Source organism: Chlamydotis macqueenii, chromosome 11 (genome assembly GCF_036417535.1).
Source record: "Chlamydotis macqueenii isolate bChlMac1 chromosome 11, bChlMac1.mat, whole genome shotgun sequence".
Lineage (NCBI taxonomy): Eukaryota > Metazoa > Chordata > Aves > Otidiformes > Otididae > Chlamydotis > Chlamydotis macqueenii.
Window position 1 is genome coordinate 5,466,292 of NC_141566.1, and position 485,818 is coordinate 5,952,109.

General features: G+C 39.2%; 2 protein-coding genes across 2 annotated transcripts; one reads left to right on the top strand and one right to left on the bottom strand.

The window, feature by feature from the left end:
- The first annotated feature begins 99,482 nt into the window (after window positions 1–99,482).
- TENM1 (teneurin transmembrane protein 1) lies at window positions 99,483–420,880 on the top strand. The gene is made up of 32 exons (XM_086756176.1): window positions 99,483–100,039; window positions 182,534–182,812; window positions 209,497–209,757; window positions 265,975–266,215; window positions 279,022–279,260; window positions 289,985–290,137; window positions 295,334–295,533; window positions 297,002–297,212; window positions 300,537–300,638; window positions 301,680–301,874; window positions 305,199–305,399; window positions 324,115–324,300; window positions 325,430–325,453; window positions 327,779–327,925; window positions 338,342–338,558; window positions 345,467–345,586; window positions 347,350–347,611; window positions 350,263–350,530; window positions 355,913–356,056; window positions 360,648–360,897; window positions 361,773–361,793; window positions 365,812–366,044; window positions 376,507–376,661; window positions 394,771–395,137; window positions 396,940–397,450; window positions 402,472–402,644; window positions 404,827–405,062; window positions 410,936–411,232; window positions 415,355–415,742; window positions 416,416–417,636; window positions 418,127–418,269; window positions 419,596–420,880. Exons 2-32 carry the CDS (start codon window positions 182,596–182,598, stop codon window positions 420,352–420,354), a joined length of 8,142 nt encoding a protein of 2,713 aa, XP_086612302.1. The 5' UTR covers window positions 99,483–100,039; window positions 182,534–182,595; the 3' UTR covers window positions 420,355–420,880.
- A 7,426-nt stretch (window positions 420,881–428,306) lies between these two features.
- SH2D1A (SH2 domain containing 1A) lies at window positions 428,307–455,531 on the bottom strand. The gene is made up of 5 exons (XM_010126405.2): window positions 455,486–455,531; window positions 442,881–443,174; window positions 431,346–431,409; window positions 428,921–429,056; window positions 428,307–428,560 (listed from the first exon to the last, which is right to left on the bottom strand). Exons 2-5 carry the CDS (start codon window positions 443,015–443,017, stop codon window positions 428,520–428,522), a joined length of 378 nt encoding a protein of 125 aa, XP_010124707.2. The 5' UTR covers window positions 443,018–443,174; window positions 455,486–455,531; the 3' UTR covers window positions 428,307–428,519.
- Between the last annotated feature and the right edge of the window lie 30,287 nt (window positions 455,532–485,818).

Consider the following 485,818-nt stretch of genomic DNA (forward strand, 5'->3'; position numbering starts at 1 on the left):
CTCTTCCTAGAAATAATTGAAGTCTCTCAGTCCTGCTCTGTTTTCTGCCCTTGCAGTTTAATCTGCCCTAGCATTTCAGAGTCTCTTTTGCACCTGGTCAAGCTGTCACCATTATAGGTCTAATACTAATCTTCTTTCTATTTAGGCTTGGAATTTGAATCTTTGATACAGGGAACTTCTTTACTTTACTTGCTCCTAAGCTTTCTTTAACATAGCAGTGATTTGCTGTGGTATCTCTATATAACGTTTGTTGTTATTAGGGTTTTCAACTCATTATTTTCCTTCTACCAAGTTTCTGATGTGCTTATTATGTTAATACCTTCATTTAAAACCAGATAATCCAAATCATATCTCTCGTTTTTTTTAGATTCCTTGCATTGTGCAGAAACCCACACACAAACAATACTAACTTACCTAAGCCCTACCTGTATAAAACAAATGAGCACAATTTATTTTAAGAGGGAGGGTTTTTTTAGCATAAAGGTTAAACCTGTGCGCCTTTAGAAGTTAACAAAGTCTTTGCAGCTGAAGTATTTTGTAATTTTTTTTGTTTGCTCTTTGTCTCATCACAGTTAAGATACTATTAGGCAGAAGTCAATCAGTTTGTAGTTAAAAGAACTATAAATCTTTCCATTTTGTCTAATAATTCTAGATAATATTAAAAACTGACTTAATCAAAATTGCACCTGACACTTGTGCGCAATTTTGAAGAATGAAAGTAAAAGTGATGTTGTGTGTGGTAACACATCAGAAATCATCCTAAGCATTTTCACATGACAATATTCATCCTTTCTAACATTCAGAACTTCGGAACGGTCTTAAGAGTTTCTATATTGGATGTGGGTCTCCATTCAAATAATAGAGCAAATTAATGGGGAGTTCTATAACGTGTATTGCACAGGTTTATTACATTGTCATTTCTTTGTGCTTCATGGCTAAGAATGGTTTTTACATCTGTTCCTTCTATTGTCATTACCATATATTAAATTTCTCTTTGTTTCAGCCGGTATTAATGGAAAGTCATGCTTTAGTTGAAATATTCTGAATGATCTACTGCCACTTACATATATTAACACTGCAGTAGTCATCTTCTAAATCTTTAGCTTTTGTCTTCCAAATTACATTCCTGAAAATCAGGCTGCTTCAGTTTGATTTGAGCATTTTAAATTTCAGAGCTTGTTCTGCATGATAACCACTTTGCGTATAAAGATCCAGGTTTCTATGCTACATAACATGAAAATATATGAGTTCTATATAATGCTATCATTTGAGCTCCTCTTCTTCCCAACTTATTTGACGTTCCATATCCTGAAGGGCAAACTTGTGATGTATAGAAATATATACACGCCTATAACTGTAGCTATATGCACAGTCACACAAGCTTCATTTCAAACTCCTCTCTAAAAATATTGAATTATTATTTCAACAGAACACTCCTTCAATTTTAATGAGGTCATCTGCTATATCATATTTTATTATTGTATTCCTATAAGTGGAATAAGATGCTCCTTCATCTTTTCTTATTCATATTTTTTATCATTAGCATTCTTATCTCTTTAGGCACTGTGGCATATATTTAATAAAACAATAACGATACCTGTCTGTTCATGTTCTTTTATCCTGCTTATCTTTGTCAAATTTAAAAACCTTCAGTAACACATTAATAAGTGTTTCTGTCACGTTTACTCCATCATCTTCATGCCATGAATGTAGGCACTTGCAGTGGAATGTCGTCTTTTGGTAGCTCATGCGTAAGAATGTGGGACAAAGCATCACTGAATTTTTCTTCCACTTATGATTAGCGTTGATGAGGCTTAATTGACGTGGTGACCACTGGTTCTCAAGTGCATTGTCTTTTTAGGATACCTTTGAGAAATCTTTGTCTAAAACATAAGTGAATTTTATTTATACTGTAGAAAGTCCTGCTCTGCAACAGAAAAATGACTGCCAGCAGGCTGAAGCTTGTAGGTTGCTTTTTTTATTCCTTTAATTTGAGAGCTTGAGGGAAGAAGTAAACTCTAAAGCTATCAAAAAAAAAACCAAAACAAAACAACAAATAACCAACACCAATAAATCCAAAAAAAAAAACCACACACAAAAAAAAACCCAACCCCAAGGTAGAGCACAAATTTGCTGTGTTTTTAATCATCTGTCTTAATCGAGAGAATTGCTATATCATCCTACATGATATACTGTTTGGGGTTTTCCAACAACAGAAAACTCTGGACAGATTTTATTGCTGCTGTTTGACATAGAAGTGTCAATTTAAGATCGAATGACTGAGGTCGTATCTTCATCCACCAGAAAAATAATCTTCTAGCCAAGATGAGATAGCAAAATTGTCATTCGTATTCAAAATGCAAAGTGAAATGCTGGCGTTATTCTGTGATCAGGGTATACAAGTTAAGGATATAGTCTGCAACTAGGAGACTGTTCCTCAACAGTACAGGTCATTAAATCCTTCCAGGACTGACTCTCAAGAGAGTTCTGTTTAAGGACTCATATCCTTGCCGGTTTTGCACACTTAGGTGTCCTTAAGTCTCATCACTGTTAGCACTATAAAATACCGAACAGGTTGAGTTAATTCATAGCAGTTCAGAACTCATGATCCAGGTGTGACGGTGCAGGACAAGATCTAAATGTCCTGAATATATATTCTGGATGTAGTGAAAGGTTTGCAATTTTGCAAAAAGAGGCTGCTTAAAAACTGCTAGAATACAGATTTGAGGAAAAGTTTTCAAAAGCCTCAAAAAAAAGTGTTTCAGTATTGCTTTCAAACATGGTTTACCTGTCTGTCAGGATGTGCTATTAAAACCACACCTGAATGTGGTGCCTGAGCAACTTTTTACACGTTGCCTTTAAGTTTCATGCATAATTTAAGGACTTTCAAAAATGTAGCCAAGAGTACTCAAGGGAAGCTAACATTTTTACAACGTTGTGATGATTTTATTCTTACAGGCACAACGTTCTATTTTGATTCTATCGCTTCTTTCAACTTGTTCTATAAAAATGTTCTCTTTCATATATATAGCACTCACATTGTGATATCTGCAACCTGCTGACAGTTGCCTAATCTGAACTGCTTCATTTGCATTTCCAGTCTTACCTGAAAAAAATATTTCGGTGTATGACAAGTGATCTGTCTTAATAATTATCTTTTCAGTATGCCTTATGGTGAATAATCAACTTCTTTCAATTTATATTGTAAAAACTATAAAACAATTTTATACGTAACTCAGCTCAGAATCAACTTGGAAAATGATCCTTCAAGTGTACCTGCCTCACATAGTCAAATTGTTCCTCAGAAAAAAAAATCTTAAATGAGTTATAATGGTTCATTTCACATTTTTAAACCTGTCTGCCCAGAGGGGACATAGAACTGTGGTGAACACGAAATACAAATGAGTGTTTGCGCTAGGGTAAGTAACTTAGGATACTGTGCTCTTTACATCACCTCATAGTCAAGTTCATATACAGTAGATTAATTGAGAAATGATTTTATGTTGTATTTAAGGCACAGGCAGTTGAATGTGGACCAGGTAAATGTAAACATTCTGCAAAAGTTGTCCTTTAAAATACTTTTTTTTTTTTTTTTTTTTAGGGTTTTACTCATTTAGATAGCCAAAGATGCATTGAATCCCAACAATTCTTGTATTAAAAAAAATTTCATTCAGTTCAGCTCTAAATTTTTCACTGTTTTCCTATTGAAATTCAGCTCTTCATGCATTTTGACCTTTTCAAGAAAGCCTGCTTCACTGTGAATTGTGGGTGCATTAGGAAGGTAAACACATTCAGTACTTGTTATTCAATGAGTTTGGATTTAGAAAGTCATTGTCAATAGGTTAATCCTTTTGTACAGACAGTCTCTTTGGCTAAGAGGCATCTTAAACAAATATGGGTTTTACCAAAATGCTAATTTCTCAGTCTTTCTGTCAATTGTCAAAGAACAAATCTCGGTGGAGTTCTTAAAATTGGTTATTTCTAGTTTACATTCACTTCATGTCAGCACAGTTTCAAAAAGAACTCCTGTGTACAGAAGTCTAGTCACAGACTATTTGTTGCTCTGCTCAAGAAATCATTAAAGCCTAGGATTTTCTTGGAGTGTTTTATAAGGATGAGGGAAGGGATAGGTTTATCTGGTTTCAACAAATATTTATAAATACCGTGGATAGCGAGGATATGAAATTCTGCAGCAGATTGGCTAGGCACTTAAAAGAACGTAGCCCGACTCTGATTAAACGTCAAGTGGCTCTTGAACGACATAGCATATTATTCACCAACTTGCTATATTTTTAGACTACTAGTTAAAATGTGGAAGTAGAAATTAGGGATTCTGAGCGAGAACTGCAATAAAACAGCTACTTAACATGCAACAATTATGTGGGTAGAATTTCAGCAATAAGTAAGGTGAGGCTGCATGTATAACTTTTATTTCATCTGTTATTATAAGTCCTTTCATTGCTTCACAGTCTTCCTACAGGTCCTATATTTCTGTTTCTTTCTACTTCAGACAGACACCAGGACTGCAGATGATAACTTTCATCCGCCCAATCAGACATTAAGAGAGCTCTCCTGAAATACAAGATAGCAAAAATTGTGTTAAATTCCTAGGATAAATAATCCATTGAAATATATCCTGAGGTCTTGAGTCAGAGCCACAGAAGACCAAAATTACAGTGAAGATACTCTTCACTGGACTTCTTTATAGATGCTTTTCTCCATGAGCTACACCTAGATGATGCCTCTTACATACCCCAAATTTCAGTTTCTGTTCAATTTCGGGGTGAAGTCCTAAAATTTGACCCCATACACGTATGTTCCCCCTTTTTCAGTGAGGACGTACATCTTGTCCAGAAAATTAATTAGTTGGTAGGAATCTTCATATATTTTCTTACATGAAAACAGGGATTTTCAGGCAAACTGGAATAAAGTCAGGTGGCATTTGCTGCAGATGTGATCTGTTACTTTCTCTTGTACCAGTCTTCATGATTTATGTCTTTCTGGAGCTGTTCTTCCCAGAGTGGCATTTACATATCTTTTTTTTTTAGTATACTTTATATGTGCACACATATTTAATTTTTTATTAAATAATCAGGACTTCATAGAGCGTGGCTGGCTGAATGCTAAATGATTGACTAATTTGGGGGATAATTATATGGATCCAACTGAAACCAGAATGTGCCTGTTCAAAAGTCAAAGTGTGTACTTGTAACTGCTTTGCAGAATTTGAACCCAATTAACGTAAGAACGGTCAAGAAGGTGCCAATGCTTCCAGGAATAAAAATATGCTTCATTTTGTTTCTAAAAATATTTTTACATACCAGTAAATGGAATTTAAAGGTGATATCTGGGCATGGTTTTTTTTCCCCTAAGAAACTTTTAACAGCATGGATTGACAGCTGGATGTGCCATTGTGTCACAAAATACAGTTTAAAAAAAAAAACCAAAAAAAACAACAAAACCAAACCCCACTTTTGGAAACAGGTCTCTAGGCAGTTCAAATTACTGTGCAAAGTAAGGCTTTTTTGTAAAGTCTTGAAAAGTACTTAGCTTCTATCACAACAGAACACAGTAAATAATTTTATTAATTCCACCACCGGTGGCCTTCTGCTCTGCTATTTTGTCATGAATTTATTTAACAGGTTTGTCTGAACAGTAATTGTTGCAAATACATTTTGTAACTTCCTTCAGTAATGCTTGAGGGCTAAACTGTTATATTCTTCCTGCTCTATCTGCCTCTTGAACTGTGCATTTGATATCTTTTCATATTCTTTTGGACTTCTAAACCATACAGGAAATAGCTACACAAGAAAATAGAAGGTCAGTTCCAAAGCTGGCCTACTGAATGCTGGTCTAACTTTTAGTTTGCTTCCCTTGACAGAGCAGATTAGGGAAGCATAAGTTGTTTGGTTGGTTTTTTTTTGGTTTTTTTTTGTCCCTGAAACTGCTTTCCTCAGGCAGGCATTTGTTAATAGCCTCTATAGCAGCAGGCTATGTTCAAAGTGTTATTCTAGTAAGAACATCAATAGCAGTAGATACATCAATAGCATTAGGTCAGTAATAACCGCGAACAACTTCAGCACAGTAATAGGCACAGCAAGGGTCTGAGGTATGGGAGTGCCATCTGAATGAAATAATATGGCCCTCAAACCACTAGCTGCATCTAGAAAGAAAATTATCATATATTCCATTATTATCTAATTAGTTAATTATTTTATATTTGTTAGTAGGTCACTATAGTGAAATTTATTTATTTTGTACTAGTTTGTATTGCATTAATTCAATCAACAGCTTTTAAAGAATGAAGAGACAGGAGATGATAAACAGACTGTTGTTTTAAATTTGTGCATTTCTGAGTGTGATTAGACAGTAATCTAGTATTTGCTCTGCTTATTGACTGGAACAGTGCAAGCTCTTGTGCTCAAGTACCACTTTTCGGATAAGGCACTGTACATTCTTACTCATTTAATACAGACATAAGTACACAGTGATTAAAAAAATATATATTGTGTAAAATATCTATTTAGAGTTTGGAAAATATATGTATAAAATATTACCAGGTTAAAAAATTGCAGAGAAAGAGACAGTACAATTAGACATTAATGCTAGTTTGAATGACCAAAAATCAGTGATTAACTGAAGACAAATACAAATTACCAACTGGCAGAATTTTAATAGCATTAAAATAGTGTTTCCAAGGGTATACCTTCACCTTCCCACAAACAGTTTCTTTTCTTGAAAACCATGATGTATCCTTGACTTCAGTGTGGATCTACATGGCCTTTAAAATGAGTCAATAGTGGGTACTAATATCAGGGTATTTTCATTTTTGAAACTACTACATTTCCAAAGTTTTGATGTAACTAGTAATGTTTTTCTTTACATTACTAAGAAAAATATTTGGAAGAAAATGATGATTCATGTAAGTTGGAGATAGTGTGCAAAAATTACTTCAAGACGTTGAATACCACCTACTTCCAAGCAGAAAAAGTGATTTAGAAAGATCCCAAAGACCACAGAAATGTTGCTTTTGAGAAGACAAGTGAAGAGATGTTTAAAATCTAAACATTTTAAAATAAATAAAATTATATTTTCTCTCCCCTGTGCAGCTGAGGAGGAGAGCGATAGAGAGGCTTTGATCAGCACGAGGCACCCAAATGTGGTCAGCCCACCACACTGGCATGGTTTTAATGAGATGATAAATATCTGAGTGTTTTGTTCCAGGCTTTAGGCTTGTGAACAAATGTATTACTCAGTATGCATAATAAACATCAACATTTCATCACAAATATCAGAAACTATACTGGTAAAGTATACTGAGTGCAGTAAATAGAAGCTGAGTCTTCATCTGAGAATGATTCTGTATCCACATGCAGCATGAATAATAACAGGTATTGGTTACCCTTGCAGTTAAGTCATTTGGCAGCAAAATCCACAGAAGCCAGTAAGTATGGCATCCCAACAGTGCTGTTTTGTATCCAGCTGTTTAAAGCTAGATTGGCACGTATATGCTCGGTCATGAAAGCAACAGGAGTGTTATAGATATATTTATTGTACCCAGTGTTTTGTGATTACCGATACAGATACTCATTGGATATCTACCAGTATAACAGCATTTGCAACCATCCTACTAAACACAGTGATTGTAATGACGAAATACCACTTCTGGTGTGAGTTGTAAGGCAATTGTGTGTAACCAGTGCAGCGACGGTTCGGTATGTGCAATAGTGCAGTCACTGCCTTGTCGTGGGGCAAACGGTACGCTTTGGCAAGGCAGAGCTAATGCATGGGGTCCTCAGCCTAGCTGCTGAATCCAGCTGTGATTTGCACCTAGCCTCACTCCATTCAAACTACTCTTATGTTGCAGCAAAAGCTGGAATATGGCATTATCATGGGAAACTCTCTCCGTATACATGAATCGGATTGAGCTGACTAAAACAGTTACGAAAATATAGTGAATTAACCAAATATCAAATAGAAAAAATTCTCTAAAAATTCTGAAAAACTCCCTGTGCTTTGTTAAGCTCCCATTCTTATCCAAAGTTCTGCTTGCTGCATAAGTAAGTTTGCATAACCAAGCCATAATCTAATTTATTTTGGTAGTAGTGAAGACGTGACAGTGCGAACATCAGCCCAGGCTAACTGTTTCATCAAGTACTTCAGGTTCTTGATATGTTCAAGGTTACTCTTGCTACATCTTCACAGCTCTTGTTATCTAATCTAAGTTGCATATGTCTGCCCATGCTGTTGACAAGTCTTCTGAAACTATTGGAATCAAACCAAGAATTTAAAATAATCTAAAGCTAGCAAATGAAAAATTATTCTTTACAGTTAAGCTTTTATAATTCACTTTCACTGTGTAGCTTTTGATCTTCTTCAGGTAGAGAACATATGTCATAGGCAAGGTATATTTGAAGCTGGAATATTTTGACAGGTATTTCTGTTGACCTGTGAAAGGATAGATTTAGAAATGCTTAAAAATACAAAGAATCAAGCTGAGAAATATTTTTATTTCCACCTTTCAAAATTACATGGGGATACAAAAAGGTCATTTAACTTGAAATGGAAGATAATTAGGATACCCCACAATTTTTAAACCTGGACTCAGATTACTTTTTATGTTCAGTCAACTATTTAAAGGTTTTTTTCTGTCCAATTTTAGGGCCAATCATGGTTTGTCCTCTCTGCTCACTGAGAAAAAGGAATAATTTCTGTCCTGCCAGGACAGTTGTATTAAGAGATTCCAATGTACTTTATGACTGTATTTAATGCAATATATATTTTTGTTGTATTTTGAAGAACACTGTAGAAACAATTTGTGCATAGGAAGGTAGCTGAGCTACACAGGAATCCCTGCAGAGAATTCCGGACTGGAACAAAGCCTTTTTGTCACTTTCCTTGACAGGTGCATCCCTCTGTACAACTGTTCAATAGTTTTTTTAGGAACTGAATGTATCTGCCATGAATCACCTGACAGCAATACAAGGACACTCAGTTTTATATCTTCGCTAAGATGTAAACCTCTGCCCAGCACATAATTATACACTATGGTTTTAAAATGTCGATTATATAAATAAAAATAAATACTGGGCAATTTTGCAATTAGATCTTTCATTAAAGACACACAGTACAACAATATAATCAGCTCTTCATTTAGTGGTTTGAAAAGTCATCATAGTCTAATTAATATGCTACTGTAATATCAACCATACTGCTTGATTTCTTGGTCTGTCACTGTTCTTGTCCAATCTTTTTTTTAAGTTAGTGATCTCAAAATACTGCCATATGTAGATTCCTGCATGTGATAGGATTTTGCATATGACATATCATGCATATGCCACAAATTGTATGCCAGCTTTGTCACAATTATTTAGTTCTTGTTATCAGTGAATTTCAGTGATGTTCTAAAGGTAGTTTGGGAATGCTTCTATCACTAAGCCAAACATCTGCAATATTATGTCTAAATGTTTTATCTTAGGATGTGCTTGTATTCACCCTGTTCCAATCCAATACGAACGCACGGTTTAGCTTTTGCTGTCCAAGCCATAAGAAAGCAGAATAGACTGAAGCGAGTGGTGCTTTAGTCAGGTGGCTTAGGTTGAGCTAGGAAAGCGTAATTAAAACATTTAAAAAGTATTTTAATGATGATCTAGGTCCAGGAGGGAAATTTGATAAATCCTTCCAGTTTAGCACGGATTCCTAGCATTTAATGATCCCTGCAGGGAGCAACACGTTTGAAACAAAAAAAAAAAATTGACTCATTTCTTAAATACCTGAGCAGATGGAGATGTGCCTCTTAAATGGAAATTTAAAAGAGAAAGATGGAAAAGGGACCTATTTTTTCTTCTGAAAGTTGTAGTGTATAGCCACTTCTCCCATACGTGATGCTTTGTGAGAAGATCGTAATGATTTCTGTCATTAGCAACACACTGTTGAATGCATGGTCTAGTTTAGAGGAAATTGACACTGCGTGACCTGAATGAGAACAGTAACATTTAATTCAGGTGTATTTGAAAAGATAAATTATTTAACCCCTTAAAGTTCTTAGCAGACAGATGCTCATAGCTCACTAGATCATCCTTCAAAGAAGTAGCAAAAATATTTCTGGGTTTTTTTCCCCGTCATCTTTGGTTCTTCAGTGTAGAAGATCTTTTAACTATAAATTAATAAATTGCATTTTATGAAAGTCCATATTTTAGAAAGTGGAATGGTAAACAGCACCATCATAAAGAATTTTGTTACTGACTTATGAGAACAACATGACTTACAAGAACAACACAGTATTCAGTTGGCAAGGGGCTAATGCTATTGAGATTAAATCAATCTTTGTTATAGTTGCAAGGAAAAATGATATAACAATAATAAATCTGAATGCCCATGAGGGGTATTTACTAAGTAAATGTTTACTAAATAAAGATGGGAGTTAAGCCCAAAAAGTGGCGGGTAGCTCTAGTGAAAACTAATGTTTCATACAAGTAATTACTGATCATTCCTGTGGCATACATTTTATGGTGTATTTCCTTGGAGAAAATGGGAAGGCAAAATATTTTGAAAGCTTGGTTTTTTTTGCAGAAGCCCTGTTGAATATTCTGACAAAGGATCCATGAAGATTTGGTCAGCTGGGAGAGTTTCTGAATAGATATTTTGTGAGTTGCAGTTCTCCGAGCTCTCTAAGAGCTAATCACTTTGAGAGGGCAAGACAGGGCATAGTGAAAGGACTGGATTGTCCATCAGCGTTCTTAAAAGTGCTAAGAGGCCTCTGGAGAGATGGCATTTGGCTTCTTAAAATGCAGTTCATGTGTTATCACCGATCTGGTGACATACATGCCCCTAGAAAGATTAACAAGGTTTGCCAGATACGCTGCAAGGTAAAAATACGTTGTCAGAACTCAGCCAGGCTCGGAATGATGTCAAGTACAGATGCGCTCTTGAAGGATCCTTCTTAATATCAGTCACAGTTAATTTGGTGTTCTTAAACTTGCCTCTGATATGTGTGCTGAGAGGCATGTCAGTATTTCACCCTGCAGCATTTTCAAGGTGATTTGGACTGTGAAAAAAAAGGAGCATAAGAGAGGTGCTTAATTATAGGTAAGTGCATGAACAAAGTGTGATATAAAGTAATAGAGTTAATAAAAGGATGGTGACTAACGCGGTAATAGCAATATGAGTTTGTGATCCATATGCAGTAGACTTCAGATGTGATTGATAAAGATCGTAAATAAGTTTTCTAATTAATTGTTTGGAAACAAAATACTTTCATTTTACTTTCCTACTACTTTTGCTTGATTGCCACGCTTTCATTTCAATTCCATGTTTCCACTTTTCTGCTCTATTTCGTCTTTGTGATAATTGCTTCTGCTTCTTTTGCTTTTGCTTCCTTTCTATAATTTTACATTGCAGCTGATCTTCAGCTAGCATGACACACAGTGTATCCACTTACATTAGAAATGCCACCAATCCCTTGCATTGTCAGGCATTAGGCAGTGTTTTTAACTGGATATCAGCTTCCCAAATTACTCTCACACCATCTGCTTGTTGAATGTTTTTCATAGTTCATGTTTTTGGTTTTGTTCGGTTATTCTTTAAACAGAGACATTCTGAAAAAGTAACCTTACTCTTTTGCTGTGATATTATCAGAGAGTTGATTTTTTTCACTACCTGTTAGTTTATAGTCCACAGTGCTGATACTCTGTGATTCTTAATCTGGCAAGCAGACTCTATCTGCTGTGTCATTTCATAAGGAAAAATTCACTTGTTTTTTTCGTAGAAAGGCCAAACGCTATTTGCAAGCTGTGCTGGTTTTGGCTGGGATAGAGTTAATTTTCTTCATAGTACTATCTGCTTTTCTCTGTTTATCTAATCTGCAGATTTTAACCCAACAGTTACGCTACCTGTAGGTGACATGGAGACATCAGTAGATTCATTTATCTTATTCTATTTCTTGTATTAATAGTATTTCTGAGATGGAAAAATGACCCCCTAGTTTCTCTATCCCTTTGAAGTAATTCCATCTGTGTGATGAATCCTCCTACATCATAGCTTCGCCGGATTCTCTCGGTACCCACAGAAGTTTTGTGAGGAGGGACCCAAGGGTGACCCATAGCATCTGTAATGATGGCATTTTTGCCACAGAATGCATCCAGACATGGTCAGAAATGAGTCTGGAGGAGCCACAAAGCTCCTGCAGCCCCTCTGTGTTATTTTAGGTAACAGGGCCTGGAGTGGTGGTGGAAAGTTGTTGGTTGGCTTTCAGTACACATCCTGATTTTGCCAAGTTGAAGAATAATAGTTTGTTGCTTGATAACAGAACTTTTTATTATTTTCAGTTTCTTCTGTCTTTGTAATTCGTGCAGGGTAGTAGTTCAGATAAGATAAATACTTGCAGGTTATGAAAAAAAAAACAAACCTATCCTTTGTCAGCTACGAAAATTGTGGCATGGTAAGATATACGTCTACAAGCCTGACTGGGCTTTAGTAGTTTGTGGATTGTTTAGTTCTCTGTATAATGCTATGCCAGGAGTAGTTTTTCATTCTCACCTCAGCTGTTCTGTTCTGTCCTACGCACATCTATCTCTGTGGCTTGGTTACCATGTAGGTGTAACTGGTTATCACTGCTCACACATGGAAACACTTAGTGGTGTGTAGATTGGGTGGAATCACCAGAATTTAGAGTAGTTCTGACCAGTCTTGGTTGAGTAGTTATTTGTGATCTAATACTTTCTCCCAGTAGAGGATATAACTCTTCAAGTTCCCTGTGCAAGTTCCCACACTCAGGATTTATTTTGCACAGATGCTTCCTTGTAACGGATCATAAACTTTCTAAATTTCTATGGACTTGCTTGTTAGTGAGCTGATGAACGCAGAAAGCTTGATATGCATTGCCAGAGATCGCTCACAAAGATGTTTATCCCATTCTGAATTATCATCATTGTGGGCATCTTCATTTCTCCGTCTTATCCTTAGAAGGTAAAGGTCTATAAATGTTTTCAGGGCAGTTTCCCCTGTACAAACAAAGAAACAAACAAAAAGAACCACAACATTTTTAGGGATGATAACCTGGTTTCCTCAAATTTTCTGTGGTTGATAGTTCCCCATCTGATGGTGAAAATCAATCAATATTTCTTCATTTTAGGAAAGTGATTTTGTTAAGTATTTGCAAATCTGAGTCTTCTGATTTTATTTTTTGAAAAGTAGTTCTCAACAGGCACCAGAATTTTGTCCCTTCCCTGACATGCAACCAAAAGCCTTTCAGGAGCACGGGGCAGTGAATTCAAACTCTGGTCCCCTTGACTGTGCTTGTGCAATGGGAGGGAGACAGATGCAACTCAACTCCTTCCACCATGGCTAGGACAAGATACACAGCCTCTTGCACTGTGGTTTTGCAGAAGGCTGATGACTCCAAACTGAATAGACAGAAGTTTTATATATAATCTCACTTTCCCAGGGAAAGACTTTCATTTCTTATGGTAACAAATATTGTTAATCTCCTGATTGCATAAACCTTGCGTGAACCCTGGGTCCAAGTTGCTTTGTTCATCTTTAAAAAATGTGATATAGTGGTGAAGGGCCATGAGGGAGCTCCTTAGCTGGGATGTGCAGTCAGAGGTCACTGAACGGGTTAATTGCCTGCACTTATCTTTTAAAGCAAAGATATAATGTTTAGACTAAAACCTTTTGTACCATTTAATTCTTCACAACGGTGCTAAAGCTTTTCGCTTCAAAATGTGCTAGGGCCATGAAACTTTATGCCTAACAAAATTTAAGTGTCATATCTAATAATTATCTGTTTATTCTTATCTGTGAGACCTGTAAAAATGAAAAATCTTTGTAAATTATAAAATGTTATAAGACAAAATGCTTTCAGTTTTTAACTCCTCATTCGTTGTGTCAAAAGAAAAATGGGGTTGGTATCAATTGGCATTCCACTTGTTATTCCTGATATGTTGTCAAATGTGAGTTAAGATTGTAGGTTGCTGTTATTACATTTTTCTTCTCTTGAAAGGTATATTCCTGACTTAAGTCCAGTTCAGCTATGAGCTAATTCTTATAGTTGGCATCCCTTTTTATTCTTGAAAAGTGATTTGAAGCAACAGTGATTAAGTGTTCCTTTCTTGTAGAAAGCAGTGGATGTAGAAGTGAACTTGGGTTTTAAAAGACAGTAATTAGTTGAAATGTTGACCAGTCATTATTCTCTCAACGTTACTCTCTGTAGCTAATATTCTCAAGGAACTGAACTGTGAAATAATGTATTTTATTATGTTTTCTAACATCAATTACTTGTTAGTTTTCAGGGTAGTTTTCCCCATAAGTCACTCAGTATTGGTATGCTAATTCACCTGCAAAGTCAAGGGTTAAATACCAGTGTACTTCGAATGGAATTTGATAAATTAACTTAGCCAACTAAATGGACTGTGTGCTGGAAAGGGCAAACTTTAAATACAGATATATCCTTCCCTTTTTTTGTCATAGAGGACTAGAAAACTAGGTATTGTAAGAAAGCTATTGGATATAGAAGGATTAAGCCCTTAAAGACCTGAATTACTTCTATTTGCATCCTGCATTTTCTTCAAAGAATAATTTTCATAAAGATAATGGAAGTTCATATTTTATCCTCTAATTTTGATCTGGTAGGAGGTATCAGAAGCATCATGTTTAGACTAGTTTTAGTCTTCTACGTGCCAGCAACCAGCAATGCTGTTCATACCAGCTTGTGTATGAGTTAAAATATCCTGAAGGCTTTCAATTTATTTTAACTTTTTAATACATTCTAGAAGCACTTTTCTTTTTTTTCAGACTTTTGGCATATCCAGTTTTCTTTGAATTATTATAGAACAAACAGCTAGTGGCAGGTAAATTATTCAGACAAAATTAAGTGGTATCAGAGAATTTTAAAAGACCTTTTGGCTTTCTTTCTTGTAAATTTGCAAAAGTAATGCAACTGTAGGATTGGAAGTGAAACTTGAATACTAATACATTATTTACTCTCCCACTGTTTGATGAAACTTTTTCTCTGTATCTCTTCCTAAGATTTTCTCACAGCCACTCTCATTCAAAAAGTGGATTCTTATCATTTGTAAAACAAACAAAAAAAAAAGATTAAAAGTTCATAAAATATTTAAATAACTCCACCCCAGTTAAAAATATAATAAGTCTTTCAAATATCATAAAATCTTTTGCTTTGACTCAATGCACATTTTTCGGGAACATCAGTCCCTTTCTCCTTCTTTCAGCCCTGTTCTCACTACAGCACTAACCCTTGTAAAGTTGTTGATTAACTTCTGATGACTGAGAGTCTTCCCACAGTCCCTTTCAGCAATCTTGGACTTGCTAGAGGTCAGACTTCACTTGTATGCTTGAAGAATACTTTGGAACAGTCATTTTGGGCTGGACAAGTCATAATGAAGGCCATAAACTAACAGTGGAGTAGAGCCTTGCCATCTCTTTTGTTGGGTATCTCTGCTTGCACTTGATTTTTGAAGGTAATGAGTTCTCCCCATTCAGTTGTCCACTGTGTTGCTACACGTGACCTGAGCAGATTTTGTTGGGTTGATGCTGCTATAAAACACCAATTACATCTCTTATGCTAAAGCAGAGAGACAGTGTTTCTTGCTTCCTGTTCCATTGCTCTTTCACTGAGCTCTCAGTGCCTCCTAGGAGCTGAGTGGGAAATGAAACTGGTATCAAGAGATTTTAGTTGCAGGCACGATGAATGGAATTGAAAGTTATGGATGTGTAAGTGAAGATGGAATTTATATATGAAATTTATATATGAAATATATATGTTTGGGGTTGATAAGGTGCTTTTTAATGGCTGGTGTGTTAACACTGTTTCAGTTAGCTCTCAGTCCTCTGCTGAAAAGTGCAAGGGGAACTGCCGATACCCTATACGCAATTAGTCTACCAAGTGCCTTATTACAAATATGACAAGACGATTTTTTACTACGCCAGTCTTTCTTGCTTGTTTCTAAGGCAAATGGATCTCACATCTTTTGAGTTAAAATGCAAGAGCTCCAAGTAAATAGCTTCTTACCCCATCATCAGTCCAGGAAGAACAGTATCTCTCCTTGTAGCAGCGAGCAGTTTGAAGAAAAAAAATTCTTAACCCACAAAATGATATAGAATGTGTCGTTTTTCTGAATGCTCTTTTTACAGGGTGATCAAGAGGCTTTCATTTAGTGAATACATTTGCTCACTCAGTTTTGGAGAGTCGCCCTTCATTTATTCTTTCCCTTTGGAAGTACTTTCGAGTGCAAATTACTGCTATCAGAAGCCTTGAACTGAGAGGCTATTATTCTCCATGCTCAGATTAAATTAATTTTGAACAGTTTAATGCAGCATGTCCGAGCTGCAAGTCCAAGTGGTGTCAAATCTATTTCTCTGCTTTTTTAAGCTGCACCTTCAAGGGCAGTATGATTCATGGTGAATGTGTTCTTCTAATGTCTTTTGCTAAGCGTTATTATTTTCTTTCATTTGCAAGTCATGAGGCTAAAATGTTAACCATTTTTCTCCTAAAATTATATAAAGAATGCACAATTTTATAGCAGCCTGATTGTCTGAAAGAAGCTTATTATATTTGCTTGCTATACATGAAATGAAGGAAAAACAGTCATGATGAAAGAAAAAAAAAAAAGTTGTTTGTTTTTTTTTTTTAAATAGTGTAAGGGAGAAAAAGGAGGCGCTACAGGACTCTGCAACATCATCGCTGTGTTAGGAATTATCTTGATCCAAGGTCTCTGTAATAAAATTAAGGGTCTTTTAATGATTGGCTATATAACACTATTTGTGGTTTTGCCAAGTTGCAAAATCAAAGTGTGACATAAATCTATTCATCTTTTCTCTTCAAGCTGACGCATTCCTCTCTCTCTCCACTGCTTCCTATTGCTAAAGTGTCATTGAAAGGCAGTAATTAATCTTTCCACATGTTTTAGAACCCTAAATGGTCAAAAGAATGGCAATCAGTTTTGCAGAGTAGAAGTAGAGAATTTGTGAGACCGGCAGATCCAGTATGCTTTCTGTGAAGGGTAGTCGATAGCCAAATAAATGTACACATCCAGATTTTAAAACTCATTCTCTAGCTTTGCTGTTGCTGTTTGTGTTTCCTATTTTGCACTCTCAAATATGATTGTATTCTGATATTTAAGTAGTTCAGTACTTTCTGATGTATTTGAATACTTTCCCAATATCACGTTGACATATGGTGTCGCTATTTTTACTTCATCTTGCATGTCAAGTAACTGTTGTTTCTTCCATGATCATATGTATCTTTGCAGCTTTTATAAAATTATGATAAAGAATATATTTGCATAGTCCTAAATAGCTACTTGGCTACTGTGTAGCCCATCTATAAAGTGGGGTATACGAGATCAAATTATGAATATAAGAGGAGTATGACCGTCTGATAAGTCAAATTACCTATATCATAAGGGACAAGTCATAGATGATATCTCCTGTAGTATCTGAAAAAAGGGAATATGTAAGTCTACCCGAAAAATAGCTTCTCCTTTTTGAAGAGTGCCAAGGATGGATTTCTCTGAGAAGTCTTATCGAATTTTTATGGGCTGGAAGGCGACAACTTTCACATTGAGCACTTGAGGACTGAAATGTAACAAGGAAAAAAAAACTGTTCTGTAAGTTATACAATATAAATTGCCAAGATCTGGTCGTACGTTTGTTGCCTAAGGAATAGTTATTTACCTGATCTGTACTATTAAAGATATTTATTTTAATGGAGTGCATCACCAGTGTTACAGTGCTCATGGGATGCATATTATCCACACAAGCTGACAATCCTATGGCTGAGGTTTTTTTTTGAGATTACTATTACGCAGTTTATTTTTAATAGCTTACCCTATTGAGTTGAAAATCCAGATCAGGAGTTTTTCTGTTGTTTTCCTGTTCACTTCAGTAAGCCTTGTTTTATCCATTAAATGTTGGGTTAAATAGTTCTGTGTATATTTTTTAATATATAGCTAGGATCTTTGCAGAGTTGTAGAATCCTTTGGGGGCAAGGATAAACCATGCAACAGGTACATATCATCATCGTCATCACCACCACCACTATTCAGCCATTGTAGCCACCACATATTTTGTTTATATATTAGGATGAATAACAGTTTCAAAATACCACATCATCCATGACACATGAACATGTTGATATCACTTCTTTATTTTTCTTTCACTTCTATCGCTATAGTGTTTAATTTATTTTGTAATTTTTTCTCAATAGAAGGAGATTATTATAAGGAATTGAACCAAGAATACATCAGACAAGTTTTTTGTTGTTTTGTTTGCAGCTTTACGCGCAAAGTTGAGTTCATAGGTAATTTGCCAATAATGGGACATTAATTGCCCAGGCAAGGCAAGCTGTAAGGGCACCTTTTGTGTTGCAAATGCAGAGAAGAGTGATGCGCGTCACACCAGAATCAAAGATTTGCTGGTTGTTACACAACATTGCAGTGAGAGATCTGTTGCTGTCAGGAAGAAAGGTTCAGGCACATCACAGTGAAGAGACAGTGTGCCGTGCTTGTGAGTGAGTGCCTGAGAATAAGACCAAGGTATCAATATCATGGTAAGATACTTAATATCCATAATTTTAAAGACAAACAGAAAAATAAAATGAGGCAACAATATGAAAAATTACATCAGTGCTTATCACAGAGGCAGATATTGGAGAAGCAGCAGAAACTGTGGCGTTGATACAGTAATAAAATAAGGTAACGGATAACGAGCTTTGGGTGCATCCTTATTGTATTTACTGTGGGTGAAACCAAGCACGACACAGGAGATGTTTGCTCAGATACTTCTAAAGCAATTTGAAGTACATGTACAGTACATTTACGGTTCTTGGCCAAGTGACTTTTCAGGCACCTAATAATTAGGCACCTAACAAACAAAATGAATACATAAGAAGTTTAAGTATGAAGGCTGTGTACGTAAGGCTACCAAGACTGCAAATTCTTTGTTTGCTTCATCTATGAAATTACTGTAATCTTTTAAATACTCCTGTGTATTTTGTGGGAAATTTACCTGGATTCATCTGGGCATGCCCACTGAGACACATTCAAATGCATTTTACTCCTGTGTAATGCCAAAATGTTCAGTCTGTGGGATGTGCTACAGTAATTTTTATCAAAGGGGCCGGGGTTGTTTTGCAGCTGAGTGATGCTGTCGTGCTAATGCTGTCATCAATTCAAACAGAGGAGACTGCTGAGCAGGTCCTGTGTATCGTAACCCATCTAAGTAATGTTCTTTGTGCACTACTATTCAGGAATATCAGATAGTCTTGATTTTCCCTTCTTGTGTTCAGTGCTGCTGATATTCCCTACTCTCCTGCTGTAGATATTCCCTTTTAATAGAATCCAGAAACCAGTCATTTGTTAGAAAACCCCAGCAGAGTCGCGGTTCTGATCTGTCCAGGATGAGAGGATTTTGTATTCCAGATAAACACTGTCTGCCAGTTTTTCTGTAGATTGTCAAAATACAGGAAAAACTAAGCCTAATATCTGTTTCTATCTTTACCCTTCTTGTGCTGCAAAAGAATTCTGGATATCTCAGAAAACAAATTTATTCTCCTTTTGTGAAGATTAAATGCTTTCTCTTTAGACAGTTAATATAAAGTCAAGAATGGGACCTTCCTAAAATTTGTAAGTTAGTATTGACAAATGAGATTTCCTTTTCTTGTACAGAGTCCAGGTCATTCTAGTGTCTCTTCTCAAATTTTTGAGGAGATGGCATAGCTGACTGAAGTTTAAAAGACAGATCAACAGTTTTTATTTCACTTCACAGAGTCTGCTCCAATTCCTGTTAAAGACACTGGACACAGTCTCTTGATCCAGTAATTGCCTTTGGGACACAGACCGAAGTCCCTGGAGTTTTGTCTTGAGATTTCATTTAAGATTTTCTTTAAAAACAAAAGGAAAATACTCAGACTCACCTCCCCACTCCCCAGAAATCTTCTGCCTGGATTCCAAACCTTACTACTTTTTTTTTGTTTGCCTTTTATGTAAAATCTAAGATTCCTATGTGACACCAAAACCAATGGTATGTGTATCGATATGAAGATATTTATGTCATCAGACTTTTTATTATCATAGTGTTACCCCAGTTCCGGGATCACTCTGCAACAGATGGTGGTAAGGGTTTCTTCATTACTGATTGTGCTACTCTTAGCGTGCATCTTCACAAGAGAAGTTCTTTTAAAAGAATTTAAGCATAGCCTGTTCTGAATGTATAGGAATCTCTTAAAATATATTTAGGTTTACTAATGGTGCACAGTCTTCTGCAGTCACTTCTCTTACACAGATTGGATTTATCATTGCCCAAAGGTTTAGGTAAGTTACAATAGTTCTGTCCTGTGAGAGAGTGTCTTTTGACAAGAAGTGGTTTGGGATGACTCCAAAAAAAAAGTGATTTTTAATTATTATTTTTATTTCTGAAGTCTTTGACAAACAGGAGATGAGAACATCTGGCACACGAAGGTAGGCAGAGAGATTATGTGCAGGTGTAGGAGGATTTTTTAAATTATTTTAAAGACAGAGAAAGAGAAGGTCAACCAATCTTAATAAAGAAATTAAACAGATTATGGACAAGTGTGCAAAAGAAAGAGCAAGTCTTAGAAACATATGCAGAAAGATGGTTAGCATTCCTCTAACCTTGTTACAGGCACCTATCAACCTGATTATGAAGGATGGACTACGGGTCATCTTTTGTGTCCTAATAGTCAAATAATATTCAGTGTAGATTTTTCTTATTCCACTATGAATTTTAAGATTGTCTTTTTAAAATTCTCTCCAGCTGGAAACTTTCTGAGCATTTAAAAGAATTTGAGTCTTTTCCAGCCATGGCTGGACTGCGCTTATTGCTCTGACATCCTCCTCTCCAACAACCACCCGGTCATCTCATTTTTCAGGGCTTGCCTGAAAGCACAAGAGCGGGTGTGCCCATAGGCTGTGGTGAATAAGGTCATGCCACCAACCAGATCCTAGAATAAATTTATGGGATGGAGATGGGTTCACCTGTGTGAACATCCATGCAAATGGGTGTTCAAACGCCAGGTACAGGGAGTGTCTGTATTTTCATGACATTGTATAGCTCCTGTGCTGTTAATGTGGTGCAAGTCTGATTTATAGCAGCAATTTTCATGGGGCATTTTTAAGCTTCATGCCATTTTTAAAGGTTTGATCTCTAGGAACAGTATAATGAAATCACTAATATGATCAGAAAATCTCTAACAAGATAAACTGAATTCTCATTCTTCTTCCTGTCGCTAGCAGTGTTGAAAATGTTTTCATTGCCCTCCTCGTCAACCTGCTCTCATCTCGCAGGGAGTACATTTGGCAGCTGCAAAAGCTGCGTGCCAAGTCTGGGAGTGCATTTTTCATGTGTTAGTAACGAGGTCTAGTGCTGACTGCAAGAGCTGAGACACTCATTTATGTAAATCATATGTGATTTGTGAGAAATTTAGTCACTGTTGCATGCTCAAGACCACAGTTTTTCACAAAATCCCTCATGAGCTCAACTTAGAAGGTCATGTGAGAGTAGTTAATCATGGAAAGAGATTGTTCCTGGTGCTAACATTTGAGCAGAAACGTGCAGCTGAGTCTTTATAGCCATTGATGCCCCTTTTACAGTTTTCTTAAACACTGAGGTTTTGTTCTAGCGTTAACTTGAAACCGACATTTAATGTGATGCCCTGGCACAAATGCCAAGGAGGCCAAAGAGCAAAACGCAATAACAAGTATAAAAATTATGTGAATAAAAACCACAGTCAAGCTGACATTAAAAGGCATAAAACTACATCAGGAATCTTAACTAATATGGCACTTCATAGTGAAGTTGAGAGAGCCTACGAAAACTGTATTTCTAAGTAAGTTGAGACGAAATTAATTTTGGAACATGCCTGACAGTGTATTCCACTACCAAGAGCTGATAACTTGGATTGTGATTCCTGAGAGAAACGGTCCCGAGGTCTTCACATCCTAAAGAGATGACGAAAGTAAAATGTTCATCAGACTCCCTTGCTAGGACAGTCCTCCTGTACCCCAGCTTAAGAATCATACTATCATACTGGGACAGGCTCACACCTATGTTAGAAATTATCTCCAGGGCAGGTTACCTTTGGCAAGTATGGATTTGAGGGGGTTGATTGAAAACACTGCAATGAGGTTTTGGAGTGAAACCATGGGACCGTGGCTCTGGAGGGCAGTGACCTGTTGGAGGGAAGCAGGGAAGGAGCAGAAATAACGCAGTAGGGGCAAGTAAAAAAAAGTAGTCGAGAGAACTGTGGCTCAGCTGCCAGGGATGTTCTAGGCAGAGGAAAGGTGGTTTAATTAGTACAACTGCTTACAAAATTAATTGCTTCTTGAGACATCTTCCTTTGAGTAAAACTCATTATAGTTCTCTCTCTACCTCTTTCATGGGACGTGGGATTGTAGAATAAAATCATGCAAACTCAGAAGCAGTAAAAATCTTGAAGTGACCCTCCCCTCCGACCCCCTACCTCTCAAATTAGTGAGCTGATTTGCTGCAATCCTGTTCTCTTGATGCTTAAGTGATTACATTACCAAGCAGAAATTTGACTTGTTAAAATCACTTTCAGTGTGGCCAAAAAACAAACTCTGATGAAAATATGTTAAAGGTCTAAGTTCTGACATCCAAGAAATTAAAAAAAAAAAAAGAAAGATGCACTGAGTTATTTTTAAACACCAATATTGTATGGTGATCATAGATGTTGAGAGAATTATGATTGCATGCATGTGAAATACACTTGGAATCACATTCTTAGTGCAGGTGGTTGGTTTGGTTTTACCATTTTCTCTCTAAAATACAACTAAAAGCTCAAATTTTATAGTAGTTGTTGGTTGCTTTCTTTTATTCCAGGAAACAACATTACAAATTATGTAAATAAAGACAAGAAAATGATGTCTTCTGAAAATTTAAATCTCTCTCCCTTTGCCTGAAGTACATTCAGTTTTTTCATTAAATCTTTTTCACTTGAGCCTTGTTGAACGTGAATGGCTCCGTCCACTTTGCTCTATTGGAATTGATGACCAATTTCAACAGTGCAGCACCAACAGAATTGTTTCGTATCAAAGATTCCTATGGGGGCAAATTCAAAGCATAGCTAAATAAATAAAGAACAGTTTGTGAACTAAAATCTCTCTCCATTATCTTATCAACTTCAATAGCTGTCTGAAAATGGATTTTCAGCTGGGCTGAATGTCTTGTCCCCATTATCTTGCTAGCCTGGTTACTCTACATGAATTTTCAAGTACAGCTTGCATGCCGACTTGAGATTCCCGCTTCCTGTCTCTGAAATTTTTTATGGGAAACCTGAAATAAATAGCCTTTTTGTCCACTGCAAACCAGAAGTCACCAGTGGAATGAATCATGTTTCTGTAATTTAAAGAAACACTGCAAACTTCATATTTCATGCATTTTTTTTTTTCCTATAGCGAAAGAGAGAATAGGAAACGGGAGGCAAATTTGAAGACAGGCCTGACAGAACCTGACGTTCAGAAAAATGTACCTAGATACTACAAGAATGAACTCAAATTGACTCTTGTCACTTTGTATCAGCTTCGAAAAGGAAAGTAAATGAGAACCTTACCCCGCTAACCATATTTTTAATGTCTTCTTTAAAAAGGGCCTGAGTCAACTTTGTTCCCCTTTTATAAACCTATTTCAGCTCCTCATTCTGCATTCTAAGATGAGAATAAAATATGTTGTTTAAATAAGGGAAAAAAAAAATATCTTCAAAGTCAAAGCAGTGGTTATATAATGGAAGCATAAAATTAAAGCTAAAAAAAACCCCATGTACATAGATTTATTTTTAAAACAGTATGAACTGTTGTCATTCATCAAGCAGCATTGAGAGTATATCGAACACCTACAAAAGATCAAAGAACTTCCATATTCTGTCAATTCTGCATTTTTAGCTTAACTAGTACATCAAATAAATTATTCTTTGGCTTTTATTTGCATGTGAAGTACAGTAATCAGTGCTCTAAAGCTAATCTGATTATGTGATTTATTTCATAGAGGCTGTTACATCTCTTTTTTTCACTGAAGTCTGGCCAAAAAAAAAAAAAATCAACTTTTTCTTTTTCATAACTTTAAAATTCAGAAATATTATCTAATAATTGTATGACTGACAGTTTGTATACTGCTGCTTTTTGAATATATACAATATAGCAAAACCAAACAAATGGTTTTCTCCTACTTGAAAGAAGCAGGATGCTGGGACTGTTAAATTACTGAAGAATTAGTAAAAGCCTAATCTTTTTCATGAGCAAATGTTGCAAAAAGCTGCAGGTATAGTAATTTCCTTCTAGGTTATTTTTGGGACTTATACTATGAGTACAAATGTTATGAAAATGCAAATGAATTACTAGAGCACTTAAGATATGCACAACATGAAACTGTTCTTTCAGAGGGAAATTTGCTTTCCTTTCTCATTGCACATCTGGTTTGTTTTGTTGTACGTGTTTTTATTTAAGATTCATACAAAACACTCTAGATTTTTGAACGTCACATTCATAAACAAAAAGTGTCTGCAGTTCTGAATTTGTTAAAGTTCATCTTTTGGAAAATAGGAATTTTCCTAGGCTCTTTTAATATTCATAACATAACACCACCATGGCCATACAATACAAAGAATATTTCATTGGTTTGGTTCCAAATGGAAGTGTATTTACTTTTGTATTTCTTCCTTCTTCCCTTATCTTGAGAAGTAGGGATTCTACTCTACTCTACTTTGTTAAGACATATCAATATGGTGCAGTAATACTACTCTGTATGTCACAAAATATGGTTAAATTTTCCCCAGTGTATTTTACTGCTTAATTTGTCAAAAATATGTAAATTAGGGCTTTTAGTTATTTAATCAATTCTCTCTTAAATGTATTAATATGTTCTGAATGTATTTTTTAGATTGGTTTTTTTTTTTCCAGTTTTTTAACTGGGAAGTTCTTCTTAGATCAGCACTCTTTCATTATGTTTAGCTTTTAAGTTTCGGGGCCTGATGTGGAAAATACTCAACAAAATTCTATGTCTATTTTATGCAAAGCTAGCAGATAATCACAGTGATTTCTCTGGCCAGAAAAACCATCGGAATGCTTTGCTCTGGCCATCCTGAACTATTCTTCTCCTTTCTGTCCAAAAATCAGCACATCTGCTCGGAGTGAAGTGGACGCTCTATTTTGTAGCAGATAATTTCATCACGGAGTTTATCAAAGTACTTCCTGCCCTGAATCAGGTTCCAGCTTTTTTTTCCAGATGCAGACACTAAACTGGTTTTCCTTTTCTACTCCTTCAGTGCTGTGGTTTTTTTTTGGCGGGGAGAAGGATTCTCTCTCTGCGTTTGCTTATCTTCTGTCCTTCAGTGCTAGTGAGGTATTCAGTCCAAACAGCCCTGAAGTTTACTTCCATTTTCTTATTTCATAGTTCTGAAGGTTGCTCCACCTTGAATGGTTAAAATAGCTACTTGCTGTGTGACTCTGACAAAGAGTTACTGATACGCCCTTAGATTTCACACACATGATGTGTAATGGTAATTTATCTTATCTACCTACCCACTTAGTATGTTGTGGGAGAGTACTGGAAAAGATTGGTTTTGAGTTGTTGTGGTTTTAAAGGCTCAATGTTGGCTTCACAGGGGTTAAAGTTTGGGAGAGGACTGCCAGAAACTTGAGATATGAAGACTGAAATATTGGCACCCTATCCAGAATTTGGAAAATGAGGGGAAATTACAATATACAAAGTAAAAAATGAATATAGTTGGAGAAATTGGTGGAGAATACTCATTTTATCATCTGATTATTTTCACACCCTGGAGCTATGCCTCCCGGGTAATCCGTGCCTGTGACACTTTGCTGAGGGTGTGGGTCGGTGGTGCCAAGCCCAGACCTGCCTGTCCCTGCAGGCAGCACCCACGTGCTCTCCTGTCTGTGTGAGCCCCAGCAGTTACATCTCTGTGTCTGCCTGGGGAGGCTAATGGCACATCTGGCTGATAAAGATCATTCACACAGCTCTACCATAGCCAACTGACGGACATACAAATAGACAGCTTCACAGTGCTGATGTATTTTACAGCTGGAATTTCTTTTTCAGGCATTTTTTATTTATAACGGTTTGGGTTATTCTGTCCTTTTATGTCTGTAATAATGAGTAATTTCTGATATCTGTCTTTCAGAGGAATTTCCTTTTGTCCTTGGCACCATGGATACTTCATACCAGGGTGGTATGTAGGTATCACCTCCTCAAGTAATTCAGAATATAGAAATTGCCAAGCAGAACAGTAGCTCAGCTACTTTGGGTATCCTTTTCTTTGGCAGTAGACCATGCCAGATGCTGCACAAGAAAATAATTTGTTCCAAACCTCATCTGGGAACAAGCTTATGCCCTGAAGTTCATCGTTTTCACAACATGTGTCCTTCGAAATGTCGGATTTGCTTTTCCACTTATAGTTTTAGAGTTGTGTCAGCTCTGTAAATCATCTTTGCTCATCTGAGTTTCAGAGTTTTTTTTAATAGTCTGGGTTTTTCATAGTTTGCACCCTTGATAACCTTGAATACTTTTTGTTAGTTTTTCAAGTGGTTGGTGCCTTACAAGTAATAGTTTCCTGCAACAGAGGTCAGGCTTTTACAGTGAGTGTTTCTCTTCTGCACACATAGCACTTAGTATGAAGAAGCTTTTCTGTAGGCTGACGTGTTTCTGCGTTAAGAAGTATGCAGGGCCTAAGAGATTTCATGGTAGCAAATCCTTTAAGTACTTATGTTATTTATTTACAGAACTATGCTTTCACTTTCAAAGAACTTGCACTTCTTGCCTTTTCCACAAATCCATGTGAATGTTTTACACTAAGCAGTTTTAAATATTTCTTTTGCACGGGTGAAATTATAACTTGCTCTTTATATTTTATTGTAACTCCACAATTGTAAGAGGAATGTTGATCAAGCAAACCAAGAAAGTTGAATCAACCCAGCTGAGTTTAATACAAGTTTACCCTAGGGTTTGCCATCTGGATTGTCCATTGACGTTGCTAGGGAGGGAGTCAGGAGGACCATAGTCCTAAACGAGGAGAAATAAGTCTGTGCTCAAGTGTTCAGTGGTCTAATTATCAAGATTATTTTATAAATTCTTCCTATGAAATAAACAAAATGTGTGAAAACAACAGGAATTCAGCGTTGCTAGGAGACCCTGCATGGCAGATTTCACCAAAGGAAAGTTTGGGGAAATTGCAAGCATATGAGAGAAGAGTCATCAGTTAGCATTTGTAACAAATGTTGTCAGATACTCTGTCAGTATAATATCATAAATAATAGATGTTTAAAAGTAAGTGTGCTTAAAATTAACATTTGACCTCCTAATAAATGTCAAGTCAGTTCCAGTTTGCCGCATTGGCTGTATTAGTGCGGCCAGTTTCTTCTGGAGACCTACATTTTTGGAAAATCTGTTGAGAAGTTTCAGTGCTTGCCCTAAGAGTCTCTTTTCTCACTAGATTAAATATTGAGAAATAAAACAAAATATGTAAATATAGTATACCCCAAAGCAAAAAATTAATTTCTAACACAGATGGGTTTCAGGAGGTCTGCTGCCAAAGATTTTAAAATTCTTGTGCCAGGGGGCAATTTGCTTGCAATAGAAGAAAATGTATCCAATTATCCTTATGAAATTACGAGGTTTGCTCCCTAATCAGCCATTTGATGGGCTGTTTGAAATGAAGGTGCAAGCAATGGCTATCGGTTTCTCGTACTCTTGAGAGAATAATAGGCTTAGTGTGTGTTGTTTCCCGATGTCCCCAAAATATGAGGAAAATAAGTAATAAGGATGATAACTTGACCAGCATTGTGCTGCAGGTAAAAATTAGTAACCCCTGCAGTCGGGGAACAGCGGCAAAGCAAGAGAAGGGTTTACATGGGCAAACACGTTTGGTGGGTATGTGAATAACGCTTCCCTTCCCTAGATGAACTGGTTCTTGCTTGGCTTCTTTGTCGCTCATCTATATCAAACTCGGGACGTTCCCATGCAAGTAGAGGTTCTTTGTAAGTAAATTCTGAAAGCAGATGTATGAAGTGAAGTTGGCCTTCACACTGAAAGTCTACTTATCTCGTAGCTCAACGTCTCTGCTGCTACCGTGGTTTTTAGTACATTGAGCCTGACACTGAAACTCCATTTTTAGCAGTAATGTATCAGTCCTTGTATTGGAAAGCCATAAATATGGAATGTGACCATGTAATATTAAAAAGTGTTCATATTGATTTCTTTGTAGAAATCATAAATTGCCTGTACTACAGCTTTGTACAAGACTTGAGAAAAGTACAGAGCAATGGTAGCTTTGGAGAAGATGCTTGTCAAGCTGCCACCAATGCTCACAGTCCCAGAGCTGCAGCTGATACGTACGTAACTGCCTGTTCTACTTATGGAATGAGAAACATCACTAAGGGATATCAATGCCCTAATAGCACCTCTGTTTTTGAATCCTGCAGGGGCCTGATCAAACTAATTAGACTTTCTTTCTTTAATTTTACCTACATATCAGGCATTGCCATTCAGCATGAGTCTCATAGGAATTTTGTGACTGTTAATTAGCAAAGCATTGTGAAATCAGAAAGGACCCAACAACGGTGAGGAGAAAAGCATATAGAAACAGGAACAGAACTGGGAGGGAAAAAAAAAAAAAGCACAGAAGAGGTGTAGAAATCAAACGTACAAGAGGGCCCAAGGTGGAGGGATGAGTCGAGTGCAGAGGGAAGCGCAATTCTGATAGAAGTTGAATGACAGACCAGCAGAGATTTGTTTTTTAAGTCAAGCCTTATCTCTTTGGGCAGAAATAAGGGAAGAGACGGTGTTATACAGGTGGCTTGAATGACCTCAGAAGATTTCAAGTACAGTAAGGTTTGAATAGTTTATCATTACTCTTTGTCAGTTTTCTACAATAAGGTTACTTTGCCTAATTTTGCTGTTTTGACGTGTTGAAGTATTCTGCATGTTTTAAAATAATTGCAGAAAAATTAAATAGGAAGTAGACATAAAAGTACAATACACTGAGAAGTTTCCCACTGTATAATGTTTCATATAGGTAGGCCCTACATATCTCTCATATATGAGAAATTATCTCTGTATTTGTTTAAACCAAGAATGATTTAGTTTGGAATTTTATTCCTTCCTGCCTCCCACATTCCTTCTGCTCCGATTTAATTTCATAGAAAAAAGTCTCCTACATCTTTAATATTGATCATTGTTGGAAAAATAAATGTGATGGATAGATAAAATTAAAATAGATGGTGAGTGTCAGAGCTCAGACATTTCTCTCAAGTGAGTTTTTAAAAGTTGAGAAGGAAATCCTTTCTTTTATTAAACTCCCACAGGATACAGGTGATCCAGAGTATGTATTGGAACCTTGCAAGTCTACAAAAATACTGCAGAAACCGATGAGAGCTAGTCATTCAATATGTAGCTTAAAGGATGATTTCTTGTACAGTTCTTTATAGTTCAATTTGTCATTTCATTGAGTCTACTGGCAACACAATTTAAGAGTCTGACAAACACATTAACCTCTTAATAACAATTTTCTCAAATTCCTTTTTCAAGCCTCTGTCTTTGATAGGACTAGAACACACAGTAAATCTTGTTTCATTGTGATTTTTCTTAACTCTCCCTCTAAACTTGATTCATTTATTTTTGTCTGAACCAAATAGGGCAGACTCCGTTGAAAGACAACTGGGGTCATTATCTAAATAGACAGAAAAAATTTCAAGTTTCACTTGACTAGGCTCACTAGGCTTCTGTCCAGGTGATAGGCAGAAAGAAAATGTCCTTTGAACAGAAACAAATTACTCCCAAGCCAATTTTAAAGACTGAATGCTTGTAGCATTTAAAAAGGCAGATTATCAATGCCATACAATATACTTGAGTTAAATATTGTAAGATCTCAACGAAAAACCTGCTAACCTCAATCAAAAACTTTATTTTGTTCCATTAACCATCTCCCCGCTCTTGATTTGGATGCTACCAACATAAGATATAAGCAATTTATGAAATAATTTGTAACCCTAACTTGCATGCGTAGAGTCCATCTTCCATCCTTTCAATGTTGTTTATGCTGTTAAGCTGAATATCCTAATTCCAAAATGTTTCTTACTTCCATTACTTCATCTGTATGTGTGCCTGTCCCCAGACAGGTTCAGTCTGTCCTCATCAGCATTCACAGAAGAGGAGCAAGCATAGGAACTTTTGGGAACCAAATTTGACTGGAAATCAGAAGTTAAAAAAAAAAAAAAAAAAGAAAAGCCCAGATGTAATCAGTAAAATAATTAACTACTGGGAGATCCTTTCTTATGGTAGTTTTAAATCAAGACTAGAATTTAAAAAAAAAAAAAAATCTATATTAAAAAAAAAAACAAAACAAACCACCAAACACAAAACCCAGAAAATACCAAAAGAATAAAGGAATCCAGTGTTTTGTGCTGTTCAGGAATTCAAAGTAAATAATTACAGTGACTTCCTTTCTTAAAAATCTGTCATTTTGGAAAATGTACCAAAGATTTTATATAAAAATAATTTGGTAAATCATAGTTCTATAGGAACTGAAATAGGTAGACATCCAAAGGAAAAGTTTAGTTGTTTACTTGTTTGTGAGGTGTTTCTAAGGAAAATTTGAGCTGTGTTGAAGAAAAATTTTTAGACTTCCTGCAGATAATCCATTTTGTGAGTCCCCCACATTCCCACACATGAATTGAACTGCTATAGCTCATATTTCTGTCAGGATTCAGGGCAGCTAGTAGTAGTCTGTTAATCTGCCCTTGTCATAGCAAATTATTATGAAGTTCACATTGTAGTAAATGGTTCAAAAAGGTTTTGCTCCAAGAGAAAGTGAGAAGTCTTGCATAGCTCCCTTTGCTAATAAAATTGTCACCGGCTTGTGAAAGATTAAAAATCTCTTCTCCCTCACTTTGTCTGCAAAAGAACATTGTATTTTCATATAAGGAATATATTTTTAAGTGGAGCCCGAGAAGGCTTGTCCTTCTTCATATAGTGACAATTATTTCATGTATGCCCTTACAATGTTTCTTTCTTCCTGTGGCATCAAATTTGACCTTAATTTGGCTCCTAGGGATAACAGTATAAAATATGCCTTTCATAGCAGGTATTTAGAATCTGAAGTGCTAAAATTTGAAAAGAGTAAAGCATATGACATCAGATTATTTCCTACGTTTTCATCTGCTAATTTGAAAAGATCTGCATTCAAACCTTCTCTGCATGCAGAAATCTGATTCAGTACTGCAGCTAGATCATGTAACAGATTTCCCTGGATCATGCTGGAAAGATGCTCTACAGCTCAGTAACGGGACTCATCTGAAACACGGGTAGTCAGCCTCTGCGTCAGAAATACACGCCTCTCAAGCATAACGTGTTCAACATTATGGTAGAGTGAGAATATACGCTACCAAGCTTAGAGACAGAAGTGGTGTAATTTACTCACATGGGTAATGTTAGGAAATAATTATTTAATGCTTATGAAGCAGACAGAAAATTAAAAGTGCTATAGAGTGGTTGCTATTAAAAATCTTTACAATTTGACTTTGCAATTACATTATGTTACCACAGTATTCCCCTTTTGCTCAGTATAGGAACATCTAGGGAATAATACAAATCCAGGAATGCAGCAATGGCATTAATTACTTGCAAATGTAATTAAGAAAAACAATACTGGTGATCTCCGATGGTCATGAAGTACCTATTTACTAGAGCAACAAGAGTTTAGGACTGAAAATGTTGCACTTTAGAATATCATTTTTTATGTTACAAGATCTTACACTTCAGACATTTCCGATTGCCTCAGTGTAGATGGGAATGATCAGATTAGGAAATGTTGGCATCATTCAAAGCAGCCCTGAAATACCCTTTGACTTTAATAGAGAGTTTCATCCTTAGCCACTTGCCAAAATCTGTAGAGGGACTAACTGTCATAGAAGAGACAGAATCAGCACTCATGAGTATTCTGGTTAGAGCTGTGCAGAATATTTTCAGTGTAATTCAGAATTCTTTAAAATGTTCCCATTATCAAGGAAAGACCTGAAAGGAGGTGGATTTTGAAATCTATCTTAATAAAGGAATGGATGACATCTTAAAAAATATTCATGTTTTGATACAGAAACTTTGATCTCACTTTTTACCTTTTTTTTTTTCCTTCCACTATTTTATTTCTAAGCAAAACTTATAAGCCTGGGGCGACAGAAGATCTTGGTGATTTTCACATCGTTCAATCTTCAGTTCATTTATACAATCACTTGACCGTGACTTTTTCTTATTTTAAACATACTCAGAGCCCTGCACTTCAGTTCACAGTTTTTCCAAGTGAATATTTACCTTAATCTTTACATTTTTTATTCCATCACCACTCAGTACAAAACCAGCATATCTGAGATAAATATGCGGCACACGTGCTTTGTGATAGGATCCAGGGATCGTAGAGTGGAAGGGAAATTGTAGGATTTGTACATACTGTGTCTGTATAGTCCAAATAGGAGTCTGCTAATTTTCTTTTTTTTTTCAAGTAATTGAGCTATCCAGTTAATTATACAAGGACAGATAAGTATCCTGTGAACACAGGGTTGTTAATGTTTCATAGCAAAGTTCAACTGGCAGCCTAAATGGCAAAATAAAAATGGAAAGTGTAAACGCAGCTGAAGGAGCCCGGGGTTGGGGGAGGAAGGGGGAACAAGGATTAATTACTTCTGTATTTTTAGATGGTAGTATTTGTTGGGTTTTTTGCAATACTGATTCTTTGAAACATTTGGAGTAACTCTATTGACATTTCACTGGCGGTGCCAAGACCCAGGCGCAGCTGCTTGGATGCTCCAACGCGCTAACAATGCCATTTCTCTCTCAGCAGTTTCCCACTTCGCAAAATTTCCATGCGTATTTCTTTGGGGTGATGTTTCTTCACAATGATCCAACTACCGATGGCTTCTAACAACTTATTCATCAGAGGCTGCCAGGCAGGATTAGGGCTTGTTGTTAAGATCACCGCGCAGCCTTCAGAGCTTGTTTGTGGCTGACGGCTGCCGGGAAGGCTCTTTGAGAGCGTGGGTTGGGTGGGAGGTGTGGGAAGGTAAAAAGCTGTTGTGGTGCATCGGTGGGAGTGGGTAAGGAATTTGTCTTTTAAGGTGTGATTCCTTGTAATCTCTTCAATATTTACAGTGGTGTTGTGTACAGATATGGGACACATTCATTTAAACACTGTCCACACGTGTAATTACACTCACAGAAACTTGTCCTGTTTTATGAAATAATTTAAACATTATAGTGACTATGGTCCAATACCATCAGAAAGTTCATTTAAGTTGCTCTCCAGTCAGAGCGCTATGCAGTTCAGTAATACTTAATATATATTGTTAGTGGCTTCTGGTTGTTGTGGAGATTTTTGTTTGTTTGTTTGGTTGGTTTTTTTCCCCACTAAATACAGCATGTGAAAAGCAGTGATGCTACCAGTCACAGCAGTATAAGCCTAAACTTAGATTAAGTAAAAACATGACCACAGGAGAGTGTCAACATTTTTTGCATTCTGAGTTAAAATAGTCTTTGCTGTACTTTGTTAAACAGTGGCCAAATGCATAGATATTGTTAAAAAAAAAAATAGTTTATGACTTTGGCCTCTGTATTTTGGCTCCCATGCTATCAGTGTGCTTGCGTAGCTTGTCATCTGCCCACCCTCTAGATGCGTGCCAATTCTTTACTGCAAGCTTTTAAAACCAGCTTAAAAATAAGTAATAAGGTCAGGATCCATCAATAGCATAGGAAGGGGAAGATTTTCACCAGTCCCTGAAATTGATTGGTGGTTGCCTCAATGGCGCTGCACATACCTGTAATTTCTGTGGTGCATACACTGCATATATTCGGTGGCTTTCTGCAGTACACTGCAACCAACAGCAGACTAGCATATCTAGGGCACTATGAATTTTCTTGATGCTTCTTGTCAAGTTTCTTATTTAACAAAAAAAGATTGAGTATATATGTGAAATTAATGCACGAGCCATCTTATATTCATAGATGAACTTGCTGTGCACCCTTTGTGTACTTACACACATACTTAAGCATTCACACAAAGAGACAAAAGCTAGAGAGAAAATTACTCTTAATAGTGTACAGTTCACTAATCTTTTAAGTTATTTTTTGGTATTTTAGCCAAACTCTAAATAGTTACATTTAGCGTGTTACTTTGATTGGATTTCTCTTTGCAGTTAACTTTAAGTTTGTTGCTGAAACGAAGCAGGATGTCAGGAGATTCTGGGATCAGGAGCGCAGAGGGACAGCTGGGCCTTTAAAAGTTGATAGTGTATATAAAATAGAAATTTACACTTCCAAAATTTTCCTCTTTTCATAATGCATCCGGTATTGATATCCATCTGCTAAACTACACTTATTGTGCAGTGTTGACAGTCTTAAATTCAGTCTGCCAAATAATCCATCTCTTCCTGAGCAAATCTAAACAGTTACACTCACCTTTAAATAGATGCTGCATGTTTTAAAAATTGCTATGTGCGACTAAAACCTGTCAGACACGAAATTTTCAAATCTAGACAGAAAACAGTGAAAAGCATGCATACATCATATTGCCGTAAGGCAACATGACCATGTGGAACTGAGAAACATTCATGTTGGAATAACCTACAAATGGCCAGGGATAAAGATGAGTAGTTCTTATACTTTGTCACTGGGATTTGTGTACATTTTCTGCATAAAACAGAACTGAGCCTTGACTTGGGAGGGCTGCAGCCACACCAGCACAAAACATCCCGGTGAGAGATTGCCACCGGGCAACTGCAGAACCGTCCAAGTGACAGAGGGGCACCAGCAGATCCTTGTTTGAGATCCCAAACCTTCAGCAGAGCAGTCCTGCCAGAAGACCTTTCCAAATCGATTGCCTTTGTGTTTGACCTGTACTAAGAGCAGCTATTTAAAATCTCCTGGGATGCTACTTCCAGCAATGTTTATGGTTTTTAGCTGCCGAAAGCATGTCCATTGATATGTGCCAAGCTGGCTTGCATCTTTTTCTAAAAATATCTGAATTGCTGTGGGCATTGCCCCTATTGTTATCTATTTGGTATACTCTGTAACTAGCAGCAGCACTTACATACCATGAATGTCTGTGCTTTGATTGCTTTATAAATAATCAGTATTTCATTATCAGGTTTTCATCACATGTTAACACATGAAAAGGCAGCTTTCTCTGTCTTTCAAGTAATTACAGTATTTTAATATTTCAGGTAAGCACATTAGCTAACATGCTGACACACAGGAAGTATTTAACTCATAGTGAAAATATAGGAATAATTGAATAGCACAGTCGTGATTTGCAGACATTGTATTAAAGAACATTATGGCTCAAGGATTTTGCTGTTCTTGAGTCAAGCAAAGTGTTGACCATTTATTTATTTCTTCATTTGCTTTGTTTGAGATACTTATTAACTGTTGAATGTTAAACAGGACATTTACAACAAGTAATAAAAAGAGATAAAAATTTGAATTTAATTGGAAAACCTCCCAACAATTTGGTTACATGTAGTTTACTGGCTTAGCAATCCCTTAATGGGCTAAGACAAAAAGAAAATGAAACATTGCTTTGTGATCTGCTCAGTCTTCCAAAACTTTTGGATAAGATTTTATGTGTTATCTCACAGCTGCCTTAAGGGAAAATAAGCAGTTTTCAGGTACCCTGAAAGAAAGGTAGTCTGGAGAACACCTCTAGAGTATTCTGGGAGATATTAAGAAACACTGAAATGAAAAAAAAAAAAAAAAAAAAAAAAAAAAAAGAAAAAAGAAAGAAAAACAAAACAATAGGAAAAACAAAAATACCAAACATTTTCAGAGAGTTTGGGCTGGGATATAACGCAATACTTGGAGAGACTTGGCACACCGCAGTAAGATCTATAACAATATTAGAATTTTTTAAGTTTCAGGTGTGTTCAATTCCTTCCAGTTATTTTATCTTTTTGTTTGTCATACAGATATTTTGATACAAACAGAACCTTTCCTCCTAAATGACCAACCTTTTTTTTTTTCCTGTGTCTCTTTACTTTACAAGATGCATGGCTAGGGTGAGATGATGCTGTTGGAAAGAAATCTGTACAGACCTGAGAAAACTTGGCAGCAAATAAATAATTTGCTCCTGTTAGTGCTTGCTGCCCTGAAATATTTGATCCAGGATTTTTGTGATCAAATTGGTATCCTCAGCCTCTTTTTGCATTCTGATTCTCTTCATTTCATGTTTACTGTTCATAATTAGCCGATCGTTGATGTTAATTAGACATATAGGTCTTAGGTGCTATGTTTTTTCTTAATTTGTAAGCTTTGGGTGCATGAAAATTCATTTCAGTTTCCTGAAAGTGGGGATAGATGCGTAATTTTGTGCTATTAGTGAGAATTTTGAGGGTCTATTGAAACATATTCCTGAATATTTTCTTTTCAGACTTCACACGTACCTTTTGTTTGTTCTGGATACAAAGTGGGTACTTAAATTTGGGTTTGCCTTAATTAATAGAGTTATGAAAGCAGAGTGTGGAATATGTTACAGATGGAGATAATTCCAGAATATCAGTAAAGAAACACAAGAGGAAAGTAAGCATGTGAGGTCGGGGTGATATCAGCCACAGGCTGTTTGGCATCTCCTTTGTGGCATCCGTGTTGTTCTTCTGTGTAACGGCTGAAGGGACCAAGATCTTACTCGGACATGGGAACGCTGAGCTCTGAAGGAAAGTTAAGATGCATGAATCGGTGACATGCTGTAAATGAGAAACAGAGTGAGACTGCCTGGTTTTGATGAGAGCATCAGGGTGAAGTGATAGATTGAGCTGGTGTTACTGATGTAGGGAAAGCTTTACATCATAAAAGAAGGGGTAGACAAGGAGATAAAACAATGCTATGCTTTGTGTCACCAGGAAACGTGAAATGTGTGAAGAAATGCATGGAATACTAAAAAAGAACGAGTGTGTTTTTCTCACCAGCACACCGGTCTTTGCATAAATTCTGTTGTTTACTGCTTGTTGTAAGAGTTAGGATATCCTGTCTTTCTTACGCTTTTCTTATATGCTTTATTTGGGCATACGGTGACTTATTGAAATCTCAGTCCTTCAGACATTTAATGTTTTATATCACGATAATGATGTCTGCAGTGAGAACACTGGCAACAGAAAGCAATAGGCTTGAGGAGTAAGAGATTCCTAGACTGTGTCCCTGCATTTTAATTTAAAAAGTTTATGAATCTGAGCATCATTTTTCTTTTATATTGACAATCCCATTACAATTAAATAACATCCCAGTACTAGAATGACTGTGTGCCAAGAAATAGTGCTGTAATGGTCGCTGTGCAATCTACGTGTTTTTTTATTTTATGATTGATAAGATGCGTCGAGCTACAGATGTCTCTGGGTACTCATCATAGACGATTAGACCTGGGAGTGGTCTCAAGAGATCCTCCAGTTCATTCTTGTATCCCAAGATCAATTAAAGCAAAATTGTTCCTGAATAATATTTGCCTAATTTTAAATCTGTTTAAAAGAAAAAAAAAAGGAAAACAAACACAGACAATAAAAACCCCCAGATTTTATTAACTTAATTATTTAAAAAAAAAATCATGAAATATATAATGAGGAGACAAGAAAAGTCAGCTGACATGTTTTTTTAATATCAAAGTAACATGAAAAGTATATTTAAAGGAGAGTCCTTTCCTCTTTTCTCCCTCTCTTCTTTCCCCTGTAGTTTTGGAAGTCAGATTTCACATATTGTACCTCTGTATATATATATTCCTGTGGCGTTTTGATATCTTCTGTCTAATTTTGATTCATTACACCAATTATTCTGCAATAGTCAGCATTTCTTTTTAAGTAAAATTTTATTACTTTTCAGATTTCTTCCTATTCGAGCTTTTTTCTTAAGCTGATTTTTTCAATCAGGACTTACCATATATTATTTTTTCTTCAAATCTCCATGAAACCATTTAAATATTGATAAACATGAATGTAAATATCCACTTTAATATACTGTAGTGACAATCTGAGATGCCAAATGTGAAGACAAATGTACGGACATCCTTAGTCTATAAGTGGAGCAGGAAGCATTACCCAAAGTCAACATTAAATAGCTTCATCATAAGACTTAGTTTTCACATGTACGTATCACTCTTTAACTATTCGCATTGAATTTATATGTGAAAACTGTCTGCCTCAGTTTGAATGTACTTGAAAAAATGTCAGCAAAAATACTATCCATGTCCAGAATGAAAAAAGAAGAAAATATATTGGTTTGCTCAACTAAAAGATGATCTGACATCTTATAATGCCATCCTCAAATATTCCTAGATGTAGGTTACATCCAGGGTATTATTCTTGAATACTTAATATGAAACTCTGACTATTAAATCCACTTTTAAACCTTCTGGTAAATTGAGTTATCTCAGATTTCATTTTTGCAGCAAACTTTGTAGAAGTTTTATTTGCAGTGGGTATGATCCAGCCCTGGAGCCAAACAGGACTTTTTGTGCAATTGCAACTTCTGATTTTGTAGGTTTTGCCAGGAGAGAGCACACCAGCAGGAAAACTCTCTCTCCTGTGTCCTCTGTAGCCCCTAAGCAGAGTGGATGAAATAGCTGAATTTTCCTATTCTTCAGCTGTCAGTAAATATCTGAAACCCAGTGCGGAAGTTTTGGATCTTTTTCCAGAGCTGGTCTACAAAAGTTCACAGCACGTGGACCCATGTACGGGATCCCACCCCTTGTAAGGAAGTACATGGTTTTAAAGAAGATAGTATGTAATAAGAGAACTTAAGGGGATTTTGTTGAAGTAAAAAAAAACCAAACACAACCACATTCTGAGTCAAAGTAAAAGGCTAATCCATGGCAGTGTGACAGGTAACTACCTGCAGGGGATGCTTAGGCAAGAGCAGAACAGGAGAAAGTAGTGATGCTCGTCCAGAAAACTCCAGTTCTCCATCAGTTTGTGGCCCAGCAACTTCTGCAGAAAGAAAACTGTTTAGATCTCCTGTCTCATTTATTTCACCAGCTGAATGGAATTCAGTGAATGAGGCAGAGTGTTGCAGGAAGAAAAAAAGATGTCCTCATGGTTAGTGACCTGGAGAATTTGTTTTCTTCATGCTCCTGACGCATGTGAATGCTATGCTGGTTACTAAACCCACGCTTGATAAGGGTTTACTCTTAGCTGTGTGCATTCTGGACATCTGACTTGGGACTGTAATGTATACCAGTGCTGAGACCTCACGGCTGCAACCAAAGTAAATTGCTCTGCCTTGGATATATAAAGTACAATATCATACTAAATCAGATTTTAGATTTCTAGCATTGCTTCTGCTGTCTCCACAATAGGAATGACAACATGCACTTATCTCAGATAGTTGTTATGAATCTGTTGCGAAGGACCTAAATACTGCATTGATGAGTGTCACAGAAAGGCTCTGAAGAAATTAATCATTTAGTCTACGGGGTTTGAACAGCATACAATAAACAAGGCATGACACCATACAGTAAACAGTGGGCATAAAAACATAATATTGAATAAGCATCACCATGTGATTTATTCCCATCTTGGACACTGACTGAGGGCATTTTCTGCAGAAATATTAATTTTGGGTTTTATCCCAAGACGACTATGAACTGAATTTGGTATATGAAAGTAGCCCATCTGAATCATGATGTTTCCTAATTTTAGGTGTTTAATTCTGAAACTTTAGTAATGAACGCAGTTTATTTCTAGAAGAGGAACCTTGTGGACCATCTAACAATTTTATATGCTTTTTAAATATGTCTCTTGCTTATCATTTGAGCTCTTACTTTTATCATGTATAGAAGCAAATCTTTCAAGACTTTAGAGAGTAATTTTAATGGATGATGACATGGACATGCGAGTCCTGTAAGAGCTTACTAGGCAATACAGCAACTTTGATATCATCAACAGTACCAGATTTTCTTCTCAGTCATGGAAAAAAAAAAAATCAACTAAAATCAGAAAAAAAAAATCAGTTTGAGTAGAAAGATCGAAATTATTCTCTGTTATGATTCTGTTACAGTCAAGTCGTAACAACAGACTAGAGTATGATATTCCATCTGTACGAAGAAAAGTGACTTTCTCTTGAAAGTCATGCCTGGAAAGAGAACTTAGCAACTTACTGGTACTGTCAGTAAAGCAGCATTTTATTGAGTGGATCTGTTGGCTTTTTCACACAAGGAGAAGTGTGAATTTCCCGAAGGCCTAGTGATTTGGAAGGCGCTATTTAGATTTATTCTTATCATTATGTTACAGTTAATCTGCATCATGCAGTCAGGTCCAGGTAAAATAGGAGCTTTCTGTGGGGAAAGTCAGGAGACTGATGAGTTTCAGGAGCTTATTTGCTGAAATACTCTACTCTGGTGAACAGGCATCTAGAGTTGCAGTATTTATTTTTGTAATGTCAAAAAAAACCCTCAACTAAAGACCCAATAAAACAAGAAAATAAATAAGATTTTTGTTTAAATCCCGAGAAGGTACTAGCCCCTGGCTTTACCTCCATTCGCACTGCAGTGCGGAACCCTGCAGGCTTTGCATACCTGGGGTTTGTAGGCCTTTCCACCATTTTGAAGCCAAATGCAGTGAGAAGAGATGTGCAGGTTTTTCACAATAACACAGATATGTTCTGAAAACAGTATAGAAATTATGTATTCACCAGCTAGGAGTTTCTACAAAGTTGTAGATATTTTATTTGGGTCATGACTGCAGTAAGCACATAAGTTTATTTTCAAACTGTGTTAGCTAACATTTTTTACTAATACAATAATCAAGAACTTGTAGTGAGTATACACAGGACAATTTGTGTTCAAAAGCATACTCAGCTCCTTGGAGTCATAATAATGGTGATAAACTCAAAGAAACTAACACCAATCCTTCTAAAACAAACAGTAAAGATGAGCAAAAAGGAAATAATTTCATCACTTGAAAGACTGTACTATTAATAATGGAGTTTTCCCTATTGTCTTGTTACTGACTTACACATTCAGTGGGTGTCGTAGTTCAGCCCTGATCAGGACCAGACTACGCAGTCTCTCTCTCACTCCCCCCACCTTCCGAGAGAACAGGGAGAGAAAATATAAGGAAAAACGGCTCGAGGTTTGAGATAAGGACAGGGAGAAATCCTTAAAGTTACCGTCACGGGCAAAACAGACTCAACTTGGGGAAAACTATTCATTTATTACTACAAAAAGCAGGATAATGAGACAGAGAACAAGATAACCTCCCTCCACCCCTCCCTCTTCCCAAGCTTGACATTATCTCTAGTACATTCCCCTCCCGAGCGGCACAGGGGGGAAGAGGGAATGGGGGTTGCAGTCAGTTCATCACGCGTTGTTTTACACCGTTGCTTCATGGTCGGGGGAAGAACTCCTCACATTCCTCCCCTGCTCCATTGTGGGGTCCCACCCCTACGTCACAGTCCTTCGTGGAACTGCTCCGGCTTGGGTCATGAGGCCCATGAGGCCTGTGCCTCCCCCTCTGCGCCTCTGCCCCTGCTCAGCTTCTTCACATCATCTCCTCTCTTTTTTTTTCTGTTTTCCCCCTCTTAAATACATTATTGCAGAGGCGTTATCACGGGACGTTCTGCTACCAATCGGCTCGGCCTTGGCCAGCAGCAGGTCCGCCCTAGGCCCGGCCGAGTCCCCTGAACCAAGGGGAGCGACTTCTAGTGGTTTCCTACAGAAGCTACCACCTTAGGCCCCCCCTCACTAAACAAAACCACGACAGTGGGATATAATATTAAACAAAAATAAGTTATTGAGGCCTGGTTCAAAACCTAACAAAGTGAACAACAATTTTTATGTTGGCTTTAGTCCTTGAATATTCTTGAAAATTATATGAAACTCTAAAAAGCATCCAGCCATAATTTCCTCTTAAATCCTTTTGGACCTTTCCAAGTTAAAGTGCATCATCTCCAAAGTTGTCTTTCCAGAGCCCAAAGTGTGAATAGCTTCAACCATTATGGCCCAAGTAAAGCTGGTACATATTTATCTCCTTAACAATTTAATGAGGATTTAAGCTGGTTTTTTGATGAGTGTGAAAATCACGTAATTTTTTTATAAAACTCTGAATTGAATCAGAGCGGCTTGATGCAACATCTGCTAATGCTGAGTACTAGTATCATAAGCAGTCGTTCCCAGCAGAACCAGCTCCTCCACTGAGCAGCCCAGAGTAAAAGGTGCAAAAAGGATAATGGTATACCATGAGAGCAGTATACGTTATATATATTATAATGGGGATGGGGAGTAAAGTAAGCTTCTTGTGAGTTCAATATTGGACACTATGGTCTTGGCCTAAAAAAAAAATTCTATTGCATTTCTCCATTCAAATATATGCAGCGAATATGTTAAACTACCTGTAAAAAATATTATTGGTAAATTTCAATTAGATATCTCAATCTTTCGTTACTTTGCTTGTAATCTAGTTCATAGTTTAATCACCATTATATGGACTGAAATTTTTATAGGCATTTAACAGAATACTGTTGTGAGCTTAGTGTGAAAATTATTTTGAAAAATTTAAATCCATGTGGAGTCGTAACTGTGAACAAATTTTGTAGATTAATACTGAAAAATACAATATAGAAAAACTTTACAGTATGCAGTAACCTAGTCTGCTTATGTCCCCTCTCCTCCTTATATGCTCTGATACTGTTACCTAGTTAGCAGAGTTTAAATGAAATAGTTCGAACTTCTAACAGTAATTGTGAATCATTCTTCCTCTCCATAATGTGGAGTACCAAGAATAAATATATTTTTCCTTTTTGGTAGTTAAAATATCATGTGGCTCTAGTTAGAAGATCATGCTCTTTGGATTTTATGGCCAATATAACCTCTCTCTATTGATTAAGCACTGTAATGTTGTTGTAGTATGTGAGAAGGCATTCAGATATATACATTTTGCATTGTGTTTGTCTCAAAGAAATTCTACAGCACCCTGCAATACGCTGAAATCCTTGGAGTTGCTTTATAATTGTAGTAAACCTTTTCTGTTGTCAAGGAACCTCTATACAGCAGTTGCAGTGATTGCTGCAGAGAAAGCTGTTGTGAGTTACCGAGTGCTGCAATGGTAGTAAATAATTTAAAGTAATTAAACTAGGAAGTGTTTTATTTACAAAATAGTAGTGTAGAAAATATTATTTTGTTATACAGTAAAATTTCAGCAGTAAAACCTCACTTCAGCAACTAGTATCTTTTCCTTTGGAAGGAAGACAAGAAGAGATGGAGTTATTAGTTTGTTTGTCATAAATTAGGAAGGTGTGCTAACTATTAAAAATAAAGTGTTTCTATCATCCATCTGAAGTTCTTCCTGACCAGAAATTATCCACTAGAGCTGAATAACTTAAATATTTGAAAATATAATTCCTACAGATAAAACCTCTTGGTACACAGCAATTACAAAAATAATAATAGAATATGGGCAAATATATGTCTGCACACATTGCATGCCATCCCCACCGCCTTGAGCAGGAAAGACTTCTCTGTGGACAAATAATTGCCCCGACAATGAATAAGCAGGAATTACATATGTAGATCTCTTGCTGACTTTGAAGGAAAGTTATTTTAAAAATGAGCACAGAACTGCTGGAGTCTATGAGCAGAACACCTTCCTATAGTAAACTTCCCAGACCTAGTCAGTAATTTCTTTGTTTCCTTTACTTTCTTGGCTTTATTTCCCCCTAGACACCATTTCATTCACATTCCCATTGGAAAAAATGTGAAATAATTTGAGAAAGAGGGTTTTTTTCTTCTTTTCCTTCTTCAACTATCCTGTAGATTTTTTTTTTTATTTTTATGAGAGACCAATTTATCAAGATAGACTATTATCTTCAGTTTTGCTAATAACTGCATAAATCTGTGCAGGCTCTAAGGATATCGCTTTTGTGACAGCCATAAAAAGAAGGCAAAATCTGGTCTTGGGGACACACATTGAGTGAGGACAACAAAGAAAGACAAAATAAATAGCACAGTAGCTGTCATTGAAAAGATTATTTAGATGGGCTGTGTGGTGTAAACAGGGTTAGTATTGACAAAATAAGCAGGAATAAAGTCTTGGAGATGTCCCCAGGTAGTTCACAGAACAGCTCAGGGTTTTCTTCGCCTGGAGGTGAAAGGCAGGTTCAGTTCCCTTTTCTGCCAAATGCTATTCAAGTTTTCAGCAGCAACCTCACAGGAGAATCTGAATACAGACTATTCCTTGAGAATATGCAGAATGATTCCCATTAAGTTGCTTTCAGTCTCTACTCTTTGTACTGTTCTATGTTATACAACTTAAAATATACTTAAAATATTTTCTAGAGCAGAGACTGGGACCATATCCACTAGCTACTAAGTAAAGTGAGTCCCAGAGCCACCACTTTTTGTTATAAATTGTCATTTGCATTCATTTGAACTGCTTTTGCTTTGTTAACAGAGTCAGAAATATTTAATTTAATTTGGGAAATTTTTTTTTATTTCAGTGGGAGAAAAAAATCATTGTGATTGGTTCAAATTTGCCCCATTTTTTGTAACAACAGGACAACCCTTTATTACTTGAAAAGTAATTTCTGAGTTGGAGCCTTTTTTTCCCCACTATCTAGTCTGACAGTTTAATTTCCATTTTCAGAATTTCTGATTTCAGGTTACTGCCACTAACAATCAGTACTTCTGTTCAAAATAAGAATAAAAATAAGATGCTACTTCTGAACATTGCATTAAGGAAGCTTGAATCCCTTTGCACTGTTCAAATGATCTTTATTGTTACATACATACTTCTTTAATTTTAAATATTACTTTTTAATTAAAAGTACTGAATGCTTTTCGGTTTGCGTAATCACCAGATCTAAAAGATTTCTACAGTCTTTACAAATCTTTGAAGTTGGTATACATGCATATAAATTTGCAAATATTTCAAGTGCTATCTAAATAATCTTCGGTTATCTTTGTTTACTTCATATGTCTAATGACTAGTTATAAGTTTGCCTAACATACAGAAGTGTACAATATCTACAGGAGGACTTAAGAAACCATTGGAAAAAATAGACTCTTTTCACTAAAAACACTTTGCCAGTACCTGGAAATTATTTACCTGGGCTCAACCCTTTGCCTCTTACTTTAATTTTCTCAAGATATACTGTCTCCTGAATATATTTTGGGATCTCGCATTTTAAAATAGACTAGCGCTCCTAAACAATATTTTAAATTACATTTTTATTAAGTTGGCATGAAGCATGTTGCTGAATTGCTTTTAATATGATATTGTTTTGCAGTTTACCATGCCATAAGTGCAGCTTGGCAGTTGAGTTTACATGAATATTTCATCCAGAAAAGGCCATGAGAATTATAAATAGACCTGTTCAACAGAAAGAGATGGATGATTCTACAGCTATTAATTTTCCAAGGAAATAATAGCGAGTTGATGACCAAAGGCAAAGATTTCCAACTGCAGATGGACATCTGCAGATCACTTCAAGCAGTGTTATAGAGGTCTAGCTGCTTTTCATAGTGAATTACCTGGTGTTGGTTATGATGCTCAAATTTTGGTATCTTGGTTTCTTCAGCTGTGTATTTGCAAAAGTACTGGCCCATCAAGGAGGTAATGCCAGGCCTGCCTCCCTCCTCAACCCTTATTTCATTCATCAACCAGTTCACCCAGTACCTCACTCTGTTTTAACTATTTAGTGCTAATCTCTGTATGGACTTTTATATTCAAGAGTTGGCGAGTCCAGATGGAAAGTGACACAAATATGAACTTAAATTTTAACTTTCAGAATTTTCCTGTGTTATGAATGAGACGAAAGCATCACACATATCATCATCATGCAAAAATGTCTGACCTGACAACATCTTAGGCAGCTCTGGAATTGGGATTATTGTGGTCAGGCTCCTGAATTAAGTGGCTATGCCTTTTTAGATCCATAAATGTATTTATATGGTACTGCACAGCCGAACATTGGCCTGGAAACATGGACAGGTTTAGGCCAACAGATAAAAGAGAAAAGGGAATAGAAGCAATAGCAAATTGTCATTACTTTAACTTCACTCTTATCACATAAACAAAATACACTACTTGTAGCTATACAGGAAAAATTTTCCTATTGTTATTGTTTTCTTAAAGTGAAGAAAAAAAATATTTTTAATTTGTTGAGTAACCACGCTATGTAAGTATAAAAGTGATAAGAAACATGAGTGCTCAGTTAGAAATTCTACTGCTACTGCTAGGGTAGATATTGCATCACACAGGACATGCTCAGTATAGTAAATAACTATTGTGTAAACTCTCTGAAATCCCAGTAGTGCATTAAGAAAGCAACTCTTAAACATCCCATCGTACTTTCCTGCATTTAAAAAATATTCTTAATATTATTTAATTGTGTGCAGTTCTGCTTGGTAGTTAACATTTCTCCTCTAAACTGGGAAATAATAAACCCTACAGCTGCAAAAATGTATTTGCATACATGACTGATTATATTGTAATCAATTATTTTCATGTTTTTAGTTTCATTTTACTCTGTTAGTACGTTGAATGCACCCTTAGTGTCAGATCTTCGAAGCACACACTCGAGTGACCTGACTTAGGTGAGTTCAGCCCACTGCAGTCAGGGCCACACATCAGCAAGACTAGCCCTGACGCCTTTGGCACGTTCCTAAGAGTGTCCCTAAAGGACCTGGTAGAAGGAGTTTCTGTATGTTAGACAGACTGACAGAGTGAAGCAGCATGAACGTGCCACTAAGATTATTGTTTGGGGAAAGTGATTTATCCAGCCCAATTTTATCTGACAGCTGTGATATTAATTGCTATGGATACATACAACAAGAGATAGGGAAGCTGTACTGTAATGTTATCTGTTACTATGCTATATTTGCCATAAACTGCTATACTTTGGCTTCCTGCTCTCTTAAAGCCTAAAATTTTGCCCTTGGTTGTACCTGTGCAATTCCCTAGAAGTTAACAGAGCTGTCTGGCATTAGCAGAGAAGTTTTTCTATGTCCGTATGTGAGCAGAGAGAAACAAACAACTGTGGCATGAGCATGTTTACGTGTTTTCACATATGCATTGGGAAATATAAAAAAAAAAAATACTTAAAAATAGAACATTTTCTAATCTGGATGAAGAAACTAGGAGAGCACTTCGAAAGGAAATGGAAGGAATATATTTTATGTACGTAATAGCTATATAAATAAGGAATAAAGACTTAAGAGTTGACTTCTCTCTTGAAAGAACTAAATAGGGTAGAGAGGTTAGAGGCTAATCTTTCATCCATCGAAGTTAATGGCAAGGCATCCATTAACTTTAATAGGAGCTAGATTAGCCTCAAAAGTACTTAACTATAGCAGGATAAAAGAATGAAATTATTATTATTACGGAAGAAAATACAGTGTAAAAGAATATTCACAGTGTAAATATGCTGGCATGAAAAGAAAGAGGAAAAGAATATAAAGTCTTTTCAATTGTAAGTCCTGGTTTTGAAATGGAAGAGTGGAGAAAGGGAGAAAAAGGGGAAGAGTGGGGAGGTTGAGGTTTATGCTGAAGGACGATAGATGACAGAAGGATTCAACAGTCTCAGGTTGATGTCTAGTAGAAAATGTTTTATAAATACTTTGATAGTAGATTTATTTTAAAGATAAAGAGAAAATTAGTGGACCCACCCCAAGAACTAAAATATAAAACTTAATTTAAAATATATAAATAATAATTAAAAAAAATAACCAAAAAAAAAAAAACAAAATACACAAAAAAAACCAAACCAAAGACACAAGAATATACAAATTTGCAACTTAGATTTGCTTGCGAATTACTATGTGGTCCTTAGGAAATAACATAACCTCTACTTGTCTTATATCTATTTCTACACCTCCACCTTTTGATATTTCTTGGATGTTTTTTCCCCTACATCGACTTTCTGTGGCAATCTCATTTATGCCAACTGTTTGATTTTCAGGGCAGACACTTTACATCCACTCCCTTTCTCTTGACTTCTGAAGTAATTTGTCAGTGTATGTGTTGGCAGAATTTCTTTATCCATAATGAATGTACACTGGATTTAATCTTCATAGAAGGCTGTGCTTTCATCAATATGCCTTTTTTGTAAACAAGGGGGTTTTTTTCTTAAAGATTTGGCTTTTAATTTGCTCAAAAATATATTGTGAAAGCAGCCTGTCACAAAATCTGTAGGAAGGTTTCTTTTTTCCTTTTTCTAAACCTTATTCTCCAAGAAATACTGCATTAATACAACTGGAAAATTGGTGTCTTAATTTTGACAGACTGGCTGCTTTAAGAAAACAAAACCCAGTTATCTTAAAAACAGCTAATAAACAAACCAAACTTGCAGTATAGGTCAGGAGTTCTCAGATTATTCATTTTTATTTCATTAAAGAGTAGGAAACTGTCAAGGCAAATTCAAAGAGATTCTGAAAATGGAAGGTCTGACTCCACTTTGATTTACATTTTAAAAAGCAGAGGCTTGAACCTGGGCAGGAGGAAGGAAATCTTTGTGTCAGAAACACACGTTTTGCTGTTTTTATGAAAATCCATCCATACTTAGTGGAATATTAAGTCTTTGAAAACTTTCTGCACATGCTCAGAAGAGATTTGCTAGATGTGAAAAGGAAATATAGGGCTCAGAAACTTCCCTCTTCACTGGGGTGACAAGTTCTGCTGCCTTACACTGCCCAGCTCCTGTTGCCATTGAACGGTTGGCTGTACCTCACTCAGAGCTGTTGCTCCCAACTGCAGCGTGCTGCTGGTCACGCTTTCCCAAGAGCTGCTCAAAAAGTAGGAGAAAGACAGTTCTTACATGTGTTTCACAGTGTTAGTTTGATGATTCTCCTCTTCTCAGACCCACAAATCCGGGGTGCTGAGAGATTGATGCACCAAGAGTGCGCATTTGCGAGGCAGGGAGGGAAGATGCTTGTTCTTGTGACTCATAGCACACGTACTTCGCTAGGCTGTGTCGACAGAGGGGATGAAGTCCTTTTAGCCGCGAAAATTAAAGATAATCTTGAAGTTTTCTTGGAGCTTTCTAGTGATTTTTCTGTGGCAAAGTCAGTGTGACCAAAAGTTACATGCTCTGCAAATGATAATAGTACATTTTTAAAAGCAATATCCACAACTGAAGAAAATTTAAAAGCGTCACCTTTGTAAGAAAAGTAGTAAAACACATTCTCCTTCAAATACAATGTACTTTTCACAGAAGAACTTTATAAAACATTTTATGTTGCTTTCTTTCTAATGCCTTTTTGCTGTTCTGCTGTCCAAAAGGCAAAAATGTGGTGCGAGACTTAGGCTATGATCTCACGAGACTGAATTCAGTTCCCTACCATGCCATTGGTTTTTGGTGGGAAGTTGGACCAAACTGGTGTTATCCCTTCAGTACTTTGGCTTGCCATTCATGAAATAGAGATAATTCTCTGTTACCTTGAGGACTACTATGAGATTAAATACATTAAATATATTTATACCCTCACATAAAAGGGAGTAGACAGGTCTTTGGATAAAAAACAGAAATAACCAACCCTTACATAATCACATGAAAGATGTTTTGTAATAAAACTGACATCATTTTTTACAGTCAACTTGGTTAAGTGCATAATTCTAGTCCTACTATTAAAAGAAAATAGAATATATCATGGCAAGGAACAATACTGTAATTACACTACTAGGCTAAGATTGCTGCTCAGACTTTTCAAGAAGTTTCTGCAGACATGGAAGGAAAGATCAAAGTTGCTGGTGAATTATCACTGATGTTGGTATAAACATAGCAAGTGTTTTAGAGAAGTAGATAGAGCTCCTACTACAACAGGAAAGGGCTAGCCACAGAGAAATAAATAATTTTTCCTTTCATTAAAAAACATTTTTTCTAAAAATTAAAAATCTTGTTTAATTACCCACAAACTAAAAAAAAATCTAAATTTGGAAATACAAGTTTACTTACATTTCTAATTTAGCACCAGCTCTCTGTAATAAATCCTCAAATACTTGCATCAAAAGTATGTGATGTGCCACAGAATTCCCCTCTGATTTCTTTTCCAGCCAATTTGAAAGAAAAAAAGCAAGGGGATTTGTTCTTTCTTCAAACATAGCCTATACTTTATATTCTTTTTACTACTTCTAAAATGTGGCCGGCTGCTAGTACCATGCTCATCAAAATCCATCTTTGTCATCCAGGCAGCTCCTTAATAATCTAAAACATATTTAACAAATTTATCTAAATTTATCTAAATCCAAATTTGATCAGCAGGCAACTTTATTACCTAACCAGTAGCTAAGTAAAAAACACTTAAAACTGTTTGCTGTGACAACTGGAAAATATACGGTGTGCTTTTATGTCAGGTTCGTGTCTCTGTTTCTCTGTCATTAAAAGAACAAAACATGACAAACCTGGCATTTACTTTTAGTGATCATTCATGATATGTAACAGAGTATTAATATATAATTTTCTAATAGTTATCTGATACTAGTGTGTATTTTAAGTTTGCTCAGCTTTGCTATTACACCTGTCAAGCAAGGAGAGTTTGTCGAGCGCTGTTCCAGATTGCCGTGTGAAATACCAGAGCCTGGGGACAGGGAGGCAGTAACTCGATGGAAGGACCTCGCATTAGATCCATAGACCTAATTATGAGCTCTTATAAAAATATACCCACGTCCTTCGAGTTTGTGAGAGTTCCTAGTCTGCGTTCCAGAGTTTGACTTTAAACTTCTTACTTGCCGTGCTCTCCTAATTTTAATATGCTTTTTTTTAATATGATGCAAAAATTCTTAGAAATAAAACAAGATTGTTAATCTTTTTTTTTTTTTTTTTTAATACCAAAAGCTTGTCATGTGCTTCTGTCTCTATGTATCAAAGGACAGGGCAATATGTTACTTTAGTTTCCTGTGCAGAAACCAACTTTGTCCTCATCAAAGTTGCTCTCCTAGTGACATTTTGGTACGTCTCACTGATGTCTCACTGCCTTCTCCTGAAGTGCAATGGGCCTATTCATGTGCAACGAATTTCCTCAGCTTCTTGGGTCGTACTCAAATCCAGTAGCTAAAATGGAAATACTTTTTAGTGAGCTGCTTGTTCTCATGTGTACAAAGAACTGCCTGCCAGCTTCTGAAATACTCCATTTATTCTGCTTCCAATCTAAATTCATGCTGTCAACAGCTGATGGATTTTTTTTTTTTTGTGTAGAGTTTAATTGAGTAAATAGTGGGTTTCATTTTTAGAATGTTTATGAATTTTAGTTAACTGTTAAAACCAGAAGAAAATAGATTAGGCATTCCAGTGACTGCTAATAATGCTACTAAAAATAAGTTTACCACTAATTTCTTTACAGGCTCCTGTGCTGTTTAAAATAGGCTTCCTCATTATGCTCAAGGCGGGATAGGGGAATAGAGTACACTCTACTATTTTTTGATGTTATTATAATTACGTATCCGGAGAAAACAGGTATCCTTGCACCATCAAAAACTAGAAATCAGAAATAATTAAAAAAAAACCACAAAGTCAAGTAATAAATCAAGGGATAATTTATCTCTGTTATCTGATACATTAGTTTTCTTCCATTTTGGTTCTTTTCCTGCCTTTTCCCCAACATCAGATACTTTTACGATTCAGCTGGACAGGGTGCTGGGCCATCTTGTCTGGACTGTGCTTTTTGCCAAGAAAGGTTGGACCAGATGATCCTTGAGGTACCTCACGCATCCCAAACCATAAACTGGCATTCAGCTGCACTGGTGTTAAACTAAAAAAAAAAAAAAAAAAAAAAAAAAAAAAAATTGTTAAATTGTTTAGAAGTCTGTAATGTGTCACTTGATAGTGATTTTTACACAGGATGACGGGTGTATGCTAATTTTATTGGTGTGTGCTGGATTTATTAAACTAAAATGGTTCCATACACTAGAGTTTTTTTACAGTGAAATTATTTTGCTGTCTTGTCAAATAGAGGAAAATTTGTATGAAACAAGAGATCTTGCCTCTTAGTATTTCACATCTACCCAAACAATATAAAGCCATTATTGCTTGTGCATCTGACACTCGTAGGAAAAAATGTTTCTACGTGATACAAGTAAATCCCAAGCTCACCAATATTATTTGGTACTTGGAGCAGTGTTCTGTGGAAGAGATGCTGCTGACTTCCTGCAGAAATCAGCTGTGCTGAATGACCACAGATCATCATTAAGTGATGAGAAATGCCTGACCAAAGTTAACTGAGTTTCCTTTACATTTATCTATATGTGTTCTAGAAGAAGAAACTCCATGTTTTGCACACTATTCCCCGTGAGGGAAACGAATTTTAGCTTGAGAAGCCTCATAAAGTTGTGATTTCTACAATCAGAAATAGGTACTTTTTAATCTTGACAAGTGTGTTATGCAAGAGCTTTCCTTTGCTAATAGCTGGACTCAAACCTGATGCTAGGGAATTCTAAGTTGAATTATTCTCTTTATACTTAAAGAACTGAAATCTGAAAGTTGAAGCAGGATAGAGGAAGGAAAGGTAATATCTTTAAGATGTTAGTCTAAGGTGTAAGATTAGTTTTTATTGCAGTCTTTAGCTGAATTTTGGTGACTCATAGGGAACTTAGAAATTCTGGCCTACTTGTTTTTCCTATGTGGATATGGAAAACTCTGCCAAAATCAGCCAACATGAAAATTGGGGGATAGGGAGCCATGTTGTATATTTGCATTTTATAACTGCGTTTCTTAATGAAAAAAAAAGTTTCCTTTGAGTTATTGTCTTGCCAGGTTCCAAAAGAATACGAAGTTATTTTACACTATGAAAATGTAAACTCTATTGTAGAACATTAACTGTGAAAAACTTATATGCAAATGAATGAAAATTCTCTTCCTGCTTGAACGTATCACTGGCTTGTACTTTAGCCTCTTCGGCTTTAGTCATTGCTGATGTCAGTTGTTCAGACGTGTATCTGGAAAAGTAGTTGGAACAGTTTTACGTGTTTTGTGCTTATGTAGATTACAGAACAGCCAGGAGATGATGCAGTCCTAGAGTTGTGAGCCAGGCTTTGCTAGGAGAGAAGCTATGCATGATTTCAGAGTTATATTTTTTTATTATATGCTTTTAATTTTTTTTGTGATAAAATTTTCTTAGAACATGAAAGAATCTAGCAGGTTTTAGTAATGTGTATTCAGTACATTCTTTATTGCAGTAAAAAAATATAGAGGAAAAAATAATACTAATTGCTTTATGTTATTCCATTCCAGAAACAGCTAAGCTGAGTAACTTAGTAGTACTATACAACAGTACACTTGTGTTCTTTTACCACCCTATCATTTTAGTTTTTATTTTTTTTTCCCTGTATCTTAGGCTAAATAGAAAGTTTTTCAGAGGGAGTAGACCATAATGGACTACAGTTCCATGCAATAGGATCTGAAATGTGCTTGTAGTCTTCCAATATTTTCTTAGTATAAATGTAAATGGCAAATAATTTAAAAGTGCTGAGATTTTAAGATATGGGTATAATATCCTATAGAGACAATGATTCTTTTTTTTACTATGTATATTCAGTTCTGAAAGTTCCTTTAAAAAACTAATTTATTCAGCAGCACTTGAAACAAATGTTTTACTTCATTGTTAAAAGATAGTTGATTCTCTTAATGAATTTATCTATATTTTTCTTTTAGAATTTCAACATTTTAAGGCCTTACATCTGGGCTTGGGTTTTCAATCCATATTTTTTCCCAAAATTTGTAATAAATAACTTGCTCAATGCATGGAGCAAATAAATTGAAGAAGCTTTTAACCTGTAGTTTTTCTTTCTCTGACGTATATATCATGTATTAAATATGAAGAGTTTTCTGATGACAGTTCTTCATTTGTTCTTCTCACAGCAAAGCTGATGGTACTGGTTGTGTTACAAATTCGTTTGAAAAAAGAAAAAACAGTAATAAAAGAGAGACAAAAGTAGAATATTTAATTACCTTGTGCTTGATCTCCAACTTGATGAAACTTCTCTGAGTGTGTGTAGCAGTAACAGAGCCTTATTGCTTTGTCTTTAGCTTTCTGACAGTATTGCTGCAGGATATCATGGTAAAAGTGCATAAAATTAATGGAAAATGGGAGGGGAGAGAATGATCCCAAATTCTGCTATGAAGGCCATTTTTTCCCTTACTTTCACGGTGGATTTCAAACTTCATGGTTTTAACAGTAGAATAAATTCTGAAAGGGGGTAAGTTTTGTTGAACCTTGTAAAGCACGTAGAAATTCAGATGTAAGTTGGTGGCTAGTGCAACAAAGAAATGTGATTATATCAAAGGACTTCTCATATTAAGTTCAAAATCTATAAGTAACAATTTTTATGAGTAGAACTTGATATTAAAATATTGGGAGACTCAGTTGTAAGTGGTACTGAATTACTCTGGTAATTCGGTTCTTCTGTAACCGTGCAAGATGTGAGGGGGGAAAAAAAAAAAAAGGCAAATGTAGTCCATTAAGATCATGCTAAGTATTTCCAAAAGAAACAGTGAAGAATGAGAGCTACTGAAGGCATTAATCTTATTTAGAATAGTAGGCACAATCTGGTCATCCTTGTTCAGGAAAAATGAATTTAAATGAGAACAGATGGAAAGAAGTGCAATTATGATGATTAAGCGAACAGTGAATCTATCATATGAGAAGAAATTAAAGTGTGTTATATAATAAGGCCTACTTGTTTAGCCTAGTAAAAGGAAGACAGAAGCACAGGATCCATCTTTATAAGTAAAACCAAGGGTTAGACACAAGGAAGGAGAAGAGGATACTGCTGACATTCGGATAAGTGCTTAAAAACTAGCATGAAAGAACGCAATATGGAAGTGTCAGAAGTCCTTCAGCATTTTTTGGATACTGGAAGAGTACTCTGACAGCCTCGAAAAAAATTGCTGCAGGTGTTCTCAATTCTTCCTCTCATCTCCAGGCAGGAGCCCAGGTCAGGGCTCCACCTAACCTGGTACAGCCTAGCTAAGCCAGAGCAACGTGTCACACTCTTAATAATGAGAGTTGTGTTTAATAAATGTTCTCTTCGTCATGTTCTCTCAGGTCATGTAGGGAGTTGCTGGGAGTCTTTACAGGTTTTTTGAATGTTTGTGAAACATTGCTAATGTAGATAAGTATTGAGGTAAGTATTCGAAGAAGTGCTAGTAAGCAAATATTAAGGCAAAAATTAGGTGAAGCATAGAAACAGACTATGTATATGCTTCATACATGACAATGAAAATAAGCTGTTGATGTCACTGTTATTTTTTAATGTATATTTGATACAAAAGTCTGCAGGAGACTGAAAACTGTGAATTTGTTACTGTTCTTAAAATGAGAGCATACGTGAAAGGTTGAAAATTAGAGTCCTGTTAGGTGTAATACTTTCAGTATGTCAGCAGAGATGACTAATTCAGGGTTGCCAAAAGGATACACTTAGAAAATTACAACTTAAAGGGCATGAGTAAGCAAGGATTTCTGAAAGGTGAATCATGTTAAGCAAATAAGATTACTTCTTTAGAAGTGAATGGAAAAAAAGGAGAAATACTAAATCTTGCATTTTCTCTTCAAGAAAGCTTTTTCTTTTTACTAAAATTTCATGCAACAGATTTTTGCATAACCTGTCTGAATATGGATGCGTAGGATTTTTAATACTGATAAGTAACCAGAACAGCAGTGCATGGCAAGGGCATTTTACTTTTGCTGTTTTTGTTGAGATCATTCTCTTTAATATTTTAATAATTAGTTTAGTTTAATACATGTAAGACAATAAATATTTCAGGTGGTACTAAAGTAAAGAGATGATTTAAATGGGAGATGGTGGTAGTTGCTTTACGGTATGATTTTTGATAAATTGAATAAACAGACCAGGGGGTGGAAAATTCAATGCAATAGATCTAAGTGTTAAGTGATGCTCCTGGGTTGGAGTATTACACAAGTTAAGCGTCGTTGAACTACACATTGAATTAGGTAATAGGAAGAAATGCTTAATGCATGCTTATTGACAGATTCAACATTCAATGCTTACTTCATTGTGTAGCAGCAATAAAGGCTACCATGCTCAAATGGACTTTTAATATGACATGGAACTCATTTTATAAACCAGATCATACAGAATAACCATTAGGGCAGATTTCCCTATTTTGGTCATATAATTTATAAACATAGAAATATCAGGGAATAAAATAGGACAAAGCAGCACATTCAGTGAAGCTAATAAATCTGGTAATACATGTTCTAGAGAGACAGAATTAAAGTAATATGCAAAGCAGCTGAGAAGCCCCTGTTTGGAGTGTAGAAGTCAGAGGAAAAGCTGTAAATTCTGCTTTGAGGACAAAGGGTCTTTGAGAACAGGACTGGAGGGTGTTTTTTTTTTTTCTGCTTACTGTTCAATCATATTATGTTATTTGATATTTCAAAACTTGACACCTTTCAGAAGTCCTCAGAAGTGAATCTCAAGGAAAAGACATTGCTGCTATGTTCTAATCCCCACAATATATATGTGGTTAATTTGACGCATGAGTTACCTCACTAAGACTGCTGCAACACCTTGTACATCTAAAGTTAACAGCACGCATATGTGTTTGCAGGATCAGCCTTCACTGATCACCTTTCTGTGAGTTGGGTGGAGTTTTCCCTGCCTCCTGTGAAATTTGATGTCTATTAGGAAGGCAGGAGTGACTGTTCTGTGACCACTCTTTTTTTTGCGCAGTTAAAAATGTAAACCATTTTTAAAATAGGTTCTTTCTCATCAAACTGTTCCACTTAGTGGCCTTTATACCCTGTGAGATGGATAAATCTGGCAGGCCCACTTGATAACAGGACGGCGTTGACTGAGGTGCTGGTCCAGGCTCCCACGCAGGTGGGGAGGTGGCCGGTGGCCTTGCAGTTGGTGGGAGGTGTGGAGACCAAACGTGGCCAAACCGATCTGTGATTTAGTGCTGTGGATGGCAAAGAACCCTTATGCTACCCTTTTGAACTCATGAGAGGTTGTTTTCTCTTTGTATCTCGAAAAAGCTGGCAGTGACCCTTTCAAAAGGGAAATACTTGTGGACCCAACAAACAAAGCATCATCATCCCAGTCAAAGTATGGTGACAATTACTTAGAAATGATAAATATGAACAATAAGACATTTGCTGCAGCTATAGGCACCATTATTTCAATTAATGTATGTATTTCCTTTTAAAGCTTGTTTGAAAACCTGCATCCCTTGTATATTAGATATTGTTCAGTTCTATTCAGAAGGAATGTATGGTGAGGTAAGGTCTGGAGGATAGGATTGTCAAAATAATGAGTGTTTGCATTTGCAGCTGAAGATAAAAGAGGATGTGGCTGCACTCTATCTGAAAATCAGATCCTCAGTAATAATTTCTTTATCTATATGAGATACAAAGGTGTTTTCAGCTGAGCTGTTGGCATATCAACAGGAATTCTTTGTAGGTCTTTTCTGTCTTATTTAAGCTTTATTTAAGATTGTCTGTAATCAAGCAATACTTGTCTCTTACTGTTATGTATGTATGATTTGTTTTTCACTATTTTCACAGGGATTAGTGTTCGTTGCAAAATAACAAAATGATTACATGACCAAAACTTGCTGCCTTACTCACATGTGGCTTAAACATGTTTTTCTTTTTTCCGATTTGGTGCTGCATTTATTATTGAACGTATTTGTCCTATTTAGACAATGTTAATTTCTATAACACCTTCAGAATGAACTATTAGGAAAAAAATATTTCTTTAAAGATAGCTAGTATATTCAGTGACTAGGGTAAATATTGTATGCATGTAAACTTGCCATTCTCCCTTGATTTTTCAACCATATTTTACTGTCCACTGGCAGAAAAACAAGCAAACCACAGCATGGCATGGCTTTATCGTACTACTGCTCAGCAACTTTTATATACTGTTTCCTTTTATAATTTGAGACATGATAATGATTTTTGCTATAAATTTTTTGGTAAGTATTCTTACTGATGGATGATGCATTTATTTAAGCATCAGTGGACAAATAAAGTTATCCATGGATGACTAACAATCTTGAATAAATACCATTTCACTCAGCAGCTATCCATAGTACCTTAGCAATGCAATTACATGCCAGGACCTATTATCCCAATTAATGGACTGTTTTATATTCACTGTGCATTACACTTGAAACTCTTCAGAGGCCTGGCCTTCACTTAGCCAGAGGCAAAAAAAAAGAAATGTATAACAAATCACCAAGAAAAGGCTTTCATTTACTTTCCAAGATATGCAGCGTGTAATTATACTTTAAGCATAACTAGGATGGCCTCAGAAATGCCCTTTGATTTATGTTACAGTAAAACTATATATTAAAACCACGATTAAATATATCGATCTTGTTTTCCAAGATTCTTGTTGGTAACTGCAAAAGCAGATATTTTACTGTCATCTTCCTACATCAACATTTTTGTAATTGTTTGGCCAAAGGTTAAGTTGGAGGGTTATTTATGAGATTCATATAGCTTTCCTGTTTCTATAAGCATATAAAATAAGAGCAGCAATTCAGGTGGACGTTGTATTTGCTGGATGAGCGAACAAATAAAATAGTCTACCAAGAAGTACGCAACCTGGTGTTGTGTTGCTGCTTTGTGAAATGCCAGCCCTGGGCTACGTTTTACAGGGCTGGAATTTGACCATCGGAGTTTCACTCTTCTCCCTCTGGTGGTTTCCAGAGCTGCATTACCAAAGCTATAAAATAAAACACAGTCGTATTTCTTCTCCTTATTGTAAGGAGCATTGATTGCTTCTCATTGTATATTATAGCAAAGGGGCAGTCTATTACATAAATTTATTGCATTTTCTTCATGATAATTACTGGAAGTTATTGAACAAGGCAGGGAGTTATGACCAGTAAGTTCCTGCTATAGCTGAGGAAGCAAATCCACAAATATTTAGTGGATCTAAACAGCTGTAAACAACACATCCTGTTTACAGTGCAGTAGGAATTTACAGCTTACAGTACATCTGAGGAAATTTTAGGAATCGTGCTCCAAGTAGCTCAAATTCGGGCTTGAAATATGAACCGCAGTTGGAAGTCACCTTCCATCGTACCGTGCAGGTACCTTTTGTCAAACAATTTGACAGCAGTTGAAATGACCACTAGATTCACCATTTCCCTTATTCAAAAATGACATTACTATTTCATGAGCAGCCTCATGAAGTCTGGATGCATACATTAATGCCTGATTGCTCTCTTTACATTCTGAAAAGGAATCTATCTATGGAAAAAAAAAATCAATAATGTAAGTGTCCCAATTGGTCTGTGGATTCCAGTAAAATACTATCACAGAGTCATCTTTCTGTAATCTTTTCACAAATAATTTGTTTGTATATTTGGTGTACCCGGGCAACTGCGCCCTGTCAGCTGCGGGCCACTCAGATTTGCCATGCTAGGCTTGGCGCAGCCGGAGCTCCCGCCAAGCTGCTCCTGGGAGCATTTGGCTTACCATGCATGCAGAGGGCAGCCCTGCCGCTCCAAAATCATCACCCCCCCAACAGCCCTGGCTTCGCTAGGCATGTGCAACTCCATCCCCTCTACCCAGGTGACAACTTTCCTCTCTACAGTCCCGTTCATGTGGTAGCCGGAGGATGTTTAAGAAAGAGGACAACTGCCACGGCCAGAACAACCACAGAGTGCCCTTCCCAGATTTCCTAGGTGGACCTGATTGCCTCGGTCCCTTGCCCCCCATACAGCTGGATGTGTCCCTGTCACACAACATAACGTCAGCTGCAGGGAATGAAGAAAGATGGCCAGGGACTGCCCCAGCTGGGTGACTGGCTGCTGAGAGCCTCAAGTAGAAGCGGGTGAAGAGGTGTCTGCTGCCCGTTGGGTATAGCTGTAACCTTACAGCATCAGCTGAGCGTGATGTTAAAAGATAAAGGTCAACAAATGTAAAAGTTTTCCAGTTTTTCTAGTAGCTCCTTCATTCCCTGAAAGAGAAGGGGGCCTGCTCTTTGAGATGGTTTCAGATCCATTCTAGCACTTCATCCCTAAATATATGAACAAACTTGTACAGTAGATATAAAAAGCTAGTAAGTATATTAACTCCAATTAAATGCCAATGACTTTGATAAATCCTGCAGTCTCAATAAATACATGATCTTCACATTACTCTTCATTTATTGACACCGTTGTACTATTTTGAAGATGATTCATCTTCCACCAAAGACTTTTATTGCTATAATATTTCACAACTGACTAGTCAATTTCTTCCATTATCTTAATATTCACAGTTAAAATAAAGAACTAACATTATCCCTAATGACTGTGTCAGATATAAAGACAGTGAGGGGAAAAATAAAACTTGATAAAGAAAATTCCTGGCCATCATTCACTGTTTCTTACTTCAGCTTCAAAGATAACACTGGAATAGGTTCAGAAATATTTATTTTTTTTTCTTCTGACCTATTTTTCTGGTTTTCTTCTTAGCCTTTTTCCTTTTTAAAGGACAGAAGCTGAACGTGGCCCTTTTTGAGTCTCAAAAGTACTTAAACTTTTTACTCCCTAGGTAGAAGCATAGGCAATTCAACCACTTTGGTTTCTAGGATTTCATTTTGAGAAAAACATTTTACAAAACCGAAAAATAATTTTTTTCTCACTTCACTGTGAAGTTGAAACAAAGATTTAAGAAGTAATCTATGGTCGTGGTGGCAGAATTGGACCAGAACACTAGTCTCTCAGTTCTAGCCACCTACCAGAGAAGAAAGGGAAAGGAGAGAATAATGTGGTAGGCCTTCTGCTTCTGCTGCTGCTTTTAAATGTTTCCTTTCTGCTAGGAGAAATGGAAGAAGGTCTCAAGCCTTGAACGGCTGGTTCCAACATCGCTGTACAGACAAGTGCCCTTGATACGTACTCTGATGTATGGCTGGAAATGTGCAGGATCATAAATGTCATCACTTCTTCCTGTCTTGCAGCGATTCATTGTTTTCCAAGTTTCTTAATTACGGTTGTCCAGGCAGCAAATATATTTTGGTTGTCTGTAAGCATTAATTACAGAGCACTACACGTGATAAGAAAATTTGGTATCACTGATTTTGATAGTTGTCCTCTAGATAGAATTAAGTAATAATAGTAGAAAGTTAAGATCTAGGAAAAAAAAAAAAGGGAGAGGACCTATAAATGAATACTGACTTACTTTCTCCCTTCCACAGTATTACCAGTATTATTAATACACAAAGAGTGGCAATCTTCTGTCCAGAACTTTACGGAAAACTCAGAGCAATGAACCTCTTTCTAGGTCAATACAGTGTTGTGATGTTAATCTACATATAAATAAAAAAATGCATTTTTATAACTGTTACATATTATATTACATAGTTAATATATTAAATAATTCAGTGTTTCTCTGCTGTGCCTCAGAATAGGAAGGTTGGATATTTCTGCTTGAAATCGCATAGAAATACTCAGTATGGGGATGAACACAGCTTTTCTATAACAAAATGAACTTTGCTGCCACTTCATTATCACAATAAGACATTTCCAAGAGTGTGGTACCGTAAGATAGCCCTTTTATTGCATCATTTGAGGCCAGTGGGGCATGCGTTATCACATTTTAACACACACCTTGTGGGTTTTTTTGTTTAAGTAAATGATGGATGTTTCCAGTCCAACAGCTTTTTTTTGTGTACAGAGCAAACTAAAGAAGGTGAATAATGTGACCACGGGAATCTTTTGATTTAAAAATAAAGGTTTCTTAATTAGAGATAATCGTAGTAGCTTGGCCGGAATGCTCACCGTATGAGCAAATCTCACCAGCTGCATTGTGCTTATATAGGGAAGGTACTGTATGTAACACACTGCTTTTATTTAGTTCACTGATTTTTTCTAGTGATTTCATCAAACTACCTGTCGTGGTTTTGTTTAGTGAGGGGGGGCCTAAGGCAGTAGCTTCTGTAGGAAACTGCTAGAAGTCGCTCCCCTTTATTCAGTAGACTCGGCCGGGCCTAGGGCAGACCCGCTGCTGGTCAAGGCTGAGCCAATTGGTAGCAGAATGTCCCGTGATAACGCCTCTGCGATAACGTATTTAAGAATGGGAAAACAGAAAAAAAAGAGAGAAGAGAAGATGGTGAAGAAGCTGAGCGGGGGCAGAGGCGCACAGGGGGAGGCGCAGGCCTCATGGGCCTTGCAGGCCTCACCCTCTGGCCTCTTGCCAGGCGGCCGACTGGGCCCGACTCGGTCCAGCCCGGCTGCAAGAAGTGGAGAGGAGATGAGAAGTGAATAAGATATAAAAAGATCCTGAGAGACACCTACCAGCCTGTTGTGAGGAACGGCTGCAGATGCCAAGGTCAGTTCAGAAGGAGGGGGAGGAGTAATGTGGCTCCTGGCCAAGATTCCCCTGCAGCCTGTGGTGACGACCATGGTGGAGCAGGTTGTCCCCCTGCAGCCCATGGAGGTCCATGGAGGAGCAGAGATCCACTTGGAGCCCGTGAAGGACCCCATACCGGGGGAGGTGGATGCCTGAAGGAGGCTGTGGCCCGTGGAGGGCCCGCTGGGACAGCTGTTCTGGAGAGACTGTACTCCGTGGGAGAGATGACCCACGCTGGAGCAGTTCCACGAAGGACTGTGGCGTAGGGGTGGGACCCCACGCTGGAGCAGGGGAGGAATGTGAGGAGTTCTTCCCCCGACCATGAAGCAGCGGCGTAAAACAACGAGTGATGAACTGACTGCAACCCCCATTCCCTCTTCCCCCCTGTGCCGCTTGGGAGGGGAAGGTACTAGAGATAACGTTAAGCTTGGGAAGCGGGAGGGGTGGAGGGAGGTTATCTTGTTCTCTGTCTCATTATCCTGCTGTTTGTAGTAATAAATTAATAGTTTTCCCCAAGTCGAGTCTGTTTTGCCCGTGACGGTAACTTTAAGGATTTCTCCCTGTCCTTATCTCAAACCTCGAGCCGTTTTTCCTTATATTTTCTCTCCCTGTTCTCTCGGAAGGTGGGGGGAGTGAGAGAGAGACTGCGTAGTCTGGTCCCGATCGGGGCTGAACTACGACACTACCTTTTCCAAATAATCTAATTAATTTTTTCTTTTTAATGTCTATGCTTATACAACTTCATTAATATTTGGGCTTGAGACATGGTGGTAGTTAAGCATGTTAAGTTTAGATATACCAAATTAAAGAAACTGTCCTCTCCTGAGGGGACTGCAATTGTCCAGTATACCTGTACGTAATTATGTAATTAAAAGAAAAAAAAGGCAGTGAGTGCTATGCTGCTAGGAAGTTAGCATCGCCTTAGGGTTACTGCAAAGACAGGGGCTGCAATGTGGAAGAGATGGGTCTGTTCCTGGGTTGCTGTGAGACACTGGGGTACAGCTTCACCCGTCTTCACGTGTTCCAATGTAATTTAGCTCTAGAAACGCTCAGAGAAGTTTTTACTTCTCCATTCACCTTCTATAGATCAGCCCCTTCTGTTGCAAATAACGCCTTCAGGACTGGCTCCTCGTCTCCCTTTTTGCAGCTGCACCATCATTATGTTCAACCATGACGGAGTCACACCTTCTCCAGAAGACTCAGCTGCAGAGCCCGTCCTCCCAGCCCCTGGTTCTGACCGTGTCGCTCTTCTCTGTGTGTCCTTTTTTTACCTCTTCCTCATCAGACGTCAACTTTTATCTTCATTTTTATGATCCTGTGCTCCTTATCCCCTCTGTTTATAATCTTTCATCAGCTATTAGGATGTCAACTTCCGCCTCCGCCACTCAGCTGTGTGCTCTCTTTCATGCTCCCTGTTGCACTTGGGGAGGAGGTTTTTCTGCAAACATCTGCCTAGCCATGTTGTTATTTTGCCTCAGATCCACAGTGCTCTCCTTTGTGCAGTCCCAAAAAACTTGTCAGTGCTTTGGCTCCTTATATTCCAAACCATCGCCTCCTATTCTGGCCTCATTTTTCCTACGACCATCTGCTCTATTTTGTGTAATGTTCAGAATGCTGGCTCTTAGAGTCTTCCCCCAAGTGGAAATTAAAAAAAATAATTGTTGTTACATGTTTCCCTTTGGGAATTACTAACTTGTCTGGTTTATGAAGTGTAATCACTGTCAGTTGAACTTGTAAATCACATGTTCACAAGGAAAAGCAGGTATGTACGAGAGGATATCACACACACTTGGGATTACCATTATAAATGATATCTTTCCTTGCAACACTTGAAGTGTCACTTCTTCATTTTATTTTAGTATTCTTTATTATATTCTATCAGAGGTTGAAATCAGAAAAATGTGAGCTATCATAAAAGGAAATTCAGGCTGCGAGTGGAGTCCTCCCTTGTTAGTACTTCTTTTAACAGTACTCTGATTTGCAGTAAGTATAAATGACTTTGAAAATTCCTTTGAAAAATATTCCTTCTACTTGGCCATTACATAGCAGTGAACTGCATAGCAGCCTTCAAATTACAAGAGACATAACGAAAAGGAAGATACAACAACCACAGAAGTAATGAAAGTGATCAATGCTTTTTTGCTTTTTTTTTTTTTTTTTAAGATACAGCTACAGCGCTGGTCAAAATCTCTTACTATCAGAGATAAACTTCTACTCACTTCAGATAGAATAAAAGTAACTGCACATGAAAATGTATTGCATAAGATACGTTCATCAATTGATAAAGCAGCTGAACTCAGTATTAATAAAGATTGCTTTTCATCATTTGAATTTGTATGATTGACCACTTAAAGAAATTACTAGTGCTGTAGAAAGGCTTGTGACTAAAAGGGAAAAGTCATTTAGTTCAGGGAGGTCTTGTAGGTCCATAAAATAACTGTTGATTATAATTATACACTAATCGCTGAAATATTCTCTTGGGAAGTAGGCAGATAATGAACAGAAGAAAAATGAGCGCAAACTGATACACTTTACTGATACCAAGAATACACTTCTGCAGCCTATTGCATGCTGTGAGAAGTTCTTCAAAGCTTGTTTTTTTTGCTAACCTCTTATTTCATCTATCTAGTTACTCCTATGTAAGGCTGAAAAATGTGCATTTTCAAAGCCACTTACATAGAACAGCCAAACTATTTTTGCATTTCCTCAATTGTCATGCTTTTAAAACAACTCCAGTTTTACCTGACTGTTTAGACCTAACATAAAGAACATAAGAACAGCTATGAACTTCTCCAGCCTCAGACAGTAATTGTTACTGTGACTTCCAGTGTAAATTTTCCGGTAGCAGCATTACCGTTCTCTATCACGAGGAACGGATTACTGGTATAACAATTGCTCTTGATTTTTAACATGTTACAAATTTGGTGATTTGCTCTGCTGCTTGCAGAGAACAAGAACCAGAAGGACAAACTTATTTTTGCTCCGGTACAACAGAGAAGCAGCTTTTCCAGTTTTGACATGGAGAATTTGCAGTTGTGTTGAAAATCATACTAGGAAATGATCACCTAGGAAATAATCTCAGCTTTTCCTGATCTCAGTGTTAGCTGCATTGACACATCAAAGGCGTGTGCCTGCCTTACTTTCTTATTAATTAGAAAGTGTTTTTAAAAAAAAAAATGAGGTTAGTGAACTAATAGATACCTCTGTCTCTGGTGAGTTGTTGGAAGACGTTAGGCACATCTGGGGCAGTATAAAAAAAATCTTGTGTGTTTCCTGCAGAATTAAATCTGTAGTGGAAAACCATGGACACATTTAAGATATTTCACATTGGTTTAGGGGTTCTTAACCCACTAGGCTGTAGAATTTCCTAGATTTATAAATAAATAGCCCATTTCAAGAAGTAAAATCTCACATTCACTCTTTAGCCTGAAAGATTGTACAAGTGCTGCAAAATGCATTCCCATGTTGATATTAAATTATTTTTAGCATCTTTAAGAGTTATCGAGATGAAGGCTAATTCAGGAGGGTATGACTGTATGTTGGTTAGAACAGATTTCAGGTATGTCAGGCCTCTGACAACTAGAAACTTTTTTTTTTAAGAAATGGAAACAGACTGGAGAAAGGTTGACCAATACTTTTAAGCATAGTGCTCTGTATGGGGAATACTGCAAACATGATCTCTTAAAGGCAAAAATAAAGTTTTAAACTTGATCAAAGTCTCTGTTATTTCCTAAAATATTTTACAGAATTCTCAGCTTCGTACTATCTTACAGATTTTTTTTTTTTAAATCTGTGATCTTAGCAGTGCTAATTTTATAGATTAGGATATTGTATTTTCTGGTTTAGAATTTTATTGCTGTTACTTAAACAAAAGCTCCCATAAGACAATAACGCTAAGTGAGCCCATGTCCACAGAGTTATTCTTTTAGCTATATTTAAATCCTTGTATTTTATACTTCTGCCTGAGAAATATTCATATTTATTAGAATCCCGATAGACTTCAATGCCTCCCTGGTGCAACTTGGTTGCAGTTTTGACACCACTGACCTCAGGACAGGGACAGTGGGGATGAATCTGGCCACTTTGGCAGATGTATTGTGCGGTTTCCAGAAGAAACGATGAGCTCTAGAGACTTAAGTCTTTTATTAGCAAGGTTTCTAAAATTAAATATCTCTACTGATTTGTGAACATCTGGTACACGTTAAGATATTGTGAGTCATGAATATCTACCTATAGAGGAACTATGTGAAACTACTGGAGTTATCTATGTATGTTATCTATAGTGAAAGACTCTATTAAAATTTGATATTACAGAGTAAATAAGCACTGTATGTCTAAAAAGTTACACGAACAGGAATGTTTTAGTCCTTTTTAGAGGTCAAGAGTGCTTGGCCACAAATCAAAAAATAGCTAGAAGCAAACTAAGATTGACCACCACCAGATTGATTTGCTAGAGGTGAATTTGCATGTGTTGCACATGTCCAGATGTTCTTTTCAGTTCCTTACTGGCAAACAGCCCAATTTGACTAAATCACATTTAATATACAGCAGTTTGTGGCAGGTGTAAAGAAAAAAAAAAATACATATTTTGTAAATCTCCTGTGGGAGTGTCTGTATAATTACAATTGTTGTTTTAAATGACCTTTACAGTATTAAAAAAGAATGGGAGAGGAAAAAAGAGCTTCACAGTGGGCAATTATTTACAAATTTGAAAACTACTACATGCAAGCTGCCTGTTTTCAACTCCAAAAGATACTGGTCACACAAATCAAAGGAGGAAATTTTATGGTTGTTATGAATCCACTTTTTCAACATACCCTTTAACATTGGGATCAGTTCTAAGCACGGGTCATTTCTTGATCTTAATAATCCTTGCTAACAGTTTAAATGGAGTCTGTGGGATGAAGAGTGAGTTTGGCCAGCAGTCTGATAGTATTCCAATTCCTTTCCTGGTAATAATTATCATTACGACAACCATCTTCTGACTCTATAGTATCACAATAAGAGCTCCACTGGAAAAGCACTGATACTTATTGAGGCTACAAACATCAACTGCCTGTGCAGAGGCTACTCAATCTCATGCAGCTCTTACTCAAAGTTCCACAATGGGAACATCACGCACGCTATGAGATCTCTGGCTTTCTCAAACCTGTCACTTCTCATACATGCAATGCACAGTATCTGTTTTCTTGGAAGGCAAGTTCTGTCGTCTGGTACCCAGTTATTTTTTAGCAGTGTCTGTGGAAGGTAATGGACAGAACATTGTACCAAGGCACAAGGGACCTCTCTGTGCCTCAGCTGGAAAGTGGGGATACTGATACTCATCTCTTCCAAAGTTCCTTGCGACATGGAAATGCAAATTTCCAAATGTTAGCTAGTGGAGGGTGTTACCAGTATTCGGTAAGGGGATGCAGTTGCCGATATTGAATTCACGAGTATGTGACAATTCCAGTGCAATTTAAGGACATGGTTTTCTATTCATTGTGTGAACTTTAGAAATTCTATATGAGGTTTCATGCGGCGTAAGAATAATGCAGAACATAAGAAAACTATAGAGTTAGCTATTTTTAACATCTTGATGAATATATGAACATATTGTGAGATAATTTTTAAGCAACTTAACATTTTTTGCTGGATAATTCTACAAACTCACCTTATGCTACAAAGGGAGATGGATTACACGTGATGCTTGTGAGAGGTAAGAGATTGCCACAGTGGCTCAGACTGTCGGTCTGCATACATCTTCAGTTAGCGTGGTGATATTCCTTCCAATTGACTTACTTCTTGATGGCTTTGAGCCAGATGTACAGTACTGAACTAGGCAGACGTGTAATTAATATTGAACAAATATGGGTGTTGCGCCTTGTCTGAATGTTGATTCAACCTGTTCCTCTAGAACAAATGATTTGAATTTCTACTGCATTAGCAACAGCAGACTGTTTGGAAAGAGATTTTAAGGTCAGACATGCCACCTGGCAAGTGATGTAGAAGTTTGTCATGAAAATATATCAAAAAGGCAGAGAATTCTTCTAATGGGAACAGGTTGTCACATAAGTGCTCTTGCTTTGTTTATCTCTTTTTTTTACATTACAGTACTGTTTATTTGCTATAATATTTAAATCAAAATAGTTAACATTCATCAAAAAAAGGAATCTGTTTTCTCTTTTTCACTGCACTAAGCTGAATGTTAGAGCATAAATGCAGTTGTGCTGAAATCTGTAAAGTCTTGCTAGGTAAAAGAGCTTTTCTGTAACGGTCAGATAGCCATCCTATCCCTCTTTTGCATACAAGAAACTAAGATACCTTATCCAGGGCTGTCCAGCAAATGAAACGTTTGGCAAGCAGGTATTTTGCTCTGAGTTTATTGCACTGTAGCGCCCTGCTTCCCAGCCCTGCAGTGGCTGGATGGCTGTTGCAGAGGACCCAGAGAGTTATGGTGTAAGTAGAAGTGGCATATATCATTCGCTGTCTGCACTTCTACAGGAATATTTAATACACTTATTCAGGGAGAATGTCCAGATATGAGTTGATTTATACCGTATTTTTACTTATAGCCCAGCTTATTTTTTCTGAATCTTGATTTAGGAACATTTTTGTATATGCATCAAGTGGATTACATAAATATATTTTCTATTATGCAGTTTTAATGAACAATTTTCTACAGAAAATGAGAATATGAGTTGTTTACGATCATCTGTTACTTCTGGAATCAGCTTGGTAAAGGACATTTTATGTTTAGTAATCCAGCAATTCCTGTGGTTAAACTTTCAGAAAAACATAGTTATTTTTTCAATGCAAATAAAACAGTGAAGGTTGTTTGTTTTTTTTTTTTTAAACATGGTTGTTTATTATCCCTTGTACAAGATATATAGTTTTGTTTTGGTTATGATTGCTCATGCTACCATATGGGAGTTTGTTCATATTCTAGTTGAGCTAAAATCTGTTGCCATGTGTTTGACTACTCATAGTATTTTTTTTTTCAAGGCTTGTCTGTTTTTCACAGCTAAATTTAAGCTACATTTATTGGTCTTCTTTTTATAAAAGATAAACTATGAAGTCAGATATAATGATAGGACAGTAAAGAACAGAGAAGTTAAGTTACCTTGCAGTATTGCTTCTCTCTAATTAAGTTTTTAAATAACAAGTTACAAAAACTGTTTTGGAAGCAGGAATGATTACTCTTACTGAAAGCCATTGTTAATAGATGCAGCTAATTATAAAACAGGTATGGCCAGATGTGGCCATACTTGAAATATCCGAGGGTGACTGACTTTCATACTGTTCTGATAAACAGCCGATTTCTCGCACGTCCTTCAACCTGGCGGAGCTTTCTAGAGAGGTAAGCAGAGATCCATGGAGAAATGTGGAATTCTCTAAGGGACGGGGAATTTACAGTAATGCAACAGTCAGAGCTGCTGATGGCTCTATGCTGTGGAAGAAGAGATGTATACTAGGATCATGATGAAACTCGTCTTGTTTGTTTGTTTGTCTTTCTCTTTCTGTGTGTGTGAATGTCCTTTTAATATTGCTGCATTATATAAATCAGACAGTTCAGCAGGGGAAAAATGGTGCAATTCTTGTTTTATTTTGTTTGCTTCCTAGCAGCTACAGTAACAACAGATTCTAGAAGACGTATCAATTTTACATATACGTTGTCTTCGTTTCCCAAACATCCTGTAAGAATAATTCTTAACTTTTAAAATGTAGCTTTGTTTACTTGTATTCTCACCTATACACATGAAAGAAGAGCTTTTTTTTAAAGCAATTTCTTGTTGTTCTGATACATCACTGTTGCTCAACAAATCTGGTAGAGTTGTGCGAGGGCTTTGTGTGGCAGGTAGGCATCCAGTTGGAAGAGCCTATCTATGTGGGAGTGTTGTAGTGCTCATAGTCATTAGTTTCCTTTGCAATTCAACGAGCTCAGTTAGACTGAAAATAGGTCTGTCAAACAAAACATGAAACCGATGACTGATTGAGAAATAGTTTGAAGAAAGGCAGAAAAAACAATAGAAGTTCCCAATAAGCTGCCAAGCTGACTATATTATCCCTGGCCTGCCACATAACAATGTAATATCACAATCCTCTCCTGTCCTCATAGGCCTAGGATTGGACAAAATTATTCTGACAAAAGCAAAATTACAGGTAGCAAACACAACCTTGAAAATTATGTGAATGGAACAGAAGGATAAAAATAAACCTTAAAAACCCCAAAAAACTAAGGACCAGGTCTTTTGCTTTCAGAATAGGAGTCTTGGGATCTACTGAATGCTGCTTTTGAGAACAGAGGGTGCTTTGAAGTTTAAATTTATTCAGATCTTACAGGAAATGTGTGTCAAGAGACTGTACAGATATTTCTGTACTAAGCAGCACTGCTGTGGATGCTGGTTCTTCCACATCCTGATAGATCTCAAACCAGTCGGAGAGCAACACCTTACTGTCAGTACCATGCTATGAAATCTTCATGAATGTCATAAAATCCACTTATTCCAACAATCCTGCCTGTTTGGACAAGTCAGGTCTTCCTACTGAGAAAATAATTTTGAAGAGACATTAGGGGAAATTGTTTCTAAGTAAGGTTTTTTCTATTTAGCTGGAGCAATTTAGCCCAAAATTAAGTAGGAGGAAGTCAGGTCTGTACATATAATTTATTTATTTATCTGTTTATTAAAAAAGGTGTTATTGTTCCAACTTTTTCAGTTGAATTTTCTTTCTCCTTGTATTTCAAATAATCTTTCTATTCTCGACACCTTTGGAAGCACAAGTGACTGCAAGCAGTGGTTAACAACAAGAAAATTCACAAGTTAATGACTAAAATATCCCTACCTGCTATTCATTGCAGCTCCACTGTGCAATCCTCCGACTTTTCTGCCTCAGACTTGACATGAAAAGCACTGGAGGGCAATTGACCACTGTGAATTTTTATAGCATGTCACAGTTGCAGAAACATCTGTGCACATAAACCATATTAAAAATTCACTGACAAGACCATAAATCACTGAAATGCTAAACCTCGAAATATCAGTTTTGCAGTCAGTCATTAAACAAAACTCATAATCTATGAAATTATACCTTCCAGTCTAAAATGCAATATTTCACCTCACATACATAAATCTAGATACTCACTGTTCCTTTTCTTTTGCAAAACACGAAGCTCATCAACAAAGATATTTCTGTCAGGGTGAAAAAAGTGGCTCTATCCATCATTCTCTTGTCAGAAACAGATACATTCCCAGTTAAACCTTATTTTTCTCATACAGTTTGTCAAATCTAAGGGACATGAGTTCAGGAGCCTAATTTTTCAGTGATATGGGACCTAGTTTGAGCCTGTGCTCAAGGCCACGTTCATTCCACTGTTCACCTCCTTCACCTGTCATTGATGTCCTCTAGTTTACAGGGCAACTCTCCTAGTACACTCCTGGAGAAAACCTGGGTGAAACCTCTGTTTCAGAAAATATTCAGGTCCATATTTACAGGATGATAGTCTTGTACCTGGCTTTGCTGTTTTTGGGTATCTCTTCTGCCCCTGAGTCAATGCCATATGGGTGGTCAAAATGGAAGGTCTGGAGGAAGCCTTTCCAAGAAAGGTATTCAGATGTTGCCTACTATGGGAACAGGCCACATCAATATCCCAGTTTAAGTTGGATCGCTCTCTATACAAGGGCAATGTGATTTTCAGGAACTAAGTCTCTCTAATGCTTGTGAGATGGAAGTGAAACATGTCACTCCTGTGTTATATACAATACATTGACTATTGCATTGTTTCTACTTAAAGTCTATGTATTTTCATGAAGTACAAAATTATCAAACAAATATCTTTGCTAAAGCTTTTTTTCAAATGTCTTGTCTAGTTCAAGCCTAGTTAGCTGCCCAGTGGTAATAAGTCACAGCCTGACTCTACTACACAAACTGAAAAATTAACTAATTTGATTAGTAAAATACTCTTAACTGCTTCTTGCATCTCATCTAAAAGTGAACGGGTGAAGCTATTTTAAATAGAAATTAACTATTTACATGTTTTTACCAGAACTTCACCCTCCATAAAACAAGTTTCGGTTTTGGATTGGGTGTCAGAAGGTCTCCTTCTGAAACAAGAAACGTAGAAGAGCGTATCTGAGTAAGTCTTGCAGACTTGCTGTCCTGACCTGAAAATCTCAGGTGATTTCCCAGTGTAAGTGTGAATCAGTTTAGTATTTGATTGAAGAGAAACTCATTTGAAGTCATGTACAAGATTCAGGGCTGTAACATCAGGAGATGAACTTACAAGGGAGTTGGCTCAGCCTCCACCTGTGCTTCTCACGTATTGCTGTGAGGCCAGGGATAAACTGTTACTTGGAGGATTTCCTGGATTTCATAAAACTAAGAAATTATTTCTGTTACTGCAAGGATCTTGGGAGAAAAATTGGTTTACACGTAGGCAATCTTCTCCTTTCCTTCACTCTGTTACAGTTCCCCTTTTCCCTCTTCAGACAGACAGGCTGCAAAATGTAATTTTACACAAACAGAGTGAGGAGAAAATAAAGTTTCTGTAAGACGTGTGTCTTGCCTCCAGGGCAGAGGGCTTGGGCAGTGTAAGAGCCGAGATTCTCAACAAATGCAGTCAGCAAGTTTCAGATCCGCTGAAACTTTTCACTATTAAAGCTACTTTAAGCTAGGTATGTTCATCAGATTCCAATATGCACAACTTGGTTTTCCTCGCTGTTTCCATGAAATATAGTATTGTGCTGTCAGGGACCTCTGTACTTTTGGATGCATTTTGTCTTGTATATGGTAGTACTGAAGGAAGTAGGCAGAAAATAATTTCACTGCATTTACAAATTCAACCTTTTTGACGGGATGCCCAAGCATAGATACAGTTTGTCAGTGGGAAAGAAGGAATATTTTCAGAAGGGAAATATTGTACTGTTTAGGAAGCAATCTCACTGTTGCATTCATTGTGGAATACCTCAAATTGTTTCCTAAGAATTAGGACAGCTGATGCTGATAAGCGTAATAAATACACTAATAAATCAAATAGAGACTGGTGGAGAGGAAAATGCATCCTCCCAAATGTTTCCTTCTTCACAAACAAAAAGGAAAAGGATAGCATAAACTTAAAATAAATGAGATTGTACTAGTACTTATGCAAGATTCATTAGAGGAAATTCTACTTTTTTGTATATTTTTTTTAAATCCTCAACTTCTGTGGTCATAATCCTGGTTATTACCCTGATTAACCCTGCACACTAATTCTGTGTCATGGAGTCTTTGTGCTGTGGTTGTTCAGTTTATCCTCAGAGTGCAGAACTACCCATAAAATAAATAGTGGAGTATGGAGTAATTCTGAATCCCTTGCATGCTGGCATAGATTTTAACGTCCTGAATTAATAGGAGAGAGTTGGCTGACATGATAAAACAAGAAAATAGATCACCCCAGTGCATTCAGATTAGCTGCATGTTTCCACAAGGCAGAACAAAATTAACAGGTAACTGTCATGGAAGTAAACTGAGTTTTTGTTGATCCCTCAAGTAGGTTAAAAATACAGGGGAAAAAAATGAATATATATGCCATTCATGGAGTGCTTTTCATCTTGAAGGACTTTATAATCACAAAGTTAAGAGACTCCTAGAAATAGGAGGGTGATCAAAGCTGTTCAAGAGGGTATGCAGGTAATATCTGCTTTCTATTAAACCTTGATAACTCAGCCTGCTTATCACTCATCTCAATTATTCTTTGTTGTATGGGTGGTTCTTGTTTTAAAACCAGTTTGAACATGGAGACAAAAAGTCAAAGGATTGTAGGATAGATGGAAACAGAGCTCAGGAGGTCACACTGTCCAACTTTCTTCTGCAGCAAGGTCAGTTTTAAGGTCCAGCCATGCAGCTCAGGGCTTAGTCGTGGGGTCTTGAAAACTTCCCAGGACAGAAACTGCACAAGCTCTTTGGGCCCCTGTTCCGCTCCATAACTGTCAATCCCATGCCCCAAATCTGTCAACTGATCTTACCCTTTCTGCTTTCCGGTGATGGAAAACTCAGACTGAGCGTGACGTGATGAACCTTGTTCTGCTTTGTTTTGTAAGCAGGTTAATACACTATGCAGAATAAATGCATGAGCTTTCATTAATTAGAGTACTCTACAGAGAACTGGGGAGTTGTTTGTTTCCAAAAAGATGGATGAAAGTCAGATATTTGTAGCTAGAGCCTTTGACAGCTGGGTAGAGCCTAGAGACAACTGGCTCTGGCAAGCGAGATATTTGAAGCCTTCAGAAGATGTTGGGAAAGGTCTCTCTTCCTTCACTTTCTTTAAGGTAGAGGCTTTAGTGACCAAATTATCTGAATTTTAAATGTACACAGGCTATGTTATCCCAGTAGTCTTTTTCAGCAAGCACATTTTCTGCCCTTCCTCACTCTAGAACTTGTCAGTCAGACTGCAGACAACCTCAGTAGTCAGATGTCTCTGTGAAAAAAGCTCTGAAGTGCAATTATTGACAATATTGATGTTTTAATTGTTCTCATTAAGTTGCAAAGTCTTTGCTGCAATAAGAAAGTGTGGAAAGCTCGGAGGCATTTTTTTCAGACTTAAGAAAAAACAGTCTGTTAACATTAGGTTCCAAACTAAATGTTTTCTTTACAATAAAAAACAGTTATTTAAATATATATACACTTTTATATGCATATACATACACACAAATAATTTTTTTTTAAATAAATAAAAAATAGGGTTTCCTGAGTCTTGTTTCCCCTCTTTAAGAAGCCTATGCTATTTGTTAAGAGTTGTTGGAAGGCAGTTTTGATTTTTTGCAAGTCATAGGTACTTGTTCTGTTTCACTTTTGTCTAAGTAGCAGCTCTCAGCGTATTTCCAGGTTTGTCGTCTTCCTCACCTGTACCACAAAAGTTGCTTCTTTGAGGTTCAGTAGCAGATTTGGGGATTCCTATATTTATGCTCACTAAAAAAAAAAAGGAAAGCTGAATTCACGTTTACTGATTTTAACATGTAACAGACAGGCAGCCATACTTGGTTGTAGAGGCTCCCTCTATCTTTAATAACTACCTCCAAAAATAACCTTCCTTTGAGTGCTTGTGCACCTCTACACATATATCCTGAATTGTGTTTCTATAGCAAAGTACCTGTGCCTGGGGAGTTCTAGGATTTTTTTTTTTTTTCAAAGAAATTTCATGACAGCATGATTCTGCTGTTCAGTGTGTCAGTGTGTATTAGTTTTCCTAAGCCAAACTGAATAGTAAACAGAATTCTATGTAGCATATTGTAATCAAAACGCATAAAAATCATGAATGGTGTATACTTGTGTGGTACCTGACTTCGCTGATAGCTTGGCACCAATAGCTATAGCCATTTTGCAATGGACAAAACCAAATCCATAAATTTAGTGTGTATTGCAGTGTTGTTTTTCCTTGGCTTGTGATTATCATCTGCAAATAACACTTCTGCTAAGCACCCAGTTTATAAACCCTACTGACTTACAGATTACCAAGGTTTAAAGAGAACATGGACGATACAGTGATGAAAATAATGCTATACTAGCAAAGATGGACTAGGTGACCTAAACAGGTCATCTACATTTCTAACTACACTGACGTATTTAAATCTAAGCAAATATATGAAAGCAGTAATTGAAGAAGTGAATGTAATATTTTTGCTCACTTAACAACTACCTTGTTCTACTAATCTTTTCACTGGAGCTTAATAAAAAAGTATACTTATGCCATTTTGAAGTCTAAACTTTTAAAAACACAAGGTAAATGTGCCATTTTAAAGTTTACTTACCAAAAGCAGAGGACTGTAGCTAGTTTGGTCCTTTTGGAAGGAGGCAACAGTGCCCTCCTGGAGAAGTCAGAGCATTTGGATGTCCTAGCAGGATTAGACATGAGGGTCTAGACAGGTAGACCTACAGGGAATCCAACAGATGTAGATGTAACTGCAGAATACGTGGCAATTCACAAAGAAAGCCTCTGACTCCTTTCTTATATGACAATGCAAGTTGTACAGCCAGAATGATTTGGTTTGAGCAGCTATGTCTTGCTGGCTTTGCTCTTGCTCAGCCTCAGCCCAGAGAGCCACCTTGCTTCCTCCATGGGACTGCTGCGGGTCCAGCATTCTCCTTGCTCTGGAAATGAAGCCTAAAAGCTTCTGCTCCCCAGCATAAATTCTCTAAGCTCTCCAAAACATGCCCTTCATGTTTTACAGTTGGACTCAGTGATCTTAAGGGTCTTTTCCAACCTAAATGATTCTATGATTCTATGTCTCAAGTGGTGAGGAGAAAAAATGATTAATTTCTCACCAGTCTGAAACCACATTAGATTTTACTTCATGTCATGCTGGAATGAATGATGATTGCTGATGGGCTTTATAGGCACAAGGTTTATCCCCACCCGAGTATGCACACAAAAGTCCTGTGTCCGAGCTGAGAAATTACTCACATTTACAGCACACCTATTAGATGAAGGGGTGATTGCTCACATATATCGTAAAATGTCCCCCATGAAAGCACGTTGTTGAGAGAGGACTTTCTTCACTGGCTTGTCAGTTTGCAAGCTTAAAGGAGTGGACCTGAAACTTTAAAATTAGAAACAAGTTTATGTGTTTTGAACAATAGTAATGCAACTGTCAACTGGGTTGACATTGTCCCAGGAGGGTCTATGTTCAAAGAAAAATTATGGCAACAAGTTCAGGCACTCAAATAATCCTATCAGCAGAACATTCAAATTCTTTTACAATGAAATACAATTTGTGACTTATACAGATGCAGTAGGTGCTTTAAGACCTCCAAATTCACTGGCTCTGAATATATGCAGAATTACAATGACAAAAGGTGGTAAATGTTAAAATTTTAATGGCACCCCCTGCACTTGTAATCATGTAAGTTCTGTTATTACTGGAAAAGTTCATACAACTCTGGTCTAAGCAACAATGATTTGTAATATCATCTCACTTATATTTTAATTATTTGTTGGTGTTATTAGCAGGTATTCTAGTAAAATGTAATAGTGATAAAACGGTATTAATTTATTCCCATAGTATTTCAGCTGATGCATGTGGAGGAGCATACAGAATACTTTTGCTTGGATTTTGCCTTGTTAATAAACACATTTTAGAGCATTTTAATTGATTGTGCAAACTATATGGCTTTGCAACCTTTCAAACTTCACCTTAGAGATCACACGAAAAAGACCAGTAAAGGTTCAGATAGCGTTGTCACTGTTTGCTTGACTTTAGCATTGTCTCTTAGGGTTAAGGTAAATAATAGGTTTTCATTTTTTTTCCAGCAAATTTCTGTTCATACGGAAATAAGAATTAACGTGTACAGTTGCTACAGTAAACAATATGAGCCTTTTGCGAGATGTATCTGAAGACTACTGCAATTAAACAATGTTAAAGAAAAAACCACACAAATGACCTTACATTTTATAAAAGAGATTATCTCATCAGAAAAGTGAGAGATCTATCCCTTAGAGTTTACAGTTTGTGCATTTAATTGGAAAGAACATTAACATAAAATTGTTCCCTGTCTATCCTCCTGTGATATTCCATACTCTGACCTGTAAAATATGTTTGCTCTTTCTTGCAAGTTACTTAGTGAAGTCTAAACAGTCAAGATATGTGTGTAGTACTGCTGGTTTGAGTATATATTTCATGTAATACTACTCATAACTGAAGGAAATCCTAACAGTGTACTCCATGCTAGCACAACTGTAGTCTGTTGTTCTGGTGCGTCCAAGAAATCTAGTGTTTCTAGGCTTGCTCAGCCAGCACAGGTTTAATTTTTACTGCTGCAATTGGGGCTGAGCACGAGTCCAAAATGTGAAGGTGATCCTCTCTTAGATCTGTTTATTAATTAGCCACAAGGTAAATGTGCTGTTTTAAAGTTTACTTACCAAAAGAACAATGAAAAATGTGTATATTTAAAAGAAGCAGGTAAAACTACCATACTTAAAATACTTTCAACCATAATGTTTAAAGTGCTTTTTGGCTATAAAAATATTGCTGTTAGTAATTTTGAAGTATGTTTGCGAGAATATGTTTTTTTAATCTTCAAAATTATTTTAAAAATTGGGAATAGCACATTGAATGCCACAGGCAATGAAAAGGATTTTAGTAAAGAAGTACTAATAATAACTTCACTTCTACCTTAATTATGTTTCCGTTTTGGAAGAAAAAAAAAACAACCCTCCCTTATCATCCTTGAGTGCCCTTTAAATCAGGACACCGTTGACACTTTGTTTCCAATTAAGAGTAAAAACCGTCTTTGATCCTTTGACTTTTTTATGAGATGAATTTATATTTTCTAGACTAACATGCATGACAACATAATTCTCCACACTTATTAATATTCAACTTCTTTGCTTTAATGAGGGAAACGAAGAGGAATGGAATGTCATCTGCTTATCTAAAGCAGCAAGGACTTTGCTAATATTCACAGACAAAAAACTCCTACATTTAAATAGCATTAAAGCTGTGACACATTTGGCCAAAATCAGGTCATTCAAAGTTAAGCTTGACGCTCAGAGCTGCTTGTGGTTTTCCAGCATAAAAAGCTGGAGAAAGCTGTTTCCACTCATTGATTTTCTTTCATATTCTTTTTGAAATAGGATTTGTGGAAAGGGTGGTAGGTTTATTCTTACAAAACACAGAGCATCTGGCATCTACTGGTTCCTGTGTGGTACATTGCTGTGTCCTACAGACAGTGGCCAAACCTTAGCGGGATCCTTAGAGGTTAAGAACAGGCATACCACCATTGGTCTTATTCCAACACGTGATCTTGACCCTATATATGTCTATGATAGATCTCCAAAAAGAATTCACATTTTTGTTTTGTCCCCATTACAACATCTTTGATCTTCATGTAATCCAAATTTTAATAGGTGTTGCTGCTACAACTGGATTCAAACAAAGCATATATACATCTTATATTTATTCTGCAGTGGGATAGAAGTTTGCATTGCTAATTTTGCATCTAGTTTAAATGCCAGACAAATTTTGTCAAAATTAATGTCAAATTCCCTTCTGGAATATTTGGATTAAATGGAAAGAGTGTACACTCCTTCCCCATTTCCAGTTTCTCACTATTATTAGGAGATTTTATAGTACAGGAATATTAACTTTATGTGATAGGAGTTCTTAAAACTCCAGCTCAGAAGGCTGGATATCTAAAAATATCCCTTAGTTATTACCTAAAATAGCTGCTCTCAGTCTATTTAAATGCTTGTACTAATACTCTAGTAATATTTTAATAAGAGTTCAAATAACTCATCTCACCTTAGCACTTCTAGAATAACTTTGTCTTTTGTGATAGAAACCTGGTCCTGTAATTTTTCCAGGGCTGTGAGAATTTTTTTGGCATGAAGTATTATGGATCTTTATAAAGAAACAGAGATCTATACCAGTAATACTTTTTAGTGCATGATGGAAACTCTTAGGTCAGTAGCATTACCACTAAAATGGAAATGCTGTACAAAACTGTCAGAAAAATTCTCCATTAACAGCAAGCTTGGAAACCTGAAAGTAGACGTGACACCATTAGTAGACAGGTAGAGTTAAAAGGAGTACACAAAGCTTGCAGTCTGCTAAGGATAAAATAAAATAATGTTGAGATGTTGTTGACTTAAAAAATAATCTAAGAGTTATGTGAGGATAGCCTATCTGAGATACTGTTAGTATGCTGGACTTGAAATAAGTTTCTTAAAAAAATATTCTGTATTTGAACAGTGTATAATTAAAGAAACTATTCTTTTTCCTTTGTGAAATATCCTTTTAGACCAGGCTGTTTTGCAGCAATTTTCCTGATATTGGATGCTCTTCATCTTATGATCCTGATACATTCTCCTGATATCATCAAAATCTGAAGGCTTCTAGAAAAAATATGCTGAGTAAGAAATTTTAGCTGAATCATAATTTTTCAAATCCTTTGAAAAGTCGTGAAGTCATCTACTGTTCTTCTATAACCTTTTCTATACAGCTGACATTTTTAGTATTGCAGTGTTGGAATCTTAGGGACAGTTATGGCTGAATCCTGCTCCTTCCAAAATGGTCAAATTGAATGGAAGTATATTAGCTATTGAAGCGTCTCTGAAATAGCGTATGTTTGGAGGGATGGAGAGACGTGTTGAGTGGGACTGGGAAAGGCTAAAGCATGTGCTGCAGACACGGTTAAATGTGTTACAGGTGGGGTTTCTTTGTGTGTGAGGGCGTCCTCATCGTGCTGCCATATTAATGATTTCTCAGTTGGCTTCGTGCTACATGTGGGAAGCTGGGATAGGCAAGAGGTGAGAAAGCGCCATGGAAGAAAGCCTGGAGGTGTAGGCAGAGCACTAGAACTGGAGGAGGAGGAGACTCCACTCCAAGTCCTATGCTGAATCTTGTCAGTCATGTGATTTTCATGTCTATCCATAGAGATATGTTTCTCTAAAACAGTAAATAAAAAATAAGATAGCAAATTGTTTGTCAGTTGTACGTCTGGTACCTGCATGCAGGGTTTGCTTGAGATTGTCTTAAGCTCCAAGATACTCTTCTACTGTGCTCACTGCACGGGAAAATGGGGCCTTAATTTGGGGTGACTTGTGGGCCACCCGGAGATAAATCTATGCAAATACATTGCTGCAAAACAACGATTCAGTATGCTCCTCCTGTTTAACTCAGGATTGCAGTGCTATATTTTCCATGCAGATGACAAATTTAGGCAGGGGGAGCAATAGATATAACAAATAGATTTTAAAACAGGAGTTATCAAAATGCTGTGAATATTGGAACATCCATTCAGCAAGGGCAAAGGAATACAGATCAGAATTCTTAGATAACAAAAAGAAATAAACTGAGTATAGTAATGGAAAGATATTCACTTCTCAATATTCATTGGTGCCATATCAAGCTAAAAGACTTATTTATATTTATAGATTGAAGCATATTTCAGATGATATAGTAATCTTCTAAAAGTAAATCTTAGTACTGACAGGACTCTATATCACAGTACTGGAAGGCATGTTTTCTTGAAGAGCAGACGTAGGATAGGTTGCAGCATTGGAGTTTTCTCAGCACTACTGTGCGATGACCTTCAAGTGTCATTACTTAAAAAACAGGATAAACGCTGTCCCCTTTTATATTCTTGCCTCTTTCTCAAAGCTGCTAATGAAGACTTCACTTAATAGTAGTTACTGAGCTTTTCACAGTGTGAGTATCTACATCACCAAGCATTACTGGTGATACAGTTGGCTGGGTGGCTGGGGTAGTTTTGGCGAGAATTAAGCGTCTTTTGACTATTGCTGAAGACCATTGACAAGACTTCCTCATTTTTTTGCATGGTACATTATAAGCTATTTTATTTATTCCTCAGTTATTCTTCTTCCAGGTAGTACAAAAGAATGTAAATACAGCCCATTTCAACCCTGAGAAGCAGCTCTTCTGGCCAGGACGGTGCTGGTGGCACACCACGGCTGGAGGTAGTAGAGAGGCCCATTGTTTATGCCAGCTGCATGGCTTCAGTCACACTTATGTCTGATGTCAGCATGGTGCTGCTTCGTATTTGAAATGTCCTCTGGATAAAAATTTCCATCACAGCTGCCTCAACCAATTGACAGAATGTTCTGTCTGAGGGTGCAGATGTGCGGCTCCCAGAGCAGAGATGGATAGCTTCCATCAGTACTAGAAGAAAATGAGCCTGTCACCTAACCATAAACTGAAAGATGTTTGCACAATCAGAGATGAGAATTGGTGTTCACTAGTTCTTAGGAAGAAGGCTGTTGCTTTTTTATCCCGATTTCCTATTCTGATGTAGTCTAAATACCTAAAGCCGCACTATTGTGAGTATCAGTTTACACGGAAACGAACTCTAATAGCTTGTGGATATCTTCTTTCGACAGCTATCAGAGAAAGATAGTAGGAAATCTTGTAATAAGCAGATCAACTTCTCTACCAAGTTAAAGAATAAAATAGCATATCTTTTCAGATAGATAGCTGCCAATATAAACCTTTCCTTGTGTGCTATGCCTTTTCTTTTGTACATCATACCTGATACCCTTTGAAACAGGAAGCGAATATGACTCAGATTAGCAGAGAACGTAACAGAGCGGTTGTAAATCTTTGGTGACAGTCAAATTGCAAACAGCATGAACATCCAGACAGCACAGGTTAAATGCAGCAGGTGCTGGAGATACTGCAAATCAGCATTACTTTCCAAAAGGCATGCAAACTGCAAGGCAAACCTTTGTTCAAAACCTACAGGGAAACTGATACACGCAAGAATGTCACTTAAAAAGTAACCATTGTTTTGGTGAGCTATACGTTTTACGATGCACCGTTTATCAATCTAGGAGCGGATCCAGGTCATTACAAATGCGATGTTTGCTTACTCAGAGAATACTGCTTTCTGTGCATATTTTAGTGACAAAAATAATTTTCTTGACGTGTTTCTCCCAGTTAGGCCAACAAAAACTGAAGAGATTGAACTGAATTTTATTCTGGATATTGGACCAGAAATGTCATTGCTGATTCTTGATGATTTTTTTCCAATTACAGTTAATTCATAGCTGAATAGTTACACAAAGGACATAATTCTAGACAGAATACAGAAACTCAGAGGGTGAAAATCCAAGATATAAAGATGTTTCTGTAATCTCTTCTCAAAACTTAGGCCTTCATTTGCAGTTCTATAGTCTCCTGCCGAAGTAAAAGCCTTAGTAGCTCTCACATTAGTAACAGACTTAAACTTTTTCATTATAAAATATTTCCTTCTTAATAGTGTTCCTTAAGGGTAGATTAAATTGTGATATTATTTTAAAACAGTGGGATTATAAAAGGATAAATTATGTCATTTTCATACTCTACAATCTTTGACTAGATTGTGATGTTTGGAGAGCTTGACCTTTGGACCTCAAAATTAATTTTGACCCTGATAAACAGGCACTGTTTTTCTTTACAGTAAAGGAGTGTAATCTGGAATCACTGTGGGAAGATATAAAATGCCACAGTATTATTTAAAGAACCATTTTTCAGAGTGGCTTGCCTTCTCAGGTACACAAACTAAAGCAAATTCCACATAAAGCATAATAGTACCAAAGAATTCCCAATGTCCCTTTATATGAAAGTTTGGATTTTGGCAAAAGTTTAAAGATCAATATTTCTAAAGTAAGAATGAAACAGACAATACTTTGGGACAGAATAACATTATATAAGAAATAAAATTCTTATTTAGGGTCCCTGTCATGAATATTAACACCCTTTTAACTTGAGAACGCTGTTCTTCTAACAATGTATAAGGAAAGAATAGTCTTAATTTTTGCTTTTAATTCTTTATTCCTCATGTGATATAAGGTGTAGTAGCTGTCAGATTTGTAAGGGTCCTATCTTACAAGGTTGGTGAAAGCTGGATGTTAGTTGAAAAGTATGTCTGTAACTGCTCTTCCATCACAGACCTTTTAGACAGATAGCTATTCTTACGTGAAGAGTTATCTTGCTGTCCTTTTACAGATCCTATTTAAAAAAAAAAGTCTTAAACCTGTATTTTCCGTTAGTCATATTTTATTCTTTGTGTGTTCTAGTATTCACTGTGAATGGCTGCCTTTCCTGTTATCTTTTTACTATATCCTCACTTTGCAAGATATGGTCCTTCTATTTTTATATTTAATTTCATGGCATTTTTATCTCTCCATTCATTTGTGTGTGGCAGTGTACAGGAAAAAGGGGCCAAAGAAAATGTCGCTTGAACTTAATCTTTTCTATTATTCTGCTCACTAAGCTTTTCTGCATCTTTTTGTCTTTCATTAAAAATACATATATATCACCACCTGATTTTAAAGCTGTGCCTGACATGTTACTGATCTGAAAGGCAAATCAAGGTTTTATGTTTGCATTTTAAAATTTTAATGTACAGTTATCATGCAAATACATTAATCCTTTATTTAACCATAGAGTTTTTCTCATTTTCACAACTTCATAAATTATTTTTTTTCTATATAAAGCAGTTACAAATTACTTACTTAAGCTCACCAGTGTCAGCTTGGGAAAAGAGTATACTTTCTGCCTGCGACTGAGAAAAGAGAACTGTAATCTTTTACCTCTAGCCAACACACTAGATCTTCAACTGGTGCATTTTCCAATGTAAAATGGGAATTTCACCATATTTGTGGAACATTTCCTTCTTTGTTATCCTTTCAGTGTGGAAAAGAATTCTTTACAGATGAAGCATGTGCGTGCATAATACATTTTATATTACAAATTACAGAAGACAGAATTATGGGTTTGAGATGCTGCTGATTAAAGGCTGCAATACCAATACCACCTCAGAGGAAAAATAGTTTTGAGTCTTCCACTGTGTCCTAAAATGTATTTTGATCTTATACTTGAAATGTCAGGCTTTGAAGCTGAGCAAAGTGATTTCTGTTAAGTTATGTTAAGGAAATTGTAATGCAAAAGATACTGAAGGACAGCAGGGAGGGAGGTTTACTAAAGCCAGTGTTACTGTAATCCATGGAACATGTGGTTCCAAATATTGTCCAGAATAAACAGTCCAGGGAAACAATTTAAGACGAGGTTTTCAAAGATTTACCTACTCTCTATTGGCCCTTAATTGCTCACCTGCAAACTAGGCTTGTCAGCGCTTACTGATATGTTGTGAGCTAACTCATAGGAGCTAGATCAGTGAAAGGAGAGGATATTGTTTTCTCTCATTCTATCGAGTAATTCCATTGACTTTATAGAATTTGCATGATTACAATTCTTCTTGTGTTCCATGAAATAGGAATAGTTTATACTGTAGTAATATATTCAGTGATGGTTTACAACAGCATTAAATAAAATGTTGCTTCCTTTAAACAAATTGTCAAAAAGAACCAGCAAAAAAGGGCAAAAGAAAAGGGGAAAAGTAAATAAAATTATACCTCATGGAAAGAGAAAGCTCTTGATGAAAAGAAAATACATTTTTGATTTATGACAACTAGCTGAATAGGAAAACACACTAGAATAAGATGAATCAGAATACCCTAGGCAAAACAGCAAAACGTCCATCTGAAAGCATGTACTCCTTGAAGAAGAAAACGCTACTGAAATCATGAAGCAAGATAAAGAGCTGAAAGAATCAAAGCACGTATTAAGTATGTTAAAATCAACTTACAGAACAGACATCCTAATTCACAAACAAGTGCATTTGTCATTTATCAAAGTGCTCAACAAACATGCCATATTTTCCAGTGGAAACATTACTGCTCCAAGATTGTATATACACATATGGCAAAAGATGTGCCCTTTCCCCATCAGAATTTCACTTGACTTACAAAGATAAAAACTTGACTGGAAAACTGGATGGGGAACTAAACTATTATTTTTCTCTAGAATTAGCACAAGGTAAAATATTGACAAATCACAGACACCTAGTGTTGTAATTTATCTAATTGGAGTTGTCCTCTGCTTCCGTTGCAGTCATCTGAAAACATGAAGCTAACGTATAAGCTCCTCAGGACCTTAAAGTATATACATTAAGTTATCAGTAAAGTACAAAAAAGTCTGTTTTTCACTGCCATCCCATTTTTAATATAATTACTTCCTAGCTCAGCCTCTGTTGCTAATTCTAACTGACTGTTGTCAAATTACAAAGCACATATTGTTGTGGGTATAGCCTGTTATTATACGCTAATACTGTGTGTTAATGAAGTGTTAAATATGCAGAGATGCCAACAACTGCATCCAAGGGAATATGAACGCTATGAAATAGATGTGATGCACAACTAAATTGAAAAAAGTCTATTGATGTATGCTTGAATGCATTTTAATATAAATTAAATATCTTTCTAAATGAAGATATCTAAATAATCTAAAAGGCCAGATATTGGGCTTATGTAACATCTTAGCTTCCATCTCTCAACATTAATTCCTAGAAACTGTTAATCCTCTTTCTTTAGGGTCCAATCCTCCAAAGTGCTGCATGCTACATAGAAAAGGCTGCACACTCTTGCTTTATACCTTGGTAATAAGTGTTCCACGCTTTGTAAGCTCATGTCTTGAATAATCAAACTTATTGGTATCAGTAGCCTTATTCAATATTTAAAATTGCAGTTTAGAAATGTACTCATTTTTCGTGTGAAGAAAGGAATCTGATGAAAGTCTACAGGGCAGTGATGTGCCTCAGAAATCGTTCTACTGAAATGAATTACTTTTTTGACTGAGTAACTTCAGAAGGCATTCACATCAATATAGTTTATAACATGTGGAAAGGAAAATTGACAAGAATTCTTTGGAAAATAGAGGCAGCACTTCCTCACTACTTCATAAACACATAAAATACGCTTTCTTTTATTTAAAGATGAGTGAAGGAGTTGATACGCTCCTTGCCCACTAGCCTTTTTAAAGGAATCAATCTTACTGAAAACCACAGAGACACAAAGGTATTAAATGTAAAAGGAAAGGATGTTGTTGAGTTTGGACTGTACTGTCACAAAAATGGAGCAGCACGTTAGGACAAGCTCTTCCGCAGACAACTTTTAGTAGGTGTCCGTTCCAGGAGATTGCTTAACTCAGCCCATTTAATAACCTGTTCCTTGCCTTTGCTTTTGAAGACGCATTGACATTCGCCCTTCTTATTTCTGGAAGCAGCCACACAAATCCAATAGACTGGGTCCAAGTATGGAAAACAGCAGTGTCATAAAGCTTAATTTCAATAACAAGCTTCAGCAGCTCAGAAAATGCATACTCTTCATTCCTCTTACAATGGGAAGAAGTATCATTTAGCCTCTAACAAGGGAAGAGGTAATGAGTTAAAGATTTAGTGCTTGTGTTGATAGGAGGCCTGTGTGAGATTATCAACAGAGGCAAAGTTTAGTTTTGTTCGGCTGTTTTCTTTATGTTTTTTCCAATCACAATTGAAAGTAAATATTTAAATTTATTGAAAACAGATTGCTGTCAATTGCTTTTAAAAAGAATAGTATATTGGTTCAAAATAATATTGAATCCTGCTCCCAAAAGGTTCAAAGCCATTGCATTTATTTCCAGTTACTGAGAGGCTTGACTACTTGTCACTTCCACTATTTTGGAGAATAAATGAACACCTGCAATTCTTTGTTCTCCATGACCACTGAGAGCTTTATGGAACAGAAGCTCTTTGTGCATTTGATAAGTTATCTAGCAAAAGGATAATTACATCTGATGTCTTAAAAAAAAAAAAATTACCTTTTTGTGACAGCTTATGTAAAATTATCAAGTAATTGAGACTTGTGGCAGTTACAGTAATGCAAGAACTGTGAAAGAGGGGAAAAAATGCATTACATGCCCCCAAAATATAATCTTCAGCTGTAAATATTTGGTCAGGTACATACTCTTCAGCTACACTGTGTTGCAAAGCACAGTTTCAAGCAGCATTACTGCACTTTTCCTTTTATCTTCCAACTGGGCCTATATCTTATTACTATTTCTACTCATGACTCATAGTATTTTTATTTTTTTTTAACTGAGATTGACATACCTGACATATTCTTATGTCCAAAACCTTTCCTATGCATTTCCACAGACAGATATTAGCCTCTTTTAAGCAGTATATAGGCTTAAGGTCCCATCATCCCAAATTCTACAATTCAAAGCTATTGGAGCTGCTTTACTGTATGTATATTCCATTTGTAGACCACAAGATGTGAGTAGTAATTCCACACGACATTACAGCTTCCTGTTTTCTATATATATGTGCACGCTTATCAGTTTGTGAACAGCTAAATTGCACATAGCTCACTCATTTATAAACAAACCTTTCAGCCAGTCATTAGTTTTTATATCAAATATTATGCTGGATTGTTTCAAACAGATTCTCCTCTTCCTATCCAACATACTAACAACATAAAGAAGCTTTAGGTTAAAGGAGCATGAGGGAACTCTATAGTATTTCAGTTCTCATTCACATGAGAATGATTGTGTTTCCACTCCATTGCTGTTGAGTGAAAATTAAAATTAAAGATTTTGCAGTTAGGATGAATAACACAAACATGAAAATTTACCTCAGCTAGAGGAAAATTGTAAGTTTAACATAATGTCCCATATTTCCACACATTATTGGGTCAGGTTTACATACTAAATACATCTTCCCAAAGGCTATTGCAAATTTATGTTATATTCTGCTTTCTTGAAGTACTTGCTTGTCTACAAAATGCTAGTAATAAAAATTATATATCAAACAAATGAGATGCATGTCAGAAACCTATAAACAATGAATTAAATGCTAGTATACTCATAAATATTACAGAAAAGACCAATAGGTTCCAAAAGAGTATTTCCCTTATAACTTCTTACTTAAACCGCAACGGCATGATGCTGCTTAGGAGGCTGAATTATATATATCTGGATGTATAATTAGTCCAGCTATTAACCTTTTCTCCAGTTTCTCTCTTTGGTGATATACTGTACTATAAATTCTGCAAGAGATTACCTTGCAGAAAATATGGTTTTACGTAAATGCCCCATACATATTTTATAATCGCTTTTAATTTATTTATTCTGGGTCTGATTCTCTACAGTCTTCTACTGGTGCAGTCTCACCTGTGCAAGATAGATACAAACTACTCAAAGCAGAACTTTCTGACCACTTAAGGCAAACGCGTTATTTATTTTTGAATGGACATGTATTACATAGGTTCCATAGGGTTGAGGCAGATCAGAACTTAAGTTTTGGAGTAACATGCCTGCCAGAAATTGCAGGCGGACCTGCAATTAACAGGTCTAACAAAATTAGCAAGTTTTATTCATCCTGAGGCAATCATTGCCCAATCAGATGTGCAGATTTGGTATGCCTTTACTGTTTTCTGTTCCTCATCTTGATTGGTATAAAACCAGGAGGTGTTCAGCTTTGCAGGAAAAAAAAAGTTGCATAGCCAGTTTAGACAAACTCAGGCACTGAGAGGCATGTTTTTATATATAGATATATATGTATGTATGTATGTATATGCAGGAATTTCTGCAGGTGACCAAGATTTCTGCATCCAGATCTCTAAATGGGTTATTTTTATAGAAGAAGCTGCATCAGAACCTTCTGCACAGAGCTGATGACAGCCAGTAAATGAGCGAACATTAATGCTGCATTAGCATTGTAAAACTGCAGCACTTCACAAAAGCCTGCCAGAACAGGACCCAGTCTGGATGGTTAAAATGGCTGCACATGTATTTGTAATTTGCCATCTATTCAAAAGCCAAAAAAAAAAAAAAGGGGAGATTAAATTATCTAACACTTCACAGAAAGTATTCCTGAAAAAGGCAAACACAATGTTGTTATGCTGTAACAGTTTAAAACGTATCCGCAAACAAGAGTTTAAACTCAAAACACTTGTTTTAAAGCTATTTTAACCCATTACTCTGTTACTTCACATTTTTAACTTTTGGAACAGTGGGTTTGTGTCTACAGGGATTCCAGAAGTCAAAACTGATAGTAGATATTTCACTATCATAACCACCCAGCAATTATGTTTAGCTTCTGCGTTCTCATCTAACTAGCCTTGCAATCTAGGAACTTCTGTGCATACTGGGATTTCTGTAGAAGTGAGCATTAATGAAATAGAGTTTTAAATTTCCCTAGGCTCAATCTAGACATTAAGAATATAAATGTAAATTAGCAAAGAACTAGCAGCCTTGAATACGAACACTTTCATCACATTATTTTTAGTTAAAAATGTACTAAGGAATGGGAGAGCCAGTCTTCTGCACCTCGCACCCCCAAACTGCATTATTAATTATCAGAATATTTCTGTAATTGTCTACATGCTGTAACACTGTAAGACTCGGACACCTTCCAATTACAGATGGGATATTGCCTGTCTGATAGATAATAGCTGTCCAATTCTGTTCTGTCTTGAAGACTGTCTCTGAAAAATTCTTTTCTGCTTACAAAACAGTTATAGAGCAAAATGTGGCCACAATATTCTTCTTATTTCACTTTTTACTGGCATGACAAATAAAAAAAAAAAAGCAAATTCATTGCTTTTTTCTGACATTTATATAGCCCCCTGCAGTGTTTATTTTCATTGCAGAGTGTTTTCTATGATTGTGGGTGTTCACGCTCTTTGCTTTAGTTGACTCTCTACCCCCATCATCACTGCCAGTGTGTTCTGATGGTAAGCGTGTGAAAATAAAACAAACAGTGAGAATGTTAACCTTGTACACGTGCGCTTATTAGCTTCAAACTATCGACACGGCTAGTACCAAAGTACCAATTCTAGTTATGAAAAGTGAGATTTGTATTCTTAAGGAACGTCTCCTTTTAAAACTTCTCACAGTGATTAAACATTCATTATTGTTATGACCAGTTACATATTTTAATGCTTTACCTACTCAGAATGGCTGATCTCTTTCAATATATGCTGATAGCAGTGACCCTAACTAGAAGAGAGTAAGTCACTGGAAGGGTAATGATGATATAAACTCCACTTTTTGAAGTTCAAGTGAAGTGCTGAATTTTTTTTTTGCATTTTCTGTGGCTATTCAGGACTATTATATCATTGGAAGAATGAGCTGAATCAATTGAAAGGTTTTGTTTTAAAGTTGCCCAGAATAGCTTGTTATAAATATAGTGATTGTGAAGGTTTTACATACAAGTATTTTTATCTTGTTTTCTTTTGGTGTAATGAAAATAGTGATCGATCACAGACTCATAAAATAACTTAAGTTGGAAGGGATCTCAAGAAATTTTTGATCTGACCTCCATTTGGAGCCTGGTCCTTTCAAGTCTGAATATTCCCAAAGATGGAGAACCCATAACCTCTCCAGGCAACCTGTTCTAGAATTTGATGACCCCACGGTCAAAACGTTTCTCCTAATATCTAGTTGGAATTTCTCATGTTCCAATGTGTGTCTGTTGCCTTTTGTCCTGTCCCATCTTGCTGAACCCACTCTAGAAAGTCAATGTATTTCTTGCATGGGGGAGCTCAAAACCACGTCAGATGTGGTCTCAGGAGTACTGCAGAGAGTTACAGGATGACTTCCCTGTATGTGCTGGATTCAGCCTGGCCTGCTGTTGTCCTTTGCTGCAGGGACACTTAGCTAACTCTCATTCAATTTGTTCATCAGGATGCCCTGGTGCTTGCTACTTTCTCTGCCTTGGCCCTGTACTGTTCAGGTGCACGATGCTATTGCATTCATATACAGGACTTTGTGTTGTCCTTTATTGAACTTCAGGAGGCTTTTGTGAGCCCCGGCCTGTGCACGCACCACTCACCACAATTTGGCATTATCCACAAACTTGTTGAGTGTGCACTCTTGCCCATTGTTCAGGTTGTTAATAAAGACATTAAATGTTCTTCTGACATGAATGTGCATTAGTAAGATAAAGAATCTGACAGGGTGACTACATGGATGGATGGATGGACGAATGCTGTGTTTTCCTGTTTTTCCAAAACAAACTGTATGAATTGACAATACTTTAAAAGATTAACAACTGGCACTTTTCAATGAATCTTAAATAAATAAGTACATAGAGATTTTCCTGAGCCCCTGCATGATAACTATGCAAAACCTCAAAAACATTTGTGCTTTTAATTGCGATGTCTTAAGTTCCTATCTCAAAAAAAAAGTACATTAACCAGTTTCACGGTATGTTATTGACCTGAAGATTTTTGTGGGAGTTGTGTGATAGATTTCTTATAACAAATATAAAACTGAAAGAAAAGTGAAGTTCCACTGTAAAAATTTGAAATTGTTTGTGTGCTCCAGTGTAAGCAGTACTAAAGGATGAAGATATCTAAGACAATTTTCTACACTAACTTCCAGAATTTTCCAGAAATATTTCAGGAATTTGCCCCTTTTATATTGTGTCCTAAGTTTGGGGGCTGGGGAGGGGGGGAGGGTGTCTCATAAATTATATATTTTTAGCATAGCATTCTTTTTTTTTTATGTCCCTTATCAATGTTCTGACAGTTTTGACCTCATTTCTGAGGACAGTTCAGTGTTTTCCTATCAAGTGAATTTTGGGTACAGGTTCTGAAGTTGCTGGTGAATGGTAGCAAATCACTACTGCATGACTCTTGATTACCTCTGTTATAGGGCAGTTAGGGTACTACCTTAGGCCATAAATTTTATTGCAGTGTCTTACTAAGCTGAAGGTGAAGAAGAAAATTCAAGACATCACAATTTTCAGTGAGATGCCTCTTAAAAATCATTTAGTTTAAAAGCATTAGACATCACTTAAAAGATATTTTTTGCAAGCTTGCCTGCTAGGAAGCACTTGGGAGCCTAAGTAAAATTTGAATGTTTATGTTTTAAAGCACTTTTAATGCAAGAAATCTGTGTATAATTATCTCTAATTAGCCATCTCTTCCACTGAGATTTATAGTAAGCACTTAGTTTTTCTCTTCCCTACAGTAGCTATATTCCAGGCTCCTTTTACAACTAGGGCTGTCTGACAAGCTGAGCTCTGGAGGAGATTTCAAACTCGTCTGATTCCATTTTACCTGTTGCTTTAGGACATTTCTTAATGAGGCCAGAGTTACTTTCATGTCTAATTAAGCTGAAGAGATGAAGATATTTAGGTCTTGTTTTTGTATATTTTCTTAAGGGAAAAGTAAATACATGAGCAAGAGAGATCAGCAAAAATACAAGAAAGAAGAAAAGCAGCAGGAACATAGGGGAGTATTATGTAATAAAAAGGAAAGGGAAAAGGGAGAAGCAGGTTGGGTAGATTCTTCATAAAGTACCTTCACTTTCAAATACTTCAAAAGATATTGCACTGCACTTTGAGTCAGAATTTCTCTCTAACACAATAATTATGTAATTATCAGATGAACCTGAAGAGAAATATGGAAGAAAGGACTTTGCCTTTATATACTTGAAAAAAAGGTCCTTATGGTTTCCTTCCTATGCAATAAATTACACGGTAGGCTAACCATGAGGTTCATGAAACAATGGATCCAACACACTATGAAATATGCCTTTGTTTTTTTCCATGTCAGCTTTCAATGCAATGAGAAGTTTTACTATTATTTTATTTAGGAAAGAAATGATCCCTGCTATTTGGAAGTTTAATCCCTCTTCAGAAGTGCTTTACCTTAGTTCCACTCTAATGGGCAAGCTGATAGACTCAAACCTCTTTTAGCACACATTCGTATTCAGGAATAAATATTTTCATTGAATATTTTTCAACAATGATTTTTAATACTTATCTTCCTCAGTAAAAGGGTTTTTTTTAAATCTTCTAGTTTAGATGCACCTTTCTGCAGTACCAAAGGACTTTCCTCTAAGAGCAGGAAACCATTTGAACTGGTCTTTTCCCATCTCCTTCTCTTTTCAATTATCTGGGAGTATACTTATTTATATATTTCGCAATTTCATTTCATGTGATCATTTTTTTTTAAATTCTTTCTTAAGAACTGAAAAAATATGGAAGTTCTTAAAGCTTTTTTCATTTTCTTTCTTGACCTGGAATTCATTTTTATTCGGGTCTTGAAGGGAAGGTGGGAATACAATTGGTCTGTTTGGAGGGTTCCAGGGTTCAAATCAAAACAACAAAGAAAATATTGCTCTATGTCAATGATAAATGGATTTTTTTTTCAGTTTACCAAAAGAAAAAAAAAAGAGTTTAATTTTAAATTAAATGTTTTATCTCCATGGATATTATTTCCTATAATTAATTTAAGGAAAATGAAATATCTGGTACACTAGCTACGCATCCGCTACCACCTCTCAAGTAAGGCTTACTGGGCAAGTGGAGGATCAGTACTGGTGACAGGAGCATTAGCACCACCTTGTGTTCATGCGATAGGAAAATAAGTAAGACCCCTCTCCAGCCATTAAAATCACAGCACTTTTTTTCTCTTCTCCCTTCTGTACATTAATGAGAAAGCCATATTTGTGAAGAAGTTACACTTTTTCTTTGGCGCTGTAAGTTTAGAATAATCGATTTATCCAGCTAGATGGGAAATTATCAGGAAACAATTTGCACACAAACCAGCCTAACTATTGTCACGTTTTTGGTAGGCATCTCGGAATAACGTAGTTTAGAGGTGAATTCTGAAGGAAGATTTGCAGTTATTTACAGGACTTCTTTCTGAATGTGAGAGATGACACTGTAAAAACCATGAAAGTCTCTTCTTTGAAAATTTAAAAAGTGAGCAAAGGAGACAGGCATCATGCAGTGATGGAAAGCCTTGGAGAAAGAGTCAATATCAAATGTTTGTACTATTTTTTTATAGCTTGTAAACACAGCACAAGGTAGCATTGCTTTCTTTTGCGTGGTAGAAAGTGTTCTGTAAACAAATCTATTTCTGGTACATTTTTTACCAAGATGACTACCCTAATACCCTAATAAGTTTTCATTTCTTTTTCAAAAATATCAATTTCTCTTTAGTAATTTTCCTGGTTCTGGGGGTACAGTTTCTGAAAAGTGATACCTCACCAGAAATTGCAATTACTTACTTCTCTCTTAGCTCTACTACATGATGTAGAGTTTCTGTAGAAAGTCTGGGGCAAAACCTGTTCTTGTCAGCAGCTGGTGGTAATACGGGAGTGGAATTTCATATACGGTTTTATATATCTATGTGTATTTAGCTTGGCTTCACAAAATTCAGCTCTTCTCAGAGAGAGTGATATAGAAGAGCAACTTTCCTTGCTTTCTGGACCCTTCTTTTGGTCCATAAAGTAAAATTTCTGGCTGGTGTTTCATGCCTCACTTTCTCCTTCCTCATCTTTTCCAAATTTGAAAACTTCCAGACTAAGGGCAAGACTGTGCCTGTGTGTCAGTTTTCTGTTTGGTAGGACCATAACTAGAAAAATATATAATGTTATAATGTAACTATAAAAAAAAAATTATTCTGATTCTCCTTTGCATTTCAGTTTATGTAACGATCTGTGCCTTGTCAAAGTGAATATGCATCGCATTCAGCTAGACTTCTCTTGTTATGTTTTGATCAGGTTTTACATCCACAGCTCGTACGGCCAGGCTGGATGAGGCTCTGAGCAACCTGATCTAGTCAGGGATGTCCCTGCTCCTTGCAGGGGGGTTGGACTAGATGACCTTTGAAGGTCCCTTCCAACCCTAACCATTCTGTGATTCTATGATTCTATGATGTGTGGTATCATTTTTAAAAATGGCAATGTTATGAAACCACTGTGTGTAACTCTGAATGATGGATCGGTCTCATTAGTTTTATCAAGAATAAATAACCAGATTTTCAAAATAATTTAACCTTTTGGAGTACAGTTGGGATCCCACATTGATGTACACAACAAGAACCTCCTCAGCAGTGTTCTTTTGGAGTGTGACAACATCTCAAATGTCCTTTTTTTTTTTTTTTTTTTTTTTTTTTTTGCCTGTTACATAAGGGGCAGGGCAATGTTATTAGTGCTACTCAGTCCCTTCTGTCACTTTCTGGCAGACAGCTGGGATCTCAGTGCCCTTCATATTTGGGTAGTGTCCTACCAATATTTAGGGACTTACTGTAAATACTTAATTTCCTTTTTGAAATAGTTTTCTCTTAGTCTGTTGAAAAGAGCAAAACAAACAAATCAACCCTTGTATTTCAAACAAATAAAGTTAGAAAGCGTAGTCAGCACTGAGATCTCGTTGATTTCCTGCCTCTGTGTTTTGAAGCCTGATAACTGTATGAAGGAGTAATTTCCATAAATGGTACACCAACCAACCACTTCAATTATTTAGGGAAGTATCTTATCCTGTCTCACAGTTGTCCAGGAAGCAGTTTCATAAACTAGGAAAATTCCCCAAAATTTCCTAGAAGTTTTTGACTACTTCATCTGACAGAATAAGAGGCAAAAAGGGGAAGTTTCAGCATCATTCTCAGAAGCACACAGCGTGACAGAACTCCAATAAGTGTGGTGATACCCTACCCCAGGTGGGTTGAAAAGATCCTATTCAGCAGCGAGACCAGCAGCTGTGTCTCAGGTCTCAACAGCGACTGTTGCAATGCAGGCAATGATCTCTATTCCCACAGGAGGCACAAGAATAGCTTAAAATCAGTGCTTCAGCTTAACTCAGTTACCAGTTAAAGAAAAGACAATGAATCACTCAGGAGGCTCTTCTGAACTTGAGCTAGCCAAAAGGTGTCAAGCAAGTCCTTAGCATCAGAACTGCATCGACTAGTATTGCAACTGTGTATTAGAGATACAGAGCCTTTGCTACTGAAAGAGAAAATCTTTAGTGCAGGGAGCTGCAACAATATATAAACATACGTGTGTTTTCACTCCAGAAAATTCCATTTGGCACCAGCATATCTAGCAATTTTTTACCTACCGGCTTCTTCTAAGCCAGTTTAGCATACTTGGTTGAGAAATCTGAGGGTCAGAACTTTTTTCGCTCAATGTACTTCTGGTATTTGGTACATTTAGGTTTGATGCGCTTAAGGGCTCTCATTGCCAGTTACAAAAGTCTTTGTTCTAATTCTTGGAAAAATCTATATCTGTATCCACTCCTTCTACTGGGGTAGTTCCTCCAAAAGAAACGCTCTCATTATCCAATGGGTCTCATCTCACACTGGAATGTGCTTCTAGTTCTGTTGCAGTATGCACACAATATTCCTGAAGTTTCACACCTTTTCTACCTATATTTCTTCTGGACCAACTTCTAATAGCTGCATGGTACTCCAAGCAGACCTTTTTGGTTTCCCTAACTTCAACTCACTAGGGAGCATCCCATGGGTATCTGAAATTACCGTACAGACCAGATACTCCACTGGGTATCTGTCAAAAATTTTCCACTATTGATTTTATCAACCTTGGCTCGTTCATCTCAGCAGTGGCTGAAGAGACAAAGATAGGATTGAATGTCCACCTCCACTCATTATCTTTTTATGTTTTCCCTTGATGAGACTACCATCCTTTTATGACTGCTATATGCTAATGACTATAATAGTTAATTCCATAGCATTCCAAGCATAAGCATTAATAATAATGTGTGATCTTTGTCTGTTAATAGCAGGGCACTATTTATTTGACTATAATAGTATCTTAAAACCTGTTATCTAGACTGGTCAGCTACCTTGGTTTATACCTATCAACTTAATTCTGGACCTTTTTTTTTTTTTTTTTTTTTTTTTTTTTTACTTTGAACTATTTCCATGTTCAACCTGTGCTATCTAATTTTTGTGTTAATGAAAAGCAAATGTTAAAGTCTATCCAGAGAGAGAGAAGAAACCAAAACAACCATGTCTCCTGGGAAGAAACATTTACTCTTTAGGCTTAGAATAGTTCATGACTGATCTATACCACTGAAGAATTATTCCACCTACCAGAACTAAGTCACAAATGTTTGAGACAAACCTTTGCGAGAGGACTGTTTTGACTTAAAATAATTGATTTTTAGATTCAGTGCATAGTGAACTTTGTTTAATGGCTTGAGGATTCATGAGAAATGGCTTTGGTTTGTTACTTCTGGCCTTCCTAAGACAGTAATGTATAGCCAGTAGTTCAAGACTTACTTTCTGCTGCATAGGATGCGTTTTACCCAAGAAAGACAGAATGGACTTCCTAAAGGACTCTATATTACCTCAGGATCTTTACAGCTGTGCTTTCTTTAGGGAAAGGCAGATTTAGATGTCCAGAGTGTGGCTGAAAGGAGATTTCATTCTGAAGATCCAGACCAAGGTCTTCATCTTAAATTTGCATGTTTAGAAATCTGTAGAATAGAAGGAAATAAATACCTAAGGTCTAGAAAGGAAGATACAAAGTCAGTACTTTGTCATTCATGTAAGCGGTGGTTTTGATGCTAGATTTGAAAACTTTATGATCTCTTTGGCTCCTCGTCCTCCTTCACATCTTCCCATCCTTTGTTTTTCAAAGAGGCTGGCTTTGGATTACTAAAACTTTACAACTTTTTTCAGAATTGGGGTGCAGCCTACATAAACTGGGGAGACACATCTCCATTGCTTCATATTTATACAGATACTAATACACATGCTTTGGAAAAGGAGTTGTATTTTGGGCCAGTTCCTTCATCACCTTTGCAACGCTGTTTAGTGAGGAATTTTCTTTTTTTTTCCTTTGCTCCCTACAAACTGACCACATTTGCAGGAAATAATTTTGAATATCAAAGCCCTACCTGTCAGAGTTTTTACCTGAAGAACCAAGAAAAAATGACACTGTAAGACTTCTTGTGGGCACCTGGATTTTATTTCTGATAGAGTGAGCTCAGGGCAGGGTTGTCTGTAAGAGCAAAAATTAAAATGGCAGAACTGTTACATATTAGCAGCAGTGTATTAGAATCACAGATGGCCTTACCTAATTTATTCTTGTTTTTATTTATGCACTGCAAGACATTATATAGACAAAACTATAATTTCTCTTAAGAGCTAGTTCTTGAGATGTTCTCTTTTTGTTTCTTCAAGATGTACTTTTCCCCAAATGCTTATGTAAACAGCGTAAACTAACTGTCTAAACGAAATATGTCCTGGGATATGGTACAGAGTAAAGAGAAACTCGACTTTAGATGGTCTATATAGAAAGAAATAACAGGAATTGTCAATTACACTTTTTTTTTTCCAGTGTGTTTCTGGTGCTGAATGCACAGGCTAAATAACGTAAATAACCACAGTGATTTTAAGGAATGGATACGTATGTAGTACGCATGTAAACTGAAACTAAGATGGAGACTGACTGGGTCTCCATGAGCTGGGTCCAGCCTGAGGAGCACCCTTCCCACTTTCTTGGATTCCCTAGCACAATGAAATCTTCACAAGTAACTGCGGATGCAGATTTAGCTGTTATGAAGCAGCAGGTTGTCACCTTTATGCCTTTGTATGTCCTCTTGAGGATACATAACGTGTAAATGATGAAGTTACAGCGATCATCAGAAGAAGACAAAGTTGCCCTGCACCAAGACCCGGGACTGGCACTGGCGGTGGCCATAGGAGATCAGCTCCTGAAAGGAAAGCGGTTGAAGCCCCAGCTACAGACCACAGCTCTCTCCCAAGCCTTCATTCCGCTATCAGTCTCACTTCCTCGGCAAGGTAAATTATTTAGAGGGAGGTATTCTGCGCTATTTCCAAACGCAGAGGCTTGCCGGTGGGTTTTCCTCTTTCCTCCTCTTCCCGCTTACGGGCGAAGCGGGGGGGGACGACCTGTCCCCGCGGGGCCGGGGCAGCTCCTCTCCCTCAGACGGGGACAGGCGCCTCACCTTCTCGGCCACTTCTGTGACTCTGCCCAGAGCTGCCCGGCTTTGACGGCTCAGCCTCCGCCCGCTCCCGCCCTCCCGCCCGCGGGGGCTGAGCGCCAGCCCTTCCCGCCTTGCCCCGGCTCGCGCCCCCCGCCTCACAGCTCGCGGCGGCGGCGCTCGGTGCGAGGCGGCTTGAGGCGCGGCGGCTGGTAACGCGCTTGCGCAGATCTCCCGGGCATGCTCATTAACGGGGAAGGAGCTGAAAAAGGGGAAAAAAAAAATTAAAAAAAAAAAAAAATCTAGCCTGAGAACGAGCGGCGCCGCTGATACTACACCCGCTGGAGAGGAGCGGCACCAGCGGCGGCGGCGGCGGGGCTACGCTGAGCCCGGCCCCGCTTCCCCTCGCTCCTTGGCTTCCCGCAGCCTGACGCGCCGCTGCTGTTAGCTGCGGGTCGAGCCGCGGCAGCAGGAGCTGCCGCCGTCCCCTCAACGGGGCGGAGGGGCCGGGGCGGGCTGCGGGGGAAGCCGTGAGGCGCTGGCAGCGGCAATGTGGATTTATATTCGCCCGCACCGCAGCCGCCGGGGAGCGGGGCGCGGGCACCGCACCTAGAGGCCATGGGAGAAGCCGTCGGCGGGGCTGAGCCGGGGCGCTGCTGAAAGTTCAGCCGGTGGCCGCGCTCGGTAAGTTTGCCGGGGAGGCGGGAGCGGAGCCGCGGGCGCCCGAACTTCGCCTCTCGCGGGGGGCGGTCGCCGTACTGGGGCGGCGAGGTGGGATGCCCTGCCCTGCCCTTCCGTGCCCCACCGGAGCGGGAGCAGCTGGGCGCTCTCAGAGGTTTTTTTTTGTTGGGTTTTTTTTTTTTTTTAGAGGTGGGGGGATGCCGCTGGGTGCGTACGTGCGTGTGCGCTGCGAGGCGGTGCAGCCCTTGCGGGCGGACGGTGCCGGTGTGTGCTCCTGCAAAGGAGCCCGCTGCCCGCGCGAGGGGAGCCGGCGCCGGCGCCCTGCAGCGATGCGGTGTAGGCAGCGGGGCTGGGGCGCTCGCGCCCGCAGGGGGTCTCCGGCGCCCGCTGTTGCGGCGCGCGCGAGGGGGGCGGACGGACGGACGGGGTGGGTCGGGCGCGGGGCTCGCGCTGTTCCCGCCGCCGGCGGCAGCTCGCGCGCGCGGCTGCTCTCCGCGGGGCGTCGGCGGCAAGCGGGGAAAGGCGGGGCGCGCTGCTGGGATCCGCTCCCGGCTCCGCGCCGGCGTTGCGGGAGCGCCCGGGCCGCTCAACGTGAAAAGCCGCATCCCCGGTGGGCGCGGGGGCGAGACGGCGCTGGCGGGGCAGCGGCGCCGCGCTCCCCGCTGCTGGGTGTGGGGGCTGCCGCCTGGTTTCTGACCGAGCCTCAGGTGGAACCCGTTATTTGGTGCGTTCTCCTCCTGCTGCCCGTGGGAGCTGGTCATCTCTAGTTTTAGGCAAGGCGTACGTAAGTCGTTACACTGCTCTGCTGCTTTCCACTGTTGGGTTTTTTTTTTTGTTTGTCTGGTTTTGCGTTTTGTTTTGTGGGTTTTTTTGTTTTGGTTTTGTTTTTTGTTTTTTTTTTTCTCCTAAATACCGTACGGCTCGTGACTGGCGCTCTAGGCTTGGCTGAGGAGTGCTTGGACTGGCCGTGGGTATGGTGGTGGTAGGTAGAGAGGTCCCTGCTTCTTCAGTATTGACCGGATGATCTTACCGTGCCAAATCTCAACACGTTTCCCTTAGCAGATGCGAGGTTTACCGGTTCTAATTCTCAAATTGAAGGCGAGAAGTTGTCTCCCTCCCACCTTTGGCTTAAATATCTGCTGCCTTTTCGGAGTGTATAATAACTGTCTTAGACACAATCTTTCATTGATTGTGCTCATAGTATCCAGAGGCTGTAGATACCCATCTTGATTGTGCTGATGCGTCTCTGGTAATTAACGAGTCGGATACGCTGCGCGACGGAAATAAATACCAGCTGTCCGTGTGGTGGGGCAAGCATCTCAAACATCTACTCTGTCTGCAAATGTTGTTGCAGTAACAAAACCCCGCCACTCCTGGTGCCTGTATTTTCGTCGTTATTTGTGAAACTTAACATAGAGCAGTTGGATATTTGAAGTACAGAATTCCTGGTGTTGTAGAGAACACTTTGTAAATCACAAATAATACAGTGTTGTAGGGAAAGAGCTATCCATCAGCAGGCAAGACCCAGCCCAGCAGCTTTCCTTCTTTCCTGTCCGTAGTTTCTTTTCAAAGCTTGTTTTATGCATAGCTTGTGATGCTGTGGGCTAATTGCGAAATACTTCTCCTCAGATGAAATATAGGCTTGTTAATAAGCTAATTACTGTTTTCCCTGTAGATAGCATGTATTGATAATATAAAATCATCAACAGTGTTAATGTATTTTTAATGCAAGCGTGTGTTTTGAGGGTTTTGGCTTGTTTCAAGAACTCAAATCCTTTAACAGCTTGGCGATTTAGGAACCTTTATGAGTGTTGCCACTTTTTTGTTATATCAGAGTTTTGTTTTAAGAAATTATTAGAAGTTTTCTGAATAGCACATTCCCAATAGGTTTTGTTGTATGAAGGTCTGATCTTTAAAAAGAAACAAGCTACATTTCAAATATTTAATTAAAAGTCTTTTCTTTTAAAGAGGAAAGTGCCTTCCATTTACCAAATTTTAAATATTTAAATGACATGTATAAGTCAAAAAATAGAAAACTATTATTAAAAGTAGCTCTTAAGAATGTGGGAATGCAAATTACTACTCTTAACATCCTGAGTAGTCAGATGTGGAATAAATGGATGCATTGTATTGATGGCTTATGTATAAAAAAGTCATTGAAATGTCATGTGAGAAAAGATGTAGCAAAGGAAATCTATTATTACTCATTTGATGTGACATCATAATTTAAAACTGAAGAAGTGACATGGTTCCTGTAGTCACGTGTGTAAGGAGATATGCCACACTTTTGCTCTGCAGGAATAAGTGGAATAGGTGAGTGAGTACTTCCTTCTTTTCATTGAAGTAAGAAATTCTGAGGATTGGCACCGATGTTAATTGGAGCAGGCAGGACATTATCTCAATGTGATTCATGAGGTACAAATTAGATTTTTAAATTATCTTGATCTGAAAAGTATTAGAAGAATAATACCACTTCATTTATCATTATCTCAGGGCTTTGATTATGGAAAAACACTCCTCTCCATTTGGTTAGGAATATTTTTTTTTTGTTCCCATTTTACAGAGTGGGAGAATGACACACCCTTTCTGTACTTAAGTCACAATGTTTTTATGTATCTCACAATTGCAGTATCTTGCAATGACTGTAGTGAGACTAGAGTTTAAAACATTTTGGAGACCAAATATTAAATTGGTGATGGCGTTATGTCTGAAATGCAGGTGTTTCTGATTTCTTGTCTGCCACTTGCTCATCTAGATTTGTCTGTTGATTACATTTCACAGTTTCAGCACAACTGAGTTAATGCTCAACGCTGTATAGCTGTGAAAAGCCTCAAGTCACAGGGAGTTCAATTGCACTGCATCCTGCTAATAAATAACATCCTACCTAGGTGTTACTGTGTAGTCAGTCATTGACGATGTATTTAGGGCCAAAGTCTTGGTGGTGGTCTCTCTCTTAAACAGAGTCTCAGAGGTCTCAAGAACAGGATATGTTATGACTATCCTTTATGACTTACAGAAATACATACATACACGTTAAAAACATGAATATACGTAGGTTGTTCTAATGAGTACCTGTCTTCTAAAACTTTTCTCTCAGTAAAGTACTGAGAATAGCCTTAAATTTACCAAACATCCAGTGGACTAATCTATACTGAGAAAACATGTCCATTTCTTTCCTGCTGTATTTACTGTTTTAACACAATATTTATACTTTGAAAGCTAATGAAAAGATACGTAAGCTACTTTGATTTTTTTTTTCAATACTGTTGCTCTGCTACAAATTTGAACGTCACTAGATTACTGAAAATAAATATTCCTTCTTCATTTTCACTCTGTTGCAGTGAACTGTTACCTGAATTTCTGTGTTTAAAAGAACAAAAATAATATATATTTGATATCAGTCTTCTTGGCAGAAGCTACTGTGTGAGGCTGTTGTATTGTTTTCTGCTTTCTAGTACAGAATTGTCACTTCTGAGTTTTAGAAAACAGGTAGCATAAGATTGGAGGGAAAAGATGGCTTCTAGTTAAATGTATTGTCTAAAAGTATATTGAAATTAAAATGACTGTGTGGAATTGGGCTTTGCATTGGCTTGTTGCTTTGGAAGCTTTCACTCAGCAGTGCTTATTTTCTGTAGCCTTAATGAGCAATTACTGCACTCTTCCAGTTCAGAGCCTCTTTTAAGTACAGTACTGCTTGTTCCAAATTATAGATGTATTTTTCTGGTTTGCCCGTAAGCTGTTGGCATTTTTGGTGTTTAGGTTTGTTTGTTTTCCTGAATGTAGACAGATGTTTGCTAAGGGTTATGAAGAGCCCATAAACTCTCTTAATTTATTTTTTTTTAAAGGCATTTGGGGTTTTAGGTATATATACTGGTTTTATACAGTGTGTGCGTGTATTCTCTCTATATGGACTTTAATCTTAAATAACTGACAACATTTTGACTTACTTTAAAGAATAATGAAAGTATTTTCATTATTGAAATGTTGGGTTTTAGATCTGCAAAGGGTTGTAAGCAAACAGTCCCTTCTGTAACTCTGTTTCAGGACTGTAGGTAGATTTGGAATGCTATCTTGGATGACATTTTCATGCAGTTGCTCTTGCAGCATTTTCTACTCTAAGAGATGATAATTGGTTTACGCATAATTTTGTTTATAAAAATATTCATAGGCTGCTACATGGTGTTGAGGTAGCAGAGGAGCGTCTTTCATGTCAAAGAACTTTTAAAGGAATGTCTACTTAAAGAGAGGTCTCTTGGGACTTCAGTGGTCATTAATGAAATACTGTCTGCAGTGTGCGGTGCAGTGTAGCGTATGTGCCTGATCTACCAGAGGGTTTGTGTTGGGTCATATTAACCACATTTACGTTACTAACGTATTAACTACAGAAACTTAGTGAGAACTAATGGGATAAAGATTCTTAGATGGCATATGTGAAGGTGACTTCCTTGACTTTGCTTTGAGTAGTGTGTCAATAACTTGACCGCTCCTTTTAATGGTACTGCAATTAAACAATACCATTACTTTGTTTTTTCTTTTGATAAATTGGGGTGTTAATTATTGTCAAGTGAAGCTTTTTTTTATCTAACAGAAGAACTTCAAGAAGTGGAACTTCACAAGTTCCACTTATTTCTGTGGTAATGGGTGGTGGATTGTTGTCCTTGATAGAGAATCCAAACCTGGGAGATGGTTGACTGTCTTCCACTGTGCTTCCTCTTACCAGTGCTCTGATCCTATGGAAACTGGTTCTAGAAGGTGGTGGCAGCCAACAGAAGAGTGGGGAGTATGATAGGGCTTTCATGTACTGGTTGGAGAGTGTGACTTTATTGCTCCCTTTTTGTGGAGTGTGAAAGATTCATGCTTATCTGAAAAAAACACAGGTAAACTACTTTTCTCATAACACTTTTTTTTTTTGTTCCAGATGTTTGCGTTTTTGTTTTGTTTTGTTTTTTTTTCTTTAGGTACTCTCTGTGATATGATTTTTCTGATTTAGCTATGTGGCCCATTTTGTTTCCGAGTTCATTTCTTACACAAGACGATAGCCAACTACTGGACCAGGGAGGTGTCACTGTTGTGGGCTTCCTGATGATCTGGATAAAAGGCCTCCTGCTTGTTCCTATAAGCCACCCTCAGCAGGAATATCTATTACTCCTCATATATAAGTTTCTCCTTTCATATTCTGTCTTCTACATGTGTGCCGCTAACCACAGGGCCTTTCCCACCTCTGAGATCATACTGCATACAGGTGCTTCTGGTGCCCCTTTATCACCAAATTATTTCTTGCTCTGAACTACTGCTGTGTTTTTCTGACTTCGTTCTCTGCTCTATTCTGTTGCTTTTCAGATTCCTCTTACTTCCACTTTTGCACAGCTCTTAGCCCTTCTTGTTCACAATGTTTGAGAACCATGCTTACAGGTCTCGTTCTTTCATAACCACCTGGTGTGCTCCATAAACCAAAAACCTAAATATCCCTCACCTTCTATGCATCTAAGTTATAGATGCACCTATGAGCTGACTTTAGCTTCTTTTTGTTTTCCTCACTTTCTTCCCTAGTTCTTTTCTTAGAGCTCCCAAATCATACAAAATTTTGTCTGCTTTTCTGCAGAACTCTGTATCATCATGTTGAACCCTTCTGTTTTGTGAAGTCCACCAAATTGAAATCCATGCGGTTCTGCTTTCACTGCTTTTTCACAACTTTGATTTTACCCATCGCTGACCTCCCCTTATAATGTCTCCCAGAGGTAAGCCTTTCTCTACCATCTCTTTCCTCCGTGTTTTTATCCAGATCTGAGTATGGGAAGGAAATACCACCCTTATTGCATTTTTTTACTGGAGAAGGGCCACATACTAGGTGCTCTAACATTATGTTAGTGTTGAATTGAGAACTCTATGGTTTTGCAAACTTCAGTCTTTATTTCCCTTTCCCTCTTCTTTTTATTAGTACTTCAACTGCTACAAGCACATAATATCCCACCCCTTTAAAATACAAATAATTTTCTATTTTGTCCAGCCCATGCTATGCCCTCAACTAGTAAAACAGTATTGAAATGCATATCTTAATATATTTTTTTTTGTTTAACTTTATATTATTAACTGCTTTAAAGTGACAAAGATCTGGTTGTAGGCGTAGCGGCTGGTATTGTTTCTTCTTCTTTCTTCTTCTCCTTGTAATAAAGGTAGGCAGTTAGTTACAAAAAGAAAAACCCTACAGGCACAGTTTGCATCTGGATCTTTCCTAGCATAGGTCAAGCTGGATTTTACAACTTGTAGGCTAGCTACTTCTATCGGAAAAAATGTCCTGTTTTTTTTGTACAAAAGAGAATTTTGGTCATTTAAGTTTTTAGTTTAATAGGTGGGAGCATATCTACAAAACATATTCTGTGTATTGTTGTAAAAGACACCTCTTGCATCTGTCCAAATGATTTGATGTCTGCCAATAAAGGTATTCCTTATCTGCGCAATGCATTTTCATGCGTGTTTGCTAGAACGTGAGCGCTAACCTCTACTACAATGTAATTACAGCTTTGTAGCATTTGGAGGTTTATAAACCCATTAGGTGTACTGTGGATTTCTTTAAGTTTCATACATTTCAATGAATCAGAGACACCATGGAGTAAATGTCTTTAAAGAGTGCAAGAGTAAATCTTATTACGCAGCTATTTTGGTTATTAAAAAATCGTAAGATGCACTGTGCGAAGATGAGTGTGGGAACTTTACCTTTACAACTGTCTGTTGTTTAAACTTTGCAGTACTGTTTTGGGAATTAATGTGTTGATGATGCTCATTGAATAAAGTGTTGAGAGGAAATGGGCCAATTCCTCACAGGTGTAAATAAGTGTATTTCTACCAATGTGGCAGATGCCACTATATGCCATATTTTCCCCTACGTGGAAATATGCCATTGGCTTCATCAGTGAAGTCGTACTGAGTGGTTCAGCAGAGGATTTGATCCTGATTTGGTTGCCTAATTAGCTGTTCGAGCCAGGAATGGGGGGGAAGGAATAAGATGTATTTCATCTGAGCTTTTGTAAATGTAGATGGATAGCTATCATTTCTATGGCATGCTGTGCAATTTCATTGTGTAGCTAAAGCAGATTCTTATCTCTGCAGACATACTGGAGGGAAGAGTTAATATGAACATATTCAACTATAATTTAATTGTGCAACCTTTTAGTGTTTCATTAGCTGACTTTATTTAAAGTTACGTTGTCTTTAGAACTGTTAGGTTAAATTGGCTCCTTAGATTAAGAGACTTTTAAGTCTATAAAGCACAATAATTTTACTTACGGTCAGCAGCTTTAGCAATCACTATAAAATATGCCAGTTGTTTTAATTTCAGCAGACTAAGTTGTCAGTTGATAAGTAGTCAATAGTAAGAAGAAACTGCATTTTAATGTTGCTCATATTTGGTTCATAATATTTTTGTAGTTGATTATGAGTTACAAAATTGAATTTTGGAATCACAAAGCATATATGGGCTGTATTGAACTGCTCTGCGCAGTTAATACTAAGCTTTCTAGAGCAGCAGCTACAGACCATGAGAAATTGTTTTATATGTTGATATTACCATTCCCAAATAAAAACCTTTAACGTACATGAAAGATTACTATAAATTATTATACTGCTGTTTTGCGACTTCAGTAATATATCAAAAAGGTCAGTGCCATTAGCAGTTGAGTTATGTTGGGGGTTTTTTGTTTTGTAGTTTGCTTGCTTTTTTTTATGGTAAGCATGGAAACTTTAGAGGGTTGGGTTTTTTTATTTATGTCTGTTTTTTGCTGTTGGTTGTTTTTTTTTTTTTTTAATAAAAATATGTGGTAGAAATCAAGTAAGACTTATCTTATGCACTTAGCTCCAGGTCAGAGAAATAACTGTTCAGTCCACATGATGAAACTAGGGAAAGATGCCTGCTTTCTCATTTTTATTTTGTATGCTTTGTTACTGATATGTTCTTTATAGAAGGCAAATAGAGTCCATCTTTAAAGACCTTATGGAGAGAGACAGGTCAGACTCCCAACCCTGTTTTGCAGTAGCCCACAGTACAGCCTTAAAATGAATCTCTTGGGTATTAATACATAGTGAGTTGATCCTGGTTGGACGCCAGGTGCCCACCAAAGCTGCTCTATCACTCCTCTCCTTAACTAGATGGGGAGAGAAAATATGATGACAGGTGCATGGGTTGAGATAAGGACGGAAAGAGAGAACCCACCAATTACTGTTACTGGCCAGTCAGACTCAACTTGGGGAAATTTGTTTAATTTATTACCAATCAAATCGGAGTAAGGTAATGAGAAAATAAAGCTGAACTTCATTCCTGATTTTTCTCTACCTTCTCCCCGCCACTGGCACAGGGGGACGGGGAATGGGGGTTGTGGTCAGTTCATCACGTGCTGTCTCTGCCATTCCTTCCTCCCCGCGCTGCAGGTGGATCTTTGCTCCTCCATGGGCTGCAGGGGAACAGCCGGCCTCGCTATGGGCTGCACCACGGGCTGCAGGGGAATCTCTGCTCCAGTGCCTGGAGCACCTCCTCTCCCTCTTTCTGCCCTGACCTTGGAATCTGCAGAGTTGTTTCTCTCACATGTTGTCACTCTCTCTCAGCTGCGGTTGTCCATGTTGTTTCCCCCCCTTCTTAAATCTGTTATCCCAGAGGTGCTACCACTGTCGCTGATGGGCTCGGCCTTGGCCAGCAGCGGGTCCATCTTGGAGCCGGCTGGCATTGGCTCTTTCGGACGTGGAGGAAACCTCTAGCAGCTTCTCACAGAAGCCACCCCTTGAGCCACCTGCTACCAAACCTTGCCATTCAAACCCAATACATAATATATGTGTGTTATTCTTAGTACAAAATGTATTTACTGCCTTATATGTATATACACAAGCTGTTACCACATCTAATGTGTGGTAACCCGTGTGTGGTTATCTAATGGAACTGTAGCAAGCTATAGCTTGTAAATCAGCATCACAACAATTATCTTCAAGTAACCGTTTCTAAGCTTGTTGGAACCTAACTAATTGAAGCCAATTGTAGAAGATTTAGAAAGTGGATATATTATAATCCTAAGAATATTTTTAAATGACTTTGTTATTGCTGTGAAATTGTTGATCATTATATTAAAAAAAAAGAGAAAAGCCAGTGCTTCTGTATGTGATATAATTTCTTTTTGCTGTGCAAATGGTTGAGAGTGAGTTTTGTTTCATTTTTTTGAGTCTACTTTTTATTTTGAAATACTGCCCTTGAAATAATGAACAAGTGAAAACTCTTTTTTTTGAGACCAAACAGACTTTAATATAGTTTTGCTTTTTCCTCTGAAGCCCCAGTCCTGATGTCAGTGATTTGAGTTACAGGATTTTCTGCCTTTGAAATTAGTGAAAATAAGATAAAGTCAGGCTGTAGTTTAGCAAAGCTTGGTGTAAGCAATTTTGAATACAGTAGTCAATGTTCTGTTCAGATTCTTGACTGTTTTAAAGCAGTAGATGCATGAAGTACTGCAGTACTTTGCACCTTGCTGAAGCATTGCTAAGTGGCATATTCAAAGTTTATTAACATCAGTTAGAGGTAGACTTCCCCACCCAACCCCAACTTACCAACTTAGTAACTTAATTTTCATCATTTCTTAGCAAAGGGTACAGCCTAGTAATATTTGACTGAGCTTTTACATATGTGTGGAGTTATTCCCTAGTACAGTGGAGCGTGTTTTAGTAACTATGATGGAATTGCCAGTGGTGTCTGCCTCCCTCAAAATTAATATCTGATGTGTTGCATCTTACTATTGTTCTGCTTTTCATGAGTCAAACCGTTAGCTAAGAGACATAAGTGTGCAAAGTGTAAGCTGATCTCCTTGAACGAAATAAGAGGGAAATTATGTTAAATGGTACTTCCACTGGAAGGAAAGTAAAATTTTGATGCTGCTTAAGTTAAAAGGAGATACTGGTTATATTCTTATCCTGGCCCTTTGGATAAGTGTTCTTGAGAATCTCCTATTGCATTTCATGGTGAGGCAAGTATGCTTAAATTAGCAGATTTCAATCCTTGCTCATCTTTGCCTATGGTTGAAACTACATAAATATTAATAGCTTAAAAATTAATCTTTATTAGTAGACTTAAAAATCAGTTCATGTGGATGAAGCTAATGTATGCCATTGTCATCTAACTTTAGAAAACCTGGGGTTTTTTTATTTGTTGATGCTTAAGTGTTTTCTGTTTGTTTCAAGGTGTTTGCTTGAAAGCTCCCATCCATCTTAAAATTTGGTATAATATAATGTGGAAATCTTTGTGTATAAATTATAGTTGCAGTTAGCATTGTGTAACACAGTAGTGTCACTAGTATTTATACTTGACAGGAGATGTGATTTAGATGTGTCTCTGCTTTTTTTTTTAATAGCTTGTAGGTGTTACCTATTCAGTTAGTTCACTGTATTAAATGCCATTGGTTTTACCTTAATGTATCTTTAATAAATTTTAAAACCTATTTGAGCGACAAAAAAAAGCACCAGAAATGTAACTTCGGTGGAAATTGAAATATTAATATCAGTGATACAGGGTTAATTGAATGTCAGGAAAAAATACTATCTAGAGGATGAAAATGCTAACTCCTTTATTTGTAACTTCTACGTTGAGAGTAATTTCAAGGTGTTTTAAAAGCTGAGCTGAGTCCTAAAATATTGGAGAGAATGCATCCTAAAAATGCAATTTGTAGCTTAACTGTTGGTGTTATATTTGAACAGAAAATCTAAAGTACTTTCTTGAATAACAGTGAAATGAGGCATATAAATTAATCTCTATAAAAAGTCCTAAAGGGGAAAAAAAGACAGATGACTTTGTGAAGAGCATTCTGGTGTGCAAGGAGACAAGACATTTCTAATTTTCCTGTTGCTGAGTAATCTTTGTTTACTTACATAGTGTAAGTTTTTTTTATATTCCTTTTCCTTATTTTCTTTAGCCAAAGATGTTTGAATATGTCTGCCCTTTTCCACAGAATGGGCAAATTAGTTAAGTGTTATTTTTTCCAGTTTAGTTGGATTCTGATTGTGTATCCGTACGTAACTGGTATTTTCAAAGTTTCTCTGTTAAAGCTCCAGTTAGACTGAAAAAGAGGAAATTATTTTTTTTCCGTGCTGCCAGAAACAGTTCACTTGTCGATAGCACTGAAGCTTTGTCTGTTCTCTGGCTTGATTTTGAAGCTTCTGTATTGAACTGAACTTGTTTCCATTTTCTCTTGAACCGAAGGAAAGCCAGAAATTGTTAGATTTGTCAGCTGGGAATGAGGATGGGATTTGTTATGGAGAACTGAGACGTAGAAGACTTAGGTAGTCTCTGTTCTGAATACTGAACTTATGTACACCTTGGATTTCTTGAGTTGGATTGGGTATTGAACGGAGCAGCTTCTGGAGTCCCATTTCATATTAGCCTTGTAACCCTTTGCGTGTTCAGACTTATAACTGTATCTAGAAATGCCAAATGGAGGGAAATTGAGTGACACTGGTAGTTTTCTTGTATATGTATGCACATGCCATTACACTACACTTAGACCATATGCTGAAATTAATAATGTTAATCAAAGTCCAAGAAATTAAATAAAAAGTGATTTTATATCATAATTATCATAAGATGACTACAAGAACGTAGATGTCTATGTTGCTAATGTAAAAATTTGTCTTAAGTTTTCAGTGTCCAGAACTTTTCACAGATAGATGATTGTACTGTGTTTTATCGTTCCTTATTACTACTATGCCATAAATCATCAAGCCAATACAAATAGGGCCCTTGAAGTGTTAGTCATTCCAGTCCCCTTCTTAATGAGTAACTGTTGACATTTCAGTAAACATCATCATGTTGGATGCTAAATATACTGTCTCTATTGTTATTAGATGGAGACACGTTAAGTTCTCATGTTTAAAAGAAATTACTCAAGGTCAAATACAGGAATGATACAAGAGAAATGTGTATTCCCTGCTCCTCCTCATATGTACTCTTGTTTGCAGATATGTAAAGGACATTACATCTTTCTAGTGTGGACCTACCCCTAAGAAAACGAAACAAAAGCTGTGAGCAAGTTTTTGCAAGACTTTATTTCATCATAACAATTGCTGTCATTGTGCAAGATGTTTACAAGATGAGCTAATATCTGAGCATAATGACCAAGAATACAGCTGTGTCAGTCAGCCAGAAATGTCTAGGACCTTTATTAGAGCTTAAAAATTTTGAACCATTTCTGCATAACTTATGTGGTATTAATATGTTACAGTGACAAAGTGATAGTGTTCTGAAGTATAAACAATTCTAGTACGATGGGATGGTGGACTTCACACCAGAACATGAGAAGCAGCAGTAAATCAAAACCTTGAGTCTTCGTATTTTTTTTTATGTTTTTACCTTATTGATTGGAAATGCAGTGTAAATAAGTGTCGTAGTTCAGCCCCGATCGGACCAGACTACACAGTCTCTCTCTCAACTCCCCCCACCTTCCGAGAGAACAGGGAGAGAAAATATAAGGAAAAACGGCTCGAGGTTTGAGATAAGGACAGGGAGAAATCCTTAAAGTTACCGTCACGGGCAAAACAGACTCGACTTGGGGAAAACTATTCATTTATTACTACAAACAGCAGGATAATGAGACAGAGAACAAGATAACCTCCATCCACCCCTCCCTCTTCCCGAGCTTGACATTATCTCTGCTACCTTCCCCTCCCGAGCGGCACAGGGGGGAAGAGGGAATGGGGGTCACGGTCAGTTCATCACATGTTGTTTCACGCCGCTGCTTCATGGTTGGGGGAAGAACTCCTCACATTCCTCCCCTGCTCCAGCGTGGGGTCCCACCCATACACCACAGTCCTTCGTGGAACTGCTCTGGCGTGGGTCATCTCTTCCATGGGGTGCAGTCCCTCTAGAACAGCTGTCCCAGCGGGCCCTCCACCGGCCACAGCTGCCTTCAGGCATCCACCTCCCCCGGTGTGGGGTCCTTCAGGGGCTCCAAGTGGATCTCTGCTCCTCCGTGGACCTCCATGGGCTGCAGGGGGACAACCTGCTCCACCATGGTCGTCACCACAGGCTGCAGGGGAATCTTGGCCAGGAGCCGCATTACTCCTCCCCCTCCTTCTGAACTGACCTTGGCGTCTGCAGCCGTTCCTCACAACAGGCTGGCAGATGCCTCTCAGGATCTTTTTACATCTTATTCACTTCTCATCTCCTCTCCACTTCCTGCAGCCGGGCTGGACTGAGTCGGGCCCAGTCGGCTGCCTGGCGAGAGGCCAGAGGGTGAGGCCTGCAAGGCCCATGAGGCCTGCGCCTCCCCCTCTGCGCCTCTGCCCCCGCTCAGCTTCTTCACATCTTCTCTCCTCTCTCTTTTTTTCCCCTGTTTTCCCCTACTTAAATACGTTATCGCAGAGGCGTTATCACGGGACATTCTGCTACCAATTGGCTCGGCCTTGGCCAGCAGCGGGTCCGCCCTAGGCCTGGCCAAGTCCCCTGAACAAAGGGGAGCGACTTCTAGCCGTTTCCTACAGAAGCTACTGCCTTAGCCCCCTCTCACTAACAAAACCACAACAATAAGTCACATATTTTAGGTTAGCAGATCTTTTTCTCTGCTCATCATCTTGCTGATCAATGGCCCAATTTAGAAATAATAAAATATGTCTCTGACATCTGTTTGAAATAGATTGCTTAAATAGTGTGCGTTCAGCTTTTTTTGTTTTGCTTTGCCTTTTTAACAGTGGGGATTACCGCACACCTAAGGGATAAGGGTAGAGCTGTAGATTAAATCACAAATGCAATGTAAATGCATCAAAACATTCTGCAAGCATAAGCACCATATCAGTTAAAAATATTGCTTTAAAAGAATATTAAGGGATCTGGCTTGTCGTCCTAAATAAAGCTATTGAGAGCCCACGCTTTTGTACAAAAGGGCATGGTTATGGTCCTAGGGTACCTAGTAGTTGTTTTTCTATCCAAATAAAACTGAATATTCAGTTATCTAGATTTTTTTTTTTTTAAATTGTATTCTATATCTGCAGATTTCTGCATGTGAAAATGAAGATGATACCTTTCTGGAGGAGTTTAAAATCAAGGCTGAATGCTTAGGACATATTATCTACCTCTAAAAATTAACCAAAACTGGCTACGTCCTCAAAAGGAAAAACCTCAACCAAGTAGCACTCCTCTTTTGCATGTTATAATAGAGTATGTAAAATCTACTGTGGCCCTTTCTCCTAAGAGTTTGTAAGCTAGTTTAAAAAAACCAAGGGAATAATAGATGAGATTGATTGCATTCCATGATTTTCACTCCTTCAAAGGGAGAACGCTCCTAGAAGAGCGTTGCTGTTTGGTATCTGTCCACAGAGACAGCTAACTTTTTTTTTTTTTTTTCTTTTAATGTGATCGTATGATACCAGACAAAAGCTGAGTGTTCCAGACTTCAGGTTATGCATCATTTAGGGAAGATCTTGGGAGAAAGGTAAGGTGAGAAATAAACTGGAAGGGAAGGAAACCAGCTGCGTTTTTAGGCCTGTGCAAAACTGTAAATGGTCAAGGTGATTTGAAAATGGTGCAGACAGAAGAGGAGAGGTGAGGTGGAGCAGGAGAACATAGTAGCGTGTCTGCAGCAGTAGAAAAGGCAGGGGTGGTTTGCTGCAATGTGGCAGGCTGCGGCAGGCAGATATGTGCTGCCTGTTTCCTGGTGTCTTTTGATAGAAAAGTGCTTTTGGCAGATCTGAACAATTCCAAATTTGCCTTGACTGATGTAATCAAACACTGAACCTCTTGTTTAAATATTTGTAGTGACATGTACATGCTTTCCCAGTAGCTCTGAGCTTATGTTAGATTACAGCATGGTCTATAATTAACTTTTTGTGTATTTTCTGTTTATGTGAAATCTCATGGGAAGATTCATGCCAACAGGGTCAGCAAAAACCTAAACTTGACAGCTTTTCTGGAACTAACACTGAATTTTGATATCCATTGATAGATCAGCTGTGAATCACTCCAGCTTGAACCTGTGCTTGTCTTTGTTCTCTTTAGATGGTTTCACTTTGTCTTGGATTTTCCACTTCCATTTAGTGTCACTAATTCTTGTAGTTTTTAAACAACTTTTTTGTTCTGGGAAATGCTAGAAAACTTGAGAAAAAAAGGGAAAGTGGGGAGTTTTGTTTTTTTCTTCTTTTGTTCACTGGAACATCATTAGTGCATATGTACACGTGTGTGTGTGTTTTATAAATAAAACCTCCTAATAACTTCAGATCTGGGAGGCAGTTAGGAAAGTATTTCCAGTTTTCCCCCAGAAATGAAAGCAATCTCCTTGGGCTGGAAAGAAAGGGCGCTGATGTGCAAAGGGCACCTGTGTGCTCTGTGCTTCAAGTTGTCTTCTGTAGAACAAGGCTTGAGATTTCCCTAGTCTCTTTGGTGTGTCCTGTTAGAGTGAAAACTGTAAAGGTATGTTGGACACCTTATCCGTCCTAGCCACAACCACTGAGATTGCGGTGATTTCTAAGCAGTTACTTTGTTTTGGTGTGTGCAGGGTTTTTGTTTGTTTTAAATGAACCTGCTCTGAAGATTTCATGTGAAGAGCATGAAGTTGCTGAAGGACAGCAAATCTGTTGCCAACTTTCTGCATTATTATTTGGAACATGAGTTCATGACTAAATGATGGTAGTCCTCATAAAAAAAATATATTAATGGGAATCTTATGAGAGACAAAGTTTGAAAGAAATTAGAAGTGGAAATGAGGGATTTTTCAAATAGAGCCTCATTCCAGTAAATCTGTTTATCTACTATAAACTGATATCCAGAAACAACTTAAATATTCATTTCCTGCACTGAGGATGAGTGAGATCAATTCAAGGCTATCATGTCCTAAATTTGCAGACAGCTCGTTGTAATTAAGAAATAAACCTCAAAGTTATTCTCTTGATTTTTCTCTGATGCCTTGCCTGGGGCCCAGAACTGTGTTCTTGATGCCTGCTGTCTACAGGCACTAGAAGACTTAAATAGCATTGTGCCTGTTAACAGAAGTTGTTTGCATTTGTGCAAAATTCCCCTCCAAAGCTGATTTAGTATTCCAGCGCAAAAGGGCTGTGGGATTACAAGACTGTTAATAGATGAGAAGACAACTATATGTACCATGAAGGTGATTATGACCACAGGAAACTTGTATTAAAATTGCCTTAGGACATAATTGTATAGTATGGAAACTTTTAAAAGGTTATTTCCTTAACAGAAGACAAGTTTTATTAACAGTTTATGGTTTCAGCTCCTAGACACAAAAACTTAAGTGTGGTATCAGCTTTGTCTGCAGAAAGAAACCAGGAGCTCTTCTCCTGATTGTTATCCTGGGAGCTGAACATCCTGGTACATTTGAGTAAAAATGCATGGTTCACTGCTGATGAGAAAACAGAACTGTCTCTACCATAGTGATTCAAATGGAGCTCTGTGTTAAATAGTACTTATTAAAAACTATGACCATTTAAAGGAATTACTGTTTTAGCCCTTTTAAATGTTTTAAAGCTTTTCCTGACACTGGATGAGATTTGTATATTAAAAAAGAAGGGCAGCAAAGGACACACTGAGGTTGTGTTTCTGGGGAAGCATACAGCTAAAATTGGATGGTAGATGGGCTGTATAGGCCTAAGGGACAATGATAATAGAATTAGTAGAAATAAAGATTTGTTGTTTCCTGCTTGCTGAAATAACTTGTCTGTTTTGGGCAATATGTAGACGATACTCCCTGAACTGCAATTTATTGTGTCTGGTTTCTGAGGATTCCCAGATTATATCCAAATTCACTTTTGTGCTTCCAGTAAACAGAGTTAATGGGGGAAATAAACCAGCACTATTTTATCTTCCTCTGCTTCTTGGCCTTAGAAGTCTGAGAGAGATGTCCCACTCGCCTCTGAAGGCACGGATGCCTCCAGCATCCAGGACTGTTTTTCCCTCTTGGGTGCCTGTTTTTCCCTCTTGGGTGCCTGTTTTTCCCTCTTGGGTGCCTGTTTTTCCCTCTTGGGTGCCTGTTTCTGCTCTCCTTTCCAGTTCTTCCCTCCCCTTGTATACCTACCAGTGCTATTTGGGAAGATCCCCTAAGTCCTCTTAAATGGGTAGCTAGCATTGGGAGAGTAAAATAGGTCTAAATAAAGAGTTATCGGGCAGATTTTTCTAGCAGAGCAGGAACAGATTCTGAGGTTGCTGGATTGTAAAGGATCATCCAGTACCTGTTGCACATTCATATATAGGCAACTGTGCTCTGCTTAGGTTTTTGTCCTTCCAGGTTTTCAAAGCAGTAAAGCTTACTTAAAGCTAGACTCAATCCATGATTTTTCTATGACTTAGAATCTTTGTTTATAAACAGAGCAAAATAAACGTAAATGCTTTGCAGAAGTTTTAAGCTCTTGGGGCAACTTGTCAACCTTTCCAAGGACACCATAGGTGGAGTGGAAATTCTTTTTAGAACCAGACATTTCCTGAACAGCTTTGAGCTATGAGATGAAGTTTTTTGCTACAGGCAAAGTAAGGGGGATAATACATGAGTAAGGGGATAACATCGGGGTCAGATGTAGGATTTTGCATACCAGGTCAGAAAAATAGATGATCTAGTTCAGTGTAGTGCTTCTGGACTGCAGTTATCTAATAGCAGTGACAGAAACTCATAAACAAGAAATGTTGATTTATCTTAGTTATTTTTCAGTTGATGGTAGAGATGGTGGCAGATCCAGGAGGGCTCAGTTTAGTATATGTTTTGTTGTTAATATACCTCTGATCTGAAGAAACATATATTTATAGAGTACAAATACACATATTTGAACAAATACATATACTTGGAGAATGTACCTCTAAATAAATGAGTATTTAAATGATAAATGGGTGGATATCATTAGCTAAAGAATATAATTCTCCTCGAGATGAGTGCTTTTTAATGAATAGTATTCAAGATTACAATTGTCAGTTTGAATTCTGGATACTGTAGACTTGCCTGGAATTTTTATCTCACTGAAAAGTTAATTAAAATCAGTTCATTTCTCCTTTGCAGTCATATAGACAAAAGAATTTAAAAGGATGTCAGATAAAAATTGTTTCCATAGTAAAAGGTTCTCAGCTGTTTGTGGAATGAATGAAAGGAAGTTAGCAACAAGTGGTTCTGAATATTAAAAAAAAAAAAAAAAAGCCTTGGAGTTTGGTTGCTGCACAACAATTTCACCTTTTCTTCAAGTTGCCTAATGGAACTGAAGCAATAATTTGTAATGATAAGGTGACTGACTGAGATTTAAAGCCCCTTTTCTGAACAAATTTTGAAGGTAAGTCTTATCTACTTAGTTGTTGAGGCAATGGAGAAAATACTTTCTGTGCCAAACCTTGAGCTTAAGTTACTGAATATCTACTTCTTCAGCAGAGGGAGTATCCAGCAGAAAGTGTTGGTTGCGTACCTGTGCCATCATCAACAGAATTTCATGCTGTTTCCCAACGTTTTATTTTGACTGTTTATGAAATTATTCATGTTCTTAATTTTAAAAAGATGAATTGCTAATTCCTTTTTTTTTTTTTAATGCATTACTGGGATTTGCAGTTTTGATATTTGCCCAGCTACCTCTGCCTACTGTTTGCAAGAAATACCGCATCATTTGTGTTTTGTCTCTTCTGGCCCTACTGTCAGTATTTGCAAATCTTGTAGATGGGTTTCCCTCTTCATTGCTACTTGTTAGAGAGCTGTGTTACATAATTAACAGTGATATTTTACATTTCTTTCCATGGCAACTTTTCTTTGGTAAGCTCAGTGTTCTTTATACATGCTAATGGGTTGTTGGAGTGCTGGGAATTTGAACTGGACGCCAGTCATATTTTTATGTACAGCTTACTTATGGAAGGGATAAACCACCACAAGGTTAATGGGAATTAGGTACTTGTGGGCCTTAAAAATAAACTGGTTTTAAATGCCTTGTTGTAAGAATTTTGGAGAAGTCTAGGAAAGGCTTCAAATACAACTTGTATCTTTTTAGTCATGGGCTAACTTTCTTACGAACAAAAGGTTTCCCAGTGGAAGATCAGAGAGGTCTTTAAAAGTTCTTTCTTGTTCTTTCTCATATGTAGAGAAGTTTATATTTCAGTATTCAATCAGCATATCCGTAGGCACTGAATATACTGCTATTAAGTAGTGAAAATTAGTGATCGTAAAGTGAAACTGTGTACTTTGATATACTTAACGTGAGTAATATAGCTGGCACTGGTACTGAATTGAGCACAGTATTACTATGAAATGATTGATATGTTGCTTTTATAACAACATAACAGCTGAAGTGATTTTTCAACATCATTTGGAAATGGATAGAGACTTTATTTTCAGTTGTCATAATATTCTACTTTAAAATAAATGTACTACCCAACAGTGATAAATGTAATTTGTACTCTCTTTTTGAATCAGCTTGGTAGTATTTCTACATATTGCTTGTGCTGTAAGCTCAATCATAAAAATGAATGTTTACTTGCTTTATACTTTGCCTTTTATTTGGGCAAACTTTTGTGTTGAGTGTTGAACAGTACAGTTGGTTGGTTGCTAAGTATAGTATGTAAGAGTAACTAATGCCAAATTATACTGGGTGCCTGATTTCTAACAGCGTGTTTTGTGTTTTACTGAGTCATAGGATTGCTAAGAACCATTAGGTGTAAATCAGTAAACATTAAAGGAAATCTAGAGACTTCAGTTTTGGGCTCTGTAATTCTGAAATGCTACCCAAAGTATTGGCCTAGTATCCTTCTAAATTGAGGCATAGGCAAACTGGCACAAAAGTTACTTAAGACTAACACAGATCATCAGAAGTCTGACGTAAATTTCTTCATTCAGTCTAGAGTGCCAGTTTTTTAATGAAACCTTTGTTAACTCTGCAGACTCCAGAGAGGCTAGTTATAATTATTGCTTTGAAAGTCAGCTCTTGGACTTGAGCTTGTGAGCAGAGACCAACTTCGTATTTAGGGGAAAAAAAGTCAAGAGTGTCAAGGCTAGGAGGCAGAGAACACCACCGCTGCAGATGTCCTGGCTAGCCTGGCTGGATGGAAGACAGCTACCACGGACACGGTATTTCATAAGAGAGTGCATACACTTTTTTGTACCAAATAATTGAGGATTTAGGAGTTATCATTTTTCCACAAAGTGTATCTGTTTCCTGTGACTGACTTTTCCTCTGTTGTCTTTGCTGTATAGATTATAGTGAGTAGGAAGTAGATATTTGGGTGACATGCAAGGAAAGAGTTTTCACTCTTTCTGCTCCCTCACCCAAACCTCATTTTTCTGGTTCTTTCTTAGAGATAATCTAGTCCATAGTCTATTCTGAGCCTCTCTTTACAACTCTAAAAGCTTAAGTTTTAGCAAAACAGTGTTCTTCAGATGGGCTTTAATTCCTATTTCCTGATTTTAGTGGAAAAAGAATGTATCATAACAGACTTCTTTTAAGCTGAAAAGGAAGTTTTATGTACATCTTAAATGTATTACTTTTTCCTAAAGTAGAGAAAGGATTCATTTATATGAGGCTAAATGTGTTTTGAAAGAAGAGAGGGGAATTTATTTATAAAACTTTTGTTACTATTTGCATGTTAGAACTGAAATGTATGAACACAACTGCAAAGCGGTTGTCATCTTCTATCCTCAATTTGTTAAAATGTTACTGAAGAAGTAAATATTTGGTTCTGTTTTCTGGCAGACTCTGGGGGGAGGCACTGGCTGACTTCTAATTAGCAAAAGCCCTCCTACAGAACTGTAAAAGGTATTCTCAGTGTTTATCAGCTTTTAATTTTATATTATGCAAGTAACAATGGCCCACGTTCTCATTAGCCTTCTGCTTGTTTGCTTATAAACATCTCTCAGTTTATATTCTTTTATATTTTGTGTGAGCAATATCCTTTTTCTACAAGGAGATTACTAGTACTCTTTTCACACTGTGTTTGTTTAGATTTTTGTTTTATCAATTCAGTTAAAGGCAAGATTAATTTTGTAGTGAGCCTCCCTTTTTCTTCCAATTTTTTTTTTTCACCTACACTGTAAAAATTAAGAGGAGTTTTATGCAGAGTTTCATGGATTGGAAGTATTAGGATTCATACAGTGATTCTTGTTTTCTTTGTGCACATATGTTAGATGTATGGCTGCTAAGATTTTTACTTACTTAGTCTACTACTACTATAGCTGTAGTAGACCTCAATGACAATTACAGTTTAAATTTTAGTCTTGGAGTCAGGGAAAGTATTCGGGTACTTTGTTCTGATGAAAAGCAAATTCTCCGAAAACTATTTTCTTTAGATATTGTCAGCAGCTGCTTCTGTTCTATCCCTGCTTGCAGGAGTTTTTCCTTTCATGGCATTGGATTACCCATATGGAAAGAGTTCTTATGCACAAATAAACATGCATGTGTGCTCATTCACAAACATACCTGCACGCAGACATAAAAGTAGTGTGCAGGTATGGATGGGTCAGGTTGGACCGGGCTCTGGGAAACCTGATCTGGTTGGAGATGTCCCTGCTCCTTGCAGGGGGATTGGACTTGGATGGGCTTTAAAGGTCCCTTCCAACCCAAACCGTTCTGTAATTCTTCGATTTTTTTTTTTTTTTTTTTTTTTAACAGTTATCTGCATTTAACTATTTTATGTCAAAGCTGATGTAAAAACGTGGCGGAACAGTATTAAAAAAAAAAAACAAACCAAAACAAAAGAAACCTAAAAAAAAAACTCCAAAGAAACAAAAAAAAAAAAAACAACCCCAAAACACAAACCCTATTCCATGCCTATCGTAATCCTACAGTATTAATAAAATACCTGACTATATGAAATCCCAGTGCTGTTTCTTACCGTTTGTATAGAACTCTTGAGAAGGACTGGAAATCTGGCAGTGGTATTGTGACTGTTCCTTAGGTACACGTTCAGCTCAGTCTCAGAGCTCTGTTTAAGTGAAACGCCCTAATAGGCAAATTCAGTCTTGAATGATTGAGCTAAGTTATATTACATATAATTTTATCTTTAAAACTGAGCTTAATGAGAAGTTGTAAATATGGTGCTGCTTATGATACTAATACTCTAGCAGTTTTAGACAGAGATTGAGGATTGTTTGCTTTTTGAGCGGAAAATATTGTGACAGCTATGCTTAAGCATCTTTTATGTGCTTAAAACTTTTCAAGGCAGAGTTAGAGGGGGAAAAAAAACCCCAAGAGGTGCCCTAAAACAGCAGTTGGAAATTAGTTTGGAGGAAGCTCTTTGAGACTGTAAAGATATGAATCAAATATTGCCCAAGCTCAGGACTCTTTAGGTTTTCCTGTAATTATTTGGGAAGTCCAAATTTAATAGCTTTATTTTTCGAAGAGTAGACAAGACTCTCTGTACGCAGACTTGTATACATGTAGTGCCTTCAAGCCTTTCAAGTGTCTGTATATCAAATGAATTGTGTAAAAATTGCTATTTTAAAAGAACTCCAATTCATTTTCCACCCCTCATCCCCCAGCTTCCATCTGAGAAAACATGCACCACTTAAATACCTTGTCCTTTGTCAATATTTGTAGTTGTCATTAAAGTAGCAAACTGAGAGTAATTGATGATTGCTTGTGTCTGTTTAATTCCTGTTCCTTCTTTGGGGGAATGCCTCATTAATAGAAACAACAAATGTGCTTTACTTCTCATAAAATGTTCAGCATTTCAGACTGTTTACTAAAAGCTCTGTGTCTGCTTCCTCTGCTTTAGTGGTCAGCTTTTGTTTTAGACTGTCTCTTGGTTACTTTTTCTGACTTTGTCCTGAAAAGCAGTGTCCCAGCCCATGTTTATGCGGATAAGAGGCTCATGAAACCTGTATCACCCTTCAGTAATTGGTGTGAAGGCCTGGTAATTGCTTCGTTTTGTAGATATCTTCCCACATAAAGAGTCTGATATTTTTTTTTTCTTTGAGCCTGAGAATCTACTTTGTGCATTTGGTTTTTTATATTTAAGTCTGTAATTTGACTTTGTATGGAAAGACCAGTGGTAAGTCCTGAGCATGATCCAGAAAGTTGGAATGAATGGAAAATGAATTCCAGAAGTCTTAAACTTTGAAGAAACAATTTTCTTCAACCTTTCAGTGAAAAACACAATCACATAGTGTTTGCATTACCATGAAATCCTACTATTCTAGTCTTTTCTTTTGTAATTCAATCATTACAGTTATATCTGTATAATCATATATTGCCCAACTAATTAATCAGTGATCTGGTTTGAGCTTAATACTCAGTGATCAGGAGTGAAGAAAGTATCTTTTCTTCACTGGTGATTATCAGGAGCACAGCATGGACAATAGAGAACATGTGTGAAACTCATATGACTTCAGAGAATTTGTCACATACACCAAATAATTTGTTTCTTCTGACTCCTCTTGTACATGTCTTGGGGTGTTTTCCTTTTCTTTTGCCTGTGTTCTTCTGTAGGACCATTACTACGTTGTATGGGGACATTGCCAAGTCCATCTGTTTCTCAGTTGGTAAATGGTTTCTTTGGCAGCTGTGTGACTTCTTGCTTGCAGCCATGTGGAAAGCTATGAAAAACAGAGCATGTTGTAATGAAAATGGAGTTTCTTTCTCCGTCATTTCATGTAGTGGATCACAGTGTGTCTTATAGGATAAAGTAAGCCATGATTTCTGGCCTGAAGCTCTGGTACCTCTTAGATCTGCAGGTGGCCAAAGTCTTGTGAGAAAGCAATAGTTGCTTTTGACATGAGTATAATTTTAATGAAATCTTGCTGGTTTTCATGGAATAGCTGAAGTGCATCTGTAAATCCCATTCTCAAATACAACATTCCTTTTTTCTTATCCAATGCAGAATTTTTCTTCTATTTGTCAGCTACAGCTGGACTATACAAACTAGACAAACTTTTCAAACATTTGAAACTGTGAATTAACTACTTGAAGGAATAGATGTTTGAGCAAGACCATCACAGCAAGTATAAAATACACTGAGATGTAAGTAACTATACACCAGATGACTGTGAGAAACCTTAACAGAACTAATACCAAACTAAGCCAATTTGCGAGGACAGAAGTATCAGAACTGCTAGGGTAAATGATTTATAACTAATGTAGTGTTTCCATAAAAAAAAAAAAAATGACAAGAAAATGTGAATTTTATTTTTCTTAGACACTATCCTAAAAAGACTTGAACAGTGCCACTGATTTGTATTTTTTTGTAATAGGTGAACATGTGATCCTCTGAACATTGAATATTATTTTTAATGTTCCAATCAGCAAAAGCAGATACCACATAGATGCTGATGGCAATTGACTGAAGAACAAAAATGTGTTTTGTTGCTTTTATTAAAAGTTTTGAAATCTTTTCCTTTCCATTAGACTCCTCCAATTTGACATGGTTGTAAGAGTAAGAAACAAAGGCATGTGTCCTACAGAAGCTAAGAATCAGGGTGGCATACTGCATGGATGGTTTTAAAGATGTAGTAAACATAATTGGTGATTCAGTGGCAATTGCGTGGTAGAGAGTAAAATTTTGTTTAGTGATCATCTTTTTCCTTCATATTGAAGGGAACCATGAGTTCTTTGCACTAGTTGATAATCTGATTTTTACATGTGTGTGTGTATATATGTACACATTTACATCCTTGTTTGAAAGCACATTGCATGTGTCAACTTTGTCATGTATATATTTTTTTCCAGTATCCTTTTGAAATAGGTAGGTACTTTCTTCTTCTTTTGAGGGGGAAGTCTGTGTACTGTGCTAAGCATAACAATTGCTTAGCTCTTCTCTAGGTTCAGGTCTAGAAGCAGAAGAGCTGAATACAGGTTAACCAGTTTTTTTTTTTTTAAATTTATTTTCTCTGAAGGTAAAAGAAATAAAGGTGATTTCCTGAAGATTGTGTCTTACCCGCTGTTATGACTGATATGCCAGATCTTCTCTCTATGATCTTTTTTTCATCATTAAAATACCCTGGAGCAGTCTGAGTTTCTTCCTCTAGTCTCCAGGGTATCCTGGCTCTTTTGTTCTTTATGCCTCTTTGCCCTGACTTGCCAGATGTGACAGTAGTTTTTCTGGCTGAAGGTATGCGCTTGACAGGTTGGCCAAAGAAAAGAGATAGGTGTGAAATACTCAAACATACTCAACCACTTTCTCCCAGTGAGAATACTGGTTAGATTTATCTTCTATCCAGTTCTGGACAACTGACTGAATAATTTCAGTTTCAAACTTTTGAATAGTTTTAACCAAATTTAACTGAACAGTCTTGATAATCATGGGACAGAGATAAGGGAGGACTGGGAATGATGGACTAATGCACTTGTGCAAGTCTCATTTATTTGCATAGATTATTACCCTGATTTAATGTCTGATAAGCACAGGAGGAATATCTGATGGCGAATATGAACGACAAACTTCTAAATACAAAATGTCCTAGGGTGTCACACTCCTAGGTGACAGTGAAAATACTGGTATTAAACAGGAGCATATTGCAGTCCTACCTGGATGTGCCATGCTGGTACTGGGGAGAGAAGAGCTCATAATAGCTCGTATGTGACACTGCTCCACCAGTGTCACAAAGTTGATGGTTTCCTTTGGAGGCTGGAGGCACTTGGGACCCTGCTGTGCTCTTGTATTCCCTGCACTGGGAGGAAGAGAGGCTCAGCCTGGAGGGGAGCGCACCGTGAACTCTGTAGCTTGTTTTTCTCGAGGCTGGGCTGCATGGAGGGTCAACCACCAAGGTGAGATTCGCAGACTGACATGACCAGAGAACTGCAGTGCTGGGCAGTAACCAGCAGCTAACTGGTAAAGGTTCAGGTTTTAATGGAAAACTTCGTAAAATTTTACATTTTGTGTTGTGCCACCTCATTTCCTAATAAGACATATCTTAGTTTCATTCCTCAGAGAATAACATTATTATAAAGATGATAAAAATTTTCATAGGAGGGAGATCAAATAGCTGTCTGAAGCTTTGCAGCTACACAGAAGCTTTATGTCCTTTTCTGATTGTTTACTCAGTGCTCCAGCTCCCTAAATTTAGTGTATTAGCTTGAAGAGCTTCAGAGAAAGTAGAAATGCTTTTGGAATGCATGAGCTCCCGGCTGCAGAATGGGAATACACAGCTGTCGAGCAGATGATGTGCCAGTCCTGTTATGCTTGCCTTTGTTCTCACTGGACTGTGGGACAGAGCAGGATGCCCTTCTACTGTGCCATTTCTTACATTACTTACGCAGAAAATACCAGTGTGGGCATCTGCAATGTCAGGCTTCAGCTGGTTTGCTTTATCCTGAATTTTCTGGGAAGTTGTTGTACTGCATGTGTGTAGCCAGTTGCATTTTGTAGATTGCAAAGGGACTACTTTTCAAATGTAACCTTTATTAATATATTCAAAACAAAAAAAAAAAAGCCAGGAAATGTATTTTGAAGAAACACATCTGTCCATCAGAGTTATTCACTTATTTACATATACACAGATATCTTATGTAAGGATATTCTAGATTTTGCAGGAATTTCACAGTGCTGTTTGATTTACAGATGTCAGTGTATATATCTGTGTGTGAGTCTGCTTGACTTTCTGCTGAGAACTGATGAAGGAAAGATGGTGTCAGACACTAATTCACGAGTGTACTGAATAATTATTTTGGAAAGGCTTTTGTTGCACGTACTTTGTGACCAGCTGCTTCCAGAGTTGGTAAGATAGAAGTAACAGAAACTTACTCTTACCCCATGTTTTTAGGTAGCTCTTCCCAGATATTTGATTTGGATCCATTTTTCTCTGGAGTATTTGAGAGTTAAGCTGAACATGCCATCGTCTATGGGCACTGTCGACACAGCTAGGTGGCAATGTTCGTCTTATTTCTTATCGTTGTACTAGACCATGATTGAGATGTTTAATAATAAAGAGTAGTGCCTTGTAGATTTCATACAGAGAATGAAGTTAATTAAAGTAGTTTTTCAGAAATAGTGATCTCATTGAGATTTGACAAGGAATCTGCCTGAAAAACTATTTATACTTGTTGCATGTATCCTATCTAAGAAACTAAGCTAAGAAAAAGCTAAGATTAACATCACAATAATCTTGCATTCTTTTAAATTGGTCTGTCCTATCTGGAAGTCAAATTACTATGTATTTTAATATTTTTATTAATACAGTAAAAATAAAACCTGAAATATTTTCTAGTAAAAATGTGTTTTCTTCCAAGTTAGTTTTTTGATAGACTTATAGTTGTGAACTTTCAATTAACATGCCAGTTAGGAGAGGACTGATAAAAGAATGCATAATTCCTTCTGATTTACCTCTCCATGTCATTCATTCCTGGATTTGTCTGGTTTAAATCTGGTCTCAAATGGCAAAGGAAAAGTGGAAATGCATCTCTGTTAGTTTCATTTTCAAGGGATGAAAAATCTTGCAGTCGTCTTAAAAGTGAAGCTTTAATATCTATATGTAGCTTTACCAGATAGCCAAGCAGATCACTGTTAGTGTGGAATGCAGAAGAACAAGTCATTATTGTTGGTTACATGTTGTATTATCCAGCGTAACTTCCCACAGGAACCTCACTGGTTTTATTTACTGGCTGCAAATGAAGGTGGGAGTTGGGTTTGACTCCCTTACGTGTGTATGTTGTGCTTTAGTGTAAGGTTTTGTCTTCAAAAAGTGTTACCAGTTTAGATTTGGGTAAAATCAACAGCTGCTGAAGGCACTGTACCGCAGTAATTTTTCTGCATTCTTGTAGACATCATATTTTACCAAAATCTCCTTCTCTATAATGAGAGGGTAGGATCTAAATCTGCGTTGGCTTTGAAGGAAAGTGCTATGTAAAGCTTTTGTATGTATTTACTCCAGTATAAGATAATCAGGATTGTGGTTTTCATTCATATATTTCAAACTATGGTTTCTCATGAAGAATATTTCCTGAAACCATGTTCTAAACAAACTTCTGTAGATGAATTATTTGTCTTTAGGAAAAGAACATCCATGTTCATCTTTTTGTAGTGATTGTAAAGAGGATGTGTGAGATCTTCTCTATTGTCCTTATATTGTAGTGATTATACAGAACGAAAGGGAATTGTCAAAGCAAAGTTATTTTTCTGTATTCTTCGATTAAAGAACTTTTTTTTGTTAAAAAAAAAGACATGTTTTCTATTGTTGTGCATCAGTGTTTTAAACTGGTTTGATTATTAAAAAGAGGTGAGGCTTGTGTTAGGATTTGAAGGTAGTTAGAATTATTGCTTTGATTTCCAGCTTCTAAACTTCCCATTCTTCTTGAATTACTGTCTCTTACGAGAAGAGGTGTGAAACTAGATCTTCAAGTATTGGTTGAAACATAGGGAGAAATTTTTGTGCAGTGTCAGGACACGAAAAGCAGCCCTTATTCTTGCAAGAAGTACTAACAGGCAGGATTGCCGGGGCTCTGCAGGCAGCTGCTGCCGCCTGCCTACCTCGTGCTAACTGCCCTTTGCTAGGAGAGGGGTGGGTTCCACAGTAGTTACAGTGCTTTTAGATGTTTTTCCCCAAAAATGTTTTGTTCTGTACTGCACCAGGCATTATGTTTGTTGGAAATTTTGAGATACAAACTCAGTTTTTCTGACCTTCTCAGTTAATCCAAAAGTATCCAAACTGTCAAAGTTAAAACTGCATTATTCCTGACCCCTTGAATTGAAACTAACTTTATCAGTGACTCTTCCTATTAAAAAAGTAATTTCTTGTACTGGTTTTTTTTTTCTGGGATATAGTTATTTTTCTTTACAGTAGCTTGTATGGTGTGAAGTTTTGGATTTGTGATGTGAACAGTGTTGGTAGCACACGGATGCCTTAGTTATTGCTGAGCAGTGCGTGCACAGTGCCGAGGGCTTTTCTGCTTTTCACTTGACCTCACCAGCGAGCAGGGTGCACAAGGAGCTGGGAGGGGACACAGCCAGGATAGCTGACCCCGTCTGCCCAAAGGGACATTCCAGACTGTAGGATGTTGTGTTCAGCAATAAACCCTGGGGGAAAGAAGGAGGAAGAGGAGGGACATCAGGAGTTAGGGCGTTTGTCCTCCCAAGTAACTGTTATGTGTGATGGAGTCCTGCTTTCCTGGAGATGGCTGAACACCTGCCTCCCAATGGGAAGTAGTGAATGAACTCCTTATTTTGCATTGCTTGTGGACACAGCTTTTGCTTTACTTATTAAACTGTCTTTATCTCAACCCACGAGTTTTCACACTTTCACTCTTCTGATTCTCTTCCTCATCCCGCTGGGGAGGAGGGTGTGATCAGCTGTGCGGGGGCTGAGCTGCCTATGGGAGCTAATCGACAGCATTTGTTTTGTCATGGAGTGATGAAATCTTTTTGTGTTTTTTTTTTTTTTTTTATTTAGAGATTAAAGTAAGTGGAACTACTGTAATTCAGTCTTCAATCAGCAGATGAAGGTCTTCTCTTATGAGACCAGATGATTAAAAGATGTGAAGGTCTAGTATTTTGCATTTTCTTAGAAGTGGTGTTTCTGGTTGCAGTTGCAAGCCACTGCTGTGGCTCCCACATGAAGTTTAAAGACGTTCAAAGACTTTTATACTAGGAATGGTGATTTTTCACCGAGGCAAGCGCTGCAACTTCCTTCTCTTCACCCATCCCCTCCCTTTAACACAAGATACATGATATGTGTCCAGGATTTAAATCTTCCTTCAGTTACTGAGCTGTGTATAATTTAAACTGGGCCTATATTGTCTCCCTTGCAAAAGCCTGTATACCTAGTATGGCTTCTGCATGGCATTTCTCTCTTGCAATAGAATGGATGGAAAATTTTAATTTCTTTCTGCATTCAGATATAAAAAAAAAATCAGTCATTATTTCAGTTTCAGTCTTGTTAGTAAAGATAAAGAGGATTACCTATGTATTAATATTGCATATAATTAAAAAGTATTGGGTTAGCATGAGCTTGCACAATGCATTATAACCTAGTATTATAGAGTGCTTGGGGGAGTCAAAACATGCAATAGGAAGTTTTGTATTGTGAAAACATGTCTGTTGTCTCTTAGACGAAAGAAATCTTAAATACCAGGAAGACAAAACAAACACTTGACTATCTGCAGAAAACAGCACTCACTCAGCAGCTTCTTTAGAGTGAATCGAGGAATAGAGTTCTGATTCGTTAGTTGTACTTTAGCTTTTTTGGTCTTTGTTGAGCGTGAACAGTGGTCATAATTGTGTGCCTAGGCTGAGGACTGGACTTCTTGAGAAAAGTTTCTTTAAAACATTCACTTATCACCATTTTGATATTCCTCTGTATGAAAGTCCTCATATCTGTAATACCACACCTAGTGCTAAGTCACAGTGAGATGTTACAGCACAGCAGTAAAAATAAAAACTTTTTTATCCTCAGAATATTTAACGTGAAATAATTCATAGAAAATCACTGCTTTGAGGAGATTTAATTAGCCTATTCAAATATTACTCCTACACTTCTTCAATTGTGATTAGAATTGTTTTCCAGGCTGAACACAGAAAATACTGGAAAACTCCAGTTTGAATCCTCATTATTTTCTTCTTCTGGAAATGTCTGTGTTTCTGATTTTTCCAGTTTTGTTGTTATTGTTGTGACCATATTGATTATTTTCAAATGTTGATTTTTTTTTTTATTTTTTTTTTCGTTTTGTACAGATCCAGCAGTTGAAATAAACCTAGGTTCAGTGACCATGTATTGAATAAGTCTGTTCCACTTGGGTTTTATGAGAGATTGAAAAGTTAGATACTATAACACTTATTCCACCTAGTAAACCACTGCTTTTAGACAATTTTATGAATATGCCATTTTGAAAAACCATGGGAGAGTTGTAGTTATCATAATTATTGGAAACTCTAGACATCCCTTGCCTTTTTTTACAGGGCTCTATCCCAGGACACTACGTACTGAATACATGTGGGATGTCTCTGCTGCAATAGATCATTATTTTTGTTTGTGTCTCTGTAATAAAAGCAGTTCTTTACAAATCCTGTATATTTCTTTTTACGTCACATTACATCACTTGAACCCTTATGAATTTACATGTATCAAAATTTTGCATACGTTGAATTTTGGAAGCAATTGTTATGATATGAAGGTATCTTGTAGAATAATACGCCTAATATTGGGGGAAGGATGTTTTCTTCTGAGGCTTTTTGTGGTTTTAGTTGTTGTTTTGGTGGGGTTTTTTTAATCAACAGTTGTGTAGAAGCTGGCAAAATCTTAGAATTAGGCAGATTAAAGTTCCATGTTGTATGGCCTTGCCTGATGCCTTCAAACCAGTGGTAAATTGCAGTGCTGCTCTAAGTACATTTTAACATTGTTATATTCAGCACAGCAAGAGAGAATACCCTTTGAAAATTACTGTAGTAAGCAGCTGAAGATTTAGGTTTTACTTTGATATTCTTGAAGCTCTTTGTTAAGTGCGTTCTCCCTAGCTGAGAAATCCAAAGGGGGAAAAATAAGTGCCTGTTTTCCTTTCTTCTTCCACATACTTGATGAGAACAGTCAGTCCTATTAAGAAGCAACAGAGGTTGGTTAGCTTATTCTGCTTTTCAGACTGACGGTCAGAGTATAGCGTCATGGGGTTTTGAATTACCCAGAAACAAGCTGTAGTGCAAAAAGCATTTTTTTTTCCAAAATGTGATTCCTTATTCCAGTAGGCAAAGAAGAGTCTGTAGTTAAACACAATCTAATGAGCTTCTTAACAAAAAGCATATTTTACAGTAAAGGTGAATTTTATGTGAAAGTGTTATGTGTTAATAGTAAATGAGAAGATGCACTGAAGTCCACCTTGTTTCTACCAGTTTCTTAGTAAGAAGAGGAAGGCTATGTAGAATTGATGATGTTTGCGTTTTTATGTCATAACACTATGCCCTGGCAACACAAGAGTTTTTATCAAGAGCCCCAAGGCAAGGTTTTTCATGGAGTTCCTGATAATTCAAACCTGAAAGTGAAGCACAAGTGAGCTTGTACTCCTGTGGCCATAGGGAGCGATTCTGCATGCTCTGTTATACCAGCATCATTGCTAGTAATGCTGGTGTGTGGGAAAAGAAATTTCTCAGTCGCTTTCTGTAAAAGCAGGGAAAGCTGTGAGCAAATATGCTGTCATTATATAATGACAGAGTAATAGTGCTTCTGAAAATGTTTGGCTGTCTCATGTTATCAGATCATCCAATTCATAAACAGTGAATGGACAGAAGATACTTGTGTGGTAGTAAGAGATGTGAATGTACTCTCTTTGTTGGTTTGTTTGTGTTTTTTATAGCAAGATTATATACAAAATATTAAGCACATAAAATGAGGAAATGCAAGGAAGTAGATGAAATCAGTTTTTGCTTTCTTTTTAAAGGTTTGCACTAAATCCAGTGTTGAAGTCTTAAAGTTCAAGCCACTGAGTTCCAGTGCTCCAAATAACTTCAGTTAAATTACAGGAAGTGAAATTTAAAGTTGTAGCAGTGAGTTTCCTGCAATTTTAAAATTGTATATTAAAAATAATATGCTGTATTCGATTCCTTTCATATTTTTTCTGCAGTTCTTTGAGGGCAGGGGGAAAGATATTTAGATAAATGTATGCTAAATACTGCTGATGGTATGAGTTTGCTACCAGATGAGGTTTCAGTAGTAAGTTTCAGGATAACTTTGAAAATGCTTCAAGTGAATTAAACAGCTAATTATTTTTAAAATGTTGGATCCAGCACCTTCTGTATGTCAGTACAAAATGATGGGTTATCATTCTGTGCAGTAACATCTATGCATACACAGGAGTTCTAGAGAGGAGAATGTTAAGGGTGTGGGGTTTCAGTTTGGAGGTTTTTTCCTGGGTTGTTTTTTCTTTTAACTTCTATTAAGATATATACTGGAAAGTGCTAGGACTTTTAAATCTCTTCTGTAACATACATCTTGTACTTGAACCTTACGGTTCAATAAATGTGTAAGCCTTGGAATTGGCAATGTATTTGATTGCATATTCTTCTAAACCATGAATTAGAGTGTCATAAACAAAACCACAACATAGAGCATTATGTCATTCTTCCTCAAATGTATATTTTGTCTAACTGTTTTTAGTAATGTTTAGGTGTTAAATAACCTCAGGGTGGATTTTGTTTTTGGAAATCTGTTATTTCTAGAAAGCTTGGCAGATAGATCTCTGGGCATCTTAGGGAGGTAATAAGTTTTATTTATTTATATGTAATTGTTATATGTTTCTTGTTGGCTGAATGTTTTTGCTTAATATATCTGAGTGCTTATGAAAATGAAGAGCTAATAGCATTAACAAGAGTCTGGCATAGTCCATACAGACCATCTTTATAAGCTTCTGGATTCTCTTCTGTGCATGGTCTTCTGCCCAAGCCAACTCTCCCTGTTCCAATTGTAAGCTTCTCTTTGAGCACATATTGCTAATCGTCCTGAACTGAGCCAAATTAAATGGTGTATTTTTAATGAGAAAAAGAGTTTGGATTCCTATCCATATGTTTCAACTGATGTCAAATCCCACTTTAAACAGATGCTGACCTCTATTACCAAGGCATAAGGGCTAATTATGCTTGAACAAATTTCCAATTTCAGCCATCTATAAGGAACTTTTTTTTTTATATTTCCAAGGGTATATATTTTTTGTTAGATCAGTATAACATACCTGCTAAATTTGTTTTAGGATGTCAGGCTCAAAATTCCAACACCTTGAATGCGTGCTGTTGAAAAGAAGATAAAGCCAAATGTTTTTAGAAGATTTGCACCTCATTTGTCTTTACCATGTTATTTTTCTGCTGGAGATTAATCATTAGGAAGATAATTGTGCTTTCTGCTTAAAAAGTGTATGCACGTGGTCTTTTTTCTAGAAGCTTATCTTCCAGCCCTTAGCCAGCTATTTCCTATGCACCAGTTACAAGTGGTTCAATCTGGCATTAGTAACTGGGAGAGCTGGTAGTACTAGCTGTTATCCACAGAACGCTTTGAAACTACGCAGATGGCCATATCCTCTTTCCTCTCCTCCTTTGAGTTAAAATGTGTAAATGTAAATCATGCAAGGTTAGGATTAATCTTTAGAATGCCTATAAGTAGCTCTTATGTATAAATCAGTTAAGAGCTTGAGGCATTTATGTGGAAAGGATACATGTAAAAGATTCCTGAGTGTGTTCTTGCTGCCACCTTTTTTTTTTTCTTCTTCCTTTTAATTAAATTTATTCTGTAGAACCATGTGTACCTGTACAAAGTATATCATAAAGTAAGTGCAAAAGGCTAAATAGGTGATCATAAATGATTCAGGGTGGTAGAGCATCTGGCCTGTAATGAATAGCATTTTATTTCATAGAAATTCCTGGTTTAAGCTTTGTTTTAAAGACCAAGCCTGCTTTTCTGAAAGTGCGCATATGGCTAAGTCAGAGTTCACAGATAAAGATAGTACAACATTAGGGTTTTAGCCGGCAATGTTGATAGTAACAGTAATATGGATAAAGCCTGTCATACAGATCCTGTAACACTCCATAATCTGAGAAAACATAGAAATCAAACTTGTAGAACTGAATTAGAGATGTGTGGGTATTAAAATACTCTATTCGCTCCCATTTAAACGCAGACCATCTGTTGTTTCCAGATGTACTGCTTCCTGCAGCAGTATACTGGGAATGCCATTACAGCATCAACAAATCTTTTTCTTTTTCTTTTCTTTTTTTTTTCTTTTTTTTTTTTTTTTTTTTCTCTCCTGGTTCTGTAGTTTCATTCCCAGAAGCTCCAAACCATCTACCATTGGTATTGCTTCTCTGAATGACGGTGCAAGGGATGTGATGTTACTCCATGGGTAACTGGTAGTATCTGTGGTAAAAATACCTTAAGATGTAGCGTATAATATTTTGAAGGCTCCAGTGATATGTTTCAAACTGTGTATATTACAACACCTTAATCTGCTGCTGTTTGTAAAGCAATGGGCTGTCACCTCCCTCAAGACCACTGCTTGCCTCATTAATATCGCTGGAACAAATTATCACTTCACAGCCCAGAAATCTTCTGTAGCAGTTGTGGTGATTGATGTAACAAGGCTAAAAAATAATGATGAAATGCATGTTTCGGAAGACAGATTCAAATGACAGGTTCTTCAAAGGCAATTATATGTGACACAGGAGGAGTCTTCCTGGGATAATGTATTTCCAAACAAATGGCAAGGTAACTATGATATTCTATTGTTGTTATACTTAAACTAGTTTTGTGTGCAACAATTATATCTGAAAATAAGCATACAGGCATAAAATAAAATTTTTTTATTGTACTTTAAATATATGGACAGAAGAAAGTGAACTCAAGTGAGAAATAATGTCACTGAATATATCTAGTTTTCCTCTGAATTACAAACTTCATTATATGTAGGTACTTCATTTATACTTAAATCACGTCAGTGCTTTTGAGCATCTGTTTTATAGCAACCTATCTGGAGCTGCTATTACTCTAATATACAGATGAATTGTTATTAAATAATTAGATAATTTTAAAGTAATTTACTAGCTTTTGATTCAAAATACAGTTGTAAGTTGTAAACCTTGTGTGCCAGAGGGTTCTGATGTTCCTCCAAATGAGGCAAAACTTAAATGCAGTTGTGTAAGTAACTTTATGTACGTGAATTGACAGATTAGTTTCTGATCATAATTGTGAGATGGAGCCTGTGTGTTTGTCTCCTGTCATTTCACAGATTTCAGGGGAGCTGCTTATGCAAATAAGAACTGCAGAACCGGGCACTTTTCCTTCCTGCTGCTGGGGTGGTTTTTTCCTACAAGAAATGTAACTTCTCAACTCTTGTACAGTGTACCAGAACACCTTTAATATTAGACTCGCTAGACAGCTCAGTTTAGGGCAGGCAGGAGTATATTATTCCACTGGGATCACTTAATGCTGTACTTGGGCTTTTCTTGAAAATCAAGTATCTCATTGCTGTTCGTACTTGTAGCAATGCAGTGAAATCCAAGGTGCCTGTGAGACTCCAGTATGTATGTCTTGCATTTATGCATGTCTGATGGGATAGCCTTTGTATCTAGGACGTCTCTACAGTTATATCGTCTAAGAGCTGCTGGGAAGGAAATAACTACATATCAAGAATTTGTTAATATTTTATGCAAATATTTTTTTTTAATAGTCAAACAGATAATTCTGAGTAACTGTTTGGTTTAATCAAGATTTCCCAAATTTCTTTCTTTTTTGCATTTGTGTTTTGTAAAACTGACAGAAAGCTCTTCTTCATAGCAGTGCTAAAAGTACATAAACATTTTATACCATGTTTTTCAGGATAATGAGATGTATGCTAGGAAAATTTGAAGGGGGGAAGTGCTTTCTCTTGCCCTACTTCTAATTAAAATTCAGATTAGAAGTTTTATATTCTTATACTGCCATTTTAGCAGACAAAAGCTGTTTTTCTTACACAAACCAATGGAGAATTTTCTGTTGTGGTTTCCACATATAGATCAGCTTTTCCCCCAGCACTGGTGGACACATACATATAATTGAATTTTAACTCCCAAAGGTTTAACGTTCTTTCTTTTAAATTCTAATAGAACGGCCACTTATGAATAGATTGAAATTTTAAGTTTAAGACAAAAAAGTTAATGTAATAGGAATGTTGATGAATTCTTCTCGGTGATGTAACTTGGGAGAAAGCAGAATCCACTCAGAAGCAACAGTATACCGAAACATGAAATTATCTTCAAGTTCTCAAGCTCAAGGTTTTGAAAACATTTCAAGGACTGGGATACTAAACATGAGAGAAAACAAAATCTCGAGGAGGAAACTGAACATACTTGGGGTGAAACTTAAAATAGCTCTTTTAAGAATATAGTTTGAAAATGTTATTATAAAAGCATTAATAAATTAATAGACATGGTCTATTTGGAAGTGCTAATGTGAGCAGGCTTGATGTTCATTTTGTGCCAGGAGTTCTGACAACTGACCTGTTTGTTTTGCACTTGGATTTTGATAGACACTTCCATATGCTGCCAAAAGTTAGATTTTTTTTTTTTTTTTTGTCCTTTTATGAAGTTAGTGTAATTTGATAAAGAAATCCCACAGGATTTTCAACAATTTGGAATGAGTAAAATCCAAAATTGCTACAAAGAATCAGCTGCTGTATTTTAGTAGCCCTGATTCTACAAAGAAATGTGCAATCACTGAAGCAAGGATTTGTCTGTGCACATCTTTGCAACATCAGGGTCAGAGGACACATTTTCAAATCAATTAGAAGGTTTCTGCTGACTTTGGTGACCCTTAGGTCATGATGCTACAGAAACAGGAGGAAATAAGTGGTGTTTATGTTTAGAGTCTTTCAGTGTATAGTCACTAAAAGAAAATGGTTACTGTGGCCTTCATTTAAACTATACATAGTTTCAGTAAGTTCACAGCAACTGTCCCCTTCTGCTGGGAAGGAGTTAAAAGTGGAAGGAACAATTGAAGATACCAGACTGAAAACCTTAAAGCGTGTAGTATGCTTTTATTTTCTTATGATGGAGAATGTTCAACTAACAATTTTTACAGAAGGGTGTGACTGACCCATTCTTTTCATAATGGTTTCAGATTTGGCGTCAAGGATTTGGTGCTTTTGTTTATGTTCCTACTGTTGATCAACAATTTACAACAATCAACATGGGGAATATGTAAATAATATTTTGAACTTGTAACTACCCACAAAACTTCAAGAGTAATTTTTTTTTTCATCTATCTATGGCTGTTTCATTACTCAATTAAAAAAAAATATTAATACCTAAGCATCTGGCTTAACTTAGATTGTTGTAGTATGGAGAGTTCTGGACTTTTTAATTTTGGAAGAACTTAAGCCATCTGTTGCCTTGAAGCAGAGAGATTTAGTAATCAAGCACAACAGTAAGAAGGAATTTATCTAGGGAGGCTATTAATTACCAAACTTGGATAAGGTTCAGCATCTTCTTGCCTTTAAAAGTCAAGCCACTTCTGACAAATTGGTTGGATGATTAGATTTTTAAGTCAGTATTGTATTAAGAGTTCTTTATTTTCACTGCACTGCTACCCTAGAAAAGAGTAACTGGATGAAAAATATACCTATTTTTTAATTCTTTTTTTTTTTTTTTTTCAGAAAAAAAAGTGAAGAGAAACTTCACCTACTTGCATGTAGTTATCTGAGAAAATTCAGCTCAAGCAATTAAATCATCTCATAGTTTATGACTTGCTTTCCATTGCCTTAATCAAAAGTCTTCCAGTGTTCAGGACACACACAAATGAAAAAAAAAAAAAAAAAAAAAAAGAAAAAAAAGGGCAACAAATCTCTTGAAATGCAGCTCCTAAGATTTTGTGTAGTAATATTATTGGCCTTCACTTATTTTATTCCTCCTTCGGTATAAATAACCTATAAATGGTAAAATATCTAGTTGTCATTACTCTGAGAAATTCCTGCTGAATTGTTCCATTGTAGAGAGCCAGTGGAGTCCATGTTCTGTAGTGTTGAGTGTAGCGGATGGGAGCCTTTCTGTCCTGTCAATTGTTGATTTTTCATGTTAGTGCTCATATGAGCAGAAGGATGTTTGTGACATATAGTAAATATCAACAAAAAATATTATTGAGCTTGTTCTCCTGAAGTCTAATAATTAATAACATTTTCTTAGAAGTAAAGAATTATTGGTGGAAGCTTCATTGTGAACACTTCAGTGATTTTTCGCAACTTACGGGGTGTTAAAGATAACTGTCGGTGACCAAGCATTCTGGTAGTTTGTTAGGAGTACTGTGACAGTGGTTGGGGGGGTGGGGGGGGATTGCTGAATGACTTCTATTTTGCTTATGAAATAATACCAAAAAAAAGGTCAGAATAGAAGCCCTTTATCCTATGAAAGCCATTGCATGCTTTTAACATTTTGTATCATGTGCCATTCCTGAAATCCTTTCTTCCTTGGGCTTTCATGACTCAGTCCTCTCCTGGATCATCTGCTTGTCTCTAATCCTTTCTTTGTTATCCTCCCTCCTCTTACCTTTACAGCTGAGTTTTTACTGATTTCCCTGAATTTCTGACATTGCTATCTTGCCCACTTCTCTGTCTACAACTTTTCTTTGGGCAATCTTGACAGTAAGATTAGCAGTTGGGGTTGGTTTTTTTTTGTTTTTTTTTTTTTTGGGTCCTCTCCCCGATCTACTGTTGCATTCTGCCTGAAGGAATCTGGCAGGGTTTGATAGCTCAGGCTCAGTGCTGCAGAAAGCCCATTTGTATGACTTCTGGTTGACTCAAACTGGTAAAGAGAGTGTGCTTTTTGTAGGAACATTCTAAGATAAAATCACTCCTCTGATAGAAGGGTTAAATCTGTTAATGTTTTCTGTCATTCTTGACTACTATGGCCATTGCCTCTAGACTTCATTAAACACATTCCCTTTATAAGCACTGAAAACTGTTCTGTAAAAACTGGATTTCTGACTTGTCATTTCAACATCTCTTCCAACTCACTTTCTCATCAAATATAAACTGGTTAACTTTTACCTTCTTGGATCTCTGTGGCGTAGTTTCTGGTTTTTGTAGCCTAGAAGAGGACACAACTCACGCCCAAATCAGCCTGTGCCAAGCTTCGTCTCTATCTAGTTAAAGCGTTTAGAACATCAGCTCTGCCCCTTTTATTCAGCAGAAAGGTTACCCATAAATACCTGCCAAGTTAGTTGATCATCCTCAAAGGCCTACATAGAACTCTGCGTTCATGATATCTATGGAATGTTTAACACCAGTCACTTCAGACTGTGCTCTAAGATTGCCTTTTAACCAGTATTGTCATCTTCTTTGTTCCCTTTTTCTTTTCCCATCTGTTTGCTGTATTCATCTGTTCTTTCCTGTCTTATTGTTGATTTGTAAACTGTTTGACTCAGATCACTTCTGTTTTGTATTTGTGCAGTGCTTGCTAGAATTGCAGTCTGCAAAATCTTTTTAAGTAAGTGATGGCTCTAAGGAAAAGCTAACGCTGTTTGGAGCACTGTTAAGCTATGTAGAAAGGGTGTTTCAAGTAAACATGTTCCTTCTACTCCTTTACCTTCTCCTTCTTGCCCCTTTTCTCGGTCTTTATGCTCGATACATTCTTTGGAGCTTAGGGACAAGTCAGAGCATAAACATCTTCTCTGCGTGGCACAGGAGCCTCACAATTTGTTTCTGCTTTTTACCTGGCAGCAAAACTCAAGTGAAACATTGGTGTCCTCAGCAATATTTATTTAGTTGTTTTGAATCAAACTCTGTTCAGATAATACACACAAATTTATTCGATTTAAAAACATGCATAATTACCTTAGGGTAACATTTATAATTAAATAATTAGTGGCCAACTTGCAAGTATCTGAACGTGGCGCTAGTGCTGCTGTCCAAGGTGCTGCTTCTAACATCCTCGCTCTCTCCGTGCCTGCATTTGGGGTCTTAGTGAATCTGCCTTTTACATTGTGAGTCATGTTATAGAGTAAATCCTTTCAATTAATGTCTCTTACTAGATTAAATGGTAAGTGAAATTTGCCATGTTTCAATTTCCATTAAGAAGTAATAAAAGAGTTGCCTTTAATAATTTTGTAGAGTAAACCATGTAGGAAACTTTTTGGTGCTTGATGAACTGAAACTGAAGTATTCTGCCTATTCAAAGAGCTTAGATCAGTAATCTGTTCTGCATTTGTGAGCTTACTGCTGTTGGCTGCTTTTTTTTTTTTTTTTTTTTTTTTTTTTTGCTGGGTGATGCAAGTCTAAAACCAGCAGACTTGTATTAAAGTTGGAAACCTTAAAAAGGGAAAAGCTGTACTACGGAGTCTTCCTGAAATTCAGGTGCTTGCAGATGTGGAATCAAATATTGGAAGCAGAGCAGATCAGGGGAGGGGGTGGGTAGGAGGGAGCAGGAATTTACTTGCTGTGCTTCTAGTACTGAAACTGTCTGGGATTGTCAGTAGTATATTCTACATCAGAAAAAAATACAACTGAAATGTTTGAGACACATCCTAAAACCTACACTTCCTGAAATGCTAAGCATTTCTGTTTCTTCTTATCTGCTTTTTCAAGCTGAGTTTTTACATATGCAATAAAGTGTACTGAAGAGAGTCTGAAAATAACTTCTAGTTCTTCTCTCTTCCATTCATCTCTGAAGTCAAATGGAGAAAGATAAATGCATGTGTTTACATTCTTTTTCTTTTCCAGCAGCATTGAGCAATTAGGCACAGCTGATAGCATTGCTGAGCTTTTCATTGAAAGTTTCGGAGAATGTACATTTTTAGTCAGGCTGCTTCACGGAGCAAAAGTGGTACCACACGTCTGTAAGGTATAGTATTATAGTTTGGAAATACTTGGCATTGGATACACAATAGTCTTTTATCTTTAACTGTGATTTTTTGATGTTTTTTGGTGTTGAAGTCAGATATTTAGCTCTTTGAGTTTTATTTCTTTCACTCATTAGGATTGACATTACACAACACGTTTTTATGTCAGCTGTCTTCTACCATATGGTACTGTGGGATTTACTACTCAACTTGCCAGGCTGATGGTGAGAAATGGATCAAAGAAATTGTTTGAATATATTTCAGTTTGGGAGAGAAGGAATATAAGATGTGAAAGGGGTCTCGTCTTCGTCTGAAAGTCAAAGAAATATCTCCTTTGCACACATTGTCTTGTTCTGATTCCTTCATCAGCCAATGTGACTTCATAGAGAAGCATTCTATTACATGTCTCAATCCCAGCAAGACCATTTAGAGCTTCTAATCAATGTCAGTGATTAAGTATACTGCTTTTAAGAACTGCTATATTTGTAGCAGTGAATTACTATTTTTTTTGATCAATTATGTTGAAATCTGCTAAAACCACAAAAAAAATTATTAACAGAACTACATAGTATTTTCCAAGTCCAAATGCAAGTAAGAGTTGCAGACATTGTGGAAGGGTGAACATAAATACAGAGAGCCGTGCTTCCTCCAAGAAGAGGATTCTTTCTCCTGGTGTTGCCCACCTGATGAATTAAGAGCCCCATAATCTTATAGCCAGGGCTCAGTTTTATCTGGCTATCCTGGAAGAGGATGTTGCTTTGGATAAGGTATTTTTCTTGTCCCTAAACTTTGCTTTGTTTTTTTTTGGAGATTAAAATTTTGCCCTCTCCTCTTTTCCAGCTTTTAATCATTAATTTAATTAGAAGGGAGGATTAGCAGCCTCTTCCTCCTCCAGAACTCCTGAAAGTCTTAGAGCTTCTCTACGCTGTTAACAAGAAGCTCATCTAAACGTGAGGGGAGAAAAAAAGCTCTTTGCTGGCTGGTAAGGCAGTTGTTTACATTTGGTGTGTGAAAAGCCTGCACAGTGCACTGCATTTCCTATTAAAAATGTGCACATATTATTTATTCTATTTGTGAATTGCATACATGCAGCTATTAATTGGCTCTTACTGAGGCTGGTTGGTAACTTCGGGGATTTGAATTTGGTTGACCTTGTGAAAGTCAACACTCTTGTGAACGAGACATCTCTGTTAGCGCTGGCTAGATTCGTGTTTTATGTGCTGTGTTTGTGCCTGCAAAGTCTTCCTGACCCAGTATTATCTTCATATCCCTGTGTACAGGGCTGCAGCCACCCATCCAAAGTATGTGAAATCTGAAACACACAAAAGGTTTTGCTTTTACAGTAAAAAAGTTGATGATAATTAGTATCTTGAAAACAATTTTTATCTTCAAGTGTCTATTTTTTTTATTTGTAAAAAATACAGGAAGGTGCTTTGAGGAGATGAGATGTAGGTTTTGAATTTAGTATTCTTATTCTCTATTTATTTATTATGCAAAATGTTCTATCATACTCTGGTATACTGAATTTTTAAAATTTATTTTTACAAGTCAATAGTGATTTTTCTGATTGAGGTTGTTGGTAATTTCCAGCAGTGTGTTAGCGTATTTCCAAATTTATTAGAATCAGAATGCAAGGATTATTATATTAATATTTCTTTATGCTGGAATTCATTACCCTTTTGAATATTCAGAGATGACATAGCACCATTGTCACCAAGTCCCGCAGTTGGAAATCCTGCAGTTTAAAGGAAAAAGCCGGCTGTGATGGCTCTCTGCCTGGGACAGGTCCCTTCCATGGATGCCTGGACTCCTCAGGGACTGTGGGTGAGCAGCAGAGCGGGGAGCTGCCTGGTACCTGATGGCACTTCACACCTTTCATTGTGGTGACAAGAAACAACCTCTGGTTTTGTAACTCTGAGTGGTAGTTGGGTCTTACTACTGGGTGTATGTTTTGTCTTACTGCAAATTAAAAAAAAAAGAAAAAATCTATTCTTTGTTATATAGTGCACATACAACAGCTCTTAGTATGCAGCGTACACTTTTACTATACACTGGCTAGTCATAGAAACACTGAAATAAGTTTTTCAGGACTTCCTACTGATTATCCCACTTATTATTGTATTACTAAATACTGTTTTTAACATATAACTTACATACTCTTCTGCTGTTTTCAAGTATTACTTCTGTATTTCCTTAATCTTAAAAATGGTATAATAATTTTATTTAAAATAGTAGCATTTTGAGCAGTACACTTTTTTGAATGCATGTTGAAATGTAACTAAAATGTTATAATAACTCCCAGTCACTAAAGAAAAGTTACTTTTAGCATATGCTTTAAGCTGTATTGGTGAAGTCAGAAAATAATTCAGATTGGGTGGGCCTTTAGGATTCACTTTGGATCCACCAGGACCGTTCACAGAGCTGGTCCCCAGCCAGTCTGCCCTGTCAACAGAAGTGTCTGACACCAGTGCCGTGTTACGGCCTACTGAAAACAATTATCTAGCTGCAGTACTGTTTCTGCTGCTTCTGGAGGAAACAAGCTGAGGTCTTTTAACAGGATTGGCTACAAGATTAGTCAGCCCTTTTAAAGAATAGGTTTCTAGCCTATAGTTTAGTTTACATTATTAATTTTAATTTTGTCTTCTTTTGTGTTTTTGTAGAAAAAGGTTAATAGTCTGAAAGTATCATCTGGGAGGAGAGAACAGATATGAAATGCATGTGAAATGAGTTGTATTTGTGCTTATATGTACACCTACAAAAATATATACTTGCATGTAATTATTAGGCAAAATCTGTTAGGTGTAAGAATTCTGTGATATGCACATGATTTTGACTTTTTCTGAGAAAAGACAATTTGACAACATAGTGTGTTGTGAACAAATAAAAATACTTTGTAGACCTTCTTCCACATCCATTAAAAAATGAAAGAACATCATTCAGATGGCCTGTAAATAGTCCAGCCTGCCAGGAATCACAGAACAGGAAGAGCTTCAGGCTTTTTCCTTACAAACTAAGGGTTAATAGACAACAGATGGAGCCTGCAATATAGGAAGCAGGAAAAAAGAAGGATATTTTCTGAACTGTTTAATTATTAATAGTATTTTCAGCTAGCAGGCTGGTAGGCTGGAATTTTCATAAGCATTTGGTGTTAACTTAGTAGTGGGAGCAGCGTGAAGTCAATACCAAATGGTTTTGAAACTCCTCCACGCAAGGTCTTTCACACTCTTAAGTGCTTCAGTAGGCAGGACGCTGAATGGAGGCGGGGGGAAGAGGCGACCTTGCGAGGAAAGGCTGAGTTCAGTCTTCACCAACAGCGGCTGGCCTCAGCTCTCAGGCCTCCCGCGTGTCCATACATGGAAGCTTAGAAGAGCCAGGCTGCTCTCGGAGACACGCCGTGACCGGACAAGAATCAACAGTCAGGAGGGAGCACGGGGAAATGCTGGTTGGGAAGGCAGGACGATGAATTCTTGATGAGAGTTGGCAGGGACCTGGAAACATGTTGCCTGGAGAAGTTGTGGGATCCTGGGAGAGTGTCAGAATTTGGCTGAATAAGGCTGTGGGGCACCTTGCCTAATGTTGGAAGTTAGGCCTGCTTTGAGCAGCATGGTGGACCTCCAGACGCCGTTCCAAACAAAAATTCTTTACTTCTGTATTATGTAGTTTTCTTCTTCTTCTTTTTTTTTTTTTTTTTTTTTTTTAGGGTTTTTTTTTTTCGTAATACTTGATTTGTGTATTAAAACTTGTTCTGGGAATAGTTTGATCAGCTTTTGACATTTTTTCTGTAGGAAGTTGTTGGGTTTTTTAAATAGTAACCAGCTAGCTTAATGTCCAAAGTAGATATTTTCATTAGACTATAAACTAACATTCTGTGCTTACATGATTTATTGTCTGTATTTTTTTCTTATTCTATAAAACCTAAATGCAATTAGTAGTTTTCTTTAAAAAGTAATAAATACTAAATATGTCTCTAGTAGCCTTTTGAATTGGAGCATTTCTTGCAAATACCTAAATCCATAAATATCTAAAATATCTAAATCCAAATATCTAAATCCTCTGTCCTAATCACAGTGCAGATATAAGGAGCTTGACAGCTGCTGCTGGGTACCAGTGCTCTACTTGAATTGCTGTAAGGGGATTGCTGCCACAGACAGGCTGTGGCTGACCGGCACACCCCGTCATGGGGCTGTCCCTTAACTACAGTAGCGCTTGCACAGGAGTCCAGTCCTGTTTGCTCCATTTGCATGTCACTTGGGGCTATGTACAGGCTTCTGCACTGGGAGTTAACCTTAACGCATTTGAGATTCACTTGATCTGGAAGAAGAATCAGATCAGCAGTGCTAACACCCTTCTGTGACCCACTGATGCCTGCACTTCAAATTAGAGATACCTTTTAATCCAGGTAGCTGTCCTTTTGTTCATTGATAGTTAAGACTTTTGGATAAAACCGTTCAGTCAGTGTCTTGATCCTTGTCATATGCTGATTAAACAGCAGTGCTGTGAATGAAAGAAGGGTCGTCTAAATCCCGGTAGCATTGCTTTTTATCCTTTAGCTCATACCAGGTACTTCAGTTAAATTTGAGCTGTTGGGCTAACGTTGAAAAGCGCTATTGTCTTTTTCTCAGTTGGCCTTAGCAGTTTGAAAATTCTATGCTTACTGAGTGCATTGAATTAGTAGGCTTTTGTAAAGTAGCTAACACTGTGTAAAACTTAATCAAAACACTGAATTGGAAAATGTAATGTAGCTGTTTGTTGTTTGGGGAGGGGGGGAAGGATCACAGGTATTTTCCATGCCTTAGGACTATATGTGTAGTAAGATCGGTGTGAGAATGAAAATGGGAAGCGGCATTTGTTGATAAGGATGTGCCTCAGCCTTGGTCTGTTCCCCCTCACTGAGGCAGAGGACTAAGAAGAATAAAAGAATCAGGAATTATTCGTTCTATGACTAGTACAATAATGCTATGCAATCTGAGAAAGTAAAAATCTGTTCAAAAACTAAAAGGAAAGGGAAGTAAATGCAGACAAATGAAAGAAACGGACTCAAAGACAAGCCTGTTGGTGAAGACTATGATTATAATTTCAAGCAATCCTTTGATAGGTGCATGAATCTTAGTTGGATGTGTCTGAAGTGTCAGAAGATGGTTGAAGGAAAGTTTACAAGGCCAACAGTATTCTTATGTTCCGAACTGGAATGTATTAATAAAAAAAAATCGATCCACCCAGCCAGATTTCAGCCTGGCTTACCAATTTTGTTTCTGCTATTAAGGGATAATATATCAGTAGTTTGCTTATTAAACAGCTGAGTATTTCCAGAGTAATGGAGAAGCCAAGATGAATAATTTTGCAACCAAAATTCTTTCAAGTTCTTCCCTTGCCTCTTTTACATTTAAGCTTGAGTTATAATTTTTTTATTACAGTAGATTACAGTGGAAATTAATATGAGCTAATATACTCAAATTTCCCATCATTATGATATTTCTGGAAAAATTACCTTCCTAAACAACGATGCAATGTTTTATTTCATGTTTTGCTTTTGACAGTCTAATATGTCTGTGCCTTGCTTACTGCTTATGCAATAGGCCTACAGTTTTTCTCCCACCTTTTGGGTACTTTTTCTATAACTTAGAAGAGCACGCGTCCTGGAATTTTCCCTTATGTGCTTACAGATTAAATTCAGTGCTTAGTAGGGATGGACTGTATGGAATTTATGGCACTCATAAGTTCCTTGTAGTTCTAATGTATGATACTTAAGTATGTATGAAATTACTTACCCTGTCATCAGCACTTAAGACACCAGTTGGCTTCATTATGAGTTGAACAAATTCTTTCCCCTCCCTCTGTGCATCTATCTTCCCTCCCCCGGCATTTTAGGCTTAGGACTGGGACTCCAGACCAAGCTTCTGGGAAGAAAGCGATGGACGTTCAAAACAATCATCAGTTCCTGATAAATCTTTCTACCTGCTTGCATTACCAGTCAGGTTTTACATTGAAGGTGTGGCTGATACAATCAACCTCGGGAACTGTGAAAAAGAGACAAGTGACGAAGAGGTTTGTCTTGTTCGGAGAGTTTTGTTTTATTAGAGAAGAGCAGGCCCAGCATTGCCTCAGGCGCAGTGGGGCTTGCTGCAATTTTCAGCTATATGAGAATTGTTGAGGGGGACAACACGGAAGTTTACTGAATTTATTTGGAGTTTTTTATTCTTATATTTACTCCTTGAAAGACTTGGAAGGTTCTTTTATCATAAACTAATTGTCAAAAAACAAATGAATCTTTGAAAGAATACTGGTAATGTGTTTAATGAAAGCAATTGATCTACCATTTTCAGGCATGCGTTCTTGTTGTTCATTTTATTTGAAGATTACTTTGTAGTCTTGTTCAAAGACCACCTACTTGTTATGATAAGGTGAATTGCAGAGTTTTTCTTGTTTTTATACTGGCACCATAATAAAAATGTATATAGCTGTTATGAACCATATACAACAGTACTGAGATTTTTAGTTTACCGTTGAGTAAAAACTCAGTTCAGATATGATGACTGGATAATTTTTATTTGAAAAGTGGTTTTGGTTCAGTTGATTAGTTAAATAGTATATGCCAGGACTTTCAGCCTAATAAGGTGAGCTAGTAATTTATTTTATGGGAAAATATATTATATTCTATTTACAGAATAGGAATCTGCTCAGCACCTGGAACAGTGGTAGGATGTGGCCTTCATTTGGATGGCGGATGCATTAGTTCTCTGCAGATCCTCTAATTTGAATCCCAAAATAACCTTTTCAGTAAGTGGTTTCTGTTAAAGTTGAATTTACATGTGGAGAATACAAACTAGTTCTTAGGCCTCCATTGAGTATACATTTGATGAGAACCTACAAGTAGTGTCTTTTATCGACCTGCAGAGAAACGCGGTTTTCTGGTAGCACTTGGGGCAATGGTTCTTTGTTTCTTACCTGGTTGAGCTTGTATAGGACCTTTATTGACTAGTGGCAAAATAAGACTGATAATGTCAGATGGGAATCATATGGTCCCAGGACTCAGCGTCCTTATCTTGCCTGTCCTTTCTGCTGTACCCTTCTCTGGTGGCCAAGTAGCTGGTGGCTGAAGGAGCAGGGAAGAGTGTCTTCTCCACCAAGGTACCTGCGATGTCCGCAGCAGCCGGCACTATGACCTGGATTCTACTGCATTTCCTTCTAACATCAGTCTCTCTCGCTCTAAATAGTTCTTGGTAAGACAATTGCCCTTTGTGGCCTACTGTGTCAAGCCCCTGTACAATGTGTTGTGTCAATAATCTGCTTTAACTCAGTTAAATATTTACTCATATATGACGTACTTAGTCAGAATGAGCTATGCTGCTCTTTTGGGTCGCTGGGAAGTTGAAGGTTTGTAAACAGGACCAGGCACAGCAGCCAGTAACATCCTTGGTGTTCAGAATACTGTGTTAACAATATGGCAGTTATAGAAAAGTAGTAATTTTTACTTAGGTATTGACTGCTCGGAAGCTGTAGGAAAACTTAGAAATGAGGAATTTTAAAAGGAATATTGTATACTCATTATCAGGTTTTTTGTCCTGCTGCAAAGATAGCCAAATTATGATATTCATAGAAATACTATAACATAAAAGAGGTTTTTCCCTTGCAAAAGGTTTTAATTTGTACAAAAACAAAGCTATCATTTTGATCTTTTAAAGACATTTTATACATAGAAATTAGAGGATTTCTGTTTTGTTACCCCCAGATATGAATTGTCACACCAGTAATCTAAGCATGCCTATGCTTTTCTGTTGGTTATTCGTTAACTGCCAGGATACTTTCTGATACATTTACCCACTGCATTTTTATCGGTGTGTTTTATTTCCATTTTATAATCATAGTTATAAGGAATTCACAGACTGGAAAATCTTGATAACTTTTTGTTTCTTCACTTAACATTTAATAAGGCCTTTGCAGTTTGTTAAAATTAAACACCATATTAAAATGTATTATTCCACTGTGTTCCAAGGATCAGTGTCACAAAGATTTAGCAGTTTTCCTCTTCAGGGCTCCCCAGCGTAATCTCACTTTCTTATTAGGAACAAATCTGATGTGATATTTTCTTTGCAGCAAGCTTTGTCTTTAAAGGCCTGCAGCATCGTTATTTATCCCATTACTTCCCCCCCGCACCCCCTCTCCACCTCGTACTCATCTCTTCCCTCCATCCAAGTTGGCTCCCTGTCTTAGCCTATGGTTTCTTGTGGAAACATCAAGTGATTGAGTCCTTACACTTAACAGTGGAGTTCCAGGCAGCTTGCCAACGATATCCAAACTTCATGTCATGGGGCCAGGTACCGAGGAAATGTAGAACCACAGGTGGGCGTTGGGAAGCATCGTTCTTAGATACAATTTTATCTTTAAGGAACATTTCTGCCATTGAAACTCACTGCATTGGTATTCAAACAGGTGAGTCTGATAGCTCTGTAAGGTATCTTGGGGTAAGTAGTCACTCATTAGAATTAGTGGTTAGCTGCACTGAGACACATGCTGCAGTACTGAAAGAGAGGAAAAATGCCCAGTATTTCTCTGACCCTGGCACATAGGTGAAAGGAACTGAAATACTAAGTTCTGTCATATGTGTCAAGTGCTCTAAGCACTGCAGCTGGAGGCAGGATGATAGAATCCATTTGTGTCCATTGTCATCGCAAACTGGAAACAGACCCAGTCTCCATGGATCTAGAGATACTTCCCTTTCCCAGAAGAATCTGGGATATTACTGCTCATTTTCTATCGCTAGTTGGTAGACCATGAGCTCTAGCTAGCTTTTTCAGATTTTATTTTTTTTTTAAATTCTGTTAAATCACACTGGACATTGTCGCTAGGCCTGATGTGTTCTCAGACTGCCAAGCTCTCACCAGTTGCAAAGATAGCTCTAGGGTCATCGTTCCTGTGTTAGTGATACTGCCTTTTGATTCTAGACAAAAAGTGGGGTTTGGTTTGGTTTGTGTGTGTATGTGCTTGTTTTTTCTGTAGGCAGTCCCAGTTACAAGTACAGGGAGGTTGGATCTGGACTAAATAGATGAGTCCTAGAAAAAATGAGGCTGATGGCACTTGCTGAAGTTAATAAACTGGTCAGTCCTTGAGCACAGAGGGAGTGGGAAACACAGGACCACCTGGGATAGTCTGCCTCCCTTTTTGTTGCTTGATCTTATCAAGTTTTAAGGCATCAACAAATTGATTTGTACAAAAGTATCAAAACAGTATCTATATAAACAAAATCAAACTAGTCGTTATTGCTCTAAGGCACCTGAAAATCCAAGAAAAGAAGTGATATTTACCGGTCTTCTGCCTGTTCCTGCTATACCTGAATTTGACAAGGGATTTTTGAATAAATGGAGACTAATCTCTCTCTCTACAGAGTTTTTATGATTGTAGCGTCCCTGCAATTTGCACTTCTTACAATATTTATCCACCAAATACACTTATGAAGTAGAGAAGTGCTGTTATCTCAGTCTTACACACTGAAAAGTGATTTGTGCAAGGTAACATGGGCAGTTTGTGGCTGAGCAGCGCTGAGCAAGCCGTTCAAGCCCCAAGCTAAAGGAGTAAGCCTTGGACAGCTTTTCTTAAATGAAAGAATTCAAATGAAAACCTATTTCCAGTTAAAGTAAGTAAGACTGCATTCATTACAGAAGTAAAAATTATTTATAGAAGTAAACGTTATTTATATTGGTTTAAAATTGGTAGAAAGTAATACCAAAATTGAATATTCCTGCACACCACTGAAATTTTCTAGTGAAAGCAGTCATTCAGATGTAGTAGAATGTGAAATATTGACAGCTGTCTTGATCTGTAGGTACATACTTAATATTCTAACTATAACATTGACTTTTTCATATTTCTCCATAAAACTTTTTGATCTGAGAATCATTAGTACAAAAGCTAGGCATTACAGACAGAGCCTGTGCGATGGTTTATACTTGGTTTACTTAGGATGAAGCTCATGAGGTATCTGTTGTTTGTTATAAAGTGGAATACGCAGATATTTGTTTTCTTGTTTGGCATAGGTTTTAGTTCTCTTTAAGTTTGTATTACAGATTTCAGATCCATTTATGTAGGAATTATTTTGATTTAGGTCACAATTTTTTATTTATTTTGGATGCTGTAATTGTTGAATTTGCACAAATAACTTCTTTTTGAAGTATGTTTAATGTTTAGATTGTTGCTGCAGAACAATCAGATTGTGTGGTGAAAGTTATGGTAATGGAGTCTGTTTTGCAAAATTAAGGTAATTAAATTCACCTCTATTTTTAAGTGTCAGTTGAGTGTTACTGCAGTGGCATCTGTAACACCCTTTTAGAACTGCTTGATCCAGAAAACATCCTCATGTAAAAGTAATTGTGAAATGGCTCAGTATATCTGCTTAATTTCATCAGGAGTTTTTTGGTTTGTTTTTTTTTTGTTTTTTTTTTTTTTTTTTGTCAACTGTGTGTTACCTGAAAAATAAATCTCTTGAAGTGCTGTCTAGATTGTCTTTTTAGAAACCCTTCTTGGGTTTAGCTGACAAATTATGATAGATGAAATAACGATACGTCAACCAACAACGTTCTTCCCTTCCCTGGGTAGCTAGTGGTTACCCTTACAAAAATCAGCATTTGGCATTGGCTGCCATCCACTCATGCTTGAAATACTAGGAAATAGAAAATAACTGCCATGGTGCAGTTGAAATATTCTGATGGCTTGTTTTGAATTTGCTGAAGAAAGAGATGAGTCAGAGATTGCTTTGAGGCTGCAGATTTCAAAAACATTAAAATAAACTCAAGCAAAGATGACTTGAAAATGCACAAGGTCTGTTTTCCTTGCACGGTACAGCTGGAGTTCTGTGCCCCAGGGATGCTTTCAGAATCCATTTCAGGTGGCATCTGAAAAACCACAAGTGATGACTTAAATACACAAAGGTAATTTTTGTTGTGTATAAACAAAGCAGTATGTATTAACAGTGAAAAATCTCGGTTTCTTGCCTCATGGTTAAAATAACTGCAAAATACTAGATCAGAAAAGACTTGACCAAGAGTATGTTGTCAAGAAGACTGAATGTTATTTACCTGGTTTTGGAATTTGGTGCTAGGTTCATTGGTATGTAGCTTAACTTGTGGAACAAAGAGCATTGTTCCTTCCAGACCTGTTATTTTTATAGATCGGTCCAAATGCCTCAAGACAGTAAAGTTCCTGATGAATATATTGAGAACAAAGCTAGTTTCTCTTTGAACTTGGGCATTTGGAGAAGCTGTGGCTAGTAGTCTTGTAAAAACAATTCAGATGCCTACCACAAGTAGTCTCTGACATTGGTGAGCCCTAGTTACACCAGGGTAAGCAAACTCATGTGTCTCTACTCAGAAGATTAAACTGATTGGTGTCAAAGCATTCCAGAACTGAGAGCAGATTTCTTGCTTTCTTTTGTCCCTCTCATAATTGTGTGCATTTATGAGATAGTTACATTATTTTTCTTTGCAATTTACTACTTTTTCTATCCCATTTTATTTGTTCAAGCTGAAGCTCAAGTTTCAAACATTGTGTTATTGTAATAACTTTGTGATGCACAGGATATTGATAATATGAAATATAAGTTGTATAATAAATATTGACTTTTAGAGAAAAAAAATCCCTACAATGGGTTTAAAATAGAAGACAGGAGAAAATTAGTTCTATCATTCAACTGAAATTAACTCGGTAAAAATAATGGAAATTAACTTTGGTTAAGATTTGCAAATCTAAATCCATTTTTCTTCTACACTTTGAATTGTAGACCTTGTTATACCTGTGAGCTATGCAGTGATTGTAGACATGCTGGTGTTTGCCAGTTTTTGGCTGTTTTGTAAGAACACAAATTCAGGCCATCTGTAGCTTATTTGATGTAGTTACTTGCACTAGTTAGGCTTTCCTTTTCTGCGAGGCATAGGAGAAAATGAGCTGAGTGGGAATGGTCCACTGAGTACTTTTTAGTTTTTGACTATAATTGAAATTAAAAAAAAAAAACCATATAAAAAAACACCTTCTGATTTGTTATAAAGCAGTATTTCTGTGCCTGGAAAAATCTGTGTGATGCGGAAGCATTTTTGATACTATAATACGATTTACGAAGTAGCTCAGACATTTGCTTTTTGCTTTTAATTAGCATATCACATTTAGTACAGCAGCTGAGAATGTGATGTTCCAGTTGAATTGCACTGAATTTGTTTAGTGTGTGTAAAACCGAATTTCATAGAAATTGAGGTAAGCAGATACATCATACGTATTTACACATACGCACTCAACCGCACGCGTGCTCCCGGTGTGGTGTTTTCCATACAATAGTCTTCAACATGTACTCAGCCCATACAGCACTTAAGTTAAAAGTGAGCTTGGGGGGTTGTGCCAGTCTGACAATTGTCAAATGATACAGTTGAAAACTATTGGGTTAAGATTGTTTCAGACCTGTTTAAATTTAATACCAGACTTTAGACAAATGCTTTCATAACAGGAAAAAAATGGATACATGATGGCTTAAATCTTCTTTCTATAAAATTATATGTTTCTCAGAGGATATTTCTAATTGAATTATAGAATGCCTTGAGAGTATCCTTGTCGGTGGTTTAGAGAAATATGAAGGGAAGGAGAGAGACTCTTTCAAAAACCTTAATGTGGAAAAGACACCCTGTAATTCAACTATATGAAGCCCCCAGCAATCATATAATTATACCATAAATGCAGTCTGGGAGGAATGAAAAGCAGCATTTATTTAAAACACTAAGAAAAATTACTTCATTGTATGAGGAATGCTTTTTTTATATCTCTGATTCAGTGAAGTCTGTCTTTTCGGCCCATCTTACGCCCACCCTTCCCTCCATCCTTGTCACAAGGCAATTGTCTGTTGGTATAAACCTAATGTGCGGGGAGGAGATCTTGCTTTTGGGAGCTGTAGTAGAATCCAGACACCAAAGGGAGGATGGTGCTAAGAGAACTGAGCCTTTATTTCTGCCAGAGACTACAGAGTTGGAGTTTTCTGTTTGCCTTTGTAAGGTTTGGTACGGCTAGCTAGAGAGAAAACCGGGTAGTTGATGCTAACTCTCCTCTTGTGTAACACAAGTGAATTACCAGAGAGGCACGGAGAATTGTTTGCAGACATTCTGTGTTGCAGTTCTCTCAAAGAATTGTTGCCTGTTCTAGAGCTTTAGCTCAAATAATTTTATTTTCTCAGCAAGGAGTCTGAGAAATATTAATTAACTAAATGAATACAATTTACAAACCAAGAAATGTATTTGACAACTGGATATCAAGGCGATTGCTAAATTAAAATCCTGATGTCAGTAAGTAAATAAGTAGACAGTATTTACAATTTATACAGGGGCAGCATTTACTCTTAAGATTTGGAGATAGCCTAGAATATTTGTGGAGTTCTAGAGCAGTTTGAACACCCTTGAAAGATCTTGTGTGAAAAAGTGTGAACTTTCCCAGGAGCAAGTGACTTGATGAGCTTTGGGTTGCATTGTGCCTGTCTCTTCCAAAACCCACCTATGCTGTTTCTTTAATAGGCACCTGTACGAATCTTACAATTACAGCTTCCAGAAGCTATAAATAGTGGATGAAGCGATACAGCTGCGCTATAGAAATAGGAAAAATATTTTCCTGTTTTGTTGATGGAACTATAGAAGAGCTTTTCAAAGCTCACGTAGGAGGATTGTCCTGGTGCTAAGCGCAGAAGACATGAATCCCCTGTCCCTTGCCTGATTATGAAAAACTTCCCTCTGTAGTCTTACGCGATAACAGAATTCTGATGTTATTTCTGGGAGAGATCAAGCTGTGGATTTTGAGTGGAAGGGGTTCCTGTTTGGTTTTCAGTTTAACACAGCATTTGGGAGGTTGTTATTCTGTAATACGTACAGCTTTATGACCTTACCAAAAGGAGATTGCAAAGATAAAAATATGGTCCTAATTTCCAGTCTCATAGCCTTACAAACAATACTAAAGCTGTGAGAAAGCAGCTGAACTAGGAAGCTGATTTAGCAGCCCTAACATCTAACCTGGGCAGAAGGGAAATCATCAGAAAACGCAGGCAGAAGAGTGCTAAGCATGCCGCAGGAAATGATACCCATGAAGCTCCAGGAGCCGGGACGCCTCTGCAGTTCTCCTCATGGAAAGCTTTTGAGATTTCTGCAGCAGATTTGAATGCATGTGTTAGCCTGAATGCATTATTGGTTCTGCCATATACAGACTTCAGAATTACATATTATGTATAACATAAGGGCTGCAATCTTTTGAGAATCTGGGTTTTTTTGAGAAAGGAAGAAAGGAAGATCTGAGAGAACCAAATACCACGTGACTTTCAGAAACATACAGACTCCCATGTTCTGTCTCTGTTTTCTCTCTGAAAAGATTATGGCTAAAGGCTATTTAGTAGCTCAAAACTACACTGATTTTTAAATCAGTTTGCTGATTAGGCTCATTTTTTGGGCAGGGATTGGTGACATTTTAGAGAGAAGCCTAAAGTACATGCTAGCCATGTACTGTCGTAGTACCTTCAGATTGCTAGTACAAACCAAGAGGATATGGCAGCTAAAGAAGTGTGGAAATTCATATTGTCTGCCAGACCCTCGTTCTTTTTCAGATAGAAATCTGCGTAGAATAGAGCTGGAAGTGTATAGAGTGGACAAAAGGAGCATTTCATCCTGATATATCTATATTGGTACCAGCAATGAAGGTGAAGAATACCAGAAGCATTTTCAGGATGTGCCTCTCTGAGCTTACAAAAGCAGTACTCCCAGTGTGAAGCCACTTGATGGAAACACCCTGAGGGTGATGGTGGAGCCATGGCATAGTACGTATGCACTGAGGTAGCCATTAACATATTGCAATTTTGCGTTATCTCCAAATGTGAGTGGCTTATACCACACAGGGAGAATAAAAGAGGAGAGTAAATAAAGGGCTAGAGCCTGTTAATTAGCCATCATGGCTAATTAGTACTTCATGGTTAAGAACTTGGGTGCTGCTGGGTAGGAGAGGTCTGAGCTGATGCTCTTCAGTGAGCGGTGGGCAGTACTGAAAGGCCCGGGGTGATACTGGAGTGAAGGGCTAAGCACAGGCCCTGCCTCTGAAAGAGAGCAAAATAGCTAAATTAAACTATCCCACACTAATCAGGATTTGAATCTTAGGAGAGAAGAGGTAGAGAAAAAACCTGAAAATCCCAGAGCGAAATGCATTTCTAGACGAAGCAATGTCAAAGGCATGCTGCTTTAAAGAGATTTATTTTTTTTTCAGTGAATAAAGGGTTGTTGGTTTTCTTTTACAATAGCATCTCTGAAGTTTTCAGTTGTTGATATATAGTGTTATTTCCAGAGTCTTTCAGATCACAAAAAGTGGTTTTTTTGGTTTTTTTTTTTTGTTTGCTTTTCCAACCTGAATACTCTGTAGGACAACAGATGATGTATGACTGAAGAGTTTTAGAGAACTCCTTGACGTTATTTTAAGATAATGATAAATGGTTTTAAACTGAAACAGGTTTGTTTGTTTGTTTTTTTTTCTGTAATCTTGACAGTGACTGCGAAATACACTAAAATTGTTTAGGTTTTGCTGGTTTAGGTTTCCCCTTTCTAAAATACTGGCTGTTCAGTGATCTGTCCATGATGTTGAGATGCAGACCTAGATGCTACCTACCAAACTATCTTCTCAGACTTTCTGTACCACTTAGAAGCTAGAATTTTTTTTTTTTTTTTTTTTTTTTTTTTGCATTTTAACTTAAGTCAAAGGCCCGTAACATTGAGATGCTACCTTTTATATGTTTGGTTTTTTCTTACACAAGACCCACTCTGTAACTCAAATGTGGAGCATAGGTGTTGCATTCTGCTCCCAGAATTGCATCAGGCCATTGATTTCTGTCTGGCTTGTGGCTTAAATACATTATTTTAGTGCACTTTAGTCTTAAATGCTGCAGGTGAATGCATTGTGCATCTGTACCTGGCATATGTCTTTGCTTACTGGTGTAGTATAAGACGGGGAAGATTTCAGGTTTTTGTTACTCTTTGGGAAATAATTCTGCGCTTGAGAGACTAAGCAAGACTTGATGTTGAGCTAAATATGGTTTCTAAACTCTGCCATTGATCTTATTTCTGAGCTTTTGACAGTTGAGTATTGTAATTTCTCTTCTTCTTTTTAACCACAAAATTCTTTTTGCTGGATTTTTGAATGTATAGATTGTTGGTAAAACTTTCTAATTATGCAGCTTTAGAGTAGAAACCTTTTTTCACCTACATCTTGTTGTAGATTCTATTACCTATCATGGCTTGAAAATCAGTAATAAACATTTAAAAAGGTAATAAAGTATTTTCTGTTTCAGACTATTATGTTTGAGAAGTTTCTTTGCTAATCCAGTTTCAATCAGACTCTGCAACATGCACTTAAGTATATTCTTACGTGAACCCTAGAACCTGGCTTTTTCTGCTTGCCTAAGTGTTTGGTAAATCTATGTTTCACAAAAGTAATCACATGCTGTGGGATATTAAAATGCCTTCCAGTTTGCGGGGGTGGGGGGGAATGCCCCAATTTTGTTAGCTTACAGTTCTTCAAGGCTTTATATTTAAGCATTTTTGATCTGTAAATAATTCATATAAAAAACCAAATAATGCTTCATTACTGTTTTAAGGATATTTCAATCAATGTCTGAAGTCAAACAAGTACTATCCATAGTAAGCTATTTCCTTTAGTGAATATAGATACTGGTCTTCTGGAGCTAAAGTGTCATCAGCATTTTATCAGAGCCGGTGAAAATACCATCTTCAAGTTTTTAAGTAAATGTTTCTGTGAGCTCTTACTGGTCACATCAGTGAGTTTTGTTTCTGTAGCTGTTTACAATTTCTGCAAATTTTCTGCTTCCCTGCAAATGACTTTTAACTGTTTGGCCAGATATTGCTGGCTTCTGGATCCTTACTTCATATTTAAATGATTATTTCTTGGCGCCTGTTGTGGAGAAGCAATGGTTTCTCTCCCTGGAAATACCAACGGCTAGGGAAGCCTGTCTTTCATATTTGTTCATATGATACCTCAAGTTATTGTTTAAGCAGTTAACGTATTTATATGTCAAGACTGATGTTAGTGCTCTTGAGCTAATAGAGCAGACTTTGACAGGAAAGGCAGCACCAGTGGATTTGATACAGCAGTGACTCGCCGAAGAGAGAATTTTAAGGCAAGTTCTTTTTTTTCTGATTAGTCTGTCTGTAAATGCACATATACTGAAATCCTCTGAGGTGGATAGTAGAGCTAGGGACAATTTGAAATTGCATTTCAGGTATCTCTGGTCTAGGATGAAAACTTTCATCTTTCTCCACATTTTCCCCGTGTATAGGGAAATGTTTTCCAATAAGCTTTTTTTTTTTTTCTTTTTACTGTTTTCCGATGTGCCTGTACGTTCCTGAAGCTAGTGAGTTTTCAGAAATAAAGGAGTTCAGAGATCCTTTTATTTCTTTTATTCATGAATGTTTATACTCATTCTGTTTAATCCTAGTGAACCTGTCCCCAATACTTGACTGTGCACGTTGCATATCTATTTTTGAATATGCAGGTTTGGGCCAAATTTAGATGATGTTTACTCTACTGGAAAGGCTGTTTCAGAGAAGAGGAAATTGTAAGGCCTAATGACTTAAATATACAAAGAAAACCTTTTGTTTTCTAGATTGGCACACTGTTCAGATAAAAGAATTTGGAAAAGGTGAAGTGCTTAGTGAAATTACTGTTGTAAGGAAAAAGCCCCAAATTGTTTTGTAAATCTAATTCACCAGAAATTATTTCTTACTCTGGAAACACAGAAGACTCCAGCTTCATGGTGCTCCGGGTTTCTATGGTAAAACGTTACTGCAGTTGACATAACGATGAAGGGAGATGTTCTGGCCTGTTTTGAAGATGCAGATTTTGAATTCTCATTAGCTGTTAATACAGATCAGCAGTAGCCACAGGCTCTTAAAGGATCAGTGACAGAGAAATGACTTTGAGTTTCCCTTGTGGTAATATACACAGAAAGAAAAAAAAAAAAGATATGAATCTTAATGAGGGTTTACATTTGTAATAGATCAGAGATGTTTCACGAAAAGGATTAACAGCAGAACGGGCAATATTTGTCATTGTTGCCGAAAAATTTACTATCGGGCATTTTGCTCATTGAAAACGAAACAACCTGTAGAGGTGATCGTAAATGGTGATGTGCCCGATACAGGTGGATGTATGACTTCAAACCGCGAGTGAACTGAATGACTTCTCAGTGTAAGAGCATAGTGCGACTGCCCTTAACAGAAAAGGAGGGGGTGGGGGTTAAGCAGTTCATACATAATTCAGTGTAGAAATATGAATTTTCCAAAGCATTCATTGTTTATATATAATGTAGCATATGTGATAACAGACACCTAAGCTGAAGGTGAGCCTTTCAATTTTTTTTTTCCTCAAGATCCCAAGATATACTTCACTTACTTAGTTCTTTTTAGATGTTCTAAATGAGAGTAAGTATGTGATACACATTCTAGATCTTGGTTTGCAAAAGAGACTGTTCTGAACTATGAAACTCTGACCTGAATGAAATTCTGTCATAGTCTGAGGTATGTTCTAGACTTCTGTTTCACTTTTTATTTGCTTTGTTGGGGTCTCATTTCTAGTTTATGGCTCAACAGTCAGCTTGTTATGATTAGTAGTGAACAGTCCAACAGATCAGTAATCCAGAATCCTCACTTGATAGCAGCAGATAAGAGATCCACATAGGGTTCAAAACTTGAAGGGTACTTATTAAAATAATAATTTTCATTGCCCATTTGTAAATCTGTATTACTTTTACTATAAACAGTGTAAGTATAGTGTTACAGGAGAAAGCTTAGCATTGATTGTATGCCATGTCACTCAGAATACTTAATGATTTGTACTTTCATTTTTTGATGCACCTCACTATTTCATTTTATTTTATTTTCCATTGTCAGGATATGAGAGGAGCAACATGCATTAAATTGTCTGTGGTAATAGTAAGGTCTTTCTCTTGAGTAAATGCATTTTATTTAGAGCCCGCTTGTGTGTATGAATGCATTGCCTGGCATTTGTCAACAATGAAATTAATCTGAATCTACTAATAGCTTCCCTCTCCTCCAACTTTAATATGTAACTCATCCATAAAAGTATTTCTGTTGCCAGAAACATCTGCTCTTGAAAGCATAAACCAAAAAATATATCCATATGTTCCTTTTATCTTAGTAATGAACTTGTGGGTTTTTGTTGTTGTGGGTTTTTTTGTTGTTGTTGTTGTTTGTTTGTTTTTCTGAAATACACGGAGGTAAAAATACTTTGAGAAATATCCAAACAGAAAATGTAAGATGTAGACATTTTCTAACGTCAGCAACAAAGATGTAAAGCTAAAATTATTGTGTCTGTCCACTGAAAACAGTGTATCCATTTTTTTGCTTATGTTTAGCATCCACAGTAACTCAAATGAAAGAGATTGTTTAAGCATAGAAAGTGAAGACAGGCATTATCATATCCATAGGAAACTTTTAATACGGGTGGAATCTAATTCTGTGAATGAAATGGATCTAGTTTGTACGATACTACTTCTTTCAAAAAAAAAAAAAAAAACTGAAAAAGTAACTTCCTTTAGTTTCTGCTGTAGCCTTCTTACATTAAAGACCTGAAAGAGTCTTAAAGTACAAACAATAGATTCAGCACTTTTTCATTCCTTTGAAATACACAATTTAGTCTTTTAAGTGCAGGTGAAAGACTAGGGTTTTTTCTTGTTCATTCCTTTGGCAAAATAAGCTGACTTGGCAGCTAGAGGTATGAGATTAAATGTATTCATAGTTGTTTCATAAATATTAATTAATTATTATTATTCATTTAAAAGTATAAGAATATTCTCACGTATTTTGTTATATTATACTTCAAACTGGGGGGGGATGTCTGCCTTTTGCCCTCCTTGTGGTCCAGAGAACAAAGGTCAAGATCATGACCTTAGAATAGTAACTACCACTTCATATTCAGGAAGCTGAGAGGTGAAATTAAATTATTTGATGCCTAATTCAGTCGGTGCTGACTTTTCTGGTAGTGGTGCTCTTCCTGGAAGGTTTCCTACCCTATCTGAAATTAGACTGGAATGTAGGAACAGATGTCTGCTTACCATTCATCACTGCAGAGAATTGTGCGTCAGTGTTGTTGAGGCTGATTTCTTTCTTCATGCCTTGAGCAGAAGCTTGACCTTGCTGGGGTCTAGGAGAGTGGCTGGTCATCAGGCTTTGGCGAGCACTCCTGCTTTCTGAATAGCACGTTGCTCTCGGTTACTAGTTAAAAAGCACCCAGAATACACCAATTCTGTCTTCAGTGCTGGTTGGACTAAGGTATGCCTGGAAAACAAGGGAGAGAAGGTTGGCGCCTTCTCCCATCCCGCTTGAGGCACTGATCGTTTCAGTCATGAGAAACAAGCTGATCATTATTCTTCCATCAGCTAGAAAATGCATTGGTCGTGTGCACATGATTTTGTGGGGTTTTTTGAATGTGAAGAGAATCCAGGCTTTTGAAAAGGTGGTGATTTCATTTTGTGTGCCATCTTGTATCTCTTTTGCTATATGGTGGCAAATAGCAGTCACATTTCCACTCTGGTGATACATGTAAGTCAACAGTGCCTCTGGGACCTTTCACTATGAAAGGTGCCATATAAATGTAAGGCAATGATATTATCTTTATTATCAATTAAACTTTTAGTGCTCTGACAATCTGGCATGCAAGGTGCATCAAATGAACTCTAGCTGTGATTATTTTTAAACACTGTATAAAAGCAGATCTTACCATACTAATCAAATTGAACAGGAACAAGAGGGCAACTTAGTTATGTCAGGATAAAATCACTTCAGCATATTAGAATCTGCACAGAAATCTTGTCTTTTTTTTTTTTTTTTTTCCCCATCCAAGAGATTTGTCTGTGTTTGCAAAATCTGAGCTGGCACATCCTATATCTCCAGGGAGTTGCAATAGCAGGATTGTTGATGGCATTTTTGTAAGAAATTATACTGGAGTTAGAACTTGAGGCTTCATTTTGCTAGAGTAATTCCGCCCCCTCCCCCAAGGTTGTGTTATTTTAGGATGATTATACCTCACACTTCTATTTATGTTCAAGATATTTTACTTAATGTTTTATTTCCAGAGCTGTTTCTATGCATGCCTTTGCACCTGTGCATGTGAGTGTTACATGGATGTTTTTAGGGCTTCACTGTATTTTACACGAGCCTTGTCTACATTATCGTCTTTGTTAGAAGTATTCAGAAAACACACTTTATGATTTGTACAAGATTAATGTATTTAGCATAAACTAAGTTAACTTACTGGGTGAGTTGTCCTTCCTCCTTACTTTTAACTGGAAGGAGGTGTTTTTACACACTGTTAAGTACCGCCGCCTTTCTGATTAGAGGTGACCGTGCATCAGTGAAGGATGAAGTGAATCAGCACAGCATGCAGCATTTCTAAAGTGTCTGGTAATGCTTTTGGAGGAAGAAAGATTTTACATTTTTCAGTGTAGTCAATATATATTTACTAGTATTGTTTTGCCAGTGCTTGCGTTTGGGGTGTTTCTCTTTCTTCTACACTTGATAACATGGTATATTTGAAGAATGATTTCAATTTTTCTCTTTATAAAAATAAAGTCAGGTTAAAAATGGCTGTGCAAATCAAGATTCTGCCATCCAAGAATATTTTCTAAGCCAAATTCAGTTGGGAAGTTATTTATTTCTGAACTAGGTAACAAGTCTTCTGTCTGTAAAGGTAACAGCAGACTTTCTACAGAAAGTGTTTTGCACATCTTCTCCCCACCCCAAAATGTGTGTTAGCAACCTGCAGAAATGGAGATTTAGCAGATCTCATTAGTTCCTGAATCACTCTGGAAAAAAAATTAGATCAATTTATTGAGCCTTTTTTTAAAGTGTAAATTACTGCCATCTTTTTTGTTAGAATATCTCTCCTGAGCCTCTTCAGGTGGATAACCCATAAAGAGCTGTCTGGTGAAATGATGTTTTATACATTTGCAGGTAAATGAAAGATAAAAAGCAACAGCTTGCATTTGAGACATTATGTAGATTTACAGTGCACTTAGAAAACTTTGGATTCTTCTGTAAACTAATGACTAGATCGCAGTCACCACATGTATGTGGTTCTTCCTCTGTGAAGGTTTCATCTATAGGAATATTTTTATTTCATCTGTGACACTGGCTGCTGAATTACATGTAGTTCTTTGTGAATTTCCGCATGGGTACTAGCAGTCTTTTTTTGTAACTGGATAACGCATAATTCTCACTCTGCAGGAAAGAAATAAGATAGAGAGGTTGGGGCAAATATTTCTAAGCGTATAGTTAATTTACTAGGCCTTCATGAATGATAAACCTGTTAGGGTTACCTTAATAATTAGTTACTATATATTTTCTGCAAATTACCACTAATAGCTTTCTGGTAAGGTGTAACTAGATAGATTGATCTGCCTATACTGTGAGGGTGAGATACATGAGTAGAACACAAATATGTCTATGTGAGGAAAATGTAGATGAGTCTTTTATTCTACCTACTGATTTCTGGCACAATATTTTGCCTAGGAGGCAGTAAATAAACAAACAAATGGCCAGCCTAAAACGATATAAATCTGAATGGATTCCACAAGGAGTAGGAGGAATTTTGCAGTCTTTGTGACTGAAAAAAAATCCTATGGTTTCCTTGTGACAAATGTATTTTACCAAAGCTTACTGCAGTACCAAGGCTATGTGTTTGCTTTCACAAAGTAGTGTGGATTGCAGTCCTAGAGACATCATTTTTCATCATCTGCAAACATGAAAATAATTTCAGTAAGCATGGCAGCCTGATTTACTGTTCCTGAAATGCTGCCATCTCAGGATGTGCATCATATATATCCATGTTTTAAAAAAAAAAAAGTGAATAAGGAGAAAGGAAAGAGTAGGACGAAAAACTTAAATCTGGAAGTGTTTTTTAAAATAAACCAAGTATTTCCCACTAGGTGGAAATGTAGTTGAGAAGATATTTGATTATTACTGCCTCTATTTTAAATCTGACCAACAATATTGCTACCACGTGTACATTGTGCATGTTTTGAGTTTCAGTTGTTTAACCTGGAGATGGTTGCATTATGCTATCAATTAAAATATGTATTCACTTTGTTACTGAGTTCTCTTAGAATAACAGTGCTATTCCTATAGTGCAAAGAAAAACTGGGCTGTGGGTCTACACATGTGTGTATTGAGATAGATCAGTATTTATGTATGTAAATTTATGAAAGTTTGTACAGATTTTAGATGTTAGTTCTGATGGATTTTAACAATCCTCATAACACTTGAAGTAGTTTAAATTATGATATAACTTTTAATGTTATTCAAGTAACCTGTAAATCTCTTTCATTTATGTGCCTCTTTTATCATGTTTGAACCCTAGCCAGGATGTGACATGGCTGTTAAACTGAAAATTAATGGACTATCCACAGAGAAGTAATACAGGAAGCCTGCTCCTCTGGTCAGCTGTAACCATGGTATCCAAAACATTGTCCAACATAACCTCTCTGTGATGCCTTGCCTTTTTTTTTTCCCCCCTCCAAAAGAGCTTTTATCAAAATTTCTACAGCTTTCCTGATGCACTGACGCCCAAATTCATTTCTTATCAGTTGAGAATATACAGTTGGACTTATCTTTACTTGAAAAAAAAAAAAAGCCCTTGCTGAAAAGGGAGATGAATGTAGTTCAGCAAATAACAAAAGACTATCTGTGTGTGTTGAACTGCTATCTCATGGTATAATCCTCTCTCTTTGAAGGTTTACCTTTTCTCTATAGACCAACAGCATACATAGAAATGTAGCTTTAGTAGCAGTAGGCTTTCTAGTGCTATTCTTGTTTGCTGTGATAGAAGTTTAAAAAAGACATATTTGGAGAGTGAATTAATTAGTCCCTCGTGCTTTGTGATGGTGAGCTGTTACAAAGATGTCTGAGCTTTAACAGGGCTCTGGGTTTACTGACGGTGGTGAATACAATGGAATCTGCAAGGTGGCATCTGCCTCATGGCTAAAGCTCACGGTTGAGGCAGGAGAGACAGATTCTGCTTCTGATTACCAGTGGCTTCTTCTCTGACCTGGAGCGAATTGCATACCTCTGAGCTGCTCCAGAGCTTTTTCTGTAGCATAGATATTTTACACCCCCAACTGGTACTTTTTTCCCCTCACACATACCAGTTTGGGATTTGAGACTCAACATAAGACATACAAAACAGATGACCATGTTTAAAGTTTTCTGTTCAGAAATGTGACTTTTTTCTGCATCACAATGCAATATAAAACTTGTTTGTGATGACAAATGAGCAAAAGGTTCAACACCCCTGAAATCCCATAAGCAGCCATGTGGGCTTCACAAGGGACAAGAGCAACTCTTCAGTCTTCTTGAAAAATCTTTTGGTCGCTGTGTAGCAGCCATGGTATGCGTAATCCAGTTGACCATACACCAAATGCATATATTTGCCTCCTGACTCAAGTGGTATGGTTTGCAGTCTGTCAGGGAATAGTACTAAAATAATTTTAAATATCACAATAATTCATACATGTGTTCTGGGCATGTGCATGTACATTAACACATATGCCTTGTATCTGACACATAACGGTGTTGCCACCTATTGATAGAAATTTAAACTTCACATAGATGTTTAGAATATTTTTTTTTTTCCAGCGTAGCTAAGGTCTCCTCCTGGTGAGACTGGCAAAGGAAATGTGTATTGTTTGTGGAAGAATAGCTCTTGCAGGCTGTGATAATACCACGGGGTTGAATAGTAGTGCATGCTGTTCAGAAACCAAGAAAGGAGAAATGTTCTCAAAGACATCTGAAGATGCTGATGATTTTACATACCTTAGATGTATGATGAACGAAGTAGTGAGTGTGTCTGGTCTGCACATTTCAAGCTTATCTCTGTAATTTTCCTAGGGATAAACTGAACAATGGACTAACAGGCTAAATAAATTGAGGCAGTATTTAGAAATGTATGACTGCTTAAGCTATACTTCAAAAATGTGCTTAGAGTCAAGTTCTCTATTAATTGTACTGAAGAGGTGGTACAGTTTTATTTAGCAAATAAACAAATACCTATTGACATTAAATCTGATACTTATGGTGAAAAATGAGTATTATTTGGAAAATAAAAAGCTGATTAATTTACATTTCTGTTTGAGAAAATTGTTTTGTTCCAAAGAAAAATGTTTTCATTTTTAGTAAACAAATGAAAATTAATCAGAAGCTGTCCAGTACATATTCAGAGCATTTCCATGAAAAATGAATGGGAAGATGTGAGTGCTGATTTATACTTGTCGAAAAAAATTTGACCAATGCATAGACATTAAGATACATATACACATGTGCAATTCCGTGTCATTTTCTCAAGCAATCAACATTTATTCTGAATTAGGACTCTTTTCAGTATTTATCAGTATTACCTCTTAGATAAGCCCTCAGATATTGGAAGTGTGCAGTAAAATGTATGATCATGTTTTGTCTTCCCTGACAAACAGAGTATATTTTCCTGAATATTGCTTTTCTGCAAATTAATCCAGCCTGTGATGTCTTGGGTAGGAGTGAGTGTCTTCTCTGAGTTCCTGGCATGGGTCAGCCTGAAAACCACAAAGTGGATTTGGCCACTTTGGGATACAAACTACAGCCAGGGATATTTTCCTGACACATTCCTGTTTCTTTGCAGAAATTTTTGGGGGCAAGATTTTGTTTTCTTGGAGAATCCTTGAGACTTCTTGTGCAAACCTACAATGCGTGTAGGACACAGGTGATTTGTGCATACAAGGCAGGCCTGATGCATCTGAACAAATAATGACCACTAGACCTATGTGTTAGTAGCCCTGGCTTTTTTTTTTTGGGTCCCCTTGGGCTCTCTGTTTAAGGCTGGATCCTGTCCCCAAATGCACAGGGAAAACATCAGCCACACTTGAGTCTTCTTCCTTACTTTGAGCTTAGCGGTGTGAGGATTGCATAGGTTATAAGAGCACTTCAGAAACAGTGACAGTCGGGTATTTTCCAATATCCACATGCGAAAGTGCATATACTGAAGCCTTGAAAGATTGTCTGTTTATATTCCAAAATTGCCGCGTTTTAAGACGTAGTTTATTTCATTGTAAATTGAGCAGGATTATGCATGAATAGTCTGATTAGCTTTTCTCGGTGCCATGAAATTTTAATGCTTTTCTGGAGGGGGCTGAGGTAAATCTCAGGGCTGGGAGATAAGAGTTGCTGTCACTCTTTCAGGTGAAGCATAAGCAAAAATTAACTTCTGTGATAGACTACGAGAGCTGAAACGAGGAACGTTATTACATGTTCCAAATGCCTTGTGTAGCAGCATGCAGCCATCTGAGCTCTATATGGGCACTACACCTTTAGTTTGGCTGAGTGTAAACAAGAAAGCACTTCAAGTACTTGAAGCGAAGCAACAGAAAGATCAGAGAAGATGACTGAGGTGTATAAAGCCAAAGAGGAAACATGAGGACAGCACTGGGAAGAAAAACATTTCTAGGATTTTGGATAAAGAACTCAAAAAAGAAATTTATCGGTGAAAAAGATTCTTACTCATGAATTCAGAGAAGTGCAATTTTGTGTATTCATTGTAAAACAGATGTATCGATTTGGACTACTTATGTGGCCCCAAAACTTTATTTCTGTAGCAAATGTCATATATTAGAATGGAGTAGTGTTTGTGAAAGGAAAGTACAGCTTCTTAGCTGCAAGCTAAGTTTAATTCTACAGCAGAGTTTTAATTTCTGTGTAGTTGTGAACAGTTTGTTATACAGATATCAGCATGTCAAAATCAGTTAGTCATGAGAACTGTATGGCCTTATCTCTCTCATTTGTCAAGAGTTGATAGGAAACATCTACGTGGCTTGTTCAATCTGTTAGCTGTATGCGTTCATCCAAGCTTAACTGACAAGTAAAATATACCCAATGATACTAGACTATGGGGATGACCTTTGCTAATAAGGCAATCAAAGTTACATCGCACGTGGTGTACGCTAAGCCACTCCTAATGAAATGGTATCTTAAAATGGCTCTGTATTATTTAGTCCCATTACTAGCACTATAGATAAAAGTGAAGCGGCGTATTTTCTTGAAAGTAATCTTGCATTTCACAGAAAGTAATTCAAGGAATAGGTGATATGCAAGAATTTTTTTTTTGTTACTGGGTACTAATGTTATGTTTAAATGTAGTCTTTTCTTTTGGTTTACGGAAGGAAGAATGGGGAAACCTTGATGTCTGTCTGCCCTAGAAGTTGTTAAGACTTCTAAAGCACCTTGTTTGGGGGCTGGATGTTGTTTATTAGGAATGTCCAGCATTATAATATACCATTATCTATAAAAATAAGCCTCTAGAAATAATAGTGGTTTCAAAATTCCTCCTTTTAAGTGCTATAATGCAGTGGAAAAAAACTAGTACACATGGTAACATATGAGAGGTGACACTTCATGTACATGTTTTTTTTAAAACAAAATTTCATTGTTGTTAATCCTCAGTGTAGTATTGGCAGTCTCACAGCCAGAGAACCCTTCTGTGAAGTGGGAGGAAAGGGGCTGTGATATCTTCAGGATGAAAAGAGACATGCAGAAGGGAGCATAAAATACTGGAGAAATAGGCTGCCTGTAGAAGAGGAGTGGTTCTGAAATTTTGAGGTTTAAATTAATTGCTAGTACAAGAAGCTGCTGTAAGAAGAAAAGACTTTCATATATTCTTATTGAAATGTTTAACTATCTTATTTCAAATGACAGTAAATGAATTTGATTACCCAAATAAATATATTTGTGAGCAAAAGGGTTAACACGGCCACAATTGTAGCCCTTGATAGCTTGCTTAAAGATCTTGGTTAAATCTCGTATTAGATTTAGCCAAGTTATTTGTTTCCTTTACCAAAATGATAGATTTAGTGTTTTGCAAGGGAATATTTGATAAAAATGCTTTGTATCGTATTATCCATTTGTGGATTAAGCTTGCTGAGCTGCTGGAAAACACTGTGGTAGTCCAGAGTTCACAACCTTAATCTGATTAGGCTGTTTCTGATTATTAACTTGGACTTAGTTATTTATTTATTTTAAATCTGGGAGACCTTAACTTCTTAGGAATCTGTGCATCTCTGCTTAGATTAACCTAATCCTGCTAAAAGAACTCTGAATTACAGAATCTGTAGCTGTGGAGTTCTTACATGTTCCAGATAACTTTTCACAAATGTATTTATTATTGCAGTTTAAAGATTAAATTTGTGATGTGAGAATTAGTATCCATTAGCTAAAATCTGAACTGATACTTTTAAAGTCAGCCACATGGATTGCTAATAGTGGTGCTTTCTTATCCGTTGATGCAGGCAATACATACATTGATGCTGAAGGATTGATTTTTATTATGAGCACCAGTATCCCTAGCAGATCCATTTTTCATTTTTTGTGTGTTAATGACAATGTATTCTGTGTTAAGTTTGGGCTGGGTTTTTCGATGTAAAAAGACATTTGATCATTATTAAACATCTATTGAGCATTTCTCATAATCATTTGACTTGGAAAATTATGATCAGAGTAGATTAGCAAGCTGAAATTTGTTAGATAAACACATGGTACTCACTAATTTAAGTCTTTAACTTTCAGTAAATACGATAATTTTGTTTATATTCCAGATTTCAGCCAAGATATTTATGCTATAAGAATTCAATTTCTCATGTGTTCTTTTACGTTTAAACTCATCAGGTAGATATATTTACTCAGTGTTTTGGTCAACTGATTAATTTGGGATCTAAGTGCGCTACCATTTGGATGTTATCCAGAAAAGGTAATGATTTCTTAACTCACTTTTTAACATTTGGTGTGCTGCACACTTTCACTGAAGTGTGAATTGTCTTTTTCTTTCCTTCTACTGAATAGATGAAGAAGGATTTTTAATTTCAAACTCACCTAATGCAGTTTGTTTTCTGAATTACTTTTGGACTGTAATACGGCTTAAGATTGTTTAAACCCAAGTTATTGAAGTAGTTCAGTCTCCAAACATCTGTGGTTGTAAAATGGACCCTCTCAAGCTGCTAATACGACATGTTTTTCCAGTGTTTCTCCCAGTGCTTTTGTAATGGCTATCTTAGTTCTCTCATTTGAACTTCAAAGAAGAAATCACAGTGTTTAGCACATTGCTAAATGCATGAAGTTTGAGTCTGAACTCATTTATGCCACTGTACGTCAGTGCGGTGCCCATCAAGTCTTAGGGGAATGCATGCAGATTTTTAGAAGAAATGCAGGTATTGCTCCAGGAGAAAAAAAAAGTATTACTAAATTTCAATATCAATAAAGTAGTGAGTATTGCAGCTTCAGCAACTTCACTGTATTTACTCAGAAATGTTGCAATATTATTTAAGAGGATGATATTGAGGATGACCTTAATTGTGTAACTTGTAAGTTTGTAATCTTCATGAGCTCATTTTTCCAATTGTAAATTATAAAACTATCAAGTAAGAAAGCATTCACGTTTTAACAGTTGTGTTTCTTGGTGTCTGGTCAGTGTAGCCACATTTTCATTGTGTTTTTTCTTTTCTTTAATATACAAAAATTCCCCTCATCCCCCTCTAACGTGGAGGATCATTTGTTTGTTTTGCCTACTAAATTCCTAGACACTGTATGTGAGCAAGAAAGATTTAGGTGGGATTGTCACTTTTAAAAAACAAAAGACCTTTGTACTTTACAAGATTTTACAAGATTTCTGGCATTTGACTTAAAAAAAATTAACAAGAGCTAGAGGGAAATCGTGCTTTGTTCTCAGCAGTTGCAGGTATTGAACAAGAAGGTTTACCAGAGTCACACAGATGGATGTGTTGGTGAGACATGACTTCTGAAATGTAGAATTAGCTGCTCATTTCAGTAAGAAGAAAGCGCCTGAGCTGACCTTGAAGATCAATTGAAATGAAAGTGTTTAAGAATAATAAATGTTTTAGGAATTAAAGGCAAAACAACTTACTAAAAGTCTTAATTAAGAAGGGGAAAAAAAAATCTAAATAGAAATATCTGTGTGTTCTTCTGACACAGCTAGCACACTGGCCATCACTGTCGTGTAGACAGTAATACCTGGAAACAGTGCTGGTGAGCCCTGGCATCCTTGGTCTAATTCTGTATGTGTGCTCATCCTTAAATTTATTTAAATTAGTTGACTGGTGTAGTTGTATTACTAGGAAACAGTATCTATTAGATAAAGCTTGGTGTAGCTATAGTTTAACCTTTTTTCTTTTTCTTTTTTTTTTTTTAATATTCCATTAACTGCAGAAGAAAAATTGAAACAATCTCTTTTCTCTTACCCTACCGCTGGTAATTTTTTCCTTCCTCCAACTATTCAGCTATTTCCAGTAACAGGTTGACCGCTTCCTTCTTTCTGTTAAAATGATACTCTCTGTCATGCTCATTCAATGCTCCGTTCCCTAGATATACAGATCAGCTGAAGCCACTGGAAAAATAATTGTTTCCCCTTCCAAGTACTCCAACTGGGATGTCACTGGGGGACCAGATTCTACTGTTCTGACAAAAGCATCTGTAGAACAGTCGATGCAGGACCAAAGCCACTTCACTTCTATCTCTTGTTTCTCTGGCACCATCTTCACTGTGTGTAATTCAAAGTCGACTGTTTTAAGAATTCTGTGTAGGAGTAGGAATAAGAGTTTGATTTATATCTATTTTACCTGTGATTAGGTCTCCCATGCTCATTAAAGCTTAGCTGGAAGTCTGTTACTAACGGGTTTGGGAATTGTTGGGGCTGAAATGAGGAATGGGCCCTCTCACGACCATTTTAGTAGCAAATTTCATGTTAATGTTTATAGATTAGACTGCATATTTGTGTTCCCTGTAATTTTATAAGGGCAAGATATAAAAATATAAGTAGATCCCATGTGTGGGAGGAATTTCTGTGTTTTTTCTCAGAAGTTAAACTGCATACGTTAAAACCCTTCTAATTGCAGTATTTTTGAAGCTTTTATATATATGTTTGCAAAACCTATAAACAAATACCACGATTTGAGAGCTAGATGCTTGGTAAGTGAACGCATGTCAGAACCTGCACTCTAGTAGTATATGCAGATTTGTGCTTTGAGGAAAAGAATCGCACTCTGCATTTACAGTGGTTTTGAAAGGGGTTGGGTGGTTTATTTGGTTTGTTTTCTTGTGGGTTTTTTTTTGTTTGTTATATCCTGGACAAAGCAGTTTTATTCCATAATTATGCAGGCTATTGTAGGTGGATGTGAAGCCTGGATTTTATTTGATCTTCAGAAGAAGGAGTGCAGATATTTCTCAGGTTATTTCCATTATTGGCAATAGAGATCCTGTCCTCAGTTCACAGTGAACTCCAAAACCAGTATCAACTTTCAAACAAACTCACCATGGCAGATTACCATGTTGATGTAGGGGCAATCAATATATGTAAAAATTGTTTAGACAGTTTTGCACAGTACTTTCACTAAAAAAGTAGTTTTGTCCTTTCCAAAGTATATAACACCTGTATCTTATATGCAAGTATACCTCATAATGTGTAAATATACCTCATATTGCAAGGCCGTCATGGAGAATGATCTCCAGTGGATTTTGAAAATGCCAGAACTCTGTGTAGCCCCAGTCATTTCACAGTCTAACAGTCACTTGTGCATGAAGTGCTTCTGGATGTATAAAAAGATCTTCAATTGGTCTTTAACTGCATAAAAAGATTTCTTTTACTACAGAACAAGAAATGACTGTTTCATTTTATTTTGAATGTTTGGTACTTTCTGTTTATTTTCAGTGTAATGTCATAGCAGTAACTCTAAGTTAAGCTTTTAAGAGAATGGTGTTCTTCACAAGATTCATGTCATGTATGTTACTAGCCCATCTCCTTTGGTGCCTACAGTCCCATTTCACCTCCACATTAGTAACGCCTTCAGTACCAAACAACGTGCTGGTGAAACGGTAGCTTTTAGGGCTACACAACTTTTTTAGGGCTGTACAACTTTTCTTCTTCAACAGAGAAGACGTTAGTATGAGTCATTTTTAATAACAGTTGACAGAAACCTTCTTGTCACATAGCGAATTGCCAAACCTTAGAACTCCTGTACATCTAACAGCACTGAAATGAATATTTATAATTCTCTCCAGATCAACAGTGACGCCAAATTTTTTCAAGGGCAGCTTATTTATGTGGCTTCTTGTGAGTTGAGCTATATATGTAAGCAATGATTTGCATAGTGTTCTTTTGTCTCTGAACTTTCTTAATTTTAAAACGTAATACTCTGTTTTAGCTGTGTGGTGCAATTTTCTTCAGCAATGATATTTGTCATTCAGCATCGTGTTTGTAAATCCTCCACTGCTAACTCGCTCTCTCGTGCAGGTCAGCAGTGGCTTACTTCATTAATGTCACAGCTACTTTCTTCTGCTTCCCCAAGCATCCTGTTCCTATAAACCAAAGCGCAGTTGAGATACCTGTGCTGTGGGGGAATGTCTCTTTCCTTTCATTACCAAGCTACCCATAAAACAAGACAGGCCAGACATGAAGATTGCTTCATGGAATGGAGGAGGAATGTGGGGGCTGTTTCAGAGTGTTGTTATTCTTCACCAGACCCACAGCATGACATGGAGTAAGTGAGCGTGCATGGCCCTTACGTGATTGTGTGGTGGGGCCAAGTGCAGCAGCCAGTAACCAAATTCTGCTGGCAAAGTCTCCTTGCAGCTTTGAATGGTTTCAGGTATTTACAAAGGTAACAAACCAGGGTACAAAATGCAGGATGGGGAGTTAAGATCCCTCCTCAAATGAAAGTAAGTTTTTTAGAAAAAAATGAAATCACTAGCAGAAGTAAAAGGCAGGTGCCCATCTCATAACCTCAGTAGGAAGACACTTGATATGGGAGAATATAAAAAAGGATATTCACTGAACCGACTAGAATGCAATTCAGCCATAGGTTAAAGAAAGGTCATTTGCTTGCCTTGTTGGCTGGAAAGAGACAGCAGAGTCCTAACATATAATTGTGTTCTGTGACAGTCAAAGGAGCCTTTTGGTGCTTTGGGAAAGGAAAGTGACATTTTTCTTGCTCATGAAAGAAACACAGCTTTGCATTAAATGTGTACTACAGTGCTCCAAATGTAAATAGAATTAACATGAGCAGAATTGTTATCTACACAACGTCCCTGAGGAAAAATGATTCACCAAGACAACAGCACATCCTAATATTAAGGCAGGGATAATGATTCTGATTTTTTTAAATGCAGCCAGTATAGATATGCTGGGGGGTGAGGAGGTGAGCGAGGGACTGAGCAGTGTTTTAGCTGCCGAATGGGGCTAAACCACGACAGTAGGTAAGCCTTTAGACATAAAGCTAGCGAATATTCTCATTCTCCAGTGCCAGCACAACCTGCACTGTCTTTGTGGCATGCTGAAAAAAAATGGTACAATCAATTTGCGAAAACTGTAAGGTTGTGGATGGAGATCTTATGTTAAGTTAATCTCTGCCATGAAGGTTCCCACAGACTGATAAAAATGGCCAGATGCATAATATTACTTCCAGTTTGCACTACAGAAGACTCTTGGTACTTGCAGGAGAAGTTTCTAGCAAACATCCATTACAAAGGATTCTCTATTGAAATGAGAACAAAGGTTCTGCTAGAAAGATCTCTGAGGATTCAGACGTACCTTTTCATAGGTGACATGCTGATACAAGGCAGTTCTCGAGGGGTTCCATCAAGGCATAAATCAGCAGTAATTTCAACTCTGCAAGATCATAGCACTATCATGAACAGAAAGAAAATCAATCTGACACCAGCTCAAATAATAGCAGTTCTGGGAGTCACAGTATATAGTACAAGTCCATTGGGAGGGTCTGCTTGTCAGAACAATGGCACTTGAAGACACGGAATACTTTGACAGACATCAAAGCAAGAAGAAAAGGAACTGTAAGATCAGTTCTCAGGCACGATGGTGTTGGGCACGCAAATAGCAACCTGAGTGATACTTCAAATGAAGGTGATGCAGATGTTGGGCTTGTGGTCAGGCAGTAGTCAGATCTTCTTGCACAAAGTACTTCAAATGCCTGAAAAACTTTTAAAGTTTTAACTTAGTAGGTGATGTCAGAACTGCATAATAATTGATGGCATTTCTTCCTAGAGTTAGAAGAGCAAAAGTTAAGAAAATGAAGTATTTAGGAAAAGATTGAAAAGTTAACTTCCTATGTGGAGTGAATAATAGTGGCTTCATAAAAGTTCTTACATGCTGCTGTGATAACTTGTTGGTATATCTGTATACTTGCAAGACATTAAACTATAGATCATACGTCTACTATAAGTGCACCAATGCTTTGAGCCTCTACTACAAATAAACATGTTGCTGGATCAATGCTGCTTCTAAAAGTCCTAGAAGCTCTAATGTAGCAAAAATAAATGACCCCCAAAAGGTTATCAGTCTAAATATGAAGAAAGCACAGCAAAGCTGAGGAGTAGACAAATAGTAGAGAGATTTTGATAATATTTAAGATTACATGTCCCATTAGCAATATTCAACTGGAGATGGTGAGGGGTGTTAGCATTTTGTTTCAGAGATTTTTGTTAGGTGGGGTTTTTTGGTTTTGCCAGTGGAAAAGAAAAATACTAAGGCCTCCTGAGATCTACCACAAAATCTTGTGGGATCTTTCTTAGAGAGGAAGAATGCAAACTTAAGAATAATGTGGGGGTGGGCGGGTTGGTGGGGGAATAATCTACCAGGAAAATTCCCTTTTTGTGACCTTGTTCACTGTGATGTCAACTCATTGAATCTTTTGTCTCATCAAGTGTGATGGTACTTGGACTTTTCTTATGCTGTTCTTATGCTTTGACAGTCCATAAATACTCTGGTGAGTAAGCTGAGTTTGTTCAATGAAGACTTTGTCCTTTATTATAATTAGAAACAGGAAAAGTGAAAATGTAGACAAGAATGTCAGGTGAATGTTTTTAAATGCTATTGCCAAGGCATCCTAGTATCAGTGACAGTCTGATACTTGAGCTGCTTTTTAGCTGTTCTGTGGTATTGATGTGTTGTAAATTATTCTCATGTGCTAGCCTTATTGTGCTACAAGATTTAAATTGGTATCTCAAAAAGTTCATAATATCTAAATGGAACATGTTATTTTCAATTTCTGTAATCTCTGAGCTACTAAATTGGATTTTAAAAATTACATTGTTGCTAATTAGGTCTTACTGGGTCTTCTTAATTAAGCACACAGTTGGAAAAGAGACATAGCAATAATTATCTCAATTTGATGGCTGTACAATTTGCATTATCAACAAATAGCCAAAGCATGATTCAGTTTTCTTGTCAAATATAAATGAATGCAATACTTGCTACATGTCGATGTATTTTAAAACAGCAAACCTTCCAAAGGCCAATACCTGCTTATTCCTAGATGAAATTAAGATCCCATTTTTCCTACCAGCATATACATAAGTATGTGTATGCCTCACTGTTGTATTATATTGTTAGATAAATGATAGCACTTACATAGCGTGTGTATATAAAAAAAAAAGTTTTGATATTGTTTACCTTTTTAATTCAAAAGAGCTCTAATATTAAACTGTATTTTCATAGAACTTGGTTATTAAGTAGAGTCTCCTAATATTAGATTTTTACAATGCAAAATTATGCTTTTGACAGAATTTTTCGAATTTAAAATCAAATGTTCGTAACAGGAGTTATTCTGCAATATAATCAGGAATTGTATTTTCTAAATTACAGTTTTTCAGAAAGACTTAGAGTTCAGGAGATATTCTGGACCTGTCCAGGTTGTATCACCCCAAACCACGGACATACTTACATACTTTGTCCCATAGCAGCAGAGCTTGATCTTTTGTCCTTGAACATGCATTGCTTATCCTCACTAACATCAAATGGTGGGTTTCCAAAATAAAACGTTAGGAAGTTCTGTGATTTTTACAGTCAGTGGCAATTCTCCAAGTAAAGTGAAGGGCACGTGTTGGCCAAGAATTCTGTATCACAGTTGAGTAGCTGACATAACGTATGTTTTTCAGTTCACTTTCAGTCTTGCCATATGCCACAAAATACTGCAACAACCTGACTTTCTTCACAATTTTGTTCTGCAGGGTTTTCTTCCTGACATAAAATGAGAAACATTTTGAATTCTTTGTTAACATAGAAATAAATTAGACTTCTACTAATTTTGAATGAAGGTCATTAAATGTGAAAAGGAACCGTATTCCACTTGCATCTATCACCATGACAGATAGAAACGTATGGGCAAGTGTAATCCATCTGTAAATTAAAACAGCACATCTTCTAGGGAGTGTGTTAAACCCATGGTATGGCCCTGAAAACTGCGTTTTGCATTTACGTACCCGATTTAGAAAGATCTGTAAAAACCCATATTCTCATATTATTTTCTTTTATCTGTGCATGTGTTCTCAAGAGGTAGGATGTAGTCCACTTGCAGGAATAACACAGTGTCTCAGTATTTCACAATATCTCACTCATATACAGAGAAATACTGAGCGTGTCATACGTAGTGATCCTTCATTGTGTTGTCTTCAAACATCTTTTGATGTGCTGATGTTTTATGATCCACAGGAAAAGTCCATGTGAATTTTGGTTGCTTCTTTAAAAAAAAAAAAAAAAAAAATCAGTTTTTTCAGTCAGTCTTCTAGGAATTGCTTACAATTACTCCTTGTTGATTTTAGTATGACTTTTTCCCTTCCAGTGAAAGTTTTATGTGCTTCATCCCGCAGACTTAAGCAGGCTTTCCATATTTCTTCATATTGCTATCTAATTCCATGCATTATCTAAAAACAAAATTTATTCCTGCTCCACTGCTGGTTGACTGTTTTAGCTGCTATCTTTCCTGCTGCATATAACTGTTCAGTAAAGCAGAGGACTTCAGGATGACATAAGGACTTCCTTTGTTTGTAAAATCTAAACAAATATTTGAGGGATAGAGTTTTGAAGGTATGTACAAGGTCAGAATATGTTTTCTGGTGGTTTTGTTTTTTTGGTTCCCCCCCCCCGCCCTTGGTACTGCATTTCTCAAAGGTTTAAATCAAGAGAGTTTGCTTTGTTTTGTCTTTCATATTTTGCAGTTTTGTATCTGAGAAAAGACTTGGAGAATAAAGGTAGTATTCTTTTTGCCTTCAGCAATCCAGAGCTGAAATACCTGCTTAGTAGTTCATTTTCAGAAACCACTGGTCTGAAAAGGTAATAAGCAAATGGTATCTTTCAGATAAGGGTATATATTGAAAGAAAAGAAATATAAGAGAGAATTGAGCAAATGTGGAGCTGGGGTTTGTAGTTCATTGAACGAGCCTCTGAGAATGAAAAATGGAATTACAGGAGGCTGCCTTCTGAAATTAGCATCTGAATATGTGCAGACAAGGACTCTTTCCTAGTTATGTTTTAGCATCATAACTGCAATCGCATTTTAATTCTATGTGGTTTGGAATATCTGCATATTGGAAATAATGCTTAGTTGAGGCCAAAAAAGATTACAGTTCTTCATGTTTTTTACTCTTGTATGCTTCCGGAAGACCCTGCCCAGCTAACGTGTTAGTCATTATCCTCTGTGCCCTGACTTCTCTAAACAAGTCTGAACTTACTGGTAACCAACTGGGTATGCCACCAGTGATTTGATGGGGTTGATGGCTGGTAATCATTATGGAAATTTGCTCATTAAATGGGCTCCCTCATCAGAGCAGCTTGATAAGTATTTATACAAAGCACTATTGAAGTAACGTGCTCTCTGTGGCATCACTGTGTTTGACTACAGAGCCTCTATGCAGTATAAATGCGTGTAGTGAATTTTCTTATGAAATACTTATTGATTAGCGCGTGCACTGCAAACAGCCTCATCACAGGCTTTCTCATAAGCCACAGTTTTTGTGACTTTATTGTGCTTCAGAACAAGTAGTATTCTGATCTAAGCAGAACATGAAAGTCAGGTGGTTGATGTAAAGAGGGTTTTGATGCAAGTGAAATGTGAAAATAGTTTCTAGTAACACATACAACACATTTACAAAACTGCGTAAATAGTACATTAAAAATATAAATCTGTATACATATCTATATTAATTCCATTACTTAAAAGGTAGTGTTTTCCCATCTAATAGAGCTTTTTGACTTTTTTTTAATTTGCGAGTGTTTCATTGTGAATTTAAATTAGTTGTATATTCTTCTACAAATCTAACTGTATACGGTATCTGTTTTAAAGTAAGGTTGAGAATTACTTCCTATTCAGTGCCTAAATAGATATTTCATATATTTATGTGTTTGTATCTATGATAAACATATCATTTATGTATTTTATAATATTGTTATAGTTAAATATTTTGTGAACCCTTTCAGTGACAGAACAGTGATGGAAAGGTCAAAAAAGTGCTATTCTTTCTAAGGAGGAGAGCATTAAGACACTTATACAAAGGTCACTTACAGGAACTATAAGCTTTTATTAGACTTCATCATTTTGCTGACACGGTCGACTTGCTATTGATTGGCTGGGTATTTTGTTTAGTTACTTGAAGGCCAGTTATTTGAAGAAACCTGTGTAAACATCTAAGCAATATTCTTTATACTCCTGCGCTATTCCAGCATTTTGGATTGTTTATTGTGTTGTCTTTTTACAAACAAAAGATAAAATAAGGTTAAAGTATTTGATTGCCAGTATTTAAATTCAAGTTGTCATGACATACCATCCTTCATTAAATTTGAGTGAATCTTTTACTCTGGCAAAGCTTGAAGATTTGATCTGGTTTTTATCATGTGTTCCTGATTCATAAAAGCATTTTTTGTTGAAAAATTTTATAAAGTATTTTTTCAGTTCAGATGATTTATCACCTGCTTTTCCTATCAGGCCAGGTAGCTGTGGTTTTATGAGACGTTAAAACCCCAAGCAAAAATAAAGGAAGCACAAGTTCAGTCCATCTGTGGAAGGCAGTCTAAGTTTACAGTGACATTTGAAGCCCCGGTGCTGCATCTCCAGCCCTTATGCGAGCCATTAGGGCAACTTGGTTTTGATGGCTTTGGTAAAATTGGGATAGGGTGGGAAGGGAAGAGTTAGCCAGGTGAGCGGAAGACTTCCTTCCGGTGGTGAATGAGTAGGCAATTTGGGATCTGTCTGCATTATACCTCTGTCTGCATCTTTCCACCATAAAGGGTGTAAAACTTCATATGAAGTCTTTTTGGTCTCGTGTAACATGCACTGAAGACAGCCAGTATTACAGCTTGGGGCTTAAGTGGCTTGGTGGACAGGGTTACGCTAAGAAAAGCTGAGCTGTGGCTTTGCACTCGCGTGCCAGGCGTTTGCAGCCCTGCAGCTGGAAATGTGGTCAGGTGTACAATGGCGGGAGACATTAGTAGTTCTCAAACGGGGGCAATGTGGTGCTAAGGTTGTGTTGTTCATAAGCTGGTCATGTTTTTTTTAATTATTCTTGCCCTTATATAATAAGGAATAATAAAATTACAGCTTTTAAGGGGATATTTTGTGGATATCTATCTATTAATTTAGATTTGAGAAAATGCATATCCTTACACATGAGAAGATAGCGTGTATGAAAGTAACAGAGTGAAAGAGAAGACCTGGAACATGAAATGAATCTAGTATGAATTGCTTACATTAAATTATTTGGTCTATCTCCTGCCTTGGTTAACATCATTAAATGTATTTCTGTTACAAACTGTTCTCAACAAAAAGTGAAGGCTTTGGTTATTAAACCTTGTTTTAAAAGAATAAAAATAAGTCTTTGTTAAGTAGTTGGTTTTCAAGTTTTACAGGTCTTTGTGCATCCTAATAAATCTGTGTTACTTGTTTAAAAAAAAAAAAAAAGTCAATATTGAAACCTCCCACAAAATAGATGCACAGCAGTTATCTTTGAGGAGGAACTTCTGTGTATTTTTTTCCCTGTGAGTCAAGGTCCATAAGTATACTACTAATTTTTCCAGTAATGAGATGGATTTGTTGGGTTCATTGTTTTGCGCTTTTGAAAGTAGGATGTACCGCGTGCGCCTGAGGCTGCTTGTACTTGTTGCCATCATGGCAAAACTTATTTCATGTCTACTACATCTTCTTAGTAGAGGCCCTTAATTTCTCCTCGTTTTCCTCTGGCTTCTGTAGTATCATTTCCATTTGTTCTGTCAGACAGGATATATAGAAAGGCTTTTTTCCTGTCAGTAACCATTTCTACAGAGTCATCAGGTAATCTTTTAAGCCAGCCTTGAGCTTGTAAGACTACTAAAGCAAGTCATAAAATAAGTACTGAACTTGTTAGACAATAATAGGCAATGTTGGCAAATAACAGTAAAATATTTAGGCAAATAGCTTTTGAGAAGCAAATAGTGCTTGTTAGTAACTTGTCTGAAGAAGCATCTCAACACCAACTTGATAGCACTGTATCCTTTGAAAGCACAAGAACTTGTTTTCATTGCGGAAGCCCCATGACACGCTTATCAGCCAGCCTTGGTCTCTGGTGAACTGGCAGCTCCTCAGTTTGTCTTTTTAGTTCTCTCTCTATTGAAGAGTTTGTTTTATTGACTTGAGCACTTTCAAACACACTTTGTTGAGTAGGATATGTGAACTCCTTCCCGCCCCCCCCCCCCGCCCCAATGGTAGAGCACTTTAAAAAGGTGCTATTTGATATTCCATTTCACGTTAAATAATTGGATGAAACTCCCTGAGATTTTGTATTTTAAGAAAAAAAAAACCTGTCTTGAACCTCTTTCTCTAGATGGCATCCTGAATCATGGAGAAGGGAAGGCTCGCACTTCACAGTGCTACTTCTACCATGGTGGTCCCTTCCTGCCATCCCTCCAAGGGTTCTGCGGGCCTGGATTTTCTTCTTCTGTTACTGTGTTAGAAGCCTCATTCCCTGTAATTTACAGCAAAATACTTCAAAAGAGTGAACTTTCTGGTTTCTAGGCTTTATATTTTAAAAGATTAAAAATGTTATTTTCAGTTAAGATGAGTGTGCATCCCTTTAGAGAAACAGTAACTATTCCATCTTAGCTTTAATACCAAATATAAGGTTATGTAACGTATTTTATGCCTAAAGTAGAGTTATTGCTTGGTGTAATGGGCTAGGGCTTAAGATTTGTAGGTTTTGGGTTTTTTCTTTTCAAGTTGTTATTTTAATTGTATTTTTAGAAAGTAGAACAGTAAAATAAGACCTATTCAAGTTCTTTCCTGGATTATAGTGATATTAATACAATTTAAGTGGTTTATAGCAACTAAAAATAAAATTAGGCCTTTGTGAGCTAAATTTATATATGATATCTGAAATGGATTATTGTGTTGGTTTTTTTTTTCCAGGACTATTTCCTTCAGGAGTTCCAGTTGCTTGTTTTCATGACTTTGAGCTTATTTAATCAGAGATGGAGCAGATGGACTGCAAACCCTACCAGCCACTCTCAAAAGTTAAGCATGAAGTGGATCTAACTTACACGAGTTCTTCAGATGAAAGTGAAGATGGGGGAAAGCAAAGGCAATCTTATGACTCAAGAGAAACTCTGAATGAGTATAGCCAAGAGCTAAGACTTAATTACAACAGTCATAGCAGAAAAAGAAAAAACATTGACCAGTCCACACAAGGTAAATTGTTTATTTTATCTACTGATTATGGTTATTAATTTCCTATTCCTTACTATGAAACAATATCATCAGTTCAGCAGACAAGCAAACATTTTGTTTTCAAAGGCTTGTAAGTGATGACTCACTTCTTACCTATTTTTAACCAAACCATAATTTCAAACTTGTAGCAAATATTTTTTGAAGTAAAATTTCTTTTCTAGTGGGATGCACTGTCTGTTATTCCAGAGACCATCACATGATAGCTATAGATAAATGTTTCTTTAGTAGTAGCTACTCTTTTTACTAATGTTGACTGATTAATTATTTACTACCTTTGCATATGTTGTGCACATTTTGGTATAAAATCAACATGGAGGTTGTACGCTGTCTCTGCATGTGCTTACAAAGCCTATGAATGAATTCAAATACAACAATCCTCTTAAGAAAAAATTCTAATAATGTAAATAACCAAATCATTTAAAAACTGAAGATAATTGATGTACTGTAAGAAAAAAGCCAAAAGTTAAGTTTATATTAGTATATTATTATTTAATATATACTGCTTGCTTTATTGTGTAATTGACATAAATGTGTTTTTAAAAACATATACTCGGGTACTGGTTTGTGAGGATAGAGTTGAGCTTTGCTTGTTGCACTAGAAATTATAGTTTTCTCCTGTGACAAATTCAGTTTGGTATAACTGAGTTAGTAATTGCACTGTTAAGTGTATCTGTTTGGCTTCCTAGGAATTCATCCCTCTATATTTCTAGGGATTTACATCATACAGTTTTCCTCTGCTGCACATTGAACATAAATGTATGGCCTGGCAAGAAACAGATTTGAAGTACAAAACTGATTGAGCTCAATAGTCAAACAAGAGCAAAAATGTTTGTAAAGCTGAGTGTAAAATTTCAGGCTTCAGCTGGAATTTGATTTGATTACATGTCTGTTGTGTTTTTTCCAAAAGGACATGGGGTTTTACAGTACGGGGCCTGGAGGTTGGAGAGTTCTTGGTGATTCTTGGTAGTTGCTTAGTCAGTACCAGAAAAAAAATCAGGTTCAATTTTGGACTCTGAATCTGGTATGAATCCATAAAACTGTAGATGAAATTTGGTTTAAATCCATTCTTCTCTAAATTTCCTCATCAGAATCTTTAACAAAGTTTTTCTCATGTTTGACACATCTTTAGAATGTAAAAAAAAAAAACCAAAAAAAAACCCAAACAAAACCCCACAGCGCTGCTTTTCAAATAAGATTGTTCTGTAAGAAGAGCACTGTACCATGCCATTGCTTAAGACTGTTGCATAAAAAAATTCTACATATTAAAGCTAAAGCAACATCCATAGTTGTATCCCCAGGTAGTGACATAATATTCTGCTCTAGCTACAACTGAATAGTATGCTGTACTTAATGTGATGAATGAATGGATGCACAATGAGGATAAAATCCATGAACTTCATCCATGAAAAGCGTTGAGAATAGATGAGAAAACTGACACATAGTAACAGTCATGAATAAAGAGGTAATGATGAAGGGTGAGATAGCAATCAAACGACCTCTGATGATGGCATGTGAGAAGAAAATTGTTTCAGAATAAAAAAAAATTAATGAAAGCTTATAACAGGAATAAGTGTAGGGGTATCTGTACTGATCTAGTTAATTTTGTGAAAAGAATCACCAATTTAGATGTTTATAGAAACTAGAAGAATTTTTATTGTCTACATGGTAGGTTATATAAACTAGAGTGGGCAGTGATCTAAATTTCATAAATAGCTTCAGAGTAAAATGTAATTTGTTGCTCAAAATACTGCTATATCTCAGCGATTTCTGTGAAGTTTTTTGTTGTGAGCAGTTTGAGTATTGTTACTATCAATATTGAGGATTTATTTCTATGAAAATTTCAATTGAAAACTGAGATTATGTAAAATTATGTGCGAGTATTTGTGTTTACATATATAGATAATCTGTATAAATCTTAACTCTACAAGGTATGAATTCAAAGAAAACGTTTTCAGAATTCTCGAATATATCCTACTTTTTTTTTTTTTTTTGAAAGGCTACATGATCTTACAAATTACAGAAAATTTTGGTTTAAAGATTGGAAAGAATACCCAAATATAGGATACTTCTTCAATGTTTTTGTACTTCTTACAATTCCTGAAATTCCTCAAATCTTACTTTTCAAAGAGGATTGATTTATTGGTTGGTTTTCCCATGTCTTATAGGTAGAAATATGAAAGAAAAAAAAACCCCAGTAGGTGCAGAATTAATCTGTTCATTAAGCAATGATTTCTAGGTATTATTCTTGACGTGTAGTACTGATGTCCTTCATGGAGAGTCCAGTGCAAGATAAATTGCGTCTCTGGAGTACTTTGCGTCAGAAACTCGTAGTTATCTGGCAATTCCAGATTTAACAAATAACACTACAGACTGTTTTGAGCTGAGTTGTTTTACTGGCTTAACAAATCCAAATAAGCAGAAAACTCTCTTGACAAAGTCATTGACTCCTGAAGAGTCAGTGCTGATTGCATAATGTGTTCATCTTAAAATGCATTCTCTTAGTCACTGGAATGTTCAAGCTCCTGTTTATCTGAAGATATGTAAATCTGCAGTATCTCCTCCTGGCAAGAAGATCTTGTCAAGTAAGTTCCTGACAGATCCAGGATCATATAATTTGGGGACATTGGCAAACATAGTAAATTAATTTTTGGAAGAATTTGTAAACACAGGGTTCTGTACTTTAAAGAGATTGGGTAGAATTGACAGATGTCATCAGAAATATTGTTCTTGCTAGGAAACTCATTGATGGGCCTGGCTGCCAGGAAAAAAGTTCTTGTAATTCTACCACACATAGATTGCATTTCTAGCTTATTTGTGACATGCTTCTATGATTAGAACTGTTTTCTTCTATAGTTTTCTCTCTATCCACCACAGTAAATATGAAAGGAGCTGCACTCTACAAATGCTGGTAGTACAAAAAAGCTTTATGACTTTTAGGTTAATTATAGATTTCTAGAAAACACTGGTTTAAAGAAATGAATTCCTGATAGGATAAGCATCTGGAATTGAGTCGCTGGCACGATAAAGTTTATTGATCATTAACAATATGAGCATGTGGTGGTAAATTTCTGGTTAGAAAAACGTGCAGTTCCTGGCAAGATAAATATATTGAACTGCATTATGGGCAAGGCAAACTGGAGTTATTCCTAGCATGAGGATCCAACAGCAAATATTTTCTGGTAAATCTATGGGAAAAAAAAAATCAACATTACTAGTATTCTAAGAAATTACTTTTTAGATTGCTTCACAAAGAATTGATTTTTTTCTGCTTTAGCCCAAGAAGTAAGGAAAATTATTTTGTAAGACAAAAGGTGAAGATTGGTGACATATTAAATATTTTGTAGGGAAGGCATATAAAATTGTCTTCAAGAGCAGCAGGTAAACAGATTAAGCTAAGCCTTCAAAATCTTCCTTGAATAAACTCCATTGGGCCAGGGTCACAACGTGAGAAAGTGGTGCTCTTCCACCTAAGCCCATTTCTGTTTCATCCTTGATTTTTTTTATTTTTTTTTTTTTAAGATTACTGCTGTTGCCATCCAGTTCTCATTTCTGCGCTTCATTGCATTCTAGCTCTGGTGAGGATACATAGGCAATAGAAAAGTTCCAGTGCTGAAAAGCACTTTTCTCCTCTTAAAAAGGAAAAACTACATGTAGGCTGCAGAAATTGGCAGTCTGTTTTGCCGTGCTTTTAAGGTTCAACAAATTTAAGCTGACCAGGAAGAAAGAATTAAACACATGCAACTCTTAAGATCATATGACCAGTCAAAACCAGTTTTATTTATCATCAGAGGCATAAATATAAGGCGTGCTGACAAGCATAGGTAGGAAATTGTTCTGTCAGGAAAATGTCATGGTGTTTTTTAGTCATCTGTGAAGCAGCAAAAGCTTTTTACGTAATCGCCATATTCTCCTCTGATTTCAGAATTATGTAAATCCATTCAGGGCAGCAGATCTGCTTTGTGTCTGTACCAGCGCCATGGAGAGTTGAATTCGGGCAGCATATAACGTGTGCTCTGTGTTTCAATTACTTTATTTTTAAAAAACAGCTAAAGGTAAATAAGCCAATCTTTATTGGCCTATCCCCTTAATGTTATAGATAAGATGAGAATAATGCTCTAACATACTACAAGTTTGTGGTCTTGTGAACCCTCCTGGGGGAAATTGGTGCCCGCGGAGTCGCTGTGATTTTCATCATTTTGGTAGAGAATAGGAGCACTTCTCTGGGTGAATGTAGAACTCTGTGCTTTTAAACTTCCACAAAGAGCAGTGAGAGCATCCCCAAACTTTAGTTGATATTAAGAAGGTGGAGTTCAAGTACTATCAGTGTAACCTGGTGGTCAATGGAATGGGGGAGGAAGGTTCAATAGAGCTCTTACCTGCCAGTTGCATATTTTGGAGCCCTTGCCATTAGTATTCCTATCATAAAGACTATCACAATAAAGAATATTATAATGGCTGTTTATTGAACTGTAAACAGAACATGGTAAAATGCGGGGTTTTTTTATGTTTGGAACTGGAGGGAAGATTATTAGTTTTGAAAAAGACAAGGAAAAACGTAAAATGAAAAGGAAAAGTCTTTCTTAAAAAAACTACTGGTATGTAGGCTTTTAGAAGTGTGTGGTTTTGAACTCTTCAGCTGGGTAGTTATTTACTTCTCTTGTTCCCAGTGTTTTCTTTATGATGAGATTTCTGAGTTAATGAAGGATGGGATTTTTTTTTTTTTTTAACCTTTAAGCTGCATAATTTGTTTAGAGCTGTGTATTGAGTTGTTGTGGAACGTGATTGTAGCACAGTGGAATGAAGCATTCCTGAGTTGTGGAAGAGGAAGGTAGGAACAGGCTGATTACAAAAGAAACACATCATTTTTGCAAGCACTTTTCCTGGAATTCTGTAATTTAACAAAGAAAATACAAAAATAACATACTTCTGGTAACATACTGGATAGGGTTTGTATCAAAAATGTTGAGGCATTTTGTATTACTGAAGTCTTTTTTTCGCTTGTCTGCAAATGCCAAACATTTAAATTTTAGACTTTTAATATTGTATACAACACTATTTTGCTAATTTTAGAAAATCTTCTGAGAACTTAATTTAAGCACGTTTTGTACTTGCATCCTTTAGAGCAGGGACTTGCAGCACGATGAAGTGGTGTCTCCATAAGGGCACTCGATCTGTCCCTCGTACTGTCTCACGAAAGGGTCTCAGCTTTCAGTAGAGGGTGATTCAAAGGTCCTTCAGATTTCTGGACTGTATGCTAGCAGAAGGAAGCGATAGCTAATAACCTCCATCTCCTGCTGCTGTATTTTACACCATCTGGTCTGAGTGTTTATGAGCTTCACGTTGTCCAAAAAAAAATTACATATGAGGCAGAGTAAAACACTCCACGCTCCTAAAGCTTTAGTGCTTTGTCTCCTCCTGTATTCCCTTGCAGAAATAGGGATTGCTGGTGTGCTGTGCTGTGCTTTGTTTGGCTAGTTGTCTTCTAATCACGGTGATGTTACTGTCTCCCAGCGAAAAACAGTGCGTTGAGCAGGTCCCTGCGGCTTCCTGGACTGCAGCCTTCTCCTCTGCGTGGGGAGTATCTGCAAACTCCGAGGAAGGGAAAGGCTGCACTTAGATTCAGACCCCTCTGGATATTCTTTCTTGATTTGCCAAGTAATTGGAAATTTCTCTCCTTGGAATAACTGGGGTGAGGAAAATGTACGTTTGTGGCTTCGTTTAAAATCTCACAGAGGGAATGCTTTTCCTTTTCCTCATCAAATCAAGGATACGAGCAAGCTGGATGTGCAGGGACTCTTTTCCCACTAGGCTGAAGTGGGTGCTCCTTGCCTACATCACAACTATGTTACAGAAGCTTCTTCCCTGCTGTCACCATTCCTGTAATGCTGCTTCCAATCTTACAGTATCTGCCATCATCTCAGTGAAAAAAAATGCCTTGTATGATCAAAAATAGTTTCATTCTCATAAATAATTCCTTTGATTTAAAAAGTGAATATCCAAGAGGGGAAAAGTGAGGAAAAAAAACTACTGAAAAAGGAAATAAATTAGAGAAGGATCACAGTGCATTTCCAATCCCCTGCTAACAAATCTTAGCTAAGAAATTAAAAAAAAAAAAGTATTCTCCAAATGTTACACAGCCTTAACAATCCGTTTGTTGGTATACAGATACAAGTGACAGTCCTGATTCCTGGTCTCTTCTCTGAATCACCGACTTTCTATGGTGCAAAATGCCAGAAATAGTAGAAATAAAGATCAGAAGGGGAGAGTAACCCAGCCAGTGTAACAGAAATCGAGATACAGAAATCCTTTCAGTAACCTGTGCCCAATATTAATGGAATATTTACAGCAGCGGCTTAAACTTCAGAATTAATATGTTTTGGAATTCTGTTTGCAAAGCCTGACATTGTTATCTATAAAATGTTCTTGCTGTATTAATAGAGCCTCTTCCTATAACACTGAAAATCTGTCTTAAGTTAAAACCAAGATGTGAACAAACATCAAGACAGAGTGGCAAAGCGAATGTTGCGTGGAAACATGGGAACAAGTGAAGGGCTCTGCACTTGTCTTGCAAACCATGCGTCCTCTTGCTGTGTCTTTTACGTCACTCTTTTTACAACAAAGAACAACTGTCTTATTTTCTGGGACTAGAAATCTGGTTTGCTTATCTTCATTTATAGAGCAGATGCTGAAACAAAATAATGTTTCTTCCCAGGGTTTCTCAATTATGTATCTGTCAGAAGATGTTGTACCTCCCGAAATAAGGAACTGTCAAGAAGTAGCTCAGATGACATTGCCGCGTATCTGGATAAACAGCAGGGTGGGTGTATCCGAACTCATTTAGAGCTTGAATTAATTTTGCTTTTGAGAATCAGACTCAAATACTTCTCAACGTAGTTCTATAGATATTTATGTGAAGTAAATTGTGAATGTGATTTAAAATCTACGGTTCTCCTTTCAAAGTTTCTGTTTTATTGGAAGCTGCTCAAACATCAGTTTCCCGCTGACTGTCACTCATTAGGAATGCTTTGGAAGCAGATGAAGTATCTTTAGCTCAGATGGAAAAAACAGCATGGAAGGAATAAAGTAATGTTTAACACCAGCAGACTGATTCTTTCACCACCACCCCCCCGCCCCAAACACCATTTATATAACAAAACAGTGAATACTGAGTAAGGTTGATACAGTCATTTCAGGAAAAACAGTTTGAGGACCTAAAAAAGTCACGTATCAAAATATAAACAGTTGCTGTGCAAAACACCAAGATATTGAAAATTCAAATGATAATATTAGCATTGTGACTAATGAGATGTAAATGTTAAATTTCGTAAAATTTTTGAAAAATTAACTATGTTTTACTCAGTATTAATGTACTGGAATTCATAACAGCTACAGAAGTTGCATCTGTAGGAAAGAATGTTAGCAGCTGGACTGTCGTAAATATTGTCCTTAGAAATAGGCTATTGCAGAAGTCCTAGTGTGTTTTTTTTCTGATAACTGAAACCAGTAGTATCTGAAAAGCTAGATTCAGTGTTGCCACTGACTTAATTGACGTAAGGTGCTTAGTTTCACACAGGATTTCTGAACTGCCAAGAAAAACCCAATCGTGTAGGCCAGAATTGATGCCATGCTTTACAGACAATGGAGGGCTGTAGGGGAACTGTTTTTAGCTAAAGAGAAGCAGCATCAGGTTATGATGCTCATGGCCCCTGGAAGTGCGACAAGTTTTTCTTTGAGAGTGAAGTGCCAAACCCACCCTTCCTGCGTACCTGGGAGTGGAGAAGGATCTGGACCTCCCTGCCGTTAGCACGTTTTTAACACAGAGGTGCAGTGTGAACTGCGTAGAGCTCTCCTTGCAAAGGAACTAAATGGAAGGTGCTGTATTTCATGGTTCAGCCACTGTTTGTATCGCTTTACTCCTAAGGCACTTTTTCTGGAACTAAAATAACAAAGAAGAATGAATCAACTTTCAAAACCTAGAAATGCTCAAGGTTATTCCACTTTTCTGTCGATGGCATTTCTAAACATCACAAAGCACGCAAAATTGGACCACGTGAACTTGGCTCCTGCTGCCTTTTGGATAAGCAGCGAGGCAATAGAAGTGGCCTGCTAGAATGAGTGGAGTGTAATCAATCTGCGCGCTTACAAAAATAGGTAGTGTTTGCTGCTGGGAGGCTGCCATAGAAGAAAAATTTGTGTAATCTTAAACACGGAGAAAAATTGATTCATGAACTGTTCTACAAAACTTCTGTTAATGAAATTGATTTCAGTTAAGCTAACTGAGGTTAATCTGTTTTTATTTTTATCTATTTTTAAATTTATTTGAATATTAATTATCCCACTGAATGTACAGTTCTTTATTCACTGGGTTTGCCACACTCTATCTCACTGATTCATACATAATTTAAGATTATTTCAATTGAAACAAATTAAGATGTGTTGGTCTTAAAGTGACCTAAGTAAGGGAATAAATGACCAAATGTGATTAAACTACTTGATTTATCAGAGGGCTTTATTTAAGCTTTCTAACAGTTATCCAATATTGATGGTTTTGGCTACCTGGTACAGATGTACAGTTCCTGTGGACAACCATATAAGCAGCAAAATATTTGCCAGAAATTCTTAGGAGTCCCTTGCGTCAAAATATCTTAATAGGATGAAAGTGGGTGGTGTTTAGACATACATAAAAATTCGGGTTCCTCTTCATTCTAAATTATAGAGCAAAGATTATTCAGATATGATTTTCTTAACAGCATAATGTAATAAAATGTATCCTAGAACTAGATTTTTGTTATGTATAAAAGTTACAGAAATGAACATGCAGTTAACTTAGTGAGTGATCATTTATAAGGATGTTAAATTCTTAAGTCTATTAGTCATAATTTTTTCTAAGTCTTAAAAATGGAAGCTCACTTGTGCTTTCACTGATTAAGTAGAAGAGGCTTGCATGATTTGCTTCAGCATTGTTAAAGAGAAGTAAATAATAAAAGTGAGCATTTATGATAACTAGGAACACAACAACACTAGTGCAGAAAATACGTAGTTTTCTTTTCTCAGATGTCTTTTTGTGGCGTGTGGAATATACACGTGCTTTTCTTAGGGATGAAAGTTTTTAAATTCTGATGAAAGAGCAACTCCAAATACTGTTAAAACATTGGCTCTCAATTCCATTTGAACATATAAAACTTTTTCCTTCTTTTCAAACTCTTGCATGAAATTACTGATGTCTGCTAGCTTAATCTCTTTATTTCACCATCTAGTGAAGAAAAGCAATTCTGTAACTTCTTATGCTGCTGTAACCAAGATAATAGAACTTTCTAAATTTTACTGTAAAAATCCTATCAGGACACTGATTATGTGGTCTTCTGTAGTATAATTTTGGGACATACTTTTATTTCGTCATAGTAATGAAATTAAAGAAATTGATTGTTACATAATAATTTTTAGTAGAAATCAAAGTATTATGAATTGTCCTACATAAAATTAGTTACTCTGTTCAGCTGGAGGCAGGAATGAATTTTGAAATTTCTCTTTAATGTTTTCCTTTTGTTATTTCTCTAGGATTTTTAATGTTCATTACTACAAATGTGTGTATAAATACAGAAGGTTATGTGTGTAGTATTGATATAGTACAATATGACTTCTGCCTGCATTACTTTGAGGTGGAATCTTGCACCCCGCCCTGCTTAATCCATAAAAATAGCCAGATTTTGTTCTGAGATTTTATTGTGCATATGGAGATGCAGAATATTAAAGGAAGTGCAGAAACCAGAAATGTGTGCATGTGCATGCTAAGTTTGTATGCATTTGGGGTTTTTCTTTGCAATTGAAGTCAGTTACTAAGAGTTTAAATAGATAAAAATTAGAAGTGGTGTCTGATAGATGTCCCCAGAGGTATTCCACCTCCGCTGCTCGGAAAACGTGTTAGTAGTTTCCTCTTGCTGTGGTTCCTTTTCTCATTTTGGACGGATTACAAAATTGGCTTATCTTTGGCTCTCTGAAAGGAAATGCAGAATTCATGAAGAGAAGGACATGATATGAAAAAATGCTTGTATTTCAAATGAGAAAGGAAAAAGGGAAATTATTTGCCTGTTCTTCAGGCACATGAGCATATCTTGGATGACCATCTTGTTAACTATTGTAAAAATAACAATGAATACAGTACCTGTCTGCATTGGCAGCACTCCTCCTCCCATTGTGACTGCCATCGCATAAAGCCCATCTTTGTTCCTTTGAATCTATTTCTTTTCTCTTCTTGTGTATCCAACTGTTCTAAGTCAGTTCTGTATTCAGTAATATTTAGTGAGCTCTAGTGAAAGAAAAGTAAAATGAGCAAAAGTGTAATAAATTTACTGGGGTACCTGTTTGCATGATGTTATTGAGCACAACGCAGTTTAATGTCAGAACAGACTCAGCTTGTGTCTGTGGCAAAGGACAAAGCAGACCCTTCACCTGACCAGTGAGCACAGGCACAGCTTTCAGCGTTATACCGCTATGGGTGAAGCTAACTCTGAATACACAGACGTCAGCGTTTTTGTTCAGGAATGCGTTGTGCCAAGATGGTATTTTGATATGCTGCTTGATGGTTTTGGTTGCTTCCTGAACATTTCAACTTAACTTGGGGAATTTTCTGAGATTTTTTTTTAACTTCTTAAAAATTAATTTCCCAGTTATTAAATTCCTTAATAAATTAATTTTTATGGGCTTGGGTTTTTTAGTCTTAAGAGAAACTCTGACATGCAGGTTTGCATTTTGCTTTGGTCTTTGGATTAAGACTGTTCCTTTTCTGTAAAATATTTCTGTGAAGATACAAGAGAAAATTAATTGTATTAATTTTTCCTTATGGGTAGAAGTATGAAAAACACAGGTCTGCTTTTAATACTAATTAAGTATGAAGTCAGTCTTTTGACTTCACTAATCGTACTGCTGTAAATCAGAAAATAATCTTTCTGTCTTTAAGAACAAAAAAGTACATTACAAATTACATGTTGCAGCATGTGTCAATACATAACCTCGAGTAGTGTTTTGTCAGAAGTGTATAATTAGTGGTTTTGGAAAGGGAGTATTTGTAGGATTTATTTGGTTGGTTTGGTTTCATACAGATTCTGAAAGGATTAATTGAACTGTTGATTCTAGGGATACAGTTCTTCATGATATCGGTGAGAGTTATGCTTATAGATGTGACATGAGTTTAAGCTGATATTGTAGTAGTGATTACTTAATGTTTGCAATTAATTCTTGGCTATTGATCTGTAGAGTTTACTTGTGTGGGGAGAAGGATGCTAATAGTTTGCTTTTAGTCTGTGCTTAGGGAATGAATCTACTTCTAGACAATTAAAAAAAAAAAAAAAAAAAACAAAAACAAACCAACCTATGTACTGAATTATTTGTCCATCTTTTTGTCCTAGCTACTGGATCAGGCTTCTGAAGGTCAAAGTGATGCATGTTTTTAAAGTATCTCTTGGCTCTTCCCCACACTTTTACTACTTTAGTGGTACTATCCAGTATTAAAGTTTGGCTTGCTTCCCAGGGATGGCACAGGGACAGGAGAGCAGTGGTAGCTCTGGTCAGTGGGGTGGATCACCCCTGCCTTCCCTGTGACTGTAGAGCAGTCATGCAGATGGTGATGCATTGTGTGTACCTCTGCCACTGCCTTCACCACCGGGTGGTTAGTTACTGTTACTCACTTAAATACTGCTGGTTTGCAGTAAGGGGTTGTCATGGCTTCACTCCATCTGTTTTGGAGCCGGAAGATACACGCAGTGTTGCCTTTTTCCTTCATTGTCCTGATGGACTCCTCTCTGCCTTCTTAAGTCTTTGTTACCCCATGTAGCTGTTCAACTCATTTTTGGTCATGAAAGGAAAGGTCTTTCAAAATAATTCAGTTTGCTTTTTACATTGCTTTTTTTTTTTAACCAATATTTGAGGACTTCTGGCACACAAATGTTTTCTTTTAGTTTTTTTTTTTTAAATAAAAAAAAGCTCATAAATAAAGTTTAACTCTCCTACTTCAATCCCACTGTGGTGGCCATTGTGCTTTTGGGTCAGTTGCCAGCTGTTTGCTTCCACGAACCAAAGGCTTGTGCCACTAGCAAAGAAATTGGCAGAGACAGGCTGAACCTTTTGAAATGGCTGCCTCCAAAACTTTTTGTTACTCTGAGTAAGCAAAATGTTCTCTGACAGGCAAAGATTTTGGAGTTGTGGAGAAGAGGAAGGGGTGGTGTTGGATACCTCAGTGCTATTTAGTTTTTGCAGAAATAATAGCAGTAGTGTATCTGTTGGAGTAGGGCTGAGCATACCTTCAGGGATATAAAAGCTTATTTAGCTCATTTTCAGCTTTGTATTTGGAAACTAACATAGGGGATAGATGTGCTTACTGCAGACTGATTCTCTCGTTCATGAATTCCTGGCACCCATCTGTGTGTCATACAGCTGCACTAGACCTCAGTACAAAGTGAGCCATTTCTGCTCTGGCCAACTTCTCCCTGACATTATTCCCACTCTCCAGTGAAGTATTGTTCAGCCTTGAATTCTCCCATGTGATGAATATTCATTTCACAGATAATTATCGTCATCCCTGAAGAGCTTCACTCAAATAAACCAAACTTCTCACACCACCGATCATTTCTGTCACTGTTCTGGCAGCATGAAGCTTGTGGTTCCTCATGCTTTAATAGTGCTCCATCATCTTTGGTATCAGATTTGGGTCAGACAACCACGATGAGGGTTAGAAAACTCTTCCTTTATACAATACTTGATGCCTTAGGAAAAAGAAGAGAGAGGCACCTGCCACTCATCTTTCCATGTGCTTCCTTAAATCCCTCCATGGATCTAAACAAGGTGCTGCTTTGCTGTAACTTGGTGCTCCAACTTAGGTATCTGTTGTGATCAACTGAGTGTTTGAACATTACAGTATTTTCAAGTTTTTCCTCAAGGATTGTAGTTACTAAAAGAAATCTCAGTCCTTAAATTGGCTATGGTAGTGGATTTATCTAGACTGTCAATTGTGTGGAATAATGTTGCTAGCAAGTACCTATCTTTCAGTTTAATTTTATGATCTTTTTTAAAAGAATTATATGCATAAGACCTATTTTAATAGCTAATAAGTCCTACTAAAGGAGAAAAAAAGGAACATAAAGACTGTTTTATTTCTTTTGCTTAAATGTTGTTATTAAAATGAATAAAAGTGTTAAATAAAAAGCTGCAGTAACGGCGGTAAGAGATCAGTCAGTGTCTGAAGTGGTTAGAGTCCAGTAGCAGATTCTCTGCAAGTGAGGTGTTTACTGAATTGGTGTCTTTGGCAACATTCAACACAATTTTGCAGTGTTCATATCATTATTCTTTAAAAATTAGCCTCAAAATGTACTTAACAAATCTGCCTGTTACAATTCCAGCAAACTAGTCTAAGCAAGAAGACAACTATATTAAGCAGGAAAATACTGACTTGTGAATTTTCTGGCCAGTATCTCTTACATTTTTTAGTAACAGTGCATCAACAGGCTGCTTCTCATGCAGTGTTTGGTTTTCTGTCCCGGTGTTTGTCCATTCATTGCTTCCTCTTCATACATTCCTGATTTTGAATTGAAATAAACTAGGGAGATGTGGGAAGGGGAAAGGGGTGAGGGATGTACATACTCTTCTGAATGTTTGTGTTGTTAACAAGATGGTTCCAATAAATACTTTTTATTAGCCTGGTAAAAATGGTTCTTTGTCCTATGGTCACTTTCTTCATTTCTACACGACAGCTCACTGTTCATCCTTCTCGATTTTGAGTCATCCTCATGTTCAAGCCCACTGAGTCCAAGCGCTTCCTTCCCTCCTGCCCCCTCCGCTGGCAGATCTATCACTAAAAAATGTCTACTCCTAATTCATTGCTCAGTTCTTCACGTTTTTACTGAACTAGGAATTGAGCTGGTTTGAGTTCTGTCTGATTAGAGTCAAGTCGAGTTTAGAGAGAAGTGACTTAAGCTCCTACAAACAAATGTTGTGGGATTTTTTTTAGCTCATAACCACTTCTGGATATGCTGCTTGCATCCTTTGCCACATGCTTGGATCAGCTGTGCTGTTTAGTTTCTGTTTGCTCTGTCATTGCTCTGTCTGATACCGGACACAGTACGAGATGGTGCAGCTCGGGAGATGGCGAAGCAGCTGGCGGGGAAATGAGACAGGACCGAATGGTGGATAATGTGAAAAAAGGCAAAATGCACGCATGACTTGTACCCTGTGGGTGAACTGTTTCTCGTGAAGACTCTGAACTCAGCAGGTTTGCATGAAACAAATTTAATAGGAAAAAACAATGGAAAAGAGCTTTAAGGTCTGTTTAAAACATAAAACTGCTAGAAGAAACCTTTGTACAAAAGGATATTTAAGCATTTCCTTTTGTATCTGAAAACAATTCCTTACATAGCTGGAAGTTAGCTTGTATTTTTTTCTGATAGATTTATTTTCCCTGTAAACCAGTGGTAAGTCAGGATTGTCAAGTTTGTAGTTCTACGTTTTTGCTCTTTTTGTTTTGTTCATTTTCCCCCTCCTTAATATATGCAGTGGGCATATGAACCGTGCTTTTCAGTATATGAAATAGTTGCTGCTACAGTCCTTCCAGAACAGCTGACAGTAGAGCTGAAGTGTGTTTTTATAGAATAAAACCCAAAGAATTGAGACACTTAACACTCCTGTAGCATTCTTGTTCTTAGATCACTGGCATGATTCAGAATCAGGTAGGGCCCTCCTGTGGAAACACCAAACTCTGTGATGGGCGTTAAAGCACGTGAGGGATAGCTAAAACAAAGGTACATTTCTTTTTTTTTCTGCTTAGTTGTGGCCTTAGTGTTTGAGTTGATATCTGTGCAGATTCTTTTAGTGGTCTATATAAATGTCTTTGAACATGGTTTAATACACAATTGCTCTCATTTTTGCTTTAATCTGGTATTTCCCTGGAGTCTCTGTTTTGAGTGCTTTCTCCCTTATGTGTCCCTTTTCTGATCATGGCTTAATTACATTTTAAGTGCCTTCTGTATTACTGTTTCCACCACCTCAATTAGTTCACCTCCAACTGTGTGAATTTTTTAATAAGGAGGCACAAAGTATTTCCAGCAATACAGAACGTGAGCTTTGCTTATCTGCCTATGGCAAGCTTTTCTTCAGGGCACGGAAGAGTTTACAGGGTCACAGTAGGCTAATCTGTTAATGAGATAGCTTGGCCTTTTGGCTTGATTTATATTCTTTGGGTTAGAGTACTCTCCGGATGCTGTGGAGGCTCATAACTTTGACTCTTCCCAAGCATCATTGATCAAGCAGCTTCACAGAACCAAGAATTATGGTGAGCTCACAGGCTTTCAGTTGCCTACTGCTGCAGAATACAAGGTACGTTAGCTGTGAAGGCGGCTACCGGTGTACATCTTCCATTCCACAAATAAAATGTCTCAAGGCAGATGCTAGAAAACTTTAGGTGGGGAATGGTAATGCTGTGGCTCATTCCTCCTGTGTTTTTTCAGTCTGTTAAGATCGAAACAAGTAATTTCATTTTCTAATTTCCTTTTTCAGGATTCGTCTAACAAGGTCATTGAGTTAACAGCTTCTAGCTATATTGTGTTAGGTATTCAGCCTCTCAACCATCTTTATGCACATTAGCAGTACAAATATATCCATTTATTTGATGATGAAGGGGAACTGGCTTTAGTTGTGGGTAGTCATGATTACCTGTGATTTGCATTAGAAAGAGCAGGTGCCTGCCTGCTAATTTTCAAAGGCAAGCAGTCACATTTTAATGCTTACCAGTCAGTGACTTGTTATTTCCCAGATGTCAATTATATGTCTGTGTCTGTGTGAAAGATAAAAATGCTATGTGGTTAGATCACAGGCTGGAGTTTTCAAAGTGAGTGACTAGAACAGCTAATAAATTAGTATTACATACCTAAATAATCCACTTAATATTTTAAAACAATCAGAACTCACATTAAGAAAGGGCAAGGAAGTCACAAGAGGTTTAGAGCTGCAAAAAATGTAGCCAAGTTCTCCTACCCACATAAGAATACTGGAGTTATTTCTTCGTGTAGTGGCTGTGTTCCCAAAGCTTGGATAAATGTTGATGACAGATCTTGGGGACTCGCAGTACTTACTTAAGCTTCGTGAAAATGTAGAGAGGTCTTTTGATTTGGTGTGCTTTGGAATGCTTCTCATCCTTAGTTCCTTTTGGTGCAGCACAGGAATGATGGTGGCAGTTCCCTTTTTTGGAACTCTACACCAAATCTTGAGATGAAAAATTTTGTATATACTCTATTATATGGTTAAGAATTTTATTATGCTTACACAAATGTCTCAGATTTTCTTCTTTTCTTGGTAACCATGATATACATTTGAGGGTAACATAGGTTGTAAGAACTTCTTAACTTAAAGAATAATGTTGCTGTGCAGTACTGATGTAAGACTACCACAGTGTGTTTTCTAGGGGTACACACCTGGAATGACTCCACTTTTTTTCAGCTGAGTTAATTTGATGCATCCTGATGGTATAAAACCAAAAAATAACCTGATTTTGTAGTTGCTGAAACAGAATGTAATAGTCTTTGTAATTTATATAGTTACTTATATAAATACAGTGTAGAGGAAATAATATCTGGAAATATTAGAAAATTTAATAAAGATCTTGGAAGGAAATTAGTTAAATGGTTAAAAAATAGTTACTGAGATTTTATGTATCGAAAATAAGTTATACAAAACCAATTATTTCCGTTAAATTGTTTTAATATTACTGAAACTGCAGTAGAGCAGACCTTGAAGTTTGAACTGCTGTTACTGAAATATCTTTGGTAAACTGAACACTTGAAGAAAGAAGGGAGTAGAAGTGGTCAGAATGTTTTGAAGGCAGTTTAATCTCCCATTTCTTGATTAGATGGAACATTTGATGACAAACCCCTCAAGACTTTTTTTGGGGGAAGAGGGGTTATTTGACTGACAAGCTGTATCCCCAGTTGGCTAATCAAAAGGAACGGATGTGCCAAGTTGTCCTTCGTATGTTCTCATTGATGTCAGATTGGCAGCTGGATGTAATTGGATGTGAATGGAGGTGCTGAAGAGCTTGGGCACATGAGCATGCTCTCTCTTCCTTGTTCCAAGATTAATCTGAAGGGTATATTTGTTGTTCTAAGCGTTACTTAGCAGTCTAATGTACATTAAAGAAAATGCTGCTTCCATAGTAGAGCTTAATTTATTTAGATCATATAAGAGCATGTCCACTACACGTACATTTTTGAAAGATCTGGAAAAAAGTGCAAATATGTGCACTGCTGATATGAAATAGGGGGCACCTGTTTAGCAGTCCTAAGCTCTAATAGTGGGTGTCTTGCAGTTTGAGTTGAGGTGGGGATTTTGGGGGTTTTTTTGGGTTTTTTTTGTTGTTGTTGTTTGTTTGTTTGTTTGGATTTTTTTCAGTAGAAAAGGTAATTACACATTAAAAAGCAGTTAGTGAATTTATGGGGAAACTTGAATGTTTTAACAATGAGAAATCATGGAAACCAAGTTGGATTTCCAGTTTTATTGTTGGGATGTCGCCCAGCGTCTCTTGAAAACCTCACTTTAGAGATGGTTTTAAAATACTTCATAGCACTCTGGGTTCCTTATAGCAGTCTTGCCAGCAGTCTTTGCTCTGCAGAAGGACTCTGATACTCTTCATTAAGAGCCCTGGGCAACCTGATCTAACTTGGCCCTCTTTGAGCAAGAGGATGTGCTATTGACTGCCTGGACTCCTTCCAATTTCAGTTATTTTAAGATCCTGCAAATTATATATTTATATACCTCTATTTATTTATTTGTGTATATCTAATATTCCATACACATATGTGTGTATATACATGTGTACCTAGAAAAGCAAGAGAAAAAAGTATAAAACTAGGTCTAGTATTCTGCAGATATTGGGCATCCCACCAATAAAACAATGGATGAAAATTTCAAATTTTTGCTCCATTAGACAGTCTGTTTTGCTGTGGATGCTTGGGAGAGGTATCAGATGTACATCAGATGTACTTTCAGGATTGACGGCTTCTGTGGTGTTGATCCCCAAGGTCTGAAGAGCCTGGCTGGCAGGATGTGTGTATCTGCTTCCGGGGACCAGCTGACTTGGTGACACCAGAAGCTTGCAGATTGGCATTTGTCAAGCTTTTACCTGAGTAATCAGAAAGGGTGACGCATTTATGTTTCCAAAGTAATATGTAATACTTGTTCTGGTCTATTATCCTTCCTGACTTCTCAAAAATCACAGCAAATAGTGCACCCTTCAAAGCCAAGAACATCTCTCAGGATCTACAAAGGATTTCACACTTGCTGCTGCTCCCTGCTCATATCTGAAATACCTCGTTCACTGAAGCTGGCACAAGGTGATACAAACTGCCTTCCTCCACTCCAACCTGCCTCCATTTGCTGTCTGCCCTCCATTCATGTTGCTTCCAAGGAAAATGGGTAGTGGTATCATTATATTCTCTTAAGCAATTTTACAATTATATTAGAGCTTCGTAGTTTGTGGTGAAAGTTAAGGTGAGGAGCTGAGTTACTCTGTGATCATTCTTTTTGAGCAGCATCAGTGATCTGAGTGCCTCAGGTCTGTTCAATGTCCCATCAATAAAGGAGAATGTTTCTGGTAAGTCTCTGTTGATAGCAGCTTTTTAAAAGTATTTCCATTATCACAAAGATATACAGTTGCCAGATGCTTGCTCTGAGACAGTCACACTGACCTGAAGCTTGAGTGCTACCTTCTTTACCTGGCCCACTGGCTTCATAGAATTCACATCTAGACTTATAGCACTGTAAAGTAAATCAGATTTTAGACTTCTGGATGTTTAAATGTGTGGCACGCTAAGGTAGTTAAATTTATCGAGATGCCTGCTTTGTACATCTTTTATTTGAAAAAAGCTTTGATGCTTATGTATCTTAAGTCAATGGTTTGGCTGGAGTTTTAAAAGAGAAACAATTTCAATATTTTTAGAAACAAAAGGTATATTTTAAAAATATTTTATAAACCAGAATCAAAACTGTTGGTAGAAATTAATTTGATATTTCCATCTTAAGTTCTATTAGAAAGTGATACCTGTCATGCAACCTCTTAAGATTGATGTGTGAGTGAAAGTGATTCCACTTGAAATGTTCAGAAATTACTGCCAGAAAAGCATCTCTGAGTTGAATTCAAGTTTGTAGGGATGTAGCAACAATCTGAGGGTAATTTCACTTTGGAGAATGTTAGTCTACAGCTTTTTTTTGTTTAAGAATTCTGTCAGTCTTTCTTCTCTTAAAGGCCATTCAGACTTTGAAACAAGTTAGAACCACAACCTTAATTTTGCCTGTTAAGAATTGTAAACGTCCTGGGCTAAAGCTAGCAGCGCTCTGCTGCTTCACACTCTGGTTAATCCTGAGGAAGAATATTTGTTCTCTCTTTCAAAGGAAAAGTTAGTAAATCTGGTCTAGATACTTTGAATTCATAGTTTTGCTATCCTTCATAAAAGTCTTATCTTACTTTATTTAAAAAAAATAATAAAAAGTAAGAAAATCTACAGGCTAAGGTTGTGGCTGACTCTACTTTTGAAAATTTGATGACAAGTGTTGTGGTTTTGTTAGTAAGGGGGGGCCTAAGGAAGGATCCATTATCTGTTGCTTCCCTGAAATACATCTACAGTTGCCAAAATGTGTAACTGAAAAAATATTTCAAAACCAAGGAACCTTTAAAATTCTTGAAAGAAAAGTGTAATGCTTTGCTTTTAGAATAGAGTTTTTGGAAACAGAAAATATTTTTTTCTTTAAAATTCTTCATTTCCTATTAGATTTTTGCATATGGACAATAAAATTGTAATTGAATGTATTGTAAGACAAGCTTTTCCAAACTCTATTTCAACTGTAGCATTAGGAGAGCTTCATTTATCTTCACAAATGATATTGAGGTTCTTTCTCATCTGTGATAATTAGATTTACTTTTTTTTTTTTTTTTTTTTTTTTTTTCCCCCCTCTTGTCTCTAATAGAGTAGAGTTAGTCTGGTCATTATTTGAGATTAAGTAGGTTTCTTCTATCAGAAATCTAGGTTAAATGCTAACTCCTGGCATTTGCTATGGTTTTATAGCTCTAAAATTCATTAAAGGAGAGATATTTATGAGTACCTACAATAGAAATTACTCTTTAACGGGATCTTGTGAATAAAGTCCTTTACCTCATAAAGCTACACTTTAGGAACAGGAAAGACTGTACCAGCGATACTTAAGATGTATTTGAACTTTGAAGGATTAAATTCCTAGCCAATCTGATAATGACAATGTTTCTTCCTAAATTAAACTGAGACCCACTGCATCCACATTGTAACTTCAAAAGTCTTCTCTCTGGCATCTTGCTAGCTACTCTTGAAAAACAAAAATCTCTACCACTAAAAATTTCCAGTGATCTACAAAAAGAATATTCCACTTCTGGGGAGAGGGAAAATTTGTTTATGCCCCCACAAGGTCAGGATGATTTCCATGCAGAATTTGAGCAGTACATTTCCTTGTTCGTGTTGCTTTTAATAGTAATAAAAATTAATATCTGAGACTCCAGGAGCATTTTTAAAAATAGATTCATTCTGCTCCTGCTCTCTTTCTTTAAATTCAATGAATTAGTCTGAAGAGGGGACTAGAAAGATATTTGCCATGAGGCACGGGTTGGAACCTCATCCTCCGATTCCTCTGGGCAAAGACCCAAGGAACAGACAGTTTCTTTCTTGCTCATAAATTTCACAGACTGAAGAGTTTCCTGAATGCAACCTCCTTTGCTAATCCCTTAGCTGCATAATCTGCAAATTTCATGAAACTCCTTAGCGTTACAGCAGACTGATTCGTCTTTTATTCCTCCTTTATTTGCTATTAATGTTATTTTTAACTTTCTAGCATCTCTAGTGCTAACTGGAGATTATTGTGAGAAAATAAACTACATAGATAAGGGAGTGCAAGGAAAAAAATGAAATACAGTAAAAGAAAACATATACAATACAATGCATTTGATATATAAGTATTTACGTGTAATAGGTATATCAGGTTGGTTTGGTTGGTTTTTTTTTTTAATAAGTGCAACTGTGAATCTGTTTTGGGCTGTGATAAACATGAGACTTCCAAAGCAAATTTAATAGTCAGTGTAATGTGCTTTTGCAAATTAATTGGGTTTTGGCCTCTTCCTCAATTATTTTCATATGAATCGTTACTGAAGTTTAATGTCTTTGAATTATATTGTCCTAGGAAAGATGTGACATGTTCTCAACATGGAAACAAGTAAGATCTTTAAATGCAATGTGAACACACAAAGACATTCACAACGTTATCTAGCAGCTTGTGTTACACGAATGACTTCATGAAGCAGATGAAGATCACTGCCCATTTAATTCTCAAGTCCAGTGTACAGCCAGTAAACCATGGTCCTCAGGTGAGAAATTTTAAGGGCCGTTGAGCACACTGAATCTAGCACAGTGCTCTGTAGCCCTCAGTTTCTCATTTAGGAGGATGCATTTATATTGGTTCCAAAAATGAATGTGAACTTCACTTTAGTGTTTGATTTACGTTTCTTCCTCCCTTCTTCCCTCCTTCCTCCTCTCTATCTCCAAGTCTCTTATGCCATTAGTAGCATTTCTTCTCCTTTTGAAACACATACAACACACTCGCTGATTAAACCCTTGGCGGGAGGTCAGAGTGTGAAACAACACACACAGATTCGCAGTGTAAGACTAGAAAATCCCAAACCCTATATCAACTTCAAAACCCTATAGCAACTTCAAAACCGCATGTTTGGGGTCGTTTTTCCCCTGCATTCCCTTTATCATTCCTTCAGACACCAGCTTGGTAACTAACGTAATCATGACATTATTCAGGTTAATGGATATTATTTGCCTTTCTGGAATTCCTTCCATTATTGTTCAGGATCTTTCCATCGGATCCACTCCCAAGACTCGTAATTCTCAAAATTCTTCCAAGACTCCCAGAATTCTCAAATAATCTCCAGTTTGAAAGAGGAAGGAGACCAGCCCAGAATAAGTACCGTGGATTTAAACTTCCAAGACATTGATATTTTCTCCACACCTTTCAGCTACTTAGGTTCCTTTATAGTTTTACATCTGCAGAGACAGAGCAATCTGTACCTTTTCATCCAGAGAATCGATTTTGTGCGTGTTTGGGTGGGGACCATCCTCACAATAATAACCACCTCATACCAAATATAAAATAAATTAAGGATAAAATAAATTTGTGAATCTATGATATTTAATTGAACTTTTAAAATATGTCAGAATAGCTTAATTATATGTTAGGTTCATAGAAGGCATGTAATAGCAACTTGTCAAACTATTCCAGTTTGTAAATAATATACATTTTTCTGTAAACCCTTTCTCTAGCTGAACAGATAGATCATTTAAGTAATTTAAGTATTATTTGTCATTCTGTTATTAATACAAAATAACATTTTTCCATAAGGGAATAGAAAAATTTGAAAGGAAGGTTCTTTATGCTCATCTCTGTTTATTTACTAGTTTTGTGATTCTCTTTTATTACTTTGTTTGAACAGTTTTCTCTTTATTTTAAGTATTTATTTACTGAAATAAATATTTATTTACTCTCCCAGTTAGTTGTTTGAAACTAGCAAAATTCTTGGCAAATGGCAACACGGTGGAAATTCCACAAGTCATGCAAGTCCACCAAGTTTGCACAAATACGAAGTTGAAGAGCAAGACCTCCATGGTCTTTCACTTCCGTAATATTTTTTTTTTTTTTGTCTGTGTCCGAAAAACTGAAGTTACAGAAAGTGTAGCTGGCACAGAGTTATTCCTGGCCATGCAGAGGACATTGAAATAGTCCTGAAGATGCACTGGGATAGATGCCTTATATATGCCTGAGAATCCTAACTGTAAGTTGTTAAATGTATTAGTGGCCACAATGATGCCCCCCCCCCCCCGTAAAATTGAGTTATTTACAGGTTGAAAGTAAATTATCTGTTAATTGAAATGCTGATTTTTTTCTTTTTTTTTATGTACCCGGCCTTCTTTTCTTTTTTTGATTATTAGGTACTTTATATTTCTTTATACATTATTTTTTGTAAAAATAAATTAATCAATGAGGGATAAAATACTTGTATTTTAAACAGCTGTGTTACAATAGACTCCACAAGGCTCCAGTGGCGAAAATCCTATCATGATCTTCTCTGTACATTCATAACTGCGTCTCTGTTCATGCAGTTCATGCAAAAATGTGAATTTCATGTTAATGTTCCCTTAAATCTCTTGTGGTTGTGTCTTTTTGGTAAGACTAAATCTGTCTTAAATCCACACTTGAACTTTATCTCCTTGTGGAAATATGTTGTATTTTAGGTAACAGGGTTAGATATGCAGACTAAAAGCAGCCACTTGGCATTCTAAGTGCTTTTCAGAAAATGCATCTCATGGGAGTTAAAATACTACAAAGGTTTGTATACTTAAGAAATAGACTATTAAGGCAATATATGCTGTTAGACTTCAGCTGAATACGAGTTGTAGTTTAAAAAAAGAAAAAAAGGTTACTTTATTTTTCTCCACTGAAAAAAAATAGCAAAAATATTGGATACGTTAGCTGCTACATTTTGAATGAACACATAGACTGAAGGTTAAATCCTGTACTTATTAAACATGTGTAATCTAATTAGCATTTGTGAGATTTACTGGGATGAATTTTCCCCTTGGCCTAAGCAATTGCAAACAGGGAGAACGTGGTCTGCAGGCTGCTAGGGGCAGACATCTGCCTGGAGTGGACATCCGTGTAGAAGAGTGCCTGAATCCTTGTTCCCCGAGGACCTGGCATCAGCTGACATGGTTCCTGAAGTTATGAGAGGGTTTGTAATTGCAGGGAAGTTCCTCAGCTGGTGAAAATAAATAGAAATCTGCTTTGAAAGGGGAAGGAGGTTCAGAAGGTGCTTCTTGACATCACAAGGTATAATTTAGTTGACAGGGACATAATCCAAGAACTCTGTGTTTCTTTAGTACTTTACAGCAGTCTAAGCTAAAAAGTAAGAATAGTACTGATTTTGGACAGAATTTTTTTAAAAAAAAGTTATGGGGCAGTTTCACTGGAGGTTATTTCTGCAGTGTGGGCCTCGGTCAAAACTGAGACTGATATTAAGGGTGATAATTAGTCCTGTTGGCTCTCTCATTTCCTGAGGAAAGAAGAAAGTGTGGTTTACCCTTCTCATTAGTGCTTATGAGAAGCACTAAATTCCTGCTAGCATCTTTAAACACAACTGTCCAAATGTATGAGCCAAATTTGCTTTGCCTTGAATTTTATATGGTTTTAGCGGCTAAATCTCAATATTCTTTGATAATACACTTCTTTAAATGGCAGTATACATTTGCTCCTTTTTCTTTTCTATGTCATCTGCCTGTGTTAACTATCTTAAATTTTTGATGGAGTGGGCAAGCAGGACTGTACCGTTGCATGTGACAAGCTACCTCGTTGCTAGTTGTGAGCTACTTGCCAGCAAGATTTGGCTTTCACCTTCCTTTCAGAGCACCTTTTCAGGGTACAGTACATGGAGTGAAGCTCTGTCACTGTTTTATAGTAGCTCAGCTCGATTAAGAAGAACTTTAAATTGCAAGATTTAAAGAAAGCATTGACTCACCTCTTTGTTACTGGGAAATGTTTGGTGAAATAGAGGCATCCACAACCTCAGTGTAAATGGACAGTGTAGCCCTTTCAGGGTGGAGTAAAATCAGCCTGCTTATATGATTCAGTCTGTACTTCATTGAGATTGGGCTCTGGGTTAATCTGGGACTGTTGCTGGCTTTTTAATTCTTCATTTATGCACAAGCCCTTTTTGAATTTGGTAAAGGAAAAATAAGAATTGATGTGCACCACTTGGAACCATTGGAAGTTCATTTTATTCATTTAGTGTTGTCAAAAAAGAAAGTAAAACTTAGGAGTGTAAGGCAGCTGTGATGGTTCAATGTTCAGCTTCAGTATCGGCACTCTTCACGTCATACAAAGATTTGGTCTGTGCTGTTGAATTAAACCAAGTGGAGCTTGTTTGTTGTGTATATAGTCCATAGTTAAAATGATACTTAGAAGTAACGCATTATATGAGCAACATTGTACTTGGTTCTATCCAGTAATTTTCTGTGAGATTGCTCCCATGCCCTGTGAGCTTTGAAAAATCTCAGAAAAACAGGACAAACCAGCCGATGCAGTGACACCAGCAGGGAGACAGGGTGACCTTCCAGGACTCCTACGTAGGAAAGCGAGGCCATGGCCACTTCTTTCTGTTTGCTGCCCACCTTCTCCTGCCCTCTAGAAAACAGGTCGCTGTTCCCTGAGCTGAAAGCCAGCCTGTGAGGGCTGTGACCACAGCTGAGACCTTCAGGAATGTTTTGATGGCAGAAGAAAGATGTACAGAGATAGATGACTTAAAAATTGAACTACCTCAGCATATCCTAGCTTAGGATTTGGTTTGTAGATTTTAATCGATGCCTTCAAGAAAATACCAGGGCTTTTTGTTATTTCAGAGAGTGTGCTTAAAATAAGAACCATTCCTCTCACTGGCTGCTAAGTGGATTAGTTTGGCAAATTAAAGCTTTAGTTAGGACGACAGTAGAAGAGAGTATTTGTCCTCAGTCTCTATCAATGACCCTTGTCTCTAATGTTTCTTTTCTAGAAATTGAAAGAATACTGTATGCATGTTTGATATTGTCTTTAGTCTCTCAAGATGGCATCCCAGGTCTGATGTTCAATTAGGGAGTGCAGTTCTGTAATCCTTATTTAATTAGAGCTCCTTGTCTTGCTCCCTGGGAGTTGCATTTGTAATTGGATTCTCACAAGTGAGAATATGCAGAGGCTACCTCAAAGGGAAGTTGTAATTTGATGATGTGTGTTACTTACCTGTAGTTCTTCGAGAATGTTTCCTCTGCATATTCACATGATGGGTCCTGTCCACCTTCTATTTGTCCTCGGATTTCTGCTGCCCTACAGTTGTGGTGTTTAGTAAGAATTACTGAAGTATTGAGCACTGTACAACTCTTTAAAATCTCTGATCGTTTGGTGTCATGAGATGGCACTTGTACAGTCCTAGTAGTCACTGCTCTTCTAGGAAGTTCCTGTAGGTCACCAGCCCTGGAGAACCAAAACCCACTGGTGTGAATATGCAAGGACAGCACTCTCAAAGAGCAAGCCAATGGTAAGTACCCTTTCTTTGTCTTCTGTGATTGACCAAATACTTCAAATATTATTTTGTAAATTCCCTGTTTGCAAATTTGGTACGCTTTCCCTATGATAAAAACATATTGAGGTTAATTTTAGAGCTGTTGCCTTTCTGGCAATAAAAAAAAAAAGAGAAAGTATATGTATTTGTAAGTACTCACTTCAGTTGTAAATGGATGTACTACTATCAGCGTGTGGGTGTGTACACGTATTTGAGCTATAATAGATGTTTCTATCTGCAAAAAGGCACAATTACAGTGCAGTGTTATATATTTTAGAGTTGCACTCTCTAGTTGTGTTATACTTACTGTAGGCTACCTAGCAGAGTGAGTCACTGGCCAAAAAAAAAGTCTTTGTTAATTCTCAAAACTGATTGTCCAAAAGAAAATGAAAGGTATATTGCTTTTCACTTCTAAACTTTTTTTCTGAACTTTTGTTTTTTCCAGACATGGAATTCTGTGAGACTCCCCATGTTCTGTGCTCTGGCTATCAAACAGATTTACATGGCGTAGCTGAGCACAGCTACCCGCTGGAGGTGGGCTCGGATGTGGATACGGAGACAGAAGGTGGTGCGTCCCCGGACCATGCCCTGCAGATGTGGATGAGGGGGATGAAATCAGAACACAGCTCCTGTTTGTCAAGCCGGGCAAACTCAGCGTTGTCCCTCACTGACACTGACCATGAAAGGAAGTCTGATGGGGAGAATGGTAATAAAGAAATGCATCTAATGTACTGAATAGAAGTAGCAATTTATTTGAAACTTTCTTCTTCTACTTCTCTTTTATTTTCCCTTTTTTCTTTTTGTTTTTTTTTTTTTCTGTTTTCTTTCTTATCCCTCCCTTCCTTCTTAGGTCTCTGTGTTATATGAAAGGTGAAAAGGTTGTTTGGTATGTGTATTGTATTATAGTGTTGATGGAAGATAAGACAAAAAATGAAACAATGTTTTTGTTAAAACAGCAATCTTCTAGAGACCAATTACTTTCCCACATTCTCTGTTTTTATGCCATATGACTATTACCATTTGAGTTTACTGGCCTATGAATTAGATTCTAAAATAAATCTATATATGTACAAATGTATTTGTACATAGATTTGGGTAGAATTGATTCTGCACGTGCTGGCATCTGGGTGTAACTTTGAGATTCTACAGCCAGGTGACATCAGAAGGACAACCTGGAATCCTAAATGCTCTATTTGCCTGTAATTTCATGCTGCACCTGAAGACATTCCTTTATCAGTAGGGTGGATTTAACAGGTCGTATCTCAGTTCTGTATTTCTCTGCATATGGAAGGTGGGTTTCTGGATTAGGTTTGTGGAGGGGGTTGTGGGGTTTGTTTAGGTTTTTTAAAGTGCTCATTCTTTGCTTTTCTTATGGCTTAGTGTGTCACAGAAGGCGAAAATGTATATTTAATTAAGTAACATGGAGGGAATTAATGTGTCTTCATCTCTGCATCAGCATTGATGAAAATCTGCTCTAAATGTTTCCTTAAAGAGTATAGTAGAGTAAAGTAAGTAAACAAATTTATCATGACTAAGAGCAACAAGCTTACTTCATATTTTAATTTCTGTGTTTAATAGCTGCATGTTATGGCAGGTCTAAATGTAGTTAAATCTGTATTTTTAACTGAGTAAGAGATAGGGGAACCAGTGAAAGTGGCAGATTGACACTTCAGTGTTGACAGTGCTACATTTTAATAGATCTATAGTCATAAGATGAAAGAGAGATCAGTCATGAATATAATTTCTATAGTTATGTGTTTTGAATTTGTTAAATATGAAGCTGGTAGTCTAATTATAATTTCATTTGCATGTTTGTCAATACCAATGATAGTGTCCAATGTAGGTTCAAAGATTTTTTTTTTTTCCTAAAAAAAAACTCAGTGCACAGCTCATTTTTAATTAAATACTCCTTTGAAGATTAAGCGTTCCTGCTATCGTATTGTATCGTGTTGCTAGAATCAGTTAATTTTCAGATGCCGCTCCATTTGCATGTCTGTCAGTGTATGCCTGCCTTCTAGCTTCCTGCTTCTGCCCCATTCTGTGTGGGATCCATCCTCTGTGAAGTGTTGTTGCATAGGGTTTTTTTGTTCGGGTTTGGAGTTTTTTGGGATGTTTTCTTAAGACATTTGGTTTTAGATGGTGGCTGAAGGAATTGAATCTGGTCTGCCTGGAACTGGTTGGCCCTTAACTATGAAAATGGTTTAAAGGGAATGCTACCTGGGAAAGGAAGGTGCATAGTTGTACCATTCAGTCATTTATGTTTTAAGGAGCTGGGAAGCCGATGTGTTCAAAGCAGATTATGCATATAACCAAGTAATGTATTTCAGTCTGACATGCAGTGGTGAAGCGGGGTATTCGTGATGTGTTAGTAGCTGTATGAGTTGCACCAAATAAGTCATCTTGCTATAGGTGGTAGCTAGTAAAGGAAATGCTTTTGTTACTTTCATTATCCTACATTGCAGGAACCGTGAGTTAAGTGTCATTAAGATAGGGACACATAATCATTGTGCTTCATCAGCAGAGAATGGAATGGTTTCTTCTAAATGTTTGTCTTGGAGAAATATTTTAATCAATTTAAACTCATTTCCTGCGTGATCTAGAATAGAACAGAGTAGTCTTTTTGCATGTGGCTTTAATATTTGGTTCTTTGTAAGCTTAATAACAAATTTTAATCATAGATTCGTGTTTTAGGTATTGAACACAAATTTTAACTAAATAATTGGCAGAGGAAAGTAAGGGCAAGAGTAAGTTGGAAGAGAGAGAAACTGAGAGCACAAGTTCGTTTGAACTCTTTAGTTGTTTCCAGGCAGTGTCGACAGAGAAGGTATCAGTATTTTCTATGGCTTTGAGTCGTTACAGTAATTACAGTCTTGAAAGTTAATATGGATAAATTTGAAGACAATGATGGTTCAAGCTATATTAATTTGTATTATCTACTACTCCATAGTTAAGTTCTCAGTCAAGATTCCTGATCCAGAGAGCAGCGTGTTTGCAATCTGGGTTGGCATGCAGTAACAAAGCACTCTTTGAATACCGAAGTTCATAAATCTCTACTTAAGTAAAGTAATAGATGGCACATCTTTCTGTTTCTATGCAGCCATTTGTGCCAGGGGCTTTATCAGAGAGCCACAAGTGTTGCATTTATCCCTGTCAGTTCCTGCCATGGAAGTAGAATTTCTTTGTGCCAGCCAGTAACTTCTGTGGTGTGAAAATGGGTAAGCAAGTAAGTTCAGTTGCTGGAAGTTAATGAAATGCTAGTTTCCATTATACTGTCTAATTGCTGCAAAAATAGACATTTAGAAATTCTGGCTTTCGAAGGGTTGACCAAATGGCATGTGAACAGAGCTATTTTGTAACTGGAGTAAAATTAATGAGGAAGATACAGTTGTTGCATTGTTTGAGAAAACTAATTGCTATCATTGTCTGTATTGTGAAAAGGTCAGTTGGTTTTTGTTGTTGGGTTCGTTTTGTTGGGTTTTTTTGTTTTTTTTTTTTTTTTTTTTCCTCTATGACCACAACTCTGCTACAAACGCAGAATAGCTTTTTTTTTTTTTTTTTTTTTGTGGTGACATTAGGACAGCTAAGTGTGTGGTCTCTGACAGACCTGCTTTCAGGACATTTTTTTGCTTTACATTGATCTGAAGCAAATATACTTTTGCAAATTTTACTCTGTTTAGATATTTCTTGAATTTTTCATATTCAAAGTCCTAGCAGGAGCTTTCCTGACACAGGATATATACTTCATTATGTATTTCAAGTAGCCCAATTTGAGAATTTATTTGAGGATTATTTTCCTTCATAGATGCACCGACTCTGTCATAATCACTGTTTAAACATATTCCTGTTGTTTTGGCAGCACTTAACAGATTGTGTGAAACACCAACATTCCCATTTAAATTAGTTTTGTCAATGTTAATGGCAACTAATAATAGCCTATTAGTGCTCAAACTGCCTTCAGCTTTGCCTGAGGCTAAGCAAAATATATATTAGCTGCAAGTAATGAATGACCAATTTCTTGGGGATCGTTGCTTTTCTCTGGTACAGTATAAATAGCTCTATGTAAACATGAACAGTGTTACTCTACAATATATGAATGCAAATTTCAGACAGAAATGCTACAGAATAACAATGTCAAAAATAGTTACTTTATTCCATTGAAGAAGGCTGCGTTTACCCTCCATGCCCTCAAACAATGGTATCTGTCATTGCAGCATCTCAGAACATTGAGTTCAGTGGTTAATCTACCAGATTACTGAGCTGGTAAATTTATTTTTTTATTATTATTTTTCTGGAGTAAAGATGTGGTCCAGGAGAGAGGATACAACCTTAATCTACAAAAGGAGCAGTCTTCAGACCTGTATCTAAAACTACATAATGTGGCATGGATCCCACACTAGCTAGGGTACTAAAAAGGAGACTACAAGACCGTAGTCCATTTTGCATCCATATACTCTTCCTCATTAAATTGTTCATGCACTTCTTATGTTTCGCTTTACAGAATGTCTGTGCAGCCATGAAGCAATGAACTTCACCTCAAATGCATTCATACCGTAATCCATTTTTGAGCCACATTTGACTTGTTTTCACACCCATGAACTCTTTTAGCTACTACATCTCAGCTGAGAGCTAATACGGAACTTGAGCCGTTTCTACAATAACACAATTTTTAACCTGTTTTAGGTTGTCAGATTGTTTGACTTACTCCTGACATGTACTTAGATGTTTTTATGCAATTAGTTACTCTTTCTCTAGTAAGTAGTGAGAACCAGTGGCAGAGTATTGGATTCCCAGTACTGGGTGAGTGTACTGTGAAGTCCACACTCGGTCTTGGAGCTGGATTCATGTTCAGTTCCTTTGGCTGCATTATTTTATGACAACTAGGCGTTGGCTATAGTTCACAACAGCTTCTCTGAGATTTGGAGGCAAGAAATTAGGGTGTTAGTTTAGGCTGAAATACCACTTTACTGGTCATGGAATATAGCCTTCGAGTGCTTGAGATCTGGCCAGGGGTTTTTTTTTTTTTTTTTAATAATATATTTGTCTTTCTAAAAACAAAGCAAGAGGGAAGAAAAAAAAAACAGCTGTGAAAAAAATGTAGCTGTTTACTTTTTCCCCATAGAAATTATTAGGAAACTTCTTTCTTAACATCAGTGTACAGGATCAGATTCTATTTGGAAAAATTATTTTAATAATATTAACAATTTTAAACACCAGACTGCAAAGATAGAATAATAATACTAGCCATACATTAATAAGTAGTGCAGATCAAAGCTAAGTTTAATGCCATAGAAACATGTAAGATAAATCTTCTGTAATTCACCTAAGTATTTGTTTTATACCCCGGGAGCACTGGTCCCTTAAACAGAGCTTTTGACTCTGCCTAAATCTCTGGAGTTTTTTCACTTTGCTAGGCAGATGAGTGAATTCTGGGCAAGTCATCTCAGCTCTTTGCTCTTCAGATTCAGTATCTGTTAAATGTTTAAAGATGCTTAATTAGTGAAAGAAATACTGAAATTGCTGATGCTGTATGAGAAACGCAGCTTTGTGAATGCTGTAGTTATTTAAACCTGGGGGGATTTATCTAAGGACAAGGTTCTGCTTTAATTTATGATGTGTGTCAATAGATCTACTGTGAGTTCACACCTCTTTAAATTAGACTTGAATTTGGCTCTTCATAAATGTCTTGTGTTTAATGAAAGAAAGTGAGAGCATTGGGATTAATGGTACTGTTATTTACTCTTATTTTGTAAACAAGCCAGACATTAAGCTGATCTCTGGCTTTCTCATTTCTCCAGGAAATTATTAGCAACAGCAACATTATAATAACAATGCCTGCTCTGAGAAGAGGTACGCACGTGACTGACTCTGTGTGCAGGATCGTGTTTGTAATAATAATGGCTGTATCCGAAGTATTTCCATTAGCTCCTGTCCTGTCACTCTCTATATACAATGGTGCAATTAAGAAATCGAGTTACTAATTTGCAAGTAGAGCAATTAGGTCAAATATGTGCAAGTAGCCTTCAAAATATAAAGGTAAACATCAGTCGTAATCTTATTCCATCTGTGCCATTTAATATTTTTCTCTTCATTCCTAGCATACTTTGCCTTTTTATGGTGGTGCGGATTGCATTCATGTTTGTACACTCCTGTCTGTTGGATTATTTTAGTCACCTAATAGATTAAGGCAACCTCATCACTTAAAATGCAGAGCCCACGTGGTGAAATTCCTTCAACTTCTGGAGTTTGCCATATCTTGTCAGATATTTGATAGATGATACTCTCAGATATTTGACAGAAAAGAGCCACTAATCTTCCCTTAATAAAAAACTTATTTTGCTTGTCTTGTGTTTTTTTTCCTTTTTAGTGTTTAGATGGTATTTATGTTGGTTGCCTCTGCTGTTGTTTCAAAGAAGCCTCCCCAGCATCAAAGGAAGTGTGTGAATCTCTGCAGTAGCATAGCAAGGCCTTTTGGGGAGCGTTGCCATATTCTTTGACATTGTAACTTCTCTGCTGGAGTTGTTAAGAGTGTAAGATGCTTTTGTGGACCACAGAGTGGTTCCTTTGGCACTGTTACTGTCTCAAAGGAAGCATGTAAGTCATCTGAATTGCTTTGGATAAGTGTGAGATGCTTCTCCAAGCACTGTAACATCACCTCAGTTGCAATATTCAAGTCTTGCATTGGTGCCCCTCATATTTAAGCTGTTTATGACATTGCTCATATATGGAAATTCAGCTAATGATGAGTTGTTTGTCAATGTTGTGGAGAAAATTCTGCCTTTTACGATTACTATCTTCATTCCTTTTTCTGACTGACGGGGCATTACATCTGCATATCTGTTATTTTAATCTTTACAGTTTTCAGATGGTATGTTAAAGTTGGTACACAATGTTAGAACGCTCCCTTAAGCACAATGAACACTAAGACAAATATCAAACGATATCTAAGAATTTACATTAAAGATAATGAAACACTGTTTTAAGCACAGCAGAAATATTTTTATGTTCCATAATCCAAATGACCCTTGTCCCCGGCATAGTAAACAGTATCTGTTCGTTTGCACAAGGTTACGTAATGTTTTTAGCCTTGCAGTTTTGTTTTCTTTCATGGGTAGCTAAAAGAAGGGAGGGAAGGAAGCTTGAGGAGAACAGTCATGTCTAATTTTTATCCTGGAAATGAGTAACTTGGCATTACAGCTCAAAAAAAAAAAAAATCACTTAGCTTTCCTCCCCTGTGTTATGCAGAAAGGATAGAGGATGTAGCTTAAGGAGCCTGTAGCAATATAAGTTATTGCTGCTTCTTTCTTTTAAATCCTTTTGACTTTCTCAGATGGAAATGAGAGCACAGGAAAAGTATTTCCACAAATGATTTGCAGTGCGAAAGGATGTTGCAGTGCTGCAGCAATGCTTGGGAACTCAGTTCTGTTTCGGCTGCCACAGGGTAAAAGATGAGGTGGGACAGGCAGCAAAGCGCCCGCCCTCCGTCAGAGTGCTGCGGTGCAAAAGTGTGAGATTATCTGACCCTTCATGTCAGCAATCTTTCTGAGATGAGGGGGGTGCAAAACAAAATACTTTTTCTGTTGTTAAACATTTACCATGAATTCTACATGAGGACATCTCTGAACTAGTGTGTTGCTGGGAACAGTTCCATTCTGAACAATCGACATATCTATCCTCATGTTTTATTCATGTTGTTTTATTATTAAGTTTGTAATATGTTTTATTTCTCATCATGTTTGGTTAAAATTTAAAATGTATTGGAAGATCAGAAGCCTGCCTTACAGAAACAACCTACGGTCATATTTTATATGTTTATCCTTTGGAATAAATTATTTATTTTCCTTTAATGCTGATTTTGTTTAATACTTCTTTAGAAATAGAAGCAATTCTCACTTACATGCCTTAAAATGTAAATGTTCCTGACAGTTGGAACTTGTTTTTTGTCAAAGTTTGGGATGTTCTGCTGAAACCTGCCAGTGGAACATCATTAGTGCAAAGTAAGACTAACAGGAAAACGTGTGAACTCTGATCATAGACAATTATAGTTAAGGCTTACTAGATAAATAGGAACAAATTACTCTTATTTGGTTCCTTATACTCTCAGCCAGTGTGGTTTTAAATACAAAGATATGTAGAGCTTTTTTTCTACCCCCTAGCAAAATGCTTTTCAGCTATTTCAAACAGTAATACTGCGAGTAAGTTAAAAGTGAGATCTAGCAAATGAGTACAGGTTTGGTGGAAAAGTGGAAAAACTGAGAAATTATCCTTCTAGGGTCTAGCAAGGCTTAATCTAAATATCATTTCTTCTTGACAGTACAAAATCTTTTAAGAATTTATTGTCATCCTACCATGGGTGACAAAAGATTGCTCATTCTTCCTCTTCAGCCTTTTTTTTCCCCCATTTTTATGCATTTAATTCATTGTGTATTAAATTACATGAGAAAGTCTTATCTTCCATTTTCAAATTTGTTAGTATTTCATTTCCTCTTGGGCTTAGGAGTAAGATGAAGATCAGCATAAATCTGTATTATTCAGAGTTACAAATATTAGCATATCCTCATCTTACAAATGGGAAGTATCGATAGTAGCAAATAGCTTTGGTCAGACCGTCTGGAAGAAACAGAAAATTAAGAAAGTGTCTGCTTCCCATGGCTGCAACCTTCATGGTTTTGTGAAAGCTAAACCAACCATATTAGACTATTCCTTATTCTGCAATAGAAAATAGGATAAGAATGGGAAGTTGTATACGAAATTATAGTTTGTACAGAAGAATGCAGATGTATGTACTGCCTGTTTCACCTTGCTTTCATATACAGGTCTAACGAAATGAAATTCAGTATTTTAGATATTTATTTTGTTTTCTTTAATCGCACCTAGCTACCCTGACTTTATATTTTGTAACACGAGCATAAGAGGAATTGTGTATAATTAGCTCTCCTAGAATATGGGTCTAGGAGCACTGAATAACTCCTGCAGGCTGCTTCCTCTCCCTAACAGATGTTTTTGAGTAATATTTTAATTAGATTCACATATTCTGATGACTAATTGTATTGCCAGATTTGTTTCTTTATCTTAAGTTTCTACTCCAGATGATTTGAAATGTAGATGTTATACAGTGCTTCACGATGCTGACTTTCAATTGAGCAGCATGTGTCAGCATCTGATCGTCAAGTTGTTCACCATGAGATGCATTGGCAGTGGAGAGGAGCAGCCCTTCGGGCAACAAAAAACAAATGTTGTGAAGTAAATACGTTCCTTTGCCTTGGGTGTTATCCAGAAAATGAGCTGGGGAAAGCCAGTAATCTGGAGGTCCCTTTATTCCGTGACACCACACTTCCTAAAACACTGATATGTGGGAGGAGACGCCTGGCCATGAGGATTTCTTAGGACATCAGGTCAGGGTTGTTCAGCTCTGCTGCTAGAAACCTTGCTAAAAGCTACCAAAAGCGTATAAGAAACCCAAGGGACAAAAGTTAAGGATACTTCTAAACTGTCTGTAGTATTTATGATGTTTCATAGCACTCCTTCCTCCCTACCTCATCAGTTTTGTATGTTAGAAGGATTTTATATCTTCTCTGACATCATTAGAAATGTAATCAAGACAGCATAGTGCACCGCAACGAAAAGAAGAGAAAGCATCAGTATTTTAACTACAGGCAAGTTGAGAGATGTGTTTGTAGCTGTTAAATGTCCTTCTGTCCCCAAATAGTATGCATGTTAAATAAGTGTGAACACACAAATATCAGTAATCTTGAATTTCTGTGACCCCAGCTACTACACTTTCTCCCTGTTTTTCTTTCTCTGAAGATTTCATATTATTTTAGCATTGGTATGACTCCAGTTTGATGGAGCCAATGTTGTCTTATCTTAGGGGTATATTTGTAGAATGATGTTGATGAACTGTTAATTTTCTTTTGGCTTTTGAATCTAGTCATTGTAATGAGCATTACCAAATGTTGCTTTGGGCTTGTTTACATCGACGTAGTAAGCATGTCACTTGCTTTGAAGCTGAAATGAATTCACATTTGTAAATGAGCTTGGAATATTTCGTAGTGATTTATTCTTGTCTTCTCCAAAATATTGTTACACTTCCTGTCAATGGAGTACCATGCCCAAGGAAGAGTCGGAAGGTTTATTTCCTATAGGAAGGAGTGAAGCCATTTCTTTAATGAACCCAGTTTTCAAGAGAGTGTTTCCTTGTGTTGTGGTGTGTTTGCCTGTAGGCTCTTCACCATATTGTCGCTGCACTTAGCTGTAACTCACTGGTGGGTTGTTTAGCGTTTGTAACAGTGTTAAGTGACCCTTTCTTACGCTCTCTAGTAATGCTGTTGTCTTATGGAAAGACAACAAGCAAAAAGGGGTCTTTGTGCCACAAACACACCCCAGGTTTTCCATAATTAGTCAGTGGAGTAAAACACATTTAATCAAAAGGGTATTACTCACATCTTTCAATGTAGCTTTTAAACTGTAAATGCAATATGATTTTTCTCTATCCGCCTGCACTTTTGAGTAAATGTAAAGTATGAATTAATATATTTGCATGTACCAAAGCTACAGTAAGTGTTATTCAGACTTAAGTGCTGTTCTCATTGCTTTGTCCAATGGCAATTTCAAGTGGCATTTTTTGGTATGAGAACATCGTATTAGATTAACTTTTCCCCAAACAGTGCTTCTGAGACAGCAAACTTTCTGTTATTGTCCAGTCCTGCTAAGCTCTTTTAGACCAAGTATTTTACTGTTTGTTGCAGTGGTGGAATAATAGTGCAGGCTTTGAATTAATGTTTTTCCTGAGTCACTTGGTATAAACATACCTCCAGTTGCACAATCAGAAGATATCTGATGTGGTTTACTTGAATTTAATCTTGCTTGATTTGAATCTGCTTGAACTGTTGATGTTGAGATAACATAAGAGCTGCTTGGTAGTTGTGCCTTGTCCATGGGATCTGATGAGTGATGCAGTTTTTACAGCTCAGCACTAGAGACTTTTCATTTGGTTTTTTTTATGACAAAACAATTTATGAATGCTGGCATCTTTTGATTACCACAAAAATTTTAGAAGCAGAATGTACGTGAATAATAGCTGCTCTTGCAGGTTCTGAAACTCCTTCATAAAATAGGGATTTGGGGATTTCTTCTAGCCGGTGGTGTGCGTGAGCCAGATCTTACTGACTGCAATATGGCTGCGTTTTAGGAGTGGCAATGGATTGCATTCTCTCCTCTGTTGTCAGAAAGGGATGCTGCTTTAGGTTATGCTGCTGATGAGCATAGGTCGAGGTCGAACTCTTGCTGTAAAGGGTTTAAGCTTCTGGTGAAGGGAAAATCTCCACATTTATTTTTATGTACTTGAGAATTTTTCTCAAGAGACGAAAAACTTCCCAGAATATTATACAATATCTTTTTATAAGGAAGATGATAGTGATGAAGTCTCTTTTCTAGTCACAGAAACTGCTTTTGAAAGGTTGAGATAGAGGTGGTGAACATGCAACTAGGTTATGATGGTGGTTCCCTTCCTGGTATAGGTGTGAAAGTCTTGTAGATTTTGTTTGTGGTAGCTCATTTAAATTAGTTCAGTATAAATGAAAAGCCATGTTTATGCATGGCTTTGCAACGTAGATTTCCCTTTTAGGGAATGGTGCAACAATATAGTCAACTTATTCAGGTCTTAACGTGCTCTCTTGACTCTCAAGATACGTTTTTGTCCCAGAAGCCTAATGTGGCTGAAAGCCATACTTTTGTGGCATAGTGAGAGAGGAGCCAGAAGCTGCTGTTCTGAGGAAGATGCCACCCTCAGTTGTTAGCGGTGTATGTTTGCTCATATGTAGTCGGTGTGTTTGTGGTTAGCTGTCGGTGTTCTGTGAAGTCCCTGTTGTCTTTTGGTGTCTTCTCAGTGCCAGTGGTGTAAGGGATGCTGCGGTCCCAAGAAATCTGCCTCCTTTGGTAGGAAGAGAGTAGGAGAGATGATCTGTGGTGCAGGTGCATGAGGAAGCTGTTGCATCCCACCTCTCCTTTGCCCCGGTTTAGCAGGGCAAACTAAAGTTTTATGCCTTTTTCAAAAATCCTTAGCTCTTTCTTCTCCCGGCTCAGAAACTGGTAAGAACACGGCTGTTCCAGTGCTTTTCTGTTGCTTGAAGGAAGGTCTTCCCTCCCGTTTGGTGTGAGTTTGTGGGCTGGGAGGTGCTGGTGAGCATTGTGAAGGTGGGCACAGTGGCTGTGGTCTGCCAGGGCTTCACTGCCAAAGGCAATAGAGCCCGAATGTTTTTCTTCCAGAGCATTTGTAATTATTGAGCGTTTAGAATTGCAGTTCTTCCTTTCTAATAAGGGGCACTGCCCAAATGCTTTTTTTGTGATGTGCTCAATGTGTCTACAACTATCTTTCATGTCTTTGCCCGTGGGGAAAAATACAATTGAGTCATTCTTCCTCGAGCCTGCGTGGCTGTGTGTTCAGTCAGTGTAATGTGCATCTCGACATTCCTATTGATGGTTGCATTGATTATTTTTATTCTGGCCTGTGATTCTGTCTCCATTCTAGCTTTTTAATTTTTATAGTTCACTTCCTTCCACTTCAGCAAATTCAGCTGTGTTTGGTTGCGTGCATATTTTGTTAGAAATATAATCTCCTGAATACAGATTTCTCCATAGCAGCTAATAACCTGCAGTAAATGAAACTTCCTTTCTCCTTTTATAACCTACCTTTTTTCCAATACATTTTCTGATTACTGCACTGCAGTTCGATTTTTATTGGATCATAATAATTCATTTCTGATCCCTAGTGCCTCTTGTCCACATCTGAAGGGGTTTCAGTCACTCATTTTTGTTTACATCTTTTCCCTGAAGACAGTCTTCTGCGTTCAGTCTCAAAATATCTTTCTAGCTGGCATCACCATTTTGGTCTTGTGATACCCAATTTCCTTTTAATACAAAATCAAATAGAAAGCATTTTCTGTACTTTTTTTCTGTACCAGCCAACTATAGCAAAATTTTTTTGAGCTTTCTTGTAGGTATCTTATACATCAGTTAGTGACTAATAATGGCAAAAACCCTAAATCATAAAGATGTGGAAAATATAAGAGAAAAAGAAGTGGAAAGACTGTTTTGTACTAAATGCATTTTAAACAATACTACAGCTGTACAGACATTAAAATAAACATGTTTATATGCAATTACTTTAGAATTTAAACAGTTCTTATTAATGTTAAATAAAGAACCATAATAAGTAAACAGTCTAAGTCAATTGGATCTTTGCGTAAATCTTTTTTCACTTGTTGCTTCTATAATAGATCAGAAAGAATTATTATTTATCTTCTGCTTGGGAAAAAGAAAAAAAGAAAAAAAATCAAAACACATGTCTCTTCACATTGCAGAAAGCTACGTCTAAGCCTGCAGTTTCAGTTAGGTTTCTCTCTCAAGCTCAGTAAGAAGTCTTAAGATACTGAACCGTGGTCAAATTTATGTCAGGAAGCCTCTGTTAAGAGAAATGGCAGTGAGTTGCCATTTTCAAATGATTTCAGATTAGTTTCTTCCAAAGCTTTCAGTTTATGCGGTCATGAAACCAAATACAATTCCTGGCTGTGAACTCATGTAAATTGATCTGGGCTCCAGACAGCTGGCAGAGCCCAGGTTATAGATTCCCATTGGGGAAATTTGCATTAGGAGTTAGAATGCGGAAACAGAAATAACCTGCAGCCCATCTCGGAAGCAGCAAGGATAGTCCGCGAAGTGGAGATGTTTGGCTCTTGGCTTTGCCAGCTCAGATCGTGTTTTGATTATTATCTTTGACAGCAGTTCCCTATATCACCAAAAAACCACAGTCTCCTGCACTGCTATCCCTGTCGTTGCTGCCCTTTCAGTATATAATGGTGTAATTTGCAGTTCTATATGCCCATGGGAAAAAAAACAGTGGTCAAGTACTTTGAAGTATAGTTGTCTCGTTCGGGTGTGCAGCATAGCTGCCAAAAACATGTGGCAGGAGCTTCCCATCCTGCTGCTTTCCCTCCTTCCTGCCGTAATGTGCTCGTGTTTCTTGCCTCTCTTGAGGTCTCCTTATGTCCTCTGAGGACATCAACATATTTCTGTGGTGATGTTGATAAAGTCTTTGCTTGGTAATATTCTGAAGCCTGAATCCTAAATAAGTATCAGAATGTTGATAAAGCTGACAAACCAAGCTAACTCAAGTCAAGAAGTGGAAACATGAGGTGTTAGATTTGTTTTAAAATGTCCGTTTAGTTTTCCAAAGCAATTATTGCTGGAGAACTAGAGGACCTGCTGATACTCCTGTGATGCAGAGAGAGGTCTTTTGAAATGTATGTCCACCTTTTCGTGCGTAGCCTTCTAGGATGAAGGTTTGGGGTTGGCTGTGTTGCTTATTTTGGTAAATGTCAAATACACACCTGCTCTCTCAATAGAGCTGCTACCTGTAGCCGCTTAAAAAGTTTGAGGCCTGGCAGCATTTGTGTGCCTCATAAATGTGAGTGGTTGCACTGAAATCAATCACTACTCAAATTAAAAAGGTAAGCTGGTGAAAAGTGTGGAATTTATTTATCTCAGTTGCTAAATTTGCTGGTGTTTTTTGGCTTGACTTGCACAAGCGATAAATCAAAATTTCAATTAATTTGAAAAAATTGTTTCAGATTTCCTCAGAGGATTCCTCCTTTTGTTTTGGTATGTTGATCCATGCGCAAATACAAGAAAAGCAAACATCCCAAAAAGCAGCCGACTGGGCGGTCGAGCATTTGCTCCTGCTCATATGAATAAGAAGTGTATTTGGAGGAGTTCTTCAACTGGCTTATGTCAAGCAGCTTGTGTTGGTAATTTCAGAGTTGAACCCTTCTTTGTATGCTTCCAGAGAGCCACCAGAACAGGAAGAAGACAAGTAGGGAGAGTTGCCTAGAAATTCTCTGCTTCAAGTAGTTCTTTCTTACAGACTTACTGGGTTTAGCTGATTTAATTACTTCTAAAAATATTTTCTCCATGTTTGTTTTAGAGATAGTGATCTGAAGACAGATGACACATTTTAATGTGTCTGTTTTTCTGATCGATCATTTTATTTCCCTAAGAATAGCAGAACAAGGAACAACCTTGTACTAATATAACACAATTGATTTTTAAATGCCTACCAAATTCAATGGGATTACATAATGCCACATATTTTAATTCAATTCTTGCCTTTTCTCTTTAATGTAGTTTATTTCTACTAATATGAGAGCACACGGGATTAGTTAGAGACATGCTTGTGGGTCACCTCAGTTGTGTGATAAACTGATAGCAGTGGCTGAAATTTGTAGTCGTTCTAGAAGAGATGTAGAAGAAATCGAAAGCCCACTTTGATTGCGCGATCATTTCAGAGGCTAAAACAGGACAAATTACAGTCATGAGACAGCCATAGTTACTCCCATTCTGTTGGGTGCAATTTAAAACATTTGGAAATGCTCTGGTTATGCTCATAACACTGGATTGCCTCTTCTTGATAGGTTGTATAGTATTACTTCGAAATGCTTGCCTATGTTTATTATACACAATGAAGTTTATCAGTTAATGGAATAGTAGGAAAAAAATGAAAAAAAATTATCCCAGTCAAAATAAGACACTGTCACAGAGACAGGTCCCAAGCCAAGGTTTTAGTTAACTGTGTTAACCTTATCACTTGACAGTTTTCAAATCTCCTAAACAGCGCTTCCAGCAGTGGTATTTATTATTTGTATTACAAGAATGCTAATAGACTCTCATCAAAATCAAGGCTTATTTTACTTCACATTACACAGATATAGCTAAAAGATGAGCCCGTCCTCTGAAGAGCCCAAATGATATACGTATGTTGATTTCTTTATCTCTATTAACTTTCACAGGTTCCTTTTGAGAATCATATAATATGCATAAAGCTCTTCGATACAGGATTTTGTTATTAACTGTGAAGAACTTCATTATTATCCTTATCTGTTATTAGGTGGTGTCAGGTCAGAATTTGGACAAACGTTTAGTTTACATAAGAAAACTTTTATTATGTCAAGGATAATTGCTTTTTAAATTTTTAATTCATTAAAATTGTTTCCCACATAGTATTTAGTAGCATAGAAGTTATAACATTGAAATAGGAAAGTGGAGCAGACCATTAAAAGTGGTACTTGCTCCCTTTATTGCTGTTGTCTATGTTTAGAAACATTAATTACCAAACATAGTTAAATATAGTATTTTTTAATTTTTAAATAGTACATAAAGTAGATGTTTATTACAGTATTCAAGTTTAGCTGGTTGCCTTTTTATAGCTGAAACGTGGTAAGCGAGGGGAGCGTAGCGTGCCACGGTATCCGTGTTAGGGACATGAAGATCTTCATGAGGAATTGTAGTGAAAGATGTCAGAAATGTGCTGTTTATCTGATATTTAAGCTGCAGACATTAAAAACATCATTGCTGACACATTAGTCGATACGGAACACTTCAAAGATCCACAGGGATACACAGGGATACACAGGAAACTGAACGAGATTCAGTGCGGGAGATAGTAACCAAATATAAAATATTTAATAGGAGCTACTTCAGAAAGCAGTGATGCTGGAAGGGACCTTAAGGGCCAGTAAATGAGATAAATGGAGCCAACAAGTCAAATGCTACTTTGGGCTGCCTGTGTACATGGATCTTGTCAAGGATCTGTGAAATATGGCAGATGTCGCTAAGACTTCTCTGACGAGTCAGTTCCGGGCATTTCGGCACCAGGGATGTATAAAACTGAAGAGACTCTCAAAGGAGTGCAAAATGCAATTATGTCTTCGGGACTTGTTATTCAATGAAAGTTTGGGTTTTTTTTTTTCTTTTTTGGGGAAGATATGAATCCGTAGAAAATGTATGAGTTGTCACTCAGATACTCTGAAACAAGTACAGGGGACAGGGAGGAAAGAACTTTGAAGGCATCGTCACCAGTGTTTCACTAAGAATTCTGCACTCAGAATTCAGTGCAGAATATACAGTAAAATGTATCTGCTAGCAGACATAGAGCCAGCAATGTTGGTTCAGTAGCTGTAATTGGCAGTCTGAGAAATTTAAATATTAAATCCAATACAGTTCTAAAACAGCGTGGTCATTCAACATGGGAATCATTTGCTGAGGGACAGTAAGTCCTTAGCACTTGGAGCCCTTAGGGTCTGAATGTTTTTCCAAACATGCTTGAGCTGAGCCTTGCGTTGTGAGGGTCACTGATTGAAACTGTGGTTCCAGTTACGAAGATGATCAGCCTGGATGGGTGCATTGGCTCTTTCTTTGCTTCATAATCTGTAACGCTATTATGTTTTTACTGACGATTACATTTTTCAAACGTGTCTGGTTTAGAGTACTATGAAGCCATAAATGAAGTGGTAGAGGCTTTGTGGCTGCAGTTGTTTAAAACCAGCCAGCAAAATTGAGTGTGTGCTATAGAGGACATGACAGGCGTCTGATTCATTGATTGCAGTTCTTCATCAGTTTGTAGTCGAAGGAAATAACCTAATAGATCTTTCAGTCTCCAGCTTGTGTGATATTGTCTAGAGTTCCAGCAGCTGCCCTAAACGTTTGGCAACTGGCCCAAGCCCAAAAATTAACACTAAGAAATTAATTTTCTATAAGCTAATAAGGACAAAGGCCATTCAATCTGTTGTTTATACTGAAAGTTTATTGAATCTGAAGACTATACATCTGGGAATGAGCTGGTAGAACCCATTTCTAAAATAATAGTGCCAACATGTCAGAGAAGTAGTTGTGCAGTAATCGGTCATTAAATAAAGGGGAGTTTGGATAGAATGCAGGTCAAGATATTTATCTGTGGTAACCCAAGTAGAGAAATGTTTATTAAAGGTTTAAGCAAAGGAATTAAAGAAAAACACATCTAATCAAACTGTGCCAAGATTAAATCAGAATCTTCCCTTCGTTCTCCTACTGCATCGCTGCCTTCCCTTGATGAGGTGTTAAGCACAGCTTCCTTTTCTCCTGTGTAGTTTGCACTTCAGATTCCAGGCATGGCAGGGTCTGTTCTTGTAGAAGTTTTCCATTTGTTCAAGCACGTTGGCTTTTTTACCTCAGTTGGAGTTTGCAGTCTTCTGATGGGTCCAGGCAGATTTAAGTTTTTCATTCCCAGAACTCTTGATTAAGGATGGACACTGCTAATTAATCCACTTTTCATTTTGAGTGACTGATCCCCAAAGTCTCTGTCAGCGCAGTGTCTCACCTGTGATTTCTTCTCATCTCATCTGTCAGAAACCGACTTTGCCAAATACTAACTTTGGAAAATTTTGAAGTGGGGATTTTCTAAACATCTTGAGCATGTCTGTTTGTCTTGCAAAACACTTGATACAGATGACAATCTTCTGTTAACTTTCTGTCATTGCTTCAGAATTTTAGCATTGACCTCACATAAAGAAAAACATTGAATCCTTAAGTAATTTTATAGTTTTATTATAAATTGAGAACTTCTTGAATGCTATTCTGTAGTTTCACCAACGGACTCAGAAATTTACAGTCTCCCATGCTTTCACTAGACTTTTGTCTTAGATTAGTAACCTTGCGGCAAGAACACCTTTTTTTAACAAGGAAGACATAGTGAGAGTGGCTACTAATTAGTAGAACTTGTTTTGCTTTAATGAATGTAACGATGTAAATACAGTCTGATTAACTCATCTGTGATTCTCCACTGCATACTGCTGAACACTTGCTGTGCGGGACGTGAATCCTCTTCTATCGTTATTTCAAGTGTAAGTGTGAAGCACATCATCTTGGCTCTTACCTACTTCTTAACAAAGTGTCGGTGTCACAGTAGCATCTTTCCGCTCTAAGTTATATATCTGCAAAGACTGTCTGCAGGATATGTCTTGTAGCTACTACATGGGACTGATGACTCTCTTTTAGCAATTAATCCTCTGCTTATCCTTAAAATTAATATGAAGACATAGTTCTGCTTGTCTAAACCTTACAAACTATTTCTTTAGAAGATAGCTAACAGTAATGTTCTTATCCATGGACTGGTATGTGACTAGTATGATGCCAGTGGAAAAAAAATGTATTTGCTTTGAAACAAATGTTGTATATCAGTTACTGTCATTGTTCATTGAGAGCCAGAGAAATTGGACTTAAATGTGAATATAAACCAGTATATTAACTTCATTGCAGTAGACCAGTGTTTTAAAATAAGTTTACAAAAGCATTTGGAGTGTGTAGCAGGCTACCTTCTCTTTTATTATCTGTTACACTTGTGCGTTGCTGTTCTTTTGTGGCTGCTGCATCTGGTGAGGCAGAGGAAAGTACTAAAGGCATTTTATTGCCTCACAGTAGATCATTACACTTCCTGGCTGCCCTGTCAACATCAAGGCATATGAAACAATGACCCTTGGCCTAGAGTTTTTTTAAGTGAGGTCCAGAATTTGACTTACATGTCTGTCTGGTTTTGTTTTAAAAGCGCAGTGAGCAAATATGACTGCGCCGAGCTCCAGCCAGCAGTGTATTCTCTAAGTTGGCGAGTAGTAGGCATCTGAGCAGCTCGATCCAGCTCAGCACTGATGTGTAGCCCAGTTGAAATTTGGTCTGTTTATAAAAGTAGCAGTAATTTTATTTGTCTTCTGATTATTTCCTTGAGTGAAAACATTTGTTAGAACTGAGATTTTAACCTGAGGAGGGGCAGCATGATTTGACATAAATTGACTGAGTTGCCAAGACAGGAACAGATATGATCTTCTCCTCCTCTAGAAGTTCCTTCTAACATGCAAGTGCTTTGCTAGCATCATCATGCTTCGTTCTGGTATCTCATTGTGCTTGTAATTGGTAATAATAGATCATGGCAAAGACACTCATTATGTGTAAATACACGTCATTAAATGAATTATTGCTATCGCTTGTATGCTAACTAATCCATACATTTTGTGAATGAGAAGGTTGCAGCCCTGCATATATATGGGAGCAGAACTTGCTTCATCATGCATTGTTAAAGCAAATATGAAATCTCTACTTTACCTTTATTCTTCATGTAGGCAAAGGTCACAGAGAAGTGAACAGGTGAATGCAGTAAGAGTGTGTATGTGTGTGTAAATTATTATGCCATGAAATTAAACAAAATATGTTCCCAAAGATATTGCAAAAATGATCTTCGGTGGTTGCATAGAGACACTTGTAAAGAGAAAAAGGTCTCGAACAAAGAAACTCATGTTCCTGTATTCATCAGTTGTAATAAATGTTTGCTGGTAAATTAAAAGCTTCAAGCAAGAAGAATTTTACATGTGTCACCACCTTTGTTAAACTTTAATCTTTACAGCAGTACTCAATATTCCTATCTACCTGCAGGTGTGTTCTCAGTGTCTTTTACTTTTTCATGTGAACAATGCTGCTTTTCTGTACTTATGCTCTTTCTCTTCTGATAAAAATCATTATTCTAAGAATACCAAGTGTAGTTGTCAAAAAAATTGTAATGTCAGAATTAAAGGTGTGTATGCATAGGCATTATGTTACAGGCGCTACTTGCATTTTCTGCTTGTGCCCTTTCCCTCAGGACCCCTCATACTGAGCACGCAGCACAAACTGTGCCGAGATTATGACAACCTATTCAATATTTTAGTTTATTTTAATTGTTCAATGTATAGCCTTAAGCTTTATTTATTACCATTATTCAAACCTTGTTCTTACAACAATATTAATTTCCTGTTGACAACTCTGGTGCTCATTGCTGCAGTTTTCAAATACTTCACATATGTTAATGTATTTCTCTTTGCAGTAACCCTGGGAAATGATGGAGATATTATCTCCATTTTATGGGTGGTGAATTCACATAAATACAAATTAGGTGAAAAATACCTGCTAAACTTGGGCATTTAATTTGAACTGCTCAACACCTATTTTTTTTCAGAATATTTCAAACATTAGTGTAATTTAATACTAAGAACAGCTCTCACTTACTTAAGTTACAGCTCTCGAGGTTTATAAAAAGGTAAAATAAGAGATGAAATTATCATGTGGAATCAGTTGATTTTGAGCCATTTCTAACATCTAGGTTCAATGTAAAGATTTACACTACTTGAGCTGAAGAACTTTTGATAGCGGTAGCAACCTATCATCTTCTCTTTGAAACTAACACTAAAAGGAAAAGAAATCCATGTATTGCTGTTGGGTTTCACAAGTGTTAACTGACAGCTCTTTTTTTTCACTCCCTTCGTTGAAGTTGACTTCTTTCCCTGGTCTGGTCCCAGTTGCTTTCTTTCCAAGCCTGAGCTTTGCCCCAGAGCTTTTCTCCTCTAATTTCTTCTTTCTGGGCTTTCCATTCAGATTCTGGTCATCTTACTGTAGCAGTCTTCAAGAGATCTGATCGCACTGTTCTTGCTCAAATTATTCTCATGTGCTTTCTTTCCCCTTCTCTCCTTTTGCATTTGAGTCTCTTTTAATGATTCACCCTTGTTTCTTATTATTTCCTTCATCTGTTTTCATCTGATCCTTTCTCTTTTGCAGCAGTTTAAATCAGCCATCTGTCTTCATCGTATTTAGGCGGGGGTCTTTAGGAGCACAGAAGGAGGAAAGCTCTGGCTCGCAGACTCGTTCTCTAGCGCTGTCCTTGCTGGATGAGTACATGTAGCAGTGAGAGCAGAGATCTGACTACCGTAGCCCTGGGTTGAAGTCTCCTCAGCCTCTCTGCAATGTGGTGCCAGCACTTTCTGGTCACCCAGAGGCCTCTGAGGACTTGCGTGCGTTCAGTTGGGATGCAAGACTGACATAAAAGCTAATGCTGTGACCATTTGCAAATCTCTTGTTCCAGCAGCAGCTAGGGGCCCTGAAGCATTTTTAGAGGAAAAGTCTCCAGCAACATATGTAAAACACGTTGTCCCTAACATCATCCTCAGAGATGTCTGGATGAATCTGAATAACCCTCCCTGCTTCTCTGCACACCCTGAGGTAGAGACATGGTTTGAGAGGCTCATTCCAAATGATTAAAAGTTCAGAAAAAAACAACCAAATGTTATATACAGTTAGGAATGTTTTAAGATTAGACTAATAGCCTAAATGATGCACCAGCTTCCTACAACTTTCACTGAAAAGAATGCTTTCAAAAATAATCTAATTTTTGAAGTTCTGTAACATTGAATTTGTGATCTGCATCCTACCCCCCCCCCCCTACTTAATTTATTCTGCAACCCTTTTCCCCAAAAATTTCTAGCATGAGCCCTGTTACGTGGACCTAATTGGAATGACATTTCGGATTTGATGAAAATGATGGATCCAAGTCCTGTAAGTTGTGCCCACCTGTACACGCGCATGCGTGTTTCAGTTTGTAGGTTTAGGCATATCTCATCATGTAGTCAAAGAATAGGTATCTATCTCTACCTGATAATAGAGAATTGAGTTTTACAGAGCTTTTATAGCTTGCCCTGCTAAAAACATTTGTTCAGAGATAGTCAGTTAATGTTCTAAATGAAGTGAGATGGAAGTTATGAAGGAAGACCCTGGAGGGTTTTCCATAAGGTTTTTTTTTCCTCCTGCAGAAGGACAGATATAAATCTTCAGTGTATGTCAAATTTAAAACTTTATGTTAACAGATGTAAACTTTGTAATTTTTAAAATTCTATTAGTTTGTATTTCAGTGCGTACTTAGAACTACCCGTTATAACATTTAAGCTTCTTTATGATCTACTTCTTTTGTAACCTTTTTGGACTTTCTTAAGATAGCATTGTCATTCCTACGTCACCATATGTATGCGATCACCGTACCACCTTGGCATTTCTCTGGGAAGCTAGCAAGCGTCGCTTTCTTTTCCCATTCTGCTTGCTTCAGCAAAGGAGCTATGACTGCTTGTGTGTTTGCAGACCCCAGGTGCTCAGCTCCAGGGTGAGTGTCTCCAGGAGCAGCTGGATAGCTGTTGTCCTTCCTAGGATGCACAGGTAGATTTTCCTTCTGGGACTAGTGCGGGTTTAGCTGGTCGGCATTTTGCCCTGCTTGTGTGGTTTGGATTTGAAGGGCTGTGTTTGCAGGGTCTGTTAATTCTGGAGGTTAAGTCCTTGCCACAGCAGTTGGAGAGTACTGCATTCAGAGGCTGTTTGGGGTTTGCTCTGTGAATCTGTGCATTGGTTAATCTAATTTCTTCGTGCAGTACATAACAATTGATTGACAGTGTTAAAAATATGTGTGTGCACATATAGATCTTGACTCAGTAAAAGATGTGATGTACAGCCTGAGGGGTTTTTAATTTACAGGTAATGTGATGGTTGTTCCTCTGTTTTCAGCTGTGTACTGATTATCACATGCTATAATCTCAATTTTAAAAAATAGCCAGCAAACAGTCATCTTACAATGCACTACATTAGTGTCTGATACTTGCAATATTCCAGCAGCCTAAACACATTTACCAAACAGTCACTTTGATTGTGTACCAAATAATTCACCTGCTCCGCAAGAGAGTTATGACAAATCCTGCTTAGTACCTCTTTGTTTCTGAATCAAACGTTATCGAAGTTTACTGAAGAGTTCTGGTTTATTAATGGATGTGGATGGTACACATAATTCAACCAGGGAGCATGTGTTGTTCTTATGGATTGCTCTCATTTGTTCTGATATGTATTCGATGGTTTAAGAAATAGAATATTCTAAAGAACCTGTCTCAACCTTCAGTGAAAAAAAAGTAAAGTCCATTCCCAGTAGAATCAACTTTATTTAGGGGCACTGGGAAGAGTGATAGCATATAAAACAACGCAACGGTCTGACTTCTAATTTCTCTTGCGAAAACATTCGGACTTACCTGTAGCCCTGTTGCAGGTTGTCTCACTCTGGTTCCATTCTGAAATGGTGATTTAGCCAACTACATTTTTTCATGCAGCGTCAGACTTAAATTGCAAGAAATGCTGTGCACTAACCCATTTTTACCTACACTGATGTCCTTGGAAAATATGCATTTAATGAATATAAATGTAATTATTCCCAGGAGCAAAAGTGTGTTTTTATACTGCTAGCTGTGCTTCCTATGGAAGGCACTATTTTTGCTAATAATTTCTTTATATTTAGTACTTCCCATTAGCTTGAATTTTTTATGAAATCAAGCATGTGCTACCACTTAGTGACCAGACAAATGGAGAAAACATCTTCGATCTTCAGTTTTATTGGTTGAGTTCTTCTCTTAGAAAGTGAAAATCCCACATTCTCTGTGTTGTGTGGTTACTAAAAGCTACGAACTGATACTGTAATAAACAAGTGATTTTCCTCCTGCAGATTTTAGCACACTTCTGAAAGGCTTAGCGAGGGTTCACTTCAGCTGTTCCACAGTCACTTGGCACACAGCCATGGTCCCAGTGGGATAATAAGAGACCTGTCACCAGATTTCCTCCTTTGAAAAGCAAGACTATGGAGGAATGTTTTCCTGTTACTAAATTGTCATTTCAAAAATTGTTGTCACTGGATACACGTAATTAATTGTTTTCACTTGCAGCACTGTTTCTGTCATGAGTGAGTCCCATTTTGAAATGCAATCTTGTGCAGATAAAAGAAAGATAAATTGAATTCACATTTTACAAACAGCTTGGTCTTCCTATCCCCTCTGTGCTCATCGAGCACAAACTACTTTTTAGTTAAGCTGTAGTTTAAATGTCTTTGTCACATAAAGCCATTTTTAAAAATTTGTGATAGCATCTTGAGTTCTTTTTTGCAAAGAAGCTTAGCAATCATTGTCTTGTATTACTGGAGTATGCTTTTAGATGTGTGTGAAATGGTAAATAGTTAGGAACTGACTCAGTATTAATTCATACTTGAAATGACTTTTAATAAACCTATTTTCATTAGTTTTTTCCTGGCAGTTCCTAACTTGCAAACTCTGCATCTTCACTGTTGTCCGGCAAGCATTAAAATAAGAATTTAGGATAACTGGTGACAGTTTTTGTGGTGTCCCACTGAAATCTTTTAAATAATTCACAAATTGCTCAGTTTCTCTATATTATAGCTTGAAACCATTGACATAGAAACATAGGACTGGCCTCAGCTCATCATTGGGTGGCTGTGGTTAACTCACAAGCAGCGCGGTTGTGTGTGTGTGCCTGCTTTGGATCAGGAATACACTTTACAGTAGCGTGATGTAGTGGCCACATGCAGCGTGAAGTGCTGTGGAGACATGTCATGAGAATGTGACAGAGGAAAGGGGGACAGCGTACCGTGAAATAGAGATGTACATTAAAGGGTAAGAGAGAGAGAGAGAGAGATGGCGAGTATGCAGAAAGAAACCATGATGGAAAGAAGAAAGAGGGGAAAAATAAAGATGGAAGCTTTAAAAAAAGAAAAAAAAAGAAAAAAAAAAAACTGTACATGCAATCACTGTAATTCTGGAAAGAGGTTGCTATGAGGAGCTATTGTGAAGAGCATGGAACTTATGGAAGCCAGCCTTAAAAAAAGAGTAATGATGATGCTGAAAATGTTGTAGGAAGCAACGTGCTCTCTTAGGCTGTGCACTGTGAATCCTAGATAAGCTGTTAAAGTGATCCACTCTTTTTCCATTGCTGAAGCATGCAGGAAATGTTTTTATTCCACCCAGCACTCACCAGCCAGTGAATGAAGTCCTACCAAACAGCTTACTTAGCAGCCGTTTCCCTGAGCTGACACCTGTCTGAATATTCACAAGAGTACTTACAAATGCTGCCAAAAAGAGAGAAATACCTTATTGACTTGGTTCTCACAGAGCATCTTTCCAAATGAGTGAAAGGTCAGGACACGAGAAGAATACCTTGCTGCATTAGAAAGTACATTACCTCGATTTTGCTGCTACGCAGTTCTAAGGAAATCGGTTAATAAGGGATCTTGGCATTTAAGTGCTCGTAATTAGCCGTCTGGGTTTACTATCGGAAAACCGCGGTTGGCAGTAATGGGTGCCCTGGTTGTCGGTGTCAGCGCAGGCCTGGCCAGAGCGGAGCGCAGAGAGCATCGTTAACTGTGCACGTGCCGAGAAGGCACCCGCCGAATTGTTCAGGTGGAGATGGGGCTCAGGCACCAGGGCTGCCAGCCCGGTCTGTGTCCGAAGCGCTGCAGACTCCTCAGACATCTATGACAGTGAAGTTTGAAGATAGTGTATTAATGGGAATGATGTCTGCAATGTTTGTTCTTTCTTTAAGAGATATGGCTTAAGTTCTTTCACTGCATTTGACAGAAAATGGAGCCTATTTTGAACTAGAAACACAATGTGTTGGTTTGTATTTGGGGAAGATGGAAAAAATGGCTGAATTGTAACATTACCAATTTCACGGGTGCTGTTACTATTGCAGGAGACTTTTTTTTCCCTTCCTGGCTATTTGCCCAGAATGACAAGAATACATAGTGAGATGATTAAATAAAGAGAAATCATCTTCTTTTAAAATACCTTTTAATGTAACCATTTCTGCACAAGGGTCCCTGTCTTACCAGCTCACACACAAACCTGCGATGGACTTCAGCGTTCTGCTGGGAGGAAACACTTCCAGGATGGGGCCTCCTATTTCCTTACGTATTTGCATAGGGAATTGATAGCAGAGAAGAATCAGGAGGAAAAGAAGAAGAATGTACAGCTTCCCTTAGTAGTTCTTTATGGTTCCGATTCTGTCAGCCTTTATTCCACAGTCACCTACTTCTCTGTCTCACGTTAAATTGATTTACAACATCCAGCTTGTTTGCAGGTTTATTAATTGACATGTGATAGCTGATCTCATGTTGAAGACCTGCTGATGGATGATGAAAAGTTGGCAGGGATTTAAAAAGAAATAGTGGTAGCAACACGTACTGATAAAATTGCATTTGCAAAGCCCACTAGATTTTGTTTTAAACAAGTTTTGACTTGCATTTAATTGTTTTGATGAATATCTTAATTTATTTGTATTCTGGCACAGCTAATGAAGCTGTAAACACTTGTATCACAGGAAGGTTTGACTCTCTCGATAGATTTTTTTCAAAGTATAAAAGGCTACAAGCTCAATTTTGCAACATCGGTCTTGACTGTGCTTTGCCAGTACAGATGGTTCTGCTCATGGGAATCCACTGTGGTTCAGGTGGGGTGTCTGAAACTCACGCAGTACCTTCAGGCTTGAACATGCTCCTTACTAATAAGCTACGTGCAAGGAAGTTTCTTTTTCGTTATAGCTTACCCTAAAAAAGATTCTTCTCACTGCTGTCTTTCTCAGATCAGCTTATTAGTCTGGGTTTCATTTGGTCTTTGAGTGGTGTAGAGAAGCAAGATCTAGTCCTAATATGCTTTGGCTTTTCGTGTAAGTTGGGCTTTGCCCCTATAAGTTCAGGGCTTGTTTGTCATGCATATTTTCATGTGAGTTTATTTTTCATGACCTACTCTTTTTTTTTTTTTTTTTTTTTTGTTTTAAATCTTATGTTAGATAATTACTTTCATTGATGGTCTCTTCCTTTTTCCTCCCCTACGTTCACATTATGACTGAAGGCTTGGAAACGGCTACTGGAGGTTGACTGTTTAGTACATATTTCCTCTGCACAACTAAGATGGTTTATAGACACAGCAGCTGGCTAGCATTGCCTCACTGGCACTTAGATATATGTAGGTGTGTATATAAATATATATGTATGTTTTGCTGAATACTGCTTCTCTGATGTCTCGTTCCAGATTCAGGCCTTTATTTTTCAAGTGAAATAAGCTTGCATAAAGGCTTTACTCTTCTGAAGTGATTTGTGTAGCTTTCAATGTGTGGCACATCAATGGATGTTACGCATGTCCTGAGTCCTGGCTATAGTTTGTACAATATTTGTCACACAAAAATCGTTTCAGTCATAGAAACCTTCATAGGAGCCGTGCAGCTGGGCCTGGCTGACTGTGGAAAAGCTGATATGTAATGTAAACAATTCTCAGGAAGATGGGAACTGCCTCTGTGACTTTTCACTGCCACGAGAGATCGTCAGGTTTAGCTATCAGAAGGTCTCTATTCTGCAAAGGTATTTTAAAAGGTCAGTTGGGAAAAAAAATACCCCCTTTTATCTGAGAATACATATAAATATCCTGTAAGCTTGTTCCCAGTTAAAATGGTGATCAAAGAATGGCTCTTTTGATTGAGTTGGTCCATGTCCAGCTGTTTCAATAATTTAATTGTAAAATAACCATATTCTGTTGCAAACATATTTCTGATCTCAGTGGAGACACAGAGGTCATGGTTGTCTTATTGAGGGTACTCTTGATAATTCAACCCTACAACTGTTTTTCAGATCTCTATTTTCTGCTTTGTTTTTCTTACAAGATTTACAAAATGCTGCAGCTGATGCCTGGCTGAGCGAGGCCCCCGCCTTGCTGCTGGTGGTACCATTGGATATCACTTAGCAGTTAGGCTAAGTCAGCAGAGCTGGAGATGGACAAATTGACATTTGCATAATTTTCTTCTGTGTGTTTGTGCAGATTGGTCTTTTAAATCCTTAAGAATAGACAATACTGGAAAATCTGTCCCATTAGGTTTTGCAGTTCTGTTGCAGTATTGTGAAACCTTATTTATTTCTTTGCAACCGATTCAAATAATGAGATGGAATTGACTCCTAAGAATTTCTTAGGTTAATATTTTTCTTAACAGATCTGCTAAATAAAGTTATCTAACAAGTCTGTCAAGGCACATGAGAGATGTTTTTTATACGCCTTTGGTACAATAGAATATCAGAGTGTAGAATTCATCTCCTTGTCTCTCCAGCTGTGTTCATAAACCTGTGCTTTTATTCTGGTTTGTTTTCTTCCATGTGAACTTGTACACTTGGAATGAGCAACTTCGGCACTGCAGTCTACTTTGAACAGTAGTGGTTCTCATAAAAGACAGTCTTGAAGGCATTATTGGTAGCATTGGTGTGAGCTTTCTGACCCTTACATTCCCTTTCCTCTCCCAGGCTACACCATCACCTCAAAATTACTGTTAGCTGTCTTGTTCCTATCATAGTCTATTCCCTTACCTAGAGCTGCTTTCTTTAATTTCCTCATGCCTATTTAGTTTGGGGTTTTGGAGGGAGGACGGAGGAGGGTGTGTATGAACCATTTCCTCTGTGGTTCCCAAAGCCTGTGTGGGAGTGAGGAGAGCCACCATGGGGTTTACGGATGTGACTGTGCTTGGAGCACTGCTGGCTCTTCCCTTCCCTGCGGAATGATCTCAAATGGAGAGCAGTCTTCCACGGAAGCATAAAACCATCTCTGATCCATGTGTGTCTAGATATGTGCATATGTACCTCAGATACAAGTATTATTCTGTGGCAAAGTTTGTCTTATTAACAACAAGAAAGTAACCTCAAGCCTCATTAATAAACATAATGGAAAAAAATGCATATTAAATTAAAAACTCAGTTTAAAATGTCGGACAAGGATTTTTTATGATACTTACTGATGTAGGCTTTATTTCATGACTGTGAAGTGATAGAAAGGGTAATTAAAGGTACAACGGTAAAAACATCAGTGACTAACATATCGGAAGAGGAAAATTGGGGCTTCAAAATGGAAAATCTTACCCATTCAATCTGACTTAGAGTTGATAATGTAATAGGTTTACTGGTTGTCAGGGTACTCAGAGCTCTTATTTCTAAATGCTGATCTTTTTTGTGAAAGATTTGCCTTCATAGGAAGTGGCAGACAGGAGCAAGACAACCAGAAGAGTTAGATCACTATGGTGTTACTAACGGAAAATGCTTTGCTTTGCAATGTGGACTTGTAGAACAGTAATCCTCCAAAGAGCCAAAGCAAGACTCTGTATGTTTGTTGTTTGGGGTTTGTTTTTTTTTTTTCTTTTTGTATTGCAGCATATACATTTATCTATTAATTCTTATGTAGGATGTTTTCCCTTATTCCATCAGTTCTTGCAGAGCTGAGCATGTATATTTGATGTTTGCAGTTCAGTTATGTTTTCTTTATGATATTAGAAGATTCTAATGTACAGAAAATAAATAACATTGGTTTCTCTTCCGAATGTAAATCTACTTTAAATAACACGAATGAGAAAAATTACCTTCCATAGTCAAAGAAAATTAACTGGTGTGCTCTGCAAAGTATCACTTCAGAAATTACGTAGAGGTGCTTCAGGGCATAAAACAACAGCCAGCAAGGTCTGCTGTTTATGGAGAGCAGAGAGATGAAGAGATATTCTAACAGTGTTTTCTTCACAGCAAAGAAAAATTGATAGCCTCAAACTATCCCCAGTTAGTTTGAAACTTGGTTCAATATTAAAATTTTTGCTTTTCCGTTGTCAAATGTAAAGAATATTGCAAGCTCTCCTTTCCTTTGGGAAAGAAGCTACATCAGCACTTGTATTTGCTGATCTATGTTACAAGTCAGTGTTTTAGTAACCGTAAGTACAATACCATTTTAGCTTTCAAGGAGAGAATTCTTCAAAATGAGTTGTGATTTTAAAATACAAATAAATAAGAGAGACATAAATTAAACTGGCAAAAGGTGTGAAATTAAGTTCAAGCGCTAAATCTGTACCTAATTGTCCCTGTAAATGTTTTCTGTCCGATAAGATCTGGTATTGTCAGGTGTGAGTTACAAAGTCATTCGTTAGAGAATGTCAGCCTTAGCTGTAATTAATGTTTTGTCATTCTCTTTCACAGTCTTGAGTGCTTAAATCTCTGTTGATTTTCAATTTTATCTTTCTCTATTGATTTTTCACAAATATAACTTTTTTTTTGTGACAATTAGACGTATATAAAGTACAACCTCTCATCTCACGTTAAATCTTTTCCCCCAAAACCCAAAAACATAATGGAAGCCACACACCTTTTGGAATGTGTCTTACATTTTACTGCAGCCTTAGGTTTTTCTTCCTGAACTCTCATAAACTTAGGGTTTTTTTCCTTGGTTGATAGATGGAGTTCTGAGTTTCACAAAGATTGCATTTCGTTTCTTTTGCGAGTGTTTTGAAATCCTGTTAGTAAAAATCAGAGCAAGAATAAAAGGAGGTTTTGTCAACAATTTCATTGTCCCACGCATACCATGTGTACGTATCCTAGATGTGGAGTGTGTGTGCACGTGTGTACAAAGGTTGAAATTAGACTTGGGCTGAGAAATGGGTTTAGAGATGAGTCTTTTCCCACACTCTGGTAAGTGATTTATTTGGTTCACTGTCGTTATCCTGTGTTTCTATGCTTCTCATCTCTCCATGTATTCTACACTGCACTACATGTGCCTGTTCGTGTGGATGTATCAGGTTCATTAATTTGGTCTTTTCTACCAAGTACCCAGTAATGGCACAAATTGCGTAAAAGACAACTGCGGGGGAAAAAAAAGTACGCAAAGTGAGGTTTTTCTTAACTTTTTTTTTCTGATGGAAATATATCTGTATTATGTACATGGACATTCACAGCTAATAATATGTTTTGTTGTGTTAAACATCAACAGTGTTGAAACTTTCTCATCATATGAAATTATTGGAAAAATTATTGGTATAGAGATTATATCATGTTTGAGTGGAAGGCTTTGATCAACATGATCTAGTATGGGTTTGTTACTTGTGAGAGAAAATGGAGCTTACTTCAAAGCCAGTTTGCAGCGTAGGAGGAATTATACACTGAGGCAAAAGTCAGTGATGCTGTTGCTATGTGTGTGCACAGAGGTCTCGGCTCGCCCGGCTGTACCCCGGCTGTTTGCTAGGACGGTGTTCATCTGAGAGCATCATTTCTCTATCACGTCATTGGAGAGAGATGTAGCTCCAAAATTTGACTGAACTCTTAAGTGTCCTTGGGAAGGATGTGCGTCGGGAATTCAGTGGCCTTTTCTTAGTTTATAGGCTAAATTTGGATAATTTTTAATTTGGAGACTTTGTCAGAACAGCTTGTGGTTTGGGGTTTGTTTGTTTGTTTGTTTGTTTTTTAAATAATAGGTCTTCTGACTTGCCTCGGCAATGATGACTTTGCACTGATATTCCTCATTAGGTGTTATATTAATTGTACAAGTTTCCTTAGTTTTCCTCTGTCTTTCACCTCATCATCTGCAGAGACAATGAAAGACTATTGGTAAACTCCAATTAAAGTATGACTTTATGAAAATATGACTTTTTATTTGCAACTTTTCTAAATGAAACATGGCAATTCTTCTTCCAGCTGTGGTTGGTCCTTTCCTTTAAACACATCTTCTTTGTTTGTCTCTTGTTAAAGTGTGATCAGAATTAAGTCCCTCAATTTTGTATTCATTGTGAAATTTGTTTCTTACAGAATTGGCTTTTATTCTGTTTTGTACAATATTAAACAAAATTATATGTAGTTATTTTGAACATATTTTAATTGAGGAGCTGAGTTTTATTGTATGCAAATGTATTTTGTAATACATAAATGCTACCTGCTTGCCAGTAGTAGCAATTAGGTATGGTTTGTTCCTCCCAAACACCGATATTGAATGGATTTAGCTTTTCTGGATATTTTTTCTGATAAATACTATATAAGACAATAGTAATTTGAACTATAATAATGCTTAGGGGTTTGCTAATTAGAACATTGGGGAAAAAATCAACAATTAAAGCAATATTTTTTAAACAATGTAAAATTAGCAACATGTAGCTAATTATGTTAATTGTGTTTCTGTTCAAAAGGATATAATAAAGTTTTCGAAACAAAGCAGAAGTAAAAATTAAACCTCAAATAAATATTTCCTGAACATACATACTACACAAATTCAGTTAGAATGATTAGGAAATCTGAATGTACAGCCTGAAGAAATTGAGAGTTCAGTAGATCATATCTAGAGATTGTATTTTATTGATCTACAGAAGCTGGGCAGAATCCTTCAGACTGTCCTGTAGTGTGAATGTGAGCGGGAAAAGATTGGGGTACGTTGGACTTTCATAAGGCACACATCAGTGTTTATTTGTCTGGCTTTTCTTTGTTTTCAGGTTGTGAGATGCTGAAGAACAGGAGTTCTGAGATTAATTCCAGAGATGCGGTCATTAGTAACAATAAAGGAGTGTTTTCAGGAGCAGAGCTTCTATAGCGTCTGTAACGTTGTTGAAAAAGCAAGTGTTCAGAAGAAATAGATTGACTTTTTTAGAGTAGTTGTTTTGGAAATGGCTCACTGATTAAACAAAAGTAAGAAGTAATATGTCTTTCAGTTGGTTCAGGCCAACTCTTTAGTTAGAAACCAGGTAGGCAGAAATTTTGAGCTTCATCACCACTGTTCTGTTATCACTGCTGAAGTTTTCTGAGGGTACTTACCTTTGTCAGTGCTGCAGTACACAGGCATTTATTATTAGGATAATATAGTAGATCATCTATGCAGCTAGAACAGCTAGAATTATTTTTGCATACTTTTTACCTTATTCTCAAGGTAACTGAGTCTTTCTGTTTGTTGGGGAAGAGGAAGGTTGTGTGTTTTAGGTCAAAAGACAAGTTCTTGAATCAAACTTTGTCTCTTGTTTTTATTTTTTTTTCCTTTTTCTGTGTGTTTCAGACTTAGTTTTAATCTAGTTCTTTAATAATTCAAAATGAATGTTCAATAGCTTTGCACTTCTTTAAAGTCAGATTGCTTTCACATCGTGCTCGTTATTGGTGCCTTACATTTGGCAAGCCCATCTCTGTAAGGGTGTACCTGTTCAGTTCCTTGTCAACAACGTGAGAGGAAAACATCATCAGCCCTTTTACATCCAGCTGAGGCCAGGTGTTGTGCATTAAAATGTAAATAGTGCAATTAATGCCAATTATCATTTTTAAAAGAAACATTAAAATCTGCAGGAACACGGTTTGTCATTTGTACTTTTGTGTGTGTTTTACTACTTGAGCTTTTTTTAGGCATCTATTATCACTTTCAGTCTTGATTACTGTAGGGCTTCAAGCTGATGTCGGCATCCGACAGGTTAGATGTGTGAAGAGACGAGACTCTGGATGATAATGCAGAAAGAGGAACTCAGGTCAGATGGCATGTGATCACCTTGTGTGACTTAACTCCGTATTTTATTATATATCTACAGGGCACAAGGGCTGCTGCAGACCTCATCGATCACAGGGGAGCTGGAGTCCCCTCTTGCGGTTGAGTATGTGTGTATGTGTATGCGTCAGTTACTCACATACTTAAATAAAATGCTTACATGTAGTGCATGGCTGTGCTCTCCAATGTTACTGCCATTGGGTACGCTACTTCAGTACGCTTACATCCGAGCTCAAGGCAAGCTAATACTGATTAGACCCTCATTAGTCATCTTAAGATTTTTGGGAGTTACTGTACTTGGGCTACATCTCCAGAGAAACCTGTGCTTCTGCAATGGTCTGGGTGTCCCTCATAAGTCTCAGCCCTCTGGTAACCTTCTTCCACTGCCAGAGAGCTCTTCTCTACCAAGCCATAGCTAAGATTGGGACATGAGCATCCTATGTGGCAGGCTGCCTAAACATTGCATTTGCAAATTATGCACAAACTGCTAAAATAATACTTTTTATCAGGTGCAACTTCATGTGAGAAGACCGCTATGTATGGTAGTGTGTGCACTGGCATGCTCTTTTGAACAGTTAGATGCCACTTCTGTTCAGCATCGCTCCAGTATTGCCCCAGCTGTTTGGAAAGCTTCAGAGGCTTTGACACTGGGACTCTGTGGATGCTGTTGCTCTCACGTATCATTTTCCACATGTGGCAGGAAATTTTGCTTCAAGTGTATGCTGTTGAGAACTTGTTTTAAGTGTCTGAAAAAAAATTACTGGTTCTTCATCTTTCGCTGCCCCATGAGGCAAAAGATGGTGAATTCTAAATAAAACAAAATAAGGTATTTGCAGTGATATTTGCATTTATACATGTTTGTGGCAGGAATACAATTTAGGTTGCCCAGAAAGGTGGTGGAGGGCCCATCTCTGGAAGCGTTCAAGGCCAGGCTGGATGAGGCTCTGAGCAACCTGATCTGGTTGGAGATGTCCCTGCTCCTTGCAGGGGGGTTGGACTAGATGACCTTTGAAGGTCCCTTCCAACCCTAACCATTCTATGATTCTATGATTCTATGATTCTAAAATGTGCATCTTATAGAACTGTTTTCTCACTTGTAGAGCATACCTTGAAATTAAGACTGCCTCTACTGGCTTATCCTTTCTCTTAATAAACCCATGGTCAGGGATAGTTGTGTGACTGCTTTCTTAGGTTCTTCTGTTCTTAATGTAATGGAACTTCAGTCAAATAAGATACATTATTTGCATTTCTGACCAATTCTTTCATCTCGTGATAATTCTGAGATGTAGATGCTTGAGAAAATCTGAAGTGCCAAAAAATTAGTACCTTTCTGTTTGTATCAATTGACATACTGACTTTAAAGAAAAGCCAAGTACCTTTAATATTGACTTCAGTCTTGCATCTGCGTCATAGTGTGAGCCCTTACAGAACAGTAATGCAAAAAGTAGTCGAACAGTACAGTTTGTTTTGTATTAATATTTAATCTGATACCAAAAGCACTTAAAGGAGCTAGGGATATGAGTCTTCTATTAGAAATGGCTTCTTTGTTGCACTGAGCAATTACTACCCAAGTAAATGAAACCAAGAAGTTTGTTCTAGTATCACAAAGTTTTAAAAATTGTTCTGCTGGGAAAACTTTTGTTTCAGTCTCTGTTTTTAAGGGTTATTTCTTCAGAGTGAATCGAAAAGTAACTTCCTTGATGTTAAACACAAAGGTACAAATTAAGGCTAATAAACTGATATTGGGTGAGTCAAAAGTACTGATAAATGTGAATGCTTTGGGGAGCATTCTGCAGCTCTTAGCTGTGGGAAGAACCGTACAACTTTCTGAAGAAAATAATCAAATCAATGAAACATCAATTATGCATGTTCTTTATTGCCAGAAAATTGGAAGAGCTAAAAGAAAATCGATATGCTGCTCCAATCCCAAAGAATGATGGGCACACCCAAGGTTCTAAAATTTGGGCCAGTCTGCAGGCAGAGCCTTCCCCAGCTTTGCCTGCTCCCCTGGGAGCATGAGGGGGGAGGCAGTGCTGACAGGATGATGTGAGGATTTCAGCTTTCTTTTCAAGTAAAATAGTGTTCGTCTTGGTCATGAAAGAAGCATGCAGTCATTCCCACTGGGACTAAAGGAACTCCCAGGGAAATGGATAAAAGGGTTTAAGAAAATCTCATCATTTAGAATGATCCCTTGTTTTCTAGGGCTTTTTTCATTATTTCTGAAGGGTTGGGTAATAAATACTGTTTGCATTCCTACATCGTGTTCAGTGCCTCGTTGATTTTAGACTACTGAAATGTTTGGATTTGACTGTACAGTTTGGCAGCAGCTCAGGCCCTGTTTTGGCTCAGCGATGGGCTGCCTTGGTTTTTGCTATGCACTACTATTGCCAGTTGCTATTGTTTGTGCACAAATCCAATTGCTCAGTGATTGATGGACTTTCAAAGGGTAGAAAAAGTAGGTATTAGTGCTTGAGACTGTCACCTTGGTGCTGTTGTTGTCTTCCATATTGTACGTCTGGCTAAGGGAGCCACATAGTGCCATTTGTTGGAATAAGTCCTTCATTGCCCATTGTGCCAAGTTGTGCGGCATCTTCATGTGCCAGTGAAAAGCTTTTTTTTTTTTTTTTCCTCCCCCCCTCGCCCCTCAGCTTCTATGAATTTTCTCTTCAAGTCTTTTAAATCACTTTAGAAAAAGTTTCAAACTTGCTGGAATTTTTGAAACTCAGAACTTCCAGTCTGAAGTAAACCAGGTGCTCATTTGTAAGTGAACTCTTCACAGTTTCCTTGGTGTTCTGCTATCTAAATTCTCAGATATATGTGTTCATGCTATACGGAACATTACTTTGACCGTTAGCAGCTAAGAAGGTCCTAATGCTAACTGCAGGGCGTGCAATTTAGACATGCTCTTCTAGAATAGCACTATCAAAATCAATGAAGTAATTCCTTTTGACTCCATCTTAGAATCTGTTTTTTTCACTCCAGTTCTTACACAGACAGATGGTTTTCCATACAACTGGAACAGTGTTTCATGCTGGTATCTTAGATCTCTTGAATTTAGAGGCGGTAGTTTTTATGTTTTCTATTGTCTTTTAATAAGCTTCATTGTGTTGTGCAGCACAGCGGGTGGGATGATGATCGGAGTGCTTTATATTCTAGTTTTGTCAGTAATACTTTGCAGCAGTGCTTTAAATGTCTAGTGGTGTTATTGATTGACATTCCTTTAGTTTTAAATATTGATAAGAAATTATTCATTTATTTAATGCATGATTACTGTCACCTTGTTTGAGCTATGGAAAGTACTGATCTATTAACTCCAGCCACAATATTTATGGATAAAGCCCTTCAGCTTTAAAATTAAAAATAATTATCTGTTGTCACAGTACTAATTACTGTACATACAGTATCAGCAGGGCTATAATCTATCTGTCCAATATGTGTTCTACTCAAATTGCGTTAATCATAACTTGCTTAAATGTTAGCAAATGGCTCTGCAAAGTGCTAGCAGTAGCGATTCTTGCAGTCTAGAAATAATGAAGATGTAAATCACTTCTACGCATCATTGCCATAATATTCATATGATAGGATATGAAACTGCTGCATCCACTTTTATACTAATATTTAAGATAGTTACTCTTTGTGATGGCAGCTTGGTATAGTACCCCAGTCTATTTCCAGCTGCATAGGGCCATGTCATAGTCACTCAAATTAGTAAATTTAGATTTACTTTTTCAAACTAGTCATGAAAGTCAATTCTGGTCGAGTATACTCTAAATTCAAAATAACATTGTAACTTTTTGAACATGATGCTTTGTATTAGCATGCATGCTTAGAGTAGAATTTATCCTATGAAATTCTACATGTCCAATATAATAGTTTTCAGGTTTTACTGTGAATTATTTTCATTTAATGCAAATTGTTATAGTTTACTCACTTCAACAGAGGTATGCCATTTTAGATGACATTGTGTTGCTTCACAACTTTATTTTGCATGTCCCTGTTTGTATTACACAATTTGCTTGTTTCTTATTCTGCTTTCTTTAGGTTCTGTATTCCTTTGCATATTAGCAAAACTCGCTGCAACATTTTGTGGTCAGCTCAAAAGCAAACATTCCCGCAAGCTTTAATGTTGGGAAGGGTAAGCATAGTTTATTGAGGAGATCACCAGCTCAAAGCCTCTATCCATGCTTTTTCCTGGGGGGAAATGCTGTAAAACTATTTTCTTGCCATGCACATTTTATTTCGGAAGCTTCTAACTGTCTCTGCGGTGATGAACCTGGGCAGCCGTACCAGAAGTTCAGTCATGGTACCTGTGGGGCCAAGGCAGGAAGGATAAAGCTGAGCTGGTTTGCTTAACTCCTGAGCTTTATTATGGTTTGTTTTTTCAAATGCAATTTATATGCTAAATTACCAATCTACGCTGTAAATTCCCATGCAGAATTCAGTAAACATTCAGCAAATGAATACTCTTCCAAGATGAATTAGAGTGGGAGTATTTCAGTAAAGTTTTCAAGCTCTTCTAATGTGAACTCACTACTGGGTTTGAAATTTTTGTAGGCTGTAAATTTCAGTTATTTTTTGGAGAGTGGCAGTACTTAGAAGGCTTGAGAGTTTGTCCCCGAGTTTAGTTTATCACAAGGTTATCAGCCACTTGATGGCTATCATCATGCCTGAGAATCTCAGGAGAAGGGGATTTTAAAAATGTTTTTATAAACAAAATGAATAAAAGTAAGACAGAGTAATAATAAGGAGCTGCATTTGTCAGCTGCTTTCTGAAGTGTGCCATTCTTGTTGCTATGATAACAGAGAAAATTAATACATCCTGTCAGGACCGCATGACAGGAACACTGAAAAGCTGTGAAGTGACTGTACACAGTGGAATAAAGGAAATCCACTTTGATCTACCATTTTTGATGTTTTATAATTGCACTTATTATCAGGTCCTTTACTCTCTTCTTATTTGACTCAAGATCCATTATCAGTGACAGCGTGAATGTGAACATGGGCTTGATTTGAAAAACTACTTAGGATGAGGTAATGGGGAAAAAAGCTTTTTGTTCCTAACTATTGAGAAACAAAAAAAAAATATTTAAACCATTTATGTTAGTGCTATCAGCTAATACCTTCCCAGAAACGCTCCCCTTCTTGTGTGATATTGTTTATATGCTGCATTTGAGTACAGCCTGTTTAATTAGCTCCCTAATGAAATATTGTATAACAAAATGGAACTTTATTATTTGCTTTTATGCCTTTGTTCAGCTACAGACTAGGGCAGGTCACTGTGCCCAGCCTGAACTAGACACCTTGCCTGCTGCATTTGAATAGAACCCATTTAATATTTTTTTAAATGCTGTCTATTGAAAATTTTCAGAGATAAAGTGCTGTCCTTTTAGCTTGCCATGCTGCCTCTTCTCTCCTGTATGAAATGAGTAGTACTGCTTCACAAAGAGACAGATTACTCGCTATCTTGTCTTTTATTGGGCTATATAGTAGAGTTAGTCTGTCTTTATAGCATCAGCAGTGTGTGGATACATTCAGAAACCATGGACTCTCTCTCTTACATATGAAGGAAACCTGGGAAATTGGTTATTCACTGTTTTAAATGGACTTGAAGTTACGCACACAGAGTTTTACTTAGTTCCTACTACAATCAACAAGAAGCTCCTGTTGGCTATATTTAGCCTACATTTGGTTTACCTTAGGTCTGGTAGGTAAAGAAATAAATGACCAGAGTGCTCGTGACATTTCCATGCAGGCAGGCATGGCCCCCAGGCATGAGCCCTGCGCCTCAGCCCAAAAGCTCCTCTAACTTACGACTTATAGAGCTTTAAAATATAACATAGCATTTCTTTGGAAGTGTGCTGAAACCTAAACATTTCAGGAAATGTGTCAATTCCAGTGACATTTCCCCAAAGAAAAGATCTCTATTTGGAGATGAAATTCCTCATCAGAGCAAGAGGTTCACAGAGGGAAGACAGTTGTCAAGTTGCTCACCTGAAAAGTCAAATAATGGTGAAGGAGAGGATTGGAAACGATACCCTTGCAGCTGGTACACAATTAGTCGTCTTTCACACTCTGTCTCCTAATCTCTTGGGAGCTACTTCACTGCATATAAATAATCAAATATTTATTGGAGTAGAGAGACAGGCACCATGCTCTGTAGCGTAGTGGTCAGGCGCTGCGATGTTATGTGACTGACGGAAGTTCAAATCCCTGTGCCAACTACGTTCTAAGAGTGGCGCGTCTCAGGTAGTAGGTGTATGGGATGAGTGCCAGAGATTCAACTCCCATGTCTGTGTCAGGCACAGAAAATAAAGCTGAGCCTCCCATGCTCAGATGAAAGCCATAAATACTTGCTTTCTAGATTGGTGAGGAGGGGCTGTTTTCTACCCTTAAGTGTTCTCTGCGTTGCTTGGTTATGCTTATGTGCATTGGAGCCTTCTGGTGAGCAGTACTGTCAGATCTAGGGAAAGTGTCACCCTGCGTTCACTGTTGCCAAGCTTAATAAGACTTAGCACTGCTGTAGTGCGTTTTTATGTTCAAAGTGTTATAGGAATATGAAATCAAATTCTGCTCTCAGCTGAACTGTATCCCCATTCGTTGCTCAGTTTTGCTTGACAGTAAGAACTTGGGACGGAAAATAAAGAGCTTCATTGCACCGGTGAGGGACTGAGAGAGAAGGAATGTGTTACTGTGCCCATTAAGAGAGTGCACTTGGCAGTTCCCTTGCGTTCACCTGGCTTATGTGGAAGGAAAATAAGACAATGTCTCACTTAATCTGTGCCCCAGTGACAGGAGTTCGGTCCCGGTTTTGGTACGTGTAGGAACATCTTGTACTTGTGCTCACTGTACACTCCACATAGCAGCTGCCTGCAGTCCTGCTCTGCCTGCAACCTGTGGTGTTACTGAGCGCAGAATTTTCTTAGAATTCATGGAATCTGTGCTGGAAATCATCCAGGTGATTTTACATACTCAGTGATGACATGGACGATATTACTCACTTCAACAGCAGCCATTCAAGGATTCTCTACTAATATAACCTAAGGCTTTGACTATTGCTCTAGTGCGGGCTTTTATTAGTTTGCTGCTGTTGCTTTGATGTTTGAGGGGAGCATTTTTTTTAGGGCAATAGAGTCATTTTGAAAGCAGCATGAAGTGTTTAGTTTTGTATAGGTAAAGCATAGTAATTGTAGTGCTGCCTTAACAGCATGTGAAATGGAGCTGATGCTTCACAGTGAAGAGGAATGCAAACACACACATTGCTGTCATACTCAGAGATCATCTTGAAGGAGATAAATCACTAATCAGTAAATAGATAAACTTCCCAAGCCATTTTACTTTGTATTAATGTTGGAGCCTAATCAATACCGTAGATGTTATTTTTAGTTCAGTCTTATGAAGTAAAAGTTGGGTTTGCGTTAGCCGTGGTAACGTAGTGTACAGAAATGTTTTTAATATAAACGATGTAGCAATATAATCATATTTGTGCTATCAGATTGCAAGGCTATTCACAGGCGGTGAATTTTAGCTCAGCAGATATCCCAGGCAATGGTACCAGTTCTTTCTTCACAGCCTCTCTGGGACCAGAACAGTTGCTCTGCAGCACGCAGAGCGAGCCTGGGGCTGGCACGTGCACTGCAGAACCACACTGGTGACAGATCCTTCCCTTCCCTCTGTTTTCCTGTAATCAGCAGGACAGAATTAGAGCTTTGGAGATCACTACAGGCTGTAAACTAGCGCGGGGGATCTCTGCAGCCATCCGATATTCCCTCTTACATTAGGCAAAATTTTAATTTGTATTTGGACGGTGAACTAACATACAACTGCCTTAGATTGTATCTTTGTCTTGTTCTTCTTTCTTCAGTTGGAACCGATTAATTGACATGTTTACTCTTAGATTCTTCAGCCGTGTATTTTTTCTACAACAGCATATGGCTTATTTTGATAGATATGTGGTGTGTTCCTTTTTCTTCAAAGCAAGATTGTAAAAAAACAAACTGGAAGAGGAGGAGGAGGAAAGCTGTGTCTGAGTGGCCTCCTCCCTTTTGATGTGTGTGATGCGTTTTTCTTTCCCAATTTCCACGTTGTGAGTGCGTGGAATTCTGAATTCACTTTCACCTCTAATAATTACTTTTAAAAGGTCATTTTGAAATTGCATAAGCTGAAACTGCCTCCTGGTCTTCACCCATTCTCCATCCTCTTTAGTAAAAGGTAACTGTAACATGTATTATTGCCAGCTTTTTTCTCCACCTCCTTGATACTTTTGCTTTGTTTGCATTCAGTCTGCTGTTTGGTGTAAAGGCAGGCGGGTGTAGGAAGCACAGTGCAGGTACACGAACAGAGCTGTTTGTTCTGTCCTAGTTTCCCTGGTTATTCTGTTACTCAGTATCGAGATGAGTTTGTCGAGGTTCCTTTGTTACCTGGTTATTGCATCTTTCAGGTTGAAGTGCAATACTCCTATTTGTATTGTGAGAGTCACGTATTTCAAAAGACTGCGAGTAAGCATCAAAATTAGAATTTAAACCTAAGGACGAGAATCAGAGGAAGGCTTGAATTACTATTCTGTTCTGGACGATAAATGCTGTAGAAGTTGTTTCGTGAGTTCCTTATGCGTGCTGGGTTTCAAATTGCTGTTTAAGTGTCAATACCTAGCTCACTCCCGAGATCTGCAAATCAAGTACTTCGTCTCTAGATTTTGCATTATTGGCGATACGCGACTTCAAGGCAGATCCAGTCTTCTTTTTCAGCCATGAGAATGGATTGCCTTAAACTTGTTTCATCAGTTGGCTGAGTAAATGAAAAAAAAAAAAAAACAAACTTGTTTTCCCCAAATGTCTTCTGAGTAAACCAGGGCTGACCTGATCACGTAGGAAGAAATTCTCCAACAGCTGGAGTTGGTTGAGGTTCTCTTGGCTGGAGCAGGAAGCAAGCAGTGAGTGCAGATTTGCTCTGTGCTTTTGTGTTAGCGTATGTGAAATGAAATCCTTCAAGATGATAAAAAATTAGGCTTGTAAATAAACTGAGCAAATATCAGTATTTTACACTTTCCACTGGGATTTGAATTCAGTGGAGATTTTAGTGTATGTATAAAATACACATATGTCCTGGTTCTGGCTAGTACAGAGTTCATTTTCACCTGAGCTGGGAGAGGAGCTGGAGCTGGTGGCACCTGTGGCTGGGGGACACAGCTGGGATAGGTGACCACTTAGCCAACAGCTGGGATAGTTTACCCAAATTGGCCAAAGGGCTGTTCCATCCCATGGGACACCATGCTCAGTGTATCAGTGAGGAGGGTGCTGAGAGGAGGCTCCTGCTACTCTAGAGGGTGCTGGGCATCAGGATCCACTGTGAGCTGTTGTGCTGTAAATTATCTGCTTAAGTATTTTCCTGTTGTTTGTTTTGTTTTCATCTCTGTTTTTTTTTTTTTCTTTTTTTCCTTCTGTTGTTCTCTTAAACTTTTTTTTTTATCTCAGCCCATGAGTTTTGCTTTCTTTTCTTTACCAGTTCTCCTCCTCGTCCCACTGGAGGGTGGGGGGAGTGAGCAAAAGACTAGGTGGCTTGGTCCTGAGCAGGGCTAAACTACGACAGCATATGTATATTCTATACGTGTATGTCTAAATGCTTCCTTTTTGTATGTAGGTTTTACACGTAGATACACTTAGGTTTGTATATATATTGCCTGCTTACTCTCTGTAGATGAATAATTTTCTGTATAAAATTTTATACATAAAATATTTGCAACTTTCTTATCTCAATGATCATTTGTAGCAACAAGTTTCTAGATTAAATGTGTTGTTAGAAATAAAAAAGGGGAAAAAAAAAACCACCCCAGGGTATTCCCTTTTATCAGTTTTAAATTTCTCTCCTAAAGGTTTCGTTTAGTGATTCACTCTGCTTTTATTGTGAGTGGAAATAACGGCTTACTTATTGAGTTCATTATGTTGTTTCTCTGTCACTTACATCTTGCTTCTCTTTAAACTGCACAATCTGTTTAGTGTCTCCTCATGTAGTTGTTTTTCACATTGCTAATCTAGTCACCTGTTTGTAAAATCCTTTCTTTGTTTTTTACCAAATTACTCTGAGAGAAAAAAAAAAAGTCAAGAATGGAACCAAGTGTTCCACGTGATGCATATGAATGATTTAACACTCTTTGCCTTTTTACTTTCTGTCCAATTTGCTTAATTTTCCATACTGTTACATTCTTTTACTAAAGCTGTACATAGAAAAGAGGTTTTCATTGAGCTGTTTACAGACATACACAGGTCCATTGTCTGAGTACTCGGAGTTAATTTAGAACTCAACAATCAATTTGAGGTACCTTGCATTTGTCGATGTGAATTTTCATCTGCTGATGTATGGTCCATTCACATACCTCTGCTGCACCTTCTTATTTTATGCATCGAAATAAGTATGTGCCAGCCTGTATGTTACTGGTTCAGTGGTTCATCCCTTTCTAAGTCACAAATACAGTAACCTCATTCCTAGAACAGAATCGTGCGGTGTTCCACCGCTGATCTTTTGAAGTGACAAATTTTCTGTTTCTAAATATATAAAAAATGAATGTGCCCTGTCAAAGCTGGGCTGTTAGCTTCTGTGGTTACATCTAGCAAACCAAAGTAGTATAACGTAATTGAAATCAATGGAGTTAATCCTGTATTGTGCTGTTGTAACTGGGAAAAGAGATGGGTCCTAAATTTACCCCTGAATCTTTCAAATAAAGCCATCTGCTCAAAAGTTGGTCAGAACAGGTTTTAAGCCATCATCCTGGCAATAAAAGGAAAATGAATTATTCTGCAAAGCATACAGCTTTTTGTACATAAAAATGAAAACCTATTGACTTTCCAGTAGGTTAATATTTTCTCGTGTGTTGCTATAGTCCATAAAAGTCAGGTCTGAAAACAGATGAATATAAGTTCTTCTAAGTTGCTATAAATTGCTGAAATTTCCCCTGAATACTTGCTGAATGCATAAGACAATAAAGTCTGGTATTTGAACTTTGAGGTCTAAGTTTAATGGGAATCCATAAACATACCAGCTCAGTTTACAGAGACACCCTATCCCAAATTTTATAGTCCAGATGTGCTTATTAATAAAAGACAGTGAAAACCCTTGGTCAGGAATTTTTTCCCTGGACTCTTCTAAGTGTCTAAATGTATGAAATACCAAGTCCTTTTTGAAATTCAAGAGTTCAACTGCCTACAGAAAGTTACCATCCCTGTCAGATGGCCAAAACCATAAATAAGGTGTGGAATTTTCCAAGTAGCCCCCAGCTTCTTGAACTCTGAGAGGTATGAGGAGGCATGCGGTGCTGGCCCCACTTTGGGAGTCTGTTTCTGGCTTTATTTTCCATGGGTATTTCACACTTTCAAAGACTTACCTTCTCAAAGCTATTTTTTTGCTTCTGAGATATGTAAGAGTTTGCCATAGAATTCAAAGCTGAACAAAGAATAATAATAATTGGTTTTCTTTCAAGATTCTGAATTTCCAAGAAGCAAGTGGGCTTGTTGTTCTTTGATTGTAAGTACTGTAAGTTTTAGTTGAAGTATAATTATTTTTATATCTTACAATTATTATTGTAAAAGCAGCTTTACCTAGTCTGGAAAGCAAACAAAAATAGCTAATAATGAGTTCTGAATAATTTTGAGTCAGTTTTAAGAATGATAAGCAAAGACTCACTGCAGTGAGATCTCAAACTTTGCATCCCTTAAAGGGAAATTTCTTCTACAGTATAAGGTGCAGAGAACTTTTTCCCTTTAATACCAACTCTTTCAGTATTTGACCTCAAAACATTAATTATTTTTAACTTTGGAATGAGTATTTGGATAAATCTTTGAGTCTTTATTAAGGATGTGCTCCTGCTTGATATTCTCTTTTGTTTAGGTTTCAATTATTTAATTACAGGTCTTGATATGAAACTAATCATGCGTGCATCCGTATGAAACTGGCATACTGACAAGATAAAATCATTAAACAGTCATTACTATAAACTGACGTTGGCCTGTAATTTTTGCAGTTAACGGGGGAGTTGATGCTTGGTGAACAATCCAATTAAAACTGGCAACAAAAGACTTAAAATGTCAGCCAAATTGCTTTTTAATAGTCAACGCAGCCGTCACAAAACATAAACATTACAGTCCCCATAGTGGCATAAAGCTTCGTGGTGAAACAATTCTAGAAAATGAATAATAATTACAGTATCCTGAGAATTCTCTTAATAGATGTGCACTCATTAAAATACTTTGTTGGTTAGATTCATATGAAAAAGTATGTTTCCCTTGATACTTCTTTATGCGTTTGTTTTGAAGGTTTTATTCAGTATTTTATAGATGTAATTTCTATCAATATTTAAAAATGCGTTTCTTATTTACAAAGAGTTTAAATAACTGTAGATAGATAAGCTTTGTGTGAAATGCACCTTAGAAATGTCTCATGAGGTGAACTGAGGATACGGTCACAAGGAACTCTTATAAACTGTTAATGCTGTAAAATGATGCAATCTTTGTTAATTTTGAAGTGCACTAGATTTCTTCTGCAAGTTGAGCAAGAATAGCAGGAGAAGCTTGTCAAACCTCGCTGCCTGAAGTGACCTCTCTGGATCAGTTTATGCAGAGGTGACAGTGCTGGGGTGTGATAGATGCTCTGCTCAGAGCTTCAAAGCTGTCCGAGAGCGCGGGGCTCCTAATAATGCACTGCGGAGTGGAGTTAAAAGTCCTAAATAGTTCTGAGGAACCAGGCCACAGCCCTTGGTTTAATGGAGTGGCAGAAGCGTATTAGTATTTCAGATGTGCAGTAGGGAGGCTAATGTGAAACCTGTGGGTTTGCCTAGGCTGTCATGTTCATTTTCAGGCATTACATTAGCGTTTCTGTGTTACTATTTTGTTTTTCCCTACAGGAGTTTTCCTTTTCTTTAAAAAATAATCGATTTGTTTTTTCCCATCAGTTACACATGTACCATTGTCTTTCCTCCCAGCAAGCTCAGTGCTATAGGAGAAGTGTCAACATCCCGAAGTAAAATGTTAGCAAACATCAATGGCAGGAATAGATCTTTTTGTGGAAGTATTTATTTTCTTTGCGAATTCAGTTGAGAGGGACAGAAGCTTGTTAACTACCTCTAGGGATAAAAGGCAGAAGCAGTCAGTCAGCTAATTCTACGCTGAGGTATAGCCTTTGACTAATTTGGTGTAATTTAGATGCTATGTGAAATCATTTGGTGAGTGACAAATAGGAGTGCAACCTCCTTCTTAAATAATATCATGTTCTTCTCAGGGTTACCGAGACCAAATTCATGCTAACTATCCTACGCTTAAGGTTACAGTGCTGCTTGGTTTTTTAGAAAACTTTCTCATATTTAAAACAATAATTCTCTGTTTAAACAGAGAATGAAAAGCTAACTTAAAATAATTCTCCATTTAAAAATGTATTTCTCTTCTAAAGCAAAACTTCAAAAGGACAATGTATGTTTTGAAACTGTAATTAATCTTAAAAATATCTTCTTTAAGAAATCTGTCAACTCAAGTTTGTGAAGTGGAATATAAGTGAAGTTGAAGGAAACTGTCTGGTTTCCTGTGACCAGCAGGAACTAGTAAGGTTGTTGAGAAAAACCCGTCCCTCTGTGATTTATGTATTAATTGCAAATTGTTTTATAGGTCAGACCACTCTGAGGGTAGGATAGGAGGGGCCACATATACTTTGGGTTTTATTTAAAAAAAAAAAAAAATACTATATAACCACAGATAAATGAATTTTTTTTTTTTTAATACTCCTGATGTTGATATAACAGTCACTGGAAATATATGTAAATGCTGTTATGTTTATATGAAGCAGTTTGATGTCAAGGTGACATCCGTAAGAAAAACATATAGAATATTGGTTTATTGAATAGAGACCTTCATTTTCCTGTATAAGCTATAAACTTGTTCTTCAGAGTATTATGATATAGAAACTAGTCTATATTTCTCCTGATGTTCCCTCATTATTATCTTTCTAAAAGATTTGTTTTAACAATGAGGGAAATACACGAGGGTAGAGACAGTTACTGAATAATCCAGATGAGCTTCAAACTTCTATGTCTGTACATGGTATTGATTGTAAAAAGGGATCTTGTCTTTTCAATTGTACTCAATTCAATTTTCAGACACGCTGGATGTCTAGATTTGACATGACCATCTGGAGTGCAGAGTCAGGTGTCCTGAGGAAAGCCTTTATGTTCTGGAGTGTGATTCATCCTTGAGGTCAGAAATTTCAGACACTTCCACCTTGAAGTAAACTTAGTTTGCAGTGCTTTCAAGAAAGCACTAGCTCTGTCTGAGTTCGAATAGATAGGGGATGTATTTGGTGTCTTGGCCCCGGTAATTTCAGGAATGCGCGTGAACATGCTCATCAGGGCTTGAGTTTGGGTCCTGATGTAACTGCAGATTTAACCATGACTTAGGCCTTATTGTCTTTTCGTATTTCTGTAGAGCCACAGAATATTTTATGTTTACGAAAATATGAATCAACAAACTAATCTGTCTTGTGTTTGGGCTTTAAGTTGAACAGGATTTCGTACTTCGGTCAACTGGTAGGGTTCGTGTCATTGTTCCCAGCCTTGAGAAAGGCAAGCACTGGAGTGGAAGAGTCTTCACCTCAACCGTCGCAATGCAGTGAAGTCAAAGGCTGCAGGGTTTTAAATTATTTGGGTCTGTAACGGGGCATGGCCTTAAGCAGTCTTTTTTCCTAAAAATGTTGCGAAGTAACAGGAACACAGGTGAAGCAGGCTGGGAGGGTTGTCGTCCACGGTAGAGAGGTTGGTGACAAAGTGGCTTAATAAGTCCGTATTAATGATATTTTCACTGAACTACGGGGCTAAATACACTGTGTATTTCAGTATGATTTATAGCTGCTAATTCCATTACCCATAGATCCCGTTTAGAAAGCCCTCACAGCTAATGAATTTAATGACACAAAGGCCAAAACTTGAATATATATCACTTTGCCAAAAACCATCAATAACTAGGGAAACATTAATTTTTACAGCCGTGGCTACTCGCAACCTGTTTTCCCAATCATAAACTGCTCTTTAATCAAAATCTGTTCACCTCTAAGGTCATCAAAATTTGCTGCCAGGCTACTTGTAACTGCCTGCCTTTTGTAAACCTGGATGATAGGCTTACTCTGTAAACTATAGTCTCTCTTAGTTCAGAGTCTTAGAACAGTGATTGTACCATCCCCTGTGAGGTGCCACTGCTAGAAGTAACAACTCGTGGTATTGACTGAACCCACCACTTTTAAGTAATGGCAGGAATTATGCATTCTCCTGAAGTATCACCTTTATGCTGTCTGGGAGCTGTCAGTCACCATTTCAGTCCTTTGAATGCTGTGTCATGTTAATTGTACCAGCAGTGGCTTGATCTGCTAAACAAACCACTGGAAGCTTGAGCTGGTTGTTTCAGTTTTTCCCACAGTCTTCATCATCATTGGAGTGGTGCTTTTCTTCTCCCTTCACGTTTTGTCCTTGACCTCTGTGACTCAACCACCCTGTCTTCTGTTGGAACAGACTGTAGTGATTTAAGAGGACTCCTGGCTCAACTGGAGGGGCATTTGGGAGAATCTGATGGATATATACCACCTGCAATGAAGGAGATGGATGGGAGCGAGTAGGACAGTTTCATTTCACGTTTGTCATATTAATTGACATAAATGTGAGCATTTCACATAGATGGAATAATGTTTTCACATAAATATTATACATAGAGTGCATTGGTATTTAACAGCTGTATGAAGAAGTACTATAGAACAAAGCTATAATTCAGACAGGTCAGCAGAATAAAAACACCTCAGCAGCTCTAGCTCTTCACTCCCCTTTGGCGATGTTTATTTTACATGAACGTGCATAAGAGTGTTTATATTGTTAGGTGCTTCTGCGTGATAACATTTAAATCTTGCATCTTATCCACAGTACACAGCGTTATAACCTGAAACGCGTTTCTGTTTACAAACTGCAGCACAGAGAGTGGCGTCTCATAGTGCAGTGTTTATGTCCAAAATTATTCCACTTCAGCAATCGGGCTCCCAAGTTAAAACGCTGAGTGATGGAGTTAATTAAAGAGGAGTAGTGCTGTTGTAGCTCTAATGGTCTGCAGATACAAGCGCCTCTAAGTGAGGCAAAGTTTGTCGGGAAAGGTGATGCCTTTCACTGCGCCAGCTGATACAGCTGGAATAAAACTGTAGATAGCCTTGGGCCCACAAGCCCTGCTTTCAGTTTGAGTACATTAACATTTCTATCATCAGAAAAAGCAAAAACACTCCCCTCTGAACACCTTAAAAAAAAAAAAAGTGTATCATTCTTATTTCAAGAACTTTACAAAGTAAAATTGACAAGTTAAGTATACAGTACAAAGACGACAGATACCAGAATTTTTTGAATCTTGAAAGGCAGAATATTATTGAATGCATCCTATCAGCGAAGTTGGAAAGGGTGGCCATGTGATAGCTCCCTGGTGATAAATCACTGCCTTTCCTTCTCTGATGAGTTCTAACCTCCTTTCTTTTTGCCTGAAAAATTCTCCCACGTCTGCCAGCAGCTGAGTAAAGAAACAGCTTGTTTGCAGAGATATTTCTAAGACAATTCTGATTTATTTTCCAAAACACTATGAGATCTCCAGTATATTTTTAACTTTTATCATGCTACTAATTGATGTTTTACCAGAAATAGAGCCCAGTAGTGTTACCATGCTGACCTGCAACAGTAATGGCAAATACAGAAGTCTGCTAATGAAAATCCCTTATGTTCTCTATTGCTAGAAGTTTTAAGGCATTGATACTTAATATCAATATCATATGCAGGTAATGAAGTCCATTTATACTATCTGATTTGGGAAGAATTTCTAGTAGACTTTGAGTAATCCAGTATTTGTTTGAAATGTAAATTAAAGTAACGCGAAAATCCCAAACTCATGTTATTCTGCCTAAATAAATATGGGCTCCAGAAGGAATTTTAGCTGAGTTTAGCACTATCTCACATGAGATTGTATTAAACAGAATTAGGGAAACAGAAAACAGTTACTTATGTAGAAGCAACAGTGTTTTAAACAGAGACCTGCTGGTGATGCTCCCATCGTTCCTTTTTAGTCTGGAATTCAAAACAGGGTAATTATCTTTTTATAAAGTTTCCTAGAATTAGGCCCATTATGAGTGTTTAAAAAAGTGATCACTCAGGTATTACAGTACAAATTTTGACTATTAATGTAAAAAAAGAAAAGGAATTGCTGCACAGTCATCATAAGAAGTCTTTACTGTCCTTGTAGCTTATATGCAGACTAGATTTTTTTCCTACAGTTAAACCATACAACATTCAATATAAATGTTAATTATATTTTGAAGAGTTGAATTACCATCATATTTCATTTTTAAATATGGCTAAACTGGGAAATGCTGAAGGAGAAATAAGTTTCAGTTAGCATTAGGAAAATTTTAGAGTTCGTATTTAACCAAATCTCTTTTTGTTAAAATGATTCACAAATTATGAGATAGAAGCTGTTCTCGTGTGTGTGTATAATTGTACGGGATTCAACGGAATTGAACATATGTGATACTGAGAACATAAAGGAAACATTTAATGGGATCCATAGAACACATTGGACTGAGTGTTTAAGTATTATACATTGTTTGTTTGACATCATTACATTATTGTAATATAAATCCAGCTGTATTTTATGCTCATTGGCAGCATTCAAAGTATGTGGCTTAAGATCTCTGTTGATTTTGCTTTGGAAGTGAAGTGTTGTGTTTAGGCTGTGTTTTCAGCACAGCCTAAATAGTGACATGTAGGGTTCATTCTACTCTTAGAGCGGCAATATGGTATGAAATTATACATTTGGCTATTTGAGGGCACATCTGTACTGATAAATAAAGTGCCTAGAGGCCCTTGATGATCCCCAGTATATAACTGGTCCTTCCTTGGTCTCTTCTGGGCTGTCCCAACTAGCTCATCGAGGAAAATCTGCTGTCGCGGGGGCAAGCTCAAAGCACCGTAGGCATGAGTCAGTAGGCTGTGGTGGGAAGTAGTATTGGTCTCTGGAGGTCTGTAAATCTCTTTTACTTACTGTATAAACTTTGAGTCTGTATGACCTTTCGTTTATAAGCTTCTATTACACTGTAAACTTTATTTTGCGTAAAACCATATGGTTTGTAGAATTCTTTAGAGATGTCTGATATTTTCTGTTCTGGAAGATTTACTGTCTAGTAAGGCTGAGAAAAAATTATCTACAGCAAAATAATAAACTAAGGTGAATTGCTACTGAAGGTACTGGTTAGATATTTTTATATCCTCGTGGTCTGACAGAGTTTGCGAAGCAAAGGATTTTGCAAGTAAGGTAAGTCAACTGAATGTTGAATTACATCAGAAGGAGCAAGTGCAGAATAGATTAATAAAACACAATGTAAATTTATACATCAATAGAGCAATTTAATACACATTTTTTTCATATTCACCTTTTCTCAAAACGTGACAGCAAAAGCAAATGGAATTCAGAGATAGGCAAAAAAAAAAATTATGGGCTTAGTAAGGTCATTGGTGCATACATAGAAAAACAATAATTTTAAATTTATAATGGAAGAAAAAGGGTGTAAAGACTTAAACAACATCGGTAAGTATATTCACAGGTAGCAGAGCCAGCATCTGCGACGGTTGCACCTACATCTAAGTCTTAGTTTGTCCTTTTAGACCCAGAGCATAAATCTCATTGTAAGATTGAGAATTTTTGTTCTATGCGTTTTGCCTCTAGTCTGAAGCATTCAGATTCTCTGTCTTCCCTGCACTGAATCTTTTCCAGTTCCTCAGAGCCCTTTTCTAGGGTTGGGCACAGTGCTCTGGGCATAAGCCTTCCGTTCTCTGAGATGATGTCAGGCACGTCTTCCTGCATGATGCAGATGTACCTGTTTCAAGGCTCTGTTTTGATAAATAATATTATACTACTTCATCCCTGCCTGGGAAAAAATTACAGATTGGTTTGTAACTGAGCAGTAGTATACTCATAGAACTTTTAAATAAGCTAAACTGAGCTCTCTGAATATACATTCCTATTTTGTTCTTTAAATAACGGGTTGCAAGCTAGTTTGTACTCAGCTGAGGCATGTCTAGTTAAAAAAAATGCAAACATACTAATAAATAATTAATTTAGAAACTGCAAAAATTTAAAATATCTCAAAAGCACTACAGGTTAGATGCAAACCTTTTAAGGTTCATTACTTTTTAATATATTCTCTCTGATATACTTCACTTAGTAACAATACACGCTATTGTAGTCTTGTCAGTAAATGATAAAACAGTTCAATTACGCCTTTTTTCTCTGTGGATCCAAAAAGTATAGCAAAGTATACTTCAAAACGGTTAGGAAAATACTTCAGCAAAAGCCTGGCTCATTTTCAAAACTAATTTTTAATCAGGCACTAATGAGTTGATAAAGCTGCTTATTTCATTTTTGTGAATCTATAAAGCAATTTAGCTACATGTTTATAATTACAAAGGCATTTTAGCCTGACTCTTAAGGAAAATGAGTTTATGGTAGCACTGCTCTTGTCCGTTGGTGTGTGCCTCCAGCAACTTTTGAGCAGAATGGCTTCTCCCTTCAAACTTCAGAGGAAGGAGAGCAAGTAGAAATCCTGCAAATTAAGAGAATTAGCAGGAAAGGTTTTCTGGTTTATAGCTAGTATCAGTACAGAGGTTTCCCTTTTGGAATGAGCTCATGGAGTTTGGGAAGTGTCTCAAAATAAAAAAACTAAACAAATTAACACCATGATTGAAGAATGAAGGCAAAAACTCTAAAAATAAATTAAAAAAAGAAAGAGGGAGGAGGAAGAAGTTTAAGTGGATTTGATGGAGTGCATGGGGAGTGTGCATGTTAGAGTAAAAGAAAGCAGGTCTAGTATACAACGGAAGAGCAGAATGTGGTATAGATCTTTTAAGGAAACATTACAGTTCTAGATGTGCTCTGCTGAAATGAGAGAATTATTTAAAACTAATGAATTCTCACAGGAAAGAATTTAGGCATTTTCTAAAAGCCACTTCTACCTGTAAAAAGAAAAAAAAGCGAGGGTGGGGGGCCTAAATGTAAGTGCAGATGTGAGGGCCAAGAGCGTTTCTTCTGGCTTGGGTGCTCCTAGGATTAAAACCTGATGATTTGAAGCAAATTATTGTAATTGTAAAGTCTGAGCTGAAATCCTGTTTTATAGTTACATTTTTAGATGAATGGAAACTGCTACCATGTCAATGAACACATTGAAAACAAATAATGCTGTATTTGCATGTCGTACATAGACTTTTTGATGTAAAAAAATAAATAAATAAAATCTGAACATTACTTGCAACCAGTAAAAATAATGTTATGGATAGCATTGTGCTGAACAATAGCAACAGGATAAAAATTTATAGCTAAGCTAATTTCTATATCTCTCCCACAATAAGTTTTGGAAACTTGTTGGCTTTAAACAAGTTATCTTCTGTAACATCACTTTTTTAGGTATTTAAATGATTTTACATTAAGTCATTTTACAGAGTCTGCTGTTCATTCAGAGTCCTAAAGAATCATAAGTGTGCATGTTTAGGTATAACATTGCTTTATATCCCAAGCAACATTTTTGTGGTATAAAAATAAAGTTAATGAGATGTAGGTTTAGTTTCAAGTAAAATAAAAATAACTTTGCCACAACAGAAAGTCTGTAAAAACTAATTGAATACTCAGGCTGATTCTCAGCATAATGAGTTTGCATTGCTTCACTGAAGTGAAGGTCTGATGCAGAAGACTTGTCTTTAAATCACCAAAATACTTCAGAATATACTGTGAGGTTTTCCATGATCCCAGTCGCCGGACGAAGGAGTGACAAGTGTGATAATTAAAAAGGAATCCCTCAGGAAATCTTATGTGTTAATGTAATGTGATAAATTGCAGTGGGAATTATAAGATGCCCTACCAACCAGAAATACTTTGTGGTTCACAAAACAGAACCAGTCTATTGCATGGAACAAACTAAACTACTTGTGAGATAGTTGCATGCAATCAACAGGATAGGAGCAGCACGGGTAAAAGGGGAGGAAAGGAACTAAAAGATGCATTGCCATATAGATTATATAATTTTTTTCCTGTTTACCTAGAGAAGCAGTCACCTTGGCTGCTCGGCATTTGCTGCACAGCTTTTGATGTACCTTGTAGAGGCTTACTGCATGTCCTGGCAAAGATCAGCAGTTTTCGAACAGGACAGTGGCACAACCATTAAAATGTCTCGTCATGCAAATTATAGGATGTATAATAGTCCTGCAAATTTTCTGTAGAGTGGATTTAAAATTTATAGCACTAAGTAAGGGAATGTCATTGATCGAATACTTGAGGATGCTGGACATCAAATATTATGTCCAAAATTTGGGTAGCTTTTGGTTCTAAAATAGCAGGATACAGGATTTACTGAGATTAATTATTATATGAAAGTGCCGTGGCAGATTATTTCAGAGCTCTGCACTGTTGACTCCAGTGATTTAATTTACTGAGGTCTCCAATTTTCTAATATGCTTAGAAATGCTTTTCTGGTGTATGCAAACTAATATTACAGTGTAAACCTTAATGCAACCGTAAGAATGCTGCCTTGATAAAAGATCAATGAAATTAAAAGGATTAAGCCTGGGCCAAATCCGTGACAGCTTTGCTTACCACAGCATAGAAAAGCTTATGTAGAGCACTAAACAACCTTGTTTCTCCAGTTGGGGTAAATTGTGACTGTCACGGAGAAAAAAGTGCTTTTTTCCATCAGCTGTTCCAAGAAGGGAAGGGGCACGCTTTCATCTTTCACCTTGAAGACACATCGTGTCATAATTTAAAGAAAGCATGTGCTGTAAATGGATGGCAACAACAGCTCCTTGCAGGGAATTTTTGCAGGTTCATCAGAGCTCTGCTCCAGCTGGTTTTGTGCAAATTTAACTGGACGTCTGCTGAGGTAAAAGAGAGAGTGAGGGTGAGTATAGAAACAGGATGAAGCCGCTTTAGTCGCTGAGGTAAATTAACTGGAAGCATTTCAGGTTAATAGCTTCACAGTTCACCGAATCTGGCAGCAATTTTTATCAGCATCTTCTTTGCAAAGCATTAGTTATTGTTCCTTTAAAGAGTAATTTCTTGCCTCGGTTCTCCATAGCTGTGTTTCTTGCTGTGCTGAAAGGCTTTAGAGACTCTTGTGGGAAGTAGAGAAAACGAAATACCCTTACACCATGTATCTATGTTGATTCTTTTGCAGGAGGACTGAAGCTCACTGGCTGAGCTACCTTGAAGCTGCGTAGCACAGGGCATCCCTCTCGTGCAGTTGTGGCATCCTTCTCGCCTGCTCCAGGGCTGTGCTGAGGGTCCCGTAGGGTAGCAGCAGTGCAGGTAGCAGGGTCTTGGGTGCCCACCACGCACGTCTTTCACTCCATCTCCTTTGCAGCTTGATCTGGTGGCTGTGAGCTCCTTGCCAGCTCATCTACCTTGAGCTACCATAAAATCTTTTCTCTGGGTTTCTGGATCATTAGTGGTTCAGGTAGTCTCTAAGAGGGCCTTTTCCCAGGTGTCATTTTTAAAAAGCAGTAACAGACTCTCAGAAATGTGTTAACCTTGTTTTATGAAAGATGTTGGTTAGGTGGTAGGAATTATTCAATTATTTTCTCTCTTGATCTGAAGTGCAAGGCTAATTCTTATACTCTATTTCTTTCACAGATATTCTTAAATGAGATTTATACCTCATGAAATCAGTTGGTGTCTGTGCTGCAATTCAGTGTCAACTTGATTTATTTGTTCTTTACCCTCCTTAAAATATCCTATGACAAATTAAGTGAATGTTGTATCTTCCTTTTTTGTTTTTTTTTTTTTTGTTGGGTTTTTTTTTTGTTGAATACTGAACTACTGTGCTGAGGGGTGTGTGTCTGTGTCTGATATTCTCCATTTCAGTAGAGTATTATATTTTAAATTATTTCACATGTTGCAACATTTTACAGGCAGTTGGATCAACAACATGATAAAAGACAACGCTTTAATTCCAATAACTATTATATCATACTCATGCCATCTTAATCTTTTTAAAATCATAACCCTCTGTGGTTTTCTTTGCTGTTTCAGATATGCCAGGTAGCCCGCACAACCAGTTCACCTTCAGACCCCTCCCACCGCCGCCTCCACCACCGCACGCGTGCACCTGTGCCAGAAAACCGCCTCCGCCAACTGATTCTCTCCAGAGAAGATCAATGACCACCCGTAGCCAGCCCAGCCCTGCTGCCCCGACTCCCCCTACCAGTACGCAAGATTCGGTGCATCTCCATAACAGCTGGGTCTTGAACAGCAACATCCCACTGGAAACCAGGTACAAACCAACCTGCTGTATGCAACATATCTCAAATTTAAAAAAAAAAAAAAAAAAAAAAAATGAGGAGGAGGCCCAATGTTCACATGAGATGGTGATGGGGAATTAAAGTTTGTCATTCAAGACATGCCAATTCGTTTTTATTTGAGGCTATGTCCTGTAGCCATGTGAGGCCGTAATTACTTGATTCATCTAGATGTTAATGCTCATAAAAACATGTGCTTTGCAAAGTTTTGGAAGGCATTAGAGTTCTATGCAGTCAGGATTTGTGCTTATGTACTTGTCTCGCCATCCCACATTCTCTCAGGGCCGTTTTGTAATCAGCAAATCAAAGTTCTGTTTAATCAGTGTACTCTGGCACTTCTGGAGTCAGTCAGGCTTTAGCATTCCTATGGATAAGAACAGATAGGAAATAATACTAAAATGATATTTTCCTCAGTGTGGATTTAAACACTTTACTGCATATATATGCAAATAATATAATTTGATAATTGGTAATGGAGAAATTATATATGCCCAAGACATGTATTGAGCATGGGGGAGAGAGCGTTCCATTTCAGGATCATTCACAATTTACACAAATAATCTACTCTGGAAAATAATTGAAAGCAAATACATTGTGTATCCAGCAAACCTGTGGTTCAGTACCCAGAGTTCTGCCTGCAGAGGTACGTGCACAACTTCCTCTGACTTTTTGGCTGTAATAAGGTTTTTTTTTTATTCCTGATAAGTATTAGCTAATTTGGTGGCTTTCAACTACAGCTGTGTTTGCTAACTGAATGCTTAAAGCAAGCCCTTGATTTTCTACAACCTTCTTCCTCTTCACTGTGAGCAGAGCACCAGGAAGTTTTGACTTGCGTTTCCTTTGGGTTTTGCATTTTAAAACCGGTGAAGTGCATGACTCTGTGAAAGCTGGGTTTGGTGAAACAGATTAATGCCTGACACCCAGCTAATCTGATCCAGAGAATATAAACTGTTATGCATGGAAATGTTTTTTTTAATACACGTACGTCCAGGGGCCAGTTATCACAATTAATAACTGAAACCTAGATTTTATTCTTTTATGAGAAGATTGGTTTTATTTTATTGCAAAACTTAATTTCAATATACATCTTTAAACACTTAACTACTGCTAATCAGAAGTGTCAAATTAAGTATTTCTTCTCTGAAAGGATAGCAAATTGGGATTGAAGAATAAGCTGATTCATTCTGAAATAAAACTTGCTATTTGTCTTATGGACAACTCACAACAAGAAACAAGGCGGATGGAAACTTTTCTCCAAAATTTTAGTGCAGCTAGTCCTTCTAGAGCTAGAACCTTCTGTTTATGCAGTCTTTATAAAGATAAATCTCTGTTGTTTCTGATGTAACGAGCTTATATATCTATCCCTTCTGCTGCATATAAGGCTGATCCCTGGGTGTTCTGTACCCGTTAATTACCTTTTGGTTCTCTTCAATTAGCAGTTAGGTAGATCTTGTTTAGCCTTTCTGGATCCTTGGTCACTGTATTCCCGTCAGATCCTATTGGGGAACATATTTTGCGATTTTAAGTCTCTTGAGTTATTTAATTTTCCTGGTTTCTTATTATTTTTGTAAATATGAAAAGTCTCATGAAGGACAAATACATAGATATTTAGTTACATCTATAATTATGTAATTGGATACTGACAAAAGGGCTGTGCACTGGATTAGGGATTCAGACTGGAAAACATACTGTGGGCTACACGTTAGCGATGCACAAAGTCTGGGAATTTTCCACGTTCCTACCCTTGGGTGGTTGTTTCAGCTGGTTTCACGCACCTTCTGGTAGCTGGCTGCCGCCTCTCCTGGAGCTGGCTGAAAGGCTGTATAATCTGAAAGCAGAATCTGTGGGACTGTTTGCCAAGATGTATCTGCAGTTTATGTGCAGACAAGTGATATAGCGGGGGAACACTGTAATAAAAAACATTTGTGATCACCACTTACCTGAAGTCTATAGTACCCAACACAGCCTGAGAGAAAGAGAAAGGCTTGTAGCTTGTTTTTTCTTCCATTGAGAGGGAATGATTCAGCTCGAATTGAGCAGATACTTTGGCCTAATAACTGGATTCTCTTGCTTTCCTTCTCCATTAATGTTTAGCTGCCCATTAAAAATAATCCTGCAAAATAAAGGGAAACATGCCAATGGCAGCTGTGTTTCTGTGCTAAATCTGTAATAGTACCAAATCTACCTAATATGTACATACCTAATATGTCTAAGCAGATTATTTTTTTTTAATTTGGAACATTTGCAATCAAAAAGACTTAGACAGTAATGTATTCCCTACCATAATAACTAGGCAAAAAAATCAGGATGCACATGTTCAGCTGTTCTATCCAACTGTATCTGCTGTTAATCCATAAACAGCACATGTGTTTGCATGGTTTATCTACAGCCATGTAATATTAGAGACTTTCCAGACAGGAAAAGATTTCCTAGAACTAATCATGTGACTGTAAATCCTGTTCCCTCTGGACAGTCAAAAATTAAGCAAGTTTATAAGCTCCTAACGATAGTGGGTCGTGTTTATGTAAAAGACAATTCTGTAGTTCTGAAAGTGTTTGCAGTACTCTGATTAAACACATATTCTTACCTAATTAGGATTTAAAACCTTGCATTAGACTGCAAAGGGCCAGAGTAGAGATGTGTAGTGAGGTATGTGTTCTGACAGGTTTTTTTTGTACAGTAAAAGTTTGTTATATTTTTATAGAAAAGAGAAAATCAGGAATATTTTGTGCTACATCTAGAGGTCTTATGTGTGTGAACTGATCTGAAAGCAGTTTTGTCAGAACCCAACTTACTAGCCCAACTGTTTAATGAGGAGACTGACTTGGAAGAGTGAAATTACTTGTTCAAGTATGCACAAGCTTTTGGCAAAGCCAAAAATAGTCTAGATGTATGCCATTGCCAAGGCCAGTTCTCTAACTCTGCCAGTTACTCTGATTATAAGCAACCCAAATGAAAATAAGAATTAGGAACACCTTGAAAATTTCAGAGGACATGTCACGGAACAGCTGTAGATGAAGAAGCTGGAGAAGAGCCGTACTTTTAGGACGTGCAGTGGCTCAAACTGCCGGCTGACTGTGCTACAGCCCTTGGTGCCTGTAAATGCAAGTGCAGGCTCTATCTGTATGCGTGTACACACAGTTATGAAAAAAAAAAAATGCATCCATTATTAAAATGACTTATGAACATGCAGTAATTTCATTGTCACAGAGAAAAATAATTTGTAAGTATTGCCAGAAGAAGACTGTGAGGATCTCTCACACCACATAAAAACACAGGAAACGTTGATTCTCTTTTTTTTTAGGATAATGTTATTAGGCTCTTTCATAAATTGATTTTTTTTTCTCTCCCCTAGAATAAAGTATTTGTAACCTATTGCCTGTTCCCTTCCTTTCCACTAAAATAATTGGGTTTTTTAAGTTTCATAGATACTTTGCTCTAATGTTCCAAATCTCATGATTTACAATGTAAGACATTGTCGTTATCTCTGACAGCCCCATCTGAACATAGCTTACTGCTTTTTATGGAGTGTGTATTAAACCCTGACAATTCAAAGGAGTGTTTTTTAATTTTCTCTGTGCCCTGTTAGTTGACTCAGTATTTGTTTCCGTATCTTACTTTCTTGGTGGCTCTTTTTTTCTGGGGTTTGCTAATTATTTTCCCATTTCAGTGAAATTCCCAAATGAGAAGAAAAAGCTAGATGTTAAATAGGCATTATTTCTTATCCTGCCTATAGTCTGTTACAGTTCCCTCATGGATGAACCATTGGGTACACTTATTTTGTGTGAAGTTCTGCATTTAAATTATCTAAGCATTAGAAGCTTTAAGTTTTCTATTTAAATATCAAAACTTACCTAATTCTGATTTTGGTTCAAAGTCGGGGTTTTTTTTGTCCTGTTTTGTGGTTCAATATTTTACGTATTTGCTTGTTCCTTCCTTTTTTTAAATGAAATTTCTTTCTAGTTCCTCTAACCCATTTAGCAGCGTTGGCAGGAAGGTTAATGCTGTGCTGAATGGACTGAAATCTCCCTTCACTGCACTGGCAATGAGCCAGGCACTGGGGAAAGAGACAGCTTAATTTAAGCAATCTTATCACCATGGTAATAGCTCCTCTAAGGGGACAGTGAGGTACCAGACCATGAACCCGAGATTCAATTATCATCAATTTATATAAAAATTTGAAGTACTAGAATAATAAGAGAAATGTTTGGGGTTCAAGGCAGTTATGATTTTTTGTTACTCTTCAGCAATATTTCAGAGCCCTAAAGTTTGATTATGGCTCTGAACACTTAAAAACTTTGAGCGTTTTGGAGTTCAAAAGGTTTATTTGGCTCATCATTATAGATGGAGTAATTTCTTTCTGAATTATGTAGTTATTTAAGGTGCATATTTAAGACTATCTGGATTTCTGTTTTCCTAAAAATACTATCTTGTTTAGAATTCTGTTTAGTATAGGGAAGATCTTGATAATACCACTTACCAAGACATTTGTTCTGGTTTTCCCTTATTGTTTTTAATCAAGTTGATAATTTATGCTCTACAAAAAGTACCTTGATAGCCTTTCAAATTGCAGAAACCTGTACGTACTCACTTTCTATTTAAGCTAAAAGCAGAAATAATTAAAGAAAAATGCATATATAAATACAAAATCACACGGTTCAGTGTGAGCTCTTGGAAGGTTTACTCTTTCTCCTTAGTCTCTTCATTTGAGCATCTTGTGACTCTTGCCCCCAGTGCAGAGGTGCAGAAAGCACTTTTGTGCCTGCCTTTTTTCCAGTTGAAGGTTTCCATAGCAAACAGAATGGCTTTCACAGCTCCCAAGGCTCGCAGGTGTTGGTGATCGTAAACCACCAAGCAGGGAGACAATTGCAGTTTGAGCAATGAGTTTCATTAGGAACTTGTTTGCGAACAGAGCCTGCTCCTGAGTTGAATGGCCAGGCTTGTGGTTATTCCAAGAATAAATGCAGGGGAGGGCTTCATTTATGATCTTTCCTTCAAATCATGTTGGTCAGTATTTGCTATTACGACATTTTGCTTGTGTTTTGTCATTTTCTACCTAATTAAACAATAAATCTAACCTATGGGGAGGCTGGCCATATTAAACACAGACCCACGGCAAGGGTTTTAAATCCAGTCCCAGTCCCATGTGTTTTCACTGCATAGAAGAAAGGATCCTAAAAATATTTAAGACTTCTCAATTGTAAAAGATAAACTGTAAATATGACCATGAACTTAAAATAAAAGCTGTAAATATGACTCTAAATTTAATAATGCGAGAATGAAAGCATCTTTTATGGAAATAAAAACAGAAACATTTGTCAGCTACAATGAAGTACAATTTTCATGTCAGCAGCAATGGCAGTTGAGGCTCCTTCTTTTGGATAATTTGAGATCCAATCAGTAAGGGCAATAATGCAATTTGAATTGTTTCTATACTCTGCTGTATTTTTTCCTTGGGAAAAGCTCTGGTGTGGAACACTGGGACAGTGCATGTGTGTGTAAGGAGTCTGTTTTGCAGGCTTGATACAGTAACTTGAACAATGATGCTGCTGATGCTCTTCGCTCATTGTTTTGAATAATGGAATAGTTCATAAAGTTATGACTAAAAGTAAAGATATGTTGTTATTTCATGGCCACCGATAAGCCAGCAGCCTGTTAGCCTTCTATGCAACACAATATTTTCATTTACAGAACCAGAAACAGATTGGGTATAAATTTTGAAGGATAAAGAGAATTACAGGTTAATACAAAGAGTCTAGGCTGATTTGGGAAACTGAGACTACGTGTAGCAGAAAAGGTCAGAGATATGCAAAATATCCAATCTTTTCTAGGAAATCTGTATTGGGAGACTGGATAGTATTTACATAGGTAATGTGATACGCCTCTTGGCAAGTAGAATTTGGGTGATTTGTCATAATACCTGTACAACTTTGCTTCAGACCTAATGCATGTGAGTGTAGGTATTTGGATGTAGGCTCAAATGCTAGGAACAAAAGTCAGGATATGCATGAATACCTGCAAGAGGAAATTAATGGCAAAAGAGAACTGTGCTGTAACTACTTCTGCTTTAGTTATCTCATTCCTTTCTTTGCTTCCAACCATGCTTCTAACCACAGAATGTAAGCAACCAAATCACAGTATTGCTGGTTTTATCCTTCTCGATTCATGGTTTCCAAGTACTCTGCAAATATTACATACTATTATTTATACAACCTTTGAAAATATTATTGTAACTACTATTATTCTCATTTTCCAGATCAAAAATTAAAAATTTATGGGAAAAGAAAACAGAGCAAACCATGAGCTCCCTTGTTGCTTCCTTACCCAATAAATCTCCATGTCCATTACTTAGTTTTATGCAGCTGTTGTTTAAATTATAGTGGTAAAGGAAGGTCCTAAGCCACAGAAAAGCATTTGTGAAACCTACCGGATTAATGTAGCAATGTCACTATGTGTCATAATAATAAAGCCCATACTGATCTATATAAGAGTAATTTATGCCCCAAGTGTGGTAGTTTTTGTTTTATCTTTTTTCTTTTTTTTTTTTTCCCAATAAATAGCCAATGAAACCAGAAGACAGTTGTATTTTGGACAACTGTTCCATTTTAAAAGCTGTTCTTGATTGATTTTGGCACTGTCCTATATTTATATAATTGTTGTCCCAGATTTCTGCCAGGGACTTGAAAGTTTAGTCACCTGGTTAACAGGCTTAGCTTGCCTACAGCAACAACAGACAAGTGAGTCAGCATTGTGTCACTTATTGTTCTGCACTGAAGCAAAAAGTAAAGGATATGGATTCTTTTACATCCTTTCACATCCAGGGTCACAGGGCTAAGATTTCAAACGCTGTGTAAAGTAAACATGAGTGAATAAAGGGACATCATTCTATGTGAATGATTCAAAATGCAAGTGCAGCTCAAAGAGGAAATTTTAACGAAGCAGTTCTATTCCCAAAGGTAAATCTCTAGGGGGTTTCAAATGTATTTCAATTATATATGTGAAAATAGAATGATAAAATAAATTAGGTAAATAGTTTTCATGGGCATTTCCCTCTTCTTTCACCCATGAGCATTCTTGTTCCTACAGTTCTTGTACACAGAAAGATAAAACAAGGCAGATAAAATTATATATCAGATTTTATCTATAATTTTAGGTCATGTTTTATATTCGCATACAGTTTTCCTGGATTGATTTTCAAGATGAGAATATAGTGCATATATCTTTGTTTTGAAGTAGATTTCTTGGTTTTATACTGTCTACTTACCTTAGAATAGCTAACTTTGTTTTATACTGTATAGTTTGCTGAGTACCATGTGCAAGATTTATAAACAGAGGTTCATATTCTGATTATTATCTAAGTTCAGAAGTTTCCATTTTTGTCCCCTCCCACTTTGGGTACAGAAGAGGATGGATATAAAATCAGGAAAGAGCAAATTTCTGCTGCTTCACACTGTCAGAGGAAGTATTACGTGACTTAAAAGGGCCAGGTAACAAAGGGCTTGTGGTTGATATTTGCCAAAGTGGATGGGCAACTGTCAGTTCCAAATACCTTTTGGCTACTGTGTTTATCTATTTTCTGGTTATGCTAAAAATTAGAATCCTTCTTATGTTTCAGCTACTATGCGTCTTAAAAATTCCCTTGGCACTTCTATTGACATATAAAAGAATTACTTCAATTTCCTGCTTAAACATTCTATATATTATATGCACTTATAGAATTAGATGAAAAGAAAATGAAACATTTAAATGATCGAACTGAAGACTTCTTAGTTTTCCTATCACATAGCTATGCAGCAGTTTGTAACACAAGTACAAATGTCTTCCTGCTTGGTTTATCCAGGAGAAATGCAGGCTTTCGGCCCAGGTATTGGAAGATTTGTGTTTCTACTGACTCACCTAGTTGTTCACTTTCAAATCTGCTTTTGTTCTTTGTTTTTTCCTTTTAAAAATTGTAGTTTTTAATGGAAATGGAAGGAAAACCTATTATAGGTACAAATGAAGGTGGACTTCTAGGTCTGCAGACGCTAGGCACAGGGTAAATGTGTGGAACTTAAACATGATGTCAAGCCCTTCACAAAGGTAGGGGACATTACTACAGTACTGGGACATCAAAATATTTTCTCAGAATTTAATTAAGGAATTCTGTGTGGGGGATAATCTAGTTTCTGTAATAGTATTACATTACCACCACACGAATTCAGTTGGGATGTTGCTTCATATGTGGCTTTTATGAGACTTAAATTACCATTCCAGATCCAGAAGTATGTAACAAAACGTCCTGATAGAGAAGGGTGTAAAGAAAGAAAAGAACTCCTGCTCTCTAACCTTCTCCTAGCTGAGAATTCGTCATTTTTGTATGAACTGCACTCCTGGAGTTGTATGCCATTGCTCTCAAGGTTGAACAAGAGCACTTAGGTGAGCCACGTGAAACTGCTTCTTTACAGAAAGTGAGCTGTTCTGTGGCCAGCAGGACTAAGAGGTCTAATTTCATGCTTTCTGTCACCTGAACTCCCCAGTAACTCCCTTCCCTCAGTCCTTATCTCTTTACCAGGCCTGTCAGTGTAGCAGGTTCAGACCTAGCTATTGATCAGCCAATATGTGTTCGGCTTCGTTAGCTGCTCTCTGCGCTGCTGGGTGTCTGGCTGGAGGGGCTTAGAGGGGACAAAGAGTTGAGTTTAGAAACGGGAACTCGCAGGGGCTTTTGTCGGGTTTTTTGGGGAATTTGGGGGTTTTCATCTCCTCCCTCCACCCCTTGACTTTTATGAGTCTGGTAGGATCTTTTTCTTCCCATCAGCCTTGCTTGAGAGGATTCAAAATTCAAAAGTTTCATATTTGTAGAGATGAACAAATGGACAGGAAGGCAAACAGACTTTGAGAAAGACGGAATATTTTCCTGCTGCCTCTTTTATATGTGAAGAGCCTTTATTTATATATTGGAATTATCAGTGTAATAATATTAAGTGATTTTTATTTCACAAACAAATGCCTTACTGGTTATGTCCTATATTTCTCTTTTTAAGAGAATATTATCATCAACTTTATGGATGGTTTTGATGGTTTTGTGAACATTTAGAACTTCCCTACTTGGAACAAGTACTCTTATCAATCATTCTTATAAATTCTCTGATTTATCTTGTGTTCTCATTTTACCAAAAAAAAAAAAAAAAAAAACTTCGCTTCTCTCTTAGATTGAATATTAAAGAACACACCAGGCTGCAGTCATATCTAAACTTTTGAACTGCAATTTTTATTATTCATCTGTTGAGAGAGAGCACCTGATTTCGTGGAATTGATAGCAACAGTTTAGCGTGTCCTAACGTCCTTTGGGAACAGTGCTGTGCTCAGACAGATTAGGAGCCGTCTGCGTTTATGAGAACATAGTCACAGTCTAGCTTTGGAAATTTGTCTTTGTGCCACCAGTGTTTTTCAAATCTATAGAAATGTCTTTGGGTACTCAGAATGCTCTCCCAAAAATGGAAGGCATGCACAATAGTGATTTTTAACATTTTCTCAATATTTTTTCACCGGTAGCTCAGTTTCACTGTAGCATTGCCTCAGAATCTCAGCTTTATTACAAGGTAGAGCTACGAACATTGTCTTCCATGCGAATGGAGTCACCTGAAAGAAAGGGTGTGAGCTGGATCCAGGTTGTGTGCACCCCTCGCTAATAAAGAAATCCCTCTGCACACTAGCGTTTTACCATCACACTATGAGCCGCATTTATAAATCCCTGTGCAAGAGAATTAAATTATTCCTGGCTATTGATTGCGAGGCTATTAGAGCCTTAATAATAACTTCCAATTCAGCATTTCCTTCCCTTTACCTCTGATATCTTTGAGCTATGTACCATAAAGGACAATCAATACTGACAATATCAGACCATTCTGCTGTAATTTCCAACAAATTTAAATGAAAAATTATCAAATAAGTAGCATTTTGTCATTATGTCTTGAAAATATTAAGCAATTAAAGAACAATTGGCTGGTTAATATATTTTTTTTATTTGTCTGTGTAGATGTATATATACTTTATGTATATGCTTAGATATAATAACACATTTTTCATTATGTATAGTGATTCTCCTTCCTTGAATATTAGTAGAAATTTTCCTGTGATGTTCTGTCCTACCAAAAGTCAAAATGACTAAGGATCTCGTTAAACATCAATTAAAAAGTAAGGCCTCCTGTACTTGCAAGAGCCATCATGTGTCACAATGAGGCATTGAAGCCAAAATAACCAACTTTTCTCTGATGGCTTGGTATGAGGGAAGCGGCGTTATATAGTTCTGTAGACAGTTACGTTACTTCATTGGATTTTGTTATTTTACTGTATTGGAGTTTAGGATTTTTGAACTGTTATAGTTACAGGTAACATTACCATGTTCAGAGCATTGCCATCTATAGAACGTATATATATTTAGCTGTGAAAGTCAATGGGAAAGAAAACTAGAATGTGTTGTCTAATACAATGCCAAGATGCTGTCCTCAGTCAGGTTCTGTTGTCCTTTTTTTTTTTTTTTCTTGTCTGAGTGCTGTTTACTTGGGTAGTAAGTATGAAGCAGGAATAATTAGTGCTCAACATAAGCAACACAAATTTCATTCTTGTGGTTTATCAAAAGAACCCTGATATGTAAGCACTCCAATCTGTAATGCAAGCTAACCGATATTCTGATTTAGCTTCTTTTTTTACATAACTGCCTGAATAAAGGCCCTTTAAAAAAATAAAACTACCCTGTAATACCTTTTTTATTTTCTATAATCTGGCATTTTGAAAACTGTTACCTTTCTTTTGGAAATGGAAATACATAATATCATACTCATTATACTCATCGTACTCATTTTAGCAGTTACCTTTTCAAGAGCAGGTATTTACAATATTCTTAAAGTCAAATGTCACAGTATAATCATGTTTCATACTCTTTGGTGTTTGATCTTGCGTACATCCTACTGTGATCCATCAAAGAAATTCTACCAGCATGGACTTGATTAATCCATATATGTATACAAGAGCTTGTCCTGTGCTGTGGTGAAGGTGTAAAGGTACATTTGTCATTGGGAAGATTCTGGACCAGGTCAACATTGGCCAATGAACTTCATCTCTGAAGTGTCTCTGTGGCTTTTGGCTTGCAGGTATTGCAATGCCACGTGATTCTAAGTGCAAGATCCTCCTTCAATTTTGGCAGAAACAACTGAAGACAATTTGTAGCCCCAGCACAAGTGACGTGGTAGTGCTTGCCTGGTGTCTGCAGAGCACTTGCATGGTGCTCAGCTGATGGAAGAGCAGACTCATGGATTGTAGAGGAACCAATGGTAGCAACAGTCGCAGATGCTCTTACTCAGCTGGGAGCTCACATGAACAGGGCACAGTTCAAAGCACCTGAACTGGAAGTGGGTCATTGCTTCACAGCATGTCTGACTCCCAGCGCAAAGAGATGGCAAGCCAGGAGAAATGGATGCTGTTCTCTGGGAAATGCCTTTCTGAGTCAGGGTACTCAACAGAAAGGCTACAGAGATTTGGGCTGAAACAATACTCTGGTGGCATCTCTGTGGCCAAGGCAGCCCTTGTTCTTGCCAACTGTGTAGTATCAGTGCTCTTTTACTTGCTTTCTCAGCTCAGACCTTGTGGCTTGAGACAGAGGAACACCAAGATGCTCTAAAAGTCTTTGGGTGCGTGCTATGGCATGAGATTTAGATGTGTGCCTGTCAGAAAAGAGTGGGCTCAGGAAGCTTGCTCACTTACGTAAAACAAAGGAAAAGTGCAAAGAAAGTTGATGTTTCCAAAATAATATGTGGTTGGTATGGTCAACCTTGAATGTGTCCTTTTTTACCACAATTTCTGAGCACATAGCACAGTAAGTTATTGTTTAAAGTAAAATATCATTTCCCAAATTGTCTTGGAGAGCACTTGCCAGTTCTGAAAACCATCCATCTTCCTATAGACAACCACTCTATATTTCTGCAGCAGAGCCTGTTCTGGAAGGTGCTTTTCTATACCTTATTTTTCGTGCTAATGTAGGTCTTTGCTATTTTTTCTTGAAAGCAATCAGTCCTCCAAAATATGCTGAAATAGGTCTCCAAATGAATTATTTCTTAGTATGTTTGAGAATCACCACAGTAGGCAAAAGCGTTTGAAGAAAAACTGCTCTCAAAATAGCTCAATTAAGAATACTAAAGAAATTGTACTTACCTGTACAGTAACTACAGTCCTTCAGAATGGATTGCCCATGTAGATTTTCCACTAAGTAGTCACCTTTCTCTCTTTTTCTTGTTTTTTTTTTTCTTTGTTGTTATTGTTGTTGTTATTTCTATGTTCTGGAGACAACGTATAGTAAAAATACATATTCAGAGTGACAGTGGCTCCTGCACTTTTTTGTACTCTTGGTGAGATAAATCCAGTTGTGTGTTTGTGGATGAAGTGGGCACTGCTGGCAACAATTCTCATGTCTCGGGCACGTCCGTGTAACAAAGCACATGGGGGCTGCTCATCTTGGAGGACCCCCAGGTACTGTATTGAGAAATAACCTTTCCTTAGCGTTACTCTGAACCACTGGGATGATAGTTTAGAATTCATTTACCTTATGTTATTTTACTGAAAAATTGAGGACTCTTGTGGTGTGCTTGAAAAACTTCCAGTGCAGAGGATATTCAAATACATATTTTCCTATCTTTCATATTTTGTGTGGATATATAGAGTATTTATCGTACAGTGCTTATATAGTTCCTTTTGCTTCTTAAATCACAAAGTGGTTTTTACAACATGGTTCTTTGTCTTTTTTCCGTAGGCATTTCCTATTTAAACATGGATCTGGGTCTTCAGCTATCTTCAGCGCGGCCAGTCAGAACTATCCTTTAACATCCAATACTGTTTACTCTCCACCTCCCAGGCCTCTTCCTAGAAGTACCTTTTCTAGACCCACCTTCACTTTTAACAAACCTTACAGGTGTTGCAACTGGAAGTGCACTGCTCTGAGTGCCACTGCCATTACGGTCACCCTGGCGTTGTTGCTAGCCTATGTTATCGGTAAGACTCTCTTCCTTTTCTGTGCTGAAATATTCTTTGCCTTTTCTCTTCTGTTGTCTTGCCTGCTTTTATACTAACACAAATCATGTTTTACTAATAACGTTTGCCACTGGATGCTTTGTAAATTCTGGTGAACAAAGTGCTAGGTTGGCCAGAGGTTGAATACAACACTGGATTCTCATTAACTTTCTACTCTGTTAACCTTGATAGTGCCTAATAGAGAAAGAAATATTATTCAGGATGACATGTTTATACTGGCAGAGGACTCCTACTGATTTTAATTGCTGTGATGTTTTTCTTAAATTAAACATTTGATTTTCATATTAAGCCTTACAACATTGTTGCTTTTAAAGAATTATTGAGGAAAAGACTGATAACTCTTAACTGTGTTTTGCCTTCCTACCTTTATTTCATTTCTTCGGTCTGATCACAATTTAAATCTTTTATTTTTTTCCCCGTAATTCTTATATCGTTAGCTGGAATGACAGCTAGCTGTAGAAATACGTAGTGTTTTACATTGTGTTTTCTCAGATATATTTTGTTGTCCCTTCATTGAATTTGTGTTTCAGAAAAGTATTAAGTAGACTGAAGTTCAGTTACTTTATTTCAAACTCATCTTTGCAAGTACCTAGCTTTGCAATTTTGGTATCATGACAGATTGGTAGGATTTATCAGAGGAGGCAGAAACGCCTCCCTTTAGGGATATTGGATATAGATATATTGGAGGTGGGCCTGGAGTCAATGTCATTACAACTGTGCATGGGAGAGCAAGTCTTTGTGACTTACGGCATGACATTTTGACTGAACGTTAATTATCACACTGAGTTTTCAATCTGAATTGAAAATAGTACAAAACAGTCATTATGTAGAATCTTAGAATGCTGCTGTAGCTTCTGTAAACACAGGGAAATGTAATTAATTTTTGCTTGTGTGATGCCCTTTCTCACATGCACTCTTGGTTTGGTAATTTAGTTACCACTTAACAGGTGGGCAGGAGCTAGAGTATCCCCAACATCTCATAGCTTGAATGGGAGCGACTCTGAGTTTGTCTGAATGACTGGTTTGTACTTGGTAAAACTTGTCCAGAGATACAAGTACAGATACCTCCAAACCCATAAGTGGCACTGATTATCTATATTCTCTGAATAAATGTCTTTATAGTGAAAATTACTACAATTCCAGTCATTTTGGTTTTCCATTGTTTTTTTTTTTGTCCCCTAGTGACAGAGTTCTGGTTACTGTCAGTGCGATGCTCATCAGGAGGGATTTTTTCTAACATCCCCTCATCTAATGCAGATGGGAAAGCAGATTTGATAATTTCTGGTGTATGATTATTTGAAAGCACCTGAGGATCTAGTAAGCTACATTAATTGCAGATTTACATAACAGCTGGTGAGCATATGCCCTCACTTAGGATGAGCTGTGTAATTTTTGCAGCCTCATCTGTTTGCCACATATATATCCCACCTACACCATTTTGATTTTATCTGGATGAAGTACTGCCTGTTTCATCCCTGCTTGGATTTCAGTCTGCCACTGAAAATTGTTTAACTTTCTAGAGATACACTGCTGCATGTCATCAGCCTGAGAAGGCTGTAAGCGCTCCGTGTCACTATGAATTAAGAAGCTCTATATGAATTTCTCGTAGATGTATCTGTGTTTATCTTAACCTGGTAACATGGAGATGTAACATGTTTTTTTTTTTAGTTGGACAAAGCAAGGTAAAATTAAAATGTCTTTGTATTTTATAAATTATTTGTATTTCTAGTTATGTTTTCTATAGCAAAATATAAATCTCTGAAGCAGGAATTAATTCAGAAAATTTTCCAAGATGCCATTATTTGCTCTTGTTTGCCCTAGAAATGTTTCAGTTGCATAAGCTTTCCTGCAGATTCGTGCCGTATTAGTTAGCTTATTCCAAATTAATATTCATGCTGCCCATTTCTGATTGGTTAAATATTTAAATAAGTTCATGGGCTGTTGTTATGATTCAGGTGCCTTACTTCTTTCCCTCTTGTTAGGTATGAATAATGGCAAATAAGCTATCACTTGCTCTGTAAGGTTTCATATTTGCATATCTTTTCACATCAAAAATTTAAATGTGTGTGTTTAAGAGTAGCTGAATATTCAAAATCAAACTGTACGTAATACTCTGAAGTTAAAATTCACTCCCCCGAGTATTTGCTCACCGTGTTGCAGGTTCCTCAGTCCTCACTCCAGGCAGGTTTTCTTCAAGGCCGAGGGCGTTACATCTGAGCAGTGACTGCAGACTTGGGCCCAAATTGCAAAACAAAATCAGTGCTAATTTCGGGGTCAAAGTTAACCTAGGATCAGCTCGGTGGTTGTTGCTGGAAGAATAAGGGAGGCTTTGTAAAGGCAAAATTATTTTCACCAGTGTATTTTATAGCATAGTCTGCATTAACTTATTATGAGCTGTGATTTCAGGCCAAATGAACGTAGATCAAAATTTAATATTAAGCTTTGTCTTTCCTTTATCTAATAACTTAAATGTGCTTTCTCAAATATCTTGTACTGCTGTTAGCTGCATGAGCTACATGTTAGTGTTAAACATAGGCCCACATCTCAGCATCAAGTCAGAACATTCCCAAAATCTTGGAAAGCCAAAGCTTATTCCACATCAAAAATTTGCAAGTGGCTCTTGTGTTTGTAACATACTCATGCCAGAGTGCTCTAAGCTGTGATTTCTTTTCAATCAAATGGTAAAGTAGCAAAATTATTTTGTTTTTATTTTTCAGTCTTTCCCTGTTGTCAGTGGGACTCAATAGAGGAGCTTTTACTTGAGAACACATACTTGTGTATTTTTCTCTCCTTTGAACTACTGATCAGTTTGAAAAAAAATATTTTCATGTTTCCATTTTTGGCCTGTAATCACCATGTTTATTATTTAGTCCTTTCTAGAATAAATTTGACTATTATATAGACAGTAAGGAAATTATAGAACCATGTAAATGATTGTGTAACAGCTGATTTATTGAAACTCTTTAGTCATAATATTTAGTTTAACGAGTAAATCATGTATTTTCACTTCAACAGGAGTAATTTTTGTGAATAGGTTCTAAAGTCATCACAGTTACTCAAAAAAACCCCTTAATTTCTTAAAGTGAGTGTTTGGTCTCCGCGTTGTAAATGTGTTGGATTATTTTCTATCGTATACAGGCATATGTACTTTCATTTTTCTTCTGTACTTTCCTGTATGTTGAGAACTGTAACACTTTCATGGCAATCTGGAGCACAATTACTCAAATTTGCCCACCAAGAGGGCAGTAAGGCAGGTGGGCAACTGGGACACCCGGCGTGGAGGTGACGTTAATACTCGTCATTGGTGCATCCGGGCTGCAGAGCTCCGCCAGCGGCTCCCGAGAGCCTGGCCAGGGCTGTGGGAAGTGGGCATTGAAATCCAATTACCTTGAAGTTTTTCTACTTTTGATTGTAGGACAGAAACAGATAAATCCCTGGCTATGCGTTGACATTAATTTCTCTGGCGTGAGGTGTTTGAAAGGACTGAACATGATCCGTGTCACCAGTTTGGGCTCAGATATTTATAGAGGTGGCACCTTGCAGAAGGACAGTGTGGAAAGGAAAATTGAAATTTCTGTAATACATTATAAATAGTTTATTTTCCCCGGTAAGTCAGATGAGGACTAGCAGACACTGTGTACGTACTGATGTCCAAAGGCTGTAATGTAGATTTCAAATTATCACATGAAAGACAAGAACGTATCTGTTTGATTCAATGCAGTCAGTAGTTGTGTCTCTCTGTTCACTTATTGGTCTGTGTTGCTATAAAGAGTATAAAATAGGCTAAAATTGTGGAATTCTCTTTTTTAATCTCATTGTAATAAAAAGGTAAGAAGCCCTGTGTGATTAAAGAAGAAATTTGACCAAGGATTTTAGAGTAAACAAGGAAAATAAAAGAAATAGAATAAGAAATATAATATTTTTTCTGTAATTTTTTAGCACCATAGCATTTTCTTTAAGGACAATACAATGTTTGATGTGGCTGCTCATCTAGTCAGTTATTTTTAGCCCATTAGGAAGTGGGATTTTTCTTCCGTGATACCTTAGCGTTTTATCAACAGCTGATTTGGACTTGCAAATCACTGGTCCTATTGATCAGAGGTGCTGAACTCCTACGGTTCCTATTGATTTCAGCAGGAGATGCAAATGTTCAGCGCCTCTGAAAATTGCATGCCATGTTCTTAGATTTAACCATCCCTGACTTTGAAATGACTATTTTATATACAAATGAATTCTCAAGTATGGATATGAAGTTGTCCCCATCCTTCACGATATTATCACTATTTATGAGTCTGCACTGGAGATGTGTGTTGGGTCTTAAATTATATTCATACGGGGGGTGAGGAAATTAAAACCTCTCTACTGTCTGCCGTTGTGACCGGCCATTTGTCACACTGTGGATGAGGTAGAGGAGTGATGGTTTCAACACGAGAAAGGCCAGGCCAAATTTTAAGGGTGTATGTATCTCAGTGCATAGATATATGATATTGGTTGCATAGCTTTATACTATATAAAACAGTAGGAAAAAAATGGAAATCCTTAACTCTGAGAACTAGAAATTATGCAGAGAGGGCTCCAGGGAAAAATGTGCTGATTTTACAGTGAAGAATACCATGGTTTAGTAAACGATGCTAAATGTTTCAGGTGTACGTAAAGGCTGTAATGCTCTGAAATGTCATTGAACTCCTTACTGGGATAGCTCTCACTGAGGCAGGTACATCAGGGTTTCACAGCGTGGAAATCATGGTGTCTGTTCTCTGTGAGCCTGGGTCTTGCTGATGAGCTTGGTATTCTCACAAATCTTTAAGTATGTTGAGGAGAAAGCCTGACAACACTGTACTGTTGTCTAAGATTAGGTTTCATTTTTTCCCAAGTCTAACATATGAGTTAGTAATGACAAATGAAACCAGGGCTACTTGTTATACATCCCAGTTAGGAGGACTGCAGGAAAGGAGAGGGTATTTCTATTCTCTGGTGTAACAATGTGTTAAGTATAAAGAGAAGACTGCTTGAGAAAGAGGAGAACCCTTGAGAGTTAAGACAGCTGTAACAAATGTATGGAAAAATTCTGATTTCATGAAAGGCCGAATATGGTCCAAAATAACTTATCACTTCAATATGAATTTAAAAAAAAAAATTAGTAAGAGCAACTCAAATATTAACAGCCTCAATTTTTATTGGAGCAGAATGACATAGCATTTTATTTACAAAATGAACTTACAAAAGAAGAACACTCCTTCTGTAGGTCAGGATCAGAACTTTGATCCTGACTCTTATTTGCATTCAGATATTTTCACATTGCTTCACCTTTACAGCGCCCAACTGGGACTGAGGCACTGATGCGCCCATGGCTTCACGCCACAGTGAAATCCAGTTTTATAAGCAGAACCTGCTAGCAGTTATAGAACATAAATACTTTCCTGGCACTTGGTGAGACCAGGTGCAGAAAGAATAGTCAGCTGCTGATATACATTCTACGACAGCTCTTCTAACATCTAGGCTTCAGGGGGATGATCTACAGAGATTTTGTAAAATAACTGGAAACAGCAGAGAAAGCTAAACAAAAGCCTTTAGTGGAGGTCAGCAATTTGGAGAGATTTCGCATTTGTAGGATTTTTGTCCTCTGAAGTTCGTCGTGCGGGTTGGTAAGTACTTATTGCACAGGACTTTTTTTGACATCTCCTCACTACCGAGAGTCTGTTTTGCGCTGGAGCCAAGCCTCTTATTCATATTCTGCCAAACGTGTAGCACAGGAGTTGACAAGCTGTGCTTACACAGAAGGTAGATAAGAATAAATTAAATTAGATCATTGGCTTCGTAGCAGATGGCAGGTTAATCCAGTTTACAAAGCGAGTTCTGAAAAAAAAAAACGCTTATGTATTTGTGAATATTTGCTTGAGTATGCCATAGAATTGCAGGGAGTGAGTTAGTTGATCTGGAAGTGTCAGTTTATTTTGTTTAAATGTTGAATGAAATAAGCACTCTGGGCATTTATTTCAGAGGTAAAGACCCCAGCTTTGGTTCCAACTGGAACCCAACTGGTTTTGCTTACAGCAGGAGTGTGAAGCAACTGAAAATCTGCCTGTAGATGGAGAAAACCCCTTGGGCAGCATAAAGTCAGACACCTTTTTCTCTTTGTTCCATGGGGGAAATTTATGGGAAAGGTAGAAGATATAGATAGGCCTTTAATTTATCTTTTTCTGCAAGAGATCTGGTTTATACCTAATAATTATTTTTTACCGAAGAAGCATAATAAATTAGCCCACAAAAGCTCTGTACTGTGAGTAGATCTTCTGTATTCAAGAGAGAGGTCATTTAAAGTTATTCTGAGCACCTCTACCGTGCAGCCTGGCCAGGGAAGGGTGACTGAGGAAGAAGCTTAGTTTCAACATAATCCTGTGGCATCCTCCAGTCTCTTAACTCCACTGATTATACGGACTCCTCTGAATTTAGAATCTGCAACAACATCCAGAATGCATGTTGTGTGAAAAAAAAAAAAAAAGTATATACCCGCTTTTGTGTTACAATTGTATCTGAAACTTCAAATTTAACAGGGCTATCTAATAAAATATGAATGGCATATAGATATGGTAGCATCTATCGTGTAAGCTCTATCTCCAAACGTTATGTAAAGTGGGTCAAATTTTGCCTTCAGATATGTTTTCCTGCCTCCCGATCGCCTCAGTGAAAGCAACAACAGTACAACTCTGCCCGTGGCAGAATGCAACTCATAAATAACACAGAGCAAAGTAATAATGTAATGATAGAGGGGGAAATATACTGGAGGTTCAAGCAAGCCAGGAAATAATATATTTTCAGATGAGCTTTGCAGTAGGATGGAAAAACTAAGGAAATGGAGAAATCAAGTTGGAAGTTCAAGAATGCTGGGTAAAGAAGCACAGTTGCTATCAGCAGGGAGAATATTGACACTCGGTTTTTAGCCAATAGGTTCAGTTAGGCAAAGATGAGGGGATGTGATGGACTGATGAGCCTGGTGACTCAAGGCAGCCCCTCCTAACCTAAAGTCTTAATGTTGCTATTGTGAAGCATGCTGATGTTGCTAACAAGCTGTTTGATCTCCACTTGCCTGGTAGTCCTTCGTTTTTACTTGAAGCAGTTCACCAATGACCTTATGCACTCTATCAGTAGCTGAGATATTTTAGGTGCTGCAAAATACAGGGTGTATGACTGCAGAATTTTTCTGGAGTGCCAGGTAGGCAAGAACCAAAGTAGCTTTTGCTTTTTCAGTAATAGCAATGCAGCCATCAAACCTCAAAGGGTGTTTTTTGTGTTCTCTGGGAACTTGAGCTGCATCCAGTGATGGAACTTTAGTCATAATGGTGAGGTTTGGTACTTTTAGTCAGTAGCCAGCCCTCAAAAGTACTGCAGTCAAGGTCTCTTTGTGTAAACCTCAATCTGGAAGGCTGAACTTTGAGGAAAGGGTAGGGACATTCATGAGAAAGTGAATCTCTCTCCTTGTTGCCTGGTCCAGTCATAAGTTGGACAGAGTGGTGGTGTCATCTTCTGCTTAGTCTGTGGAGTAGGGTCTTGTACCTGGGCACTACGCATGGGAAATACAGCTGAGAATCTTACAAAAGTATTTATGCTGTGGGAAATGACATTGTGGCCCACTGTTGAATTCCACGTTTTCTATGTCCCTTTGTGTAAAAGGGGAAAAGCAAAAGCCAGAAATCCACTAGAAAAATCAAAAAGAGAATTACTCAAGAGAAGTTCTTTTGAGCTTTATAATGAAATTCAGTATGTGCCTGGGTATTTCTAAAGAGATTTGAGAGAAAGGAATTTGTAACTTTTATTTAATCTTATTTAGTGAAATATCTGTATATTTAAAACATGATGTCCATATGTTGTAGGAAACACAAGCTTTGTCAGAATTATGTATACCCTAGGTAAAAGAAAAGTATCACAGAAAATGAAGTGGCAAGGTAAGGCTCTGTGACTGCTAAATAAACATGTATTATTCCTGTAGTTAACTTCTGAAAAAGGCATTTCTGAGCATTGATGGCTTTACTGGTGTATGTGGTCTGGTTATTACAGAGTGAGACCTGGATCTGAAGGTAATTTCTCAAGAGCTATAGCTAATGTAATGGAAGTCAGATTGATTTTAAGATTGCAAGGTTTCTGCAGCGTGAGAAGTCATTCAGTTTTGTTCAAGTAGACCTTGTTTTCATAGCAATGTGCTTTGTTGTTCAGATACTTGGTCTTGCACATTGTTTCATTTGAAGCTGGTCTAACAGTATCCCGTGTCATTTCCCATGGACTGTAAGTCCAAAACTGGGAGAGACCAGCGCCTCTGCAGTGCAGTGCAGTTGATGTTCCTCAGGGAGGAACTGACTGTCAAACAGACCTACAAACAATTTTGCCTGCCTGCCAAACATTGGCACCAACTATAAAAACAACAGCACTTCCCCAGCCTGAAGGAAGACAAAACAAACAAACAATTGAATCAGTGTGAATGGGTGACAAAACCCGTAGTGTATGTAATCCGGAAAAGACACATAGTAAAGGAAAAGGTGCGTTATGTGTTCAGTGCTTGCTTTGTGACATGCCCTCTGCAGCACATGCAAATACTGTCTTAGGAAATTAATAATAGCAACAATGGGAGCAGTGTAAGAAAGCAACTAGGTTATGTTCATGATTCTCTGACCACTTCTATAAGCTCATTGATGTGTGCTGTTAGGTTGTGGATCTAGTGTTGATGTGTTTTAAGTGCTGATATAATTATTTGTGTTAGTATAAACGATCCGAAACGTACATTTGTTAGTTGTCAGTCCTATTGAACTTTGTTCCTTCTTGTTATTAACTCTTTAAATAATAATAATAATGTCTAAAAGCTGAAGCCAGGAGGAAGAGCTGTCTGCTCCAGAGATGTCAAGGCATGTTGATTGTTGTTGTACCTTCTGTACATAGAAGTAATCTGTCTTGCGTTATTAAGCTCAAAGATGAGAGCTTAGGTCTGTGTGATTTGACTGCAAGAACCTTTTCAAAGTATCAGCATGGTCCCTTGATGGTTTCAGGTCCATAGAACATGAAGCGGTCCAGGCAAGTCTCTGGCTTGAGACCTCACCACTGACGCAGTAGTAAGCTTCTAGTATCTCTTCTGGGGAGTGGGAATTTACTGTCCAGTGGCGTGTCTCCAGAGCCCGGATCTGACAGTGAAGCAGTGAGAATTCAGTAATTTGGCTCTCTTCTTCTGAAGCCAGTATAAAAAAAAATATAAATATGTCACAAGTACTATCACCTCACTAATTTGACGAAAATTGCTTTATTTGGATCATGTATCTGCAGCCGGGTGATCCAGGAGTGCACAGATCTGGAATTAGTGATCATAGATGGGCAGCCTTGCATTCCTGTGGTAGTTTTGGCAAGCCCTTGCCAGGAACCCATTCAAGACGTGGGGTTTTTCTTTATAATTTAACTTTTCAGCTTGCAAGGGAGGCTTGTGAGCAAACACATAGAAAACAGATAGTAGACCTGAGGTTTCCTGTTTGTATTGAGATTTTTTTTCTAAAAATATGTGCAAGTGCAAAAGAAAACAATGTACTTTCGAAATGCAAGACCCGTTCTAGATCACACTTACTTCTCCTGAGAGTCTCTGAGGTTCCTACATCATTCCGGAAGAGCAAATATATTGCCTGAGGCTCGCGCTGTGGGCAGATGCTACTCAGTGCAAATTGTAGCATGTGGCTAAAGAGCCCACTACTTGGGGTTTGCTCTTTACGTGACAATTTCAGCTCCTCTGCAGGGCGGTATCCTCAATCCGTATTTTAGTGGGTCATCAGTCCTCCCTGCTGAGTTACTTCAACGCTAAGGCAACCTCTTCCTTGGAGGAATTTGCCCTCCGCAGTAAGACCTAGGTAATTGTCTACAATGACTGCAGTACTGTCGTATTAAGCTTAAAATAAGATCTGCTCTTCCTATCTTTCTCCTACTATCCTTCGATGCCTCGGATCAGAAACAAAAGCAGAAAATGTGAATGGCTGTGCAGGCAAAGAGTAGTAGGCAACCCCTATGTATGGTAATAAGGACAGTTTACAACTTCATAAAAGGATTAATTTAGTAGATTTCTCAGTGCATACATAAATAACAACTATATTTCTCTTTATATGTGTTGTAGAATAATTGCATATATTTTAGATCTAGAGACAGTATTTTACCTGTAGTGTAATTCTAGAATAAGTCTATGGAGTCAGTGTTTTTACTCATGTTTGACCTTAAATGTAAAGGTTTGGGAATGCAGTGGGCACAGTTTCACTTAGAACTGGGTTGGAAAGGTGAGACATTTTACTTGGTGTCAGTGATTTAATCAACCAGCTCTGAGCTCTTTGAATGCTGAGGGACAGCATTGGTGTAACATTACAATCTGTCACACAATATTAAATTCATTCAACTGTTATCCTGTCAATTGCAAGTATTTCCATTAATTGCTTTAGAAATTCCTCACCCTGACCTGGCTGAGCTCCAAAAGAAAGTGTGGAAACTAATTAAACATTGAGTTTTAAGGTAAAATAGTAAATTGCTCATTAGACCCCTTGAAATTCTGATTTGTTGCTAGCAGAATGAAGTACTACTTGACTTTGCAGAAACTGGGTCATGGCATTCTTTCTTAGTCTGACTGAAGGTGCTGTAGCTTAGGCAACAATTAATGGGTCTTCATTTTTTTGCAGCAGTACACTTGTTTGGTTTAACCTGGCAACTTCAGCCTGTTGAAGGGCAGCTATATGAAAATGGAGTTAGCAAAGGAAATCAAGGAAAAGAATCTGTGGATACTACGTACTCACCAATCGGAGGAAAAGCTTCTGATAAAACAGAGAAAAAAGGTATGTGTGAATGAGAAGACAGATTACAAATATTTAAACATTTCTACTGTTACAGTTTGGCAGTATTTTGAGTTGAGGTTCTTTTCTCTAGTATAATTTTAAAATGAGTATGAAAAAACCATAACCAGATTATTTCCTTTAGCAGACCTGTGACTGAAATTAACAACCGACCCGAGCCATTAGGAAGGTAATGTTCTATAGCAAAATAATTGTCAGTCTTTTGTGAGAGAAGAGAAATTAGAGCCTTTGGCTTCTCTCTTAAGACAAGGGAGCTGAGACCGTATTCGCCTTGTTCCCGTTTGTGCAAGGGGCTTGATGCTGTGCCTGTCTTGCAAACCAAAGTCAGTCTTAGGCAAAGTGAAACCCTCCGTGCTGACAGGTCAAAATGTGCAGAAGGGTAAAAATCTTAATGCTTTTAAAAGGCCTCTGGTTCTTGAAGGCATAAGCTCAAATACAGCATCCTGTCACATCCTGGCTCAACCAGTCATAGTGAATCAGCTCGCGGGAATCTACTGAGGTTTGACAAAACGCCTGAGCCACTCTGGCAGCTCCGTGCTGCCGGGGGGCCAGGCCTGCTCTGCCCCGGCGCTCCCCCTCTGCTGCTGCCCGCGTCCCCGTGCCCGCTGCGGGGATTGTCTCATGGGTGACTGAGACGTGTCACCGCGCTATGGCAGCAAAAAACAGCTTCATTAAAAAATGCAAATAGTCTTCTGCCATGTAAGTGGCTGAACCAGCTCTTTTGAAAGGGCAGAGAAGTGCCGGAGCTGGCACAGGAAAGGAGCAGACTGTGCATTCAGGAGTGGGAAACAGAGAGCAGGACTGTCTCTGAGATGCACAATTCCTTTCTCTCAAGTCCTGTCATTTCATGTTGTGAGATCGCCTACTCCAGTATTAGTTACAAGCTCTGGCCTGCGCTTCCCTTGACCACCGTGGTGATGCTTCCTGACTGTAAGATGCAGATCAGATGGCCCTCCCGTTTCTTTTTATGATACTCAGAAAAAGTGGATAAATCAGATTAGATCAGAGAAAAATGAATGGGAGTAGAATATGAACCCTCGTCTTTCCATTTGCTAGGAGGAAGGTAAAATTGTACTGAGAGCTCTGTAACGATAGATTTCCAGAGCTTTCAAATTCTAGAGCAGAACCGTGATTTTGTGTATGCCAGGTAAGATCTATGACTGTAAATATAAGACAAGGTGCGACATTGTCATACCAGTCCCTTCAGAAGGAAGATTACGTCTCACATCAATAGTCTTACAAAGCAGTGTGGCACAGCTGGATAGAGATCGTGTTACATAAACGAGCAATATAAATTTATGTAAGGAGGCAGTGATGTTGCTATCCATTATTTCGTCCCTCAGAATTGATTGATAGTGAATTGCAGTAAGTGTTTTATACACTTATTTTTGTCCTGGCACACTATGGAAAGTATCACAAATAGTTCTTCTAAACTGCATTAAATCATTTTGTCAATATATTACAGATTTAATAAAAGCTCTTCCAAAGCATTTGGCTTCTAAAGGAGGATGTGCAGGTAAAACATTGAAAATCTTAAAAATTAGATTCTTTAAAATAGAGAAAAGAATATGTGAGTCAATAGAGGTTCAATGTAGTAGCTATAAAACCAAACCACCTGCCTTGCCGGAGGCAGTCCCAGTGTCTTGTGTAGCTACGCAGTTCCCCCGCAACACTAAAGCACAGAGAGCTGTGATAGCAGAGCCACTTCACTGAGGGGTTTTCCAGCAGTTTCAGAGGTCAGTCATGCGTATAGCTAGACTATCCTTCCGTTTGTCCCCTTTCACCTTTAAGGGGTAACCTGTAATCCAGAGTGTGTGCTAACAAGAACTGTACGCTTGGGAAAACACAGGAAAAATCATGTGGATTTAGTACCAGGGATTAGTACGTGCATAGACTGGCTGTGGCTAATTTTTGCTGGTTTTATTTCTATCCATCACTTTTAATATGTATCAATAATTGTATTCCCAGGGCTTGTAACAAATTATCCATGTAGATGTGCCAGGAAGAAGGGTTTGGAAACAGGCAACTCTGTTCACTACAGCAGGATACCACAGAAAGTTGATACTTTGCCTGTGAACTTGAAGCCTCTAACGTGATTTCACAGGGATAAATAGCTGCTGTCAGATATTGTGACCTCCCATTTTCCCAACTCAATGCAGCAGCACAGACTGCTTTTCCAGGCTTTGAAAGTATATATTTTGACTAATCCTTTAATGAAAATCAAGTTTACAAGGCAGCAAGTCAGATTTCTTTAAGAAGTCACTTTATAACACACTGACCCACGACTATGAGTTAACATTTTAATATGTAGTAATGTGATTAAAAACTCAGACATCCTATTGATGCTGGTATTTACCAGGGGAGTACCAGGAGATTGATTGTTTCAGGATCAGTAATAATCAGCATATGTGTACTTGCTTGTGAAGATAATTGGCACCATGCTGTTCAGATTTTTGCTTTCTTGAAGCCAAGAGAAACCTGTGATTAGGAATCTATCTTCTGGTTTAGACTTGCAAGGAAAGTGTGCTTGGAAAGAATAGGGAAGAATTACTGCCAGTTGACAAGATTGGGAGTTGTACAAAGAATTCAATATAGATAATTAAATGATACTTTGTCATAAGAAAAATATTGTTATGAGAAAGATTTTATTTATTTATTTATTTATTTTTAGAACAAGAGCAGAACTTGTATTGCAGCCCTGTAATTTTAAAAACTTATTTCGGACTTTTTCAAGAAAGAGCAAGGAAGTTTCTGAGGATAGTCTGTGAATAGTGTGCCTTCAGATGCCTTTTTTTGTATAGCCAAGTACCTGCTTAGTTCAATTAAGCGCAGAAACAGAGCTAAATGATTTTTCTGTAAAAAAGGCACAGTGACTCAGGGAATATGTAAACATGCACTGCAGACATGGCTCTTACAGCAGCCTCTTCATGCTGTGTGGTTGTCTGAAAAAAATTGTGTTTGAAAGGTCGAGATGCTCGGACTGCATAGTTTCAGTAGGTAGTAGATCTTCTATATATTTTCATGTTACCATTGGGAACAGCAGCATGCACTTTCCTGTGTAATGAGATAAGAGTAATTTTAAGTGCATCTATTTTTTTAAAGATTACATAAAATTATCACTAAAGCAAAGGTATTTCAACCAAATGTGGAAAACCTCAGAGATATGTTGGTTTGAGCCTAGTAACACTAACGTGGTATTTAGCATAATTTGGTAACATCAATTAGTGAAAATACTCCCTAACTAAAGACAGACTGCTTTTTATTTTCAACTAAGAAACAGACCTTCTCACTTCAACAACCTAAGAAGCAGTTACTGTATTATAAAGGACCTTGAACACCGACCAATAATACCATTAACTTCAAAAATGATACTGTATCCTTGACTTTTTACTTAGTGCTCTACTGTCTCGTAATTGAATCACATTAATTACCATGTGTCAATATCGCCAAAAAGTTCCTTAGTGTTTTACTTAACCCAGGGTAATTGCTTGTAAAGAATCATTACCATTTAATATCTCTGGAGTACTGGAAATAGGGGAAAAGGTTTTTAAATTTACATCAACCAAGTAGGATCTTGTATGGGTTGGGGTGGGAAGGGATCCGCTTTTGTTGCCTGACATAGGAAGTTTAATTCTCTTTTTGAAACTCAACATTCAAGAATTTTTCCATGAAGCAAATTGGACAGAAGTCATCTCACCTTGACCGTTGAAGAAGCAGCCATTTGGAAATATTTTAACTCATGAACTAAGTAGCAGGTGTATTTTCAGAGTGTTAGTATCTGCGCTCTAAAAACAAATGCCTTTATGTGATAAGGTGTCGAAAGTCAGCTCCTAGTTCTTGCTGTAGGTTTGGTGACACAAAGCAGCTGTAAAGCTGGAAGATCCAGTACCTTGAGAATTGCTCCTGCCTTGTAAATTAAATCTCTGTTCATTAAGAATGCTAAGTAATTCCTACAGTAGTTAAAGCCTATGTAAGATCCCACTGAGGATCTTTGTTATTAATACGTTCAGGAAAAAGCTGGCCTTAGCTTTGCTGCTGCTGTTTTCATTTCCAATGGCACTTTATAAAATTTCATGTACATTATGTTGCGTTGGATATTTATATGCATTATTGTAAAAGGTCAGGCTCCAGTCACTTTGATTGCTCTTCTTTGTCCTTCTCTGTGATACTGGAATGAAATGAAAGATAAATGGATAGGGCTGCTGAATACAATCTTCTCCTGACTCTTCTTCTGATGCAGCATACTATCCTGCTTTTTTTCTAGTTGAGAGAAAGTATGGAAATGCAAGTTAGAGTTTTGCAAAACTTACAATAGAAGTAGCTCAGATGTTAGCAGGACTGGGTCTGTGATTTGTAGCATGTCACAATGCTGATCACAGACAGGCATTTGAATACACAAAAGCTGGCAAAGCAAGCCAGCCCCAATTTAGTTTGGCAGTGTTGTCGTTATGCATTCCATTTCCCTTTCTATTTCAGCTCTCTCATACCCATGTGTGAAGTTACATACTGTAGATCTCTGCAAATTTATTGTTAGCCATTATGAAATTATGCCAATTTTCTCTTCAGATTGCTTGTCCCTATCCTCGTGCCCCTGTTAACGCTTTCACGTGGAAAGTCCAAGCCAAAACAGATGCTCTTTATTTCTCCAGGACTAGATTATCACCATAATAAAATCATTAGGAATGGTGATTAATGGCAATCTAGGCTTTGGACATGGGCTCCGACCTACCAGGTTTGATGGATTTTCTGTCCTCACTGGTGTCCGTTTGTGTAGCTTATGCAATGCCCGTTGGGCAGCAGTCCAAAGTATGTGCCAGAGGAAGCTCTCCCTCTGTATTCTCTCTGTGAGTTCTCAGTTGAATGGGTTTTGTTTGCATAGCTGATAGGTAAAGACCGTGGTTTACACAACAGCACTTCTGCCTTTTTATGTTCAGTAAAGCCTTCCAAGATTTCCAAGGTAAAAATGCTCTGTGATGGCTGTGGTCACAAATATTGCATGCGAGTTTGTACTTCTCAACTAGTTGAATAAAAACGTAGTGGTTTTAGTGAAAACTTCTCTCTTTAGAGGTTGTTTTCAATATATGCCTATATACCTAAGGCACGTTTATACCTTGTGACCTGTTGTCTTCACTACCATGAACGCACAACTGATTGTCTTGTTTGTTTCTGGAAAATTAGTGTTTCAGAAGGGACGGACCATAGACACGGGAGAAGTTGAGATTGGAGCACAGGTTATGCAGACGATCCCCCCTGGTTTATTCTGGCGCTTTCAGATTACTATACATCACCCCATGTACCTGAAGTTTAACATTTCCCTGGCGAAGGATTCTCTGCTGGGAATTTATGGCAGAAGAAACATCCCACCTACTCACACTCAGGTAATTAGCAATAATACGAAGTCTAACATGCTTACATTTTCAAAGAGCAGTGGATGCGAATGTTCACCATACACTTTCAAAGTGGGGGAGGGAGGAAGGGACTGGCTGTGATCACAAAAAGCAATTTGTTTATCCCAGCAGGTAGACTTGAGGTCTAGCTATACCCTCAAACCATGCTCTCTCTGAGGAAGGGCCAGGGTCATACCAGAAGGGTCGGCAGTTGTGACCGGTGTGATGTTACTGTCTGAGAGGCTGGGCAGATACACGCTGTGCTGCTGTGTAGTTTCGACATCTTTGTGGGGACAGTGGGATGAAGTACCAGATAATTTGAAAATGGTTTAATCTTTTTATGACTTCATCAAAACCAACAGATTCCCTAGTCAGTGTAGGGTTTATAGGTGGGGGGAGAATAAAAAAAAAAAAAAGCTGTTTCTGGTTTCTAGCATGAAGATTAGTTTTGAGTGTTTACTCCTAGGGATTTTTTAGGAGAAAATCTAGTTAAGCAGTAAGAATATGCAATATTACTGGTCACGTTCAAATAGGGTTTTTTAGGCTTAATGTATTTGGCCTATGAAGCTGTAATTTCTGTAGATAACAGATTTTTCAGGTTTCTTATAGCAGGATCACACTCTTATAGCAGGATCACACTCCGTAGAGTGTGAGAAACTCATGTGGAAATATGGAAAGATTTACAAGGGACCTTTGAAGATCATCTAGTCTAGCATCAAAAATTATTTACTAGAGTTTTTGATCTTAGAAATAAGCACTTTTAGCTGTCACTGACTTTAATTGAAGCCGAGTCTTCAGTTGAGCTGAACTTCACTGAAAATCGGAATACCTAGAAAAACCTAGAGAAATATATACATTTCTTGAACAGGGATTCATAGCAAGATTTACATCTCTGAGGTTTTTGAGGTTAACTGGTCTGAGAGTTGTCATCATCAGCTTGGTCAGGTACTAAGAACTTCCATGTAAATACTAGATAGATACTTATTTGGATTAATAAAATTAAATCTAAATAAAAAGTATATTTAGGTTTTGATATATGATATTAAGGGACAAACATTTAAAAATCTGGTATAAAACAACAGGGTCTTTAATCTCTTCTTGGCATTTGAGATGAATCACTGAGTAATGTAGGCACTACAGCTTGGGAATTTTGGAATTATTCCCATTAAAGAGATGTAATTTTTGAAGTCAATCTGCTGTATTTAGTGCAGCAAGTCTGAATTTACCCTGCCATAGCAAACAGCAAGTCTTGATGCCAGATTTCTGACCTACCATAACGCTTTCTATGTGGAAACTGAAGCTAAATAGATTATGCAACTGCTGTCCACATTGGGGGATGCTTAGTGAGTCAGGCAATTCCTCTTAAGATTTCAACTGTTTATTCCTGTTTGAATGAGACAGGCAGAGCAGATTCATAAAAAATTGTTGGGTGGCTAATTTTTGCTCGTTATTATTTCAGTTTGATTTTGTAAAACTGATGGATGGAAAGCAGTTAATTAAACAGGAACCAAAAAACTCAGAGGAACCTCAGCAAGCTCCCAGGAACCTGATCTTAACTTCGCTACAAGAGACAGGTTTCATCGAGTATATGGATCAAGGAGCTTGGCATATGGCATTCTACAACGATGGAAAGAAGGTGGAGCAAGTGTTTGTACTAACTACAGCGATTGGTAAGAACAGTTACAATAAAATTGTTGTTCTGCTTATTCCATTGGAAAGCTGTATTTGAAAAGAAATAATTGACCTTGGTTCTGCCTTCTCTTTAAGTATTCTCTTAAATATGTTTTGTTTCAGCTTAGTTTAACCTCAGTGGAGCAGCTTTGTGTTTTTGCCAATATTAGACAAATAGCAACTGTTAGGTATTCAAGATGGATGTTACCAAATTAATTACGTGTGAAGTTTTCATGTGTGATAAGATTTTTATACGACAGCTTAAATGCTTGAGTAATTTCTTGTGTTATCTTGCACAAAGTAAAAGAGATTATGTCTACCCTCTCTATTTACATGGGAACCATAAATCCTACAAAAATTATCCAGGCTTTAAGTTCTTATTTCCAGTATTTTAGCCAGTTAGAAAAACTAAAAGACAACTTCTGTGGATTTTTTTGTTTGATGCTGCTGCTTTATACAATTATTTGGATGCAGCATTTTCTTTGGAACACAGCAGGCAGATATAGTAGACTGTCCTGGTGGCATATCAGATTCCTGCTGCCTTTTTAATACTCATAGGCGGACAAGTGTTTGCAACTCTAGGTGTTGTTAGTGAGCAGCACTCTCATGTCAGGTTTCTTCGGAATTTAAATTTAGGTGAAGTGTTGTATTTATGACAGTCTCGGTTTGCTGCAAGACTTTAACCACTATGCCCTTTAGTTAACCTGTTCTACCATATGTTTAGCAAGATGTCTTCACTAGTAACGGACATGCCATCTGCTCTTTAGAACAATTGGGTGCTATTTTTACTTGATGGTAAACACCTTGCAGAGCAGGAGGGTATGCTTCAAATACCAAGATTTTGAAGGACTTGCAGGAAAATTATTTAGAAATCGAGCTAGAATTGAAATGACTGGGTTTTGTTTAAAAGTTCATATTTGCTCTGTTTGGAAAAGTGAATCTTTTGCAAGCAAGAAAAAAATGCCATTATGCAGTGCCGTATGAGAAAATAATATTCAAGCAATTTTTGAAGCATCTTCACAGATGCTCTGTGAAGAGCATAAAACCTGGAAAAACTCCAGCCCAGATCAGAATGCAAAAACCTGCCCCCTTGTTTATTTCTACTGTAAGACAGCAGGGTTTCTGCAGGAGGGCTTAACAAATATTTCATTGTTAAGTAGCATTCCCTCTCAAAAAAAAAAAAAAGAAAAAAAAAAAGGAAAAAAAAAAAGAAAGAAATTGAACGCCGGTGTTTGATTCTTGTTACGTTTGGAGAAAAATAAGTTGTCTATCTCTTCTTGGCCAGTAAGCAGAACAGACTAGGTCTTACAGAGGGGAGCAGTGAGAGCAACAGTGCAGGCACAAATCCTTATACTTAATCTCAGAAAAGGCAGCAAGAAGACATTTTGCTGAAAAAGAGAGTTCATGCTGCAAGAAACTACTGCTGATGCATTTGAAAATAGTGCTAGCTATTGTATTTTCATGACCTGTGTATCATCTTCTCATACTTTTCTTTGCGTAATGGTTCTTGATTGTTTCTTAGGGAGTTTCCACAAAAAAAAAAAAAAACAAAAAAAAACAAAAAAAAAAACCACCCTTGAGCCATACTCCTTACCCTAGTCTGGGCTGGAGTCATATTTGACACCTCTACTGACAAAGGAATCAACCAGGACCACTGTTTGAAACACTCAGAATAGACCAAGAGCTTGGGTGCATCAGTGCATCTCTGCTGTTGGCTGTGTGAAGCAGTCATGCCCTCCTCGTAAGTGCCTGTTAGGTAGTATTTCAAGTTGTTCGATATTAGTTATGTACAAAATTGATTTTGCTGGCACTTTAGCTAAAGCTCTGATCAGACTTTCCCTCGAGGGGGATAATTTGCATGCAAAATCTGGCATGTCTCAAGTACTTTCGTAGGCTGAATAAAGGCCAGCCCAAACTAGACATTGCATTGAGGGGGAGTAACTTTTCAAACCATTGATTCTTCATTTCAGATCAATGTAGGGATCATTTACCACGTGATTCTGGAAAACTGAGAAGACAGGCAAGTGTACACACAGAGCAAGAGAAAAGTTGATAATGAACAGTAATATGTAAATTTATTAACAGCAAGCAGCATATCTGTGAAAAAGCTTACTTCTGAAAACAGACTGGTTTTTTGACTTTGAAACAGACATCTGTGTAGACGTTGTGGATGTCTGATGAACAGATACATATCAAATGGCTGCTTTTTGGTATAAACTGATAGCTCAAAAGGAACATTTTTAAACAACAGTAGGAGTTTTCAAGAGGAACCAATCCTTATCTGTTCAAGTGTCCATAAATAAGATGAAAATAAACTTATTTCTCTTATTCATATTAGTTGTAGGATGTGCCTATAATCCGTCTTTTGACGAGTTACGTTGGGTTTTAAAGTGTATCAGATTGGATTATATTAAATATTCCAACGGTATGCCCTCTCTTGAGATAAGTCTTTCCTCCCAGATCACTTGCCATGGGCAGATAGTCTTCAAAAGAATCTGGATTTTAGTCTTTTTCCCCAACAGACCCTCAGTCCTGGCACTGGCATGCCAGTGACCTGCTCCACATAGGAGCTTCTTAGCCTTGGATTTGCTTCATATTCTTTACACAAAACCTGTATAAATCAGTGAATTCACTGAATTCCTGTAGGAAATACACGTGTAAATTAAAAACGGCTAGTCCATGTACGGATATGAGCCTGTCCCCAGGTGTGTGGGGTTAAGTGGTTTACTGTCCAAAGCTGTGTGATGAAACACGGGCAAGTTTAAGATCAGAATTCAAGGTGGGGTTGTTTTCTTCGAATCTAGTTCATACTCCTTTATTGCATTCGGTTTCATCACTGTACAAAAGTTGGGATTTTTTATCTGATTTTATACAAGTGGAAATCCCACACTCCCCCAAGGAATTCAATTCACATGGTTCATATGAACACCATAGAAGGCAATTTACTCTATAAACAGGTTTCAGACAAATTACTTCAACGTTAAAAGAAATTGTTGAAGGTGGACTTTTTTCAGCAAATACGCTGGTTCTTGCAGTGCTTTTAATGGTGGTAAATTTTACATGAACATTTACTTTAAAAGCTTCTTGGTGTAATATAAATGATGCACTTGTTATCTCAAACCTGTCAAGACAAAATCTAATATTTGTAAGCTGCTTGAACAGGAATTTTGGTTTCTGTTCCCTATGAATGAAAATGGGCCTTTTACTGCTTCTGCACCTCTTTGTGTGTTGAGATGTGTCCTGCAGACTGAGATGAAGACACCGTTCATTTCTAATTCAACCATTTTGTATTTTTCTTTGTTCACAACTCTTTGAATAAACAGAAGTCCTGGATGACTGCTCTACTAATTGCAATGGGAATGGAGAATGTATCTCGGGGCACTGCCACTGTTTCCCGGGATTCCTTGGTCCTGATTGTGCAAAAGGTAATCTCATATTAACTGACCCACCGTGCATGACGGGGATCATGATTATGTTGTGTGACTGCTGGGCTTGCAAAGATTCAAACTGATTGAAGGAGATTAAATTCCTTTTTCTAGCCAGATGGCAGATACGGTACAAGCACACGCATAGAAAGTTTTTTTTTTACTGTACTTGAGCTAAGATGCATCAACCACTTCTCTGTCCCTAACTTTGAGCGAATAGGTTCCTCCATCCCTCTGCATCTGCTCCGTGATTATTAAATACATTTTTTAATAAGTGTGTTAGCTTAGCATAATGTTTTCTGTTATTTAAAAGAGACAAACAGTTTCATTTCAGAGAAAATTGCGTAAGTAAGTTAAATTCTTCTGTGGTCTTAGCTTGAATAGAGTGTAGAAAAGAACCTAAAGCAGCTTAGAGACTGTTTCCAGCACCTGGTCAAAAGCATGCTAACAGGATTGTAAGTGAGCTTATTTCTGTTCATCTGCTGCATATGACGTCTGGAATTTCTCATGTTTTTCCACTGTGTCCTCAAATTTAGGATTGACTTTATTTTTTTAAGAGCTTGATTGGCTCAGGAGTTGATACTGGCTTGTAAAACTGGGTTTCCACATCGCTGGTTTATGTTAAGATCAGTAATGGCTGAAACTTCAGTGGTGTTAAGTCTGCTTAGAAGACGGAAGAAAAGGGCAGTATCTTGCTTCAGTTCACAGGGGAGAAATATTAATCTTACTGCAAATCATAAGCAGGCATCACTGCAAATTTTCTGCAGAGGCCAATCAAGAGGAGGGAATTATTTTTATCTTCTAAGATGTCCTATTTCAGGTCAAAATTAAGGTATAGTCGTGAAGCAGACTAAGGAAACAAGGACGTTGTGTTCCAGCTGTATTACCTAATTCAAAGATTTCAGTCTGCCACAACCCTCGAATCAAATGGAGGATCGGCGGCCTGGAGTGGAAAAGCAATTTCACAGAATGATAAATGCAATAAATGTTAATCTGTGTAAGCATGTAAATACATTAAAAAGGTCACTCTGCCTTCTTCAGATTCCTGTCCAGTTCTGTGCAGCGGAAATGGAGAATATGAGAAAGGTCACTGTGTGTGTCGAAATGGGTGGAAAGGACCAGAGTGTGATGTTCCAGAAGAACAGTGTATTGATCCAACCTGCTTTGGCCACGGCACTTGTATCATGGGCATCTGCATCTGCGTCCCTGGATACAAAGGAGAGATTTGTGAGGAAGGTTTGTGACGTTTTCCTCTCTACAGTTAAGGGCTTTGATTTTTGTCTTTAATCTCCAAACCTGTCTCAAGGTAGTTAAGAACTCACGTAGATGTGAGAAGCTTACTGTGAAGCAGTACTGTTTTGCTCAAAAGCACCCTTACTGTCTCATAGAAAGTAATGTTAAGATAGAAAATTATCAAAGGGAAGGGCGTTCAGGTCTGAGTGACAGTCAGTGGAAGCTGATCGCATAATTTCAAAGATTCAGATTTTTATTCTAAAAGATTAAAATTATTTAATATTGTGTAATAAGACTATTTAATAATTGTAGCATGGGCAGTCCTCTGAAGTACTCAGTTTCTCTTTCAGTCTGGGAGGACTCTAGTTCTCGGATGATTTTGGTTCCCTCCCTCCGTTGAATCTCAGTAGCAAGAGCAGAACTGGATGGAAGTTTTTGCCTTTCAGCAAGCAATGTATTCTCAATCCTCTAAAAGTTTTCTGGAAAACATCCCAGCAAGCAAGGATTCCTTTTTTTGATGAAAGTTGTGAGACCGTCTTGATTTGTTTGTCTCCACTTTTCTTCTCTCAAGCTCCAGATATTATTTTCAGGCAGGGTGTCTGGTGTCCCCATCCTCCTTGCTGCCAGTAACCTCAGTCCCTGAGCACACACACTGTCAGAGAGCCTGTGCAGACTTTTTTCCTTGGCCAAAAGCTAAGGGTAGGACAGAAGATCATTTAAACAAAATCTGATGTGGTGGTTCTCCAAAGTAATCAGCAGATTGTAATCAGCTTTGCCTTTTCTTCATTCTGTTACATCTTAGATTTTTCTGCAAAGAACGTATTGACAATATAAAGCCAAAAGAGCAGCAAACAGTTTCATTTTACCAGAGCATCTTGTGCAATTCTGTTGTCGTATGTCATTTTTACTGTGAGCTGTGTTCAGGGTACTAAACTGGCATCCTTTAAGGCCTGGCTAATAAAAGGTAGGAAATTCTGAGAACAAGTAATTGTGCTTTTGCTGTTGTAGCACCGATGTGTCTCTGCCCTCATCTATAGAAGGAAGCAGTTGTTGTTTGCCTGTTGGCATTTTGGAGATAGCTCATCAGCCTTGACTTTCTTCCCCTGTGCGTAGCCTCAGAAAGCAGAACCCTTCTCTATGCTTGCCCTGTTTTGATGATTTTTCACTGGTCTCCTTAGCCTGAAGCTAGTGACAGCATACTTTGTTCTTGCTGCTATATAGATTTTAGGTAATGCTTTTGAGTAGCACACTGAGGAGGCTCTTTATGTGGCTTGAATTCTCTAGTCAGAAAAACGTCCAGGATGGATTTGACGAACGTGGTACGGTTTTTAAAGGGAGGATCAAGGCAATGCTTCTGAGATGCTCGGTTGTTGGTAGTTTCAGAAATGGACAAAAACAAGAAAACCCAAATGGGAAAAAACAAGTATTACACAGATTTACTCACTGAGGCTGTGATGCTGAAGAAACCTGTAGCTGATGAGAGACTGACTGCCATTTTCAGTGGCTTTGTTTCTTGCCATTCTATGATCCTGCAAAATGTGTGGAAAAAAAAAGAGCTAAATGTAGTCAGGCAGCTATTGAAACTAAGAGTGTGAAAACATTGGATTTTTAAAGTGAGAGATGTATTTAAATTTTTTAAAAAGGTGGAATTATTTGGAAATAGGGTGGATGAAACGAACCTGTGCAACCAAGTGCAGTGGGTTTTTGTTGTAACAGCGTGTGCATGACGTGACTGTTCAGTTTGCTGCATCGTACAACATCGCTTGTGCAGCAGGGAAAGTAATTCTGTCAGGAATTCAGATTGCATGATTGTGTGTAAATATGAATTTAGTATTCTAGCAGAACTGTTAACATAACAGACATAGTAACAGATGTGCTACCCAGGGAACACCAGTAGCTACATGTGGGAGTCCTTTTTATTTCTCCTGTGAGGTTATCATTACTAAAGTGAGTGATACTTTTAAAACTGTTTATGGAGCCACTCAGTTTCCAAAGATGGGAAAAAATAGTTATCTCAGAGAGAAAATTACCACATATTTTTGCCCTATGCTTAGCAAGATATGCAACGTCCACAAACAGATTACCCTCTTTCAGAATTACATTGTGCTGTGCACAAGCCTGGAAGGCTGAAAAAGATGCAAAATAAATCTTGAAATAAGATCTTGAATTGGTGGCGTAGCAGCTCAAAAGATAAAGCATCACTTCTTTATTCTTGAGTCAAAAGGTCCTGTAAACCGGAGGCCGTTAATCTCTATGTCTCAAGTATTTAGCCTTCCCTTACGGAAGCAGAGAGCATCTCTTCATCCCTGTAGCACAGAACACTGTTTGTTAAGTTTATAGTTTATTTATTAAACAGTACTTGTGCTGATCCTTGGAAAATACATACAAGAACTTTCAAAGTGTCTCTTTAACATCAGTTTGAGGCATTGATCTAACATGAATAGGCTTTTGGCTAATTGTTTCCCCTGCTCAGACCCCACAAATTCCTCTTCAGCTCTGCGGCCTGACTGCAGCCTCCAGAGAAGGCAAGCTGCCTTCTGCTTGAAATCTATCTCGTTAAAGAAATGCTGGGGCTTTATGAGAGAATATGCTGATTATACAGGACTAACCAGCTGATTTAAATTCTTCTACAGAGCCCCTGAATTTTTCACTAGGAATAGTTTAATCCAAATTGAGAACAAATTTAGCTCTTTGTCTGTTTGCAAATTGTTCATCAGTACATTATGACTTTTATGAATCTGTTCATTATCTGCAACTGCCCAGCACATGCTTTTTATGAGTATATGGGGTTTTTTTACAGCAAGCATTCAGCCTCAGGGTTAGTGGATGGCCGTTTTTGTTGTATCAAGTTTTTAGCTGTAGAGATACCTTTCCACAGGAAGATGAAAGAATAAATCTTTCTTTTCCCAGATGTAAATAAAACACAAAGCACACATACCCAAATGGAAACAAAATGCACAATTGTAGAAGTAATTATGAATTGGTCCAGTTCTTTCCAGCCCTGCTACTGAAGCACAAACTTCACTGACTTGGACCAATAGATCTGTCTTGGGAATCTGCATTTTAAAAAATAAGACAATATCCTTGACAAGCAGAATCATATGATCTCTAATAGTCTACATGCTTACTTTTTTTTTCCTTGTTTTTGGGCTTATACTTTTGCACAGATGTTAGCATGGAGTGTTTTTTCCTTGTGTTTGTTAACATTGTTTTGGGTATTTGCACACAAATCACCAAATTAATCTGAATCCCTGATGTTATTTCAATAGGAAACCACTGTGAAGGTGCTAGTTTTATGCTCTAAGTTGTATGTTCCCTGTTTTCCAGAGGACTGCTTGGATCCGACGTGCTCTGGCCACGGTGTGTGCGTTCAAGGGGAATGTCACTGCTCGGCGGGCTGGGGCGGTGTGAACTGTGAGACATCGCTTCCCGTCTGCCAGGAGCAGTGCTCGGGGCACGGGACGTTCCTGCTGGAGACGGGACTCTGCAGCTGCGAACCACAGTGGACGGGTTCAGACTGTTCAACAGGTATGCTGGAGATTTTGGGTTTTTTTCAGTAATGCCTATGCGTTCTGTTTGAGTCATGAAAGAAAGTAGTTGCTGTTACTGTGCTATTATGAATTTAAAAAACAAGATAGGGATGAACCAGTGGTGCTATGGCATGGCACTTCATGGGCTTGGCAGCAACTGGCTTTCTATTGTAGAGGTTAGAAAGGCTGCTTCTCTGTAACAAGAATGTTGACTGCCTGATGACGTGCCAGCGAGAACAGTAGTCCTGCAAGAGTGCAAGTGCCTCCTGGCATGTATTCCGGTTAAGCATGACTCTCGCATGAGATGTTAAGCACTTATCAGGCTCATGCAATGGGGGAATCCACAACTGTGAGAGAGACCGGAAGGATATAAAAAAAAAATAATGGTCTGAATGCAGTAGCTGATGAGGAAGAAGGCTCTGTCAAAAAATTTTTAAACAAAAATGACCATCCATTCTCTCATGCTGGGATAAAAACTCCTTTCTTTCTTAGAGGATCATCAAGGTTTGATCCCACTGAATTTGATTAGGAGTTGAAATGGATTTCCAATGCGCTTTGTACAGTTACGTTTCGTTTTCTTGAAATGAATGCACTCTGGACATTTTACTCTGTAATGGAGCATGTCATTACCAATGTATGTGCTACTATTTTTTCCCCTATAAAGCTCACAAAACTCAGATGATAAGTAGCACATCCTAGTATAGAATAGATTCAAGTGACAGATTTGCTGAATACTGTGGAATACAACCAGTCGTCCAAGTCACCAATTTTTCTTAGAAATCATTGTTCAAAAGAACACTTGGAACAGTATAAATTTCCATTCGGATCTTTAAAGTGTGTGGTTATGATCTTTAAGTTGGGAGTTACGAAATGTCCCACTCCATGATAACTTTTTAAGGAACAAAATTTTGACCTGCTAATAACTTTCAGTGTTTGTTACAAGGACCCTGCCTTCATTCTGCACTCCAAAATTAATGCATGTAATTTCAGTCTGACACTGTCGGATAGGGTACCTGCTTTGATAAGAATTGACTTCTTATTGGGTTTCAGCAAAAGCCTGGCTGCTTGCATTTTTATCATGTGTTTTATTACATGTTAAAAATATTCTCTGAAGGTTAGTAATAGAGTAGTGCTTCCATTAATGAAGCAAATAATTAGGAAAGGTGCTGGATATGTACTAAATTTTTACTCACAAAATATGCAAACTAATTCTGTTCTAATACAACATTATTGTAGCTCAAAGAGAGATGTTACTCTCCCATAGGTCTATTGTGTCAGCTGCATGGGGCAATTAGATACTAAATAAGGGAACAATGAGCTAATAAATAACTGCAAGCAAAGAGGCTTTTATCCTGTGTGCTCGGATCATAGTTTTCATGTTTGTCTCACTTCCAAAGCTGCTTTGATTAATTTGTAGAAGAAAAGTAATTTTTTTCCTTACCTTCATCAACCAATAGAGAAAATACTCTTCATCCCTGCTGTCTTCTGAGTTATCAAAGAATGCTTTTACAGCAATCAACAGGCATCTCTCTCTATAGCTAGATACTTCAGATTTCTTCTTTCTAATACGTTTTTCTTCATAGGTGTTAAGCTAGATTCAGGCCTCTTGTGTCAATACAATGAGCATTAGGCTGAAGTACAGCTGTTCATTTGCAGTTGAGATTTTCTTCCTAGAATCAGTGGTTGCTGTGCATGCTGGAAGTAAAGCTTGGTTTTAGTGAGGAAGGAAAGCATCAGATGAGTAAGTCAACAAGGTCAGAATAAACAAGCTGTCATATGTGAATGGAAAAAATCATGAGATTCTGTACAATGAAGAGGACAAAAAGGGTAAACGACAGACTGCTCATCTGGAATCAGACAGCAAGGAAAGATTTGCAAAGGACAGATGAGTAGTTTCTCAACCTGCCTCAAACCTTTGCACTTTTCCACCATCTCTTTACCGCAAAGATGCCAGAATGCTTTTGAGTACGTTATTGCAGAAATACTGTGGCCCACCTGAAGAGGGATGAGCCTTCTCTAAAACACCTTTTCCAACCTGCCTATCTTTAGCTCTTTAAACAGTAAGAAATTCCATTTTACAAGTAGCAGACTGGGGAAGGACAGAAATTGGTGCGGACATGGAGGAACAGAGGTGAAGGGTGACTGTGTGACTTGTGCGTATCCTAAAGGATTGCCAGTGTTTGGAGCCGCAAATCAGTTGTGGAATCAGTCATGGATTTTTGAGGCTAGAAGAGACCATGGTGTTCATGCTGTTTGATTTTCTGTAGGACATGTATCAAAGAAAATCATCCTTCTATTTCTGCTTGACACCCATAATTTCTGTTTAGTTTTTAGAAATTCAACCTTCTCACAAAGGCTCAAAATGAAGGATAGTCTACTGTGTCCTTAGGCAAATTGTTTCAATTATGTCAGACCCTCTCTGCTTCTACTCCCCATTTGAATAGGTGAAAAGTCTGACAATGTGTTTCTTTCTGTGGGGTGAAAGGCTATCAAATTCTTTGTCAAATTCATTATGATTTTTGTTCTTAATATTTCTTAAAAGAGCCGGAGTTTTAAATCTATTTTCTTTTCATAATGCTATGTACACATGCCTCTCTCTCCCCACCACTCCCCCTTTCTCTTTCTTTGTCTCCCTATCTCTATCTCCACCCCCACAAGAAAAATAATGCCAGAAAAAATTTATGCATTTCTTGGGTTTTGGGTAGGCCTTTGGGAAGGCTGACTGACCACATAAAGTATGTGTTTTTCTTTTCCTATTGCTTCATTAAAAATTACGCCAAGTGAACACTGAAATTCCAAGCTTAAATTTTCAAAGGTTAAGGAAAGACAGAAGAAGATATTTACATCTTGACTAGCTCATCTTTCCTTTGTTTCTTACGAAACAGATTTCATTTTTCACACATAAAGAAATGCCATTTTGCTAAGGATGCATGGCCTGATCATTCAAGCAGATACTTGCTCTTGTAGATACTTGCTCTTCTGCACAGTTGCTGGAATAAAGACAGTGTCTTTTCCTAATCTACCAGACTGTTCAAATCAGATTGCACATGAAATTGCATGTTGAGAGTGTTTGTGTACAACAAACACTGAGCTGTGACATGATTGAATTAATTGGTTTCTAAGAAGTGGCTAGTTTAAAAAAAGGTGACGTGTGTATGTAGTTATATATGAGGGAGCACATGCACGAGAACAGAGATTAATGGAGTGAATTGGATTTATTTCTAGTGTTCTCTCACATGGGGTATGGTTTCTAAAGGGACTGTCAAAATGAGGTGGGCACAGCTTCCATCTTGGAAGCTTCCATATAGGAATATGACTTCTGGCATTATCCCTTCTTTTGGGTCCACAACTAAACATCTCAGATTGTCCATTGAGCTTTTGCGATGCTTTTGCACCTGAGACATTTCTCAGGTGAGCTGTCTTTCCACCATTTTGATTCCCTAAGTGTTTCCAAGACAAAAAGGAACAGCAACAGCACTGTTATTCCACACTGTCCAAGACATTGACCCCCACAGTCACACCTGCCATACAGCAAGTAGGTTGCCTTCAAACATTGTAATAGCTTTAGCTCATGCTTTCAAAAAAGAAACCCATGTGATTTTGTCTCTCTTAGTTTGTGGAAAAACAAACACTTCTCTAATGTAAAGCACTGAAAATTTAAAACCCATTATAATACTCACAGTATAAATGTGAGTATTTGGTGTTTGAATTAATTCCTTCTTATCTTGTTTATTGCTTTGCTAATTTAGTTTTCGTTTTTTCCTATTTTGGTCATTCTTTGGCAAGTCACACAAAAATGTCCAAAGACGCTTGACCGTTGCCAGTGTAGCCATCTGACAGTGGACATGCTCAAGAGAAATGCACAAAAGATTGGGTTTCATTTCTCATTTAGTCTCCCCCCTTGTCTAAAAGATGTGAATAGAGAATAGAAATTTCATACTTTGTTCCAAGTGGTACTGATTATGAAATATTTTTCTTGAAGACTATCTGTGCTGGAAAAGGTCATCCTTGGCCTATTTCAGAGCCTCAGCATCTTTACATCACACTGAAGCCAGTTATTATTATATGTGAAAATCCATTATTATTCAAGACTTTCAACATATGGCTTAGCTGACCTGTACGGCATGGGGTGATTTACTGCATACGTGACAAAATAGTCTCGTAGACTGAAAGACTGATAGTACACTCTTTTAATGTCACCAGGACTTCAGTCTAGTCAACTTTCTACTTATTGTCTGTGGATCTTTGTTGCTTTATTTATAGGCTGTCATCCAAAATCCCTTGATGTTAATGAGTCGTCTCCCTTTGAGGCATATAGGCAGTGCGTTTCAGAAAGACCAAATCAAACTTGTGCTTGCTTGCTACTCACGTCAGGTAGAAGGGAAGCTCTGGCTAATTGAAGGTGCAGCATCAACAAACCAAACAAAAAACCCTCATCTTCTGTTCTCAGATTGACACCTTTAACATGAAGCCTTAAGATTAAGGGAGTGAAATATTAAGGAAAAAAAAGGATTTGTTCAGTGGGGCAGAGTCTTAGCTAGCATAAATTAGTGTAACTGCAGAGATACCACCAGTGCAATCGCAGTGTATTTCAGGTGAGAATCCAGCCCCAAGTCACTAATTAATTGCAGCACTATGACTAAAATATTATGGACTGGAGAGTAACGAAATCTGTGACAGGGATGATGCCTCTGACATCCTGTCCTGTATTCGTTTCTCTAGACTCTTTTCAGACAAAGTAGGCCAGTTTCCGTCCTCCTTACACCAGGACATTTGTCATAATTCCACTGAATCCATTTATACCACTGAAGCAACCTAATTATGGTTGGGAGAAGAGTACTGGCAGTTCTTAGTCACGAAAACATTCATCCTAAAATGATTACATGGAGATGGTATATATTTAGCATATCTATTTTTGGTTAAGCTCTCTCTAGCAAGATTGGTAGTAATTGTACAAAGGGTAAAAGTGGATCAGCAGCCTCTTCCTTCAGTATCTTGCAAAGCATAAAACCTCTTAAAACTGAAGTGCTTTGAAAAATGCAAAATGTTGTAATTGTTGTAAATTGATATGTGCAGAGTAGAGTAATTTAAAAATCATTAGAAGTATGCATTTTTTAAAGTAAAGCGCTTCAAAAAGAAATGAAGGCATAATACAGTATATTAATATAGTTCAAGACATCTCAAATTGGTTTCAAAATTAAACATCAAAAAGTGCAACTTGAAAAAATAATTAGGTAAAACCATTTCATTGCAATCAGAAAACTCTTCAGGTTGAGGAAATTGCAAATTATGAGTGTCAGTCATTCTGATTTGCCAAGGACAAGGATATTCACTTCAACTCGCAGTAGTGAAAAGAGCCTTGAAATTTCCTCCGTACGTGATGTTATCTGTCATGCCTTTTCTATAGGCTGCTCTGTTCCATGTTGGTACTTCTGCTCTACTCCCTATTTTAGACCAATCTCAAGAACTTTTTAATTACACTGTAACCATCCTTCGTTGTTTTGTTCTGAAGAAATGATGGACTTACTTAATTTCGTCTAACTGTCCTCTTTCTTTAATTTGTGAGGAGCTTTGACTATTAGTGCTCTGCTAATTAAAAGGATGATTGAGGTTTCCCCTGCTGTACATTGTCTGACATTGTAGAAAGACTCTTCTCACTACTGTGTATTTCACTGAAAAGAAAAAAAAAACTCTGTGTGACTAGTTTGATTTGTATCTCCTGTAGAGTTGCAAGAGTTTGCAAAAAGATATCTGGTGAGCAAGATTTCTATTAAAAACTTAGTAGTTAAAGATTGGAACACTTATTATGTATTGCGGGAGAATTTAAAACATGAGAAATTTAAGGCAGTGAAGAAGCACTCCAATAAAAATTAATTCTCCTGCATGATGAAATCAGTCCAGAGGGAACCAGAAATACCTGATGTAGTCATGTATTGATTTAAGAAATAGGATAAGTCAAGGGTATGAGGTATACAATGAGGAAACTTGGGATGTTTTTCAACTGATTGCTGCTTATTTTGCAGATATGCCAAAAATAATGGCTCTTTCCTTCCCATTTTCTTCCTGAACATTAAGATTCTTAATCTATTGCTGTCTGCACCTCATTCAGCAATTATTGGAAATATCTCTCATTCGAATGTGAATGTAATTTACTTAGCTCAGCTTTTGTAAATCCTGGTCTAATCCACAAGAAGGTATTACTTACTCCACTGGGTGGAATCCACAGACCCAGTTTCCGATGCTTCTATCCCAGCAGCTCTTCCCTTATCCAGGAGAAAGATACCGGAGTTCCTCTGGTGAGAGCAGCATGGTCCTGTTTGCTCTACCTTCTAGGTACCTAACCAAGACTTTCCTCTCTGTATGCATGGCATCGCATCTCTATAGAGAGTCCGTTGTGTCCAGGAGCTGTTGACCTCAGTGTGTTTTGTGCTAGGCCAGCTCCAGTAGATCTGTTTTGAGAGCAATCAGAGTTTAACATCAAGCTGTTACAACCTCAGTTGGGTGGTTGTCTAGTAGCAAAACCTGGCAAGTAAGTGGGATTTTAGTAGCAACTCAGGTGCCAAAGTGGTTCAAGCACCTTCAAATTTAGGTAAGATAAGCAAAGGATGTAAGGGTTTAAATTTTTTATTTAGATATTTAAAGTTGTAGTTAGGTGCCTGCATCTCTTTTTGTGTCTCAACCTTGTTGCTTACATGGTAGTCAATCTACTAGATGGTGATTAAGAACCATAGTAAAACAACTGACGCAATATAGTATGGAAAGGATTTTTGCAAATACTCTATGTCCAAAAAAATATCAGACTCTCAATGTTCGTACTCTGCAAAAATCCTTTATAAAAGGGATCTCTGAAAAGTAGAGAAGTTGTGGGAACATTCTTCTGGTGCTGTGGATGCTGCAATGGAGGGGGGGGGGGGGGGGAACCAGCCTAGACGGACAATGGAACAGTAGCAACATAGAAAATCTTCAACTTTTAATTTTCTGAGCCGACTCCAGTGATGAAACTCTGACAAGTTATCCATACCACCAGCATTTAAAGAAGGGTTCTTGTGATAGGGTGGAGCTTCCTTTCCTCACAGCTGGAAAAGCAAAAAGAGGAGTTGTTAGAGCAAGAGTACAAAAAAAAAGTACTGAAATAGCTGGAGGTTTTGTCCTTCAGTGAATTTCAGAACATCTATGATGCAAAATGTGTTGCATAGGTCCCTGAAAAGCAGATATTTATAATATTTTTTATTGTCATGGTAAGAGTTCTGTAAAAATAGCTGTAATTTCAGTATGCTTATGCAGCAGAGTCTATGAAGCTTAACTTGCCTCTGAAAATAGGAAATTGCTATTGATAAAAGTCAAAATCATGAGAACTTTTTTTTTTCTCCTGCATATTGCATTATTAATGTTTTTGATTGTGTAGATTGTTGCAAGGGTAATATATGTTGACATCTAAGGAATTCCTGGTCTTTGCTCTATTTAAGGACTTTTGCTTAAATGTTTAGGGTCAAGTAATACTTTTTCAAAAAGATTATGTTTATAGGAATTATGCAAGAACATTTCAGTGGTGATAAGAGCAAAAACCCCTTGTGTATTGTAGCTGCAGTGTATATTTGAGCGTGTCGTTTGTCAATTTAGGAAGCCTTGGCTCTTTTATAAAGCTTTTATATTAATAAAATAGTATGTATCACCTTGTGATCCAAAATAAATTTCTGGTGGACTGCAGAAAGCTGATTGTTCACGTGGCACATTTGTATTTTCAGCTCCTGCTTTGGTCACCCCATGCCCTCATTACAAAAATGCCTTGAAGAAGAGCGGCCAGCCCCTGTCAGCTCTGCGGAGCAAGAAGCGGCAGGATATCTTTGAGCAGTATGCGACGGGGCAGCGTGTCCTGGGGACAGCAAAACTGCCTCAGCAAAGCGCGTTCGTCTGGGCAAGGAGGGACCAGGGAGAAGTGATGAGTTAGGGGAAAAATGTAGGCAGCGTAGATGGAAGAGTGTGAGCAAAATAATAAAGGACGCCCGTTTGCTTTTTAAAATCAACAAAGCGCTATTGCAGGTGGAGCAGGGACAAGGAGGAGTGCGGTAGCAGCGCTCGCTTAAAATCCAGGGTCGTGTGCCCAAGGGGCTGCTTCTCCCTCGTGCAGGAAAAATGCAAGTCATGAGCTGCATCGTCTTTAGCAACAATGAGACAGAACAGCAGCTGCCAGATGCGTGTTGCTATTTCTGTTTGTGCTGCTGACACAGAGGAAGCCATGGTTTATTTACTGGGAGCGGCTTCGTCTCTCTCTATACTCATCTTCACAAGCGCAGGGTGAACGTGGAAACGTTTGCTCCTTGTCCGTGTGAGCAGCGTTGGTAGTCAGTCACTGGGCACTGTAGCATTCCTGCTAATTGAGGCTGCGCTCCTTGCTGTTGTGAAATAGCTTATTATGCCTGGCTGTTGAGTTTGTTCAAGAAACTGCCTGTTTACATTAAAAAGAGAGGATGCAAAGCCAGCCTCTTCAACTGATTTTACTTCTGATTGTGAACCCGAGATGTTACTCAGGAGCTGGTAATGACCTTTCATTTCTCATGTTGGTCGTTATTGTGATACACATTGTTTGGGGGAACACAGAGTTCCTAGGGCTTATTTCAGTTGATCCACTGTTCCTGTCTGTCCATGTAGTCTCACTCTTCCCTGAAAAAAAAAAAAAAAAATTGTAAAAATGGAAGTATGTCCTAAAAGCATCCAGTCCTAGTGTTTTGATGTAGATCGTGCAAGTCACTATCCCCTTTCCTTCTCAGTGCCAACTCTGTGTCCGATCTGGGCAGCAATAATGGCATCTATTCTGTCTTGGGGCTGCCATGGCTTTTACACAGGTGAATCGGAATAGTTGTTCCTCTGATATATTGAGAAGTAGTACAAGTGCCCACCTTTTCAGCATTTTGAGCCCTTCAGAGATATGGTAAGTAAAATATACCTTCATTACTGAAGCCGGCAGGTACATCTAACGTACAGAACATGTTAGGGTTGAGGTGAGCACTTACCAGAGCAATTTTGTGAGTGCACCCGTATTCAAAGGTCATCCTGTAAGCCAGTGAATTAAAAATGGTGCCTCCTCCTTGCAGATAGTGCTTATATATATCATTACTTCTTTACTGAATGTTACTAATCAGATTTCAAATTTACTAGCTAAATAATTGTGGCAGAGTTTATGCTTTGAGCAGAGCCGTAGTCAGTGTTAATAATAGTACTTTTATGTATCATTAAAGATTTAGTGCTTATATACATATGTATCCTGATCCACTCAGGCTATCTGGTGAACTTTTGCTGAAAATACGTGTCTCAAAATCTTTATTTTCTTTTGATGCTGTATTAGTTCAGGCTGTACCTGTGAGATAGCTTTATTAAATGTACCTACTGAGCCATCTCTTTGCCTGTTTCCTTTTTCCCTACAAAGCCATTTGGTTGCTCTCCATGTTTCTCATCATTATTATAGGCCTCATGCCTTTCCTGATTCTCATGGTCTGTCACTTACTCAACAGGTTTCCCTTTTTTCCTATACAACTAGTTTTTCAGCCCAAGGAGCTGTGGATTGCATTTTCCCCTCTGTGAGCGAACACAAAGGCATAGCTTTTATAGCTTTCATCTCACTCATTGCTGCTCGTGATAGATTGTTCTGGACTGCTTTCTTACTAGTCTCCTGATCAAATGAAATATCGAACAAGATAGAAGTTGCACGGCATTTCCTTTTGTGGTTCTCAGTGTATTGTGAAGGATTTCGGAGCTTGTTAGTCAGAGTATGGATCTCCAGCGACGGCTGTGGTCTCACTGCCTTACAACGTGTGCAACTTGAACTCAAACAGTGGAGACAAATTATAAAACAGGACCGAATTTGACAAAGAAACTCCACATTTGCTTGGGAAACAGGGTATTTAAAACATGTCCTGGTCAGAGGACGCCCTTGTGTCAGTCTAATCTTCCTTACTATTAGGCTACACTTCTGCTCATTTGTTTCAAACGTTTCCCACAAAGGCCTTGTCCGACCTGCCAACCTGTATCATCTCTGAGAAAGAGACAGGTCCTGCAGCTGAAGTCCCTTGTGTGGCAAGCACAGCGTAATTGTTTTCTGCTTTACAACAGTACCATGGCTGGGTAAACAGAGATATACCCCATGGCAAATGAGTAGTCCTTTTCAGTGGCATCAATTTTGCAGAGCTTTGGCTGCCTGAAATGAAATATCTGTTCGGATGTTTGCCATTACCAGTCCAGATTCATCAGGCTGTATTGATTAAATTTTTGCACTGTAAAAATACCATTTTGAACCACAGTGAAATCGATAAAGGGTGAGGGTTTTTTATATATACAAATTGGATTTGGATCAGGAAGAAAATAGTCTTCATCAGATGAAAAATAAAGCTGGGGGAAAAAAAGTGTGATAAAAGATCTAAGAAAAGGTAAAAGTTTCTTTGTCATTTTCCCCGCCTCTGCTGTATTTGCCCTCTGGACCTTTTTGTCTGTCCACTGATTACTTTTCTACAGAAATAAATTTTCAAGCAAATTGAAGCTCTCAGCTTGGAAAAGATACTTTCAAATAGGTGTAGCATTATCAGAAGCTACATTACAGGTTTTTTTTTAAAATGCAATTTCATTGATGTATTTGGAGATACACGATAGTGTTAATGGCAGCCTTCCTACTAGAAGTTGGAAGAGCTATTTATAGAGTACTTAATGCATCAGAAATAAGTTCAGTGAGATGATGGTAGGGTTATTTCCAGATAGCAATTAAAACCATCGCTAGATTGATGGTGAAACGTTCTGAGTAACAAACAGTGAGGATATGGCATTTTAGTTCCAGTGGTTTTATTTTACGTGTTGTGGCCTGTGGTAGGAAGATAAGAAAGGTAGCTAGAGATCTGTGAGGCAACACATCAGAAAGGTTTTCTGCATAAAGCTCACAGTAGAAAGGTTTAAAATGAAACAATGTTTGGAGAATGGAGAAGTTTTACCTTTGGTAGAAATGACTGATCATCATGCACACATAATTGTGTCTGAATTATCACAATTAATGGCTTGGGCTGTGTGAAGTTTAGATTGCCCCATTTTGTTCTGACCATTCAACAGCATTTTTCTGCAACTCCCATCTCTCTGAGGAAGACCAGACCTCCTGAAATACCACATTGCCTCCAAGAAGAACGCCTCCTGGGATAAAGCAGTTCACAACATGAAGAGTGCCAGGATTGATCCTTTATTCAGTTAGAGTGATTTTAGCTGTGCTGGTTTTCAATTCCCAGTGAAACCACCCAAAAGCTTAGTTACTGGAATCACTCATTTATTTCATAGCAAAACCAATAGATATACTGAAGAGAAAATAGGAAATAGGGTATCAGTTATGTAATGGAGGGAAACCGGGTACTTAATACGTGTCCGACTAATAGAAGACATCACGAAGACACAAGAATTAATGATATTTAAGGCGTCTGAGGACTACCCACATCTTTGTGTAACGCACATAGAACTGTAAATAGTTGTAATATCTTACGACCACCTCTAACATCGTTCAGAGCCACCAATGAAGGCAAATATGATTTAGAGTAGGACCTGTTTTCTCCTTGACAGTTTTTCCAAAATCATTCCTCTTCTTCTTAACGTAGCTTTCTATGCTGGCTACAGTCTCTTGTTTCATGACAGTGTCAGAAAGGATAAATAGCAATAGCTGAATAAATTTAAACATTCTAGCCTGATAACAAACTGTAATAGAAAACTATTTCAGACACAAATGTCTCAGGTTGGGTGAGATGAATCTCGCTCTTTGTGTCCTTTGTTGGGATGGGCCACCAAGTTCCACTTTGTGCAAGAGCAGAATCTTTGGAAATGACTGTGGATATTGTGTTGGAGGTATATGTGATTCAATGCAATAGTTTTGCAGTGTTCACGTAATTAACGTTAAAGTGTTGCTTTGCATTTATTCACACAAATTTAACAAACTGCTCAAACTCACAAATTCTTGTGGTGTTGTGAGATGACTTTTAATAGATGCAAGCCTGCGATGCATGGAGAGAAGAACAAGTATTGCAGCAAGAGAAACTTAGATTGAGGGAACGTTTGTCTGTGAAGATAGTCTGGTGGTGGTATGGATTACTTAGTCCTGTTGCAGGTTCTCAGTTGCTGGGAGGTTTTAAGGGATGCCAGGTATTATTTCGTTTGGAACATGGAAGAATAGGTGATCGTATGAAGTCCTTTGCACTTCTGTTTTCTCTAAATCTACATTAAAATGGTTAAACTTGGGCTGTGCACATAGATACATGTCAGGACTGTGTTATTTTAGTATTCTGACAGCAGAACAGTAGAGTTTTGGTTTCATTTTTTTTTTTGCCAAACAGTTGTCAGTCATTCAGTGATGATCTGTCATATTGATTTCTTTTCGACTGTGCCAAATTTCACATGAAGTTCTATGGCATTTTCCCATCAAGTATTGCTTGGTGTGAAGGAGAAGGTGTAGCAGTAATTGCTGGGGAATGCACCTTTGCTGCCTCTTCCATGCAGAAACCTTGTTTCTGCTCGCCAGAAGAAACACGTTCACAAAACCTAGCAGGTGATGGCCAAAGACTTCAAAATTTATGTTTTGCAGATACTTCCAAGTCCATTTAATTTCCAGCTCAGGCTTTGAAGAGCAGATGCCACTGAGTACTGGCATAGCCCATGCAATACTTCTGCATTGCCTCTGTAGAAAACCTGTCCATAGCTTGGCGGTTTATTAGCGTAGCTGTGGTCGGCCAGGAAAGTAAAAAATTACACACCTAACTGACATACTGTGATGCTGTTGGAGAAGCCTGGATGAGCTGCAGTTATAACAATCCAGATTGCCAAAGGAGTTTATTTAAATCAGGAAAATGATATAAGCTGTACATAAAAATAACATCTCTTCTAGTACAGATGTGTAAAACCTGCTGTCTACATTAAACCTCTATCACGCATTCGCCCGGGTAACCTTCTCTAGTGGGGACAACTTTCCATTAGGTTTTACTGGAAAAAAAAATAGCTCAAGTGCTTTTGAAACTCCTATGACATAAAATTTTTGAGCTTTTTGGGGTGTAAAAAATTATATTAATAAAGTCAGTTGCTGCAAGTGAAAGCCAGAACAGAGTTGTCTCCAGGACACAGTGGGAAGGTAATTTAAAAAGCTCAGGAACATTGTTGAAATTATCATGCAAGCTTATTAAATGCAATGTATATTTAAATTGAAAAAACTTTCTTTATTAGGCCTAGATTGGTGATTTTTTGCTGCCTCCAGCAGTTAAGCTTATTGGGTGAAAGTCGGGATAGATTAATTTCTAATCTTTATGGAAAACCACTTATTAAAAAATGGATAGCAAAATTATAAATGTGATACTCAAGGTTTAGGCTGCCTGTAGAACACGACTCACCACTGAATGTGAAGCCAAGTAAAATGAAAGTGTTTTTGTAGTATTTGACCACTTCTGTTTACACATAGTTTTGTATTCTTAGCATGATTTTCTAAGAGTTATTTCTGAAAAATGTGGAATTAACATTAAAATCTTCCCTTATCATTACAAATTATAAAATATTTAGCTTTAATTTCCCTTTTCATATCACAGAAGTAGAAACTTATTATAAAACACATTTGAAAGAACTCATTGTTGACTTAGGTAATTAAAATGAAGAGTGTGGAGTGAATTTTTAATGCCTTTTAGATTAGCTCAGGAATGATCAACATATTTGTCTCCTCCTCAAGAATATGTACAAATAGTGCTTCACAGCTCACATTTGCCTTCTTCCAATACAACTAATGAGCATTCAGAATTAAGGACGTGTCAGTAAAAATTCTAGACTGAGCTGAACATTTTTTAAGTGTCTTATTCATTAATTGGTTTAAGTCTAGGGACTCTGAATTTTAGATTTGATGAAGACTGTATTTCATGAAAGTCTGTAAGAAGCTGCAGGGGTCAGCTGAGGCCAGCTCCCAGCAATTTGCCAGCGCGTTGCTTGCAGTGAGTCTGCACAGCTGAGCTTTTTTTAAATAAGGAAATCAACTTTCCAACTCTAAACATTGAGAACCTTGTTTTGATTGCAAAGTGTACAGGTACAAGGACTGAAACAGGGCCATGAATTACTGTGAATTAGGGTGACTCTCTTGGTTTTGTGGGAGCCATGAAACTTCAGGCCTACTGAGGGTCTGGTCTCTTAGGCACAGACCAGCCTTCAACCCACCACACTCCACGAGATCTGTCTAGAGCTCAGACAGGCACGCTGGGCAGGCGTGTATCCCACTAAACCATGACAAAGAGGAATGGGAGAGAAGAGATGGCCTACAATCTTTAACACCAACCCAGCTGAGGAACTTAAATTCTCTGGTTTGCACTGTACATTTTGAGAACATACGGCAGTTAATGCAACAGCATAACTAAAGGCTTGTGATAGCATACCCCTGAGTTGACTTCTGTAATCCAAACTATAACCTCTTGTCCCCTGCCTCTCTTCGTACCTTGAACAAGTCACCTCCCCTTTGCTCTTCTCCTTTGCAGTCTCGTCTCATGGCAGAGCCTGTGGCTGCTCAGCAGGACGGTCCCCATCCAGGCTGTGATCTCCATCTCCTCCCTTGCCCTGCTTGTGTTGCTTCTTTGATCCCTCAGTGGGCTGATTTAGCTCAGCAAGCTGTCAAGTATTAGCCCAGGAAAATAAAGTGAATGATGATCTGCAAGTTTAGTGGTCTGAATCAGCTCACCACAGTTTCAGATAAGCTCCAGACAGAGCCAGGAGATGGATGGAGAGGAGAGGGAGTGGAATAGCCGTTTCAGTCGTAGGACCAACTGCTGTGGGAGGAGGAAGATGCTCCATTGAGCGGAACAGTTGCATGACGTCTGACTTGCTGTCCAACTTCAGTGCTGTCTGGATTTTTACCGCATCAGCTTTGTTTGAAGCTGTTTACCTATTTCAAGTTATTGTATTGTTTTCCATTGCGTTTGGTCACTGTCCTCTCACTCGAGCATCTTGTTTTGTCCAGTCTGCTGTGGAAGACTGGACGTTTTTATCTCTCAATAAAAACACAAATGCTAATGTGGCTCCCTGCTATGCTGATATTTCTGTGCTTGTTAATCTACAGGAGGAGCTAAGGAATTGTTTTGCATTTAAAAACAGGACAACCTGAACTGATAAGGCTTTTTTTAATCCCAGTTGTTTGAATTAGCTGTGGATTAAAGCTGCAGGTATTGCCATGGCATTAAGAGTGTTGTTAGGCTTGATCTCCCTTGCTTTGCATGAGAAGTATGGGGAGAATCTTGGATTTGCATGGCAGAAGAATACATTATCACAGTAAGCGGTGTTTCTGAAGCCTCATCAGAAACAAATGTAAGTCTCAAGATTGGCTTCAGTGACCGTGAAGTATAAGTGGGCTGAGCAGCAGGACAACTAGGGTAACTGAGGAAAGTGGTCCATACTAAGAAACCAGGTTTCAGTACATCTGGTGCTTACACAATTGGTTTTGATTTACATCCAAGAAGATTTAAATTAAGTATTTGGTGGAAAAAAATGCATTACTAGAAGGAAAGGCGAGAACTAGGTAAGATCACTCTCGCATACCTTTGCCAGAACAGGTTTGACACATGCTTTTTGTACCTGTTTTTACTCTGCTACTGTTATCTGGTTACTGTGCCCTGAATTGCTGGCAGAAATGAGATGTGAAAACTGGGCACAGGACAAGTAACCTAACATTTCCTATCACACAGAGCAAGTTTGAGGTCCAGAACTTGTGCTGCTGTGCCGACTTTCCAAGACAGTGTGGTTGGGATAAAAGAAGCCACTGAATTCCAATAGGCAAAAAATAAAGGAAAATTTGTTTGATTGTGTATGATCTTATGTGGGAAAATAGATTTTTTTAGAAAAGGACCCTTGTGAGTGAAGACTATGTATTGACTGGCATTGAATGTTTTTTGATGAGATAGGAAATCTTGTATCTCCACTTTGTTAATCTGATTGAATTTATGAGCTTAAATAGTGTTTAAACATTTTATTTCTTGTGTGAAACGTGGGAATAGCAATGTAAAACTTTCAAACATTTTAAGATCTGTTTAATTTGGGGGTTGTAAAATAGGAATATGTGCAAGATCTCTATTCCTGTGGTAGGGATGTGCTTGCATTGCCTTCGGCTCCATGCTGCTATTTATTGTGTTTGTTTAGAAGATGAATTTGTCACGATTAGACTCTGCTGGGTAGACAGGCAGAGGTGAGGCAGGCGTGCATGCCACGTATGGGAACACGTTTGAGGTTTTCCACAGCTGGATGTTTGATTTATTTACAGATGGAGAAGTGATGGGAGCTGCTAGAGCTGCTGACATGATCGGAAGCTCTACGTTATCACTGTTTCCCCACTTCAGCCTTTCCAGCCTGTGTTGCCACTTCTGCGTTTCTACACTTGCTACACTTCTGTGTAGCAACGCCTAGAACGTTTCCTTTTGGCAGGGGTTGAACTAAGCCAGTCCCACAACTAAAAAAAAAAACTATGTAGTAGACACCCAATCCAGAAGGGTCCAAAAAAAGTCTGCTCCATTTACCCTAGCATAGTGTAAGCTACACAATATTTCTTAAAATCCTCTTAACAATCTTTGCCACTTAGAGTGAAATACTAAAAGCAATAATTGTAACGAGCTAGAGGGAAATCAGGGGAGATCAAAGGCATCCCTCTAGCAGCCCAAATCCTTGAAGTAGCGGGTAATTTGTTAGATTTAATCCTCAGGAGTTAGCCCATGCCCCAAGCTATAAAGATAGGTTAGAAATCATTCCAGATAGATTAAAATAATTCTAGCAGTCCTCTGTCAGTCTGGCCCGTGGGTGATTCTCTTGTGATCTCAGATCTGGTGGGATCGTTTCACTTCATGATCATAGCAGCAAGCGTTTGGGCGAGCTCAGTACCAATGAAATAACAGAGCAAATCCCCCTGTAGTCCTCTGAGCTGTCTCCCAGGTTTCCAAGGAACAAAGAAGTAGCAGAACAAAAAAGCCAAGCCAAATGAGGCAGCATGGGGGAAGAAATCCTTCACAGCACCTGCAGGCAGGCAGTCCAAGGCATGAAGCATTAGATTAATACATGATCAGCAGGCAGCAATCAGGGCTTTCTGAGGGATAACGCCCTGGGCTCAGCACAGCTCTTCATTTGAATATAGAAGAGCAGGCACCTTCCTTGTCTTATATACTCTTCTGCAGCAGTATCGTCAGATAGTTGTTTATCTTGTACTCCAGTATAACACAAGTCTCTGAACAGTAAAATTAATTATTTTTTTATGTAGCTGATTTTGACTTCCTCAGGACAATACTTCCCAGTTGCTTTTACTAAATTTTATCTTAGATGCTTTACTGTGCTTTCCGCTTCTGAAGGTGATTCTGAGTTTGACCGTGCTCTTCCAGTTTGTCACTCACTCTGTGCCATCACCTCGGCTATTAACGAGAATAAGAGCTCGACTCTAACTCTCCTGCGATGTCACTGTGCAGTTCCGCTTCTGTGCTGCTTTTTACTTTGTGTTAAAATGATTGGAATTTATAGGATTTCAATTTAAACTTTAAAAACTTTGCTTGGTATGTACAGTGACAGCATTTGTCACTACAAATGCTTTTAAGAATGTTTATATACAATAGTTCCAAGATATAAATGATCATTGTTTAAAATCTGTCAAGGGGAAATCTTGCCACGACTAAATATGTAACACTGACATTTGAAATGGGAGCAAGACACGGTTGTTTGGCTCACGCTTGTAGTGCTATCAGCTGCTTTCCGAGAGGAAGAAGGAGGAAACATTTCTGTGGCAGGTTAATTGCAGAATAACAAGCAGATTGTGTCTCTTGACACTAATTATTCTAAATAAATTCCAACTACATAGAACCCTTTTATAATGAAGCCATTCTTTTCACAAAACAACGTTAGTAAGTGGAAGTGGAATTGCAATTGGCATATTGTGATGTATTGAAACAATTCAGGACTTTCATTCCACTTTACAACAAGTGGTGTTCCACAGTGCCCAGGTAGAGAAATTGTTCCGAGTGCGATGAAGGGAGGTGTTTCTGTCTTCCTGAAACAGCATTTCTGGTTTCTTAGCCATTGACTCATGAAAGTCAGGAAGGAAAAAAAAGTTTTAATCCTTGAAAGCCTTTTTAGAACGAGGCAGATCTGCGTGGCCTTTAAGTCACGTAATGTTGTATACTGCCGTCAGAGTGGGGTGGCTGCTCTTTTTCATTCTTACCTTTCTGATGGCTTCTCTTACTGTAAGTGAAAGCCATTTTGGCATTGCTACAGACATCTGATAATCTCAAAGACTGTTTTGTCTGTATGTATTTAATGTGCCACTTCAATTCGGCTCGCTTGCAGTATTTGAGTTTATAATAGATTTCAGAACCGGTCTGGTGGGACCTGGGAACAGATACAGCACACCGTTACTGAAGGCCTCACCTGAGATCAGTCAGAAGATAGGGGCTCTTTGTCTGGTTTAGACCCGTTGCCCTACCAAATGCAAAGACATCATTTGCAGTCCCCACTCCGAACAAATAAATGATCTTGCAAGTAACTGCTAAAGGAGGAGGCAGCCAGATTGTGTAAGGTCTGTATTGGGTGATGAAATCCCCTGTTTGATCTGATTGATGAGCGATATTTGTATAGAAGTGATTCAGTTCAGTATTGGTGCAAAGTCTGTTTTCAGTATGAAACGGTTGTTTCACATTATGTATTTTTGTAATCCTCTGCAGAGCTGTGTACCCTGGACTGCGGCAGCCACGGTGTCTGTTCAAGAGGGATATGCCAGTGTGAAGAAGGCTGGGTGGGACCAACCTGTGAGGAACGTACGTGCCACTCTCACTGTGCTGAGCACGGCCAGTGCAAGGACGGGAAGTGTGAGTGCAGCCCTGGATGGGAAGGGGACCACTGCACCATTGGTAAGGGCTTTTTGTACTTTGAGAATTAAAATGCAGAATGTTTTTAACCAGTAATACACAGGTCTACTGTAGCCATCGGTCTGATTCAAGTAATTTGGGAAAAACACAGACCCAGAACCAGGCCACGTGTGAAAAGGGGCCTCTGCACTGATGGTGCACCCTGCTTGTCCCACAGAATAGCAACTCAGTGCAACTTTCTGTTTAAAGGATGTAACATTGATGGATTACTTTTTAAAAAAAAAACCACGAAAACACTCAAAAAGAAGATATATCAGTCCTAACGTATCTTTGGGTGGTGTTCATGTGACCTTTGAGTCAGGAAGACAAAAACTGTTTAAGAAATAGAAGGTGTGAGGGGATGAAGCTATTATTCAGCACAAGTAATTCTTGCATTAAATCTCTTGCCTTCATTTCTGAAGATTTACTTATTAATATTAGAGGTAGTTTTTCTATAGCCAGCTTCTAACAATTTGCCTAATAAGGTAAAGCTTTCTCATCATTTTAGAAGTCATTACTCTACTGTACAAATGTAATAGATATATTTATGGTGAAATACAACAGGTTTTTGCAAAGTCTAATAATGTTTCTCCCTAAAATGTCCCAAAGCAGGGATTATTCATAAACATTTTAATTGTTTCTAATAGCAGACTATCTGATTTTCAGAGGTAAGCAGCATAAGCTTTCATGATTGGTTCTTGAAAAAAAATAGAATGTTTTATCTTTATCTTAATCATTTTAAGATAATTCATTCACTGGCTTTAGAATTTAATAAATCAGATTTGCTAAATCAAGAATTAGGTTTATGAAGGAGGAACAGCCTAATTTTCTAAAGACTGCTTAGAGCAAGTCCAGAAAAGGACCAAAATCATTAAAAATATAAATAGAGCTACTCTTCACATTGTAGGCACTGCCAGGTATGGCCCGAGCTGTCCCCTGCATGCTTGCTGTCAGAGGACGATCGCATACGCGGTGTGTTTTGAGGACAGTAGCAGGAATAGATGTGACTGCAGGGAGGAGGAGATGCTCTGTATCTACCCAACAGGTGTCAAGCCATAAGCAAATGGTGTCTGTATTTTCATTTGGGTACGGAAGTTCAATCCATCTCAGTTTTGTTCTTTTCTTTTTTAAGCTCGCTACTTAGACGCTGTTCGAGGTAAGTTTTTCATATCAGCATTGTGAAAGAATAATGAAAAGATACACAAGTATTGGGAATGGAGTGTTTCATGTTTCCTGTTTTGTCTGAGCTTCTGTGCTGCTAAGTTGCCAGAATAGATAAAGCGCTTATTATGGAGATATGTATACACTCAGAGAGAGACTTACAGAAAAAAAAAAAAGCTTTTTTTTTTTTTTAACAAATAATGTGCATCTGCAAAGTCGTAGCGGTGTAAGCATGTTTCATGTGGCCGTCTGATGTGCTGTGTTAGGTAAATCAGATTTTTGCTGTTGCTTACCATTCCATAGTAACGATGGAGCTCAGGACTTGCTCAAAAACTTTGTATTGATCCTGTTTTCCATGAGAACAAAAATTTTCATATTTCTTATCACTTGTGCTTGAAATAAGTTTCTTTTGATAGAGAAGTACACCTTTTTTTAAAGCTGGCTAGGTGTACTATAGTTCTCTTCAAATCATTTGATGCGAGAGATAAACGTAATCTTGTTTTGTGTCTGGTGCTGTCTGTTTGGTTTCTGTGCCTTGCCACACGTCCTGCTCAGTCATGTCAGCGCGAGTCCCTTCCCCGAGTTTGGCAGCAGTCTCAGTCCTGACCATGCTGTTCGGAGCGATGGTGCCCATTGCCCCTTGCAAAAGTGCTGCTAGCTGAAATATCAAATGAACCAATATGCCAGAAAGACCTGGGGGTTTATTTTGTATTTATTATTTTATTTCTTCAGAATTAGATCATAATAAAAATGTGTAAGCAGTCATTTGATACATTTATAGTCTTAGAGGACAACACCTCACAGCAGCAAAATGTAATCACGTACAAGAAATTAATTAACTCAGCAGGACAGTGAATTAAGTGGAAAAACACCCCCATTACCCAGAACAGCTTTCGTGTCCTACCCTTTCCCCCAACTCCTTGAAAGAGGCAAATAATTGGCTTTTACAGAGAATCTGGTTGTTGCTAACCTCGTGCTATCTTAAGGCATCAATGTCCAGAATTTCAGTGTGAGAAGATGGTGCCACCTATCACCAGCTCTTCCAAGTAGGAGGGTCAGGCTCTCTGAGACATGTCTTTGCAGATGTGATTGATAAACTGTGCCAAGGACGAGGAGGAGAGAGATGGTGTCCCTAGTGTGGAGTTGCCAGGAAATGCGCTTCGTGCTGGGCTGTAAGGCACAACCCAACAGACCAGTCGTGCATATTCTCTGACTCTCTGGTCAGCTCCTCCGAGGCCCTTTTGGAGCATCTGTCTCTTGGGGCTGCCAAACACATACATAGACTGAGGCCTCTTCTTTGTTCTTCAAAAAAAACACGTAAATGTTGATTATTCACTATCAAATACAGAAGGGCTTTCACTTCCTATATGTCCGTGCCGGCAAAGGGAAAGGAGCCCTCTTAGAACGGATGCACTTGCGCTGCTGTTAAGCTTAATGCTGAGCTTTGCCCGTTGTCCTTTCGCTCCATGTGCGATATGGTGAAGATCTGACAAATGTCTAAGCTGGCACTAAAACTGTGCAAGCAGATGGACATGAGCGTACACATTCAAGAGACAATTCCTCTCTTATTCTTATAGGCAAGAAATCTAGCTGAAAATGTCCAAATTACTGTTGATTCAGAGCTTACAAGTGTGTAATCCATGGGATGCTACAGTCGTTGTTCCAGTTTTGATCTAGAATCAGAGCCGCTAAAGGGCAAGTGCTTGTCATATTTGAGTCGACTAACGTGAAGGAAGTGGAACTGGACATTGGAAGGCAATGCTCCCTCATTTGCCTTCTCTGGAAAGAGTTGTATTGTAGCATAAATCAAATGGGCTTTTTCTCAATCCGCTGAGTATTTATGAACAGAATAAAAAGGACACCTCCACTCCTGCAATGTGTAGGGTTATGTCCACAAATGCCAGTTTGTCATTTAAGCAGTATTTTCCATCTATATCTTTGATATAAACATTTATTATGTACATGTCTTCCTTTGTGATCTGCAAGTTATTTTGCAATAAGTAGAGAAAGATGTGGGCGCAGCAGCCTGTTAAATATCTTCTTATCATTTTACTCACTTTTTTCCTGTGCACAAAATGTTACACACTAATAAACCCTCATTCCTCACTGAGAAATGGCTTTTAGGCAAGCAAAGGGAGGGACTAGGATGGGAATTTTTCCATATTTAGCCAAAAATATGAATGGCTTGCAAGGGAGCTGCGATCATTTGAAAGCAGCAAGAATAACGCTATATGAAAGGATGTTAAAGAATAATTACAACTGTAAAGGAAGAGAAGAAAACTCCTCCATGAAGGCTTCTTTTCTACGTTTTCTTTTCTAGACGGCTGCCCAGGTCTCTGTTATGGAAATGGGAGGTGCACTCTTGATCAGAATGGATGGCACTGTGTTTGTCAAGTGGGCTGGAGTGGCTCAGGATGTAACGTTGTCATGGAAATGGTGTGTGGAGATAACCTGGACAATGATGGAGGTATGATACATAATTCATGTCTCTTTGTTTATTTGTCAAATCCTTGATTGTCATTTGAACCTATAGTTTTGGTGTATGTTTCCTTTTTTATCACAAAATGTCAATGTTTGTCTGTTTGCTTGAGACGGTTGTTCCACTCACTTCGTCTGAGGGAGAAGACCCTTGTGCTAGATGTTACTCAAGGCAGAAATTATGTATGTGCCATACCTATCATTCCAGTACTTGATTTTTTTTTCCTTAAAAAAAAAAAAAAAAAAACAAAAAACAAACCAACACCCCATGTAGCTAGTAATTTCTTCTATTTCCGTTCCACTCTACTTCATGTTCAAGATAACTCTGTCATCTGTTTCAGAAGAGACAGTCAAAGGATACTCAAATGAAAAAAAAAACCTCTGTGCCTGTCAAAATGCATCCAAAGTTTAGTCTTATGTTAATATTAAATGAATACATTTGCAAGCATAAAGCATACATTTAGAGATGCTTTTTAAACATTAATCTCTTTCTTAACGTTTCCCCTGAAACACAGCACAGTCCTTGCAATTATCTGGACCTACACTTGAACGATTGTTGAGTAAGGTAGTGTAGAAATTATGCAGAAGTAATTTTTGAAAATAGCATAAACAGAGCCTTGTGCAAAAATAATAATTCACTCTCTTGAACCAGGGCATTTGACATGAGATGCTTCCTATCTTGGACCTCTGGACCCTTGATTCATTCTAAGGCTGTGTAAGTTTTAGGTTTGCTGGGAAAAATACAGTTCTTCCATAAGTTCGTCTCTGCCTCCTTTCCAGTAGTTCATTCTGATACACAAGCCAGAGTGTTTTCTTCAGGAGAAACATCCAGACTCTATTTCAAACTTACCAGTGGGAGAAAAGCCACGACATTCCTCACTGGTTGTTCTCAGAGTTAATTGTTTTTCCAGTCTGTTTTTGGAATACTCATTTACTGGACAGTCAAGAAGGACGGTTGTTTTCCTCTCCTTTACTTACTACCATCCCTTACAGTGTGCTTGCCCCCACGCCTGGAGCTGTGCAGCTTTCCCATTCAGACTGTGAATACATCTGCCCCAAGCACAGTTACATTTTTTCGCTTAGATTGTACGCTGAGCTGTACTGAAATATGTATTATCGTATTGCATCACACTCACAGATCATCTCAGTGTCTTGGGTGAGGTCTCACACCCCACTGTTGTGTTAAACCTTTGTATAATGATTGTCTGTTTTCTTCAAGATCATTGATAAATTAAGCTGGATTTAGAGCCAAGAACTGAGGTCACTGTGGAACCTCAATAGAAACATTCTGACTCAGTGATAATTCCTCATTTACAGATATATTTTGAGACCTTCTGATTTTGTATCCTGTGGGCTCTAAGACCATGCTGTCCTTTGGCAGAGGCTTCCTCATTTCTGAACCCCATTCAAAACTGCCTTTTTCCTCTCTCATCCTTCCTTTTCCACCTTATTTCCAAGACCTCTGACAAGCGTCTCTCTGCTCTTCTACACTGGTGTGTATCCCTTTCACGCAAGGTCCCGCAGCTGGCGTCACTGCCCCCCGCGCGCTTTCCCATCTGTCTGCTGCTCTCTCCCGCTGCCCAAGCCACTGACTCACTCGCCCGCGCTCTTAAATCTGTCCACAAAACCCCTGCTCAGCTTGTAATGTATGTAAAGCATTTTCTGCTACACTCTGTGAACCGGCTCTATATAAACTGCCCTGTATTGTGATTCTGGGTGCTTTATATTCTGCAATAATGGTGAGTTATTAAAAGAGTTGGCAGTTTTAACTCTAAATCTCCTTGAATTTGTCAATTTAAGGCAGACACTTAACATCGTTTCACTGCAGGTTTTAGAAGTAATTTTCTTTTTCCTTTTTAATGGCAACATAACACGGACTAGGACAGTTCTGTTGACATTACAATTAGAGATAAGTGCAGAGAGAAATATTTAATTAATCTGACTACTACAGATGGGCTAAATGTAATTAAGTTTCCTTCACAATCAATTTTATATAAGAAAAGAAAATTGTATCCACATATTAAAACCACTTCTCTTCATATATGAAGTTCATAGGACCTGATTTGGCATAAGCATAAATTAGAACAATTCCCCTAAAGTCACTGGAGTTATACCAGTGTCACATTAATACGAAATGAGAAGCTGATTCCTGGTGTTTCGGGTTTGTATACATACACAACAGTAAAAACAGAAATTAGGAAGCAAGCATGACATTACCTGTTAAGTCCTGTTTGCTGGAAGGTTGTGCCTTAGACTGTGAGAATATTACGGTGGCGTAACGAGTTACCATCCATCAAGCTACGTAACTGGGTTAGGTTCATAAAGATGGAAGCTATTAACGCTTTCGCCTGCAGTTGTGGTGGGTGAAGAGCACCCAGCTGAGTTACAGGAACTCAGCTGACAGTAACTTCCTAAGCCGTTAGGATGTGATCACATTCTGTCAGTGACACATAGCCCAGAAGATCATGCTCTGAACCTAATTTAGTGCTGTTTTATATTCCAAATCATGGTATTCTCACCTAGCAAAGGTCTTAGTCATTCTAGTTGTGTTTAAATCAAACCTTTATATCTCCGTCCTTAGGAGGTGTTTTGTGCTTCAAGTCCAGTAGAAGGAAATCACGACCAAAGAACAAAGCTGTAGTAAAGTTGAACAATTATTATTTCAAACAAACTCTAATTTCAGGAGTTAGACAGAGTGATAATTTTGTGTAGTTTCCAGCTGACTTATTAAACAGTACTTTGAGACTGAAAAACTGAGATTTTTGCTGTATAAAAATATATTCAACTACATGGTAGAAAAAAACATATTAGAAAATGAAGTATTTTATTAGTTTGAACTGTAGGGATCAAATAATGTCATTTATTTGGCACGGGAAAGTGTTATTGTATCTATAGTAACAACACAAAAGCTTTAGGAGGAAGGAAGGCTTGAATTCATGTTTAAGGACTGGTATATTAGGGTAAAGGCAAGCTACAAGCATATTCACAGGCATCCTGGTTCTGCAGACACTGAAGCACCAAGTTCCCCATCAGCGCAGTTATCTGGGGTGGTAAGGTTAAACACATGGGGAAATATTTTCCTGAGCAGGGAGAGTACTGTTTCCTTTAGAGCCCCATAAGTATACACTGTACTCTTACCCTGACTGTACCAAAACTGCCTTTCCCATTCCACCTCATACCTCTCTGTTAGCTTTTTCCTACTTGCAGACTTAAGGGCATGTTTACCTGTTCAAATATCACTACAAACACCATTGAAAAGGTCTTTGCATTACAACAGATGCACGATGGCGTGGTGTGCACTTGGTCTTGTGGAGTGCATCTGCGGTCTGTTAGCAGCGTGATGTCCATTAAATAATGCCAAGAAGTCAAGCAGATGTCCTTTGCAGCGGGGCCTTCCCCTCGCCGTGGCTTCCCATTATTCCCCATTTCTTATTCTCCATCTTTTGTTGTCGTGACTGACATTATTTCATTTTCAGTTCATAAGATGACCGTTCAGCTCATCTGAGCAGTCATTTTTCAATTGTCCTGCCATTACTCTAGACACATTTGGAAGCTTCAGTAGCTCCAGGAGATTGCTCTGCTGAGTTCTGCACAGGCAAGTGCCTGTGTCCGAGGTGCGAGGAGGCAGAGCAGCTGCCACGGCGCTGGGATGCACAAGGTGCTCAGCACCAGCTCACAGGTCACCCCCTGCCCTGCCAAGCCACAATTTACCTGCTGTTCCAACACTGCTGCTGCACATGGAGGTCTTTGTCTTAAGCTGAAAGTTGCACCCTGTCACTCCCATTAATTTATTGGATATGGGTCTCTTTTAAGTGTGCCTGCATCTCTTTTCATCATTTTATTTTTCTTTTGTGAATCAGTCTTGACTGTTTGTTTTTAAGGAAAATACTATTTACTCCAAGCTTTGAGTTCTCTTCCAAATATCCCTTCAGTCACTTGAGACAGTTACTGTAGTTTTCTCCAAGCTTTTCCAAGCACAAGAAAATATATGACTCAGCATAGCCTTGGGTTGATAACCAGCACTGCTGAAATATTGATGTATTTCTGACCCATCCATTGGCATTTTAATAACCTATCCATCACAGAGATATTGAGTCCATATGTAAGTAATATGCTATTATTACACAATATAAATAATACTGATGGGAATGGTTTTCATTGTTGCTGAGCAGCAAGGGCTCCCCGGGGATACTTACAGTTTCTGAAAATCATACCCTGATATATTTGCATTCTCCTGTGTATGGAAGACCAAACGCTACTGGTACTCACTGGATAAAACACTGCAGCCTTTCCACGGACCACTAGTGGGTATCCAGTGTCCTTATACAAATGCCAGTGCTCCCAGTTAACAGCCTCGCTGTCTGCTGCCTGTGACGTAGTACAGCTAAAATTTGAGAAGCAGTTTGGGTTAATGTGTACCAATAAGTAGTAGGGACTCACAACAGTTACTGCTGCTTCGTCTCTTCTGAAGTTCTCTCTGATTCAGTTTGCTTAGATTCCTGCCAGCCCTAATTGGACTTAGCTGAGCCTGTGGCGAAACAAGTCGGCACAGGCATTGTTTAATGCTTATTTGAAATCTGTAAAAGAAAGCAAGCAAATGTAAGTTGAAGACTCCTGTGGATTTTTTTTTTTTTTTCCCGCAAACAACAACAGTATTGAACAATTGATCATGCGAGTGCACCGAAAAGCTCAGATCCTTCGAGTGTTGAGAGTCACGGTGTTGAGTTTTTTAGGGTGTCCAACATAAGGAGTTCAGAGAACAAAATCTGCTAACTGCCAGGAGAAACTTAAAGCTTGTTTTTTTACTTTCTGTGAAAGTGTTCTGGACGTAGTTCTCACAGCTCCATCCCTGGGATCAGGGCAGAGGGAGCAGGAGAGCTCTTGCACACCTCTGGGCTGCCCTGCAGCAGGGAAAATGGAGGTTGTTGGTATTACTGAGTGCATGTACAGTATATTGCTCAGAGATGGGCTTGATTTTCATGTAGCTGAACAAGGACATTTATAAGTTTGTGTGTTTGTAAGTAAGCCTATATACATGTATACATATGCACATACACGTATATGTATGTACTGTATAAGCCTTTACACCACTTCTTGTAGCGTTCTGGGTTTGACATTAACCATAAAATTTCAAACCGATTGCAGTTAACATTAGTAGTGTCTTCTCCATATGTTACAAAAGCTTGAAGGGATGAGAACTCTACTCTTCTAATGAATTTTAAAGCTGAAGAATAGCAATTTTAAGTGTTATTGCGAACTATTTACATTTTGCTCGCCAGAATCTGATGATAGTTTGTTTGTTAAAATAACTAACGCAGTAACATGGGGTGTGGAGTCTCATTGAGTTTGTCATTTTCACAGCCCGTTAATAAAGCATCTCAGTGGTTTAATAGAAAAGAAGCTGCTGTGAAAGTTATTGCATGCTGCACTGGTGAGCTGGGGAGGCCACTGCTGCCAAAATTAGAAACACTTTGTTCTTTGCTTCCCTTACCAGTCACCCGACCCAGTGCCTCTTCAATGTCCTCAGATGTTCCGCTACCTAGGCAATTTGTACTAATTGTGAACGCACATCCATTTTCAGCAACATGAGTTATTATGGTATTCCCGTATTTGCAGTCATGAATTGCGAGTAATTCAAGGGTAGATGAGAAAATTACAAAAGCCAGGGTTTGAAAAGTAGATGGCATAGAGCTGTCATATCAGGCCCAAAGTATGTGACTTGTTCCATATTCTTGCCATTAGCTTATAGCAGACAAAATGCCTTTTTCTTTTCCAACTCTTATTTTATTGAGGATTTAATATAGATATTATGCAGTGTATGGAAAGCTCAAATACGGAACACGTGAAACACAATCACTGTACAGCATTTGCCCAAAGATGGCAAGTAAAGAGATACATTGCTGGATGGAGAGGTGGGTCCTTAGCTGGGTTGCCAATTTGTCTGGCCGCTGAAGGTGGCCAGCCATCCATGTAGAAGAGAGGTTGCTGCATAATGTGTGCGTTAGGGAGTGTGCTGTGCCTAGCACAGGCTGAGCTTTCCTTCTCTGCAGTAGAAACATAGCTGAGGAGGTCATTTCATCACATTTAGGGCATTCTTTCCATCATATTAAATAAGGAAAAAACATATATAAATGTATAAGCAAGAAAATATATTTTGTTTGATGGAAAACACTGTGTGATTCCATTGACGCAAACTCCTGACACAATAAATATTAACATCATTCCTTATAGAAAGCTTCCTGAAAGGATCCCTACCCCAGCAAGGAAGTGGGAAAATCTTGTCCTAACTGTGAGCTCCGGCAATGCAGAGATGGGTGGTGTGACTGACAACAGAGCAACTTGTTTAGGCATGCTCTGCCTTTTCTTTGAGGTTGTTTAAATTATTTAAGAGTGCTGTGAAGTGCTTTTTATCCTCAAGTTGATCATTGTGATTTCTATTTTAGCAGTAATATTAAAAATATTTTAATCGTCTAGTTTACTTACTAAACCAAAAATCCCAGCTCATCGTTATCCCTTGCACACAGAACAAGGTACCTGGAAAATGTGAAGCCAGAATCTCAGACTCACCAAAATGTGAATCACTTTATCATATAATCTGTAGTGCACCGTGAAGGTGCCTGGCTGCCTTTTGTGTAAAATAAATAAAATAATGCTAATAGCAAACCAAAATCATTTACAGCTCTGTAATACAGTCTGCACTTATGCTCTTCTGCACTTTGTGGTAATTGACAGTAAAAACTTCAGTATACAGGCTCCCCTGCTGCATGAATTACAGTTCTTGCTTTTTGTCGTAGTTTGTTCAACTCCTGCCTGTTGTCTCCTGAGATTTAAAAGAAACTCTGCTGTTCTCTTAACACGGTGAATTTTTTAAGAGTTGTTTCCTGATATGAAAACTTAACAAAAAAAAATGTGACTGTTGCTTGAGAATTGATTAGTGTATTTGTAGTATTTTCAAGTGAATGAGTTTGATGTTCCAGTTTATAGACAAGATTTATTTTTTTTTTCTGGGTTATTCTCCTGGATTAAAAATCTCATTTCAAATAGGATTGGCTTGTTGAAAATGTTGTCCTCGCATGCACTTAACTAATGTGGTTTGCATTATCACAAACTGCCTCCATATGTAACTTGTGATTCTGTACCAATTTGTTTTACCTGGTTCATTTTAATGAGCATCATGCTGAATTACAGTGGTTTCTTTTGGGAGTTTAGATTAGTTTGGGTTTTTTTTCTTTTTTTTTTTCTTTTAAATAGTCTAAGTTAAGACCAAATTGTTAAATGAAGTGGAAAAAAAGATGTTGTTTTGGCTTAAGAGTTCACTATTTGCCCCAAAATAGATGTTTTATCCTTTTACTTCAGCACAAAGTGTGAAAAATATTTTTCAGTTTTATCCAAGTTGATTTATTTTCTAAATTTGTTTGATTTTTTTGAAAAAAAAAAAAAAAGCTAGAATTAGAAGTTGCATTATTCAGACAATTATAGTTAATAATGCTTAAATACATACACCCGGTGGCCTGAGTTTGACCTGAGCCAAATATGCAGTGTTGAGTCCATAGACTCCTGCCTCACTGCTTTCCCTTCACATGGTTTCTTTCTGTGTATACGTGGGTGCACAGTGTTTGTGTCAGGCGTGTAAGCTGTTGACCAAAGCAAAGAAGAATGAGGATTGTATTAGAGAAAGCAGAGTATCTAGTTGTTATTTTTATAGCTATTTCTTTTCTAAGCAAATCTTCATATTCTAATATTTCGATGAATTTTCACTTTTATTTCTTACATAAATGAGAGAATCAGGTCAGCTCAGTTCCCACATCTAATGGTTTGTAGGCAAGGAAAAAATTAATCGGAATAGCTACTGTTGAATAAATTACTCCAAAATAGCTTCCCCATGGATACTGTTATTCTGAAATAAGCGTGCCTTTTTTCTGATTAGCACTTATTCTGCCAGACCAATGTTCGTCAAGTTTCCCAGGTCGACAGCAGTCAGCTTGTATAAATTAGTACCTTCCAGAGAGTACCTTGACTCCTCAATTGAGACTCGTCACTGCCGTAACCACTCTGCTGGCACAGACCAGCCCGGAATGGCTACGCCTAACCACATCACATGCCCTCTGCAGGGATCTTCACCAGTATAAAGCAAAAGCAAGAGATTTACATTTCTTCATCTGCTTTTCAAGTCTAGTAGAATTCTTTAGTATTTGCAGTCTTGGAGAATCTGCTAGTAATTTGATGCTTTTCAGTTTGCTTATTAAGAATATAGAAAGTTTCATTCCATGGACAAAAAAAAAGAGGGAACAAGAGGAGATATTTTTTCCTTGCAATTCCAAGCCTACTCTTCAGGTTTCAACCCAGAGAACACTGGGTTGAACACTTATTTTTTTCAACAGAACAGAATGAATACCCCTCTGGTTCGTATCGTTAACTTCTCCATCCGCTTCCCGTGTGGTTTGGTTTAGACTGGAGGCCCCTTATTGTTTCAGCTTACTGATTTCCTAGCAGATTTCAATAACCTTCTACGTTTTCCTGAATATAAAGTGACTGCTACACTCAAAGTCAATAACCTCAATGTTGGCCTGGGAAGTTCTTCTCCCACCCCTGGCGAATGCCTGTTGTCTCCAAGATGGGAGGAATGTGGAAAGAACTTAAAGCGTGTACTGACCTGCAGCTATGCCAGCTTTGCTGGGTCCAAGGGGCTTAGGTTGTTGTTGCTAGCTATCTACAGTAGCCCTTGGCTCATTATCAGAAAAACTAGCCTACTCTATCTGATTTCCCAGCTGCAATACGATAGATTTGTTAATATTTTTTTTTGCCTAGCCAAGCAATTACCTTGCTCAAGGTCAGGCAAGGATTTTCAGATTCTAGGAAAGCCCATTTCATTATACTTGTTTGTTCTGTAGAAGGGCTTTTGCTTTCTTCTTGAAGTGAATATTTTGTGCTGTTATTTACTGAGCATTCACACAGTGCAATATGCTCTACTGAGAAGAAAGCAGAGCTGGCTGAGGGCTGGTCTCACACCTGGTAAAGTCAATGACAAAACTACAGGACCTTCCCTGATAACGCAGTTTGCCCTGAGGAGGGATGGCTTTATAGGCACCAAAGCATTGGTATGAGCAGAGCATGAAAAGTCAAAGCATGAAGTGAAAATATCTGACAGTATGTTGATCCTATAGCATTGCAGTTTTAAACACAGGGGAAATCCATAGAGTGATATGATGACTCCATGTTTATTCAGACCGACCTTGTTAAAAATACAAAGAGAAGTCTTTATGAAAGGATACAATGCCTTAGTCTTGCTTTGTATGCATTAGTGTGCTTGTCAATCCAAGTAAGTTAGCAACTGCTAAGTCGTAAAATGGATGTTTAAGAAGATAGTGCGACATTTTACCATACCCTCTTAAATCTGTTTGTGGTAGAGTATGTAATTTAGGCAATCTGGATGTCTAAGCTGCTGATAAAAACAATTAAATGCCAGTAACTCCATTTTAAGTTTTATTTGGGTGCTTAATTTAGATGCACTTCAGTGCTTCACTTTTCATCCTAAGCTTTGGACATTTAAGTAAATTACTTTTACCGACAAACATTGCAAGTTTGTCCATAAAGAAATGTAGATTTAAAAAAAAAAAAAAAATCTGTTATTTTTTCTATTTCAAAGTGGAGGGAGGAGGACTAGGTTTATTTTTAGTTTCCACATTTGCTTTCCTGGTGCAAACATCCATGGAGGAGACTGTATCTGTCAGGTCACTGGGACAGAGCCTGCATCAGGGTGTATATTTGTGTATCACCAGCTGCAAAAGGAGTGTAGGAATGATTCTGCCTGTTTTGGACTATTCTAGTATTGCAACCAATAAAGGAAAAGTAAACATCCTAAAGAACTAATAAAACTATTGTAGAGCATAAAATAAAAGTCAGACAACTGTAACAAGAACCTTTTTTTACTACTGTAGTACAGATGCTTATGAGAGGTAGATAACATTTCAGACTTTGTTAGTGTAGGTGGGTTAGCAAGTGTTCATTCTTCACAGATGTGAGCAGACAGTAGTGACAGTACAGGACTGTGAGATATCAGCTGCACAGTGTGGATCGTGCACCCCTTGGACTAACGAGTCTTTTGTAGTGATTTTCTTCTTCTGCCTGTTCTGCAGTGAAGACAGTCCCGCTCTTCTCTACTCACTTAGTCTGTAGGTTCTGTTTTCTTGTTGCTGTGTGGGGATTTTATGAGGTGATACTGCTAATGACTAGAAATACCCCTTCTGGACTAAGCATGTATGTTAATGCTTTATTGAATTTGAATGTGTCATAATCAGCATGCCTTCCAATTGATTAAATACCTCCTGTGCTCTACAGTAGTAAACACGATGCTTTGTTCTCAGAATCACTCAATTTCCTGAACTTTCCGTTCTCTCCATTTTAGATGGCTTGACAGACTGTGTAGACCCTGACTGTTGTCAGCAAAGCAATTGTTACGCAAGTCCTCTCTGCCAGGGTTCGCCTGATCCCCTTGACCTTATTCAGCACAGCCAACCGCCTTTCTCTCAGCATCCTCCAAGGCTGTTTTATGATCGAATCAGATTCCTTATCGGGAAGGAAAGCACTCACGTAATCCCAGGAGATGTCTCATTTGAGAGCAGGTGAGTTTTCTTTTAGATGAAAGACTTTTCTGAATACTGAGAACCACAATGAAATAATTTAACCAGGAAAAAAACAGTGATACCTGGGTAGTTGAGAATTCATCACTGGTGATGAAAAAAATACTTGAAAGGATAGCAAATATTTAAGGCCCAACAGCTGAGGATCTTGTTTATCAGATTCTCGTTGCTCTCTGTCTAGTTCAAAAAAGCATCACAGCAACAAACTCTGCTACTCTTATTAACAAGACTTTGACTGTTGTGGAAGGTAAGATATCTCACACGTCCAAAACCCTGGGGGAAAGTTCAGCCCTTTGTGCTGTAGATACACAAGTTGGATTAAAATGAGCTGTATTCAGTCACCTTTCTGCCCATTAGGATTTGATTGATATTTACAGTGTAATAAATTTAACGTGTCCCTTGTATATAATCCAGCTACCTAATTAACAAAATTTTTGTTTTGCAACATGTTGATAGACCAGTGTGAAGTTAACCACTTTGTGCTGTGGGTTACTCTCAAGCTGCCAACCAAACAGGAGGGTGATCTGAGTGTTTGTGAGACTGGCTTGCCCTTTAACGGGAAGAGTGTGCGGTAGGAAAGGGGCACGTACTTCCTCAGAAAACCTGGTAACACATATTTTCTTGAACATTTGAAATACAGGGGCACATAAGTTGTTATGCTGTGGTTCACCTGGGAAGCTATAACTTTCATGCTGGCAAAGAGATCCACAAATCATCCACATCACCTAACTATTACCCTGTCAGCTAGGCCTATACATTAGATAAACCGTGTTCCCGTAATAAGGACATAAGGATTTTATTTTCACAGTACAGCACATAGCACTTAGGTTACAACCTCAACTTCATTCCATAGCTGCGTGCAAATCCAGTGCACTTTCTCTTTGTAACTTATTAATTTTTGATAGTAAATATGTAAACAGAATCTTTATTGATCTGAAGTACCTAAACATTTAATCACTATTAATAATGTAACAGGATGCTATAAATATGTAGAACAATAGGGCATGAAAATGAACTCCATGAAGAGTACCCCCCTGCCAATGGCAGGTCTCTTGCTGATGGAACAGTGCCACTGCACCTGGTTCAAGGTCCTTGGCGAGCTGAACGCAGTTTAAAGTGAAAGATTTTCCTCATCAAAGTGCCTCGCAGTGAGGTGTTTTCAGAGAGGAGCTGAGCACTCAAGTCACTGTGCAGTATTCTGTGACACTGCAGACGTTAGCAGCCAGATTGCACATAATCCCATCAACGTGCTTTTATAGATATAAGGAACTGATCTTTTAAAGCTATCATTGATGGGATTAAACTTGGATTTAAAAGATTTTCTGAGTATAGTGTTTCATTTCTTTCGCCTGGTATCTGCCATGCGTTTGAAGAACGAAGAGCAGCGAAGTCTCCTGTGTGAGCAGCAGCTCACCCTCACTATGGTTTGATGCTTTATACCACTGAGGAATACGAGTTGTACTTGCACCCCACATATCGTTTCCTCCCACTGTAAAGAAATCCCTAGTTAGTTTGGTGAGAAGATCGTTGGGATTCAGACAAGGCTGGCTGTATCTTTGGAATCCAGGGCAGTGCCTGGAGACTTGCGCTGCACCATGTCTCCTGGGTTTTGTCAACAGTAATCTGCAGTGTGCTGAGCACCCCGAGGAGTTCATCAGTCCATACTTTGCTTGATCCTCAAGTCTTCCAGACTGTTGAAAAATTGCTCATCCATAAGTCAAATATTATTAAAAACTGCCAGAATTTTCCTCAAGGATGACAGAACTCAGAAGCAGGCAACAGCTTAGCTGTTCTGCCTCTGTTCAGAAATCTTCTTCTGACATTGTCAATCTGACTGTCATCCAGTGTCTGTTCTTCTCTTAGGAATTAAGATTACTGAAAAAATATAGAAAGACAACTGTTACTACAGTAAAAAAAAATGAGAAATCTGTGATCCTGCCTATCTGGTACAGACCAAAGAGTGCTTGGGGGAGGTTTAATCTCCTTTTGGCTATTGCTGAAAAGGTTGTGTCCAGGCAGATGATATTAACTCATGGCTGCCTGCAGTGCCGCTTATTTTGTAGCGTTAGTGGTTCAACAAGAAACGTTGTAAAGATTGGATGAAAAAGTGGCATTCATTTATTTCAGGGCATTAGCATCCATTCCTGTTGGTGCTCAAATTTTGCAAAGCCCTGTCTGGCTCTTTTTTTTTTTTTTTTTTTTTTTTCCTTCTCCTTTGCAAGAAGTCTCTGAGACCATTGGGAGAATTAAGAAAGAAACATCTATCCAGTGTTTTCAGTCTTCAAATTCGAATGACATTGTGCAGTGTTTTACTGTACCATGGCTCAGTGGGATTCCAGTATGGCTGATGTTTGCATGAATCTCACCATAGATAAAGCCAAAGTGATGTTAAGTAGATTTGGGAAACTTCTTTTAAAAATGGTGAAGATTATCTCTGTCCTTCATACTCAAAGCGTTTCGTCTCTGCCGTATCGTGGCATTTTCAACATAATTTGAAATACTGAAATTAGTTGTTCAAACAACTGCTGGGACATCCATCCTTTTGCATTTGCATCTTAAACTTCAGTTTAGATGTAATTTTGTAACATCTGCCTTCTGCAATGCAATCAGAGTGTTGCGTTCAGCCGTGGCTAAATACTACACCAAAATTAATGTTAAGGAGCTAACTGTTTTCAAAACATATTTTGTGTTTTATTATGTCAAAGCTATGTCATTTGTACTGGGTTTTTACAAACACCCAACTTAAACTGTGCCATGCTGAAAGGCAGATTAGACACCTTCTGAATAAATGGAAATGTATTTACTTACATCAGGAATGGTTTTGACCTACTGCATGTAGCAGGGTGTAGCAGATTAAAATGTTTTTTATCAACTTCTGTTCTCAGAAAGGTTTTTAGCTTGTTTCTTTGCTGAATATTTTTAATGCATGCTGCTGGCAAGCTATTTGACTCGCTGCAAATTGCCTGCAAAAAGGGACCAGTGTATGGTACTGAATTAATTACCCTTCAAAGGCTGCTTACAGCAACATTGTCAGCAGGAAGAAGTGAATGTACCTTACTAGCCTTTAGCTTTATTTCTCTGATTGAAGATTTTAATCAGAAATGTAATACAGTAAATGACATCTTCTGGTAATGTGACACTTGCGAATTCACAAGTTGCTTGACAGAGTTCCACATTTGAGCCTAATGTCTCAGCCTGACGTGCTCAGAGAATACTGGCAACTTAACACACAAAAGAAAAGCAAAAAAAAAAGCAGATAAGTAGTAGCAGAGCAAGGCAGAACGGTGGTGGAATAATAAAATGTTTTTCAAGCAGTGAAAGAACACATCTAGAATTTTTAACTTCTGTTTATATTTGAAATTAGAGATGTCAGACAAACTGTCTGATGGCAGAGAGCTGAGACCCGCAGAGCTGAGATCCCCAGTTACACGTGGAATGATCCATGAAGTGCTGACAGAAAAATCCTACCTCTTTTAAGCCACCTGCAACCCGTGGGAGTCTCTGCTTTCTCTCAAAAAGCCAACTGCTCCCTCTGGAGTTGCAGGTTTAGTACAGCTTGCCAGGGGACTAGAAACATCTTTAATGCATTCGAAAACACTCAGGCAGTTTATCAGGGGCATGTTCCTTCCTAGCTCCTTCCAATTAGAGAAGACATTTTTGCACTTACTTTCAAGTGAAAACAACTTGGACAGCCTTAGTCCAAGATTGTGCAATCATTGCAAGGAGCTGGCTTTTGGACAGGTAGTTGAGTTGTTACCCCCCATGAGAGAGAAAAGCAGGCCAGTCACAAGTGCGTACAATAAATCATAGAGGCTGAGAACAGAGAGGGACATACAGCACATTGAGGAGCCATAATGATCTGTAGAGGTTTGTCTGTTAAAAATAAGAAAAGCAGTGAGTGGTAGGAAGGTCCCCAGTTCATCTGGAAAGAGGGCGGATGTTGAAGCAAGGAAGCGTGAAGTGGCAGTTGAGTATGAAGCAACATCGCTGCAGGGAACATGCTCTAAAAGCTCTGGTAAGGAAAGGAATTACATGAGGTCTGCTGGGAACCTGCATGCCAGCATGGCTGCGGGGCTGGTGGTCTGCTTTGTGAGCTGTCAGGGCATTGGGGAAGGAGGGAGAACCCGCTGCAAACTGGGGGTTGTTTGTTACCTCCTTGAGCCTTTGAGATTAGTGCTGGTCGTAAAATAGCTGAAAAATGTTTCCATACCTGCAGTAAATGCAAAAATTAAAACTAATTCTGATCAAATGCTTAGTCAGAGATTTAGTAGGTGCCGGTAATTCAAGAAGAGGCCAGAGGGTAGAAGACTCTTCAAGTTAGAGTAGGTAATAAAAAGACAGTAAATAATGAGGACAAATGTAGCAACACAGAGGCAGGCTTAGAACATTTAAAATCTAAAAGATTGCAAAGACAGTTCAATACAGATAAACATAGAATAAAGAGGTTTATGAGTCTATCACATACAGTAAATGTGTGTGGCTTGTAAAACATGACAAAAAAGGTACAAGAAAGTTGAAAGATAAGTCTCTTAATATTATTTATGAATAGGGAGAAGTAAAGTGAATGAGTAGAGGAAAGAAAGACTGTATGAAATAATGAAGACTTTGAGTTGTTATCGCACAAATCTGTGTGCTTGATAAAATATGAGGGTAGAGTAGTCAGAAGACAGGTCTGTGTGGAATGAACAAACAGGAGTACGAGAATAGCATAGTGAATAATGATAACTCTTAGGACTCTCTCTCTTAGCCCAATGTGTGTTGTAAATATGTGGAGGGCACTAATAAAGGGATTGGAAGAGGAAAGGCAGGTCTGTTGATGTTAGAAATATGAGAAAACAGTAGCAACCAGTAGTTTCTGCACTAACAAATCAAAGAATAATTGAACCTGACTGTTCTGTTGAGTGAGTCTTGTGAGTCTGTTGAGACATACAAGAGCTTGATTGCCTTCAGTGGAGCAGCAGGTTTTGCCCAGAAATAGGGCCACAATCAACTCCGGAAACAAAAAGGTGGTAAATAAGAATTCTGGTTTGCATACTGGCAGTAATGCAGCCTCTCCCATTGCTTTGGGATTTATCAGCAACTTTGCTGAAAATCAGCATCTTTCTATGTCCTGGGAGCATGGAATTCATATTAGCAACTATGGTGAATGACGTACTCTCAAAGGGCTTAATTTTTACCAATTGCATTTTCTCAGGTCATACTCAACCGAGTTTGATGATATCATAGTGATAAATCAGTGTCCTGTCAAGAGGCTTTGGAGAATGGGATCTTACGTAACAAGTCAGAGTTTTCAGAAATTTATGGTCTCCAATTTGTGTGTATGATTTCATTGGATCACGATCAATTAATCTGTCAAGGCATATTTTTTAAATTTATATATAAACTCCTCAATAACTTTAATCTGAGGAGCTTTTAAATTTTTCCTTTAGATTACGTATTCATTGTGCAAAGGTAGGGAGCATCTGTTGAAGGCTACCAAGAACTTTCAGATTGAGAGAGAGAAACTTAAGTGTCTAAATTTATGCCTGTTGTTTATATTGAGTCATTAATGCCAGTTGCCTTATAAGTATTCTATTTTGACCCTAAATGTCCTGACATTAACAAAAGACTGCACACACTGTTGACTTTGTTATGTGAAACCACAGTTCCAGGAAATATGTGCGACTGCATCATTAGATTCCCCAGACCTGGATCCATTCAGCCTGTGGAGCTATGCTAATGTAGCGTACCTAATAGCACAGGACAAAATACTGAAAGCTGTAGCTGTATAAGCTCTTAGAAAATCCCACTACGTCCTAATCTGCACCGTGAGGGTATTTTACGTCTTATTCCTCATCCTTGATGAGACTTGTCTCCTTTACGTTGCAGTCTTCAAATACATAAAAGGCTAAAGCTAAGAAAAAGAGAGTAATTTCTTCACCTTTTCTGTGGCTAGGATGGAAGCAATGGTTTTAAAGGACAGCAGCGGACATTCAAATTAGGCAGTAGGAAAAACTTGCCGTGAGTAAAGCACTCATAGAAGCATTGGAATGGGTTGCTGGGTGAGGTTATAGAGTTAGACAAGCATTTGTCTGGAGTAATGTAGGTATAGTTCATCTTACCTGAGGCAAAGGAATGGACAAGATAAAGTCTTGTATTTCCTTTCAGCTCTCATTTTCTATGATTCTGTGATCCTCCTAGCCTCCAATTAGACCCACTTAGTAGTGAGTTCACTTACCTGTCCGTTGACTTTGACGAATTCTGCTGTGCTGCTGTATTCCAACCTCTTTACTGGAATTGGAGGCTTTTTATGCTCGAAAATGGATGCAAGTCCAACACATCCCAGAGGGAATTTAAAAGGGCATAACATGTGGTGGGGGATTGAGAAAAATACACATTACACTTGTTTAGGTGCTCTCTGAATTTACCTGTATAACTTTCTGAAGTTCATTGAAGACCACGTGTCTCACTGCTGCCTTATCACATTAGTTCAGCTTTTTTCTAGTAGATAGAGATGCCCTATTCTTAACAGTAGAGAATGAGGTTTCATTCTCTCCTTTCACAAATCATCACCTCCTAGAGCTGCAGCAAGCTACATCATGCTATCAGTGAAACCTTTGCAGTCCTATTCAATGGCAGAACAAATGGTACCCTGAAATATAGCCAGAAATGGAAATATATTCTTCATATACCAGCGATTCATGGGAGAGTCTGTGTGTCATCTTCATGAAATAGTAGTTTTTCAAATCAGTCTTTTGGACTTGTTTCAATTTTCATTCAAAATCAACAGTCACAATGATATCAGAGTCGTTCTGTCTGTCTGGGACAGAAGTACAGTACAATTTTTGAAATCATTGCCCTTCTCACCCTCCTGATGTGTCTAACATTACTTTTCTCTCTTTTTGTTACAGACGGGCGTGTGTCATTCGAGGCCAGGTGGTAGCAATAGACGGAACACCTTTGGTTGGAGTCAATGTCAGTTTTCTGCATCACAATGAGTATGGATACACCATCAGCCGACAAGATGGAAGGTCAGACTTCTGTGTACGGTCTTTCACTGGTTTAGATTTGCATAGTTAGGGCCATCTACCGCTTTCTATTCATGTACTAAATTTTCATAGACGTCAGTGTTCATAGTGTGGATTGAGGATGGCATGTGGCCCTCTGTGCTGGGAGCACATTGAGTTTAGAGCTCACTGTGGTAAAGAGACCAAAGAAGAAAGAGAAGAAAAAAAAAACCTGAACAGTAACAAGATTACAGTGGCATTCAAACACCTGGAATCAAAATGTGACAGTACTGCTGTAACAGCACCTTCTTGACATTTGAATATTTTCACTAGTCAGCTTTGCCAGAGGGTTCCCTGTCTTCCTTTTTTTTTTTTTTTTTTTTTTAAACTGTGCATTTTCCAAGTACTTTATTGAGGTGTCAGTGGTCCTTTAGTTGATCACCTGAGCCATGCAAGTAAAAGTGAGGACTGACTTTTCAGAGCCAATATGGTTAAATTGCTGTTCCACAACCAGTCCTGAGCAAAGCTGGCTTCCCTCTCTTCCCCAGCCTTGAAGGGCTGAGTTTAGTTCTGGAAGAGAAATGAAGTTCCTATGTATTCTATATTGCACTCCAGGGTTGGCTGTCCGTTTGCAATAGGGTCACGATTTGCTCCTGAACTTGAATAAAGCTGCTAAGGGCAGTTTAAGACTTCATCTTCCTTGGCTATGTTGTGAATGACAAGAAATCAGAAGCTATTTTCCAACAGGGAAAGAGTGTAATTTGTCACTGTTCCCACAATTTATTTTTGTTTGGCTTTGTCAATTTATAAAAGTAAAGAGCATGCATATTTATTTTACCTTAGTTTATTGACTTTCAAATTGCACTACTGAAAGGTAGTAATTATTATTTCCTCTTTACGCTAGCCTGGATGAAGTTATTGCATTAAAATATGTTACCTGTATTTTGCTGCAAATGTAATCGGTGTCATTTGGGAAATGTGATGAGATATGCATAATTAAGTCTGACTTCTTATCACAATTTGTTACCATCAAAAGCCTCCGTAATAGATGCATTCAATAATACAGAGGGTGAAGTATCTATTTACGTATTACCTTATGTTGCCTGACTGTGGATGTCAGAAACTCAGAAAATTGAGACTCTGTATATCACGCCTTCCATATCCCGCTGTGTCGCAGCCCAGATGTGCCAAAGGTATCTCCCAGAGGATCACCTGCCTTGTGAACAAGAGCTGATTCAGTTCCCAGCACAATTAATCGGCATCTTTCCCAAAAATTTCATATCCTGCACAGAGTGCTCTCCTGCTCAGTGTACTCAACCTTTTCCTCCTGCTACTTTTAGAAAAAGGAAAAAGGATGTGTTAATAGAGAAAAGACCCAACAGGCTTTAAGACTTCTTATTCTGCATGCTGTACCTGCATAGATTATGAGCAGCGTCCCTTTTCTGGGCTAAGAATTTATTTCCATATAAAACAAGGTAACTGAGTCCACGCTCCTGTTGCAGATGACTCGTTAGTATCGATTCTAGTTGATAAATAGAGGGGAGAGAGGCCAAGTAACAGTGAAGTCCTGTACCTTGCTACTGATGCATACAGGGAGAAAGCACAGAGAGGCAAAGCTGCTCCGTGAGTACCAAGGTGATGCCGAGAAGGTACACTTCAATGATTTCACGTAGCAAATTAAGGGCTGTAATGAGCAACATGAAGTTTTTGTTTGTGATGCATTGAAAGTTGGGGTAATATGATGATAAAACAAAAGGAAACAAAACGTTTTGTTTTCTCTTTTTCAGTTTTGACCTTGTGGCTATTGGAGGAATCTCTGTCACTCTAGTTTTTGACAGATCTCCTTTCATATCTGAAAAAAGGACACTTTGGTTGCCTTGGAATAGATTTATCATCGTAGACAAAGTTGTAATGCAAAGAACGGAGTCGAACACACCGTCTTGTGACATCAGTAGTTTCATCAGCCCAAATCCGATTGTACTCCCCTCGCCCTTGACAGCATTTGGAGGGTCCTGTCCTGAAAGAGGAACCGTTATTCCAGAGCTACAGGTAATGAAAAGACTTTCAAATTAACAATTGTTTCAGCTGCAGAACAACTTCTAAACAATTTTAGAAGATGTTAGCAAGTAGTGAGCAATAAACTGCTGTGATGTTATTCACTTGTCAGAATGACCCCAATGCGTATCTCTAGTACTGTTTCACAGGATGCTTTTCTCTTTTCTTTCTTTATTTTTTTGTTAATATTTTAAGGTCCAAAAAAAAAAAAGTGGGGAGTTCTAACATGATTCATTATTTAAATCCTGGTTTATTTATAGTGAAGCACAAAGCCGTCCTTGGGTTACAGATAAACAGTACAACTTCCCCATATATCAATGTGAGATGTGACCCAAGGTGCTTTGAAGACTCCTAGGGATGTTTCATCTGTTCACATCTTCTGGTTCTTTGTGATGGCATCTCCAGCTATATTTTAGCTTCTTGGTTTTTCTTACTTTCTTTGCAAAGCAAAGCAATTGTAACATGGTCTTTAGGATTGTTTTTATTTAAATGTCTTTCTTCTTGACACTCCCTTAAGTGTTTAGAAGCAATTTCTAATTAACCTTGTATTTAGCTGTTCTTTTATTTGTGTCTTAAAAGAGGTTGTATGAATCAGATAACTGACAAAATACAACTGCAGAGGTTTCAGATAATGTTAACCTCCATAATTTTTAGTGTGTTGCTTGAGCAGTTAGAGTTCAAGCAATAAGGCCTCTTCCACGTTCTCTTTAAATTTCACTGAGCAAGTCTGGAAGATATTTTGGAGGCTACCTGTAGACACAAATATTTCCAACCTTTCATCTTTTTCTCATAAAAGTGTTGCTACTGATTTAGGGCTTTTATTCTATGTGTAAAAGCCTTCTGATTGAACTCAATTATGTCTAAACATCTCCATAACTATTAAAAACATTATCATCTTTCAGCCAGTTGATGGCCGTAGTGTTGCTTCACAGAACGTACTAAGTGAAACTAATTAACATAAATTAAGAATAACTGATGCACACTAGCAAGAAAAAAACTGGGGCATGTTACTCCATGTGAGGTATTCCTGGGTCATTTTTAAACAGTGAGGTACCCAAAGATGCAGTCTCCTCAGAGAGCAACTGCCCCCAGTCCTTTTTTTTTGTCATTGGAGAGTCCTTAGAGTGTTAATTTTCATTGTACAGTACTGGGAAATGAACAAAAAGTAACCCAGAATAATAGGAGAAGGAGATATATTAGCATGTATTAATGCATGAATATTTCTTCCTGCTTTTCTATTAAAAAATGAGAAGAGATGTCAGATGTAGACAGAGGGGGCAGCTGGGATGTCAGCAGGAAAGAAGGGGAACACTCCAAATCAGGAGCAGTAAAGGGAGCGGGATTTCCCTGGCAACACTGCATTTCATATGTCGAAACGACAAGTGCTGGCAGGCCTCCAGCTGTACTGCAGCAATCCTATGACAGTGATGCTGTTCCAATGTGTAAATAACGTTGTTTTGAAAGTGAAGCAATCTCTTGTTAAACAAGAAAAATTGAAAAACTGGGGAATATAAACAAAACAGTTTGTATTTTGCCACGCTTGACAAATTTAACATTGTGACAGGTTGGCTTGTTGTTACAGAAACACACTAAAATCATTAACCTAATTAAGTATAGTTTAGTTTTTAGTGGCTTTTCAGTGACTGTGATGGCATCCTCCAAGAAGCTGCTCTGTTCTCTTGCCGGCTCTTCCTCACAGCCTGTCCCTGAAGAGCTCCTCACTCTCAGGAGATCGCAAGAGCTAAATCCCTTTTTGTAGCTCCAAGGCCCACATCATTCAAAAGGTCAAGGCCAAGTTTCTCTCTTTCCCTCGCAAGCTCGCGGTCGTTGCAGTCCTTGTAGTTGCTGAGGGCTTGTCTTCATTGCAGCCGGGAACGGATACGACCCCACAGCGGGCATATCCAAGCCAGCTTTAATCCAAGTGATTCAGACAGTGGCACTGACAGCCGTGCCATGGGATTTGAACTCTGTCGCGCACCCTGGGGACTTACCTGTTAGCTAGATGACTCTGACACCCAGGCTGTTTCATCTTCACTGCTGTGTGTCCCCAGTTAGCTTGTTATGTTCGTTATGCTGTGCTTTCATGTGCCGTGCCCCTTCTTGCTGGAGCTCAGCCTTACTGCAAGCACTTTTGCACAGAGGATGGTTTAGCAGGAAGGTGTGTTTTCTTTCTTAGCTCTCCCCAGGTTAGAACTATAACCTCCAAACCAGGGTAGTATCTTGAAATTATAGTGTAATAGATAAAGCGTGTGCACATTTAAAAAAAAAATCCTTTAAAAAGTATTCAGGTTAAGAACACTTGTGAAGTAAACCAAATAATAAAGCCACGGTAAAGCTGTAGAGCTCATATGTGTGAATATGTCCACAGCGATAGTATTTGCTCCTCAGTAGATAAGAGTGAAGCATGGGACACTCTTTATCAAAACAGACAGACGCCATCCAGTAAGTTGACTGAGCAGTTTCTGATGTTGGACCTTCTGTAATATGCCTGGCTACTGCATTGCTGAAATTAATACAGGAGATCATCAGAGTTTTAAGTGGTACTGCGTTCACATCGTGATTGTGAAACGAGAAATAAGCATCTGCAGTTATTAACATATTTTTGCATTTGTCTTGCCTATCAATATAATGTGGTTTTTTCCAAGGTGGTCCAAGAGGAAATCCCAATTCCTTCAAGTTTTGTGAAGCTGAGTTATCTCAGCAGTCGAACACCGGGGTATAAAACATTGCTGCGCATTATTTTGACACACACGACCATCCCTTCTGGAATGACAAAAGTTCATCTGATAGTTGCTGTTGAAGGACGTCTTCTTCAGAAATGGTTCCCTGCTGCAGCCAATTTGGTCTACACATTTGCCTGGAATAAGACAGATATATATGGACAGAAGGTTTCTGGTCTGGCCGAGGCTATGGGTATGTAGAATCTCCTTGATGCAAGCAGAAGCGCTGACACACGTCAAGCCAGGAAAATACGGCTTATAAATTTTGTTGCTGCATTTACATTCTTTTAAATCAAATGCCTCTCTAGCTAAAGTGACTCATATGATTTCCTAAGAATATTTATTTTCTTGTTCTTCCAATGTCATCCTTCTAATTTAATCAATTTGAAAATCCCCTTTTCCCTCGTAGAATGGTTATGTACTAACGGCATTATGTTCAGCTGTCTTTGTTTTTGAATGTTACTTTGAATATGACCTTTGGTGTGTCATTGTTTCTGTCATTTTTTGGCTGTGACATTTAAAATGTCAGCTCCACTTAGGGTTTGCAAAATTCTAACTTTTAGGCATCCTTTCTTACTACATTTCATGTCCCCAACAGTTAAAACTTCTTGATTTTTTTTTTTAAAGATGTTTATATGAAATCATCGTGTTTCCTTTGCTTTCTTTACCAAGCAGCTATTCTGAGAATTAGAATAGCAGCTGAGATTGTGAGAATTGGAATTAGACAGCTACGAAGTGCTGTCTGTGCAAACACATTTTATTTAGCCAGCTATTTTTTTCATTAACTACATGATTTGGTTTTTAAAAGGCTTGCTATTTTTTATTTAATTTGGGGTTATGTTCCTTAATGGACTAATCTTATAGATACTTTCCCTTAAGATTATTTACATTACTAGCAAAGATTTGTATTGTGAATAAGCTCTGTTTGCTTCCTTAGCGGTTTGGTTTTGCTTTTTAAGTCAGGGGAATGATAGCAGACTATAAACAAGAATAGCAAGGGCTACGTGGAGCCATCCACCCTCACAAGGAATATATCTCATTCCGTATATGAAAATGCCGTTCTGAGGGGCAGCCAGAAGCTCTCCTCAGGACCTGCTCTGTTCTCCATACAGGCAGCGTGCCTGCAAACTGGCCGGTGCAAAGCCAAAAGGTGCCATCCAGGCTATGCAAGCCCTGTGTCTCCCACAGCATCTGGTGCGTGACTGTTCTCATGCGCTCCCAGCCAGGTCATCCGGGAGGCAGCTGTGGGGAGAGGTGATGGGAGAAAGGAGGGTGGCAGCACTTCCTTAGTCATTTCTACTTAGAGGATGATGCAGACATAGCCACTGGTGTCCACAAAGGGTTATGAGATGAACATATGGAGTATGATTTACATCATGCAATACACATAGGAATATATCTGAAAACAAGGAGCTTATTCCAGGGCTGAGGTCCCAACTTCAACACATACAACTGCAGGCTACTGCCAGGAGGGATGTTCCTCCTTACCCCTGGGCCACCTCTCACATTCATTTGATCATTAAATGAGCCAGATCAGGAACAAATTCAGCTGAAAACTGAAGCAACCAGAAAATAAGTGATAAATTTTCAGCTTCATTAGTTTCCCGATCTGCTATGAATGCTAGTGCAGAAGCGCAGGTTTTCTAATTCTGGCCATAGCTCACACATTACATTGGCTCCAAGTGATCAAAACTCCACCCTTAATAGAAGGTGTCCTGAATTGCTGCATCATCATATCTGCATCTGGTCTAGCACATCTGGCTCACATCTGCAGAAGGCTGGACAGCTTTTTGATGCATCAGTCAGATGCTGGCTGGCACTGATGCCAGAGAGGGCTCTGAGCATCCTGGATATGATGTGTGGTGGGGAAATGAAAAAAAAAAAAAAATTCTAGTGCACCCTTTGGTACTCGCAAGGGTGAGCAGGCAGGATAAGACGGGTCATGGGTGCCACTCAGGGCTTTCCTCAGCACAGCTGCGCGTGCCCTGGATTCCGAGTCTGTTACCGCACAGTAACCTGAATGCGTTTGTGAGGGAACAGTTGAGTGTGCCTGCTCCCTCTGCATCATTTAAGAGTCTTCTGATGATCATGAAGTCCGGTACATATCTGGACATTAAAACAATTGAAATCATCAAATACGTAACATCTTATGAAATGATACTGTAGTTCCAGATTCCCAAATTAGAAGTAGATGAGCGTAAGATGTTTAAATATGAATAAAGCTTATGTAATAGTGCTGGATAACAGCTTTTAAATTATTTAATTGGTGCTTAATTTTTTTCTTTTACTTAAAGTTTAGTTTAATTATGCTTCTTGCAAAATAGAAGCGAAAAACTTTATATTTTAAGTGCATTGTTAGCAGGCTTTGTTAGATTCTGATAAAGCTTTATTTAATTTGACACACTGTAGTACTCGGGGACCTTCACATGCATCCATTATATGAATTTTTGTCAAAATAATTTCCTCTGCTAGTGTATTACCAATATTGAATAATGCATTCTGTTCAGTTTTCATTTTAATTAAATTAAATTGCAGCAGGTTGAAGTCCTGGAACTCAGGAATATAACCATCTGTCTTTGGTTTTATAAATACTATAAACATCTTTATTTTTTTTCGGGATTATTGACAGCAGCAATCACATAACCAGTTACAGAAAAGAAGGCTTTCTGAGCATATTTCTACACACAAGTGGTTCTGTTTAGCTTTGTTGCAGAAATGTTTACTGGTGTTTGTCTAGTCCCCAAGTCCCTAACAAGAGGCCATTTTCTCTTCTCAGAGTAACAGCTGAGATAATAAAGTAACATTTGCTGTTCTGAATAAAAAACAACATCATGTGGATGTTGACACACAAAACCTCGGTGGTAAAGTCTGTGTCCCCTTGTAATTTAACATAGGAAAAGGAAGGATTTTGGTAGAAACCTCAATAAATGCTCCTGTACGACTCCATACATGCTCAATCTTGCCTCCTGCAAGCCCTGGCATCCCAGGGAGGTGTGCAAGGATGAACACTTCTGGTGTGAATATAAACCAGCTCTCAAGCAGTCTTAGGTCTTCTCTGTTTATTACTCTACCTGTTACTTTGGTTGAGTTCCTTATATTGTTCAAAGAAGTAAGGTGCTGATACGTACAAATATTTCAGGAGAGGTTGAAAGAGGTTACTGTCCTGTTTAATCGTGTCTTTTATTTCTTACGTGTGTTTTGGCGACAGCCCTTAAACTGTGATATGCTGGCACTGCTAACAAATTATTGTTCATTTTTCTAAATAGTTGTATGAAAATAATAGATTTTTTTGGTACAGATTATTTCAGTAAATCTTATGAAATCCATTTTGAGACTGCAAAGAGCTGTACTTGCTGGCTGTTAGTGTCCCAAACCATAGTTACTACAGTTCTCCTTCATGCAGTGAGATCTGTCACCTCAAAAAAGGGTTTTAAATTTATTTGATCAGAAAATAACACCCCCCAACGAGGGTAAGCTGTCATTTCACTTCCAAAATTACATTTTGCAAGACCTGCCAGTAACAAAATACTTATTTTTCAAGTGGCACTGCAGTCACTTGGTTGGCTTTGCAATTGTTATGCTTTGCTCCCTTGATCGCTTTGCATGTAAAACAGTGATAGGAAATTGTCATGGATGGCACCTCAGTACCTCCAGTTAGATGTTTCAGGAGACCTTGCTTTAAGATTATACGGATGTTCCTTTTTGGAGCAGACTGCTTTCATAAATATGTGTGGGTATACATAGAAACATGGTTCTAGACACATGCAAATTGAGTGTATGTCCACGTGTTACTGAGGAGAAGGGACAAAAAGGCAGCTATTCACAGTAATTCTGCGAGCAGGGAACTTCTAAGCAAGGGGATGAGAACCTCTAGAGGGTAGTTGTCAGCTCAGAAACATCAGCTCTAGGCAGGGAATAGCAGACACTTTACAGCGTTAGCTGCGGTCCTGGTAAATGTGCCGCTGCAGATCCATTGGCTCTTGGATGGTGTAAATTGTTATACCTCCCTTGACCCGGATGCCAGCACAGTACCTCACCGCAGCTGATGAACTGTCCTGTGGGTCTGTAATGGTTCTCTGAGCAAGGCTGAGCGAATTCATACTGTAGGTCTTTATTCTTCTCAAGAATACACATCTGACCCAGGACTGAACGTGTTAAGTGAACGAATGGAGGAAAGATGCTAACATGTAGGGGGCAAGTGTTGAGGTTGCTTCATAGGAAACATCTGCCCTTCATTTTCTCTCTGCATTAACACCTAGAAAATAGCCTGTTCTGTTACCGAACCTTGATGGCTCATCTCAACAGAGGATGTGGCTGTTTGGGAAGAAGCTCCATGCCCACTGTTGGGCACTCAGCCCAAGGAGCTACCCAGAAACATTGCTGATGTTAGTCATAAGAGCTCCTGTAACAGAAAAATTGCACAGAGTGGTTGCTGGACCCTCAGACTGAAACCTATAAAGTGTTAACCATACAATATTTACAGTACTTAAGGAGATGCGATTTTTACAAGTCAGAGTTTAGCTGCAAAAACAGGTTCTTACTGCTAAAATGATGAAGCAGCTGTAAGTGAAGTTGCTGTAAGTAACAGCTTTCAGTTTGCCATAAAACATTTATCTTACAAACACAAATGCTCCCTGCTAGAGCTGGTCAAAATATTTTGATTGCATCCAGTAATGGAATTTAGATGGTATTAAAACTATTTATGGGTCGAGTAAAATATACCTAAAGCTGCTACATAAAAAAAAAAGTGAGAAGGAAATATTGAAAATATCAGAAAAGTGTGTTTTTTAAAATATTTTTTTATTGTGTATCTTAAAATATTTTTAAAGACATTTTTATTGTGGAAAGGCTGAACTATCTCAATATATCCTAGATCAAAGTTTGGGATTTGGTGTCAAAGTAACATTCTTCCTTTATGAATGAGTTGCACTGAAATCTAAAAAAGGGTGACTGGAGGAGATAAATAACTTTAAAAAAAAATTGTATATTAGAGATACTAAATCAAATTTTGAAAAGGTTTCTCGGTTTTACTGAAGTACTAAAGGGAAGATTTTTGGTCGGGGAAATTCAAGATTTTCAGCAGGTATTTCAGCCAGCTGTGGAGGGGAGCCATGTGATGTGCAAGCCTGGTAAGATAGATGTTTAATTCTAGAAATTTTCAGCTTGGCAATCCATTTCTGCCTAACTACAGTTTTTACAATTAGCAAACAAATTAAAACCAGTTTGTTTTAACGTGGATTTTTTTTTCTGTTTAAGCTGTTAGTCAGGTAATTAGCAGAAATACAGTGAACAATCAAGTCGTGATCACTGGAGGAGATTTATACTCTTAAGAAATCCGTAACTGATACAACAGAAAATTTCTGCTTTGAAACAGTAGTAACTATAGCTGTAATAACATCCTAATCTCTTAAAATCCTTTTTTTAAAAAAAATACCATTCAACAATAGCAATCAGGCAGAGGGAAATTAGTGGCATTATTACTTGACAGATGAATATCAAAACCTGGAATGAAAAATTACCTGGTAGTTCGCAGAGGGAAAGGTAGACTGATAGATCTTTAATTATTTGTTTGCAGTGTCGGTAGGATATGAATATGAAACATGTCCTGATTTTATTCTGTGGGAGAAGAGAACAGTAATCCTTCAAGGCTTTGAAATGGATGCTTCAAATCTGGGAGGCTGGTCTATAAACAAACACCATGTATTAAATCCACAAAGTGGTAAGTCCTTCCTTTATTAACTGACCGTATAGAAGAAGAATATAAATTTTAAAGGAATTAATTGTTCAGATTTTAAGCGTTACACTTCCTAATGTATAATCCTCTTTGAATGTGCACCCTCATTTATTGAGAGCTGAACTGTAAATGCCATCTGAAAGGATATTTTTAATGTTCCGGCTCCCAGGTATTAGACATTAATATCACTGACTCTTGCAATCGCTAACACGTTGTGGCCGTCTGGATGGGAAAAGGGCACACTAATTTGGGTTCCTTCTCACACTGCTGGTGTAGAAGTACCACATTTTAGGTCAGTTTATAGTGTGTTGTGTTCTCAGTGGTCTACAGCCCTAATTCCTCCGATGACTACCACAGGTTAGTGGCATCACAGCACCAGGGAGACAAAACATGCATGAAAACAGATGGGCTGAGTAAAGGGTAGCACATCTGAAACCACGCTGCTGGTCCAGAGTGCAGAAGCTTTTGTGGCTGCCCAGTAAGTCACTCTTCAGGACAAGCAATCCAGCACCTCTCAAAGCATTAGAAAAAACCTCTAAATGCTTTTGATGTCATAACATTAACCCTGCATAAAGATTCTTCAAGCATGGAGACTTGAATCTGGTTTTCATTGCTTTTATTTTATCCCTGGTGATTTGTCTTTTCCCCCTTAAAGTCTATAATCAGGAACTAGTGGAGTTAAATTATTAAAGCAATACTTGTAGATAAATTATGGTAACTAGAAAAATTGGGTTTTGCCAATAAAACAGATATGTCACTGTCTGGGGGAAGAGAAACTTGGGGTCAGATTTCAGCACTTATAAATCAGAGTATTGGATTCAGTAAAGTTTTCTCAATTTGCTCCAGCTGAGAGTCTGTCCACTAAAATCCATTTCCATCTGCAGACTTCTGTTCATGAAGATTCATGCACAGATGTATGGCTGTCAGGTTTTTACAAGTTCTGTTCTTGAATGCACAGCTACAGTATAAATATTCCAAATACAAAAGGTCAGATTTAGTTTGTAAATTATCTGGATTTCTGTTTTGATTTAAAATAGTTTGACATTTTAAACAGTGGCTCTTTCATACCCTGTTTTATTGGTTTGTATAGATTGTCTCTTTTAAATGCCAGCTATTGACATTTAACACAAAGAGAAATCTGACCTCAGTCAGCTCAGCCCCCAACTGTGAGCCCCATAGTCTGCTCCTTAGTGCCAATTTACCACTCGCACAGTTTAATTTCCAGACTAAATTGCTGGCAGTAACTCCAATTTATATGACTATCTGCGAGCTGCAGTGCTTACTACTGTCATTCACCCCATAGGCACTAACATGTTTTGAGATTTTTGTAAAGTGTAGAATTATAATCTGAGTGGGGCTAAATCATTGCTTCCCTGAGCACCACTTCCTCTGAAATCATCCAGGCTGTGCCCGCTACCCCAGCCCAATAACAGGGGTGGGGAACGTGCAGCTTCTTTGACCTTTTCCTCTTGTTCCCATTGTGCTGGGCAGGGTCAGGGGAAAGCTGCTGAACATCTTTATCCATTACTCACAGAGACACAATCTGAGGAGCGGAAGGCACGTCTGGCTTGAAGTCAGTGAATCTCTTCTATTTCCAGTTTGCATCCTCCAGTGAGGATGACGAAGCCCAGGCACAGCTCAGTGATGTCTCAGATGTTCCTCATTATTATAATGAGCTTTGAGTGTCCACCCCTGGTTCTCCTATAGCAACTAGAAAGGAAGTTAAGAGCAGAAAAACAATGACTGTACCATAGCTGGTGCACAGCTAACAAAGCAGTCTGTAGGCTCCTGTTAAAGCAACAAAACTGAATAATGAACTGTGTTAACCAGAAGGATAAAAATAACAAGTGTGCTTCTGGTCTTATCTAGAAACTAGTGAACTGCTCTTCCATTGCAGATATGCAAAGTGTACTTTAAATAAGGACAAGAATGTGATTCAAACTTAGAATTACACATTTCAGACTTATCTCCGTGCTACCATGAGTGAAATGAAAAGCATAAGTAGCCTTTTTGAGTAGGAATATATTAAGATTTTTCACTTTTTAATTAAAGCGTTCCCTCTGTATGTATGAAGAGCTGCTGCTCTTAGGAGAATGAGAGTTGCATCTGTTTTTGAAACACTCTCGCTGGATGAACTACAGAAATGGCATTGGAATAAAACAAATGTCTTTCTAAAAATTCTCTATTGCGAATCACAATTTTGTTTTCAAACTGAAACTAGAAGCACTTTGCTTCGTTAGGTAAATACTTCTGAAGAGCTGTTGTTTAACTTCAGCCACTGAGCCTTGTCTTCCAGCAGGTCTGCTGCTGTGCACAACGTTCCTCCTCAGAGACAGGGTGGATATGCTTACCTCCCTCCCCATAAACACTGTTCATTTTGGAGATGTTACAAAATAAACTAAGTACAACAAAAAAAAAAGCTCTAAATAGATGCAATTTTACAGAACTGCAGTTCATAGCACAGCTAAGCTGTGGAGGTACAGGTATTGACATGCAGAAACCATAGCGAGTAAAACTGTGTCCTATTGCCAGATGTAAGTATCTTTAAAAAAAAAAGAAGAAAAAAAAAAATCTGACTCTGGTAGCACAGATGTGAAATAACATATATTGTTCCAATGTGGCTGTCACTGGAAAATCAAGCTTTTTTTATAGTTTTAGAGTGTAAGGGTTTGCATCAATGACTGTTGGGTTAACAAAGGATCAAATCCTGTTCTCAGCTATACTGAACTGGTTTTTCCCCACTTTTTTTTCCCCTCCAGTTTAGAGGTTGGGTCACTTCTAATCTGTAGCATGATTAGAGTTTAATGTTTTCTAACACAAAGGGTTTGGTCAGTTTAGAAGATCTTCAGGGCATTACTCATAATCCAGAAGAGAACACATGCTGTAAATACCAGTTCTTGCATAGAGTCTTTTTAAAGACACCTGTAGCTCATCAATACAAATGAATGTGCTATTAACCGATTTTTCAGAGTATTCTTTGAATTAGGCTTTTCTTCTGATGGGCAAGTGTATTGCTTCCATTTTTCTTTATCTGGGGGAAGGAGGAGCAATTTTTCAGGGACTTTATGCTTTACGGTAATTTCAGCCCAAGTGCTACACAGCGCTGATTAAAATTTAAAGCAGCAGCTCAAAAGCCTGAAATTAAGCACATACTTACATTTATTGACAGCAAAATATATTCTCCAGAGCCCTAATTATTTACTGGCATTTGTATGAGGCAGTTGAAATATTACCTTTACGTTGTTAATTTCAGACAAAGGGCAGCATCTTCATTTAGTAGTATTTTTATCCGGTGCGTAAGGGCGGATATTCCCATTAATTTTACCGGCATATTTCCAGAATTTTTTTTAGACTAATAGTCTAACAAGTATATGTATTTCTGAACAACAGAAGACAATAAGTTTTTTAAAAATATAATTCCCTTCAAAATAGCTATGGCAACACTCAGTGATTTCCAAGCAGAATTTTAGCTTCAGACTTACCTGAAATCCACAAAAAAAAAAATAGTTTAACAGAAGGTGATAGAGACAGTACATAAATACATTTGCTGTACTTTGGGAAAATTCAGACGTGTCTCAACATGTACTCCCTGCAGTATCTAGAAGATGCTGATTTCCAAGTGTAAGAGTCCTCCAGGAAGTATAGTCCCTTGTGTTTATTCCTTTAATCGTGCTGCTTTTCTGGTGAAGTACTGGGCTTTCCACAAGAAATAACATTTTGGACTGTGATCTAAAACAATATCAATCTTCCATTCAGAAATAGTCAAAATCTTAAAATAACACATTGTTTTAAAGGTACTTCTTAACTATATTACCACATTGTTGTTCAAAATAAACACTACAGCTATCAGCTTGATAAAATACAGATTTGTACCAGTTCTGGTATCACCAACATAGTATTTGGGAAGACTTTCTATGACATATGCTGCAGAGCAGTGCTATAATACTTGGCACACAGCAAAGTTGTTTTAAACGTTATGGCAGAACTTAATCTATTCTTGGTGGTAAGAAATTCACTTGTGCCTCAGAATTACTCCTTGACTCTTAACTTGGCCTTGCTGCACTTGGCACCATCTTTATATACCATGAAGGACTCACATTTAAATTTGAATATTGATTTTGTACTGCCACTCAGTGCTCTTTTGTGAAAAATGCATAGTAGTCCTGCTATTAATCTCCTTTAATTAAATATTCAAACTGCCGAAGAAATTCCTCTGCTACCTAATAAAAATTTATGAATAAAATGAATATTAAAGTAGTAATCCCCAAGAAATCAGATAGCACAGCAATTAACAGTCAATTTGTTAGAGCATTAACCAACCATGAGTCCTCCTCATGATGTTGGCTTTTAAAATAGCCACTAACCACTAATTGACAAAATGGTGATGGTGAACCTTGGGACTGAACAAAATTAAAGAGATTAGTGGAACCCTGTTGACACGTTTTAAGAGATTCGATATTTGATGCTGTTTTGGTAATCTGATTTTTTTGGAGGATTGCATAATCCAAAAGTGTGGAATAGTTTAAATGCTATACATTTGCTTTTTTTGTCTGTTTTCTGCTCCCCCTCCCCTTAGGAATTGTACACAAAGGAAATGGTGAAAACATGTTCATTTCCCAGCAGCCGCCAGTCATCTCAACTGTGATGGGTAATGGACACCAGAGAAGTGTCTCTTGCGCCAACTGCAACGGTCTTGCACTCAACAACAAACTCTTTGCCCCGGTTGCTCTTGCTTCTGGGCCTGATGGTAGCGTGTATATCGGTGACTTCAATTTTGTCAGACGCATCTTTCCCTCTGGAAACTCAATTGGCATATTAGAATTAAGGTAAAAAAAAATAATTAGCTTTCTCTGACTGGCTTTCATTATCCTGGCTGTAAGCCTTTTTTCACTTGTGACTTAAAGAAGCAGCCACGTTAGCTGCCTTGTGAGCGTATGTCTCATCAATGGTTGAACAAACTCGTTGGAAAACTTGCTCTTACTTCAAAGTCATCTGTTAAAAAGGGCATCTTAAGTGGCCTTCAGAACAGGTTTTGCATAATGAATTTCTACAAAGTGCAGAACTAATAGATTCCTGTGAGATTTTTCATATGTTTTCTCAAAAAAAGTTAAAAATGCTCCATTAAGTGTATTTTTAAAGAAAACCACATAATTCAGTAGCAAAAATGTGCAGTATGTCAAGTCACAGCATTACAGCTGAAGATAGACTTACCTTGTATGAAATTAATACAACAAAATTGTTCCTCATGTGAAACAGAGGAGGTGACTGAGTTTAAGCAGACAAGAGCACACCTGGCATTGCAGACTGATGTGTCGCCGGCTGGGCCTCTGCCACCGTTAATGACTCCCCCGTAATTATGACTCCAGCTTCCCATTCCCTTTCAGTGCCAGAGCAGAAGGCAGGAGAGATTTCGGACACTGATACTCTAAATTTCTCTTACTTAACACCCATGCATCTCCAACTAGAGAACATTGCTGGTGATGATGTGTGCTGATTGCTCAGAATTGGCTTGGCAATGGGCAGGCGGTGGAGAGGAAGCAGTTTCAGAGAAATAAATAATACCAAGTAACAGGATAAACAGTATTTTGGTTTGGGATACAGCTCTATGAGCAGTCAGGCAAAGAATACAGTTTTGTTGAGGACTAACATTTCTTGTTTTTTTCTCTTTTTCTCTTTAAACTGAACTTGCCTGTGTTACTAGGAACAGAGACACAAGACACAGGTAAGTAAAACAGTAACAGTAATATGTGAGCCATGTTCTATGAAACAGTCTTACAAAAGCCCTTTCAAACGTCTGGATACAGAGAACCACTCTGAATTTAATAAAGATAAATGTTAATCAAATTCACCATTGTTTATAGTAAAGAAGGTTTGAATCCTTTGAAGGGATGAAGTCTCCCTCTAAAAATCAGCAAGCAGAGATGCAGAGGTTTGAACCCAAAAGCTGCAAACGCATTTCATAGCTGTCGTGTTCATTTTACGTGATGTTTGAATGATCATAGATACAGCCAGCCAAGGAAACTGGAGTTTTAGCAACAAAGCAATAATAAAATAGGCTTCAGGGTCACACAAGAGGACAGTGCTTTACCGCTTCTAGGATACTACGAACTTTAAAATCTGCCACAGTGTGCACAGCAGGCCTCAGAACTGAGGACACTGTGTCACAGCTCAGGCCTTGCTTCTCCGGCTAAAGCGAAAGCAAGTGGCTTCCCCCCTTTTCAGTTAGCACTTTGGCATTGCAGTGTAGGCATTTCTGTTAAAGAATGAACATCGTCCATTAGGCTTCTGCGACAGACGGCGAGGGAGTTGATTATAACAATCCAGCTGCAGAAATGACGTTGCAGGCTAGAAAGAGATAGCAAGGCACTCTGTATCCTTAGAAACAAACTTCTTAGTATTTCAGTACTTAAATGAGATAAATAAAGCAGCAGTAGTGCAACCTAAGCTGGTAACTTCATGGCGTAGTAGGAGATGGACTGCACGTGTGTTTGCAGGATGAGAGCGCTGGTTGGAATTACTCCCTTTAGCCACAAGAATGCTATGACTACTATAGATTATTGGCCAGCCTACTAACAGATGGTGTCACATCTCATCTATTTTACAATGAAAACTTAAAAAGAAAGAATAATTCCCAGTTGGTAAGTACAAGGTTCTGGTTATTAACTGAAGGATTGTTTCCATGTGCCGTCATGCCAAACTGACCAGTATTTTTGTAAACTAAAGAATCAAACCGAACGTATTTGCTCTGTAATGCATTCAGAACATGAATGAGGTTTTGAATTCAGTGGTTTCTTTTGTAAAGTAGAATTTTTTTGTACCTGCTTACTAGTACTGGTTTCTTGAGATGAACATAAACCTCAATTGCATCAAGGTGTGACAATACTTAAGTACCCCAGCTCTCTTAATTACAATAATAATAGCCTCTGTCAGTATACTGTCCAAGTAAAATCTGTGGAAAATTGGAGGAAATCACTTGAAGTTAATGTAGTCCTTAAGGTTGTGGGGGAGAACTCAGCAGTCCCAGTGTATGCCATTCTCTTGGGGCTGTAAAGGCCCAAAGTCGTGGTGGAAAATTCTAGGATGCTCAAAGAAACATATGAAAGCAACAGCTAAAAGGTGTCAAAGGCTCGTGACAGTCCAAGCAGGAAAAGGCTTCAAAATCCAGTTCCTCAACACAACTTTTAGTGTCCAAAAGAGCAAGGGAAAAGGGTTCTTTCTACCAGGCCAAAGAAAATACCGTGTGAAAAGGGATAGAGTTTGGAGACCAGTAAACAGAGAAGGCCACGAGTTATTTTTGACTGTTTTAAAACAACTTATCTGGTTTTTCATGTCATCAAGATTTTACTAAGAAATAACAGAGCCAGTTTAACTAGTGAAAACGGAAACTAGGCTTTGTTCTGGAAAGATTAGTTTTAAATCATAGTCTACCTGATATGTTTTTTAATGGGTTGATTTAAATAAACTCAGATTTAGTTATGGTTGCAAACTTCTGCAAAGATAGTGAGTATTTGATTTTGCTCCATGTTTTACTAATATACTCTTTAACTGTAAACATTTTAGTGTGCAAGGCTTTAAGCATAAACATAAAGAGTTTTCTAACAGCCGGTCAATTAAATGTAATGACAAGGGTGACAGAAAATGTGTCTGCAAGGAGAGTATATAATGACCCCTGGTTCTCTCCAGTTTCTCCATGATGAACAATGTTTGTTTAACATCTAGAATTCTCCTTGCAACTTTTTCCACAGAAATGTTTTATTTAAAAGTCATCTTTTGGCTGGCCAGTCCCTTCTGAGCTCACTCAAGAGAGTGCAAATGATTCTTAATGTTTTCAACAAACAAAACTTTACAATACTGGTGATACATAATTTGGCATCAGTTATTTTCAGCTCATCTTCTTACTCATGTTGCATCATACCACAGTCCTCTCATTCCCTATGTTTCCTTGGACTGGGTTTCACATCTGTTCCCCAACTGTGGGAATCTCTCTTTCCCTATATTTCCCCCTTCTGTCTTTTATATATTTTTATGACTAAGGTGAACTTTAAGCTAATGTAGCTTGTGGCCCAATCCTCAGAGATGCTGAACAGTTTCTGTCCCTTTTTGGATGGAGAATAAGAACTGAGAGAAATAAGCCCAAGCTCTATCACATTTATCACATGATACAGCATTAGCTTTGTAACTTATAAATGGAAATAAGATTTCACGTTAGAAGTTTCTTAGTAATGTATAGAGTACTCAGTAGATTGCTAAAATAAAAGATATTGGTAAGTAATTTTTACATTGTTTTGCAGCTTTGCGCAGTAAAGGTAGAACTGTCTAACAGATGATTAATAAAGCTTAGTATCTGCCTCAGCCAAGCAAAAATTTCATATTTGAAGTTAGCCAAGCAAAAACTTCATATTTAAAGAGGCTCTGTCAACCTGAAATCGAATCAGTAAAACAAGTCAGTATCATCTCAGACATTACATATCTGCCCTGGAGCTTCCTCCAGTTCTTCAGTTCTATTTTATCTACATTATTGCTTTCCTGGATTGTTGTGGCGTGAAAACCCAGCCCTGCAGAAGGAGCTGTGTGCCGAGCGCTGTCAAACGCACCGCAAACAGAACTGACAAAGCTGAGAGGAGTAACTCATTTCCTAACTTTGTCACAGCAATCTTAAGTGTTAGTTAATTGTTCCAATGTTAGTAAAATGTCCCATTACCTTACAGGGAATACGGGCAGGTCTTGCCCAGCTGCCTGACAGAAATTTCCTTCTCCCTTGGGAGAAACGTGGCAGTGCTAAAAATACTGTCTGAGCACCAAAACCCTCTGCCAGGCATTGGCCACCACTCTGCCTGTGCCCATCTCCCACCATTTCAGTAACCAACTGTGTGATTAAAAGGATTTACACCTATGTGGATTTTGATTTTGTTTTACAATCTGGACTACACTGCAGTCTCACCAGGCTCAGGACACTGGTGCTGTATGCCACGTGCTTAGTTTCCTCAAACTGGAAATTAACTTTGCACTGAAAAAGAAAGAAAAAAGTCTTACTGGTTAATAAGATTCAGCCCAGTTCTTCGATTAGAATTTATGATCCTGACCATTTAATTAACATATGTAAATATTTTTAAATAACATTTTATAATCTCAGTAAGGCACTTCGGAGCATGAATTATGGTGCAGTAATTCATGCCTAGTTGCACTGACAGTACTTGGCCTTCTGCCTTGCTCCTGACAATACAGTCGGCATGAATTAAGGCACCATATTTCACACTTTCGTATTTCCTAGGGTTTAGAAACTGATAAAAATAACCAAGAGTGGGTATTTGTGCCCATGCAGAACAGTCTGTGATTCACCTTGCTGCAAGTCGTACATTTGTTTTCGGTGCCAAGAGTACCAGAACTTAGCAGGTATAGAAAAATCACCTTGCTTTTGATAGTGATAATTACAGCTAAGCTGAAGTCACTCTGGTTAGCTTTGTACTGGGTGGCTCGGTACTAATGGAGAGACTAACTCTGCCGATACCACTCTCTGTGTAAGCTCAGTACCTGGCACATAGCTGGCTGGTCAGGCTCTGCAGCTGGGACTGGTTCCTTCTCAGCAGTGGTGCTTGCATGGGGCACATTAAAGCTGGTCTCACTTATGCCTCTGTCATCTCCAAATCGTTGAACAGATCTCTTCAGAAGTGTTATGCTACCATGAACAGAGATTTAAAATAATAACAATTTAACTTTGATGCTGCTTTCTTCTGTTTTAGTACAAGCCCTGCACATAAATATTACTTGGCCGTTGATCCAGTGTCAGAATCCCTTTACTTATCAGATACCAACACCAGAAAAGTCTACAAAGCAAAATCTCTCACTGAAACAAAGGATCTGGCAAGAAACGCAGAGGTGGTGGCAGGAACAGGTGATCAGTGCCTTCCATTTGACCAGAGTCACTGTGGAGATGGCGGAAAGGCGTCCGAGGCATCTCTCAACAGTCCGAGAGGTAAGAAAAGAGCACATCTGAAGTACTTGGTGTTGGTCATCTGTCATTTCCGTCCGTTATTTAGAAACTCACATGCAACTGGATGTATAAAAATGGGTCTGAGGTGATGATTTAACCAACTATAAGCAAGCCAAATCATTTCATAAAAGTCACTCGTGTTCTTAATACAACTGGTCCTTTTTGAGGGAGTAGCATGAGCAGCAGGCTTCGGCTCGCATCCTCTGAAATACTCTTTCCTTCTGGGCAACACTCCTCTCTTATTACCTTTCTATTGCAAGGTGGCAGCATTTAATTATATTTAACTTTTAAGCAAATAATACAATTGGCAAAGTCAATTTTTTCTGTTTTATGCATTCAGGTGATTCTTGTAATGTTAATGGAGCTTACTCATATGCATTAAGTCAGGGCTGTTCAAATCAGACAGCCAGCAAAATCAGGTTTATCTGGAACTCTAGTTTGTCTTTCCTCATTACATGCACTTTGCAAAATATGAGCATCTCACCTGCTGCACGTGAAGTAAGCATTTTGCCGCAGCCTTTCTGTCAGAGTACATCCTGTATCGTCACAGGCGAAATGCGTGTGAAGCCCTGAATCCCCCACCAGCGCCAAAATTAATCCCTTTGCAGCGTGCGTGTTGGAATTGTGATAAAGTCTCTGGTCACCCTCAACTCCCACTGAAACCCCTGGAACAAAGGGTACCCATGGCAGAGCCCTGAGTGGGCTTTTAGCATTCTCCCCCTGCAGCACACCGCTCCCTCCTAATCATTCTACAGAAGGAGTCTGATTATTTTTCGTGAGCTGATAAAGGGGGGCTGTATATCAGTAGGAAATTAGAATGTATATCCAGGCAGGAATGTCTCTAAGACAAGCAAATAATCCTGTTTTAAGGCTTAGCAAGAGACACATTGTAATTATAGAGCGACTTTACCGCGTTTTTAATGATAGAAGGTAAGTGTGAGGTAAATACAAATAAATGTTAATCTTCAGGCAACTAATTAATGTAATGAATCAATTCTAAAAGTAGTAGAAAACAAAGGTTTTCAGATCCTTTAGCAGGGAAATGATCAATGTTTTATTGCTGATCACAATTGATTGCATCCAATTACAATACAATTAGTTGTTTCATCTTGTTTTCTTATTGGGAAAGTATGGGGTGAAAATCGGTAATATGCTGTTTATTTTAAAAATACCCATGCATTGCTGGCTTCCTTAACAGAAGATTCTAGTTATAAAGAAATTAAGAGGAATAAAAGTACAATTCTTGAGTTCTGGAGCAGCAAGAAAATATTTTAAAAAATAACTGTTAGCAGACAATGGCTTTTATATTGGCAAATTCAGGTAATGACTCCCAGCTCCTTTTGATTTATGCACCTACTTGGATTACTTATTTTGCCTGTTATTGGAATAATTGTAAAGTCAGAAGGTGTCACATTTCTACTGAAGTAACATTCAAACAATGTACACAAAAATATTTTTTTTTCTAAGAGGCACAAAACAGGGACAAAGATTTTGGTGAGTCTAAACTCACCAACATCTTACCCATATTTAAAAATACTTGAGCACAGAGCAACACAATGTGATGTAGTATTTAACCGCAGAAATAAATGAATTGCCTCTAATTTCTCACTTCTGAGATTTTTACAATGCGAAAATAGGTACCTGATAACACAGATAAAGACAGAGTAATTGTCAAGAGATTATTAATATAATCATTTGCATTACTCAACGACCAGACAAGATTTACATTTGTTTTTTAAGCTGATATAGAAAATCTTCTGGCTCTTTTTTTTTCCATTTGCCACCTTTTTGTCCTGAGTATTCCTTTTTTTCCCCCGATTATAAAAGAAAAATAAATTTACCTCTTAGAAAGGTAATCTCTGAGAAAGAACTGGATTTAGTGACCGTCTGACCTTGGTTAGTTACAGCTCAAAAGCTGTATTCTCATTTTTGCTGCTGGCTGCTCGTGACTCTGAATAAGAGCTTAGCTGTATGAGTCAGTTTATCCATTCACAAAATTGATAAGAAGTACCTGCTGTGTGGCACTTGTGAAACTTAATCCTGTTTGGTATCATCCTCAGAAGTATGTTAATAAGTGGAAATTCAAATACTCTTTCTTATTTACTTTTCTGAATGAAAGTTGCTTCACACTATTTTTTAGCCTTTTTGAACTCAGAGATTTTTCTACTTTAGCGGGCATGGAGGTGGGTTTGGGGAGAGTCCTTATTATTTAATGTTTTAAGGTGTTCATCAACTTTTATTTCTCATTATTTTTATTTGGCAAGACTGCCTTTGCCTAGTAACCAGGAATTAAGTGTCAGACAGAAAAACATCATGCAGACACACTAATCAATTATTATTTGATCTGCTTTCCACAACTTTTATTTTGCAGGTAACAGACACGTAGCTTTGTTCAGTCTGTTCCCACTTCTCTGTGAAGGACTAGAGATGGGGCTTAGTGACATTAATCTTGCACTGTTGTATGTTGAGCTGACTTTGAAAGATGCTTTTAAACATGCATGGGTGATATAGTTGAAATTTGAACTTCAATATATTATTTTTACTGCAACTTTCTTTAATTCTGTAGAGATCTCAGACTAATGAGTCATGTAATAGATGACCAAGTACTTAAGCAGAATGTGAAATGATACAAGGTGGGGGACATAAAATAAGATCTGTGACAAGCTGAACACATTTATTACACAAGGAGATATTGAAAATGAAGAAGTAACTACACAAGATATTAATCACTGATTGAATTCCAATCACTTGAACTTTACCAAGTAACAGGTTTTAATTTGGGGGTGGGGAATTCTGTTTGGTGGTTGGTTTTTGTTAACGTATTTTTGCTACATCTAGTCACCAGTACTATCATTTAAACAATCCCGATTAATGTTTAGAAGAAGGCACTAAGGGATTTTAACTAGTTTAGTCGTTGAGTACTGGAGCAGTAAGAAGTGCTGAAATTAATAGAAATACCTGGGAGTTGTTCTGCTTAGCACTGCAAAGCCAATGCCTGGATCAAAAGCATTAAACACTTACCTACCCTGCCCTTCTGAAATCAGTGGGCTTTAGACATGTAAATGGATTTGACTTTCCAAGCTTAATTGACAGGGGCAGTGAGAGGCTGAGACAATCAACTTACCAATTTTTTGCTGAGTTACCATGTCTCCCAGTCAGTATACTAAAAAAAAAAAAGTGTCCTAGATTAACATCTGATTTCAGTTACCTTGTATTTGTGACAGCCTCAGAGCATTCGAGCAGGACAGCTGTGGTGGAACTTTGCTGAAAACAGGAAGTCCCTCCAATGACTGAACCCCAAGCATCAGCAGTTATTACAACATTTGGAAGCCCAACCACTAAATCCAAAGATTTAAGCATCCAAGGTCCAGCAGTGTCTGCTTTTTGACTCCTGGGTCCAGACCAGACTCTAGAAATAGAAGATAGATGCACACAGTGTCTGTGCAAGCTGTGTGTACAGTCATGCCTCCAGAAATTAAAAACTGCACGCTGAGTACAGAGTACCTGAATGCAGTGCAGTGACCTTACCACAGATGCAGTGACCTGAAAAGTAAGCACCAGGGAAATGTAGAAGGTTGAAGTTCTAAATCCCATGCATAAAAATACCTTAGACACAGCTGTAGCAATGAACATTTTTTACTCAGATCCATGGCCATGAACTAGCAACGCAAATCAAAGCTTAAATTAAAAATCAATTGTGCAGTGTAGTTTTATTCATTTTGTTTGAAATTACTAAGGAAATACCACTTTAAAAAAATCATGGCTTTGAAAATGTGTTCGCCTCAGTAGCTTACATCCTGAAATAATCAGTCTTGTGGCTCACCATCTGCAGCAATACTTTCTAAAGTAAATAAAGCTGTAAGAACAACTGCTCAAATTAAACCTTTACATTTGTCAAATGACAGTAACCTGTTTAGGGCCCGCTCCTGCTCAGCTAAAAGATTCCTGGTACCTTCAGTAGGATGCAGACCAAATTCCTAATACAGCCTTTTGTGAAAACAAGACCCCCTTGTCATAGCTGATGATCAACACTTTATTCAGCAATCTTTGCTATTCTATAAATTTCTAAGACATTTTCAATGCTTCTATACAGTTCAAAAAGGAAAGCAGAATGGGGTGAGATGTTGCGTTAGCAATATATAAAGTAAGAAGTAGGCAAACCAAGGTGATTTATAGCCTCAAATCATTGTCATGTATGCATCACAGAGCCAGCAAAAAAAAAAAAATCTCATGCTATTTTTGATTCAGCAGAATTTATTCCTTATCTTTCTCTTCAGTAGTCTTGGCTATCTATGATTTCAGAAGTCTGGGAATCTTGTAGAACGTTTAAGGTAAACTTTTCGGATAGCAAGTTTTCCGAATTTTCATCCAACTTTTATCCACGTGCCTAAGTTATTCACTTTTCTGCTAACAGTTGTCAGCAGTAAGTCTGACCCCAGTCATCCTGTCTCAGACTGGAAGCAGGACGTTTTTGTCCACAGAGAGTAGTTTAAAATGCTGTTTTCTCCAAACTCTACCGTTACGCATCTAAAGAGAACAACACTCAAGTGCCGGTACTGAAGTCGCGTTCCAGCTGACAAAGAACTGCTCAATATTTTGCCACCAGTACTGAGACAGTAATGAAGTAGAGATGACAAAGATCACAAAGCAACAGACTGCAAATCACTTGAGTCATATTGTGAGTGTTGTATTATGGTAACCTATAAATAACTAATTGCATAAAATTGCTTTAGTAGTTTCTAGATGGCAGCTTTAATTAAAAGCACCGGAGACATTTAGAAGTTTAGAAATGGATGGCATGTAATTTGCCCTTTTACCAACCATAAAATGGTAATTAACCAATTTGATTCACTTCTTCCTATTAAAAGTTTTATGAGAATCGCAAGTTCTTTCTAAATACAGTTTTTCTTCAGCAGAAGGTGGCATTCTCTTTTATCAGCTCTCACCAGTAGTTCTAGATGTTCTTTTACGAATTCTTTAGAAGTTTAATTAGAAGTTTTCGATGTAGAATGCTCATTTGCAAAGTTTTTAGCTGAGCAAAAAGTGTTAAGTAGAGAAGTGGGCAACATGTAGCTCCAGCTGCTGTTTATTGATGTATTTGACAAGGATTTGTTCCCCGAAAGTCTCTTAGAATGCAACTGCAGGCTATAATATTGTAAGGGGGCAGAAAAGAAAATATCTTAATTGGGATTTTACTGTATTACTTTTAGCCCATATTTTTAGCACTATAAGCTTAGCTCAATTAACCTTAAAATGACAAAATTTCTAGACTGAAAGACTCTAAGTATAATCATATGTATTTTGAATTTATACCTGTGAGAACTGCACACAAAAGTGATCAGTTTGCTTTCAAAGTTTCATTTGCATTTGTAATTGTGTACATATGTGCACTATGGCAGGTCTGTCAGGGGAAATAACCCTTTAACCAAAATCACCCCTGAGAGCTTGTAACAGGAGAGGTTATAGTCAGCTTTCTGTTTACCATGGTTATACTCCACCCATTTACTCAGGATTATTTTGTGCAGAAAGCAGATAGAAAGAGAAAAACTTTTTCTGGTGAGTCTTAGTAGCCATGTGTGATTGCATGAACTAGCAGCAGTTCGTTTTTAATGTTAGTTAACTGAATTTAAATGATACTGATTGAAAGACTTAAGTTTTATAAATATTGTTCCAAGACATCTGCGCATAAATCCACTGGAAGTAGATGTTTGTAAGAGCTGCTCTTTTACATTCAGGTACAAAATCTAGTCCTACGTAAGGCAGTCCTAGTGACTAAACATGGTTAAAAACAGTCCTTCAGTGCAAGCACATTACTCAAAAACAGATTGTGCTCAGCCCTGAGTCAAAGAACAACACTAAATCCTTGCACAGCTTTATTTTGTCCTTACTCAGACATCAGTGTTTGATGAGGAATCTCGTATCCAAGCAAGGTGAGTCTGTCATTTGTGCAATAGGTCACATTTATGCCCAAAGACAGCATCAGCTGGGCGTACAGTTTAGTGCTATGGTACCTAAAAAAAACCAGAATCAGACAGAGCCTAGATTAGACTACATCTCATTCTCTGTGCAAAGAAAAGGTACCTAAAAATGACCTTTTTTTACTCACTCACTGAGTGAGCAGTATTCCTACTTGCATTCAGCGCAATTCATGACACTCAGCATGTGCATGTTCCCTCTCCGAGTTCCTCGGTGATTAAAGCACAATTGAAGTGCTGCATGTGATTTTATTCTGCATTACACTGTACGTCAGAAAAGGATTAAAAATAAGCTCTTGGAGTACAGATTATGTGAAGCATCATGCAAGATGTGACAGGAGCATTAGTGAATCCAACTCTAATAATAAGTTTAGCCACCAGCCTGTATTTTGTTTTCTGATGGATACCTTATATAGGGTATTTGTCAACAAGACTTAAGTGCATAATGTTCTTCAATGGGTAAAGCCATGCTGGTTTAGTATACAGGAGTAAGCACTGGAAACAGTAGTTCTCTGTTGAACATACATCCCTGAAGAAACTGGCTTATTAGGAAGTACCAGGAATTTATTATCTTTAGTACAAACACAGGAATTTATTATCTTTAGTACAAATACTGAAGACATGAGCTTGTTTATGCCCTCACCCTGGCATATGTACTTCCCTTGCAGATAGATTGCCTTTCTGCAATGGCTGGAGAGCAAAATGTATACTATTAACATTAAAGGATCTTTGGTTTTCTTACATAGTTAGTGTTTGAAATCCATTCAGCAACACAGCTGAGTAGCTTTATTTTATTGCAGCATAATTTTTGATTTTTATATAATGGATGGTTTGCAGCCAACACAGCCATCTGTTCACAGGGAAATTGCGTAAAACAGAAGATGCACTTGCCCTAGTGATAGATCCTGGCCTCATGTTATCCGTGGCATGGATCCGATCCAGGGCTGCGCTACCCAGGTGAGAAGGTAGCCCCTTGCTTGCCATGCAGCACCAGCCCTCTGCAAAGGCACACTGAGACACCACATGTGCTGTACTTCCCACCCACATCAAGTTTCTCATTTGAGCCTGTGAACCATGCTGGAAAGCAAATCAAATCCCATCTAATACTGCTCCGCGATGCGATATCAGTAAGATTAAAAACACCTCCAACAATCATAGCAGCACACACACCACAACAGTCACATACGGTGCTCTTTGCTCTCCTGCCACAGCAGTCCAGAGTGGCTTTTCCTTCTCAAAAGGAGTCTTGAAGAGACTCTCAAGAAAGTAGGAGGAGGCTGGGACTGAAGACACTTTTGTCTCCAACCCTCACACATCCCTGAAGAAAAAAAGCTTAGAACAATTTCCTAGCAGCTTTTCCATTTACTAATAATCCCTCAGCATGCTTCAGCTTTGCAGCATAAAGCTGATCAAGCAGGACAGAACCCAGGCAGGAGGGCAGGAGCCCCTGAGCATCCCAGCAAGAAGATCAGGAGGTGCCTCAGAGCCCCGCTCCCCCTGCTCTGTGGCCCCAAACTGTCGTAGCAGAGTCCACACAGCCCTTCTCATTTTCTGAAGAGAAAATTTATCCATGTACAAACTAAACTGCAGATCGTGACTCAGGCCTTTGGGAACTGTTATCTTGAAAGCCTCTGCAGAGTTGTAGTTGCACCACAGAAGATGCAGTGGTTTGCTCTATTGGCTCCTGCCATGTGCATTCCCTCAGAATAACATTTGGAAAAACCTCCTGACATTTATGTATTAATTGGTTATATGGTCATTAATAACAAGGCTGGATTTCTTTTTGCTTCTGTTGGGGTTTTAGGGTGGACATTTTAGCAGTTCAGTTGTATGAAAAGAGATTTTGCAGTTTGCTGTGCACACCTAGCTTTGTTTCTGAAGAGGCAGCCGGCCCTCGGCTCCAGCCCTGTGGACACCCCTAATTCTGGCCTTTTGTGGGCACGGGTCTCTTCAGTGCAAAGTCTCTTTAGTAGGCATCAGGGACAGACAGAGGCACAGCCCTTCGCAAAGTCTGGAACACACAGGTCACCCCCTCCCCCAACACCAAAGCACACCTTTTTGATTCTCAGATGCACTCTTTACCTCAGCTCACCTCATCCTCTGAGGGAGCCAGTACCGAAGAGGCTCACAGGCCAGCAGGGACCCCAGCCCTAAGATGTCTGCTCTTCCTTTAGCTTTTTTATAACCTCCCACATTTCCTCTCAGATGACCCATCCACCCTCCCCAGGTGATTTCCGTCCCCCAGGTGACATCTATCCTGGAGAACTGGACATTTCAGTGATCAGCTGTTTCACATAACGAAGTGACATAGCCTGTCCCTGTAACCTGAGGCACTTCAGCAGTCCATGGACATTTTTTGTCCTGGATGGAGAAGGTGGCAGGATGGTGAATAACCCTCTTCCAACGTCAGTTCACAGCCATATGAAAACACTGAATTGACGCTTTAAAGAATTACTTTCAACTACCAACACTGTGCAGATAGCCTGAAAGCTGGACGTAGTACAAGCACTAAACAGTGAAGTTAACTGGTGTGGCCTTTGGATTTTTTTGTGATGATACTCTCAGACCTTTGCAAGGTGCCTAAATGTCACCTGTGATGAAGAGGCACCTCTGGATGGGAACTGGGCAGTGGGCGACATGGTGGCAGGGTGTACCCAAAAGCCTGTCCCCTTCAAAGCCTTTGCAGCCTCGCTCAGAGCCTCCCTCTCGGCCAGAGTAAGGGATGGAAACCCTCCAGCGGCGGAGGTCAGCCTGCTCCGTCGAGCTCCCTAACCTTCTGGCCACCACAGGAAAACTGGAGTGGGCATTATTCCTGCTTTCTGTTAGAAAAGAAGTGGTCATGGGAGGTTTGTCTTGGGACCCTGCCGTTGGGTGTTAATGCCGTAAGAGAAAGCGTATTACGCTCAACGTGTGTATGTAACTCAAAGTCTGTCCCCAGGCATTTCCAGCTGCCAGGTACAGATTTACTTAGGAGCCTGGGGAGACTGTCCCCCCTTCTCTCAGCCCCATGGATGACGCACGTTCCCCATCAGGGCTGCTGGTCCTGCCCCTGCCCCCTAGACTGCTTACTCTCCCTTACCCCCAGCTACAACTGCTCCTATATATTTAAAGAAATTAAATTCAGTAGAAGGAAATGTGGCTAGCAGGTGAGGGAATTCAGTTTGGGGTTTTTTTTGCTCTTTTAATGGCATGTGGAATTGCTGTGTGAAATCCTAAACTGGCGTGCAGGCAAGTGTTTTGTAAATTCAGAGTACATGCAGCCTTCAGTTGTGCTAAATGCAAAAGTGCAAAAATCAAGACACACATAAGCCACTGTCCAAGCCATCTGTTCAAGTCCTCTGCCTTTCATTTCTGTGTAGCAGAACATAAATTCATTATTAAAATAGCTTGGCTGTGCACAGCAGCTGCTATAATTGCAAAGTTATGCAACTTCAAATGGGAAATTATGAAGTAGTTTAAAGCAAGAAATTGAGCAGTTTTGGTAGAAAGGATTTCACAAACCTAACATGAATAGAAGAGCTTTTCTAGCTATATTTTCAACATTTCAAGGAAAAAAGATCTTTCTTACAGCTCATGCAATATAGAAAAGTCTAACGCATTGAACGCAGGATGAACTGGGGAGAAAGTGTTAGACTGGGACAGATGAGGGCCGGGCGTGAGTTGTGACATGGCTGTACCACACACTTGGTGTGAACTCAGTTCCTCAGTTTCCCCATTGAAATACAGAAGACCATGACCTCTCCTCTGCGTAACCGTTGTGTTTGCTTCAGTGTCCATCTCTGCTGCGTGGCACACTGCAGTGGTGCTGGGGCTATTGCAGATCCAGAAGCGGGAGAACCACACTGGCTCCTGCTGAAGCCCGCTGTTGTCGCAAGGCTGGTTCCAGTATATGACCAACACAGCACTGCAATACGTTTGCAGCACAGATATTCCTTCTGCCTGCTAAGCAGAACCTGCTTTGCCCCGTTTGTACATATAGCCCATATCACAACACAAGCCTGTCTTGCTTTCTGTGGGTGGTTCTTCTTTGCAAAAAAAAAAATTTGCCTCTTCATGAGAGTTAAGAAAGTGAAAAGGAAGGAAAATAAACTGTGAGGTAAGCTTTTAGAAAAGCTAGTCTTGTCCCACTTTGTGATGGAAATGAAGCAAAGTTATTCAAGAGCCTAATTCTATGTGTATAGAATTCTGTGTATATAGAATTATGTTACAAGCACAGCCTCTGCTGCTTTGTTCTGTTTCTGCCTCATATCTTCACTCTTTCTTTATAAGTCAAAGGCGGTCTGAAACATGGGTATGATCTTTCCATATAAAGTTTGTGTAAGCCTCAAGTAAGTAATGGTAGAAAAAAAGTCATACTTTTTTAATCAGCAGATTTTCAGAGTCTAAGAGAAGATGAAACATTTTAAGCTCATACTTTTTAATCTAGATAATGTCAGTACTAACACTCTTTTACCTTTCCCTTCATCCAGGTATCACTGTAGATAAGCATGGATTTATTTACTTCGTTGACGGTACCATGATTCGGAAAATTGATGAGAACGGTGTGATCACAACAATAATAGGTTCGAATGGCCTCACATCAACCCAACCATTGAGCTGTGATTCTGGAATGGACATCACTCAGGTAGACGCCTGGTTTTCATGTGCTGTTTCTTTTCTTCACGTTGTGGAGACAGATAACTTAGTTTCTTGTACAGGGATTATATATCAGAATATGTTGGATGATTCAGATAATTCTGAACTGCACATTATGGAGTGGTTCTTCCATTCACATGATTATTTTGAGGTGTACCATATAAATACAAAACTATATGCTCAATTTTTTTCCAGGAAATGGCATATGAATGTGTACAGTGGGGTTATGTAAAGAATACATCATGCTTTAGAAAGTTGCTTGCTACTTTGAGATATGTCTTCTAAGGAGTTTATCAAAAGTTTAGAGTGCTTTCCTTTAGTCCAGCATTTCAGCCTGATTTGCTTGAACTCCTAAATGGAAAAAAAATACATATTCCACTTACATCTAAATCTGTTCTAAATCATAGAGGAGCATTACAGTAAGTAGTTACACAACGGTGGTGGTGTAGTGAAGCTACTGCGTTTCAATACATTTCTCAAGGTACTCTTCAGTTCTTATTTCAAAAGCAGTGTAAAACAAATCAGACTAAAGGACACTTATCACATCTCTAGTTTATGCTAAAAAAGATACATAGATAAACATGAAGACACATAAATCATTCTCTTGACTAGTCAGTGAGCCACATTTGCAGATAGCACAAGGAAGGGATTGACCTTTGCCAATAAACACTTCAATTATTAATCAGCTTCAAAATGGGGGGGAAGTTGTATTTGAAAAAATCTTGAAGAATTCAAGTAACATACTAAAGTTATATTATGGACTGTGTAAGCTAATAACGAGGATCCGGTTAATTTTGCATTTCATTTTGTCCCTGCCCTTTTCTCAGTCCTTCACAACTGGAAAATCACAGTTAAAATACACTGCATAACAATGGTGAGAGCTTGCTCCTCGTTTCTAAGTAGACTTTGAGTAATAGCAGGTGACTGTGATATTGTCTTTACATATATGAAGAATGTGGGGTCAAAGTTTTGGGTAGCTCTTACTGAATTTCACAGGGACAAATGATGGAATCTAATGCTGCTGTCACAGAAGCACTTGGGGATTTTATTACTAGAGTCAAAATTGAAAAATGTGTCCTTGTTCCATTTCACCTGTCACTGCGCCCTAAGTATTTGCAGATGTGGGGAAGGGAACCCCAGCTTCCCTGTTACCAGGTTGGGGATAGACAGGCTTTTGCATTCTCTCTGGTCTTGTAGACACGTAAATATTCCATATAAAGCAGGACAGGGTCAGCTGGCTTAGTTGTGCTAAACCCAAGCTTAAACTAGCCTAGTAATTGGTTTAAGATCATATGGCTTCTGGGCAGCTTGGCTTCTGCTCTGGCACCTCTTCTTGCAGGACAGCCAGTCCTGCAGATGATGAGCAGGCGCCCACCCCAGCGAGCAGTGCTCCCCGGCTGGAGGCACTGCTTCTCTGCTCCGTTGCTACGTACCAGCTGGCAGGAGTGATGCTTCGCGGGACTTAAAGCCGCCTGAAGCACATACACTTGCTTCTTGGATACGTATAACAACTGCCTGGGGCATCAATAACCAGCTTAGAGATCTCGGAGGTGTGGGGAATGGTGCCAGGTGCAACGTCTGCTCTGTGCCTTCTCCTTGTGATCTGTATCTCGGGCTGTACAAATAATTGCTTTCCTGGCCATATAACGTGCGGCTGTGTGTTTATGTTCAAATTTTTGCTCGTTTTGCTCAGTAACAAAATGTCTCACTAAATCTGAAATGGTGAGTTTCGATGGTTTCCAGTTCCTTGTAAAAATGCAAATGCCCTTTAGCAAATAAGTTGCAGCAGGGGCTCTGGCAAATGCAAAATTAAAATTGTTTTATTTTTTAAATTAAAAAGAAATTTAAAAGGTAAACTTTTGGGGTTGAAATCAAATATGCCATATTTGTAAGTAGATTTAAATAGCTCTAAAATCATATTTTTTGGTAGACTGGCTACTTGCCAGAAACAGGTTCGGTTTACCATACTCTACAACATAGTTTGAATGCCATGGAGAAAGGGCTCCTACAAAATCATAGATAAGAGCGAGCATGTCATAGAGCAAATTCTTCTTATTATTCCTCTCAGCATGGGGGTAGGGTCTTCTTTTCGTAAAAGCAGAAATAAACTTTTATTTGCCTTGAACAATCCAGGTGCTTCCATACTGCAGCACCTACAGGAAATTATTGCTGCACATTCCTCAAAATTTTGCAAATGTTTCAGAATTCTGGGAAATCCAGATAATGTTCTTACCACATAGATTGAGATAATCTTCAGATGAATTGCAAATGCATGCCAGTAAATATTCTAAAAAACATAATAAATGATGGCATATTAAAGTGTCCCTAAAAAGCAGCCAGTCTCATTTTCTAAGTATAGTACTGCTGTATAATTTTCTGTCACTGATAAGTGAAGTCACATTGTTGACAATCTGCAGTACAGATGTGCAAGTAGCTTTTGGAAGTATTTCTTGTTTGGAGGATTTTTTTTTTTAGCGGTTTAAGTGAATCTACTTACTGGAATTTTTCACGAAATCCATACTTTTGAGGTTTTTTCACATACGCAGTAAAGCACAGACATGAAATAAATGCTGAGAATGCATGTTCTGAAAAGTAGCTGTATCAAATTTGCTTGATAGTCGTCTTCTAAAATTGTTGCTGATAACCAGAAAACTCTATGAAAGAATCACATCCCCTTGAAGTCAAGCCTGTTAATCTGAAATTATATCAATGAAAATAGGGGAATGAAACCTTCACTTAGTCAGAAACAATTGTATATCCTTGCAGGACTGCTGAGTTTATTCCAGAACGGCATAAACGTAAATGAGAAATGAATTTGGCCCATCTCCACTTAAATTGTTTTTGGCTAAATTACAAATGGCATTTACATCAAGAGAATGTGGGTTGCTCACAGATAGTGTGTTTAGAGGGACTTATGAAATAGGTTAATAAAATCAGTTCTCAAAGCTAAATTTGTTCTGACAGTAAAATCAACGGCTTGCTCAAAATCAATATTTCTTGATTTACTGAAGTACAAAAATGTACATGGAATAACTCTCTATTGCAAAAACTACCATAAATAACAAGCTTTCACTTTAAGGCATTCACTTTAATAAATTAGTTGATTATGAAAGGGTTTAATCATTTATTCCAATATCAGTTTTGATGGAAACACTTCTTATTAATCTTTTCTGTGTTTGTTATTCACCACCTTCCCATTCTTAAGCATGGTATTCTGCATGCATGACAGGGAGCGAAGGACAGCTGGGGTTGAAAAGATGATATGTTGTGGCAAACAAACCACCAAGCTCTGACTAATTACTTTGATCTCATACTTCACTGTGAGGATGTTAATCTGACTTTAGAAGAGAAAGGACATTCGGTTGAGATATCTGTGTGGTATGCCAGCGTTCTCAGTGCTATTGCAGCATGTATGAAACTTGGATGACGACTCTTCTTAGCACAGATTATTTTAGTGTTCTTCAATTAGTTAATAAGGCAAAACATTTTTTCAAGAATATCAAAAGATGATGTTGGTCTTCATTTGTTCTATGATTCTTAATATTCATCTCACTAATCTACAGCACTCAGAATCTGAATCGCCATTCTGTTTCACTGCTTGATGAATTTGGGCTTGATCCTGGTCTAGATTCGAGGCATCTCTAGATTGCTTTTTTTCTCAACTGCGCACACTCTCGTAGCATTTGCTGCATCCTGAGGGTATACAGGAATTTTTTAGCCTGGTTATAGGTAGCAAATGAGAGCATGTTGTGTAGATATGTCTGTTTGTCTGTCAGTATTCTTTTCCTCACAGTACATCAAAATCTTGGATCAATCTCACACAAATTTGCAGAGGAACATCACCCTTCACAGCAATTAAATTCCTACGCACTCCATAAAAAAATATTAATCCAGTTGGAGGAGAGAGATCTAAAGTGCCCTTTCAAAAGGAAATATTGCAGCATGAGCTTTCTTTTATTAAACTCCAGAGATTCCACTCAGGATCTAATAAATGCTCCGTTCACAGGAAAGCCTCATTTGGTGCTTGGGTCTTATTAAACTCCCAAGTCAGCTAGCCATGAGATGGAAGTCCTTAGGAAACCAGACTTCATTAGATCCAGTGTTCATAGAAGTTATATTGACGTTGTGGGAGGTTTTGTGTGAAAGGAAAACCACTTCAGCCAGCTTGAGCGATAAGCTTCACTTCTCTTCTGCCTCCATTGCCGTGGTGAAAGCTGAGGAGAGAATTAGCAGATATTTCTACCATCTTGCAATTTCATCCTGTGTCTTTCCTCCCATGAGAAATATGTGGGCTGAATTTCCACCGCTCTGAACCTCAGGTCATTTATATCTTTATGAGTGGTAGCAGTTAGTATTTGGAAACTGTTTAAACCAATCTCGAGCACAGTCCCTGCAAATATAGAGACCAAACGTTTGCAAGGCAACAAAAATGAATCCCAAGAGCTTTCTCTTCGCCTGTAACCGTGGCCTTGTTCTTGTGCTGATGTCAGTCCCACTAGGCATGGGTCTGTGCCAAGGCAATCGCTCTGGCCTGATTGATGGTGTTAATAACTGTCACTGCTGTGTTCCAAAATGAAAGGTCTGGTTTGAAGACTTTCTCTTGACATTTGCACTTCATCAGCCTTTGTTCAGCAGTTCTCCATGTGAGGGAACCATCTATATTGTGTTGCCTCACATAAACTTCAGTGACACTGCAAAATATTTTGCTCCTTTATAAAAATGTGACAGCGGTACTTACGTAGGCAATTTGCTTGCATAGGTCAAATTAAAAGGCAGATTTCTGGAACAGGGTTTAAAGGCAACCCACACGTGGCAAGAATGTTGTGTCCTGGACAGCCTACTTTGAATAATGGTGGAGAGGGGAATAAGTAATGCTGTTGATGACCTACTTGAAATAGTTGAAGTGAGAGACAGAAATCCGGAAAGCATGAGTAAGGATGAGCAGAATTGTTTGAAAATGTAGTATATATATCTCAGAAATGCAAGCGCTGACATTGCTCCCGCAGTCACAAGTGCTGCAGGCGCTCCCCACCAGCATCTGCACAGGCACAGTATGCTTCAGTAGCATTGTGGAAGGCTTTTGAGCAGAACAAAAAGCTCCCAGGACATGGTGACCTCACTGGAAAGCAGCGATGAGGGTCTCTGCTCATTAGAGCAAGCACAGCCTGAACAGAACTTGCACTGGGTATGTTTGGAGGCGGGAAAGGGAAATGGGAAAGACAAAAATATGATCTGATGAACGGGTGAGAAACAGGGGGAGCAAGCTGCCAGCGTAAAACTCAAACTGATTCCGGGCTGAAGTACTCTTAAGCCAGGTTGAGAGTAGGCTGTCACAAAGCAACTGCAGGATTACGTGGAGCCGGTTGATTAATTAGTATTGCAGGTCGGAGGAAGACACACTGTCGCTCTCTACGTACCCGACAGTAGATACTGCATTCTTGTGTAAGCAGAAAGTACAAAACACTTTCTTATTGGCTTTTTTTTTAACTCTAGGTGCGTGATATTCTAGTTGTGTTAGAGCTGCATGCCATCAGAAAGCAACAGCTTTTTTTTTCACTGTAGTGAAGTATTGCACAACTGCCCCTGCTCTTGATTTACTTTTACTCCTCTACCTGTGTGAGGCTTTTGATACACTGTTCCAGTTACGTGTAATTCATCTTTCATAAATATTCCAAATCTCTGAACTGTGTTTTTCTGTGCTTTGCAGAAACATGTTTTATGTGTATTCATGAAATCGCTGAACAAAAAGCACACAAAGCAGAAATGACAATTTATGGGTGCTTTAATTTTTATTTGTGGTCTTCTCTTGCAGAAGACTTCCAAAGCTTTTTTCTTTTTAGCAAATATCTTTGTTATTATCTTTTTTAATTTTTGCTGCGTGAAGGAGCCGAGAAAAGCTGTTATTTTTTTCCAGTATAAAGTTATCTTATTATCTGGTTCTTTTTACTCTGCTGCTTAATTTCATGTTCGTTCTTCTCTGGCTTTGCTGGAGTATCAGAGAAGCTAACTGGAGTGGAAGTTGTGGCCCCAGCAAAATCAGCAACTGATTCGCCAGTGACTTAGTGGAACCAGGGCTTCTCGCTGGGTGCTTTTCCAGGCTTAATTGGAAGAGTAGTGAGTGGAGAGCGTGTAGCAGGGAGCAACGGTATCCTAAGATGATGTATGTGTGTGTTTCTGAAAAATAGAGCAAAACAGGTAATGGATAGAGTCTTTACTGAGGCATTTTGAAACTTTTTCAAAAATGAGCCCCCTCCCCATTAATTAAGTGCTAGTCTTTGGAATCCATAAGCCTACACAAAATAATTGCAGCCGTAATAACACATGCAGGAACAAGCAGTCACTAGTATCCATACTTTGAAGCAGAACCAAGCTGAAAGCCGTTTTTAAGAAAGATCTTCAGGTAGAAGATAAAATAGTCTTTTCCCAGGAGTAGAGGAGAGGTTAAATAGCCTCTCTTTAACAGGAACTGAGAGGAAAGAGGCTCGCAGGATTAGGACTTCAGGTGGAAAAAAGTCTGTGAGAGCTCGTGAATCAAACTTGTAGGTGTATAATGTGATTGTAAAAATATCAAACAGAAAGCAGGATGGTTTCATCACAGCTAATTTGTATTCTAATCAAATTTTTCTATCACTGAATTTGAAATATTAGTCATAGGAGCGAGATAGTGTGCGACGAAGTCACACTGCAATTTCTTCCTTAAAGCCCAAGTGCTCTTTTTATATTGTTCACCTGCAAAACAGCAATTTATTTCAATTATCTGCCATAAATAATGCATTACTACTGAGTAAGAGACTATCTACATTTTAATCAACTGTTGCATCCTTTTCTTTGATTGTTGAGGCAGGGAGTGTTAGACACTTGATAGTGGAGTGAAGGAGACCTGACAGCCCTCTGCTCGTGACTTTTCTCTTGCTTTTTGCTATACAGAGTCAGATTTAAATTGGTTTTTTAGTCATTTGTTTCTGATAAGAAATTGCAAGAAGGAAGAAACTTCTGTAAGAGTTGGATGGCTAGCAAGAAGGTAGCAGCTCAGCCCTGAGTCTAGGTGCCTTCACGACTCAGGTGTGCCTTCACGACTGACAGAAACCTCCACGCTCACCAAATGCTGCCTGCACGTACACAAAGCCCCTGTACACATCCACCCAGCGGTACCAACACATCCAAGCTGCTCTGCCACCCCTGGGCTTCCTGCAGCTCGCCCACCATCCCTACCTGGCCAAGCTCTCAAAGACTTGATCCTCTTTTTGCTCTCCAGGGAGCAGTTCCCAGCTAAGAAGCCCGGCTCATTTTGAGGCTCTCCTGTCAGCTTTTCCCAAGCAACCAACTTCTCAGCTTGCTTCACTCTTTATTCTTTATGCGCCAGTAGCCTTTGATTATCTCTCTCATTTAAATATGGTTTCAGTAGGATGGAGTCTAGCTGATGAGTTATTTGTGGCAGAGGCCTTGTATCTGCTGTGCTGAAAATGTTTAGTGCAGCTTTGCCAGACTGGTGAGGGTCTGCGATGGGTTGAGATGTATCAGTGACTATATCTGACTTTTTTCACCTATTGAGGAGATATAGTGGACAAAATGTATGTGTGAAGAATATATATACACATAATATATACCTATATATGCATATATAACTATTTCTATGTACATATATGTGGTTTCTACGCATACTGCAGAGCTACCATAAGTAATCAGACAGTGAAAGCTGGTCCCTGACATGCTGGAGTCCAAGGCCCAGGAAGGTCTGCCGTAGATGTAGATGATGATGGGAGCATGCAGAAGCAGGCCAAGTAGATAATGCCTCTTCTTTTCTTTTAAAGCAGTTTGTAATCCACATCCACTAATAACAAAGGCCTGCCTGTGATTTAAGCAAGATCTGCTTTGATGGAGGCAATTAGCCAATTTTTTTTAAGATTGTCAGGGCTGTGTGTATGTTGCTCTCCTCCTTTCACCAACCAACCCTTCACACATCTGTGGGGTAAAGTGCTTCCCACAGATGCCACAGGTTTTGTGTGTTATGAGATGAATAATAATGGAGCTTTACATGGAGCTATCTTTACTGCCTCTGCTCCAATCCTTTCATATTTCCCCGTGTAGTCTGGTTTGGGCGTTGGGAAGTGCTGCACAGCATTAGGGGGAGGGGGACCAAATGGGCTGGCACAAGTCTGGAGTTGGAGTACAGGGCAGGTTTGAGGCCAGCAGTGACCGGAGGTGGTGGTGTCCATCCTGCAGAGATGTCCCACGCTGCTGAGACAGAAATTGTTGCATTGAGTAGGTCAGAGAAAGATTGTCCTACATCTTAGAGGAGTGAGGACTTCTCTTTGACCTCCTGGTCTGTCTTCATGACAGCATGGATTGGGAGAAAGCTTAGAGAAATAAAGGCATAAAACCAGCCTGAGTGAAAATAAGCTATTTAATTCTATAGTTTGGTCATTGAAATTCTACATAGCTGCAAACTGCTGCATTTGAAACCTGTGAAAGAAAGTGGGGGTATGGCTGTGTGACTGAAAGCATTGCACTGCAGTAAGCAGCGGAAGGGGGGTCAAAAAAGCCAGCACAACGATATTTCTGGCCTGCAAATTGCTCCAGGTGCTAAGGGGAACCTGAAAGTCTCCAGATCCTGTCAAAACAACACTGTAATAATAACAGCTGACGAAGGGCAGGACTTTGAAGCGTATCAGTACGAGGGAAATCTAGAGGGTGTTGTTCCCTCGCTGTCTGGGTACTTCTCGAGTCTCAAAGCTGGTTATAAACAAAGGCTGGAAAGCTTTTAGTACCAAGAAGTGTTGCTTTGGAGGTATTAGTGGTATCCATAGTATTATTATTGGGACTAAGTTTGCCCTGCATTATGCTTACAAGCTGCTGAAGTCAAACGGAAGTAAGCCGTGACATCACAGAAGGTAACGTGGCGGGAGCTGCAGCCTGGGCAGCGACAGCTAAGAGTGCCCGAATTCGCCTCTTCATGGTGCTGTGTTTGCTTCAGCATCTTTTCTACCCTTGTTTCTGCCAAGGGAAAAAAAAAAAATGAAAAGGCACTGTGTCAGTGGAGCAAAAAAAAAAAATGCAGATGTCAGGAGAGACATTGGTAATATCCATTTGTAGCGTGCCGTACAGAGATTACATTTATAGCTTTGCATTATGAAGTTTAGGCCGCAGAGAGAGACGCAAACAGAATGATAGAGAGCACCATTTTATGCGGTATGTTACTCTGACAATAACAATCACATTTACAAACAAATTAGCTAAAAATGTCTGAAGGACATTCAGCTTTTACAAACTGGGCCTCATCTCCTGCTGATAGATTCCTTTGGGATGGGTATGGCATGCAAAATGATACACTGCCCTGGAGAATAAATTTATGAAGTTTAGCAATGTAGGTCACATTGCAGGAAAATCATAAATGTCTTAACATCACTCAGTAGCCATTCAATCAACTGCTCAAAGCAAAACGGGAAACTGAACAGCGTGTAGCTGTCTCTGGTGAGAACTTGGGAAAGTCATGATATGATATAAAACCCTTTAGGTTCTCCATCCATATGTATTTCTTTTCTCTTCTATTTTTCTTGCCAGTTCAGAGTTACATTTCTGTGTCCATATCAATAGTGACAAAAAAAACAACGTGGTTTTTGCTATTACTGTCATGAACTATAGGAGTGTGTTGGGTGGTTCGTGAAAGGTATGCCAGAAATTTAGGGAATCAGGAGAGGTCGAATGGTTGAAACTTGGTCTAAGTAGCCTAGTCATAACGAACTGATTTCATTGTGAAATGACTTTTGTATGCTGCCATCCAGAAGGATTTATAACTTCTGCTGTTTCCTTCAGTCTTTTTTGATTTTGTTTGAAGGAATAAAGAAAAGAAGACATTTTAAAGGATGTTTCTAGATTTAGCACTGTCTAGCTATTCGTGTTGCCTTCTAGATCTAGAAATTGCTAAGAGCCTGAGATCCAGAAATTTAGAACTTTGCTAGAGATGTCAAGAGCCTTTCTGAAGAGATCTACCGTGTTGGTAGCTCTGAGGCCTTTCTAGATCCAGAACTTTCTGGAGCTGGGTGGGGGCCATCCATAGCTTCTGGAGCTTGTCTGGAGACTCACTAGATCTTTTTCCTGGGAGGGTTTCGAAGCCTTTTAGAGCTTTTCCTCAGAGCCTACCTGGTACTTCTCTGGAGCCCTTCTGGAGCCCTTTCTAGCTTGGCAGGCTTTTCTAGATCCAGCACCCATATGGGCCCTTTCTGAATACAGAGCTCTCCAGGGACCCCTTCTAGGGCCTCCTGCACGTCCCCATCCCCCACCCCTATTTTTTGTTCAATTTGCAAAGGTTTTGTAGAGCTTTCCTGGGCCCTTCTAGGTCTGGAGCCTTTCTATGCCTTTCTAGATCTAGAGCTCAGCTGCTGAAAATCAAAAACTTTATTTAGCTATCTGATTAGGAACCTGTTGGAAACCTAATTTCAGGTGCACTTTTCAAGTCTTTGTCTAGAGCCTTTTCGGAAGGCAAAAAGAACAAGCGCCTCTCCTTTTACATCCAGGTTGTATCCATCCCAGGCTTGAGATACTTTATTTAGTTGAGTGGTATTGCTTGAATTTTGCTTGAAAATACATTGGTCCTAAACTTTATCCTTGCAAGCTTTTCTGGCACGGTCTGATAATGCATATCCAAATGTGCATCACAGCAGTAACCAATGCCCTTAGCTGACAGAAATTTAAAGCAGAGTGGCTGCTGACAGTCTCAGACTGGAATCAAACACTCTCCAGAGCATTTTCTTGTGCGTATCTAATCAGTGTGAATACTCACATAGAAGGATTGCTGCGTGGAAGGCTGTTGTCTTGTTTGTTCTGCAAAATGCAAGATGCCTAATTTTTTTTATTAGCTATTAGAAGTCTAACAGCAGTATGTGTTTGCTTTTAATGCAGCATGACGGTTAGATTACCTTCATTTTGCTCAGTTGAAATATCTATTGTGCAAATACTTGTGAAAAAATAGTTGCAGAAAATCATGTCATGATAAAAATTAATCTCAGGGCTAATTTCTGAAAAAGTAAGGACTCAAATTACTTCAGTTGCTTTTTCTGCCAGGAATTTTTTATATCCATGTGAAAAAATATGTATAATTTAATGATAAAAGTCAAACTTTTCCATAGTTGTTTTGCTTTAACTCTATGCTACAATTTAGCAAAAAAAAATTCATTCACTCTTAAAATGGGTTAAAAAAAGCTATTACTATTGAATTGTGGATAGTTGTAGGAATTTGCCGTGGAAGATGCCCTGTCATAAACATGAGTTGCAGGATATCTGTTTTTCCTATCCTTCTTTCTTTCCCTTGCAGAAGTTGTGTTTGTGAGTTTAATAGTGTAACTCTTGAGGGAAAACTTAAATCACAGAAGTGAATTTGTATTTTCGTGTGAAAGCTGTGGAGTTAGCATTTGTTCTGATCCTTGCAGGAATGTGTTCTGCAGCCCTGATCCGGCTGAGGAGCAGCTGTGGCTCCCGCACACCCGACTGGCAACCTCCTGGCAGCAGCTCCTCATCCTTCACTTCCCCTGGTCTCTCTTTCTGCCCAGCCCTGAGTCAAAGGAGCGCTGCCCTGAGAAGCAGTGCCATTGTCAGAGGTCGTGATCCTGGAGAGACAGACAGTTTCCTGGGCACAAATCTGTAGGAAGTTTTAATTTCGAGAATTTAATTTACATTTTAATTCTGAGTTTGACTCAGGATTCAGGGCAGAGTCAGGGTATTTGAGTGATGTATCCACAGCAGCTGGTGTTGCTCAAAGGCAGGGCTTTCATTTTCTTCATTTTTTTTCAGTTTTGGAAATTTCTTTTCTATGTATCCTCTCCTCTCAGTTTTCAGGCCAGATGCTTTTATGAACCTCAGTAGTTATTGGAAGCAAAAGACACCATAACGTACTAGCTCCAGCCTCTCACTGCTCTCAAACAACTTTTAATTACTGTGTCAACTAAAGCTTTTCAAGATCTTCCTCCCACCTTTTCTGCATTGGCAGCACACTGGCTTTCTGCATCCAGAACTTCTGAGCCCAAAATGGAAAGATGAGGCCAAAACTAGTGAGAGATTTATTAAGATTTATGCAACTACACTTTTCTGCTGCCTCATCTGACAAGCGTGGGACCTGGAAGTGTGAGTTAGAAAGAGAGATAAAATGGAAACAGCCCTGTTGTTAGCTAGATTTCCACCTAGTCCCGCTCCCTCCTTTTGGCCATGTAAATTAACTGCAACAGTATGTTTGGAGGACATCTATTCCCACTCCAGCACTGGAAACGCGTTTGGGTTAGATTCAAATTCGTGGTCTATTTTGAGATATTTTAATTGAAGAGTCTATGATTCCTCCTCTCAGAGGTATCAGCCTGCTCAAAATACTTTGTAAATTCCTGCTGGGTATTTAACAAAGTATTTCTTTCATAGTCTGTATAAACCACAGGTACCATGTTTAAACAGACTTAAATGGCTTAGGAATCTAAGTTTCATTGATTTTCATAGTCAATGGGCTTATGTGATTCTGGATAATAGTCCCTCTATTGTTAAATAAAGATGATGTGAAACCTGTCCCCGTAGAAATCAACTTTTCCTATCGATTTAGTAAACCCAGCATTCCTCATACGGTCCTTGAAGTGGTGAAGCAGAAAAAAAAAATAATAAAAAAGAAATTATGAAACAAGAAGAGAGCTGGAAAGCAAGAGCATAGCAAATCTTGCGGCAAGTGAAGCAAAGACAAGCAGTGCAAACTGTTGGAGTGATGCCTTGCCTTCCCGTTCCTGTGCTGAGTCCCTCATCCACTGGAAAAAATTGACAGCAAAGACAGGTTGGTGGGGAGACTGCCCGAGCCGTGGTCCCGGAGAACTGGTGGCCTCAGACCTCTCAGCTGCGTCTCTAAATGTGCCACAGCTGCTTTCCCAGCCCAGGGTAGAAAACAGCAGTCGTTAGGCTGCAAAACTCATTTATTTGGGTTTTTCACTGGGGAACAATAAACGCAGAGAGAGCACGATGTTTGTGAAGTTTAGAGCAGGGACTGCTACAGCTGAACTGTATAATTCTGAATTTTATGATATGCAGCATGAGAAGCAAAGGCTCCTCCAGCGTGCGAGGAGGCTGCAATCCCACCACGGGGAAGGGTTCCCCAGTGTCAGACCGCAGGAGCTGAATTGTGTCGCTGTGCGCCATTAAGAAACAAGCTGAGGTCCTGACAGTGTCAGTGTCAACAAAAGAAAGAGCCCAGAAGTGAGAGCAAACTGACAGAAAATGATGAAAAAATATCCGTGGTTGTCAACTGTGAGAAAATAGAGAGAAATCTATGTAGTGAGACATTCTGGAAAAAGTTCAGGGAAGCAGAACTGGTCTCCTTCAGCCTTATAAACTATGTCCTCGCTCCTGACAGCCCGCCTGCGCGAGTCCTTCCTTGGAGCCGTTGCTCTCGCAGAAGGAAGGAGGAAGCAGGGTTTGGGTGGGAAGAGAAAAACGCTATTTAGAAGGACGTTGTGGTGAGTAAAAGGGTTTGGCCTGGAAACAACAGCTGAAGTGAGTGTAAATAAGGGGAGATTTAAAAAGGAAGTTAGCAGCAAAAGAGAAATATGGAGGAGGCTACGATCAGGTCTGCAAATGCATATCGTCGAGCTGAAAAAAGGCAAAGGTAGCGTGAACAGGAGTGCTCGAAGCTGAGCGGTACAGATAGGAGGTAATCCATCAGTCAGGACTATCAGAAACATTTTGGCATGAATTTCATGCTGCTACATGAAATGGAATCGAAATGCACAAGCAACGCATGGCAGGAAATCAAAGCGATGGTGAAACCTTTTTAGGGATTTATGCAGCTTCTTTTAATCCATGATAAACAAAACTTATCTGGGTGAAATTTACCCCCGCAACCAAACAGTTAAGCTCTTGAAACCTGCGTCTGCAAACAGGGATAAATTTTTCCCTCTTTACTTTTCTTACTTTGATGTGAACGGTAGGATTTGTTTGTTCTGATTTGTTTAAAATAGTACCAAAAACGCCACGGCCATAAAATGTCATGCAAAATGTGCAGAGAGTTTTAGCCATATGGTCAAAACCAAAAGTGAATCAGGATTCTTCATGAACTGACACTTAAATGTGAGTACATGTGCGGGCGTGTATGTTTAAGAAGTATATGAATGCAGGCTCTTCTAGCAGTGCTACTTTGCAAAAAACTCACGTTGTTTATTTAGTAGTAAAGCTTTGCTGTGGGAAAAATACTTAAATATTGCAAAACCAGATAGATAGGTATGTAGGTAGTTATACAAGCACACACATATTTTGCAAGAAAGAAACAAACAGGAAAAATACCATTCGGGTCTGAAAGCTATTTAACTGCCTAAATTTAGATCTCCAAGCGAAAATTCATTTAAACTGAAGCCACCTTAGTGCACTTTGTGTTTTCCAGAACACTTGACATGAAAAAATGTATTAGAAAGCCAGACCAGGAGGTGTTAGTTTGCACTTCTCAAACTAGAAATTGATTATTAGATATAGTTGGAGCCTTTATGTTGACAGTGAAATGCTGAATTCCCAGAAAAGTTGGCATGTTAATACTTATATGCAAAAGGTCTCATCAGCTCAAGGGCTCACTTGTTTTAGCAGCGCTTTCCATTGCATATACTCGGTCTCCAGTGAACCAAAGCAGAACTGGCACCTGAAAATTTCAGTCTGTGAAGAACGTGAGGTACTAACTGCTGCTGAACAAGCCTCGTCTGTTTGTTTATAATGGGATAATTGGCAATGACATTTCTGTACACTGCTCAAAGAGAAGAACCCATCAAATATAAGAAAAAACACTTGCAGTTGGCCCAATTTTGAGTTATAAGAAAAATATGCATAAATGGGAGAGGACTTCTTACAGCGACTTGTGAAGTACTGCTTCAAATTAAAAAGTATCCTAACTGTTTTAATATTCTAATCCTGACTGAGGTTTTGTCTGGAAAAACTTTTTAATAGGCACAGTCATATCTGATAAGAATTGAAGAGCTTCTCTGTAATATGTTTATTGGCTCTGAATGAAGCACAACTGATGGTTTGGTCGCAGAAACCTGCCAGAGGGCAGCTTGCTGTAAAAGAAAAGAAACAACCGGTGACTTTTCAAGGTGACAGTGAACCTAAGGGTGCAGTTACACTTCGGCTTAAGCTGATTTAAGTGATTAGTTTTTAGCCAGCAGACTGTCCTGAACCTGCTCTCTGTAGGAGCACACAAACATTGGCCTTGCTGCTGGGGGCTGCACTGGGAGAAGGAATGGGGTGGGATGCAGCAGCCCCAGCTTCCACCAGTTTAAGATACCTTGAAGTCTCATCCTGACAAGAACAGTGCAGATGTTTTTCTAAATCTGTGACATTCTTCTTCAGATTAGGAATCCTCAGGGGTTTGTGTTTGTTTGGTTTTTCATTGGCCTATTTCATCTTTTTTCCCCTCCAGTTTTACTAGCATGAGCATGTAGTGAGCAGCAGCTGGGTTTTGTGCTGCAGTCTCCAGACAGGTACATGCTAGCTTTAATATTTCACCTGGGATGAAACCATTAATACATCCGTGACTGCTTTGAACCCAGGAAGGAGAGGCTGTATCTGTGAGCTCTGCAGAGCAGAGAGCTAGGCAAAGGTTCTGCTGCAGTCACCAAAACTGTTTAGATGTTCCCAACTAAACTGTAATTTATTTTTACCATAATGCAGCTAGATTTACAGATGTGATTAGCATGAAAGCAAATGTGCTTGCAGTTAACAGCTGTTAAGACCAAGCTTTAGGTACACTGCTGCAAGTGAAATGGACAGTTGCATGGAAGTTTATTCCACACCAGTAAGCCAAATCAGCCTCAAATAAACCAGAGAAAAAGGTTTTTTGGCCCAAACCAATCCCCGTTTATCTGCAAGACACCAGGCATACCAACACAGTGGGAGGAAATCAAATTATTCACTGGGCAAAGGCAGCGTGGCTGGTCCACAAATGAAAACCAGCTATTAAGACATGGCAGGTGCTGTGCAGAGTCATAGTTTCAGCCCAAAGTTTTTATCACTAATAATCTAGTTACGGTTAATCAAAGGTTATTTTTACAGCAGAGCAATCTGTGAAAGAGGCCGTTAAAGTTGAAGGTATCTGTTTCCCGTTAAAAAGAACCCATTTACTTTGATAGAGCAATCAAGTGTCCTGCAGTAAGGGTACATTGCAAATATGGTTTTTTTCAAATTTCCTGAAGATGGCCTTGTAGAGATTTTTATGCTAACTAAAGATGTCCCAGTTGAAGCATGAGCTAATAACAGTGTGTAAACCAGCCCCAGTGCAGCGGGTGGAAGCCAGGCAGTCTCACACACGCCCAGAAATCAGCGCCTTTATGGGAGGAATCTGTTTCCAACTGTTTCACCACATTTATCATCGTTTGGAAGGACTCTACCACCTGGTTCAGAAGAGATCTTGAACCCAACAGCATTAGCCATCATGCCAGTTATTACGCTGTCTAGTAAAATGTACTGGGCACAAGGAGGAATTCGATTTCTCCGTGAGCCTTCATAATTGTGTGGTGCACCACATAGCCACGCAGGGCAAGACATGGTAACCGCAAAGCCCTCACTTTATTAAAACGTCAGTTATCAAACCAGTAATGTACTTCTGGAAATCAGATTATTCAGGAGATGTTGATGCTTGAGAAGGGGAGAGACTTGGCCTCCAGCCTGGTTCCTCAGCTGACCCCAGGTGGCCAGGTGGCTTGCGATGGCCACACGCTCCACCATATGGTATTCCTCAGTGCTGAGCATTGTGTTAGCATCTGCCATCTCCAAATTCATAGGTCTTTTAATTAGCACAGTGGAAAAATGAGCAAAAACAACAACAAAATCAGTAAATTAAATAATAAAAACTTCTGTGACTTATAAAGCATATAAAACCATTACATTTTAGCCTGGTGTTTATTCTCTTCTGATGATTGAAATATTTAGTCCAGAAAAATTCCACTCAGGTAAAAGCAGCATCTCGTCACAAAGGATAGCAAACAAAGCATCCTGAGACGGACAAAAATAGGCTGTCTTGCAGTCTCAGTGGCTCAGTTCTTCTCTGACCTTTCCACAGACGAGCTGCAGTCCAGACCCTCCACTGGCTGGGGAGAAGGACCAGGCTACTCTGTTTTTCTTTCCCAGTTCAGCGATGCTGCCCTGCCTGTTGAGTTTTCTCAAGAGGAATCTGAAGCTCTGGCCAGTATGTGCTACAATCAGCAGCCTGCATACTGATTGTATTTCAGGTTGACAGGCTGCCCCAGCTCTATCTGGGAGCATGTTTAATTCCTCCAGATCCTGATGCAACAGGTATCAGACTAGTCAGGTCATCCTTCTAGCATTTTCTCTGGCGTGGTTTGGAAACTTTGCTTGGTTTACACTCTTACACACATGGGAAAAGGCAAAAAGCTAGCCTTAAATATGAAGAATTTACTTAATTCGTGACTTGAAATACTGAATTCACAAAACAAAATCATTATAGGTAATTATGGCTTGGCTATTGTATCAAGTGAAGTGTGATATATTGGTGTATTATTATGTTACAAAGAATTAGCAAGCTTATATTTCCTGTGGCATATAAGTCTTATTAACATTTCTTGCTTAGTAAATAAATTGTGGAAATGTGTTGTACTCTTCCAGTATGTCATTTTCCTTTTGTACTAACTGTCAATTAAAATGTTAGGACATTGACAACTGCTAACTATTTTTCACTCTGCAAGTGTTGACTACAACCTTGAAACAATAACATTCAAACCTGGAAAATTTTCTGGCTGATGTGGTATGACATGAAGTGTGTGTTTTTATTTGCATGACTGCATAGGTATAATAAAGTTCGCACCTTAATGGACTTGTGCAAATACCTTTGCACAAGTATGAAATTACTTTTCAAATCAAGTTTTGTTCCACACTGGACATGGACCTCAGAAAAGGGGATGCTTGTTGAAACTTCTTCTGCCAAACCCAGTTAAAGGTACATACTAGAGAAGCAGTGCTGGATGAATCCACCAAGTGCCTTGATGACATGGTGAACAGAGATGGTTGAATGAATCTGCCTTACTGTCTTAATAATTCTTTTTTGTTGTTTTTTCCCCTGCCTTCCCCTTAATTTTCTTTTCCAGGTGCGGTTAGAGTGGCCAACAGACCTCACAGTGAACCCTCTAGACAATTCATTGTATGTCCTGGACAACAACATTGTCCTGCAGATCTCTGAGAACAGGCGTGTTCGAATTATTGCTGGGCGCCCCATTCACTGCCAGGTGCCAGGCATCGACCACTTCATCATCAGCAAGGTGGCCATCCATTCTACCCTGGAGTCAGCCAGGGCGATCGCTGTGTCTCACAGCGGGATACTCTACATTGCAGAGACAGATGAAAGAAAGATTAACCGCATACAGCAGGTCACGACCAATGGTGAGATCTCTATAATCGCCGGAGCTCCATCAGATTGTGACTGCAAGATTGATCCTAATTGTGACTGTTTTTCAGGTAAGGCGATGCTTGCTAATTATTTCCTGTCTCTTATCTGTTGAGATCCCCTGGTGCAGCTGCAAGTTAGCAGAGTAACAAGGGGAAGGAGAGAGGAGCAATGATTCCCTTTCCTTGGAAAGATGAAAACCTTACCAGCAGCTCTTTGTGGATTTAATCCATTGGATTTAGAGATGTGAGTCTTCCAGTTGGCACTGGAGGAACCTCAAGGTGGTCTTAGCTTTTCCTCTTTTGACACAGAGATTACACACAGTTCAAAATTAGCTCCAAGTCTGCCTTTCTGTGCTAACTGTTTTGCCCATGTTGAAGATGGTACCAGCCCCAGTGCAGATTGCACTTAGATGCTACGCAATCAGGCAGCCCTTCTCACCAAAAAGAGTACCAAGGTGTTTCCCATGCAATGAAAAGCACTAGCTTATGCCTTCCCATCACCTATGTCGTGCTGCACAATCAGCAAAATGCTGCAAACACATAATGTTCAGGATTTCTTCTTCTTTGTGTGTTTTAAACTGGAACAGCAAGTGCCAGGCCCGCACTGCAGCACTGGACATTTTCAGCAACACAGCTCTTCTCCCCCGCATGCACCAAAAGAAATTGTGGCTTTTTTTTTTTTCATAAAAACATATTTCATAATGGGACAAAGGACAGCATTCCCATGTACAGAGGTGTGCAGTGTGTTGTCATATTGTCATCTCAAAGAACCACTGTGTTCAGCTCCGTAATGTCATCATAATTCTTAAGCCTCCCATTCCAAGTAAAAGGTTAATTACTGACAAGAAAACATTAACTATGTCAAGAATGGAGCGGAAAAAAATGTAAATGGTCTTCCAGAGAAGGTGGGTTGCTGACCCAGCATTGTAATGATAATCAAAGCTTCGTGTGCCGTGCCAAGTGCTGCCAGCTGCAGTTACAGCTATGGCAGACCAGAGCTGAAAAGGATCCGCTTCAGGGTTCCTGTCGAGGGAAGCTGCCCTCTGTGCTGAAAATTAAAAACGGTGGCAAATCTAATGATTGTGCCAGGGCTGGGTTGTTGCAGGGTCAGGAGACCAGCTAATTTCTCCATCTCCAAGGAAGCATAGGGTATGCTCATAATCTCCACCAAATTTAATTTCTCAGTCAGGAGAAGGGGAGCAATACAAACAGTAATGTGTTTTTCTCTAAGAGGGAGGTTTAATATGCTTTCTTGCTAGTTACAGAAAATCCTGCTCATGTGAAGTCACTTTGATATGCATATACCACCCATGATAATGCAGATATCCTTCTTAAACCTTGAAATACACAAACCAAGTAAATTATCAAGTGATACTGGAAGGGGTGGTTTCTCAAGGCCCTTTTTGACCATTGTTCTTGTTTTGTTTTCCTGTAGTGTTGAGGTTTTAATAAGTATAAACAAATCTTTGCTTCCGTGTCACTTTAGCTGAATTTCTGGGTTTTATTTTCTCTTTGTTTTATTTATAATACAATTCTACTTTAACTACATGTCAACAGACCAATAATAGGGAATTAAACTTCAGGTGTCATTGTTTTTTTTTCTTTCACAATTTTGCCGTTAATGCTTTCCTGAGCAGCAGGGTTTTGGCCTTAGCAAAAATGGTGTAAATTAGATAATTTATATTCTTGTTTGTCTTCACTGAGACTGATTTTGAATTGCACCAACCTTAGATAATATGGATTTAATTAGTTGGAAGAAGATGCTGTTTTATTGACCTGTAAATGATACTGAGGAGAAGCAGCGTGTCAGGCTATGGGGATCAGCTTAAATACAACATTACAGATTACTAAAATCACCATTTCTCCTCCAGGTGATGGTGGATATGCCAAAGATGCAAAGCTGAAAGCACCTTCTTCTCTAGCAGTCTCTCCTGATGACACGCTGTACATAGCAGACCTTGGCAATGTTCGCATCCGTGCAGTCAGCCGAAACAAGGCTCACCTCAGCGACACGAATATGTATGAGATTGCGTCGCCAGCGGACCAAGAACTGTATCAGTTCACCATCAACGGCACCCACCTGCACACGCTGAACCTCATAACGAGGGACTACGTTTACAATTTCACCTACAGCGGGGAAGGGGATATTGGCACCATCACCAGCAGCAACGGGAACTCGGTTCACATCCGCAGAGACACCAGTGGGCTGCCCCTCTGGGTCGTGGTACCAGGGGGTCAGGTGTACTGGCTGACAATAAGCAGCAATGGCGTTCTGAAAAGAGTTTATGCCCAAGGCTACAACCTGGCTCTGATGACATATCCTGGAAATACAGGCCTTTTAGCAACTAAAAGTGACGAAAATGGATGGACAACTGTGTATGAGTAAGTCCATGACATTAAATGCCTCATGTAAAGAACTCTATTTTAAATGAACATTGAAATTTTTTTAGTCGATTCTACTAACTTAAAGACACCCTGCTACTAACACTGCATGAGAAAGGACAAGTAGTGCTGTTGCACAAGCTTTTACAACAAAACGCTACCAATTCTTAAGTGCCAACGTCTGTCATATGTAAATGCTCTGTACGTAGTGCCCATTAAGTGTAGCAGAGGCTGCCTGAAATTATACTTCATTTGCACTTTATTATTGTGAATCGTTCTCTAAATGAAAATACGATTTTGGAATTTTTTGTAACTAAAGAAGTAGAGACAAGTTGTGATGTGAATCAGGAATTTGCAAAATTAGCGTACTCATCACAACAGGGAGTGTTGCAAAGGAAATTATTGTGAATCCCAGTAGAAGGACTATTCAGAGACAGGAGTGGACTTGTCTCTCAGCAGGGGAAGAGGACGTATAATAACAAAGGATATGTAATAGCAAAAGGCTGTAGGAATGGCTTTGTGAGCAAGATGTTCGGGAGATCTTTGACAGGACTTCTAAAGAGAAAGACAAGACAGTTAAAGATGCAGTCAGAACATCCCAGTCTGGTCCCAGAGAGAGAACAACCCAAGAGGAAGTTCATTTGTGATTTATAAAGAGATGTGATGCATGAGGATTTCTCATTATTTATAATTAATTGTCATAATCCCTGTTTGAGGATGTGACAAGTGATGGATGGAAGTCATATGTTAGCATTGCAGTATTAGTTCGGAGGCTTTGAGCAGGATAATAATGCCTGCTTTCTGTGCCACATAGGAGTTCATGGTCTAAAAGCCATCCAGGTGAGATACAAACAGAAACCACATTGAGGAGAATTAAGTTACTGCGTAAATCACCTGGAGAGGTGGTTGAGTCACCATCATTACAGATTTTTAGAATTATATTTTCTTAAAATTGAAGTAGCATAAAAGCCAAGAAAACTGCTCCCTAGAGCATGAGATTTTTTTTTATTCAAGGGGATGTTTTTCCACCCTGCCTTCTATTATTCTGCCAAAGACTAAATTGATAGGGTGGACATAAGTATAAACCATTAGAGAGGGACATTTTTTACAATATGCAGGAAAACCAAGCCATAGAGGGCCATACAGGGCCTTCCTGGTTCGGTTCTCATTATCAGGCATCTACTGATATAAATTTAATTTATCTTGCAAGAAGACAAAGCTCATTGTTGTCCTCGTGCTTTTTAAATACTGATCTGAGTGTTACCTTATATAAACAGAAATTATTTTAAAAATATGCTTCTTTGCAGTAATTTCAACAGTGAGAGTGATCCATTTAAGTCCCTACTTGAGGGTCCCACCAATCCAGACCATGGGCCATTGATACTTTTAAAAACCTTTTACAGTAGCTCCAAGTCATGCCTATTGCTTCTTAAAATGCTGAACACCATGTGTTGTTGCAGGACCTTGGTTTTTAGAGGAGATTATTTTTAGTCCTGTGCTTCTCAATCTCGGTAGTCTTCCTCTGTCCCGTTGGCACTGAGTGTAAACCAGTTCACACAATTATTGCTTGTTCCTGTTGTCTTCTGGCAGGTTGTTTGTTAAAGAATGACTGAAGCTCAGTAAGTTCTTTTAATGGACTTGCATGTGCCTCCCATTGTATGTTAGACAGATTTCTTCACAGAGAACTATCTGTGCCTTGGAAGGATGGATATAGTCTACATGATTAACAGAAATAAATTTTGCTAAATTAAACAGTTTTTCATATTTTCACAATTTTAGCTGCAGGCTAGGTAACACTGTCCTCGCTGATGCTTCAGGTTGTCCAGGCTTTGCATGTCCGTGCACTTCTGCCAGTCTACATCAGTCAGCAGGAATTAACAGAATTACAATTGTTAGAATTGCAAAAACAGCAGCAGAATTAAATAATTAAGTCATGTCATTAATATCTATGTTGAGTCCACTATTTTAAGTCATCTTTATAAACCACAACAAATTCCTGAATGGCTGACACACAGAATGTCACCCGATCTGCTGCGGTCAGCGGGACAGTTGACTGTGATCAGCGCTGTGCTGAGATGTGCTTTCAGGAGGTGCTGCTCGCCCTCTGCCATACATGGGTCATGGGGTGTGATGGTCCTTACTCATCCTTTAGCCAGACATTATTTTCCAGGCAGGTCACGTTCTGAACGGACACCCGATTTCAGTTTTAAAATTAGATTTTTTGAAAGGGTTACTTACATGTGAATTGCTTCTGTGTCCTATATGACCATAGTGTCAGAGCTAAGAGAATTATCAGATAGGCAACTTTCAAATTGTGTGGAATCATCTCCTCTGCTTAAGCTAGATTTGCGTTCACATCCAAAAGTTCAACCCGTGGCACTGTCAAGCTGAAAGTGGGATGAGTTTGTTTAACAACACGTATCACACGTACTTGGGAATATGAGCAAAGATAATGAACTGTTCAGAACATCTACCTATATGTCAGCTTCACTCACAGAGGGAAATTATTAAGAGACAGAAAACCACCTACAAAAGTACTTGTCATCTATCTACTCTAATCTGATGGAATGAAAGTACTGAAAGAGCTCTTGCATAAAATTATAGCTAATGTACAATTTTCAGTCATCTAGATTTTTTTAATATTGTGTCATTAAAGCGGTAAAAGGGGAGGGAGAGCACTGGGCCTCTATTAAATCAAGGACAAGAAAACACCTGCAAGAAACAACTGTCTCTGAAAAAATTAATTAGACCACTTTCCCTTTGAAATGATAAAACTCTTAACTGTGCTAGGCATAGAAATGCAAATGGATTGTGAAGCTATATCCCCAAGTGTGCATTTGGAATATTGGTGAGCGCTTCCTCATGTGAGTACTGAAATCAATGCAATTATTTGCATGATTAAATGGTCACCAACATGATTAACAGTGGCATAACTGGGCCTCAAATTAACATTAAGAAATATGTCATGATTCTGCCCCTATTAGTATGGGTAGAACATTGCTCTGCAGGAACTGAGTCCCAGCGCGCTACTATTCATCATCTGAAAGGTGGCAGAACCTGTCCTCGGAGGGCTGGGTTTCTTGGAGCAATCTGGAATAAAAGCCTCCTTTAGATGGTCACACTGTGGAATCATTACTGAGACACTAATCTGCATGTTCTCCTTGAAGTCAGTGGGAGCATCTACATGAGTAAGAGCCCATGGGCACGTGCTCTCGTCTCATTGTAATTCCGTACTGTACCTGGCCGGCCGGTAACAGTTATCCCGTTTTCAGCTACACGGGGAGCTTTGTATCTCATCATCAGGACTATCAGCAGCAAAACTGGATCCCTAGCAGAGATGGATCCCCAGTCTTGCGCACAAGTACATTCCAATAAACTGGCTTAAACCGCCATAAAAATGCATGATTTGGGGATTTTTCCATGGTGTGGTGGACAATCCAAATAACCTGGCAAACTGTCATATCTGTTTGATGAAGCAGTAGATTAAATATAACTGCCCAGTGTTCATGGAGTTTTCTAATGATGAAACGTAGTGATCTGAGTCATTTTTAATCGCTGGGTGTGGCACTCGGTCAGTTTGCACAGAAGCGGCACGAGAGTGGAATGTAAATAAGTCACATGATGTATGTGAGGGCAGCAGGAGGTGAAAGAGAAAGAGATTATATTGTATTTAACATTTGATTAATTTATCTGTCAAAAAACAGAAGATGGTCACTAGTTCATTCTCCAATGTTTCATTTGAGAAGAAGAGCTGCTCTATTTTTCTTTTTTATATTAGGAGGAAGAAAAAATTACTGATTTTTTCACCAACACTTCTTGTGACATATAGATTTTGTCTGACTAATTATGGGGAAATAAAGACCCTAAGGAAATGATGCCAACTCATTAAAGTGAAGGACATAGCCAGATCGTCTGCTGATGTGAATTGGAAGAGCTCCACTGAAGGCAGCAGAATTTTACCGGTTGATATACCAGCTGAGGATGTGTTTTGTGAATGAGGGGAGACAGTTAATAAAACATGAACACTTAATTATGCTTTCCTACCTGCACAAAAAGGCTTCTGTTTTATGAACATGAGTTGGTTTTACTCATGCAAATAGATCTGCAGAATCAGTGAGGTGTCCTGGATGAATAAAAAGGTGTTAGCATCAGTAAGATTTCTAAGATGGGAGGCATTAATATGAAACAATGTTAAGCACCAAGCAATGTTCTGCATTGTTTTCTGTGTGAACCATCAGAAAATCTGTGGAACTGAAAAGACCTGTTAGAAACACTGCTTCAGAGCTTTTGAATTAATTATTGACTTTTTCATAACATGGCCCGACTCACATAAAGTACCTTAAATGAAAAGAATTTCTTTAGCACTGATGAAATTTAGGTGAACTCGAATGTGGTGCTCCAGATTCTGGTGCTGTTACTTGTGATGAGAAGTTCCTGCTGATTTGAGTAGGCCCATGGGAAACGTAACACAAGGGTGAAAACTATGCTGGCAACTTAATCACTGCAGATTTCAATCTAATTTTATTGCTGTTGTTACACTTTAGGTCCCTTTTTTAAATTCACCATTCATATTATGTACATCACACATCGGCAACAAAAGGCAGTTTTTTGGGTGTTGCAGACTCTGACAATTGGTTTTATTTAAACTTACGGGTAAGAAAAGGCCTTTCTGGGGGTGCGTTGGTTGCCTGAATGCCGAGTGACCTCCAGTGGCCTCCCTCTATCACATCCCAGCAGGTTAAACCCTGACGATCTGCACGCGGAAGCTGAATAATATAGGTAGCATCCCATACTATTCCCAGTTGTATTTCTTGCAGCACCACTGAAAACACATCTAAGCAGGAATTCAGATTAGAGAATGAATGCATTTTGAGTGAATAAGTGGGCGAATTCTTACCTTTTTACTTATTGCACAGTGTTTACAATGCTTCTTACTTTTTCCCCTATTTTTTTTTCTTCTAGGTGTATCTACAAGATGATAGTGATGTATTTTCATGACTGTTTAACATCATGTCTTGCAGATATGACTCTGATGGCCATCTGACCAACGCAACCTTCCCGACCGGGGAAGTCAGCAGTTTCCACAGCGATGTTGAAAAACTGACGCGAGTGGAACTTGACACTTCAAACAGAGAGAATGTGATCACAGCCACAAACTTCTCAGCTACCTCTACAATATATACCTTAAAACAAGGTAAGTAAAGGATTTATTTCTTCCCTAATCATTACATTTGAAACCCTAGACATTATTGCATTCTTAACCATTTGCCAAAAAAAAAAAGACATTAGAATTAGTTCATTTGTTTCTTCCTTGCTTCAGTACAAATAGCTAGATACTACTTATAATTCTCCTGGGGTACCAATTAGAAACAAACCACAAGTGAGTTTTTTTCTCCTAAAAGAGTCCCATGGATAGATTATAGTTATTGAAATCTCCAATGTCTCCAGGCTTTATGTGCCACTTTCTGCTTCGGTATCTGGGGGACTTACACTGACCTATAATACACTGAGCTTTGTTATTCTGAGAAGTACTGCGCAGAAGAATGACCCTCTCCACTGATGTTTTAGCATTGAAATGCCTTGTTTGGCCAATGCTGTGAGTCCTTTCTGGTAGTGCTGTGTCCTGGTGACAGCGCTTGTAGGAAGGAGGAAGGCCAGCCCACCTCTGCTGGTGACTGCCCTGCAGATGAGATTTTGACTCAATCCCTGTAGACACCACAGTATTTTCCTGGCAATATCATCTCTCAAGAAGAATTTACTCCCTGCCTAATGGAAGTGCCCCAGTGTCCTTCCGATTTTGCAGATCCATCACCCAAGTTCTGGTTTTGTATAGTTTAATCAATCTGGGATTTTTCTCCTTGTGGATTTTTTCTCCTTGTAGATTTTTTTTTGTTGTGAGTGGATTGTTCAGGCTTTGAGAGAGCAGGTGCTGGGAAATAATTCTATGATTTTCTTCCAGGTCTGCTATAGAAAAGCTTCTTAACTCTGAGCAAATCACAGAACTTTTCTTCCTCTGAGCTTTTGAGCTATAAGAAAAAGAATAGGAAGAACTCATCTCACAAGATCTTCACTCATTCCTCTTCACTATTGCATTGCACTGAATAAGTGGAAATAATTATAGTGTTGTATCACATGTTAGGCTTTGTCCAAGTGACCCCATCTGCTCTCTGCATCATCTACTGACTGCCTGGTCGTATGTCTGTACTTAAATCTGAAACTCCTCAAAGTTGATATGTTACCAAATTCTGTCTCAGGAAAGTGGTAGCACACTATGGGCAGTGCCAGAAATGAGCAACTGTGGTTGTTGTTATACCTATCCTATTTATGATTCATATAATTTGCTTATTTCCATATCACGAAGCACGCTGTGAACAGCCGGTCGGGCACGCTATCCTTACATCTGAGTAAAGTCTCTTTTAATGTAATGCCTATTACTGTCATTGTCTGACGTACCCAACTATTTTGCACATATTCATGTCTCAAGAGCTGGACTAGTTACTTCTGTGTGGACCAGCATAACAAAAATGATGCTTTTCATAGTCCCCAGCTGGTATGTATTCAGTTGCGTTTTTAAAGTGAGACTTCCTCTTTGTCTCGTAGCACTGAACATTTAGGCTCATGATCGAGTTGCCCACTGGCAGCTGAGCCACCGTAACCTCCTGCATTCATATCCCTGGCCTGATGAAATGCAAGGCGATGTGGCACAGCTCTGCTTGCAGTGGAGGCATTACAGCGCACGGGCAAGAGAAAGTATGCCTTGGTGTCCTTTCAGTGGAGACCTGCTCTGGCCCCTCCGCGTGCTTCTCACTGTGCCACCCATTCATTTTTCTGCCCACAACCACTTCCCAGTGGATCCCTTGCACCAGGCTTCAGGCTCGTGGCTCTGCCCCAGGGTCCTGCTGCTAACTGGGAAGAGGAGAAGGTTTTAGTATGGTGATACAGGGAAAAGGGATGGAATGGGAGACTAGCCATCATCCTAGATATTTTGAAAACAGTTTTCATGCTTGACCTCAGATACTCATTGCAGTCGCTCAAGCAGTACGCTATTCTGCTAACAGATCCCAACGTGCTAAAATCACCAGAATATCGATGGTCAAAACTCAGCTTATGGGTTGACATACTTTTAAGCTGAAAGCAAAAACTCTCTATTCCTGCTGCAGGAAACCTTCACAGTGGAAATCATCAGGCCAAATGTAATAAGAAGCTCTTTAGACATGGGAAGGCTTGGAGGTTACAGGTTGCAGAAATCACACTGCGGTGGTGCATGTTCAGCTGTCTGTAACCTAGGAACAAACAAGGCTCTGTTGCACCTAACATTTGCTTCATAAATCTGGAGATCTGAACTTTTCTCTGTTTTGGTTGTTGTTTTTTGACAGATAACACGCAGAATATTTACCGGGTCAGCCCAGATGGGTCTCTGAGAGTCACCTTTGCCAGTGGAATGGAAATCACGCTTAACACGGAGCCTCATATTCTGGCAGGGGTTGTCAGTCCCACTTTAGGGAAGTGCAATATCTCCCTTCCTGGAGAGCATAACTCAAATCTCATTGAATGGAGGCAAAGGAGGGAGCAGACCAAAGGCAATATCTCCACGTTTGAGAGAAGGCTAAGGGTAAGACTTCCTCTTGTGTGAAGTGCAGTGTTCCCTTTGAAAGCCATTGAACTAAAATCATGTTGAAATTTTCTACTTTGTAAGAAGAGCGGTGGAAGGTTTGTATCAATGGTGGGCCCCAGCCATGAATTTGAAAACCAAACTCCTCCGACAGTCGCAGGAGTGTTTGATCTCTGTTTGATTTTGGTTGTCAGACTTGACCTCAAGACATAATTACTTTTTTTCTCCCTCTTCTTTTTCATCTAAGAACTTAATTATGGCTTTGGAAGAAGCTGTGAGCAAAGGACAATGCGTAGTTACTCTGGCACAGCAGCAGAGTTGGAGTCACGTTCTGCCTGTCTCAGATCTATCGACCCTCTTTCTTCTGGGGTGATAACAAACGGGTGCCAGCCTCTGCCTGGGGCAGAGGGTCTCACAGGGCAGAACTTGGGTGTCCTGGCCAGTGCATTTCCTGCAAGCCAGAGTGATGTAGGGCCTCCCCATGTATCCAGACAGGCTGTGTATTCTGCCACCACACAAACTCAAACCCCCTCATCTGCTCTGCCTGGGCTATGGTTCTAATAAAGAACCACTTTAACATTGCATCCATGGTTTATATTTATCTGTGAGGAGAATTTGCAGATTACAATGACAGATGGTCAACATTCAGCATTTAATTAGGTAACACTAAGGCTCATAGAGACTGCTACCTTGCAGAGCAGGTTTTTTACAAAATCAGTTCTGTTTTTCACATGAATACCCCTTAAAATGCCTGTAACCAGTAGTACAACTGGTAATTTTGGCCTTAAAAATACTGTGTTATTAACTACAACCTTTCTGGATATGTATTATCTCTGAAGGTACATCTGTTAGCTCTGAAAATATTGAGATGGTTATTAAAATCTCTGGATTGTGTTTTTGTTGTGAGATACTACATTTATTTTAGAAGTGTATGATCTGTTTGGTTTTCAACTGCGGTGATCAATCAAAAACGCAAGACTTGGATGACTGGTCAGACCAGCCACTGCATGTGAAACACCTGTTTGAGAGGACATCTTTCAGATTTGACAGTCACAGTTGCTTTATTAGGATCTTGCAAGTTGGGAAAAGCTTAATCTAGCCCATCTTCAGACTGCTGCCTCTCTAGCATAGTGTGGGCCCTCATTGCCCTGTCTAGGGAGACAACTGAACTACTACAGTGGCAAACATGTTAAGGTGGAGGATCCAAACTGTGATCTCCATGGCTCACGTTACCTAATCAATTGATTGTTGTGTGATTTTGTGCTTAAATAACTGTATGGCACTTTTTTCTTTAAGGATCCTATGTAATAAAATCATAAACGGAAAGGATGTAGGCAATCATCTATTCTGCTTACATCGCCAGGGCAAGTTTTTCATAACAGTTATATTAAACATAAGTACTCCATCCTGCACAGCTTCTCTATTATACAGTTTGTATTTTCTATTGTTGAAGTTGATTGCAGGTTCTTTTAACTCGTTTTCGCTTGCTTCTGCATGATTCTTAATATTGTCTGCCAAAAGAAGGGAGGAAATTCACAAAGTGGTCAGGATTAAATGGATTCTGGCTGGAGGCATTAAGTGTTTGTTGAAACACTGGAGCACTGAAGCTCTCCAGAGCACGACTCGTTGACCTGCCCCTGGATCGGACTGTTGGTGCATAGAACTGCTTGTGTATTCCTCCTCCGCCTTCACCTTCATCCAGTGAGAGGGTGGAAGGTGAAGTGTAAGAATTATTTGGATGTGCCGCTGTCTTATGTTCTCTGTCCTTCCGAAAGTATCCATTAGCATCACAGCAGCTGACCGTTGTGTTGTCATTTCTATAAATTGTTTCTTTTTATACCTACTCTAGATCAAAGAGGCTTGTGGGTTGTCCATGCCTACTCAGAAGGACACATCAGCTGCCTGTATGACAATGTTTTCCCTTCCCTTGGTTGTACTGAGCCCGAGGACCATCTGTTTGAGGGCTGTCAGGGCAAGGCTGGAGGGAACCGGGTGGGATAGCGCATTAAATGAGGATTTGAGAGTGGAAAGGAGGAGAAATATTTTGTGCGTAGGATACGCCATGTCAAGAGACACAGTAGAAAGGGACAAATGGACTGTTGAGGCTGCTACTGCCAGTAAGAAGGACTTTGGTATAGGTGAAATAGACAGGTTTTGGAGTTCAGCTTTAGCACCGAGAAGTTTGCATGGGATGCTGGTGGAGTGGGGAGTCAGAGTCAGTGGAAGTGGAGGGAGCTGGAACAGTGCCGCTGGCAAGGAAGGCAAAGGAGCGGCAGAATTTACCCAGAGACAGCTGTCTTTTTTTGGTGATTAAAGGAAATATGCAGGACAGCAGGAGTAAAAATACCATCATATAGCGTGTTTGAAGCAAATAATGAAAAGGATTTAGGGCTTACTGTTGATAGATCTTGAGTACTGCTGAGAAAAAAAAAATGTAGCATCGTTAGAAGCCCTTCTGCTGAACGAGGTTCTGGTGAGACCTTCTGAAAACTTCTAGTGAGTTATATCTTAAAAAGAAAGTTTTTAAACACTTAATATGCCATAACTGGCGTAATAGGAAGTATGTTAGAGAGCTTGCAATGTAGGGCAGAAAGAACTATGCTGAACTTTGAAAATGTATGTAAAGAAAAGCTCTGGGGATTGGACCATTTCTCAATGGAAATGAACAGACTTGCAGGAGCCCTCTGTTAAAGAAAAAAAATGGCACAATGGAAGAGTTTTCTGAGGGGAGAAAAAAAAAATAGCATAGAAATGAGGTTTAAAGATGTTATTGAGAGCAGTCCTGATACCATCGCTGAAACAAACGGCTTTGAGTGCGAAGAGGTATAAATTAGAAGGCAGGTAACTGGGGATGAGGTAAAGGATGACCTAGTTGAGAAGAAGAAAGCTTTTCCTTCTCTGCCTGGTCCTAACATTTTAAATTCTTAATCGCAGTTAGCAACCATCTTGAAAGCGTGTCACTCTATTAGTGTTATTTCCAGTTTTGGAAGGAGGCCACCGTTAGCACATTCGGAATAATGCTGTAAACCTTGTGTTTTAAAAAGTGGGATTTTTGCATGGTGTGAATTCCCTGCTCTAGAAGTAGAGCAGAAGTGAGTAAGTTAACTGAAATGCTAGAGCAGGCACCTAACTTTGTCTCAGTAGCTAAATCAATGTGGGAAAGGGGAATTAATCACAGGTTTCCTTTCAGTGCAGAACTGCCTGCCCTGGGACTTCCTGAAAGTGTATCAAACAGTCTGTAGGCATGTATGCACTTTATATTAATAATAAATCTATGTACAATCAGGCATTTTAACATCAATCTTAATCTAGCAAGACTTCTTTTTTATCAATTGAACTGCTATTTTAATTGACTTCTAAAAATGAAGAAGCGAAGGCTGTTGTTAAAAGCGATGAGCATGATGCATAGCAATGTACTGATTAGGATGCAGCTCCGTTCCCTCCCGTCTTTTGCATAACTTAGAGGAACTTGGCGTTGGATGCAGTCCAGGTTTTAGAACAGAATATCTACAAAATTGAAAATTGAATGCTTGGCCAGCCTCACTTATTTTTGCTTTCTTTTTTTTTTTTTTTTCTTAATAACAAAAAGGGAAGTAACTCACTGGCTTCGATTCAGAAGTCCTGCAGACCCAGGCTTGGACGGCAATGTTTATTATTGCATTTAACAAATGATCTCCCTTTATTTACCAGTCTTACAGTAATTTCTAATGATAGGACCAAGTCCTCTGCCAGTGTGTATCAGTTTACGTTGACTCAAATCAAAACACAGGCAAGGAAATAATACAATCATCTCATCTGATTTACACATTGTAGGCAGTTTAGGTTGGAGAATGAAAACCAAGAGAACTGCTCATTTATGTGATTATTTATACTACAAAATTTCTAGCTGTAAAACTAATGGAAGTAGAGTCAATGACTGTTTAAAAATATATAATAAATATATATTTTTATTCACTACTAACACTATTATTGAAGTCAGCAGAATTTTCTCCCTATTTTCATCAGCTGAAATTCTGACCTGACGTTGCTTTCAGAAACCAGTTTTCCCTGGCTGGTAACAGAGCACACGCACTCCAGCCTCTCACAGGGGCTCCGTACTACACTGTGTGTACGTTGGAGGAGTCGTCTTTAAGAAGCCAGTGGGATTTGAAATCCGCTTTTCAGTGACAACGTTGAAATGAGACCTGCTCCCCGTCTATCGTCCTGTCTTGCCTTGAGAAGAGTGTTAAATTTAACTTATGTCTAATATGAGAACATAAACAAATGAGATATAAAAGATGGAAGTAGTGGCATCCACCCAAACCTAAATCTAAATTTAGATTGCAATAAATTTGTATTCCTTTCTCCTAACTGCGTTCTACAATAATAATAATATTAAATAGGTACATAGATACAGAAAATGAATATGAGCCAGGGTGTATCCCCTGATTGCTTTTCAGTTATTGTACCACCAAGAGGGTTTGTTTTCAGAAATTGCAATAAGTTTGCAAAGAAATATATTATAATAACATATATTATAATAAACTTAATCCATCAGACTGTATACAAGCAAATAGAATTGAACTAAGCATCACATTTTCCTTGGGCTCCTTAACTATCATTAGAGCATAAATTTCAATGGTTACAGCGGTCTGCAGGGGTATATAGGTATTTTACAGCTATTGTAAATGAACACTATTAAAGTTAGACGTGTGTGTATATAAAACCCCAGGAATAGTAGCTGAAGAAAGAACACCTGCTTCTTCTAGATTTTCAAATTATTTTGTATCTAAAAACAGAAAGAGAAAAGGAAAAAAAAAATGTTCTTTCTAGTCACTACTGCCATATGATCACAGCGTGAATGATTAAACAGGTATTGTTAACCATTTCCTTTCCAGCTATGCCGCCAGGTCTCGGTGAGGAGGTAGCACTGTGCCAACACCTGCGCTGCCAGCATCTCTGCTGTAAGGAAGTTATTAATTGGGATCGGTTAATTCAAGTGATCAGATAAAATGCAGTAGATTAATACAATGAGCGCATTGACCACTGGTCTGAAAAGACAAGTCAATGAACAATGTTTTAGGGTTCCCTGAATTCTCTCTCTGATTTATGGACTTTAATAGTGATTGCCCAGTGACTGGATGATGTAAGGAGGCAGATGATGAGAACATGGACAGAGATATTTTGTCTTCATGAATCTGGCTTAGCTTTGGACTTAATTTCAGATTGAGAATGGGTCTGCCCCTCTGCATTTTTCTGTTGGGCCATAAATGTTAACAGATTGTAGCACAGTCGCTCTGTCAGTCTGCTGGACGCAGTGAGTTTAACAGAGTTGCAGGTCCCAAATGTGATGAGAAGAGGTGCGAGGACACTGGTGAAGCAGTGTCTCCATGAGCTGCAAGCACAGCTCTTCCCCTTGCAGCATCAGTGTGCAGCCTGGTGTGGGCTGTCCCGGAGAAGGAGCTGACCCGTCAGCATTAACGGAGCTTGAGAGCGAGCATGTGAGATAGTGTATCTTTGTTAGTTTGTGGGCTTAACTACACATCTCACATCTTTGGCTGGAATCAAAAAGTCTACCCACAGAGAGATGAAAGTTGAGAAGAAAGAAGAAAAACTTAGGCAAAGGTGAGAGCAGAGGTGAGGGTTTAGCACATGGAAATACGAAGCATCCTGTAATGCAAAGTAGGATAACACTTCATGCAAGCAGCATTTTGTTTCTTGGTCCTCCTGTTTCTCATCTGAATATTCTTCTATTTTCTTGCCTTTAATAAGGCCTAAATTCTCCATCATATGTTAAACCATTGCATATTTTAATTAGAGCTGACACAGAAAAGTTTGTATTATGTGTAATTAAGATGCGTTGTTTTCTTACCTTACTGTTTCTTTGTGTTCAGGCCCACAACAGAAATCTGCTCTCCATTGATTTCGATCATATAACCAGAACAGGGAAGATTTATGATGATCATCGAAAATTCACTCTTCGGATTATGTATGACCAGACAGGACGCCCAATTTTATGGTCGCCCATCAGCAAGTACAATGAGGTCAATATCACCTATTCACATTCTGGATTGGTCACCTATATCCAAAGAGGAACCTGGACTGAGAAAATGGAGTATGATCCAAGTGGAAACATAATTTCCAGGACATGGGCAGATGGTAAAATATGGAGTTACACATATTTGGAAAAGGTAAATCGTTTTAAAAGTGGGTTGTTGTAGTAAGGGAAAAATATTTGGTTTTATTTAGGTACTATCTTGTGAACTGTGTTATGATGATACCTCTTGCAAAAGTATTTAAGACTTTTTAAACCGAAAACACACACAATTACATAACTAGATCAAAGTGTGTCTAGACACGGTGCTTAGACTTGCATGTCACCCGTTCAAATGTGCTATAGTCAGTTCCAAATAAAGTTATCAGTACCTCAGATTTGTTTAACTGATAGGTAAAAATGACTTCTTGGCTCAGTCCAAGTTCAAGTGAACAAGGCTTCACTGCTGGAAAACGTGTTGCTACTCTGTATAACAGTCAAAAATATAATAGTCACTGAAAGGGAACTTTTTGCTCCCTATAAATGTGGTTCTTTTAAGACAAAATTATGAGCCAGTGAGTACAAGCTTGCACCTACTCAGTGCTGCGCTGTGAGAAAGGGATTGGTCCTGTGAGGAGAAAGATTGCTTCAGTATTTACGAGGGCCATTTGAGGGGGAAACATTAATATGAAATGAGTTACTGCTCTGACTTTTATAGTGACTTCGTGTCTAAATTGCCCGAGTATTGTAATTTTCATTTATGTCTATAGGTAATGGTCACAAAATAGGGGAGACTAAGGAAGAACAGCGTCTCCTTCATCTGTAGAAGCATCTCATTTGGTCTTGTCTCTCAAAACCAAGAGGCCAATCTGTATTTTCAAAGCTTTCAGAACTTAGTGTGAAATTGTATTCAAACAGTGTCCTTTCAACTTTTTTTTTTATTTTTAAATAGCAACATCTTGGACCATCCAGTATACCATGAGTTTGCAGAACATTTTCTCTGAACCTGTTAACCATGGGGAAAGGCTGGGAGGGAGGGGGCATGTGAGGTAAAACTGATAGGGGGTATTACACGCAGGAAATCAAATCACTTTGAAGTTATTTATGTATTAAGAAGTTCCAAATGTGTACCTTTAAGATAAACGTTGCCGTACTTATTTTGAATGTATTTAAGCTTGATCCTCAAAAAACCTTATACCTAACCCAGATTAAAAAAAAAAAAACTATTTAGACTGGAGAATGCATAAAAATGTGATTCCTTCCTTCTCTGCATGCAGTGTGGCTCTCGCACGTGTAAACAAGATTGACAAACCCTAGAAGCTTCAGAAGTTTGGTTCAGATAAATTTGTCAGGGCTTCTTTTGTCTGTGTGCTCTTCTGCAAATTGCAAGTAAACAGACATTCAGTACAGCTTTCAAATATTTGGGCAATGTGTCTTTTGGAGGAATCTCTTATTTTTTTCTTTGGGCATAATGGACTGTAATTTTGGAAGGATGCTGCTTATCTTTCCAAACCACTTTGTCTGTTCTTAGTTTATGATGAGCTTATAAATAACATCATACGACTTAAAATTGTTATTCTGCAATTCTACACAAGTGGCAAAATCCGGATCTTGTAGAAGCAAATGGCAAAAGCTTACTGGTTCAGGTAGCAACAGGTTTGGGTTATGCTGTAACTTGTCGTTAAAATTATTGAGTCATACACACCATGGACATAATCTCCCAGCTATTTAATGTACTTTCATCACTATTTGTTTCTTGTGCCAAAATTAGACATTGAAGTATAATTTCGTGGCTCCAGCAAAGTCAATAACTCGTTGTGCTAATTGTGCAATGATTGCTAAAGGTTGTCTGAAACTTCATAAGACCCGATGATTCCTTTCATCAAAAAATCAATCCTATAGTTCGCTTCCAATTCATAGTTATTTAATTCTTAATTTTTTAGCACTTGGTGACTTAATTGCACATCTTCAAAAATCTCTACCCCTTCTAAAAGTAGCCCAAACAGGTAAGGTAAGGTTTTAAAAAGCACTATGATAGTAGCACTGTAAATAATTTTTACTGATGAGATTCAGTTCCTCTTGTTTTGGTCACTTTCCTCAATTAGTTAATGGTGTTAACAAAATCTTCTGAATGCTCCAAGCTTGCTTCCAAAATCCTGCTGTTTAGCACCAGACAAAACAGATGAGCGGCTGCGCGCGTATGTTGGACAGAAATGACATCTAGTGGTGATGCTCTGCATCTCTGGCTCTTCCCAGTAAAGCTCGGAGTAATTGCCCCTGGCTCTTTCTCTCTATACACCACGCGACATCAATCATTACGTGGTTGACCAGGCTCTGGTTGCTTTTATAAAATGACAGCTTTTTGGATGTTTTATGAGCTACCCTCTGAAATCCTTTAAAACAATTAGAGGCCAATTTGTGCAAAGAGTTGAAAAATCTATTGTAATATTATTGGGATGAATTGGGAATTAATTTTTTTTTCTCTTTATGGTATCCTCTAATAGGCTAGACAGGATACTGAGTCTCCAACCCTTGCACTGTCTATCCTTTTACTGTCCTGGACAAAAGTGGAAAAGCCACAAAGTGCTTTAAAAATGGCACACAGGGGCACTAAAGTTGTATTAGAGATGTTTCTGATCTTGTTATTCATACTCTGTCAATGGCAGACAGCTTAAAAACAGGCCCGGGAGCAGTATATAGAGAGAGGTGTCACATCAGTGCTAGGAAAGAGTTCAGCCAGTGGTTTACTGCAGACTGGGGACTCTTGACTGAAGGTGAAAACAAAATAAACACTGTGCGTGTTAGAAACGCTTGGCAGACCAGCAATAAAGCGATGGGAAAAAGCTCGGTGTAAAGGTCTGTTGTCACCAGTTGGCAGAGGATCACTTGCGAGCAGCATATGTTGGTGCTCTCTGGCTGGTGCACAGGTGACAGATGTCTTTCACCAAGGGCAGGAAGAAATACATCTTGGGAGGGCAGGGGGCTGGGGGTGCAGAGAGGATGGCCAAGGCTTAGTCTATCTTTGGTCCTTTGAATAAGCACTTGGGTTATTTGTCAGAGCGAAGTGGCTCAGGGCCAATGTTACTTAACACATTGCAGGGCTGAGCTCTCTATATTTTCTTTCCAGAGAAGATTTTTGGCTTAAAGGAAAAAAAAAAGCCTTTTTTTTTTTTTCTGATTTCTTTCCTCAATGCTCTTTGAAAAAGGAGTCATACTGTTCCTCATAAGACTTTGTTTTGCATGATGTCTCAATCGTGCAGAAGCCTAACAAATTTGCTTATGTGCCTGGTAGGTTTGGGCCGTGAGCAAAGAACTGTGCAGCCTCAGCACTCCGTCTCAGCTCAGGCGGTGTGGCGAGGACGTGTGACGCTCTGGTCCAGCCAGGCCACTTAGTGGAGCAGGGGGAAGGCTACAGATTTCTCCCATACATTTTCACTCTGTGTTTTCATTATGCATGTTTCAACAGGGACTGTTCACCAGAGGGCTTGTGCTCTGTGACACTGTGATTTGCACATGACTGGTGAAAAGGTTTATAAAACCCAGACTTTAAATATATACAGAAAATTACCTGCCATGCTTGCACATTCATCTGCCAAACAGACAAACCAGGTTTCATTGACCAGCCACAATTAATCAACACAGGAGAAATATCAAGTACCTGTGTAGAAATTATGTTCTTCCTAAACATTAAAAACCAGAGATAGAAGTAGTGACACCAAAGAACCTGCAGACTATTTTCATCTGTCTGTAAGCATGGAGATAGTGTGACCTCTGGACCATGTGCGTTTAATAGAAGACATACAGAAAAAGGAGTAGGTGTGTGCTAGAGATATACAGAGCGCCAATAAAAGCTAAACACCTTGTACACACTATTGAAAATTTCCCCTTTCCATCTCCCCTAGAAACATCTGCTGGTGCAGATGCTCTGTCTGTGTGTGAGAAAGACGTTCCCTCTGATTTTGTTTCCAGGGAGGATGACCAAAATATTTCAAAGCAACATAGCAAGTCAGCATGAGGCTGAAATGCTACTGAGAGCCGCATCTGCCTTCCGGTTTGGAGGTCCTTACCTCTAGACATGTTGTTATTCTCCTCCTGTTTGTACCACCTTGCTGGCCAGGTCTCCTGGAGCTGAAACCTTCACTTGGAATTGTACAGACAGTAAGAGCAAACTGCAAGAGTGGATGGTTGTTTCAGCATTTCCTTAACCTTCAGGCACTCACTAGATGAATAATTATTTGTTTGATCAGCCACTGACGCTGCCATTCCTGTTTGATTGCAGTCCGTGATGCTCCTGTTGCACAGCCAGCGCCGCTACATCTTTGAGTACGACCAGTCCAACTACCTGCTCTCGGTCACCATGCCGAGCATGGTGCGCCATGCCTTGCAAACCATGCTGTCCGTCGGGTACTACCGCAACATCTATACCCCTCCGGACAGCAACGCGGCTTTCATACAGGACGTCACCAGAGACGGACGGCTTCTGCAAACGTTATATCCTGGGACAGGACGCAGAGTCCTGTACAAATACACCAAGCAGTCCCGACTTTCTGAGATTCTCTATGATACTACTCAAGTCACCTTCACCTACGAGGAGTCATCTGGGGTTATTAAAACGATACATTTAATGCATGATGGGTTCATCTGTACCATCAGATACAGGCAAACAGGTTTGTGTAACTGTGACTACTTTCCTAAAGTTTTTGGCCCCGATCCTGCACTTCCCTGGCATGAAATTCCATTATTTTTTATGTCTACAAGTTCTTATATTTTATGTTTCAATAGAAAAATATGAGTGTATATCTCTATGTCTGTGTCCATAGGCATATATAGCTGTCCCATGTGAAATACAGTTTTCTTTTTATTGCTTGGTGGGGAATAGCTCTTATAGTGTTTGATTGTTTTTATTCCACTGTGTGGATATTTGTTAAATACTAAATCAACTTGGTTTATTGTTTGTATTTTCAAGTTCCCTGTTTATGCCATAATATAACATAAATTCAAAAGGACTGTTTATATGAGGAAGGAAATCACCATGTAAAATAAATTTAGTTTAGAATTGTCTTGTAAGTAAATAGAAATCATAATTATGAATAAAATAGCATTCATTTAAACAAATGTTAATAAAATACAAATATTTTGTAGAGCAAGCATTTATAAAGGTTTGTGAGAGAATAATCTAACATATTCTTAGTTAATGGCATTTTCTGAGACACTCAAGTAGCAATAAGGCCTAAGAGTATATTTGAGTTCATCGTCTCTCTGTGCTAGATCTGTAGGGTGTAAATATACTGTGGGCATATTAATTATTTTTCTTGCTTTTCCACTCTTTGTTTTGGACAGGTCCGCTTATTGGTCGCCAAATCTTCAGATTTAGTGAAGAAGGGCTTGTAAACGCCAGATTTGACTACAGCTATAACAACTTCCGTGTGACGAGCATGCAGGCCATGATAAACGAGACGCCTCTTCCCATAGATCTGTACCGTTATGTTGATGTCTCTGGCAGGACTGAACAATTTGGGAAATTCAGTGTAATTAATTATGATTTGAACCAAGTTATAACCACCACCATGATGAAACATACCAAGATTTTCAGTGCCAATGGTCAGGTGATTGAAGTACAATATGAAATTCTGAAGTCTATCGCTTACTGGATGACCATCCAGTATGATAATATGGGCCGTATGGTGATCTGCGATATACGCGTAGGTGTAGATGCCAATATAACCAGATATTTTTATGAATATGATGCTGATGGTCAACTTCAGACTGTGTCTGTGAATGATAAAACCCAGTGGCGCTACAGCTATGACCTTAATGGCAACATCAATTTGCTGAGCCATGGAAACAGTGCACGCCTTACTCCTCTGAGATACGATCTGAGAGATCGCATTACCAGACTTGGGGAAATTCAATACAAAATGGACGAAGATGGTTTTCTCAGGCAAAGAGGCAACGAGATCTTTGAGTACAACTCTAATGGTCTGCTGAACAAAGCGTACAACAAAGTGTCTGGCTGGACTGTGCAATACTGTTACGATGGTCTTGGAAGACGAGTTGCAAGCAAATCAAGCCTAGGACAACACTTACAGTTCTTCTATGCTGATCTCTCCAACCCAATAAGAGTCACTCACTTGTACAATCATAGTAGCTCAGAAATAACATCCCTATATTATGATCTTCAAGGCCATCTCATTGCAATGGAATTAAGCAGTGGAGAAGAATATTATGTTGCTTGTGATAACACTGGAACACCTCTAGCTGTATTTAGCAGTCGGGGCCAAGTCATAAAAGAAATTTTGTATACCCCATATGGAGAGATCTACCAGGACACTAACCCAGATTTCCAGGTTATCATTGGTTTTCATGGAGGGCTCTATGATTCTCTTACCAAATTAGTTCATCTGGGCCAGCGAGATTATGATGTCATTGCTGGTCGGTGGACGACACCAAATCATCATATTTGGAAACACCTGAATGCTGTCCCACAACCGTTTAATCTCTACTCATTTGAAAATAATTACCCAGTTGGCAGAATCCAAGATGTTGCTAAGTACACAACAGGTAAAAGTAACATGTTTCTCATGAAAATACAATTTCTTATCAAATTCTGGTGTGGATTCAAGACTCCAGACATCTTTTGCGTACATCCCAATTTACTATTTGGCTCTAATCTTACCCATATTAAAGTATTTTCCTTAATAGATATCATCTTACTGAGCTTGATCTGTTTTCTGTAGCATTCATGGTAACCAAGAAAATAATTAATAGTTGTTTCTGCTGCTTTTCTAAGCACTAAAATTAGGAGAAGAATGGAGGCGGCTTAATTTGAATTTTTTCCAGTATAAGCAGATAGAAGATACATTATTGATTTGAGTGTAGCTATGCTTTGTAATCAAATAATTTGTTTGCTACAATAAATACTGTAACCAGTACTGAAAACATAAATTGATGTGAAATCATTATTTCAGCATAGCTGGGATTTCTGCAGACTACCCTCACTTTTTCTAGGATTTATGTGCTTTATTGCCAGTATCCTTTTCTTGTTTTGTAGACATTGGAAGTTGGCTAGAGCTATTTGGTTTCCAATTACACAACGTTCTCCCTGGATTCCCAAAACCGGAGATAGAAGCTTTGGACACAACATATGAACTTCTACAGCTTCAAACAAAAACCCAAGAGTGGGATCCTGGAAAGGTTAGCAAAAATTCTGTTCAGGTGCTTCTAATACTAAATTAAGGAATTTTATTAGAAAATATTGGAGGCCAGGGAAACAATGTGACTATCTTTCAACATAATAGGCAAGGTGGATAGTCTAACTGTGCTAGAAACTTTAATGTTCAATTATGCAGTGGCGTTAGAGTGGAGGAGAGTTTTAAGGAGCTTTGCAGCCGTTTGCAGAGAAACTATCCAAATAGGAGATAGGGGCAGGATAGGCAAAAGGGTAAAAGTGTTTCTGTGAAAATTGCAAAAGGAACAAAAACTTTTGTGGAACTAAAAAATTGAAATAAAAGATTTTTGTCTTTGTTAGCAAAGATGCCACAAGAGATACGAAAGACCCTGGAGCAGCTCTCAGGGTCTAGCAATCAATGTAACTGCAACAGGACTGAATACCGATATTCTGAGCAGGCGTTCCTGTCTTGCATTTGACCGTATGAGTGTCTGTTAACAAGGAAATACAATTTTGCAAAGATGAGAGAGAAAAGGTGCCTTTCCTATAATGCAGTTATGAAAAGGAAGTCTAAAGTGTTGTGAGTTCACGTTCACAGCATTTAACACGCTACTTTTCCCATGCACAAACGACTGCACAAAGTGCAGATGGCTGGAGGGTCAGAGCTCGTTCCAGATGTCGGAGCATGTCCATGTAAAGTTGTCACTGAGATATTAAAGAAGCTGTTACAAAGGCACAGAAAAAGTCTAGTGATAGGTATAGTGTTAGAAGATAAACAGATGGTTGGAGTGATATTTTTTTTAGCCTCAATGGGGAGCAAGATCTACAGATCTGATGTACTCGCCTGGTTCCTATTGTTCTAGTGTCTTGAGACCCTCACAGCCTGCTTTCCTTAAAGAATGGGCTATAAAAACTGGTTCTCCTGTTTTACAGAAGACTTAATTAGACGCACAGAGACTTAAGCATAGCATCATGTGAAAGAGCACGGCTTTGAGTTCAGATTTCCCCACGCCTATGGGGAGTTCAGATTTCCCCACCTAATAAAGATCAATCATTAGAGTAACAAATCAAGGGGTGAGGAAGAAAAAAAAAAGGAACAAGAAATATGACAATAGCATTTCTGATAAACACGTTTCCCATTTGTTTTCTAGAAATGAAAGATCCAAGAGACAGAAAGCAATACCTTAGGCAATTAGAAAGCCTGTGCATATACCCAGGCTCTGTAGATGCACAATATTTTCCAAACAAGTTGAAGATCCATTCTAAGCAATTAAGAGATTAGTAGGGTCTCTGAGACACTAAATGAACTGCAAGATGCCTCACCTGCAAACTGCTGGTGTTTTCTTTTCCAGACTATCCTCGGTATTCAGTGTGAGCTACAAAAGCAACTCCGAAACTTTATCTCCTTGGATCAACTTCCCATGACACCCAGGTATAGCGATGGCAAGTGCTATGAGGGAGTGAAGCAACCGCGATTTGCAGCTGTTCCTTCAGTGTTCGGAAAAGGCATCAAATTTGCGATAAAGGATGGTATAGTGACAGCTGACATTATAGGTGTGGCTAATGAGGACAGCCGGCGCATTGCTGCCATCCTCAACAATGCTCACTACCTGGAGAACCTGCATTTCACCATAGAGGGCCGAGACACGCATTACTTCATCAAGCTGGGGTCTTTGGAAGAAGATTTGGCCCTTATTGGCAACACCGGAGGACGCCGCATCTTGGAGAACGGTGTCAATGTCACGGTGTCACAGATGACTTCCGTGATCAACGGGAGGACTAGACGCTTTGCTGACATCCAGCTCCAGCACGGCGCGCTGTGCTTTAACGTTCGGTATGGAACAACGGTGGAAGAAGAAAAGAACCATGTCTTGGAGGTAGCCAGGCAGAGAGCGGTAGCTCAGGCCTGGACTAAGGAGCAGAGACGGCTGCAGGAAGGGGAAGAAGGTATTAGGGCATGGACAGATGGAGAGAAACAGCAGCTTCTGAGCACTGGGCGGGTACAAGGCTACGATGGATATTTTGTTTTATCTGTGGAGCAGTATCTTGAACTTTCTGACAGTGCCAATAATATTCACTTTATGAGACAGAGTGAAATAGGCAGAAGGTAACAAAGAAAATCTCTGCCTTTGCGTCACCAAAGACTGCCTGTTTTTAAACATAAAAAGGTTTATTGTATTGGTTTTTCTAGATCAGAACTCTGTATATATAAATATAGAGGAAAAAACATATCCAACTGCCTTTAAATGTGACAGAAGATGGTATTTTAATATTGTTCGTTTAACTCTTTGAGAGATGACAGTGATGATTTTTAGTTCTTGTGTGGCAGTATTCAAAAATTTCAGAAGCAGAGTCCTGACAGCTGAGCAGCACGACCTGCGCGCGAGGTGCCTGGGGTGACACCGCACATCCCTGCGGGGTAGGGGAAAGCGCAGCCTGCTCTGCCTTCTTCTAAAGAAACACGACTTTTTTGTTGTTGTTGATTTCATAATTCACCAATTGTTTAAAGGGTTACAGAGCCTGATTCTGCAACCCGTAGTTACTGGGTAGTTTTGATCCCAGTGAGATCTCCCATAAGTTCAAGAGATTGCACACAGAAACCAGACTGCGTATGGAAACTTGGTAGTTGCTCACCAACCCCGCACATGTCATTCCTCACAGCTATGATCTAAGGGATTTTCTAACCTGGGAAGCCCAACTTGTGTTGGATACAGTACAGAAAAGGCTGTCCCGTCCAGCCTTCAGCTTTGCTCGGCCGTAGCCGCCTCTCAGCCACTCAGTGACCACGTTGTGTCTGCTTTTGCATGTGGAGGTTTCTCTCCCAAGGTTTCCCTTGGCACTGGGTTATGCTGGGTCCAGCAGCGTACGTAGAGCTGCTGATCTTCCTGGAGGAGGGTTGCAGGGTGGCACCACACTGCTGGGCTTCCACCAGGCATCAGGGGTGGCCAGAGAAGGGCTTTGCGAGCGCGGTAGTCAACTGGAGTCTCTCCGCTATCATCAGTGTGTTCCAGACTGGGCTTTAACTCGATGCTTTGGGACAACCCTCGTCGCCCAGGAGGGCCCACACGGTGCAGTAACAAGAAGCCGTGCAGGATCAGTCCTGCCTGTAGTCATTGGGCCAGGACTTGTCTTCTTTTCACAGATCATTTGGGAATTGTAGTGTTGTTGGGTTTAGGCATCGCGTTCTTTTCACTTCAAATTAATAATCCTGTTGTATTACTCATGTTTTCGAGTCTGAAGAAGATTGGTGGGTTGGGAGTTGATGAACCTAAGTGTGGATAGTAGATATGTCAATTAACGTAGAACATTTTGGGGATGACTCTTCACTTTTCAGCTCAATATCTAGAGCACATAGAAAAGCATTATATTGCATGGGCAGAAATTTTTATTTCCCAAGGTATCATGCACTGCTGGCACAGTTATTTCATAGCAGAGTAGGTGATCCTTCTTTCAGCTTGTCATTTTTAAACGACCTGGTTATTGGGAGGGGAGGGAGGGCACACGGGGAGGGGGGAAGGGTAAGCAGATTACTGACTTTCGGAGGGAGCTAGAAGTCTTGTTATAGAGCCTGTGTATCCGTACCAGTGATGTTATTGCACATTTCTTTCAAAACAGACATAGTAAATATATTGAAACAATTTCTGCTCATATTTACTGAAGCCAACAAAGTGCTTTCTTTGTCTTTCTTTCCAGTTTTCTTTATTCCCCTTGTTTTTAGGCAAGTGGAGCAGACTGTACCCAAGTTAGAGATGAGCCTGAACTGGCACCTGAGAGCTGAACCCCCTCGGGGGTTTGGGCTCGGGTCTCAGCCTCACACCATTAATGTCTTTTTCCAGACTCCTTCCGCTCCCCCGGGAGCCAGCGCAGCTGTGGGGGTGCAGGATCAGGCTGAGCGAGAGCCTGGCTCCTGAAACCACCCTCTACTCCCCAGCCAGGGGGAATTGTGGACCAAAACCTGCACGTACACATTTTGATCGGGCTCATCATTAACTAACGTACAGAATTGGGAGCTGACAACATCCAGGTTTGACAGCTCTGATTTCTGTAATTTTCCATACAATCATGGAGAATTTTGAATACCTCCACACCAGCCTAAAAATGGACCTTCAACTCCTTGAGCCTCTAATACGCTTTTAATCAACGGAAGAATAATTTATGAATTGTATATAGAGAGTGCATTCATAAACGTGATGATGTATTTTATCACTGATCCAAGATGTCAATATTAGAGTCTATTTTACTTATATTTTAAGCAATTATACTTTTTTGCAATTCACTAATGAGGTATCATTTTTCGAACTGCTTTAAATATCCATTATAAACAAATATTTGAAGCTATTAGAATTACCTTGAACTGTGCATTTCTAGTATGTAATACATATTTAGTTAGCTTGTGCCTTTAGTTTCTTAAAGTTATATTTGTATTATATGCAGGAAATGCACTTTGTATTACCTACAGCTGTGGTTTTTAATACTGCCTTGATTACTGTTGTTCTCATATTATGCCAAAAGGTCAAAGAGTGAAATGTGTTACAAGTTTGTCACTGAACGTAGGTTTGGCATTTTCCCAGTTCCTGGGTGCAGTCTAAGGCACAGTTTTGAACAGTGTTTCTTATAAGAATATAGATGTATAAAAAATCACATGACATTACACGGCCCGGTTACAAAAGCAAAAAAAAAAAAAAAAAAAAAGCCTTCATCGTAACAGTTTCAGAAATTTAGGAAACTAAATAAAAATGTCATGTTGAGCTGACAGTGCTGAAGAAATGAGTTATTACTGAATGAGCACATGGGCCAGCCGGCAGTGATTCGTGAGAACTATAGCAAACAAATAGCTGTGGACCATCTTCTTCATGAACAACCTCAGTTGGAGGCAGGGAGTATTTCAGTCTCCATTTTCTTTTTCCCTAGTAGTTAGACCAATTTCTCAGTGTTGTTTGTCGTAGTTTTTCGGGTTTGGTTGGTTGGTTTGTTTGTTTGTTTTTAATTTTGCACTAAAGCCTAGAGACCCAAATGAGAAAAAGCAAAAAAGAAAAATAATGGCATGGAAATTTATACTGTTATTTAGATCAGATAATTTGATGCTAGTGTTCTGCACTGCAACCAACGTTCTGAAAGTGGCATAAAATAAAATAAAATTAAAATAAAATAAAATAAAAATCACAATTGCACACTATCTTGTAGCAAATACCTACCATGAGAAATACATGCTATATTTTTTATGACAGCCAAACAAATAGTGTGTACAAGTAATGTTTCCTTTGCTTTCATATTTATTTAGCAAATCTAGAACATTTCAAAGGTATAAATATATATATATAGATATCTATGTAGAACATAGCCAAATAAATATATATGAACTGGTCAACGTGCATCTTGGTATACACGTCCTAGCTGTTTGGGTTGAGCTCTCCAACCTCCTCTCAGTTGTACACTACCCAGGTAGACCTGGCCTCCCGTTTTGGCCCTGAGCGCTCCTGAGGCTCTGCTGCCCCAGCCCAGGGCCAGGCGTACGGAGCGGCAGCTTTCCCAAGGTGAGCAATGGCGATGGGTGCTGCTGGAAGCCAAGGTTCGGTTCCGAAGGTGGAAGCAGAGGAGCTCCTATTTTAGCCTGAGCAAAAAGAGCCCGACAGACCCCCGACAGGATGCTAGCTTGCTCGGGGGCATTGGCCGTAGCGCAGCTGATCTGACGCGGTGACGCTCAGATCAGGCTGCCGTAAGGGTTTTTTTCCCTGTCAGACGCTGACTGTTAGTTAAACCCATCCTTGATACAAAACCTTACCAGGTGGGAAGCGCCCTGACTGTCAGAGGAATCGCTTCTCAGCGGAAACTGGGAACAGTGGAGTTGGACTCGCTGTGGGTTTGTCCGGGCATTTGTCACCTGCCATTATTTGTCTAAGGAAATGTGTTTGACAATTTCCAGTTTTTCCTTAGATCTCGTGGTGGACTTTAGCCTTTTACTAAATGTTAGTATATCAGATTGTGTCCTTGACAGTATTTTACTTGTATGAACCATGATAAAACATTAAAATCTTCATACTCTTCAGGCAGAAGTGTCAATAAACGAGGAAGAGAAGCATAGCATACGATATATGTCAAAGTAACATTCCTTTTTAGCTTTCTCATCAACAGTAAAAATGTTTACAATGTATGCCAAGATCTTCAGTTTCTGTCTAACACCAGTTAGAGGTTCTGATCTTACCTGAAATTGTGTTATAATGGCCTCAGCCTCGTTGCTAGGAAACAATAGATCCCGATTTTTTTATTCCTGCTCTAACTCCTGTGCTGAATAGTGACTGGATACTGTACAGGTTTATGTTATATGGCTGCAGTTAAATGGTCTGATGCATTTTGCTCTGGGTTTCAGACCAGAAGCATGCATTTTCTACAAGAACATCCCAGCAACACGCTGTAAATATTAAAAGTTAATATATTATGTGTCGATATTTGAAAAAGAAAGTACTTTGACTATTTCATTTTATAAAAATAAAGGTGCAAACTGATGGTGTGTGATGTTGTCTTTGTTTACACTCTGTATTTGGGATATTCTGCTCTTGTCAGTAAAAGGTGCTTCCACGCAGCTAAATAAGGGCTTCAGACAGTATTGGTTGGTTAAAAAGTTGAGGCACAGCAGTTGAGTTGCTAGCAAGATTTAATTTTACTTCTGATTCACCCAAGCTCATGCATATAACTCTGTGAGTTTTACTGCAGGTGAAATCACAGGCACTTACATTTCATCAGAATGAATGTGAGAGAGGAGAAAAAAAAAAAAAATATGCTAAATGCCTTCACACTCCCAAGAACTGAGTGAGTGAAGTCAACAGCGGTGGTAGGGGATGAGGAGCAAAGTTTAAGTACCTGCACGTTCCGTAGAGCTGCCTCAAATAAGATGATGATGAATGACTGCGTATATCACAAGTGCGCGCGTGAGAGAAAATAAAAAGCCCAGAGCATGCAGCAGAGAGGAGGAGCCAGGAACCGAAGGGCAGAAGGAGTGTTTGAGGCTGAAGGAAAGGTTATGTGGTGAAAAACAGATTGGAGCAGCTGGGCTGGGCAATAATGCAGTGTGAGGGCTGAGGCTGGAAGAGCTGGGTTGGGTGGATAAGAAGGAAGCAACACCAAAGGGGTGAGCCAGTAGAAAAGGCAAGAAAACCAGCCTAGGAGATGGTATTGATTTAGTGCCGGAGGAGGGCTGTCATGGCTCCAGCCAGGGACTCGAGGAGGCAAAATGAAAGCTGCAGCAGGATTAGTTGCTGCAGAGGAGCAGCATTGCCTTTACTGGGGAGAAGGCAGAACTGTGCCCAGGGGATGGGAGGGCAGGAGGGCTGGGGGCCAGGGCAGAGCATCCGCAGCAGCGAGGGGCTGTGTCCCGGTGGGGCTGCAGCCTGGCAGGGCAGGTGGGAAGGAAGAGACAGGTGGGACAGCCATTACCTGGAAAGCTATGCCCACAAAATATAGCTACTGCTCTCTAAAAGTATCTGTAGCTCTTCACACCTAAGTCAATGCATGAAATCTATATAATTTCCATATTACTGTTCTCATAACAAAACAACAACTCCTTGTCCCGCAGGCACCATGAGCTTCTCTCTCTGTTTCCAACTTGTTTAAGCCTACAGCAATTGCAGACCCTTGGGTACCCAGAAGAAACAACACAAACAAGCCTCTGTCTTAATAATTTACATCAGAAACTGAAACAACATTCTTAGCTTTAAACAAAAATGGCATCTTTTGGCCTATTTTATGTATTTTTTAGAAGAACAATGTGCTCTGGAGTCAACCATAGTCAAACCAGTTATCCTCAGCTCACTGCACCGCAGAGCGACGAGCGGCTGCTCTCGTGCCGCAGGTTTTGCAGAAGCAGCCCTGACAGCTGCAGCCTTTGCTTGAAGTCAATAGCACATTTCTATAGGAAACAGCCCCTGGGCAAAGTGCTTCCCGCTGCATTTATCCCCGCTACAGTGCAATCATCTGCCAGGGACCATTTCCAAGCACAGTCTTTCCTGCTCTCGGGAGAGGCCAGGTAAACCAGGAGTTTAGACCCAGCACTTAGGAAACAAAAGGGCTCACCCAGAAAGCCTGGGGGCACGCAGGCACCCTGCCAGCACCGAGCCGTCGCTTGGCTTTGGGGAAGGATGACCTGCAGGAGAACAGAACCAGAGAGGAAAGGCCAAGGATCGGCTGTCACGGATGTGCAGTAAGGCCAGAAACCTTTAAGGCACAGAGGAGGAGGGAAAGGTTTAATGGGCTTAAGCGACAGAAGCTGAGTAATGAACTGAAGTTGTCACAACTGCAGCAGTGTTGCCCACCGGTCCCCGTTACAATGAGGCTGTTTATTTATTGCATTTATTCCCACTGCTGGGGGGAAAAAAATAAATAAAAGAGGTAAACCTTCCAGCCTTATCAAATGCTGCTTGGAGCAGCATAACCTTGCTGAATCCTGCACTTGCTGCCCATTTAGCTCTGTCAGTCACATGTAGTAAGGTGAAAACAAGCCAGGATCCAAGATACCAACAATTAAGGGGGGGGGTGGTTTAACGTGGAGTAGAAGGAAGATGATACATGCAAGATGCATACTCCTGTGTAAATATCCTGTATGCAGATACAAATACATGCCAGAACCTTTGCAGGGAGGCTGCGGCTGCCTCAGGAACCACCGCAAGCCCCAAGCAGTGTGGTGCCTCTCACCCTGCCACCGAGCTTGGCCATGTCTGGTGGAATTTGGTCTGGTTTGTCCTCCTGCCCCTGTAGCCTGCTGTTTCTGGACAAAGCCTCTTTACCTCTCAGGACATGTTTCCTTCCTCGCAAGTTGTGCAGAAGAAGTTGGAAGTTTAGGCATTAAATAGTTAACCGGAGAGCAACCCAAAGGTTATACCTTTAAGAGATGTTTTTAATTTTGGGGGGTTTTTGGGGGTTTTGGTTTTGTTGTTTTGGGGGGTTTATTTTTTTTGTTGGTGTGGGTTTTGTGGTTTTTTGTGTTTTTTTTTTTTTTTTGTAGCCCATTTGCAATCACTGTTAGTCTTGGGCTTCGGAAGGGATCACAGGACAATCACATTCTTTTGCTAGCCAGGGCCACTTGTGTGGGTTGAAGTGTGACTCACAGTGGCACAAACCCACCAGCCAGACCAGAGGCATCCTCTTGCAGACGAAGGGCACACGAACACTGGGCCAAGGCTGGGGTGCCTCCCAAAGCTCACATGTGTCTGCCACCCTTTGACTGCAGTGCAGACACAGTACTATCTATCTCCTGAAACAAAGGGGCTGTAGGACATTCAGTCTGTTCAGAAATGTTTCCCATTCAGGCAGGACAGTGCCATCATGCTTGTTAAACCCTGTGTGTAAAGGCACATACTTTGCATTCTCCGGTAGCCGTGTGCTAACCCTGCACAGCTGACAGCCCTGTGCATTCAAACCTCTTCTCCAGGAGCCCAGCAGCAGCATGGAAACACACAAGGACAGGGAAAGAAAAGCAGAGAAACTGTCATGCAAAAAAAAAATAATTTATTTTTTTTAAATGGTATGCAGGGCTGGTTTATTTCATTACAGAGATATCTAAAAGCAAAGAATAATGTTTTCTCACTGGTTGCTCTCAGTTACTCAGTGGATTCTCAGTTACTCAGTGGATTGCTTAAGCTTTTTACTGTTCGTGCAAACTACAAATTTTGTGCATCCAGGCAGCGGTGGCCAGTTGCGCCAAGTAACCGGGCAGAGAGCCTGATTTCAAACACTGTGACAAGAAATCAGCTAGCGAGGATCTTCATGGTGCCACTTCTGGAATATCTTTAGGAACTAGATGAATGACAGACACACCACCTACAGCAAGAACAGTTAATGCAAGCAATTTTCCTAAAGCTATCCAAGGGGACTTGCCCAGCTCTGCATAAACGCCAGAACAAAGCAAAGCAGAGTCCAAAGTTAATGATGATGTAAAATTAGTAACTAATTATTAATTAGGAACTACTCTTGAAATGAAAAACATTTTGGACTTGAAAGTATAAAAAGAGATATTACACTATTTAGTGGCTGATATTTTTTTATCCTCAGTTAGAAAAAAAAAAAAAAAACAAAAAAACCACCAAGAAAAAAAAAACCCCAACCAAATTCTGAAACTTAAAACTTCTAAATTTTGAGCTAGAAATTCTGTGAAGTACACATTTCTGCAAATGTTACAAGAAAACTCATGGAGTTGTATTAACTATCAAATAAATTGTTCTATTCTAGAGCATGGGCTAGAGGAGATACTGGAAGACACGGTTATGTCACACTTGGGGAAATGTCTTCATGACGGCTGCAGGTGGAAGTCACGGCCTTCATTTCTCCCTAAGAAAAATAATCACAAAGATATCAAAGGGTGAACACTGCAAGAAAATGGACAGGTCAGAATGTTCGTGCTTACAAGGGCAAGGGCACTGGGGAGAGAAGGCAGCCACTGCTGGTAGAGCACTCAGGACTCCATACTCAAAATCCACTTTCCCATCACATTGACAGGCCCTGTCCCTAATTAGCACCTGAGTGCCAGCATTTCGATCACACAGCAGCAAAATTAGGGCTTATTTTTGGCCATGTCACCCTGCTGGCTACTTCAGGTCAAAGCTTCAAATAAGTCTAAAACCTCTATCCCTGCCGCCAAGGAGGGGCTCTGCTCAGCCACAGCCGAGGCTCCCTCTGCCCCACACGCACCTGGGGAGTATTTGGCTTTTGCGTGGTTGATGACTGGGTGCTGCAGGGGTGTTACAATGCCTTGGTCAGGTTTCTGGAAGGCCGAAATGAGGTTGTGCACTTTCCGAAACAGTCTCCGATGGACCCCAGGCGCTGTCTGTGAAGACAAAAGGGTGAGAGGTGAGAGGGGATGCTGGGTGCCGAGGATCTGTGCACTGGGAGAGTACAGGGAAGAAGCCAGCCCTTCACTTGGACCCCACGATATGCCAACTTACTTAAAATAAGTCAATATGAGCTGTACTGCTCTCCTCCTTCCCACAGGACACTGTGGCCTCTCTGCGCTGAGTGGTTTCCAGCAGTGTGGTGGTATAAGGCTGGAAAAGGGACGATTTCCTAATCACTATAAGAGAAACTCAGAGCCTGCCATGCTTATTAGGCAAATTCCCAAGTGATCTTTTACTATTTCTGATCCTGATCTATTGCAGCCAGTGATTGAACCTCCAGCCTGGGGTTTATCTGTAAGATACTTCCACTGTGGAATTACCAGTAAGACAATCTAGACAGTTACCTGGCACTTACTGGGGAGGAGGCATCCTTACACTGCTAAATTCAGGCACGGACATAGCCTCTTTGCAAGGCTTTCTGCGAGCATTCAATACTGGCTTTTTTTTTTTTCTTTTTCCCCCCAGTATTCCTGTCTGTCTCTTGTACAAAGGCAGCAGCAAAATGTTACCTATTGAAAGTGGGAGTTTTTCTGTCTTCCCACGTTAGCCTTTTTTCAAACACTGTGTCTGCTTTTAATCAAAAAATCCAATATTTCCATTACGTACTTCAGGGCACTCTCGTAATAACTCCTCCCCACCAAAGCCATGGGAGGACAAGCACAGTCCTGCCAGCGTTGTCCCACCTGAGGGATGCTGCTCTCACCCAGCAGTCGTGGGCTAAATCCTGCCTCACTGGCACCAGCTGGAGGCTTTGCACTGGCTGGGATTTTACCAGTACTGTTTTAATTTCCTTCCCTCACCCTTGAAAGATGGGTGCGACCCGAGCTTGCTCAGAGACTAACCAGCCGCAGGGAAGGAAGCACGGACAGGAAAGAACCAGCTGCAGCTGGAGCCTTGGAAGAACATTTCGTGGAGATAAGTTGGATTTAGGCTGCTGTTCATAGCAGCTGAGGCCAGCACAGCCTTAGCAACATTAACGTAAAGGTTTCTGTTTGCTTAAAGGAAGGGCTGGTGTGACAGGTCTGTTCCCTGCAGAGGATGTATTGAGAGCCCTGGGCCTTCAGAACGCCTACGCTGTGAAACACAGACAATGTTTGCCTAAAACACAGTGAGGGAAAGCCCAAGACTCCTCATACATCGGAAGCCAGTGGAGGTCATGGGAGAGGAATTACCTGTACAACACCAGGTTAGGGTAATCTCCGGCCAAAGCAGGCCGCAGCCTTGCTCAGGGAATTGCCCTCCACAGGTGGGGTCCCGGCATCCTTCCCAAGGCACCAGTGCTCGCCCTGGCATGGCGGGTGCACTACCACCCCTGTCCTGTCTTGAAAACCCTCTTGCTTGGACAGTGCAAATCTACAGTGTGCTCCCAATGCCTTACAGGAACAAATGAGCAATTTTTTTTCTGGGTACTGTTCCCAAGACTGACATGGATAATTAGTTATTCCATAGAAATGTGAGTCACTTTTACTCCCTGATTGGCTTCTGAGTAAGCCCAGGAATCAGTCTTGTCTTCCAGAGCACTGCAACCACTTCTGTTATAACAGTGGCCAAGGAATTATGCCTGTCTAGAAATTATTTAATGTTTGTAATCAATGTTCATTAATGTGCAAACAGAAAGCTCATTATGATTTAATACATAGAGTACATGCAAAGAATAAGACCTTCATAAAAGAACTAGAAGTTGTTAGTATCTCAGTTTCATCAACCCAAATAGTTGTCTGTATTGCTAATGGTGTTATTCTACACTTAAATTACCAGTTTCTTATCAGATGGATGAAAAATATAGTTGCATCAAGTTTTGGCTACCCTGTTTGTGTATGGCACCAATGATGAACTACTCTGGAGAGAAATTAACTTTAAAACACTGTAGATATTGAAAATTATTTCCTTAAATATTCTGACACTAACAGTACATGTGATAGAAGGGAACTGACTGTGCTTGTCAATTGTGAAAACACAGTATTTTTGCTATTTTAAGTGATGCAAAACAATGCACTGTTGTATTATGCAACAGCTGAAATGTAACAGGGAATTAATTTATGAATTCAAGACTGTCAGAAATGGTACCAAGACATCTTAGTGATGGGCGCACTCAAGATCGATTCCCTTCGATGAAAATAAGACTATGCAGAAACATGAGTAATTTGAATATATTTCATTAAATCAATAAGAACGTCAAACAGGATGTAGACATTTTCAGAAGAGAAAGGAGAAGTACACACCTCAGCACTCCAGGAACCAGTTTCTGTCTTGGACACTCTGTACGTATAAACGTAACCTTGATGCCTGTGGGGAGGAAAAAAAAAAAAAAAAAAATCAACAGGTATTTATTTACTTATTTCTACTGTCAGGTTTCACAAGAGGTACACTCTGTTGTGTGGGAGTCAGTTCACCTGCTAACATTTCCTTAAAAATAAATTCACCCACAAAGGCTCCAGGTAGATCAAAGAAAAGGAGAAGCCGGTCAGAAACAGCGTTCAACCCGCTGGGTCCTTTTTGGGTGAGAGGGATTGGCCTGACTCAGATCTAGGTGAGCAATATTCAGTTATTCTAAGTGACACTGCTTTCATTCCCGCCTCAGCATTTTTTTTTATTTTTTTTTCAGTGATCTCCTTTTACTGACACACAGCAGACATACTTTCCCTGGAAAAAGAGAAGGTGTATTATGGGCAGGTAGCATTACTGTACTGGGATTGATTTAAATGCAGATGTTCCCGGAAGCAACAGCATGAGTAATTTCTTTGGACAGCTAGACCCACAAAAGTGAGGTAAATTACTCTTTGCCTTGCCCGTACATTCCTAATTCTCAAATTCCTAAGTCTCAAAATAAAGGAGACTTATGAGAGTGTGGAATCTTCATTCTTTTTAAATCTAAAATTTAACTCAGACGCAGAGACAATTCATCGTAGTTCTGTGAGTGCAATATTAGTTTAGATGGTATCAGGTAAGAAAGATGATTGTATTTCATACTAGATAGATTTACATGAATACACAGCAGGGTTTTAGGGACCATTCCCTATTTCAGCATAATTTCTTATTCTTAAGAAAGCAGAAAAGTGCTGTTATTTCTTTCCAATTATGCACGGTATCAGAGTGGTGACTGCAAAATAGCAGAAACCATCAATGACACAGATACCATATGACTGCAATTACTTACTTACGCTCTGTGTCGTGGCTCCTGGATAAATTCTTGTTAAAAAGTCATTACAGCAACCTTTGCAAAGCGGTGTCTGAGATCCTTTACCCAAGCAGGAAGTTGTTAACAGTTGTCACAATGCTACAACCCCACGAAGCTGCGGGGGGAGCGAGCAAAAATGCCTGCTGCAGTTTGTGAGCTCTCCCCCACCACTCCACTCCCACTGTGATTAAGGAGGAAGATACAAAGCCGTTCTCTCCCATCGGGGCTGCCGTGGGGACAAAATCCCTGCACAGTAGCTCAGGCACTGCCCTCCTCCTCGTGTGCGGGAACAGGCCTGATGCAGCCCCACCATCCCACCACAACTTCATCTACTTCTTTGTGTTACCGAAGGGAGGGTTTTCCCCAGAGACACAACTTTCCACCTGATACCAGATGGACATGAGAAGTGGCTGGCCATGCTCACTTCATGGAAACCTAAGGAGGAAAGCAGCCACCACTACCCCACTTCTTCTCCCAGCAACCTCAACTCCTGGAGTGCGTCAGAGATTTGGCTGGGCCCAGAAATAGCCCTCAGGAAGAGAGGTGAGCAACCTGCTGTCGCTGCGGGAGGAGGGAAGGACATGGAAAGACAACACTGTTCTCCTGTATATGCCATGGCACCGCAGTCACTGGTGTCTGAGGCCACAGCTCAAGCCCAGTTGCTTAAAAGAACTTTCCTCTAAACCACCAGATATGTCCACGTTCATGGAACCCAGTGTCTCCCATTAGGGCTCTTAAACAATCTTGTACCATCATGTCGTTTCTTAAAACCTCTGAGAGCTGTGTCTGTATTGTCAGCTTTCCATTAGTAGCTGACATTCACATTAATATTTTTTTTTTTTTTTTTAGAAATCATGAGGGGTTTTCCTGCACCTACGTATGTAGCCTGCCAGCCAATATATAGTCACTGAAACTGGGTTTTCACAAACCATAGTGTACGGGGAAACACCGGAGAGGCCCTGGCATTTTGTCCACTTTCTTTGAAGTGCGTATTTGACCATCACCACAGTGATTTTTTTTTTTTTTCAAGCCTCAAAACCAACAGTTAGTATGTGAAAATCTAAAGCTCACTCTTTTGCCTCCTGTTTTTAATAATACACTGTGCATACCACCCATGCTTGTTCTTGGCTGTGCCAAAGCATTCCAACTGCTTCAGTCTCTTTGAAATCTAATTTTTCCACAAATGGCTCAGTTGTCTGGAAAGCTACCATCTGTTGTTTCCATCATCATTTTCTCTACCTAAGGGATTGCATGAGGGGCAATGTTGAGGGGCTGGGTGCTATCCTGACTCTGAAATGTCTGATGGCTTTCGGCACTCCACCGGAAGGGTTTACTAAGCTGGACAAATTGAAAAAGAGAGGTCAGATAAAGTAATACTCATGGTGACAGCAGGGTGAGGTATAAGATAGACACCTATTCTGCATTAAAAAAAAAAAATTCCATTGTAAAGTATTTCAACCTCACCCAGAAAAAGCACAAAGGATAGCTCAGATTAAAACCCCACAAGATACAGAAAAAGGGACAAGAATTTGGGAACATGGACACTTTGAGTACAACATGGAGAACGGGAGGAGTATGATATTGCTATCACAGCCTTGCGAGGGACAAGTGAGATCCCTCCACTCACCTGGCAAACGTATATATTTTTCCCAGAGGGCGAAAGACTGAAAGGCCTGAAGGGGTTCAGTGTGTTTAAGCTGAAAAACACACCATTACCATCTGTTGTTGGCTTTGAAGCCATCAGTAAACAGAGCTGCTATGTAGATGGGAGATGGCCCAGGACCACCACACCTCATTCTTCAAAGGCAATGCACAAAGGAAGGAGGACGCATTTCGTTAGGAAGGTGAACAGCTAGATCTTCCCATCAGAGTACTTTCCATCGGGAGCTTTCTTTCCACAAAATGATAAGTATTCTCCCAACGAATATGACCTTATCAAAACTTTCTGTTAAGCAACAGTTCAGTGATCTGAACTCCTCTCTCTGCTGAACAAAATCAGCAGGAGATGGACACATGCCACTGAGAGAAGGATTTCAGAGAGCACTCTTACGCTGACACTGGTGTACCAGCATATCTTGGAGGAGGACCAGTTCTTGACACCCAGGCAAAGACCCAACAAAGGGCTCCCCCATCCCTTCATCTGGCCCGAGGATGGCCACAAGCCTCACTCACATCTGCAGAGATCCACTTTCATGCCAGTGAAGCTCCAGGGACAGGATCAATCATGAATGAACAGCTTGATGAACGCAGCCCTATAAATTTTTGATCAAAGGCAAAAAATGCCAAAATACTGATGAGGAGAAGCCGAGAACAGCCATTGCTGTAAGGACAATATTGGATAGCGCTTATGAAAGAGTGGTTTGGTCACTACTGATGATACTTTTATGTTATCATCTCATTTTTTTGTCTTCATAGCAAAGGATGTGTTATATCAGCTGGGAACTGCACTAGCACTGTCTCTGTTCCAATACCATTGCTGGGAAAACATTGTCAAAGGAAAAAGAAAAATCTAGAAAAAGTTGCTATTACAGGAAACAGCCCACTTCATATTATAGGCTTTTTTCTTTATAGCTAGATAATTCCTTCCAAAGAGCTACAAAGGCATCATTCACAGATGACATACTGAGACAGCATCTGTCTACCTGTCCTCTCCACTCCTCCTTTTTGACTGTGATTAGACTTGTTAGAGCCGCATTTACTTTAACAGGTGAATAATTACAATCTTCTGCTCCATTGAAATAGCCAGAGGATATCAGCCGCATGCTGTAGATTAAAATTAACTATGACATTTCAGCTGCATGGTATATTTTAAAATCATTCCCAAATGTTTTGTGTCTCAGTTGGGAAATTTTATTAAACTAGTTTGTATTCATTTCTGGGTCCAAAATGGAACAAATATAAAGGGAGAAAGACAGAGAGGCAGGGGAATGCCGTGTCAGCAGTAAAGGACATCAATTTCATCCTCTTTGCATAGCTTTCTCTTCTGATGTCTTTGCACTGTATCAGTCAGCTCTTCTTACCTAGTATATCTGCATCCTGACCTTACCTTGGAATTTCACTTGCCAATATTGCTTAAGAACCAGATGGTGGTGTGGCCCACAAACAGTGGTCCTGAGCACTATATACTGCCCATACTCAGTTTCTTATAACTTTGCCATATTCCAGCCTTCCAGCCTGAAATTTTGTTTCTTAGGTGTTTCCCTGAACCTTGTGTGGGATGGAGAACGCAGAAGTGCCAAAAGGGGCCATGTTAGGTAAAACAATGCTTTTCCCGTGTTTAAAAAAAAAGATAATCTTCCAGTTGTTGGAGGGTTTGCCCAGTTTTCAGAGTAAGACGTAAAATTTTTTTTGAAGGAAAGTATATCTCTTGCAGTCTCCAAGAGGACGCAGTGGTGGCTGTCTAGGCTGGAAGAGAGGCTGTTAGCAGTTGTTCCATGTCGTTAGCAGTTGCAGCCACACTGTGTGGGGGCTAGCTGTACCATGGGCACTCAGCTAAACAGCATCCACAATCTCAAGCCACGAGCGACGTATGTATGTTGCCTGGCCTGGATTAGCAGGGGAAGAAAGCAGAAGGTACTTTATATTGGGCATCTTGGGAAAGACAATTGAGACTGGGTGGGATGGATGTGGAAGGAAAGAAAAAGGGCCCCATGCCACAGAAAACACACTCTTTATCTCACAAACTGAGATAACGCTTAGAAACCCCTTAATACTACAGAGATGAGTACTACTAATGGAATGACGATGAGTGCTACAGGAGAGCTCATGGGGGACTCGGTACTTTCGGGGCGGGGGGAAGGGTCAATGGCATGCCACAGATAACATAATGAGCATGAAAGGTCAGGTTGCAGCTGCTTCTGCCTTATCCAGAGGTGTTTGATGCAGGTTGCAGATCCACTCCTGAATGCTCAGTCAGAGGGACCAACCTCAGGCAGCATCCCAGTGGGCCACCAGGAACGTGGACGATGGCATGGGCACCCACAGCGGGTACAGAGGTGGGAGATGGCTACCACAGAGCCAAAACTTGTGAGGTCAGGGGAATCAAAGGCAGTGCCTGGGAGCCTGCATGTCCCACCTGTGTGGTCATCAAGGTCTCCCCTGCCCAGGGCACCCCTGAGCTGCATGGCCTCCCCCATGCAACGGAAGTGACGGCAGCCAAAATGATGAAACAGTCAATCTAGCTGTTCAATTAAACTTCTTTCTTTTTCCTTTTTAATTCTGATATTTCTGCTCAGTTTAGTAATCATAGAAAGGTCAAAACCTCTTGTTATTTAATGTAGGAGAAAATCCTATTTAAGCTTACAGCTCCTCACTCTGTCCTGGAATTTGCATTTTCTGGTTGACAAGCAGCCTGGTTCCTGCCTGATTTAGGTCTCAGACATACAATCAAGGTACAGCAACTTAGCAATTACCACCCATCAGCTAACCCAAGCTGAAGAAATAGCTTTCGCATTGAGATGATGTGCAAGATACAAGCTCTGTGTCAGCAAGAGTGAATAAAATTGTTTATATCAATGTTTACAACATCTGAAAAGCCCAGCAGACTTACCGTAGCTTAGCTCACAGCAGCACTCTATACACATCCACTTGAGTTCACACTTCTGTCACTGATTCCTCTACCAACACTTCTTGTGGCAAAAAAAAATTACTCATGATACTGAATGAGTAACTAGTATTAGCTTGCTTTAAAATTGTAGCATTATAAAACAAATGCATTATCTCCATTTTCTCTTCTGAAATTAACAGAAGCTTGAAAGAGCAAGTCAAATCTTGTGAAGCACCTCTGAATTTATGCACAGATTTCTGTGGCAGATTGTCAGCATCTTCACCACTTGAATGCTTCTAACCATCAATATAAATGACACTGATTCGCCTAAAGAGCAAGTGCGGAGCCTTTCTGAGCAGGATTTATGTTGCTCTGGTACAAGGTGATACTAGCCAAAAATGATGCCTCAAAGAGGAATTGCTTCAAATTTGGAAATAAAAGAAGAATTTATTCAAATCTGAGGTGCTAAATGGAAGGAAATTGCTTTATTGTGGGTCAGTAACTAAGCTTAATGAATTACTATCTCCTCCAGAATTGTACCTCACAAAGGCAAAAACTCACAAAATAAGGTTATCTTGTGAACTTTCTTTCATTTTAGGCAAAACTCACAAGAACTGCAATAGATAAAACACTGTCAATAGCCCTGTAAATGTTACTGTTTCATATTTCTACTAAATATTTACTGGTTTGGTTTTTTTTTTTGGGGGGGGTGGGTAATTCATTGTAGCTCATTGTCACACTTGCTGTTCCTCTCAGAGCAAGGTAGGCATGGTTTGACCATACAGTCCTTGAACCTGAAATCACTGCTTCAACTAAATCCTTGAAACTCAAAAATACAAAACCAGGGTGGAGCTAATCTAGGTTCTGCTATCTAACAATTGTACCCATTCTGTCACTTACAGGTTCGTTAGCGTAGCAGTTACCTGTGGTTCAGGCTGTCTACCTTTCTAAAATCTTTTCAAGAAAAGCCATACCTGAAGGCCATAAGCCAAGTTATTTGCAGCAAAGACAAAGATCACTCTGATTAGCAAGGAGCTGAAATACTCACCTCAGTAGAATTTACCATTGTGCTGCAAAAGACTGAAAAGCTGAAAATAGTGCGTGATATTTACAATCTCTCTTCAGAGAGCAGCTTTTGTTCCAAATTACATTTAAAATGATGATGATTATTATGTGCAGTGTTATCATAAATGCAATTATTCTGCCATTTCTATCAAACATATTCCATGGGAAACAAAAGAAATGCTAAGCTGAAGCTGGCTCATGGTCCTGTATTACACCTTCACATTGTACAGCTGATGCATCCGCCGCATCAGAAAGTTTCGGCACGTTTGCCTGAACTTGTGCACCGTGGTTATGGTGACAGAAAAAATAGCACACGTAAAATCTGATAGGACTGCAGCCTATTCCTGTTGCCATTACTGTTGCTTCAAGAGCTCTAAACAGCTTTCTATTCCAGCTTTTGATTATCCTCCACAAATTGAATGTAGCACAGTACATGAATGGCTGGTTTCAAACAAATAATCTGAACACACAGTTTGACAAGTATGTCATGTCTAGCTTACTTAAAGGTCTGAAACAACTACTAACATTCCAACTGTTTTCAAGTATATGAATTTTAAGACCCAAACTACAAAGGCTTTATCTTTGCCCACTCAGGCATGAGCTGCTTGTTTCTGCATGTGTGCTCATATATATCTGTAAAGGAAAGCAGTGCTTTCAGCACTCTCAGGTATTTTATTTACGGGTTTTTCAGGCACAGTTTAAGAGGCTGCTTCTCAATCTAGGCACCGTGATTGTGTCCCGTGTCCCCCATTGACTTCATTAGGAGCGGTGTGCACAGAGGATTTCTGAGGGTGCTAAAAATGTCAAATGGGGTATCGAGCCGAGAGGAAACCAGACCAGTAAAGAAAACTCCCTGGAACAATCAGGTTTTGATACTAAAACCTTGGTGTACTGCATGTAACATCTAACATGTTTACAGGGAAAATGTGTACATTTTTTAAAGCATATGCACTTCTTTTAGGTCAGTTTTCAGGAACAGCAAAGATCTTCTTGCTTTTCAATGCAACCCTAAAAAATTTCCAGGAAAAGATTGTGCTCCCCTGTTGACATGTTCAAAACATAATGAACAACATCCTAAAGAATATATTACCAGTTTAATACTGGTATTCATACAATTAAGATCTTGGGAGCATATGGTATTAAAAAACTTTGCCAAAACCTGCAGGCAGCACCTCTGTTTGCCGGAGCCTCAGGGGGCACCGTTGCAAATCAAAACCTTTCTACTCTGCCATGCATAGTTTAATTGTGGTCTTAAAATATTTATCAAAGTGGGTTCTTTGTGCTCTGCCACAGCCACACCAAAAACATTCTCTCTTTGAAGGCTTGCAGGGATGCCATGTGCACACGGTGACTTCGGACAGCGGAAAGCAGTATTCAGGGAAGATAAAGCAACGCTTCAGGAGAAAAAAAAAAAGAGAGAAAACAGAGTTTTCTAGCCAAACACGTCAACAACAGCGGCCTGCCTGCTGCAGTTACCCATCTCTGTAGGTCAGGTTTTATGCTACTACCTGTCTCTTTTACGATTGCCCTGTAAAATCAGTGTCAGTCGCAAGGGATTCACGAAGTCTTTGACTTTTCTCCCTTTTAAAGGTCAGGGCTCCACTTTTTAATTGGAAAAGCAAAAGGCGAACGAGCCTGACCGTGAACACCGCTGCCCTTACTACGTGCCTTAGGAGGCTCAAAGACTGGCCAAATATGTTAGAGCTTTCTCGGGGTGCCCGAGGGGGTAGATGGGAGTGGTGGCATTATAACCTTACACAGTTCCTTGGAAAAAGGAGGCGTTGTTTGAGCCTAAGCAGGACTTACCAATTCCTGTACCTGGAGCTGGAAGTGCAGAGCAGCCACCTATGTGAGATCAAGTTGATGACAGTCTTGTCACCCAAGTATTTGTTTAATATCTTTTTTGATAACTGTTTCTTTTCTCTTCCTTCTTGTGCCTTTTAATTTCGACAACTCCCTTCTCCCCCCACAGTAAAAAAAAAAAAAAAAAAAAAACCCGAAGAAGGCGTGGATCTGGGGAGCTGGGGAGCTGGTGGGGCTTAGGTTTGTTTTGCTTTATTTCTCCAGGGAAGTGCAGGGAGAGGGGAAATAAGACAGACTGAATTCGGTTTAGTTTTGGAAAACTGGACTATTTTTCTTTTTTCTTTTCTGAAAGCAACAGAAACATCACTGGCAGTATGAAACAGTTTCACTTCTGTTAAAAATTCTCATTGGGAAGATGTAAAATTTTTTGTTTATCTCTGATGCTTATTGCAATTAGAATGGCTGTCCAGCTTTGTTTCTCGTGTTTCAAAGATCACTTCAGTACTTCCCAGTAAGTATATGTTTTGCCTAATCTTGATATATCTAGGTATTCCTAGAGTGATTTTCAGCACAGATTCTGAACTGGAATGTATATTTCTGAATAACTTTGTTATTCCCAATAATTTCCATAATTTATTTAGAAGGAAGTATAAAAAAAAGAACAGAGAAGTACTTACTCATTCTTTTATTTTCTTTTTCCTAAACAGCGAATGCAGCAACTTCATGTTTCCCTCAGTTTTCACCAAAGCTCTCATGTGCATACGTGCTTGCCACCTGTTTCATCTCTGTGCGTTATGTCCAGACTAGAATTTGGAGGGTTGGGTTCATTGGTTTATTTTGGCAAAGCCAGGCTTAGCATCCTCCACTGAATACATATCTACATCTCTCAAATCTTCCCTACTTGCTCCTCCAATCTCCCCACTAACGTGCTCTGCTTTGGTAAACTTTTGCCTGTCAAAGCATTTCTCTAGTTTACAGCCCACATTTCTTTAAACTGTCATTACTGTCTTCAGCGTGAGACCATTTCCTAGTATCTTCACGATAACCATCTCCAAAGCTATTGTGTGATATGCTGTTTACTCTATCTGCTATTTCTTATATAATGCTCTGAATTGAAATATGAAGAGCTATTGGAACCGAGGCTTGGCTCTAGCATTTTTCAGCCACCTTTCTGTCTATATCAGATCACACTCATCATAACGTTTTTCATTTAATTTTGAATCTGGATTTATCCAAGACGCTATTGAAAATTTCCCTTATAAAAATTTATTGAGGATCTATCCTGCATATCATCCACCGGTAATATTTTTGGTTTTTACCCTTTTGCTTATAATGTATATGTTCAAATGCAACAGAACATGAAGAAAAGAGTGGCCCATGAGTTCCAGAAACAATTAGGTAGGGTTCTGTTTTTTGCTGAAGTCTCTTTTCTTTTCCTCCAAAGACTGCAGAGCTTCATAGTCAGGAATGCTTTCTGTTCTTCCTATTTTCATTTTAGATATTTCATTTCATTCATGAAATTTCTTCCGAAGGACGTAAATTACCACTAATACAGCAAAAAATCCCAACTGATTGTGTGCAGATGAAAAGACCGTGTTACATACCTACGCTCTGATTTAGACTAATGGGGGGCTAATTTTAGGATTCGCTATTTTATTCAGCATTGTAACATTCTGCCTGACCCTTTCTCTAATGCCTTAGTGTTTCGCCTGCACTGAATGACTTCTAAGGCTTAAGGAGATATATCACCATTTCCTCTGATGGTTATTTAAAAGAGATTCTGCTTTTATTGCCCATTCCCATCACAGGAATCATAGCACTCCTTACCTCTTGCTATGTCTATTCCATTTTCATTTAACTCAAGATGCTTCTTATTTCCCATTTTTCAGCTAGCTGTTAAGGCATTTGTTAGCAGTAGTGCCTATCTTTGTTCACCTTCTGATTTCGTTACAAAAGAAAAAATACATCTTCGGCCACAAAGATCTTCCCTGAAAAGATGCTTGTGTATTATTTCTGGATTGCCTATAACCTTCTTGCACGCCTCCATTTACTGGTCTACAACAGGGGAATAATAATGCTCACCTGGGGCTTAATTACATATTGCTGGGAACATAATCAAGAAAAACTGACGTAGGACTCTTCTTCCTCTTCTGCTTTTTTACCAGGTACATAAGTGCCCTCTGTTAGCTAATTTTTTGCTGGCCCTAAACCAGTTTTCTCTTGTATTCCTTCTCCTACTGAAGGATGGTGCAAGTGTCTGTTTAGCCTTGGTAGACACATCTTTGTTCTTTCGATGCAATGGTACTTTATCGCACAGCTTTATCTCTCAGGAATTCCGAGACTTCTGCTTTTGCCAAAAGTAGGGTAATTAAATTGCCTCATTAAAATAAGGTCCTATGACTATAACGTTCCCCAGCTCTCTCAGGAAAACCTCTCTACCCTCTCTCTGACAGACCATCCCATCAGATCTTTCCCTTTTCACCCTGTTTGATGAAACATTACCACTTTACTTCAGTACCCATCAGTATTTCATGTACTTTACGGGTAGTTTACTCCAAGCCTGATGGCTCATGGGGCACACAGCCTGACTGAGAACATCCCAAAGAAAAGGCATGTTCTGGATGACAGCAATCCACACTACCCTTCCCGATGACAGAGGACGCTGCTACGCACACCCATGAGTGCATTAGAGAAGCAGAAGACAGCAAGCAGAAAGCAAGAGGATTATCCAGCACAAAGAGGCAGCACACGCCATCCCAAGTCAAGTTGCCTGGCTTTTCTCCATGTCATCTCACTCTTCCTTCCTACGTGCTCCACGCCTGCTTTCTCATTTTGTTTTATGCCTGTAGGAAGTGTACGCTCTGCAAGCCTAAACCGCTCCTCTTTGCTCTGCAAAGGACCTCAGACCACTCAGGCACCCCTCAGGCACCCCTCTGCCTTAAGTCAAGGCGAAGGAGCCAAAAGTCTCACACATGTCTGCAAATGGTAATATTAGGACATAGTTTGTCTCTGTTATGTAAGAACGCCCCGTACTGTAGTTGTGAAGGCTGAAAATCAACTACCACTGAGCAGCCATTCCCATCACCCCACTCCCAGCCCCGCTGCCCTCGGCTGCCCCGCGCCCCAGAGCGGCGATGGCCGCTGCGCAGAGCCGGCCATACTCACAGCACGCAGAGGCAGTAGACTCCCGGAATGGTCTCGCTGTCCCGCAGCAGGTAGCTGCCATCAGTCCCCGCCGCCAGCAGCAGTTTCTCCCCGGTCTCACGGCTGATGCCCCCATGGTAGATGGGCAGCGCGTCCATGCTGGGGCCGTCTCCCACTGCGGGCAGCTCTCCCTGCACACGGTGCTGCCTCCAACCGCTCCTCAGCCGGGTGCTCCCCTCAGCATCTCCGTCTGGGCGGCAGATGTAAACAGGATGTGTTCACACCTCTGAAGCCTCCGCACCGGGTGAGACACCGCTGAGGGAAGAGTGAGGAACAAGCACAGCTTTTTATGTGTTTTTTTCTTTCCTGTGCTCCTTTTTTGTTTTCCTTTTCTGCAGGCCGTAACATCCTCACGGCACCGCAGCTCGCACACAGAGGCGTCATTTCACAGCCCACCCTCACCGTGCGGCTTCCCGCTCGGCAGGGACGTGACATGATGAAGTGCATGACGGCCACAGGGCCAGGAGGCCAGGACCATGGCAGCAGTGTTAGCAGCTGCTGCCAGGTGCTTGTTTCCTCTGGAGATTAGTTTTAAACCTCTTATTTTTAAAATCTCCAGGGGTGAGAAACAAGGAAGTAAGCTGGGCCTTGCCGTCCCCAGGCCCACCAGGCCAGTCATCTCAGGCCGCCGGCACTGAGCACAGCCCCTGTTCCACAGCCGCTGGTCTAGCGCCCACGGACACCGGCCTCTGGCCGATTTACCTCATCAGTGGTTATTTTCATAGGCTTTGGTGGAGTTTAATCACTGTTAATATCAGAGGTGCTCATTATTTCTGCTTGGAGGCAGGCAACAGCCTTGGCACAGGCAAGGGGGCCCCTCACATCCTTCCTGACGCCATCAATGCCACTGCCTCCTTCATGTGGTGTGTAAGCGGGCAGCCAAAATCCAGAGACATGTCTGAAAAAGCCATTTCTCTCACCTGCTGTGGTCACAGACATTTCCTCAGTACACTTGCCACTTGAAAGCTCCCATACGCACGTGCTTGCCAAACGGGTCTGTTTGCAAACAAGCTGAAAATGTGCCTTTATACCCCCATAGATATTTCCACCCATGGAAACACCGACTGCATTTCCTGACGCTGAGCAAGCTCAGGGCTGAATTTGTCCCTGATGTGAGGCCACTGCACTCCCCTGATGAGCCGCGTTCTCATACCCGGGCATATGAGTAATAACTCACTAAAATATAGCTATAAGTACGGGTCGTGCTTATGATTGATTCGTTTTAAATTGAGTTTGCTAGCTGGACAGGGCAGAATGAAATCGTCTTACCTAGGTGTTCACAGAACGCTGTGTCTTGGTTGAAGTTAAGGATGGGTGAAAAAATAGCTCTCTAGATACACACGTTTTAGGAACAAAAATCAAATTAAATTAAATTTAAAACCAGCAAAAATAAGAGTTGCTCTTTTTAGGTTTCAGTCAATCAAAATGCTTTCTCTAGATCTCTTCACAATGTGCGTCTTTCAATTCTGACCTGTAATATAGTTTTTTCTCAAAAATATTTTTTCCAAACTAGCTTTAGCTTTGGGCATTTCTGACCAGTGAGTCACAGGGTGGCTCACACATGGGGCACTGCACTAAAGTCACGATGGCAAAGCCGCAGTTTTTGGAGGCACCGCAAGCGGCTGCCCACATAGAGATCCCAGCGAGCGGCTGCCTCCCTGCCTGGCACTTGAGGGGCTGAGAAAGCTGCAGAAAACCTCAGCTGAAGAGGGACTGAAAAATTCCACCACCGTGTTTATGGCTTTTCTATCTTGTTATGCAGGTGTTCATTACCCCCTTTACGAGAACCTGGGGACTCAGCTATCCTGCTCCGTTTTTTAAACCAGTTGTTAAAGTATTTGGACAAAAAAGTAGAGTTGCTGCAAATGTGATTAATGTGGATGGCGACAAGGTGTAAGCAAAGCACTCTTCCCTCGTAAAGCTGCTGCCTATTCTCCTTTTCCAAACTACATGTACTCTTGGGGCTTTCATCTAACTTTCCCATTTCTTAACCTATTCTCAGTATTAACAGCTGATTTCAGAAGTATATGTGTAGTTAGCTGGAGAGGAAAAACAACCAGAATCATTCAGTTCTGCAGATCTTATTGCCCCACTCATCGGATTTCAACTAAAGCATAGGTAGAAAATCATAATACTTTTGACTATGAGATACTCTCTTAATAGGAGTGCGACCACATTACCAGGCCAGCCTGCAAACTCCCTGCATCTTGATGAAGCAGTATCTATTACTATAAAAGATCTTTAAACACCCAATTTTCCTTTTGTGGGTAAGGAACCCATAAAACTCCAGCTACTCAACCCTGAAGCCTCAGCTTCCATACAAATCCCTTTGCGGCCACACTGACTAGGGGATATGCAGCTTTTCAGAAGTAGTGGAAGTGCTGGATTTTGGAGCAAGGGACACTAAGCAAGCATTGAGGCACCAGGCAGGATAAGCCAAACCAAAGGACATAGGTGGTTCCTGGACTGAGAAGGAAGAAACCATGACACTGCTAGCACAGCTCTACCCCACACCACCGAGCCTGGAGAAACCCTCCCTTCTCGCAGACAAGCCATCTTCACTGCAGCTTTGCACTGTTGGCACCCATTCAGACGCACACCAACTGCTCCATTTTTTATCCAGGGATTGTATGCATCGAAAGTGTGGTTTGCCATCCTACTTCATACTGATGCATATGTGCACAGGGGCTGAGAGAGCAAACTGCAAAATAGAGGAGCAGACTCAGGAGAGTAGGAGAAACAACAGAGAACCAAGGTGCTGCTCCTGTTCAGACTTAGTCCTCGTTGCCTTCCACTGAAAACAGTGATTTCTTTAAATACCCTGAGTGCTGCCCTGTAGGGTGCTGGACACTCCTCTTGCTTTGTTTGGAGAGCACCCAGCATATTCTGGACACCACAGTTTTGTGCCTTCCCTAAATCAGTCCAGCTAGCAGTCCCTGCAGTATGCTATAAGAAAATTTATCTAAAAAATACATGAAGGAAAGGAAGCACTTAAAAGTGCTCTGAAATATTTGGTCATGAAAAACAGGCTTAGAAAGATAGGCCTGCATAGACCTCTTGGGTCATCAAGTCCACTTCCCTGCTATCTTAGTCAAACACATCATAGAATCCCTTTCAGAAACTCATTATACTCCATCTTAAAAGTAGCTTGGGGTTTTTTGTTGTTGTTGTTGTTTCCACCGTTCTCATTGGAAAGCAATTGCAGAATGTCACTATTCTGTTGTTTGGAAACCTGCTTCCAATTTCTATCCTAAATTTATTTATAACCAATTTATACGCATTTATTCTTGTTCCAGTGTTGTCCTTTAGTTTAAATAGATGTTTTCTCTTCCTGGAGCTTATGCCCATGCGGTATTTATAGTGGCCTCTCTCAGCCTTCATTGTGCCAAACTCCTCTCACACTGAAGGCTCTCCCTTCCCGTGGTCACCCTCATCGTCTTTTTCAGTAGCTTCCCAAAAGTGAAGTGAATCACTTGTGAATAGTGTGCACTACCCTGGCTGATTTCTACATATGCCTTTCACCGCCTTATTCTTTTCTTACGTACGAGCATGCAGGTATAGTAGAAATCTGGTTAACAAGACCCAGATGCATGAACCTGCATTCAAATCCTTCCAAATTTAATCCAGTTTATCATATCCTGGTCCTCAAGGTCACTCAGTTCTTCCTAAATGAGAGTTTTATTCATCTCTGCCGTGACAGCACCTCCCTCCCTTATGCCATTGGTAAATTCCATTAGTACATGCTTGTTTTTTATGCCATCATCATTAATAAAAAATGTTAAAGACTATCAGGCCCAAGACTGATGCTTGGGAAGCTCTACTACATTCCCTCAGTACTGATCTCCTCGTACTACTACTTACTTTCTTACTCACTTTTCAATTTCTGTACTAATCTCCCATTTTAGCTAATAATTTTCCACATGGCACTGTACTAAATGCTATACTTAAGTTTAGATAATTACCTCTAAGCGCTTCCTTTGTCTAGAAAAATCAATTATGTTGATATTTCAGGCACCAGAACTTCTAAAAGTACCTGAGAAGTGGAGGTAGGGGAGACAAAATGAAATTATGTGAAGTTTTTTTGAACACCTGCAAAGATTTGAGCTGATTTTCATTTTCAGATGAGCTGCTTCATTCATCCCTAGCAATGACATTTTCATACATTGTTGAATTTTATAACAATTCAGAAAATTATAAGACTAATGCAAGAGCATCATTAAAATTCTCAGATATTGTTATTTGACTGAAAATAAGAATGACCTTCAGGACCTTTACAAAATTAATGTTACTGCAGAACTGTTACAGGAAGGCCTTGTATAAAGGGCTATAAAGCAAGACAAAAAGTAAAATACCTGTATTGGTGGTTTGCTGATACAGCAGTCTTGTCGTAAATGCCATCCCTGTAGAAGTACTGAAAAAGCAGTTTCAAAATCAGCAGCTACAGCAATGTTTTTGAAAAAATATTTAACTGGCAAAACGCCACATTAAAACACAGCTAACTTTAAATATTATTTTCATTACTTCATGTCACTTTCATTTTTAGTGTAATCTAACAAAACATTCAGAACTGTATCGAATAGTATCTGCAGACTTGTTATTCACATGAGAAAGAAATGCTGAGATTCAGTGCAACACTGGTTGCTCTACAGAGTAGCTGCAGAATCACCATCATCATGTTTCCTTTCTGAGCTGAAATGGAAGAGGCTGGAAAAAGCAGGCTACGTTTAGCAAATGTGTAATTAGCTGTAAAGTTCTAAGCATCAATACAGAAGGAGAATCCAAAGAAACATTGGCTTAAAGTTGACATATTAGCATATAATTCTACAGCCTCCGTGTTATACATGATATTCTATGTATGTTGCTTGGGGAAAACACAGGGAAAAAAAAATGGAAGATGGTTATAATAAATAAAGTTTGGATGCAGGTGCAGATTCCAGCTTTATACCCCAGGATGGTTCAGATCTCATTCACTTTGAGAAAGGCCAACCAGTAAGACTGGAGTGCCACAGACCTCCTCAAATGTTTGAATAGTTGTAAGGGCAGCTGTAGATCCAGGCTTTTTCCCCCTTTAAATTAAATATATAGCTCAGGGGAAATCTCCTTACCTCAGAATTTTAGGTTCTCAAGTGGCACGTTAGCTGCTGTGAGGATTTATGTACAGTTCTCAGAACTTGAAAAAATAAACTTTCTCATCACCTGGAAAGTGGGTGTTTAGTGGCATCAATCGGAGTTGATTCTGGGGGAGGACTGAGGATACGAAAGGTTTTGGACATTTATGAATGAAAGTTTTTGTACTCATCAACATTTATCTTCTGAGCACAGGTAAATACACACATACCATAAATGACGACATTTCACTGAACTTTAACAATATTATTTCCTCTGTGCGGTCTCACTGCTTACCTATGCAGTTGTTTTGAATGCTTTGTGAGTGAGATAACACTAAAATTGAAAGCTACATAATATGGGGAAATTCATATTAAACGTTATCTGTGTTTTAATGCGGTTTCTTTTACCGGTTAATATTTCGTACTTCTTTCTCCAGAAGCATTGCAACAGCTGGCAATTTTGCAGGTGCATGTGCATTATCAAGCGGAGATGCCATTTGCGATGTCAGCATAAGCAAAACTACTCATAGAAGCTCGCACCATTTTATTTTCTGCTATTACTCTTTCAACAACCCTTTCCCGTAAAATTCGGCAATGCATAGGTAGTCATAAGCATTAGGCACCCAGCTGCTTTGGGAATCAGGACCTCCATGGCTTTATGAGTTAACTGAATCAACGTCAAAGTCAACAGGGCAAAATCATGTAATGACACTCAGGGTGGAGTAAATGTCCATGCTGGAGCTCCTCTTGGATATATTCCTGTGCGAGCAAGTCTGGAGCTGAATATAACCTTTAGGAACTAGATTTCCACACAACACACTCACAGTGGTTAAAATTGATTTGCTGACACCTCATCCTAGTTCCTAATGGATATTTATTTGAATTACAACAGCACCATGTAATTAGGCATAAATAAGGACCTTTGTTCTGCAGGGAAGGAAAGTTTATCAATTCTGAACCATATGCAATTGCGTGTCTAATCTCTGCCTGCAATTATTTCAAATGCGCATCCAGATGATAGCATTTATATTCATTCTGAGATTCATTGAGTCTGAGGCCAGAAGGGATCATTATACCATCTGGCCTGACCTCCTGGATATCACAGGCCATTACATTTCCCCAATTACCTCTATATTGAGCCCTGTAACATGTGTTTGACTAAAGCATAACTATTTTTGACTAAAGCTTATCTCCCAGAAAGGCATCTAGTCTTGATTCAAAGCCATCAAGAGGAGAGAATCCACTACTTTGTGGGTACTTTGTTCCAATGGCTAATCACACTCGCTATTAAAAATGTAGGTCATGTTTCCAACTTGAATTTGTCTGGCTCCCGATTCCATCCGCTGGATCTCATTATACTTTTCAGACTTAAGTTTAAAAGCCCTTTGGTACCCATTATTTTTTCCCTGTGTAAGTGTTTATTCTCTGGAGTCAGGTCGCCTCTCAAATATTTTGTTTTGTTTTTTCTAATAGGCTTCACTGAACTCTGAAAACTCACAGGGTAAAGTTTTTTCTCCAGTCCTTCTTGTCTGTGCATTTGTATTTTACCTGATATCTATTTCAGCAGTGCCCAGCCCCTTCTCGTGGTGCCAACAATGCACGCAATGAGTGCAGGGTCTCCGCTGCCCTGGAAGCGCATACTGAATTGCTTTCCTGTTATGAACCTCTGGTCTATAACGAGGTCTCTCCTTCCCAGTATACAACTGTAGGGCGAGGCAAACTACACCGTGCTGAAGTTTCATAAATACAGAATTCAATATGTACCATTTCATCCCAATGGGACCAGTTTATTGTAAAATCCAGGTTCCTTCTGCAGCTGTGCTCGCCTCATCATCCTATACTATCAATTTGTGGTGATGCGCAAACTGCTTCACCCGAAACCAAACATTGCTCATGGCAAAACAAAAATGCGCAGTGTGCACATCCCTGTTTCCAGCTTAAGTTTCTAATATTTTGAGATTCCATTCATAAGTCTATCTATAACAGCACAACGCGAAAATATACAGATAGATTTTTTAATTATCATTATTTTTAGGTTTTAGGTAGTTTATTAACCAGGTTTGAACTAAATGTTAGAGCAAATAGTTCAGTACAGCCCTACATGTATTCTCTCATTGTACTAAGGAGAGATTTTTAGTTTCAGAATTCATTGCAGATCTATTGTGGTGATGTTACATGGGTCTCAGTACAGAGAAATACACACAGACACACACCCTTCCACTCTGAGAGTTTTGTACAGAGCACACTGGCAGTGGGCTTCACTATGTGTTCATTTCACAAGCCAGGCTGTCAGCAAAACAAACACTGTCTCAATAAGGAAAAAAAGAACATATTCTGCTTGTACTAATTGCTCTTTGAAAGTTTTGCCTTAGTATTTTGGGCACAGATTGCTTTTCTGGCCTACATCACAGACTTCAGCAACAAGAAAAAATTACATTTCTGTCCTAAAAAATAAACAGAACTGAAGATGTGTGTGTGTATACACACAAGTACATATGATGCTTGTGTATTTTTAAATACCTGTGCGTACTAAACGTCGTTTTTCTTTCTGACAGATCCTGAAAAATGCCCTTAATAAGCTTTATCTCTTCCCACTGACAAAGGACTGCAATAGAGTTACTTTGCTTCAGTCCAGGAAAGAAAATTTGCGTTGAACTAAATACCAGGCTGTACCATCAGATCATAAGCTATGCTGATAGTACGATGATTAGTAGTTCTATTCCTGTTCTGAGTGAAATCAATAGCAGAGCTGTCCTGCTTGTAGCAAGAGCAGGTGAAACCTCTCTCAGCAGACAACAGGAAGCCTGTGTTTTTGGAGAGCAGCGATCTTTAGGCGAGGACCAGCCAGCATTCGACTTCTGCTTAGCCCCTTCCCGCGCTGCACGGCGCATAGCACGGATTAGCAGAACCAGAACCCTGCAGATCTGGCATCTCCAAGCAAAATAGTGAAAGTCTGTGGGTGGAGTACGCCCACGTCCTTTTCATTTCACTATTGATTGCAGACTAAATCAAATACAGTGAGAGAAAAGAGCAAATGAGATTGAGCTGGCCAAGACAACATTTACATGCCAAGAGAGGCTCTTACTCCTCATATCACTGTCACAGCCCTATGCATTTAAGGCCATTCCCTAAGGCTGGTGTGGGTTTTTCAAAGGTTAGAAGCTACACAGATGAAATCTGGGTGATGCAGAGGATCCACATAACTCTAAGTCACTGCTTTCAATCTCAGAGGGGTACCCTCTGAGAGCCAGCACTCTCACACAATTGCCTCAGAGAACCATGTCCCCCTAGGCTGGCAGGCTTTGGCAGCCCCGTTGGTTGGGAAGACGTGTCCAAAGCATGGCTGAATCCTCCATGTCAGAGTCAATGTGAGCCAGAGGGACAAGATGAGGACGACTGCATGTGGTGGCTTGCTACACCATTTTAAGATAAATAAAAATGCCTCAGGCACTAAGACACAAAGTTGCAAGGCTGAAAGGAAAGCCTTTGCCTCTGCCTGCCTTGATGGGTCTTTTGACCCTTGACTTTGCCTCCCTTGATGGGTCTTTTGGCCCACGGGTTACAACCAAGTTGAAGTGGCACTGGCCAGTGAAGAGCAGGAAAAAGATTAAGGCACCAAAGACGTCATCCTCCCTAGCGTTAAAGAGGAAATTTTACTTGGAGATGAAACTAGCTGCTTGACTTGGCATAGCATATCTATGAAAGTTTGCTAGCAGGTGTAGGTGAGGTGGGTCCCTGGTCCCAGAGAGGCTAAAGAGCCCCCCACAAGGCTGTTGCACCTGTGGGATTGGCTCCTAAAAAAGAACTATGAAGTACATCACACTTGAGTCTGTTTTTTTATTTGTACCTAGTCATCGTGGTTCCCATGTTGATGGTGTCTAAGCACCCTGATGGTGTTTGAGGACAGTATCCTCATCCTGACCTCTTTGCCTGGGTGAGATCAGGCTCCCCTGTCCCTGGGACCTCATATCTGCAGCTACCAACAGTCCTTTTTCTGAGGGAATGGTCCTCTAAAATCTAACTGAAAGCTCTCACTTCTAGTGGTACAAGGAAAATGTGTATGAAAAAAATGAGAGAATAGATGGGTTAGATACCTTTTTTGCCCAGTGCTTATCACAAATCCCCTTACAGCAAAAATGTTAGCTGTGTCTGAACAGTTTGCACTCAGGCTTTCCAACCTGTAGTTCAAAAAATGTAAACATTGGGCCATTAAGATTTAATTGCTTTTTATATTCTCCATGGAAGCTTTTACTATAAACTATTCATAAGCACGCTCAGGGCTGTCCAAAAAACACATTAGGGCTTTGCTCACAGAGGAACGTGCTGAGGAACATTTTCAGGAACCAAGTTGCAGTGATCTGCCCTCTGGAGAGACCCCAGCCCTCCAGAGAGACCCCAGCCCACTGGGCAGGAGCAATGCAGTGGCAACGGGACAGTCCCGTACCACACCAGTGCCTGGTGAGGAAACGGTGCCAGCCGTTTGCCACTTGGCCCTAGCAGGCACATTATCCTTTTGCTGCTAAGTGTAAGTGTTTGACTTCAATTTCCTGCTCTTGTTTGACAGCTAAACCAGGCAGAAATCTCCTGCCTGAAATTTTTTCCTACCTCAGAGAGCTCTTCATCAAGCATGAGGGGTTTTTCTCTCACTGAGATATCGTAGTGCAAATTTTAAAGCAAAATACAATTCTGATTTTCATTTAATTAGTTTTTACATAAATATTTCATAAAAATACTTGCCTTTTTGTGTTGTTGAAGCTCCTTCTTTACTGTTCTTCCTGCAATATTTTCACCCATCCGTTCTAATAGACAGTACAATAATCCTGGTAGATTTTAGGGCATTTTTTTTTTCTTAACTTTTCCAATATCTCCTCAGTTTTTACAAAACTTTCAGAGATGTAAACCTAACTGACTTCTTTACTCTATGATGGCATGTAAAAGAAGTGGTTTTTTTTCCCTTGACTGAGCCATGTCCAGATTACAAGCCAGTGGAAATGTTCTGCTTAACTTCCAGGCACTTGAGGTCAGATCATTTCATAAAGCATCACATTTTCAGTCCACACCTTTCTCAGCAGGGATGCCCACCTTGAACCAGTCACGTCTGTCTTTCACAAGAGTGCATAAATGCCCCCAATTCGACTAAGGTCAAAGTAGTAATAATATAATCACAGGTGTGAAACCCCTTCTGATTCGGCGTCTGTAACACACCTATCTGCCTTAGTCTTCAAGAAGAAAGGACTGATGCTTAAAAAAAGCCCCCGTGTTCCTAATTAGTCACAAGAAGGTGAAAGTAACTTTTATGGAGATAAGATTATGTGCTTGCTTTACGTATGTTTAAAGACCATTCTTCACTTCCAATGGCAAAGGTATACAGAGACAAAGTCTTTATAGTACCACCATTTTAAAAAAGTATCATAATCCATTTGTTCTACACAGCTGGTGCTCTATTATAGAGTATATAGTATCTCGTATATTCACTGCTGCCTTGATTGGAGGAAATCTAATCACATGAAACCAAATCACTAATTTTTTATCTCGTCTTGGTTTCCTTCAAGGGGTAAAGAGCTGTTTTACTGAAGCCTTTTAAAATTACATTCACTGAAAATTATACAGTAAAACTCATTGAGAAGATTATTTCTTTACAGAGAAAATGTGAAAGTACCTAAGCCTAGAGCAGCAGCGGGAACAATGTAATGAACCTTAGTACTGCAACCCAGATCTCCTGCTAGTAGATATCACCATTTCTCCAGAAAATAGCACCCACTGGTATATAACGCACATCCACCTTTTTACCACCCAGAGGTAAGATTTGTTTCCTTCCCTCCAGCTCATTTTCCTTGTTAGTACAAGCTCTGCTTTTCCTCTGTCTCTCTTCCCCTCGTTGAACATTACCTCCCACACCTTCACTGTGCTGTCCTCAGCTTCAAAGAAACAGAAACCTCCAGACAGCTGTAAGAAATAAAGTCAGTTCTCCCGTAATAGCTCCTGGTCTAGCTGAGCCGGTGGCACTACTGTATTTTCTCTCTGTGTTTATCTTCCCCGGCATTTTCCGTGCGAGAGGCAGCGTGTCCCCTTCCACCACAATATACTGGAGCCAGGCTGGGCAGTCAGATGTAGGAGAGGGTGAGCAGGGCTGAGGCACTGTTGTTTTCTCTAGTCCTACCTGCTTATCAAAGTACTTTTATGGTCCCTGGCCAAGCTCTTTCTAAGCACTACAGGCAATTAAATGCTGGCTTTACAGGAGAAAGATTTAAATTCGCAAGGGAACAAGTCGAACGTCGATACCTCTCATGGATTAAAACAACCAACCAAACCAAGGACAGGCACACGTCCCTCACCTTCCCAAGTACATTTTATTCCATTAGACAAAACAGAGATCAAAATTGCATCCAAGTCAATGGGTGAAGACTGCTGTATCACCACAAACTACAGAAGGAACGCACTTTGGGTAAAATAATCCTGAGAAATATGTGTTCGGCAAATAGTTTAAGATCCCTCCATGTTAAGATGCAACATGTGGTCTTGTATATACATTTCTAAATAACTTGTATCTCATATATACATAATGTCAATAATCACACAGCACGCTTTTGTACGTGCAAGCCTATGGCATTTTCAGTTTGCAACACGTACTCCAGAGCCACAAACTCAGCCTGATTTTACAGCCCAATCTGCAATGATCACTCAGCAACCCATGCCATTTTATACAAAGACCAAGAAATTACACTCACTATCAAACAACTTTATAATCTTGCTTAAACCATTCTTTTGTTTCATTTCTTCATCTTCCCCTCAAATAGTCTTCTGATCCTTTTTTTTGTGCAGGTCTCTTATAAAGATGAAATTACACACAATGCTGCAGCTGAAACACATAAAACTCATCTGCTCTGGCTACTGAGAGGTGTTCTCTCAATTGCCCAGGCAGGATATGTGAAAAGAAAGGACCTAAGGTTCCAGATCGACTACTAATAATTGAATAGTGGCCCAATTATTATCAAAAAAACAGGAAAGGTCAACAGCTCAACTTTAAATGTGTGGGTTTTTTTCTTGAAGCAGCAGTTCAGGACGTAATTTGCTGACTATCATAACTATAATGTTATTTAAATTGAGTTCCTTCTGAATATAATTTACTGCCAAAGTTTATTGAGCTTATTTTAACACCATAGTGGGAGATTAAAAATTAAACTATAATTTTAACTATTTTTATAAAGGTTACATTAGTACATCTCATTTCTTTATTGCTTTACTGAATGTCAAGGTGCAGAGCACTCAGCGAAGCCTGACAGTGACTAAGAGATATAAAGGTCATGTCGTGGACATTTGCTTCAAAAGTTCAACCTTTGTTTTACCTAGAAAATTATTCACAAATTACCACCTACAACAAAAATTAATAAAAGAAGAGGTCGTCCACACCCAGAGCACCAGAGATGCTACAGGAAATTCTGACATGGGGAAACTCACCAGTTCTCGGGGCTGTCTTTCCATTTTAATTTCGGTGGTGTTTGAAATTCTCACATGAAGCTCAGCTCTGCCTACGTGGAGCGATACGATCGTGCAGCGAGGCGCTTCGCTGCCGCCGGCTGAGCGCATTTGGGTTGCAGCCGGAGTGCGAAGAGTTTGTCAGTGCTCCCTTTCATCTCCACAGCCCTGGAATCCTTCTGAAGGCCAGAGCAATAATAAATACTAATATGCAAATTAACTATTAACAATAATAAAATACACGATGGGTGATAACATAATAGGTGAAAATAGTAATAAATTCACATTGAGGAACGTGTCTGCCATAGTCTTGCCCCAAGCACCCACACAAGTCTTGTCTTTGTCATTAGTGTATTAGTGTATCATAAGATAATCATTTAAAAACGCATTTAAAAAACCCATCATCAGTTGAAAATATTTTTTGTCCACTTCAAAGGAGTAAATTTGTCATAGCAGGATTTAAATTGAATTAAGAACTGAAGTATTTGGTTAACAGTGTGCTTGACTTTTATTACAGATGAGTATATCACTCTTGTTGCAGTTGTAATCATCTCAGGGTTTTTTCAGGAGCAGCTCTGAAGTCATTAGTACTTGGGGATGTTTTCAAATTCAGGATGTTAGTAGAAGTAGGGCAGGGAGCTCATTTTGGACAGGACAGGGAAAGAAGTGTTATGGGGTGAATCCACAGCCGGCTCAGGTTCCCCGCACCCGAGGCAGCACTGGGGCAGTTCTGCTGTGAGCTGTGCAAGCCAAGCTGCTCACCGCTGCATCAAGAGGCACCACAAGGTCTGACGTGGGGCTTCAGCTGAAGGAAGAAGTCATCTGCAGTGGCTGTAGAAACAAGTCCTCTGTCAAGAGAAAGATCATAGTCAACGTGGGCAGGGAAACACCATCCTTCTCCTCTTGTCCACTGTTTCTGCCCTTTCCTCCCCACTGAGTCCTGCTCCTCTGAGCCCACCATGGGTGGCTGAGGCATCAGGGCTGTCCTGCAGCTCTGACTCCTTTGGCATCCACCTGCCCAAGGCATAAGGGCAGTTGCATGCAGGCAGCCCTCCTGCAAGCCCCGAGAGCAGAGGGGTCATCACTGCCAGCCAGCTGACTTTTGCATGGGGCACCAAGAGCCCTGGGGCAACACCATGCGCCTGCAGCACCTTGAGCAACCAGGGCAATAACCTGGAAACGAAGTCCAGCAACATGCCACCAATGCAGAGCTTCATAAGCCCTAGCTTCAAAACAAAACAAACAAAAAAAAAAGGCTTTAGTGATAGTGTTCATGCCATGGGAGCTGTACGGGGTGAGATATGCTGCAGTTCCTGGTAGGTTGAGCTTTTTGGTCATTTCTCCCCTTGCATCATCACCATGAGTGAAATGGAGAGCAGAAACCAGAAACCAAGGGAATTCTGTGCAACTGGCTGAGAACACAATTCAGCGAGATGCAAAAACCCACCCAACTGCAAGGCCAGACAGCATTTCAGCTGAGCACCGTGGCTGCCTGTCCATTCCCAGCCGCGTGCCCTGAGTGGTCCCCAGGAAGCAGCTCACACACCTTACGTTCTACATGGTGTGGTTTACGCTAGTTTATTTTTAATTCTGTTGTTATGAGGTTTGACACAAGTGCGAAGATGATCAACTGAAAAAATAAAGTGTTGCACTTCCACACGACAGGGGGTGCAGAGCTTAGGCCCTGTGAAAAGCAGGGTGCTGCAAGCTTTCAGCACGTTCTGCAGAAGACAGCACAGGATCATCTCTGAATGCACCAAGTCTTGTTTTCAGTTAAACCAGAACTGGGTTGCTCTTGTCATTTGCAATCAAGTTTTTCTCCAGTGGGTAATTCTATATTTCTTACAATGCCTTTTTTTTGGCCATTTTCTTTCTATGTCTGGCTTAGTATTACTATTTTTTCTGCCTAATCTTCTACGTAAGCTTTCTAGAGCCGTGGACATCTCTGTACATTATCAGATACAGTGGCCTGCTGCTCTTGAATGTGCTTAAATTCGAGAAGTTTATTCACAATTTGACATCCCAAGTAAATCAAGATAATTTTTAGATCAAGAAGTCTTTCTTTTTGAATTTCAAATATATAAAATTCCTGTCAGAGAAACACATGGGCCTCGTAGAAATGCACCAGCCAAAAAGCTAAAATTCAGTAGGTGCTTTTGCTCCTGTACAATTTGTTCTTCATTACAACAATGCAAAAACACTGGAAATAAAAATGAAGAAGAAAAATTAGAGTCTGGTTAGCAAGGGGGATATAACCTAATACCAGCCACTATTATACTTCTGTATGCTGCTTAATGAATCAATGCTGGCAGGAAAAAAGATTGCTGAAGCCCGAGGCACTTACTAACGGTGTGTAACAGAACATGCATTTCCCTTTAGGTGTCACTCTAAAAAGTTGGTACGTACAATTTCTAGTTCTAATGTAATGAGAGCGGAGATGCTGTCAAGATGAAAAATTTTGGCGGCACAGCACAAAGCACCATGCAGGCAACCAGTTTGTGAGGCGGCCGGGCAAGCCGCCGCAGCACAGCGCTGGGGGCAGGATGGGCGTCCCGAGGCCGCGTGACCGGCGGCGAGGGCAGGAGTGTCCTCCCCACCGAAGGTACCACCAGAGACCCGCCACCACCGCCAGCTGAAGAGATGTCAGGTGGGTTTAGAAATGAGCATGTGAGCTGCTCACACAAAACATAACCGAAAGCGTGCGGCTGCCAGCTGCTCCCATGAGAGCCTGCACAGCCTGGAAACAAAAAGAGAATGAGCATTAATAAAATGCAGTGCGTGGAAATTCCTCCTGGTTAGCAGGGATGCCACAGGTACTCTGGGGCACAACTAATAACATCCGCCTGAAAAAAATGCCTTAATATTTGGCCCCATCTTCATGATGTATCACAACTCACATATTCCTCCCTCCCTGCGACTTTTGATTTTTCTTTGACCTCCACACGGCAGCTTTCCCTGTACACCCGTGGGTGCTGTGATCACCTCTGAGGTGCCGTCGCTCCTCATGATCTGTGGCGGCCTCCTGTATGCCCGGGTGCACCCTCCAAAGCATCCCCATTGCTACGTACAGCCTGTAATCAGCAGTGAGATACTTTAGGATTCATTTCAGTGAAGGATGTAAGGCTTCAATTGTATTATATTGTCTAGCAATTAATACTAAGAAGAGATCCTGCTCAGTGTAACAATAGCTATAAAATTGCTTCATCTGCAGGGGATGTAGAGAGAATAAATGACATGATACAATCATTATTATTCTTTTTCCTTTTTTTACCTCTGCTCTGCTACATCTTGTAACATCCTTCATGAACTTAATTCCTTTCAAAATGACTTCCTGGCAGAAAATGGAGCTAAATCTCTAAACGGGACATCACATCATCATGCCATTGCCATGTCTGTGCAGAGAGGAAAACAAACAGGAGCAAATGAGAAGGTGCAGCACAGCACCACAAATACCAACCGACCTGGTGCTGCTGGGGAATCAGGCTTAAAGACTAATTTCTTACACGTTGCAGTGAAAGAATCTTAATAATATTGCGATGGCAAAGGAGCATTGCCCCACCACAAATCTCCTGCGCTCTTTCAAATATCAGTTCCACAGTGACAATAACCGCAGCCCCTGATTTGTGTCCTTTGACTATGAGCCAGTTTATGCAATTAATAATGCATCCCTGCCCAATCAACAGAACGATTCGTCCTTGCCCCTAGGTACTAATCATGTGTCAAGACAATTAATTGCAGGGATGTTCTATGTGAGGAAGGTTGCCCTTAAAGTAAAATGTGGCAATTTTTCTGAAGGGCCCAAGGCAACGATCATCTGAATATCCTCTCTTACAGTAACTCTACCCTCTCGAAATGAGAGAGACGAACTTAGTCAACACGAGATCTGAAAACAAAACTCCGTCTGGCTTCAAGCCCATGAGATCTGGAGCACCGTGCCACCTCCCACTGAACAGGATCACGCTCTTCAGCAAAGGTTACAATTTTCCACTTAGGTTGGATCAAAAGTCTCTGGATGGCTAAATTTAAAAGCTGATTACTGCAAATAATTTTGAAGAATGTTTTTTTTTTCTCCCACTGACTTTGTTAGCTCACAAGATGCATTTTCCTCGCAAAAGCTTGGTCCCACACCAGGAAAGGCTTGCCATTGATTTTCACAGAAATATGATCAGATCTTCCATTAGTCACCATCTCGCGGGGCCTGTAATTGGGTGCAGATAAGGGGAGCTAGTGGGGAGCCTGAGAACACAGACTTTGGGCATAAAAGTAAGTTAATATGTCAAGGTGTTCTTTGTTTCATTTTGTCTTCTCTTCGTCTTCTTTCCCAAAGTGAGAGGGGAAAATCAGACCGGGTCCGCCCAAGGAGGGCAGAGCCGTCTCCAGCAACCCCTCCCCAGCTCAACGTCCTGACATCCTCTTCTGGCACTGCTCCACACCACACACCGCGGTGGGGGACACCCCTTCTCACGTGAGGGGCCCGACTCCTGTGGTCACAATTCAACACGGAGCACCCACAACCCCCTTGCCCAATCTGCAACTGGGTCTCCCTGGTTGTTGGCAGGATCCCTCCTTCAAGGTGGGAAGCAGCTCTGGCTGTGGGAAGCAGCTCTGGCTACAAGAACCAGGGCAGAGGCTTGGTGACTGGGGAGTCGTTATCTCACCTCTGCCTCACCTTTTATTTTGATTTTTCACTTTGACTCATTGCTCCCCGTCATCGTTTTCATCAATAATAAGAGGTGCTGGGGCACATTTTACAAGCGTGTGTGCTTAATCATCTTGATATCTGAGAGGAGCCTTGTAGATAAGAAGGGCTGTTATCTTCATTTCAGAGAGGCAACAAGAATCTCCCAGGGCTGCACAGGATGACTGCAGCCATGCAAGGCTCCAGCAGCAGCGTGCAGACATCCCGCTGTGCAAAACCAGGGGGAGAAAAGCCCTTCCAGTACTGCAAGGGGTGAATTTAACCTCACAAGCCGCTTGGCAACCTGGCAAGTCCCACCAACCCCTTTCACTACTGTAGACTCAAGATACCCTTTCCCCACTTTGCTGTACCTCTCCTTGGCTCATCCTCATCGGCAAAGGACACAGTCAGCCTTTCTGGTTCCTTTGGTACATGCTGTTGCCAGTCAGACCCTGCCTGGAAAGTGTTGCTGTCCTCCTTGTCACGCTGTGAAAGGCCACCTGTCCCCTAGTCATCGGTTTCCTTCACATACAACAAATTGCACTCATAATGGGAGAGCCCGGGCAGAATTCCCCTGAGCATCCGAAATGACATTTTTCAGGGTCTGACAATAAAACACCACTTGTGCTCTGCCTCTCATTTGTTCACCCTTTCAGTTAAGCTTTCACCCCATGCATCAGAGAAATGAGTCATCTTTACCATCTCTCATGCGCTCACATTCCCAGTACCTTCCCTTAATCTTTAGTTTTTCACTATCACCTGAAATATATGCTTTTTAATCTCTAATATTACTTTACGGGGAAAAGCCACTAAAAAATAAATCACAGTTATAACGAGAAGCTTCCAAAGACTCTAATCCTAAAACGCACTCCTATAATAACACAGGAGAATCTCCATGCTCAATATTAAAAGGATAACTTTTCAGTGCATCTCCAGTTTCACAGATACACACAGCTCTTCATTTTCACCTGCAAATGATTCCATAGATTAACAGAGAGACAAAACTCAATCAAGCATGTCTGTCATTGTGATTACAGCCTGGCTGTAAAGCAATTTCATGGAATGGGAAAGGACCATGATATACCTATCACAGCTTAGAAGCCTGCCTCATTGCACCAGATTTACATAACTTTATTCAGTGCAGTAGATTAAAGGTTAAAAAAAATCGTATTTGCCCATAGAGATGGGAAAGGAGCAAACCGTCGGCACTGAAGGTAGTTCATCATCTGAATTGGGTATGGCACCTGCAGAAATCCCCTTTCTTTCTGGTAATACCTTGTGGCTTGCACAAGCCCAGTGACTGTAAGGGATTATTTATGTATTTGTATCTTCTATCAAATAAAAAAGAAAAGTAAGTTGGAAAGGCTGAATTAGAGACTCAAATATTTCAGCCTGACGCAGGCTCTGGAGCTCAGTGGGGAAAATGTAGCCCGAAACTCTCTTAGGAAAATACACCAGGATCCATGCTCTTCTCTCAGCCTGAAGATCTTCCAGAGCCACTTTAGCACGCGTTCAAAATTCCCCCCCAATGGCAGTTTTAAAGCCATATCTATCAATGCAAGTTGCTGCATCCAACTATTTTCAAATTCTGACATGCCTGCAAATCCTAAATCTGACTTAAAAGTACTTCAAGCATTTTCTGCCATGTTAAGCTAGAAACTTGGACTTTTTAAATAAAAACTGAAATTTCTATGAAAACACTACATGATGTGAGAGTTGACATCTCAGTCATCCTGGCTCTGGCTTGTTTTACGAGGAAATTAGGAGGTGTGCAAAAGCTCCCACCAGCGCTGCAAGGCCGATGCAGCTGCAGGAAACAAAACTTCTGCAGCCACAAGAACCGGCCCCAGCTCTTCGCTGCAGAGCTGCTGGGTTTGGGCTGCCCCGGCCCAGGCAGAGCATGGCTGGGCGATGCTGCGCCCCTGCTCCCGAAAGAAAAAGAAAACCGGGGCACGATTCGCAGCAGGGGGTCTCTCCAAAACTGAATATTTTCCTTCAAAAATCCCAGAATAGCCAGCCCGGAGTGGGTCAAATCAATGCAACTGAAGGCGGCGCAGAGACTTTCGAAAAGCTAACCGCATTTTATAAGAAATGGCTTCATCGTGCCATTTTCAGAGAGAAAGCCACAAAAATTCTTGGTGGTGTGCAGCTTGTCCCCACGAAGGCAGAGGGAAAACCCAGGGCCAGGGCTGCCTTGCTAGTGAGCTGCTCAGAGGTGCTGCTTTTTGCTCCTTATTACAAAAACTCATTTTTCCCCTCTTCAATACAAGATGGAAATATGACGCTGTTTCATTTCGCCTTTTTACAGGATCCTGATTCTGCAAGGCTAAAACTGAACTCCCGTGAATGACTCTGATGCTGAAACAAGTACATAAGTACTCTGCTGAATCAGGCCCTCTTCAAGTGTAAGGAGGAAGATATTCACGCTTTCTCATCCAGCAGCACAGCGGGGAAAGTGCTTGTCTGTGTGATTGTGTAATTGCTTTTCAAAGAGAGAAGCGACTTTCTCTATCCACGTAGCACTGAAAAACCTCAGAAGTCACTTTGGTCTCCTAGCCTAACTTTCCGGATTATTTGTTATGGATAAAAGGAAAGACACTTCTATTTCCATAGCTGACAAGCTTTGCCTCAGGGCGTGCATTTATTTTCCATGCTGTTGATCTCTTCCTCCTCGTATCAGGCTAATTCATCAGATTAATAAAGGACGATTTAGCTTCCTGCAGGCTGTTATTGATCTCTCAGGGAGCGTGGCAGTTGTTTGCGGTGCCACCTTTCCCCTGAGCAAAGGGGATGATTTTTAAATATTTCTAATGCTTGAAGGCCGCAGCTGGCTCTCACCAGCCAACTCTGAAGGAGCAAAAGGCAGTGGCAAAGCGGAAAAGCAGAACGTATCGCTTTGATCCCTCTGCTTCGATCCCTCACCGGCGTGTCCAGAGTGCATGAAGCCACAGCGAGGAGGTGGGAGTGAGCAAGCCGCTCCAACGCGGGGCTTTAGAGAGACAAAGCTCGTCTGGGCTGAGCTGTTGCACACTTAATCCACCAGCACCGGGGTTTATTTTAAACATGCAATGTAGTTCTTAGATTATAAAATCAGAAAGGACCCTGTAATCAGCTCCTGCAATGCATCCCAGACGGGTTGCCCCTTACTCTGAGCCCTCCGGCAGCGAACTGCCCTTGCCGGTGCTCCCTGCGCTCGCTGGGCCACCCTCTTTGCTCTGCATTTGCCCACCTTCAGCTGTCTAAGGCAGGCTCTTCTACCCCTGATAGCGTTTACCAAAGCCATGTTTCCACGCACCTTTCCAGAGCACCTCCGGAAGGCACCGGCATTTCGGCACAAGGAGCCCCCCGGTCACGGTGGGGCACACAGAGTGAGGCCCAGGACGTCAGCTGTGCCAAGCATCGCGCACGCCACTCAGCCAGCCCCGCGGTCAGCCAGGCATGACGGCGGCCGCACGGCTCCTTCCCTCTCTGCCAGGCAGAAACCGGAATGCACGATGCTCCCCCACCTCCTCTCCGGGCCTTCCACAGCTGCCGCCGTTTTCTTAAGAGACCAGAAGTGGACACGTTTCAGGAATATTCATGTGTCATCCAACACAGAAACAACAGCATCTCCTGCCTAGTGCTGCAATTACTCTCTTTATCCCACCAAAATTATTCCTATAGCTTTAAGCTACAGTGCTGGACGAGGAGCTTTAATTCACCGTAATGTCTCAGCCGTTCCCTGGCTCCCTGCTTCTCTGGGCAGAAATCTCTGCCCTGCAAACACAGCCTGGCTCCTGGCTTCCAGGATGCAGGGCTTGATGTTTGACCTTATTAAAAAACAAACACTGTTTATTTGTGCCAAGCTACAAAGCCCAAATGCTCAGCCTCGGTGACTTACTACACCTCGTTCTTCACCTTTCTTCTGGTTTAATGTCATCTGTGAATGCCCTGTTTTCTCCCCGAAACCACTGACAGATGTGTTAAATCGTGAAAGAGCAAGCAAGACCCGAGCCCCGTCAGAGCTGGGCAGACACAAGCTCGTTTGCTCCCCTGTTCGCAGCTGCGTTGTGAGGCTTGTAAAGCCACTGGCTCAAAATCCACTCAGTATGTACTGTATTAATTTTATATAATTCTAATTCCTTAATCAATAGTGCTGAAGAACCAAATATCTCTGTAAATTACAACAACATTATTACCTTTAGCAGTCTAATTTGCAATCTCATTAAAAAGATATCAAGTTCTTTTCTGTAACCCTGCAGTGATGGAATAACTCTCCATCCTTCATCAGTCATACCCTCGCACGCGCTGCTACGTGTTTGCCTAGGACCGGTGTCAAGCTGGGCCGCCCCCGGCTGGTTTTCAAGCCCTGGCACAGCAGCAGTTTGCTTTCCCTGACGCCCAACAGTGACAACCCAAGCGCTGCTGTAAATCAGTACAGCCGGTTCAAAGCTGTGGGCCAGTACTGATGACCAGTCCCCTGGACCCGCCGGCGCAGAGTGTGCAGTGATGGCCCGTGCTGTGCCACACGCGCGGCGTCACCACGGGAGTCTCCATCCCGTGGTACAACTGCAGCTGAAACTTGTTTTCCCCAAACAGGACACGTTTATTTAATGTTTCTGCATGCGCTGAGTGCCTTTTCTGCCTTGTCTGTGGCTTTTCTGCGGAGTTTAGCTGGTACCTGACCAAATAAATGCCTTTTCTTCCCAGTATATTCTGAAAAATCACTGAGCTCTGCTTGTATCATTTTCCTTCCCACACAAAAGGAAAACCCATTTTCTGAAATGTAGAAGAGTTTTGGAGCCAGAATTAGACAAGGAAATGTTTCAAGAGAAGGGGCTGGGGACTGGTTTCTCCCAGCGGCGGGGGCTTGCTGGCAATCTGTGCGGTTAAGCCAGATGATTAAAGACTGGACCCACCCCGCCAAGCTGCCTGTGTCTGACTGCTGCCTGCATCTCTGGTTCAGGCACATTTCTCATCGTTATCCCTTAACCCCACAGTTTCCAGTCCCCCTTAATAAGGCTATGTTTATTTATCTGGCATGAGAGATAAAGCTATGCCAAATTTCATTCCATAAATCCCAGGAAGATTAGATAGACCTAGATTATAAAGGAAAATAACTGCAGAAAACTTATTTTGGGAGAAAAAAGTGAAGGGTCTTAAAACTGATTTGCTGGCAGGGTAGACCTTGATGTCATCCTTCCCCTGTAAGTGGGTTATGATTGTTCTCACACATGAAAAATTATATGCAAATATACCCATCACATCCTGCTGCTTCCAGTTTTATCTGCCTTTTTTCCTAGTTTTTTTTTTTTTCCCTTCCCCTGGATTTTCCCAGAAGCTGATGAGAAGCATTTGTCCCACGTATAAGGCCAGGGGCAATGAGAGCGGAAAAGGAAAATATCCCGCACTACACCTCTTCCGACAGATACAAGTTTCCTAATGGTTTACATCTGTATCACAAGACGTAGGGTTTCGTTTCCACCCTTGAAAAAATAGATCAAAGATCGTTGCCAGTATGCATTCTTCCTTGATAATTTTTCACTGGTTTTGGAAAATATGAAGAGTTTATAGTCAGCCAGTGTCACTCCTACAGTGACAACTTTGCTGTCCCGTGTGGTTTGGAGCAAGCAGGACTCACCAGGACTGCCAAAAAGTCTTCCTTGAACCCAGGGTGATTTGTAGGATGAAAACCCGCAACAGTCTCATACAGGAAGGGAAATATGGGTGGGGTTTGGTTTTTTTTTCACTCTACTCAGTGCAATACATTATCTTTAGGGTCCCCAGAACAAGATTGTACTCAAGCTGAACCTCAGTCCAAAATTCATGGGGTTTGTGCCTAGAGGTCCATCTGACAAATTTGTGCCTAGCGCGGAGCCTTGCTGCTCTCCCCGCTCAGAGGAATTTTCACCCACTGTGGGTGGGTGCGAGGTGGCGGCCGGGGCTGGCCCATGCCTCGCAGGGCAGCTGGTGCTGGGGCTGCCTCCGGGCAACGCGCGAGCGGCTCTGTGGGAAGCGGCTGCTGCTCCTAATTAAATAGCACAGATCTATTCCTGCTCATCAGTCTGACGGCAGTAAGCCCTTCTCCCGCCTCGGGTGCTGGAATTAATGCTGCTGCGAGACAACACAAATTGCAGCTTGAAAATGGCAGATCAGGTGTACACTTACTGCCATTAAAAGGCTTTAAATTGGTTTAGAATTGAAAAAGAAAAAAAAAAATCTGCCATAAAAGATCCAGATATGGCTGTAAAGGGCTGAATACAAAGAGCAGAGAGAAGCTGAGTTCAACATGGAGTTGCTTTAGGACTTTGTGATGCACACCCATAACGCTGGCCCTTAGCGAGGGACGCAGAGGTTGGCTCTGCTTAGCAGCCGAGTTTTAAAGCAGTGTCAAATTAAGAAATCTGGCTTTGAAAACACTGGATGTCTCTTGAACAACTTTAAGCCTCTTTTTGTAATGTAGGATCAAAGTATTTGAAGCCTTAAGACAGGATCAAACTGCGGAAATTCTGGACACTCTCCACCCAGAAGGGTCTAAGATCTGTGCTGTTAGTAATTATTAATACATGAGTAGGCTGCTACATGACAGCAAAGTGAATATGCTACTTCCATATTTTTATAGAGAGAGAGGTATAGAAATAGATATATTAGGTCTGTGAGCTACAATAACATTTAAGAAAGGAGATACCAACTTTTCTGAAGATCCTACATTTCAGTCTACACAGATAATATTTGTTTCAAAACCACCAAATAGTCATCGGGTAAAAATCTATAGATAATTTTGACTTAAAAGTCAGAACACAGGCTGCTGTTCTTCCAGGACAGCCTGAGCCCACTAGCCATGGTCATCCCCTCCCAACCCAGTGAACCTCCTCCTGCTGCTGACTGGTGGCTTAAATGGGAGCTGGGCAAGCACTGGTGCCCAAGGGGAACCCAGAGCCTAACAGCGAGGGACGTCTCCAAAGACGGGACTTGTGAAATCAAATCATCTTGGTCAGGAATAAACAATCAACTCTGGGTGTCTCACACCTGTTACAAACACTGACTCATCCTGCGAGGGGGTGGTGGACCAGTCTCGCTGCCTCAGTCTTTCAAAGGAGAGCTGTATCCTTTACTGTGTTTTTATCTCGTCTGACCGGAAGATCAACCGTTTTGACTATTTTGCACTTTGTGAGCCCTTAAACATCTCCCAGCTGAAGAACAGGCCAGCTCACAGGGAACGCAACCCAAATGACCACTGATTTGCTTTCCTACCTACTTTTCATGGAAGGGTGGGAAGAGCAGGCAGCACAGGGAACTTACAGCAGGAGGATGATGGAAGTCTGGAACAAGATGCTGAAACCGCCGACTCTTTCTGCTGTCATGGAGAAACAAGAGAAGGGTCTCTCAGCCCCTCAGCATTTTGGGTCAGCACTGGGGACCCTCTCAGGTGGTGGCCAGGCTGCTGGTTCTCCCCTCTCCAGGCTGGCCAGGGCGGGCATTAGCACCCAGCTACCACTGCAACGCATGTCTCAGGGAGGATGGGATTCCTGGCAGAGGCCTGGGGGACCACTACAAGTGTACCTGTATTTTATTACAGAAACAGTGAGCAAAGGAGAATGATCAGGAAAACCCATGAGACATCAAGGGAGAGAAACAACAGCATTACAGTCCCAGTTCAGCACCCAGTAGCTGCACACCAGTGTAACAGGGACTGAACGATTCCCATATAACATTTTCTTCTGAAACACTAGCCAGAGACAAAGATCTTTCTCCACATGAATTATGAAGTATTATTTCATGTTTAATTGTATTGATTTGCACTGAGAGCTTTAAACATCAGCCTAATAATTATCCTAAACCAATTTGTCATCCAGAACACAATAAACCATTATCTGTGCTGCTACTTACAAGGAGTTGATTCTCCTGCATCAGAGGAACTGGAAGAAATAAAAAGAAACACTTAAAATGCCAGAGTGTGTGTCTAGGTCGTTGCATTTAGGGGAAAAAAAATGTGAGAATGATTGCCAGTAAAGACGACGGTAAAAAAAAAAAAAAAAAAAAAAAACACAAAAAAACTCCAGAACCAGCAATGGTGCTTATTTATGGAGAAATGTCCAAATGGTGGTCAGGGCCTGGCACCCGCCGGCATTGAACTGCCCTGGCTGGAGCCACGGGTGACCCTGGTGCCCTCGCACCCGCTCTCCTGCGAGCCAGCACACGGGGAGTCGTGTGTCCCAGACCCTCCTCTCCGGAGCTGAAGCCAGCCCCGCGTATGGTGGGTGTGCGGCGGTGGTTTGCATTGTTGCTGGTGGCATCAAGGCCGGCAGCCTTTCTGCCCTGTCAATCCCCCTTCCCGTGCGCACCAGCCAAGACGACATTTCTGCTTGCAGAGAGAACCTCAGCAAATATTTTTGACAAGGAAAGGTCACACCGCTCCAACCCCTGCTCTTCAAAAAGTTCTGACTGTTTAAAACTAACACAAAAAAGACCTGGCTGGAGGCATGGAAACTTTTGAACAACGCAATTATAGCCTCAGCAGGCCGCGAGACACCACGACAAGGAGACAGCAATGTGAGACACGTTAGGGAGAGCTGCTGGGCCGGCACTGGGGAACAGGTCTCCCACCCGGTCCGGCTTTGCCAGGGGTGGACAGGCTGTGAGTCCCAGAGAGGAGGTAAAAATGATGTGTGCTCTGAGCCCCCAAAATTCCTACGGGAGCGAGAGGGATGAAGCAAAGGAGAGCTAGAACAAGATTTGAATATTTTAAACTCCTTTGACAGCCACACACCATAGTGCATTTTATCAGCATGAGATCTTGCAGCAATTGAGCGCTTTACAGCTCCGGTCCCGGGGAGCCGACGTTACGCAGTGCTTAGCTTGCAGCATCACGCCAAATTTTACTAGCACTGCAAAACTTCCCCCTGCTGCCCCGCAACCCGTTTCAGCGCAATGGTCTTTATTTTGCAGAGAGTGATCTTGAAACACACACAGCGGTTTTGAGGGGCAGGATGAAAGCCTGATGTGACTCACGGCGGTGTTCTCAGGGGGTGTTTCTTTCCAGGGCTGCCCTCCCCGCCAGGAAAAGAGGCGTCACAGGGCTGCGGGCTGGAGGGGCAGCCCGTGCCCCGCTGCCCCCTGAGCTGCACGCGGGTGCTCGGCCAGCGGACGGGGCACATGCCAAGGGTGACAGCCCCTGCCCTGGCACAGCCGTTGGCACCCCACGCTGCAGGTCTGAGCTCTCAGGAAATGTTCCTTCCCCAGCTGGGAAGCGCTTTAATCGCACAAATCCGTTGATACCTCCGGATTTTTATTTGATTTTCTTGAGCCACGCAGCCCAGCATAGGGCATCGCTCACCCCATCGGCAGGCCGGGGTGGAAGCAGCAGTGCAGGAACATCTTCCACGGGGCCGGGGCCTCCAGCCTTCACCACAACGTTCATTCCAGCCTACAGCTCTTCATGTAAAGTATCATCAAATAATTTACAGTTGGTGTCAGCTGCAAGCTACTGCCAAAGAGAAGGTTTATTTAAGATAGCGTGCAGATTGTTATACAAGATCCTGATGGATTATTCCTTTCTGAGAATTTACAGATACTGCAGGACCGTGGCCAACAATTTGGATTAGTTTAGATTAAACTCAAACTGGGTTGTTTTTTCTCCCTTAGGAAATCTCAGGCTTAGCCCTACAGATTTTTTTTTAAAGGAAAGAGATAGACAAAAACAACTTTTATGCTTTCCAGTAGGCACCTAAAGTGCTTTTTCCATCAATCACCTTTGATATATAGAGGCAGAAGCGTGAGTTACTTCATTAAGAGCACTCACACATAACTGGGTACATTTACATATTAATCAGACAGCTGAGCTGCTAATCTCTCTGTCTCATGGGCATCTGTAACCATCAGTCAGAGCCAGAGTGCTGCTCAATACCCCGGGTACCACCGAGGGCTCTAAAACCAAGACGAGTGCAGGTGACAGGGAAAGACTCGTATTTACAACGCTCCCGTAGAGCCGAATGCTGTTAGCGCTGCGACAGTAATATAAATACATCTAGCTAACACCAGGAGCTTGAATCCAGCCGGAACCCTGCGCGAGGCACGGCCCTCCCACTGCCTAAAGACCTTAGTGGTTCCCAGGGAAAAGACTGGTTCCAGTTCCGCTTTCTCCAGCGTCTTTGCTGGCGTCTGGGTGGCACAGGGCACGGGCACAGGGCACGGGCACAGGGCCCTGGGAGATGCTGTGCTCGGGGGGTGCCCACAGGCTGATGGGGATTTCAGCCGAATGTGCTGCGTGCAGGCCTGTGCTCATGACAAATTAAAAGGTGGTGGTTGAGATGCACGTTTGTGTGTTCCCCCCTTCCCTGTGTTTCTGCAATACTGTTTTGTGACACTGGTCCACATGTAATGGTGGTGAGGGTCACTGCACACCGCTGCTCACGCCGTCTGCCTCTTCTTCTTTTGCTTTTTTTTTTTTTTTTTTTTCTTTTGGAAAAGAAAAGCTCCATAAAAAAAAAAAAAACAAAAACAAAAACAAAAAAACCAACACTCTGCAAGTAGTGTGCCAACTTTAATGAACCTAACGTTTCTCTGGCCTGAAACCGGGAGGCGAGGGAGCCATGCACACCAGCGCGAGTCAGAGGGCCAAGCACCCCGACTGCTCGGCCTTTCCCGAGGCCACACAAAATGCTGCACAGCCCCACCGGACAGGGAGGAACCAGGGTGAGTTTGTATTTGTTCTATCAAAGGGAATAAAGGAAGACAGAGAAGCAGCTTCCCCACACCCCTGATACCCCACAGCCCAGCCCCGCTGGGAGTGGGGCAGCGAGGGCATGGGTCTGTCCCCTCCCAATCCTGCCTTTCCCCCAAGGGGAGCAGCTGCCCCGCACTCACCACCTCAACGCAGTGCTCGGTGGGTGAGAGAGCCCAGCCCCAGCTCTTCTCACTGTCCTGAGTTGTTCACAAAGTTCAGCTGGTTTTCTGGACAAGGTCTGCTCCCTCGGCAAGTCAGTGGCAGCACTAAGGGGTTGAAGCAAGGAGGAGACGTGTGGAAATCATGCTCCCAAGTCAGTGATTACTGAGACAAACAACTCATATGGACCTCGACTGAGGATGCAGTGAGCTGTTGCTCGTTGTTGTCCACCCGTCTCAGGTACAGCACAGCAGTTGCTTGGGTTTTGGCTTTACCTGTTCACTCACCACTCCAAGGTCTGCAAATCCACATCAGCTCACTCCCTGCACCACCCCACACACAGCTCTCGACCTGGCTCGCACGGCACCAGGCTTCGAGCTGCTGAATTAAATGCTCTCCATCCTCTGCGAGCAGACAGCATCACGAGGTTTGAACTTTGGGCAAGAGCACACCTTAGCACAACGCGCCTCGCACCCGCCCTCGCCCCGAGGCTGGGCACGCGGCGGCAAGGGCGCCTCGGGAGCAGGGTGCAGGGGCAGCCGGTGCCTGGTGGTTACACACCTACGGCTGCAGACTAGACCAAAAAATACAAACGTCATAATTGCCTTTGCCGAGGAAGCGATCTGTGGTATCGCTTCCTCTTTGCAGAACCGTCACAGTTTACATTTCCTGGGCTTTAATTAACCGAAGGAAAAATAATGTGGGTGGCTGCCACAATAACGCGGGCTCTGCAGAGCACTCTGACGTTCCCTGCTTTGGGACTTCAGCTTTTTTGTTTGCCACTTTCTCCGGATTAAATGGACGGCAAGTTTAGCCAGACCCCGAGGAACGGCTTTGTGCTTTTGTCATGAGACATCACATCACCTGGATTGTTTGCAGCTCTCGGCGCTTGATACAGCATTGGGCTGGCTTTGCTGTCCAGCCCCGGGTACGCACTGGCGACACAGCCACCCACCCCTCAGCACCCCTGCCCCATGTCCGAGCAGCACTGACCCTCAGACCACCACCACTGAGCTCCACGCTGCCCTGCCTGCCCTCAGCCCAAGGAGGCAGGAGGGCGCCGAGGGGATGCTTTGGGGACCTTGAGCCTCTGCACGGGCTCTGCCATCTGTCTGGGCCCACAACCAAGAGGTTTTTCAGTGGTTTTGGTTCTTAGAGGAGAGCTCAGATGCTCTGCTGATGCCGTTACAGCCCTACACATCCCAGGAGCTGGAGATGTTAAATGCTCCTATTCCTCAGCCCATGGGAACAGGCGGATTTTGAAAACCGCCAGCCATTCATGCTCCTTTTCCGGAGCGGTTGCATGCAGCAGTGGTGCTTTACAGCCAGTGGATCTCTCCTCCATCTTTCTCTGCTTTTTATAATGTTTTATTGATTAGTTTTGTCAAACTATTTTATCGATTGGAAGTATTTCCGACTTCTGCAGTCCGGACATAAATATTAAAGAGGAGATGAGGGAACACAGGCTTTACGATGGAGCCCTGGCTCAGCCTGGAGTCTGGTTGGAAATCTAGGCCTTGGCCTAGTGGCCTTGGTTGACCCAGATCAAAAAGGGTGAGAAAGGAGCTGGGACCCCCTAAAACCCTTGTCCGTATTTCTACCTTCCAAGCAGAGGCACAAGCACAAGCAACCCCGTTCAAGTCAACTAAAATAAGGCCTCGGCTGTGACTAACCCTGCAGCGGGGACATGTGAGGGAGAAGTGGTCACCACCGCTGTGGTGCTGGGGTGAAGGGTTCCCAGCGGATGCCTGGGTAGTGCCAGTGTGAGACCAGAGCCAGAAAAAAAAAATCCCCAGTGGATAAGCCCAACCCACTCACCCCCAGGAAAGGCCAGGAGGAGTTGCTCGAGGATGCAGCACATGGTGCTTGCCCTGTGGCCAAGACACGTTCATCCCCAGGCTCCCGCGCACATCTCCTACCCACTTAGACCTTGCATCGCCTGTGCACCACCAAGCCAAATGCTCAAGGAGACGTGGGGAACAACCAGAAGCCTTATGAAACATCAAAAGCAAGTGCAGCTCTGCCCTGGAACAACCCAGCGCCTGCTCAGTCACATTCCAGGGATGCTCTCACTCAGTTGTACAGGATTAACGTGATGAAGAGGGAGGGAGATGTCAGGGGAGGGGCAGTCACAGGCAGAGTAGAGAGGAGAAGGCGCTGAGATTGTGTGATGGGCCAGGCTGGGATGTCAGTGGAGCCAGGGACCAGCTCTGAGCACTGCCCCAGCCCAAGGGTTGATGTGTCGCCCCAGAGACAGTGTAGAGCAACAGAACTTATTAAATCGGGCTCTTCCTCATCACCTTGCAGTGAGGGTTTTTCCACCATCAGCTATTTTGCCCATGGACACATTCCCCGCCACATCCCTCCTCGGCGCAGGCAGAGCGGGGCCGTGCGCAGCCCAGACACTGGCAGCTCCCAGCGATGAGGGAGACACAGAGGTGTAAACACGGTGAGGTTGCTGTCTGAAATACTGCCCTGCCATGTTATCCTCATCACACATCTCACCCCTGCCACCTCCTGCTCTCACTGCAATGGCAGATGGATGCTCCACCCGCTCACGCGGCCGCTGACTCTGCAATCCCACCTCAGTCACTTGCGTTGCTTGAACATCCCCGCGAGTGCCGAGGGGACTCTGGGCTCCGTTAGACATGAGGGTTCAAGCTGGCCTCCACCATGGGATCCAGCCCACAAAAGCCTGGTTTGTCTGGCTCAAAACCAAGACGAATGTGCCCACGTGAGATGCCATGCAGTTCAGTTTTGGGTCAGGATTATTTGTCCTTTTTTTTTAGTTTTTTTTTTTTTAAGAATGAGCTTTACAGTTTGGTTTCAACTTCTAGCATTTGCCTCTCCAAGAGCGTGCGAAAGAGAAACACCGCAACAAATGCAATGGGGCCTCTGTAACATCAAACCACTGAAAGATGGTCACATTTATCACGTTAACGCAAGGACTCCTTCCAGAGCATCTGCGGTCGGCATTACCGTGAGGAAGAGCTGGTTAAACCGGAGGGGAGCATGCATGGTGTAAGGACCCCCATTTCATATACACAGCATCCACAAATAAATAAAACAGACCATGAAAAGCACACGACCACCCCACGTTCTCATGCAGACTCCCAGGTAGGTGGTTTTATCTTTGCTGTGGTGCAGTTATTTCATTTAAGCAGTGAAAACAACCCCTGTCTTAAGATGAGCCGTGACCCTGGCTGCTGCTTCATGCTAACAGTGGATATTGGAAGCTTCCTCCAAAACCCAAGCTCACACGAGGACGTCACTGGGGGCTTACCATGGGGAAAGCAAAACATAGTCAACAACAGGCAAGGGCTGGCCCTTGCTCCTGGCCTGTCTGCTGGGAAAACAACCCAGCTTGTCTCTACCTGGACCCTACAGCAGGGATTTGGTGGCCTTTTCCACCTCTCCTTTTCTTTCAGGAAGGCAAAGCTGGGCCCCCTGCTGTTACTGAGAAAACACCCATTTCCATGACATTTTATTGGCTCTTCGCAGCTGCAGGGATCCGTGCCCTCCTCCACCTGCCCACGAGCGCTGGCAGCGCTCAGGGGGCAAGGAAAGGTCCAGCCCTCTCCTGCGGGAAGGAAACCAAGTTATTTCTTAATCATTGCTAAGCACAGTTATTTAACAGCTTCCAAAAGCTCCTGGTCTTACTGCTGCCCCCTAGTCCTCAAATTACATATATCAAACCGAATTTGCACTAGCCACTGTTGGGAAGGATGGATGAAGCTTTTTTTTTTTTTCCCCTTTTATCAGGAAAGAACAGAGCCAGAAAATGCAGTGGCAAAACCAGCTGTCCTTTAGGCAGCCAATTTCACAGATAAGTTTCTCCCCAGCCGCGCGCAGTATAGATCTGATCTCGCAAGTGGCGCTCCTACACGGAGCGGTGCCAGTACAGGACAAATCAATGCAATGCTACAGCGAACAAAACTCATCTTAATGCGCACGGGTTTTTAGCCTTGATTGAGCCTTTTGAAATTGATGGAACCACTTCCTTTGCCACGCGCGTCTGCATCGCGCTGACGGCTGTGCCTCGCGGGCTCCTCTCCTTCGGGCTGCACAAAGCTCCCCCGTATTTAGGAGCACACAGAGGGGTCCAAAAGGCCCAACGCTGGGCATTGCCTCCAAGGGCAGCAGCAGAGCTGCTTTCCTGTCCAGCTCCTTTCTTCCACCTTTTCCACTCGTTTTATAAATGCTGTAAGAGCTCCTGCGGCTCCACCAAACCTTTATCCGTGGGGAAAGCAGGCACAGCACTCCCCTTTCCCCTCCAGCACCCGTCTGCACCCACAAGCGACCCAAAGCAGAGGAAACAGCCCCACACGTTCCTGCTGGCTGTGGGTGCCTGGGACGGGCGGGGGCCTGGGGCACGAGATCTTTGCTCAAGGCAAATGCAAGATTGTGGATTTTGTAACTTTTTCTCTGCCCGATAAGCTGAGTTGAACTATACTGCATTACTGCACGTTACTTCATTAGTTTTATTTAAATAATAGAAGCCTCAACATTCCCCCCCAAAAGGAGCCTCCTGTCACCACCCTTAGTTTTTCAGCAGGGCCGAAAGCTTTGAGCCCTGGCATAGAGCAGGGGCAAACCAGACCTTTCCAGAAGCTCCCAGCCAACCCCAATGCGCAGAGCTCCCCCAAGAAGCGCGAGGGCCTTGTATCCCTGGCTGCATCCTCTGTCAGATCTCAGCAGAGCAAGAACCTCTTTGCGACGTACGGAAAAACGTGATTTTGGGCCCTCCTGGAGCCCAGCTGAAGCAGCTCCGGCTCTGCAGGGAGCAGAAGCTGTGGGCCTTGGGGCCTCGAGAACATGGCAGGAATTGAATAAAAAGCAGTGGCCTGGCTTTCTCCTCGGCTGCGGACCAGGGAAGGGCTGGGCGTGGGCAGCGACGTGGAGACTCGCCTTCCCCCTGCCCCAAGCGCAGCTCCTTGAAGGAAGGGCAGCCTTGCGCGGGGGGAATGAACAAATAGAGAGATTGAGAAGAGTTGGACTGTTGTTTGTTTTTTTTTCCCCATCATAGTTGCACTCCAAACATAAATAATATAAATACGCTAATAATAGACTTCAGTGCTTGGAAATACCTTCAGACAGCAAACAGTTCAGGGGAAGGCTGGCACAGGCCACGCGCTGCCCTGGGCAGAGGACTCAGGGTTGCCGCCGCCGTGCCCAGGCACCTCCTGCTCCTCCGTGCGAGCTTTGATAGCAGCCGATGTTGCCCCGTGCCTAAAATATCTGAAATGGCTCAGACACCCCAAGTGTCTTGGCAGGGAAGAAGGGGCTTGCGGTACTGCGGGTAGATCACGCTGCTATTTCTGGGCCGGGCTATAAATACACTTTTTTCTCTGGAAACAGCCCTCAGTGGCACCGAGGCCAAACCTCTCCCCAGGACTTGACCTCTCCTTTTTGGAGTCGGACCTTCTGCTTCCCTAGAAAACCCCCTCCTGGAATAAAAGCTGGTTCCCCCCAGACACAGCCGTTGGGGGAGCTGGGGGCAGCAGCCCTTCCCTCCGCCCAGTGACCCCACTCCCCCGGTGTCAGGCCTGCAGCACCGTCGCACACCCTGCCCGAGGTTTAAGGGCATTTCCTAGGGAGCGGGGAAATATCACAGGGCTCCTTGGGGCAATTTTAGTGCCTTGCCCGGTGCGGGCAGAGAAACCAAGCCTGTTGTGGGGCACGGGCACGGTTTTATACCCTCTCTCCAATGGGCGACACGCTCACCACAGCCTCGACGTTGGTGCAGCACAGACACCACAACTGCAAAGAGACGAAGCTGGGAGATTTTTGTGTTCGCCGCTTTCTTCCTCACCCACCAGCTCCACCCCACAGCCAGCCGGAGCCAAGACACCCTCCTGCGCCTTCTCCCTTTGGGACACGGGGATTTACACCGAGCAGCACCCAGGGCAGTGTCAGATTTACACAGCCTGAACCCTTATTTACACTTCAATTTTGTCACTGTTCGCGCGCAAACACAAATCACGCCGCTTTCCCCGAGATGCTCTCACCAGCAAGGCTGCATGCGTTTTGTCCCCTGGCATTTGAGCGTGGAGTGCAGCTGTACTAGCAGCTAGATATTAAAAACAAATAAATCGGGGAAAAAACAGGAGCTAGCAGCTCTGATTGAAGATGAACAGGTATTTGGATTTTCAAAGAGATAATGCTTTGACTTAAGCAGACGAATGACTGATCACATTTATAAGACTGTTCATCTGCTTTGTACTTGAATTAGATGATGCACTTCTAAAACCCATCCTCAGGCAAGCGATGGGCTTTTTTGGAAATCTCGCATAAGAGCATCAGACAGACGTGAGTCACATGCCAAGCAATAAAACGCAGTCATCACTCACCCAAGTGTCATCTCTCGCGCCTGGTGCTTTGAACACAGTTTGAAACAGAAATGCAAATACCTGGTTTCTATTAGTGACCCAGCTCAAACCGCTTCCGTTGGATCACAGAGACGCAATGTGAACAGTTCACCGGAATAAATGTTTAGTCAAGTGCCTGAAAGGTTGGAGTATCCCGTAGGAAGAAAGAAACTTTTTTCCCTAAAAAAAATTCACACTTTTTTTCCCTCCCCCTTCCAGAACTGTCAAGGAAGGCCATGAAACCCTTCCGCAGATTTTCTCACAAACCCAGAGGACTGGAGGTTTTCTCACCAGCGGGCAGTGCCGTGTGCTGGAATGGTGGGAGCATTCACATCCAGGCTCCGTAGCAGGAAAAGCAGGACAGATGTTTGCAGTGGACCACATGGGACGGACAGACAGACACCTGTGGGACAGAGCCCAGCCTGGCAGAGTACAAGTGTCCAGAGGCACACGATGGGGACTGATTTGCCCATCCCCACCAAATACTGTCCCCCCAGGGACAGCACTCTCCAGCCTTCCACACTCAAAGCCTTTCTTCCATCAGCCTGTCCATCTCTCAGGACAGACCTCAATCCTTTATCCCACCTCCTGGGGGGCAGGTTGGAAATGGCATGCTGCCGGCTGGGTCGTGTTCCCTGCGCTCCCTGGGCACACAGCATTAACGGGCCCTCACTCACCACCGCTGCAGGGAGCACGGCACAGCGGGATGCTGTCGGGGAGAGAAAATGCTGTCCTCCTCCTCAACAGAGAGAGACCTAACTGCTGGGCTGGAGGTGTTTCACTAAAACCATTTCAAAATAATCTCACATTTTGCTTTAAAAAAAAAAAAAAATATATATATATAAAAAAATAAATAAATAGATATGTTGCTCATTTTATTAGAGTTTTCTTTTCTGTTTTCCCTTGTACCTGGAGGAACCAGCAGCACCGTCAGCACAGCGGAGTCAGATCCTTTCCCCCGTTGCCAGCGCAGGGATGAGGAGGGGGCCGAGGTGCCCGTATCCTGCAGAACAAACCCCCGAGCTCCCACTCAGTGCTCTGCAGCTCCAAGGGAAGGTCTGATTAACCTCGCTGTGAGCCAGCAGGTATTACATTATGTGCTGTATTATACGTAATCCACAGGGATAAAGCTATTCATTTAGATATAAGATGGATTCCTTATCTGATGTCATGAAATCCGACAGCCAAATTTTAGCATTTCTGCTCCAGCATGGTTTGTGCTGCTTGGAGAAAACATTGCAGCTCCTATCATCACCTCCCAGGGTTCCTGTACTCCCATATGCGCTTGCATTTTAAGCGGATGAGTAAAACCTGCCAATCCCACAACGATCCGGGCTCCTCAGCTCTTGGCGGTTTGCACAGCTCGTTACAGGTTTCATGGTTTTGCAGAGGCGGAGGCCACAAAGGGGATGAGCAGGAGCCAAGAGATCCTGCAAGGTGAGGGGACACAAGCCCATCCTGCTGTGAGCCCTGCATGCTGGGAACCTGTGAGCGCTGGTTTCCACCCAGGTCTCAGCTGCCTGCCCGCAGTCAGGTCGGGGATTGGGGCCATCTCCAATCACCACCCTTGGCCACATCGCACTGGCGCCCAGGGACGGCTCCGCACGCATAGGGAGGCTCAAACCAGCCGTGCTTGCGGCGAGGAAGGGCCATGCCCACAGACCCTGCCACGCCAGCAAACGTGTTTTGTGCTCGGGGAAGGGCTGAGCGTTCATCAACGGGGTCACACAGCGCTCAGGGGCTACGAGTGGAGCCAGAGCCCAAACTTTTCTCTTGCCCACTGGGCTTTGGACTAACACCCTACAGAGAGCAAGACTGGGCCCCTCTCATTCATGTGATAAAGGTGGGATTTTGTGATGGAAATGCTTCAAAAAGCTGCAAAAGACCAACAGTGATGAGTGTCACAGCCCCACTGCGAGGGGGCAGCTCCCCAGCCCGTTCTCGTGCTGCCGTTCCTGCCTTCGCCTACCTGAGCAGGGCTCCCGCTGCCTCGGCGGCAGTGATCAGGTTTCTGCAGAGCTTTTGACCTTCTGCGTAGCTCTGTGACTTCCTCTTCCTTTCCATTTCAGTGACTTCAGATTTTCCACCCAAAGCTGTAGTTTCCTTCAAAGCCCAGATTTTATAGAGTGGCACCAGCAGCTTCCTCCTCAATCACATTTCTCTCCGCTTGCTGGCAGGTTCATTTTCTTTTACAGCCGCTTTTCCTGGGACATGCTCAAGCCCACCCCATAGCCAGATAACCAGCTTGACTGGTATTAACAAGTTTCCTGCTTTTCTCCCCCACTTGGATTTTGTTTGGGTTTGGTTTGTTTTTTTTTTTTTCCCTAACTCGTAGCGCATTCTCTCCCTCTTTAGTTTCCATCTCTCCTCTCCTCTGTCTCCAGGTCCATCCCCCCACCACAAGAGACTCCAGCTGGCTGCGACCACACTGCCCATCCCACATCACTGCACCTCCAGCCCACAGCTGGCCCCACGATCTCGCGCTTCACATCACATGGCAAACACAGATCTCCACCACGCTGCAGAAAAACAGCAAAAAGGAGTCCAAAGGCTCCTAAATTAACAAAGCCAATCGGTAGGCGAATCAGCTACTGCCCCTCTTCTCTCACCCCGTTTCCGGTCCGTCTGTCCTGAGGTCATGCAGCTCTGGCACATCACTGCCTGCGGGCCAGGTGGGTCCTCAGAAATTGGGAAGCCGCTAGCAGGGGGCTGTAGCATCCCCTCCTGTCCAGGGAGGGCTCTCAGTACCACTGCGTGACGCTGCTTTTGTATGGACGTGTCTGTACATTGTGAAATAATCCCCCAAATTCAGCACGTCTGTGCTCTGCTCGGCTGCGAGGCACTGCGTTATTCAGACATACGTACACAGCACTTCCTCAAGAGGAAGGTTGATTTTAATTTGCATGTAAACTTCTAAAAGCTGTAGAAGGTGCTCTTTAGTGATCGACTGAGAGAGATGATTAGGAAATGACAATTTAGGTGAGAGGCTCCGTGTGGCTTCCCTCAGCCTTGCAAAGAATCACAGACTTCACCAATACTGCAAAATACTGTACCGATTCCAGCGAATTTGTCCAACAGCTTAGACACCGTTCTGGCACCGGAGAAGATGTCTGTAAGTCAGACACCTGCTCGGCAGTCCCCACAGCTCAGCCTTCTGTCGTTGCAGTGACAGAGGATCTCGTTTTTGCTAAAATTCCACTTTGGAGTGCATGGAGCAGCCGACAGCACCTGCTCAGCAACTACCCAACCCTCTCCTTGTGCAAGTCTCTGGATGTTCACAACCCCAGTTCCCACACAGAAGTGCTCTACCTGGTGTGCAGCACCAGCCCTGTGGTCCCACCAGACAGCCCTTGAAACAATTCTCAGGTAAAGTCCAAACCCCCACCCCTCCCCTCCAGCACCTCCATCTCTGCTGCACCAGGAGCGCTACAGACCTTCAACGTCCTGCTGTGAGGAACCGCCCTGCTTAACACAGGCCATCTCTGAAGATAAACAGAAGCCTCTTCATCTTTTAATTTGATGTAACGGGGTGGCGAGGATCCATCTATACAGAAAGCTTCCAATGCAAGCCCTTCCTAGAGCACCACCTCTGTCTCGCACATCTGTTCATAGAGGGCAACAAGAAGTTTGAAAACCCTCCAGCCACCACCAGAGCGCGGGCCCACCGGCAGAGCCGTCCTCTCTCCTGGGCCTCGGTTTCCCCTGCTGACAAAGAGGGCACCCATTCCTGTGCTGCTCACCAGCCACTCCTGGTCCATCTCCATCAAACTGCACTCTCCCCTCCACAGCTCCCCACCCCAGACCCTCCTCCTCCTCCTCCTCAGCGCTGGTCCCAAGCAGCACACTGACGCTAAGCCACCAGCTCAGCTCCCGCAGCCACGACGCTCCGCACAGCGGCACTGAAGAGATGCTGCAAAACATAAACCAGGCTTACGGAGCCAGTTACATGGAGTGTAAAACGGAAGCAAAGAAAATCAAGTCATCCAAGGTTTTACGATCATTCCACGAGAAAGAAGAGGGCTTTGCTCCCACTTCCTCTGGCATTTCCTTTTATCACTGTAATGGCACCTCGCTGATTGGAAGAGCCCGCGGAGCTTTAGCTTGGCTTAAAACAAATCCATCTGCAGCACCAAGGAGACCTCGACCACCACTGAGAGAAGGTGGAGACAGAAACATTCATCATTTAGTGGAAAGCATATCAAATTTGATAGATCCTAAATTCCTTTATAATGACACTGATTAGTCCTAATTGGTGCAGGAGTCAGCATCGCCTAGGTCCTGACACCAGCTCCGCTAAACGCAAAGTCAAAGAAACTCCAGTTTAAAACTATTCCAATTTTAAATAAAAGTTATGGGAAAATCGTAGAGGTTTTTTTTGTCTTTCACCATGACAAGAACATGTTTGACAATTAAATGCGCAAATGTCTAATGAGTTAAGAAACTGTAACCATTTTAGGAGAAGAATGGTTGAAGTAAGGCAGTAAGAGTGTTGAGGACAGCACTCTGGATAGGCTCCCCACTTCACACCCAAGGCTGAAAAGAACCAATTAAGTTAACTGCTGTTAATGAAACGATACACCTGTATGTCTCACGTCATCATCTAATATATGGCAGTAGCCATGCTACTGCTTTTATGCTCAAGTTATGCTTTTATGCCTTACTGGTATCCACAGTGCCTACTGCGTCGAGATGCTGCTGTCGGGGCCGAGGTGACGGGCGCAGGCGGCGAGGGCGGGCACTCCCCCACGACACCGCGCTGTCAGGCACCTACCCTGCTGCTAAGTCAGGTAACCACAAAAGGGGAGGGGAAAAAAAAAAAACCAAACCCATAGTATTCTCCAGGCTGAAGATCTTCACAGCCACAACAAATCCATTCAGAAGAGAGACCTAAAGAAAAAGGAAATTTGGGGAAAATATGGGAAGCTGGATGACTGGCTTTTGTGGAACTTCCATCCCTAATTCCTGCTGAACGTGCTCAGACCTTGGAATTTATTTTTATTTCTAGCTGAAGGGCCATGGAGAGGACACAGTAAGACACATTCAGAGAAAAAAAAACAGTTCAAAATAGGGTGATGATTCAGAAAGAACCTCTTTCCAAAGCCCCAACTCAAGACCATTCTGCTACGGTGAGGATCTCCTGTTTTACCCAAGTATTATCTTGAGAAGCTCCCTTCTCAAGGGGAGAGATGGGGGAGAGTGGTCACTGGGACAGAAATGGAATAAGCAGTTTAGACAGCATTCAAACCCCACTGATCCATAACAACACGTGTTACAAGGACCTGAAACAAGCCCAAATACATCCCCAGACAGCACAATGGTGAGAGTGGGGAATTTGTTAAGAGTCCCTTAAGGGAGCCCTTCTGGTGGCCACGTATCTCTTGAAAACCAGCAAGGTGACCATGCTACGGGAGTGTTCACTTTACACTGTGGGAGAACAGGCGTCTGGAGGATCTACGAGGGGAGATGGAGTATCTGCACAGCGTGATGCACCACCACTTACACTTCTGGGTCCTAGAATAAATTTTGCTACATTTATGTTCCACTTCACCTGAACAAAAAGTATTCTCTTCCCCAAATTTCTGGCCAACGAGAACGATGAAGTCCTCTCCGCAGGAGCCGAACATCACTTACCCAACCTTTTCTGCAGCAGGCAGTAGGGCCATCTTCACCGCAGTGACGCTCCAGCACTTAACGTACTCTCCGTTACAGATCTAAACCAGAACATCTGTAAATCGCATCCCGACAGTATTGAGAAGTACAACCTGTTCTCAAATTTCTCAGTCACCAAAACCACGTAAAAATCTCCCGTTTTACCTTTCCACTTTGCCGGCTCCTTTATTTCTATTCAAGACTCCTGTAATTTAATATTTCCCTAACATATTAATATTTTCCTAAGACAGAGAGCTCAGCCCATTTTAATCGAGCGCTTAATTCCTTTCAGCTTCAGAAGCGCTTGCCATTTTGTTCGTTACCACAGAGGTAATCCTCCATCCGCTGAAAGGTGAAAGCCTCTGCAGAGGCGCTGGCGCACGCTGCCGAGCTGCTCGCGGGAGAGAAGAGCGTTAAGCACTTTGCACTGGGAACGGAGCTGCCAGGATGGGTCGGACACCTACACGCGCACCCCTCCACGCTGCCCTCCCACAGCTCCCGGGGCCCAAGCGACACGGGGAGAAAAGGACGTCCACACTCCGTCTGCAAAACACGGCGGAGAAACCTCAGCCCTGCTCTCACAATGCCCTGAAGCATCCTTTAAGGTTTTTATTCTTCATCGCTATTATTCTTCTCTATAAAGAATCTTGTTAACCAATTTTATCTTCACCCTGAAGTGGCTCATCATGACATTCATTCCTCTGAAAAAGGCATTTACTTTTTTTTTGTTACCATAAGGCAACAAGAACTGCTCTGCTTATTTGGATGTTCTTGTAGAGATTTACAGTTTGCAAAGATCTGCGTGTACAAGGGGGGGGGGGGGGGGGGGGGGGACAAAAAAAACCAAACCAAAACAAAAAACACCACCACCACAAAAACCAAACCCAAAACCAAACCAGAGACCCTATCCCAGGCTGCAGACAGCCACGAACCAGCCACGGCAGCGACATCTGCGTCAGGGGGATCAGATCAATTCCAGCCCAAAGAGACATCGAGGCTGCGGATGGGCCCTGCAGAAGGGAACACGCCAAACCACACCATCTACACTCTGCTATCCTAAGGTGCTACACTTGGAGTTCACACACGAGTAGCGGAGTTAACCAGAAATATCCAAAAGAAAAAAATATCAGCGGATTGAGGTGTACCGCCCTCCGCTCCGGCGCGGCCGTATGCCTGCAGCAGGCCCAGCAGTCAACTGCTGGGCCGCCAGTTCCAAAAGCAGCATCAGGAACTGAGAAAGCCCAGCGCAGGCTACGCAAAGGTGACGGCAAAGGGCACACAGCCCACTCAGAGAGGGCACGGGAAGCTGGCTGTGTGGGATGGCGAAGTGGGGCAGCCCCTCGGCAGCAGCGGGGGCAGGCTCCTCCTGGCTGGGGCAAGCAGTGGGGAAAGAGCTTTGGGTTAGGGTGCTCAGCTGGGACATACACAAAATTTCTGGGCCAGGAGGGTAGCGCAGCAGGTGACTGCCACCCTTCACAGCATTTAAGGCTCAGGTAGGAAAAAGCTGCTCCTTTTAGACTGACTTAAAACCTTCAGAGGGATGCTGGACTGGATTATTTCTACAGATCCTTTCCAATCAATATTTCTATGATTCTACAATCTCATTAACAATTACAACCAGGTTGGATGTTGTAACAAATATTTTGTTGCTTTAGTAACATTTTGGACATTGTAAATAAATACTCACAACTTTTCCTCAATCAGGTTGGAGACTAGAGATTGTCTGGAACAAAACTCTCAAGTTGCCCGCTAATACGAAGGTTACTTCCGCTCAGTAACGTGTTGGGTGTCATGAGCTATCCTGAATCAGTGTTAAAAAGCCTTGGTTCTCCAAACAGGGTATAATAAAAAAGAAAATCCCAGACAAGCGGGATCAAAGATAACTAGAAGAGTTCTCTGTTATTTCGGAAGGGTGGCAGACAAAAAATACCTGAATCTCAGCCAGGGATAACAGCACCAGAAATAGAAGTACCTGAAAAAGCACCCAATGTTTGAACAAATCAAAGAGGTCAAATTCAATGAATAAGTTACCACAAATTATCTATCCAGATCTGATTCTCATACAAAGTCGGGGAAGTCTCACCCCTAAATGCTATGGTACTGGAATGAAAATAGACGTAATACTTTGACTTTTGCAAAAGCTACCAGGCGTCACTTTGCAAATACCATACTGATTTGAGCTGTACGGTATTACTAACTTGAGCTTTACTTTGCATAATTGCTAGCGTTGTCCTTTGAAAGCAGAATGCTTTGTAATCAGCTGTACCACAAACATCAGTCTAGTTAATGATACGTGTCTACCTTGAAAGACAAGGCTCAGTTCCCCAAATCATTCAGTCCAAATTCCTCTAACTCACCCCCTCCTTTGTACCTTAAAATTGTATGGAAAGAGTCTATCGTTACAAGAAAGAAACACCGTTCTTAAATTCAGAAAATAATCGCCCTGTTCAGACACGCAGGTGAAAGAGTATTTTGGTGTCTGCCTGCCATCTCCACGCCCCCAGACAAACACTTCTGCCGGCTTTCCACCACCTACAGCAGCGCCTGAGGACGGGGACAGTAACGGACTGGTACTGCTCTCCTCGCCAGTTACACACAAAGGGGAGTAAGAGGGGCCTTCTAAATTGATGCTGAGAGTGGAGAATAAAAGCAGTGACATTTTCAGTCCTCATTTCAGGAGGACTTCTTCAAAAACTAAATAGGAACAAGTAAGGACTACTTCAAGTCTTCTAAGTTATTTGAAAAAGATGTCTCAG

What these genes read in the sequence shown, in the direction of transcription:
- TENM1 (XM_086756176.1), top strand. Translation starts at nt 182,596, where the DNA reads ATGGAGCAGATGGACTGCAAACCCTACCAGCCACTCTCAAAAGTTAAG. An exon ending in AGGAGAGATTTGTGAGGAAG is followed by an intron (nt 301,875 to 305,198) that starts GTTTGTGACGTT and finishes CCTGTTTTCCAG; the next exon opens with AGGACTGCTTGGATCCGACG. An exon ending in CCGTTATTCCAGAGCTACAG is followed by an intron (nt 347,612 to 350,262) that starts GTAATGAAAAGA and finishes GTTTTTTCCAAG; the next exon opens with GTGGTCCAAGAGGAAATCCC.
- SH2D1A (XM_010126405.2), bottom strand. Translation starts at nt 443,017, where the DNA reads ATGGACGCGCTGCCCATCTACCATGGGGGCATCAGCCGTGAGACCGGG. An exon ending in GTCTACTGCCTCTGCGTGCT is followed by an intron (nt 431,410 to 442,880) that starts GTGAGTATGGCC and finishes TCCTCCCCACAG; the next exon opens with GCATCAAGGTTACGTTTATA. An exon ending in CTGGTTCCTGGAGTGCTGAG is followed by an intron (nt 429,057 to 431,345) that starts GTGTGTACTTCT and finishes TTGTCTTCACAG; the next exon opens with ACAGCGCCTGGGGTCCATCG.